This window comes from Mastacembelus armatus, chromosome 20, assembly GCF_900324485.2.
Source record: "Mastacembelus armatus chromosome 20, fMasArm1.2, whole genome shotgun sequence".
NCBI lineage: Eukaryota > Metazoa > Chordata > Actinopteri > Synbranchiformes > Mastacembelidae > Mastacembelus > Mastacembelus armatus.
Window position 1 is genome coordinate 17,103,210 of NC_046652.1, and position 576,716 is coordinate 17,679,925.

The window sequence follows — 576,716 nt, forward strand, 5'->3', positions numbered from 1 at the left end:
ACCTCCCAGAGAATAAATCAGAACATAAATATAACTTTGCAGAACGATGCCGTGGTTGGTTTTTAAATATTCCTTAACTTTCCTGAGTAGTTGAAACTACATTTAAAGAAATTATCTACGACATCCACAAAACAGTCATTTTATGTGGTACCTGTATCCACTCTTTGTTTGAGTCCTCTGCTGGTGTCCATGCATTTTCATAGTAGTTAAGTCTGGAGCGCTCTGGGGACCAGCTCGGGTTGTACTGGGAAGAAGCTATGATCTGGTCCGACGTTATGTCTCCTGATTCCATTCCCAAAGGGTCACTGCAGTCGAAGTCTAAGAGAGGCGGAGGAGGAAAAGAAGATAGGAAGTAGAAAAAAGGATGAAGAGGGATGAGAGTAAAAGCTGTCTAGATGACTTCCAAGCACCAAAAGCACCAGAATATACCCAGCATGTGCTTTCAGTGTCACCCAGAATCAGAGCTCGTCTGCGTGGACACGAAGAACACATCAGCAACGCCTCAGTAAACCCTATCTCTCTCTCTCTCCCCCTCGTTTTTAATGGAAGCAGGATGGAAGTGTTCCACATTAAGATGTAAAAATGTCTTCATAAAACATTCAGTGTGGGCTAAGTTTATATCAGTATTTGGCATTAAAGTGACTTTCACTAGAAAAGGTTTCTCTCACTGCACTGTAGGCAATTTATGTTTTCCGCATTATTATTTTCTGCAACATGGTCTCCTGGGGGAGTAGCGGTGTTTATTATCTGTATTTTGGGGCCATATATCACCTTTAATGGCCCAGACACACATGGTGGGAGGTGACTTCCTGTGTTTGTATTGATGGCACAGGCATTTTAAGGCGTCCTGGGCTCCGTAGCCTGGGTCAACTTGGGGTCAGAACATGCTGACACTGCTATGGATGAGTCTGCAGCAATGGTAGGAATGTGGACATGCTATGGACAAGACAAGACTCAATATCATGTTGTTTTTGGATCATATTCCTAAGGGAAATGAAGGCAGAAGTCAAAAAAGAAGTCAAATATGTTTAATGCATAAGGGGATTCTGAATTATTCACAGCTCAGATGAAGTTTGAGATTTTTTTTGCCATGTTGGGTCCTTTTCTGTTGATGGTGTGAGAACAAACACCTCAGGTGAATTAAGGTTTTTATTAGTCACGGGCCAGATATTAATGTTAAAACTGGTTTGGCACAGCAAAAATAGTTTTAATGTGATTGCAACATGTGTGATTAAAACCTGGAGAAACCTGAGGAGAAATGACAACAGCAGTCATCAGCGTGCTCATTACTGCGAGGCAGGGTTGTTTTGTTTGTTGTGGGTGTGTAATCAGTCTGTCTTCCCTCTGGCCAAGACAAAATCTTTTTTGGAGATAATTAGTAGATTTGTTGAAACTCATCCGTCTTTATTACCATTCAAAGACTGACTCTGTGTGTGTGTGTGTGTGTCTGGGGAGGTCTAGCCTCTGGACTGATTTATGACTCCAACCAAGACTCGTGTTCCTTAATGAAATGTTTCGTAGGAGCTTTTTGCAAAATGGGGTCAAGGGGTCGCGCCCCATGACAAAGATGCTGAATGTAAAAACCCTAGGGATGTGTTTGAGTGTGCGCTCAGGGTGGTTGCTGATGGGCAGGCTGCTTTTTGGAGCCTGCCTGGGCCCAGTGTGTCAACAGAAGTCCTGTAATCTGTGGGAAGTTCACGCTGTAACACATTCCCCAAATGAAGAAGCAAGAGGTGTTTTTAATAAGTTTTAAGCTCTTTATTTATATTTAGCCTCATTTCCAGATCACCTTTGCTTCTTAAAGTTAGTAAAATCCCTCTGGTTGTTGTTTTATTTACATCTAATTCTTACTTGACTGCCCAGTTTTAATTCAGCCCTCACATAATGCAAAACCTTCTTCCACTCAACAAATCTCTCTGGATCATTTTAATAATCCTATGCTTTTATTATTCTCCGTCTATTTCTGCTCCTGCATTCCTGACACCCAGGCCTCTCTGATGCTCACCTTCTGGAACGGTCTTTTCAAGGACGGTGAAGTTGGCAGAAAAACCTTCCTTAGCAATGGCGCTGTCGGTGTTGATTGTCAGTGCCAGGATGCCTGTGTAGGAGATGATCCTGCCTGGAGTGTTCTGCCCACAGAACCTCCCGATGTATGGACCAACTGGAGAGAGAGAGAAAGCAGAGAAAAGAAAAGCAGTTAGATATTTGTTCGTGTGCCACAGCCACTGGTTTCACTAATAACACTTTCAACCCCATTGAAGTTTAACGGATGCATTTTTTCTTTTTTGTTTTTACATGGTCCCAGTACGATGCACAGGAAAAAGACATCCCATGCCTGCTGGTCTGTTGTGCACAAAAAGGAGGAACCCAAAGAGGGATCTGGACATGTTCCAGTCTCTCTTCTGGCTGAAAACACCACCTTGTCTCTTGTATTTTCCTCTATTGTTCACACTCGAGGCTGATGCACAGTTGAGTAAGTTATGTGAAGGAGCCCAAACAGGTAAGGAATTGGCAGAGACAACTGGGGGCCAGTAAAGCACAGGAACAAAAGCGTTCCACTGAGCAGACTGAGTACAATGAGGAAATCAGCGAAGGGTGGGAAACATAAGGAAGGAGTGATGGGATAACAAGGGAAGGTGGAAAAGAGCAAGAAAGCCAAATGACCTTGTGCTGTGCTTCTGGCATATGCTCCAATCCTTGCACATGTGAGTGTGTGTGACTGCAGCTTATCTGTGATTAGTAACGCTGGGATAGTCAAAAGGTTTGTGTGGCATCCAAACATTCAAACATGCATATTTCAGCTCAGCTCCCACATGGAAGGTAAAGGCACTGCTCCGATAGCTTAAGATTAATCTTCACTGCTGAGATGAGTGTGAAAACCTGTGTGCTTTAAAACTCACTGAGAGTCTGAACAGAAAAAAGCCATCACCAGATTATCTGCATGACTCCCCAGTGCTATGAAAGTTTAAAGAACCTTACTATAAACTGCAGTTTCTCCTGCTTTGCTGTTCCCGGGGGATGAAGGACACTGGAGTGCAAGTTCTTTTCCAGTGCTTGTCCAGTGAGGTGTGCTTTAAGAGGTGACAAGAGACGTGCAACATCCCCAGTGCTGCACAGAGGCCCGGACATTTAGCACCTTTGCATACCCTGATGGTTTCCATGCCTCCAGATTCCTGTGCTAATGTACTATTGATCCAGCAGGCACCGAAAAGCCTGGAAAAAGCCGACACATTATTTTTCTCCCATGACTAATTTTTATACAAGGCTGTCCACCAACGGCACCTGAAGGATGGGACGTGAGTTCAAAGTGGTAGTTTCCAGTTTCTCTGTAAGCTCAATGCTAGAGAGACTATGATGCAGGTCACTGTGCTTCTTTTGTGTCTAAGACTTATCTTAAAAAAAAAAAACTGGGTCAGACGTAGTAGAAGGGAAAAAATGGATGAAATTGTTATAATAATGTGACATTTTCTCATATTTCCAGGCCACTGATCAACACAAATTTTAAAAATTAATCATTTATCACCTCTAAAAAAAAGAACATACAAGTGAAATATGAAAATTGTTTTTGTTCACAGTTCAAGTATAATAATTATGAACTACAGTTAAAAATACTGAGCTTGAAGTTCAGTGGAAAAGGCGGAGTGACTTACACTTTAACCATATTACTGGAAATGCCAGAGCTAAGAGTCCTGGTGCACACCAGGCTGAACGTTTCTAGACCAAATTCTTTAATTTTTCAGCCACTGACGGGCGAGAAAGGCTTTAATCTCGGCTGCACTCTGTGTTGGAATAGCCAGAAGAAAACCTGAAACCTTCAGGAGGTGATTTTTTTTGCTTGCTGAGTTCAAAGCCTCATCTTGGGTTAGCACTACTTTCAACGCTGCCCGTTCTCTCTCCGTGTGTCTCTCACCTGCTGATTCTTCAAATGCATGATCGGACTCTGGTCTCAGGTGTCAGTGTATTAATAAGCAACAACTTAAACATCACAATGTACTGAAGATCTGAAATTCTCACGTCCCCTGGCAGAGGGAAGTGTTTGGCAATGAGTGATGACGTGTTACAATCATGAAGACAGAGTCTGGGGCAGTTATTTGCCTGGTACAGCAGATTTCTAAGCAGCTGTTGCCTACCTCCTGGGAAGCCATCCCAAATCTCCAGTCTGTCGTAGCGGCAGAATACACCAGAGGGGGGCGTCGGGTCAGGTTCCAGCTCAAAGCTCTCAAACTCCAGAATGATCTCCGACATCTTTGGGGCGAAGATCATGAAAGTGCAATCCAGGTTATTGGGGTACTTCTCTGGGAAACCGGGTGACTTTATGATTCCACTGTTGGAGGTGAAATTCCTGGAGCATTCGGGACCTGCAGGAAAAAGGAACCGTGATAAGAAGAGACAAAACAGGGAAAATTCATTTGACTGACTGTTGGTTGGGTGATCTGTCTCAGATAACTTTGTGTGGCACGTTTTGAGAAGATCTGTCCCCCAGCTGGTCTAATGAATGGAGGACAGTTTACGGCCCATTGAGGGGAGACCACCTTAGTTTATTCTAGTCTTCTTTTAGAGCCTATGGTTCTCTGACTCACTGTGGTCTTGTGGCACACACACGCACACGCACACGCACACGCACACACACACACACACACACACACACACACACACACACACACACACACACACACACACACACACACACACACACATCAGGAGTGAGAGGTGATTATGCAAAGCTACAGTGCCAGTGACAGAAGGCTAGGCCACATACACCAAGACAAGAGAAAATTCACAGCACCCTGGATTAACACGGTTCCTTCTGAGGCCATAATGAGACCGGATGATCATTTCAGAACATGACACATGGTAAGGAATATATTATTCCAACCAAAGTTGACGGATGGAGGAGAGGGTCTCGTAAGTGACCACCAAGGAGAAACGACAACGACCTGGGGAGCCTCAAATCAAATAAAGAAACAAAACAAAACAAAAGAAAAAACTGGTCTTCTCTAATCAGTCGCTAATGAAAAGGAAAGAATCTAAAACAAAAACCTCCTGGACCACCGTCCTTACCCCGGCCCGACCTTCCGCACTCCCAACTCAGACAACGAGCCTGTTAATCAGCATCAGCATACAGACACAACACACAGACAAACAAACCCTCAGCTGCACGGGCTCATGCCTCATGCAGGACCAGGACTTCAAGAAACAATTAGCAACAATCAGCAGGCCCCGATCACCACCTGCAAATAATCAACACACTCACATGCACTTCAGAGAGAGAGAGAGAGAGAAAACACTAAACTATACACTAATCATTCATTTATTTAGCTTTTGATTTCATTATTTAATCTCCTAAATATGCACCTTATTAAAACACGATTTCCCTTATATAGATATATATATACACATATTTTGCCCCTTTAGACATTTGAGCCTGCTCGAGCATAGTGTTTATATTATATACTGAACTTTTCTACATCACCTCACCAGAGAGAAAGTTGTGCTTTTCAGGCTGTTTTAGATTTTCCTCTACCACCAGTTGCATCTGACGTAAATAAGTAAAAGCTAAATACGACAACACTTGATAAACTTGTATGAACATCCTCCTGATGTTGCTGCCTTTGGTTCTGTGTCAGCACATTTATGGTGTAGCTCTGTGCAGCCGCAGCCACTGGTCAATATTTCCTGCAAACACTCCTGTGACCCTAGACAGGATAAGTGTTATAGATAATGGATGACTGCTCTGACCATTTTTATGATTCAGTATTATTTTATTTATATGTTTATATATATTACACAGCTCATATTGTTTTCTTTAGCACAACAGAAAAATCATTTCCATGGTGTAGCTGTGTTTTCTAGGTGGATAGTTCAACACTGTAAAAATGTATGAAATTCTTTTCACCACTTTAGGGTTTTCTATAATATTTGAGAGGAGTTTTAGGTGTAGGTGTAGTTTTCTATACCTAAAGATGATCCCTGCACCAGTGGGTTTTATAAAAACCACACTATGAAATGGTGCTAAATATATTTTTTCTATTTGACAGTCCAATACTATTCATGGGGGCTTGGTTAAAGAAATGTATTTAAAAATTTAGCTTTGATAAAAAATATTTGTTGACCTCCAACAGGAACATTTTATAACAGTGACAGAAAGAGACTTTAAGAAATGTTCACTGTGTTATGGCTGCACACAAACACACATACACCCAAAAACAGGGGGAAAAAAAAAAGAGGACCACTGTCGACAAGGACAATTATTTGGAGCCATTAGGGCAAAATGTGCACAGGATAACACCATTTTCATGCTAGTCTGACAGCCCATGAGATGGGAGCAGAAGGGCAGATCAAAACCAAAATGGTAGGGAGTTATTGCTAGATGGAGCCTTCTTACTGCAGTAATTGTAGCTTCAGTGAATGTTGCAGCTTTTTCCACTGTCATTCAAGTATCTTTCAAATCATCAGGCCTACTTTAGCCTGTCCACCCGTGGAGTGAGTGAGGGGAGAAGAAACCATGTTGATTTTCTTTCTTTCTTTCTCTTGAAAGCCACAGTGAACAGTGTTTTGACTCTAAAGAGAGTTGACATTTAGTGCAGCAGCTTAAGTGTGGCTTTCGAGAAGAGTGGGCACCATTAATTTCACAGCTTCCCCACGTATTTTCCCCCAGAAAATGGAGAGATTTTGTCAATAGAAAGCATTCCCGGGGATGACAGGGCTGCTGGATGCTGCCTTCCTGCACTTTACCTCACCACATTTGGTAGAAATGTCAGCCAGTGTATATTTTGTGCTATAGATTCATGCCACTTCTTTGAAAACAGCACCCATGGTCCCTGAGTGCTCCAGACAGCTGCAGTATCCAAAGTGCAATTCAGGTCAGTGTGTTGAATTTCCTGTGGATACTGGCTGAAAACACAACTGTCCATCCATTTCGTCAGCCTCTACCGTGACCTTTATCTCAGCTCAGGGGCCGACCAGAACAAGTTTGGTTTTTGGACACGGTTCACAAATGCAAGACAGACGGATGAAAGACAACAGAACAAAACAGAGTAAAGAGAGAAGCCGCTCCTGCAGGAAAGAGAATCATTCGACGGACCTGTTAACCAGTGTGTCCCCATGGAGGGGCTTTGACCCCCAGCTCTCCTCACTACACCCAGGATGCTTTATGCTGATGCATTATGAGAGTCATTTAGCGACAGCAGTCGTACTTTTCTGTGGCAGCGTCCGCATGTGTTACTCACTCTGTCTCTCTCTGCTGTTTTACAGCTGAGGTTGACGGTGTCTTTCCTGGCAGATTTATCCTGCTTCTAATGGCCTTAATGGAGAGACTGGGCAGACAGGAGGGGTTTGAAATAGGAAACAGAAAAGGGTTTTGCAAATATGAAAAGTTTGAATCAGTCAAGTTGTGAAGAGACTAGTTTGGCCATGGTGCTTTTGAACAAACACCTGAATTTACAACAGAGAAGAAAAAGAAGTTATGTTCAGTGTACAATTACTGGCCTCCTCCAACCGGGCGCTCCAGCATTTACTGCTGGCAGTAATGGATTCTTTTAACTCTCATTTATACTCGGCCGTTCTTCACTGGGAGGGGGAGTAACAAATGTCACTCCAACTCACTCAGTGAGTGATTAGAGTTTGTTTAACAGGAAATGTCGGAGCCAGCAAAATTATATTTAATGGAGAACTGATTTCAATCTTTACAACAGTTAGAGATTTATAATAAATCTCAAATAAATATGGTTGCAGCATTAAAAGAGCAGGGGGCCCTTTCGACTGTTAGTCTCCCTTATGACATGTCCTCTATGTCTCTATTAAGCTGTTACTCTAAGTGCTGAAAACAGACCAGAGACTCGGCATTAATCATTACAGCAACGCTGCACCAAGGGACAGGCGTTAAATATGACAGCATCTCACTATTATCATTTCATTTCTCTTTCTCCTGCTCCACATCTCTACCTCACCCTTTTTTCCTTCACTTCATCCTTCCAGAAAGAGCCACAGGGACTGAGTACGTTGTTCTTGGACAAGCTCGGCTTCACATAATGGAGGGGTCAGTGGAGAATTAACACTTTCAATAATATCTAACATGAATCTGAAGCTAGTAGGGCTGTCATAAACATGGCTTTGCATGACAAACACGTGTTTAGACTTTAAACACAATCAGAAATCCTTGAGGACCTCATGGCTGATGCTATCAGATGACTGTGGGATCACAAGATAAACAGAAGAACCAGGATTTTGGTGGTACTCAGTGTTTTTAGACTACTATAATGGATGTTTGTTCTTCCCCAAAATCTCACTCTTCCTGTGCCTTTGCCAGACTCCGGTGGAGCAAACATGTCCATTTGCAGGCTCTAAAATAAATAGGCTGTGCTAATTAAGATGGTTTGATGCAATTGAGGAATGAAGAAGGGTAGAGACTGACGTGGAAGTGGCCAAAACAAGCCAATCTCCTCCAATCAGACACTTTGTAGAGTGCTGCTGATGAAAGCCAGGGCATGACACCATGTAAAAAAGTCTATATGAAAGTAAATTCCCATTGTTTAAGCTTAAGTGGTTCAACCTGCACATGTAAATGTAAGGTCTGATTTTTATTTAACTCTGCAAGAAAGGTAGGACCAGTGATTCCTATACAGTGAAACCCAGACTTCATGTTTTTACATCTCCCTTCATTAGCATGCACAAGCAGCAGCAGCAATAGTTGTTTAATAGTAAAAACATGAACCCCCTGATGAAACATCTCACAGCTAATATGTTTAATTAGACTATGTGATTAGATAATTATCATGATTTGATATAAAAAAAGAGGATCCCACAGAGTCAAAGTGCAAATAATTTGGGGATTTGATCACATCAACACCTAAGCTCATTAAGGTGATGGACTTTGCATCTCTTTCCACCCTTCATACACAACTCTAGCTAAATCCATACTTTATGTTTTGTCAGTGCACTATGCTGTACGTGTGGTGAGCACATCTCACTTACATTCAGTCCAAGCTAATAAATGAGGCTGGAAAACACAAAGCTAAAGTGGAGAAGTATTGATGAGACTGTGTGTGTCAGGGTGGAGTGTCATTTTGATCTTGCAAATGAATCCACACTCCACCAGCTGAACTGCCCTGATGTTGACATCTATAAGCTCAAATACGCACTGGTCTAAATTAAAGGAAAGGGGTTTAAGAAGTGAAGCTTTTTCAACGTCACATTTCTTGTTATTATATAGAAAATAAATCCATTGATGTAATTACACCTCGGTTTCTTAGGTCGCTTAAAGGCAGAAACTGTAAGTGTGCAGGTTATCACACGGACAGAATAAACAGGTAAATGCATTTCTTGCAACTAAACACTGTAAACACTGTTAACTGTATTGGAAGTGTTTTCTCCTAAACCAACTAGTGTCTGGTTATAAAGACTCTGTCTAAACTAATACATGAAATAAAGTAAAGTCAAATCTTCTTAATTATACACCGATTCACAGAAAAGGACAGAAACCGCTAGAGAAACATGTGGGACTGTGATTCATTGGCTTTGAATGTTCTAACAGAGATTTCCTGAGCTACTAAAACTAAGTAGTTACTTCAGGATATGCCATGAATCAAATGATCCCAAACACTTTAAGGATTATAGTATAATTATATGTAATGTTGGGCAAGATGCAACCAATTCCACCAGTCCTTTTTATTATTACAAAAGACGCACACTTGTGAGGATGATGATGATTATGGACATGTTCAACACAGCACACAAACAAATATACTATTGATCCGTTCCTAGGTTTTCTGTGACACACCTATACAACAACATGTGTCGGGCCACGCACCTGTTTTGAAGATCTCGTAACGGATGGAGAAACCTGCACCGTGGGTTTCGTAGTCAGACACAAATTTGATGAAGAGCTGGTTTCCAGAGGAGACGACCGGAGAGGGTGCAATCTTCCCACAGTACTTCCCCACCAGCTGACCACTCTCATCCACACCATCTCTCACCTCCACATAGTCATATCTGGGCAAGACAAAAATGAAAGACCGGGTCAGTCACATTGTGGTTTATAAAACATTTGATTTTCACTTTTGTTATTCTTTGCTTGATTTAGTTTTTTGTGATATCCTGCAGAAGAAGGATATTATCATCATGATGTATAAGCTGTGCATTAACGATTATACAGACGTGTACACACACACACTTAGAAACTTTTTTCCATTTCTCATGGGGACAATACACCAGAGGCCTGCCCTGACCTCACCCTGACTTTAAACTTTAACCAAGTCTCTTTAAAATTCAGCATTGACACAATGGGGACCTGGCTTTGGTCCTCACAAGGAAGCCAAGTCTCCCGTAAGTCTTTGTGTAAACAGGTTTCAGCCCCCACAAAGTAGGACAAACATACATGGACACACACACACACAGAGATATACATACTCAAAGGAGCACATAAACACAGAGCAACACAGCATATTGTGCAGGTAATGTACTGGAAATAAAACACTGTGTACTAATGAGGTCTCAGGTTAAAACTCAGAGAACAGGTGGGCAGGGTGTGCTTTCATTAAATCGACTTGGCAAACATACACACTGCAGAGGTTTGTACTCCCAGCTGTACTGAGGTCAGGTTTATGTAACTGCTTTACTGTAACTACTGAACTTCAGCTGAACAGTTGTCTGTCTGCTGTTGAAGCACAGGACCCCAGTCAGCGCCTTGTTAAAAGTTTACATTAGATGCATTGATGAAGTGGTGTATATATATATATATATATATATATATAGAGAGAGAGAGAGAGAGAGAGAGAGAGAGAGAGAGTTTACATGATGGTTTAGACCAGTCCATACACATAACACCGTCGCTGGCAGCTTTTCAGCTATTATCCATATTGCTGCTGTAACCCTCATGACCTGCTGCAAAGTTCCTCTATTTCCATCAGAAACTTCCCACATAGCAAACACATAAATCAGTTTTGATGTACACAGGCATAATGCATAGCAGGTGTGCAGGTGGATTCAGTCACATACTTGCTTCTTCCACCCTCCTCAGAAAATAAGTGCCCTCTGGGCACAGGGGACTATGTTTAAAGTTTAGCTTGATTCCTAAATTACTGTCAAAACACTGGGCCCCCTCAGCAACTCTGAACTCACTCACTTCACATGATTTCACACAAAAAGGATGATTTACACTTGGAATGATGGCCTAGTGTGGGCTGGGTCCCTTACGTGGGGGCGTGACATGTATTTACATGCAGCCTTGCCATCGTTTTCCAAAAAATATAATTGGATTTTTCACCCGCTCCAAATACAGAAGACATTTCTGTAAAACATAAATGAAATTAGTTGAGGTGATCGGTGGTTTTAAAGCCAAAACATTATGCCAAATAGTGGGAGTCACCTAGTGAGATGGGATTACAGAGTGTTAAATTAAATGTAAAGCTGGATAGAGATCCTTGAAAACAGGCCACGTGAGAAGGTGATGGGTGACGTCACTGATCTTTCTGCTGATTTGATGTGTCACTGATTAACTCAAAGGCCTCCCCTAACACAGCGATCTGGTTTCTCTTGCAATAAGGGTATTGCATAGTTCTGCTACCAGATATCAACAGATATTTATGATGAAACTATGTAAAGTCTAGTGAAAGTAACTTAAAGACTACCTACCTGGTATTATCTTGTTAACTGAAAGCAAAGCATACGTGTACGTTCACACCTGTAATTAGACAGTGAAGATACACTGAAAATAAATTCAAAGAAGGTGGATCAGTGACTTTTATTCTCAAGTTGTTTCTACTTGAGTAATCAGTTACTCTGCTTAGCGGATCTCCTCTCCTGTCTCCCCTTGTTCTCCTCCTCTCCTCTTTTGGTTCCCTGCTCACAACAGAGAGCATCAATCTTTCGGTGACTCTGCTCTGTTCTATCAACAGGCTTATAATTCACCTCAGAGCCTCCGTCTCTGCAGCTATCTGACTCCCTGCTGCAGCTGCCAAAAGCTGAGCACTGCCAGACACCTAAAAAATTAATGGAGAAATGCATCACTGTGATGTAGAAGGAAAGCCAGATGTGATACAGCTGAGCAAGTGTTTGTGTGAGGGGGTTTTTCTTTGTGTAAATGTGCACAATAATATTATTGCACATATGGATATATATATATATATATATATGTATATATATATATATACACTCACTATACAGATTAGTCTTTATTGCTGCTTCTATAGTTTGATCTCTTCCTACCCTGAAATAAGTTTTTTATTGCATTTTGCCCTGACCCATCACAAACTAAGATGGTCCAGCAGGAGAGAGGATGCAGATGGGAGACAGGAAATGCCCTGGGGGTTGTCACTGTACCCTATGTGTGTGTGTGCCTTGTGTGTGAGGAAAGAAACTAAAATGTCTCCATTTCTGCTGTGCCATTTAGGCAGAACTCCACCGGTTCTGCGCCAGTGGGTCCACACATGATCCAAGCCCTTATCATCTGGAAGACATTAGGGGAAATGCCTGGCAGGGCAGTTTGACGCCTTTAAAGACTCTACAGTTGCCAGCTGTTAAATGCAGCTCTAATCCACTCCTCTAAACACCTGTGGGGAGTCACTACTGGGGCTGAGCGTTCTTTGAGAAGACAGAGAACAGCTAACAACCTCCATCCTTTAAGCCCAGTGTGGCCCCACATTAGCAGAGCCTGCCTCTTAAATATGTTCTCCTGACCTGTGAAGTTAAACTTTTTCACGTTCTATCACTGTTCTTCTTATTCCTCATGGCAAGACAATGCAGCTGAACCATGCACTTTTTAATCTGTCTAGACTGGTTTGGGTCTGGGTGGGGCTGCAATCAGACCAAATCTCTCTCACACACACAAAAACTTGGAGACATTACATTGACTTTCCTGAAGACTTGCCCTAACATAAACCATAGCCTCTAGTTACCTAACCCTGACCTTGACCTAACCCCGACCTCACCGTGGCTTTAATTCAAGTCGTCTCATGCCAGTGTCTAAATCAGAGGATTAAGTTTAAACACACTATAGTCCACACTATGTCCAACTTTTCCCAGACTGGAGAGACATATCACGTCCTTGCCTTTTTCTCCAGCTCTACCTTTCTCCACCTATTTGACATCTTCTTCTCCTTCTTCTTTTCCTTAACACAAATTAGAATAACAGGTTCTTTCTTTTCTTGAGCCTAAGTCTTTTATTAAAGGAAAAGATCTCATTGTTAAAAACAGAAGCTTCACTATAAGGCATGAAAAAAAAAAAAGAATCTGGAGATTTTGAAGCTGTCAGCCTCTTCACTGAATTGTCTTCATTTCTGAATTTGCAGGAAATTATTCTCCAAATATGCAAAACCACATCCACAGCAGGATAAACCACCAGCCAATCTTGTCTTGTCACATGGACAGACTGAAGATACAAACGATGGACCTGTCCAACGGGCCTCTTTGGGTGTCACCTCCACGTGGTCAGATACATCTTCATAATGTTTTAATATTTATATAATGCTTGGTTTTGATATTGTCGCAGTCCTGGCCGCCTGTTTCAGGAGCATGTTTGTGTTTCTAAACAGCAATTATCATTAACATTGATAAATGGAGCCTCCCTCCATACATTAGCTTTTCTAATCACACTGTTGAGAGATCTGCTGTTACCAACAATCAAATTAATGAATTTGGCTATTTGGACTCAATTACTGCCTCCACCCTCCTTCAGCAACATGCACAATAACCCTTTACTCAGAAACATGAGCACAGCTGACAGAGGAGGATTTCTTCCTGAAGGGGGCGGGGAGGTTTTCTGCTTACCAAAGATCAGGCACACAGCATTGTGAACTAGAGAGTGAGTGGGGGGCTACAAACAAACAGAGGGAATAAAACTGACCACAAAAACTCCTATTACCATAAAATCCCTTGTGAACGTCTCAGTCTCTTTCTATTCCCTACAGGGCCTAAGGAGGGTTGTGCATCATTTCAATCACTGTGATATGTATAATTAGCTTTTCTTATGTTATTAAAATTGTGATCCATGACAAACAGGTCAAAATAATGTCAGTATCGAAATATGAATATGTGTCACTGTGGCTGCCTGCTGATTTGAAAAGAATTAAAGGTGAAATCACTGATTTAAGTTGTTATCACTTAAAATTACATGTATTTTTAAAGTGCTGCTTGGGCTTAAAGGATGATTATGATATTTTTTTTTCCTAATGCATCAAAAATTATTGATTCCTGCTCCAAGATGACAATTTTCATTGCATTTTACAGCAAAGTCAGAAAATGCTTCTGCTAAGAGAAATCTGTACATAATAGCTGCAGCTGTAGTATTCATCTGGTTCTTCTTCTGTCACACATACTGTGATATCTGAAAAACTGCCCCACATATCTGATGAGGTATATTATACACAGCTAAAATGATACACTGTGAAAAAGACAAGAAATTGGGGTAAAAACCTAACAAATACAAGGAAAGTAAACCTATACTGCATAAAGAATGAGGAAGACCCATGTGGTTTCACAAAGACAGAACAGAGAGAGAGAGATGAAATGAAAGAAAAGAATCCCAGTCCATTTCTGGTGTGATTACAGGAGGGAATGGCTCCCATTTGTCCCACTTTGACATTTGAAGGGATCTCTGATTACACAGAACAGAGGGCAGAGGTGATGGAAGAAAGTCCTCCACACAGATCTGTGCCAAAGCTCCGAAAATATGCAGTAGTTACAACGAAGAAAAGTCGAGGAGAAATATATTCAGGGCATTGGAAGACAGAGGGCAGTAAGACACAGCATGAGCAAAAACCTATCCTACTTTTATTAAACACACCGTCCCCACCCTGTTCTCTTCATCTGCTCACCCTACGAACACCCTCGGGACTCAGTTGCTTAGATACAAGCAAAGGGCATCTGGACTTAAGTGTATCAGGAAGACTTAAAACTCCATAACCAGCATCTCATTTCACAATGTATGAATTTAAAACATCTTTATACATAGCACCTTTGGGTGGGGTTTTGGACTATTTGTGCAGACCCCAAATGAATCTTCACTCAAATTTGAGGTCACAAATTCAAGGTCATATACAGAAGTCGTCATCTGTCGGTTTCTGGGAGAAGCTAGCAGTGCTCCCTGGTCAACTACATTTACTACTGGACCCTCTGCAAAACTCTCTCACCTCTCCAGAGTGGACAGCCAGAGAGGAAGACTGGTTAAGAGACAGTAAACGTCCATAGAGGGAGAAATACAAGCAAAAGAGAAACTTTGTGAAATGAGCGAATAGAGATAGTTGGAAAACATTTGCTGATCCTGCTAAAAGTTCAGCGGGGGCACTCCCCTCCTTCTCTGCCTTAGATTCCTTTACATGCCTCTGCAGTGAGTAGGAAGCTCGAGGGCAATGGTGATAATAACTGCACTGGGACTTATTCAATTAAATACCCCGTCCATCCCTCTGGCATTCTCCCTCCTCTTTTCTCTGTCCTGCCTGTAACCTTTGGAGGCAGCAGGGGTTTGTGGCATTAGTGAGCAGTCTAGGCTGGGTGCTTAATGACCCGGTCATCGGACTGGATATGGCTGAAAGCCACTTGGCTAGAACCAGGGAAGACTGTGAAGACGAGGCAGTGTTGTGGAGGATTATTTCAGTCCTCTGTGATATATACAGCCAACAGCGACTATACTTGACCCTAAACTACACAATATCTTTGAGATTAAACGGCTTATTTTTGTTTCTTTACAGGAAGAGGGAAAAGAGTAGTAATAAAAAGTCCGTGCACAGATTGGCGGACGCAGCTAGTAGATCAGTTACTTCAGGATGATCGGCCCTTAGACACAATATCTAATATTTAAAACTATATTTTTTTTTATTTTGACGGTTACCTTGTTCTCACTGTGCGCACAGAAGAAACAAGAACTTTCCAATGATACAGCACTTTGGAAGCCAAACATGCTGAGCCACACGTAAAGCATCTTCAGAATCTCCTTCATGGTGCCAGGCAGAGAGGTTGAATTATTGGCAATACAGGGCAGATCTAAGTGTTGGATCCAGCCTTTGGCAGCATTTGGACCATAAGAAGACTATTCCGTTAACTGGCCCCACAATCATGTTTTCCTGCCAACTTGCAGACTGCCTGTCTAATAGTAGCAGCATTTCCTTCTGGTGGAAGCAGAGGTGTGGGCTACTAATAACACTCTCAGCACTACTCTACTATAACGCCACGAAACGTTGCTCCGAGACTGAATTTACAATCTTTACAATTACTGTCATCTGAGAAAAGAAATAACAACATGAGAAAAATGCAGTTCAGGCTGAAATAAAAAAAAGAAAGGCCACAACTAATGTTGGCAATTTAGTGAGGAGAGATCAAGCAAAGAGCAAAGAAAGCGAGGGAGCGTGAGTGGCTCTTACTCAATCATAGAGCAGTGGGGTACTGCCCCATCAATCACTGTCTTGCCACCCTGACCAAATCATGCTGAGTTAAGTGGTAGAGAAACACCAGCGGGCCACAACAGCCTGCTGTGCACATGCTCACAGTGACCGACAATGACCCCGGAGACCCGGGACCGAGCCTGGCTGGGACTGGCTTTACTACCCATCTACACTCCTACCCATTGCAAACAAATTGTGCTTCACCCCTGTGGGCTTGTTTGACTGTTTGAATAAATAACCCTGTGATCGCTGACCACCTCCCTCCATCCTCCAACTCGCTCGTCTCCTCATGAACATCTGTAAGCACGAGGTGTTAAGGCTGCTTAAGATCACATCAGTCAAAATCACGAGGCCTATTCAAGCTTAGGACACGGAATGAAACATGTTTGGCAAACATAAACACGCTGCATGAAACTCACCATCAATTAAACTAAAGTCTCTTTCCTTTCCTTTCTCCTCTGGGATGGTTGGATAGCTAAGATTATGGGAGACGAGCGGAAAGACCTATTGATTAAATTCACTTTGAGATACAATCTGCAGGGTCAATGAAGGAAGAAACACAGTCGCCATATGAACATAGAAACGTTTTTTTTTTTAAAGAAATACCATTTAAGATCGTTTCCCATGATGCCTTGGCTGTGTATGACGTGTGTTGATCTACATATTTATGTTGTTATGCAATAAACATATTTTAAAGAAACCTGTTTCTCACATCATTAAAACTATAAAACACTGGAGACTTTTTAGTTTCACTTCCTTTCTAGGATGAAATAACATTGTCTGCTATAATAATCATCAGGATCGGGATCAGAGGAGGACGTGGAGTTTGGATTTGGATTTAGACTGAACCCAGGTCTGACTGTATATCATGAATCTTCACCTGAAAGAAAACATTTTGTTTATATTTCGAAAATGTTGGATCTAACTTTTCCCCAGATTGTAAAATTGTAACATCCTTAAATTTGTAAATTTGATGAGCGTATAATCAATTTAAATAGTGTGTCGTGCAACGGACCGTAGGCCGGTGAGAGCCGGAAGAGTCGGGAGAATAAAAATGCACACCTGTTGTAGATCAAGTCAAAACATGACCCGTACGGTTTCTTTAAACATGCAGGACCATTCATTCACAATCCACCACAGAATTCTGCACTGCCACCCACATAGCCTCGAATTATTCCTCAGTCATTCATCCTGCCTATCACTTGTTGTTTTTTTTTTCTATGCAACCTCATAAACAGAAATCAGCTTTTGACGCAAAGCAAGGAAAACCTGTTGCTAATTACACGAGGCAGTGAGAGGGGGAGATGGTACTTATTGCCAACTGTCCTTTGGAAACAGAAACTCATAATTGAATTATAGTCTCAGTGTTGAACGGTATTTCATCGGCACTCAAAGGAACATGAGTCTGAACTTTCTTGTAGTCAATAGATGTGTGTCCAGATAGAGAGCTGAGATTACCAAACGCTGTCCTCTAATCATAAGTCTCTCCATATGGCTCCCTCTCTAGCAATCTGTTTTGGGTAAAAATTAAAAGAGCGTACAGCTGACATCTCTAAGCTGTGTGGGCTGCAGCTCCATTCCACAAGAAACTTCCATATAGGGAAGCCTGTATTGGTTTGGGGCTGGAAAGAAGAAGAAGAAAAAAAGAAATCATCAGCCATGTGCCAGATACAGCTTAGTGACACTCAATCCCTGGCAAAAATGAGTTGCTAACTCCCACGTCGAGATGAAAAACAAAAACAGACACATGAGACTCTATGATGCTTTTGTGCTGCCACAGATATGTGACCCAAGGCTTGAAATCCAGCTGGTTATTTATGAGCGCGGGACTTGCCATGCCTTTTTCTCTTGTCCTCTCCCTCCCTTGTTCCTCCTTTTCCTACTCCTCTCCTGTGAAGTGGAGCTCCCTCCTGCTGTGAGGTAGAGTGGCCGGCCTCCTGGTTGTGGTCAGGTTATGCATGAATCAAAGTGGTGACAGAGCAGTGGGGAGGATGGCAGATGCCACGGCCAAAAAGCTTTTCAATCAGGCTGTCCTTCCAAAGCCGTGGCCAAGGTGAAACACTTCACTGCCACATGAAGAAAAAGACCCTTAATCAGACGGTCACTCACACACACATGGCCTGTATACAAGCACAGGTGCACAGACCTACTTTAATCCTGCTCGTTAGCCAGGGAGTAGGCCTTTATGTTTAAAATAGATGAAGAGAAGGGATAGTAATGGTGATGAAGGTCAACAGCTTTTCCATGCACCATCTCTGCCCTGGTCTTTCTGTCCTTCTGTTAAATAACAAGGTGAACACGCAGCTCGTATCTCCTTTATGTGCTTTTAAATAGTTATTATGTTTTGAAGGTAACAATGGATTAATGCAATATATAAAAATCACTGAACACCCAAAGGTTTCTGCAAGTTTTATTACCAAAACCTTAGCTTTACTATAGTTCCATGGTGATTTGGCATAATTGCTCGCGCTAACGTTCAGACGAGATATTGTAATTTTCAGATTGGTCTTTGGATACTGCTGACACTCGATTTGTTTGCTTCGGCGTAATTTTAGGTATTTCCATTGTTATGGACTCTGGGAGTCTAATTACTGTGGAAAATACCATTTGCAAAACTGAAGCTGCTTTTGTCAAACCTGGAGGTTAAGAAGAAAAACTAAAACATGTGGCGTCGCTTCAGGATGCATGCTTTTCCAACATGCTTGATAAAAGGAAGCACCAATGAACAACAGAAATAAAGGTCCAATAGCATCCCTTAAATATGATTAATCCTAGAGAATGGTCATAAATAAAAATGGATGAAGAAGCATCTGTCACACTTATCACCCCACACATGTACACTGCATTCTGATGATGATTAATACTTGCCAGCATGACCTCTATGACTTGTGTGTGTGTTTCTTTAATGTGCACCATATAGGGAAAATCTGAAATCCCTTAATTGTGTCCACATTTCTCTCACTAGTGTTTTGTCTTTGCATCTTAGTCCCACTTCAAGGAAGTGATGCAAAAAAAAACAAAACAAACAAAAACGATCAATTGATTTCCAATAGAATAAGAGTGTTGGGACAATAAGGGAATTGGGATGTTCCAGTAGCGATGATAAGAAGGTAGTATACAAATTACTGCTGCATATCCAAATCAAGCCCTTCACTCCCTCTAGTGTCTCGAAGCTCTTTAGGTGTTGCATTTTTTCCCGCATTTTTCTTTTTGCATGTGTTTTTGTATTTGCAATGTGTTTCTTTAATGTCTGTGCTTTCTCCCTAGAGATCATAAGTATCTTACATAAGTATCTCCAACAGTCCTGTCTTTCCAAATCCCTGTCCTCACAGCATGAGAGAGTTTTTTTAAAGCCACAACTGCCACCTACCCATTAAAAAAAAAAAAAAGCTTTCCTGTTGGTTTCCTGCCTTATTAACACAAACTATTCAGGTGGGGTGACAGGAGCTACAGGGAAAATGGTCATGTCTCCGATGTCACTTCCTAGAAACAGGTGGCACTCTTTGTTGTCCGCTATGACCGTATGAATGCAGTTAGTGGGATTCCGCATAACAAAGAAAGAGCCAACTGTAGATCTAAAATAGGGTGATACCATACCACCCCCTTCCCAACCTCCTGTCATCGGTGAAGTCCAGACCTGGTCAGAAATGCCAGGAGGAGCAGGATGTCTATTGTAGAGGGTTCACAGCACAGAATGTTTGCCCTCCCAGCAGGTCATGCAGCTCAGCAGGGGAGGCTCAGCGGGAGATTGGAGTGGAAGGGGCACAGGGGCAGAGAAAGGAGAGGGCTACAATTAAAAAGAGAGGAGTGCTTTTCCAAGCTCTGAGTTACAGGCACTTAAAGGCAGGGGGGCTCTCACAGACCTGAGATCTGGTAGGGGCAGGAGACTTTCACTGACTTTCTGCTTGATCTCCCAAACAAAAGGCTGCTTGAGAAGACATTCTTTAAATATCTTTGCTGTCTTGTACCACACTGTCACATACCTTATCTAACCCCCCCCTTCATTTTATTGCACAGTAAATAATTTCTATAGAGAGCTGGTTCTCCTTGTCGAGTCAGCACGACAGGAGAAGGTGGAGTGAAAAGCCTGCAGTTTTAATTGTCTAAGTCTTTGTTGTTTAGGTGAGGTTACAACTGACTTTATCAGACTTCTTAGCTGAACAATAACAAAAACTGTGTATATTAGAAATTAGACAGATTGCATCTCAATCTGCCTTACACCTAACCTACCTGCCAGCCAATTAGATTCAAATTCACTTGAAATCTCTGTTTTTCCCATGGATGGCTAAGCTGGCATTTATCAGATAGTAGAGGAGCAAAGAATGGGAGCATGGGGAGGGAGTGGAGCAAAGCCTACCTATTTATTTCAGTTTTCACTTGAGCCTAGCTTGCTCAAGCAAGCTCTGATTCTCAGAGCAAATTGACTTCAAATATTTGCCTTCATGCGGGCTGTGCCTTTGCCTCACTTCATTAGCTGTGAGAGCAGTTAAGGGCGGCCCCTCTAACTCCACTCTGTGAAAGTTGTGTGGTGCGTGAAAGGTAAACACTTTCTGCATTCAGAATTGCAGGGCTCACTTAGTTTCCTTATCTCTGTGATGAAGTGCTTTCCTCCTCCAGCTCTCAGGATACAGGCCTCCGCACTTCCCCAAACAAACCCGCGAAGGGTAGCGCACACGTGCAAAAACACCACGGCGGCCAGACTCCACTCAACAAAGACGGTTCTTCTTTTCACGAGCACCACTCTGAGTGCTTCTTGTTTGGTTTACTGATAACAGCCATGTTAGGAAACATGTTGTACATGTGTGTTTAATTTGCTCACTAATGAGATTGCAAGGCAATGCAGTGAAGCATGCATGGTAGCCCCCACCACATGTGCCTTCACCCAGTCTGCCAGTCCATCTGATAAGGAACCCATTCTAACTCTCATTACGTTCCATTATGTAAGGGCTGATGTGGTGAGTAGAGCTGGCACAGGATGTCAGATGGGACCAACACAAATCATACCCAACTACTGTGAAATCGTGTATCTACCCTTCCCTGGAATATTTGCTGCATGCTATAATGACGTGTTTATTCCGACGTTGCCATCTCGGACTTTTGGAGCTGTTGTCAATCAATCACTGTGAGTCGATCACAAAAACAACCAATAGCACTTACGTCCATGAGCCCTCCCTGAAACTGTCAAAACCAACCCCCGTGTCACACAAATGTAAATGGAGCACAGAGAGCGGGTGAGGGAAATCCACTTGGAGCGTGAAGACAACTATCAAATGGAAAAGGGAAAAAACTGATTTTGACGTTAATGAAATGCCATATGTGGAGAGGTTGGGTCTGCTGCAAATGTGATTAATACGCACATGGGATGGAGGTGAAAGAAAGAAAAATAATGAGGATGAGAGAAGGGAAGAGACGCTGACAGACGCAAACACATCAACTACACAAATTGAACACAGGTAACTGATATGATATGAAATTCAGAGGTTGCCCCATAAAGAGCAGAGCTAATTTGCCAATGACTCCAGGCCAGCCTCTTCTGAATTAGGCAAAAAGCTGCTTTGTTGAACCCACAGGAACTCAATTCTTTTTTACTGCATGTGTTTAGACACAGGAAATTCATTCCTGACTAATTTGATTAGCACAAGCATTGTTACTGCTACCCCCCCCCCCCTTCGCCATGTCCCTTTTTAGCTGAGGATCTTTTAGTATAATGGTCCCTCTGGTGTTGAAATCAGACCCATAAGAAGTGTCAAGGATCAACCAGCAGTCCGCCATAAATGAAATGAGAGCAGTAAAAAAAGGTTAAAGTGGGATTGAAATCCAGGATTAAAAAAAAAAAACAAACCCTAAAGACATGAATGGTAGTCCGGTTTAGGGTGTAACAGGGGTACATTAACAAACTCCAACAAAGGCCTGCAATTTCCCAAGCCCACACACACACACATACATACACAAATATCTGTGTTTTTATCAGCTTGGGGGTCTTTACGTTGACTCACAGTACATCCACTTCCTGGACATTTGTCCTAAAAATAACCATAACCACTATTTCACTAAATCGAACCCTTAACCTCACCTTACCTAAACCCGAACCCTCTTACATGGAGGAAAGCTGAGTTCCCACAATGTGAGTGGACACACACATATATGCAAACAAAATGACAAGGTCTGCCAGGCTCACCTTAGGGCATCATCCACAGTGACACAGGTTCATCATATTACTGCCTGTCTCCTGTTTCACTGGCTTAAACGATCTGACAACAGTTTAGCTTCTTAGCCTTTGTTGGTTGATGCCGCTTGCGGTTCACAACCCAGAAGAGGATCAGTAACTGTCACTGAGATATCAACCTCAAAGGGGTAATGTCGCCTCATTTTCAATTTTACCTTTTTGCTTCCAAGTCTTAGCAATAAAGGAGGAAAGGAAAAAAAAAAAAGAATAACAAGCAGAGATTTATTCTTTTACGTAACTCATTTCTGGAATTTCTCTCTTCTCTGGACCTCAGGACGTGTTTGAGATAATGGACTCTGGTGTCTTCTGCAAAAGTAAAGTCATTCAAAACCCTCTGACTTCACTCAACAAAGACAAGAAATGAGGACAATCCAAACCCAGAGAGAAGGGGCGAGACATTCCTGCTGCCCTAGGTATTGCCGGAGCAGGGTTACATTAACATGAGCCTGTGGACACTAGATGGTGCAGTTTCATGTGCAGCATGCATGAGGAATATTCCCCAGCATCTGGTGGTGGGGACCAGCATCTGGATTGGTATCTGGTTCCCACAGTGTGAGTGCGTAAGCAGGTTTCAGTCCTCACAACATGAGTAATACGACACACAAACACCTATACTCCACACATGTGTTATATGAAAAGAACATGTGTTTACAGGCTATTAAAGAGACGATCAATAAATGTTTTGCTGTTTGTTTTGTGTCAACAACACATTTGGATTAAATTATTCTGCATGGCCTCGTAAAATGTTGTGCTCTACAAAGAAGCTAAGAGCCAAACAACCTTGAGCAGCTTGTAGATGCTTCCTCTACAGTTTAATTGTATGAATAGTGTTAGTTCACTTCACTTATCTGACTACTTTTTAAAAACGTTTGATTTTCAAAGACGAGATCACCAACTCATGTCGTGCTTACTTGCACTCCCGGTCCTCCAGGTCAAAATGTGGGTTAAAGTTGATGAGGATCCGCTGGTGAGGGCTCGGTGCCGATATCACCCACACACATCTCTGAGAAGGTAGATAAGACATGGGGTATCCAGGTGAAGTGAGGTAGTTGGCGGTTGAGATTCTTATGTTGCCTCCACATTTGTCTGCAGAGAGGGGTGAACAGAGTTTTAGAGATAAACAGAAGAAATTCAGCTTTTACGTTTGGGGATTTGGCTGATACGAAGAAGCTCATAGAGACACATCAATTGAACTGAGTCAGTTCCTGTGTCTTTCCTTAAGACACGATCTCTCTAACCACAACAGCTGAATACAAACAGATGGAGCTAAACAAAATATGCACATTTATATATCTAAGTACATTTCAAACTATGATTTGACAAAGCTGAATTGGTCAAGACAAACAAAGAAGTTAAAGAATCTATAGAGTATTATTATTATTATTATTATTATTATTAATAATAATAGAAGAGAGTGGTTTTTAAAGCATACTCTTATGAAAAAGAACATTTCACACTGTGGTACTGTAGTTTTTAAACAATAAAATGAAAGAAATAGCAGATTTCTGACCACTTGGGGAGATGAAGAGGATAAACACAATTAAAAAGTCTGAGTGGAGAAAATTCAAGAAAAGGTTTGTTGTGCTTGCCACAAATTTACAGGGTCCTAGAGTCCAGTCCTTTCAACCTCCCCATTAAAATGCATGTTTCATTATCAGAAGGAACACAGGCCTGCTGCTGCTGCTGCTGCTAACATACTTTCATTTGCACTTGTAATTTTATTTTTAAAAAGCCTCCACTATCTGCTCCGCCTGAATATAAACCTCTTAAAAAACATATCAGAATCAAATAAATCAACCAATAACTGTGCAAAGCTGAGATGGAGCATGGCAAAGTTGTATGAGGCAAATAATAGAACTGACTTTTTGCACTCTACCCTAACTCACAAATAAAATATGCAAAAGGAAAACAGGTTTAATTCAGTAAACTTTTGAAGAATGTAGGTTAAAATAAATAGAGAAGGTCTGATTACATGATGTAACAATAAACTCATTGTGCAGGAGCATATAAAGCACCTAATGTTTACATAGGAATTATTATATAATATAATTATATACAAAGACACACAATACAGTAATCATTAAATACAGTATTCAGAAATATTATCTAAGCCTGTCTAGAATTAAAATTGGTTGTTGGCACAATCGTCAGGCAGGTGAGCAGGGATTTATAAATATATAATATATACATAAATATATATTGCAAAACTTACCGTTTTTGAAAGCTCTGACCACCAAGAGTATTCCCATGAACAGGATAAGGACTAATCCACAATGCATTCTTGTTTTATCAGCAAGAATTTAAATTACGCGTATAAAAAAAACTGTGGAAATTAAACTCCCCCGAAAACTTTTTGGTAAGTATCGTTTCCTCCGTTGAAGAAATAAAGCGGCGTGTCTCTTTGAACGAAGTTGGAACTGATCTTGAGTGTGGGCTCAGGTCGCTGGCATCCTATCACTCAGCTCCTGTTTCCTCTTCCTTGTGTCGGCTGTGCTCCTCTCTCTGACACGGACCGTGCCATATCCTCGCCAAAAAAAGCCAAAGCGCAAAGTATATGAAGAATTCACCAGCTCCTCTTGCCACTTTGCCCACTTTGTCCTTTCTCCAAATGTTTCCGGAGCAGAAGGTAATCCCTGGCTGGGAAAAGAACCAGACGGAGATGTGAGCAGGTTAGGGATATTTGCCACTGCCGTGCGCTCTGGACATTCCCGTCTAAACGCACCGTTGTTGGTACAATCAAGACCGTAAAGAGACGGATACAACCCTTCCCCGAATTGCTACCACTTCGCTTCTATTGGCCCAGAATGTGGACTCGAAGTGGATGATGATTTGCCCGATTACAAATCAACCTATGTGGTAAAAGCTCCGTGTCTTTCTGTGTAAGCTGAGATGCACACTGAGTCACTGAGCGCCAGGAGTCCGTTAAGTGACATGACTCTCTTTCTCCCTTTCTTCTCTCTCTCTCTCTTCCCCTCCCTGTATCTTCTCTCTACAACGAGTTAGACATTGAGGGAAGATGTAGGATGTTAACACAATAAGACTTCCTTCAGGAATATATCGCCTTATAAACATCAAATAGCTGAAATAAGGTATTTGATGAAAATACGCTGTGAGACATTAACAGCCAAGAGACTTTAGATTTTAGGGTTTAGAATGAGTTTGAGTGTTTCCTGTTGTTTTTTTTAAATGGGACTGGTCCTTATATGTGACACAGTAAGTTTCCTGTGGTGGCTCAAAATACAGATTATCCAGTTTAAGTGAACATACTGGTCCAGGTTTAACAGATTTCTTTTTTTTTTGTTGTTTTTTGTTTTTTTGCACCAGCTATACAGATGCGCCGACTGTTAAAATGAGCAGTAACACCAAGAAACGGGCTATACGACGTGTCATGTAAGGAAAATCAATTAAAGAATAAATTATTCTCGATTCGTAGCTTTACTCCAGCCTGTCCTTACTGGGTCACACTGCGCAACAATCAAAGGAGCCGTGTTGTTTTTAATTCATCATTTAACACAGTCCTGTCATGCAAACTCCTGAATAAGCTCCAGGCTTATGAGAGTAAATGGTTTTAAAATGTGCAGTAATTTGTATATGAGAAAAGTACTGTACAGCAATAACAGGAGCATATTAACCAGGTGGTTTAAGTCTGTACCTGATCATAGAGAAATGCTTCATTCTCTTTAAAGATTAATTATAATTGTGATGTTGCCAAAATCCCTAAACTCTGCGTATAAGTCAAATAAAAACGCTTCACTCACGTGTCTTGAGGAAACCTTTGGCATCCAACCTTCCTTTCTCCGCTTCCAGAAACAGTCTTGGTTTCGACAGGCTGCCCTCGGTTCCGCTAAAATGTCACTAAGTCTTCTGAATCCCCCAAAACCTCCCCTAAAACCCAAGCACGTTTTTTAAGCCACGGGGGAACAACGACACAGGCCAAGTAGGTGCCGGTTCCCTACAGCGCAAAGACGCACAGCGAACGCCCAGAGACTCACTCTGTTCCCCGCGTACTGAGTAGATTCCTCCCCGCTGGTATCTCCGGGGTCTCCGCGTTTCGCTGGTTCCCATTCAGTGCTATCACAAGTACAATCCAGTCAGTGTGAGGTAAAACAGCCAACCCCAAAGTCAGAGAGAGAGAAATAATAATGTAGTTAAAAAGAAAAAAGTTTTCCCCGGTCTCTCTGTGCGCTCCCTCTCGGCTCCTCCACTCTGGGTTTGTCTCCATGCCCAGCCTCACACGCCCATTTAGGAGCGACGAGTACGCGGGTGAGCGTTATTTTGTGTGTGTATGCGTGTGTGTGTTGATGTGGAAGAAGACCTCTCTCTGCCGGCCCGTAGCGTTTTGTGGGACGCATCCGAAAGTCACATTAGAAATAAGACGGGATAACTCGATCTGCGCTCGTAAGCGATACTAAGCCTGCATCAGATCCGTTTTTAGACCCATTTCTGCCATTACATGAAGCTACAGGAATAACATTAGGGTGTTGAACCAAGATGCCAACAAACTTGCATGTAAGCAAATTATTAGATATTTACGGGAGATAAATAAAACACAGTAACGCGCATTAGTGAAGCCATTACGCAGTCGAAGTGCTTATGGAAAAACTAGTGAACAGGCTGGTGCATTGTTTTCTTTTGTTATCCTGTGCCCAAATATACAGCACATGTCACTTTACACATGATCTGGGCTTTACTGACGGTATAAATGTATCAGTCAGAGGCGTCAAGTCAGCAAACCAGCATGGAAATGTATTTATTATTCATGACTGACATGGATAAAATAAAAATAAAATAAACAGATTAAGGAGCAAGGCGCAGGAGGAGTCTCCAGAGTTTTAATTATGAATGATCATCTGAATTTGTGCATTTACTGACCCTCCTTTGAAGAAATGACATCATCCATTTTGTCTTTTGATCCAACTAGTTATAAAACTGGACATCTCATTACAACCAACACTGGAGAGACTGAAAAATCATCTCAATATATACCTTCAAATTGTCACTCTGCAACTCTCCCATAACTATAACAGACTCAGGCTCAATTGGTCTCAAGGGTTCAGGCAGCATATATACCACTTGAATTGTTTATTTATATATATATATATATATATATATAATATTTTTTATATATATATACACACACTGACTGCAATAACTGGAGGCTTTCAGCTGCAGGTCTTGGTGTAAAAGTGCCTTCTACCCTGTAGGGGGCATCACAGCTGGTGAGACCTCAAAGTACAGTGTAGTACTGTATGTTGTACATTGTGTATTAACTCAGCTGGTTTATTGTATATTCCAGTTGTTTTTCTTATCTAATTCTTTGCAACTATAACACCAGAATTTCCCTTTGGGGATTAATAAAGTACTTGTATCTATCTACTGTAAAATTAAATACAGTAGTATACTGTATTTTTTTTTTGGTATACTGTATAATGAAGTACAGTATTATACCGTCATAGAAATATTACCGTCATTTATTTTACAGTGCTGCTATAGAAGCTCCAGTGTACAAATATTACTGTATTTATTATAATTAAATACTATTATTATTATTTAGCCAATATAAAATAAGAAAAAAGGGAAACTGAAGACTTGACTGCAAAAAAAAGCAGAAATTTTATTGTGCAATTTTAAAAACATGTAACAGCAATTTATCAATACAAAAAAAAAAAAAATCAGTTTTAAAACAGAGTAAGACCAATTCTTACATACATAGGGACACATCAATATTATATCATCACCAACTTAAGAAAGTTTCAGTCTGTTCCTTTAACATCTCCTGAGGACAATAAACGACAGTGCAAATGTTTTGGTGAAGATTAACTCCAGCAAATATGCTCAACTTTTACCCATGATGCATTGTAGAATACATAAAACATTGGAACTTATAAAACAACCTTCATTAAGCAGTTTCTCACTGGGGGTGTTGGGGCAGCATTGGAGAGGTGCATGAAAATGTAAATATTCCCCACTCACCACATATTAACACATTACTATTATTATTATTAATGACTATTAACTGCCCTGTGATGGACTGGGGACCTGTCCAGGGTGGACCCCTGCCTTTCACCCAAAGAGAGCTGGGATAGGCTCCAGCTGATTCCTGGGACCCTGGTTAGGACTAAGGGGGTCTAGATGATGGATGGATGGACGACTATAAAACAGATATTATTAATATTCACAACAAGGCAGGTCACAAACTGGATGATGGAGGATGTTCTGGCAAAGCACGATGAGTATGCACACACACACACACACACACACACACACACACACACAGAAACAGACACACACACACACCTCGCTGAGAGCTAGAGTAAATGGTGGGATGGGTGTCAGTCAAATCTCAAACCAAAACAACTGTTTTGGGAGAGTGCACTAAGACACAAATGGCACTCTCCACCAGCAACATTAAAACACTAAATGAAAGAATATATTTCAAAAGACTGGCATCTATTTCTGCAGTGTAGTTCAAAAGATGTGTAGAACCCATGCCAACGAGCACTGGAGCTGTTCTAAAGGCTCTTGAGCTAACATCATTCAGAGCAAATATATTGCTACTCAGAACTTCTGTATTGGGGAATTTGGAGAAACCCTTGATTATGTTGACAACTCTTTTCATCCAGTGCCAACGTTTTTTCTTTTTTTTTTTTTTAATTGTTGCTTTTCACAGCAGTTGAGCATGGCAGCTACAATATGATTATGGTCTGGGAAACTGGCTACTATTGATAATTCAGTGGTGTTTCAGGTCTGTGACAGGAGGAAAAGGTACAAACAAATCTGGGAGCCAAATAGCTCCCACATCTACAACGTTTACAGTTGGTAAACAGTTCTATAGCTCACACAGCACCTAAAACAGTTTACTAGTGAGGTGACTCAAACCAGCCAGCAGCCCAGGGGTGAAACTTTGGGCCACCCATTTTCCAATTGCAGCTGCACTGCCAGTACTGATATTTTCAGCCCCGCTTCCCTAAATGACTGGTTATAGGGTGCCAGTCCTGATGTCATGTCATTCAATGTATGCTGCGCCGATCTCGGTCAGACTCTGGGTTTCACTTAATCCCCTGGATTTATTTGCTAAAAACTATGATATGAGCTAAAACATATGTATCTTGGGAATATTTCCTCATACTCTGACAACCACAAAACTGCATCAGGGGCGTTACTGTGGTGCACATTGATGTTGAAGTTCAGTATATGAGAGGGCAGATTTAGTTAGATTCATCCACCAGCTGGAATATGTGAATTCACGCTTCATTACAAAGTGGAATAGGGGTGCAGACCATAAAGTTAAAAAAAAAAAAAAAAGTACTCACTAATCATTCTGTGCTTCACTTCCTCCTCTATGACAACCACAGTAAAAGCTTTCATATTTCTCATATCTGTATCATGGGTATAATATTATGTATATTTTAATATTTTCCAGTTTTTCTCTCTCTATTGGTATTTTTCAGATTCTTAATTTATTCACGTGCTTGTTTACGTCTTTCTTCCCCTGTGTGCTGAGTGTAACAGGTGAATTTCCTGCTGTGGGATTAACACAGTTTATCTTATCATTACAGGGAGTGAGGTTTTTATGGAAATGTGAATAGAGGCTATGTGGCTCTCACAGCATCAAAGCCGCTGCATTGTATCAGTTGCTCAATTTGATATTTGATAATTGCTAGTCAGAGATAGTCATACGCTCCTGAACAGGCTTGCTGACACAACTGGCACAATGTTGTAATCCTGGCCTTTTTTTTTTGTTCACAGGAATGTGGAATGTGCATGTGCATGTTTGTGTGAAACATGAGGGGGGGGGGGCATGGAAAGAGAAGCAAATAGGTTTTTTAAAAAAAAAAAAAGGAAGCAAGACAAAAGCTGAAGTGAGCCCGAGCTCTAATATTAACTTTCCGAGGATTCGGGAAATATAGGAGACCCTGAGAAACCTCTGAAAAACCTCTGCACCACAGACTCTTCAGAGGCAGAGGTGGTGGTTGTGGTGATAGGAGGGGGTGGCGCAGTCAGACCAAGTCCTAGAGTAATTACCACAAAGGCAGCATTTCTGCTCAGAGGTGTTAGGGCGAGGTGAAACTAGGCGTAAACAGAATTAGCAGAGGGCTGAATAAAGTGCTTTAGAAGTTTAGAGGCATTATGGGAATAAAGAAAGACCAACCAACCTGCAACCTATTTGGGTACAGACCTCAGTCAAACAAGCAGGGCTGTTCCTCCTCCTACACCAAGGACGTGTGAGGAGGAAAGTGGGGTAAAAGGAATAGGAGAATATAAAGCATTTATTAGAAGTAGAAACATTTATAGTGACATTTAGTGAAGTGGGGAGGATGTATGGATAAATATTCATAATGTTGCTGGGAAAGCACTGAGAGCTTCTCATGGTCAGAAGCAGGCTGGAAGTGATGGCTGTTGAATTAATGATGAAGGAGCCTGGTGTCTGTCTCTGGGTTTGCATGTGGGTCTGTATGTGTGTCTGCACATATGACAGCATTTACGACAAATGGATGGTTGTGTGTGTGTGTGTGTGTGTGTGTGCCTTAAGTTCACACAATCACACACACATATATACACCCAACGCAGTCCAGCATCACCCCAATTTCACATCATCTCCCTGATGAAATTACTCAGTCCTTGATACAGACTCACAATTGTCTCTGATGCTTAATTACATTTCTGGAAAGCCGGGGAGCAAAATGCCTAGCAAATTCAAATTTTTTCCCTTTTTGCTGGGTTAATGTTCTATTCTCCTCTTGGTTTTCTTTTTCTTTTTTCTTCTCCACTTCAGAGGAAGAAATGATGAATATTGTGCTGCACATCATCAAACGCACAGGGAGAAACCCCAGAGATGAGCGCAATGGTAGGGAGGGAGAGAGGTGTAGAGAGGGAGGGAACTGTCATGGAGAAATGCTATGTAGGTCAATGAAGAATTGCACTGGGATATTGCCTCCTCAGCTCACAGTCTGGGAAGTTGATTTGATTTCCGGTGAATCCATCTGACTTGAATTATGAGAGATTACCCTTTCTAAAATCAACCTCGATGACTGCCATAGTGCTCCTCTGCTCTGAGGGGGATCCATACAGGGATCTGTGCATTATATTGGTTAATATATATATTTGAAGTCTTTCTGAGTTCTTCAAACAAACCTTAGTCGTACACTTTCTCTCTCTCTTGCGAAGGTGTATTTTCAGATGTAAGGTGGCATGTACTGTGGAGGGAACTATCTTTCACTCCATTTACCCCCAATATTAGGGCTGACATAACTCCTAGTCAGAGATGTTACTGGATGATTCCCCTAAACCTCTGAGTACATTCAGTGACAAACAGTGTTTAGCATGCAACGCCTGCTATTTGATATGATATGATAAAACAGATGCATATCTATTCTATGAGATGGGAGATTAAGAGACACCAAAAATACTTTCTTGATAACTTTCTTTTTTGCACACAATGTAGAAACAAACTACGCTGCTGTTTAAAAAGAAAGAGAAACCACATCAGACAGTCTGTCATTCAAAACAGACTGGATCATTAGGACAACAGGTGGATGATGAATCTGAACATATCTTTCAACGGTGTCCCATGAGCAAATCGTGTATCTAATGAAGACTTCCCGTAACATGACGCCATTAAATCGCACACTGTCCTTCTCAGAGTATGAGAAACTACTAGAAACTACCACCACTACATTCTTACTGATAATAATTTGGTCTTGGTACTTTGCCATTTGAGTATAATGAGATAATAGACTTTTTCCTTGCTAAGATGCTAAGTGCTGATGAAATAACACCACTCCCTGCCTTTCTGTGCTTTGTTCACTGAGTAATTGCCACAACAGGTGGTAAACCTAACTGGCCCTCTGGCCATCCAACTTCACAAGGAGGTTAAGGACACACACAAGAGGGATAGAAATGGATCCTGGGCCAGCAGCACCTTAAGCACAAAGCCAGTGGTAATTAAGTAGAGGAAATCCCAACAATGGTGGCCTGGTCTATGCTATTAAAGCTTAAGGGAAGCAGTGAGACAGTACTAAGGAAGATGAGACGCTGACCTTTGTATATGTCTTTGTGTGTGTGTGTGTGTGTGTGTGTGTGTGTGTGGGAGGTAAGTCATTCCTACTGTGCCAACTTGTGTGAAAGGACATGGAGAACTCCTACAGTTTATGCACTGTCATGGTTTTTTTAAACACGTGTCTTCGTGACTTTGTTTGTCTTGTCTTGTGTCATGGGACATAACTGTTGTCATGCAGCAGCTGCTGAGAAAAAAAAAGTGATGTAGAATGCAGAACTGGTGATTAGTCCAATCACATCCTGGATTATTTGGAGGATATAGATTGGGCTAAAGAGCGATTGATCACACAGGAGCGTCGTTTGACTCAGGCCTAACTTGGTCACAAAGTAGTTGCATCCCTATTACACAAACCCATCTCAAGATTGCATAATTCTCAAGAATGAAGATGGTCACAAACTGTTATTGGTCTGTGAAGAATTACCCAACGTTTTTCTCAATGAATCAGCAGTTTTTTCTCTCAGAAAGAAGAACCATGGGCAGGAATTTTCACATGTGAGCTCAAATACCCAAACACACTTGAATACACTGAGCAAAACTGTTGGAATAGCTTAATTACATTGTGTCATCTGGTAACATGAGACTTTAACAGTTTTATCTTCTCAGTTCTTGCTCTCATATCTCTGCAGCACCATGAAACTTCACATGCAGTTACATTTTTGAGGTGCATGTCATCGAGGCTGTTAACAGCATCATAAACGGTTGCAATCTGCCGACACAGCAACATTTCTGAAAAGAAGTACAAAAGGGAAGGAAACACCACTGGTCAGATGATCAGACCAGTTCCGATCAAACAAAGTACTGGTTTCAACTTTGTACGTGCATTTCCTGTGGGAACAAAAGAATATTTGAGACTTCATGGCCTTTACAGGGTAAATTGGTTGCTTAACAACCTCACAGTAATTTTTCCATTTCCCAGACCCCAGTAAAGACCTCTAATCTGATGATTATCATATTCTCATAGGTGGTGCACCACAAATAAAGACCAAAACTACGACAATGAGATGCAGGTTGTACTACAATCACGATTAACCTTCAGGAAAACAGCCCATCTTAACTTCAACCTCTGGAACTGACAGGTTTTGGATCACTGTGCCTACAGTTTATGTCTGCAGTGTTTTCAAGTTTCATCATTCCTTTCTGCTAGCTCATGGTGAACTCTAATGTCCTCTGCCTCCTCACCATCAATATCTGCACTTGTTATTCTGACTGCAACGTGACGACACTGCTGCTGGAACAAACTAACTCCATTTCACCTTGTCAGGGTGCAGGCCTCAGAAAAAAACCAACCTGTCCACAGAGACAAATAGAGATGGACAGGTAGAGAAGGAGATGCAGTGGGACAGAAAAAGAAGACAGGCCAAGACAGATACAGATGCAGGGTGAGGACAGAAAGGACAGAAATTTCTGGAATCAGATATAGTGGAAAAGACAGAGTGAGAAATGGAATTGGATGCAGAGATGGACAGAGAAACGGATCAACGGAGAGAAAAAAAAAGAGGGTGAGCGAGAAATACATTTGACGTTAAACATAAAAAATGAAAATTGCGGTTGATACGAGAAAAGCATAAGTGGATGCAGACAAAAAGGACAATGGGAAAGTAAATCAGAATAATGCACTATGATCACAGTTCTGTATACTATAAAAGATGGAACTTAATTAAAGCATCTTCAGTGCTACTCAAATTACATTGAACAAAAGACTGGTGATGTTCTATATTATTTTATCAGTTTGAGCATTATTATGTCATTCAATGGCTTTTATCGCTCATTATCACAGCCATAAATACGGTTCACACTTGTGGACTTGCATATGTGCCAAAAGTATCTGAACAAAACAAAACTAGAAAGTTTTGGCAGAAATTTTGAGTGTGCCCACTGCTTGGAGCCCATCTTGAGAAACCAAGTAGCTGCTTTTTGGTGGTTAACAAGCGCATAAGCACAGCATGACAGCTCATTTCCTGCAATTAATATGAAGGACTTATAAGAAAGTATGACTATGTTGTGCTAAATTAATGTAGACTCTTATTGTGGAAATCTTAAAAAACTCTTGGTGGGAGAAGATATCATTGCTGACATCGGCCGAGGTGGTGCTAAAAATGACCTGCTACCAGGTACTATCCCCTAATGAGAAACCAAAGAAACCGAGCCGAGTCAAGCTGAACAGTGCTAATGCAAAATATGTCTGATTAGACATATTTCCTCCGGTCGACAGTGTGATGACTCCAGTGAAACGGGACAAGAAGGGAGAAGAAGAAAAGGAAACCATATTCCTAAGAAGGTCGCTTCATTTCATAGGCTTCTTTGGTACAGGTATTGGGTTAGTGTGCACAATGTGATGTGACACCGAGACCACTGGCAAGTCAAGGCAAGATAACCTCTGTATGCATATGTCATTCTGGGTGCATATATGTGTTTGTGTGTGCTGTGAGGCTGTGGAGGTGGCAGAGTTGGAGAGGCACAGACCAAGTCTGATAAAACAGACAGAGGACTATCGCTACATCAAACCTTGGCAGTGAAACAAATGGGTTTGTAGAAGGTCAAAAACATCACAATGTGAGTCTCGGTCTGCTGGTAGAGCTGTTAAGTCTAGCAGAAACAGGGGAGCTGATAAACCAGAATCTGAGCATACACACTATTGCAAAACAACCACAGAATAATGGCTCATAGTCTGGCATTTGATTCATATCAGTTAAGCTAAAGGGGGTGGAGAGGTGGCCTATTACACTCAGCCACCACATGTCTGTCTGTGAACACTGTGGCATTGCAGCTATCCAACCCATTTTAAGAACATAAAAACAGACACTTTCATCAAATGCTGTACAATTAACCACAAAATATGACTGGTGGGACTGCTCTGAGATCTTGCTTTTGTCTGCTGTCCAGAAAAACTGTCCTGATTTCATGAGTGCAGCACTTTATGTGTATCTATGTAAAAAAAAAAAAATACTGGACTATAAAATACTTCAAGACGATAGTTTATACATGGAAAGTGTATTCCCTCTTGCTATCTTGAGAATCACATTAGTAAAAGCGAAATAATAGGAAACTACTGAGTAACTTATGACATGTTGAGGGTCTGTACCAATAGATATGTATTTTAAAAGGCTCAGTGTTCAGACTGTTCATGCTCATTTGGGACTGGGATATTTTTCTTTGGATGACAGTCTCCCTGTAACACTTCATTCTGCCTTCCTCTGATATGTGGATGATACAGACCGAGAGAGTCCAGGAAACCAGGATTAATCTGATGATAAGTGGGCTACTAAAACAAATCATTCAATAGCAAGAGATGAGGACCTGGATCTTGTTACTAACAAGTGGAGATTAATGAAAGATATGAGGGAACACAAATGAAAATGCAGAGAAGACTTTAGCCCTTTTCAGACATGCGGTGTTACCCTGAAGTTAACTAGACTTTACGCAGGTGAGCTATATGTGCAAATGGCTAAATGTTCAACCTGGAGTTTGAGTGGGCATTTTCCATACTAGCTCCCAGGTACAAAATAAGCACATATAAGAAAAACAGCACTGTATATTCCAGAGCTTTAGCATCAATAATCCTGGAAACGTAGTAGAGACTTTTCTGGAGCTGATCTGCAGAGGCCCGTCTGTAGGCCTATTGGTGATAGACTTGCTTTAATGACTGAACTGTAAACAGATCGAAAATCCTTAAAATAGCCACAGTCCCAGCACTCGTGCAGGAATGTAAATCAGCCTAGTTTGCCTGAATGTTTTCTGCTTAAAAAGGGGAATAACAGATCTGCCTTATTTCATACTGACTCCACCTCAGTATTATTTAAAACCATTTCAAGTTACGTAATTTTTTTTTTTTTTTTTTTAAACACACTTTATTTAACAGAAGGCCCTCTTGACACCGTAATGATTCATGCTGAGGGCTACAGACAGGACCGTACGTGTTAGAATGATGCTGATGATGTTCTACAGATAAATATAATAGGGGCTGTTGTAAATATTTTATGAGGAGAGAGGTTATTCTTAATTTGTTTTGTTATAGCCATACCATGCCACACTTACAATTTATTTCTGCATGAAGTACACCATGTTGTAAAAGAAAAAGGCAAATGTGATGACCAGTAGTTTATTTCCATCATAAAATTTTTATACTGACTGGATTACAGCCTCGTGAAGTATCATTCATAAGCCACAATGTAGTGCAAACAATTCCCAGTGTATGTCCATGCCACAACACATTTCTTCAGACTCTTCTCTGTATCCAGGTAAGGCGTACCCCATTGCACATATGGACTCAAAACCACAACTAAAACTCACTGGATGAAGATAAAAAGGCCTTTATATAGTCCAAACCTTGTAGCCAATCACCAGGAGCTAAGAAGACATAGGCAGACAAGAATCAAAATATATTTTGTTTATGAAAAATATTACCTAATATAAGTGAAAAGAAAACTACTGGAACTTTCAAGGATTGAAGCATAATAGCACATTTGGCAGATGAAAGAAAAGGAGACTGGAGGCTAAACCCTGTTGGTCAATGCTCTTGTGTTCTCGATATTGGTCCAAATTGTATCAGGGTGCTTGAACCCTGTTAATGCTTGTTTGCAAGGCCAGTTATTATTATAATCAGTACAACAAAGGTGCCCTACATTTTAAAAAGTACTTACAATATTTTCCAGGCTATAAGTCGCACTGGAATATTAGACACTTTTAGCAGAAACAGCCCGACTGAACAGAAAAAAAAACCAAAAAAAAAAAAACAAACCATACGGTTCCACCCTCCGGTTTAGGTTAAGATAAAGGATGAATGTTGTTTACATCTTACACAATTAATTCTAAAGCACTTTAAACGTAATTCTCAAGAGAGAAACATTAAGTTCCATATTGAGTTGCAGGTAAGACTTTATTTTGAAATTATGCAATGCATCAAGGGATATATGAAGTCAAACGAGTGTAGCACGTAGAAGCTACTCTTGTGCCTTCCTCTGCCCTTGGAAGCATTGGCTGTAAGTTGTTAGTTGTTTTAATGATCCTTTAATATTAATAATACATTACAACTGTGTTCTTTGCCTAGCATTATTTTGTTAATGCACACAGTGATGTAGCAGCTGACAGCTGGGCTATATAGAGTTACGGCTAACATTTTAACATTTATAAATGAGCTGTGTTGAAGTTAAGCTGCCATGTTAATTAAGAAAGCCTTTTATTTCTGCTTATTGCAATCTGACTTCCAACTTTTCACCTGCCATGTATGAAGATCTGTTAAACGAGAAAGGCGCTCACTCCCTGGCTCGTGAAAGACGTTAAGCATTCAAATGTGATCTTGTTCAAGAACATCATTTATAACTGGTGTGTCTACAACCACTGATTAACACATCTATTAACGCTGTTTAGTGCGTAGTTACCTGGGTTATGTTGATGTAGAAGACTGCCACCTAGATTTTGAAAGTCATTCAATTTTCCATTTTGATTTTACTTCTTTCTAAACCAACAAACTTTTGTGCCAAAATCTAACCACACCGTTAAACACAGATTTATCAGCCTATAAAATTTATTTCATTTTGAACAGTCATTTTGGGAGACACAGACACATTATATGTTGTTGTGCTGGTAAGGATGTCCGTTAAGAAAACACTCCTATACATCAGTGTAAGTAACAGTTACATATGATATATTTTACTGTTTTATTTGGGGATCCCAGCGTGTTGGTTTTACTGTCTACTGCACTGATTTTATGTATAGGGCGTCAGGACTTCCTGTCACAAAAATGTCACAGCCTGAATATTCCTGGTTGCCTGAGACATGAAGGAACTGTCATGATCTGGAATTATAAATCAGCTGCAGACCTAACTGCAGAGAACACAGACACACCAATGCATATTGAGAAATACACTGTTTTACCCAACTGTTTATTTTAATTACTCTTCATTTTCTTTCTAGAAGTTTCCATATACTTTATATAACAAGGTCTGATGTTTACTTGTCAGAAAGTGCTCACTTTCTCTTCCTTACCTTCGTCATACTCAGTTTCCAGGCAACTGAAGAGCATGGTGATGAGAACACCAACATAATACAGGGCTGGCATAGCTGCAGCTGGAACTTGACAAGTTTAATGAAGATAGGCAGGGAAACAGAGAAAAGAGAGGGAAAAAACAGAACTGTAGGTCAAATGAACGAGGAGACAGCAGAAGAGCAGCACAGCTGCTCACAGATTTCAAGTCTCCCACAAATTCAAACAGGACCAAAGCCTGGCCTTGATGTATGTGGCAATAAAGTTATTAGGGGCCTTGTAAGGCAGTTTGCTTTGGGGGGTGATTCAACAAAATAACCTCACTTAGATATGATGCTGCTTTAGAAATGGCTCTGACAGCCTGTGAAACAGAGCTGACAATTCTCCCAAAGCTCCTCTGATACCAATACATGTGGAATGTTTTACTTGGCTCAGCTGCACAATGCTGTACTTAGAATATACTTATGTTTCCATTGTATGTGAGGGATTTTCTTTGTAGAGGGCAGACTGAAGCTGAAGTGAGTTTAGTGTAGGAATGGGATAATTCAATAAGGTGCTCGAGCAAACTCATGTACACCAGGATATTTGATTGCTTGTTTAATACGAGACTCACAGACCTTCATTTCTATTACCCATATTCAAACTGCTCACACGATTTCATGGTTGAGATGCCCACAGAAATGAATGTTTATTTTTAAAACATTTACTAAATAAAAACCTGGCACCCTAATCAATGTAAGAGAAGAAGAAAACCAAAAGGGGGCAACAATTGTTCTAAAAGCTAAACCAAACCGCATGGTTAATCTAACACAAATGGGGGTATCACCAGATGAAAGGTATGTTTACTTATTCACCAAGGAAACCTTTTTGCTAAACATGAAAACACAGCTCTCTTATTTAATCTAATTTGACACTGAAAAGAGAAGTAGCTGATTTAACAGTGCAGTATTCTGGTGTGAACTTTGAAGTCTGTCATTGTTGCTGGTTGTTTTCATAAAAGGAGATAACTTGCTGTATGTCACACTTGTACAGCATTCTTCTTGGAGGCATGGCAGCAGCTTGTGGCCCCAAAAAACAGCATTTAATTTAAAAAAAAACAAAAAAAAAAAACAACATCAGCACTAAGTCTATTTACTGGCTTTTTGCCCATTTTGACTTAAGAGTAAAGGCTGAGGCTTTAAAGTGCTAAAAACTTTTTTGTTGGAACATGTTCAAGTTTATAAGCAACATCTGCTAATGAACATCATGTGATAAATGCCTAACACTTCTCTTTTGTTTTTCTTCTTTACATTAAATAACTACAAAATAGGAAAAGAAACTCAGATGTCATGTTACTTAACTTTCTCTCCGCAGTGTTTTTAAGTTATTTAAAAATTGGAGTCTTCTGCTTTGAGAGCAGAACATGAGCTGCCCAACTCAAGTGAAACTGGATATTCAAGAACCCCTGGGTTCTACGCTAAAGCTAAGCTGGCTGCTAAAGAGAGAAAAGAGTGTTGTAGCTGTGTGTAGAACGTGATTTAGTTGCTGTTACTAATGTGCTATCAGTTAAGGCTATGCTAACTACGGATGTAATATAATTGGCTAGTATTGGTATAGAAGGTTAGCTTAACAAATAATAACAGACTGTTTAAGTGGTGATGGTATCATGTATAAAGTGAAAGCAAATTAACAAATTAACCCCAAAATAGTTACCGGCTGTAAATGGATTAAAGTATAGTATTGTATTCACAAAAAATTGGTTCAGGATAAGCAACAAAAACTTGTCACAGCAGATTATACAAGTTTTTCTCCACAATATTCATTATGTTGTCATTTGGTATCATTCGAGACAAAACTCAATTACATTCCACACTGGGAAGAATCCATGTTATCTAGTCCTTAAGTTAGGAAAAATGTCTAGTGAAACTGTCCATAGAATGAGGAGAATGTGTAAACAGGGCAGGCTGCAGCAGCCTCCAACCAGACCAGGAGGATTAAGTTAAGTGAGGTCTTCAGGTTCCTGGTTTGTTCAATAGCTCGCCATCAGTTCAGACCAATGACTGTTGAAGGGGTGGACGTAGCCAGCCTGCTTCCGGGTTTGAGTCCATATAGGAATTAGTCGTTGGCTCCATCAAGAGCCTGGCTGCCATTGACTTCCATTGGAAAATCGGCACCAACTACTAATGGGGCTTTTCCACTAGGCACTACTTGTTTTGGTTTTCCATTAGGGGATAGTACCTGATAGCAGGTACTTTTTCAAACCCAAAAAGGGTCACCTGGCCTGAGTTAAACAAACAGGACTAGTGAGAATTCGTGATAATACTAGTTAGCTAGCTTAACTTATCCTTGTGTACACAAATATTCAAAAACAACTAACACTTCACAAATATAAATAACCAAACGTGACATGCGTGCTATCAATGCAATAAATATCACATTCAACATCAAGCAGCTCATTCATAAAAGCTTCACATACATCCAGTTATAAGTGTCAGGTAAGAGTCACAGCATAAAACCATATAAGTTTATGACGACAAACCTAGAGTTTGAGTTAGCCCGCTAATGTTAACGCTAACATGCTAATGCTAATGTTAGCCCGCTAATGCTAACGTTAGTCTGCTAGCATTAGCATGGTAACACGAAACAACCAACTATGCGTTCAAACTTACCAATTCCGTTAATTACTCGACACGGGACAGATCCCGGAGCACTGGTAGTCAGAATCTATAGTTTTAAAACGAAAACTAGGGGAAAAAAACATTTTGTTTGAAGGTACAGACCTGCAACAGGTGAAAATACGCTCCACAGGACGCGATTGGCTGAGCGCGATCACGTGAGACACTGCACCACGGTACGTTCAGGGACTGAGTGAGCGTAGGAACATTTTACCAGAGCCGGATTTTATTCAGTACTTCCCTGTAAACTGCACAAATAAGCAGCACATATGTTGTACAAAATGTTTTACAATAGCACATTAAACCTACTTTTTCGTTTTTTCATTCAATTTATTTGGCTTCTTTATTCAATTTACAATTCATTTTACAATTGGCAATTCAATATGCAAAGAGGCACTTCAATACTCAATTCACTTTGAATTATTTTGGTTTTTAGTAAAATCAGTTGCTTGCTATGAGTTTTTGGTGTCTTTGCCAGTGAAACAGCACCCACATTTGATGGCATTCGGTCCTCTTATCAAGGTGTGTCCACACCTACATGTGCCATGGCCCTAACCATAGCCTGCCTCTCATTGGCATATTCTAACTGTGAGTTTGACCAACCAAGGCACCAAAACAAGGCTAGTCATGCAGGAGAGGAACAAACCTTTGAGCCTTTATTTACACACAGTAATGGTGTGGCTACGTCAGCAGCAGCAGATACTCTGAGTGGCAGCAGAAGCTCTTTACGAGCACTAAAGTATGCTACAAACAAAAAAAACCCTAAACCAAATCTCATATAATCAAATCCTAGTTCCATGTTCTTCAGCATATACGCAGAGATCCCCACAGATTCCCACATGCTCGTTTTGAAGCTAGAGTGATGCTGGTAAATGAGTCTGCATGTCACTAGACCCCCTGCTTAACGTGGATAATAGATGTGCAATGTGTGTTTGTTTGTATGTGCTGGATGCACATCAGAAGGAGGAGCCGGAGCTTTTGTTTGAGTTAATTACTAAGACAGCATCAAGCAGCAGAACAGGAACAGCTCTCCATGGATCGCCTCAGCTGGCTGGACAGCTTCAAAACCCGGTCCCATTGCTTTGGTAAGGTGTGTGGTTGTTTGTGTGCATGTATGTTGGTATTAATCATGTTGTGGGGACATAAATATGTTTACACAGTCACACTGTGGGGACTCAGTGTCCTGATGCAGACAAAATTAGTGGTGATGGTTAGGGTCTCCTGGAAATGAAGGTAAGTCAGTGAAGATCTTACAAGGCGTAAAACAAACATATATGCATGTATGTGTTTGAGTACATATTGCCAACAGTGTGAGGACCAGTTTGAGTTTGCTACTAGAGGAGTGAGGACATTTTAAGAAAATCAAGACACTTTGACCAGTTCCCATTTTATTACGCCCCCATTTAAGCCTTAAGAGTTCATTTCAGGTTAAAGGTTAGAATCGGGTTTAGGTTTAGGTAAGGGTTGGGGTCAAGCAGCTTAGAGTAAGGAGCTAAAGAACATATTATGTCAATGAAGTGTGTCGTGCATGTGTGTGTGTTTGTTTGTACAGTGGACTAGATGTTTGCATAAAAGTCTGTTGACCTGATCTTGTGTGTGTTGGCATGTGGGTGCCCCACTTCAACTTCGACAATGAGGAGACAGAGAAAAGTTGCTGAAGTTGTCCTGACATTTTTAGCAAAATACAGATCAGTATGAAAACATCTTGAACAGGTTTGATGGAACATTTCTATGGCAGCAGTAGAGACAGCCTTGCACAGATAAACTCTGAGTCACTTTGCTGAAGTTCAGTGACAGCTCGTGCCTTGTTGACACAATTTGGCTCAGGAGGTAGAGGAGGTTGTCCACTAACTGAAGGGTTGGTGGTTTCATCTCTGGCTTCCCCTGATCCCTGTGTCAAAGTGGACATGGGCAAGACACTGAACACCGAGTTTTTTACACCACTTTAAAGTTCTTTTCAACAGCAACAATATATTTTCAATGCTGACACCAAGTATGTGAACTGGAGCTGAAAAAGATGCTCTGGTGTCAATACTCCGACGTGACATTGTTTAGCTTGTGTATATGAGCTTTCGACATCATCTTTATGTATGTTTTCAGTACTTAAGATTAACAACTATCAGCTTGGGAATACTATTCATCTCACAGTATTGTTGGATATGTGCTACCCTCTTCAGGTATAATCAAATTGTTTGCTCCTTTCATGAGAATCTCTATTTCAATATCTTTTTTTCCTATTGCAGTCATGTCTGGGGCTCAGTGAGTGACACAATAACTTGATATCTCTTTCAATTGAAATGCCATGGAGCAATAATGATTTGCCACAGCAAACAGCTTGCAAATAAAGCTTGTCTCCCAGAGCGGTAATAAAAAGCCTCATGTGTAAGGAGTTATATTAGGAAAAAATGAAATAGATAGGATCTGAAGTGCTCGATTTCACTCAGAGCACAGAGAGTTACGCTGCCTTGTGGGGCTGGGCAAATATTGAAACATTACACTCTATGTCAGGGGAGTTGAGCAACATACTGAAATGTCAGTAGATCATAGACACATATGCAAAAGTTGTCTAACACTTGTCAAAGGCCACATATTTGGTCTTAGCGGCTGAGTGTAATTAGTTTAAGTCAGTGTTTATGTTAAAAGTAGAAAGTTCTTGGATGACAGTGAAACAAAGAACCGTGTTCTCTGATTATTACAGGTACACCATACCTGTGACAATGTTATACTGCCCACCCTCCAGTAAAAAAGCACTTTGTTTCACCAGGGTCACTCTGAGATTTAGGAGTGAATTAGTCAGAGATCATCTGTGCCTACAAAGGCCACGACTGTTATAGCCCTGGACATGAAGTCTCTGCCAGCTTATCTGCTTCAATGATCAAATGGCCTCCTGTGTGAGGGGGGAAGAGAACCTGGAGCTGGTAGACAAACAGGAGACTGAGCTTTAACTAACCCTATACATGTTATTTAACTGAAACATTTTATGTACATGGACATGAGGGAAGAAAGGCGAGTGAGAGAGGGAAGCCTCTGTCAGCCCTCAGGACATAATTAGGCTTCCTCGTTTCAGCTACTGCAACATGGTAATGAGACTCCAAATTATTCAAGCTGAAAATCTTTACTAATGTACATTGTAAATATTTTTCAGAGCAAAATGACCTGGATCAGGGAATCAGTGAGGTCCTGGAGATAATATTTGGATTTAGGTCAGGGGAACGTGAGGGCAGCCAGTGTCATCAATGTCTTCATCATCCTGGAGATGTCCACACACTCCAGCCACATGCAGCCAGGCATTGTCCTGCACCGGGAGGAACTCTGGAGGAACCCAGGGCCCACTGCACCAGACTGAGGACTTCATCCTGGTACCTTACAACAGTACATACTGTTGGCTATGACATGGAGGTTTGTGCAGCCCTCTAAGGATATGGCTTCCCAGACCCGCCACCAAACTGGTCATGGTCAATGATGTTACAGCAGCATAACGTTCACCAAGGCGTCTCCAGACTCTTTCATGCCTGTCAACTGGGGGTGGACCTGCCAGTTCTGGTTTTCACTGGTGAAACCTAATCGAGGTCCAGGAGGACTGGTTGTACCAGAGGATGCTGGGCCCTCATACCACCCTCATGGAGTCTGACAGTTTGGTCAGGATCATGCACACCAGTATCCAGCTGTATGTCATTTTGTATGGCTCTCTCACTGCTCCTCCGCTTCCTCCTGGCATAAAGGAGCAGATACCAGTCCTGGAGCTGGACTGTTGCCCTTCAATGACCACGTCCGGGTCTCTGCTGTAGCAGCCAGTCTGCTGGTATCACCTCCATCCTCCTGAGACTGTCCTGGGAGACACAGCAAACCTTCTTGTGAAAAGGACATAGAAATTGCGGAAGAACAAACTGTGTCTATGTAAAATGTAAAATCCTAATAACACTGAGCAAATAAAGGCCAGGAGCCAAAAACCTTTGCTGAGAGATTTTTCTTGTCAGCACAAGAGCTTAAAAACAGGCCTGCTAACTAATATGATTATGGTGTATGTATTTTGTGCTATAGAAGAGTGAGTCCATGATGCCAACAAAATACATTTGCAGCATAATTATGCATAACTAGCTGCTTAACAGCCGTATCGTTTTTGCAGTGGAATTTTACTGTCTTGGCTCTCGCTCTGTTTGTGTTTCTCTCACACCCACATTTCAACACATGCAGGTGACATCTGTTATCAATCAAGTGTGGAGGAACAAAGCATCCAGGGTGATTTTAATCTTCGATGTGGATTATCATTCTGTACGCCTTTCTATCTTGTGGGAGGGGAAGACAAAATGATCACCTGTCTGAAAAAAAAAAGAGACATTAACCCCCTTTTTGTCAAATCAGGTGTCACATATGCACATGAGCCCAATAGGCATCCACACCAGAGGACTACTGTAGGGTGAAGTAAACAAAATGTGCAAATGAATAGAAGCGCGAGCAGGCTGGGAAATAAATAAATAAATAAAGGGTTAGATCATGCAAGCATATGTTTTTGTTTTTTTTTTAGTTTGTGCAACAGTTTTAAAGTGATAGAGGTTATCTTTTTATTTTAACTTTTATTTTAGATCGAAAAAAAAAAAGGAGAAAATGTGCTCCGTGAATAAAACGTATTAAACTGTCGAGAAGTAGAAATATGAGATTTAGGGATTGTTTGTCTGACAGCACCTTCAAGGTTCACGCTGGTGTTTATTATTTTTCTTAGGAAAGAGGAAGTTCCAGTTCTCTATGGTTCTGAAATACTTCATTGTCACTTATTCTGCCCTGACCATTTGTCTAATGCAGCATATAATGTGGAGAGGGTTGTAATATATCTGTCAGGGTCTCTGTGATGTCACTGTCACACTGCCCCCATCTTATTCTTCCCATTATTCCTAGGTTTCATTCCTTTCGCTGATTCATGGCTGACATCCCTTCTGTCCTGTATTTCTTAACCATTTGGTTTTAATTTCTCATTTATTATCTCCTTTCTTACTTACATGTGCTTTTATTCCCGTATTTCAAGTAAATAATCCTCTTATTACAGATTCCCCCTCTGGTTGATGGGATAACGTGGATGGAAGACAGGGATGTGTAGCCTTTGTCTTTCATGTTGGCTTCTTAACGTTGACTCTTTCCTCTCACTCAGGCTTCTGGTGGTGTAGATGCTCACGTCTCTGTCTCCTGGTGCATCAGATTATGCTGTGACATTACCAAGGAGTTGAGCTCAATCCTCGGCAGCTTATTAACATATCGTGTGTCTGCCTGTGTGACTCTCCCCTCAAAATTTAACCGAGCTTCTTATTTTCCTGAGGCGATGTGAAAGTTATAGACTACAGTATCTTAATTTTGGTCTTTTGAGTGAAATAATCAGTTTTCCATACGACCTGGTCTTAAAGGATTTAATTTTGCTGTGTAAACAAAGAAACTATGAGCACTGTGGAATAATGGAGCTCTCTGTAATGTTTTGGGTGATGAAGAGGAGACAGATGTGGCCAGAGTGAAAGTAAACAGCTGGCCACACACTGATGTATAACCACACAGCATGTCTCTGAGACTGTAATCATGCATTTCAGGTACTCAGGAGCCTAAATATACACTTCTTCATACCTCTTTTTTTATCTTATTTTGTTTGGTGCTAATGGTCCACCTGAGAAGCAGGAAGAGCTTGGGGAAGCCAGAAGAACCGGTTGTTGAAGGGCAACAGGGGCAGAGGAACCAGAGCTTTTTATACAGCAGTAAACAGGAGAAAATAAATAAAGCTCTAAAATGTAAATGCTCAGTTGCAGATTGGGAACGTATGAATTGTTGTTTAATGACATACTATAAAAGTTGTGAGCAGGCAAGTGTCATTTCCTAAATGGCAATTTATTACGACGCAGAGTGGATGGTACCTTGTTCAGTAAGGTGTGACTTTAAGTGGGGAACACAGGCGTTTATCTGGAAACTATTTATTTCTTGCATCATTATTTTTTTCAGTTCTGCCTGGCTTCATAGTGAAATTGTTTTCAGTAGCAACTGAGGGACAAAGCTAACTGGTTTTCAAATCGTGCAACACCTCACAAATACCGAAACTATACATTTGCTTTATTACATCCCACTGACTGCTCATGTGGAAACATCAGCAATAATATATTTGTTTAACTCCATTATTGGGCACCACTGAGATCCTTGCAGTCTTGTCTTCCGTAAATCTCCATGATAGGGATAATTATTCCTCATCATATTCAGCAGGTTGTAATTAGGCCTTTGTTACTCGCTATCACACTGTTGATACAATAGATGGCTCTCAGGCTGCAATTGTTCTCAGCTCAGTCGTGAGGACGTAAAGGATATGCATTTTAATAGATGAGAATTGAAATAATATGATCCAAAACCTAATGAAAGGGGGGGACCACCCTCTCTGTTATTATTTCATCATTCAAATTGATTCATTCATGCTCAATCAAGTGTTCTTGACTGCTGCTGATGAGTAAAATCGAAAACCAAATTGACTCCTGTCTCAGTTGATACAAAGCAGAGGCATAACAAAGAGCAGATTGGCTACGTATGAGATCAAGCTACAAAAACCTGATTGCTAAGTGTGTTTTCTGCAGATGTTTGCCATCTGAGGGATGAGAGTGATAGGGTAGATTATTTTGAAGAGCAACACCTCGGGGCACCTACTGTCTGGGGCCTGCACATCAGCAAAATGTGATTATTAGGGACAAGATTGTCTCTAACACAAAAACAGTAACAAGTTTGGAAAACTCTTCTCTAAACAGTCAAAGAAACATAAACCTTTAAAAGTGATGTAATGTTTTTGAGCTTTATGAGTCTTTCAGCGCGACGATGACTGTTGAATGTAGTTTATACACAAACCTAAGTGCAGAAATCAGAGCTGCTGAAAAATCTCAGACTTTTTCTTTTTCCAAAAATAGAGACTGGCAAAAATAATCTGGCTCATATATTTGCAGTTTATTGGTTTTAACCAGAATCATTGTGTCATACTGCTCAGAGCATTTTCTTAGTAGCAATCTAGTGTGTACTGCTGAAACACCTCTCTCTCAGAGTTTGACCTGGTCTGACTTTAAATAACTGCGTTATCTCTGAAATCTGTGAATCTCCCTGTTTGAATTTACCCGTTTGATTGTTTTCTCACGTTCCAAACTTTGCACGGAGAGCTCTGAAGCACAGGCTGATGAATCACGTGGTGTGTTTTTTGCTGTGAACTCTCCTCCCTGTGCATCTCCACTGTCCTCTCCTGATGTTATCAAACACAACAAATGCATCCCCCACTTTATATTTTCTTAGGGGTTTTCATCTGTGCGTGCTTTTATCTCAGACAGGGAGGGCGGAGAGTGCTGTGACATTTATTTCTGTGTTGGTATGTGAGTGAATGTGTGTGTGTGCATACAGATGCTTCCTCTTTATCTCTGAACAATGGGTTAGAGTGTTAGAGCAGCAGAAACATGGAGATAGTAATGTGCGCTCAAACGCTGATATCATGGTTTTCCCGCTGAGCATGATGGGAGAGACTTGTGTGCATCCACGTGTCGCAAAGACACTTAAAGATTTTATCGCCATCGTCTGCTAAGTCCAGTTCGCGACAGAAGAGAATCCTCTAATAACGTGACAACACCAGAGCAAAGTTTCTGACTCAAAAAGGAAAAACAACGTGACTCATGTAGAGCTCAGATCACCAGCGACCTCAAAGACATCCACCAGTTTCTGATTAAACTGATGACAGCAAAGCCGAGAGATATTCTGGGATGAATTCTGGAAGTGCTTAGAGCTTCCCAGATAAAAGCTGCTGTGGTTTGCAAAATGTGCTTTTCCATTGAAGACGGTGACAGACAGCAAGCCTCCCCTCATGTGAGGAAAACTGAGGGACGCTGTGACTCAGTGACACACATTTATCATTTCCTGCTCGCCCCTTAAAGGATTTGTTTTCACAGCCCACACAAGATCTGTCTCCATGTTAACCTTTTCTTTGCAACTGTAACAGACAGATCTGAATTAAAAATCTGGCTCCATATTAATTTGTTTAGAAGTTCTGATGGGGCCGGGAGGCATCTGAGCAACTCTTTTTATGAATGCAGGGCAATGAATAACAGAAGCAGCACAGCACGTAATCAGCTTTTGAAATCGACATATGGTCTAACCATCGTGCTTCAAACCCCCAAAAAACTACAAACTGAATTATTTTAGACTTTCTACCCAGATGCCATCCGTCATTATTTAAAAGTAGAGTATCATTTACTTGACTGTGATTAGTGAAGCTCCTGGGATAATGGATTTCACAGCAACTTGTGTCAATTCCTGACCAGTGGCTCCTTTTAAAAGGAAATGAATTCGATGGGCAGAGGTAATAGCTGCTTTGCTGCATTGTCCGCGTCAAAGGAAATGTCAGCCCGCAAACCAGCAAATAACAGCTGATCACGTCTGCCCACATCTGAGCTAATGACATGGAAGACAGACAAAATCGTGCTACAGACAAGTGCTGCCTGTCTGTAAATAAGAGTCTGCCATATCAATAGACTTTTCTGAAAGGCGGCTCTATACTGATGTCCACTAAAATGTCATCAGTCAATTCAGTGCCTTGAACTTCTGCTCCCAGCTGCTTTGACTGGGAGATTACTGTCAGTGCAACATTGATTGACAGAGTAAGGACGGATGACGGCTTCTACGTGTACACGTCCGCCTTGACACGCATCCATTCCTCTGTTTTTCAAAGACAACATGAAATAGCTCAGTGTCAGAAAGTGATAATTTGCCTAAACACACATCACTTATCCTTAACATCCCTGTTTGTCCCACATAAACCAAGTGACTAGCACCCTATTGTGTATGTGAACTGATTCTGACCAGCCACACTTCATTGGCTTCTCAGTTTCCCATGAGCTGAGCTCAGTCCTGGCGGGGGGGGGGGCAGACAACTCACTGCTGGCAAAGGGGAGGTGAGGTAGAGAGTGCAGGCCCTCCACAGGCCTCAGCAGAGGACTGTGGCTTGCAGGCAGGCGGGTGTGATGAGTGACTGGCACCTGCTTTGGAGAGGCCAGATGGCCAGGCATGGGCTGGTGCCAGCGGGTTGAGGGGACCCTGTGTCACTCTGTGCATCTGCAGTCGGTGGCAAAATTCTGGCAGGGCGGCAAGGTTCAGCCGACCATCACCACCGAGCAGCCTGCAGACATGAGGATGGAAATTCAAGTTGGGCAAGGGATGAGTCAAAATACAGTCACGCACCTGATGCTGTGTTGATGTGCAGGGAGTCGGTGGCAGTCATCCAAATAGGATCTGAGAGTATGGATAAGAGTCAGAGCGAGATTGGCTTTGGCATCTGGGGAGCTTACCTAAGGTGAGGTAAAAGTTAGAGCTCATAAATAAGTTCATTTTAACTACAGACTAGGCCAGGTGAGTTGGAGTGCCAGGGAAGATATATTTTAAATATTCAGGCCTATGGAACTTGGTTTAACCCTCTTCCATGTTTAAGGCCCTTATAATCCCCCCAAAACTATTGTTTCTGCTGTATTTAAATATGGAGTTGTACCTTTTCCTACACACCATCTGTACGTAATGTAATTTTAACAGGATAAAATTTGATTAACTGTCATATATCACAGACCTGCCACTCTGGATGTACCAGGATAAACTGCAGTAGATGGATAATATGGAATTTCATTAATACTACCCATTTATGGTAAGATTGCATTCATTCCAGATGGGAAAAGGGTAAAAGAGTGAGTGTGTGTGACAGGTGTGTGAAGCTGCAAAACCACAAGTAACGTGGAGTAAATGTCTATGATAGAGAGAAGGAGGACCCCTATTGCTGTCCTCACTATGATCTGTAGGGTGGTGATGGTAGAGACGTCCCTGATAAACGTACCTGATAAACGGTAAATAAATTTGCATTTAGGCAGAAGGGGCACTTGTGTTTCTAAGATGAACCGGTGTGACAACTTTGGTGATGGCCGAAGTTATTTCAGTTCTGGGGATGTGTTTGTTATTTGATTAGTTTGGGAGGTTTCGTGCGTCACTGTCTGTGACTATGCAGCGTTCTGTTTGACGATGCTGAAATCAGACACAGTGGCCTGGTATGACTGACCCACAATGATCGGCCCTACACCCGAACTTCATCCTCTGGGATGTGTCATCTAGCAGAGCTGAGCAGAATTCAAAAGGTGATGCCCTCCTCTGTCTCTCAGCGGACCTATGGTGTGATAGAAGCAGCGGCATCTACTAGTGGAAATGAGATGGATTCAGACAAGCGTATGAATTCTTTCTCCCTTTGTTGTGTGGCCTTTTCCACCCACCTCTGAGTCCCACAGGCGAGTGAGCGGCTGAGACTAACCAGCTCAAAGACAGCTCCACTGATCAATATTTGAGCAGCTCTGCGCTGCACTGAGATGCCGATCCATGTCACCAGGGTCTCCGCTCCCCTCATTGGGACAAGTGCCAGGACTTTCCAGGGTGTTTGAGTCCTGCTTACTGAGATGATCCAGTACTAGCATCTAGAACAGCCCTTGATCCATTATGGATGAACCTGGGAATTTGCTGGCGAGATGTACATGTGTAGAAGGAGACAAGGCGGCAACATTGGTGCACAAAGAGCAAATATGAATACACACTGAACATATGCCAAACACTCACATTCACACTGTGAACCCCCGAAACACACACTGACACACTGACACAATTATATTTTTATCTCAGTACGTCAGTGCAGAAGTCTGAATAACAAAACAGGTTTGCTGCTCTGGACCCAACACAAGAGGAGCTGGGTGAAAAACAGAAAGTCACAGGTGTGTCATCGTGCACCCTGCAAATATCCAAGTCTGTGTGTGTTTAAAGGATTAAACATGTGATCCAGGGAAGGACAATTGAGTAATAATGTTAGTGAGAATTAAGGACAGGGAGCAACAGCTTTCAACACGTCAGGTAGAAACACAGACACACAATAACAGGAGCCAGATTAGACACAGCAACTGAACAAAACAAGGTGCTCACGGGACTTTGTTACGGTTCAACTCAGGCTGGACTCATTCACAGGAAGTTTCTCACACCTCTAACGTGTTAGTTTGTGGGCCGCTCTTGAAGTAAAATCAAAGGAAACGGTAGTTGCATCTCCAGTGTGACTTTTCATCAGTCACAGATCATTTTTACGGAAATGTTTCTGGATTTGAATGTTTCCTCTCTAACCATATCCTTCCTGGTCTCCTGTCTTGTTTCTTCTCGTCTCCCTCGACCTCCTGAAATGAAAGTGTAGATTTATTTCATTCACTGTTTCCTTGGTAACGCTCTGAGGGACCACAAGGTTTCAGCAGTGCGGCATTGGAGTCATTATTTACTGCAGGGCTCAAGCTCTGATATTCACTGACATGTTTTAGAGTATCACCGTGTTTGTCCCTTGTTGATTTCAAGCCCACACATCAGGACCTGCATAATTACAGTCTATACGGTGATATTGTTACTCAGGTTACTCACTGGATGTTTTGAAATACAGCAATTATCTATTATTATGAAAAATGCCCTTATTGTTTGTGTCAGGTAGAAGATGCATGTAACATGTAGAAGTTATGTTTAATGTGGTTCTGAAATTTTAGTGGAGCAGCACGGATGATTTAAAAAAAAAAAAAAAAAGGTTAACTTTTATTAGCAACTTGTTCTTTCCTTATTTTTCCAGTGTGTTTTCTAACTTAGGTCTAAGGACTTAATCCAATTCATTGGTTTTCATGTGATATCCCCAAATGTACAGGGTTTACATACAGGGTTTGCTTTGGACAGCAACAAAACATTTATGGGTCAATAACAAAAGTATTTTGAGTGTATGAGAGGGCAGCACGGTGGAATTAGTGGTTAGCACTGTTGCCTCACAGCAAGAAGGTTCCTGGTCTGAAACCCATCAGGGGCCTTTCTGTGTGGAGTCTGCATGTTCTCCCTGTGCTTGTGTGGGTTTTCTCCAGGTACTCTGGTTTCCTCCCACAGTCCAAAAACATGTATGTCAGGTTGATTGGTGACTCTAAATTGCCCATAGGAGTGAGTGTGAGTGTGTGAGGTTGTTTGTCTCTATGTGGCCCTGTGATGGACTGGGGACCTGTCCAGGGTGGACCCCTGCCTTTCACCCAGAGAGAGCTGGGATAGGCTCCAGCAGGTCCCTGGGACCCTGGTTAGGAATAAGGGGGTCTAGATGATGGATGAACGGGTTCTGAAATTGCAGAGAAGTAGAGCTTGTTGAAGTTCATTTTCAAGGCTAATTAGAAGAGTTATTCTGAGTGCTAATCACTGTTTGCTGGTTCAGTGTCCTCAAAATGAGGCAAGGCAGGCAGCAAGGTCACCATTTACTGTGTGCTACATCTAAATTTGAAAAGTGTGAAATTCAATAAGCTGGGGTCTTATTTACTGTCCATGTTCACTTTCTCTATTTATCCATAACCATAAACAGAAGACTGTTCTGAGTGGCCAGAATTCATATTGATAAACAAACAGAGGTCACCTGGACAATGTTAGTTCACAATCATTAGTAAACAGTTTATTCATTTTGGGTAATAATTAAATGCTGTATGAATCTGAGGCTTGTTGATAGAGTTACAGTAAAGCCCATTCACACATTCTCAATATCAGTATAGACCAACATCACAGCACAGCCACTGTTATTACACATTTGTTCATTTTATTTTCATTTTATTTTTATTTTGAGGTTCTCTGACTGGCCTGCACAAAGTCCTGACCTCAGCCCCTTCCAGTACTTGACCTCAACCCTATAAGTATATTAGTAGATGCAGTAGTATAGAATATATAGTATAAGTATTAAGGAATTACAGATTCAACTGAGCTTAAAAATCAGTTTTTGGTAATATGAACAATTTTGCTGGGGCCCATGTCTTGCTAGTTGTTAACGCTCAGTTTTAAAGCGTCTAAAACAAATGTACCATCCTGATACAAAGAGTTTTGATTCAAAATACACACTTAGCCCTGACAGACACACAGGTGTTATTGCAGCTTCTCCTTGACTGCCCTTCAGAATATTGCCTTGCACCAAACACTGTCTTTGTCTCTGAAATGGGACCAATTAGTGGCTGGGGCCAGGCAGAAGGGTTATTTTGAACATGTGAGGAGGCAAACAGAGTGGGGAAGGAATGCATGTGGAGAGAGGAGACCCGAGCGAGCCACGGGGGCTGGAGCGTGAGGCAGAGAGAGAGAGGAGCCAGAAGGTCAAGGATAATTAGAAGCCTTTGTGGCCGTCTCAAGAGGCTCAGAAGGAAGCCTGCAGATAAGACGTCACCTCCCAGACACCTTCGGAAGGGTGTTGCACACCCACATGCAAACACACTTGCATATACCTGAGGGATGCTGCAGTGAAGGTAGCAAAACCAGCGACAGTGGACATGGGTGTATTAGAAGAAATAATTAGGTAATACAGCATGTTGCCAATGGGATTTATGAAATATCACAATTTGGCAGCTAGTTTCCTCAGAAGACGTGACCCTTACAGTGGATCTGTGATGTGTCACCAGGGACTGTTAACATCAGGACACTGATTAGTGTTGCTGCTTGTTGTCTCATATGTTACTATCATTGTCATGTGACGAATGTAAACAGCAGTCACTGAAAGAACATAACACGGAGAAGGACCTGCCATAGTAAGACTTTACTGCTTTATAGTCTCTTCTTGGCGGCGCCCTAACATCTTTCAGTGTTTGGGTTAGTGAAATTAGTTATAGAAATGGTAAACAAACGTATTATGACACAAGGTCAACATTCAGCTGCAGCGCTGACAGCCCTGGCAGCGTGAAGAAATTACTTCTGAAATTACTTCTTGTCAGCAGAGCAATTTCAACCTGAGCAGACAGACAGGATCGCAAGCTTCCCCCTGCAGAGATACTGTGTTTCGCTTCACCACTATGTAAATAATGTGTGTGTAACATTTTAATGAAGGTTGGGCAAACCAGGACTAAGTGGATGTCTTGGCATAGCTGCACAGGCCACCTGTTTTAATCTTTGCATGATGGATTGTGTGTAATTGCTAAGCTTTGTTTAATCTCAAGCTTAGTGTTTGGCATGGTAATTCAGCATCATACAAGGCTTGTAAATATCAGCTAAATGTCACATTCATTAAGGGATGTAGAGTCAGCTGGCTTTGGTACAGCTACTTTCTCTGTCTGCAGGCAACGGCTGCTCACGCTACTGGTTTTAGGCTGGGTGGGGGGTTCAGAGGTGGGGCAGATGGGGATCCCCCTTCTGTGTGTGCGATTCCTCTATTACCTCACAGCTTCTCCATTTGTTTACTTGTGTTTATGTGTGAAGGAAAGAAAGCAGGAAAGGAAACCCACAGACTATTTCATTTCCTCATGTTGTGTTGCTGACATGCACAGCATTTGGTCCAATTATTTATTTCTTTTTTTTACACGTTAATGATAGATTGCATATGTGCATATTCTTTCAAAGGCCTCATGCACAGCGGAGCCAATAACTGTCTTTGTCCATCACTAAATGTCCGGTAAACTTCAAAACCTGAGCTGGTTTGGTTCGATACAATGAACTTCTTGAGTATCGATGACATTATAAAGAAGGTGAACCAGATGGCCAATAATTTCCCTTTTCCGCTTCCCATTATCATCCATCCCAGGGTCCTCTAAGCTCTCTCCGATGGGGAAGAACCTCCACATGGTGTCCTGTTAATTCTGCCTGCAGCTTTGGCCTTTTCTATTCCAGGCACCCACACAGAGTAAAGTAGGGTGTGTGTGTGTGTGTGTGAGACTTGCAATAATTAGAAGGCAGGGGTGTTGCTTCATTAATTAACTAACTAGCATTTTAATGGTGGCCCATGCGATCTGCCCAAAGGGGCAGGGCACAGAGAAGGTCTCATGTTTTGAGCAAGGTTTAATATTCATGTAGAGCAATAATAAGACTGAAGAGCACTGGTGAATGAAAATACCTGATCGTCAGTGTTATAGCACTTTATCCAGAAAAGGAAAAACCAAATGCCTTTAATTAAAGCTACAGAACTGAGAAGATTGTCATTTCTTTTCTTGGTATTTCTTTTGACTTAATTTTTGTCACAAAACATTTGGTCTCAGTGACGCTGCTGTGAAAATGCTGACGCTATTCAGCCAGAAGAAGAAGAAAATCCCAACTTTCAAATCTCTGTGCCAACAAAACTTAAGCCAATTCTGTAAGTAAGTAGAGGCATGGATGTCTTGTCTCTTTAAGCACATAAGGCAGCATATTGATCGAGTAGATTGAAGAGGGTCACGGGGCAACCATTAGTGAACATGGCCTCAAGAAGTACATGGGTAGATGTGTGGGTGAATGCTGGTGCCACTAGCTTGCTAATGCTACTGGCTTTTTAATAATAGACAAGTGGGCTCTCATTTCTAAGCACTCATGGAGGGGCACTGTCAATTGATTTCTTTCTTCAGCTAGAAATATTGATAGGTTTCATGCTCCTTGCTGGGTTGAATCAATGACAGGACGGACTAAAAGAATAATAAAGGATGAAAAAAGAGAATAAGATGCAGGGGAGGATGGACTGAGTGGGGCTGTTGTACAGAACCCACAGTGGACAACACAGGAAGCAGACAAGGTGTGATTTCCTGTCAGAGTGATTAAAGCAAAATAATTAAAAATGGGGGAAGTGGTGAAAGACCAGAAGCAGAAAGGTTTGTAAAAAAAGACAAATTTGTAGAAGAAAGAAGAAAAAAGTAACAAAAGAAGAGCAGAGAAGAAAAAATGAAAGAGAAAAAGAAACAGAAAAAGAAGAAAATGTGACAAAATGAGAAAAAACATAACAAGGACAATTTATTTATTGTTGACAGTAAAATTAATGACGAAAGAAAGGAAGGAAAGGAGAATCCAAACCTCCTTAAAAGGGAAAATAAACAGAAATGGAGCAAAGACAGAACCAGACAAAAGAAAGAACATGAATAAGGAGCTTAGATAAATAATTTAGAGGAGGAACGTTTGAAAACAGCATTGTGGTGTACACAACAAAGAATGATCTGACAGGCTGAGTATTTGAGAGTGATCCCTCAGAAGTCCACAAAAGGAGAACCAGTGCATGTGAATCTCCCCACAGACGGAGCTCCGGGACTCTGACGGGCCCTGGGACTGAAGAGGCCTGTAGAGCAACGTCAGGCCACGCCAGAGCTAATTACCCCTTAGAGAGATGAACAGAATCACTCAACTGTGTCTCACACACACACACACAGAGTGCAGATTAATCCTATTCCCCCTTGTGTCTGGTGACAGAGACATTTTAATGAATCAAGAGATGGTTTTAAAGCATCTTTTTTAAGGAAGGAAATTGAGGAGGGAGTCGTTCACTCTCCCTCCTCAATTTCATTTAAAAGTAAATCTCTATTTTTCCCCGGGTCAATCAATGACAAAAGCTTATTTGGATTGACCCGAGCGATTTTTGTGCAGTTTTTCAGACTCGAACATTTTTGATGCAACACATTTCATCGTCTCATTTGTATGCCTGGTGGGCTGATGTTTGTCTGATTTGATATCTGCACGAGAACTGAAGTGATCAATGCAGTCACTGGTAATGGCACCTGCTCAGATTCTGCAAAATAATTGGTCTGACACTTTTCCAATGCAATTTGCTTGAACACTCCTGTGGACTTAAAAAATGACACACGTTAACCTTGATGAGTATTTAATTATAAGATGCATCTCATAAAATAACATTCCTACATGAATAATCCAGACTACAGCAAGTTCTGGTCTAATACACCACAACTGTTCCGGGTTCTGGTCCTTTCAGGTCAGAAGCGGTGTTTTGGCTTACAGTTCTGGGGGAACTGGTATGGTATTTGACCAGCAGGAATAATCCCAAGGCTGAGTTGGAAGAGAATTTTAATAGGTGGAATCATCAGTGCAATAAGGAGCAAATATTCCAAACTGCGAGCTGACTCCAAAGATTATACTTCACTTTGTTATGATTTGCTTTGTTATGTTTTTCTTGATTTCGGTGGCACTTCAGTCTAAATCATCAGCTATTCCAGACTGTTGGAGTGTTAAACTGTTAAATTTACATTTGTTATCTGACCAGCAGATTACTCAAGTGATGTGAGACATTCTCCTCAGGAAACAGATTCTGCTCCGTAACTCCTCCATACTCGTCAGAAGATCCCTGTCCCCCATCCTCGAAGGCTTTGTTTTTAGCAGCTCCTTATGCACTCTGCTGTGCCGTCTGTCATGGAGTTCCTGTGACCAGAGACTGTCACTGGACGACGGCTGTGTACGTGAGAGTTGTGGTCCTTGAGGACAGACTGCAATCTTCACAACGTGGGTGAGATGACTTGTTGTTTTTGTGTGACATCAGCAAACTATGGCCCCAGGTGGCCTGAACGATAAGCACAGTGTGTCATTATCACGCTCTCTCCCTAAGGCTCCTATGGTTGTCCTTCCCCAAAGGTAACACTCTCCCTGATGAGGCAGCAGCAGAACAATACTTCGCTACCACTCAGTTGTCATGGTAGAGGCTTTTGTGTGCCAGTGTGTTAATTATTGGCTTTTCGTTTTTTACTCTTCTTAATATGAAGATAGATAAATAGTAAAACTTACATCAGTTTGAGTATAAACAGTGTTTGTATAAACATATTGCTGGGACACACTGAAACGATCGTTGGCTCAGAGCACATGAGGAGAGAGAGAACGGGTTTGTTACAAACTTAGGTTCCACAGTTTGTCTCACAGAAGAAAATCAAAACAACCAGCCGGAGTGAGAAGTCAGAGAAAACTGGATGAAAACACAACGGCTTGATGAGGATAACTAATAAAAGCACCTGGCAAAAGCACAAAAGTAGACTGGTGCCACAGACCCTGATCCGAACACTAAGCAGGGGGCTCAAAGTCCAAACACGACATGAAAATCCAGAATAAGGTTGTGAACACAATCACCAGCTTTCATGAACATGAATGCAGGAACATGAAACACAGGCCTGGCTCATCATGAGGCAAAGACAAGCTGGCCATGAGTTTAAATGCAGCTTGATGTTGATGGGAAACAGGTGTGAGTGCTGAGGAGTCAGAAGGGGCGGGGCATGCAATACCTGAGACACAGAGGGGTCACATGATCAGAAGATGATGGGCAAAATAATAGAAGCCAGGACATAGTGCAAACTTTGGCCAAATGCGATACCATCACTTTGAGTTTGAAGAAAGTTAAGCACACGTTTAGTGTTAAATTCTCACTCTCAGAGTTAATTCATCATTTACCTGTGACGTCATTTTTAAGAGACGGTGTCAGTTTGGTGTAGTCCATGATAGAACCACAACAAAGCTGGAACTTTGCTTTTGCATTTAAATCTAATCATCAAAACGAATAAACACACACATGCACACAAACAAACATGCATAGACACACACACACACTGTGTTTACACTTATTTTGTCAGCGTTTATACACTGATTAAAGTATATTTCTAATTGTATCTGTACTGTGTATATTGATTATTGATTACCTTGGCAGTTTCTCTGTGGTCAGCTCTGTTGTGTTTTAACGAAGCCCAGTTGATGTTTGCTGAAAAATCAAAGACAACATATGGTTGTGACAGCAGCTGTGTGACACATCACATTTAAAATGACTGTTTACTGTTTCAGCAACTTATGGTGCTGTCTCCATGTTTAATAGATCTTTGAATAGCAACATCAAACCTGCTGTAACAGATTATAAATTATTTGTTTAATTATTATGTTTGCATGTCCAGATACCAGCTAATAGGTTTTCCCTGGTGGCAGAAAGGAGAACTGCACATTGGAGTTTTATTTTTTTATTTATTTGACCTTGAAGCGTTAAAATCACTGCATTCCTGATGCAACACCACCACCAGGGCATGTGCCATTTTGAATCACTACAACCGTACATCACTATGATGTGGAAAGTAAAAGTAAGGCAGGATTTGCATGGCCTCTTCCCCATAGCTCTAGTATCTTCATATGTCTCTTCTAAACAGTGTCATTTTGGTAGCAAACCCCTGATTGTTCAGTTTTTCCATGCCCAGGCAGCTGTGTGTGTGTGTGTGTGTGTGTGCGTGTGTGTGTGTGTGCCAATTTGGATATGTGTCAGGTACTGCCCAAAGCCCCAGTGACCATCTATCTGAGGCAGCTCTGCCACAGGAGATATTGTGCTTCCATTTTCCTCCCATGAGGACAGAGGTGTGAATGCATTCCTGTCTTTATTTCATTTAACACTCAGGCCCTCACCAGAAATGCAATTATGAAAGGGGATGGCAGAGCAGGAGACAGAAGTTGGGAAGGATACTTCCTTTCCGTGCTCGCTGCCAAAGAGCATGCAGTAAATGGCTAACCATGCAAGACACCTGCAATTTCCAGCACAGCTGAAAATGGTTTTTAGGCAGGCTCACTACTTTTTAAAACATTTTTTCTTAACACGAGTCGCTTTTCTAGTTTTTCCTTATATGACCAGGACTGGTCAACCCTGCAGTGAGTAACACTGTATAGTGGTCCACTATGAGCCTAAACTAAAATGTGACGTATACATTCACAATCACTGTTAATCATTAATATATATATATTGGTATTCAAATTTTAATTGATTTCATATTTATGTTAAAAATTCTATATGGGTCTTAATTTCACTAATTATATGCACTACAGCATATTAATAGCTTTCAAACTAAAAACTGTATAAAAGGTGGTGAAAATAATATTTTCTTTATGAATATTAATATCATAACAAATTTTAATCACCTGTTGATTTGTGGACCAACTAGTCGGTTAATAAATGATTAATATTAATTAATTAAAACATCATTACACAGCTATGTGTAAGTGAATTTGCAGTGGTGGACAAAAGGAGCTTGAAATCAATTTCTATTCAGATTTAAATGTGAGAGTCAAACAGCAGACTGGAGGACAAAGATCACCTAAGGCTGGGGAAACACTAGATGATTCTATTTGCCTCCTGCGGTGATCGTGGGGACGTGGTCCCCGATTCGAGGCTTGTCGCAGCTGATTATTTGTCTGAACAATCCACAAGTATGTGGTGTCAACACGATTATTTCACTGCTCCTGATTAGGTCGGAGCCTCTACTGTAAATATCAAACATGTCTGGTTCCTGGTCGGGGAGGCTCCGACAGAATACCCACAATAGCCAGATGTTGCGTACTTTTACGCATCATAAAAAACAAACAGCACCAAAAGGAGCATTGATAAAGAAAACAATCTAACAACACAGTGTTTTTGTAACAGACATAACGTCACCGCCATAGGGCCGACTTATTTTCTATAAGTCTTGTGTTTGTGGAACTGCCAAAGTTCAAAGGTTATCACAAACAACAGGTGTGTGGTGTCCTGGTCTTGTTGAAGCATCTAGTGTGTGCGGTCAGTGCATTATATTAAAAATCAACTACAACCATCAACATGTCTGTGGTCTTTCATTCTAGCTAAGATGAGCATCAGTTTCCTCCAGCTCCAGCTCCTTCTGCTTTTCTTTTGAAAAATGTATTTATAGAAATTTCTGATTCCACCTGAGCTTTTTTTTTTTTTTTAATCTGTTGCCATAGTGAATCTTTGTTTTATACTCTCTCTAGTTAATCAGCTCAGAGTTCAGGGTTAAATTCAGAGTTTGTTAAACCTTGTTTTCTGGACACGGACACCTGAGCTATCCTACAGGTTTTGAAATATCAGAGTACACAGAGAAAATCCACACAAAAAAAATGGGCAGGTTATGCAAACTCATCACGGAGAACACAGAACCCTCTTGTTGTGAGGTGACACAGCTCCTGCACCGCCGTGCAGACAAAAACACAGACCAAAATCAAAGCACAATCTCCACTTGCCAACCCTCCCAACACCTGTGTGTGTTGTCTTCACGTGCAATTATGCTCCTTGCCCAGTCATTTCACTCCCACCACATTTACTGCATCTGCTGCCCAAGACAAACAGAAATAAAGCCAAGGTAACCATGGATACACGAGGGCCTCTCTCTTTCTTCCCTGACAGTGCTACTGAAACGGTTTGAATTCAAGTGGTCCAAGTCTGTCATTTCTCAGTGGTTCTTCAAGGTTAGAGAAAACATCTGAAGCCATCCCAGTGACATCAGAGCGATGGTTTACAGTGAACAGAGAAAAAAAACTGGAGCAGCAACAGTGACACGTCGCACGTTTTTCATGCACGTTAAACATCAGGATAATCACAAGTGAAAGGAATGTTTTCAGTCTGCCGACTTGACTGACAACACCTAATGCCTGAGCTAATGAACACACTTGCTAATTAGAAGCTGTTACACACTCACACACACACACACACACACACTCACACACACAGTATTAGAGGATAAGGCCAGTGATTTTCCATAGTTTTAGTTTATTATAGTGAGTTTTGCATAGTCACTATTAAGCCCATTTAGATCATTTGTCTGTGCTGTAGACCAGTGTTGTCCAAACACACCAGAGCCACAGCACTGCTCGGGATTAAATGTTTCTTCCTTACAAAATAAGTGAGGTCTCCAATGGCAACCGTCAGTTTTTAGTCAGAACTAAAACAGCACATGACCATGATCTCAGGTGCTTCTCTTTAAAAAAAAAAAAAAAAAACACATTTACTGCCTCCATAACCTTTCCAAACAAAAATAACTGCCTGTTATGTCTGTCCCTTCTATTGCAGAGCCTGTAGATCAGGGGTCACCAACAAGATCTGTAATCATGTCTTTTCTCTTGTTGCTCTTAGCTCTGTGAAAAATGGTAGGCTGGTGAAGGAATGTGAATGTCATGTTTAAAAAGCTGACTGATCATTTAGATTCCAGTTTTTTCTGCCACCTCACATAACAGAGAGATGACAGAAAAGCTAGAGGAGACAAGAGGGAGCAATGAGAAAGTCCTCCATCCATCCATCATCTATGCCCACTTAGTCCTATCCCAGCTCTCTTTGGGTGAAAGGCAGGGGTACACCCTGGACAGGTCACCGGTCCTTTGTCATTTATACAACTTACTAAACACAAGTCAAGGGAAAGAACATGACTGTGGCTGCAATATTTTCTGCTCACACCTTTCTGCTCCTTAAGGTAACCAGCCATAATACTAATGACAGGAGGCCTCCATAGTCTTATCAGTCTTTATCACGGCCTTGGACACTGATAGCTGTGATTAAAAGTTGTTTTGCCTTTGTATTTGGGTATTTGAAACAACAAATTAAGAAATAAAGAAATGAAGAAATAAACATACTAAAGCTGCGACAACTTCTTTGACAATGACAGAGGACCCTACACATGATGATCTGAGCTATTATTCCCTCATAAAGAGAAGAGGAATAAATTAAGTGACCCATAATCCAGCAAGCTGCAGTGAACTGAAGTGTTTTGTTCATTCTTCTCTGTTTGTGCTGTAGCCTGGAGAGTTGGAACATCATCCAGCTGTATTACCAATGTGGCTAGAGTCACCAGACACCTAGAGACCCTGCGCTCTGATCTGGGTCTTGTTTCTAATAATCAGAGTGTTTGCTTCTTGTTGACAGAAACACACACACACACACACACACACACATGCATACAAACTTCTCCAAATCCTCCTTTTCAGTCTGTAAATCAGCTCTAATCCTTTTGGGTCTGGCCAGAGTCCTCCAAACAAACATAATGGACAGTAATCAGCCCTGTAGTCGTAAGTGCATTAGCTCGTTTTGTCATGCCAATATGACCAAACACAATAATACTGTTTTCTTAATGAAATATGAGGTTATTAATCGGATGATATCTATTCCCACTGTGCCATATAAGCCCGACCCCACTCACTTCTAATTGTTTGTTTCGCTCTATTTTGAATGATTGTTAGTGTTTTTTTGGATGGTTATGTGCCATCTATGCATTTTATTCATAAATGAGAGTTACTGAGAATTATTCTGGTAACTGTTATTACTCTGGTAATTACAGTAGGTCATAGCTAGAGCAGCATCTAGACTGTGATCAGTGTTTAAATACGAAGCTTCTTCAATTTGACTTCTTCTTCCAAGTAGATTTGATAACTTTTAGAGCTTTTTTAAATTATTCTTCTTTCACATGGACCCACTTATATTAAAACTATGAAAATAAATTATGTAAAATTAACAACATATACAGGCAATGGGGTTTATTCTATTTTCCAGCCTTGTTGTTTCCATGTTATATATTTTCTATATCCCATGACCCCTTTTTTCTCCCGTTTGTCCTTGGGTGTTTTCACAAACACTGGGGCCCTACAGAGGTAAACTAGCTGAGTGCAGGCCAAACAATAAAAGGTTCATCCAATTGAGTCTGGGATGTGATCCTGCTTTTTCAAATAGAGAAAGGAACAGCACCTGGTATCTCTTGTGCCTCCATTACGCACTGCTAAGATTGGACTAGATTGCTCTGCCAGAACAATAATGTGGACATCCACTATGTGCGTCCAACACGCTCACATCCCATCTTCTCTCTCTTTAACTTCTGCTGTCTTTCAGCCACTTGCCCAAATCAATCCCCCTTCTCTCCTTTATAGAATAAGTCATCACAGATCTCCACAGCTCTTTACTCTATCTGTGTCTTACAGCATTACTTTTCCTTATTGTGTCTAAACTAACATTGTGTGTTTCATGCTTGACCCCACATGCCCTATCCTTTTCCCACCGCGACTGCTCCTTATCCCCAGCACTTAAAATCCTTTGCTTTGGTCTGGGGTCAAATCAAATCTATAGCAAGAGTTTCATTTCTCTTGAATGTCTGTGAATTGAAAACTAGATGCAATTACACAAAATAAAAAGTAATATAAAATATTCAGTTGATAAAATAAAACATATTCCACAGAGAAGGACTTTAATTAGCACCACTACCATGAATGCAATATATACCAACACAGGTAATTAGATTTATTGTAATAATAACATCATTTTATTGTACTAGTTTAGTAGTTCAATAATGTAATCCAAATTACACGATATGTGGCTTCCTGCACAGTCTAATGGTTTTGAGTAGAGTCCTGTCATTGCACAGTAATGTTTACCAGGTTCAACAGCATTATTAAATGGGAAGCATTCGTACGCACCTAGTTGGACTGTTGTCATGTTATTCAATAACCTGTTTTGGCTTCCCATCAGACTATAGTTATTGGTCTTTAGTCACGTCCTTAAGTTTAAGCACGACAACTACTCGGTTATATTTAGGCATTAAAACATGTTGGTTAGGGTTAGGGAATAAAATGTCTCGTTAGGGTTAGGAAACAAAATGTCTCGTTACGGTTAGGAAATAAAATGTCTCAGGATTAGGAAACAAAAAGTTTCAGGGTTAGGAAATAAAATGTCTCAGGGTTAGGAAACAAAATGTCTCAGGATTAGGAAACAAAAAGTCTCAGGGTTAGGAAATAAAATGTCTCAGGGTTAGGAAATACAATGTCTCGTTAGGGTTAGAAAATAAAACGTCTCAGGGTTAGGAAACAAAATGTCTCAGGGTTAGGAAACAAAATGTCTCAGGGTTAGGAAACAAAATGTCTCAGGGTTAGGAAACAAAATGTCTCAGGGTTAGGAAATACAATGTCTCATTAAGGTTAGGAAATAAAATGTCTGGGTTAGGGTTAGAAAATAAAATGTCTCAGGGTTAGGAAATACAATGTCTCATTAAGGTTAGGAAATAAAATGTCTCAGGGTTAGGGTTAGGAAATAAAATGTCTCAGGGTTAGGAAATAAAATGTCTTGGTTAAGGTTAGGAAATAAAATGTCTTGGTTAAGGTTAGGAAATAAAATGTCTTGGTTAAGGTTAGGAAATAAAATGTCTTGGTTAAGGTTAGGAAATAAAATGTCTCAGGGTTAGGAAATAAAATGTCTCAGGGTTAGGAAACAAAATGTCTCGGGGTTAGGGTTAGGAAATAAAATGTCTTGGTTAAGGTTAGGAAATAAAATGTCTTGGTTAAGGTTAGGAAACAAAATGTCTCAGGGTTAGGAAATACAATGTCTTGTTAAGGTTAAGAAATAAAATGTCTCAGGGTTAAACCAACAAAAACGTACATTTATGTCAGTGACTCTCATTGCCTCCAGTAGGCGTAGTAGGTTCCTACTGGCCTATATAAACAGGACTGATATACGCTGATAATGCCTATTCAATAGTAAGACAACAGTTGCCATAGAAGTAGATTTATTTGCAGAAACAAATATGTGTTTGATGGACTGGTATGACAAGGGGATAATAAACTGTTTTTTACAGTGTGTTTGATGCTAGATATCAATAACAAAACAGATGCCAGGAAATGTTGTCAAAGGGACAGGCATTGATTGTGTAATGACAAATCTGCTTATCATCATGTGAGGATAAGATCAAGATCAAACTTCTTTAAATCCCAGAGATTGGACTAAAAGGACAGTGTTGAGTTCCTGTAAAAACTAGAAACAGCACAATGGCCCAAAAGATGAGTCAAAGGTTCAGAAAGAGTTCACTCACTGACAACCAATAATCAATGATGTGATCAAGCTGAAGCACATTGTTGAGTGCTGTTAATGCTAAAGCACTGTTGAGTTTCTGGGGCGCTGCACATAAAACCTGCACTGTCAATGAAAACAACTTTACTTCATCAATCCCAAGTTCTGTTTTAGATCAGTGACGAAAAATGTGTCAAAGGTTTCATTTTGGACTTTTGCAGATGATATGCAACCTTGACATTTTCCAATTTATAATTTATTGGCTCAGAAAGCCAATAAATTATATCAGAAATCAACTGTACTTTACTGTCAACTGATCAAGACTGAGCTAAATTCTTTGTTTCTACAATGAGAAATATGGAAATAGGACTAAAAAAGTGCCTTTAGCGTTTTACTGTTGTTAGCACATACTGAAAAACCGCATGGACTCATAGTCAACCACTCAGATGACTCCATCCCAGATTTCATACACAAGATCCTCTATCATATATCGACTCACCCACAAAATTTCCCCCAGACACATTGTAGGGACTACTGTATGTTTTTATACATTTGACCTTGACTGGAAAACCATCTTGTATGCATGTGCTGACGGGGCTGCCTGTCAGTGAGTGACTTACTCTTAAGTTGTGTTTTTACAGGCTTCACAGATTTCTATACTCAGCAGCTGGGAGACTTAAAGACAAAAGAGACGGGGGTGGTATTGGGGGGAGAGGGTCTTAGTTACCTATCATTTGATGCTGCCTCTCTTGCATAATCCCACGCTTTTAAATGAAGGGAAAATGCTGATGATGCCAGGCAGCAGAACAACTGAAGACAGAAGAGAGAGAGAAAGAAGGGAGAGACTGCCCTCTTCTTTGGTGTATCAATGTAAATTCCTGACAAGGCAAGCCTCCCTTTTTTTGAGAAGTTTGTGTTTTCCAGGCTTGTGTTTTGACTGGATCAGCATTCTAATGAAACGCTGTGATGCCCCAAAGCTCTGTTTGAATCCCTGAAGAAACAGTCAGCAATTGTCTCTTTTGTTAATATTCAACTTCTTCTATGCACCTGCAGAGAAACCCATGAGATAAGAATTACTTTTTCAAACTTTCACAGGGAATTTTTTGATGTTAGAGAAAAAAATATTTGAAAACTTAAAAATTCCAAAACATCTCATCTAAAGATTAGAAAACTAGGATGTCTCTAAGTACCACTGAACTCATCAATCTTCAGCTTTCCTCCCTTCGTACCCTTTTCTGCTTCCCTTCATCCCCAGAGCTTTACATGAGCACCAGAATCCTTTGGATCAGGTACAGAATCATCCAGAGCATGCAATATACTTCAGGCTAGCAATGTTACACCCAGACTCAACCTGGAAAATATTATCTCAAACCTGCACAACTTCAAAACTGTTCTCCCTGGTCTGGATGTATTGAAACAGCCCCAGGCTCTTTCATATTTCTGTGTGTGCATGTGTGCATATCAATGTGTAGCATGAAAGCATTTTCCATTTGCAAATTACTTCTGTGGAAACTGGTGCCGACCAGCTGGTACCTTATGCTTATCAGGGCCTTGGCTCGTTACATGATGAACAGCAGGAAACCCTGGCAAATATTTGCTGTTTTACATTATCAAACAACAATAGAGAGCCAGAAATCTTGTCTGTATTTCATAGCAGTTATTTACAGAAAGCAACAAGCAAGCACACACGAGGAAATGATTCCAGAGGAGGTAATGATTGAACGTATTTAGGATTTTGCTTAAGGCTGTGAGAATGGATATCAAGGACAACTGAATCGGCCAGAGTTGTTTATCAAGAGGGGGACTATGTCCACAAGATAATTATAACCAGGGTTGTCCTACACTATTATATAACCTACACTTTGTGTCATGCACAGCAAACACAAAAACAAAAAAATCGTATCTGTTTTGTGACGCAGGTGAGTATCCACACTAGCTGTGACATTTGGAAAGTTAAAAGATGAGATGAGGATTTATTGGAGGAAAACTACTGATTGTCTTGCACTGTACCCTGCTCCCTGCTCTATACCCTGTCTCTTCATCAATTATCCCTCTATAAAATGCTGTCAATTGATCAAACAACACAGAATATGTTCATAACTTGTTGTGTAGGACATTTTCCATTGAATAGTATTGTTAATACAGCAACGCTGCAGTTTCTAAAAGCCCCATGAAAGTGGAAAACATCTAGTAGGAAGCAGCAGTAGGAAAGTTTTGGTCTGCATTAGCAAAAGTTTCACTTCTCAAACCAACTCTGATGTAACTGTGAAAGCAGTTAGTAAAGGTGGTCGCTGAATGCCCTGCACAGGAACCTGGATGTGAAACCAACCTCTTATGTTGGTGATCAGTTCAGCACATGACATGGTTGAGGGAGCAGCCCAGCTCGAGTTAAACCTCAATTAACACCAACTGATATTCAATGATAACCTTTCAGTCATTTGCACTAATTTTAAAATGAAGCCCTGTGATTAACTTCTATTCTAACGAAATGCACCTACATTTATCAATGTGCATCAGGACCCAACTTTGCTTAATAGACAATTTATTAGCAAGCACAGACACAACTTTTTTAAAATAAAAATAATCTAATTTCAAAATGATTGTATGTTTTTACACACGACTGGTTAAGTGGTAGCCATCAGCACATTAAGCTGAATCTGCAGATCTGCCTGTATTCAACACTGCATGAGAAACATTGCTGGAACTTGTACGGTCCACGTGATGATTTAACAAATTAGGGCACAGAATGCAACTGCCTGTCTATTTAAAGGTTCGGCTAGTGGCCCATGAAATCAAACTCACCAGTCTGAAAACCATTTGGCAAAAGACTGACATGATGAAGGATTAGGCAGTGCCCTGACAAGCGAAGCTGGCATGTGTTAAACCATGGCTTCCCAGTACCTGGCTGGGAATCGATGTAAGGAAATCTACAAAAACAGATATCCGGTTCCCCACCTGTTCCCTCCAATAATTTCATGTGAGGAAATCCAGCTGATTGTAACCCAACAAACGATGTTATCAAAGGAGACAACGTAGATGAATGGAAGGAGGAGAAATTGTTGGTAGTGTTGAAACAGTGAAACAGTGATTACACTGGAAGATCAGCTCTTTCTCCTTTTGTTTCTGTCAGATAAAATACACACACACACATTTGACAAGGCACTCTAGCTCAAACGTCCAAGTGTATATCAATCATTGCTCTAATTGTTCACATCATTTTCTTCCCTTGTCTTTCTGAAGATTGGGAAACGTATTTGTTCTCTATTCATGTGGTCTTCTTGGTGTCATGAAGTTTAAACTGATTATTGCTCATGTTTGTTTTGGACTTTCTTGGTAGTCGTGCTTTACAGTTGAAATACAGGTCGAGGTTAAATGGTGAAAGAAGTAATCAGCATTGCATGTGTTAATTCCAGATATGAAGACAGCAAACAGCTTCTTCATAATAACCTCCCCTGGGCCTCTGCCTGGTTATCCAGCAGTGTGCTAATGGGGTTACTCCCAGTCCTCTGTGGATTTCCTACCACAATCTATGAATCCTCACAAGCATTACCAAAGTACACACTGAATATTTACATATTCTTCAATACAAACATGACCTAAAACGTACTGAAAAAGACTGAGATGAAAGATTTAAGGCTCTTGAACATCAGAGAATTTATGAAAACAAAAGCCGAGGAGTCAGTTTTGCTCCTGTAATGTTAATACTCTGTTCTATCACACAGGTAGAAACCCAAGTAGCTAAACTGACTGACTCATTCAGGTTTTAAAAATACAGCCCAGATTAGCTCAGCTCATTTGGAAGAGAAAACAATGTTATATATTTTATTGTTCACCAAACTGCCCAGTGTAAAAATCCAAAACAAAATTGTATCTGATGAACAAAAACTTCAAAACTGAAAGCTACAAAACCGTAAATGAAAGCTATGAATCTGTAACTGAAAACCAGAATTACATCTGGAAAACTGAAATTTAACTCTACAGTGTGGATCTTAAACCCAGAAAAAAACATGCAATGCAACAGAAAAATAAATCAATGTATAAGAAGTTATATCAAGTTGGTATATTTCAACATTACTATCTATTTAAGATTGATTCCCGCTTTTGTTTCCCAGAATAGTATTTCCTGAAGGGATAATGTTTGGTCAGTGTTCTAGTCATTTTCTCACCATCCATCATCCAGCTCTCCTACTGTGCAAATCATCCTCTATGGAGAAATGGGCTCCACATGTATGTAACACTCCTCAGCTTTGAAAACATCATATTTGCATCCACTTTGACTGTTACTGCATTAGATATAACACATATTTTCAGCATCTCGTGTGCTAAACTAAGGATTTTACCGACTTTTCACTGGTGACAAGACCTCCGACCAATCACAACGCAGCTTGTTGGAACGTCACTTAAAAACATTCAACCTGGAGAACCGTCTTATATTAACTTTATTTCATAGAGAGTTCTTACAAAATATAGTTGAAAAATATAGTTGTTTTCATCCATAGTCATCTACCAACATTTTATATTATAAATAGTATTCAGTAATAATGTTAGAGTTTATTCCCATTTATCTGAGAATCATGACAGAATATGGACAGCATGGTCCACCTACTGTGCCTACTCACCTACTAGTAGGCTCAGAAGATAATTATCATTCTTACAATCGTCTTTGTCGTGGTTACATGGTTGGGCTTAGGCACTATCACAGCTTTGTCATCTTAAGGCACACAACCCTTTGGTTAGGTTTAGGAAAAGACTTGGCTTGAAATAACTATTCCTATAATGTTACAAGACCATAGGGCCATAAATGTGATGCCGGAAATACGTGATAACATCATTGAATGAATGACAACATTGATTTCTCCTGAACCTGTGAAGGTAGGGCCATTAAAAACATACAAACACTGATTCTTGCAGTTTAAAGATTGTTGTTTACTTCAGAGTTGAGGCACCTTTCAGCTCTTTCTGCAAACAGATAGTTTGCATTCCTTGCGTTCTCTTGTCCTCTACATGGGAAACATATCTTGACAGTAGGAAATAAGCATCTGCTAGATACTTGGGAAAACAGGAAAGAGGGAAGAGAGGGGCAGATTTTGATGCAGACTCTTCTATTGCAGCCATGACTTGTTTGTACACAAGAGATGTAGCAGGATCTCATGTTTCACTTGTCACATAATCTCAGCACTACAATGTCTGCTGCAGTCATGTCTGCATACACAGTTGTTAAGAGCAGCATGTGTATTTGGACTGTTTTGCATCTTTCAGGTGCTGTGACAAACCAGAGGAAAAGGAAAACAAATCAAGCAGACAAGCAGAATCTTAGGATTTGCTTTTTCCCCCCGGTGATTTCATGGCCCATTCTTCATCTCAGGCCTCCTCCTCCCCTCTCTCAGCCTCTCAAATGAAGTAATTGGACTCTAGTCTGATGTCTTTCATGATCCTCATTAAACCTGTGTTGTCCTACCTCTAACTCACACAGGAGATCCGCTGTCCCAGGTGGTCTTTTTACTCCCTCTCTCACTCTCACCAGTCTTTTGTACCATGTCTACTTTTTCACAGAAGGCCTCCTCCACAAAGACGTGAGATAACTCAACTTTCTAGTTGTGTCACAACAGCAGAACTTTGACTTGTTACGTGTAGCAAATTTAGCACAGTTGGATTCTACTCACCGTTAGCTGTTTGTGGTCTCAGCAGCAGTACCAGGAGCATTTTTTTATGTGGAACAGAAGAAATCATGGGTTGTTGGCAGAATGGTGATCGCGCCAATAGAAAACACCAAAGTGCCCTGAAACAAAATGCAGAAAAACACAAAAAGCACATCTCAAACAACTGAATCCTTAAAGAAATCTTTTACTAAAATGTGACAGAATTTGCAGCAACTGAAGGCAAACACTCTTCGCAGCAATCAAAGTCCTCTCCCAGAAGTTTGAATGGTTTGTGATGATGATTAGTTGACCACGTTGTGGAGCCAAGGAGTGGATGCAGATGTGGCTAATTCCAATGGTGCATGCAACGCTGATTGTGTGACACAAAGTGCTAGCAGCTAATCAATACAGTTAGCAATGCTAGGACTCATTTCTGCAATTGAGAGCTTAGCACCTGTGACTGCAGCCCTGTGCTAATTTCAGCTTGATTATCATCAGAGCTCATCTGTTTCCTTACATCGCTTAAACACTCAAATTACAGGATATGGGGTGCTGTTAAATACAGCAGAGTATTGTACACAGCAGGCCTAATTATTCAATGATGGGACGTTGTATGACAGCGTCTCACACATTTGGTGTTTGGTAAAAGCAATTATATATATATAGATAATAGAAACATGGCTTAAAATATACCTGATACCCTGTGTGATTATAAATACGTCACTGCATTAAGACGATGTTTTCAGTTTACAGCTTTGTTATAAACTGAAGTAGATTCTGAATTTGATCAGGAAAGGATCATTTCGATCAAACAGAGCCTCTGCATCATGTACATGGTTATGTAGAAAAATGTATGCACATGTAGTCTATTTGAAGATAATGCTCGTGGCTGTCATTGCCCTGCCTTTGTTTTCCCTCTTTTGAAGCACAAAATGAAGCCACAGGTTGACTCCACTAATGCAGAACCTATTTCTTCCAAATCAGAAGAAACACCCAATGTAATGACAACATCCTCCCTTCCTGCCTCTGGTGCTTTCCCTTTCCTCATCACAGGAAAAGAGGTCATAAGGGTTGGGGGATTACGGTTTAAATTATGGTGTCGAGTCAATGTCCATGTTATCTGGTGAAGGTGCACTGATGAATGGTGCCATGTTTACTATGTGGTGGATTTGAGGTTTATGAAACCAGTTCATTTGTGTTGTGTTTTGAGCTGCCGTTGGTTAGGTGCAGTGTTTAGTTCTCAGTTGGACTTTGTTCTGAGCTTCTCTAAATAATGTTCAGACATGGTGACTACTCACTTCCACTCTTTTAACAAATGTAATTTGCTATTGATCGATACATAAACACTGCTCATATTTGAATGTTGTGGTGTATACCATTTTTATATGTGTGTAATGTTTGCACTCTTCGGTATTGCAAGGACCACATAAGACTGATAATGACAACATAAATCCATTTCACAACTTCTGTTGTATTTAACAAAATAAAACACCCAAAATGCCATGACTATGCAGCACCTTAGTGTTTTGGTTGCCAAACTAGATGCGTTTCTTAATATACGTCTGCCCTTTGTTTTCAGACTCCAAACTGTCTGCACTGCATGCCCCGCCCTTCCCCTCTGGACGATCCTGCTTCACTCCAGTTACGCACCTGTTGCTCATCAGCCCTCTGCTCTGCATAAAGACCCATTGCTACCACTCACTCTTTGCCAGATTGTCCTTAGCCTGCATCTTGCTAAAGCTGCTTTCCTGAGCTTGCTGCTCCTCCTCACAGCTACTGGCTGCCTTTGTTTTGTCTTTTGAGGAGAGTCAACTTCTGCGATTAAAACCTACCCGTCCTTGGTTACCTTGATTCGTTACAAAAAAAAAAAGCAGAGCAAGCACCCTCCAGAACCAAACAAAACATACACAGCAGGTGCGCAAATATACTGGACACAAGGACTGATATATCAGATATGTTGACACTTTTGTTATTCTACTAACCAGACTTTCAACTTTCTAGAGAAAATGCAATAGACATGATATGATGCACTCACCTTCAACAGCAGCTCATGTGTGACCACTACTGGCTCTTTTTACATAGTTGGAGAATACCAGTGGAACATTTCATGTTCTAATGTAGATTTAAGCAACCTCCTAAAGGTATTGTCGTCTTTCTTTTATTAGAGATCACACCTCACCATCTAATCAGTGGAGTTTGCTTGTAATCATAAAAATATTTGGAGTATTGTGAATGATATTCTTAAAGGCATTAGCATAATTTTCACACCATCAGCAGCTTATCCCTGAGGCCAGTTTATTTCTTTTTCACATAATTGTGCTCATTTTTAGGTGTTCAATTGATTCTGTGCCTTATTAGATCCTGTTTTGGGGGATTTTTCTAGCTATAAAAGTGAAATTATGAGGAATAAAAATGACCCGATGGTGGTTCTAGTGCTAATGGTGCCAAACCTTCATCAACACATCACCCGCCCCACTATGGGTGAAAGAGTATTAATTAGATCACGCGGGGATTGCTTTAGGAAACACAGACGATTATAAGGCCACATCGTACAATGTGTACAGAGCAGTGAAGGAAAGGATGCAGCACTACAGGAGGAAACCAGAGTCACAGCTCCAACCGAGTGGCTGTAGGAGACTACAGGGAGTAAGGGTAATGACAGACTATAAAACACCAAACGCCAGAATGACAGACGTGTTTCTAGCAGACGAGTTGAACAGCTTTTACACTTGTTTTGAAGCTGTTGTCGACGCTAATGGTGCTAGTGATGCCAATGGAGAAAATTCTGTTGGTGGAGGACCTGGGTCTTAAACCATCCCTCCGTCAATGGACTGACATTTTCTTTACTGACAAACTACAAGCACTACGGATGGGCACCCTCACCCTCAGCACTGGAGCCCCCCGGGTTGTATTCTGAGCACCCTGCTGTACACACTGCATATTTATTACTATGTGGCCACGTCCAATTATCTATCAATTCTGACATGATTAACAGGCTGAAATGTTATTGTTTTATCAGGCTGAGTTAGTACACACCAGGGTTTTCACAACACAAGCAAATGACACAATAAGATTAGATAAGATAAACTTTATCAATCCTTGAAGGGATTTGCATTGTTGTCAGTCGATAAAGCAAAACAGAGGTTTGTCCACAGGAAGATCTGAGGACTATATTATACCTGAAATAATGTCTTAAATCATAACACATGGATTACAGCCTCTGCGCTATGTAATTCTGTGCTCGGTGTAGTTTCTCTTTGCAGATGGTCACCTGTTGTGGGAGTCTGTTCTCAAACCACTGATGGTTAGCCTCGGTGGCTGGAGTCCTCATTAAGCCAGTGTGGAAATATCATGAGCCAGCATCATAATGATGCTAATTGTTTGCTTCAACTCAGGAAAAGTGCGTCATGGGTATAATGGTATAATAAGAAGCTCTAATGCCAGCCCCAGTGGGATAGCACCTGCTTACTAAACAATAGAAACTATATTTAGTCCCATTATTAATATATATGTATATACACATTCTTATGTCATTTATTCTGCACTAAATCCTGCGTAGATCTTTTATTTGTGTGCACTGCATTTTCCAGGTTCTAGAAAGGAGATGAGAGATGTTCCATTAAAGGGTAGGGGGTGTTCCTTTTCATATTCTGCAGAAAGTTATTACCAACAACAAAAATATTTCTGCTCTATTTGCCCGGTATATTTTTCCATCTGGCCTCTGAAGTCTAAAGAAATGCCCCCAGGCAACTCTTCCACAGTCACAAACATGCTGTTCCCTCTGTATGGAAGTGTTTGGAAAACAGTGTTGTCATTGTTCTCCCATATTTATGCAACAATGGGCTAATAAACTCCTGTCCTTATTGCCATGGACATTTGCTGGACCACTGGTTTCAAAATATTGGCCTAATGGTTTGATTGGTCCATACTGAAATGTGGAATTCATCAGTAAGAACTGGACAATGCAGTGTATCATTCAATAAGGACAGAATGAACATTTACATAGTACCTGCTAAAAATCTGAAATTAATTTTCTAACTGAATCTGTACAGAAGTCTTTGTAATTATGTTTCACCGCACCGCAACAATTAAACAGCTTTGGGAATCTAAGGCAATAATGGATCCAAACAAAACACTTGGCAATCTACTGTTATGGCTCGGTCGTCACAAAGAAAGTCCAGTATGTGAGAATTATATTGAAATGGGTAGGAGAGGTATCATATTTCCTCCATCTCTCCATGAATTGCTTTGCTTTTTTACTCTCTGATTTGCAGTCCATGAGAGTCAGGGTGAGAAGGAATGTCCTTTTTGTTGGCTTTGCCTTTTTAGAAAAACCCAGGGCCCAAATACATCATTGCTGACTCCCCCTGCCAGGTCAGGAGGCTCTGATGTGCTCTCTACAGAATATCATCCTGTTCCACAAACACGACCCAGAACAATGTACCACAGTTGTTTTTTATTCCAAAAAAACCTACTTCCTGGCAATCATCAAGTTCTTTAATATCCCCCTGTGTTGCTGTGCACGTCCCTGTTCACCTGCAGGTATTCAATAAAGCGTCTTCTTTCATGGTTTTTTCAAACCCCATTGGTTTTGAAATATCTGATTTAGATGCTATGAACATGTCTCGGTTTTCCTCCTCCTTTATTTCTGGAGTTGTGCAGACTTTTGGTGTGATAGCTTTCAGATTTACAAAGCAAAGTGACCCACCTGCTCTGTTTTTGACAGAGAGATGAATATAGTCAATGTCATTATTTAATATTATAGATTTGAATTGAATTTATATCCCTGTGCTAAAGCGAGCCATGAGTAAAAAGATTTTGTATAGTTTTTTTAATAAAATCAGCTGTAAAGCAGCTTTTTATCTGTAAAACATATGGTACAACTCTCACGATAATGATTTGAAGATGCTTAAGTCAAACAATGTAAAAACCTTCCAGAAACTGGCTGCATGTCATGGAAAGGTCTCCACTGACTCTGGAAACAACAATTTATGTTCTACATACAGTCGTTTTATTTATTTTTCTCCTCATGGTGATTCCTTTGAATGTCCAGAGTATCAGGGGTGAATGAAAAGACAACAAAATATCATAGCTGCCATGGCAATATTCAATTCACCGAATTGCTTCTTGGACCATTGCTAAATTAAATCATACATCAGCTATGTGTAGCCCACACTGTTGTCAGGATTATTTAGCTGTTACCTGGTGAGAGGTCCTAGACATCACTTGAGCTTTTTCAGCATAGAAGGTCAGTGGGCTGGCACCATGAACCCAGTTCCCAGGAACATCTCATGCTCTAAAAAGACAAGTCTTCCAGAAAACTGTGCTATTTTTGGATGTTAAACTATCTGGACGTACCAACCCACTTAATACACACACCCATGCATCTGTTTTATTGACCTCACTCTTCTTCTGTTGCTTCCTCGTCTTGCTAGAACCTGCTATCAAAAACATGTTTCAGTCAATAAAGCTCTGTGGTCGGGCCCTCGTTAGCTATGTCAGATCCTGACCTAGAACTCTCAGCTAATTATAAATGACTGTGGCCGTGATCATTAGAAAATATGAAGCATGACTATGAGCATGAAGAAGCACACCACATAATTAGGAAGTGTGTGAATAAGTTCTGTATCCATGCTGCTGCAAGATAACCGTTGAAGGTAAAATGGTTTCGTATTACTTTTGGATGCTATTTTCATTTTTTCTGTTCCTGTTTAACTACAAAAGGAATGTAAAGTGCAGGGATTGTTTTTGAGTTAGCAACGTGGCCCAGTGCCTAACAAGGAGCTTGGGGGAATAACGCACTAAGTGGAAATGTAACCTAGAGTTCTGCAACTGTTGTATTGATGTTTATTGGCCACAAACAGCCAGGCTCAGACTCTCTACCTTATCCTGCACATGAAAGTCTGGCCCGATTTCAAAGTTGCCAAAGAGAGCACAGTCTGCAAAACACCTGCGAGATAACACTGAGGGAGGATTAAACTGCCATTTGACTCCCTCGCTCCCTTTCTCCCTCCACCTCTTTCTGCGGGTGAGAGAGTCTCAAGTAAAGACTGAAGCTGTAGCATTCCTCCTGGTTCGAACAGCCAACTTGCTGATATCATTCAGGAGGGAGCTCCTTGGATTTGTTTACTTAATCCAATATTTATGCTCTCTGTATGTTAGTGAATGCAAAACAGTTTGATGCTTCAACAACCAAGGCTCACAGTCCCGAGATAAATAAATAATAATAAAAAAAAACAGAAATGGTTGAAAAAAATTGTAAAATAAGAGTATTAGGAGAAATTCTGCAAGGACGGTCTGCAGCTCACGACAAAGCGGATAGCTGGAGGCGACCTTGGGAGGAATTATCACAGTGAGCAAGTTGATGCAATGTTCAATATCTCCACTGTTCATTTTCACCACAGCTTGTTATAAACGAAATGCATAAGTCCAGCCAAACTGCTGTAGGTGCGGGTTTACAAGAAAAACAAGTGCAAAAGCAACATAAAATTCAAGAAAGGCAAAAAAAAAAAAAAAAAAGGCTGATTATACTTTATAGATCTCTGAGCTATGCATAAACAAATGCAGTCATCAATATGATAGTGATGCCAAATTCCCTCAAAAAACACAGTCTCAAATCTTACCTTTTGTTTTTTTTTTTTAAATTTCATCCACTGTTGCTGGAGGAGGTGTCTGCGTTCCCTGGTGCAGCTCTGCACCCTCCATGTCCAGATGAGTTGGTCAAAGGCCCCATCTGCCTCTGATCACCTCTAGCCCATGCCGAGAACAGACACCCTGCTTGGTAGGAACCCTTACATGGTTGTCAGTGATTGTTCTAAAAAAAAAAGAAGAGAGCTTTTATTTAAGTTCAGCAGACTGTGGGCACAATATACTGGAGCAGTAATAAGGTTGTGCTGGATTTGTCTTTAGGCAAAATGACTAATCATTGAATTTAGTGGAGCCTGGTTTCGATATCTGTCACATATAATAACAGACAAATAACCTTCAGCATATAGCACCACAAACACACTGTCGGATGAAATAAAGGTTCCTTGAAGAAGTCAAGGAACAGAGGACGCCCTCACAGTGTGTCTACACAGGAGCCAGAGCTGATGCAGTAGCTGCAGTCGAGGTGAAATATAAATAATAAATAAAATGTAAAATAAATAAATAAATATAAATAAACGTTATCACAACATTCAGTGTTCTTTTAATGGGACCAAAGTTATTGCTCAATGGATCCTTACTCCACATAGTAGGCCACAATCATGCTACAGAACTTCCTTGTGATGGTTATAAGGAAAACAAAATGCATTACGTTAATACAAAAGAAAAAAACAAAAACTTGATGTGACATACAAAAAATTATTTCTCAACTTTACGTGGCCTGTCATCTTCATTACAGGAGTAAACAGGCCAAATGGATGAAAAACATATTTCACACTAGACTCAAACACCAGCTGTGTTTGAACCATATGTGCATGAGTCCAAAAACAGACAGTGATAGCAGGCCATTAAATGGGACGTCAACATCTAGTTCAGCTGATTTACAAACACACAGTGCAAGGAAAACCCAAGTCATTACACAGGCCGTCGACACATCGTGTGTAGACAGCTGCATTAATTAGAAGTGTATCTGTTCGATCAGACACACACGAGACGGATGACTGAAAATCATGAATTAAGCATTTTCTGTGCATACACTGAATTTCAACCACACGTTGCAGACCTGAGTGTCAAGCAAGTCGACTTTTGGATGTAACAAACAAACAAAATGGGGTGCTTATAAATCCCATGCAAATATATCCTGGTGCAGCAGATAAGATTAAGTTAAAAGGTACCCTGTGAAGTTTCTAACCGCTACTGAAGACTTGTCCAAAATGATCAAAACAACAGACTTCAGTGGGAATTATTTGCTGTGACAAATTAAATTTATGAAGTGTCTTTCCAGAAACAACGCTCCAATTGTCTAGAGACCTCGCAGAGCATAAATGCCAAAAATAATTGGTATTAATTCAAATCACCAAAATAGTTTCCTATGAAAACTGTTATGTTTAATAGTTGATCTTAGGTTTTAACACTGTTGTAATGGAGCAGTGCCAGAAATCCCAGTGACATGTGAAAACCTCAGATCCTTTTTAATTGCCATACACTTCCTGTTCATGCTTTTATTTTGTTGTTGCTCTTTTATTTTCTTACCTAATGTGTGTCCCCTCTTTACAGCTCGGGTCCTGCCTTCCCTTGTCCTTTGTTTCCCACCGCTGCTGCTCACTACTAACCTTTACACCCGCCTGTTCCTGGTTTTGTTTTGTTCAACAAGGGAACTTCGTAATCCTTATTTTAGCATTCTTCAACTACTAAGTATGTGTCAACTAAAGCTACAGAATATACAATTTTCAAATATTAGCCAATTTGAAAAACATGAGCGACAGCTTCAACAGATTTTTAATATTATAATCCTGTGAACGCACATATTAGACAATTTTGACCACACACACCGTGAGTAATCGTGAGTAATGTTTTCACAGTGGCAATTCAATAACTGATGTTATTGTGGTAAGTCTTTCATAAGCCATTATAAAGGCACTTGTGCTGTTACCATACAAGATGGTCTTCTTCTATATTCTTCTTCTTGTGTTCCTGCTCATGAGCTATAAAGGTATGGAACATCTGGTTGGTGATGCTTTCCAGTTTGCCTGCTCATTAGCTATTATGGGTTTTCCATCAGATCAGGAGTCATAAATATCAAGCATGTTTGATGCAAGATGGGGAAGTCTCCGACTTGAATGGGAGCAGCAAAATAGTCATATTGACACCAGTAACATCAGGATTATTTGGAGAAATAATTGGTTCCAAAAAGTCTTAAATCAGGCCGCATCCCCACAATTGTTTTTTTGAAAAATCGGGTATAAGACTCTTTCGTGTTTAGCCAGCCAGAGAAAAGCTCATTAGAGTTTCCTGTTTAGTTTTTGCACTTAGGTCAAAAATCCCACACTAACAGTATTAACTGCTTGGCTATGTAACATTAGAGTTAAACAAGAACATGCTTTCTTTGAGTAAAATAGCCCTTTTACACCTTCTGATTATTACCTTGTTGAAATAAAAACCTTTAAAGCCAATTCAAATACTGAGTTGTGAAGGCATTATTTATCATCAAAGCATATTCTGGTAGATTACCAAGAATTTGAACATTACTCTCAGAATTAAGGACAATCACTTGGCACAGGCAATTAAAAAAATAAGTAGAATATTAATTAGAATTTCCATTAGTGCCCCTGTTGTTTTAGAAAATAAATATAATGGTAGGGAGGCTTATGATCTTCATCCCCACTGGGGCACAGTTCACCCTGAGAGTAGGATATACAGCCAGAGGAAAGTAAACGAGCATGCTGGGAATATTTTACAAAGGAAGAACAGAAGAGAAAATCAAACAAAAATTAAGTGAAGTCAGAGGATTGGGCAAAACAGAGGGGCTCGAACACAGGAGGGGCATGTTTCATTTTGAACTAGAGGTATTTGTATGGTTAATGTCTAACCCAGATTTGTAAGCATGACTTTCTGCCTAGATCCTATTCCTAAACAATGTGGTGAAGAGATGGGTTTCATCAGAAACATCTGGAGAAAAATGTGGCTGAATATTTTTGTGATAGATTTTCAGTGGTGCTCTGTAGTTTTATTGTCTTAACTATATTTATAACCAAAGGCCATTCTGCTATCCAACATTGCATCATGTTGTAAATTCAGTTAGAATAGGATCTTTTAATCAGACCTGGTATGTATTTGTCTATAAAAAATTAATATTTGTATCTACCCCCCCCCACCAGTGGTAACTTTCTGTTTTCCACTCTTAAACAAACAAGCAAAGGCCTGTTTATTTCATGGGAAGGTTAATGAATAAGGAGCACAGGCCTGCCATTGTTATGGTGCTCTGGATCACAGTGTTATTTATTAACTGAGCATTGAGGTTTATTTAGCCGCCACTGCCCCCATTCCCACGATCGTCTCACTGTGGCCCTAAGGATGTTGCATGTTAATCATTTCTTTCTATCAGTCTTCATTTCTCACCATCTTGTTTTGTATTGTTCTGCTCATCACCTCCTCTCCCTGTGATTAGTCCCACATGAACAAAGGTCTGAATTCAAGAAACAGTTCTGGTGCTGGGTGAGTTCATGAGATACTATGCACAGTATAAAATATTGTGTTGACACCACAATACTTATGTCACTTCAAATTGGCATTCACAAATTTGCATGAGTGACTATGTAGGTATCCAAACAGTGTTACCTGTTACAGCAGAGTATTATTTTAGATCAACTTTATTGATTGGTAATCATCATTCAGCAAAAAGAGCAACACCTTTGCAAGCAAAAGACTTTGGAATTTGTTGTGTTAGAAATTCTTTAGCTGCATATTTTACAGTTTCATGAATTTATTGCTCAATTTAGTTAAACCGTTACTTTTAATTATTCTGATTGTATGAAAAGAAACAGGAATATCTGATTTGCTTTTGGATTATCCCAGACACCTCATTGAGACTTGTACATAATTTGAAGAATTTCAGATTACTTCTGTGCAAGAAAGAAGGGAGATAATGACTTGAACATCAAATTAATTTCTAGCATAATTTCTGGAAAATTGAATGAGGGTTCTGAGGCTGCACATTTCCAGGTGCTTCTAATCAAAAGGTACACTTCAGCTCAACATAGACACTGTTGCTCCAGCCCACAAATGTCCTCAAATAAGGTTATTCCAATCACCATTAGCAACAAACATCATACAATCAGGTGTCTCTGCCTGTTAATCTATGGGGGATGACTGACTGTTTACCAGCTGCTCTGGGCAGATCTGAACAGTAGAAACACATAGAAGAACAGCTACACTGACTGTGAACACATGTAAATAAACCTGCATACTTGTAGGTACATAGTTGTCCAATAGTCTTGAGGTCTGAGTGAATATTTCAGAGAACAGAGGTGAATTTACCATCAACAGAAAACCAGGAGCACAGAAAGAAGCCGTTAGCTACATTAGCATTAGCGTTAGCAGTTCCTTTACATAAATAATATCAAAGAAATAAACCAACCATGCTGACATAAATAAAAATATAGAGATTCAGGTATTCACCGATCTAATTCAGCCTCTAATCCTCCTTCAGAACAGCCTTATTCTGCCACAAGCCGATGCTAGCGTCGTTAGCCTGGACAGTATCTTCTGATTGTGCTGAGTTATCGTCACAGACGTCAGTCATGACGTCCCATATGGCGTTGTGACGTTTTTCTGAGTGACGTCATTCCGTTTGCACGTCCCCTGTACGCCTCGTCCTCTGCGCTCCCTGTGGGTCACCTGACGGCCATCTTTGGTTTTGGGTTTATTTTGTTTGATGGAGTCTGCAGAATGTAAATATACCGTCTGTTTGTGGTAAATAAACGGCGAAAACAACCTGAGAACAAATGGAATTAAAACTTTTTGAGGACTGAAAAGTGAAGGACGATGGTTTTATGGCTTTTACATCTTTTGGATTAAAGATCTGGAGGCAGGACTAGCGTTACTACGAAAACCTTTTCAGTCCATGTATGGATCTGTGCACATCAGCTAGGGTAAGAATTACCGCCTATAATTCAACCCTTAATATTCATATTAGTCCGAACATATTTAGAAATAAAGTTACATAAGGAAAATACAGTTTCCGGCCCACGGACGGGCTGTGGGGCTTGGTCAGTACATTTTGGACTGGATTCAAACTGCTTGTGAAAGATCAGTACCAACAATTTCTGGTACACTGATCATATAACGTCATGTTTACATGTAATGTACGGGATAAACATGAGCAAAACAACTACTGCAACAATAGAGACAGTTTGGGTATTTGCTGTTGTGTAGTTTTGCTGACTGTATATCTTGAAAAGCACTTTGCGCTCAAATATTGTATTTCTACAGAGGATATTTGCTATATCGGGATGAAACACAATAAATTTCGTAAAGCTTCAGTTTTACCAGACTGTACTGAAAAGGAAACATCAAATACAAATTTTAGAAAAAAATGGAAAAATAATACAATACAGGGAATACAATAGTGAATACTGTATAAATAATAACAGTGGGTGGACATTCACAAAACAACGTGCACACAGGTCAAACAATGGTCTGTTCTGATATGTGACCATTTTAAAATCTGGGGATCTTTTTATTACAGAGTATTTGGATGTGGACCTTATGAAGCTGATCTTTGAGAAGGTGATTCTGGAAAAAGCATGTACAATTTAAAAAAAAACAAACAGTATAGACAGATATGTGAGTTGACATTTACTAAAGGTAATAATGATAAATTGACTGTACATACTTTGATATTTATAGAGTATTTATGATATGATGATATGATATGCTTTGTAAACCTTAACATCTTGTTTTAGCCAAGATGGGCCAACTGGTTCAGGAGCCTTGTCTCAGTCTGGGTCAGTTATTGTTGGTTGTGATGTTGTGCCTTCGCTACAACCACACCTTCTTAAGACTGCATTGCTGCAGCTGTTACCTTGCACAGCTGCTAGATATTTTTTGCAAGATTTATGAGTTCACAACTCCAGTGAATGTAATTCCACCACTCTGCCGGTGGTGAGGACCAGTCAGTGATGACGGCCTAAGGAGATGACAGCGAGAAGTAACTGGTGATTTATTTGTAACAGTTGTTTTGTGCTTGGTAATGTGCCTTTTATGCTCATATTTACCTTCCAACAACACAACCTATGAACCGACATGTTTACTAATAGAGGTAGGTAGTAACAGTAGCTCGTTAGCGTCCACGGCTCCTCAGCGATCTGTTGTGTTTAAGCTTTGGTCCACAGTTACAGTCATGGTTGGTTTGATTGATTGAAATTACTTAGTGTTAGCCAGTGACTGACAGATGGCTTACCCAATCACCTGCCAGGTAATTGTTTGAATATGCCTGCTCTTCCCAAACAGTGCCTTAGGGTGCCTTCCCAGATGGTTCTGTGTAACAAACCGTCAGGTTCTGGGTAACAAACCATCTGGCGTGTCAGGTTATAGCAGCTTAGCTGCTGGCACACCCCAGCTAGTGGTGGTGGTGGTGGACTCAGATGAGTCATTTTAGATGCCCTGTTACAAGCAGGCTGAGATGTTGCCTATTTTGGATGATCCTTGTTGATTTTTCACGTAAGCATGTCAAAAGAGTCAGTCATCAGATAACTGATAACTGATGCTAAACAAGAGCACGTTGTTAGCACTTTCGACAGAGAGTGGGAGGACGCCAAGACTTATAATCCTTAAACTCAGTCAGACAACACAATGCTTATAACCAGTAGTATTAATGTTTACTTGGAAAATTTCTTTCTATATGGGCAGCCACCAGACAACACACCTGTTCAGTGGTGTCTCAGGAGATGAACATCTTCCTTGGATATGTCTATGCTAGATTGCGACAAGAAAATTAATTTTACATTTCACAGGAATAATAATTTAGTATCCTGCTAATGTACCAGCACCGGCAAAAGATACACAGTGTAGGCTCTGCAATCAGCAGCATTTATGTATCCTAATTTTCTCACCACTGTAATCATGTGTTATCATGCGTGCCAGCCCTGATGATCAAATTAATATCAATAGAAACATATTGACCATTTCATTTATTTAATGCACGTTTCTATTTCCTGTACTTCAAGTAGGTGTGTTCCTTGATATATATTTGAATACCCAGTCTCATGCAGCCATGCCTAGACTGCTGTTAGGAAAATTGTGATAAGTGGGGGCATGAGCAGATTTTAATGCAAAGTTAACTTTAGTCTAAAATGAGGACCATAATTGCACCGCACCACCTAATCTGTATAAGCACAGTCAAAACCTGCACCTCTTCTGCCACGCTGGTGCAAACAAGCTCGTTTGATGGCAAGAAAATTGCAAATCAGGCTGAGACTAAAAAAAATAGACCTGCACCACAGGAAAATTGCATAAAACCTGCATTTGGACTAACACTGGAATTATGTCTACAAGGAAATAGAGCCCATTGTGTTGTTTCATTTGGCCTAAATTCTAGAGAAAATCTTACTCATATAAGCAATTCTGGGAGTGCAGTGATAATCCACCCAATTTATTTTTGGCCATGAGAATATCTGAATTTGTTGGTCATCGGTACTACTTGTCCTTCTAACCAGAACCATGCCAGAAGTTTCATCATGAGGATTTGTGTTTGTTTCCAGAATCAGAAAGTACAAAACACTGACCCATACAAGGAATTTGACTTTAGTCACTCAAAAGTTCAAGCATACGTAAATATAGTACAGAGAACAAATTTACAAGATCTTCCTTTTTCTAAAAATAGCCCCCCACACTTATCACAAGCTATTACGGAGGATTAAATTAGACTATTTGGTTAAAATCCAAGATTATTCCTCTAATGTACCCACAGTCTTCATCGGTTTTTTAAGATTCCCAAAATTACCTCACTTGGTGGCTCCCTGGACTGATTCAATTATAACATAAATTATAAAGACAACATAATTTAATTAGGTTTACCACTTTTTCTATGACATTGTACACTGTCATTTTTGCTGCTACAAAGAAAGTACAGAAAAAATGTAAAATGATTGTTTTGAAAAAACATTTTTTTTTGAGAACATTGTGCAGCAGTAATTGTACACAAGATTTTCCTGGTTCTATGCACTCATGCTATTTCAGGCAATGAGTGTCCTTTTATCCCTCTACCTCCTAATAGCTAAGCTCTATTGATTTTCCCTCCAAACATCTGTCCTATTAGTATGTTCTCATTAAATCTCTGATGAAGCCTATTTCCAAGATGAGACGGAGCAAACCATGCAGCCATAACAACAGAACCCCATTAAGGTAAACCTGAAAAGGTACCTTTAGGAAGTAAACATAGACCACATGATAAAATGGCAAAAATTAAATAAAGGATTTCAAATAATAAGCAGTTTTACTTTTGTGTTATGTCTGGGTTAGAGTGGTCTCTCCATAAATGCAATCAGTCTTCATTTGGCCAGGGCCTGTATCGAAGCAGAATGGGCTCCTTATTACCAGGGTAACTAATTTCTATTAGCTTCAAACAGCTGAGCGAGGACATGCCGAGAGGAAAGCTGCTGGGGGGTGAGATGGAGTGGGTTAATTGCTCATCACAACACTAACGGCCAAGCTTGGAAAGCTCCTGTAATTAAGCCATGCATACATTTCAGAAAGGTAAGGACAAAGCGTCTTTAGTGCTTCTTGTATTGTCTGTTTCCATCATTGACAATGAACCAAATCAGAGCACTAAGGCAATGACATTGGCCTTTTTTAACCACTATATAAAGCTTCAATGAACACTTCTGTTTGGGGCTGTTCATCATACAAACGCCAATAAGTAAAATATTTCAAAGAATATCTGATGTTTGAGATCTTTAGCTAATTTTCAAAAAAGGAACCACAGGTGACAACAGGAAATTACAAAGCTCTACTGCTTTGAAAATTGCCCTCTTTGTTCCTCTCCCTATTCTCCCCCTCCCAAAATATACACATTCGTGGTGCATTGAATATGCAGAAATTATACAGTTTTAATATTAAATGTTTCCCTTCTCCGAACCAAGATAAGAGGATGGGAGTCTTCGTGTCGCAAAGATCATAATTCCCTTTTAACGATCTCTGTGTCAGAATACAGTAACCAAAGACACACCTCTATAAAGGGTAAAGTGGGATTGCTATTAAAGAAGGAGGGAAATGACGGCCAAGATATGAATCATATATAAAATGTCTGTGCACTGCCTCATAAATGCACCTTAGTGACAGGTGCTCAGGAAGACAGACATATAACCACTCTGCTGAAAGGAGAGGACCTATTTCATGCAGCACTGTGGGACCAATAGGAGGCGATTCACAGTTGAGCTCCACTGACCCTTCTGTCCTTCAATGCGATTAACCCATGAACAAAAACTCAGAGTGGCCTGGCTGCAGATGGGAGGGGTGACATGTAATCAGTGCTAAAAGCACAGCGTAGTCAGGCAGTGCAAGAATTACTTACCACGCTGAATATAGAAGTCTTCACCAGTCTCAACAGCTCTTCAATCAAATTGATGCAATTGCCCTTTCGACCAATGCACTAAGTTGGTGACATGCCCCTGATCCCATGCCCCAACACTTAAAATGAAGTCTTATTTCAATATGAAAGTTAGCATTGCCCATAATCAAGCGCAGAGGGGACCCACATTAAGGTTTGACATCCAGTGCTGTGCAGTGCGTGTGTTTCATATATAGCACACGTCTCAGAATTGAGACTATGAGATTTCAGCACAGTGACAGCAAGAAAGACATATACATGCTCTCATGCTGTAAAATACACAGCATGTAAGGATTTAAAAATGTTCAGAAGATTTACACTTTTTTTCTGAAAGTTGTATTTGATCACTTTGCTCTCTGAAGCTTTCGAGAATTTTCAAGGAATGTCTCAGCTGGACACTGCCAGCTCAGTAATGGATATGACAAGAACAAGGGAAACATAAAACTCACAAAAATCAAAGACTTCTGAATGAACCCTCTTTTTTCTCCATTTCTCCAAACATCAGACTTACTTGGACAGAGATAGGGAGAGCTGGAGTCTGGGAAGGATTTATAAGTCCCCTGGCATCACCCTTCTCTGTTAGGGGGTTACCAGTTTGATATATGACATAAATATCCTGCCAACTGAAGCTAATTTTTCCCTGGGCACACAGTCGCAAGTAGGTTGCAGCGGCAAACACCAACTCTTCAGCGCACCTCCACATGCAATTAACAGCCCCTGGCATGCCAGTGACTTGGAAGAAAGTCTTCACCGACTCTCTGCGTATGCATGTATGTGCTCAGGATCCTGGCAGTAATGTGTCGCTAGTAACTAACTGATGTAAAACCTTTATGACCATTATTTGTTTCCACAAAGATTATCTTTGTACGACTATTCAAGTTACAACAAATAAGCCTTTTTTACTGCCATCTAACACAAAATGCCTTTAATACTGTACCCAGGCAATGCATGATAGGTCAGTCAGTACCAATGACTTGCTAAATACCTTACAGTACTTTCTGACCCACGTTGTGCTTTAAAAGGGCAAGTATCTTCCTGAAGCCAAAGACACAGAATAAATCAGTGTTATTTTTAGCATTTTTTTTGCATTATGAACTAATTATTCCCTGGATTCATTCTTGTAATGAATATATTCAAGACATTTGGTTGGACATATTTACACATTTGGTTAATTGCTATCCTATTTGACAAGTATAAAAATTAAAGATGATCAGAGTTCATTTAGTACTTCTATCTTGATGATTAATAAGTAGTAAAAGCAAAGTTTTGAATCGAAATTAGATCCCTGTCATTTTTTAAAAATATGTTTAAACCACTTGATTGAAGCGACATGATAAACCAATATTCTCATAATGCCTGCTTTGTATACTGAAGTCTAAAAATACAGTGAGTTACCATCCGTTTAGGCATAATAATACTTTCATAAAGATGTCCTAATGGCGCCTGACTGACATCTTCACCACGTCACATAGGACGTCCTTAGTAGTCCTTCAGTCTACATCAAGACTGCTGTGCTTGGCAGGTCAAAGCCAGTAGTGCACTGCATCACTAAAGACAATAGCATGTGTAATGATACTGTAGGTTTGAGTGAAACCGTTCCTGAGTTGGACAAGATAACCAATGAAAGGGAAAGGCAATAGCCTATAATGATATGTTGTGGTTGCTAAAAATGCACGGTCTGTTATGAAGTGAAAGGTTTGGCCTCATAAATTGTAATTATTTTGTGGCAGCATGCTTTGTGGAAGCCACTTAGCATCACAGGATCTATCAGTCCACACTGAATTAATGCTTTTCAGTAAAATATCACTGGTGAAGCAGGAAACTAGTGTGGTTAAAGAAGAAAGAAGTGGCTAAGATAAGATAATACGAATCTTTATTAGTCCTATAACAGGGAAATTCAGATTACTACAGCAGCAAACAAATAGCAGCAATGGAAATAAAGAAGAAGCAATAAGGTATTTACAATAAAAATCTAACTTAAAATATTATAGACCTATAAGAATTGAAAGTATTGTACTTCCCAGCAAAGAGCTGGCCCCACTTGATCAGTTTGGCCAGTCTTTTCCTATCTGTGTCAAAAGCAGACCACTCAATGAAAATGATGCCATGGCTGTGTCAAAAGAGGAACCCTGCACTCCAAAAGACCACAGAGATAAGTAGGAGGCCTGTGGATGCTTTGACTGCAGCCTGCTCACAGCTGAGCACAGGACATCACAGGAAGCATCAGTGTTAGCAGATGGGTGATAATGCAGCCATCATGATAACACATAAGAAATCCCCCTGTAGATAGCAGGGGCTAATGGTAACAGCTAACAGTTCAATGTCTTTACAACCGATTTGCTCCTCAATAGTGGTGTAACGCTGAGTTACTCCATCTGTCATTCATAAATACTGCCAGTCCGCCTCCTTTCCTCTGTTGTCCTGTCTGTCTGTACGAGGTGGAAGCCTAGAAAGTGAACTCTATCCTGAGTTAGCCATGTCTTTGTAAGCAGCATGATGCCAATCCTCTGGCGCACTGCCTGTGACACTGGTTCAGCGCCAGTGTCACAGCAGCCCAGAAGGCAACATCTCGACACGGTCGTGAACAGAGAAAAAAGTAGTGGTAAACAGTAATCTCTGCAGGTTTAATGTCCACTAAAACAAACACTAAAACACACGTACTTAAAAAGAGAAAAGAAAAAAGGCAGAAAATTGAGAGAAAAGGGAAATAAAGTCTAAAAGTAATCATGAAGGAACGTTACCCTACCCTTCAGCAAACGGTTGCAGAACATTTCCCAAACCAAAAATTGTTTCCTGTGCTTTTCCTTTCCCTCCTGGCACTGCTTGTTCCATTAAAATTTCTCAAAATATATCCTGACTAATTAAACCAAAATGTCTGTCCCACAAGCTGGACTACCTCTCTTGTATATCATGTCCTGATCTGGCCTACAGCTCTGAGCAGGTACCACAACAAAACCCACAACACAGCCAGATAGAGAAGGTCCATTTTAAATTAATGGATCCCTTAGACTGAAATGGAAATGACTTTGAAACTTAATAAAGAATAAACAAAACACACATAAAACAGGACACAATGTGTGCACAATAACTGGCATGGTTCAGGTTTCGTAGTAACTTCAGTACTAACAACTGTTTCAGCTTTGTCCCTACAAGTCATTTTGGATTCTACACAGGGACTTTTCTTAACTAGTTCCCCCTCTTTTTTCATTTGGTGGGACTTCACCACTCAGTGCAATCTGCTCTGATGTTCCTACCAAGGGCAGTGCTTTTCCATGCTTCACACACAAATGTCTATGTTTTTTTTAAAAGGGGAAATGCTGCTGAGATATAAAACAAAATAAAAAACTGTACTGCGGTTCTAATTTTCATAGCCCAACAATACTACGATAAAGACAGGAACAGTTTTAAATTACAATTGCATGTAATTGTCATAACATTCTCTGGGACACTTTAAACCCACATGTGGTTTAATTTAAATTGCAATCTTTTCTTAAAGTGCCTAGCTACTCCATCCCCCCCTTATAGAATCAAAAATGGGCAAAAAAAAAAACTGGTTTGATGATTAAGAAATCCCACTCGAGCTGAGCAACACTCGCTCAGACAGGCATATGAAGACAACACTTGCACCGAGTTTCGTAATTTCCAATTAGCGTGCAATTCCAAGTTCTAATTTGATCCTGCATAACTTGCCTGCCAATTCATGTGGCAAGTCCTGCCTCGTCGGCAAAGAACAATTCTACACATCTATGAAAAGATTAGTGAACATGTTGTTAGCCCTGTGTGGTATTACAATTTCAGATGTCTGCTGTGTGAAGGCTAACTAGAGAGAGGCAGACTGTCAAATAGAGGAGCAAAGAAAAAGACAGGGTGATAGACTGAAAGACTAAGCAAGACAAAAAAGAAGAAAACCTCAGAGGTCAGTAGGTTATAATCTAAATCAGGGAAAACTCTACTCTCACCTCTGTCTTTCACTTGTCCAGACGCCCTCCACAGCTTCCTTGATGTTATTATGTGCAGCAGAGACAGGGTACAAGTTGCTGTGATAGCAGGCCTTAACATTTTCTCTCTTGTCTTCCTGCCTCACCAGGCTGCCAGATCTGAGAGACTGCTTGTTGTTCGACATAAAAACGATGCTCTGGCCTCAGTGTTGGTAAAAGAAGAAATAGCTGTATGAGCTCTAATTAAACTTTGATTTCTGAAACAGATGAAGATGGGACCACACTTTCTTTTTGTTTGTTGGACAGTGGCATTCAGGAGAGTTCCTGTGTCATATATGTTTATGCCGAGCTTGGTTACACACGCTGTTTTTCCAAATTTCATTCCTGTCCAGGGTGTACCCCTGCCTTCACACATTTCTGTACACATCAGGGCACTAGTACCCTCCTCTAAAGACATTTCTTTAAAAATGCTGTAGGATCAAACTTTTTTAAAGTAGTTTAAGACTTCGTGACCCAAAATCCTTGAACAGCTGGGCAGAGATGTTCTCTTCTAACTTTATTATAATAATCATTATAAAAGTCTCATTCCTTTTAACCAATCATTCATCAATTAAATTCAGAATTGGATTGTACTGGCAGCAGTTTCAGCAAAGTAGACCAGATGTAGTTCAGCCCAGCAAATTTGTCTAGCCCCTCCTGACCCCATGACATTCCTTGGCTAAATAAGATACATGGTCTTTCAAGCTGCACTGGGACCTTCTGCCTCTTGTACATGCCTGAATCCTTCCAAAGGAAGGGAATGAGTAGGTATCCTGATCAGATGCCCAAACCCAGCTCAAATGACTCCTGCTGATGTGAAGTAGCAGCAGCTCTACTGCAAAATCCCTTTTGATGTGGCCTGGGTTACACCACATCCAGTAGCATTCACAAGCACTGCCAAGCCCCCTCACCCCCACACTATTTTTTTTCTTACCGCAGATATAGAGTTGAAAACAAAATATGAAGAGGCACAGAAAGGAAAATCATTTTCCAACCATCTATCCATTATCTATGACGTGTATTGTGTTGGAGAGAGGGGGCTGGAACCAATCCCATCTGGGAAAGAGAACAACAGTCTATCGCAGGGCTGCCACATAGAGACACTCACATTCACACCTATGGGTAATTTAGAGTTACCAATTAACCTAACACCAAACTGCATGTCTTTGGACTGTGGGAGGAAGCCGGAGTACCTGAGGACAATGACACACAGACGATGGTCAAACAGGGTTCAGAGCCAGAACTTCCTTGCTGTGAGGTGACGGTGCTAACTACTACATCACTGTGTCAACCAAATATCTTTCACCTCTGGGCTATATGCTAATTTGAATGATCTAACTAGCTATAGCACCATGTTTAGAAGTGCAGACTGAAGTGAAGAAAAAGGAGAGCTGGGGTCACGACAGTGTGAGACTGACTCAGTGTGAGTACGGACTCTAATTATCATAAACCATATGCCTGCAGTCTGGAGTGGCAGCAAGGTAAATAAAGATGATAAACAGCACACTGCACATACTACTAACACCGACTAACACCACCCATCAGAACAGTACTGTTCAGGCTGCCAACTGAATTGTCAGCGGCTGGCTGATACATTTGTAATCTATTCTGAGCTCAGCAAACAATACAAATTGGATTTCTAATTTATTCTGACTGATTTATGCAGAGAAAAAAAATAATGAAGTGTTATCAGAGAATCAATTTTGATACATGGCAGCTTTTATTACGCAGCATAGAAATATTTTCATCTACAGTCAGCAGGACTTGACATCAAAATGTGTGATTTTTATTTTGAATTTGTGGCAAACCTATATGAAATCAGAGATACTGCCTACAAATCTGTGCACAAAGAGGTAAAATTGTAATCTCTAGAAAGACAATCGGTAATTACGATTCTTTCTACATTGACATACCTGTGTTAATTACAGGATATCATCCAGAAGCCACCTTTCACAGTCAGGAAATGAAAACACAAATCTGCTCCTGAAGCAAATTCACAACACACATACAATAAAGAACAGAAAATCAATGGTGAGACCTGGCAATACAAGCAGTACGAGCCCTCACTGTTTTGATTATCTGACTCGCAAGAACAACAAACCCAATTAATGATATCGTTTTCTGGCTCCATTGAGCCGTTTTCTCCATCTGAGATAACCTAGAGACACCAAACATGCTGATAAATGGGCTGTAAACGCCTATCTGCTAAAATAATAACATTGCCTAATATGTCCAGCAGGATGCTTATCGAAATGTAATCATTATTGTGTTTGCACTGAGATTATGGTAGGGCAGTGCTCTGTATAGACTATTATGTTCATTATTTAGTTTTGACTTGACTTTCAAAGTATTTCATAGGTTTTCCCCACGGCATTGCTGCAGGAAAATGAGTCCAACAAGGTGGATTAAGAGGAAATTTAATAAGTCTACCAGACTAAAACTGAACAAATGAATCTCATCCACTAAACAGGAGCTGCAGTACATATATAATTTACGTGCCTACAGAGGTAGCCTAGTTTCACTTCCTAATAACATATTACCTGTAGTCCATTGCTAACACAGACATGTTTTTGAATCATCATGCTGTTTCTGACTAGGTAGGAGGTGGAAGGTGTATTCTTCTGTTCATTATAGAGTACATCTTGAAAGAAGTTATAATGTGATTAGCATAAACGCAGTGATAATGGACGGAGGAAAAGAGATTAATAGGAGTGTTTGGTACATTTTTTACCCAAAAGTAATGACAACTTGTAACTGAGATGGGATGGGGACATCAAAGGAAGGGAGACCATTGTTGAATTCAGGTTTTAAGTTGTCGAGCATCTGATGTGTTTAAGTATAATCTCACAAACTGACTCGCCTGTTCTTGTTGCAAACATTGAGCCAGTTTGTAAAAATTTTTCTGTGCATGATTGTGATGATGTAGAAAAATCTAGAAACAAACTGCCGACCTAATTTCAGTGCTTCAATCCCAGACACAAATGCACGGGGTGTGTGTTGAATGAGGATTCGCACTAACTGATGTGCATAAAGCAGATCCTACTGCAAACCTTTTGAGGTAAAGGTCGTGTCTGAATATTGGTACGACGTATACTTGGCATTCATCATTTTAACTGTCAGTTAGGATCATATGTGTACAGTGCCACGATTGGTTATCCACGCCATTAACGGGAGACACAGAGATGATGTGCAACAAAGACAAGGCTGTCATGGTGACGTGTTTATGGGGAAAAGAAAAGAAGGGAAGGGATAATGAAATGACAGCACGTGAATTGAAGCTCAGCACTGGGATTTGTCTTACATTTCCCTGATCCTGTCCTTGAAGGGAGAATTTATTTTCTGTTTATTTCATTTTTATTTCCTCCTCTAGTTGGATGATTATATATTAATTTGCACAACGATTCATATCTTAAGAGGGGGGCCGTGAAGTGCATCACATTAACTGCGTTGACATAAACAGCTCACCAGGCACATTGTCTCAGCCTTTGATGAGGGTTTAAGTGGGAAGCTATTCAGAGACTTATGGACAAACGTTCTCACGGGATCAATAGATTAGAGACCGAACTAATATTAGTGAGTTAGATAGAGAAAAAAGACAGTCATATCAGTAGCACGTGGTGCTCCATGACTCTGTTCTGCCCTCAACTGTAATTATTTTTCATATGGATGAGTAAACACAACAAATAGCGCACTAATAAAATTAAAAGAGCAGCTCAAATCTGACAGCACATATAAGATGGATATTACATTTTCAGTGCGAACAGCAAGAGAAAGCAGACAAATTGGAAAGAAAACCACTTTGTCTTAGAAATGCTGCTTTTATACAATGTCTGAGCAGTAGAACTTGTTTTTCCTAGTATGCATATGCATGCTCCTATTATTATACATTAAGCAACCCACATTGGTCCCTAAAACACCTTCCAATGATCAGTCTTAAAACACATGTCTTTGGCTACGGAGACTCTGTCCTACCTGCTTCTTCAGACTCATGTGGCCAGTATCTGATCCAGAGTGAGACACCCAGGACATGAGCCCCATTAGGACTCTCTGTGGGGAGTGAACCTCTGAACCATTCATCATACCATTTCAATTAAAGCCATCAAAGAAATGATTAGATAATCAGTTACAGGCTAATGGAGCCATATATCCTTGTTATGGGGGAACATTGGTCATCGGCATGTGAATGTCTGGCCAGTGCCAGATGTCACGCAGCAATGCCAAGTGAGTAAGACAGATGATCGAAGGAAAATGATAGAGGAGGGAGGATGGTAATGAGGGACAAAAAAGGAGAATGCTTATTAGGCTAGGAAGGGATGTAAACCTGATTTCTGATTTTGGCAACATGGTGAAAAACGTTAATGTGATCACATTTTAATGTCTCTACTCTACCGACTACAGGAATGTACAGTCTCAGTATGTTTAATATTTTTCAGCGCGCAGACCTAACTCTAAACCTAATTCTGAAAATAATTACAAGAACGTACCTTTGGCTATATGGTACATGATACTCAGAAGAGCTCTATATTCCATGGTTAATCTTCACATGCAGCGTTTTATTGCAAAAACACTGTACACATGCACACATAGAATAGCGTACAGCAAGGGCAGTTGGGTTTAATGGCCATCATTATCAGGCTGGGTGGCTGTAGAATGGAAGTGACCCTGGACAGCTCTCGATCTTCCTGCTCTACAGCTGCACATTAATGGTTAATTGATGTTACAGGGGACTGTGATCAAAGGCTTTCTAACCAGACCCCTTTTCAAGCATGCTCCACTGCTATTCTATTAGCAAGGCAGGCATATCGGACTGAGTTGGGGAGCTGATAATTAGCCCCTGTCATACACAGACCAAAACACACAAGTATGCACACACACACACACACACACACACACACACACACACTGAGATGACTGCAAGTATCTTAAAGTGCTAGACATCAGCAAAAAGAAGCTAATTTCATTTACCTCCCTGTGTTTTTAGCTTTCCCTCACCTGAATGTTGTATGTAAGCATGTAATACCACAACCTAAGGCAGATTATACTCACCTTTCCTACAAGCTCGACTAGAACCATAGCGTTTGTTTAAAAAAAACAAAACAATGTATTGAAATAAAGGGAGGAGGAATAAACACTGTACCAGCCCACTTTTGTTTGCTTTAACCAAGCGCAACACTCGTAATATTTCAAGGGAATGAAAAGCATCTAATGTGTAATGTATCTGAGTTGCTGGTTTGAAGGAATACTCTGCACCGAGCAGGGCCAGCAGAGCCAGTTATGCATCACACATAAATTCGATAAACGCATCATCCTCATCACTCTTGCGCAGCAATTTTCCTGTAGTAGGTCTTTTCAATGAAGTGCCAGATCCCCTCCCTGTTATTGTCTGTGTGCCAGCCAAGTGTCCACATGCATGAGTGTATTCATCAGTCAGGTAGCGCTAGCCTGGCTTTTCTCCCCTCCCATTCTTTTTTCATGCTGTTCCCAGGTGTGAAGGAGATTGGGCAGATTTATCTGTTTTGCACTGCTTATCAATGGATTGTAGCAATAACCAAATGAACACAGGCGAATGAAAAGTGGACATGCTCAATGTTTAAATATGCATGATAAGCATGATCATTTGTCTGTACCATTAATGTACCGAATTCAAGGTTATAAGATTTATAATAATTTTCATAAATATATTCAAATTTAATTTTAAATTTAATAGCTTCTACACTTCACACTCGTTTTAATGGTTAGGAGCACCAAACTCCTTCCAGGAATTACTTCATTGCCAGAACTTGAGTAAACCAATTTAAGAAGAAGTGATATTAGTCTAATCAGAATTCGTCCCATTTTCAAGATCCACCTACAGGTACTGGGGAGTCGGAGACTCCGTTTTGGGCTCAATTGAACTTAATTTCAATTCAACTTTGCTGCCAATGATGGCCTTAAGCACAATTATATAGCAAGGGATAGCAAGTCAAGGTGATAGAAGATAGATATATTGTGTGTGTGTGTGTGTGTGTGTGTGTGTGTGTGTGTGTGTGTGTATGAGTGAGAGAGAGAGACTTAGCTCTTGACAATGACAGTATGAGTAGCAGCTGTGCAGAGCTATAGGCATTTGGACACTGGATGGGAAATGAGAGTTTCCTGAAAACTCCTGGAGGTAACAGATCCAGCAAAACACAGCAGCAACATGACTGGGACTGTGACAGTAGCCCCCCTGAAGGATGTTTCCCTATACATCCCAATGGGACAACCAGAAAACTGTAGTTGAACAAGCTGGGTTGTAGGCGTCAGGGCACTAAAGGATCTCAGGCATACGGTTTGGGGGCTGGAGGACAGAAGACCTGTCTAAGATCTCGAGTGGGCATTACAGATGACCAGATGCAGTTCTGTATTCTCAAGCAACTAAATGCACTCACCAGACTGCAGCCTCCTCTCCCTTTCCTGTTATGGCACCCAGACTCTCCCGATTTGCATGGGTTCCACCTTAGCCTCAGGGTTGGCTTTAGGGTTCCTGATGCTTTCATGGGGCATAGGCCGCGGTTGGCTCAGAGTAGGGGTAGGAATTACGATCCTTTCATCAACTTTAATAGCAAGAGAAACAAAACAGTTAAAGTTAGCAGGGGATTCGTAATGCACTAATTCATCTTTCATGTAGTCATTAAGGCCATGTAAGAAAATCGCTCCTAAGGAGCCGTCCAGCTGTCTGAAGCATAGACCTGTAATTCCACCACATATTCTGCAATGGTTAGTTGGCTTTGTCTCAGCTCTAGCAGGTGATTAGCTGCTTTCCTGCAGCCATCCAACCGGTCAAGCACACTCTTCAGCTCAGCAATGAATGCTTCTTATGTAATTGTTATGGAGTTTTTATTTAAATAAGCTTTAGCCCTGCTGAGGGCTCTTCTCTGTAACAGTCACTGGTTGTCACTGGATTACTGACCAGCCTTGGAGAAAAAAAAAACTCTAATTGTCTCAGAAGATCCATGGAACAGTTCTGGAGGAGGTACAGGAGACTCCTAGATTTGTACAGCCTGTGGTGAAGGGGAAGAGAAATTAACAGTCAGTTGTTGTACAACCCCATAAAGCTGAGATACCTGGAGATTAACGTTTTGCTGACGAATCTCCGGCAAGGCTGAAACATGCGGCTGTGTTGACCAAGCAAGGGACTTTCAAATCCGCTGGGTTCTTTCTGACCAGATTGTTCTGTCACGTTAACGGAGAAACATCATATAACACAGAAACCCAGTTGGCAGATCCAGAACCAACACTTTATTAAGTCATGGTAGCAACAGGGAAAAAAAACTGGTCAGCGGGGTGACTGGATGTAGATGTAGTATAGGCGAGGGGGCAGGCGTATAAAAGAGCTGGCACTCTGGAAATTCTTTGGCAGGGAAGTGAGCGGCGACAACTCGTCTGAGGCCCAAGTACAATCTGGCAACAGGTTGCAGTGAAGTATCCTTCTTAATCCTCGCCACTGATGAGCCAGATGAGATGCAGGTGCAGCCTTCGTCAATTAACAGCCTGCTTACACACACACACACACACACACACACACTCATAGTCATACCAAGAGCAAGAGGGAGAGAGGGAAAAGATAGAGAGCAAGCTGGACAGCTCCTGACAGCTGGACAACTTGTTCGCTTACTTATTGCTTATATGTGTTCATGTCAACTAGAATATACATAGAATACACAGTCACAAACTGTCACAGTTGCCCAATCAGTCTGGTGACTGTGACTGTGTGTGTCAAAACCGTGAAGCGTTTTCAGTACAGTTGCATCATGTTGAATCAGTGCTTGTTCATTACTAAGGTCACCTAAACACAACTCAACTCAGGAAAACTATCTCTGAAAAACAGACCAGGACGACTCTGAACTTTGAGCTGAAAACAAAAAGAGATAGACTGTGGCTGATCACATCATCTGGACACAAAATGGTATCACAGAGAAAAACTACCTGAAAAACAACAAAACAGAACTGTCAGTCTGTCAAATTTAAATGGTATCAGTTAGCCCCAAACACCTGTATCTTTATTATTGTCTGAGTGCTCACTTCCTCTATTTAGCAGTTCTGTTTCCCAGGGTCTTAAACTGAGTCACCTCAAAGACATGATCAACGCGTTCTCTCTACTAGACTCTATATAGTCTATAAACACAGTCTCTTGTCTCTTCTTGGCCACTTCTATTCTGCTATATGTGTCATCCCAAAAGGCAGATCTTTCAATTCGCATCTCCTCGACCTGGCCTCTGATGTTGGGTCCTTACAGGATCTAATCAGCCTGAGTGAAGGATGTCTGTCAGATGGAGCTTTCTGGTCTGGAGAGCATTGCTAAATGATCGGAATGGCACCTTGTTTTCCTGATGACCAGGGATATAAGCACCATGTCTCGAACTGTTTACTGATGCTGCTCTCCAAGGGTTTTAGGGGGATTCCATCAACGGGGCTGGTTTGCAGATGTTTGTTTCAGCGTGGTGCAGGCAGAGCCTGACAGTGCTTTGTGGCAACGAGGCTACAGTTGGTATTATTACAAAGGCTGCTCCTCCTCTCCAACTATCATGTCTCTCGTGTCGTATAACCTGGATCTTAGTTCAAAACTACTTTATCCTCAAAGCTTTGATCATTATGGAAAGTCTAATAGAAGTGATGCTACTTTCAGTCATCTCTGTGTTCACGCGTTCCCTCTGCCTTTTGTCCCTAGCCATGCCCTCTGTGATTCTGACAATACTTTTTCTCCCATAATATTCACCATTTTCTTCAAACACTTTAAATCTCATACTCAGTACAGGTCTGCATTGTACACAATAATAGCAAGTCCTGTTCTGTTCTGTCAAGTTCTGTCCTCACACCAGCAGGCTTAAATACCTCAAAACACGTTTACCTTCCTGTGCCAAGACCATTAGGAAAAATCGTAATGAGACTTTGGCTAAAGATTAAAGTCCTAAACAATAACTAAGATAAGAATCTTTATTTGTAAAGCACAAGATTAAAAAATGGGAGCAGAATGGAAAAAATATGTATTAAAAATGGAAGAAATATGCAAAGTAAAATCTGACAATATTGTATATTCTATATTTATACATTTCTACAATCTATAGGTGATGAGGTCAGCTGGGGGTCTACTAGGAACAGTGCTGGTTGTACAGTCTGACAGCAGCAGGAAGGAAGGACCTGTGACAGTGCTCCATAAAAAATGGCTGATGCCACCACTCTTTCAAGAAAGGTCTTCAGGAGTGTCCCCTGTACTCCAAAGGACCAAAGGTCTCCTCAGCGGGTACATCCTGCTCTGACTGCTCTAAATGACTGACTGACTTCCAAAAGGAGAACACCTTCATTTGAAGTCAGTGATCTCTGCATTCACAGACCCCCCCCCCCCAATCGGGAAGTGAGATTGACATCACTTGAAGTCTGATGTTGTGTCTCCAAAGGATCAAGCCTTCTTTCATGTGACTGAGAAAAACCTTAAATAAAGAACATCCTGAGATGCTAAACCCATGTGTTATTTAACCTTGCTTTGTTTGCACAAGACCCCAGAAGGCCAAGTAAGGATTCCTAGCAATTTTCCCCTTGCTGTTAATCAATTAACATACAGTATGAGGATATAAAGCAATATTAAGTCCCACAAATACCCTGTCTCAGAAAAGTGAGCCCAATGTGGTGTTCTCATTCTAACATCCTCCCTGGTTTTGATCCAGGTCCCCAGCAGGCACCAATTCAATATTATGTTTCACAGAGTGTAGACAATTAAAGCACATAACCAGTTCCAGACAAAGGGCCACTGACATCAAGACAATGAAGCTCCTTACATTGCACGGTGGGTTTCACCCCAAATCCAGCGTCCTGAGACTGTAAACTAAGTGGAAGGATTGAGGGTAAGGACTAGTGAGCATCAGAGCCACTATCGAGGATGAAACAGAAAAGATACATGAGTACATCAAGATGATGGCCCCAAGTGATGAAAACTGATGAGATGGAAAAAGAAGAGCAAGAACAAGCTGGACTGATTAAGGTTTTGCTTTGAAATCTTTGAAGTTCAATCTCCTAGTTCCCCTAGTGTGGTTACTTCATCTCTGCCTTTGTGCCTTCAAGCCCTGTCAACCCAGTAAGGTCAGACTCTGCTGTATCACCCTTTGAGTCCTGCCAACTTTCTTATCCTATATTGTCAGACAAATTTTTGCTCTAGTTTACCTCTAGAGTCCTTGTCATTTTTACGCCATCTCATCTCCTGCTTCTCGCACATAGTTGGTTGCCCTTGTTTTGGTTTTTGTTGAGAGTGAACTTCAGTTTGTTAAAGATTATCCACCCTGTACTACCTCTAGTCTTTGTGTGTGTTCGTGTTTGGGTCCTATTCCCTAAACATGTGACATCATTACAGCATGCCACCTGTGATGACCTGATAAACACTTTGGCCCCATAACAAATTTTAATCCTCTTGTAAGCTTTTGTTGGTATGTTTTTGTTTCACATTAGTTAAATCTGACATCACACATTGCACAGCATGTTGGACCTCATTTAACAGAGAAATATCTGGAGCTCAAACCTCCTTCTCCATCCCAGAATCTCATCTCCCTGTTAATTCTGTTTCTCATACTGAGCTGGCAATTATCTGATATTAAAGGAACACTGTCTACTACTAACTTGGCACTGGAGGAGAACAACAGCTCTAACTATGGTTACTGATCTGGATTTTTCTAGTGATAGACCAGCCCCCACAGGTTTGGCTGCTGAGAGGACTTGGTTAGTTCCCCTGTTGTGGTCACTGCTATTCAGGGTGCTCGAGCAGCTTCTTCTATGGTTTTGTATGCTCACTAAGCATTTTCTTAGGGGGAAAGAGGAGGCAGCGTCCCATGGCACATGCCCTACTTCTGCAGTGGGACTTTGCATTAGTGTTGTGCATGCTGAATGTGGCTCCTTTTGAGCCTTTGGAGGAAGCTCCCCTCAGGTTTTTGTCAGGGACAACTGCTCTGTTTCTTGTCGTGTCCTCTGCACTCAGCATGAATGATGTCTATTGTGCGTCTGGGAGAGAGCTCCCGGCAGGTATCTGTGCTCAGTTCGCCAAGAAGACTGTCATCTTTTGCGATTCTACTTCAGGGGATACTGGACAAGAAAGGGCTTGTTCTTTTGGGAACTACCTTACATATGGGAGAGATGCAGAAGTGATTGAGGCACTTGGTTCATTTGTTGGACAGTAGGACCCAACCCAGATGGCTATAACCAGTTTTCTCTTCAGTGTCCTGGTGTAAGGATGGGATAGGAACCATAAACAATGGCCCAGACGGCTTAACAGATTGTGAAATCACAGATAAAACCTAGAATTATACAATCGTCTGGTATCATCATAAAACATAATCAGATGAACTAACTGCGAAAATGTCAATCTTACTAGATGACCTTTTTCAATTTTTGTATCCAATTTGTTTGAAGTGGTGGAGGGCAGAGGATCCATCAGTGTTCTGGAAATGAACGGGATTAGAGTCGCCTTATACTTCTTTTGGAACTGCACGCCTGGCAGTAATTCACAGAGCAGTGCTGTGCAGAGGACTGGTACAAAAACTCCTCATGAATATTGTGCAGGTCTGATCCACAGCTACAGGATGTGCTTGTTTGAGGTCATTACAGCCAAAAGTGGTTTTTAAATAATATTAGTAGTTCATTCAGTTGTTTTTTAACCAGCACTGTGAATGTTTAAATGACATTAACACTGTCATAATATGGAAACATTACTGAGAACAATAACCAAAGAACAAGCAAGATTTTGTTTCAGAAAAACAATATCCAAAGTAGCTGTGTTTATCTTAGATGCATTATGCCTCAAGATAATATTTTGACATACATTGCCATGTTTTTCATATGTACATTCCTATAACGTTTTTTAATATTTAAGGTAGTAGCAGAGCACAAAATGTACTGTACTCTTTGAATGTATATATTTTTAAATGTTATTATTCTAACATCTTTCAAATAGATGCAGTCTACATATTTAGAATTATAAGGCACATTGATTCTGCTCACAGCCTGCTGTAAATCAGTTTTGGTCACAAGCAACAAGAGTTCACAATCTCAAGATTGCATGAGCTATGTGAGCAAATAAAGGCATATGAAGAAGAGCCGTACAGAGGCATGTTTGTTAAAGGGAGCACATGGAAAATCACAGTGTGTCAGTCTAAGGTACATTCACCGAGATCTTTCTCACCGAAGTTATTCTGTGCTATAACACCTATAGAAAAGCTGCACCAGCGAAAGTGTTGATTTCACATTGAGACTAGCAGTGGCAACAAGAGGACACTGTCAACATTAAGTTTATCATTTCAAATGATAGAGGACAATAACGTTGCTTTTTTCTTACCTTTTTAACAGTTTTTACTGATCACATACTTCATCTATGAGATAAATCAAGGAGATACAAGTATTTATTTTCTATTCTTTATAACAAAATCATGTATTACTTTTTTTTGCATTTCCCTAACTATAGACGCAGGAGATGTTTAATCAACTAGGATCAGCACAACTGTTATGCAAAAAGCTCATGGAAACTTTTTCAGCTGGGTCTTTTTTCTGTTACAAAAGTTTGACCTTAAGATATAATATAGACTAGGCTATAAACACTGTGTACAGCCCAAAACAAAACCATAAAGGCTATTATATATATATATATGTATATATATATATATATATATATATATAGAGGGCAAAACACAAAGATTAGCTCTCTATGTATATAGACTTAACCCGTCTTTTAAATAACTGGATAAATTGTGTGACGTGCTCCTCGCACATGTGTTAGAGGTTTAGGTGGCATGGTGACGCTCTGCAGGGAGTGTTCTGCCTACTGAGATCTCATCTTCCTCTCCATGCTGAAAGGAAAGATAAACACAATTAAATGTCTGACCTAAAGTGAATTTTCAGTTATTTTCAGCCTGGGTCTTATTTTCCATGACTGTATTTGACCATGATGGTCTTCACTAATCGTGGGTCACTTTAATTTTCTGTAGTTTCATCACTGAAACATAATATTATAGCTGATGGCTATAATAGCTAATTAGTGACTTGCAGGGAAATCAGGCAGCACAATAATAAACGGGATAAACGTTCTGCAGGTAAAAGACTTTTGAACATGCAAACGTGTTGACTACACGATTGCTTACTTGTGTTTGATGAGTCGACTTCCCTGAATTAGCTGTGCTGTCTCATTGGTCAGATGGCAGGCAAACAGTAGCCAGTTGCGCGGCTGCACTTTATAGGCAAACCTCATGAAGAGCAGCGAATAGCAGCACAGAGCTGTGAGTTATGAAGAAACAGACAATAGTCATTACGTGTATTAATTTGTAGAATGAACATCACAGCACTGTCTTCTAATAAACTGTTTAATTATGACACTTGTTGCTGCTGCTCAGATGGTAAACACTGGAGGGTTTTTGTGATTGTCCACAAACACGAAGCTTCTTTATAGGAGGTTTCATCTTTATTCCAATGGTAGAGGTACTGAGTGTCATGTACTGCACATCTGTGTTTATCAGTAGCCTATATGTGTGACTTACCAAAGGTCATCCGACCACTGATAATCTCAGGGCTCTTCTTCATATCTGTGATGGCAGCTATAGGGAGACCCCAGTTTGCTACAGGACCCCAGAAATGCTGTGCAGACAGACACAAAGTGACGAGCACACTTTGGACCATAGACATTTGTAAATGATGCAACTACACAGGTATCAGTACGCCTACTCAATATTAGGTTGATCAGTATGACCAGAAAGAAAACAAAAGCAGACAAAGAGATAATGGTATGATTAGGACTTACGGTGCTGTTGACGTTTGGTGTTTTCAGTTATTTTCAAGGCCACATAGGAGAGAAAAGAACAAAAATACTGATATGAGCCAACAACTACAACCTAAAGTAGGTCACAGGTCGTTTTCAGAAAATTCATAAATGGCAGAAGGAAAAAGGAAAACTTAAAGAATCCAGGACCCAAACTGCATATTTCAGATTGTCTTTGTCTTAACAGGTATGACGTGCATCTGTCTCTTAAGCCACACTGACCACAGTTTCAAACCACAATCGAGTTCAATACTGGTGTCAGAGGGGGAAAGAATCACTTTCCATTCATGTCATGACACCATGACATAAGCCCTCCCATCTAGTTTACCTAGTTAGAAAACAAATAAGTAGATCCAGTGTGCTGCATTTAGCCAACTACCTCCAGTAGCATGCCTGTTAACAGAGAAATCTGTTTCCAATACATACCTCATCAAATAATCTCTGAACTCCTTACTCTTCACATGCTCAATAGCTTTCCGTGCAATCGTCCCTGCCATGGTTTAATGCTGGGCTGGTGCCGGTGCCACAACACTCTCACAGGGTGACAAAAAACTCAGCTCAGAGGACAACTGCCTTCTTCTTCTCCTAGTTTTTATTGGCCTTGACGAATAGTGCATTACCGCCACCTACTGAGCTGGAGTGTGAACATCACTGAGCAGAAGGAACTCTTTAGCTCCCACCCTCATTTTATCATCTTAAATCTTTAGTATTTATAATATTTATTATCTTTAAATATCCAGTGATGATCTTATAAAACCCCTGGAAAGCCCACACCTTCCACAGCCATTCCAGTTATTATTTCAGGCCTTGGTACTTCTCTACTGTCTCCTTCTCCTTCTTGATCGTTTTATCACTTCATTCACCTCTTTGTCTGTCACCACTGCTGCCTTGTGTTGTCTTAAGGAGTTATTTTGTCTACGACCACAATGTCTGGTTGGTTAGCCAGTACCTTCCTGTCAGTCTAGACCTCAAAGTCTCATAGGATCTTTGAGTAGTCTCCCATCTGGAGTTAGGAGTGTCTAGCCCCTACTTAGTACAAATGCTTCTGTACATCATGCCAGCTACTTCTGTTCCTGCCTGTATTTTGCACCCAGCCACTATGAGTTGGACTGTCTCTGAGGCCACTCTGCAGGTCTACAACTGGAGTCCTGTCTATTGTGGCAGACACATGTTTCTATTGATCTTGCGGATAGTGCCTGTTCTTGTGCTGCTGTGTGGCTCAGTGTTGAGTTTCAGTACTGAATGTGTAGGTTCATAATGTGTGCAATAGTTAAGTGTGTGGGTTTATGTTTAATCCCAGTAGGACATTAAATTAGTTCATCACTTTTTCATAGCTATGTGATTGAATTTGATTGGTGGGGCTACTGTTTTAGTTACTGTGTGGAAGACGAGCCTGGGGGCGCCCCAGAAACAGCTAAGATACCTCAAAGTTGCCAGGCTAGAGGACCCAAGCTTCCATCCATTCATCCATTTTCTACACCCACTTATTCCTTAACCAGGGCTTGAAAGTGATAAATGTATGTATGTGTGTGAGTGTGTACAGCAAATAGTCTGAATATGACTCAACAGTCATTCAGGTCCTTCTTTACAAACACTGTCTTAACCAAATTAGGCAAATGTCATAGCTGCTACCACTATTGCACCTGAAATACTAATGCACAACATTCATCCATCATCTAGACCCCCTTATTCCTTAACCAGGGTCCCAGGGATCTGCTGGAGCCTATCCCAGCTCTCTTTGGGTGACCCCGGACAAGTCACCAGTCCATCACAGGGCCCTAATGCATAACATATAAAAATGTGTGTTTACAGTTTATACTAATTTGTACAGGGCAGTTTTTGTGTACAAACAGCCAATAAATAACAACTGTAGCATGTAGAAAAATGATCTATCCCCTCCATGTTTCATCTCTGGGAGTCCATCTGTTCATTTTGATTGAAGTTGTTACAGATGCAGTGCTGGGATTATTATATACAGTGACAGACGAACTGCATTTCCAGCTTATCTTTCCCATAGCCATTTATTTTCTCTACTTGGCTTAGTATCCTTCTTCACACCCAAGGAAATGATTAGTGAAGACAGGCCCAAAGATTACCACTGAGCTTCAAGCCAAATCTCACAACATGTAAGGCCACATCTATTTTAATTTTATCCACAAGCTATACATGAGAATGACTGTGAATTAAAATTCAGCAGTATCAACAACATTCATTCACTGAGTTTAACAATAACTTAACAATAACAATGTGGAATGAATGTGATTGATAGTACAGATATTCAGTGTGTGATGAACAGGAAGCCGGCTTAGCGAGCATAATGCTGTCGCTCTTCCCTACTGTTTATTTTGGGCTTATTGTTTGCTGCCTGTGAGTTAATTGTTACAGTGGTCTAAGCATTTCAATTCTTCCCTCAGCTGCAAAAACAGTCCCACACTATGTGTTTATACAGTTGAAGTAAGTCCAAGTGGGAAGATGGATTCTGCAAAAAACCTCTTTCTTCACCCAGTATTTTTTTTTTTTTTTTATCACCTTCTAGATTTCTTTCTCCATTTGACCGGAAAGACAAACATCTCAAAGCTGTCCATACCTGAGATGTCCACACATTTATTCACCATATATCTGGTATGCAAAATGTGGATTTGGGACTTAAAAACAGTCCATCAGCATGAAAGAAGTTGTCTAATGGAGAGAAGACATGAGAGAGTGGAGGAGTGAAATTGCCTGTTAATGGCCTTGCTGCCTCTTAGCTGTGAGAGCTGCATCTGTCTAGGGGTGCTGAGACAAATAGAGGTGGCTCGTGTAGGGACCGAAGCATCCAGACATCGAACATTTTCCCTTGCACACTATTTGGTCACAACAAATTAATTTTGGTTCACTTGGGAAGGAATGGGATCCAGCTGAATGGTGGCTAACAAATATGTAATGTATTTTCAGTGTGCCAAGCCTGCTCTATCAAGGAGATAAGAAAATGGTTGGATGAGTTGAAAATATACTTCCTCTAGTTGATCCCCCACAATGTGACCTAGAAATTCAGACTATGAAAAACTGGAAGGGAGGGATGAAAAAGTGTGTGGATAATAATGAAAGCAGTAACTAGTACAGCCATGCATTTTGAAAAAAATCACTCCTACATCATCAAAATGATATAAATTGCTGTCAGTACTGTGACCAAATCAACCAGCGAGTCTTGATTTCATTTTGAAAAGATATAAAGATATGGTAGAAACATGGATAAGGATTAAATCTACTTATTTCTTTTCTATACAAAAAAGTGGCCATAACATTTCAATAATAAATTGTTCTTTTGTTTAGCAGTCTTATCTGAAATCTAACATTTTTGTGGCAGTGATTGAATTACTGTGTTTATTCAAATGAGTGATATATATTGCACTGTTAAACAAAAACTCTTGAATGTACTGTGAAAAATTCTTTTATTTGCACCACTATTTTTGTGAAATTGTAGACTATAGTTATGTTTTACATTGTCAGGCGAACACGCCTTTACCATTTACTATATAAATGTCATCTGTAACCCTCTGGAAAACTGCAGAGCCATTAGCCAAACCAAAGGGATAACCAGATACTCATAGCGGTGTTGAAAACAGGTTTCCACTCGTCCCCTTCTTTAGTCTGGATTAAGTGAAAGGCATTTTGGAGATCTAGTTTCATGAAAAGCTGGACCCCTTAGAGGTTTACTGATGCAGAGGAAAGTAGTAGAGGCAGATATCGGTCCTTGACGGTGATATTCTTTAACCCACGTTGGTAAAGGCATGAACAAACTGACCCATCCTTTTTATCCATGAAAAATAACCCTGCCCCAGGTGAGGTACTCCAAGTATTCATGGCCTACATTTCAGGCTTGGATAGAGGATACAGGCGACCCTGTGGGGCAGTGGTTCTAGGATGAAGCGTAGGATTTGTGAGGAGGCAGAGAAGTAGCTCGACTCGGTCTGAAGAGTTCAGACCGAGTGGTAAATCTCAGTAGTGCTCAGTAATCTGTTGCAGGTCTGGAGAACTGGCCTCTGTTCTGGTGTCGCCCCTCCTGTCACGGGTGAGCCCTGGCTTTTGTTGTGCAGCTCTTAGTGAATTCCCTCGACTGTTCACAATGAAGACATAACTCAACCTCTGGTCTCCGATGATGTTCTGCGTTGGTCAGATGGGATCTGCCAAACTGCACTGGTTCCTCAGCCTTTGTCTGTGGAGCAGCAGAACTTTCCAGAATCTCGGGAAGCAACTGCTGAGGTGGTAACAAGACTCTGGGGTGAACAGATGTCCTGCACTCATGGGATCTTTCAGTACAATGTTCAGGTAGTTGCAAATATATCTGCTGGGCCAGAGCAATCAGTTCATTAAGTGCATGTGATAAGTTGTGACCATTCAGCTTTAAGGCCCTTATCAAATAAGTCATGAACGGTGCAAAAAAAGTGGTAACATGCTTTAAAAAAACATGTGGCTGCATTTTGGACCATCTGTAAACGCCCTCTTTGGGAGATTATTGAGTTTCAATTTCTCAATAATATGACTCACATTTGAAATTGTTCTCAAATGTGTTTTCTGTTTTTCTAGTCTACAACAACATCATATTTTTGTCAGTTCATGACCTAAATAAATCATGGTTCCTCTCATTTGGTAGAGTGAGCCACTGAATTATGACAGCCTTTGAACAGTTCCTCCCAGACCAATGGCTGGTTATTAATTCATCCATTCTTTTGAAAAGAGTACATAATTATGATTCCAGTATCAACACATCCCATGAGAAGTGCAAAGCCAAGGCATCAAAATTTTGCACTCCAGCTTCACAGACTTGTCAAATTAAAAGGGTTTGGCTCTCCAAAAACAGAGGAAAAAAGATGAATTATGTAAGACCTCATTGAATATTTCATGGCAGCGGAGGGTGTCCCATATGCCCACCGTTTCCAGTCCTAGACAACACATCAAGCGGAAAGTGTTCACACTGGCACAATACAGGGGAGGTAAACACATCCCCCTCTTTTCTATTCCCTGCTATCACTCTGAACGGTGCAGGGTTGGCTCCTGTGGGTTTTCTAAGAGAAAAGCTTTGGGAGATAAGGAGAGAGAGGAGACAATCATATGATGATTGAATGAGATCTGCATTTGGAGAGTAAATTTGGATAACATCAGAGCTTCCTGGAAGATGTCCTGAGCTCTGGGAAGTGCAAAGAAAAAAATAAGTTTTAGCTGCTGTCTGTTTCAGCATCATCTCCTTCTATTTGATATGTGGTATTGATACGATGAATAAGTCAGATTCAGCATTAGTGTTCCACAGAAAAACGGACATGGAGATAATTTCAAAAGGAAGTCTCAGAAAAAGGACTGGGAAAGAGTGTGGACGTGATCTAGAACATCAGAATGCAAGCGGCGCCGCATGTACACCACAATTTCACATCACAAATGGATAAAAGTTGTTTCCAAATGACAATAGTAAAGCAGTCCCCTAAAAACTCCCATTTCTGACTGAAGCAAAACAACCCAAATGGCTTTCTTAGTACAATATTCCACAATCTATTAGTTTTACTGCTAATCACTTTTCTCTTTCACGCTGTTGCTTTTATTGACCTTTTATCAGTACCAGTAGTCTCCTGCTATTTCAGTGTGTGCTGCGTTCCCATCTACTCCCTTCCTTCCCTGCAGCTAAACAAAGAGCTAATTGAATTGCACCCAACAGGCCACCTGATAAGTCAATCTCATATTCAGAATTTTTGATGAAGCCCTACCATATGGCACGCATCCTCATTTTCTGTCCAGTGAGCCTCTTTCTAATTGTTATTATTATAATTACTGTAATAGTGAGAATTGTTTTGCAGGGGGAGTCTGCTGCAGCTGTTTTTACATGCATGAATAAAAATAAATAAACACCTTGGTAAATGGTATCAGTGATATTAGAACCAGAATGGAGCTGGAGAAGAAGAGACTTAGAGTTTACTGTTTAATTCTCCATTCCTTAATTATAGTGATTATTCTTATAATGTAATTATAAAAATGTAGTATTGAGTAAATATGGAGAGATGCCAAAAATAAATAAGTTATAGATAAAACAAGTTATTTATAAAATACACAGAAACATGAAGGGATATGAAATAAAACATCCGGCTGCATTCTGCAGTTTATTTCTATTTATGATGCCATAAGGGGAGTATAAGTAAAAGAGATGGAAATGTGGTGATGGAAAATATACAATTATTTCAAATTGTACTTCTTCTTGAGTAAAGAGCTTAACTTGATCCTTTGATGTCATAAAAAAACAAAGTTAAATCTCAAAACAAGCTTTGTGGTCTAGGAATCACCAATAAGGCTTTCAGCCTGATAACTGCCTGGAGGATTATATGGCCCCTCATATTTCTCCTGCAAACCAAAAGATGGGCATTCCAGATCTTTTCTTAACTTGCTATCAGACATTTCCTTTGGTGTGCACAATGAAAATGTATCCAAAATAAGAGGTTATGGTTCTTCTGCCCTACAGTCATAATCAAGCAATCGAGCAATTGCAAACAGAACTAGTCCAGTTTTTGGACTTTGATAATACACGTTTTGGACTAATGCTCGGGTGCGTTTTTCTGTTGTAAATGCTAACTTGCTAAAAAAAAAATACAGCACTTACATCGATGTGGCAAAGCAAACATTCATTACACTGAGAGAATCAGGAGTCAATGCATAATTTGTCAAGGTTGTGTGAAGACAGGATCCTGGTGCAGACCAAACATGCCAAGAGTAGGTGGGGATGCTTTTTTCTGTTCAGTCTAATCAGCTGAGCAACGTGAGGTGACATCCCTCCTGAGTTTCCAGGGGAAGGGACATATGCTGGAACAAGGGGTGGGAAAACATGAATATTAAGGTGCATTTAGACAATGTATGGCAGAGGTCTGCCAAGTGGTCATCAGCCCCTGTCGAGCCCCTATTAAAGTGTTCATGCTGTTTCTCTGATTAATTCCTCATTTGTTTGTAAATCCTTCATCTCTTCTGTGTCAGTGGCAGGAAGAGGAGAGCAATAGTTCTGTCTGAGGCAGACTGTGTATGAATATATGAATGGACTCAACGCAAATTACAGAACAACTGCACAAACACTATTTACAGAAAGACCAGTGATAAAATGGTACAGCCTGTCTGGCTGTCTATGTGCTCGTATTGTTTGTTGTTTGTTTGTGTTTTTATAATTTCTCATATGAATTAGTCAACAATTAAAATCTTATCACAATCCAACCGCAGTATTGCACAAACCATGTTAATAAGACACAAGTTGTGATAAACCAGAACGGTCTTTTCATCAGACTGAAGATTAAAACACTGCAACCAATTAAAAAGAAAGACAGAAAAAAACTATTATCTCGACTTGAATGCCATTTGCCCTGAGCCAATATTGACATACATAATTTGCATCTAATTAATCAGGTCGCTGTCTTGTTGGGATTATATGCCAAAGTGTCATGTTGTTAGAGACTAAGCTGTGGCTTTGCCGTTACTGTATTTAATAGGTATCTAGACCACTTTATGTTTTTTATTCAGTAGACTAAGCCCACAAAGAAATAAATCATATGTCAAATCAGAGCTGGCAGCATAACACATTAAAGTCACAGTCAAAAAATTAAAGGTTTAAAAACAGATGGTCTTATTTTTGCAAATGTTATTATGCAAGACTAGGGCTGGAGGCTTGGCTATTATTCCAGACTTTTAATTAGCAGTGAAGAGAGGTAGGTGCCAGACACTGCAGGTGGCAAAGTAGTCCCACTTTTCTTTTGTCACATACTGAGAGAAAATTTTCAGAGAATTTGATTTATTCTTGTTTTCACAAGGGTGTCTCCATAGCCCGCTGAACAGTAAGAAATGAGCCTACTGACATTACAGCTTCTCAAAGCTTCATAAACTGATAATGTGGCATGTTTTTGCTCAGTGTGGGGACCAGCTCACCAAGGCAACAATATGTGAGAATAAACCTTTGGTTAACAGAGTTCGGCAAGTTACTTCCAAAATGTCATATATACTACTAGTTACTGCTATTTGAAAATAGTTACATTACATTAGTGTCTCTGATTTTTAATGTACTACACTACTTTTGCATTACTTTTGAATTGCTTTCATAAAAATAACTACAGAAGATACTCTAAAGTGCTGAAATGTATATGTTTATTCATCCATTAAGCTTCCAGTGGTGGTCAATGCAGAAAGTTCCCTTGGTGCTGCACATACTCTTGTCTTTTCGCGTGATGAAAAGTAAAGAAAGAATCAAAAACCTGGCATTTTTAAAAACCAACAGCAACCGTTTGTTTTTCCATTTTTATCGTCTTTAGCGAGGCACATGGCTAACGCTACCCACAAAACAAGTGGTCCTACGAGGAGGGCTGGACATTTCAGTTTCGCGCCGCCTGCTACGACAACCCCACCCACGTTGAGGTGGTAATCAATTGTAATGGAAAATTACCTAAACTGAGTCGAGTAGAGCAGAGTACTGCTAAAACTGTGTAATGGAAATGGGGCCTATGTGGTCTACATAGTCTATAGCCCTCATAGACCACATCCTGTAATTTGGGTCCTCACCATATTAATGCTCACCCCATTGGGACAGATATTATATAAATGTTTGGGCAGCTACTCTGAATCAATCTGTAATATATCAATGATCAGTGTATGTTAATAGAAAACCTAATCTGGTTGTCTATATATTTAGTACAAAACAAATTTGTTGCTGTTGCTGTTTAAGGGGTAAATATTGCAACTGCTAGGAGACAGAGCTGGTTTCTGCCTTGTGTTTCCCTTTTTATGTTAATGTATTCCTAATTTTGTGTAAAGTCCCACATAACATTCGCCATTGTTTCTCCTCTTTGCTTATCTAAGGTTGAATATTTAATGTCTGTGAAAATGTTTTAGGAGGTACAATAGAAAATAAGCTGACAAGATTTGGTTGCACCATTGATTTCTTTCATAGTCATGAAACTGTTTCACAAATCTAATTGCATCCTCTCCTCAAATGAAATAATTGAATCAAGGCAAGCATCACCACTTGGATACGGAGCCATTCTGTGCCACGCTGGTGTTTAATTGTTGATGGACTCCATCTATTCAATGGATTCACAGTCTGGGCAGAGATACATTTGCCAATAATCCCTTATTATGAGGCAGACTGGAAGAGAATTACTTGAAGGGTAGTGGCAGAGGGGTTATTTTTCTGGTTGTGAAGAATGGATACTTAATGAAATAGAAAAGAAACAAAAAGTGGACAGGTGAGGAAAATTATAAGCAGTGAAAGGCCTCACTTGTAAGATGTTTTCATTTCCCTGGAGAGCTAACACAAGACTGCAGGCTAGGTTCACAGTGTTGTCTTTTTCATTACCAGAAATTTTCTCATAACACCTTGGCAGAGAAAACAATACCCCTGTGGACCCTGTGCAGAACAAATGCTTTAAAACACCTGTGAGGCCTCCGATTAATCCTGACGGCATGTAACACATTCAGTTTTTCTCCTCCTAGTAAATATATATTCAACCTAAAAGTGGTGCAATGGGTATGAGCTGAACCTACACCCACATTATTGTCCTGGGCATTTACGCTGACGAAGTAGGTCCAATACAAAAACATATTTTTCTTGTTCCAAGTTTAATTGTCCAGGATACTTTGTTTTCCATTGTGTAATCTGAATTGACAATTCAAATGGCCTTTTTTGAGAAGGACAGTTGGCACATTCATGAATAGATTATTGGTCAAGTAGACTTGTGCACTGCTCAAATGGCAGTTTGAAAGCTTTTTGGAGCCAATAATGGACTGGGATGGATGTAGAGTGGACTGAACATAGCTCATTGAAAACTGGGGTGAAAAGCTCTTGGCGTGCTCTCGACTGCATGGCACAGCAGTTCCAATCACCTTCTCTGAACCACTGGGTGGTTAAAACTACTCCAGCCAAAGGTGCTTTGTTTTGTTTTTGCGCAGTATAACAAGTTATTGCTTGATACAAGTTCAAGGAAATAGCAGTGGATGTTTCTGGGGACAAGTCATTCTCTTCACAGATTTAAGAAAGTTGTATTCTTGGGAGTAGACATATTTCTTTACCATAAACCAGTTCTATATTTGATGCTACTAGCTAGCTGACCCCCAAAGTGATTGTTCTTGTCTTGATAAATTAGTGTAGCATTTAGCATGAACCCCAAAAACATTGACTCATACAGTAGCTCTCTGTAGTTTCTATCCATCCATCATCTGTACCCCCTTATTCCTTAACCAGGGTCCCAGGGATCAGCTGGAGCCTATCCCAGCTCTCTCTGGGTGAAAGGCAGGGGTCCACCCTGGACAGGTCCCCAGTCCATCACAGGGCCACATAGAGACAAACAACCTCACACACTCACACTCACTCCTATGGGCAATTTAGAGTCACCAATCAACCTGACATACATGTTTTTGGACTGTGGGAGGAAACCAGAGTACCTGGAGAAAACCCACACAAGCACAGGGAGGACATGCAGACTCCACACAGAAAGGCCCCTGATGGGTTTCAAACCAGGAACCTTCTTACTGTGAGGCGACAGTGCTAACCACTAAGTCACTGTGCTGCCCCTGTGTTTTCCATTTAGCATAATGCACCAAGAGTAAAGCCAGGAGATTTTTACTAACCTTTCTGCTTTCCAGTTGTTCTTTTGAAGCACCTATCTACTGGTTCACATTAAAATGAATTTACAGGTTTTACTGGCTGATAATTCATCATTAGTCTGGTGTAAGCCCTGCTTTATCACCTGTTAAATTCTTTATGCAGATTGCAGGGTCATTGACCTTACAGGATGTCTGGCGGCTGTGAGCAAAAGTGATGGTCTTAGTAATTATGCTGTAAAGGGGCCAAGGTCAATTAGAGGCAAAATTTTCACAGTGCAATTCAATTAATGTTAATTTATATTCATTGCTACCTCAATTAAGTGACTCAGCTGTCAGATCATTCTTTTGGGAAGGGGCTGAAGGCTGTTTCCCCCTTTACAGGGTTAATGAACACTTCAAACCATTTCGAGTTTCCTCTTGATTGCTCAAAAGAAGCACCTGTGTGCTATGACTGTTTTTTAAAACACACGATGGTAGAAAAACAAAACCAAATTTGACCCTGATCAACTTCCAAGAAGTGACAGGTTCTAACAGGCAGCAGCAAAAGGGCAGAAAAGTCCATCAGTCAGTCAGAGATAGCTGAGTGTGGAGCAGGTAATAGGAGGAAGCCAGCAGCAGCTGGCATTGGTGGTGATATCTCTGTGGAGCAGACATGATGCTTGAGGATTTGGAAGACAATGCTGGCTGACAGGAAGCATCCAGACAGATACCATAGCTGTCTCAGTAGCTAACATATATTCCCTGAAAGCAGTTTTAATTGTTTATAAAAGAGACTTTTCTGATGAATTTAATTCAGATTTGCATGAAATCAGTGCTTTTGTCCCATGAAACAATCACTGCCTAAGGTGTTTAAAATCAAGACTTATATCTTACCTTAATCCAATTTTAACAAATTAAGGGCGTATCTTTCAATAATGCAATGCCAAAAAAGATCACAGCTTTCTTCCAAAGACTGACAGTGACTGGCCTTTACTTGACAATGTGTCCTATATAAAGTCAGTCCAAGCCCCAGACAGAGGAAGGAAGAGCTGTCACCATATCCCTTATCATCTGCCACAGCATTGTGGATGTCAGGACTCCTGCTCTTTTAATTTCTTCCACCCTATTTTTTCTTCTCTTCCCCCCAATCTTTGCTGTTTCCCCCTGGTATTCAATGGTTTAAGGAACGCATATAATCTTCAACCACCCAGCCAGCCCTAAGCCTCAAAGAGTCACCCAGATATGGGCGGATGGAGGTGAGCTATCAGCTAACCTGTAACCATGGGCCTAAGGCGATAATCATTTCAAAACTGCGGGGGGAAATGGTTTTAATAGCCCTGTAAAGGTAACATTTGTCTGGCTTATCACACCTTGCAGATGCATCGCAAAGAGGAAAGGGGAAAAGGAAAACAGGGCAGGGAGAGGCAAAAAGAATGAAATGATAACAGTTCATCCCCAGGGAAGAATGAGTCTGGAATTTTAAAAATGTGCTTCTTTCAGGAGAAAGTTTAAAGGATTAAGGTTAGTCACGTTTCCCCTCTGTTCAAATTGCACCTCACCTTACTTCTCATTCCTTCTCCTACCATATAGCTGTTAACCCCTGGAATGAGCTTTACTGAGCCTTGCAATGTGCTTGACAGACACCCTCAGGCTTCAACTATTCATTTTTGTTATTTCGACTGGGCTCTGCTTCCTCATTACCTCTTGTACTCTGTGTTTTACTGACCTGTCAACAGTAGATGACACTACACCTGCCTCCTTTCAAAGCTCATTTCATATCAGGAAAAGTTCCTACGATGGCCGGCTGAAATTGAAACACCAAAACTACAGATTCAAAGGGCCCTCTCTACTGGTATATACTTGACCTGTCGGGCGACGTAAAAGGAAAGCTTCAATAGATGTTGTATGGGAACATGGCCCTCTGTGCAATGTTACAGTATAACTGTAAAATTCTACCGTGGATGGACCTGGACTCAATCTCTCTGACTTCAGCTCTTTGAAGGTATTTTCCTCAGGGTTGTTTCAGTCTCTTACATCAGTGCGCTCCTTTGGATTCATGTGTCACCCCTAATTTTTCACTTCTGCTTTAATGTAAAACTCTGTTCAAGTAGTTGTGGAAAATGTTTTGTGTATTGCCAAACATAAAAGAGACTGCCTTTAAAACATTTTAGCTGTGACACAGTTTTTAATACAATTTGTATTAATGCAACTACAGAAACGGCTCGTATTTTGTTTCAGTATGCCATGTAGTACAAACATACATAAGATTATATCATCTTTAAAGAATGATTTAGTCAAGAGCAATAAGTAATAATACTTAATAAATACTATGACCTTTTGCCTAGTAATATTTAAAATGTATGGCTGTTATTTGAAAGGAAGGATCTACATACTTCCTTCACCAACAGAATTATATTTATTGAAATTGACCTTTCACCAAGAAAACCATCTACTTTTTGTATACGTTTGTTGAACTTAGCATTCTGTAGTCAACACTGTGATGAAAAACACATAGCAATCAGTTTTTCTTGTCATTTTTGAAGCATTATTTACACAATACAGTACAGCCAGAAGTAGTACTTGACTTTGTTATTATGATGTTGAGAAAAGGGCAGTTCATACATAGGGATTCAGGGTAATGACCCAAGAAATACATATTCCCACTAAATCCAAATAGTGCTGTCATAGGCCGCCATCTCTGTCATATTGGAAGTGAACCATATAACTGGCTAAAACGTATGTAATGTAAGAGATCGATGCATTTACTGCAGAATATGTATATTTTGGTCTAACCTTGAACATCCCTTGCAGTCACTTGAATCCAGCTCGGCCCCTATCCTTCTCTGTGTGATGAGTACCAGTAATCATGCGCTGTTGAGAGGGATTTTTCTTTAGCGGTTGATTGAGCATGTCACTAGTCGCACTATAATTTGCAGTTTGATATGCTACAGATCGAGCATTTTGACAGCCATGATGTCCTTCCAGTCAGCTGGAGATCTAAGATCACTGGCTTCCTGTATATAAAGAAACAAAGCTTCAAAAGTTGGAACTTGAGACAAGAGGGGTAGCAAGTAGAGGTGATCTATAACCATACTTACAGAAGGTTGTTACACTAAGTGCCTCTCCCTGTACTGAATCACACTTTGAAGTGTTTAGCTATGTTTAACACTCCCATTATGCTGCAGGCTAGTGATAACTTTCTACCCACCATCCTTTTCTTCTCTTTCTTCTTCACTGTTTTCTTCTCTCAGAGGCATTGAGACTGTTGCTATCTGCACCTTTAATGTCGCAATTAATTCCCTGACACCCATTTCATCGGGCTAGTGTAAATTATTCTGCCAAATGCCTCTGGATATTAGCTAACAGTCTTTATTTAGTTAAGAAGCAAGGTGAAAATTAAAGCTCATTTAATGAGACAAACTTGTTTGCATTAGAAAAGTGACGTGTTTGTCATGTTTAAGTTAGTTACTAACCTTTGGTATTCAGGTGTCCTCTAATGTGCTGAACTTATTACATGTTGATCTTGTTGAATGAGCAGTCTCTGAAATGTAGCTGTGATGAGATGGGACAATCGGTAATCCAATAAAAACGGATGAAGTCAGATTGTAGCTGTTACTGTCACTTGGAAAAACAGGCTGTTTTCTCAGGTGGATTATGGTAATTCACAAACAGCAAACATGGCCATGCATTTCTCAGCTACACTCGAGTGAAATATGAAATACACTGGACGTAGGCCATGTAGTGGATAATAAAATGAAACATATTTTTTCAGGAGCCCTCCTTTCTGTTATTTTAAGCCAAAGGAATGAATGGGCCAGTGTTGCTACATCACGATGCTAAAACCTGATGTGGACAGCAGTATCTTGAAATTCAGCAGATCTGAGTGGGTGTGTTGCTTCCTGATCCGCCAGCAGTTTTTATATGAAGACAGTGAAACCCCTTAACAGACACTCAGATGTACCTAAAGATGAATCATAAATGTGCTAGGTAAGCAGATATGATTATTGAATCCAAATTATTGGATCCTCTTGAGGTGGAGCTAAACAGGAAAGCTGCATAAGCTTAGGATGTACATTTATAACATTATCACTCCATGGCTTTTGTTATCAAAATCTCATATCAGAATCTGTTAAAATCCCTCCAGCCACTAAGGGCTTTAATTAGAGCACATATAAAAATGTTGAAGCAGACTGTGTTTAGTGGGAAGTCATCTACTCATTGAGGACATGGGGCCTCAGCTTTGGCTGCAGCCAGGTTTTATTACCCAGCATCCAGCTCAAGATGGGCCTTGCTAAATCTCCCTTGCCTTGGTAAGCCTTACGGCTCACTTCTTTCCCTTAATTCTCACTGTTTGGCTCCTTCGCCACCATCCAAATCCATCTTCGCAATCCTGCCTCACTCTCCTCACTGCTAACCCCATCTGTCTTTTGCCCCTCTCTTCTATTTTTTCTTCGTGCAGCTGTCTTGTTGCTCTTAGACAGATCAGCAGTGGTGGAAGCTTAGCATCAGCAGCTAAACCTAAATCTCTCCACATGACTCCTGGTCTGAAAGAAGTGTGGTTTCGCTGGTGGAGTCTCCTCACCTCCAGTGTCTCCCACTTTAATACGGCATTTCATGTAGAGAAAGGTGCTTCCTTTTTGTAAATTTGTATTTTTAAATACACAGTTATTCTGTCACGTTGTCTCTTCTCTCCCACTTCAATTTTTTCTCCTCTTCTAAAAGATGCTGTCATGACAGAAATCATGGGTCTGTGGTGTCGGACTCTAGGCAGAGTCCTGGAATGAAGCAAAAAGCAGAGTGCAGCCTTTTCTTTGTCTATGAAAATGTTTGCACGTACAGTATATACACTGTGTATTTTCCATTGCTCCCTGTGCATGTAATGGAGATTAGCAGGTGGAGTGGAGGCACACACTTCTCACTCTATGTTTAACCTGTGAGATTCAAAACCCCCTGAGGTTGTGTGCCACATTTCTTCAAACGGTGCCAGTTTGAGGATAATTTAACTTTGGTGGAAATGAAACTTGTGTCAATAACGGCTTCCATCAGCAATATGACTGAACTTAGCTTGTATTCTTAGCTTAGCTTAGTTAGTATTCTTGCTATTGTATCTTAATTGTATTCTTGCTATTCTCATGATAGCTTGGCATGCTGTTTTCTCAGATCTACATTTAAATGCATTATTAAGGCCTATTGTATTCAGAAAGTGAGACAGTCTGCTTCTCTATAGCCTTTAACACTCCTGTTTGCAAAGTCACACAAGTACATTTCATGAAAATCAGCAGTTCACAGTGTTTTATGTGATGAATGAAAGATTTTTTACATATCGTATTTTAATGTCATGTCAGCTATCAAATTAACTGGATTCTTTACTGAAGCTTTAAACCACTGTTAAACTAAATCAGTGTCACACTGCAAAAATATATATCAAGTCATTATTGTCTATAATCTGTATGTAATGTGTATACAATACAGTATTTGAGCTTATTATTGTTTTCCTTTGCCTAAGTAGTGTCTCGTAAGCACATGTGGTTCATTCATTTGTCCATTAAAAAGATATTTGACGAGCTTATTCTACACATTGAACTATGAAAACTAAGTAAAACAGATTCCCAGGCCTGTTGTCTTTATATAAATAAAAACATGGAACTGTCCAATAAAGTGAAAAGCAAAGATTGGACAAAGAAAGTCCAAAATATCTTAACTAGTGATGTTAACCATCAGTATCAGTATCAGTATCAGTACTTTTTTTTTTACATTGCTGTAGTTAGATTTCCTACCTTCTGATAACTGTTACAAAAACTATAAAAACGAAATCATGAAGTTCAAAATTATGACATATGGTTAAATATTTTCAGCATTTTCTTTTTAAGAACCAAAATGTTTTATCCTTTCAAGGCGTTTATGTTGAAAGTCATGTACCCCCCCAAACAGAGAGAGGTTTGGCCATTAAAACAGCCCTGGTGCACTAATCCTCCATCTCTCTGTCCCATTTCGCTGATTTACCATCTGATTTACATGTTCTCTGGTCATTTCCAATGTTTCAGTCCGTGCCCTTGCTAAATAATTACAAGAAGGCTATCCTCACCTGTCAGAGCAATTAGGTCTTTGCAGAGAGAATGACAGCCACCTTGTCCACTCACACCTCTACCTCCATTAGTGTTACCGCTCGTTGTCACTGCAGAATCATTTCAGGGTCAGAGACCTCCACCGTGGGCCGTAATTGCAGCGTGTCAAGCACTTGGGAGCCATGGCTCGACCTAATGAATTGTCATCCAGTTTGATATAAAATTACACTGAGTTGTGATACATTAACAGGGCTGGCAAGGTTAGTGTCAAAAGATAATCCATTACAAACTGCTGATTACCTGGCTAGAACTATTACAATGTCCATGTGAAGTGGATTATTCAGACAGAGTGATACAATCTGATCATCCTCATCCATTGCTGGATGAGTTGGCAGACAAATGCTAATCCTCATCCTGCCATAAAATAAAATGATCATTAGCTTCTTCTTAAAGTGGCTGCAGAGGACACCGGCAGTGTTTATCGTGGTGATGTTAGTTCTATACATGTTAGTCTTAAAGCTGACTTATAGAGTATATTTGATTTAATTCAGTATTTCTTCAGGACTAACTCACTAACATGTCAGCCCACAGGCAAATTATGACCTGCCTTTATGGAAACCTGCAGTAATTAAACCTTCCCCCTTGAATTAAAGGTGTTTTAGGTGTTTCTTAATAGTTTAACTACCAGAACTTTGTGCTAAGCTAAGCTGCAGTCACCTAACTTAAAGTGCCATTGACACGTTAGCTTGTTTTTGAAGTAAACACCGGAGGTTTATCGTTGGTAATCAAAGATCCCAGCTTTAACTGACCTAAGTATCTCATCAGAGTATTGCACTAATGTGAAAGCCCAGGGCCATTAGGATGAACTGCCTTTATTGTAAGTTGTTAGATCAGTAATCGATAATGCTGAATTCTAGCTGCTGAATTTATGTTCACCTCAGTAAGTATAAATGTATGTATCAAATACAGTACAGTACTTGTATATCCTACAGTCATTAAAGCTAATAACTCGTTTCATGGTACAACATTTAACTGAATAGTTAACAGTTAACACAGTCAACACAGCGTTCAGAGGATGGGAGGGATTGTCCTGTATATTTAGTCAACATGCTGGTCTCAACCATGTTGAGGGTCCAGCTCTGTGGCCAGCACAGAACCAGATCCTGATCAGTTCGTTCATCCTGTCATACCTGCCTTCTCAATGCTGCTGCCCCAACACGCCACAGCATAGAAGAGCACACTTTGCCACCACAGGCTCGTAAATGAGCAGGAAAGTGTTGCAGACATCGAAAGACCTGAGCCTCCTGAGGAAATGCAGGTCTTTCTTGTTCAGACCAATCCAATTATTGTCTAGATGTACTCTTAGGCATTTGTAGAGAGCACCTCAGGCGCACATACTGAGGGCAGCCTCTTAGGTAAGTCAATGATCCACTGAACCAAGGTAGAATTCACCTGCATGTTTTTCAGTTTTCCTCCAAGGAGGACTGGGTGTACTGGGTTTCAGGCACTGGAGAAATAAAAAAACATGAGCCTCACAGTCTTTCCCTGTCTGTCCAGGTGGAATCAAAGAGGTGCAGCAGGTGAATGATAGTCATGTACATCAAGTTTCAGCTGGTATGCAAAGTGGAGTGGAGCCAGAGAGGGTCTGACCAGAGGCTATAGAGACTTTTTGATCAGTCTCAAGGTAGGAGCCCTGCAGTGCTTTGTTCCTGGGAGAAAACACTCCATTCTCTCAATATAATCCATTACTACAAAGCATTTTGGTTTCTTACCTAATCAGGATTAAAAAAAAAAAAATCTGTTTTAATAATTATGCATATAAAAGGCTGCCTGTCTGAGGAGTGTCGTTCAAAACATTAAGTTAATTTTACAGCTCTCCCACCATAAATAATTCTACAAACGCTTATATTTCAGCCCCTGACATCTGGATCTGATTATCTATTTTTCATTGAGCAGGAATCTCATTAGACATGCTGAAAGATGTTTCTGACACTTGAGGAGCCCGTTTTCAGACGTCCACACAGGAGCGATTCACAGCGAAACACACACAACGCAGTTTTGACAGCAATCAACTGGCACTTCTCATCTAAAACCCCAATCAGACAAGGCAGCGCTGTGAGACGTGCTGACCTGAAATTAAAGATACATCACTGATATGATATATATAGATACACGCCGGGCAACATAACACATCTTTACCTGTGTTCTCAAATAAATAGAGTAAAGATAAATACAGTAAATACTCTACTGTGTGTGTGTGTGTGTGTGTGTGTGTGTGGGTTCCTGCTGAGGAAACGAGGTAACGGGGCACACCTGATGCCATTAGAGGGACCTCTATTTAAAATGTCGCTTACAACACCATGGTGCCAGATGGTGCTTCTGCCTGGGATGGTAGTAGTTGTGTCGCCATGTTCTCAATAGCTCCCATTGTTAATGTTACCTAAGAGTAATATTCTCCTTATGTTCTCCAGTGCAGTTAGGTTGCCACTTTAGCTGCCTCTAACCTCAGCTGTGTGTGTGTGTGTGTGTGTGGACATGCAGTGTGGAGTGGACTGAGAGTTCATCATCATTACGACTGTCACACAGCCACGATCATTACGTCTTACACCTTGCTGTCTGTGCTCTGATGTTTATAAAAATGCATGAATGAACTCTACTTTCAAAGTCATTCCCAATAAATGGTTTTATTGATCTGTTGTTTTGCCACATAATTATGTGAGAGGTGTAGCTCTTTGAATAGTTTTAATGGACCTGGGCCAAGCATGTGGGCTTGTACTTACAGATGACAACATGATTGTGTAATTATTCCAGCACAATAAGTTGCAGACAAAGCGAAGCACTCCCTCTTGCCAAGAGTAACATTGTCTATAACAACCAATAATTTCACTTGAACATTTTCACCTGATTAATTTTGAATTTATTCCCTTTTTTTTTACCTACAGTTTAATCTCCATAATGCAACACTCTTCCATTTAATCTCTATCTCTGCTGCATGACTGACTATATTCTACATCAGTGTTTCTATATGGGGTCAGCACGGTGGTGCAGTGTTTAGAACCTCACAGGAAGGGTTCGAGCTATGAACCCCTAACCTCCATGTGTTGTACTGTGGGAGGAAGCTGCAGTACCAGGAGAAAACTCACAGGGACAAGACATGGGGAGAACCTGCAGCCTCCACACAGAAAGGCCTCTCTCGACCACAGACTCGAAACCAGATCCCTCTTGGTGTGAGGCAGTAGTGCAAACCACATTATCACCATATCATCCCAGAAAACATCCTCAAAACACCTCACCATAGGACTGGGCGATGAAGCAATCAAATTAATAATTGCGATATAACTTTTTGTAACATGATTTGACAGGAAGCACGAACACATGTGAGTGGAAGAGAGTTAGAGCACGTCATTTAGGTTAAAACACACAGCACAGCATGGATTAGCAGCCTCCAGCAAGCACATTTACAAAACCGCCAGCTGTTAAACCCAAATTAGGCATTGACGATACTAGAATTTAACATGCAGAGCCTTTCCACATTTTTATTTATTCATTATTTTATTTATTATTTTTTAACAACCAGCTCTTTTCTTCAGTAGAGTACAAAATTTAACCAGAATAGTGCAAAGATACCTGGCAATATAATAATTTAACCATATTTAACGTGGGATTCGTGGGTTTGCAACCCGGCCTTCCTGTGTGGAGTCTGCATGTTCTCCCTGTGCTTGTGTGGGTTTTCTCCAGGTACTCTGGTTTCCTCCCACAGTCCAAAAACATGTATGTCAGGTTGATTGGTGACTCTAAATTGCCCATAGGAGTGAGTGTGAGTGTGTGAGGTTGTTTGTCTCTATGTGGCCCTGTGATGGACTGGTGACCTGTCCAGGGTGGACCCCTGCCTTTCACCCAAAGAGAGCTGGGTCCCAGCTGATCCCTGGGACCCTGGTTAGGACTAAGGGGTACAGATGATGGATGGATGGATATTTAATCATTACTGTATTTGCCATTAGCTTTGGCATCTGCTCAATAGAATAAATTAAATGTAGTTAAACTAATGATTTCTTTGCCTTTATTATAAACTGATACAACTGATTAAAGAGTTCACAGCCTCTCCTTGCTCATGTAAAAGCAGATTTTGTGCAGCTTAGCCAGGTCCAGAGTTAAAGGCAGCTGGTCCAGACTCTGAAATTCAAATTTTCATCCTAAATAATTTCCAGCAACTATAACATCTGTTACATAGGGGGAAGCTATCATTAAACTAAAAGGTCTTGCTGGTATCTTTAGGAAAAGCCAGTAAAGGTGCTAGTAAGAAGGCAGTGGGGAAGGCTTTAGGAAGAAGGCGGTATTGCTGGATGAATTCCACTCCGCCAGTCTGTTAATCCATACCACTTTAATGTGACGCCTGAGTTGGACTCCCGTACTGGAGTGCGAGGTTAACAGCATCTCATTTTATTCCCAGGGTACATAAAAAAGAGGATGAAGTCTTTCCAGGCGCTGAGTGCACTCAGGGGGCATTTAAAAGAATTGAGTAGTAGACGTAGTGCTGTAATTGCTAGTATGATAGGATAAATGATTGGAGATATAATTTGATAATTTATCTAACAATATCTTGGTGATAAAAGCAACATACGTATTTTTCTTCTGTGGCATGGGGAGGACCATCCTAAGAATGCATATTGAATGCAATAGTGAATGCACGAGCCAGAACTTGTTACAAAGCATAATGCAGCTTGAGATACCAAAATCCACTTTATGTAGAGTAGTATATGCAACTGGATGCTATAATGGACATAAGTCTACTTGTATGAATTAATATTCATACCTCATAAAGGTTATTGCAATAATTTGGTGCTAACTTGTTAATGATAAACAGTATTGTCAATATTAAGTCTTCACATCTGAAGTAAAGTGTTCTAAGTCAGTGGTGGTTATGGATAGGAGAACAGTTCTGTATATTCTACATTATTTACCATAAGAAAAGGGTGAAGGGGAATTAGTAATGTTAGGACAGAGACTGCAACAGACTGAAGGTAGTAAATAGTAGTAAAGTTATAAAAAATATCAATATAGAATTATTAAGCACGTAAACTTTCAAAATAAAGTGCTCTGTGACTGGAAATAAGAACAACCATCCATCCATCCATCATCTATAGCGGCTTATCCCTAACCAGGGTCACAGGGATCTGCTGGAGCCTGAGGTGAACTTCATGAATATAGATATACACTAAATGGCAGCCTACAGGGTTTTCATGTGTAGGAGAACAACAACATGGCACTGAAGCACCAAACAGTTTTGGTTTGTGGAGACAAGGACACAGAGAGCTGGAGTTAACTCAGCAGCCTGAACTCAGGTGGTTAACGGGCTCTGAGCCCTGAATTTGGGAATCAAACGATGCCTAGAAATTAACTTTGGTTAAAGTTAAATAGTTATTTAGTTAACATTTTTAAAAAGAGTTTCTTCAGCTTTATGTGTGATATCCCCTGGTCTCGCTGCTAAACATTCCTTCTATTCATTTTACTGCGGAAACTGTTCTGACATGATGTTAAATGTTTTGGAAAAGACAATAATACTGCTGGATTACCTGACACCTCCCATCCTGGCGGCACACCATGCTTTGCCATCCAGCTGGCTCCAGCTCAGCTCTCTGTGCCTCCCGGCTTGTCATCATCCTGCTCTTCACTCTGCACTGCTGATCTTCAACTCCTCAGACTCTCCTGGCCACCATTATTCCCCTCTCCTCACTGCAGCTTTGGTACGCTCCGGCCCAGCTCTGTTGTGTATACCGGCATATCATTACATAGCTCTCCTCCAGGCTTTTCCAACTGCTCACCTAGCTCAGCTAAGGCCTTCTCCCAGAGTTTCTCAACACGTCACAGCACATGCTGGGCATTGCATCAGCCTGACCTGTGGCAGCTTCTCCTGATTAAGTCTGTCCCCCTACTGCTACAGCTACTAAAGACTATATCACAGTAAAATCTCCAAGCACCCCTAACAAACTCTATAACCCGGGTACAGGTCCTGACATCGAATGATGTTTCTACAATGAACGCTATGCGAGCTATCGTGACAGTTTATTCATCAGTGACGTGCTTGACCTTTTCTTCTAACTTTCCTGTCCCACCTGTCTTGCAGTAACCCAGCAGTCACCCAATTTATCACTGCAACACTGAGCCTCTTAATCTTTTCCCCATTCGCTTTGCCTCGTAGTCTACATACTGATTAATTTCCCCTTGATCTCCACCAGATTTCTGTGCCATATTAGCCATAACTCTCCAGTGTTCATAGCTGCTCCTTGCGTGGCTGAGGTTTCCGATGTTTCCTTTCCCTGGATTATCTACCTACTTTGACCATTGGCTCCAATGGAGATTGATACTCCAGCTCTGCCAGTGTTGTTTGCCTCTCCTCAAATAAACGTGAACTTTGATTAACCCTTAGGAGTCTAGGCCTAGTGGAATGTCATGTGATTAGTAGACTCTTAAAGGTTAAAAGTTTCTGTAGGAGTACATTTGAGTCCATGTCTGTTTCTTAGCCATGACAAAAATTAAAATCAGAAATAACCATTACTGACTTTTCCTTAGCCAGAACGAAGCACTAATCCCCCTGTTATTACACATATTCTCATAAAGAGTTAACTTTTATTAAGGGATCATGTAATGGGTCAGTTCTCTCCTATTGGCATCCCAGTATGAGTCAGAGCTGCATGTTTGTTCATCAGGTTAAGGGTGGTCTACACTGTGTGCTGATGAAGCTACATTAAACATTCATGGTTTTATTGTTTGAAAAGGTATCAGGAGTTTTTGGTGTGTATTTCATGCTAATTATTCTATTCTCCATTAACTACACTACGAGGTAACTTGGTAAATGTGGGGTGGATCAGCCTTGGGCAACAAGCTCCCCTCACAGCAGCTGTTGGTGCAGATGTAAGGTGACAGTAATCAATACTGATTATTAAAGTGGGAACACCATCTCTAGTGTGTGATTAATCTTCATTCCCCCATGTTTACTGAGCCTCTTCTGGTCTGTTCACCTTAGAGGGGGAGCACTCCCCATTATCTCTCCCCAGAGACAAGAAAAACAATACACCGTCACTATTAAAGATACTCACTGTCACTGTGGAAGGAGGCAAGTGCTGGTTGTCACTGGGATGAGGCCCACATGTGCTGTTGTTTCGAAGTGCAATGTCTGTAACATAAAGGGAAGCTGTAGAAAGTGAGCATGTTTAGAATATCCACAATATGCTTAACACTCATGTTTTCCCACAGTATCTACTGATTGCAAACTGAACCATGTGTACCATTGTCATTATGAATATGATCCTTGGTTAACTGTTGAAAAACACAGCACTAACTTGAATCATTACATGCATATTTACTTTTCCAGTGTTTAACTACATTTCCCCTGACCTTGAACACTTCCATAAGTAAAGTGATTCAGGAAGATAAACCAAGTGCACCTGGAACCCAGGATGTCCTGAGGTCTGGCTGCCCACTGTACAGTCATTTGCAGTACCACAACTTAGTGCTATTCCTGGATGCAAACATATTTCTGTCATTACATATTTGGCTAAATTTAGTTTGCTTTTCCTAGAATATGATAATCTGAGAACAGAATGTATTGCATACATTTACTGTGTGTTAGTTATAACACACTGTCGCCTGTTATTGGAGGAATACATGTCCAAACATCAGAATCTATACATGGGCAGTTCAGGTAAATAAAGGAAGAACAAGGGTTGACTTTATCATTTCTTAATCTTTCTGTGGCTGTTGGAAATAATATTATTGCTGTGTTGAATGTAAAACTATCACAGATAATACAAATGCTATCCACCCCTAACCTCGCTCTTTTCTAACAATGTGTCTCTGTACAGTATGTTGGAGCCACTTGTTCTTTTCAAAAGTGAAGTCCTCTAACCTTCCCATATGGCAGCCACTGTGAAAGAAATAATTCATCATCCTTGCTCCACTGCATTCACAATCAAATTCAGATTAATGTTTAAAACAAAAACAAACAAAAATCAAATTAGAGTCAATTAGGGTATGGATTGCTGAGTTTCAGGGCATGTATGCTCCCAGGTCAATTAAAGTAAGAATCAATAATACAATAATGAAACTTTCAGTTTACATGGAGGAGAAAGTAAAACAACCCAGGGTGATAATGCTAATCACTCATATACAGCTTCTATACACTTCCAAAGCATGCAGAAGCAGCTATGTATTTATAGTCAGAAGCAGAGCTCTGCTCCATGTGCAGATGTGTGTTTGATATGCATCAGTGGCACACCATTAACATTTTTGGACTGGGTTGAAGGCACCCAGTGTCTCTTGTCTCCATCGCCTGTGACTGCAACAGATGGTCACCCTGTTTCTCACAGGCAACACCTCCTCCCTGAATACTCCCCCACAGGTGTCAGACTCCCACTCCCCCCTCCTCCATTGTTAAATAGTCACCAGCAGTCTCCTCCCAGCCGTCTTGGTTGTCAAAAAAGCCACAGCATTCTGTGTTTAATCTGTTCTTAGTCCTCCTCTCCTCACCTCCTTCCCTTTATTGTCTACCCCCACATTCTCCCATCACTCAGCACCTGTGAGGACCCCACCAAGAGGAGATAAGGCCTCTGTGAATAGTAGGGGCTGGAAATTGGTGGGGGAAGGGTGGACGGCATGTAGAACAAAGAGGGGGAATGTGCACAGAGACATTGGGAATTATTGACAGCTGCTTCAATTGGAGGGCAAGCTCCTCTCCGGAGTGCCATATCTGAGAGATGTGAGAAATAAATAATAAAAAAAAAAGGGGGTGCATTCCCAGTAAAAAAAAAAAAAAAAAGAATAGCCTAAGATCTTTTGGAAAGTTCAGCGGATTAATTTGACACAAGACAGAGTGGATGGTAGGAGGCAAGGAGGAGGAAGAGGAAGAAGGGAGAAATGCTTTCTTTGTCGAAGTAATTGCTCTCAGCCAGTCTAGTGTGCAAACTGGGAAGAGATTATAGGATTTATTCCAATGTAGATTTTCAACAGTGACGCTTTGGTGGAGCCATTCTTTTCCCTCAGCATAATGTGTGGCCTGGGATGTTCTGTATAAATCCATAAATGCATAAATACTAAGCAATGCTGAAGCACCATGTCTTTAATTCCCTGGGACAGTGAGCAGAGCAAGTACATACGTATGAAATGTGTGTGTGTGTGTGTGTGTGTCAAGGCAGGCAAATGAAATATAATCAGAAATGACAGCACAGTATATGTTTTAGAAAATTAAAGGTAGAACAGCAACTCTCAACTACAAGTTCACCGTTTAGAAGCCAGAAGTGTTAGAAGTTAGAAACCATTTCACACAGTCATATAGTCAAAGGTAAATAAAGCAGAAGATACCAAGAGGGACGGAAAAACTATTTATAGGTGCCTTCACAAAAAAAAAGATATTCAGTAGAAACATTCATTTATTTGATGTTGAAAACACAGAAACAACTTGAATTTGGAGAGAGATTATTATGAGATCAAAACCATTGCACAGATTTGCATTTGTTGTGCTACTTTGTTTACCAGAATACTTCAAACAATACATTACCATTTCAAAGCTGGTCAAGTATGCGTGATTCCTTGTCTATCCATGAAAACAAGATTAAATTCTGTTTGCTGATTTTAATTATTTATATATTTCCTAGTCTGCCCACAGGCAGGTATAAGCCGTTAGCTTGTCTTTGCAGTAAAACTTTTGCGAAATCTTTCAGGACTTGTATGAGGTATTGAAGGTAAATATCAATGTGTGCATGCAGAGATGACACATGCAGGACAGATGCAGAGACTTTAAAGAATCAAAGGCGTTCCCTGCTAGAAAAGAAACTTCTGTCACTCCTAACAATTTCTCTGAACATGTGTTACCAGTCAAACAGTCCTCAGAATACCTTCTGTTTTTAATCAGGCTCTTTGGCAAGCTACTTGAAAAGTGAAGGTTTCTGAATGTTCACTGTAGAGATTGTGTGTGTGTGTGTGTGTGACTGTAGAATATGACACATTACATTACCTTCAATACAGACAAGCAGGGATTACCCCATAGTCACCCACAAGCTTCTGTTTTCACAATAATATCTCTAATAACAGCCCGTCTGTAGGTCCCTCCAATCCCTAAATCACCCCAGAGTAAAGCACATATACAAACAGTTCTGAGGCTTCAGGGGAGACCGACTTTAATGAACCTATTTTCTGTGTAATGAAACTGCACCATAACCTAAGCAGAAACCCAAAGACCGTCTCATGTGCTTTGATGCAGATTTCATGGGTGACCTCAAAAGTGTAAATAAAATGCTAAGTAAAACATCAAGGCCAAGCTTTCACAAGGCAGTGACTCATGGTATAAGTGCTTTGTTTTCTCTATTGTTTCACCTCATTTGTACAAAAGTGCCTTTGCCTTCGGGCTGTAGCTGGTCCCAGGCAAGGTGTAATTCTCTGTGGGTGAAAAGGTACCTAAAGGGCTTCAGGTTAAATTGGCACAGGTAGAGCAGCACTATTTACCCCGGGGGGACGTAATTTCATGCTACGCACTGGGATCAATGGTGCTCTGGTAGATAAACACCTGGTCTGTATGACCTTGAAGATGATTAATAACATGTGCCAAATAGCCAAACAAATGGCTAAACCAAGGATGAAAATCATACCACCATGGTCAGTGTTTGACTGTAAAACTAGTATTAAAGCTGCAGCCACAGTTATTTCTCATTTTCTTGATTTAATGATTAATGAATATCTTAAAATATTTTTATATTGCCAGTCAGTTTTGATTGTACAGATAAGAGCAATACATGATTCGAATCTGTAAAGTGTCTAGTTATATTTGTATACACTCAGAATAATGACAGAATGCTGCGGTTTTGTAAAATAAAGAAAGCAGACATGGTGTGCTCTCTGTCTTCTGTCTGTTTAGTCCTGACTCTGGGCACGAGCAGAAGGCCTGTCCCTGATTGGCTCAGAGTCCGAGATGGTTCATATGGCACCAACGTGTCAGAGATGTAATGTGGTGCTGAGCCATGAAGAGACTTATACACAAGCAGTGCTGTTTTAAAGTCTATTCTCTGAGGGACAGGAAGCCAGTGCAGAGATCTGAGAGCAGAAGTAACGTGGTTGTACTTCCTGGGTCTAGTCAGGACCCGAGCAGCAGTGTTCTGAATGTACTGTAGCTGCCTTACAGCTTGTTTTGAGAGCCCCGTGAGCAGGCCGTTACAGTAATCTAACCTGCTGGAGATAAATATATGGATGAGTCTTTCCAAGTCTGGTTTAAATTCCTTTGATTCTGTCAATGTTTTTGAGCTGGTAACATACTGATGATGTTATTGATTTAATGTAGCTGTAAAATTCAAGTCCATGATTACCTCTAGATTTCTAACCTGATTTTAGATTTTAGCGAAAGAGACTCGAGGTGACTGCTGACGGTTTCTCTTTGTTTCTGTGGCTCAAAGACGATTACTTCAGTCTTGTCACTGTTTAGTTGGAGAAAATTGTTTTGCATCCACTCTGTGTTCGATACAGTGACACAGTGAATCAACTGGTCCATATTCACCTGCTGTGAGTGAAATATAAATGTCTGGTATGTATGTCATGTGCATAGTTATGGCAGGACACATTATTGCTGCTTATTAACTCGCCTAAAGGAAACGTAAAGATTGAACAAAAGGGGTCCCAAGAGAGACCCCTGGGGGACCCCACATGTCAACGCCATTTGGTCTGAGACACAGTTACTAATTTCAACAAAGTAGTTCCTGTTTTCAAACTAGGACTTGATCCATTTCAGGGCAGATGTCTAGCCGGTCTTCTAACCTATGTAACATGATCACATCATCCACTGTGTCAAAAGCAGCACTCAGATCCAATGAGTAAGTTTTGGTAACAAACTGCTTAGTACTGATTTCAGAAATCTAGTGGGTAAAACATGGAGGCAGCAGATGGATGAACACAGACTGGAGATGGTCTCTTCAACTGTTTTGTCATTGACAGGTTTAAAGTGCATCAGTTCTAACATGTGTCCTCAATGGCTGCAGAGTTGGTATCTGTCTTGGGCAGTTTATTGCATGTTTAATACCCAGTTTAATAACAAATAATTATTTAATAATAATTTAATTAATTAATAAAAATACATTTCTCTTTTTCTATGGAGTTTCATTGAACACACACATCTGCTTAGAAAAATCATAATGAACTTGGAGCTTTGTATATCTCAGTGCCGCTATTGGTTGATGGTGATCACAGTGCTATTAAAAATACAATTATTTATTTTCTGAAAGTGATGTGTCTCATATTTTTTTTATGTTACTCTTTCTGCAATTCTGTGTTCTGGCTCAGGTATCAAACCCACGATAACTTGCTCATGGATGGACTCTGGTCACCTCAAGGCTCCTTCTATCACAGAGAGAGAGGCCAAGACCAAGAGGAGGAGAACCTGGGTCTCCAGCACTCCATCCAGACACTTCAGAGCCAGATATCTGCAGAGCGAACCCCCAGGAAGGCTGTAGAAAGGGAGAATGAGCTGACAGCCCAGGCGAACAGAGTCCTGTAGCAGTGGCTGGCCCTACTGTCCAGGCTGCCGGGCCAGGCAGAAGGAGCTGGAGGAACAACTGCCGGTTCCGCTGACTGTGCCTACAGGTTAGAACTGACCTATGTGTGGACTTCATTTAAAATGATGAATTATTTTGGCATTGTTATAGCTGACACTTTGTGATACAAATTTTAACATACAGCACAAGCATAGATCCATATTATGTATAATTGTCCATTATACTGGAGACTTATGTCCTATGTCCCCTCCACTCCCCCCAGTGTCAAAAGACCAGACCAGCTGCTGATGCCTGACAGTATTTTTTTGCCTCCAAAGAAAATCAAAGCCTGGAGCAGAGGATCGGGTGGAAAATGTTGAGGAGCAGAGAAGATACAGTACAGTGCACTGCAGGTGGTGTATTTATAGCATGTCTGTACAATTTATGCAAGAACAATTCTCAGGAGAAAAAATGATCCTGTTCATGATTTGCTATCCAGTATAGAATATTAAGACGTACATCTATCTATTGACTAATCTTGTACTTTGGAGACTCACCAAAAATGTACTTTTACTACGTTTCAACACAAGCACAAATACACTTGGTAAAATGTGTGAACACACTTTATCTGCTAAAAGTAGAATTGAAGTCTGAAACAATAGATTGATTTTTCACTTGGGTGAGTCTAGACATCCATGACCTATAATATAAATTAGACAGGGAGCCATGCTTGTTTATAATTTCATATTAGTTTTTCACACAATTATTTATTAATTTTTTTTTTAAAAGTATGTGGAATGACATGGGAAGCTAATAAAATACATAAGCACAGAATTTTCCATAATTAAAATGTATATATCCTCTGAAAGTGAATAGCCAGTTTTATAATCATTATAAAATACACAAGCTTAAAAACAGTTTCATTTTTGTATTTATGATTTTTCTTATTCCACTAGAGTACTATATTGTGGATAATTAAACACAATGATAGTTGGTCATAGAACAAGTCTTCCAGTATGAAAAAACAACAAAACAAACAAACGAACCATAGCGTAAAAATGCACGTGTCACACAGGCAGCACACAAGCTTTGTTGTGCACACATTTGTTAAAACAGCTGATGTGTCACAATGGACTCACTCATATACACACATCCTGCACACAGCCAAGTCCATCCAAACAAACTGGACCCAGTAGCTCTGGCACACAAAAGAAAACAAACAAAAAAAAGAAACATAAATGAGAAGAAAAAGAAGAGAGTAATAGTTAAGTGCAGCCCTGTTGGTAACCTTTGTTTGTACTGCAGACTCAGAAGAATAGTTGTGATTACTACACTGACTGGATCATTTGCAAGGTCAGGCTTCCCATCTTCTCTTCCTCCCACTTCTCTGCTCTTCTCCCACTCTGCAGCCAAGTGGTTCATATGGCTGCCAAGACATATTCATAGACAAGAGCATCCAGTTACTGGAAGCATTCACAGACATATCCACCAACAGTACACACACACACACACACACACACACACACGCTGAAAAAAATACTAGTATTGTATTTTACATCCGTTAACATAGACAGACATGCACACTCATTTTGTCTATACTTGTCAGGACCTCTGCCACAGAAAAATCTATGTTTCTTACTCCTTCCCTATTCTAACCACACGAACTATACTCTATATGTGCTTAATATAAATAAATATGACTGGAAACAAAAAAATAAAATAATCTGTGCTTCACATGTACTTACTCTTTAAGTATCCTGATCGCAGACAGCTTTTCAGCTACCGTATTTTCTGGGACTATAAGTTGTGGGTTTTTTTTTAAACTCCCCTGGCTTGTCCTGCGACTTATGTGTGTATATATAGAGCTATTTAGCAAAGTAGTCACTAGTGTTTTACGGCACTCGACTCAACTGAAAGACTACGTGAGACCACGTTTACGTTTATGCTAAACTCTAACTCCAAGTGTAGAAATGTGACTTATACACAAAAAATCGACTTAAATGCTTTTTTCTGTTCAACGAGGCTGTTTTTGCTAAAAGCGACTTATACTCTGGTGCAATTTATAGTCTGGAAAATAGGGTGATTTCATTTCTATGTAATTTGGGTAGAAAATTATAGGCAACTCTTGAAAATGTATATATGTTACTGGGGTGTCTAATCAGATTTTTACATGTAACCATGTGCGCGACAAAGATTTAGGACAGGCAAACTATTTCCAGGGACAGCAGGGCAGTGGTAATCTTGAGTCCATGTAAACATAATAAAGGGTAAACAAGCTCCAACAGTCGGACTAAATAACCAAGAAGTCTCGATAGCTTCCTAACATCCTTCTATTAAATACCCAACAAATCAAGTGCCTGGACCTAAACCCAATTTTAATTACAAGCCAAAATGAATCATCACTTCTGCCTTTCACAAAAAAAATGTTCTCACTTTGCAAAATGTGTCCTCACTCTGACAACTAAAGCTCAAATTCTTGTTCTCACAGTGATTCAAATACAAGAAGTGTGAGAGTAGTGTCCAAGATAGACAGCTTTCCTTGTGTTTTCCCATATTTTTGTTTCCCTGATGAGCTCTAGGGTTCCTCTTTCATTAGAACATGGCTCAGCCTTCCACTTGTCACCAATTTTGTTGTCATTTTCATTGCCTGTACCTCAGGTTCTGGCCAACACTGCTCGTAGTTGGGTGCGTCTCCTTATAGCTCCACTCCCAGGCCCTGGAGACTTAGTGTCCAACTATTTAGGCCTGCTCTCTGGCCTTAGCCACTGTTCCTGTCCCACCTCTGTCAGGCTGCCAGACCCTGGAGAACATAGCTCTCCATCAGTTCCCTGATTTCCTGCGTCACCTGCTTTTCTTTTCTTTAGCTCCATCATTAGGCCTCCTGGCCTGCAGACCTTAAATTTCTACCTGTAGAGTCATCCAGCCCTGAGTTTTTTGTCCTCTAATCCTACATATCATTTCTTTCACAAGGCCATACATTTACCCTGCCACACATTTTAAAACACACACTGATGACTGAACAATGAAAAACCTCCCAAGTAGTTTAGTAACAGTAGGTAACCTCAGAGTGAGACCACCCAGGCCACACCTGATAAATAAACAGCTCAGACATCTTGGAGGCAACGGGCTTCAGTTGCAGTCAGTCCTAAGCATCTCTGGGATCAGCGTCATGCCAACAAGTTTACTATACGTTATTCTCCTCTCTGTTACACGTGACAACTTGCACATACGTTCATTATTATATGCACTATAATGATCTATACCTGATGCCGTTTATACAGCTGGATTCCCTGGTTAGATGTTGTTCTGCAGTGAGAATTTCATCCAGTGAGATATGCAGATAAAGCAGGTCAACAGGGAGGTGGAGAGGATTTAAGATTATATTACTGAAGATTTAAGAGCGTTTTGAAGGAGGATACATCCAGGTGTGTCCAAAACCTAAAGTGCCAGCTCCTGCCAGCACTCACACCCACAAACACTGGCACAATAACGGCTGACTTTCCCCACGAACAGCAAAAATAAGCTTCATTCACACACACAATAGAAATTGAGGTCCCTGCCACTAGCTAAGTAGTACAAAAACATGACTAGGCCATGGCTTGTGCTTGTTATGTGGTTCAGATTAGACTGACGTAGTGATGATGTGATAATAGTGTAAATAGTGATGTCTGCCCTAGTGTGTGTGTCAGCTACAGATCGTGAACCAAAAACGTGGCTGACGGCTACAAAAGACGATCAGTAGACGAGAAGGCACTTAACAAACTTTGTTAGATGATCTTGATGGTCGTCAGTAAAACTACTCATATCATTTCATTGTTAGGATCCAAAACAACCAATATTTTTTTTATATTAACATTTTCTACAAACGTCTGCATCTCATAAGAGTTTTGTATTTCAGCATTTGACAAAGATTTGAGTTATTGTGTTCTTTGATTTTTTTCCCTGCCACTGCTCCCTAGAATCAGTCCTAATTTGCCAAAACCAATTTCCAGTTCCTTGTCACTGTCTCACCATTAAAATGGCCTCCCTTTCTCTGAACTCTGTAGTCTGCTGAGCTTGGCGAGCTGAGAAGGAGATGGAGGTACGTCTTGTCTATAGGGGCCCTTGGAACGGGCTGGGGCCTGCACCGGGGCAGAGCTAGAGGCCTGAGTGTGGTCACTGTCATGGCTGTAAGTGTTTCTTCTGAGGGTTTCCTGTGCAGGTAGTGGCCTAGCATTGTTGGCCTCCTGTTCTCTGCGTCTTTGCTCCTGTCTTAGCAACTCCTGAGTCTCTAAGAGGACACGGGCATTGAAGTTGGAAGTGCCCAGGAAGCCACTATGGGATCTCTGGACACCTGAGTATCGAGGATTCTCGCTGGATGAGAGGAAGTCAACTGCTGGCATGTACCCCTTGTTCCACGAGTCCTGGGACACTGTGCTGGGGTTCTTACGAGGTTGCCTAAAAAGACAGGTGAAAAAGTTGAGTAAGTCCCCTTTAACAGCATCAAAAGCTCAAAGCTGGAAGAGAGAAAGATAGCATAGAAAGGTGGCCTTCTTTCTGCAGCATCTCCAGACTCAGCACTAGTGAAAAGGAATTCTAAATAAATCACTTCAGCAAAGCATGTGGTCATTTTTCACATTTTGTGAGAATTAAAGGGAATGCTGAGGTTCAAAAAAAATAAAAACCAACCCATGTGCATGCCTTCCTCCAGGCATGGAAATTGGCCCCATAAAACTGCCGATGCCTGGTCTTCGGCTGAAGTATTAAGCCTGCTCATCGTGTAGTGTATTTCTCATCCAGGGTGTGTAAGTGAATCCTATTTACACCTCATGACCCACTTTATACTTAAAAGGCTTTTGAGTCCAGTGCACCTGTCATTCTTTTAGGCAAAAACATTTCGTATTTGGTGAAATTCGTACTTGAGTCTCATTCCAAGAGGAAGAGGAGCAAACGACAGAAGTTTTTTTTTTTTTCTGTTGAAGACTCCCTACTTATTTTTTCTCAAACTAAGAGCAGTACCAAAAAAGACCTTACTAATCTCTTGGCGATGCACATAACAATCACAGTGCATAACCTACCCCCTGGTTGTCCACCCATGACCAGTTGACCTATATGGTTGTTGAGGTCGGATGACTGGTTAGGTTACACAGTTGCTACAGGAACCATGATTGTAGCAGTCGCTGTAAATGCAGTTATTGTGAGGAATAAACTTATAATACAGTCTGATCCTATAGAAGATCCTGTAGAAGTAGTGGGTCTACTCCTGTGCACTACTATGAATCAGACTTTATTCTGTTGCTATCCAAGCAGGACTCCCAGTAGTCCATTGTGAAATTAAGGATGTTTTTCTTTTTAAATTAAGGACTTTTTCTGCAATAAGCGCTTTTGGCTACGGTACCTAGGGACAAGGAAAGAGCACTGTGATGTGACTGGAGCCTCTTTGTGAACTAAAGTCTGTCTCTAAGCACATGTGTACAAATGTGCATGCATTTATACACTATACATGTGCAAAAGAAACGTGTGTGCATGCATTCATGTAGAGCATGTGCAATTAGAAGGATAATTGGTGGAGGGACAGCTGTAGAGACAGACTGCAGAGAGAGCCCCACCACATGCTCCATATCTGGGTGAGCTGCCATGCATTTACACTCCAGCTTAGCTTACAGAAAGGCCACCACCCTCTTGAGATGGAGCTATATGGAAACCTAGGATGCCTGTTGCATAAGGTACTGATCTGCATTTGCAGAATTAACAATTAGTTTTTAGTGTAGATAAGAGAAGAATATTGACTTAGGAGGCAAGTCTTTGGCAGATATGACACTGTCTCACAGGAATGTAATTGTGATTGATGTGCAAGGAAAGCAAGTTTTCTTATCATCTCTGCTCGCACACCACAATATGTCACAAAGTAGATTAGTTACATTTACAGAGGGAGTGGATGGGAAAATGCATCAGCCAAAGTCTGGTGTAAATTCAGAATGACGGAGCATAAAAAAGTAGGGAAGTTGGCTTGCAGAAATAAAATTGGCTGCTGTGTGTTTCCTTCAAAGCAGCTGAGAGAAATCAGAGTTTAGAAATCACAAGAGACCCAGAAATATTAAGGGAAAAGAACAAATGCAAAGAGTGGACAATGGAACAATCAGAACCATATTGTACAAATACATTTTGTACAAACCTGGAATGATGTTTGCCTTATTGTGTAGAACAATGTCTTAGCTGAGAAAATGTTTCATGGATAGATGGGAACCTTTTTGACCACATTTATATACATGTGTGCACAATTTTGTCTCGTTTAAGCTACTCAGTGGTCTCTCTTTCCTCTCACCCTCCACTGCCTGTCACTGCTAATCCTCCTCAGTGAACATGCCTTCATTAGTGCTCATCTAATCCTCACATTCCAGACAGTAAAGCTAAGCCTGTCATCAGATAACCAGTGTGTATCTACTACGGGTTCCTCTTCTTCTTGAAACCGTTTGAGGAGGAGTTTTTTGGTTTCCTTTTGGCTGAATGTCTCACTGCTCAGGAGTCCTGTTTTGGGTGGTTGACTTAGAGGGAATTGTGGTTATTAATGTGGGAAGACTGTATTCGACAGTTGGCTGTGCCATGATACTGGCTCTGAAAAGCCTTAGCTGCGGTCAAACATCAAGCCGAAGCTCATACAAGTCTGAGATTATAAGAAGAATGCATATCAAACGTTCTCTAGAGAAACAACTCAGTGAGAGGGGAGGGCTGGAGGGATCTGTCACACCATATGGTATGTCAGCAGATAATGGCTATAAAAGGAATGCATAGATTGTTCTTATTAGTCTGCCTTATACAGACCACGTTAATTATGCGTCCATGTGGAGCACGAATTCATAACCACAGAAGAAAACATGTTTTAAGGGACTTGAATAACAGAAATCAAAGAAAAAGTGGGTGTCTATCAGGAAATTAGCTGTTTGGGCAGGGAAAGATGAAAACCACAGGAGAGTAGAGTTATTGTGGCCAAGAAAATGAAGAGCACCAACATATGAAGTTGTCACAACCTGCACCCTTTTCCTGCCCTTGGACTTTTATATTGAAAGTAATTCCTGTTTCTAGTGTTTCCCTATTTCTGTTTCACTTTGTCATTTGTACCTCGATTAGTTTTAGCTGCCTTCATGTTCCATGTTGTGTTCACTGACTGTTCCTGGTCTACCCTGCTATGAGTTTCTGTGTAGGTTATTTTGGAATTTCTCTCCTGCTCGGACTAATCCTCAGACTGTATCCTTGTTTTCACGAGGGCTAGAAAGGCACTTTAAAATGCAACAGAAAGACAAATACTCAAACTCCTTATTACTTTAAGACCTCAGGATGTGATATAATAAACGTTACTGGGATCTGTTTGACGAATATGCGAGAAGTGATACCAGAAGCAGAATTGTAGCTCTAAACTGAAGTTGTGTCATTGACATTTCCAAGAGAAAATTCCTTAAAAAAAGGAAAAAAAAACATGATATTTGACCTTTAATTTATTATAAAGGAGGGTGAGGATCAAGGTGGACCTGACGAAGCTGATTACCAACTGAATACCAACATCTGGAGATGAGTTTTGTGTTGAAAGTGGCTATATGTGTTAGAAGATATGCTAATGACACGTGTGAAGAGAAAATCACAAATAATGGAAATGAAGACGTTGACAAAGGGCATGAAGAAGAACAGGGTAAGTCACTGAGAGGGGTGGGAGGGAGAGAGAAATACAGGCGCATGGGGCAGACGGGGGTGATGAGAAAGGATGTCTCACCGTGGCAGGGAGTTGTACTTTCTTTGTGCCTGTTGGAAACCATCTCTGTCTGCTGGCTGGAGTTTCTGGACCGACATCTCAGCTGTTACAGAATGACGTCCGCTCGGCGTCTCTGTGCCGTTCTTCACCTTTAACAGCCATCGACAAAATTAAACAAGATAAGCTGCAGTGAAAACTAGGAAATGTTTGTATAATCATATGCACAAACTTTCAGACAATGGGATTATAAACATCTGACTGTAGTGGGCAGTCTGTGTTTTTGGCTACTCTGAGGAAATAAACAGTTAATGGGTGTCATTCTATTATAAATTCTTGGTTTATTAAAATGCCAGAAAACACAGTCATAATAGCCACAACAAATCTGACTGGAACTATATTTTGCCAATAACAATATCAAAAAAAATCTAAAGTAACTAATTATATTGTGCATGACAATCCAAGTCTTTGGTGTCGTAATATTATGGCAGATACTTTATACTTTACAGTGACTCTGTGTTTCTCATTTCTTCAGAGTCAAGCTCTGGACTGGCCAGATATTTGTCAGGCTGTCAAATGGTGTTTTTTTTCTGTTTTTTTCTCTGCACTGTGATAGTGTTGTATTTATTTAGGTTATTTATATTTTTATGTATTTAATTAACAAGCTATATCCATTTATGTGTATCACAATACAATACAATGCCCTCTCTCTCTCTCTCTCTCTCTCTCATAATCAGTTATCTTATCAACACCAACGCACTGCTAACAAGATGGCTGATGAAAGAACATGTCAAGCCAATTAAGCAGAGGCGAGCTGAGGAGGTGTCACACACATAGCTTGACCAAATGTCAGTCTTCATAAGGCTTGGATGATAACATGTTATGTTATGTGGGGGAGTGCATGATTTGTTTGCATATGTTTCTGCTAAAGTGAACATCAACCAATATTTTTTTTTCACTATTTTACTATATAGCTAAGTTTTAAAAATAAAAATAACATAGAATCAGAGTTTGTCAGCTTGGAAAAAGAAATTTTAATTTGTGTGTATGTGCTGCTTTGTGTGTGTGTTAGTCTATAACAAAAAGCATGGATGAGGTAAAGGTATTTTGATTGAGGAAGAGGTTGTCAGAAAAAATAACCTCTCAAAAAAATGCTGTATTTTTAAAATGGTTGTTTTCCTGTTCCCTGCTGCACAATTACAACTCAGCCAGCGTCAAAGGCAAGTTTTTATCAAGCCCTTCAAGTCCTACAAACACAATAGCATAGTGTGCCTGGTGGGTGAAATGAATTGGACTAATATGTTTCACTGCAGCAACACGTTCATTTAAAGAATGCAGAGCACATAAATGAATGTCATGTGAACTTTAAAGAACTTATGCCTCCAGTAAAGTAATTTCTGCTTTACTGGAGGCATAAGTGACGCTGTGGAAATAATTAGTCGCACACATGAAAGTTTTATTGTGATCTGAATGAAAGTGGTGAAGGATCTCTAGGTCTTTGACACTGAAACTGAAGAGCTTAGGTAGTTGAAACCATGCCAACAGAGATGCATGAGAAATAGACAGGGGAGAGAATCAGTCACTATAATTGCATTAGCCAGAAAAGGAGAATCAGATTATTCCATGTTAGGTCTAGAGTACAATGCTATATAAAACATAACATTTGTTGAAATCAAATCAAAGAGAAATCCATGTTGTTGTTTTTTTTAAAAACCAGTAATGTAAAAAAATGATGTCAAAAATGTGCAGCATGCTTTTTCTTCCTTCCTTGTTTTCTCAGCAGAAAAAAAAAAAAAAAGAAAGCTACACCTGTTTAAACAACACAGAACAGACTGAGCCGGAGGGGACATAATTATGAAAATTATTTCCAGCTATAAAAAAAAAAAAACAGGACCAGAAAAACAGCTAAAAGGGAGTTGAGCTTTAACAACAGTTCAAATTATTAGCAAGTGAAGTGTAATATTTCTTGGTTCAGTACTGGCAAGTGACCTATAAGATATCAAAGCAGCTTGATATGATGGGGCAGCACTAACATATGGCTTTACCACCCACACACATCGTAGTATTATATTTGTAGGCCGCTGCGTAGATGAACAGATTGAAGAGAACATCAGTGAACTACATAAACTGTCACTGACAAAATGAAAGCAAACGAGAGAACAGTCGTAAAACACCACATCTTGACCAAAGCCCAGCAGTACCATGATTCTCTCTTAAAGTCCTCCTCTCGACCCAATTCTGACAATTTATTATAAGCAAGCTCAGTCCGTTTGTGATACACAGGGTGTGTAGTTCTGGGCACAGTATTCGTCGCAGTTACCTCCATATTACTTATGGACATCACAGGAAAGGCAGAACAAAATGTTGGAGTGTGATTTTTTTTGGATGGATGTGTAAAATAATAGTGTTGAAGAGAGAATCACTCTTCTCCTGTCAACAGCACATTCTGTAGTAGCTCCATTAATACAGTTTGGCATCTAAGTAAAATGCTGATGGTGTAGGCATTCATGCACGCTTGTGAATGCAAATCTGTGTGATTTGGCAGCGTGGCTGAACAGTTAACAGTGTGTTTGCTATGAAAAATCCATGCCACTCACAGCCATGATAAATACCTTATCTTTGTGATGTGCTGTTCAAATACGCTGCCAAATCCTGCTGCTAATGGCAATTATGATGATTAGATAAGTGAGCCATGCTTACCAATTGTGCAGAACTGACCAGTACTTATATATAATTTACTCATGCAGCATCAGCGTAGCTGAGCAAACTGAGATGATTTTTGACAAAAGGATCAGTAACAATCTAATAATCAGACACACGTTTCAGCCTCTCAGTACAACAGTCACTTCTTCCACTGTTTATTGTATGTTGTGGTCCTCCTCTGTCTTTAAGGTCGAAGTGTAAAAAAAAACTGTTAGCAGAGTCGCAAACCCCAAGGATCAGCACTGGCCTCTGCATAGCAGCTAAACTGTGTTACTCCACAGACGTCATCGCTAAACACACACCACACTGGCCCCAAAAACCAGTTTGTTTTCCTGTCACTGGAAAAGATCAGCTGTGACTAAATTTGAGTGTCTCTAACCCTATGAAATGACTCTTTATATTAGACCAACAGAGATGCTCTGTCCCCGCTGCTGCTGCTCTGCACAGGCCTGAGATCATTCCCAAAAGTGGTTACAGATACGAACTACAGAATGAGACAACCATCAGCCACCTCCTCTACATGGGTGATATCAAGCTGTACGCTGGGAGTGAGTGAGGCACCAACTCACTGATCCGTACCACTGGGACCTACAGCAACGACGCTGGAATGTCATTCAGACTGGATAAGTGTGGTCAGATGGTACCAAGAAGTAGTGAAAACCGAGGGGATCATACTACAAGAAGGCAACATGGCGGATGTTAAGGACAACTACAAGTCCCTTGGAATCCCCCAGGCAACAGAAACCATGAAGAGACTGCAAGGACAGCAGCAACTACCAAATACCTAAAAAGAGTAAGGCAAGTCCTGAGAAGTCTGCTGAATGGGGAAGAACAAGGTCCAGGCTATCAACACCTTCTGGTCATCAGAAACCCTGCTGGTATTATAGGAGGCAGAGGTCACTGACCTCAAGACCAGGAAGCTCCTCACAATGCATGGAGGGTTTTACCCCAAATCCAGCATCCTGAGACTGTATGCTGTAGTGGAAGGAACGAGCCCAAGGACTAGTGAGCGTCAGAGCCACCATCTAGTGATTAGATATTATAGCATTAGAGCAAATATAGATGTATATTAAAAATACTGTGTTTGTGGATATTTGTGACCCTGGTGAAGATTAGAGGTTAGTAAGAGGACTAGTAAAACAGAGTCCAACACTTCACAGCTTGACCTGTATCTCATTATTAGTAAACGACTTGGGGAATGCTCAATGACAAATATTTAAAGAGTCCAGAGGCTTATAGAGCGAGACTGACATTGATATTGAACAGTTCCTATCTCATCTTGGCAACATGAATTTAGTGAAAGAAAGAATAAGAAAACGGGAGAAACGTTCACCTTCACTGATTCTTACCTATCAACAGGTCTAACACTGAAGCTAATCCAGACCAAATAAGGTCTGGCCCTCTGTCCATGGTCATCTGACAGAGTAAGATAAGATAACCGTGATTCATCCCCAAGTGGAAATTGAGGAGTGTGTGGAAAGATGAAGTAAAGTGTTTCTTTATTACTCCAGAAATAGCTGAACTCTCCATGCAGAACAGGGAAAGATACGAGATGAAGCCTGAATGAATTAACAGACGAATTAACTTGATTACATTTTTCCAATTATGAGGAGAAAATCCCATTTCTGCTAGAGATCAATAATGGAAGAAGAGAGACTTAAAAAAGTCCTCTCAATTTAACTTAAATTTTTTTAATCAAGTGTAACGGAAATTAAAACGAGCAGTGCCTCACTGTCATCACTCCCTGCCCCACTTACTTTGACTCAAAGTCATCAGTTGTCACCTGCCATCAAATGTTCCCATTGTTCATGTCTTCTTCACTTTTGTACAAAAAAGTTATGTAGGTTAATATTTCCAATATAAACATCATGAGCAGAGTAATTAGCAAATTAGCAAATAACAAATTATCTAAAAAAAATAGCAGAGTACTGACATATCCTATATATAATAACTACCTCCTGATTGCAGGGAATAAATAACATTCATTGTGTTTTTTACTCACTTGAAATTCTAATCTTCCATCCATCCATCCATCCATCCATCATCTGTACATACATCCATCCATTCATCTGTACATCCATGCATCCATCCATCTGTACATCCATCCATCCATGCATCCATCCATCTGTACATCCATCCATCTGTACATCCATCCATCCATGCATCCATCCATCTGTACATCCATCCATCTGTACATCCATCCATCTGTACATCCATCCATCTGTACATCCATCCATCCATGCATCCATCCAATCTGTACATCCATCCATCCGTGCATCCATCCGTGCATCCATCCATCTGTGCATACATTCATCCATCCATCCATCCATCTGTACATGCATGCATGCATCCATCCATCCATCCATCTGTACATTCATGCATCCATCCATCTGTACATAGATGCATCCATCCATCTGTACATAGATGCATCCATCCATCCATGCATCCATCCATCCATTCATCTGTACATCCATGCATCCATCCATGCATCCATCCCTCTGTACATAGATGCATCCATCCATCCATGCATCCATCCATCCATTCATCTGTACATACATGCATGCATCCATCCATCCATCCATCTGTACATCCATCTGTACATCCATCTGTACATCCATCCATCTGTACATAGATGCATCCATCCATCCATTCATCTGTACATACATGCATCCATCCATACATCCATCCATCTATACATCCATGCATCCATCCATCCATCCATGCATCCGTCCATCCATCCATGCAGGGTGGACAAACACTAACACTATACTTGTCTTTCACAGGTCTGACACACTGAGATGTACAATCACTCATACTCACATTCACACCAACAGCCAGTTCACACTCTATTTAACCTTACCCAAATCTGTTTATGTTTTTTCTGAACGAAATTTTATTTAAATATATACATAAATAAATAAATGAATAAAATAATATAGCACATTTTAACATTTCTAAACAGTGTTGTGTATTTTATCAAATGAACTGGGTAACAGTGGAGGGATTCCTGTTTTTTATGTACTTGTTATCACGGCATAAGCAGATTATTAAAAAAAAAACAAGGTTAGGACAAACTGTGTAGGAATAAGAATAAAATGACATAAAGGTAATAAGCTCATGAAGTGTCTGGTGGCTCTGGAGATGATCCTGTGCATTGTGAAAATTACTTTTGGAGCTCTGAGCGCAAGGACTTTTGGAATATGTGCTTCTGTGACTGTTTATCTCAGCATCGCTCTGATGCAGCGTGCCTCCTATCGGACACTCACCCAAGATGGGTGAAAGATGTAGCTGTGCTGATGTTCTTTATGATCGTCCTCCTGCTTGGCCTGCTGGTACTCATGCCTCAACCTCTGTATCCGTTCATGGTTGCTGTGAGCCATCTGACTGCTGGGAAACAGACAAAAAAAAAGGAGGTAAGATGATGAAACTAGCTGTTATAAATCCAGATAGAACACAGTGGTTATTTGGAGATCACTTTCAGCAAGACTTGATTCAAAGATAACACTTGGCACATTACTTGGTGTACTGTGTTGATTTATCATATTTCAATAGTTCATCCCCAACAACCTCTAATTTATGTTGAACATCTATTGATCTGATAGTCCTGGTTCCTTATTGCATCTATTACAGGGATCTCAATGTGCTTTTTCTTTCCACCCTTCCTCTTTCCAGCTCTTTCTCTTGCACATCGCTTTGGCTGAAAGTGTCCCCTGTGCGCCGTTGTGAGTGATGCATGCCCCTTTAAGACTTCAGGAGAATGTTGGGCTTTTTTTATACGCAGTCATTGAAAACCCTCATTTACATCCTCTTCATTAAAGGGCTTTGAGGAGACTGTCAATAGGAATCAATAGCCTTCCCCAAGCTTAATCAGACTCTCCTTTTATCATCAGCTACAGTGGCAGCACACGACAAAAAGGATAATTCTGATGAGACAACAGGCTTAATAACACGCCTGCATACCACAGGAATGAAAGTGACCAAAGGTTAGGAATTTGTGCTGAGAGGGGGTGCTAGCTTGGGGATGTAGGGAGTGGGATGGATAGATGGATAGGGGGGGAGGGAAGGAAAATGAGATAAATGGAGGAGGGGTGTTATTTCAGATGATGCTGAGTGAAAAAACAAAAGGCTAACATGAGAGAAAGGGGGGAAAAAACACAGTCAGCCCGGACAAAGTAACTGAAATCTCCAGTAAGACAAGACAAAACCACTGTCAAAATGGACACTTGTCTCAAGAAGGTGTCATCTTGTCAGTGAATGTGTCGTCAGGCGCACAGGTGACATGGGAGCAGTTGGCTCCTTTGGTCCATGAGGATTCTGGGTGCGGTTAGAGCAATAACTGCGAGTAAGACTAAGCACACGTCTGATAAAAATGTGCACCAGAACATGCTGTCAATCAAATATCATTAACACAACATTAACATTAACAGTAACACAATAAATAGGATCAACGGATCTTTGTGCGTGTCCCAAAGTAGCACTTGGTGAGAGACAGTTAATTGCGTTATTTGTGTTGTCAGATTAAAACCAGTTGTATTAGTTATACACCATTTGATTCCTCGTTTAATGTGTGTGAACACAGGGAGCGTACATTGGGCCTTTTATATGGATGTGGGCAATTAAGTGGCTCACTGGGGTGTGAAGTGGCTTATGCTTTTAGGTTGTGGGATGATGGTGAAGTCCGTCAATTATTCTTCATTACAAAATCAATGTCCCTTTATATTTGCATGAGGGTGCATAAATAGCATCTGCAATGTTAAGATTGTAGTCTAAATGCAGGAACACTTACAAACTCATAAAAGACAAGACTCACTACGGTTTTTTTATTTAACTACACAAGAAGGATCCAACAGTTATAATGCAACCTGTCTCCGAGCTTCCAAAAGAAAACTCTATATGCACATTGGCCCCTTCACTAATCGCTTGTTTGACCTAAGGATTAGAGTCGCTGAACGAATTTTACAGTTTAAATATGAAACCACAATTGATTTAATTCAACATTAATGTTAGCTCTCTAACACAACTACTGGCTCTTTCTGACAGTGAACTCTGCATCGTTTTATTCATGTATTTATACTCTCATATGACATTTTAGGGAATTGAAAGTTTGAAATGAAATAGGCAGCATATATAAGGCAGGTATTATGATCAAATCACACAAACGGTACCCATCAGACTGAAACAAGCAACTATTGCAGCTAAGGGACTTTGCTGAACCTGACTTGGAGCGCCTGCACAAATTAGCCTCCCTGAAAAAAAAAAACAAATTTATGACCCAGTGAGTCCATCTGTTAATGTTCATGATGTCATTATAAATTTTTCCACATTTCCCTAAAATGACGCTGTATGAAAAATGTGCATTCCTTAGATACACTACACTACACACACACACCCTCAATTAAGAAGAAAAAAATAAAAACACATCTGCAAAAGTTTCCTCATTTCCTAATGACCTTAAGAAAGGTCACTCAGTGTGATATGAAGCATGAAGAGGCACCATCACTACAACACCCCTCAGACAGCCTGCCTGTGTTTAATTCTTTGGCCCCTCTGTGCAAAATTTGTTAGCATGATCCTTGCCAATGCATCAGGTGTCACTACTTATGAATTCCCATCTGAATATGTCAATCTCCGTAATAGGCCTGAAGAACAAGAGCTGTGAGAAAGGACTGGGCTGAGGACTGGTAGCAATTTATGTCAGCAAATCACTTCAGTAATTAGGGTGATGTGTCACCGCTGCCAGCAAAAGATGGGCATGGGGGGATAAAAATGACTGCTGCTCATCAGGTTGATTTAAGTGTTTGTGGATAAAGAAAAAATATCTGTCATGATTGTAGGAACTCTCAGGATTTAGTGCCGCTGTTGTTTTTTGTTTCTCCGAGGGTAATTCAAAAAAAAAAAAAAAACATATATAACATGTCACAGCATTTTCACAGCAAGAACCTTCATATTGAGATGTTCTCAATTAATCCTGGTTTGCAGGCTGAAATATGAGGTTGACCATGTCACTCACTAATGTCTTCAAATGTGCTCAGAAAACCCAGACACAAAGAAGGTGACACACACACACACACTCTCTCTCTCTCTCTCTATCACACTTTCCTTATGCGTGTTCTCCTCAATTCACAGACTCTTGTATGTGCCAGTCACACTGCTACTGTTCTGTATTTATAGCTCTGCTGAAGCTTATCCTGAAGGCTTATTGGGAGAGACGAACCTGTGACTTCACGGACATGCAGAGTCAGGTCACAGTCCCTCTGCTTGGCTCTCCTGCTTGAATTCCTCTGAAGCTACGAGCTTATTGTCCTGGTGATGAATGTAGCTTCTTTAGCAAATTACATTTTTAGGTTTTATTCATTGCACTTTTCAATATTGGAGCTTACAAAGGAACTCCTTTATCAATGCTTTCGTTCCGCGTCAGACTATGAAGGACCAGTGGTGTAAACGTGTCTATGTATATAAATGTGTTTTTTATCTGACCCCTTGACAGGGGTCACGGTGAGGTTATATGGATGCCTGTAGTGCTATGCTTTGTAATAATCATCCTTTGATCCAGGAGGATTTAGCACATGACTCACACCACAGGGTTTGGTCCAAGGATGCATAGCAGCGACAGTTACATTTGCTTCTGTTAGTGGATAAAAGATTCATTGAGTCAAACTCTATAAATAATTCCACTGCCCAGTGGAAAAAGTTATCCAATCACTGGGATAATACACATAAGGTCAGGGGGCTGTAGCAGCCAATCAGAAATGATAAAAAATGTGTGCTATGATCCAAAATTTCAGAAGTTTGACAGAAGTTCCTGGGAGTTGTCGCTGAATTGTTCATATCCAACCAAAGTGAAAAAGGCTGAACTGTTGGAGCTTCAGTGCAACTTTAAAATCAGACAGTCTGGTATTTTTATCTGATCACTGTTGATTGAAATTCTATCAGATTATCTGCTTTCTCGCTCTGGATACCACGCAGCAGATGATGGGGCAAGCTTCTTAAGTTTGGCCCCTTTGGCAATCTTGCATCAAGTCCAAAGCGTAGTTCATCTTTATTCCACTGGCCTGTGGAAATTCATTTATTTCAAAGACAGAAAGATTAGGCATTTGTGTAGAGACGAGCAGCCTCTGGGACCTACTGCAAAGATAGGAAAAAAGATTAGATATGTATTCCCGCTGGTCTTTGTAGGAAATCAGTATATATTGGCCAATCTCCCATGACTTTAATGACAGTCAAGCAAAAGCATTTGACTATATCTAGTGTAACCCATTCCTGGCATTTCATTCTCTCTCTACTTTAATTTCTCTTTACCATCTTCATAAAAATGTCTTTTAGTTTTTCCTGGCTTTGTTTCGGTCACTTTGCTCTTTTCGGTCTCATATGCTTTTCACTCAATGCCTCAGTCCCCCTCTGTGGTTACAGGCATAGGTCACAAATTCCCTTCTGTGCCCCTCATCCTCTCACACTAGCCTGGTAAGTGACAGCTGCAGGCTGGACAAAGGCCTGATAATACTCTGGATGTGTCAGACTCTGATTTCACTTATATCCTCCTGATGCACCAACGCTGGTGCCTTGCCAGCGAAAAAAGCCACTTCTAGAGTGCTTACTGTTTTTTAGCTGCATGTTATTATGTGTGTGCATGTCTAACCATGGTTTCTTTCAGATTCCAAATCAGCCCATATGGGTTCCTTGGGGGTCCAAAGAGGACATTATCTGGGATCCCTGCCTAGGCCATGGTGGTGGCGTGACTGGGGAGTGTGGAGCTTAGATTAGCAAGGGAAAGCTGCAATGCCTGCTGAGCTGTTTGCTCTGACAGGCTCTCCAGCATGGTTGGCCCCAGATGTACCGCACAACTCTTGCTTCTTGAGCTTAAGAAATGAAGAAACAGCTCTGCCCTGAAGGGAACCCGCATAAGACCAACACTGCTCAATGGAAATAAAAACAAATAGGATGTTCTCCAGTTATCTCTTTGTTCCTTTCAAGATCTGTACATACAGTATTTCCCCTGCATACAAATGGCCTACCACCATATCTGGCCAACCTTTACCTCGGTTTGTCTGTAGAATCTGTATTGTTTTGCCTTACTATACACTGCATTCACACTGCATGGTTGAAATGCCAATAAAAAAACCCTTAAACCTTGAGTTTGCTTTATTTCCTCAAGGACACGTATCAAAGTGACTCTGCACAAGCCATTACATTTTAAACATTTTATTGTTTCATTCTGTCTTTTGTCATTCTTCTAACTAAACTGATTGTTAAAATAAAAAGTGCCGGTGAGGAATCAGCCTTATTGCCTTTATACATTTGAAATATATAAAGCCAAGGTAATCAGGTGTGGGGGGTTTACTGAAACTGCCATGCTCTACAGAAAATGATCATTTCAGTCAGGCTGCAGAATCAACGTGGTAGCTAAGAGCATATATAGCACAGAAGTCGGTTTTCTGACTGCAGCTTTGTGGGCTCATTGAAAGATATTGTTAAACTCAAAGAGACCAATAACTGACTGAGTGATTCTTAAAGCAGAGACAGAGGAACTGTGATATCTCAGCTTCATATTAAGTGCATTTACACAACAGGAAGTGAGATTAACGCCTCCGAGCCTTGTTGCTGTGACGGAGGAAGAAAATGGCTGACCCGAACTAAAAGAAAACAGATGCCAAACAATCACACCTTAAGCGATAGATTCCCGAGATGACAACAAAGAACAGACCTGGAGATGTGACAGAAAACAGACACTTTGTCTGCACAAAGACACAAAGACACCCCAATACACCACGCCAAGACTCATTTGGCACCAGATCACATTGTCTCTATTACGGCAATCTGTATTTCTGTTCCACACTCTTTTTTCTTACCAGCTGAATGTGTCCTATTTAACTTAAATACATAATTATATTAACCAATGTTGTGTAAATTGTTGTACTAGGTTGGCTGTAAGGACCACTAGTGCCACCCTCCAGCAGAAGTGGAACACTACACTTGTTTTGAAGTGACTGAATTAAAAACATTAACTTTTAATTTTATTTGTACAAACTCAACTTAGTAAAGTTGAGTTGCTACAAAGCAAATCTGAGATATAAATGTTGAATCACTGACTATTACTCAGTACATGTCGTTATAACAGGTTGCATCTACATACATGTCTGATTCAAAACAAGTTCTGGTTCTCTATTTGTTGTGTTATCACATTTTATTGCCATTATGATCTAAGGTGTGGTGGAAAAATAATTAATTCTTTTCAAAAATAAATTAAAAACATTTTTCTTTGAAAGAAAAACGGAGGCAGTAACTTTTCCCAGGCTGTTTTTTTTCACATCTTGTTCTCTGAGAGAGAATCTCTTCCTTTTCACACCAAAGATAAGCTGTGCCCTCCTCCGTCTTTCTGTGTTTTGTTTTGATTTAATTAACAAGTTTAAAGTTTATGCTCACAGAATCACAAGTTGAGTTTTTGCTTTAATGTATTTTTGATTGCGACGTCAGCAAAATTCACAAACCAAACCAAAGAGATGGCCGGAGAACAAAGAGACGGTGATGAATGGATACCCTGTGGCCAGAAGCCAAAAGACCTCAGCAAACTCCCTCCTGGAAACCAGCTGTCTGGATCAGACTCTAAGTGCCATGACTTGTCACGGATTATCTTATTTCATAATCCTTACATATAAGAAGTCATTTATTGTCCAAATAACTGCCTAAGATGCAGAATTTAGATCCAAACTTAAACCTGATTTAAAATATCTTTCTCTACCTCTGGTGTCCATCAATCCGTTACGCAGGCCCAAATGCTTTGGTACTTTTTTCAGTTGACAGCAAAATCATCAATATAAATTCTGATGCAGCTAGTCCCTGATGTCGAATACTCATCCAGCCATTTGTTGCAGCTTTTCTGAACATATGCCAGTCAGTCTCCTCAAAACAGTCCTGGAGCACAGTAGTTGAGATGGGGGCAGGGCTCACCAGGGTACGTAGTAGGGAATGATTGGGTAAACAAGATCCATTGCGTTCCCTCCTCTCATAGCAAAGTCCACATTCTGATGGACTCTGGGGAACACTGGCTTGAGATTCACATTGCTGAAATCTCCAACAACAACAACAACATAGTGCATCTGGGTGAGTGTTCTGCAGCTCACTGATAGCCCCATGCAGTTCACAGAGCACCTCTTTAGCATTTGTGCTGGGGGAATATATACAAGCATCATCAGCACAGCACATCAGCTGTGAGAAAATTAGGCTATATAAATGCTGATTGCAGAGCCTACACTGTGTATCTTTCACCACTGCTGGTAAGTCACATTAGCAACTGCTAAATTAAAATTCCTGTGAAATGTTTATACAATAAATATTTTCTCATTACAACTTAGCAATGGAGTGCATAACTGGCAGCAATACAAGGAGTGTTTTTCATCACCACTTATCTTACATGGTCATGAAAGGAAGAGTGCAGACAAAAGCTGCATGTCTCCAGAGACATCACTGACCAGGTGTGTTGGCTCCTCATGTAGAAAGAAATGTTCCACATAGACGTTAATCCTACTGGTCATATATTGTCTGAATGGTTCTAAGTATTATAAGGATGGTCTCTACCTCTGTCTGTGAGCATCTCTCCACCACAGCCTCCACTGAGTCGAGCCTCATTCCAGTCACTGAACCAGCTTCTTGCACCAGTTGGTCCAGCTGCCTTGCATCCTTCTGCTTTATGCTGCCTCCCCAGCAGACTGCAGCATCAAACAGCACACTGGCTGCCATAGTTTGGTAAAACATGTGCAGCCAGACGTCTGCAGCATCTTCCTGCAGACGTCTGAGGACCTAAGTCGTCTCTGTCCTTTTTTATATAGAACATCTGTCCAACTTATTGTCCAGGTGTTCGCCCAGATATTTGTAGGCTGGGACCACTTCAATGTTCACACCACAGATGCTGACTGGATAAGGGGGGGGGGGGGTTTAGACCTTTGAGAATCCACTACCATCTCCTTGGTTTTAGAGGTGTTCAGTAGGAGGAAGTTTTTGTGACTCCAGTCACTGAAGGATTTTATCAGACTCCTCTTCCTGTCCATTCCTGGTGCAAGGTGAGAGTCACATGGTTAAAATCTCCTGATGATGTTAGGTGTCTACTTCAGGTCCTGGGAGGCAGTGGATCCCAAAACTTGAAGGTCTCCACTGCCGATACAGTGCTGGTGAGTATGGGGCTTCTCCTGAAGTCCACTGTCATCTTGAGTGTGTTCAGCACCAGGTTGTTGTGACCACACCACAGACAGTGTTGCAGCAAATAATGCAGTGTCATATTGATGACATCCTCCACTGACCTTTGCCTGGTAGGCAAACTGCAGGAGGTCCAGCAGTGGACCTGTGATGTCCTTGAGGTGGGTCAGCACCAGTCTCTCTATGGACTTCGTAATGACAGATGTCTGGGCAACAGTTCTCTAGTCATTTAGTCCACTAATGATGATTCAGTTCACCAGCCCCTGTGATCTGTTAACAATATGTGTGATGATTGGGGCCAGGTGGTCAGCACAGACACAACACCTGGACCCGGTGCTATCCTGATCTTCAGTCAGAAAAGGCACATCCACTTCACAGATGTTCAGGGGTGGGTGTGGGGGGCCAGAGGTGGTGCAGTGGCTTATGGAGTGCCTGAGATGGGGGTGGGTGAGAAGTGTGAAATGTTGCTTTTCAAATCCAGAGAGAACTCATTCAGGTTGTCTGTCAGTCTTTTGTTCTCCTGAATATTGGGGGATGGTCTGTGATATCCTTTAGGCCTCTCCATCCTGACGCAGGGTCACCGGCTAAAAACTGGCTTCTCAGCTTTTCAGTGTAGCTCCTCTTAGCTACCCTGATTTCCTCCTTCAGGGTGTTCTTGACCAGGTTGTACAGTGTCCTGTGCCCATGACTCTACGCCTCCTTTATAACACGGCGAATCTGCTTGAGTTTACTGGGAACCAGGGTTTGTTGTTAATGTTGTATGTGTAGAAAGTCTTTGTGGGAACACCCACTTCTTTACAGAAGACAACACAAGAAGCAGTTCCTCCACCTTGTTGGCTAATGAGCGGAGATTTGCCAGGTGGATAGACAGGAGTGCTGTTCACGTGCCACGGTGTATTTTCTACAACGTTGTTGTCTTGTGTATCTGGCACAGAGAGCCGCTGGAACCCAAATATGTTTTTAACAAACATTCTGCCTCAGTGATGATGGAAGAAATAATGTTTCTGATGTTTAAGAGCTCATCTCTATTAAATACGATCTGAGGTGGGTTGCAGAAAACCAAAATAAAGAGCACATGAGAGTGTTGGTTTACCAGTACATACATCCTTAAGCAACTAACAAGCAGAGCAGATATCTTCTCTCAGGTTCGTTCTGAAGGGTCTACACCTGTAAAAGTATCTCACTTGCTCCAGTGGAACATCATGTGGTGCTGAATTCAGATAACTGCTGCGTTTCCAAATGTCAGCGCCTGACGCACAGTGGGTGAGCCATAATCCAGCAGTGGTAAATAATTCACAGGAACCCTCCTTTCCATACCCCCCCTTACCAGCCCATTCACAAGCAACGCAGTCTTTTCTTCAAGACCCCCCCAACCCTCCTCCACTGCATGCCCCCAACCTCACGACCCACTACTTGCGCTATATATAATTAACAAGAGAGGCACAGTGGGATGTCCGGCTAGAGCTACTGCCGTTTAAAACAATAACAATATTGATAGTGAATGTAATAAAGCAGAATTAAAAAGATGGATCACATCGTGTTTTTACTCCTGGTGCAGCTGGTCCCCACTTTAAGGGGTAAGGAGGCTGAGGGACAGGGAGGCTATTGATTTGTTTTATTACAAAGAATGGATGAAGGTACAGAAGAAAGGGGGTGAGGGGATGTGCTGCCCCTTTCCCCTCTTCCTCTTTGCCATCACATGCTGTCCTGTACTAGCTGCTCTCCAGTCTTGTCCATTACTAGATTAACTCTGAATATTCTCCTTTAAGATCCAGAAATAGAGAAGAGGGAGGAAGCCAAGAGTTTGTGACCTTTGGTAATGGCCAGGCACAAGTAAATAAATAAATAAACCTTCCCTTCGTTCAACCTTCATGAATGTGAAACATAATCACATATTCAAATCCATGTGTAGTACATTTTATCCATTCAAAGAAATTAAAATCACAAAGCAGTGTCTATGAATAAGAAATCCTGCTACTTCTGCTCTCAGATCAACTTACAGAAGCCTTCCATATGTTAAAGCCCTTCAACCTCTGACCTCCACATTCATACCATCATTATCAACCCAGCCAGACATAATGTTGGCCTGTCACCAGCATGATCTATGGCCGCAGTGGCTCTCTGCCTTAATGAAGCCATAATGCTGCCTTAAACCGCTGAAGCTATGGTGAGTTTCGGCATGGCCATCACTCAGCTTAATGCGAGCACACATCCGTCATCATGCATCAGGCATCAATCAATCAAATGCCCCTGTGACAGCTGGAAACCTCTTGACCCTCAATTTACCACTCTGACCACTGTACACACACTAATTCATTGGCTGTGGTTATTATCATTACTGCAACCCTCTGACTGACATGCTTAACGATCAACAAATATAATTGGCCCCTATTATTTTACTGTTTGACCTTAGATGGTTGAAAATGTGTAGGGTTGGGCCCTTAAAAGAAAATGACAAGGAAACAACAATAAACCTTAAGATTCCTTCATGGTGACAAATATAGAATTAAAAATCTGATCATCTGATTTTGTGCTGTCCTCTTATCTGCCCCATGTTCAACTAAACCAAATCTGTATTTGTTCCTGTTCTGACAAGTTTTTAGTCTTTTCTCAGCTGGAGAGGCAGCAGCTAAAAGCTAAAAGCAGGACTCACTCAGGAGACTATGGGATAGGCCCTAATGTCTTACCCTGGAAAATGACTCAGTTTACTCAGGCCCAGAGCTCCAACATTTACAGCATATAAAAATGAAAACAAAGTAAAGTGTGCTTCGGTGTATCTGTGTAATATTGCTGGAGAGCATGATGGAGAGGCAAAGTTATGGACGGTTTTATTGCTTTTTCAGATGGGGCTAATTATCACGTCCCACAGCCTGTTGGGAAGCTGAGAATCTCAGCTTTATGCTGAATGAGATGCACTTCACCCAGACCCTACCAATCCACAAACACATATGCAGTCAACACAGAGTGATGAAGCGTGTGTTCTCAGTACACATTTTTACTCAGGCTAGTGGTCACAAAGCACCATGGAGAAAGGCCAGGGCTGACTCAAACTGATACTAACAAGATGGCCTGATAACATGCAGGACTAAACAACCTGGAGCTTTACACATGCTTTAAAACCTTATACTAGTGGGGGCATAACAAGATAAAGTGCAAGGATCATTCAGTGTTGCAAAATTGCCTCAATCATAATATCTATCAATGTGTTTTCCAATTCACAGTGATCAGAATCACTTCTGACATGATACATTTAACCAGCTCAGTGTACTGCATTTAAAACACATATGAATGGATGGTATTTCACAGTTTTCAGCAGTATTATGTGTCACGACAGAGCAAGGGGAGAAAGCAAGGAATGGCTAGAGGAGAAGAGGTAAAGAAGAAGTTAACTTCATCCATTGAGAGGAAAACCTGTCCGGGATTTCACTGAGATAAGAAAGTCAAGATAATGTACTAGGCTACTTCTCAATAACTAACCTCCCTCTGTGTGTCTCTCATTGTGTAACTCTCTGGTAACAAAACCCTATAAGGAGCCACATTTGAACAGTGACACAGCAAAGCACTCATGCAAGCTCCTAATGCACCTTGTTATGTCTAACAGAATTATTAAGGCCTGGTTATGTCGTGACTTTGATGCTGGGGGTTTCTACCACACGTTAAGGAAAGGGAGCTGAGAAGCACTGATGACAAAACACTCTCAGCGTCACGTGGTTCCAGGAATGGGTGACAGAGGTGACACCAGGACTCCAGGAGTACTCTGCTAGGCTACTCCCAGAGTCTCAGACAAGCCGCAGAGGATTATACTCAAGTGCTGATTAAAGAGATCAAGTGTTCATGAGTTGCCCACAGATGTCAGCCAGGGTCGCTGATGTATGAATTAATGCATCAGTGAGTCCAAACTAAATGAAGCTAGTGCCTTCATACACAGCAACAAAAGCATACACACATGTGCGCACACACTGACATACATTAAATGCAAATGTACCCTGACCCCCAGCTTAAGGGTGGTCCAAGGCATGGGAACACAAACATTAGGTAGTACACCCTTTAACTGCAGGCCAGTGTTTGGAAAACTGTCAACAGCGAGAACAATAGAGGTCTTTGGTAATACTCAACCTGCTGAGTTAACACATATCCTCGAGGTATGACACAAGACACACACACACACTCACACTTATACACAAAGCCAGTGCCCTGCCATGGAGATAAAGCAATAGCTGCCCTGTGAGTAACTGAAACCTGAGTGGAGGCTGAACTGTCCCGTAAGCCAAGTGGCTTATTTACCATTACCTTGGCCTTTCATTTAAAGCTGCCATGCATAGAATAATAACTTGAACTGCCAAATAAATTATAACTGTAGAAAATGAGACTGTCAGTCTTATTATATGTCACTGGGTGAGTTCCAGTGAATTGCTAATGACCAGAATCACCATTAAAAATCACAATTCCAAACCATAAAATGTACTTAGCAGAGACAAATTGGCTGTCGTACAGTTTCTGAGTCTGGTGAGGTGGCCATGTGTTGCCAGCTATTTCCAACAAAAAAGTAGCTTTCTCACAATTGGATTAAACTCTGGGTGTATTTACAGCTCATTCATGTTTCTTTGCTGCTGAATGTGAGTCTGATCGATTTTTGCTACTCTTTATTTAAGTTGGAAAAGATGCTACAGAAAATCTCTTAGCTGGCAAATCTGGAGGTGTTTGTTTATGTGAGACGATGCAGTAATGAATTTGTGATGGATGAGACCTATAACTAACTTTTTTTGTTCGTGGCCATATGAGAAGTGGCACCTTTCATTATGTTTGATGGGCTTAAAGGATGCATGTGCCTGGTCAAAGTGGAGCTGTGGTTCATTTTGCAAAAAAAAAAAAAAACTTCCCTAATTCCTTTTCCAAACCCCATTATCTTTGTCTCTCTCTCACTTTTTCCACCTCCTTCAGAAATTGAAAGAAATGAATGATGACAAGGTAATGGGTAGCATTTTCTAAATAATAGTTTCTATTAAGGTTAGGATGGGAGGCCAGTCTGGAGTTGATAAATCATCAGGAGAAAGGCTTTTATCACTTTTAAATAGTCCTTTCCCGTCAGCTCTTCCCACTAAAGCACTGGCTAGGTGATCTTCTAAAGAACCATGGAGAATGACACTATTAAGAGAGAAGACAACTCAAAAGAAACGTAAAACTCAACATCTGGAACAAGACGAAAGATAGAAACAACATCAAACCATCCCAAGAAACTATCAGCTTCTCCACCAATTCATCACACGAACAAAATCAGTTCAACAAGTGGTATCTACTCTTTCGTCATACTCCAATCAAAATTAAGGCATTTCCAAACATAGCTTTATTAGACCTTAAAAGCCAGTTAATATAGCAAATGGCAACTTGGGGATCTTGTAAAGATTAATTAGAGGGGATGGAGAGAAAGAATCTAGACTGATGTGTAAGACAGAGGAGAAACTTCATTGAGCCAGAGCAGCTGGTAGCAGTAAAACGCAGTTGCCAGTTGGATGGCGTTTCCAGGATGCCAATGTCTAAAGTAGGGTGTTGTACCAAAAAAATGGAACAAATAAAGATCTAGTTTGCTTCCACAAGTTGCCTGACTCGAGTAACAGAAGAGAGACTGGGTACTTCTGGTCTACTTTAGATCTAAAATTAGAACATTTTACAGGCACCGAAAGAACATGCTATCCACAAAAGAGAAAGCATCAGATTTACTGCCAAGTAAAAAGAATACAACTTATATATTGTCAGATCTTTGATGATGAATGGGTCAGAAGTCAATTGGAAACTCTTTAAGAACTCAACCATACTCTTAAGATAAGCCTGGAATAAAACTGTTTCATGGATTGGTTTTATTCCTCTTCTGCAGATTGAATACTTGCATGTTTATGTGCGACCCACCCTATATATGTACAGTGCGAGGCACATGAAGCTAATATTTTCCAATTTTTATGGTCACTATACTTAATGTAATATTTCTTCAGGCAGTTAGAAACCCAGTCATTTCACTTCTGGTAGAATATGATGCTTCCATATTTGTGCAAGGCCATTACAATATTCCCCAAGTGGGTGATTTACAAAGGAAAACGTATTTTCTAAATGTAGCCTGAATGGGCCATTGCTTCAGTAAGTCCAATACTCTCTAGTTTCTGTAATGGCGGCTTTTCTAATGGCCTGAAATGGAAATTTCTCTATAGACACATTCATATTAATTTCTTGTATAGAAGGGTGATAGATGCAAAGACACAGGCCAAGACATTTCCACACCCTGCATGCAACTGGGCAAAAATTATACGAAGGCACTGGGAGTTTTTTGTTTTTTTGTTCACCGTAGCACTTCAAGAAGAAAATCTAAGGAAATGGAGACCATTACTCTGTTCATCAGCAGCCCAGAGAGAAAGAGAACGAGATGAGGACGTGTTTACAAATAGGCAAACTAAAAGAAACACATGCTTCAACTCACTTCAAATAACAAATCACTAATTGCATTAGGTCATTTTTTTTGCTGAGCAAATTGCACAACATTAAGACATAAATAATGCCACACACACACACACAACACACACACACAAAATGTCCACTGTCAATTTGCATTATTTCTGGTTAATTGAAGCACTTGGTTAAAGTTGGTTTTTACCTTAAAGGTACAAATAGCGTCCGACTGGCTGTTTCTCTTGTTTCTGGTCTTTATGACAAGCTATGGCAACTTGCTGATGCTAGCTTTCTCTTTCCGACATTTGAGGGTGGTTTTGATCTTTTCATCTAACTTTAAGCAATTTCATTTCCCCCAAAATGTCAAACTATTCCTTTTAGCGTAGGCAGCATGCGCTCTTGCATATACATTACACACACAAACATGCTGTCGCTTAATCAGCTTCATCAGACTCTTCAGAAAAGTACAAATTTTTACATACCAACTAAAAGAGTCAGCTTTTGATTTCTGAATGGCTTCTCGTCAATCACAGCTTACAATATCTGAGGTGGACAGCTGCTGCTGAGAGGCAGAGGTCCTTCTTATCCATTTACAGGACAATGGTGCAGTTACTGAAATGGCCCTGGGAGCAGTGTGTCATCCAGCTAAGATGGTTTAAGTGCTTATTGTGCTAACTCTTCTCATCGTCTCTCACTGCGATGGCTGCTCTGGTGGTGGGTTTTGTTCTTTACAGTGTCCCTCTGATTAACAGTTTACATGAAAACAAAGTCACTTCAGAAATAAGTAAGGGATCAGTCTGGGCACTGCCAAGCTTTCATTGAAATTGTGTTAAGATGAGGCGGGAAAAGAAGCATCAGAAGAGGGTGAATGAATAGTCTCCCCTTTCATTTTGGACATGAAACAGGTATAATGGTATGAGGCATCATTAAAATTAAAATGAAAAGCAGTGGTGATTGTTACTGAGTGTTATCACCTGGGAAATCAAACTGAAACAAAGGCATATAGGGTCGTCAAAGGAGCCTTGGGCTGCGTTGTTCTTCCCACAGGGCTTTTCTAACACCTGTGTGTCTGCGTATAGCTACAGTGTACACATGCATACACCCACCATGGCATTGTGTACAGGATGGACCTACCACTGAAAGACCTCCAAAGAGAGGGAAACAATAAATGAATCATTAGATGGAGTTTAAAAAGAGTCTAATTCATGAAGCTCGGGACGGGTTTCCATGGGGGTTCTGGTGCTGTGGTAGCCCAGTAAATGTTAAGGTTGTAGGTGCTGATGAATAATGAGCCACAGAATGTGGAGAAAAGAACAGAGACTTTTAACGTCTCGCATCTTTTCATCAAACCTTGAGCCTTTGCCAGACTAACAGTTTCAACAGAGAGGTCAAAAATCCTTCTCATTGTTTCCATCCAGGTCAGAGCAGATTTGTCTGTACCTTATATGAGACAAGTGCTTTAAAGCAACTTGCTCATGATTCTAACTTTATATATAAACCCCCTTCTTATGCTTCTGTGTTTGTGTCGCTGTCTTTTCATTCCCATCACCTCGCTCTGTCTTTCCCTCTTCCATCTCTGCACTGTCCTTTCTTGTCAGTCCACTGCTGTGCAGCCACTCATGCTGCCAGCCAGCCTGTGTGGCAGTTCTGAGACCCACCGTGGTTATTGCTGCATCAGTGTGTGGCTGTGTTTTGTCTGTGGGAGATTTCCTGTGCCATGCTGCTGTGCCTGGGGCCAAGGTCCTTTCCTATTGTCTGCTGCCATATGGAAACCTGCACCAACATGGAGATAACCCTGTCCTCATGCTGTTCCCTGACCTTCTCAGGCATCCAGCTGGCACTAAATGCAGAAATAATTATTATCCCAATTACCCAGGCCAACTCTGTCTCTTCTTTGTGTGCTGAGGGTTAAGGGGGGCTGGAGAGGCAGCGATGTGAGTTGCTGGGGGATTTACTGTGGATGGAGGTCTCACATGATCTCTAAGAGCTATAGGGCTCATGATGCCTCACACAATGTATATCAGCTTGTTTATTTCTGTATGGAGCCAACAGGAAGTCTATGTTTTATTGGAAAAAAGATCGGACTGAAACATAAAATTATATAAAATACATTTTTAAATGGACACTAAATAAAGTTGCATTTAAATTGTGCCATCAAAATGAAAAAAAGAAAAATTAATTTTACATTTTAAAATTCTCTTTCATGATTCAGTCTTAGCATGGAAAACCCAATAGGTATTAAAGGGCTTTGACATTTTATTACTTATTTATTACTCAGCCCTCAACCATAGTAAAAATACATCTTACTATACACATTGATTTAATTCTTTTTTTAAAAGGTACACAAGATTTTACAAGATAGATTCTTTTGCATATTCTAGTCATTTTTAACTTTCTGCCTTTCTGAGCACCTACTAGTTTCCCATATGTCTTCATTTTATAAAGGTTTACTGTGAAAACAACGTTTTTTATGTTTTTTGTTACCAGGCTACACAAACTCCAGACTGATTTGTGGCGTGGGTGAAAAAAGAAAGGCGATATGACAGAAACCAAGCAACAAGGAGAGAGTCAGTTGGTGCAATTTTGCAATCTGGATTGATAATTTTAAGGAAAGCAAAAAAAATCTTGGCAAAATGGCACAGACACACATGCGAAGTAAAGATTTAGGCAACAAGGACAAAACTAAACCACTAATCTGACCAGAGCGTGTGTCGTGGTTAGAAGCAAAGCAGGAGGTGACAGCGCCATGGAAAGCATCATAATAGAAAATAACCTAGATTTACAGAGATGCAGCAGAGACGGAGGGTCAGGTGGGGCAGTTTTCACGTGGGGTTAACAACCATGTTGGACAGCTTCTAGCTTCAGTGAGGTAGATGAGGCAGAGGTGAAGATGAAGTAGAAGGTTTGGCTGATTTATATTCTCATGTCTTCACATTTAGTTTTATTTGAAAAGATCTGAAAAAATGCTACAGAGAGACATATTTAATAACTTTCCAACTGCTGGAACATCTGTGTTATAAACCCAGTTGGACACGGTGAAAGATGGATGGACAAGACAAGTTAACAGTTCAAAGACTGGGCAGGAGAAGAACATGTCACAATGGACATGTTCACTGGATATATGGAAAGAGCCCTGTGAGGACAATGTCATTCCTCTGATCTTTCCTCCAACGTCCTCTCAGCATTAGTGAAATCTGCTGCAGGAGCATGAAACAGAGGTGGGAACAAGATCTGAGAGGAAGCAGTCAAAGATGAGGAGCCGCTGGCAGCAAAGAAATGTACAGCATGAGGAGACAGAACAGTCGGGTCATCACCTGTCCTGACTGCTAGGACATCAAAATGGAAAAGATGTGCCTGGCTCCTCCAAATGTCTCATACTGGAACATTTGCCAACATCCAGTTAAAGCATACTTGAAAACATGCAACCACACATATGTGAAAACCTTAACTTCCAGAAACCAAAGCCAGTATATATTAAACTCAATGCAGAATAGTAGCTGAAACATACAAAACACTGAAGACATCATTACATCTTATCTCGTCTTCCTCTTTCTCCCTGTGGTGAAACACTAAGGCTGGTGGGGGATATTGATGATTCCTTCCTGAGGATTTCTACCCTCACTGAATGTCACAGGGGCCTTGGCTACTCAAATCACTTTAGAAAGTAGTATTTTTTACTGTGTCGTTCTGCTTCAGGGTCTAAGGTCCAACCAAAGTTCTCTATTTGAAACACCTCTACAGCCTGAGGTGTTTCACTGAGGGTTAAATAATTATAATGCTGAAGCTGTAGCCAATAGTCTTTCACGTTGCAAGAAATCACTTTGTGCCTTGTCAAAGCCAATGACATGAAAGAAAAGAAAACGAGAAAAAAAACCTCAGTGGAGTAATGAAAGCAACAGAGGCCGGATTAGAAAAGATTGGCCTGTCGATACTTCCATTTAAATGCACCTGTCTGTAACTTTGAAAACGTTAAAAAGTGAAAAAGGGAACAGCGGGGTTGACTGGAATGGGGACAGGGATTAGGACCAAGCAAAGGCACTTTGACTTATTTAAATCTGCCCCCTACATTAAGGTACAAAGCCACTGCCAGGTAAGTGAATCATGACTTATTCTAAGTAATGAATAAAATAGCAGAAATAAAAAGAACCTAAAAAGTGAACTGGCCCTTAGACCAACGCTGCTCAGTTAATGACTTCAGATCAAGAAGCGATGGATCGGATCGTCGTGTGCTGGCAGGCGTGAAGCTAAAAAGCTGAAGGAGTCCACTTTTAATTAGGGGCATCACCGTGAGAGGTCACTCAGTGATGTGGGAGAGGATTTATTATGAGTCTTAGTTAATGTCATCTGGAAAACAAAGAAGACAAAACCTGAGCTGCACAGAGTCCATTTAAAAGCATTTTAAGAGATCTGTTGCTTTTTATGTGCTCCAGCCCTCGGTGACTATACATTAGGATCTTCTGGTCTGTGATTCTTCTCCTCTGTATGTGGGTTGGTGCAGACAGACTAATGCCACTTTAGGAGACAATGAGAACACTGACCTTCTCTTTCCCATTATATTCCCACAAATTACAAAATACTTGCTCCCATCAGTGCATGTGTGTCTAGGGAAAGTGTGAGACAAAAAAAAAAAAGAGATGACTTTGTGTCTCAGCTGTTGCACATCAAAGAAAATCCCCAAACCACCTCATCTCCCTTTGCTGATGAGACGCTGCACTCACACCTGCCGTCACTTAGAAACGGTCCTGAGCATGTTCATTCTAAAATAACTTCTAGGAGTGTCTGACCTCCATCTGTCATATTTGTTTTTGTTTTGTCCGCAAAGCATCAAAGACTTTAATCCAGTTGAAATAGACCGTGATCCAAGAGGAAATGTGTAGGCTCAGGGTGTGCCTGCCCCCGTGGGGTTGAGCCTTTAGTGGACATATATATATTGTGGTCTGTCATTTCTCTCTGATTTAGCCTGATGGACTGCACCGTGGAGAGGCCGAACTTACTCAGTGATCCAAATGTCAACAACAGCAAACATGTCTCTTCCATGTCAGCTGATCAAGCTAATGTAAGTTGAGACCAACTAACCAGCACAAAGCCACTATAGCTCCAAATAATCCTTGTTTTTTTTGTTTGCACTCTGGTTTGTTTGGTATTTTCTTGCATGAATGTGCTGAAGCTGTGCTGTTGCTGATCAGGTGACAGAGGAGCGACGAGAACCTCGCTCTCCAGAGAAGAACAGCGGGAATGGAAGCCCTTCTAAGGAACCGAATAGAACTCACAGAACAATGAGCTGCAAAGTGTTATATATTTAAATCCATCAGTAATAACCATAACGATAATATAGGAACACCAACATTCACTACACTCACTGCAGGTGAGCAATCATGGCTGCAGTGCAGTGTGTTTGCACTGTACCATCAGGGATGCCAGCCTGGTTCTAGCGACACCGACACAAATGACAAAGTGCCTTTTCTTTCATTCAGCAGTTACAGCAGAGTCTGTAGCTGTTTGCTTCAATTGATCACAGAGCAGTAAAGGAATCGGTCACTTACCAGCCCACCATTGACTAATGCACATGGGAGGGACTGTACAGCACTGGTGGAAATAAATCATGTGTTAAAATTATATTGTGATGCGGGGCCCTGAGTGCATATTGATTTGTAATTATTTGTACTAACAGTGGTGAGGGAGGAACAATGTCATCCATTACTGTGTGAAAATAGGCAGGAGAATCAATGTGAGCGGAATAAGGATTATGGTGAAAAGCACGGTGGCCATTCCTCTGTCGAAGGCAGTTATTAGCCTGAGCAGAAGAGAGAGCACTCGCCTCCATGACCACAGCTTGCCTTTACAAAGCTGATGGTAAATTACATTCCATTCACGGAAGAAAAATTGACCTCACTGCTCTTGTGGTAGCACAAGACAACTATGTAATAACGGTGTCTCTGGAGAGCATTCATGGCTTTCTGTCCGTTTCTCTTTTGTCTCTCTTTTTCTGCACTGCTGATACAATCGTCACTTGAAGTGCAATTTTGACTCATCGAAAGAAGATTAGACGATAATGAATGAAGAGGCCGAAGTACTCGCAACTCACACAGGACATAAAAATGATACGAGGTCAAGCTGACTTGGCATTGGGTTTGAAATGTTAAGGTAGAAATCAGAAAAAAACTTTAGGACTCACAGTGTCATGGCAGCCACAGATTCACAAATGAGCAGTTATATTTCTATATTTCACTTTTTAAAACATGTTTACTACATTAGTTAATTTTAAGCATAAAGCACATAAGGTTACTTTCCCAAGATAAGCTAAGCTTTAACTACCAAGTTAAGAATAATGCATTGTATTTTTTGTGGAAGTAATATTTCAGTAAGATGCTGGAAATTATGTCAGTAACTAGAGACTTTTATTGTGAAAGGGTGTTGGCTCGTCCTGCTCAGAGAAGACAACATGGCCGATACCAATAATGGTCCCCAAGGCTGTGTCCGAAAGTCCACCCTAGTCCCTAAAGTCCACCCTAGTCCCTAAAGTCCACCCTAGTCCCTAATGTCCACCCTAGTCCCTAAAGTCCACCCTAGTCCCTAATGTCCACCTGTCCACCCTAGTTCCTCAAGTCCACCCTAGTCCCTAATGTCCACCTGTCCACCCTAGTCCCTAAAGTCCACCCTAGTCCCTAATGTCCACCCTAGTCCCTAATGTCCACCTGTCCACCCTAGTTCCTCAAGTCCACCCTAGTCCCTAACCCCTCAGTCACTGTATAGTGCAGCACTGCCAGAGTGGGAGGGGGAGTGACTTTAAGCAGGCACATTGAGGAGGAAAAGTCAAAACTATGCCTTGGAAACAGTGTCAGGGCTCGAAGAGTGTGAGAGTTATTTTAAAAAAAAAACCATAACAATCAGAATCTGAGGGCTTCAACAAACAGCCTGATATGTTATGGTCGATTTCTTATAATTAAACTACAACATTAAAATGAACAAAAGCCACTTCAGTTTTACTTGATAATTCTATTTTGAATTTTTCCACAAAGGTTTTAGGTGGTGAAGTAACACAGTCGACACAGAATAGACTTGTTTGATCATCCAGTGATTGATTGATTGATTGATTGATTGATGAGTATAGAAACCAGAAAAGCAATTGTAAGACAACTAAATACTTTAATCTAAGCCTGCAGGCCAAGATAATATGAACCCACCATTCAAACTTACACACACCCACACCCACAGACCAAACAAAGAAAGGCAATCTTACCCTCCCATTATGATTTGATAGCTCAAATTGTAGCAATGCTTCAAAGTATGGTCCTGTGGGGTTTGTGGATAATCCCACAGTCTGTTATTTCACCACTGGGCACCAGTAGATAGGAAAGGATACTATTGCAACCAACAAAATGACCATTAAATCACCGGCTATGAAACCACTCTGGACTGTGAAAACACCACACACCTACTGTGTGATGTGCCAGGTGCGTGTATGTGTGTGTAGGTATAATACTTTTAACTGTGTAGGTCGTTACCTGCAGATCTGTGGAAAGTGTTTGGACAAAAACATTTCTAAAGTGGATGTGCATAAAGTGGAACTTGGGTGTTTGTCTCCACCTCACAGCAGTAAACAGACCCCCCTTTGTCATAATAATAAGAGACAGGTAGTGTACTTTTTCAAAATATGGTCCCTGGTAGGTCATGTGATGTTTACATTGCCCAGTAACTGTGACAATCCAATACGTTAACGTACGTACAGGATCGACTGTTCATTAGAATGTGGTTGATTGTGAATTTAACAACTTGTCTGTACATTTGAGGCTGTTTGATAAAATAACTTCAAAGGAAATTGTAGTAGATTTTCGACGGACTAAACCCCCAGTCAACATCTGTGGTGTGAACATTGAAGTGGTCCCAGCCTACAAATATCTGGGCGAACACCTGGACAATAAGTTGGACAGATGTTCTATATAAAAAAGGACAGAGACGACTTTTCCTCCTAAGGCGACTTAGGTCCTCAGACGTCTGCAGGAAGATGCTGCACATGTTTTACCAAACTATGGCAGCCAGTGTGCTGTTTGATGCTGCAGTCTGCTGGGGAGGCAGCATAAAGCAGGAGGATGCAAGGCAGCTGGACCAACTGGTGCAAGAAGCTGGTTCAGTGACTGGAATGAGGCTGGACTCACTGGAGGCTGTGGTGGAGAGATGCTCACAGACAAAGGTAGAGACCATCACTGACCATCCCCTTCATAACATCCTGATGGACCAGAGAAGCAGCTGCAGGACTGAACCATACAGGAGATCCTTCATCCCCACTGCCATCAGGCTCTACTACACCTTAGCTTCCCTGAGCTCAACTAAAAAGAGCAAGCATGGCACTTTCCCTATGTGTGGCATCACAGTGGCACACACTGGCATGCTGGATAACCATAAAAAACTGATTTGACATTGGATGTCAGTTTGCATTTCTGGAGGACAAGCCTGCAGTGCAGTACAAAGTAAAGCCACAGGTAAAGAATGCCAGGATAAAAATACATTTCAAACAGAGATTTATCTCAGCTGTACCAAGGAAACAAACAGACAAACAAGCAAGAACAAATCTGTTGAGAGGAGGAGTAACCAATGACCATAATCTCCCAGGCCCACTGATGACTGCTACCATTGGCCAAGCACTTCTCTCAGCAGGCAAAAATACCTTGATCCATCAGCACGTCATGGGTTCCCATAGAAACAACATGGTCGAGGTGAATGCAACAGCCTGTACTGTAATATACATCACTGTCTAAAATAAACATGTTGTACTCTCATCTGCAACATGTGTTTTTTGTCAAAGCGTTAGCAGCCCTGCACCGACCACTTCACCACTAAGATGAGATTTATTTTGTCTTACGATCACATGTCATGTCCAGGTACTCAAGAGTACCAATTCAGTTCCAAGGGAAATCCAGATTTGTTCGAGGACCAAAACAATGTCACATGAAAAAAGTAGGGCTTTTTCAGTTAATACTGCTCAGTACCTTGGACTTGATAGAAAGTAAAGGAGAAGAAGAGAAAAATAACAAGGCTGTTCATTTTGGTCTCATGGTTTTAAAGCTATTATTGATTATCTGGGTATATTTTTAATTCCAAAAAGGCCCTGGGGTTTCAGGGGTTAAGGTCCAGCTACACATCACTATGTGTGTAAACAAGACAACCTCTGGATTTTCTCCAACATGAGATGTGATGCCATAATTTGTCCTGACAGCCAAGACTCCAAATTGACATTTATCTAAACAGGGCTGGGGAAATAGCACAGGGGTCTAAGTGACACATGTTTAGGCTCAACTTAAACAAAGGCAGCAGAGCTTTGTGGAGGTATAAGGGTTGACGAGTCAAAGGTCTCCCTCTGTGAGAGCTGACATGGTAAGAATTAAAAAAAGAAAATTGCATTCATTAAGTCATTACACTGTGTGTGACTGTGGCTGTGTGACTTCTGACTTTTGAAAAGGGGGAGAGTAGTAGCCCATGTTTGGGAAAGCTCTAGTGTTAACTTGTGAGGAAAGAAGTCTATGCAACAGGTAGGAGCCATCCTGCTGGTTAAACTCGTTTAGTCTAGTTGTTGTCTGGTTGATTATGGAAAAAAAAAAAAAACACTAATCAAAGTTGCTGCCACCAAAAAAAAAAAATAAAAAAAACTCCCACTCTCCTATGAAACATTTGATTCTCTATTACCTCCAGCTATGCATGATACATAATTCAAATGTCAGCTTGTGTTTCTGTCGCCAGCATACATTTACATATGAATTCTTTCTCATAAATACAAGACCCTCTATTTGGGATAAATATTCATTAAGAAGATGAAAGAAAAATAATCTTCAACTGGTCCCAGTGGCTTTCTTCACAGTTATAATGAAAATGGAGGCCTGGATGCTGGAGAATAACTGTACTTGCTGCTGCATGTGTGTGTTACTAGCAAGACCAGAACAAGGAACATGCAACTGCATACTTAATACATGACACCATGCACGTTGTTCGTTCTGCTTAAATTAACACAATGAACTTATCTCTGTTCTCTAGAAAGCTTTTTTAGAGAAAAACCTTGATGTAGCTGCTCTGCACCTTGAAGCATGTAGCTCTGCTTGAATGATGAAGACTGTGACTCATGCCCCCTTGACCAAAACCCTTGCATGTACATGCATCAGTCTGACAAATGATATATGTGTGTGTGTGTGTGTGTGTGTGCCCCTGGACCCCTGCTCTTGCTGCATCCTGTTTCCTCAGGGAGTTTCCACAGCTGCATAAACCTGTCGGTTCTCAAGAAATGCATGGAGACACTCAGTGACAAGGCCCACCTAGATTCATTAGACCTCCTAAGGACAAAATCCATATAGCACGGCAGGGTGGTGTCACTGTTGGTTACCCTGACACACACATCCACCCACACGCGCACACACACACACAACCAAAGCAAAACAAATGCTCCAGATGGGGAAAACATGGAACGAGACCTAAATTGATCCTGATGCACAGTAAGACGATCTAGCAAGTCAATATCAGATATCAAGAACTGCAGAGGGTATAACGTTTGATTTCTGAGAGTTGGTTACAGTTGAGATTGTCAGGTTTACTAAAAGTTGATAGGAAAACAATAAAGCAATGGGGCATAAAAGGCTGCAGAAGAAAACAACCACTGCAACACAAGGGTGTTTAGTCTAGAGGGTAGAAAACAACACTGGTTAGAGACTTGGCTGTGAAAATATGTAAATATATGTGTAAATAAAACTAGATCCCGCCTCAAGTGTTACCTACCCGGCACCTTTGTGCAAAGCATGTAAACTGTAATTAATAGTCAAGTCAAGTGTCAGATGTGAGCATAAAACTGCATACGTGTGAAGCAAAGAACATCCATGCAAATGAAACAGAACACAGACCAACTATGTGTGAGAAAAGTTTAAAAGAAAGAAACAAAAAACAAATTGGCATTTCCTATAGCAGTGTTTGATATGTGTTTGTGTGCATCCTGGTCATAAGGCTCCCTCAGGATGGGCCAAAGAGCTGCCAGCCATGCTAACCGTCCACTCCCACTCCAACTGTGTGTCTGCTCTGATTAGATGGGGTTTCTCAGTGCAGTGTGCCAGGAGCTCTGCTAGAGATAAAGACAGGCTAACAGATGTTCCCCTTATCTCACAACCAACCTCGAGCACATCAGCTCTTTAGCGCTCACAGACACATGCAGTACAATCACAGAGCCAAACAAAATCTTTGAGACCATGTGCGTTTGTTAAAGTGAAAAAAAAGATTATTTTTGCTGTCAATTATGGACACTAATTCATGCAAGCTGCACATCTGTAAGACCTGGCAGCTTCCTGTGACAGAGAGAGGAATCATTTCAGCCGCTCCACCCCTCCGCCGTCCTCCAGCCGTATGTAGTTAGAGCTGAAGTGGAATGTTAAGGTGTCTTTGAAGAGGTGTCTGCTTCATGTCAGCTTGACACAACACACTTATTGTTCTCACCACGCAGAGCCGATTTTATTATCTCTGTTTTACACGCAATAGAAAGAGAGTCTGAGAGGTGGGGGTGAGGAGTGGGTTGAGAGAGACAGAAAAAGTAGCAAAGGAAGAAGGAGAAAAGACTGGAGGAGGCTCTAAATCAGTAGAAAGAGAGATCACGGCACCGAGACGAGAAGCAGAGCTCTGGGGCCCCTCAGGGCTTGAGGTCTATGTGTAGGCATAATGAGCAGAGCCAAACATATCCAGCCTCATTAATTTCAACTATCAAAGCTACCTTCTCCGTGTGCCACACTGCTTGCTTCTTCTCTCGTCTGCAAAAGCCCTCACATGTCACCGAAGATCAAAACAAGTGAGAAGGCATGCAAGGCTTTTTTATTATTATTTCTTTCTTCAATGCGGAAAAAAAAAAAATGTATGTCTAAAAGAACACCGAAGAATAACCAGCCAGAGTTAGACCTAATATTCCTAATATTACTCCCACCTATTGTGAAACAGAGATCGTGCATTGTAATGCAAGCGGTTATTAAACATCAATATTTATGAAGGGCATCTCCTTGAGACTGTACCAAGGAGTTCCAGTCTAAAAAAAGTCCATGACTGCCATGGTCACAAATAGAAAATGGCAATTAGACTGAAAGGCAATAATCCTCCATGAAGTGACAAGTCAACATGCTAATTATTCTCTGAGTCAAGTGTAAACAGTTCATATATACAGTATATAATTTTGCAGCTGAACACAACAAACCTCACCGAGTTCTCCCAACAGTTTTTATAAACTTCTTCACTCTGCAGTGCTCCTGTTTGTAAAACCAGACTGGTACACACCTCAGGGCATCTGGAACTTAATTCTTTGGTTACATGGTTTTCTGCACTCTTCCCACAGCTGCCAAACAAACCGGTCATTGTAAGATTATTTCGATCATGTGCTGCGGACAGGCCTGAGGACATCCAACCACTCCAACCACCAGATCTTGGCATTTGATGGTTCCCTCTCATGTCCTGGTTTGTGCAGACCAAACAAAGTCAGCATTGATTTAAAAAGATGGCATCCACCTCTTTGATAATGCTGGATGTTTCACATGTCAACCATAGTCAGATGTTTCATCATGCTGGGCACAGAGGGGGCTTTTGTGGCTTCTTGCTAAACAAATAAGTCACAGTTTTTAAAAGCAGAGGAAAGAAAGTTAGCTTTTGTGCAGCAGTCACTTACGGAGCATTAGACATGCTGTTCAGGCCGTAGATAACCTACCACTTTATCACATAATGCAAGCACATCATTTGTAAAAATATGGAAAAGACTAGGGATTGTGTGTCATCCAGGGACGCTATCAGGAAGTCCTTCATTCCTGATGTTATCCCCCAGGGCTCAATTCCCATTGTGCTTGTGTTTAATGCATAAAACCCAAACCTAAGGAAACAAACACTGCATGAGGCTGGAAACAGCTTGGTGCCCTGTCCTGTTTGACATGGCATTTTAATGCCGTATCATCTGAAAGCCTCAGAAATTGAAAAGTGGCTGAAGAACGCCACTTGCAGTAGAAGAACAGCCATCTTGGTTTACACACAGGACAATTTGCCGTACTGCACTTTTATGAGGGATTTGAAAAGAATTAAATGTGACAAACTCTTGCGAAGCTACAATCACTGCAGCAATGCGGGTGTCACTTCAGTGGGTTTGTCTTTTAAGTTAAAGTCTGAGCTGGAACCCCCAACTCTGCAAATTCTGTTTTCTTATATTTATATTTTAAAAACTTATATTTAAACCTGATCTTGCTCCGAACCCTTCGAGGCTTTGTAATGAATACATGTCTACGTGTCTACAGTAAATGCCTCTTCTTCATCCCCCAGGGTCACTGGAAAAGCCCTCAGACACAGATGGGTAAAGACTTTCAGTCACACAGTTAGTACTTTCACTGAGCCGTGGCTGCTACTTCAAGCGGCCATTACAATGTGGTCGGTGACAGAAAACATCAGCAAGCTGCTAATCTCTATTTCACCTGCAGAATCAAAAACAACACTGTCACTCACTCTTTGTTATCCCTCTTGCTGCCAGTCCCTCTCCAGCTCCACCCACTGCCTCCCCACTTCTCACACACACCACAAGGCCCATATGGAAAGACCTGGTTGCTGCTATTGTCTCCCAGGTTATCTCCTCTATCAGCACCTGGTGGGGGGGGGGATTTAGCAAGTCCCCTAACTGCTTTAAGAATGCTGTTTAATCTCCGACTCTCTCCCACTACACTTCCTGTTTTGTTCTCCTTCCATCGTGGTCAAACACCATATGCCGGACTGAACAGGCTTATCTGTAAGAGGCATGCGGCACTGTTCAGCTTAACTCTGGCATGAGATGAGCTGAATGGATGAAGTGGAGAAAAATGAATGGGCACTGGGTTAAACTACTTCACACAGGAGCAAAGAGGGCAGATTCATACCAGCCCTTGGCCTGTGATGCTGCCGCAGACGAAGTTAAAATTACCTCAAGGTCTATTCAGATTTAACTAGAAACTAATTGGACTTTAAAAATAAATTAGTAGCATTTTGTGTAGATTTAGTTCTTTAGTTTTGATTTTTTGTTATTATTTTAGAACAGCTTAAGGAAAGACAATTATTACCTGCTATTTATTGCAGGAATTTAAAATGATTCACGTTTCCAGCAAATCGATCATTTTACTGATTTGACGCTACCTCTATTGTTGTTTAGACAGTTGTACTGCCAGCATTATCATTACTACATCAAATAAAGGAAAACTGGAGACAAACACAAATCACTTCAAGATAGTTACATCACATACTGACAATGCATTCGTGCTGTGTTATCAAGTGAATTGTCAAATCATGAACCAAGTCCCACTGTCAAACACACAAACAAAACAAACATCTAAAACGACTGTGGTGAAAGACAACAGGACAGAAGGTGATCATCAAAGAGGCTTGTGTCTGCAGTGCACACTTCACTCAAGTAAGGTTAAAGAAAGAAGAGTCGGTGTTTGCTTTGCCCATCTCATTTTGATTAGGAGACTAGGAAGAATAACGTTTGGTGATTTCTCTCACAACTCTACATTACTTGTATGTTTCAGATGTGCTTCAAGAAGTTGTATCTGCAAGATTTCACTAGAAAGACAGACAGACAGACAGATCAACTTGTTTAGTCTGTTGGCCTCACCAGCCTTGATGCCACCTCCCCAGCACACAACTGCAAAGAGCAGTGCACGTTCTACTACAGACTGATAGAACGTCTTCAGTAGCTTGTTGCACACACCAAAGGAACAGAGTGTCCTGAGGAAGAACAGTCTGCTCTGTCCTGTCATCTGTATCGTTTGACCAGTCCAGTTTGTTCTTAATGTGGACTCCAAGGTATTTGTAGGAGTCCACAATCTCTACTTCGTCTCCAAGGATGGAGACAGGCACTGGGGTCTTCCTGGTCCTCCTAAAGTCCACCGCCAGTTCTCTAGTTTTCTTGATATTGAGCTACACACAGTTGTTGTTAGAGAGCTGTTGCTCCCTTGTATGGATGTCGTTGCCACAGAAACGTATATTTTCTGATGCAGTTTCCATAATCTCCATTTGTCTCTCCACAGGAATTAGAAGATCCCAACTCATCCACTTCCATCCGTTATCAGAGAGACAGCATAGATCTTGACTTGACTTGGATTAACAGATGATAATTCAGTAAAAAAAAAAAAAAAAAAAAAAAAAACTAGCAAAAAGCAAAAACACCTACAGAGGAGCTGCTGTAACTGGCTGTATTTTTGTTTCTAAACCCACAGTAAGGACAAGATTTAACACACACAAATGCCATTTGTGATTCATTCTTTGCCAAAATGCTTCGAGTCATCTCCTTTAATCTACCTAGAAATCAGGGCCCTATTTTACACAAGGCTATCTGGGTCTTGAATTGCATGAAGCTGAAAGAAAAATCAATAATTACTTTAATTGTGTTAGGCTAACACGCAGGAAAGTCAGGTAAGCTCACACAGTCATCCTAGCAGGCAGGCAGGTGGGGGGGAGGGTGGATTAGAGAGGATTGCTATGTAACACCTAAAGGCTAATTACAAGCAATTCATCAGACAGATACTGTGATGGCAGTTAATTGATTTGTGAATTGATGGGGCAAAAGAGTTAAATAACTGCTGCTAAAGTGATTCCACCATCATGATACCTGGACAACACTGAGACGGTCCACATGCTGCAGGGTGCCTGTGCTGATCAGACCGAGCTCAGGTGGAAGATGAAACACCTAATTCCACAGCTTCTTCTATCATTACTTTGCCAAATACATACATTGCTTTGCAGCTTTAACAACGACGATGTTCACATATGAATCTTTCCGACTTGGTATCACTAGAAAAGTGTGCACTTGCTATCTGGCTGAGCGTTCAGTATCTAACAAAGCACTAGCTTAGTCCCCAGTCTCTCTGACTCTCAAATAAAACAGGGTGCAAAGGGTGAGTATTGCACATTTCTGTTTGTGTCTACTTGCTCTCCCCAGAATCCTTTTTATCAGTTTGGCTGCTTTGACAAGAGGCTTCACCTCTAAAACCGTGAAGAGAAGTCAACACAGGACCAGGCAAACCAGGGGTCAGTGGGAATTAAAATAACTCCTATTTCTATAAGAACAAATTAGTGCAGCAAAGCTAAGCAAAACAAAGCTACACAACTTTATCCTGCTGAATAACCTCAGACTGGCGTCCTGTTGTCTTTTGCAGACTTGTATCCTAAGACTAATGCACTGGACTTGCTGGGAGCTCTGGTTCTGAACCCACAAAGCTCTTCTGCTCCTTCTCCCTGCTGTCTGCAGAGTTACTCCTGCTACATGCACAGCTAATTAAAGCATTTGCATTTTTCAAATCTTGTTATTTATGTAAATCAATTCAGCAACAGTCCTAAGTGTTTGTATGATAAATAACACAACATACTGTAACCTGTAAATGGGTCTGAACCAACAGAACCACTGTGGCTGTGCAGCCTACTTGTCATGCATTAGCACTTCTGCACTTCTCCACCATAGTTACTGAATAAATGCAATCAAAATGTGCACAGAACTACAGGATGTACTGCATGTCGTATATAATCTAAGAGAGCATGTTAAGTAGTACAATGGACCGGTGGCATTGTGGGAAATTATCACTATGAGGCCCCTTTCTAAGCACTTAGAAAGGAAAGGAACAGAAGCAGTAGGAGATGGAAGAAGAAAAAGAGCAGAATAAAAGGAGGTGGGAGCTTGAGTGGATTAACAAGGAGCAGCAGGGTCATAGCCTGCAGGTGAAACAAGGTTATGCCACTGTGCTTGGTTAAAGGTTAGACTGCTTGTAGCCAGGTATGGGAGCTAGTTCTGTTGTGCAGAGAAAGTACAAGGAGTTTAGGGGGTCACAGGGGGACTGGAAATAATGAAGAGGAAAGCCTCATTCACTTCCTTGGTTTAGCCTTTGGCCTATAATGAGGGCTCTTGACACCAGGGAGCACACCGATACGACACATTTGGCAGCAGGACAAACTGACCTGGAAGCCTGATGGGTGATTGACAGCTACTCCTCAGGGCACCTATGCTGCCTGAGGAAGGAGTCGCACTGACAGAGGAGAAGAGAGAAAGTTGGAGGGAATGGGAGAAAACAGTAGACTCACTAAACCAGCCATGCATGGAAAGGGGATTGTGGGTAATTTAGTACAGGTCTTAAGTCTTAATTAAGTTCCTTTGCATAGAGGTTTTTTTAAAATATATTTTCCCTGTGTTACAAAGAAAAATGATTTTGAGACACATTTCTCTGAATTTTAGAGAAAAAACATGGTTCAGTCCTTTAACGATGGATAATAAATGCAGGGTTTTATGTGAGAAATTAGCCTGAATACAGATTTTTTATTACTTTATTACTTTGATTACAGTGTTTCCTTCTAAACCGTGTTGACACAGTCTAAACTGGTGTCACAGATGATATTTAAACACCAGGAGGAATGAGTGATGTAACAGTAAATCGTGTAAAGCTTTGAAACCGTATGAAACAGAGTCAACAAGTGAAAGCTCCTCTGTTGTGTCTTCCTTCCTGTCAGCACACTGGAGGAAACACAGCCACCCAATTAACATCTATGTTCTGTAAAATGAATGTGTTGTTATTCTCAGTCAGAGAGGGGTAAAACAAAGCAAACTCACAACAAAAGGAAAGCAAATGTACGCCATGATAAGAAAAAGAAAAGAAATAGGGTTTGAAATAAATAAATAAATGAATGAATAAATAAAAACATGGTCTCGTATGAGCGTGAGCAGCAATGACACAATGACAGCTCTGGTTTATATGGCTAATATCCATGCCTAAGCGTCATGGAGGCAGCTTGGTGAATTATAGCCCCCTGTCGCCGCCATTTTTCCTAAAGTCTCCCTGAGGAACAACACTTTCCCCATGGCTACCACATTCTTCACCCCATGCCCTACAGGACTGGGGCTGGTTCCTACAACACGTGGTGAGTTATAGTGATGGTCGCAGGCTGCTGCTTCCCATATCTCCAGCGGTTGTTTTAAGACAGAGTGATGGGAGTGATAAGGGTGTGGGTGGAGAGGTGGAGGTAGGTGGTGTTTAAAGAGCATCTCTGAGGAGAACAAGGCTTATTAAGAGTTATGGAGCATTGCGGAGACTGCAACCGCCTTTCATCAGTCTGCTAGTGCTTCTATGACTCACGGGATGGGACTCTACTGCTGATATTCGACCCCGACAGGAAGGTGGCAAACTCTTCATCATGAACTCTCTTTGTGTTTATATCCCTGTCCCCTTTGGTATCAGCCCATCCATCCTCCACGCTTGCTGAGGGGTGGTACATCTGGGTCATCAGCAACATCAGGATGTGGGCTTTCAGGGATGTACAGAGCCTTACAAAAGTTTTCACCCCCTTTATTTGGGGTTTATGTGGTGGATCTGTGCAAAATAGTCCGATTGAAGTCAAATAAAATAAAAAACTTATTTTAAAAAAATCAAACTGAAAATTGGTCTGTGCATTTATATTTGTATTATTTGCAAATTAGTTTTATATCACAAGGGGCACTGTGCGAAACACAAATGTCCAGAAAACCTATTCTGTGGGGTTCAACCGTTTTTTTCCCCCAAAAAGCATATCAGGGGGCTGTTAATCTATTAATTGTAATTCTTGTGAAAACCGGTCCCCACGCTGTGAATAATATCCCAGGTATTGGGAATAGAAAAACAAGTGCACACACACACACACACACACACACACACACACACACACACACACACACACACACACACACACACACACACACACACACACACACTCTCTCCTCTGAAACCCCCTGCACCCACTGCATTCACTTCCATTCATCTCCAATTTAAAAAGAAACCCCAGAATAGCCCAAGAGGCTATTAGGGAATACAGTCAGAGAAGGAGGAAGCAGCAGGGGTCCAAAAACCTACAAGGGTACACTCCAGCATCACCCTCTCGCTCTCATTCTGTGTCTCCCCCTGTCATACATCCTTTGACCTCCCTCTCTCTGCCTCTCTTTGTTCTGGTGAATCGGTGCTTTAGTGAACATGCTCATTATGGCTTGATCGCTGGGCTCTTTCAGTATCGCTGGTATTGGTGGAAAATGGGGTAGAAAGACGCAGATAAAGAGCGAGAGAAATGGAGGTTGGGGAGTGTAAGCGTGCAACAGGAAAAGAGAAAAGAATAAGAATGAATATAGACTGAGAGAAAGGAACATTTATAAAGCACAAAAGAAGTGAACTATACATTATTCACAACCCAAGAATGGAGGACAGGTGAAATGGAGGTGAGGGACATGACGTGAAAGAAGGTTTCCAGTAACACTGAAGCCTCCATATGTTGATTACACTTGAAATATACTGGTCCTGACTGGTGTCCTAAAGAACAGATGAGTTCTACAGAGAAAAAAAAAGGTTTTGATAGATCTGGCCACACATACATAAGTAAAATGCTTTACTGACCTCAAGATGCCTGCTGGTAGCAATGTGCTATGATGAAAGGTAGGCTTTCCAAAGAGCTACTCTAGGAACATACTTCAGGCATGGGGGGCAATGACAGAACGTAATCTCTTTATCTCAGAATTCATGGCCTCAGAACTGAATAAGGCCTGGGCCTAGTGAAATGTTCTCTGACTTTTCAACTGGGATAACTGTGAGCAGGACTCAGACTCTGCTGTGAAACAGATGTCTGATGAGATTGGTATGTAGGCACAGCAGTCACAATGGTTTATCTATGATCTTACAACAGAAACATTTTTCTTCTTGTGGGTCCAAATGTCTGAAGATCTGACTTCTCGCCATTTTCACTGATTATATTAATCTAAAATCACTCACATATATGAGGTCCTAATTTAAATAAGCATGTATGCCTAGCTTTAGTCCTTAGCATCGGTCTGGCTCAGAAAACACAACACGATACTGTCCATTTCCTATAATGTTGGATCATCTGTACCTGATAAAGGAGCACATCCAATGAAACTGGTTCTTATTCCTGTCTCGTAGAGTCCAAACTCAATCCACCAGATGTCCAGTCTAAGAGCACCCAGGATTATTTGCAGGCTTTCACCCAAACAACAAGACTTAATTTTGGTTTCAATTAGACCAAATGTTAACTTATGGTGTTGTGTGTTGTGAGAATAAAACAGAAGGAACTTAAACTGCAAGTAGTTAGTGCCTTAAATGTAATGATGCAACCACCCTCTGCAGGATATTTTTCATGCCACAATTAGCTTCATCGTCTGAGAACCACTATATTTCCAGTCTGGCCTCGATGTCAATGACTTATGACTCGTTAAACTCACCAATATAAATATGAATGAAATAACCAGCAATAAATTCAAAACCATAAATGACACTGAAATAACAGGCTTTATTATCTAGTCAGTCCTCACTGCCATGCAAAGCTGAACTTCAGCTCCATACAAAAGGTCTTGAAACCAATGTGGATTTTAATTTGACGTCCCTGACTACCAATAAAACATGGTCATTATCCTGGGTAAAACCAGCTGCAGGTCAGCCTGGTAGTGAACTTTTAATGACGGCCGTATAACTGCATGATGGAGATTATTTTTTATGTTTAATCACAGCAGAGACGACAAGTGTTTCTGAGATGGCCTCTTTTACTGGGATGCTTACAGACTTTTCAGTCACAGAAGCTATAAAGCCAAAGGACTGTTGAGTGGAAAGAGCCCAGTCACTGTTTTTGGCTGGTGATAGCAAAAAACAAGTACAACAAAAAAAAGCAGAGATATAAATAAATAAACAAATACAATGCAAAGGTTGATTTTGCAAACTTATCACATTGGGTGAGGCTGCACAGAAACAGAGGTGTCATCAAACCAAACATTTCCACCAAACACTTAACGTCTACTAGAAGTTATAATGGTTTTATAGTGGTTTTAAATGAAATGTGCTGCCCTCACATTTTGATTTTTATAATGACCATTGCTGTCATTTGTGTTTACACTCCCTAATAACTGTGTCAGCTTTCACTTTACAGTAAACACCGACTTCCCTGGCTGTCAAACATCAGCCCTCTTGAGTGAGACCTTGGCTTCCTAACACGGTACATAATGTAAACTCACTCTCTGCAGTTACCTGCCGCTCAGTCGCTTTCCTCACCTGATCTATTTCTGGGCCGGCTATGTGGGAGCAGCTCGGAGCAGGAACGAACGCCGGTGGAGAGAACCCCTAATTAGTTTATGAAACTGGGTTATCTATCATGTGAAAACTGCAGTTTCACACTCAGGAACCTCATATTCACATAGCAGACACACCGCACTGTGTGTTATCCAATCAAAATGGATTTCTCAGCAACTGAAAACTGAATTAGGAGAAATGTACTTCTACTTGCTAGCACCGTGTTCCTGTGTTGTTTCTACTAATTAGTCGCTGTGACATTCACTCTAAACAGAGAAAAACTTTCCAGACCTGTACACTGTGTTAACTTGTCTTTGGTGCAGCACCGTGTCAGGCATTGGTATTCTCCAGGAGGAATGAGGGAAGATTAACTGTTTATTTGCAGCTACTGATTGAGATGTCTTCTGCTCCTGATCAACAAACAAGACTTTGGTGATGTCTGGTAATCCTTCTCATTTTGTCTGGTGGGATGTGCCTGCTGTAAACGTGCTCTTGCTTTCCTTTTATCTTCATGTAAAAAAAGATTAGGCCCTACATGCATGCCCTGCACGTTTCCCATTTGAAGGATGCAAAGACGTACTGTACACACAACCGTAATCAACGTGACTCACTTGATGTAGAATTGAAAGCAAAATGGATCTATATCTTTATCTCTCTCTCACTCACTCACTTTCTTGATCTGCTTCAGGCTGTTTGCTTTCTTAAATGGATGTAATGGTACTAATGGAGGATAAATTTCCTTCTGTATGTTCCATCTCATCACATCCATCCCACAGGGCTCTCACCAAAGAGAGAATAAAAAAAAAAAAAAAAATGGACCAGGCAAATAATCCACTTGCTGTGCCTGGGAAATACGCATTGCTATCTGTGTGGAGCCCATCTGATAAGGGATGATGTGGATTTTGTGCATTAGGCCTACTGCACTATCACCACAGCACAGAGCAGGCTATGAGGAAATTGCAAAACTCAGTATGTGAATGTACTGTATATGTGCATCAGACTTTAGTCCTCATTTTGTAACCTATCTGCAGGATTTGCCTTGTCCATTTCCAGAGCTGTATCTACACAGGTCTGTCCTGCACTACAGCTGACCAACAGCTGATTATTTCCCCAACAAGCTAACATTTCAGAATAACTCTTCCCATCATCTCAGAGTCCTGTTTCTTAATTCTCAGCTAAATCAAGAGAAGGCAGTAGTCCACATATTCATCTTGACAATAATTTCACACACGAGTAGAAACACTCAAACAGTAAGATGCTGGTGGATGTTAGAGACAAACAAGTCAGTGCCAAAACAGGCTTCCATGACTCTGGGATTTATGTCCCGCTTGATTCCAAGTCTTGTTTAGTTTGGCGTTTTGCAAGAGTTGAAGAAACCGCATACACCAAACAAAACACCGCAATAACAGAGATAGCAATAAGTAAGTAAAATGTCATTAGTTACCATTTACAGTGTGTGTCTTATTAAAGCAAGCTGTTCCTTGATGGTAAACATTTCAATTTTATTTCCTTGGGAACAAGAAAATGTTATTGGAGACTTAAAACCTATTATTCATGTCTTAATGCAGATGCAGGGCTCATAAACGATTCATTTGTTTACCAATGAATTATTGAGAGCTAAGATTTAATCAAAGCTGCAGATGCTGCACTCAGAAAGTGTTAATCTCACTTTGATTGCATCTAAATGAAAGTATAGGCTATAAAAAAAATCAAAGAGTCTGATTGTTGATTGCAGAGTTAATTACAGACACCAAATAAGAGACAGCAAACAATAAAAACAGCGATTACCACAGATTGGGCCAGTAATCATCTGATTGAGGTGGAACATTGTTGTTTTATATGAACTTACTCTCCGTCTGGATTACTTTAATGAAGTCATCGAGTGGTTCACTCACACAAACCACACAGAATCAAACCAAATGATGATGTGTCTCCTTTGGAATGGTTATGCTTTATCTTCCGACAAACAAGATGGAGATGATAAGATCATATCAATACAGCAAGACAATTGTTCTTAGTCATTATGATCTAAGTAATAGTCAGGAGAGAAGCTCTGAAGAGCAGGAGGGTGTGTGTGTGTGTGTGTGTGTGTGTGTGTGTGTGTGTGTATTTACAGCAGAAGACGAAATTTCATCTGAAGTTTCCACTATGTCTCACTACAGATGAAGATTTCCTACTTAGCAAGTCAAATTAAAGCCTAAGAATGCCAAGGTGGTTGAAGACGGGGGGGAAATCCTTGCGAATTTTACCCCAAGAGGAAGAGCTTGACCTTTTGTAACCAGCAGGACGAGTATAATCCAATTTCAGCCTGATGAAAAGTGGAGGTTTTGACTGAATTTTGGTATAGAAAGAAGAGCAGTAAAGCAGCAAGTGCTTCTTCAGGTGAGCCTTTTGGATTCTTCTTTTCTGACTGCCAGGCTCTCTGGAGATGCTCAGCTCACAGAGCTCTATTCCTTTTCCTTCCTGCTTCTCCCCACCTCTTCCTCTCATGTGCCTCTATGACTTTTTCTCATGCTCATGCTCTTTAAGGAGCTTTAGAAACTCAACTCCTTAATAGGAGCTGCAGTCAATCAATCAATTGCAGTTTTAAAGGTGATGCTTTGCTTCACACTTGCTTCCCACATATCCCATCAAGCCTGGCACCTGTCAGGCTGTCGTTCTGAAATGCAGCATCCAAAGCTAGTCACCCAAACCCCACAGTCCCTTGGCAGGTGAAGAGGTTGACTTGTCAACTGCCTGTCAGGAAATTAGGTCAGTCCATTTCTCTAGGTCTACCTTTTCCAGCTCATTTTCATGTTGCCTCGGTAGAAGAGAAAGCAGAATCCATGCTACATGTTTAAAGGTGGAAATTATATTCACACTTGCTTTATAGAAGATTTTTACAACACTAGACTCAGAAGTCTGCCTGAAATTATCGTCATAATGCCATTGCTGCTGCCAGCTCTGGTAATACAGTAAATTGTCCAATGAGATCTTGTGCCTTGATCCCATAGAGGAACAGTAAAACCTGATATGGCAGAATGGGATCTCTGGATGCCCAGCGGACAGCTGGCTTGAATAAAATAGCTGTGTATCTATTCTATCAGAAGTGAGTGAGTCAGACAACTGAATAGCATGGGTGTAATTCTAGACACTAAGATGTAGCAAGGTGATGTGCAAATGCCTGCAAGTGAAGTTGCTGTACATTATAATTTTGCATGTTGGATTCTTATGTTTATTTATGTTGCATTATAGTCTTATGTCATAACAAAGACATTCTCCGATGACTTTCTAAGCTTTTCAAAGCTGCTCTTTTTTTTATCTGTCACAGTTTGTCTGAAGCTAGACAGCAAACAGTGAAGAATAACACCTGTCAGGTAATATACTGGGAATTTACTTCCATGTACTCAATCCCTAGAGTTGTGCATGAGTCCTGTGCTTTATAGAGGTCCTAGGATAATCAGGCATCCAGTGTCACAATTAAACCTTTATGATTTACTCTACATTTTCAGGAACTGCCTTTTCTAGTTCTGATTCTAGTCCTGGGTTCTTGTGCCGGTCCCAAGCCCGGACAAATGGAGAGGGTTGCGTCAGGAAAAGCATAGAAAGAAAGAGAGAGATAGAAAGAGAAATGGGGTAGAAGTGATCCTGAAGGAGTTTGTGAAAAATGTCTCGGCCGTGAAAAGAGTGACGGAGAAGGTGAAGAGTTTGAAGCTGGACATTTAAGGGGTGATGGTGAATGTTGTCGGTGGTTATGTCATTCTCTTAACCTTCAAACCAGAAGTTTGGGTTTTTCCTGCAGCTCCAAAACTTTAGGGTTAGTAGGAGCGGCAGTATTAAAAAGCAAAGAAAACCGTAAGTCATTCTCGTTCTTAGTACATTTTTTTCTGCCTAGACACATGAAACATTTGTGTTGATGCTTGAAAGTCCCATTAAGTTCAATTTAGAAATGCAAATGTCTGTTTATATTTGTTGTGATAGGCCAAAGATGAGAGTCTTGAATCTGAATGTGTTTCAAGCTGTGTGTTGCTAATCAGAAATAGAAAGCCTCTGAGTTAAATAGGAACCAGAACCACATTATTATATCACAAAGAGAAATATTACATGTACAGCTGGGCTGGCGTACCCAAGATAGGCTTAGGGGTGTGAGGTGCTAAACAAAAATGCAGTACGTAGTTCACATCAAATCAAAACAGTATTCAAATAATAGTTAATCACATCCCTAAATTAAAACACAAGTCTCAGACCCCAAACTAAATATTTTAAAAGATGCTCTTTTTAAACCAGTTCAACCTGTGTCTTTGTTTTTACGACACTAGACAACAGGAAGCAGTTGATGCTTTTCAGTTCAAAAACATCAACAGAAAACATGGGGGTCAGAAAATTTGGTCACATTTAAACCTTAGTACCTAAAAAATGAGAATATAGATATAGTGTTACATTACTGACAGCTTGTTTATAATCAGACCCTTTATGTAAAATGTTCTTTTCCAGGAAATCTCACCAGATTGCTATTAATATTCACTCTCTGACTTGTCTTTGATCAAGACCTTTATACTATATTCCTGCACAAAGCTTATTCATATTCCCAGTGATAATCAATAGCGTCGTTTCTAACACAGACCGACATCTAAGAGTCTTGTGATCTGAATACAGAGGCCTGTTGAACACCAGTTAAAGTGGGATGGTCTACACCAGGTAGCTGCTATGACACAACAAGCTTAGATCATGTGAGCAACCTTTACTGTACACACAGGGATCAGTGCCCTTCTCTAAGTTCCAACTATACCGACACATGGATTTAGTCATCTGTCATATACACTAGATTCCCTTGTCATATCTACTCTGACTGTAAAGGCAGGGCTATGTAAATCTACTTTAAAGCATGCACACACCCACATCGAGGCAGTCTGTTCATCACACACATGTATCACATCCCACCCCACCTTAGCTTAGCAGAGAAAGGTTCTGCAGATTGGAATGAAGAAAATATGTAGCCCTCAAATGATAAAAGCACTTATACTCTAGGAAAACATTTCTTGGTTTGCTAATCACAAAGTTATAAAGCCATAGTCTATCTTTGGGGATTTTATGTTGCTGTTTGTCAGTGAAGTATGCAATAAGAAGTCACCTTCATCCAAACACAGGAAGACACATATACTTTTCACTCTGCAGGGGATGGAAAGGTATATAAAAATCCTACAAGGTGGAAGTCAGATGCAGTGTGACTGTGGCAGTCGTAACATCCTTCATCACCCATGACTAATAAACATGAAGAAATAGGGTTTGAATGGACTAGATTGTGACAAAGCACAAGCACCAGACACAAAGACAGTATGAATAAAGGTAAAGAGCCGCAAGACACACTTTAACCTACCTGTCTGGAGGTGGGTTCCCATTGCGGGACTTGTTGACTTGGGCATACAGGACCTCCAGGGGTGGACTGTTATCCTGATGAAGGTTCAAGGGAGAGTGAGGACTCTGGAGACTCTGAACGAGATGGTAGTGGTGATGGTACGGGTCCAAACTGCTGCTATCTATCGACGAGTCTAACGAACCAATGCCAGCGTAGGTGTGCTCTTCGTCTGAGCTGAAGGTGCATCCGACAATATCTTGGATTTCGGCATATTCCCTCTCTTTTACCTCCATCTCCTGATGTTCCTGCATTGCGGCCTGTATTCTGTGATTAAGAAAAAAAACAGTCTCACAAACTAAAAATGATTCAGAGAAATGTCAAAATTCATTCATGGCAAAAATTGGAAATGCATTATATCACATAAAGGTACAGTTTCAGATTAGGTATAATATATTGCTTCGCTTTGCCTTTAGATCAAACTATGTATCTGGGCAAATTGCCCTCTCAGAAAAATCCTGTATCAAATTTACAAATATGATTGGTTTTCAGTGACTCGTTCTACAGTCCAGGCCACCTCTGCCTGTGAGATAAAGTCCTATAAGTAGACAGTGCCTGAAGTAGAAGGGTTCAAAAGTGATTGTACACTCAGATCCCAAATGTTTCTTGTGCGGCTTTTTATTTCTTGTACAAAATGTTGAAGGAGGTGCGATCAGAGGCTGACGAAGCAGGGAGGTTTGGATTTGGGTCCCCGCCTGCACTGGTGTTACCTTTCAGCCAGTTACTCCTGAAGAGCACAGCTCTCTCTGGGTGAAAGGCAGGGGTCCACCCTGGACAGGTCCCCAGTCCATCACAGGGCCACATAGAGACAAACAACCTCACACACTCACACTCACTCCTATGGGCAATTTAGAGTCACCAATCAACCTGACATACATGTTTTTGGACTGTGGGAGGAAACCAGAGTACCTGGAGAAAACCCACACAAGCACAGGGAGAACATGCAGACTCCACACAGAAAGGGCCCTGATGGGTTTCAAACCAGGAACCTTCTTGATGTGAGGCAACTGTGCTAAATCAGATACATCCAGTGTTTATTATTGTAAGTGTAACAACAGAAGTCTAATGGCAGGATCTCAACCTGTTGAACCTCATGGAAAATAGAAACTAGACCTCTTGGACTACACCTATGGTCAGATCATTTATACTAAAGCTCTGATTTACAATGTCATCTGAGATTAGGTGCAGTTCGCCTTTGATGAGAAACACACTGAATACACAACAAACATTTGCTGTGGTAATAACCTTCACAGGATCTTTCCTGTCTCAGAGAATGGCGTTGTATGAATACACATCTGCAGCTAGTAAGACAGTGTTTTGTGAGGGAACTGGATGGGGCTGGAACTGAGAATGGAGAGGTGGACGGTGGTAAGAGGACAGGAGAAGGACAGGTGAAGGAGAGCGTTATCTCCCACTGAGGAAGCCAATAGACTCCCCACTGGTTCCAGATTTAGGGTAACACTCATTGTACCCTACCTGGAACTGGTGCTAGATTATCCTATTACTTCATTATTGACCTCTGACCCCGTGACTGCTGCTTCTTACAGATGATTGATGGCTTTGCAACAGAGCTAAATGTCAGTGTATTTTAATAGGATTAATGGCATTTCAAACAATCCCAGTTTTATTTAGTGCCAAGTCCTAGACCATTTCCATAAACTGCTTATTTTTAGTCACCCCAAATCCCTTTTCTCAGCCTTATCTCTGGAATGAGATTTTGATGGAGACCTCATGCAGTGTTAGATGATAGCTACATATAAGTCTCAAAGCTGGTTTGGTGTTGCTTTGCATCAAGGACCAGGTGCAATATGAAAATTATATATCCGAGTACAGTTGTATACACTCTGCCCAGTTCCACTTTAACTCATACTGACGGGAAGGTGAACATAAGTGTCACAGGAAGAAAACACAAATTCCCAGAAGCCTTTTCACCTGCCATCTGGATAAGTTCATATCATATCTGCCAGGAAGGACCAGACAATGTTGTTACGACTGTTTCACAGAAGTGTACTGGGATCTCAAGACCCTCTGGCATATTTATGGACTAATCAGATTCATGAAGCACAATATTGACATTGGGGATGAGATAATGGCCTTGGCTAGACTGGGCGACATGAAGCTAAAAGAGAGACTTGTGTACTGCTGCAGTGTGGCCTGGATGAAGCTAATAGGTGGATGTTGATAAAAAGGTTATTAGTAAGTAAAAATGTCATACAAAAGAAATGAATGACGACTTCTACTGACTGATGATCCCATCAGTTTTTTTCAATCTGTCATGAGCAGGTTTCACTTATCATGTAAAATATCTGAACATCTGCAGATCAAGCCATCTTGTATTGCTGGAAGGTCCCAGACATCCCCACGTCATTGACACAGCATCACGACTGTGTGAAATATAACTTACAGCTGAAATATTCTGTCTTGACATTGTGATATTACAGCAGACTTATTACCATTAATGCTTCTCTGCACACGAGCAGTTCAACAGTTGCACACAGGCTCACAGTTTATATGGAAACAAAACAGCCATGCCCAGCTTTACAAAAATACACATTTTAAAAGTCACTAATCTTTGAGATGTGTAATAAACCGTTAACAAAACAGAACTGGGTAGATCCCCTAGGAATCTGTTAACCCCAGGACTACATGAAATAAATTAGTGTATGTTACTCATTGAGTGAGGGTCATATTTAATTCTTGTAATTTATTTTTCTGTTAACACTAATAAATCAGGTCTGAATGCTGTTTTCTCTAAATACCCTCAAATTTCTCTTCAGAGAATTTGTGTTTCCATCTGCTTAACAAAGAATTTTAAAAAGTACTATAGCAAACTATAAATACATTCAGGTACGGACACTGTAAATGCAATCAGAGCTGGAGGTACTGAGAGAATTTCACCCTATACAGACATTGTACAAAATGATGCTCTGACTTGGACTCTCCAAAAGGAGGATTTTGTCTCTTAAAAACTATTGTTTAGTGGATTTACTACGATGTTTAGGGTCATTGAACTGTTTATCACACAGCTTCTTCTGAGCTTCAGCTTGTGGACAGACTCCCTGATATTATCTTGTGGGATGCCTTGATAAACTCATTGACCTCACTCACTGTGGCAAGCAGTCCATTCGTCTGTGGTGACCTGGCAGAGATACCATGGCTGTTCAATGTTTTGTGTGTGGTTGACTCATGAACAGAGATGTTCACCAGCTCCGATAAATCCTTCAAGTCTTTATCTGTTACTCTAGAGCTCCTTTTGTTTACCTCATTGAGGATTGTGTTGTCCCTTTGGAGGGATCTTGGCTGGGCACCCACTTCTATGGGGAAGTACCAAACAGTCTCCATTTACAGACAGTATGTCTAACTGTGGTCTGATCAATATCTAAAGGCTTTGAGATTATTCTCTAAGCCTTTCCAGCTACATGCAAATCAGCAACTCCTGCTTGTATGTCTTCTGAGACAACATCATAACTGTATTTTATCAGCTTCGAAATATTGTCTGTTGACATTTGTGAATATTAGATCATAATCCCTGACTGATTTATGCTGAAAACCAAGAATTTGCAAAGACTGCCATTATTTTCTCATGCAACTCAAGTTCATTTGTTCCAAACTTAACATCCGCATCTGCTAAGTGCATGTTTCCTGGGCATCGGGCAAATGCTGCTCAATTTCCAAGTCCTTTGCTCCCCCACTTATCCTCAGAGACCATATATGTGCAATGAGCCAATTAACGGACCAGCATTACCTCAACAATACGATCAGTACTGCCCACACTGAACTACACTACTGTATAGTCCCAAATGCCAGACCTCTCTTCTTCTGTCAACAGGTACAGCCAAGCTGATGCCATTTTTATTCCACCAGACCAGAACGATTTCAGAAGGAAGACAGTGGCACTGTTGTGCTTCTCATCACCTGACCTACGGATTTTAGCTTGAACTGTAATTTACCCTGAGGACAGAAAAGGAAAGAGTTACAGTATCACATAAGTAACCGTGTCCCGTAAATGGTGAGCTTTTTTTTTTATTCATTTTGTGTCGGTCCTTGATATTCTTGATATCCCTAAAAACTAAATTTACAATTAGTTTACATGATTTACAAATAATATTTTTTTATTAAGCTAACAAGAAGCACGACTATTTACATGCAGACAAATACAAATACAGTATCGTAACAAAGAAGAATAAGTGAATATAGAATAATAAGTATAGAAATAAACAACACGGACCAACAAAGAAACAAACACAATAAACTCATCAATTAATTCATTTATAAAACTGCGACTGTGTGTGTGTGTGTGTGTGTGTGTGTGTGTGCAGGTGCATGTTCTGGGTTAAGGTTAAGTGGAGGTTATAGTCAAGGCCAAGGTCCTGTAAGTCTAGTGAGTGTTCAAGCAATACTCCTACTACTACTACTACTACTACTACTGCTAATAATAATATTGCTAATGCTAATGCTAATAATAATAATAATTCTAGATAGACACCATCTGACTTTAATGTCCTCTAACTCCTGTTCAACTCTTTCTTTTTACTTACTTATTGACACTAAATTAAGATTTGAGATACAACTGTTGCTTGAGCTTCATTTGAGTGAATGGATGTGAAAGCAGTTACAGGAATAACTGGAGTTTCTCACATTTATTAGTAGAATGAGAGGCCTATTGTGAACTGGTTGCAACATGCCATCTTGATTCAAGAGCCTTCTCTTCGCACTGACTAAATCTCAGTGTTTATCCAGCAGGGCTTTTATTTTGTACTAGCAAAGCCAGCAGATCTTTCTCCATATGTTTGTCAATGTTTAATCTCCCCAAGGGAGACAGGACAGAGACATGCAGAGTAAAGTGTCTGCGCTCTCGTTTTGAAGTCAACACACTTAGAAGTTTAAAGCCCGTCTCTTCTATATGTATTGCTACCAGGAAGGATGAAACAGAATGTGTTTGGTCTTGTATTTTGTGACAAATCTGCCTTGAAGAGACGTGTTATTTTTCAATACCCCCTCATTAAAACAGATTCTGCTGTTTTGAAGTGCAGATGGAGGGCAGAACGTATCTGAATCTAATTGAAATGCAGCAAATGTCTGTGCAAAACCACAAACTTCTGACAGCCCATCTTTTGGACTGCCACTTAGCCCATAACAACGTAAAGCAATCACAAAGATAATATTCTACGTTTTGTGGTATTAATAATTACATTATCTTGGTGTGGGTGTCAATATAATGATCTGTAGCTTCCCTGAAAATAACAAACACGATAGTGAAACATTGAGGAAGTGGAAGGATAGTTTTGGTACCATTAATTTTAGTGCCACTAAGTGTCTATATGCTTGAACTAAAGCTCATAAGCAAATAAGCTTTAGTATTTGTCTAAAGCGGATTATGCTGACTGACCTTTGGAAGAAACACTGTTCAGGTTTTCTTTGTCTAGAATCAGCAGGAAGTCAAACAACAAACAACAGGAAGCAGTGACGTGTGGAGAGCTTGTTGCTGCTACAGTCCTCTTAACCCGGGTCTGTCAGACTGTTGTGTCTCGGGTACTGTACCAGGCACAAACATCAGAGCAGCGGCTATGTCTGAAACATGAAATGAGCTTAACCACAGGCTTTAATACACCTTTGATGAGACATCAAACAGTCAGTCACATGAGCTGAATGAAACCTGGCAGGTTGGAGGTTAAAATGCACTGTCCTGTTTGAATCACTACAACCCTGTTAACAATTCCTACTTTCAACCCAGCTGCAAATTTGGTCACAGCCCATTCCAGGCTGTGCTGTCACACGGTGACAACCCCAAAACGTAAGAGCTCTGTTACGATCCATGATATGGTAAACTCTCTCTCCGACAGCCCAGAATCTGTGGCAGACGTATAGTCAATGATGAGCACAGGGCCACCACAGTCCAATGTAGCACCTTCAGAGTATAATACAGTAGTACAACGAAAAATAAATAAATAAACACAAGAAGAAATTTATTTCCGAGCTGTCATCATGCTGAACCTAAACTTTGAATACTGACTTGCTTTTATGTCAGGCAGTTAGTTTTATTATTGCCTGCCGCCTTTTCCCTCAGGGTTCCTTTTCCATTAACCGAGGGAGGATCCTGGCCTAGGTGAGTGATGGGATTTGGGAACAGGTTCAAAAGGAAAGAATTAGGATGCTCTCTTGCACAGGGAGCTGAGTCTGGTGCTCACACATTTAGAAGAGGCATAAGCAGGACAGAATATATCCTGCAAGACAAGGTAGCAAAGGACTTAACTGACTTTCTGTGAAAGAAAAGAAGTAAGACTTAGGATTTAGGTAGCATGTATGTGTTTATGGGTACAGGAGGGCTGAGGGCATGTACATCTCTGTGTGCATGTGTTGATTCTGCTGCTTAGCATGACAGTCATTTTTGAGCTGCTCAAAAGAAACAAAACTGGACGTAGATTCAGGCCTGCTGGTTTTTGGAGACCACTGAGGGGAATATCCTGGGCTCTCAGCCAGTGTGGTTCACACCCACAGTGGAGGGGACCTTTACTGCGAGTCATAGCTAAATAACAAAATGTGCTGCAGCTTTTTCAGCAGATGGTCCTTTGCGAGAGTTTTTTTGTGTGTTTGTAGTACTGTGCATATTTGACAGCCATATCTCTCTCTCTCTCTCTTGTTGTTGGAGGCAACTACATCAGGCCTTATTGTTCATCCTCAGGTAACTCTCATTACCAATGGTAGTTTGATTACTGATTACTGTTTGATGGGTTAGCTGACTTGTCGTTTACCCTGCCACCAATATTGTGTTCAGTGCTGGAGAGAATTAAAAATGTGCCTTTTTGTTTTGAAGGATGAGACAAACCCAGTGCTTCACTTATTTTAATGGACATTCTGTTGTCCACAAACACCAGAGTACACAAAGCCAAAACCAATTAACAACCAGGGAGAGCTGCGGGCAGAGGCGAATGCAGAGTTACAGCTACTGTACATCGATTTCACTATTATAATGAACTCCATTCAATCACGCTGAATCTACAGGGGCCTACCAGCCCCATTAGGAGGTCAGTGCGTCTGAATGGCACAGGCAGCAACAATCCATAAATGATCTAATTTAACGTACTAATATAAAAGAAAGGGACTCTTCACAAATTGACATATGAGTGTTGTCCCAGAATTTCTCCAACTTTCTCCATAATTTTCTAAATGCGAGATAGTTTTTCTTTTTGTTGGTTCAGTTGGGTTTTTTGTTTTTTTAATTAATTAAATCATTATTATTTTAAGTGTTTACCAAACCCAGGCTGAATCTGAGCACTGACCTTTCTTGTGCCAGCCTCATCGACATTGCCTTCTCCTCTGATGACGCCATGTCTCCGGCTTTAGATTTACTGTGGCTTTTCCTGTCCATCCGGTCTTCTGGCTGCTCATCCCGCCGATGTTTTCCAAACCTGAGTAAAAGAGGTGAGCAGAGTGGATTTAAGTGAGGCCTGTCAAATACGGATATGAATTGTTAAGATGCACAGCCATGGGGGTTAGGTGTGGTGTGGCGGTTAGCGTGCACGACCATGCACGTGGTATCTTCCCTTACTCTCCCTTATATTTTTCCTGTCATCTATATATAATAAAGGCAAAGTGCTAAAAAAAAATACACCTATTTTATTTATTGTTCTTAGCAAATATATCCAGAACTGCTGAGACTGATGTTAAGTACTGATCAATTATGATTGATCACTTTTTGTTGATGAGAGCTGCTCCAGTCTCCTGTTTGCTCTATATGGAACAAAACAAAGTGTGCAGGACACAGGCAGATTTTTATTTTTTCCCCCACAGCGTTTGACGACTTTGACCAACTACTTGAATAATTGATTATTCATGCACATCCCTAATTACTATATTTATTTTGATCCATGCACCTACTAATTAAATACATCTATGCAGATTGCAACCACTTCAACCCCATATCTAGATGGATAATTATAGCTCAGGAATAATATTCTAAAAGAGGTGAGGGTTGGTCATTCTATAGACAAGAATGGTGTAATTAAAATTAGAGTTGATACATTGGGTCATCCCAGCCTTTATTTATGACATGGGTGGGTGAAGCAACTGAGGCTCATTGGAGGCCATGACTTAAAACCAAACTGGACTCACAGTTAAGCAGAAATACAAATCAGAGCAAAAGACAAATAGGGCCTGCAGAAAGGCTGAACATCTTTTGATAGAAATTTGGAAACGTCAGTGATTCACTGAAATGCTGAGCAGGACACGGAGCTGGTTAAACACTAAACAACGTTTGCACTGCTCTCACGTTACTAGTTTCAGATAACAGAAGTCAGTAAAAATAGTCCTGCAAACCTCATACGTTTGATTTTAGACTCCGCCAAGTCACCGAGCTACTTCCAGTATATGAATAAATTTGATGGGCATGTGGCCACAAGTGAGAAGAAAATTCAATATGTTCTTGCATTATACACACAGATATTGACTACGGTGTTCCACATGGGCTTCTTTGAGCAGCCCTGTTCAATTTTATACAATAGAAAAAGAGAAAGCATTAGGCTCTCTCGTCTTACAGTCCCATTGGGGTTTTACTTGAAATATGTTCTACCCTCCTCGTAGATGAGCCTTATCTGACAGTTTGAAAACTTCCAAAAGCTACGAAAATGACAAAAGACCAAAAGTTTGACTTTGAACAATTGAGAGTGAATGTATAAATTGAAACTGTTAATTGCCCTACTTAACTTTTGTAATATTTTGACTGTGCTGTGGCCTGGTGGGAGCTTTGTGCAGAAAGCCCAGAAGAGACTGAGCGAGCGATTAGTAGCCCGGATAGCAATTAATAAACAAATACTTTTAGTAATTCTTATAACTCCCAGACTCTAGTAATACACTAAACTGGGAGTGCTAAAAATAGTAAGCCTGCTGGTGACAGCCTAAATCACCTCACTTCAGGGACTATCAATAACTACCTCATCCACTTTTTTTTTTTAATCAGTTTCTTTTTACTTCGACTCCCCAAAAACAATAAAAACCATAAAACAGAAAGACTTCAACAGCATAGACTGAGTTTTATGTTGAAACATGTAGATCAATTAGACTATTAGAGCTATTTCCCCACTGGTGGCTTGAGAAAGACGACCCACATTAAAACAGAGGCAGAGGAAAAGGACAATCCTACTAGAACTGTTGAAGGACTATCAGGACCCTTACTGATGTACTGACACCTTCATTTGAACAACCTGGACCCTCCTGTGGAAACTATCAAGGAACACAGGATGGACAACCTGACCTCCAGTGACACACAGATCCCACGGCCATATTCCTGCACTCTGCATTTTTTCAGTAAAATACAGGGTTCTGTGGCACCATCGTGTGAACAAAACCTACCAATTTTACCTTCATGCCTGTTTCTGGAAGATAAGCATCTTTACCAAAGAAGTTCAATAAAAAAAGGAGTAATGATTTAGAAAACAAAATCTGTCAGGAGAGAAGAAAGAAACTTGATGTTTCTATAAAACTCTTGAGCCAGAGCTTTGGTATTAATCAGGGCTGGTATCGCATCATTATAGCTGTATTGAGAGTGAGGTTGATGAGGCTTGATAATAAGATATTGACTGGCAGCTTCAACTCATGGGAAGAATGACAATGGAACTACTGTATAAATTAGAGTTTGGCAAAGAGACAGCATTTGGGCCCTGAGGTCTGTTTCTTGCACTGAATCCACAAGAGTAAAATCACAACCTAGGACTCGTCATGGCTTGATTTTGATGGTATTTTTCAACGGACATTCATTCTTGACCTTTGGAACAGTACAGTACAGAATGATCTTACATCTAACATCATCTAGCCTACACTTGCTGGCTTTTTTGGGAAAAGTACAAAAATTAACCTTCGATTTACAGTAAATACTTGCAAAATACTAGCAATGATCACTATTTAAGCTAGAACTGGACCTCAAATTTGTGCCATTTACATCCCCATAAAGCACCGATCTTCTTTTTCTTTTTAATGCTCTGTTTGTAAGATAAGTAGTAAAATCCAGACGTAATCAGTCGAACAGTGACATCCAGACAAGATTCAGGCAGATGCAAAGAATATTTTTGAAGCTTCAAGATGCCTTATAAAGCCTGATCTGCTCTGTACTATTCATTATTTCGTCACCATATTGCCTAACATTATTGAAACACTCTAACAGGTGTTCAGTCAAGGTGTCCCAGGTTAGACATCTGCCAACAGCTTGTCATGAAATATATTTCAGTACTGTATCCTGTATATGTGGCTGCACCAGAGTGCGCGTGTTCGATAGCATCTGCTCTTGGAAGCTAAGCAGGGCCGTGCCTGGTTAGTGCTTGGATGGGAGACCAACTTGACAGACCAGGGGCCGCTAGCCTCAGAGATTTTGTCAGGAAGGGCATCCTGTGTAAAACGTGATCCGCTGTGTTGACCCCGAACCGGAGAAAGACGAAAAAAAAAAAAAAAAACTTAGATTGTATATATTGTATTATTGCTGTATTTTTAAAAGTCAGTCAATATGTTCTACAGACCACCGAGTTCAGTCTCACACGATGCATTTATGAGGGGTTAAATCTTTTTGGCTTTATTCAAACCTGCAAATGAAACGCCCATCCATTCACTGACTACTCATCCTTCAAGGGTTGTGAGGGAGGTTGGGGAGAGTCCCAGCTGACATTGGGCGAGAGGCGGGGTACACACCCCGGACCAGTCCATCACAGGCAAATGGAACAGGTGAGCCAAACATAATTTGACAATGAAAAAGACTGCATCTATCAAATCGTGTGAGTGATGATAAGATAATTTCAAGGACAGACAGAATCATAGTTTCTGCTTAGCCAACCTGAAGTTTGTCCTTATCTCTCAGGGCAAAGTGTTTGAGTCTCCAACACTGTTTTTTAAAATACATACATCTGCTTCCAGGTACTTGAATCCATAAAGCACCAAAAATATATTGTTTCCATATCAGAATCACGAAACAATATGGTACTAACGGCAAGACAAGGATACATACACAGACACAACACAAATACAAAGGACTATTTTTCCTGCCCAGCGCAAGGGCATGTCAGTATGGAGCAGTGCACGATTCTCCACAGTGCTGCAAAAGCAAAACTCTGACAGTAGCATGTAATTTTAATAGCACCTTGTTAGGTAGAGAAGGCTGTCAGATATGCCTTGCTAGTTGAGCATTGTTTCAGCTGTGGTGAGTAAACGCTCTGAGAGACACTCAGGTGCCTGTGGAAAAAAAAAACATAATTTACACAAAAGAGAGATGGGTTGTTCCCCAGACCATTACACTGTGACCCAGCGTTTGTTAACAGGCATTAAAAGGGCATTTGTTATTGTCAAGTGGCCGCAGCACAATGTTGCCACCCCTTGGTTTCCAATAGCACCAACCCCAGAGAGTTATGTGATGATGTTCTCCCATCATTTGTCTAGCCTCAAGCCACCACCAGCCCGATTATCTCCTTCCCTGTGGAACTCATTATCCACAACCTGTAATGTCAGTCAGCACTTTCCCTGCTCCGCCAGATCTCTTTTAAGCTACAATCTATAATTTGACATAACCTCATGAAAGCAATTTCCTCAAGTGTTTAAGGAAAAAGGCTGCAACCTGAGAGCCATCACTGAAGGTACCAGATCTTTGGATTCACACCATTTTGGAGCTCATGATATGAAATGTGCTTTTAAAATAACTTAACTCTTTCACAATTTCATATTCCCTATCCTTTTACAAAATCCTACGGGGTCAGTGCGATATTGGCTTGAATTCACTGTACCAATCATTTTTTCTCCTCAAAAGGAGAAAAAGAAATTAATCGGTTGAAATCTGGAGGGGAGCTAGACCGAATTTTCCCAGCAATGGTGTGAAGACATTCGTGTAGGGGATTGGGAGGTGGGGTGGGTCAAAATGGTTCAGGCTGGGTGGGTAAATGTTGTGTCTCACAATGTGAAGGCATAGCATGCATTTATTCATGACATCAGGCCGAGCTCTGGAAAGGGAACAGCAACACGGGCAAGATAGAAGAAAATTATTGTCACCTTGTCTATGCCGTAGTTTTCTCAGTTGAGCAAAGGAGACGAGAACATTTTCTAGCTGAAATATAGATGTGTAGAAAATGATGCTGTACCGCCCCTTCACAAAATAGTTTGAATCCTGGTTTTATATTTTTTCCTGCAATTTCTACCAGTATTTATTCATATTTCTGTTGCTGTCCAGACAGGCCATGTCCCATCTGTGTTCTCTCGCCTTTTGCTTTAAACTGATCTCTCTGGCTTGCTCTGTCTAAATGTTAGTCGAGGTAGATAACCAAAGACAAAAGAGCATTTTTTAATTTCAGTACTAACAACACGAAGAAAGATTAAATATATATATATACACATGCATGTGAAGAGTGATCACTCACAGGGAGCTATTTTTGGTTGGAATCCCATCCTACAGCTATATAATTGTATTTCCACTGTTTGTTTGTGTCATTATATTTAATATATTTGTGTGTGTGTGTGTGTGGGTGCATGTGTGTGTGGAGGAGGGCATGGTAGATTTTGAAAATAGAGCATAAGAGTTAATCCGCTCTAACTGAAAAATTGTCTTTTTACTCCCAGAGACCAGACAGAATATATACACACACAAAGCTGCAGCCACATCCAGGATGTTGAAATCATATCAGGATGAATGGCTGGAGATGTTCTCTGCCTGTGTTTATGCTTTATCTATACATGTGTGCCTGTATATCAATGGGCGGGTTGGCTTGTCCATATTTCAACCAGCCTATACAATACAAAGGACGTGGCCCAGCCTAACATGATTGCCTTTAATGTTTCACATAAATCACTGAGTTGTGTATGTATGTATGTGTGTGTGTGTGTGTGTAAGAAGGGCAGGGGTGATTTTGCACATGCTCAGAGGAACAATTCAAATCCCTGACAGCCCTGATTAAAGCCTCTCATTATAATGTAAATAAACAGTCCAAACACATCCATACATCCATTTGTTAAAGGCAAGTGAGGAGCGAGTTTCTCAGGGACAATTTATATAGAAACACTTGAGCAGTTCAGAGGGAGGTTCAGGTATTTGGGTATGCTTTGCACTTCTGAGTTAAATCCTGCTAAGTAATACTGCAGTGTATTTTTTGTTTTTTTGTTTTTTTCCAGAGAATGAATTACAGCAGGTTGCTCAGCCTGTGACCTACATACAGCATGGTGCTGATCACTGCCACTCTCTGTATCCTCAGCTGGTCTGCGACCTCACACACAGAAAACTACATCCAGCGGACACTAACGTCTGCTCAGCTCTTTTATGATCACATGTGAAAGTGTCCCAGTATAAAAAAAAAAAAAAAAGAAAAAGAGAAGGCAATCTGGATTTTAGGATAGTATCAAAACCACAGATGTGCAGAAACTCACAGGAGTCAGAGACTTCTGCTGATAAGTGGTTTGGTGATGTATTTAATCACATCATTATGTGAAGAGAAGAGAAAATATCTTGTCATGACAGATTACTTCATTTCATTTGTCTCTTATCTTTCTGTTTTGATCATTTGCACAACTTCCAAACTAATTTACATGTGACACATTCTCACCTAAAGGACAGCCCACATACGAAGTCAGATAGGTTTCCTGGCTGGTAAACATACAGTATTTCATACAGAAATACTGGCATGAACATAAAGAATGAGTGTTGCATTTGAGTCTACTCGGGAAAGCAGTTTTTTTTTTTGCAGTGTCTGTGATATCCCTCCAGTGAATTCAGAGGGAGACATTAGAAAGGTCTTTCTGTCAATGCCACAGTGAATCTCTAGGGCAGATGGGAAAGAGGAGGGGTGGTGGGTGGATATATGGAAAAGAAAGATGGAGGTAGTGACAGTAAGTGTGAGAAATGTACCGCAAGGATGAAAGAGAGCAGAAGTGTTTTTGGATTCTCAGGGAGAGTGGTTGCACATGACAAGTAGGGTTAGGTAAATGGATGTACAGTCCTCTTCTGTTTACTGGCTACAGGTTGGTTCAAGACTAATCGCCCCACATGTATGGAGACCGACCCCCACAGGAGCAGCCGTCATGGCCGAGCACTGATTGGTGCTGATGAGTGCTGACATTAGAATTCTCCTCTTGTGCAGTGCATAAGAAATAGATCTGGTGAAATCATGGCAGCTTGTTGTTTTGGTTTTGTGATGCTACTTTCTCAGTCATTGCCCCTTGTGGAATCTGACCTTGTTATAAAAGCGGCGGCTGTGCTTCGGTGCTTTGCAGTGGGTCAGTACACGCAGCTCCGGTGGTGTGACCGGTATCCACACACAGCTAGTTATCACACACACACACAACTGGGCTCTTGCTATTCCAACCTTAGTGGAGGACACAGCGGCTGTGGTTTCACAGGTGTTATGACAAGAGGCTGAAGGCTTGTTTACACACATTATAGCAGAAGCACAATGCAATCAGCCTGTCCCCAAACCCAACCTAGTTTGGTGTGTGAGAGAGTGGATTACTTCCCTCTTGGGTGAGGCTTCCCTCTATCTGAAATTTGTGAGATGGGCACTAGGTCGACCCTGTCCACCTTTATTGGATTATACTGCTTGAATGTGGCAGCTGGCACTTCATCTGGCAAATGTGTGCCGGGCTCAGCGCAGCAGGGCCGGACATGATATACCTCTAGGACGACAGCTCTCCCTTAAGGAGTCTTAGACCTAGAGTGGTGTCATTTTGTTTTCAAACCCACGACAAGCATGCCATGTCATGCACCCTCAGTATGTCTGCATATTTCTAATAGTTCAGGCTCATTCTTTGAAAAGACGAGTGGGTACGATGTATCACTCAGTCTTCTCTGCTTTTTCACACTTCCTCTGACTAGACTTCTCATGGTATGTCTTACACGGACTGTGTACATACGGAATAAGTTGGATGTAGAGCCTCTTCACTCTTACCCCTTTTCCACCTTGGCCGGTTTGGAACCAGTGCCTTTTGAGCCAGTTCTTTGAACTATACCAGCCCAAAAACTGAGGGCAGGAAAAACTAATTCTAACTTGGCACCAACTCTCCTGGTCTAGATGTAAGAACCACTTACATCAGGATCTGGGGTGTGATGACCAACTAGGACTGAGTCCAAATATGGTATTCAGCAAAGAACAAATATTGATAGACGAGGAGAAAGGGGAGGGAAAGAAGAGACTGAAAATATAATTGCTATAACACTTAATTATTATAACACTTAAACACTTGAAATAGTTTATTATAACGTTGTCTTTTTCCTGTTGGACCTGCACCATGTGAAGGTTCTTTCAAACAGCAAGAGGAGATTAACCGAGACAGTGACGTCATTACTCTACACACATTACATCACTACGAGCAGTAAGGGGGGCACTATGTTCTGAACGTCGGCACTGAGTGTCAGTACTGATAAATGTTACTCATGAGGATGTTAGCCTGAATTAAAACTCCTCCCTAACCCTGATGAAGCCGTGAGATGGTTTTTTCCACCAAAGACAGAAAAAAGGATCAAAGTAAGAGAAAGAGGTGGAAAACCAAATACCACACACACACGTGAAAACAGATGGTAGATCCAGAGGAATACTGGTTCTCATTTTAACTTACGATTTAAAAGTCAGTGTCTCAGCTTTATTCATCCTTGTATTTAATGTGATTGTCTGCCACTCTACCATCCTTTCACTCGTTAGTTGATCACAAACATCAGCAGGTGGGAAGTCTGGGCCTGCTGGCTGAAATGACCTTCCCCATCCACTATTTCATTACTTGTTAAGTCTAATGGGTTAGCCCTCCAGCCCACTCTGTTTGCACAGACACTAAGCAGATATAAATAGGTTATTCAATGTGCATCTGCTAAATCTGTTCCTGTAATATCAAGCATGTTTTGCATTGCATTGCATTTTTACAAAACTATACTTCCCATACCACACCAGACCAAAATATTATAGGGATTCGTTTGTACTGTTTAGGAAAACAAAATGAGATTCTCAGATTCTTGTAAGTGTTCTTAATATCTGCTCATTATTTTCAAATCTGCCTGTGTTCTGACAGTCATCTCACACTGGAACAGCCCTTCCCTGATTGATCAAACCAAACTGGGTCAGAGCAGAAAAATAACATCAAAGTATGAAAAACAAAAAGAAAAAAAAATCAAACAGAGGGGAGGAAGATCGGAAATATCAGAGGGTTTGTGTTTGGAATATCAAGCATGATGTAAGTGAAGATGAGAAATGACAAATGAGGAGGGATCTTGGGTTCTTACCAATGAGTGCGATTTCACTGTGACTGAATTGTCAGGCTTTATAGAGTAGGGAGCGTCGCACTGCTCCACTTAATTTGAGCTCTTTAATACCACACTTTATGAATTTACTCGTGTTTGCAACCTTCTGCTTGAGACGCAGTGTGAGATATATCGATGCATCTCATTTCAGGTCAAGAAGATTTCAGTTTCAATTAATTCAATCGTGCAACATCACCTCTTCTCACGTACGCGGCAGCCTCCCATGACGCGTGCTTCAAGGCCTATCTTGGAACACTGCATGATCATTATAAACCTAATTACTCCGGGGCTGTCTGATGGAGGCCCAGTGCTGCCCAATCACATTTGCATTGAGTGAACAAAAGCTGAGGAAGTGCAGCGTCCCCCTTTTCATTCAAGCATGATCATTAAGGTGGCAGAACATATTCTCCTTCCACTCCTTAATCTTATCAGTATCTCCCTAAGTCTAAATGCTTTACTTTGTCAGAACTTGACAGTTGCATCAGATTTTTTTGGGCTCGTCTTCACTAGATGTACAGAAAAGTTTTGTATTTTACTGTTCGCTCTTTTTTCTTCTTTTTGATGTAATATATGACAGTAGTGCTAATCTTCTCAGTGGAGACTTATTTTTACCTATTAGGTATATTTGGCTCATGATTGGCAGCAAAGTAATTGGAATGCACACTCAATGGACTTTTTTTGAGGAGTATGAAGTTTACCCAACAAAAATAACCTCTTTAGCATCCAGGGATCACACACCGGCTTTGTAGATACAGGTGGGAGTTTTTTTCTTTTTTTTTTTTTTGAAAAGATGTTTTTCCTGAGAAGTTGAAAAAGTTGCTCCTGTCTCTGTGTAATACTCTTGGTGACATGATATTTCTTTTAGCTGTGCAGCCATTTGAAGGTAATATTGAGTTATGACTTTGCACTCTGCAAAACTGCCAAAGTTCACTGTTGAGATCCCTCTGAAATATTTATCTGTGACAGTGGAAATGTCTGTCTCACTTTACTTTTGCCCACTGCACAGGGCGGTCAAAGGCCTGGGTCAGCACCACAAAAGTGCCGCTAAAACTGACAGGAAGTCAGCTTGTTGCTCACACATGTCAAGGGACTGAATTCATGCCCACATGGAGACTAGAAAAGCAATTTCTGCATCACTGACTAACCAGCTGAGCTGATGTTTATTCTTGTGTCACCACAGTCAGCCCATGGTGTCTTGCATTATTTTTTTTCTCATGCAATTATCTTTTGCTGCATTACTCATATTCCTCACATCACTCCAGCTGCCAGGGATTCTCACACAGACCTCCAGCTTTATGCTTGTGCCCTGTTCTTTTCTACCTCAGCACAGATATTATGACGATTGAGGCACAGCAAAAGAAAAACAATTACCATTTTCTCTCAGGTTACATTTAGCCGACCCCAGAGCCCACATGTGGAGGTGGCTAATTGCTGTCTTGAAACAAACATAGTATAATAGTACAAGCATATGTGAGTATTTGTGTGGTGTTAGGAAAGGAGAAGGGGATAACAGGTGTATTAAAGAATGGAAGTGTGTATAAAAAGCTAAGTTAATGCATGTAATGTCAAAATACTAATGTTGAAACTAGCTTGCCATCAGTTTTTCACACCCATAAGCAGAAAGAATTGTACAGTATGAAGACATGGAGTAAGACGATCACTATCTACCGTCATGCTGCACCTAATCATGTTTTCATGGTGTGGATGATATTGCATATTATAGGCAAACTCATACAGGCATGCGAACGCGCACTCTGCACTTGAACACCCCCAGCATGTTTCCACATTGCCTAAGAATAATAAAAACTGAAAGATAGAAAATATCCAGCTCCCACAGCTTTCCTTTTCACTCCACACCCCTCTCTCCTTGAGTAGGGCTACATCTGTCGAGAGAATAAGGCAGACAAGGTCCCAAGGGAGATCAAGGGTAGGAGGTTGAGTTGAAGGGGGGTGCAAGGCTGTCACACCGAGCTCCAATGCTGGCTGATGGCTCAGCATGAGGCATACTTTATCAGATTGGTAGGGAGGGAGTAGTGGGGTGGAGGGTTAGGAAGAACTGATGAGCAAGGATGAGATGCCAGAGCCTATTAATACAGTCTTTTCATCTAAGCACATTCATGCAAACATGCATTGCACGCACACGCACACACACACACACACACACACACACACACACACACACAAAAGAAGTACATTTACATGCTCATACTAACACACACGCATGTACTGGTATTTCTGTCCTCATGAGGACATAAGACATTCGATTGCACCTTACATTAAATCTTTACCATTACAGCTAAATATCAAAACCCAACCCCAAAACCAAGTGTTAACCCTTAAACAGGAGTCTGAACGAGTGAGGCCAAAAAAATCCTCACTCCAAAAGAATTATGCTCAAAATGGTCCTCGGTAAGATAGAAGAACAAATACACACACAGACTCAAAAAATCATCAGCAATCCTCCTCAATTCTCCTCCAGGCAGACAGCACCACGATGCAAAGACCGCCACTGTGAAAGCTCCGTTCTTTCCTCCTTCCCCCTCTCTCTTCTTCTTTCCTTTTCATCCTTTCCTACTCTCTCGGTGCCCCAGTTCACTCCGCTGCACACACTCTCTCACCCAATCCACCCCCAGCCCTTCTATTTAGACCCAGTCTTCTAACGTTAGCAGGTTTTGTGGACTACCTTCTGTTACCTTTTATCATCTGTATGAGACACAAAGGGCTTTCAGCAGTGTTAACCATTTCAGCTATGCACTCCTGTGTAATCCAGTATGAATTCAGATGCACACACACTCAAATTTATCTGAAAGTATTTGTCTCAGTCTTGCCCTTTATCCTTGCTCTGTCTCGATATTAGGCCTTCCTTCGTTCCCCTGGCTCTCATGTTAATGCACTCCCAATCAGGCTGTCCATTAAGATGACATGCACTACACGATCATCAAGACAACCAAAGGCCTGCATGCTGATGAGCTCAAATTGTCGTGCGTTGCAGACTAATTGAAATCTCCTAAGAGGGCGAACACAAGTGATCGTGCATGTGAAAAATGCAGAGGTGCCTGTCTCTCCATTTCATGCAAATTATAACGACAATGACATTACAAAGAATGAACCCAATGAAAATAGTCTTTGCTGTAATGGTGAGACACTAACTAGAGACATCTAAGTCTAAATGTAAATTCTGCCTGTGATCCATAATCCTTAGCGTGGTTATTGGTGGTTAGTCAAGTAAAACTCCATAAAAATCACTGTCAAAACTCTTGCTAGATTTGCAGAAAGTGGGACACACAACAAATCTTCTTTCCCCCACCTTCCTTTTGACCTCTAGGCGAAAAAAAACAAAAAGACAAAAGAAAAAAGTTTGTTACTGTATCCAGGGGGACACATCCTCACTTAAGATTCTTGACTTTTCTTTCCAAACATGTTAGATGAATTCTGAGAGAATGGGGAAAGGACAGGAAAAAAGATAGCACAGATGTGTGGGTGTGAGAGCTGTCACAGTTTTAACTAGAAAATTGTTTAAGGCATCAACAAAGAGTAGGGGGGAGCTGAAAGAAGGAGAGACAAAGCTTGAGAGTTTTAAGAGACATGTTGGTTCAGGTGGCAGCCGGTTTGCATTCGGCGGGCACGGGGCCTGGTGTTGAACACACGGACAAGAGGAGATTGTCGGGCGAGGCCCACCGCGTGCCAACTCTTAAGTGGCAGTGGCACTCAAAGATAATGAAGAACGATGATGAGGCTGAGGAGGGCATGTTGAAAACCCATGTGCACAGTTAAAATTGCACAGCAGCCCCCTATCTCATGCAAAGCACACACATTCAAAAGGTTTGCCAAAGGCACTGATTACATGTCACATGGTTTAAACCCTGTGGATGCAATTTCTTTCAGTCTCTAATCCAGTACCCGTCTCTGTGTGTACTCCTGTGAACATGTTTCTCCCCAGTGTGAGCCCGTATTGGCGATTTTGCTTTGACGCATGTAGGAAAAAAAACCCCACTGAAATAATGAAGGATAAGGAATCCCACCACATAATCCATATTTCTCAGTTGTGACCTCAAAACACACTTGTCTTTATTGTTCATTACCAAGCTGTGCATAGCAATATGCTAACTAATCCCATTAAACTAATCCACATGAAAACAACTTATGGCATCATAACAGCCTGCAGCGCCTCCACTAATTTCTGCTACGTTCAAGTGTGCACAGAGATATTTAATGTGACTGCCCTACTAATTTTCCTTGTGCTAAAGAATGAATATGTGCATGACGTTAATTATCATCTTAGCTCTTTTTGCATGTTACTACTACTATTGTAAGTAATATTTTAAGTAAGTGCATAACCTTTTCCCAACAGTGGCAGATCTGGAAGATTTTACTCAGTGAAAACCTCCAGCCTTGTTTTGTTTCAGTCGGGGGGGACTAGTCAGTGCTCGGGACAATGTGAGTCAGTACGGTCTCTTAAAAATATCATCCCTACACAGCTAAATCTCCAGTGTGTGCGATACACAATGACCAGTGTTGACACTTGTCTGACACTTGAATCCACACACAATAATTAGAATTAACACATGAGTTCAGCTCATGAGCAAATGCACATGTCCCGATGATGTTTCGGTCCCTAAGACTGTAGAAGGGGTGGACATAGCAAGCCCGCTTCCAGGTTTTAGTCCATATAGGAAGGTGGCTCCAACAGGCTCCGGCTCCTATTGACTTCCACCGGCTGAAAATGCTTTTGTAAGGCTACTGTCCCCAGAAAGGGGGAGGCTAGGTCGTATTCCAAGTATGATTTGCGTTTGCTTGCGGTCAGTGGGAGTAATATATTCCAGGCCGCTAAAAACCACAATGGGTTGAATTTGCCTTAAACCTCCTGGGGTGTATATGTTTTGATAACACAATGTTAAAGATTTACAGCAGACTGAAGAATTGCTGCTGTGACCACTCTTGGTATCCCAAGCTAGTCTGCCTCTAAAATTTTGCAACTACATTATGAGACAACCATTGAGAAAATCAGCCAAGGGCAACAACTCCAACATGCTGCAGCACCCATGGACCCTGGGTATTGTCTGCTGGTTAACAAATCCTGAGCATGTTTAGATAGGAGGCACTTGCACAGGATTATGAATAAAACATGTATCCCTTATTAAAAGGAAAAAAAACCTAGTTCAAATGTGCCAGAGGCCCTTGAGGCTGGTAGCTCCCCCACTCCCTCCATCTCACCCAGTTCAAGGAGAAGGATCTCTGATTAGCACTGGTGTCATCCAGAGAATGTGTTCAAATTATATATGATCCAGTGGTGAAGCACTGAATGTAATTAACTAAAGCAGACAGTTATTGGTTGGGTAACACAGTGTAAACACGTTGAAGACTTCAGGCTGAGCTCTCATTCCTACCTGAACATGTTGCCCAGGCCCTTCAGCATGCCTTTCCTGGGTTTGTTCTTCTCCTTGACTTTCTCCTTCTCATCTTCTCTTTCAGGTTTCTTGTCGTTCCCTCCGACCTTGTTATGATCTCTTTGTTTGTCATCTTTGGAAATGATGCCATTCAGGCCAGGGCCCAGTATGAGGTCACCGCTGGTGGACATCGACTCACGGCCTGACCGGGAACTTTCCTCTGTATCTTCATCCACTGCAGTGAAAAGATAAAGGGGATTGATGAAGCGTTAATATTGAGAGGGAAGGAGAGCATCACACACAAACAGATTTTATTGTCCTTCACTCCATGTAAATTGACAAAGGTATAAAAATCAACCTTTAACTTCCTCGTCAAAGATCACAGAAGCTGCTGTGACCTCAATCAGCGCACACCACCACTTTTATATTTCTCACTCACAAAGCATCACTTCATTCTGCTGGTTAAGAAAAATCATTAAAAGAAAAGTTGCGGCAGCTTTGAACAAAATACGCTGATTTCATCTGGCTAATAAGAGGAGAACATATTTACTCTGTACAGCCTCTGAGAATATTATTCCTCCACATATTTGCACTGTCAGCCTGAAGTTATTTCAAATGTGTATGTTTCACACTGCCCCCAAAAGACAAAACTCTTTTTGTTCCTGGTTCTATTGCGTTTCATACAGAAATGATGCGACCGATCAGTAAAAGATTTAATGACAGTCACAAGAATCTGGTTCTTAATTTATGTCTGAATTAATTTCTGCTAGACATCAAACTAAAACCAAACTCCTTAGGTGCTGTAGGGTTGATTAAACTCAAAATTTCCATCACACTTAATCAGAACTGATGTGCAAAATGTAATTAATCTGTCAGTAATTATACATTTAAATAATCTTGAAAGAGGCTCACAGGAATTCTTAATTGCAAATGCACTGTTATCCGCAATTGGAGTAGCTTTTGTCTATGCTATACTTCTGGCTGTGAGGCATGAGTGAGTTTCCTTGAGATTATTACTTTAAAAGTCTTGCATGTTGTTGTCTAAGCTGGAGAAGAGAAACGTAGCTGTGTCGAGAAAATGAGACCATTTTGAATTCGTAGCACAGGAGACGAGACGGAATACGAGAAAAGAGAAGCAGCCGGATTCACATTTCAAGGATGAACAGCGAGGTTTGTGTTCTCTTTTAATCCCCTGTGACACTATCAGTCTTCTTCAGCTGACATATTATAGGAAATCACTGAAATGAAATCCACACATGAGGTAGTCTATTGCAGGAACCGAGAGTGAACGAAATCTGCTCAATTATTGTTGAGTGTTGTCTGTGAAGCTTCTCAGTCATCCAGGTGAAGTTATCTACAGGCTGACTGATGGCAACTGATGTGGAAGCGTTTCAATACTCATCCAAGTGGCTTCTTCCTCAGTTTCACACAGTTTAAAGGGTAAACAAACTTAGAGTTTAAGTGAGAACCTCATGACTCTCATCGTCTCGTCCACATTAAAGGGGCCTATTCAGGCCAGATGTGAAGAGAAACCAACCTGAAGGATGAATTTGGGATCTGCTGAAACATTTTGATTCAACAACAGGAAGTCCAGTTGCCATAACTCAGCTTTTAGATTATTCAGTGTTGTAGCACTACAATCCACAGGTTTAAATGTAGGTGAGACAACTAATTTTGCTACTGGGCTGATCTGGTGGCTGTAAACAGGCTGCACATTAAGAGGGAAGCAAAGGGAAAACACCTAATTTTACAATTAAAGTTGTTGTTAAAGTTGTTATATTCAATTTATGTTAAAAAAAAAAGCAAATCAGACAAACAAACATCTCACATCACAAAACACCAGATAATTTAATGGAACTGGAGAGAGAAAGACTTGCTGATCATTTCAAATGAAAGCATCAGCACTGATGAAAGTGGAAGAAGAGTGAAAGCTAATTTGCAGACATCCAGGTTTGGGATGTGGGTAATTTGCCACTTGAACGGTAAAAAGCTGCAGCAACTTCATTAATCATTTAAATCTCTGGACAAGGCAACAGGATCAGTCAGTATTTCTCAGACTGGAAAGACTTTACTGACAGCTGTCCTCAAGCTGACTCATGAGCGCCTCCAAATCTGTCAGCACATAATAATGAAATCTGACTCAGCGTATGTCTATGGTATATTTTGACCCATCCAAAGATGCTTCTAGACATTTGCAGTTGTGTCTTATAAGTACAGAAACGTACACTTCATCATCATCATCATCATATATTAGAATATTTTCATGTATAGTCTGTGAGATTATTTTGTATCTGCAGAGAAGCCTGCACAGGTCGAATGATCAAATCCATACCTGTAGATGAGCAAACTCAAGATGGAACACTCAAATCAATTAGCAACTCCTGGCCCGACTCAACCCGTTAGTATAAGAACGGACCCAAAAACAAATAAAGGTCAAAGCCACTGAGACAAAAGCTCAGAGTGTGGGACACTATTACCTGCTCAACGGCAAGATGTGATCAATGATAAAAAGTAAATAAAAGGCTCTGCTGAGGCAGAGACAACCTCCAGGATTTGGTGAATTTTCCTCAGAACTAATTCCATGGCACGCACACACACACACACACACACACACACACGTACACGCACGCACACACACACACACACACACACACACCACTCCACAATCCTGCTTACTTCACACACTCCTGGCACAGTGCTGATACCTTCATTAATTATTTAAATCTTCTGAAAACACATTGGGATTTAATGTTAACTGCATTTGTGCATTTTTCTAAACCAAATTTTGTATCTGTTTACATTAACAAAAAGTTGTTTGATTTTTTTTTCTGCTGATAAATAAGTGCTGATATTTGTTTGTTGTATTTTAAAATCATAAATTCATGCTTTTAAATACTTAGAGAACAGCAGATTTTAAATAAATTTGCCTTTAGTATAACATTTTAAGCAAGTTGTCGTCCTTGCTGCTTGTTTATTCAACCACTGACAACATATTTACAGCTATGTATGTATTTGGGGTTTTGTATATTCTTGGAACTTTTACTTGAACATTTTCTCTTCCTCAGCCCTTCATCAACTCGTTGATTCGTCATTATTGAAGCATCCGTCAACCTCTCTTCCACACTGTGCCTCTTTACACTGGGCTGCACCCTGTGTTACCCATTTCTGGGGCCCACCAGAAATGTTGAACATACCCATATGGACCTTTACTTGGAGTTTAGGTTTGCATTTACTCTATTTCACTAAAAAAAAAAAAAAAAAAAGCCCATTGTCGCTTCACTGAAATGTCACCACTAAAATTTCCTGCATGAATGATGAGGGGTATTTATGCTGACTGATCAGTGAAGGTTAGGACAAAATTGTCAGTCTTATTCCAACACATAAAAGACAATATTTCTGCCTTGTTCTGTACATTTTAATGTTTTTCTTCTTCTATTTTTTTTTTTTTTCATTTCCTCAAACAATGCAAAATAACTTACTACAAGAGGATGTGCATTTCCCCAGCAGTATATCTTGTGGGGACACATTTTCTTTAGGTGTTGCCACATTCTTATTTTATGTAAATAAAAGTCTGCATGCAGAGAAAGGCAGAGGCTTATCTGTCAACTTTGACTATTAACCTCAGTGACGAGCTCAGACTGGCTGCTTTTATCTAAATTGAAAAACAGAGTTATTTGAATATCATGAGGAGAATCCAATATAACACGGCAGGGGAAATCGTTTGCTTTCCACATTTTTCTTTGCTGAGATAAGACTGTATTTAGTGGATTGCAGACAGAGCTTATGAGAACAAAGCATTTCAGGCAAATAATTCTTCTTCTTTTTTTTTTTTCAAATGCTCTCGCTCTTTGAATGGAATTCTTTAATGGCAGATATAAATTTACATCTGGCGATTACTCTTCTGGTGTGGCAGTGTTATTACCTGTCACAAAACGTAAGAAGGCTGTCTCGCTATATCAACGCATGTCTTTTTGTCATCAAACACCAAACAGGAACTGATACATTTGCTCGAACGGAAGATGGCATGTCTTTCTTCTTCATGTGTTATCTTCAAAGTTAAGCAGAAAGTAGGGTAATTTTGGGTTCAGTCCTTGTTAGATATGAAGGAAGACAAATGTGAGGAAACCTGGGAAAGTTCAACTGTGCAAAACGTTTGTAAAACATACATCCCACAGACTAAATAAAAGAATGTACTGCATTTTGTCCAGGGACCTGCTGGAGCCTATCCCAGCTCTCTCTGGGTGAAAGGCAGGGGTCCACCCTGGACAGGTCCCCAGTCCATCACAGGGCCACATAGAGACCAACAACCTCACACACTCACACTCACTCCTATGGGCAATTTAGAGTCACCAATCAACCTGACATACATGTTTTTGGACTGTGGGAGGAAACCAGAGTACCTGGAGAAAACCCACACAAGCACAGGGAGAACATGCAAACTCCACACAGAAAGGCCCCTGGTGGGTTTCAAACCAGGAACCTTCTTGATGTGAGGCAACAGTGCTAACCACGTCACATCATAATAAATGCAGTAACAGATACTTGTAACATGATATTCATAGAGATATGCATGCCCTATGTTGGAAAATGTGGCAATGCAATTCAAGAAAAAGTTCTGGTTTAACATGCTGCCACCATCTCTACACTTCGACTGAACAAGAACTAAGAACTATATAAATATTAATGGGCATGTAACATGTAATCCTTCCCTATTCAATAGGGATTTAGAGACCAATATAATGCTGAGTCTTCCCTCTTAAGATAAGTTACTCACATAAGTTTCTTCTGACTTGAGATTTGGGTAATTGTGCCATTTCAATTCTTTTAGATCTTACTGCTGCCTTTGACACTGTCAACCACCTAAGTCTTATAAGTCATCAACTTGGATTTCAAGGCACTATACTGAAATGGTTCATCTCTTACCTTACTGCTCAATCATTCTTTACTGGTAATCTTTCCTTATTATCTGCCCTGAATAATTTTGGAGTACACCAGGATTCGGTCCTTGGGCCTCTCCTGTTTGTCCTGTATATGGTTCTGTTCTGTTAATATAATGTCTCCATCTATTTATATGCAGATATGCAAATCTACCTTCCACTAAATTCTACAGATCCAGCTGACTTTACGACTATTAGCTGTCTGCAGGAAGTAAAAAGATGGATGGGAGAAAACTCTCTTCAGTTAAATGCTAGTAAGATAGAGGACAACATAGCTAGTCATTAGCCAATAAGCATCCAATGTGAATTCTGAAGTTAGGAATTTTGGTTTCATTTTGAAACAGACACATCACTACTGTGGTTAAAGGCAGCTTCTTCCATTTAAGGCATAACTGAAGCCAGTTTTTTCCATGACATGTTTATTGTAACCAATACCTTATTTATAGACCTCTTCCAGACTCAACTACTATAATTCTCTGTATCTAGATGTCCATAAAGTTGTTCTGGCCCATTTACAATTAGCACAAAATGCTGCTGTATCTCTTATTACTAGCTCTAGGAGAAGAGAGTACATTATCTTAACCTTGACACCAATATCATGATTATTATTATCTATGTTTGCTTCTTTTTGTCTGGCACTTTTGGTCAACTTTGGTTGTTTTCAATTGCACAAATAAAGTTGATTTGATTCAAATAACAGTGTTGGAAACTACAAATGAATGATTTTATCACTTACAAGTCTCCATGCTGTTTGCCTCTTCAGCCATTGTGACACCAACTTTCTCGTACGACTTGTCAATTGCAGCTCGGAAGCTCTCATTGCAGCCGCGGCTCCTGACGATCCTTGAGTATGGCCCGTTAACGTTAATCTCACTCTTCAGTGTCGCCTCAGAAACAGCTGTCTGTAGGCTTTCCAGAGAGCTGGATTTTTTCAGGCCCAGCAAGGGACCAACCTCGTTTTCAGCAGTGCCTATGGAAAGAGGAAATAGGATCATTGAGGGCAGCAGTCTAATGGTGTGAGACTGTAACTCCTCCCAAAAGGAAAATCTAAATCCTATTATGCCAAAAGTAGTTGTATGCTCATGAATCATTTAAGTTTTGGTATTTTGTTTGGGATTATGTTATGTTGTGTATTTGGCAAGGAGAAAATCTGACTCTACTAATTAACATAATAAAAAAAGAAATTAATTAAGACACCATTACCTGGCAGTGAAGGGTGAGAAATGCGAACAGATTATTTTTATCTATATTGAGACTGTTTCCTGTTAAAAATTAGAATTCAACCTTTGTTCTTGTGTCTTGAGTTCAATTATATGGCTGAAACGTTATGCATAAAAATGACAGAATCAAACGGCAGTGTAGCACTGGACCAGAATGATTATAGTATTAAACTAGAACATGATCATTCTCCATATTGTTTTGACGGACTGTAAATCTAAAATAATGTCAGTTTTCTCTCTCTAACATGAGAGAGGGAGACAAATCTGTCTGACGCTGAGTAGCCTGGTGGATATAAACCACCAAAACGTTTGTCGGCATAGGCCAAAGGAAGCACGTGGAGCCTTTTCACTATATTGTCATTACACACAGATTATTATTAGTGTAATAATATGGCTTATTACCAGAAACTAGTGACTGTAGCACAACACATTTACTTCACAACAGAATGCTGCAACTATAAAGTATAACCACTATGCCAAGTGAATACAATGAACATGTAAAGACAAACTAAGAAAAATAATCTTTAGATGGACCCCTGAATGATGAAACCCAGATCAGGCAAAGAAAATGATTGCCCTTGACTAAAAGTGACAGTCTCCATGAAATAGTTTTGTTTCAGCTCATGGAACCAGGAAGAGAGGAAATGCAGAGGAGTTTGCAAAAGCAGGGTTTGACTGTGTTAGAATAAAGAGGATAAACTGGAAACACTGTGCAGCCAAATGCCTTAACTATAATGGACTCGTCTTGTCCCACCAGAACCTGTAATGCTGCATCCCATTCAAATTTATTTTAGTGCTTATTTCCTCAGAAGTGGAGGACCATTTCTGATTATGATGATTTGAATTGCCAGGAATGCATAAAAAAAGCCTTACCAAGAGAATGAATGAATTATGCTGTAATTGTATGTACTTACAGGATAACAGTCAAACCCAGAATAAGCACTATGTAACATTAGCAACACATGGCCCATCTGTGGGCGGGAAGCTGTATTTTTCTTATGTATTTCCAAATATGGTCGGCCTAGTTTGAATACTTAGGCTAGAATTATCACAGCGAGTACAAACACATCAAAACGGTAATTCTTACCTTTGCTGATGTGCACAGATCCACACATATCAGTTTTTTCTAAAGAGTCCAAGGAACAAACTGCCTCCAAGTTTTTAGTCCAAAAGACATAAAAGCCATAAAACAATCATCATTTTCCCATTAAAAAGTTTTAATTCTCCAGTTGTCTACAGACAAACAGATGGCGTATCTACATTCTGCAGACTCCTGTGAACAAAATAAACCCACAACCAAACATGGCCGTCAGGTTCTAAACAGTCAGTCAGTACGAAAACCAATGAGAGTCACGACTCAAAGGCAAAACCCACCCAGGGGGCAGAACAACTTCTAATGACAGTAAAATCAGCCAGTCACATTGCAGGAGACGGAGGAGTCATATTTCACTTGCAAATGACATGACGTCACTCAGAGAAACATCACAGCGCCATATGGGACGTCTTGATGACGTCTGTGTAAGTTTAGTTCAGTATGACTTAGCCAGATTCAGATTTTTCACAATAAACTAGAAAGTGTTTCCTTTCCAGTGATACCAAGCTCATCAACATAACCCTTAAAATGTTAAGAACAACAGCTGGTTTAATTTGGGTATGCATTTTTTTGGGCTTGTGCACAAAAAAGTGTTGATATCTAAGAAGTAATATATAACGTTGATGCCTACCAACAGCAGACACACAGAAGCCAGGGTGCATGTTTGACACAATGGGATTGCAAGTCAAAGCTGCACAGGACGCGACAGTTTAAGGGAACACAAATGACACCTGCAGTTTTAGGGATTATGGTGTGGGCAGATTACTCCCTGTTCCCATTTGCTGTTGTTTCAGGAATAGTGAATGAGTGAGAGAAGGAGAGAAAGAAAACAGAAGAGTGACGAAAAGACAAACTGTCCATAGACTCGCTCTGCCTCAAACCTGCCTTTGTTTTCATCATAGGCAGCTCCAGCTCTCCGGGGAGAGTTTGACGGACAGCTCCCTGTATGCTCTATTATGTGATTCCGATCACACAACAGAACCCTTAGTGCTCGGCTCCTCATCTGCCTCTTATTCAGAGGAATGAAAATACATATTCCCCGACTGCATACAAACATGGGCATTTCACTCCCCACACGTCTGGAGGAGAAATGAAAATCATCCCAATAAAATATCAAAAAAACAAAATAACCCCCCCCCCCAAAAAAAGAACAATGATTTCAAAAGGAGAAAAGTGCACCTGGAATTCTGCCTTAAGGCTAAAATGGCCAATGTGCTATATTCCTTTGTCAGATTAGGAGCAATGGCAGTTAATTGGAGAATATCTATTACCATTAAACATTAAAGGGAGACAAACTCCATGAATAAATCAGCAGTAGTTATTACAGGGATATAGTATAATTAAAGCAGCTAAAATGCTCCCTAGCCATTATTCACCACATACCCATGCATGTAAAGATCTGTGTACAGACAAGGGCTTCATTACACATAATTTATTCACAGAGTTATGGCTTTAAGCAGGCCAGTAAAAGGGTAATTATGTTAAAACGAGCCTTCAAGGTGGTCAGTTGAAGGCCATGTCCAGGTATTCCAGGGAAAGTGTGCGTTGCTGGGTTATATGGGCTAGTATGGCTCTGCCAGTTGTGAACTAATAAATATTTTGGCAGAGGACGTTCCCCATATGTGTAACGCATAGGCATCATCATTACCCTGACTAACAGTTAATATCTTAATCATGCTACCCTATGGTTGTGTGTACTTTTTAAATTCTAATGTGTATTTATGTAGTTGCAAAAATCCTAATGTTTTGCTTTATGAATTATTAAAATCAACAAACTGTCATACCTTGGGGCATCAGATCCCTTGGATGGCAGATCAATTAATACATTATAAATAGAATCAGTCTCTAATCTGAATGTCACACTGCTAAGTTCACTGTTCGAACAAAAAAAAACATTATTGATGCTACTCATATATGATTTAAAGATTTATCTAACTATATACAGTTGAAGGAAAAACACAGAGAAATTAGATAAATTAATGATTTAAACATCTTGAAAATGCTGGTTTACATGGTAGGTGGATAAAGGGATTTTTAAATAAATTTATGTTCAAAATAATCACATATCAATCACAATAATCACAGTTTACAGCAAACCTGGACCACAAGGCTTTTTCTTTACTTTGGTTTCTAAGTACGCATTTATTATATTACGGAGCAGAGTTTGGTCTGTACATGCGCAGGGTGCTGTGCATGGTAGTGAAAGCTGAGGACCATATACAGACATTATAGTGCAACACATGCCATAACGTGGTACAACTGACGAACAGTCGAGGTGAAAGTCGAAAATTACGTGTATGCTCGAAAGCATTTTTCCATAAACATGAAAAACTAAGTCCATCACAGAACAGAGTAGCACAGAACAAACAATCCTACCAGCAGCACATTTAATATTAAATATATTTATATTATTTACTTCTATGCCATGTGCAGTGCATCCACCTCAGCTCTACTCCCACAGAGGTTGATTATCTTGTTGGTGGTGCTGCAGCCTCTCTACATAAAACACTTGATACTGCGGCTCCTCTGAAAAACGAGGTCAATCAGAGGAGACTGGCTCAATTCACACATCCGCACCTTAAAAGAACGATGGAAACCAAATGGGGTTCCACAAACTTAGAAGAATATCTAAGTTCTAGCTATCCTTTATTTCTAAAATCCTTCAAAAAGCTGTTGTTGAGCAAAAAAATTAAACAATAAATAATATTTGGCCACTAAAAAAAAAAAGATTCCCGTACACAACATGCTGTTGTTTTTAATAACTGGTCTCAGAAATCACAAAAAAACATCCCCTCATGACCCAGTAATCAGCTCATTCTCTTAGCATAATGGAGTGGATGCACTCTGAGGTGGCACAAACAGAGCTGAAAAGACTCTATGATGGATCAATTGCAGTGAAGTGAAGAGGCCAACTTGCAGTGAAGGTATTTGTACTGCAAACACCACTCTATCACCCTCTCCAGCCCTCCACACCTCCTGCAGTAGTGAATGTCTTCAATGATTTACACAGCAGAACAAGCACAATGGCACAGGTTCCCCCATTAGTTGCCAAGACTCTATTCCGCTCCTTCAACCCACTCAGCAATTTTAAAAACCCTCTTTTGATCATGTCGCTATCACACTCTTCTCCATATGCAGCTAAAGGTGCCAGGATCACAGAGGGAATCATGGTTGGTTATTAGCTGGTTATTGAAAGAGAGTCAAACTGATTTTCCATCCTTCCATCGGCCAGTGGAACAATCACAAAGGTTTATTCTATCAGTGGTGATGATGCATTGAGCTGCTCGTCTCCACTGGTTCTTCTGCTGCAGTTAATTCTCATCAGCCGCTTTTAAAGAGGATAAACAAATATCTGTGGTTAGTGCCATCTGTGTCATGTTTCTGAGCACATGCACATGCAGTGTTAGTGTAGTGATCTAAACAGAGCACCCAAGCATTAGCCTGTCAGTCACAAAACAAAGTGACTGGAAGGTACAAACATATTGTTTCTTGCCATAAAATCTCATGTCTCTTTCTTCCCTTCCCTCTTTTAAACCTTTTCCTCATCTAAATGGAAGTGAACCACAGGCTGTCTGACCAGCATAGTGTATTTTGACATTGATGGACTTCAGAAAAATGGAATCACAGGTAAAAAGAGGGACAAAAATATTGTATTGCAGCACTATAACACTATAACGTACAGGCTGTGCATGATAGCACAGTCGGGCAGGTTAACTTTGAAAACAACGTGTTAGTAAAAAGCAGAGAGGTACACTCACATCTCCTCCTGCACCTAACTCCTGAATAATCTGGTCACTGTGCATTTTATCTCATTCTTTTTTAAAAGCACTTCTCCTTATGTCATTTACAGAAATTAATAAAAGAGGATCCTGACCACGTGAATGCTGATATTCTCTGTGATGGATTACAAACATGCAGTGACAAGGACTGTAGTCGGCACGCTGTTTCAAAAATCAAAGGCAACCCGCAAGTGAGATTTTAAATTGCATGTAGTAACACACACACACACGCACACACGCACACACACACACTGTGTTTTGAACTAAAAAATAAGAGCAAACACAAATAACATCGATAAGACTGGTTGTCCCAAGAGTTAAGCGTCCTCCTCTGAGGAGACGAACCAGTCTGTTTCTAAAAGTTCATAAACACTCACTTTGACACAATTAAGAAGCTTTTTGATTATACTTTAAGATAAAATGTGCATTTGCACTGATGAGAAAACCATCACCATTCCTCTCCATTTCACTCACTTCCTGTCCTCAACAATATCCAATTATATTCCATTACTAAGAATATAATGATAACTAATTACTATAGTGAAATCTATACAGTGACTATCGTCTTTCTCCAAAGTGGCACTTTCTGCTAAAGGTTTATCTTGTCTGGGTTTACTTAAAGTGATGGCAGACAGAGGCTCTGGTGAGTTGGGGAAAGTGTATCTGTACACACAGTTTTACTTTTTGAGAACAATGAACACAAACAGAAGAAGGTGGAAATAAAATGAAAATAAAAAACCTTTAAAGAAATTCATGTTCTGAAATTCTCTTAATTGCTGATTAGACGAGAAGATTAATATCCTTCTCATGGCTATTCTTGAAACATGAAGCTAACTTAGCATAGCACAAAGACTGGAAACACCTGGCTCCATGCACAGGTAAGAAAACTGACCTTGCATTGACCATGCTACCATCAGAATTCCTGGGAAATTAGCAGTCGTATTAATTAGTAGTGTGTTACATGAGCCTTTGTAAAGCAAATGGGCATTTTCTCAGAATGTGTAACTTCCCTTTAATCACACAGTTTTGACTCATGCATGTTCTATGGATGTTTGGGTAGGATAGGGAAGGTTTACCTAGAGCCGTGCTCTTAGACTTGCAGGTCTTGATCATGTCCAGTTGCAAAGCATTGTCAAACTGTTTGGTGCGTTTTTCTGACATGCTCTGGCGGCCAAACCCTTCCCTTTCGAAGGAACCGTCGGGGTCTGCGTCCGGACTGAGGGAGCTGCAGTTCAAAATTAAGAGAAGCAGAAACAAAAACAACACGATTATAATGAGAGTCATAAGCGATGCAGGGTCATAGCAAAAGCACACCGTGTAGTCTGATAATTGTCCAATTAAACATATATTCTGTAATCATCCACATCGAGATGCAGTTGTATTGCTATGAGCCATCCAGATAATAAGACTGGGAGATTAAATCTACCTAATTTATATTCATACGCTCCCAAACCACAGCCCCAAATACACATGCACAGTCAGTTTCAATCCTCCAATCTGTTTTTATTGATTTTTCTAATCAAGGACGCCTCCACCTCTGGTGGGCGGGTTCAGGAAAAGCCACGATTAGGAGGACTAACTTGAGAGTGCGATACCTTAGTGAAGTGAGGGTGCTCTGGGGTCATGGTCATTCAATAACCTCTCTTCCAATATGTCTGCAGCAGTGCTAGTGCCCTGCCAATGAAAGCACACTGATTTTGAGATCCTCTATCTCTGTCTGGATCTTAATTGAAAAAACATGGAGGAGAGTGGGGATCAGGGGGAAGGCTACAGACATTTGCATGTAAAGTGCAAGTCGGACACTAAAAATAGTGCGTTGACAATTAAGATGAGAACATCTTGCTATTTGAGAACAGCGGGGAGGAGACAGTGACTCTAATAAATGAGGACAGTACCGCTGCATCTTATATAGACGCACGTACATTATTATCATTAAAATGTCTTTCATAGATCCTACAATTCCTGCATCTAACAACAGAACTGTCATCAAGATATTTCAAATGAACTGGATGATACAATTACGTGCATAAGGTAGCAGTAGGAAACGTTCTGGCAATGCTTCCCCTTGGAATAGATGATCCTTCATGCAGCCATTCTCTAATATCACATTAAAGTGACTGTAGACCTGGTGGCACTTGCTTGCATGTAAACAATTCTTGTTTGGGTTGTCAACCCCATTTAAAAAAGAGCTACTTCATGTGTCGCTGAGGACCAGGCATCAACATGTCACATTACTGTCGCCCATAACTGACACTCCCAACTAAGATCAGATGCCTCACAGGACCAACTCCAGCAGACTCTAAAATAGAGGGAGGTGGGGCGGGAAGAGAGGACTGACAGCACAGATGTATTATTCATTTATTCATCATCCCTTGCTTTTCTCCTCTCATCATTCCAAGACCAGAAAAAAAAAAAGCAGCCTGCCCTCACTTTTTTGTATCTGTACAAATGTCATCTGTCAGTGCGTGACTGAGATGGTGTGGAGAAAGGACATATTTTCAGGCTGAATTTAGATTTCATTTGCCCCTTTGCCAGCATTGTGTTTCTGTGTCTTCCTTAATAACCGAGCAGTTCCTACTCGCAAATCTTCATCACAGGTTGAATTTAATTAAAGATTTTACTAGTTGGTTTTGTAGAATTTGTGAAAGCAAATTAAGACCAATTTATATTAACGAAACACAATATAACTTTCACCAGGAAATAAAGCAGTTTTAAAAAAAACGATTTCCACCAGTTTCCACCACAGATGCTTTGCTTTGCATTTAATGTTCTCACATCATCTAAAATTAAGCAGAGCTGAAGATTGCTCACAGGCATATCCACAGCTTTAAATTGCATTTTCTATCAACTTGTTCCTGTCGCTCTCAGGAAGTTAAATATGCCAAACCGCACACTGGCCTTGTTGCTAAGTGGTGTGTGCTAAAAGCCCTCTGTGCTCTCCATTTATACTGATGACTTGTGTCTTTTTTTTGGAACTTTCTTTTTTTTTTTTTGCAACGCCCAAATGCTTCTTACCCTCATTTAAAAACAACTCCAAAGAGTATGTCTCAAAGCATGCTACTTCTTACAAAAGTGCAGCAGGGTTTGACTGACTAGCAGGGGGTGATGTGCATTAGCTTCACACCTCGGAGAGGGGGGTAGGAGGTGAAGAGCAATGTCCACTGAGGTGATTCTGAAACTGTCTTCCTGAGGTTGGAGCTGCCTTCAGTTACTGCATAAATCCCCATACAAGAGGTTAGTACTGCACCACCAGACGCTAGGCAGTTGATAAAATTTCATTTTCAGAGGAAAAATCTGAATGTAGTTTTATTTCATCTTTCTAATACTTTTCCTTAAACGTGAGTTTACTGTAAAAAAAAAAAAAAAAAAAGTTTTTCACTTTTAGTTCACTCTCATTGAACCGCACCAACGAAACATTTGACTTAAACAGGGATAAAAGGTGTAAGGTGAAACGTCTCTATCGGTGCCACACACATCTGCAGATGAGCTACAGCAAATTGCTGTAATCTCCTTTTAACATTGAAGAAGTTGCAGTGGGAGACAAACAGGGAGAGAGCAAGATCAATCAAGATGTGTGTCCATGGGCTGACTCCTGTGTCAACGTCTTCATTCATTCCCTGCCTGGTGCTGTAATTGAGTTTTGCCTCACCGGCCTCCAGTCGGCTAAATGGGGACCAGTCAAAAAGATAGTAAGAGTGTGTGAGACGCTTAATATGGTATCACTCATGCCGAGATTAACCCTGTCACAACGAGGCAGCTTAGGGCATACACATATAGTGCTCAACACAAAATGTTGTAGATAGTAAGCACATGAGGCAGCAAATACAACAGGTCTATAGCATAACACCGAGACATAGCAAATATTCATAAAGCTAGAGAGGAAGATTGGCATTTAAGTCACATGGTGATGACTCTTGACTATCTCGTGAAGCAGATGCTGGTTCTCACCATATAAAACATTGAATTTCATGGTGGCAACTGGGTTTAGGGGTTGACGCTAATGGAGCAAGGATAAGTGAGGACATTTTGGCCAGTCCATGTTATCTCACGCCACTGTATGCAGCTTAAGGCCTGGCTTTAGGGGGTTAATGATGGTTAAAATGAGGGTGAGGGGTTAGGGTAACTCATAAATTAATATTTCATGAATTTAGAAGGGGCACAGGTGGATTTGTGGTTACCAGCTTTAAACCATTTTCAGTATTATTATTATTATTATGATTCTGAAGGCAGAAATTTTCAAGTTATTAATTTTTATCGTGATAAAGAAACACTAAAGCCTGTTAGTACAATCTGGAGAAATTGATTCAAACTACTTAGAAAAGAAAAGGGAACAGGAAGACGGGATGGGTTAAAGTAGTACTAATACTACTTGCTTAGTAAAGCATCTGTGATTCTTAGTTACTTCACTGTCATTGCTGATATGACGACAGACTATTAGACAGTCAGCTGAAGTAGGTAATCTCCCTGCAATATTAGCTTGAAAGTTTGTTCATGTCTATGTGGACCTTTTCCACTTTATATGTTAATTTGAGAAATTGTTTACCAGCCAATGTGTATCTAAACACTCACGAGACTAATTGCATCTGTCTGGCAGTGTGTGTTGTGTGTGTGTGTGTGTGTGTGTCATTGCTTTGGTTGTGTGGGACCGAAGCTTGTTTACACACTCAAAAACTGTGCTGACTTGGCCTTTCTCATGGGTACCAGATGCTTCAATCAGTGGATTATATGGTGAAATCTTTGTGTAAGTAAGGTGAGGGTAAAAACTAGTGGTTATTGTTAAGGTTAAAGAAAGGAAATGGATGGTCTATGTGAAGCCTTCCACGAGGAATAGAAACAAGAGGTATGTGTGTATGTTTGTCTGGAGTCCATTTCTGATGGTTGACACACTGGGTCAAAATTGCCTGGGAAATTAGGTTTCCATCTAAAACATCGGACAAAGACAGACAAGAACTCAATTCACTACCATCTTGTCTTTTCCTGTTTGTCTCACTGTCCAGATCTCTGTCACCTTAAAGTGAATCCACACCTACCCTCCACCAGCCTCTGCCAGATTGAGGTCCAAGCAATGGGAATGGTACAAGTCTATTTATATCAGTGTTGAGACAGTGCCCTTAGTGGACCAGGCAGTGGTCCTTGTTTTTTTTTTTTTTTTTTTTTTTTGTTAAATGGAGGTCACTTCTCTTCAACTAGCTCAGCTGTCCTGTGTCCATCACAGTATTACAGAAGCCAAAAATCTAAAAATGAATAGGATTCAGTGTGAATCTCATAATTTACCCTTTGGAGTTACAAAAAACGTTGTAGAATAAGGACTAAGGGTTTCCAGTAGTGATCAATATAATGGAATCAATCGGGAATGCAGTATATAATTGGACAACTATTGATTGTATCATAAATGGCTTTTATCTGAATTTAATTGCCTGCTGGCCTCCACAAAATAGTAAACATATGATATGATAACAGTAATTGTCACTGCATCGTCAAACCTCACGTTAGAAATAGACAAGACATAGAAATCAACAAGGAAATTAAAGCAAAAGAAATTAATGAAAAATGAAAGAAACAGAAAACAAGAACACAAAGCCTGAATTATAATGATTTTACAAGCCAAACAGCCATTTTGTGACTGTAGCTTTGGCCTTGGCAAGGCACCTCCCCTGAGAAAGCAAGTCTGCATTATACTAAAGGCCAGAGGTGAGACGTTCACAGCTCTGCAGAATACATATCCAGCACATACAAGGCCCAGGCTCAACTGCTGCATGAGCTTAAATAAAAAGTTAACAGTTCCAGTACACTGGAGTATGGCTGACCCGAATCCCCTGCTGTACCAGTTAATACTGTGTGTGTTTGCATTCCTAGTATTACAGACACTGTGGGGACTCCTTTCTCACAGGGACCCGATGCATCTGCATGACGTTTAGGAAACTATTGTCTTAATGTCTCAATATATGGAACAAAAACTGACGTCAAGAGCAGGCACCAGTGTTTCAGTGTGGATTGGTTGTTTTCCTGGTCATGTAGCTGCTGAGAAGCTCCCAGTGAGTCAGTCAGCAAGACATTTAGTGGCAGCAATTTTGAGTAATGACTAAATAATTAACACACTGGCGAATGCGTGCACTGCCAAAAGTAATACCATAAACCCAACTTAATATCGTGAATAAATCCATGCACTGTTTGTTCCCAGACTGTTTCTAGCTATCAAGCTAGTCGTCTAAGAGAAAGAAAGAAACTTCCCTCCTCTTCTCGTGAGCCACCTACATCAGCCTCTGTCTAGGATTTCTGCCAGTCCCGGATTTGAATGAAGACATAATTAGATGGCTTTTGATTTCCTGTACCCACAATGCAATCATACCAGAAATGTCAATGACAGTTTTAGAGTGAGTGATAGCACCTTGATGGGTGAACAGCTGTGACTTTCAGAGTGTCAAACAGAGAGAGAGAGAAAATCTCCAACGGTCGTAACTTCTGAGGTTGAATTTTTAAACAGCTAAGTCCCAAAGGGGATGAGCCTTGGCTTATCTTATTATGAGTTGGGCTACAGTCTAAAACACCACTGGTGGCTGGGGTTGAGAAAGTGGAAGCTTACGGCCTATGTTGTGTCACCTATTATTTAATTCAAAAACACAAACACACACAGCTTTGTCATGAGTACATACTGTACACAACGTGCTACAGCTCTGCAAACCTAAGCCCAGATACATATCCATATTTTGGGATCCCAAATATAGCCCCAAAGCAAAAGCTCATTACTTTTTCAGAGCAAAGTTTATCTTAGAAAACTTCCTGCAAAGGGTTGTTGAAAATGTAGTGACAGTCCAGAAATGAAAACCAACAAAAAACAAAACACACATACCAGCTATGATACACCCCATGCAAACCTCATGTAGACACAGAAGATGTAAATATTTTAGCTCACTCCACTGCAAACCAAGAATAACCAGCTGCTCACCATTCATTCTGATCAGGCACCACGTGGATCCAGGGGACCAGCTTCTGTCTGCCATCACTGGAACTGGAAGACGTCTGGTCACGAAGGTGGACGGGAAGCAGGACGGGTCTATCATCTTCAATCATCACTGTGTCATCCTGTGGCATGTTCACAGTCGGTGAGAGCTGGTAGTTGTCTGAGAGAGGGGGAAAGACAAACTCATGGATCTGTAAAGGCTTTTTCACAATTATATACAGCAGGATGAGGTCTCGATTATCTACTCAGAGTGTAACATAATCAGTTTGTTATATTGTGTTAGAGCAAATTCATTCACAGCCACATCGGTGTAAAGATAAGTTCAAACAAGATAACCCCCAACAGGTGTAGGAGCATAGTGGACCAGACCAGAGGTCAATTTTAAAGTGTGTGTGTCCAGGGTATAGTGACACTGACAGAGGAGTGAGACAGGGACTAACCAAAGGAAACTGAAAAGAGGTGACTTTAAGTTTAGATTTGATGAAATTAAACAGATGGCTCATGGATTTTGAGTCAGGTGGCAGGGCATACCATAGAGTTGGGGCATGCTGGGAGAACGTGTGGTGGCTGGTGGAGGAGCAAGGTAGATCGGCCTGCAGCCGAAAGACTTCTAAAGAACGCCAACACACCTCCTAGAAACCTGCCAGCTGGACCAGCCCACAGCGGGACAGCTCAAACTAACCGTGGCTGTGCTGATTGTCTCAAAAACATCTCAGTTGACCAGTTAGCTTATCTTCCTAAACTACCGTTTAGACCTTGGACTCAAATCCAAACCCAAAATTGATTTCAAAATTCATTTTCCTCCACTGCAAACCACCCGTTTATATCAGCATTTTCAAGATGTTTTCACTTGTTAATTCATCCAATTTCCCCTGTTGATTTTCCCTCTGCTTTGTAAACAGTTGAATACATCTTTAAATATGTATATGACAATGAACTTGGAAGAACTCCCACTCAGGTTGAAGACTCATATTGTTTATTGCTCATGAACTGATTGGTTGATCCGCCATCAAGGGATCTGGAGCCCTGAAACTATGAAGATTGTTTATGACATTAATAATTCATAAATCAGACATTACAAACACTATGTTCCCCACACTGTAGAGTCAAAGCAGGCCTGCAGTCCATCTCTTCACTGTTTTCACTACAGGTTTTGCGGCTTTAATTTGCAGGTTGAACAGAATAATAGCCATCTTTTCGTGGTCCACCCTGTCTAGCTGGAAGCCCGGCAGCTGTACTGTACTATCCGACAAGGAGCTACTGACCGAGGTCTCAGTGAGACACAGAGCAGCAGAACATGAGAAGTCAGAGTTCGTCTGGTTAACAAGAAGCAGTTCCTCCACATTGTTAGCTAGTGAGTGGAGATTTGCCAGGTGGAAAGATGGGAGCAGCATTCTTCTCCCATGCTGTCGTAGTTTAACAAGCACTCGGTGTGTTTTCCATTACGTGGTCTTTCTCTAGCTGACACAGAGAGCCACTGCACCTTGAAAGAATGTTTGCCTAATGCTCAAGAGCACTTCTCTGGTGAGTATGACCTGAGATGACCAGAAAAACAAAACAAAATAAAGGAAAAAAAAACAAGCAGAGCATGACAGAGCATGCAACGAAGCTGCCATCTGTGGGTCCATCTTTTTATTGTGTTCTGGGCTTTTTAATAATTGAATGTTTTTGATTAAACAGAGTAGTGTTTATTTAACCATGAGCCTACCCTCTATTATTTGGCTTCTCAGGATATTTGTTCTTATATCAGAGTTTAGAACAAACCGTTCAACTCTATATTTCCTAATTCAGTGCTTGTCGGACTTAATGATGCTACTGGACAAAGATGAGTATCAATAAGTTCGTACACATCTTTTGATGACTATCTCTTTAAAGATGTTGCCTGCCTTCCTAGACCATTTCAAATTTTCTTATCCATTATTACTCTGAGTAGTTAGCCTGACTGGCTCTCCCTTTACATTCAAATCAAGTTGTGGCCTGTGTTTAAGTCCATAAGATCATTTAAAAACAATACATTTTGTTTCTGATTTTGTCTCTTTGATGCAAAGATCTTGCACAACAGTGGAGTTACCGTCACATGGTAGCACGTGCGTGACCCTCACTAAACACAGTAATGGTCAGGGCAGAACAAGTGACAGTGCAAAGTAATCCTGAAGACTCACAAGACAAGAAACAAGCCTGAACTAAAGTCTGGTTTCCCTGATCTGTATTCCACACAGCCTGACACTCGCTGCTGAGGATTTCTTTGAATCTCTCCTCTATTTCTCCTCAGAAGTCAAAGTCAATGGGGAATGAGCTACAGTAGCTAGCACTCAGCACCAAGGGCAGGAGACGGGTTGTTCAACAGCACAAGAAGCGGCACTGCAATACAGATGTGGAAAATTGACTCTAAAAATTCATCAGTGCATGATTTAAGCATAGACATGCATAGATATAAAGAAGGAAAGGAGGAATCAAAGTCAAGATGAGTGATGAGGCTTGAGTCCATCTCACACCAGCTCACTATTACACAGAGGTTTTTAACAAATGCTGAACTTCCTATAAAACTTTTGTTTAAATTATCAGAGAACCATTTTCCAGTTTTAATGACTTGGACCCATTTGTGCTTGATCACTAACAGCAGACAAGAATATTTACCTTGGCAGGACATAAACATGAATTTGAGAAGCATTTAATTCCACTTGTGCTGACAAATGGCAAATGCATATTGTGAAAGGAAACCACCATATTTCAGTGTGTAGTTTAGTTTACTGCACAGAAATGAGAAAAACAAAGATACCAACTGTAAAGGGGAGGATATGAACCATGAATAGATTCAACTCTAAGGCTTATTTATCATATATGTCAGGAGTCTTATCATTGGCATGTGACAAAAGAGATTTATTATACCTTCCATGAATAAATGTACCATACCCAATGTACAGTGGATAGATCGAATACCACTGATATGAACCTCAGTAAGATGCTCGTTTATTTTGAAACCACAATTGTTATTATTTTACCTTCAAGTTATGAAGTTATACTTCAGGATATTGCCAAATATTTCATACCTGCCCTTGGTCTACAGGATTTATTAATTGATTATTTTGTAAGCCTCATCCCAATGTGCCTCTATGGCTTGTTCAACTAAATCTGTTAAAATGGATGCCAACCCTTTACATGTGAAATCAAGGCCATTTATCACTATGGAAGATAGACAAGAGAGTAAATAATTTAAATAGCTCACTATGTTGAAAATCAACAGGACTTAAATAATGACTGTAAACAAATGTCAGACTGGTTAGACTCATATTTATATCAGACCAAAGCCACAGTACACCAAGTAGTTAGGTGTTCGACAATAGCTGGTTATCTACTATATATTCATGTATTTTTGTCATTAAATGTTATATCCAGTTTCATTAACCAGAACAAGTTTGACCACCACTACATGAGCTAAACAATATAGTGTATGATATACAGGATTTTCAGCATATCCTCACTTACTTTGGTTAGTGGAGTTTACAAAGCCTAGAGCAGCTGCCACATATATGATGATGCTAAACTGGTTATGGATGTTTTGTCTAAACTTGACAAACGCTATAAAATAGTTTAATATCCACCATAATGCAAGTTCCTGCAACCATCCTGGGGACTGAAATGCTGTTGTTGGTTTTCCTTTTTTCTCCACAAACTGTCCAATTTCCTCTTGTAGATCAAAGAAACACTTCAGCACAGCACCTCGGCTTAACCGCCTTACTTCAATGTGGTATGGCAGGCCACAGGTAATGTTTTTATTACTGAGAAGGCTGTCAAACTGACATTGATTCAGACCTCTGGCTCGGATGAAATTAACAGTTCAGGACAACCACCACCATGACGTGATCCATTTTTAACGTCTTGCAACACAAGGCCTCCTGGTGCAAAATACAGTGAAATGTCCAAAAACCATGTCCATTTGCAGCTCATACTTTCTCTCTGAATTCTTTCACAACACCTGTTTTTATCCCATTCATTGATGGTGCTCCATCAGTAGCCAGGCTGACAGCAGGAGTCCAGTCTACTTCGACCCTGTCTGGCACTACGAGAGCGCTGAAAATGTCATCCACTGTTGTGGTGTCCGTCAATAGCAGTTACTTTAACTAATACAAATTGCAGAATTTTAAAAGAAGAAAAACCACTAGAAGACAAAAGACTATATGTAAAATGCTTCTTAAAAACTGTAGGAACCCACCACAGTGACCTCGAGCCCTGGGGCAACAATAACAATCAGACGGGGATTGTTTAATAAGATTACTATAGTCCCCAGAGTGTAGCCAGGTTTCAGATAGCAACAAAAAAATCCAAATTATCAATGGAGATAAAATTATTTAAAATAAAACTTTTTGTCAGTTTAAGCAATCTGAGCACAGTCACAGGACCTTTCGCACCTTTAGTCTGGATCTTATAATATTTAAGTTGTTATTACGAAGACCATGCCTAATTCGTTTAACAGGGCTATACAAACATAATGAACTATATACAACAGAAGTAGACATATCCAAGCTAATAGGAGGAGTCAAAAGATCAGCATTAATCTGTGACTTCCTCAAGCAGGAGAGGATGACCAGGAAAACAGCAGGTTGGTAATCAAACAGAAAAGAAGAAGAGTGAGAGTGTGGCCGAGGGTCGATTCCAGAATAAGTCAAAGTTGTGGGTAAAACCAAAGTTGCTGGTCTTGCAACTAAACTGAAGCCAGGTATGAAGACTAAGAATCCTGACCAGTGCCTTGACCCAGAGTTGGAATTGGACCAGAAATAAAAACTATTTTCTAAGTTTTGAAATGCAAATCAGAGAGGTGTAGAAAGTCTGTTTTCATCAGCTCCGACTGCTAACGGATGATGACGTTTGATCCTACGTTGACTATTAACTTTGTAATAGTTGGAGGAAGAGAAGCCAAGATGTCTGGGAGCCTCACCATAATGTCTGAGGTCCTGGCCCCCAGGATAAAATGAGTAATTGCCTTAGCAAATGAGATATTCCTAATCACAGAGCCTCCAATGATCAATGTTGAAGGGCAGCCAGAATATCCAGACAGAGGAGGAAATTCATGCAGATTAAATATGTCAAAACAATTCTGCAGCTGAATATATGGAGAAGCAGCAAGATGTCTTGGTGGGTTATTCAAAAGAGAGGATGCGTGGCCCCTTCTTCTATTAATTGTGGTTACAACAGACCCAAACTGCTTGGGATGAGATGATAGAGATCCCAACATAGCGTAAGGCCTAGCACCAAGCCAGGCCCAGGTACAGTCTGTGACAGAGGACAGGGGAGGAGAAGAATCAGCCACATGACAAGGAATGGTGGCCACCAATTTGTGAGCCCTAGGTTCACAAGGCCCATGACAAGTTGAAGTATTAGTATCCAGAAACCTCTCTGCCTCCTGGATCTGGTACAATCTAGAAATACTCTCTTTCAAAACCAGGATTTTCTCCTTAGGACGAGTAGAGTTGGTACAGCCATGAGCAGAGGTTAGTGGTGCCATTTTTGTGCAACTTATCCACAATGCCTTGGCTCATGTATATAAAATGCAGCAGTAACCCTACACATTCGGTGAAACAAAAAAAATTATGGTCAACAAAAGATGTGAGCAGACCATATGAGCGATTTTTACTGTACCAGGATACCATCATGTTCCCAAATGGATTCACTTGTCAATGCAATTGACCTAAATATGAGGTGCCTGTCCTCATACCTCATTTGAAATCTCCCTTGTAGAGGAAAGAAAGCCATGTATGGACTCATATGCCTATGACATGAATACGAACACAAAACACGTGGATTAATCAGTGATTAAAGAGCATTCCCCAAGATGCTATAATAATATGTTCTGATCTGGAAGATACTATTAAAGGTACTTGTGACCACATACTGACAAGACATGAATATTATTACTGTATGTTTTTGCTGCAGCTTAATTAAGTCAATATTGCAGCTGAAATAGCATTGCTACTGGAGATGATCTTCTGTTACCAGTTCTCTGGCATATATTACCATGATGAGAGGAAAAGGATTTCTGTCAGTAGTGTTAAACAAAGAGCTGGTTGCCTATGTCAGCCTGTTATTGAGCCTGTTATTGAGCCTTTTAGGAAATATCCCCACCTCAACTTTTCATTCTAGCACGACCTGTATTAGCCAAACCATAGGAGGATCATACAATGATCGCACACAAAAGAAGATGATATACAGTAAACCCCATGGGGGCTATGTTCCTAGAGCACCTGCAAATTGTGAAAAAAATGCAGATTTTGGATGTGGTTAAAAAAAAAATTTAAAAAAAAAGCCTAAATATGCCCCCATACGTGCTCCCAAAACACTTTTAATTTCATTTCAAACTCAACTTAACACATAAATTTGTGATCTAAATTAGTAAATTATATTGTTTTTAATAATGTAGCTTTAAACCGCATGAAATATTATATATTGCCATGAAAAAAGCCACAACAAAACACACAGAAAAAGGGAAGCTCGTGGATGACACCACTTTTGTATAATCAATCTCAAACAGTCTGGACACCAAGGTATTGGACCTCAGGGTGCTTCATCTACAGGGACTGGTTTCACAATGAGAGACTGATTATGACTTATGACTAATAGGCAAACTATAGAAAGACATCTAAATGTAACTGACTATCTAGGGATTCTGGGAATTTAAGACATTTTTCAAAGTAAAACTACATGGCTGACTGAACAACCACATCAAATGTTCAACCTTCTTCACTCCAACTGAAATGTCATGCTTCCTCCAAAAATGTAAAAGTACTGGGAAAATTCACCACTTGACAGTACTATGAACAAACCACAAACTGAGCTGTGTTTTAAACCGGTGCCAATGATCAGCGGCAGTCACTCATCGTTAGAATGGAAACATATGGCTCGTTGGTTTCCCTTGTAGGGTGGTTAAAGGTTTTTATGCTGTATAATTCAATCTTTATTTTTGTGAATATGCAACATTGACATTGTCTGACACTGTAAACCGAACATTTTAGAAGAAGTATTGTGGACACCCAGAGACTGGTGTGTTCATAATGTTTTCTATTGTACTTCTGTCAATGACTAAATCATCAAAAATGACAGAAATTGTCCTTTGAACTTCTATGTGTGAATAATGTGTGTATTATTTGTAAATGTCCGCTTTTCTATGTAACAACAGCATAGGCCCCTTCCTTCCTCTAGACCACCCCGTCCTGAACTCTTATGGCGGTCCTTGTACTTTCTGACTCAGGCACATCTACAAAAAGCATTGGTCTTCGCATCTCAATTTTCACCCCAGCGTGTGAACCCTGCATGGAAGGGATAGTAGAGTGTGATGCTAATGACCTTTGCTTGAAACTCGTCTGCTGCCTACACACGGTGTGTAATTTCACTGTTTGATATTTTTTCCTATTTATTGTAATGTTTCCTCTTTTCTTTTCTTGCATATTTGCTAATTCTTCATCCTTTCAGATGACGTGACATAGAGAAAGGAAGAAATAAACCAAAGTGGCATGAGCTCATTTCAGCTGAGCAGGGAATCAAGCAGGGTGTGCTGTGTGTTTGCTACCTAGCTGTGGATTCAGCTGTGACGGTAGCCTACGTGTGAAGCTAAAAGTTGCAATAGTACAGTATTTCATAGGCTAGAGAATGAAACAGGAATGGAGTTACCTTTGATTAGTTGAATGTCTGTGTCTGTAATTATACAAACACTCACGAAACAGGTAGTTTTGAATGACAGTCCAAAATATTACACGGAGTATATACTGAGAGTATATGAAATTAAAGTTTTTACCTAGTGAGCAGTCACATTTATTGGACACGACAGCCATTAAGAGAAAATAGAGGACACAGCAACAGTAACGCTCATAGGTTAGCAAAAATATGGAGTTTACAGTTTCTATGTAGTGGCTTCCTGCCATCGGCAGGAACAAAAAACCAAAGTTAGCTTTAGCAGTGAAAGTAATCCATTCTTGTATCATGGTCCATTTTTAACAGCGCAGGCAGTATAATGAAGCAGAGCAGCAGGGAGCCACTGAATTGTTTAGAGAGAGAGAGAGTTTTGTCAGTAGACAGTATTTGCGGCGAATGCCTTACATCATTGGGAAGTGTGTAAACCTGATGGAGAGGATGTAGCTGGTGTGCCTGTGTAGTGTGTACGGGGAAATATCATACCTAAATGTCTGCTTATTTATTGACCTGAGTCGGAATAAACGTAGCAAACACTGACATTTTAGTTACGTTTGGTAATGGAACCAAACAACCAGAAATATCTATGTTAGATCAACATAATGCCAAATATATGATGAATACATATACTATTGTCTTTAACTAAATCTTGTAACATTTTGATCAAGGCTAACTTGCTCTATTGTCAGTAACTAATGTCATGAGACAGAGACAGACCATAATCTTTTCTTCCAGCTCTTCTTCAAATATATGTATCTTCTTCATTTTATGCTTTAACGCATCCAAAGAAACAAAATACATAACACATAACTTGAGTTCCAGCTATATGGTAATTACAAAATCTAACCCTTTTATGCAGCACATTGCATTTCATTTCTTAGCGTTGTTGTGTTGCAATAATGAGCATAAATTCAACTCTAGTTGCATCAGAAGTTTAATAAAAAACTTTGCCAGTTTAAAAAGATGAAGACCTGTCACAGAATATAGGCACAGGGTTAATGACAACTCAGAGACTGACTGAGGACACAGAAAAAAAAAAGAACTGGCATTTTCTTTTTCTTTCCGCAAGCCAATCTGACAAGTACCGGATGGTTTTGAAGTTTCAATGGCACAAAACTTTTCCGTCAGTGCACCCACAGTCGCCGCTTATGATCAGCAGTGTTCTGAAAAGTCTGCATTGGAAAAGCAAGCAGAATAAATAAGCCAAACTGAAAGGAAAACCCAACCAATTTGAGAACATTTGAATTGAGGTGGAGGAGTAAGACATGATGAAAAAAAAAAAAAGAGATGGGGAGACAGTGAGACAGAGGGATAGAGAGTGTCAGGGGCAAGCCCTATTGATCTGGAGGTTTAATTAACCATGAGATGCCTCTGACAGAGCCTCTGATCTTCTTTGATCAGCGGCAGAGTGGCACCAATCAGGGAGGGGAGAAGAGAAACTGGTGGAAGGATGGGGGAAGTGTGGAAAGAGAGAAAGAGATCACTGACAGATTACAAATTCCCTCCATACATGCAGAGGAGGTTGCTGTATGTGCTGTTGAGCAGTGGTGTGGATACACACGACTGCACCCCCCCCCAACACTGATGCAGTCACCTTCAGCTTTCATGTATATGCATTTGAGGAAGGTCTATTTATGCTGAGATGACAGAGGTAACTGGATGAGGATTGCCAGTCCTAATACACTGGGAGGGCTCAGACTCTAGCCCTTTGATGTCAGCTGGGTGGAAGGGGAATTAACCAAAGTGAAAAACAGTCAGAAATGAGGGCTGGGGATAAAATTAATCCACAACAGGGTTTAAAAGTGAAATAGCATACCTTGGGGTAAATGATGAGGGGAATGACTTGTTGGATATTAAGGCAGGGGGATAACAGATGGATTTCATAGTGGATGGAAAGGATGGTAAAATTAATCAGAATGCCACAGACACCAGCAAATTATAAGGTAAATATGTCCATGAGCTTAAAACTAGCACGGTGGGGGAGTGGTTGGCACTCACATGACCTCATATGAAGAACATTGTGGGGTTCGAACTCTGTCTGACCCCAGGGTTTTTCTGTTCTTCCAGTGTTTATCGACTCTAAATTATAAAACTGAGTGAATGTGAGTGTGATTGTTTATTTGTCTGAATGTGTCAGCCCAGTGATAGACTGTGATGACCCAGTGTAGGTTGAGATCAGCTCCAGAAAGTGTAGATACTTCCCATCAAGGTGAGTGAGGCGAGGCTGCCCCCAAAAAATCCAATTAATTTCATTCTCTCAGCAACCGCTTGTCCCAGGAAAATGAATCAACGATACACGTCTTTGCCAATACATTACTCACCAGCGCGTCCAATCACATTAGCTTTTGGTGCTGAGATGTTGTCCAAGCCTGCAGTGGTTTCATACAGCGTGTGGGCGATACAGCAATTATGGTCGTCCAGCAAGGAGGTCACAGGATGCTCCAAAACTGGGGAGGTGCAAGGGGTTTCCTTCAGAGAGAAATGAAAGTGGGGTTAACAAAAATAGCAAAAGTACCAAAACAACATGTTCACTACAGTTTGGACCACGTTAAGTGCATTCAAATTCAATAATTCCAAGTATCTGGGTGGTAAAACAAGCCAGAAGCACAATCACGAATAAAGAAATGGGTCAGCATAGGATGGCTCCAAATGAGATGCCATCCGTCCTCATGGAACATGGAACTGGGGCCTCAGCATCCATCTAAGCTTACATCGGTATTTTCTAGTTCAGCAGTGTGAAAAAGCTCCTGCAGTAGTGTGAGATGGATAAGCTCCATGGATTTCCCATAGGCTGCTGTCTCTTTCAATGAACCCTAATAAAGTGACCAGTGACATTTGCCATTTCGTCAATGTCTTACACTGCTGGTTACTGAGCTCACTATACACTGCATTCATCCATCTTGACATGAGGACACAGTTAGTGGCTAGTCTGGACTACTGGGGCGAGATTCTGTGTCCAGCCAATGGTCTGTCGATGTGATATTTATTTTTAGGACGGAGACAATGGAGGTACTACAGAAATCAGAGGAAAAAGAAATCTCAAATCCACGTGCAGAGAGTTAGAGAATAAAACGTGTGCGTCTGAATTCTTTCCCATAGTGCTTCATAGCAGCCTGTGGCAGCTGGGGCAATGCACTGGACTACTCCCGGTACAGAACCTATTTAAGGTAGCTCCCTCGCAGCTAGACTCTCATACGCAGTTCAACGCTGTACCACAAGAATCTGCTGGTCTGCAGCCAAGTGAAAGGGGAGAAAATGTCAGAAGAGCAGGTGGAAAAGGAGGAGGAGAGAAGAAGAAGAATTGGTATTGATCTTTGGTAAATGAGTGAAAGCAGTAACAGGGAAAAGAGGATGGTGGGGCTGTGGCCCCATTGCAGTGTATGTGCTGTCAAACCCCAGGGACCAGTGTACCTTATGAGACGCAGGACACGGTAGAGGGACATATTGGCTGTCTCAATATAAATTAAAAGTTTAATGAAGTTGAGCGCACAAGACTTTATCAGAATGGTGTGTTGATGTGAGTGAGGGATGAGGAGAGAATCAGTAGGTCTGCACAATTTCAACTGGAGTCACAGTAATTGTCAACGTGATAATAAAAACCATGTCCCTCATCAGTTTCTTATTTACATCTCTTACTCACATCCCCTCCATGACTATCGGTCACATGTGAGGTGTGTTCCACGATGTTTGATAGTTTATAAAACTCTTCCAAATGTTCAGGAGAAGTCCTCGATCTTCCTGATTAACCTGTGGAGTTTGCTGGTGTCGTTAGCTCTGATGCTGCTGCCACAGCAGAAAGCACCAAAGAAAACTGCACTGGTCGCAACAGTCAGTAAAAAACTGCAACACCTTGCTGCTGTTCAAGGACCAGAGACCTTGTTTTCCAGCTTCATTCTTCACAGATCCTTGATGTCCCTCAGTCTTACTTTGTGTTTCCTCTACACACTCCTCAGGAAGTCCCTGTCCCCCATCCTTGAAGGCTTTTTTCTTCCTGTTAAGCAGCTCCTTCAGGTCACAGGTGACCCTGGACTTGTCCACACAGAAACTTATGTACTCTGGTGTGCCGTCTGTCATGGAGTTCCTGTGACCAGAGACTTCCCCTGGACGATGTGTGGGTAAAAAGTAAAGTTGTGGTCCTCGAGGGAGGTAGGACACTGAAAGTATATGCAGTAAATCCAAGACTTTATCTTCTCTGGTGATGCAGTTGACAAATTGATAAAAAAAAAAAAAAAAAAAGGTGCAGAAAAAGAAATGTGGTTCGCCTCCTGAAATGACTATGAAAGCATTTAGCTGTTTGCAGTGTAGTAAAGAACGACTTAATTGCATCACATGCTATTTCAGCAGTAGCTCATGGCTGAACGCAAACTGCAGCACCAATGTCAGATATCCATATTTCCCAGAGCAGATAATTATGGATGCAGACTCAGGGCTAACAGTTCAGCGTCTGTGCCCAAGAGACAGTCTTTGACAGCAAAAAGTCTGAGATGACACTATGTGTTGTTAACAAGCACTGTAATGCCACCCTCCTCTCTTCTTACTACGCTGCCTGTAGTTGCTGCCGACTGAAAGCTCAGGTCATATAAACAATACAACCCCTCCTGGTGTCACACCATCGCAGCACAATGAAGGTAAAAAAAAAAAAAAAAACTGACAGCAAAACAGCAAAGGCAGAAGAGATAATGAATTACACACAATCTCTCTCCAAGTGAATGTGCATTTTGGTGTATTCAAAGTTATTTTATTTAACTAAGTATTAATGTAGGTTTATATTGTGTGTAAACAGGTTTATATGCATTTATGGTAAGTGCAGATTATTAGAAACCTGTGCTTCAGTATCTCCTGGACCTCCCTATGTTCTCTCGGTGAGACTAAAAGCTGTCAGCTATGGCTAATAATGTCTGCTCCATGACACTTCCCTGGTCTTCCATTCTGGTCTCAACCTGTTGGTGTGTTCCTCATCCAGCTAACCTCCACTATGATGCTGCAAATGCAACAGGACTAAGAATCTACAGCCATGCTAACAGCCCTCCTGAGTTATACTAAGGCAAGCCACTGATTTGAACGGAATGCTAACCTTAAGATGCTAATATGCTCACAACAATAATGCTAACAGGTTGATGGTCTGTATTTCTTGTTGCAACCCATCTGCTCCTAATAACCAAGTTCAGGCTCATTGCAATAATATCATAATCACCTACCACATGTACAACTGTGAGAAGGTAAAGGTCTGTGTGTGTGTGTGTGTGTGTGTGTGTGTGCGTTCATAGAAGTTTATTGCATAATAAAAGGAGTTTTAAAACACTGAAGAACACGCACACACACACCACTGGCCTCCACTGTGCCTAAGCAGCCTACTCAACCACCAGATTCAATATGTTATTCTCTCAATTGGTCCTATTGAGTTCCCCCTGCCATTCCCAGGCAAGTTAATAGTCAGAGAGCTGGCTGAGAATGAAGGCCCAGCAGTCCTGGAATTACATTTGTGCTTCTCTGCAATCTACTTTCCCCAATTCAGTCACTGCTTCATTGCAAACTGCATTTCCCAGAGTGCACCACTCCATGCCCCTTGCTCTATCCACTTTCTATGATCACTATTTGCTGTGACACAGGGGGAGTTGTAGTTCCCGCACGTAATGATCAGCTTTGATTTGAATCTTCCTTATTAAATTGAAGGGGTGAAGTCAAAGCAGATTTCCCTGCCCCCCATTTGCCATTGTCTCCGTGTTTTAAGGCCTCTCCCAGCAGCGGCCAGTTCAATACTAATAAAACCATAATATACTCGGCCAGGGCTCTGATTGATAGCTCTCTCAAGGTCCTTATTGATCAGGCCCTTCTTGCATTCAGTTGAGCCTCTTTTGTTAGGTTGAGCCACTTCCTTCCCACTTGTCTCTTTGCATAAACATTGTCTTAGTGACTGGGCAATGCTGTTGGAATGAACAACAAAAGAGCCCGCGACATGCCAAGCCTACCTCATTACAGCTTTAGAGACTGAATAAACCATTACGTCTCATCGCTTCATGCAGTTTTTGCTGCTTTGATCTTTCTCCTGTACTACCTGCTGCCTCTCATAAATAATCAAACAGTGTTGCAGCTTGCCCATCATCTGACATCATGTTTCCTAAAGGTGAGGTTGGAAAATAGGAGAGTAATTTAAACTATGATCCCTTATTCATTACAGAACCACAGGTCAAACAACAAACAGGTGAAACACGTTATCATTTTTTGCTAATTATTGGTGAAACTCCATCATAATATTTTGCATAATTTAGATTCAGCTTCTTGTTGCATAATAAATTAACCTATTGTGTTATATGAATTCATATGAATATTTATATTAACATTCATATTTATATTTCCAGAATTTGAACCTTAGCAATTGAAAAATGGAAATCACTCTTGGGTATTACTGTGGGGAGAAGAATCTACACGAGAGGTGACTTTTTACTACAACAGAGCAAATCTGGAGTATTCCAGCTGAGCTGAAGAGGTCTCACCGTGAATGCCGAGCTGGTCCTAAGCTGGTCCTAAGGCTACAAGATGGAGATACAAGCTTTTCCTACCGTCTTCTCCAGCGTTGCCCCATGACGCTACCGTCCCTACAGTGTTATTCCACAGGCTGTCAATCTTAAGTCAGAAAGTGCTTCGCAGATATCTAGAGGTTGAGTCATGGCAATTGGACTTTCAGTTTTAAGGCCGAAACGTTTCTCCACCTATCCAAGTGGATTCATCAGTCTGAGAAAGGCTGGACTGGAACCTCCAATTTAATTTGTTCACCTAACGAGCCTATTCAGGCCAGGTGTGGAGTGAAACCACCTCAGGGGTGTGGGTCTAACGACTCTCACCTGTTTTACTTAGCTCACCTAGTGAGCCTTTGGGACTAGGGGTGGAGTCAAACCAACCTGTGAGATAACTTGGAGGTTCCAGTCCAGCCTTTCTCAGACTGATGAAGCCACCTGGATGGCTGGTAAAATGTTTCAGCATTAAAACTGAAAGTCCAGTTGCCATGACTCAACCTCTAGATAACCTCCCCTGGACGACTGAGAATCTTCACAGACATATTTTCATAGATATCAAATCAAGCTCCACCACGGGCAAAGAAAATCACACAGAGAATGGGAAAAGTGAGACAGCATCGACTATCTCACACAGGAAATGGGGCTTTTTGAAGATTTGCATTTTGGTGCGTTTGCACAGATCTCAAGGTTCCAAAAACATATGAGTGGCACGTTAGGGCAGAGTGATAAGGCAGAGGACTCATCCTGAAGTACAGATATCCCTTTTCATTCAACATGTAATATTCTTATTCACAGACATTATGAACATCAGAGAAAGCATGGATGTTTGAGAGTATGTAGGTAATATATATAGATATAAAGTGTACACATGTACATGATTGATACACATACAGACCAGACCTACTTGTGTTGAAAAGTAGTCCCTAACAGTTTCGAGTGCCTCCTCTCTGACTCTACCTCATTGCTTCTGGCCACGTGTCGGGCCACGATGAGCTGGATCATTCCTCTCTTGTTGCCCTCTACAGACATGGATTTGCGCAATGTTTCCATGGCATCCTGGTTGGTCATCCCAAGCAACGACTCTCCATTGACTGCAATAAGTTGGTCGTTAACACGTAGGCGTCCATCCTGTAGACACATCACGGTGTAAAGAAAGTTGGCTTATAAAAATATGCATGATTCCTGGCATCATACGTTTTGAACATGAATGAACTTCAAGGAGAAATTCTATTATTAAGGTTTTTATAGGGGGGGAAAACAAATCACATCATGGTTGTCAATTTTCTCAGTTTGATATGTTTTCTATGTTCTATTGTGAATAAAATATGGATTAAATCAGATTTGAAAATAATTCCAGTCATTACATAGATGTTACACAGCATCCCAACTTTTTTTGGAATTGGGGTTTTACATTATTGCAGTGCGGCAGCAGCGATACAGCATAGTGGTCCACTTTCTTTTGTCTTTTGAATCTTTTGGATGAACCTACTATAAGTCAATGTGTTTGCAACAAAGATGAATAAAATCAAACATCAAGTGGGTGGAGCAGTTACTTGCCTTGCTAGCAGCACCTCCATTGATAATGGATTTTACAAAGATGCCTAAGTCGGTGTGATTCTCCTTGGACCGATTACCCTTCACACTGACTCCCAGTCCTGCTGAACCCGAGTCATTCAGAGGTATCTCAAAGGTCATGAACTCTTGTGTCCCGTCAGGAGTTAACACCGTGTGATCTTCCTCTGACAGCTGTGGGTATTGAAAAAAAAGAGAGATGTCACTTTTGAACCTATTTTGGTTTGTCTCGGTCTTGAATAAATAAAAGATATAAACTAAAACTGATTTTTTTGCGTGGCTCTGGTTATGCTTTAAAAAAAGAAGAAAAGTTGCACACAGCTCTGAGACTTTTGAATGAACCTACTAATCAAAATTGGAAAGCTGTTGCTGAACCTAATTATGACTTTTTGGCACTGAAAAGACAAAAAACCAAGGAGAACAAAAAAAAAAGACAGGCAAGAGAGAAGATAAAGAGAGGGGAGGTACAGGGAGCAGTACATGAAAGCAAATGAACAGCAAGGATCTTATATGTCTCAGGGCTGTCACTGACAAGGGGCCTTACTGTCTAGTCAGACTGCTACTGTAATTCCTTCCCACTGTCATGAGCTCTGTCTAGGAACAGTGGATGGAGAATTTTGAGAACAGCAGGTAGCAATTGGCACTCAAACAACATGGCCGTCCTTTGAACAGCACCTCTTTGAGAAATCATTTGTGATACATTACGAACGTAAAGCTTTGTCCTCCTGTGATGCATCGGCCTTTTGTTGAATCACCTGAGTAGTGTGTAGCTGCAGGGCTCCTACTGCAGATCCTCATTTAAGATGCCAGATAAGTGAGAGAATACATTTGAGTGTCTTAACACCCAGTGTGACCAGTTAATCTGCAAATTAGTCCATCAACCATTCCAGACAATTACCTCTAGTGTCTAACAAAGCCCATCTTCAAATAATAATGAAAGAAGAAGAATTTATGTATTTTTCTTATTGCTTGCACCCAAACAGAAGGATATATAAGATAATGGTATCAGCGGTGCATTTCAATATCACGGGCTCTCATTAGTAGATGGCCTCCTGCATTCTCTAAGACAGCTGAATGAAACAGATAAGGGACTGTGATAATTTGGTTTCAATGCAAGTGTCAAGAAAAGCAGAATAAACTAACACTCGTAGTTGCTTGGTCTTATGTGTCATTTGCAGGGAAAGTCTTTATCTTTAATGAAGATGTTGGAGCAAGCAGAACCAGCAGAGAAATCGACTTTCAAGAACCCTTGAGATTAAAGTGTTAAACCAATCCACTCGCTCAGCTAATTAATCTCAAATTTGGGTTTGCTCCAGTGTTATTGCAAAATAAAATAAGTAAATGGTGGCCATGAGTTCATTTGCATTGAAAGGCTGTTAGCCCAGCAGTTGAGGATAATATTTAATTGGATGGACCCTGTGTGATTCCAGGTAATGACGGAACAACCAACCACTCAGAGTTGTGTTCTTGGAATTGGGGGACAAGAGAGAGAATGAGAGAGCGGGGTAACGTTTATGTCAGAGCGAAGAAGAACGAGCGCTGTGAGCTAAGAGTGCATTCGTCAGGCTGCCTGACAGGCCTTATTGCACTGTGCTGAATTAACTACCTCTGAACAGGTAGTTCAGCCCCATTTATGCACATGCGACAGAGAGCGTAGAAGTTCAGACAATAAATAAACAGATGTAAAGACACAGAACATTTTCAATCATCTTGAAAATGCAAAATTTGTTTTATATCAACTTAAATTCAGAATTAATAACTGCCAGAGAGAGGAGGGAGACGGTGCTTATCATTCTAGCAGACTCCTCCCTGCTTAATAGGGTTTTGTATTGTTTCTACATTGACTATCATTTCACTTGCTAATGATGAAGAATGTCCTGGATATGTGCAATTCAGTGTCAGAGGAAGAGAGGAACAGAAAAAGCTAGAGTCAGATACAAGAAAGAAATGCAAGAGAAATAGAGGAGACAAATGAATCACAATTACTTCTATTCACACATAACTCTGAGTTTGCTGCACATCACTGCCTAAAACAATTAACACTGCTGGAAACTTCTCTCCACACTTGGCCCAATTTCGTGACATAAAGGTCACTGGAAATGAATTTTAAAAGGGCTAAAAGAAATCAGTCATGGATGTAATTGCAAAAGTGGTGCACGTGTGATAATTATTGTAACACAGATTTATTTTGGCTGTTTCCTCATGCAACATTTTCTGACAAAGGAGATGAATATTTAATAACTCTAAGCCTAAAAAACAAATGCAGGCTTTTTGATGTTCACTGGGGGATTTCTAGGTAAAAGGTGTGTTACACAACACTGAAGCACAGGAAGTGCACTCATTTTGTGTGGCAGTGTAGCTATTTTTCAGCAGATTTTGACTTAGCACTGACAAGGATCCATCCATCCATCCATTTTGCTTATCCAGGACCGGGTTGAGGGGGCAGTGGTCTAAGCAAGGATGCCCAGACTTCCTTTTCCCCTGACACTTCCTCCAGCTCTTCCAGGGGGACACCGAGGTGCTCCCAAGACACCCGAGAGACATAGTCCCTCCAGTGTGTCCTGGGTCTTCCCCGAGGTCTCCTCCCAGTGGTGAGTGCCCAGAACATTGCCCCAGGGAGGCAATGTTCCAGATGCCCGAGCCACCTCAACTGAGCTCCTCCTGGGTGAACGAGCTCCTCACCCTACCTCTAAAGGAGCGCCCGGCCACCCTGCAGAGGAAACTCATTTCGGCTGTCAATCTCCCGTTCTGTTCTTCCCTCACTTGTGAACAAGACCCTGAGATACTTGAACTCCTCCACTTGAGGCAAGATCTCTCCTCCAACCCGGAGAATGCAAGACACCTTTTTCCAGTTGAGAACCATGGCCTCGGACTTGGAGGTGCTGATTCTCATCCCAGCCGCTTCGCACTTGGCTGCAAACCGCCCCAGCACATGCTGAAGGTCCTGGCTCAATGAGGCCAGCAGGACAACATCATCTGCAAAAAGCAGAGATGCAATCCTGTGGTTCCCAAACTGGACTTCCTCCAGCCCGACTGCGCCTAGAAATTCTGTCCATAAAAATAGTGAACAGAACCGCTGACAAAGGGCAGTCTGCTTTGGTTAAAATGAAAATCTCATTTGGTTCATTGGCAGAACAAAGTCTGTTCCTATATGAGGGCACCTAAAACCTGATCTATCACTGCAAATGCATTATGGATTCTGGTTTATCACTGATAAGCACTGATCTCACGCTGAGTAACCAGAGTTACTTATACAGCAGCTGACACTAGATGTTTCATTAGGTAATTTGGGCAGCAGGTACATCTAATCACGGAGAACATAAATAAAAGGTGACTTTCTATGTTTATTTGGAAACTGTGAATGTTCTCAAAGGCACTCAGTGGAACCAAAGTATAGATGCCTCTCATTTTTAGCTAATGGTGGATAAAAAAAAAAAATGCTTTTCTACATCCAAAGGTTCACGCACACATCATTATGTGTTCTGAAAACAGATGCTGCATCCCCTTTGGGAAAGTAACTGTGTCGCCATAAGTGGCCTTTAACTACCCTGTTTATGGCATAGCACAATGCTGCTGTGCATCCTCCCATTCTCGGTACTGACAGAAAGCATAATTACAGGAACAGCTGCAGAAAAGTGCTAAACAAAAACAGGTGGCATTGACAAGACGAGCTCAGAAATCAATAACTAGGCTGCCATTGACAGTGTTAGCTTTAATTAGAACAGAGCATGTTATGAATGTTGTACATTGATCACAAACCTTTCTGTAGAAGCTAAATTCATAATGCAGCGTTCTAGAGATTTGTTATAAAATAAGGTGTATGTGCAATATGAGGAAAGAGTAAATAAAAGAACAGAAACAGAATGATCTGAGTTTTTTTCTTTACATATAGAATAATAGGAAAGAATAATAGGAAAGTTATTTTATAAAGGGTTGACTGAACAGTTCAGATGATGTATCCCCACAGTACGACGTCATGGTTTCAACCCTGCACCTATGAGATCATGACGCCTTTATGCAATAAAAGAGAAAGTGGTGCCTTTTTAGTTGCACCTGCTGCTGCCACACTGTTCTGAAGAGCTCTGTGGCAGAACCGCAACTCTGCAGAACTCACTCCAGATTAATTAAGAGCGTTTCCTGTAATTCGACTCTACCTTAGTTCCTGTATTAGCCTATCAGAAGAAATTTACCATGGAGGAGTCAGCTCCTTCTAGACATTTGTAATAGTGGAACAATTTGCAGATTACACCCAGTTATATTTAGCAGGGTCTGTTGTTAAATTATAGTCTGGGGATTCATTATTGAAGAGGTGGGTATTTTGGCAAAGAGGTTACAACACCTAAATTATCAGCTCCACCAGTAAGAAATTACTCATAACCTTGAGTCGTTTGCCAGGTTTTACTAAGATTAAACGTCTGGCTCATTCACCTGCGTATATATAAATAAACTCCTTAAAAGACAGGAACGAAAAATCCTGTCTTTAGCACTTTATTACCAAAAAGTTGCAACACGTTACATCATCCTTACAGTGAGGGAAAAGAGCATTGCTCTAAGAGACATCTAATTATATTAACACCAAGGACTTTTTTTTTGGCATGGCTATAGATACTGCAAAGCTTTAGACAGCATGGTTTATCACCACTTCAGTGTAATACCCCAAAAGGTTTATCTGCACTGTTCAAGCACTGAAAAGGATAATGATTCTGCTTTGTGTTTGCAAGTAAGAGGAGTAAGAGAAGATGTAAGCCATCTGATCTCCTTTCTTATACTTTTTCATACAGTGTTAATTTACTATCTCATCCTAGCTCAACTCTGCTAAAAGCTAGTAGCAACATGACTCAGAAAAAATGGAAGTTTCTATGTAGTATGAAGTAGTATATATGTATTTTTTACCCTAAAACAGTAGGTGTTTGCATCCATAAATCCATCTGACTCAACAGATCTGTGTATGATTCAGTTGCCTGAAAAGACAGGGTTGACTTTAGTTTGCCTTGTATCAATTCTTTTCTCTGTTTATTGTTGTGGTAAACAGATCTCAGCAGCAAGTAAATCAACATGGCTCCATAAATCTGTGCTTGTCTTTAAATTTTAATATGGGCACATCATAAATGGTAACTTCATTGCAGCCATCACAACATAAAGCCAGCTGTGTAACACTGTTAGAGGAATGATGAAGAACAAGGAGGTGCAGAGATATCATCTGCTCTGAATAATTGTGCAAAGCAATGCAACGCTGACAGTGATTAAGTTGAAAAGAAAAAAAACAATGAAGAGCTGGTTTTGATATCTGGTTCTGTTTAGGGAACCGAGTGATTTTATTTGTAATATAACCATTCCAGAAATGAACATAAATAGTATTATTTCACATAAACTCTGCTGAAATCGAGTACTTCTGAATGTCTCAATTACCGTCTAGTGGTAAAAACAAGTTGGGGTGAATTTTTAACCAGTCCACTGGGGATGGCACTCATGAAGCAAGCCATTAGTCTGCTATAATTGTCAGCAATACTGTCATGCATACATCTACCACATTCCCTGCATCAGTACAGCCATAAATTTGGCTGTCAGATCAATCACAGGCTGAAAATAATTGTGCAATTAAGATTCTCAGTGCTTGGCAGATATTGCTACTAATGGATCAGTGACAAGTGTGATATGATCAGAAATAGGGGATTTTAATGTACTGTTTAATTGGTCTTATGTGATCCTCAGTGTTATAATAGATGCTTTACAAGCCCATTAGTTCTCTACAGTCTGTAGTCTTACTGGAACTACTGCAGGACTTTCTGTAGGAAAATAAATAAATAAATAATAACATCCACGTGGGGTCTGGGAATGATGTAGGGTTCAGTATATAGCAACTGAGCATATGTGACTGCTCAAGCTCATACTGTGTGCCAGGATTTATATGGAGTGATTTAATGTAAACATATTTATGACAGAGTATGCGTAGGACGAGGGACAGCACAAATGGCATTGGGCCAGTTATCATACTCCCAAAAATGAAATATTCTCAGCACAACCTGGACTCCCTCAATAAATGCAATTTAATCAACAAGGTCCAGCTCCATATCCCACATTCCTGGACATTTGGGGGACACAAAACATACCAAAGAGCAACACTAAGTCAGGGTTTACACTCAAAAGGCAAGATGACCATCTGAACAGTCTCTATAAAGAGCTCATTCAGGCCTCGGTCTCTTTCTGCCTTGCAATCACTAATGCAAAGTCCTACAGCTATGAAGAAAAGGATCAACACAGCATAATATTGTTCTCTTTGCATGAGTATTACCCAGAAGTCCATAATGCATTTGGGATTCAAGCTTAACTTTTAGACAGAACTCCATCTATATGTCTCTGCTCATCTTTCCTGTGAATGAGCATGTCTGATAACCTGAAGGTCACAGGATTTACTCTGTAGAACCAAATGTCTAATCAAATGTCTGCTGTCAGTGGACTCATCTCCTTGGAACAGTACATAGAAAAAAGACAAAAGAAAACTGCTGCTCTATTGCCTTTTAACCTTTTCTCTTCCAAGTGAGTACATCTTTATTATTGAAAGCTGCTGCTACTGAAAACATGTCAAAGTACACCCCTGCCATGGTCATTAAAGACACAATGTTAACATACTGGGAGCGTAAATTAATTCCTCTGGGGTTGTGTGCAGCATGATGGCATAAAAAAAAATATCTACACAAAGGGAGATGTGGAGGGATTTCTGGCTCTGACATTAAACATCAGCAGGCAAATGTCAACCAGACAAAAAACAAAAACAGGGTTTTGCCAGTGTGTGTTCACGCCTGTATTTGTGTGAAGGAAAACTTTGACAGATGCCTGCGGTTCTCTGGTATGTCAGTCATACTACAATTAAAAATGTCACTGCATTATCATTGAGATGTGCACTGGCCAATTACGAGAACTAGAACCAGAAACCACTTTAAATGGACAAATGAGTGGCTGCCAAACAAAAAAAGTCAAATCAAAGTCAAACATCCTGATTTGTGTGTTGATGTACCATGAAGCTAAAATCGATACTTAGATATCAAAACAATTATTTGTACCTTTTAAACATGTCAGGAAACACAGTCGTTTGTGTATATTCCAACAACATGCAGGACTGGTCATAGTGACAGGGTTCAGTGTGCGGGGGGGTGCGGGTCAGAAGTCAGTACTAACCTTCATGGTTTGCATTGGTTTTCTTTGTTTATTATTATGAACACTGACCTTTGAATGAATTGTTTTTTCAATTTAATTTGCAGTAAGGTGTTTCACTTTAATTTACCACTTTGTTTTTGTTTGGTGTGTTATTGTTTTGTCTTTTTGATTTTTCTTTTCACATAAATGAGAGTTTTGATTGTTAATTTACAGATAATACCCATAATTTCACAGATTTCTGCATACAATATAAAAAAACCTGTAAAACTACAGTACAATGTTAGTTATTTTCCATCAAATTAGTATCTTTTATGGTGTATAGTTAAAGGGTTTTGCACATTAGCGAAGTGAAATGTGACTCAGAGGGCCATTCCTCTACAGGTTGAACACTTCTTATGGCAGGGTTAACAGCACAGCTGCCAGGCTACTCAGGTATTATGAGTAGGAGTGAGGTTGGCATCAGGGGCCTCCGGTCTGCCAAGGTCTAGTATCACCTGAGCCTGCTGTCAGAGCCACCGAGCACAGGCTAGACGAGGGCAGTAGCCTCACCATCTGTTGTGCGACAGCCAAAGTCACCCTGCATGTAGGATGCGTCTGAATGAGAGTGTTTGGGAAAGTATGTGAATATGTCCACTCATACACATCATTTTGGGGGGAATGTGTATAATGTAAACCTTTTGTCTTCCTTTGGTTGAACGACCTAAGTGTATATTGGTATTTGGTCATTATGAGAACATGTAGGTCGATCCAAACAACGACTCAGACAAAGACTTAGTTTTAAGGGTTTTATAGGCTAATTATAGAAACAGATTTAGGCTCTGAAGTGTTGGGTTATGCATTTAGTTGCAACAGGTAATGCAGGAATAAGGGAAGTGATTATGTGAGTGAGCGTCTGCATGAAGACACACGTAGTACATATTAAAAACTGTGGCTGTCTGTGCACACTGTTTGTATAAAGGGTCAAGAATGTTTCAGAATATATGGAGGAATTAACAGAAAGACAGGAGGTAATGGATTGAAGGAGCAGTTCAAATCTAACTAGACCCTATGTTTTTATTATTTTTAATATAATTCATACACCACACGACACACACTATGGGTATAAATGTCCCAGTGCCCCCCCAGCGTGCTGTGATATACTGTTAAAGTGGTATACTGGTTTCATAGTGGTGCCAACTTATGGCTGTAAAATGAACTGACCACTTCTCGAGGCAGCAGAGAGTCCTCCTGGCGAATGACCAGCAGATCCACAGTCCCACCCATGGGTGTGGCACGTAGCAGCGAGACCACCTCTTCCTGGGTCTTACCATTAAGATCCATGCCAGTAACCTGCGCGCACACACACACACACACACACACACACACACACACACACACACACACACACACACACACACACACACACACACACACACACACATAGATTCACATAAACACAAACATGCCCTATCCACACTGTCACGTTTCTAGGAAATAAACAGCAACAGAGGAAGGAGCATGCAAATACAGACAGGCAGGGCAGCAGGTTAAAGCTTGACAGTGTATTAGAAAACACAGGGAAAAGACAAAGGCTTACGTGTGTCCAGGCAAACATAAACTGAGCAGACAGAATAAGAGGTTGAGTGAGAGGTCAAGCAGGGGTCACAGGTATGCAAACAATCCAGACAAAACAATAATTCTAGGGGACTAGACAAGAGACAGAGTCCAGAGAACACATCTAGGGAGAACACATCAAACAATCAGCTCTTCAAAGAAAGAAATAAATCACTCTAGTGCGTAGTGCCCATAGGTGGTGTGTGTGGGAGTCAGGACTGGATAACAAGAAAATGATAGGCAGGTGTGCAAGACAAAGTTAGATTGAAAATCAGAAGACACCTGGAGGACTGGATCGGGACTGACAGTTTTGAGTAAAGTCCAGAAAACATGGAACAGACTCTAGGAACTTTGAGTCCAAAAACACCAATAGTAAGTACAAGCTAAAATAAATGAAAAATAATTGTGCACAAAGATCCACACACTCTCAGGGACGAAACTAAAAAGGTTTCCAACTTTAATGAAAGTTAACATCAATGCTCACTGTAGAACATTTACACGTATGTTTTTCCCCATTTCACTGAAGTGGCTCGGTAAGACTGGAGGTTCTGAACAAAACCATGTTAGTAACAAAAAGCAATTAGTCCCTGAAATTGCAAACAATCTCCTGGGACACACTCACGAACACTAATGGTCAGAGATTGTAAATAAAGCACCGTCCCACCTCCAGCAGCCGGTCTCCAGCTTTTAGTCGGCCATCTTTGATGGCAGCCCCTCGAGGAAGGATGTTTTTCACATAAATGGGAACGGTGCCGCCAATGGGGACATCTCTGGATGTAATGCTGAACCCAAGACCCTCTGGGCCTAGGAAACAATAACACAATTCATTAATATAGCTGAATATATAGAAGATATTAAAAAATGTAATATATTTTACTATCAATCCTTATATTTCCCTTCCCGTCACAAAGAGGTCGAAGGTTTGCTACATAACCTCAGAGATCAGCGTTTTGCTAGCTTGTATAAACATGATTACAGACTCAAACACTGACCAATGTATTGACAGCTGTGGAGTCTGAAGGCAGCAGGGACAAAGCTCCTGCAGTAGCTCCTTCACACACATCACAGGTTTAGCAGCCTGTAGCTGAAAGTGCTGCTCAGAGCACTCAGGGTGGGAGGTGTTGTTCATGATCCCCAACGTCCTCCACCGAGTCTGGAGATCAGCCCAGAACAGAGCTGGCTTTGTTTATCAGTTTATCTAGTCTGCTGCTGTGATACACTGCTCCGGCAGACCACTGCAGTATTCCTGGCCCCTCTACTCCTCTTCCTTTCCATTATCTGATACGTGCAACAATCGCAGTATCATCAGAGGACTTCTGAATGTGGCAACACTCAGAACTGTACGTTAAGTCTGAGGTGAACAGGACTGGAGCCAAAACAGTTCCCTGTGGAGCCCCTGTGCTGCCTAGAACTCTACCAGATTTGCAGGCCTGACAAACCTTTTTTGGATCACACAACAAGGAGGGGGGGCCTAGACCTTCAAAAATCCAAACATGGAGTCAGATACATGTCATATCAACACAGAAAGATCGGAACAGAGAAGAAAATTGGAATTGAGCATTAAGACCTGAGATATAAATGTATCCTAAGGCTTTTTAGGAAAGAAACATGAAATCATATACAGTGGGTACGGAAAGTATTCAGACCCCTTTCAATTTTTCACTCTTTGTGTCATTGCAGCCATTTGCCAAAATCAAAAAAGTTCATTTTATTTCTCATTAATGTACACTCAGCACCCCATCTTGACAGAAAAAAACAGAAATGTAGAAATTTTTGCAAATTTATTAAAAAAGAAAAACTGAAATATCACATGGTCATAAGTATTCAGACCCTTTGCAGTGACACTCATATTTAACTCACATGCTGTCCATTTCTTCTGATCCTCCTTGAGATGGTTCTGCTCCTTCATTGGAGTCCAGCTGTGTTTAATTAAACTGATTGGACTTGATTAGGAAAGGCACACACCTGTCTATATAAGACCTTACAGCTCACAGTGCATGTCAGAGCAAATGAGAATCATGAGGTCGAAGGAACTGCCCAAGGAGCTCAGAGACAGAATTGTGGCAAGGCTCAGATCTGGCCAAGGTTACAAAAGAATTTCTGCAGCACTCAAGGTTCCTAAGAGCACAGTGGCCTCCATAATCCTCAAATGGAAAAAGTTTGGGACGACCAGAACTCTTCCTAGACCTGGCCGTCCAGCCAAACTGAGCAATCGTGGGAGAAGACCCTTGGTGAGAGAGGTAAAGAAGAACCCAAAGATCACTGTGGCTGAGCTCCAGAGATGCAGTAGGGAGATGGGAGAAAGTTCCACAAAGTCAACTATCACTGCAGCCCTCCACCAGTCGGGGCTTTATGGCAGAGTGGCCCGACGGAAGCCTCTCCTCAGTGCAAGACACATGAAAGCCCGCATAGAGTTTGCCAAAAGACACATGAAGGACTCCCAGACTATGAGAAATAAGATTCTCTGGTCTGATGAGACCAAGATTGAACTTTTTGGCGTTAATTCTAAGCGGTATGTGTGGAGAAAACCAGGCACTGCTCATCACCTGTCCAATACAATCCCTACAGTGAAACATGGTGGTGGGAGCATCATGTTGTGGGGGTGTTTTTCTGCTGCAGGGACAGGACGACTGGTTGCAATTGAAGGAAATATGAATGCGGCCAAGTACAGAGATATCCTAGAAGAAAACCTCTTCCAGAGTGCTCAGGACCTCAGACTGGGCCGAAGGTTCACCTTTCAACAGGACAATGACCCTAAGCACACAGCTAAAATAACAAAGGAGTGGCTTCGGAACAACTCTGTGACCGTTCTTGACTGGCCCAGCCAGAGCCCTGACCTAAACCCAATTGAGCGTCTCTGGAGAGACCTGAAAATGGCTGTCCACCAATGTTCACCATCCAACCTGACAGAACTGGAGAGGATCTGCAAGGAAGAATGGCAGAGGATCCCCAAATCCAGGTGTGAAAAACTTGTTGCATCATTCCCAAGAAGACTCATGTCTGTACTAGCTCAAAAGGGGGCGTCTACTCAATACTGAGCACAGGGTCTGAATACTTATGACCATGTGATATTTCAGTTTTTCTTTTTTAATAAATTTGCAAAAATTTCTACATTTCTGTTTTTTTCTGTCAAGATGGGGTGCTGAGTGTACATTAATGAGAAATAAAATGAACTTTTTTGATTTTGGCAAATGGCTGCAATGACACAAAGAGTGAAAAATTGAAAGGGGTCTGAATACTTTCTGTACCCACTGTAACTATGCACTAAGAGTGTCAATACTTTAAGCCAAACCTGAGTGCTTATAATAAGTGTATGTGGACTGTAAAGGCAATCTCATGAATTATGATCATGTTAAAGAGCAATAAGGATAAAGAACTTCAGAACACATCAAAACATTGTCCAATACCCTCATATTCAAATAGCAGAAGTATTTTCTAAATCCTCAATGTACCGTGCACCATGAGGTCTTGTTCAAATCGTGTCAGTGTCAACAGAGTCCTTAACAGTTTGGAAATTGTATGATGTGGGAAGCAATTATACTTACGTGTTCTCATTCAAAGTTGTTTCTTTCTAATGTGTCCTTGAGTAAAAGCTACGTGTCTTTGAAGTGTGTTAAGTGTTAAGACTAAATTCAACAGCTGAATCTGAGAAACGATTCACGTGTCAGTTCTGCAAAGCCATTTGCTTTGATTCTATTTAGAAATAGATATGAATTGCAGATCTGGAAGAAGTAAGCAAATACTGGTGAATACTGGATGAATAAGATGACTGCAGGGCTGACCTTTTCTGCTGACCAGACCCAGATTTGTCAAATAACAGTAAGAAATTGTTTCAGACGTCATCTAGAGAATGGGCTAAACAAAAAACAATGTTTATTGGGTTATTTTTGTCAGAATCTTTAAAAATTAAACAGCCCTGCTACATAACACTATTAGATGAATCATTAAGAGCAGCTTTCAGAGAGATTTCACCATGCATAACCGAGCCATCTGCGTGTCTAGCCGAGTGGGAAAGGTGTGTTATGTGGTTTCCGTTGAGGCTTTTCTGATAGAAACAACAGTGATTAGTATTCATGTGAAAGTAGCTGCTCATTTCACAGAGCTGTCAGCACCTCTGATGGTTCATCATGACCTACTTTCCCCAATATGTCTCTGGCAGTCTGTCGAACTGTCTGTTGTCTTGCTGACAATGATGGTGTTGAACAAGACAGAAAAAGAAGCATGGATGGCAACTATCTCATGGCTTCTGCGCACAAACAGGCTTTCAGAAAGGTGATGAGGAGGCTGCATTTGAAGTCAAAAAGTTGAGTTCTGGAGGATAATGACGTGCTATGATCCCTCCACCCATGTAGCACGAATCAGAAATAACTTCTCTTGTTAAAGTTTAATGTTAAATTTGCAGTTTCAAACTTTTGATACATCACTTACTGCACTGTCAATTAAACTATTGAGAAAGTGTAATAAAATAAGAGATTTAGGAGTCCACAGATTTCTAGATAAGGCTTTGTTCATCATTAGTGTGTGAACATACAGATCCATACGGAGATAAACTGCATTTCCTTTAGTCCCTTTTAACTCCTCTTTGTCAAGGTCTTTCTTCCCTTCCCAGCCTTTTTACTCTCCAAAGCCCTGCACAGAGTCAAACTTCTGCCCTTAGTAAGATCCAGTTAACTGCAGTCAGGCAATTAGGGGAATGTATCTGTAATAGGCCTGCTCTAACCAATGTCTTTATTTTGGGTAATAGAAGATAAAAGTGGTTGTATACATTACCAGATTAGTTGGAATCCAGAATGCATTAAGCAAACATGAGGAGAGACCAAGCCACAGTAGAATGACTTAATAGTGTGTCTATGTACTTTGCGACTCCACTATTTGATTAAGGCACTCATGTTAATTTGCCAGGCAAGATCTGCCCTTGCCACTTGGAGCTCAGAACCACTTTCAATTAGAATCTGTCAACAACAAAGTCACTGAAGCCTGTCTAAAAGTCCATTCGTACTGATGAAGCCTGATGCTAATCAAATGGATGTTTCAAATCATTTCCCTCAACTCAGTTCAGTTTCCCATTCAACACCATTTGGCCAATAATTCTTCTCCATTTAAGGTTTATGAGTCTCTTGAAGTTCCTCGGTGTAATGCAATGTAAGGCACATCCACTTCGGGAAGCCCTGTTTAAATTGTGAGCAAGTCAGAAATCCCTTGTGTCATCTGGGCAAGAAGATATTTCTGAGAATCATGAATGGTGTCGTATTAGAAGAGCAATGTGGATAGTGAGAATAAACCAGACTACTGGCATCAGGCTCTTGCTTGGAGCTCCACCAACATCTCCCTGGCTTGGTTTCACTCAAATGAGAGACACTTTTGCAGACAGAGGAGAGGAACCTTATCACTTCATAAACAAATAAACATAACTTGCACTCTCTACATAAGAATTTAGAAACTCGACTGGCAGTGCTCAGGGACCTTTGCCAAATGTGTTAGTGCAGATTGTCACTGCATTTCCCCAGACTGTGCTGCATTTAGCCTGTGCTGCTGCCCTCACTTTGACACACTATTCCCTAAACTCTCTGCTATGGCCTCAGTGCCAGAATTCAACTAAATATATACAGTTCAGAAGAGAAAGAGCAAAACAGGAAGAGGGTATGTACAAGACCCCAGCACTGCTTCATCTCTCAGCTAACTGCTTGGTAATCTGTGTAAAGAAATTGGAGTGATGAACATGGTGCCAGGCAGTAACTGCACCACGATGGTTGCACAGTACAACTTTTCCAAAATCAAAGGCCTGTCTGCAAACAAACCAACCTTAGCAGGAAACAGTGATGCTGAGTCTCAATGCTGCAGATAAATGAAATGAAAACGCTGAAAGATGTTCAGTTTCACAACCAAGAATTAATCTGACTGCTGGTTCTGACCTTTCTTCAGTTGGATGTTGAATCTGCGGCTTCTGTTCTTTATGTAGGAGCTGGAAGATGGGTTGGTGCTTATCCTGCGTTGCAGCGATGTGGAAGGGGCTGCTGAGGTCCTGGAGACCAAGGTATGAGGTAACATGGTATATTGATGGTTTGGCTCTGGGGTGCTTCTGGCCTGGGGTCCCTGGTGACTACAGCAGAAAGACAAAGATTTCTTTATAACTACTGAAGGAAAGCAGTAGATTAGTTTCTTCCCTGTTCCTGTATTTTTAATTAACCAGCAGTAGGAAAGCATTGTGGTGGTGACCTGTCCAGGGTGGACCCCTGCCTTTCACCCAAAGAGAGCTGGGATAGGCTCCAGCAGATCCCTGGGACCCTGGTTAAGGAATAAGGGGGTCTAGATGATGGATGGATGGCGTGTTGTTTACCTTAGGAAGATATGGGATGTGCTAGAAAAATAATTTAGGTCCATGAAGATCCCACCTCACAACTTACAGGACTTAAAGCATCTGCTGCTAAGGTTTTGGTGTCAGGTAAACAGGTGACACTTTCAGAGGACTTGTGAGACAGATTTACACATTAGGCAGTTGGTTTTAATGGAAATCGTGTGTGTGTGTGTGTGTGTGTGTGTGTGTGTGTGTGCGTGCATGCGTGCGTGTGCGTGTGTGTGTGCGTGTGTGTGCGTGTGTGTGTGTGTGGTGCCCAAAGCACATACATACTTTTCCACTAGTTGTAGTCCAGATCTGGATGCTGATGCCCCCACCAGACTGCATCTTTCCCCTGGCTCCTGACAGTCTTGGCTAAAGTGGACTCTGGTGGACTGGTATGGGTTGAGCTCATTCTGGGCTGACAGCAGCTCATACTGCCTCTTCATGGCTGCAGGGACCACGTGGAAGAGGATGACTCGGGAACGCATGGCCTGCCTGAAAATGTTCTGAGCTCTGGAAGTGATTCAGAAAGTGAGAGTTTTCAGAGGTCATGCCCTCCCTCTAGTTTGATAAAAAATACAAGTTTAATGATCATAGTTTGCAGATATAGAGAGATTATACTATATATTCAAAGTTAATCTTAACTGATAGTTAATCACAGGGCTACTCACTGAAAACCATACATTATTTATTATTATCAGCAACGAGACAGGAAAGAGAGGGCGGTACAGTGGTCCAGTGGTCAGCACTGTTGCCACACAGCAAAAGAGTTCTAGGTTTGGGGCTTTTCTTTGTGGAGTTTGCATGAGGTCCCTGCGTCTGCGTGGGTTTTATCAGAGAAAACATATAGGTTGTTTTCTTCATGTGCATCTGTGGGTGGTTCCAGATTAATTACTGGTCATGAGTTAACTCAACAATCAGAGCAGAAATGATAAATCATGCATCGGGGAAGTTTTCCAGACAATGAGTTTCTGAAATATGTAGACACACACAAAATAAACACCACACTGTGAGAGTCTTATGAGAGTTTATGGGGAAAATAGACTAAGGCAAGAGCTCAACTTCCTTCCCAGATGCAAGAATTGATGTTGATGTTTGTCTGGTGTGTTGACAGAATTTAGCATATACTGTAGATTGGGTTGCCATGAGCCAGCCATGGAGCAGCATGCGGGGCCAGAGGTGTGGTGGATGATAGGATCTCAACAATCCCAAATCCTGTTTCCAAAGTCCTATTACCACACGATAATACCTTGCTGATTCCATCAAAAATGACAACCGTTAAGGTGCCTCCACCACAACAGTCAGCACTTCATTCGAGCAGTGTCACAGAGGTGAGCGGTGCACGCCTTTCCACGGGATTAGGTTTCTCCCATCTTTATTCTTATGATAATTTACAAAAAAAAAAAAATCACTCAGAGTAGCACAATGAGGAGTGATGACTGAGTAAGTGTATGTGTATGCGTGTTTGTATGCAAATGTTCCCACATGCACATATACAGTGCCATCACTTCAGTAATCAGCCTCCACGCCGGCCTGAATGAATAATAAATTACCCCATCAGTGCATCATTACATTCACTTATATTAAGCACCTCAAAATATTTACCCATGCAAAACAATCCAAGGAGATTAGACTATCACTTTAAATTGTCGTTCCGGGCGCTGCACAATCAAAAGGGTAGACAGGAAAGCAGGAGGGCAGACAGAGTGGAAGGCTTTTTTCTCTCTCTTTCACCTCATTCTCATGCAGAATTATAAACATCATATGCATTTGAATGCCAGCAGGGTGCGGGTGCACAACACCAGAAAATATCCCTTCCTTGTGGATTTGGTTTGCCTCATTACAGACATGGCAGAAGTAAATGTTTGCAAGGAAACTGGGATGTTTATTAATAACAACAGCTTCATTTTGGAAAAAAGAAAATTCAAAGGTTTGTGGCGTTGTACTGGTATAATGGTAAAGTGAGACGGTGGTAACTGCTTTACTTATCTTTACCAAAACATCTTCTAAAGCGTTCGATATGCTTTGCTTTAAAAACACATTCTGACAGTGGTAGAACAGGAAGGGGAAAAACAAGGAAAGCTCGTGACTGTATTTCTGTTTAGAAACTTCAGGTGACTATGTCCAGCCCAGTATGACTTTAGGCTGGGTTCTCATTAGCACAAATCTAGGTTATTTCTTCCCGTGGAGGAGTGGATGATAGGGAAGAGAGCCAAACAGACAACCTGCACACACTGCTTCCAGTATCTACCCTGGAGGAAAAGCAATCTATTTCTTGACCTGTCATACACACACACGATTGTAGATAAGACTTTATAGTGTCGCATACTGCATGTGTGTGTCAGAGTGCACACACTCTCTTTTTGTGAGTGTGAGAGAAAGGGTGGTTTTGGTAAAAGGTGGGGAAACTCCTGGAAATATATTCTTATTCCGCTTTAGTGACGTGAAAGGGAGCGAAGAATCAAATGAAATTAATTAAGAGAAGAGTCCAGGTGGTTTCGGATCAGAAGGAGGAGCAGTTATGAAGGACTGTGAGTCCTTTTTCAGGAAAAAAAAAACAAAAAACTCAGCAATATTTCTGACTTAATGTGCAGCTGCGTGGGTGTTATGTCTCCCTGTAGTTTGGCCTCCGTGTTTCAGTGGCAACACCACAGCATATACTGTCATTAATGTCCAACACAGTGCTCTCAGTGTGAGCCATAGGTGTCCTAGCCTTTTGGATAACCATTAAGAAGCTGCTTTCTTGTATGTGCATGGGTTCTGACTGTGTAGTTGCTCTTCATCCACTACAGTGGATGCTAGTGTGTCATCCCAAGACTCTGCCACCCACTGGTCAGTCATTGTAAATGCAAAAAAAAAAAAAAAAAAAAAAAAGTCTCAAACCCAAGGTGGAAAACCAGAAAGGCTTGGGAGCATCCTGCTGGTCCTTTTATATGAGGAAGGTAAATAAAATAAAATTAATTTAATTTAAAAATGGTAGCATCAAATAAAACCTAAAGAAACATATTGTGATTCAAAAGTATTAAAAGTATAAATTTTATCCAGGGAGGAAATTACAATTAATCATCTGCTTATATTTCAACTACAACTCATTACTATTACCAGTACTTTGTTTTTGTTGAAACAATATAGCTGCAGTAACCTTTTTGGTTAGAAATCTTTTTTTTTTTATTGCGATTAGAATATAATATATTGTCTTTGTCATATTATAAATATGTAATAGGGAACTGACGATGCTGAGGGAGTTGAGGATGAGGATGCACCATTTTAAAAACATCAAGAACAGAAAAGAGAACTATTATTGATTTGCATTACATTCAAGAGCGTGACAGTGTGTTGAAATACATAAACAGGACCAACAAAATCTGAAATATTATTTCACACTCTTTCTGTTCTGTGAAATAGTTTCTACAGTTTAAAAACCCAAACGGACATGTGAACTATCATCATCTCATATAATCTGCAAACATACAGTAACTCCTGACTTCACAGCAAACACAGCATGAGAAAAACCTTTCACAGTCATCAATGTATGACCAACTTACTGCTCGAAGCGCAAGTTGCGAATGTCCCCCTGATTTATCTTGATGATGCAGTCACTGTCCTGGAAGAGACGCTCCTGTTCAGCTTTGCCTCCCTGCTCCAGACGTGAGACTAGCAAGCCCTGAGTCCTGCAAAGGATCACGCAACAGGACACACGTTATCAATCACAACATACTCAGTCAAATGTAGTACTTTTTAGATTGGTATTTGTACCGTCAGTCGCCAAGTTATCCAGAACTGACTTTGGTTGTGATAGTACTGTGGGTGTCATTTGCTACTGTGTTTCATGGCCTCGAGGAGCATAACTAACAAAGTGCCTAAAGCGTTTCTCTATTTTTGTATGCAGTCCATCACCGAACGGGCCAGAGAGAAAGTTTTCAGTTCTGCTATTGTAAAACTATGCTTTAAAAGTTACACTCCAGGTTTGTGGGAAAACTAAGTTTAGCCTCTTTGTGATTTTCTGTACTTTTTTGCTTTGCTGTCGACAAAAGTTAACTTTGAAAGTATTTCTGCAACCCAGAGAAGCACTGCTGAAGTTTATCCCTCTGTCTGTCTTTCTCTGGGAATGCCTGAATGAATGACAGCGCAGGTTGTCTGAGGTTATTTAGACCAACAGACTAGTGACCTGTCCAGGGTCTACCCTTGCCTTTCACCCAAAGAGAGCTGGGCTAGGCTCAAAAGGGGTCACCTTTACCTCCAAATACCACCTCTCCCCACCCCCTTAATTAAATATATCAGTTTGCTCCACAGATTTTTATTCAGGCCCTGAGAATAATCACATGCAAAGAGATCTGATGTGAATTCTCATAGCAGAACTAAAAACTCCATCCATCCATCCCTAATGCGCTGAATGCCTGAGGAAAGAGGCAGACTGAATGTTTGGTGTCCTTGCATACACCAACAAAGCTTTGGGAGTTTACGTCTGCTAAATTTCAAGCTAATGGCAACATATATCAGATCCAAAACCATTAAGGACACAAACTAAAATGTAAAAGATGTTGAAACTTGTACTGCAATCGACTGCTTATCTGTGGTAATGACATTAGCTGGAAGCTTTTCAGAAGTCTTTGTTAGTGCTTATCATTTCGATGGACACATAAAGCACATTTAAACTGCAACCATTTTTACCGTACATGTCAACAGGAGATTTACAGACCTCTTTAGGTTTTCAGCCAAACAGGGCTAATTTCAGAGCACTGGTCTAATTATCTCAGTTCCTCAGTGAGGGTAAATTGTTCAGCATCAAGTTGAAATTAAAGATCACAAAAGACTCTTTAATGTCTGAGCCAGTGTTGCCAGGTCTACTTAAGTGTGTTGTACACAGAGTAATTGTGGGTATTGTGAAAGCCAGCATGATTGTGCTTATCTCCATCAGTGTTGGCAGCTTGAAAACAAAGTATTATGCATAGAGATTACAGTATGGACACACTCTAATGGCTTCTCATCTGGTAGTAGACAACAGACAATAGATAACAGAGTTTTGGATGATACCTGATCAGTATTTAGAGCGAGAGTAGGAAGGACTGGGGTTCAAACGGCATCTTTTAGGGATTCAAAGATGAGAATTTCATTAAAAGGACCATTATTCTGAAGACAGTAATGCAGTGCCACCACTGAAAGTCAGTGAATACTTTAGGTGTCAGGAAAAGGCACAATGAGATTCTGTGAACACAAGAATCAGCATTGTCCTGTGGCTTTACTCCATCTGGTGGCTGAGGAGCACTGCTGAGAAATGATCTGAAGGAGCCCACCTGTGCTCTTCCACAGCCTTAATCAAATAATAATCCAATCAGGATCCGTTTATGCATAGCAATTATGTCTGCAGTTTGTTTACAATTGAAACTGGTCATGGAATAAGAAGTTCATTAAACCAAACAATGCACGTGCCTGTGTCTTTGTGTGTGCACATAAACTCAAGGGAGAAGAATGTGAGTAACAGAAAGAGAAAGACAGTAAAACATCTATGTTGGAACACCATATTGTTTGCAATGGCATCGGTGTGAGTTAATTTTCTGCACTTGATATTTTTGAAGATGAAGAATGTGTCTTGTAGAGGACTGAGAGACAAGTCTTCCTGAGCAACAGAGAGAGAGAATGAGAATGAGACGGAGGCTCAGTCTGCTGGAGTGACAGAGTCTATAAGCTCTGTCCTGCAGCTGTCTTCTCCTCTTGCTTGGATTTAACTTGACGTCAGTGCAGTGAAGCAGAATGCAGGCAGTTGAGCGCCTGCAGCTCCTTGTTTGCTGTCTGGATTTGCTCGCTGTCTGACCCCTGTGGCCCTGGTCTAGACACTCATGACAGCCCCTTGAGCCTAATGCCTCTCCTTCCTAGAGGAAAAAAACTGGGCAAGGCCATTAGCATCATCCCCCTGACCAGACGCTAAGTCTTATCATGTCTGAAGTTAATTGAAGGCTCTAATAGCTATTAGTGCAGACCTTGGCTGATGGAGAAAAAAGAAAGTACTGTACATGCAGCATTGCTGCTGTATCTTGCGAAGATGAGAGAGAGATACTAAGAGTAAATTAAGAATATGTTTATTACATGGCTGGATCTGAACTTCACTTAAGCAATAATTGTTGAAATTTCAAAGACCTTTTATTTTGTTTGGCGCTGCTCATCCCAAATCATTATTTTCTTACTCTTGACTCAACGTGTCACAGTTTCTGGGACTCGATCACACAAGGTCAAAGCTGAATAGTTTCACACTTGCTTATAAACAGCAATAGGATTACTGTCCCAAAGTAATGACATGTAGCAATCTTCAGTGACAGCTACCCTCTCTCTCTCCCACATGTCACCCCATTTCATCTCTTCACTCCCACTTCTCATCTCATTCCCCTGCTTCCCTCTTCCAGAGCTGAGTGGTCACATTCACCTTGGTGGCGTGCCAGGTGTGCAGCAGGGATCAGTGTTACACACAAGCTTTTAGTTTGATTACATCTGGCAACTTCCTCTGTCCTTTTCCTCTGGAATAACCATGAACTGAGAAACATTACTGCTCTTGTCCCCCGTCACTGACAATACTCATCAGTTAAAAAGGCAAAATGAAGCAGGGTAAATCACCTTCAAGATAAACTTCCATTGTGACACAGGTTAGAAGCCATAGTGGAGAAATTACTGAGATCTTTTACTGCAGTAAAAGTAGAAACACCACAGTATCCTGTTAAAGGGAAAGTTGATGTTAACCACTTTATATAATTATTATTATTATAATCTGAGGTACTTTACATACTGTTGCTTAGCTTGTGAATTTCCTACCAATAAAGGTTTATTCTGAAAGGTAGCTAAACCTGTCAAATAGGTGTGGTGCAGTACAAAATGTTGAAGTAAAGTACAAATACCTCAAAATTGTACAGTACATGAACAAAAAGTACACTACTTAGTTTACACCACTTCTTAAAAGGGTACAATAAACGATATGCATAGCACGTCTTGGAAAAACTGTTAGGTTTATAGCAAAACTACTTTTATGTGTTTACTTTCCCAATGGGGACATCAGCAGTGCTTGGTTTTGTCAGGATGCTGCAGCAGTGAGAGTCACAAATATAAAAGAATAGCCATAAAAAATAGAGTCAATTAAAAGTGCAGCCTAGAGTAATATATAGAAAAAGCTGAAGAAGAAAGAGTGAAAACAGTGAGAGTGAGAAAAATGAATGACATGATGAGTAAAATCAATATCAACCAGGCTTTAATGTGAGAGAGAGACTAGATGGTGAAAATAGCCTGAATTTCACTGATTCCCAGGTTTTATTATTATTATTATTATTGTTATTTTTTACCTGATATCCTGTGAACTGAAAGGCACTACATGGATCCCAAGGGGTCCTCCTTCATTGGCCACCTCGACTGGCTTCAGCATGCTTCTGCAGGACGATGATGTATGAGGCCAAGTCAATGCAAAGAAGGAGCAGGAGGGATACAAATAATAATAACAAGACGACAGTCAAACAGGAGCACAGGGCGACTCGTGGGATGGTGGAGGCAGCATTGTACTGTCTACGTACTCATCTCTTAGTCTACAGAGTCAAGCAGGTGAACCTGAGGGTTAATTAGACACCCAAATGAAACTGATTAAGATCAGATTGTTGTGCTAAAAGAGAATCAATTAATTGAAAATGTGTGAAACTGGGAGCAAACTGGGAGAAAGTTCATTAAGGTGAAGAGAAGAGGACAAAGCAGTGAACAGAGCTAAGGAAAATACTATTGCAGTGTCAGAACAAAGACTCATATCCAGACAGAAGTGATAAACAGTCGTATAAAACATACTGCAGGGTATAAGTGTGGTCAAGGGTTGCTCACTCTAGATTTAACACAGGTGAATGCTCCAGTGATGAGTCGGCCCTCCCTACTGGCTCTATCCGCTCAATGCTCCTTTCTTGTCTCTGTCGCTCTTCCTCCTCCTACAATGACAAAAAAAAAAAAAAAAATCAACAAAAGAAGAAGCAAAGAAATATGAAAATTACAGAACAAATCATTAAAAGAGTCTTTCAGAAAAGTTTAAAATTCACAGTGTCATTATTTTTGTTCGCTTGTCCGTGTCTCCGTCTGCTTCTCTGAAAGCTTTTAATCCAATTACCTTCACAGACACGTAACAGCCTCTATTCTAAAACCCAGAGAAACTTAACACAAGGCACCGATGCTGCTGCAGAAACATCTTTGTCCAGACACACAATTCAACGACCTTAGTGGCAGAGTGGGGACTGGCCTGGAGTGTGGTATGTTCAATGACAGCTTCTTGAAAGGAGAAACCACTGATCCTTGTGTGTGTGTGTGTGTGTGTGTGTGTGTTTGCTGAAATGCTTTGTTAGCCTCCTGCCTCACCCTATTCTTTCTCTCCCTTGTACTAAAATGTCAAGCACATCCAAATAAGCCAGACGTCTGGGAATCCATAAATAAAGACACCGGGGCATTAAGTGGACAAGGCAAGTGAAACTGGACAAGAAGAATTAATGTAAGAGTATTTTCTCTGAGAGGTTGGCAGAAACCGAAAGCCACAGAAGCATGTTGACATTGAAAAACCCAAATTTGATCCTGTGCGATGCAATAAAATTCAGTGTATCGTCATGGTGAGTGACATAATTAGCTCCCAGGAACAATCTTCTGTTCACTGAGGTTTGACTGCATCTCTCTGCTCAAAGGCAAGAAAAACTGCAGACATATGACGAGAGAATAAAGAACAAGCGAGGAACAAGAAAATCCACTGTACCTGTGATTGTTAACCTGCATAACCAGCACCGATGTCAAAAGCGCAGTGCAAGCAGGTTTAATGTGTGAATGTGACAGGTAACATTACCAGAACAAGGTGATATTGCTGTTCAGGCATTTTCCAGAAATATGGAAAACCAAGAGGAACTGTGAAAAATGACACGAGAGTAGGCAAATCATAGTGATTTGGCCGTGCACAGGAGACGTGTCAAAGCAGATTCAGCGAAGAAATGGGACATGATTGTCTTTAAATCAGCCTGAGGATTAAAATCTTACTTTGTTTAAGCAAGTAGGCAAGAAAAAAAAAAACCCATCACAGTGAGATTTGAACTGAAAAGCATTTTAAGTGTCCTTGATAGAAGTGCTGTGATCCGCCAAGCTGTGCTCAGTCCCAGGGCAGCAAATATTGATGCTTCGTCAAGTACCTTTCAAACACAGGGTTTTTAAAAGAACTGTGTTTGTTTATGGGTCCTGTATTTTCCAGCTAATACCTGGAAACTATTCTTTCCCTTTCTTTATAAACTAGTTTCCATTTAGTTTCACTTTCTCATGGTTGTTGGAGAGAAAACCCAAAGCATTTTTCATGAAAACCACATATAAGCAAGTAACACATGAATATTTGGAACTAAAAAGATTATAAGCAGGTACTACGTCTATATTTTATACATTTTTATAAGCGAAATTTGTTTTTATACCTAATCAAATAATTTTTTGTGCATGAAGCTAAGCACTTAGATGCTTTTCCATGTATTTACAGCATCACATTCTCTTTTAAATACCCCGTGTGTCTCATACAGGCTTCAAGTGTCTCTTAGCATCTGTATGAGATAGTATTTGATGCCCTGGGATGAGAATACTGTTTGTTGGATCAGTGTTACAAACCTCTGATGCAGATAGCCTTTTTTTTTTTTTTTTTTGTTCTCAAGGGCATCTGTGAAAACAAATGATAATGCATTGCGCCTTTAAATTTAAATATATTGCAATAATACCTTGCCAAAAATAATAACACACCCTTTTCAATGCACTCATATCTGATATCTGTTGTCAGACCAGGGCCAAAAACAGAATCAATCTCCCTTTATATTCACTGCCAGCCCCCTAAATTGTCTGTCAAGTATTCTGTGCCCTTTCACTTTCTCTCTCTTCTCTCCTTTGTTTCTGAATTTCTTTTCCCACCTCCTCCCTTCTCTAAAACACCAAATTTTCTTCCTCGCCCCAGTGCTCTTAGCACACTGTCTATCCCTTGGTAACCAGCGGAGCAGGGAAGCAACAGGGGTTTTCAACTCTCCATGGCACTCATTTCTATCTTGTGCTCCCCTCTTTCCCTCTCCCTCCCTCCGTCCCCTCTTCCCATGCCACAGGGAGCACTCAGATCTCTGACCGAAAATGACGACGGAAGGAAGAAAAACCAAGGAATACAGACGTGGACGCTGGATAAGTGCAGCAGTAGATTACTGAGAATCAGACAGGTGAGAGAGAGAAAAGGACAGGAAGGTGAGAGAGGGATGGCTGCAAAGTGCAAAGTCTTGTTACCTTCACATGGACAGACAGCTCAGAAAGGACAGTGAAAGGACAAAGGAGAGAGAGTGAGAGGGAAAATGGGAGGTAGCAGCTTTCTGCTCAGGAGGGAAAATGCTGCAACACACAACCACACACATATACACACACATACACAATAATGTATCAGCAGCTTGAGGGTTTTGAACAAAGGTTGTGTGTGCTGTCATCTTCCATCAGCCACTGTCCTAAAGACGTCCATACTTGAAGAATGTCTTTCTGTGTATGTGTCATGTTAGAGCCAATCTTTGGCATCAGCGGGTTAACAGGGACAGGGTCAAAGGTCACAGTGAATGGTCTGTTTCTGGGCACCAAGCCTCCTCAGGGGTCAGGTCAACATCTGTGTGACAGCCTCATGTGTGGAACAGACTCTCTAAGACGTAATATGGTTCATTACAATGGGCCATTTGTGCCAAGCAGCACAATCGAGGCCAAAGGACAAGATACAGACATGTCACCAAATGAACAATATGGTTTGTTACGTGTGAAGGAAAAAGATATTTAACCGGGACATTTAGCAAAAATGGCTAATTTGGCTAAAAATATAAAGTTATGTGCGCCTTTTAAGGAAACACTAAACCAACCAAAGGCCAGAAAAACAGACAACAGGAGAAAAGATTCCACTTTGAGCGAGAAGAGAAGAGGCAGAGGCTTTTCCTTTTTCTCACAAAAACATACGGTAACATAATTGTACGCCAATTATCCCCAGGTAATGCACTTTGACAAAAACACTGTGGGCAAGACCAATCAAGACTTCACAGCACATCTGCATTGCACAATGACACTGACACACAAAGCTGCCAGTAATGACTCCTAATAGTCCTATTAAAGTTCCTCTGACCTCACGAAGCAATTATCAATACCTTTCCCTCTTAGCTGGAGCCACAATCCTGCTGTTGTAACAATAAACACTTGTGGCACTGGACAAGAAGGTTCCATCTAAATATAAAGAAAAGATGCTCGTGCACCGGCTGCTTTAGAAAGGCACATCCAGGGTGTAAGGTGACCGTTTATAGCTGTTGCAGAACTGAGGTTTTTCTTCATGTTACACATATAATTTTCAACCCCCATATCCATCCCCTTGGAGGAAACTGCCATTACAACCAAATTAGGCCCCCAAATGGCCTCTGTGATTAGATTGGGCATGACTGTTGCACCCAATGACCCAACTCAAGCCCTTTTTGCCGTCTTTCATTCGTCATTCCTCACCAGCCCATCAGACTCCAGTGCCATTAAAATAACTAATATGTCACAATCACTAAGATTATGTGACACTTATTTACATTTATGTTGGGGGGTAGAGGGACATTATAAAAGTCTGGGGAAGAGTTAAATGGTTAGTGGATGATGAAAGGGTCATAATGACCTGCTTCATCCTACTTACAAGTTCCCTTAATTACACTAATTTGTCAGCAGAGAGGCAAATAAGTGTTCATGAAGATCATAATATAAGGTAATGGTCAAATGGTCCATATGCAGCTATGACAGTTTGATGTGTTAATGTGGAGGGAACTGCGGCACACACTGTACCGGGCTTTCTTTCAGTTTATTCATTTTACCATACGCCACCTGCTTTGTTTTGCATGTGTGTGTATGTGACAGACATAAAAGAGAAATGGTGGGAGGTTATAAAACTACAGTCCTGTGTCTGTTTGCCAAAATGAGAAGCTGAGCGGGGCCTGTCCTCGCAGGACTTTGTGTGGTCTTTCATATTTCACACCCTGCGCTTATGAACTGCAGCCTTTTTGAAAGGAAAAGCATTAAACAGAGCCGACCGTTCCTTTAGAGAAGGATGAGAAGGCACAAGTTATGTGGTGTTGGTGCTGGGTAATGATAGTCAGCAGTGATATGTACAGTTCAATAATGAGAAACATTTAACACTGTGAAAAATAAGATCAGCAATTGAGTAAATCTGTCCGAAATGACTGATGACTCTTCTGCAGCATGGTTTATGAAAGCCGCAGGTTTTCAAACAGCAAAATTTCTCTTTTTATGTTTCCTAAAAACAAAGACATAAAAATTTAAAAAAAACATAAATTATACATTTAAACAACAATTTATGTTTGTATGTATTTACCGTCTGCTGCAGATTTAATGCTGCAGGTAATAAAGTCTGCAGCTGAAACAAAGTTTGACTGTCGGCATTCAGAGAGAGAGAGAGAGGAGGACACGCTACTTTACCTTCTCCCTGACACTGGCGGAGCTGCTTAACGTTAACTACATTCTTCATAGGTTAATTTAGACTATAACTAGTATAATTAGAAATGTGACGTATATATTTTTTCTGTTCATCTAAGCTGTTTCTGATAAAAGGAAACTAATATTTCAGTGCGACTTACAGTCCAGAAAACATGGTGTGTTTTCATAAAGACATCATATGACAGCTAAATGAATATGTAGTATGACAGTACTGGTCAAATGAACCTTGTTTTAAGGCAGATCTTAAATCTGCTTTGTATTGGAAAGATATGACTTATGACTTGTAAAGGTTTGGGCTCTTGAAGCAAATTACATGGACAAACAGGTTCCTAATGCTGTTAAGCAAATTGGATCAGGGATGTGAGACTGCATTTGACCACATCAGGACGAAGCACAGCCAGATGCGGAGAAGAGGCCCAGGTGGACAATGGAGTCTGTAGACTAGCATTTCTTAAAACCAAGTTCTGTCACTGTCTCTACGCCTGTTCTTCTGTCTGTCCCTGTCGGGGGGAGACCTGCTGTATGTGAAACATGTCATCTGGCAGTGTCTGTTTCATATTATATCTGAACTGATTTATCAGTGACACAGCTGCTTGGTGTCTTTGCCGAGCATCATTAAATTGCTGTTTAATTGAATTAGGCCTGCTAATTATGAGGGTTAAAATCAATCCCCAGGTCATAACAAAGACCTAGAGCCGGTGCAGAGGCCCATTTTCCAAACCTTATTGATAACAGCCACAACTGGAGCAGACTAGTCTGGTACCAGAAAACCAAAGAATCAAACAGGTAGAAATTACTGCAAATTCACTTATTGTCACCAGCTTTAGTCCAGCTCTGTGAATAATCCAGCATGAATCGAGTAGAAGTGTTTTTGTATATACAATAATACTTCAAGAGGTGGTGTTTTATAGTTTTTGGTACATAAAAATACGTCTAACGGATGCACCTTTAAGGTATTTAAAGCAAAATGCATGACTTTCCAGACACCTGGCTCATATGAAGGGAGGTGATTCTAAAGATGGTCTTGAAGGTTGAATGCACAGCTCCACTGAGCAGACGATCCAAGCTGAGTCGAGAGTCTTCACCCATGCATTAAAAGGAGCTCTGCGGTGCTTTTTACAGATTAATCATCATTTTGAGCTTATTAAGTAGGAGGACAGTCTGTTTTTCACTGCTGAGAACATTTAATCCATCTTTCAAACTGTGAAGGTCAGTGAGCGAATGTTACCAGCAGCTTTTTTGAATTTCATGAGAGCACCCATGGTTCATATCTGGCTTCTAATTATATGCATTTTATTATTAGCATTATTTTAAGTTCCAATCACACTGAGTTATTAATGGTACACTGGCTGCCAATAAACTACGCTCCTCGCATTGCCAAACTGTCATCAGACTTATTTAATAAAAGAGCTAATGCAATGAAATTAGTCACACTGGGAAGGAAAATGTGGAGAGAAGCTGCTAGGACACAATACTCTTATCCATCTTGCATGTGACGTGAACTTATACCGTAAACACATTAAGCATGAACAGGGCAGAAATGGTGAAGGGCATGAGGCTGGGTGTCGTTAAACTATGAATAATCCAGTTGAAAATGAAGCTTTAGTTCACAATTCATCGACTTATCAAGAGGGTGGGCTGCCTGTTCCAGAGACAAGCGATTGTTTGCTGCTCTGCTTTGTTTGAGCAGGTGGGATTGTGGTGTGTGTAGTCCATCTATAGCATAATCAGAGCTGTGTGGGGCGAGACGTGGGGGGTTTTCCATTTGGTTTTAATTAGAAGCTGAAATTCTTGGATAAAGGGGAGACAGAAAGCCATTTGGCTGAGGCCTCACTCTCAGCTGGGGCTAAATGAAGAGGACTGTGCGAAGATGAAGGGCCTGTGGATGGCCAGTAATGAAGAGCAGTCCCAGAAGACTACAGCACAGTCACAGCAATCGAGTGGCAAAGAAGGTGGGAGGGCAGCAGGGGTGTGTTCTTTTAGTGGAGGAGGAGGAGGAGGGAGAAAAGAGGAAGGAAAGACTGATGAGGAAGAATGGAGATGTAGGGAATGTTACGTTAGTTAAAAATAAAAAACGAACTGTGTAATTATTTTATTATAATGAGGTTTTTGTTTGTGTTGTTAATGCAATCAGAGGAAAATGAGACAGCACTAATCTACTTCTTACACAACAAAACAACAAACAAGACATATCAGACTATGGCTAGTCAATGTGTAGACTATAAACAGTGTACATGTGTAGAGAAACGCCTACAATATACAGCCTGAACCGACCACAGAGACATATTGACATTTCAGCCAATCACAACAACAGCAGGAGTCTCATCTTCTAATCTATCAAAGACATCAACCGCTTACAAACAAATCAACAAATCAAGTTTCTCTGCTCCACAGATTTAGAAACGTAGAGCCCCGTCAGCTTGGTTATGGTTAATGTCATGAATTCATATCAGACTATGCTCAGCGGGGATTCTGTGCAACAGCTCCCATGGGCTGTGTACCTGGAGCATAAAGAGGAGAAAAACAGCTCTGCAGGAGAAATGCAGCTCGTTAGACCGGTGGTCTCTGCTCGACTGCCACCATTAATGCTCCAAGTTCAACATGATTATCCTGCCTTGAGACAAAGAGAGGGTTATACCACCTATTGTTTTACCACAGAAGGTAGTCAAAGTATGACATAGTTTGGTTCTTACTGTTTTTCTTTCTTCTTTTCATTTATTTCAAGCATGAATATTAAAAAAATTCCCTCATCACACTTCATCACATATCACACTTGTTTGAAAAGGAACTGCATGAAGAAAATCTCTCTTTCAGACATTTTAGATGCTGGTTTCATTCTACATAAATCAAAGGATTAAAACCATCAATGCAAAGACATCGCAATACTGAAATCTGGAGTGGTACGGCTTTTTTTAGGAACATATTTCAATATCAAACTATTTTTAGTGCTCCGCTTTTCAAGACGATGCAAACACAACCTTTGGGAAAACAGAGGTGACACTCTAATGGAAATCATCTTCATGCTTCATACGACATACTGATGTGAATGAAATTGACAAGGTAGATAATGTTCAAGGATGATTTGCCACATAAGTTCACATTTGATGGACACATGCTGGTGCAGCCTGAACTGCTGTAAAAGTTCTGATGGCTGATAAAATGGATGCACAATCAAGAAGTGAACAACATTTGATCTAAATTAAATATCTTAGTGGTGCAGCACAAAGTGACTGGCTAACATGGCTACATGGGTGTGGACGGGGTGATTCACCGTCTCTCCTCTTTAGAGGATTTCAGTTCCTCCATCTCCTCAGTTTTAAAATGAAACCTTCTCTACCTGCATGACCTGTCTCGCTCTCTGACCAATGCAAATGAAATAGCTCTCGTCAGCTGAGACGGTAAAGCAGCCCTGTCTCATGTTTACAGTCGGCTGGGGCCTTATTATTCCTTTAGCAACTTAACTAAAAGCACTGACCTCCTAACAGGCCCGATAAAACACTGAGAAAAGTCTGTTGTGACAACGGAGCTCATTTTGCCAGAGTAAACTCATTTGGCTCGGTACAGAGAGTGGAAATGTGTGACATACTGAGAAAAACAGTAAGAAGAAAGAATTCAACTAAAGAGGAGTGAATGACTTCACACTATGAGAAACTAAGTCCGTATTTTGCCTCATTAATGGGGATTAAAAAAAGACCTCAGCTTTTTATGTGCAGTGGTAACTGAATGTTCCTGCCAGTGTCTCTAGCTTTGTTTCTCTCTCGTCTGGTGTGTTGGAGCTCAAGTGCTTTTCTAATGAAAACATCTTTGGCCTCGTCTGTAAACCAGAGTGGGATTTACAAGAACATGCTTCTTCTACACGCAGACACCTGAGAAAAGAAACAGTGTGAAGAGCGCAGATCTTTCCCTCTCAGCTTTGCTCTCTGCTGCCCAAGCTGGTCTGGCTACACGCTGATGGCCCCATTTATTCCCTTAAATCATTACTGTCTTCAGCTGAGGTGCCTCTTCTTCCTGTGATTTGTGGGTAATGAGCTGGCACCCCCCTGCCCATGTCCAATTATTCTCATTGAGAAAATGATTTCTCACTCCATGGAGCAAATCGGTGAAGGCGAATGCATGAACTCTAATCAAGAATTAACATGTTCACAACCAGCAGTGCACCGAGGCGTAACCACCCTGACAGAGGGGAGGTGATGTGGATGTGGACACAAAAGAGGGAAAAAGGCAACTGAGATAAACAGATGATTTTTAGTAAACAGATTCTTCACCTGTCTCTTTTTTTGTGCATGGACTTTTCTTCAGTGTTTTGAATTGGGGAAAATTTGTATTGAGCTAAACTGTCAAAAAAAAAGTGATTTGTTTACAACTGAAGCACAAGCAGCTTTTTTTAAGGGCCGTTTACTGTGATGACAGGTGTGTGCCAGGGAGTGACATCTCACTGATAATTAACCAAGAAGAAAGGAAGCAGTAAGAGCAGGAAGTGGGAAGGTGAGCGCAGGTTTTGAAGAAAAAATATAGAGACTGAGAACAGATGAAGGACACATATAGCTCTTGATTATTAAAGACCTCACAGGTTGAACAGAATCACAGCTGCAGCTCCAGGAGGAAGGATAATGACAGAACATGTCTAAAAGTAGATGTGTCAACTACGTATAAGTGTTTTAAAGAAGAATAATAAATCATTTTCTATCACGTGACACACTTTTAGCGTGTTTGCTAACTTAACTCAGAGTCTGTGCTACTTTAACAGAAACACAGTTCTGAAGAGAAAAACTAACTTTTAATTCTCTCTGGGGAGTTTTTGCATATAAATACTCAATTTGGAAAAACGGCACAAAAACATGCAGCAGCTTAAAAAAAAATTGCTATCAGCCTTCTTAAGCCTGAATCAATCAAAGCCCAATCTTAACAGCCTAGTCTCTCACTCACACACACACACACACACACACACACACACACACACACACACACAGGACAGGTTAAGCAGTTTCAGGCTACAGTAGAGCTGATAGAGACGACTGGTGGCAACTTCTAAAAAATGCCTGCCACCTCCTCTCCTGCTGAATGAGATAAGACACACGACTTGTACAATAAAGTCAGAAAGGCAAGAAAATAAAAAAAGTGTATGAACAAATGTGTCTTGTTTAGAGGGGAGGGATGGCAGGCAATGACTATTTTTTGTTCTCATTTTAACAAGGAGTGACTTCCTGTCTGTCTGCTGTGACATGCCTTCAGGATTAAACTGTGAAAGTTGTTGTAAATGTTTAAACTTATTTTACCATGCCCATTCACTGTCTCTCCCCGTGTGTGAAGGTGAGAGGGGTAACATCCTGAATGCTAAATGACACTAAGAGCCATAGAAAATCTGCACAATGGTGAACTGTTCAGGTCTCAGTATAAATCTTACACACTCGAGGGGCTAACGGATCTTAGGCTGTTCTGTGGCGCATAAATCAGCTGTGGCCAATCCAGTCTTCAGGAAGAGGACCTTGCATCTGGCCACCTACACCAGCAGCAGCCATGCAAGTCACATCGACTACCTGCTAGTTCAGAGACAGGACCTGAAGCTGGTGAGTAACACCGATGACAGCATGACGCTAAGTGGGCAGTGGCAGCTGCAAAGAACATCCACTATCAGGATTTGTATGACAAGCTCAACTCACTGGAACATGGTCTATCACCTTGTGCCACCAACTAACAGGAGACATTGGTCATGTCAGGCAAGTCAAGGGGGCTGACAACCAAATCCTCCAGGACCCACTAACTGATTCTACTGAGATGGTCAGATTGTTTCACCAGCATCTGCAATGAGGAGTTCCAGCCCCCTGCCCACCCATGGCCCAGTGCCACGGATCACAACAGTGGAGGTGAGGAAATGAAGACCGCAAATGTTTTATTTCCTGTTGGGCAGATGACTTCCCAAGTCCAAAGGACCAGCCTACGACACCAGGAGCTGTCACGTCTCGGTCCGTTCCACGTCTGCCCCCTGGCTCACACTGCACCCAGTATGATTGCTATCCCTACTGGTGATGGCGCCTACAGGGTGTGGAAGTCTCTGATCACGTAAGTATGACAGGCCAAAACAAAAACAAATGAATGTATTTAATTTTATTATTGTTGATTTTTATGTGTCCTGTAAATGAAACGAGTTTATAAGATGTCTGTCTATGTCTCTGAAACTCAAACCATGAACTTTTAATAAACACTTCAAGCATCTCTTTTCCCCTCCACGCACGCCATTTTAATTGCGTTAAATCCCTCTATTTTTGATTGACAGATGGTGTCAGGCCCACCTCTGGTACAGCTGATGATAATGGCCTCAGGTCCCTCATCACGGCTGCAAAATAATACAGCAGAGAGGCACTCAGCCAGATCCAATAGTGTGTGCATGTGTAAGCATTTGTTCGTATGTGATGTTGAGCGGTAAGGGCCATTAACATTCATCAGTAGGATAATAGGACGGCGTTAATGTCAGCTGTTTATATAAAGAGTAACTCATATGGCCTTGGTGCTTATGGGATGATAGAGCATACTTTTCTCCACGCTACAATAGAGAGGGCGAGGGGACCTGAAGTCTCAGATGGAACCATTTGAAGGGAATTTACTGAGTGAATAGATAAGATAGTACCGTCCTTGATAAAAGCAGCTGTGAGTTGGCTATGTCATCATTATACATACTGAACATGTATGTGTGCCACATTTTATTAGGGCCCCAGACACATTTTGAGTAATCGTAAAATAAAACGAGAGTCAAAAAGACAATCACCCTGGTGTATATATATTTGAGTTGAACATTTCGGCTTTTCTCTGGTGATAACAGTCATGAAAACCACCTCCCCAGAACCTCTTTGATATTTGCATTGGATGCTTCAACATACTAATTTAAAGCAGAGATTGGGAATGTGTGGTCGAATATAAATGGTCAAGTAAGGAGGAGTTTAAGTGTCGTTACTGCGTCTGCAGTTGTACTGATCCGTCGTGGAGACAAAAAGCGAAGCTCTTGATTTTACCAGCCATCTATGTTCCTACTCTCACCTACGGTCATCAGCTCTGGGTCATGACCGAAAGGACAAAGTCTCGGATACAAGCGGCTGAAATGAGCTTCCTCCGCAGGGTGGCAGGGTGCTCCTTTACAGACAGGGTGAGGAACTTGGTCACCCGGGGGGAGCTCGGAATAGAGCCGCTGCTCCTCCACATCGAGAGGAGCCAGCTGAGGTGGCTCTCCTGACCTCCTGGGTGCCTCCCTGGGGAGGTGTTCTGGGCATTTCCCACCGGGAGGAGGCCCCAGGAAAGACCCAGGTCACACCGGAAGGACTGTGTCTCTAGGCTGGCCTGGGAACGCCTCGGTGGCCCACCGGAAGAGCTGGAGGAAGTGTCCAGGGAAAAGGAAGTCTGGGTATCCCTGATTAGGCTACTGCCCCTGCAACCCAACCCCGGATAAGTGGAAGAAGATGGATGGATGGATGGATGGATGGATGGATGGATGGATGGATGGATGGACAGACGGCCCAAACCAAATGTATAGACACACATCCAAAATAATGAGCTTCACTTCTTTCACTTCTAGTGAAAAGATGGGTGTGATTTCTTTTCTATCTTAGTCTTCTTTGTTTTTGCTTCTATCTTTACTCATAAAGCAGAAAAATAAAATACAGCAGATAACTACTCATTGATTAACAAACAACTGCTAATTGGTGTGATTTTCCTAAAATCTTGGCGTGTGTGTGTACACTCATTATCTCTCACCATTTTAACACTGATCATAATTATTAAAATTAACCCACGCAGTGTATTTTTATCTCATAATTCAATGCTGCTGTGCTTCCCATCATCAGATAGACAAAGAAGACGAAACATAAAACCATCACGTGTGGGAGGGAAAGGCAGTAAACAAAGACACACCGAGTGAATGAAAGAAACGACAAACAACAAGGTTCCCCCTTTGAAACTTCCACCCCATCACTTCTAATGAGCAGCTTTGTATTTTGTGAATCGTCTTAACTGAACAGGTGTCACATACTGCAAAGACTCAGGTAGCGACGAGGATTACTCCCACTGTAGTTTCTACATGAGGCAGGTAAACTATAGCTGTATATTTACAGCACTGGAGCAAATGAGTTTTACTGTGAGTCGAGGCAGCAAAACCGAGCAGGTATCAGGTATTGCATAGATAAACAGGAACATCATACAGACCCTGAAATTTCATTTTGAGATTTTTTAAAGAACCTGAGCTGTCAGTCATTTTTCTGTTAGTGTTGTGGCAACGTAGAGTCATTTGTCATCAGATAATTGTCTTGGACCTAATCTGTGGACTTTTATGGGGTTACAAGTATGCAGGCTGCCTATCAAATAAAAATAAATATCCAAAGCAAACTGCATGAAGACTAGGAACCTCTAAACTAACTACAGTGGGTACGGAAAGTATTCAGACCCCTTTCAATTTTTCACTCTTTGTGTCATTGCAGCCATTTGCCAAAATCAAAAAAGTTCATTTTATTTCTCATTAATGTACACTCAGCACCCCATCTTGACAGAAAAAAAACAGAAATGTAGAAATTTTTGCAAATTTATTAAAAAAAGAAAAACTGAAATATCACATGGTCATAAGTATTCAGACCCTTTGCAGTGACACTCATATTTAACTCACATGCTGTCCATTTCTTCTGATCCTCCTTGAGATGGTTCTGCTCCTTCATTGGAGTCCAGCTGTGTTTAATTAAACTGATTGGACTTGATTAGGAAAGGCACACACCTGTCTATATAAGACCTTACAGCTCACAGTGCATGTCAGAGCAAATGAGAATCATGAGGTCGAAGGAACTGCCCAAGGAGCTCAGAGACAGAATTGTGGCAAGGCATAGATCTGGCCAAGGTTACAAAAGAATTTCTGCAGCACTCAAGGTTCCTAAAAGCACAGTGGCCTCCATAATCCTCAAATGGAAAAAGTTTGGGACGACCAGAACTCTTCCTAGACCTGGCCGTCCAGCCAAACTGAGCAATCGTGGGAGAAGAGCCTTGGTGAGAGAGGTAAAGAAGAACCCAAAGATCACTGTGGCTGAGCTCCAGAGATGCAGTAGGGAGGTGGGAGAAAGTTCCACAAAGTCAACTATCACTGCAGCCCTCCACCAGTCGGGGATTTATGGCAGAGTGGCCCGACGGAAGCCTCTCCTCAGTGCAAGACACATGAAAGCCTGCATAGAGTTTGCCAAAAAACACATGAAGGACTCCCAGACTATAAGAAATAAGATTCTCTGGTCTGATGAGACCAAGACTGAACTTTTTGGCATTAATTCTAAGCGGTATGTGTGGAGAAAACCAGGCACTGCTCATCACCTGCCCAATACAGTCCCTACAGTGAAACATGGTGGTGGGAGCATCATGTTGTGGGGGTGTTTTTCAGCTGCAGGGACAGGACGACTGGTTGCAATTGAAGGAAAGATGAATGCGGCCAAGTACAGAGATATCCTGGAAGAAAACCTCTTCCAGAGTGCTCAGGACCTCAGACTGGGCCGAAGGTTCACCTTTCAACAGGACAATGACCCTAAGCACACAGCTAAAATAACAAAGGAGTGGCTTCGGAACAACTCTGTGACCGTTCTTGACTGGCCCAGCCAGAGCCCTGACCTAAACCCAATTGAGCATCTCTGGAGAGACCTGAAAATGGCTGTCCACCAACGTTCACCATCCAACCTGACAGAACTGGAGAGGATCTGCAAGGAAGAATGGCAGAGGATCCCCAAATCCAGGTGTGAAAAACTTGTTGCATCATTCCCAAGAAGACTCATGGCTGTACTAGCTCAAAAGGGTGCTTCTACTCAATACTGAGCACAGGGTCTGAATACTTATGACCATGTGATATTTCAGTTTTTCTTTTTTAATAAATTTGCAAAAATTTATAAATTTCTGGTTTTTTCTGTCAAGATGGGGTGCTGAGTGTACATTAATGAGAAATAAAATGAACTGTTTTGATTTTGGACAATGGCTGCAATGACACAAAGAGTGAAAAATTTATAGGGGTCTGAATACTTTCCGTACCCACTGTATATCGCTCTAAAAATGAAGATTGGGAAAATCCAACAAGACAGACTGCAAAGCTGAATATAAATAAAATCTCTTTTGACAAAATGTTTGTGGCATGGCTTCACAGTCTATTAGAACAACAGTGTAGTTGCTGCAGAAGTGAAAAATACACACAGTAGCTTCTTTTTCATACTTTGTGCTCACAGATGGTCAAGCCAGAGACTAAAACTAAAAAACAAAGATCCAAAAACTATGTCCTCTGCAACAATAACACACAACCTTAGGACAGGGGTGATTTTTTAATTAAACTACCAGACAAAAACCCACATCGATGTGGGCTAGACATTAAATGATAACACAATGCAGGGAAGTGTCTGAATTAAACCAGCAGCTACAGGTTTGGTAACTTGAATCTCAATTGACTCTATTCTAGTTGAATTCTTTCATTGCTTCCTCTGGTGTTTTTGCATTGTCTTTACTCTTTATCTCCCCTCTAAATGTTTCACACATCCTCACCGCTCTTTTCATATTCCATAACATGAAGGAGAGATCAATTAAACACCTCCTGAGCAGGTAAAGACGAGCAAAGACTGAGACAAAGTGAAAGAAATCCTCTCCACGTCAAGCTCATTGTGTCCGACACTTATCAAGGTCATTCCTGTTCTCCCAGTAGAGAGCGTCTGTCACTTTTAATAATATTTAAAAGAACATTTTTCTATCCTGTGACAGGCTGAGGAGTAGAGGGACCAGCCACAGAGTGAGGCAATCACAAAGTGTCAGCAGAGCAAGGAGATGTGAAGTGAGAAGACAAGATTGCGATGACTTACAGTGAACAATTACTTTACAAAAGGTAAAGTAGCCACATTGCCACACACACACATATATATATATATATATATATATATATATATATATATATATATATATATATATATATATATATATATATATATATATATATATATATAGACACACTGCATCGTATATGTCGCATACCTGCTCATGTCTGACGAGCCACTGGTCCACCATTGGATGGTTGGCGCCCAGGGAGGATCTAGCCACCTCTCTCTGGAACTGAGTGGACCAGCCACTCGCATCCCGAGGAAGACTCTGGTAACCATGGCCTCCTTTACCCTGCACAGGAATAGGAGAGGATGGGGAGACTGATGCATGACTGCATTATTTGTACAGACTGCTGTATGTGCATTTACATCTCTAACAACTGAACGACAGACATTTTGTCATGGAAGGTGGTTCGTTTTTGACCAGTGTTCATTGTCATTCAGTGTCTCTCCACTAGTTCCCCACAGCTAAACATGTATGAGCTGCTGATAACAGGCCTCTTATAATAAGACAGCTACAGCTGAGCTCTTGCCAAGGTAGTGTCAAAGACCAGAAGACTTTAGCAGACTTATCACAATGTCCACAAGCACAAAAAGACATAAAAACACATTACAGATTACATGCTACCCTTGGCTTTTAAATCCTCGGGATTGAAGGTCATGGTGGATGAAGCTTCTTGAAAAAATAATAATAAAGCAAGTTAATATTAACATTTACAGCAGAGCCAGGCGAAAAGAAGGAAAATTATATGAGATGTGATAAATTATGAAAAGTGAAAGAGCTTTTGTCCATACTTTTCTTTTTTCTTTGGATGTGATTTTTATTGGTCACACCAAAAACAATGTTTGCACCAAGACAAAAATGTATCAGTCAGGTGAGTAATGCATGAGATATCTGTTGCATATGAAAAATAGACTTCATCTTGGACTGATGTGAACACATGACAGCTGGATGCCTGAAAGGATTCTTAAAATATAAAGACTAAGGCTTCATTTTACAAAAAAAAAGAAGAAAAATCTAACAGCCCTGTTAAAAATGACAGCCTCCTGCTGTTAGCTCATTACTTTTAGTGGTTGTCTGTGACAGGAAGATGGTTTAAATTGATCTAAGTCTGACACATCATCTCCTGCTACAAATAAGAGTCACAAAGTAAAAGGGATACTTTTGGTAAGACTCCAAAATCAGCCATAATTTCTGTAGAATTTCTGTTTCTTTCAATTCTATGTCAAACATATATTATTAAGGATATATCTGATTAAGCAAAGACATCTGTCTGTTAATCATTGTGTAAAGCCTTTTCTTTTATAAAAACATTGGAAGTTTTCACCTCAGGCTTTCTTCTTCACCTAGTAGCTGGTGTGCTCTTACATTGTTGGGCCTTTGAAGTGTTTTTAAATATAAATAAATGTGATGTCACAAACAAAAACAAACAAACAAACATCCCATAGAGAGATGCCAAGTGAAAGTATGTCAGCATCCATGTTAAAGCTATGAGGAGTACCTGAAGTACACATTGCTGGGTTTATAACCAGAGGCTTAAAAATCCTCAGAAGAGGTGAACTTGGAACAAAGATTAGGTGTTTAACAATCTCTGTCTGTCTTTGTGCAAGGGGTGTTAGCAAAATGGAACAGGTTCAGATAAAATCTATCTATTGAACTACGAGGTGATTCATGTCTGATGGCTATTGATTTGATTTGGGAAGAGAAAGTTGAATAAGGAAATTAAAAAACACAGACTGTTATTAAATATGTGACATAACTCAACTCCATGTATCTGCAGCACTGTGCGAATTAACTTCTGGACTGTTAGAATCTACCTATACTACTTTAACAGTACTGTAGTAAAACACAAATACTCTGTGGGATTCTAAGAAGAACTGTTATGTCATAGTAGGTAGTATTTCTGAAGTAAAATACTTGACAATACTCAAAAGTTGAGTATGTGTTAAGTTGAGTTGTGTGCTAATGCATCACAGATTTATATTTTACCTTTCTTTCGAGACTGCTGGTACCAGCGGATGCGTTTGATTTGGTGTTGTACTTGTTCCTGGATGGTTCCTCTGGACCAACCAGGACTTCGCCAGGAGGAAGACCGTCCAAGGGAGGATCACTGGTGCGACGGACATGAAGAGGCATGTCTGCGGGGGAGAAGTGGAGTAGAAGAAACATGGGAGAAAAGAAGAGAAGGGAGAAGCGTGAGGAGTGGAACTTGCTATTTTATCCATTTACTGAGCAAATTACTTTCCTGCTCAATGTTCCACCAAGGGACCACTCGTCTCCCACCCACAAGACCCCGACAGACTTTCCTAAACTGTGCTATATGTCAGCTGAGACATGGGAATTAATGACTCTTTTATTTTCATAAAAGGTCTACTGAACCCACAAGGAAACACTTCACAGCTATGGAAGATTTAGTTTGGCTTAAATCCAGCTTTAGAAATATTACCAACACAGAAACAGAAATTGTAAATATGAGGAAAAAAGAGCATGCACGTACTTTAAATGATCATCTAACCTTTTGAAAAGTCACTGTAAGAATAACTTACAGCCATAATTGCAGCTAAATGTTCTCTGATTATGACTGAGCTGCAAATAAGTCAGATCTCAGGAAGAAAAAAAAAAAAAAACTATCAAACAGGAAACACTAGCCAACGTTACAGCCACCATGATGGCTGATTTGCAACTAAAACACGGTATAAATTTCCCCACACTTGATCAGAGCTGCCAAAAAATACTTTATAGTCCAGTTAAAACATTCAGTGGGAAAACATTCAGATATCTGTTACACAGGGAAGGTAATAAGTATATACATGAGCTGTGGTTTGAATCATTGGATTTCCACTGAAGGCCATATGGACTTGCTTATGACGTTCTGGCAGTCTGTGCATTACACCAATAATTATGCAAATAGTTGGGAAACCACCTGTCATCCATTGGCATATTGTTGCAGTGAGGATCAACTGGTGCTGAGCTTCTGTCTAATACACCAGAGGAACGTGTTACTGACTTATGCTGCGACACAACATGTACATATTTAATGCTACCCCCGTTGTAGGTTGGAGACTATAAGATTTAAGCATATTTACATGACATACGTGAGTTTTCTGTCTTCCACCTGGAGTGATGATTACATTGTCTGTCTCACCACGTTTCTTGTCAACAACACATGGTCCTGCAAGCCCCGCCTGCAATACTGAGCCATGGACGGAGAGAGAGACAGAGTCTCCAGCTTGGAAACTTTGTTTGACAGAGGGACTAACTCATGCCCTCACAATATAGCAGCCTTAACACCACATAGTCTGGCCTCTGAACTCTAATACACATTGTAAAAGCAGTGTCCAAACATCTTTAGGCCAACCCAAAGTGGGAGAAGTACGTTATATCTACCTCCTTCTCAGAAAAGTGTGGAACTAACTTAATGTTCCTACCAACATCAAAACTAGGAACAGAAGCAGACAAGGTGGGAGGATCTGAATTTGAGTCGGGAGAATCTGCTTGTGGTTGAGGAACTGTTTGTGTTTTTGACCTCTACTCTAATTCTTTCATTTTCTCCTCATGTGCAAATCTCAATCTCTCCATTTCCAACTTTCTCGCTTCTTGTTTATCCCTCACATCTACTTCTAGTTGTCGCAAACTGTTCATCCAGAGCTGCTCCCATCTAGTTCACCAGAGCCTTCAGTCTGACCCACTTCCCTGTGCAGCACTTCCTCCTCAGTGAGTCTGATGACTAACTCATTTTAAATGTAGCAGCAGCAATTTCCATATAATGATGTTCTGTGATTGACACAGGTTGAGCTTTAGTGCAGCGATAAACCTGCTCCATATTGGACCCAAGTAACACACTATACAACATCCCCAGACAGGACATGTTATCAAGAAATTAGCACTGAAGCTTTCCCAAAGCCACAAAGTAGCTGTCAGCTTACACCCTAGGTTATCAACAGCAGCGTTTGAATCAAACAAGCCACTAACACTGACGTCACAAAGCACCACACACATAAAATGACACAGGAAGTAAAGCTGGCACACAGAGCACTAACACGTACCAGTCAGAACCACTGACAATATGCCCTAAATTAAACACAACTACTACACAAGACACAAGAAATGCACCTCAGTTCCCTTTACGCTTACAGCGGTTACACGATGTTCCCACATCCTACCAATGATTTACAAAATGGCGTCCTAACCAACCTACTCTAGAACGTGCCAGGCTCCTCTCTACCTTAGCACTGTAATCTGTCTACCACAAACCACAACTAGTCTTGGTCAAAGTTTCCAGGCACACCAAGGGGCCACCCAATAAAGCAGTGGTGGTCTCTCCAGCACCCGGTGACTAATTCATGTGGTAACAATGACATGAACCATCAAAACAAACCAACAAAACACTGAACATGGTCCAGGGATATAAATCAGACTTACCAAGTATTAACTCAATTTTTGATGCGCCCTCATTATGTTGGGACTGGATGGAGGGGACATGACATCGAGGAGGACAAAGAAAGAAAAAGGTCTAAAGTGTCACCCATGGCCTAAACAAAAGGCAGGCCAGGAAGAGAGCTAAGAGAGAGAGAGAGAGCATGGGCAGAGCAAGGCCCAGCCCACACCTGGAGACAGGTGACCTGCAATACAGAACGTAGATATAGAGTACAAAGAATGTGCACATAAACAAGAACGTTTGCCAACAGCATTAAAAGCAAGATAAATAAATAAATCACAGGTCACGATGTTGAGCTTGCGGCTAAAATGACTATAGGAGATGTGATATTAGATCATATAGGATGAAACATAATAAATCAGAGAGTTGGTAATGAGTGTGTGCTTGTTGATGTCTCCACTGTTTAGAAGGTCATAGCATAAAGATTCCCTGCCCGTCCTGTTCTCCCTGACCAATTTCCCTCTACTTAATTTGTGGTGGGATTATCCTAGCAGTCCGAAGGGTTTGGTTGGTCCCAAGTTTAATAACCAGTTTCGCTACTTCAGACAAGTACACCATCGATCCAAGTTGTGGGTGGGGGAAGAGTGGGGTGGTAATAATGTGAGGCCCTAATCCACCATTGTGGTGAAGGATTATAACCAAGGCACAGGGGTCATACACACACAATAATTTACCACGAGGGGAGGTCAGATTCTCCAGGGACCACCTCTTATTGCTTTGTCCTTTATTCCTCTTTTCACTTCTATTGTTTGAAGGAAATTAGCTTATATGAATCACAATGGATAAAACTCTGTACCATATACAGAGTGATTAAAAACTGAAGAATATTATAAATGCTTATTACAACAGGCAGCACGGTGGCTTAGTGGTTATCACTGTTGCCTCACAGCAAGAAGGTTCCTGGTCTGAAACCCAGCAGCCTTTCTGTGTGGAGTTTGCATGTTCTCCCCGTGCTTGTGTGGGTTTTCATCATCAGGGACAGGCCTTCTGCTCGTGCCCAGAGTCAGGACTAAACACGGAGAAGCAGCGTTTCAGTTCTGTGCAGCTAAAACCTGGACTAGTCTTCCTGATCATGTTAGACAAGCCTCATCTCTGGCAATGTTTAAGTCCAAGTTAAAAATGTTTCTTTTTAGCTCAGCATATGAGAACTGACAGTGTGTTATCTAAAGTGTTTCATCCGCACTCATTCTCCTTTCATTTTCTTTAAAGTTCATGTTTTACCAGTTGCTGTTTCCTGTTTTTATTCTTGCCTATGTATTTTTAACCTGTCTTTTATTTCTGTAAAGCACTTTGAATTACTGTGTATGAATTGTGCTATATAAATAAACTTGCCTCGTCTTCTCAGTACTGGCTGGGTCGCAGTCTGCATCAGGTCCAGTCTCCTGCTTTACCGACCACAAATGCTCAAACTTCTACCCTGACACTACTCTGTCCATTGCTTCTCAGTCCAACAGAGTGTCTTTGCCCCAACAAAGCCCCATAAATTCCTTGCACCCTCATTCTGTCTTGCATTTGAGTGAGAACGTGCCACTGTGAGGTTCTCCTCCAGAACCCATCCACTCGCCAGACCTCTATCCTGTCACCACTCTTTTTAGTCGCACCTTTTTTGATGGTCTTTGACTCCAGCACATCAACAAACATGACACCACCACTGACTAGAACCCATGACAACCTACAATCAACAAATCCAAAAACTCTGCATTTGGATTTACCGTCTATAAAATACAGTGAGCAAGTCAAACTTGGATTCATTCTTGATGCCAGGAGCAAATTCTAGGTTTCCATATTTATGGGGGGGGGGGGCTCAGCCACTCAGTAGGTGAGAGCAATGCGCAATGGGGCTACCAGGTATAAAGAAATCTAAATGGATGAATCTTTTTAGTGGGGTCCATCTCCCCATATGGATGGACTGCACTGTCATTAAACCTGTCATTTCTGTGGCTTATATGTTTCTAAATTATGGTTAAGAGTGAACGATCACAGATTTCAGTAGTGTACAACTGTTTTAGGAAGGACCCTTTCTAAATGTGTGAGAGGATTAAGTCATAATGACTAGAACTAAGTAAAATATGAACCTGGTTCGTCCAGGTCTTGCTCTCTTTCTTTGTCCTCTCCCTCTTCATCCTCCTCTGTCCCTCTTTGCACTGACAGTCACATACAAACATACTGTATTAAACTAGAAAATACTCTTTAAATAAATAAAGCAAACATACACATACTGCATATATGTGCTATACAGTAACTGGAGTGTAATGAGTGGGATGTCCCTGTGCACTAAGATGTGGGTCAGAAATAAAAAGTCAGGTCCATACATGTATTTCAATAGAAATGTGTGCATACAGCAGCAGCAGTCAACCATGTATGAAGACTGTCTGGTGGATGAATTGGATTATTTTCCCATGTGGCCCTCTAGCCCTGGTGTACTTGAGCACTTGTGAATGATGATTTAAATATAAATACAAAGTGATGATGATTTCCTAAAATATCATAAAGAGGTTTTTTATTTCTGGGCTACTTTTAACGCATTATGCCTGGGCCCATTCAAAATCTAAATAAATTATGGCACTGAGCCATTTTAACTTTCTCTCTCTTGTGTGGAAATTATACTGAATACAGCCTGATCTAAATCATCCAAAAAGGGACAACACAAACCTTTATTACTGGATGGTAACTACAAGGACTAAATATGTAGATTATATAACAGGAAGCTGGTCAAGAGAAGGTCAAATAGTGTCAAGACCACTCAGTGTGCTCCTGTGAAGTGTGCAGCAAAGTCTAATCTGACATAATGTCAGAAAGAGACAAACTGTGAATAAACATCAATTGCTGACCTTTACCAAGAGTGGATGTTGAAATACAATAGAGAGAAGGATGGAAATGCACTTTAAAGCAAGCGTCCTCTTTCTATACTTTTATTTATATGTGTGTGTGCTTCCATGCATAAGTATGTGTTTAAAGAGACTTTTGCATTTTCCTGTTGTGTTTCTGAAACAATCCTCTGTGAAAGGTCTCTAACTACGGGAGATGTTGTTGTGCTGAGCATGTAATTCACACACTCCGACAGAGCAGTTGTCGATTTGCGTCAACACGTCAGTCTTTAATGTGTTGGCATGTTAAAGTAATGTCATAGAACTACATTATATTAGTGGATTTGATATGTATATAACTGAGTTTGTTGTTGGCTTGGATATAATATCATTCAGTCTATATTCTCATAAACGGTGCTGAGTCAACCAACCTATTTTTTTTGCCAGAGAGAATATGAGAGGCTGTGGACCTTCGCCGAGCCCTCAGAGATGAGGCCTCCAGCAGCAGACACCTACACATTCAACAGCAGTAACACAGAGCTGTTTCTCTAGACAGTCACGATCTAATAGAAGAGTGGGGGAGTGCTGTTCAGTTTCCAAATCAAACGTGACTCATCTAGGTCAGGATTGTACTCATGCTGAGACCCCAGAGAAGAAGCCCACTAATGCATATGGATACACTTGTGTTTTTGTGTTGCTTGTGTGCATGGATGAAAGGGCGGTTTTTACTTATGCTGGTTTTTTTAAGGTTTGGGGTCAGGTGATAACTCTTGAGCTGAGGCTAAGGAAGTGTCCATGCAAATATCTTTCCATCCATCCATCGATTTTTTACCACTTATTCCAGCCATCCAGGGTCGCAGCGGGCTGGAGCTGATCCCAGCTGGCATTGGTGTGAAAGGTCGGATACACCCAGGATAGATCACCAGTCTATCACGGGGCTGACACACAGAGACAGACAAGCACTCACGTTCACACTTACAGGACTCATCAATTAATCTAACCTGCATGTGTCTGGACCATGGGAGACAGCCAGAGTGCTATCATCGTTTCTGCAACACTTTACAGTAAGACCACATGAATAATCAGGAATCCATGCATGAAGTCCTTGATGAATTATTAAGATTATATAGAAATTGAACTATGAGTCATGATTTTTGCAGGCATCATGACTTCTGTGTTAGTAATGATATTCATGTCTTCCTTTGCAGTTAAAATAAGATTTAAAAAAAACTCTCCAGTCACAGCAGTGCAGATGTATTCTGCTGAAGTGCAAGAGTTGCAATCATAATAAAGAATGAGTTACTTTATGAATCTAACAGGTTTGTGCCCTTCAGGTAAAGTTCTTAACACAGAAAAGTAACATAGGATTTATGGATGACACTATTTCTTACCCCCCACGCTGATTATTGTTTTAATTCAGTGTTTATTCAAAAAAAAAAAAAAAACTTTATTGTTCTCCCTCCGTCTCATTGGGCTTGACAAATCAGAAAAAATGATAGATGTGTTCTTAAAAATCTGCTGTGAGAGAGTTGTAGATGAGACAGATTCAGAGATAAGACATGAAATCAGTTACTTTTAAGGTGTCTGCTGAAAATACCCGGTGGGAAGACTATGACCCATGTTATTAGTAGAGACCACCACGTGAGTGATGGTGTCTCTGTTCTCGAGCTTAGCATTCGTCTTTGAACAAACATGGCATTTACCAAAGAGCACCTTAGAAATCCGCAGCTCTACCCCCACAGAGATGCATGGAAGACGCCTACACACCAGACGTCCTACAAATTATACCTAACGTGCTACTTCAAAGTGAATCTGTTCACCCAGTACATGAGTAAATCGAATGTTTTTAAAATGCGCAGCTCTTTGCTGAGTTAGACCACACTCAGAGAGAGTGTCCTCCACGCTGCAGCCTGCAGCGACTTGTTAATCACCAAAACAAACAAGTCTGGGTCAGCTCACAAACTGAACAACAGCACCGCCTTCCATGTAAACACCATTTTGTGCATTTATCCATTACAACTGTTTCAGCGTTACAAGCTTCTGGAGGAGAAGAGCCGTAAATCTCTTTTAGCCTGATAAATGGCCGAGTTGTTCATGATTAAAAACACCACTCTGAGTTGCAGAGGCTGGAGCTACAGAGCTAAAAGGCTAATAACATTTTTTTTTTCCTTGAAGAGGAAGTATCAACATGCTAGTGCTCAGATGAATAAAGATCCTCCCAAACCAAGCCTCTTGGCTGAAGGCTGAAATAACACTAAGCTAGTCAGCCAACCTAAACATTATTGTTGATATTTATTGATTATTGGCTATGAGCTGTAACGTACTTGCACTTGTTTCATAGTGGTCAAACATGTCTTTTCATCACTTGATCACCTGATGACACGCATGTCGAAGGCAGACAACATGTAAAGTGTGAAGCAAAGTTTCCTGCAGTTTCCACACAGAACAACACAAAATCCACATTGAGCTGTCAGGGAAGCTTCATGTATTCTAAACAAACACATCTTAACCTAATTTCTTTATTCTCATTTCCACCAGACTCAAAATTTAACTGATAATTTATTAGAAAAATAACCAAGAAGTTACTGTGGAGGAAGTTATATGGGCAATGGTTTGAGACTCTCCAGTGAACTGAGACATTTCTTGTTAAGACCTGGTCGCTGGAAGCTGCTACTGAGTATATCTGCTAATCTGAAAACAGCTCTCACATGTGCATAAACCTGCTTTGTGCTCAGATGTAAAGACACAACAACAAGTTGTGTAAGGTCAGAGTAGTTCACATGCAATAAGTCAAAGCATATCAGAGACACATTCGCTCCGTAGCACAGAGACAAAAACACAAGATCTCACAAACTCAATGCCCCTTGGAACTATGAGAAAAAACTTTTAGTTTGACTGTTTCAGAAAAATTGAAGGAAACAGCTGGCATTTTGATGTGCAGACTCTGTGTTGGTAAGCATCGCCCTGATCAATCACACAGTATTATGAAAGAACATGAGGTTTTCATAGAGATTTAAGGCAGGGGACTATAAGGAGGAACCAGGAGTTTACAAAATCTTTATTATGAATTGTGTGGATCACTTAAACAGGATATGTGCATTTGCAGTTATTTAATATCTTGACATATTTAAGTTGCAAAAAACAGGAGACTTCATGAGTATCACTGAAGTGTTATCATGCAAATGTGACGACAAAGTTGAAAATAAAAAGTTACATCCTCATAAAACAACTTTGATTCTAAGCTTGGATCATGTCCTGAAATGAGGAGAAACCCACAATCGAGCTGAAGCTGCAGTCAAACCCTCTACAGTCTTTGCATTGCTTCCAAGCCATATCTGGGAGATTATCTGTGAATCAGTAAATTGTGGTTCCTAAGTCTGTGATTTGACTAAATTTCATAGACAATTTGGTCCAATGGACTAAAGGAAATGGGCAATAAATTCTCATGTCAACCTGCATCTGCTTTGCTGGAATTAGACACTAAAACTAAAGTCTATGCAGGGAACCGCAAACGACACATAACTGAAACACAAACCTCCAAACAATCAGTGAAAATGCAAGAAAGACTTCAAACACAGTATATGAGTATTAGGCAGTTTGTGCAGTGGGAGGTTTTATACTGTTTTCATTTTACATTCACATACTGTGTTTTCTGTTAATTCCTGTGGGCAAATGAGAACATCTCAACACATCATTATTAATAAATATATGGATAGATTTCTCCTCATATCCAGACGTTCCAGACCCAGAACTTCAATCCAATACACATAAAACATTTGCATCGATATCATAAGGGAAGTCTGTCAGGCGGCCACTGCACATTGTCAAAATAATTTGCATTTAATGTTCAAATGACAGGCAGAAACCGTTTGATGAGAAAAAACAATAAAGCCAGCGTGGTATGTGAAAATATTATTGTTTTGATCAGAGCCGTGATAGCGAGCCAAAGTAAATATTCTGAAGGTGATCGTGCTTGTGGGAAGATGGGAATGTGGTAGGGGAGTGTTCGGAATTTCCATAGTGGTTTGGGCCAGATGATATCTTTGTCAATCTGATGAAAAACAGGAGCAGGGAGAGGGAGGGAGCCACAGACTGCAGCTATTGCCAAGGACATGCATATATGGAGTCTGTCCTAAGAAAGCTTGCACCAGTTTTATCATTATTTAACAACATTTTACACTTTTACTGTGTCCAGTCCTGCAGCTTAACTCCATGGGTGTCACTGCATTGTATATTACTTTGTATTGGAGTATGCAGCAAAGATGTTTTGATGCTTGATAGTGGAGAAAAGGAGGCTTTTTCTGCCATGTTGCATTTTATATTACTTTATGAGCATCTTCATCATGTAATTATTTGTGGGCCTGTGTAAAAACACTTGTAAACATCATTAATAGTGATGAAAACAGTGCAGGAGTGACAGAAGGTTGGGGGGGGACTAATAAATTGGGGTGATGAGTCAAGACATAGTTTGCAGGTCCACTGGGAAAAAGACCCCAGAAGCAAACAAGGGCTAAATACCCGATAATCCTCTGAGGGTGTATTGTGCCAAGACCAGGAGGGACTGCCCTCGGCCAAACTGTGAACCTCTTCTGACATGTTATACACAATTAAATGAACCACATAGGTTCTCACTGACTAATGAGAGAGACAGAGAGGACGAGGAGAGAGAGAGGCACAGCTAACACACTTTGCTGTGTATTTATATTTGAAATGGTGTAATGAAGTATTTTTAATTTTTATGGATTTGAAAGCCTGGTAACTGTGTGCTAATTACTCTGAGCTATAATCAATATAATTTTCATGAGCACTAAATTAATATGTTCATACATAAAGACTATCATTTCTTTTTTTCCTCTCCTTTCTCTTATTAGCGTCCTTTGTTTGAATGTTCTGCCTTTGTGTTTATGTAAGAAATAAGTCGACCGCACATATCAATTCCCAAAAAATACCAGCAGGCTTCTTTTGGTTTATGCTGTTGCCCAGAATCTGGAAGTGTAGTGGAAATATATAAAAAGTATATATTTAGTTTAAAGTTCATTTATTTCTTTCTGCTGAATGAACTTATCAACTAAACTGAGCATTTGAGAAAGAAACCGTCAGACTGAAGAGATCGGTTTGTTGATCAATGTCACAAGACGATTGATGACCATAAACTTTTCTTTTTGTTCTTACAATTTTAATTGAAAACCTTGTTTTTAATTCTGAAATTAAGCAAATGTGCTATTTTTAGTGATCTTAAAGTGAGAAAAGGTTTCTGTAAACACCTACTTTTGCTTTGTCTCAGTCCAAAAAACAAAGAAAGACCAATACAAGTTCTCTGGAAAGCAAAATCACCAACAATGGGACTGAAATCAACATGATTTTTAAGAGGATTTATCTCAAGATGGTATAAATAATATGACGGTGGCTGCTTCATGTGTGTCATGTGACCTCTCGGACTGCCGTCTGCTCGGCTCAGGAAATCCTAACGTAGTCAACACACCTACAATTTCACCTGACTCAGCTGTCTAGCTCTAGTTTTATGTAATAATATAAACCAGACTGGTAGCACATCCCCAGTGCTGCTGAGTGCAGCCTTTTACCACCCCAAGCAGTTCGGACTTAATTACCAAAACACTGTCTTCACTATTTAACAGTGCCAGCCATTGTAATAATTAGCTATAATCAGCTCTGCTTGATATTCTGACAGCACAGTGTTTTTATGATTAATATTTGCAATGATTCTGAAGAGAACTCCCACTCCTCACCAGTTTTAAAGACCCACCCTGGGCACTACTTTCTCTCCCTATCCCTCTACAACTACGAGTATGATTAAGAGTTGACATAACTAATAGCCTCTCCACTGTCTCAGGTAGAGGAAGATAGTTCAGACTCTCATGAGGACCCGTGGTTTAAAAGTGCTTTCAGCATGGTAATGATGAGCACTGCTATCCCAGCACCCTCACTGCTGAGCGCGTGGCCTACTCAAATCAGAAGATACTTAGAGAGATGTATGTAGGACAACCACGGCATAAATACGAAGGTCTAAGACTGTGGGCATGAACACCAACAATGACTCACATTTCATGTTTTTAAATCACTTCCTACTTCTATAAGCCCACGCTCTCAGAGCTTCTTTTAGCTTCCTCATCACATGAAACAATGAAATGAAGCAGCAGTGCTTTTGTTGTGGCCTACAACTATGTGGACTATCTAAATTAGTTTGCTAATTCTATTTAATTTGTTTATAAGTTATTTGTGGTGTGGTGTTTTCATCAGCCTGCGTGCACCTGTGGCACAGGAAAATAGAAACTAAAGGAAAAGACAAATTTAAACTCACCATCTGAGAAAAGTTGCTCTGTTTCTAGGAAACAGCAGCAAAATTTAATGAGTAGTGAGTAGGTTCAATACAATAACTATCAGGGAGAGAGAGGACACACTTCATAGGTGCTTATCTGGGGAGTTTGGACCAAATATCTTTGCACTATTTGCATTGATAAATTATAATAAAAGACAAAATAATGATCCATGCACTGTTGCTACCACACTGGACTACCAGCCACTCTGAGACTCTACAGACTGTAAAATAGCCAAAACAAGAATCTGCCTCTGCTTCAGCTTCTCCCAATTTCTGATTGTGTCTCCTGAGCAATGGCAAATGAGACTAAGAATAAAAATCACATAAAAGTCCAAATCTATCTAACGTTCAAGGAGAACACATGAGTGAGTAAGTCGATGGTTAAAACATCGTCGGGGTGAGGGGGTTATTCAAACTGTCCTCTGTGGTATAAATATCTCATCACTGTGACCTCAAAGTTAGAAGTCTGTGTTCATCTGCAGCTGTAATATCCATCAATAGCAGACTTTATCAACTGACACAGATGCTCTCTAATATTTTACTTTCATTAATTTCAGCCTCAGCTAATTCTCTCTCCATATCTGAGACACTGTCGGGAAATTCTTCTAACATAAGAAACTCTGACAGCTGCTCTCCTGGCTATCAGGAATATAAAGTCAGTCAACAACAAGGATCCCAGTATAAAGGTCTGAGCAAAAACTGCAGGTCATTCACTTCAGCTTTAAAGATCCAGTGTTAATTTAAAGTTTCAGACATTTTCTCTTGCCTCTCAAAGATTAGAATTTAGTGGTGAGCAGAGGCGAAGGCAGCTCTGGCATCTGTATAATTACAGGAAAATTACATTCATTATTGTAATTTACATCTCATCTCCAATCCAATTATTAGCAGTTTGACCTGCACTGCACATGTCAGCATGGAAATCTAAAATGGGTTCCCAAGGCAGAGGCAAGTGAGGGATGGGGGACAGAGAGTAAGTGGAAAGGAGAGTTTGGTACATTAGGGCTCGTGGGAGGGGGAGAAAAAAAAACAATCAATATGGCTCTAAAAGATGATGATTTTAAACAGCAATAACTCTCTGCCTCAGAGCACAGCTGCCAAAGGCAAATCGCTACACCTTGATGCCTGATGTGCAATATTGCTGTCAGTAATATGCTGATCTGCATATCTCTGGCGGGACCATCGCCTGTCTGTGTTGTTCGTCTGATAAACCATGAGTATACAGTGTGATGTCAGTCAGTCTGTCTGTTTCTAAGCCTCTTATAATTCTTATTCTCACTTTTCAAGGTAAATAAGAACTTTCAGGCAGGTGGGAGTCAGTGTGCATTACACATAATCTCCAAGGAGCAAATATATCCTGCGAACACGCCAATATTATGTTGGTGAGAGCACGTGTATTTAAACTACTACTACTACTACAAAACAAAACATGTTACTGGCTTTGTCATAATAGTTTCACTTTCCTACCTACAGTATCTTCTTTATTTCCATTACATCCAAGAAACTGCAGTAGATACTGTATGCCCATCACCCTGAACTCCACAGTGTATAGGAGGCAATCAATTCTGCTTTTGTCCTCCTGGTATTGTGTTTCTTGGCTATTGAAATTACAGGGCATGCAAAGAACAGCCTTACACATGTGAGTCTGTGTGGGTGGGTAGGACAGAGCTTTCATAAGTTGCCCATCGTGGCATCCGTGTGAAAATGCATATGACATTATGCTTTCAAACAACAAAACAATTACTTAGTAAATTCCTAAATTCCCTTCGTCCATTATCTTCTGCTTATTCCTGCTCATCAAGGGAAACAGGGAGGGCTGGAGCTGATCCCAGCTGAAGGTGGGTGAAAGGCAGGGTGCACACACACACACAGAGTCACGCTAGAGTCACCAATCAACATAAAGTGCATGTGTTTGGGCTTTGTGAGGATGCCAGAGTACCTGGAGAGACCCCATACAATCACTGGGTGAACATGCACACTCCAGGTGGAAAGGAAAGGCCGAGTGGGATTCAAGCTGAACCATCTCGCTGTGAGGCGACAGTGCTAACCACTGCACCAACATCCATCCGTCATGCATTCATCCATCATCTAGACCCCCTTAGTCCTAACCAGGGTCCCAGTGATCTGCTGGAGCCTGTCCCAGCTCTCTTTGGGTGAAAGGCAGGGGTCCACCCTGGACAGGTCACCAGTCCATCACAGGGCTGCACCAACATGCTAACCCTAAATTCATTAAGCAATTACTTCATGATGGTCTGAAACCCTAATGTTGTAATGCAGGCTCAGCCACAATAGACTATCTAGGAGTAGTTACTTAACATGACAACGTTCTGGTGTAGCTAAAGGGTCGTGTTTAAGATCAAACATATATGACATTTTCTCTCTCATCTAACTGCAGCATTTTTCCTTAGGGATACACCTGCTGCTCGAGGATTTCATTGTTCACCTGCTCACATAAAGTGGTTTGGGACAGCCCTGAATAAAAGGAACCCTCCTTTCAAACATGCACCCGGAGGCAGAGATGGTCAGGTACAAACGGGGGCTGAGGCAGAAACTTATAGCCTTGTTCAAAGACAGTACAACAAGCAGAATCTTCTGACACAGCTTTATATCTAGTTGGTCCAATACAAAAAATGTGTTTGACAATAAATGTTGAGAACAGGTCTGATATCGTCAAACAAACCCCTTTCTCACACTGCTACTGGTTCATTCCACGGTCCTACAGGCAGGCTGTGAGAAAGTGTGAAATGCTTAAGGTTAAGACAGAGGAATAATTAGTAAGTGTGTGAGTCCATGATGTCCTTGAAAGTTTCAGACAGCTCTGCATCAGCTCACTGGTTCCAACTAACGTGACGTGAATATCTGGACGTGGACAATATCTGAGTCACTGGTGTGTGTGTGTGTGTGTGTGTGTGTGTGTGTGTGTCCATTTTGCTCTGGCATGTTCACTCATGCTTCACTGACTATTCAACTTTGTCTCAGCTCCTTTTATTGTTTCTAAGCCACTAAACTGTCATACCCTGAACACAGTTTTGACAGACACTCAGCTACACACCATCAAGTAAAACAGTTCGCTGTAGAAAAGGTTTCTTTTGTTGTATTTTGATATTGTTTTAACCATGTTCACTGTCCATTGAAAAGCAAACCTCGACTCACAGGCAGGAGCTTATTAGAAGAGTTTTCCAAATGTTTGCATCTCTTATCTGACATATATTTCAACTTCACGCCAATAAAAAATAGCTGGGGTTTAGCTTTTCTGGCCTCTGTACTATCAGGGAATAGTTAAATGTCTGAGTCAGTCCAGAATGAGGTTTTCCCTCAGTTTCTTTTGACGTGAACCTTTAGCTTCCAAATGTGTCTTTCCTTTCTCCGAACATATACAACCTTGTTGTTTGAATTCAGAAATTCACAAATTACCAACTAAATATTTTTTTAAAAACAGGCTTGAGGTAATAAAAGCTGAATAATACCAGGTGGACTTGTTCACTACTCATCCAGCTTCTTCAGTCTGAAGCAGCGGTGATGGAGATATGTGGAGATATGTGGAGATATGTGGAGATATGTGGAGATATGTGGAGATATGTGGAGATATGTGGAGATATGTGGAGATATGTGGAGATATGTGGAGATATGTGGAGATATGTGGAGATAAGTGGAGATAATGGAGATATGTGGAGATATGTGGAGATATGTGGAGATATGTGGAGATATGTGGAGATATGTGGAGATATGTGGAGATATGTGGAGATATGTGGAGATATGTGGAGATATGTGGAGATATGTGGAGATATGTGGAGATAATGGAGATAATGGAGATAATGGAGATATGTGGAGATATGTGGAGATATGTGGAGATATGTGGAGATATGTGGAGATAATGGAGATATGTGGAGATATGTGGAGATATGTGGAGATATGTGGAGATATGTGGAGATAATGGAGATATGTGGAGATATGTGGAGATATGTGGAGATAATGGAGATAATGCAATAACAAAACAAAGGGAACATCTGGTTCAACCTTTTTCTACCATGCAACTTCACATCATCCAACAAGGTGCCACACTTGGCCAGCTGCAGACATGCAAGCTTGCACCCAATCAGATGGAACATTTTTCTCCAGGTAGCAAAGCATGAGACACACTGCACTGCCTTTTTTTTGCTGAAGCTAACAATTTCAAAATGAACAGCTCCTTGCATCTTTTTTATTGTCAGGGCCTGTTGAAATCAAATAGTTCTGAGCAATAGGCATCTTCTAGTTTCTCTTTCCACTTGTCGCAACCACAGATGAGCTGCTTCTCAATTCATCTGGCTGGACAATAAAACAATAGATGCTCTTCTGCTCTGAGTTGAGGTTTTCTGTTTGTGTTTCCAATTGGAGGTATTCAAAGTGCTCCTGTCGAAAACACACAGAGCAGAAAAACACAAGCTGCTCAGCGAGAGCAACACTTCAGTTTCACTGGAAACAAGTGCAGAAATGACCACAGGCTGCTACAACTCGCTTTCTAATCAGCATCTTGCTTTTCTGCTATTTACATATCACGGCTAAAGACAGATGCTTTGTGTTAGTATCTAATGTTTTAGTATCTAATAAGCTTTCATTAGCAAAGCTTGTACCATAACACTGGGAGGTTAAAGTGTTAATGAGGAGAGGAAGTACAGGACGGCAAGGCAGGAACTGTAGAAATGCAGAACTGGATGGAAAATGCTTGTTAAACCTGAATTTAGTTGCCAGTTTGGGTGGAGACCTCACTAATTTCAGGAAGAAATAGTGGGTCTTGGAGTGAAGTGGTGAGAGCGTACACAGAACCAATCTACCCAAACAGCATCTCATAAGGGCTGACACAGGACTTCAAACTAAAGATGTCGATGTGCGATAAAAGTCCTAGTTGGTCAGTTTTAATTTGACAGAGTGTAAAAATGTTTGGACGGTGAGTAATAACTTATATCTGGATGACGAGAGGGACTTTAAGTAAATGATGGAGTGTAGGGAGCAAGAACAACAGGCAAGAACATGGATTTTATAGTTAAGTGTATGATGAATATTATGAGACTACTGCAGAGGATGAAATGATTTTCATACGCCTTTGAAAAGCAAGAAAGACGCCCAGTAAGTAGTTTGTCAGGAGGAGGGTTTTAGCTCTGGGAGCTTTGAGAAATACCATGGCTGTAGGGGAACTGCTATCAAACAGGTCATTGCTTTCATCAGATGGACTGACCTGCAGGGGCCATGCTCCCAAACCTTAGTTAACAAGTTAACTTCATTTAATCAAATATAAATACATTCATCCGACTGTTCCTCCTGGATCTAGTTTATCATCTCACCACTGCAGGCACTTTTGATTATTAAAACAGGACAAACATCTGTCTGGATCCACCACTAAGATGCTAGTCATGTTGATGCTGACTCTGCTTTACTAAACTGAAGTGGTTTTTGCTTCCCATGCCCGTCCTTTCTTTTTTGTGCATTTCAACAGTGTTAACTTTGGTTTTGCACTTTCATACGACAATGAAGTTATTTTGTTTTTTAGAGCACAAGTTCTTTCATTTGAATTCTCCATGTCATTGTTGTTTAATGAGACTGCTGCTCTGTTTTAAAGCTTCAGTAGTGAATCAGTGATGGTGATGTACAGTAACTCAAGATGAACATTTCTCATTGTACTCACTGGATCGCAGGCTGGATGGGGTGACCTCAATCTCACTGCTGGTCTGGTAGGGCTGAAAGGCTGATGCTGAACTCATCTCGCTGGCAAAGGGTTCAGGGCTCTGCGTACCTGTGGAGCTGGCACTCGTACCATCACCTCCATTGTGAGGATCCTGCTCTTCGAACACAGCTATCAGCTGGAGAGAGAAGCAGTAACAAGTGTGCTCGTTAGTGTGTGTTTGGGGGATAAAATGAGGGGGAGACGTTACGAGTCTCCACACACTGTGCAGTAAATATAGTTTTTCAAGTCAACGTCATGTGCTGTAATGTTCATAATGTATATCCAATCACCCAAAATCCCTCAGTCATGTAGCTGCGAACACCACACACATCTGCACACTCTCTCTTTATTTACATGTACAGCAGCAGTCATGTGGTGCAAAAGCCTTACAGGCTGGTTTGGCTCCCACACTGAGCAGCTGCTCCCTTCCCACAAAGGTGACAAAGCATCCCATAATATCCCTATTTAACAATTTACTAAACGTCTCATACAAAGATTAACCTCTTATACCAGACAGATCAATCAAAGAGCAGCAGCCTATTATACATCGTGCTATAGAGAACAATAGCGCGTATAATACAGACTAGAGATCAGTTCCTTTTTATGTCTTTGTGCTTCCTGCAAATCTGTGTAATGGAAACCCCCAAATATGGAGAGAGCAGGCACCAAAGAAAGCAATGCAGGCTGTTGGGAGCAAACAGCTTTCATGTATCCTGTATCGTATTTGTCTAAAGATAAAAATACCATAAGTGTTTTTCCATGTGTTGGCTGGTTTTCATCACTCCAGGGCATGGAAATCTGCATATAAACAAGTTTAGAAGCTCCTTCTCTTCTTTTTGATTTAATTCATATGCAGATGACGATACTTAAGTGTGCACATGTTTGTGTATCTGCGACTGAATTTATGCCCTTCTGCGAGTATGCCCATGTGGCTTATTGTTGATGTAATTCACGGAGACATCTGTTACACTGGCATGGTTTTCCTCCAGCTTCCCTCCACAGTCCAAAGACATACAGGTTAGGTTAATTGGTGACTCTATATTGCCTGTAGGTGTAAATCTGAGTGTTTGTCTCCGTGTGTCAGCCTTGTGATAAGCTGGCAACCAGTGTCTCAACCAGCGTCTCACCCAGTGTCAGCTGGGATTGGCTCCAGATGTTCGGGACATCCCAGGACTGTCTCTGAGAAGGACTCAATCTAATAATCTTCCATCTCTATCTTGAAATGACTTACTCAGGTTGTTTGGTTTACCACAAATCTGTTCACTGCGCCAGAGAATCAATCAGAAAGGAGGTGCTACGAAAAAACGCAGGCGTTTGCATGATTGTATGATTAACTTCATGAGTCACTGCATGAAGTGACACTGCGATTGTTAATGTGTAAAATGATGATAAATGATGATGAATTGGGCTTAGCCTGTCTTTTTGGGTGTTTATTTATTTCAGGGACTTGTGTGAAGGATGAGATGTATTTTGGCTCAGCATTTTTGCATCGTGACAGCGACACACAGTGTGTGTGAAGCTGTCAAATAATATGGGAACACAGATGAGAGAAGGGCTGCGTGACAAACAGACCATCCATTCATATGTCAGTAGGAAGATTTAGGAACCTGACAAGTCCTCTGCCTGCCAGCTGCCCATTCAGAGAAGTGGTGAATATTGTTGTTGCCACACCATGATTAATTTTTAAACACATCCTAAATCCTTAATTAAGACCACTTTCCTTTCCCTTGCATTTTTTCCACCACACACTCTAGAGCACTGCATGGATGTTTGACTAAACTCATCCTTTTCATAATCAAATGTCATTTTACTCACATTCATGCACTTTGACACCAGAGTGGGTGTGATGGAGGTTTTTAGAGGTGCACTGAAAGAAAAGGTGTGGTTGACTGAGGGAGATCCAGGCAGGGAGTACGTGAATGGACTTAGGAGATTTTTAAAAAGAAGAGCCTCTGAATAGCCAAATGTTACAAACTCCAAAAAAAAAAAAAAAACAACAATATGGGTAGAAGAATGACAGACAGAAAGCATACTGTATGACAGGATTTGAGGTGAAGAAATTTTCCAGTTTTCAATCTTGGGATGACCTCGGGCAATTTGAAAAAACGATTTAGCTCCTACCTGCAAGGAGAAGAGAAGCACTGACTGAGTCTTACTTCTTGGCTCTGTCTTCTCTCTCCAGCAGGGAGCTACAGCAAGGCAGCTGCCTTAAGCCCCTGGAGCAAGGCTGACACTCATCCACCCTCAGCTGCTTCCACCGACTGTCACAGCAGCTACCAATCAACTGCTATCTACCTGGAAGCCTGAGGGCTGCTGGAGAAAGTCAAGAGCAGAGGATGGAGAAAGACGGTGCAGGGGTGAGACGAGGCAGAGAGGAGAGGAGAAAATGCAAAAGCAAGAGTGAGAGAAAGTCACATGAGTTCAGGCATCCTTTACGGCTTAGGTGCAGACTGTATTTAGAGCTTACATTTCCATATCTGTAACCGAGGGAGCAGGGAGACGGGGCCCTAAAAACTGAATCTCAGGGATACCTTTCATGTCGGCCTCCTTTGATCTCTTTCCAGCTTTTGACAGCAAGGATAGAAGTAGCAACGGAGAGGAAGCAGCTGCAGAGGGAATAAAGAGCTGTTTTGACAACTTTTCTCCATTATTTTTCTCTCTTCTCCATTCCCACCCCTCCACCAGAGACACCCCTTCACATTCAGAACCTTGGATCTACCACGAAGCCCAAGCATTAGCCCAGGATTTAGCCCAGGCATCACAAAGCAGCCATCCCAAGCATTCGCAGAGTGACGCTCAGACGACACAAGACAACAGAGGTTATTAGAAGTCACGGGGAAGCATTAGCAGCGCCACCAGAGACATGTAATGCCTACAACGCTCAGACACTAATCTATATCTGCCATAACAGCTTTTTCACAGTTGAGCGGCTGGGATGGCTGACATGAGTCAACCCAGGTTAAGAAACCTGCCTGTTCAATTCACACCTTCAATTAAAGAAAACAGCCATAGTCGGCCCAGGTTACACTGAGCTGGGAATATTTAGGAGGCAAGTTTCATTTTATTTATTGTTATATTATTTTTTTAACTTTTCTTTCTTTTTTTACTCTTCACATCCAAAAGCTAAAACAAATAAGCAGTGATTAAAAGTTTAAAGTCGGCAGATAAGCTGTAGAAATGTCTCATAGCTATTTAGAGATAAAAAACTACTACTAGACATGATATGAAATCTGATACAACTGTGTTGACTTCAAAGGTTATTCATGCTGAACTTTATGAGATCAACCTTAATGATGATGCCTCCCTGCACATAGGCAGGACTTCACAGGGAACTTCATCAGCCTGCTCCACTACAACAGGAACTGGTTGGTGCTAATTCATGTCTGTTTAATGTTACATCTCCTATGAGCTGTCAGCCAACACACAACAGTTACAGGTACTACAAGCATCATAGCTGCTAAAAGAGACAGACGAAAAGCTAAACATGTGCACATGATATTTGAAGGGAGCATAACATGGCACAGAGACAACATGAAGGTAATACAAACAGGTTTGCTGAAATATTATCCTCCCAAAACACACACACACACACACACACACACACACACACACACACACACACACACACACACACACAGGCACGCACATGGCCCATTGTTTCATCTGCTCTCTCTCTCATTTATCACCATTTTATTGCAAGGGCGCCAGGGGCACGAAGTTATTACAGGTACAGTAAAAGTGAAAACTGAAAGCCACTTACTCCACCAGAAAGTCCAAGGACTCTGGACTTGTTGATTAATAGCCACCTTGAATCTTCATTCAAACACCACCCATCCACCCATCCTTCAGTTCATCCATCCATTCTCACCAATCTCCATCCATCAGTCACGGGGCCTTTATAAGCATCCATCAAAGTGTAATTCATTGTTATTACTATTATTATTGTTATTGGTGGGGAATGTGATATTCTTGACCATCTCAGTGAGAAAAAGTAAAAAGAATGTGCACCACCATGAATCCTTTAGCATCCATCCATCCATCATCTGTACCCCCTTAGTCCTAACCAGGGTCCCAGGGATCAGCTGGAGCCTATCCCAGCTCTCTCTGGGTGAAAGGCAGGGGTCCACCCTGGACAGGTCCCCAGTCCATCACAGGGCCACATAGAGACAAACAACCTCACACACTCACACTCACTCCTATGGGCAATTTAGAGTCACCAATCAACCTGACATACATGTTTTTGGACTGTGGGAGGAAACCAGAGTACCTGGAGAAAACCCACACAAGCACAGGGAGAACATGCAGACTCCACACAGAAAGGCCCCTGATGGGTTTCAAACCAGGAACCTTCTTGATATGAGGCAACAGTTCTAACCACTGAACCACTGTGCTGCTCACTAGTAAATAGCATTTATTCAAACATTTTTTTTTATATCAAAGTTGTTACTGTGAGCTGTTCCAAACTGCTCATCTGGTAACATCTGATATCTGATCATGCTCTTGTTAAAATGGAAATAGCACCATGAAGAAAATACGAAGCCCTGTAAGAATTACAACGTAAACATCGGACAATACCACAGCAACTCACAAATGTACTCAGATGCTTCAGTTCATCATTCCATTACACATCCTTATTATTGTAAGAACTGTAACACTGTTAGATTAACATGGGAGGAGGATTTGGGCCAAGGGAAAAAAGAGGACAGAGGGAAGGAGAGAGAGAGAATAAAAAGAGGTAGATAGCCTAGAGTGAGCCCAGAGGAGTCGACTGCATAGCCTGCAGTGATTCCGTGTGTCTGTCATTTCTGTTACGTCTTATACCCTCCACTAACCAGGCAGCCGTGTTGTTGTGTTTATGACTGTTGTGACTTACTTACATAAATGACAAAATAAAAATATATACAGGTGTGACTGACAAAATAGAGGAAAGATGTTAAAGTTTTAAAAAAGAATCCAAATGCCTGTGTAACTGAAGACAAAAGAGAAGTCAAGCAGAGCAGCAGAGTTGAATCAGGGCTGCAACTCCCACTGAGTCCACTGCAAACATCAGTCAAGTTTTACAGCAAGAGGTAATCAGCAGGAAGCCATAATATGAATTTATGTTGCACAATCATCTTTAGCTTTGTTTGGTGCTCTAATACCCAAAGCATCAGAGGTTTATTACAGAAGGATCCAATGCAAAGAAAAGAAAAACTACTAAAAGTAAAATATGTCTGGTCTTGTATTTACTGCTTGACTATCCAGTATCTGATCACGCACACACACACTCATTAACTTGTGTTTATAGAGAAGAAAGTGAAAAACAATTGACCAACAAAATAGAACAAGAGTAAGTAGTAACTACTGTATTTACTCACTTTCAATTATTGTTACTGGTTAATATGTTCTAACTACTATAGAGGTCAGAGTTGATCCTAAAATCCTTATGGTACAAACATCTACACCACCTATGGTCCCTTTAAATATGATCCTATATGGTGACAAGAGTCTTATGTGATGGTGTGTTTGGGTGACTGTCAATAGTCACAGGCTGGTTCTTATTCCCATTGAGCCCCTGGAGAGAGAAAGTTCCTACAGGATCAAATGAAGTATATTAATACTATGAACTAATGATACTAATAATACTGTAAGGCAAATGGCTTGAATTTGGGAGTATTCTTCATTATTTCCTTAGATAATAGGTATTTTTGCTTTTGTTTTTTTTTATGTACAGCTACAATATGTGAATCATAAAAAGTTGTTGTCTCTCTTCAGGCACCTGTCTGAGATGAAATACAACCTCGACTTGTAACATTTTCATTGCCTCAGGCAACGTAACACTGGACAAACTCTGCTGTTCTGACTGCAGGGTTATCACACAGTTTTGAATTCTTCATCCATTTCTCCCATCCATTATTTTTGACATGCATGACTCACAGCGTAAAGTGCTTAGTCCTGTATTTTTCCTACTCATTAAGATCATCAAATATGCAGAGAATAGGTCTCATGCATTTTTGGACTGCAAGCACTATCACCATCACATTCAGAATAACCCACAAATGACACCCTGAGGCATTTCAGAGGCCTATGTATATTTCAGGTGCTGTTAAAGGGGGGTTATGTAAGAGTGTCCCAAAGGTTTGCTAATGTAAGACAAATGTAATGCATGAAGATGCCGTAACACATGGAATTACACCCACCTGTTTATTACTGGAGTGATGTGTGCTAATAAGTGGAGGTTGGTCAGTGGGAATAATAAGGGAGACGTTTAACACACTGGTGAGCAGGAAGAGAGCAAACTTCATATAAAAATCCCCAAACAAATCACTAAGTCATTGTGTCATCATTCCTTTCACATTTTAAAGCAAAGCAGCTTACAATGTGGGTTCAGTGTGGGGAGGAGTAAAAAAAGCACAAGTTAACAACGGGCACTGACGCAGCAAGAAAACATACAGAACAATCAAAGTTTAGCCAGATTAGAGGCCAGAAGTTTAGCCAGATTCCTTCTCGTGTCCACTTAGGTAAGTTATTCACTTTAAACTTTTCCATCTCTGTTTGTGGGAAATGGATTCACTGGTAATATGTTTCACATCATGAGCGTTAACTGACAGTAGGACAAATTCCTACTATGCTCCTATCAGTCACTTCAGCCATGGACATAATATATGAATAATGTGTAAAGCTATCAAGCCCTGGGGAAAAAAAAAAAAAAAAAATCTTGTTGAAGACACACAAAAAAAATTTATGCTTGTAAATAAATGAGAGAGGGAGAGGAAGGAGCAATGATAAAATGGACTAAATTACCATCAATTACCTGAAATTAACACTGAGACACGTGAATAAATGCTGAACATTTTTTATTAGTTCATTTTTAAATCATTTACTCTTCCATTATAAGTTTAGAAAAATGTAGTGTTTGTTTTTATTTTCAGTTCACTTTAACTCACAGACTTTACAATAAAAATCTAAAATATTTTTGCAGAATTATCGACTTCAGTTTCAAGTTGCCTTGAGGAGCCTCTGGGCTGAAAGCACAGGCATTACACACAGCAGATACTATAGTCTAGTCATTTGTTTATGTTATCTTCTTTTGATTTTTATGCCAGCCCATATTAATTTTTCTGCCTGAACAGGGATGTTCGGGGCACCTTGAGGTGTTGCACCTAGAAACCGAATAATGGCTTTTTTTTCTCCAGTCCTGATTTACATGCAAAACAACTTCCAGAGAGTCTGTCTTCAGGCTGAGGTAAAAAAATAAAAATAAACACAGATGTGAGCACATGAGCAGAGTCTTCCACCCATAAAGCACAAGTATTAGTTTTTCCCCTCTAAAAGTGATGGCCGTAACAAAAACCTATATTACACCAGTTCATCTCAGTATAAAGTGCCCTTCGATCTTTAACTTGTTTTGCACAAAACCAAGAGAGTAATTAAAAACTCCATATTCATGGACCTCAGCACAGAGCAGGAATCCATGAAAAAAGATGGAGTGAAGGACGAACAGAAAGTTACAGGGACCAGACAGAGGGAACAAAGTCAGGTGTTTCATACCTTTTAGCAAGGCCAGACCCAATTTTTAATCAGAAGCTTCTCCTTGTCAGATTATACATGTTGGCCTTACGTACTCAAGCACAGCAAATCTCCGGACATGGACCTTTGTTGAGACTAAATTGACAAACACCTGGACACACCAAACTGACCTGGAGGTCCAAGGTTCACCACTAATACCTTCAATGTGTGTTGTGTGTTTGCCTGTTGGGGTTTGGGTCACATGGCACTAAAAGAAAGAAGTGCTAAAAGGAAACTAGCAAGGATCAGTTCTACGTGTCTGCCAGACCACCTTTGGATTCAAGCATCAACTCTCACAAAGCTACACAAATAGGTATAGTCCCCTTATGACAGAGGTCATTACAGACTCATGGCTTTGAGCTACACACTCTGCACTGTTACCAAATTAGTATGGCTTCCCTTTTGGGTTGACTTTGCTCTGGGCCACTAACCAACAACAGAGGCTTTACGTGCACACACTACTTTAAATACAAAAAAAGAACCATCTCAGGGACCATCTCAAAACAAAGTAGAAGCATGTATGTCAATACTACATACATAAAATCATCTACTTCTTTTACTCCAAAGTAAAAAAAAAAAAAAACAAATAAATCCTTTCAAGGTTAGAAGGCTCAGCTTTTCATTCATAGACGTTAAATGGTCTGTTGGGCGCTCAGGACGTCTAATCAGCTAGTAAGTATAAGTTACTTTATTCAGCTATTTGGTCAGTCAGTTGGGGTATTAGCAATTACATCAAACACTATTATAGCAGTGAGCAGAGAGCCAGGGAAGTGTTCGGCCAGCCAGCCAATCAGCTAAGAAGACGACGCTCAAGTGGAGTTGAACTCCTCACTCCTGGCACTGGGCTAAGAAGAGGTAGAGCCACAACATCGTGCACAGAGACACAAACCGGCCAGTGTCATTATCTGCCATCTGCAGGTCTCAGTAGCTTTAGCCTAGAGGGAAAGGAAATGATGAGGAGGAGAAGCAGCTTGTCCCTATGTGTGTATCCAAAGGCAGCACAACACACAGTGTGACAAGCGACACACACAGAAACACACAAGAAGATAACAAAGAAATGGCTTTGTGCCGTTAAGGGAACACACAGGCATTGCTTTGTGGATTAGGTTGTAAGAGAGCAGCAATGGGCCTAACAACAATGTGACATCACAGGTGTGTTGGCTGTGTAATTACAGGAGTTCTCTAATGGCAAATACTTGCAGCAGGACATGTAGAAGGCAGGATGATTCTGTCTGAGGAACAGAACAATACTGAACCTGCATTTTATTATTTTTATTTTTTTTACACATTCTTCCTCCCCATAGCCAATCACATCACATCACTTCACCAAGATCAACACCACTATGGAGAAGTGTGTGCGTCAGGTTGTGTTGCACTCAGCATCATTTGGGGGCAGACTTATGCCCTGAGGTCTCTCAGAAACCTGTGAGAGACAAGCATGCACCTTTCCAAAGGTAGCAAGAAGACATGAAGGTACTGTGAGCCAGATCTTCAGAGACAAAGCAAAAATGTGTACAAACATGTGACATCAGTTAGACTACTATATAGACTGCTGTCCTCAAGGACAGAGCTGAGAACAGATCAAGAATAAACACAATAATACCTGTATACTGTACTCTAAATAGTACTCATGTTTACAGCAAACCACTGAATGAAATATTCCACAGACTAAATGATGAATAGTGGCTCATCATGAAAGTGAAATACTCAGTAAGTCCCTCATTCCTGTTTTTCTATCTCCTAACACTCTTTTGAGCTCAACATTTCTGCCCACTGAAATTGGAGCTTGGTGCCTTAGTAAGGCAACTTGTGCCCTCTAGTGCACATCAGACCCTGCAAAGTTTTCTTTCCTGGTACCCTGCATGTTAAAAATGAGGCTTTAAGGTGATGAGGTATCACTCAGACTTACATGCTTCTGTACATTCAATTAAAACCTGGTTTTATTCATGTTATTTAAGATGCTTTTCAAACTCCACATCTACAGTATGTCTCTTCAGAGATGGCACAGGAATCTGTCTGGGCCAGTCTGTAGTTTGTGTTGATCTGTATTTTTAGCTTTATTGGTTGAGCCCTCTTGCTAAAGAACCATAAATCAATGAGTGGGAAGCTAGTTAGCTCTAAGAGCAATGGAATGAGGAAGAGCCCTAATGTTAAAATGGTCAGTAACTCAGACAAATGCATGTGTGTCAGAGAAGGGACAGGAGGACACAGTGTGCTCCACCCTGTATATAACTGGGAGGGTAAGAAGACAGGATGGGGGTGTATGTCTGGGGAGTGCTGCTGAACTCCTGTAACCTCAATTATTCAGCATTAGGCCCTGTTATTGATTTCCTGTTGGATCAACTTACTGAGTCCCAAGCACTGGGACAGTGACGTGCTATTGCTTTCCTTGGAAAGGATCTTTAAGAATGGATGGATGAGAGTCTGTTAGTCGGAGAGAGAAAAGACATACAGATCCATGGGGTGAGAGGAGGGTGTAATTAAAGATACCCTTATTAACGCTGTGATAGATAAAGATGTCACAGCCTAGTGGGACAGTTAGTTAGCATGAGGCAAGAAGGCTCGTTTGTTGGACCCTGTTGGACTCGACCTTGGGGCAGAGTGTTCCCATGACTGGAATTCCTGCTGAGGGAGGAACAATATTTATGTTTTAAAAGAAAACCGAGGCTGTCAGATATGTGGGAGAAGACTAATTGGTTGAGGATATGAGATATTACAAATAAAGTTGTACTTTTGGGAGTTTGGGGTCATTTTCTCAAACAACCATGACAACCTAACTATGCCAGGCGAAGGCAGCCTCAGTGTTTCACACACAGCAGATCCATCAGCTAAACTGACAGCACAGGAAAACAACACAGCCATGTTGATTAAAGAGGAATATTTTTGCTTCCCCTTTCTCCCTCTGCATACAGATGTGTCCATACATAGGTCCGTCTTTTCCTATACCTAATTGCATTGTCAGACATTAGTTAGATTACAGATAAACCATACGGCAAGAGTTGTCTTTTGACAATGAGAAGCTGTGCTGGGTGGAACAGAGCAGAGATCTTGAAATGGGCTGGTCTGAATGCTGAAGACAGACCCAGATAAAGTGCACTGCAATTCAGGGAGGCTGAGGTTGATAAGGGCTATAGGGTCTTGGCAGTGAGCAGTTAGCTGTTGGCTCCTAATTGACACTTAATTGGCAATGTCGATGACAAGTCCAGGCTACGGGGCAGACAATTTTCTGCTGGCTGCTCATTTCTGCAAAAATTAGCTGCCTCCAGACACACGGGTTTCTATATCTACCAGATAGAGTGTTTTTGGTAATACAGTACTGATGTTTAATGTATTAGTACGTACTAGTATGAGTTTTCACCTGAGTTAACAGCAATAGTTAGATCAGACTGATAAAATAACCTTAAAACAAAATCATTGTGATACACATCATGTAGCTTCCAACGTAAAATCCAACGTTTTCATACCTGACTAGAACTCAGAGAGATGTTCTGCTGTGCAATGAAGAGGTATATGAAAAGAGACAGAGAGGTCAAATAAAGATATGCACTTCACAGGATGGTAGAGAGCTCGGTTTCAGTGTGCACATAGTAGCATGAATGTAAATCTGAAGGTGGATGAGACTTGGAAGCAGCTGTCAGGTGTGGAGAGGAAAAGCCGTGTACTTCTCTCAGTTATATTCACCGCTCAGCTTCACCTTTCTCAATGTTTCAGTATACTCTTTTTCTTTTTTGTCACTTTGTCTTCAAAACCAAATTTCAACCACTTGTTTTCTTTTTTGACATTTATCTCTAAATGATCATGGTAAAATTAGTTGTCTGAACATGGAGCACTAAATGCTACTGGACTGCAGACATCTAAAGCAGCTGAGCTAGAGATGTGAGGAAGTCAGTGTGACGATGTGGACTGTCTCCCTTTGTAAACTACAAATGCGTCATGTTAGAGTAGGACCACACAAACTACGTGGTCCTTTGGTCGGCAGACGTCTTGCATGTACAGCAGCTTCTACCAATCAATCAAAATTTCTGCGGTCAAGTCTCACTGTGATCTGAAACTGAGAAAAATGTAAATGTAGGTCAAGTAAGAAGTAAGAAGGATGAAATAAAGACAAACATACACTAAAAGCTTCACGTAGAAGGGGAGATGTTCATTTTCACAACAGTTCTCCAGAATATGAGGCTGCCTTTGTTGGCCAGAGTAACACCAGCCAACCCCAAATCCAGGTTCCCCTATGCTGAACACAGCTCTAAATCCTTTCAGCCATTCTCAAAAGCTCCTTTGGAAAGCGGAGCATCGAGCAGGAGCCAGAATGTCAGCTCTTCTAGCAGGTGGACAGCTGATCTGCGTAGAAAATAGGCCTTGGCAGGCAGTTATGGCAGCCGTGTCTAGAGGTGCAACAAAAAGCTTTCCTAGGGCATAATCTCCCTCTTTAGAAGACGTGTAAGCTGCAGCTTTCGAGGAACAAAATTAGCAGATTCTGCAGTGGGAAATCAGAAGCCTCTGACACCCTGTGACGCCCTGTGACACCCTCTGACACCCTGTGACGCCGTGCGACACCCTGCGACACCCTGCGACACCCTGCGACACCCTGCGACACTTGTTAGAAAGTCATTTAAATTGTGTGCGCAAGTAAAACCTGTCCACACTGGCTACAAAGAACATGAAAGAACTATTAAAGAACAATAAAAGAACTATTTAAGGACAATAAAGAAAGTCGTTAAAAAGGCCAAAGTTTGCCATGTTCAGTTTTTGCTGGTATTTCAAACACTGAGCTTGGGGACAGCGCTCTATAGTTTTTATGCTGAGGTTTATTGGAGGGGTCATGGAACAGGCTTCATTTTTACCTGTGCTTGAGCTTTTGACACCAATGGCTTTAACAGAGGTTTTATCTCAGTCTGCCTGTGGTTTTCCAAAACACTAAAACGGGTTATTTGAAGAACATTATTCCACTGTCCCTGTATCTTCACCTGTAGCTGTGTGTGGCCATGCTCCCAACCCTACCTGGCTTTATAAAAGCATTTATGAATTGACTGTGTGCGTAGGATGAGGGTAACTGGTAACTATGGACGAGTGAACAGCCCATTTTCTTCTATTTAGGGGGAAGTTTGTAGTAAGCATCCATAGAAAATCCAAGCAGCTAACTATAAACTTAGGAATTAATTGGTTTTGCTGTGATATTAAGGATGAATGATATGGATTAGGGACTTAATTTGCATGTTAGAAGACCATTTACCCCATGCAAAACACAAGAACATGAGTTTGTGTGATATATGGTAAGTGTGTGTATTTTCTCCAGGGCCACCTAATAGACAATAAAAGACAGAACACTTCTACTGCACCCAGGCTATTTATGTGCCACATGCACTGTCCTAATTCACCTTTCTCCTGTTTGTCTCCTGTTAGCAGTCTTTCAAACCAATTAACACCTAGACAACCATTCAGGTCTGAGTCCAAATGTCTGCATGTAATTAGAAGAAGGAAACATGGCCCCTTATGGCAGGAAGGGGATTTAAGACACTGGGCTGGGAATTGAGACTACTGTGGGCTAGCCTCGTAATTGGAGGGTAGACAGCAGTAGCTGATAATTGCGAGTGAGATCTTAGAAAAGGCAAATACAGAATAATTTTTTTCTGCGAGTTCAAAACAAAATTTTAAAATTGCTATATTTCTCTAAACACTGAAATTGTTGTCTAATGAAGTAAGACTGGAGTACACTGCTCTTTCATGGTGTTTGATTTTTATTTCTCCCTCACTTTAAAAGGTCCCATGGGAAAAACTGATGACGGTGTTGCGCGCTGGTCTTGAAAGACTCCGCCCCCTTTTATCACAATGTGGGACAGGCGGCAGATGTTTTGGCTCGGTTTAGGTTGCCAGCAAGGTTGTGTTAGGCCCAGGCCTAGTTATGACTGGAAATAATATAGCAGTCTGCACAATGGTTTTTGTTTTTAACAGCCTTATTCAGTGCAATTATCCACACATAAATAAAGCTGAGTCAGGTCAAACAAGTGGTTTGCTCAGTGGTCACATCCAGTGGTTAGAAAGAACATCTGGCTACCTTGAAGTAAGTTGTTATGTTATTGTTAAATGTGTTTTCAAACGTCTTCACTACAGTCAAGTTTTAGATGTTAATCACAAAAGTTCCAAATTGCATTTCACATATTTGCCTGCACAGGCTTTACGGTCTTTACAGCATATGTCAGTTCAGATAAGGAAGACCACAAAAACAACCATTTGACAGGAGAAAATGAAGAAACCTGAGGAAGCACGAGAGACGAGGGATCTCTCTACCCGCACAGACAGACATGCAATAGCTGTTAAAGATAGTGTGCACAGTAATAACTACAAAATACAGAAAAAGAACTACAAGAAAAATATCCAAATAGAAGGTAGTGTCAGAATCTGCAGAGACCTTGATCTGACGTAAAAAGACGTGACAGGACTGAACTGGTCTTACCTTCTTATTTCCCTCTGTGGGCTGTAAATTATTCATTCCAACCAGAGGCCCATACAGCTTAACTATATGATGCCCTAATGAGGACTATTGGTAGAATAATTGATTGCTTTATGCATGGCCTTACTGACTGCCGACTGACCCGTTTGGGCTCCTCATTATTTAATATGCATTATTCAGAGCAAACCACTAACCAGCGGAGACTGCAGTATCGTCCGAGAATGGACTGTCAACAAGAATATAATAGCAGAGTCAGGGCCACACCAGAGCCTCTCTGATATTCTTCAGTGCAGTGAATAAGCACACCACAGCAGAGAGGTAACAGCAATACAATGACTGCCAGGTTTGATTTGTCAGATACTGCCACAGGGCCACGGGAGTCTTATCTTTATCCAACTTGCTTTTACCGTACTGTCAACCTATAACCTTGTCTGTATCTCCTCACATTCCCTGCACCACTTTTATTTTGAAGTTGTCTCATCCATTTAAGTTCTATTCTGGCCTTTTAATCCCATAAAGACTGACACATCAGGACACACAGAACTCTGGCCTGCACGTCTTTGCCTTTCATATAAGAGACTACAATATGTTTGGCTTGCATCCCAGACAGGCATCAAACAATGTGCTCTTTGAGTTTTTCCCACAGATTTAGAGGTGAGCCACAACACAACCGGTCTCCTCTTCTCATTGTCTGCTAACCGAACCCCTCGAGAGAGTGCTTTGGAAGAAGTAAATTACTAAACACCCACACACTGACTCTGACCTGTGCTCGTTTTCTGGCTTGACTATGGGGGCTTGGGTTGCAACACAGTTGGCTGGCCCACTACCAGAACTTGGACTGGACCATTGTGCTCATTTAGCATCCTTCCTGGAATTGATAGATCAAGCATCACTGGAAATACAGTGAAAATCTTGCTGTTACACTTTAAATGTGTGACAGTGGCACACTAGTGTTCTGAGCCATGAACTGGTTGCCTACTATTCATTTTCTTTTTTTTCCCATGGTGCTATCAGACATGCTTGCATTCCACAATAACCCATGTGCACTGACCATTTGACAGAGATGACAGGAGTGGGGGTGCCCTCCTCCCTTTCTTTTCAATAAAGCAGCTCCTTTGAGGTCTGTCTGAAATCTTTTCCAAAGACCCATAGAGACAGAATGAAGGGAGAGAAAACTGAGAGAAAGGAAAAACTGCCTATGATGACATACCATGGAGAATATAGGGGTCTCCAAAGAGAACTGAAGCTGAAAGCATTCAAATCGACTTCCCGGAAAACTAAAAGCAGCAGAAGACAATGTATGCAGAACGGGTCAATGAGAGTTAACTAGCCAAGTCCTCCCAGGGTCACAAGTTTGGGCACTTCAACTTTAATTTCTTAGGTCAGAATTTTTCCATTAATGTGAACTCGCTTCAGCTGTGTGTGACACCACGGCTCACTGTAGACACAAGTTCTTCTTTAATGTTGGTACATTTCTTTGCAGAGTGCAGGGTGATGGCATGAGAGTGATGCCGCGAGGGCTGATCCACGTAAACGTGTCCGCAGCTGGCTGCCTGCATAGACTGTGTTAGGGACAAATTCATGTAGGATTTCTGGTGTCATGGGAATGTGTTCACTTGGCCTTTAGGTGATTCTGCTGGGACAGAGTTAAATGTCCCCGTTCATTGGCAATTCAAATTCTTTCTTCAAATTAAAAGGGAGGCAGAATGGGATCCGGGATGATGATCTATTTACAATTGTAATTTGGTCCGCATGCTCCATTTAAACGCTTGGCCACTGATAACAGAATAGTAATTGTCCAGCAAAATGGCAAATGGCAGCACAAGAAGCAAAGCTGAACCAAACTCCTGGTATTTTTTGTCCACTTACACATTGTTCAGTGTTCATGTTTCCTGCCAGGCTCTTGCCATTTCAGGTGACAGAAGCACACACACACACAGAGCACGCTCACAACAAGCACCTAGAACCATTTCCCTGTACCAGGGCCATTTATGAGCCAGGTTGTCCACAGCCCTCAAGGGTTAACTGGGACGCCAGGTCAGGGTTTGTCACTAATGGGGCTCTGTGAATGCCAGAGTACCTGAGCTGTGAATCCCCTAGAGACACACCAGTCTGAAGGGCTTGGGCATCTAATTGGGGGAGTCCATGTACATAAATGACAGATTATGACCTATAAACGAGAATTTATGTGACCATTAGACGTGCCCGGTAATCCCAGCAGAGATGCAGAATGTGTTCATTAACTATGCATTCAGAATGCCTGGCTCTGCCTAATTAGCCTGATAATATGCAGGCTACAGACATTTTCTTCTTTTTCAACCTGGAACATTCAGGCTTATTATTTTTGATGCACTTTTGGGCACAGTTTGAAGGTGATCTGAATTTTTCTGTTTTAACTACATTTATGTGTGGTAACAGTAAAACTAAAGCATCACGTACAGATGGTAACCCATGTAAAAGCTAAGTTATTGTTGCGTGATTGGAATCAAACTTTTAACGGCTTCATGGGACAAGCCTCTCTCGTCACCCTGAGAGTGGACGAGGAGCATATTTACTGAATATTTTAAAAAGCTTTTACTTATTTTAATATATCCACGGGGAAGGTATATGTCTAGAAAAATGTCAAAATCCATGTGCTTGTCCAAAGGTCTTCAGCTGATTGGTAATATCTGAGAGACTGATCGTTGTGATCAGGGATTTGACAGCAGACTCAAATATTTGCACATGAAGTGGCGGCATTAGGGCTGTAAGGCTCAGGGTGGTGGGAGGCAGGTGTCTGAAGACGGTTTTAAAGACAGACTATGGGGAGAGTATGTGACTGTTATAAAACCAAATATTTATTGATGTACACAGTGGTCACCATAACCCAGAACAACATCTAAAGAACTGCAGGGCTCACCCGCCTCAGTTAAGGTCAGTGTTCATGACTCAACAATAAGAAAGAGCAAAAAATGGCACCCATGGGAGAGGTCCGAGGCAAAAGCCTTGAGTCATTCTTTATATCGACTGCTCTGTTCCTCTGCCTTGTTGTGTTTTCTTGGGTCAGCTTTTCATACGGTATATTTATATATAACTCATTCAATATTCTCACATTTCATTTCATTTATTGTAACTTTCAATACAAAGAAAAGTGGTAGTGGTCGTCCTTTGAGATCCCATTGAAAGTGTCTTAATGGCTGCAGGTTAAACATGATCAAAGGTTTTCTAAGCTGTGCTAGGCTTTTCTTCTTGTTTTATTGTAACCTCCAAGGTACCGTTCTAATTTAGACTGAGACGTGTCACAGCTCTTACCGTGCTGACAGGTACCGGAGGTGCCAACGACACTGAAATACTTTAAATACATTAATTTAGTTTCTTCTTCATATTTCTCACCAGTGTTATCGTACCTTGCACTCTTTCTCCATACCACCGCAGCTCAGTAATGAGATGTTATAAAACAAGACATTTAAAAATAATAAGTACTTTATGAGGTCTAAACTAATCATACCATCAGAAAAATGTTTTTAAAATTACATAGCAGGCAATTCGTCTGATGCCTTCAAAGTGTTACTTGATTCAATCAAGTTTCTTTACTGAGAGATTCCAACACCAATAACGGCTGTGCCCAATCGCATCACATCTTTGTTTTTCAACCTAAACTTTTTACAATAGTTTTTGAATAGTTCCCTGTGAATAGAGTCAGTGTTTTTTGTTTTTTTTAATTATTATTTTCCTTGGGTTTTATATGTGAAGGGAGCTTTTATTTGAATCATGTTGTGCTGAAAAGCACAGTGGTGTTGGTGACACATGTTTAATATTATCAGCTTTTAGTTCTAATCTCCTCAAGCTGTTTCAGAAAGCTGTGCAGCTGCTAATGTGGCCATTGACTGCTGGCCAACAGCAGAATCTCTAGCAGAGTGTGTGACATCCACTTAGCATACAAACTGCTGCTGGAAAATAACATGTTACGCTAAATGGATAATAGGTGAGAAATTCAAAATGAATGTGTCGTCAAGTAAATAACTAGAAACATGCAGCATACACATGTTTGGCTTGTTTCCTTGGCCTTTTAACTTGAAAGTGTTTCTTATAGCACTTCGACAACAATGGATCATTATTGTTTTTATCCCGAGATATTGGTGTAATTAAATGAGACTGATATCATGAGTCACCATGTCATGCGACGAGGAAAGTACACAGTTCTCCCACAGTGAAGTAAGCAGGAATGAAATACTTATTACGGTTCAATTTCACATGTAAAGCAGATAGTATGCATGTAACAGTGTGCAAGAAAACAAGATGAACGTGCATCATGTGGATATATTATTTTGCTTCCAAACTTTGTTGGAAGATTTTCCACAAGAAAAATATTTTGTTGCTGCTTCAGTGTTTTCTTATTTCGGTGAGCTGATTAAGAAGTCCTAGTACCTTTCACTGCAGTATGCTGTGTTACATAACAACTACATGGACAGTCTTTAAATCAAAGTTGGATAATTGCACAAGCCACAATGCAAAAAAAAAAATTTGTAAAAATTATTTGTATGCATTTCTCTTCAGGCTTCCTACTAAATCAGAACCTTTATTATAGTATGTGCATATATGTGTTTGATTTGAAACCATTTGTAGAGTACATGAAGTGTGTAAAGTATGCATGACATACATGACTTTTCTTTGCTCGACTCTTCAAGCGTGAACAGAGTTTTGCACAGACCATAGATGAATATCGTGCATATATGTATTAATATGCAGCTACATGACTGCACCTGTTAACCTCATCTGAGTCTCTCTCTCCCTGTCTCTCTCTCTCTCTGTCTCTCTCTCTCCTTTAGCCTGACTCACTCGATCCGTTTGGCCATTGCTCTTAGATTTCTGTCTTCACGACAATCTATCAATGCCTACATCCACGTGGACCATAGCTTATCAACACCGCTGTCCCACATAAACACAGCTAACAGTGGTGGAAGATGTACTCAAAGTGAAAGTCCTCCATTCAAAACATCTACCAGGAACAGAGGGAGAAATGAGAAAAGAGATGGAAAGAGCGTGATCGACGGGGAGCGTGGTCTGTGCCGCCTAGCCTCTCCATATTTGTGGCTCTCAATGAAAAAGGGTCCAGGAGAGTAAGGAGCATGAAATAACTTACCTACAGTATTGAATCAGAAACGCACACAGGAGGCAGCAGCAGCAAGGCAGCGGAAAAAGAAAGGCAAAGAAAGAAAGAAAGACTAATAATACCAACACACATCTACATGAGGTTTAGTGAGCAAACACAACACTGAATAAAAATCAAGGCTGTGTGTGAAAAGGAATTTACCCAGTATTGTAGTGGTAAATAAAAAGCTGGATAAACTCAACACCTCCAATAAACCATACTGTCAGACCAAAACTAAATCTCAGATTTATTTTGGGTTTGGGGTTTTGTTTTTTTTGTAAAGTGCCATGAGACGATTGTATGTGATTTGGTGCTATACAAATAAAACTGAATAAAAATGGAATTTTCCCAGTTCTGATACAATTTGAGGCACTTTACAATGATAAATTTGTAAACATCATGGGTGTTGTGTTATTACAGTTTGTATCAGCTGTAGAAAGGTTAGCCTTTAATATGTGGCAGGACACAGATGTGTAAGGAACAAGCCTGGACATGCTACGTCAGAAATCAATTTTCAATCTTGACTGACTCTTGATCTTTAATTTCTCATACGAGAGCAAGCAGAAAAAGCACACATCACAGCATTTATCACAAACACACACACTCAAATCATCACCAATACCACTGGTGGTAAAGTCATGAGAGGCTGATGGAGTGGTTGTCTTGGAAACAGATACTGGCATGGGTTATGAAGGAAGAAATGAAGGGTGAAGAGGATGAGCAAGGGCCAAAATTCAAAGATCTGCAGCAAGCCAGAGCATGCAGTTATTGGGAGTGATTACAGAGATGTTCACCCGTGGGTGGATTCACTATGTCCACTATCAATAATTCACATCAGACAAGCGAATCAATAATTCAAACAAATCACAGACCTACATCAACAGCTACGCTGTAATAGTACAGTATGTACAGTGTGGCATAGCTTTGTAAGTGCTATAAAAAACAGAATATGAGAGGAAATGGATAAATAAGCACCTCATGGGCAGAAACCAATAGACAAGCCCCCTCTCTTTCCCCTTCATCCCCATTTTTCCTCCAGCTGTCTACCTTCAGTGGCTTCTTAGCCCTGCGGTGATTGTTGTTAGCCTCCTGCTTCATTCATTCCCTCCCCACCACTCCCATCCCCTTTTTCCTCTAACCCCCTTACAGAGTGGAGAAAACAAGTATCCAGGCAACCCAGCATCGCTTACTGGGAAAGGAGAGGAGACGAGTAAAAACCGCATTGTGATGGAACCGAGAATACTGATGAGACCCATAAAAAGGGGGGTTGAATTAGAGCAGAAGCAGGAGGGAAATTCAGAGAGAGAGATTCTGTACAGTAGCACAGAAAGGAAAGAGAAGATAAATCAGCATCAAATGAATTATTCTAGAAACTAAATACATAGTGTCTTAAATAATAAAGAAAAAAACAATAAAGGGAAGAACAAGTGATGGCACATCCAGAATTGTACCTATTGTAAATGTCATGATCCACCACGAACATCCATTGTCCAGAATCTGTTTGTTGTTTGTCCTGGACGATTATTCTCTACTCATGTCATTTTCCCTCATTACATACACCTGTACTATATATTCTGTCTTTTGTATTTACAGTGGAGCTGACCATCACCCACGGTCAGATCATTGTTGTGTTGTGCTTTTGTTCATGGTTATTGTTAGCATCGTCGTTAGACGTCGACTGGCTGAGCATATTAAGTGGATTAACGGGCAGGCACAGCTGCGGGCAGCCTAGTGTTGTTGTCGTGGGACCTGTGTGACACCACCTGTCGGGTCAACCTAAGTGCCTTTCTGTATTTAAATGAAATGAATGAAGGCAAACCAAATTTTGGAAGAGTGAAAAGAAGATCATGGGAGAAAACATCAGGGTTTAAATCCTTATATCCTTAAAGCAAATGGTCCTTTTAGCAGGGATGATTTCAGACCCTTTTTAGAGGCACTCAACACACCTGCTTTTGTCTCAGCACCTCTAAAAATAATAATAATAATAATAGTGATTCACTCTAATGGCCTATTATTAACCAACGTCACATTTTGTGAATGGGTTAATTTTGCTAACGGGTTTTGTAATTGCGATGCCCCTAAAATAAACACAGAAGAAGAAGAAGTTAGCTGTGCATTTCATGGTGGAGATTAAAACCATAAGTTAGTAGAAAAGTTCATGTTAGCAAGTACGCTACATCAACATAAACCACATACACATACTGCAGTTACACAAGTATATTTACACTACATGTATGGACAGTCTGACTTCATCAACATTACAACACCTGTAGTTCTTCTTGGATTTACTAGACTCAGCTCTCGACCCTTTGTTGTCCATTCGTTGGATGGATTTTCATGTGAGTGGGCTCTTCTGTGTTTTTGTGGTTTGGCCTTGTTTTGCTCACAGCTCACTCAGCAATAAAACCTCAAAAATCCTCACCTTTCTTTTTCTGTCAGGTCAGTTCTATCTTAGGTCCAAACCAAACTCATTCTCCATACAACTCTGACAATAAATACATTTTGCTTAAAAAAAATAAAATAATATATATATATATATATATATATATATTTATTATATATATAAATAATAGCAAAAGTGCTTTTGCGTCTGTGGGTGATTCTAGCAGTTTTATTGTATCATTGGTAAATAACATTGATTTAAACTGAATAAATTCCAATGTGAGACTTAATATAACCATATAGCATTACCTGAGCTATATATTTTGAATCAATCAATGAACAATTCTCAAATTGAGAAGAGATGAGAAGAGAAAGCCCACTGAAGGGACGCTGAAGGATAATTTTGATAAAACATTTGGGGTTGTATACATTGGTATACACTGATTGATTGTATACATCTGTTCTCATAAAGTCTGGAAGAAGAACTTGATGTTAAATCCAAGTGATGTGCAGCAAAGTCCCGTTTAAAACACCTTTTACCTCAATAATTGTACATTTATTGAAGCAGAATTTATAGTAAACATTTTTTTTTTTTAAAAAAGGATACAGAAAATTGGAAATTATGTTAATGTCAGTGTGGCTAAAGGCATTTGTGGGGCGTTTGCATATGGGTAAGCTGCATGATAGATAAGGTTCCAGAAAAAAGGGTTTTCCTCAGCTTTCCAAACCCCTCAAGACACACAGCAAGAAGGCAGGGGAGAGTAGGCATTACATTATTGTTGTTTGTGTGTTTGTTTACTTTGATCTACCTTTTTTTAATTCAGCCAAATTAAAAAAAAAGTTTTATTTATGAAATTGTGGGTTCCAGCTGCCAAATAAAGTTTCTGATCTGGGATGTAAACAAAGTGTCCAAATGAGCTACTAAAAATGAATTTTCAGCTCGTTGACGTTTCAATTTGTAAAAATGTTGCATGGCACCATAAACAACATGAACATAAACATGTATAACTAACGTAAAATATGACAAATGAGGTGCATGAGGTGGCATGGTTTGATATTTATTATAGAGAATCCACACAGAACTGACCTGACCCACAACAGGATCTTTAGGGATGTCAACCTTCTACAATAAAAGGTCATTTGAGTTTGCCAAACCACTGTTTGACAAAACACATGCATGTCCAGATTAAAGCTGGAATCGCACTGAATCGTCAGTCGAGAGTGAGGTACAGCCCTGTTGGGCTCAATCTGGGCCATTTCCAAACATCTCTCACAGACGTAAAATAAAAAATAGCTTTCCACAGAGGAGCTGAGCTCATTTTGAAAACATAATTGTCTCCATCTTCCTCTACAGACTCATTACACTACAATTTGATTACAGGGTAGAAAACAAAGGCAGAGGATGAAATACACCAATCATCTACAGGGTGGATGTAAGTCTGTTTGCATCTCTGACAATTTCAGAATTGACCCTGCCTTCCCTGCTCGGCAAACGTGTGACTTCACACTGCTGAACTCCAAGAAAAAAAAAGAAAAATCATTTTGTGTTGATTCCAGGTAAAATTGGATGTCATATTTGTTTGAGTAAAATGTAAAATCATACATTTTTATCCTCAGTGTCCGAGCCAGAGTAGGTGGAGCAGAGAATTGGCAGGAATCTTAAGTGGCTGTGACTGAAGTCACACTGACAGCAGCAGAATAAGAACGTTTTGCCTCAGTTGCTGCGTTGATGAATTGACAATCAGGTCCTTGCTTCCAATGGACAGATTTAATTTGCTTCTGTTCTTGTGTGGTGGGAGAAATGCATCTGTATGAGTAGGTAGAAAGTTCATTGTCACTGTCTCTCCTTCACTCTTTGCATTGTCTTTTCTTTGTCTCTGAGGGCAGCTTTGGAAAAACTATCTAACCCCCCATCCATCCATCCATCTTCTTCCGCTTATCCGGGGCACTTCCCTGGACAGCTCATCCGGGGGGGGACACCGAGGCGTTCCCAGACCAGCCCAGTGACATAGTCCCTCCAGCGTGTCCTGGGTCTTCCGGTACCACCCAGCCACCTCAGCTGGCTCCTCTCGATGTGGAGGAGCAGTGGCTCTACTCCGAGCTCCTCCTGGGTGACCGAGCTCCTCACCCTATCTCTAAGACAGCTCCCAGCCACCCTCTGTAGGAAGCTCATTTCAGCCGCTTGTATCTGAGATCTTGTCCTTTCGGTCATGACCCAGAGCTCATGACCACTGGTGAGAGTAGGAACATAGATTGACTGGTAAATAGAGAGCTTCGCTTTTTGGCTCAGCTCCTTCTTCACCACAACGGACCGGTACACCGACAGCATTACTGCTGCCGATGCACCGATCCGTCTGTCAATCGCCTGCTCCGTCCTTCCCTCACTCGTGAACAAGATCCCAAGATACTTAAACTCTTCCACCTGAGGCAGGGTCTCTCCCCTGACCTGGAGATGGCAGGCCACCTTTTTCTGGTTGAGGACCATGGCCTCGGACTTGGAGGTGCTGATTCTCATCCCGTTTGCAAACTGCCCCAGTGCACGCTGAAGCTCCTGGCTCAATGGACCCAACAGGACAACATCATCTGCAAAAAGCACAGATGAAATCCTGTGGTCCCCGAACTGGACTCCCTCCGGCCCCTGGCTGCACCTAGAAATTCTGTCCATAAAAATAGTGAACAGAACCGGTGACAAAGGGCAGCCCCTTTGTCCCTTTATTTAACTCCCCATGAGGTATAAAAAACACGATCCGGACAGGAAAAGTCTATAGGAAGTAGCACAGGGAGCTCAAACAGCCTGTGGTTCTTCTAAACTCACCAAATTAAACTGCTTTTTTATGAAACAGTTGAAGGCAGTGTGCAAAGTATTACCGAGCAGAATCATTTCATTTCACAACTTGCTTTGAAAACTGCATGAAAAATGCATTTCAGAGGAAATAATTTCTGTTGGCACTGTTGATAGACAGTGTAAAGATTAACTCAATTACATACTGCAGTTCTTTGTGGCTGCATGCCAGTGTGGTCACACTCGAGTCCAAAACCAGCCCAGTGTTACACCATGCACTGTGGTTACATATGCAAAAACTAGCATATGTAAAAAAAAAAAAAAAAAACTTCTGCATCATGTTTACCAGGTTTATAAGTTTAAACACTTATATGTGTAAATACTAAAGCACCACATGGAAAGCTTTGACCAATCAAGAGCTGAGCTGTGAGCCCTGCTCTTTCCCTTTTTAGTGAGAGTGACCGGTTCCCCCTAAAGTTCTTTTAAGAAATCCATCCATCTCATAATAAATACATCCATGCTCTTATTAATTCTGATAAATGAGTGTAGAAGCTATACCATCTGTAAGACGGGAGTGTGTGCAGGTGACTGTGTGTGGTTATATCAGGTACGTGTGTGTGTGTGTGTGTGTGTGGAGAATGAATTGGCAGATGAGTGACACAGCTGAGACCTATTGTGTGGTAGGTGCAGATCAGATGGCCAGAGAGACTGCCAGGACGGGAGAAGTGAACACATGGAAGAGAAACGATCAAGAACGTTAATTCATTTTGCACGAGTGTTTGCTTATTTGTAAATAAATCATAAATCAAGCAGGACAAGCTGCTGTGTGAATTATTATTATTATTATTATTATTATTATTAACCTCTTACACTGGTGGAGAATGTCAGACTCTCAGACAACAGTCTCCCGGGCATGTTCGCCAGGAGGATCATGGGTCTAGTGGTTCTGGAGCAGTTCCTGGAGAAGCTGCCATCGTGGGCATCAGAATCGGTCCAGGACTGCGTAATGATGGACAGGTGGTTGGCACCCGAGCTTCTCACGTGAGGCACGCCACATTCCAGTAAGGATGCAAGGGGGTGTACACTGGGCAATGGTGGATTTGGGACTCACCAAAGGTTTACTGGCCAGGCCACCAGACATGCCAGAAGCAGCTTTTTGACACATTACCAGTAATGGAGGTTCTGTTGAAAAGAACATAACTCACTGGGCCATTTCACCATATCACTTTGTGTCAGTACTAGTGACTTATGCAATGAAGTGTCGTTGTACTCAATTACTAAGATCGTAGCGAAGGCTCTGCGTCAGGTCATCTCCTGGGTCTACATCCTGAATGAGATTTTGACTGACCAGGGCACAACATTCATGTCTCCCAACTGTAGGGATTAGTGGGTATATAATCAAATCACCTTCAAACCAATGGATTGACCTCTGAAATTAGTGATCCAGACGTTTTTTGCACCAGTCTGTCCAGCTGCCTTGCTGCCTCCCCAGCAGACTGCAGCATCAAACAGCACACTGGCTGCCATAGTTTGGTAAAACATGTGCACCATCTTCCTGCAGACGTCTGAGGACCTAAGTCGCCTTAGGAGGAAAAGTTGTCCAACACTCTAGTTGAAGAGGTCTGTCCATGGCTGGTGCTGGTGGAGATGGAGATACAAACCCATCCTACCATCCCTCATCATTGTGAATGTTGAAAGGTGAACCAAGGGGCTGAGGGTGGAGATGGTTGTTGCTGATTTCCTCTGAGGGATTATTGTGCACCTTAGACCCTCTTACAATGAGCAAATGAGAACATGATTGTCAAAATATAAACTGTCTAGAGCCTAAATAAGGCTGCCTACACTAATGAACATTGTTTTCCTCCCACCTGGTGATATAATGTTTACATTTTTGAACAGTTCCACTTCCATTTTGAATTCCCAGTGTGAAAAACTGTCTAGTGGAGCTTTACAGTAATATTTGGTTTAGGGTGTCACCAGAAAGCCATTAGCAACAGGACTGCATCCAGGCAGACTGGCAGTCTAATAACTCCAGTTATTGCTTCCCTGCTCTCTAAATATGACAAGCAATGTGGAGAATCTCAACTACTTCATTGTGCAAAATGTGCCTTATGAATAAATGAGCAGCAGTAATATTTCAAGTGTTTTTCTTATTCCATCCCATCCTCTCTGATCATCAGTCCTTGTTGAGCTCCATTAGAGCTTTCATACAGGAGAATAACAATATCTCAGTCACCGTGCGCTTCACCACGCTGTAGTAAGGCTAATCAATCTATGGCTCATCTCTTCTTAGGTGGACTGACTGGCATTATTCTCCAGTCAATTACCTCCAGTGAGAGAGGCAGACGAAGGAATGACAATGGACGCTGATGAATTCCACCAAGGGCCTAATGTAGTCAGTCAGGCCAGCGTCCCTAAGCAGGCGGTAAGACAATTGGGTCATCTAATGGGCATTTATATGAGCTCCCATTCAGCAATGAGCTATTTGTTATGAAGTGAGGTTACTGTTGGCATGGACTGATTATCTTTGATCTGATAGTTTGGATAAGGACAATGTAAGTTCCCAGTGTGTGTGTGTGTGTGTGTGTGTGTGTGTGTGTGTGTGTGTGTGTGTGTATATATCAGCCTGTTTATACATCTGTAATTGTTTTAAAAATACATATTCAATCTCCCAGACATGGAAGTTGATGTGACAAATGTAAGGATTTGTGCCTTCTCTCTCCTGTAGTTTGTCCTCTCTCTCTCTCTCTCTCTCTCTCTCTGGCCCTGCAGCTGTATATTGCTGATGTGCAGTTACTGGCCCCACCAACGTGCACGGTGTTTATTTGCCGTTTATTGTTGTTCAAGGCAGGTGGCCGCCCAAACTGAGCCTGGTTCTGCTGGAGGTTTCTTCTGTTAAAGGGAGTTTTCCTCTCCACTGTCATCACCATGTGCTGCTCATAAGGGATTTTTCCTTGTAAAGTGCCTTGAGATAATTTTATTGTGATTTGATGCTATACGAATAAAATAGATTGAAATTGAATTGAAATTGAAGGATCTGGGTAATGGCAAACAGCAGACGTTATACACACTGCAGCAGTTACCCAAGATCATAAGAGGAAATAGGGAAATAAAGGAAAAAGCAACAAAAGAATACAAAGAGAAGCAGGTTTGTAGTACAAGCCCAGAACAACAGATGATTTACTGAAAGATGTAAGTGAAAGTGAAAAAACCAAAAGGTAATGGAGTAATGGATAAGCCTAAATGTAACTACAGCAGTGAAAGGTGGCTTCAGGCACATATAGATTAATGCATAGGACTGCTTTTTTCTTTCATTAAAGTTTGGGTAGACATGAAAAACCTAAATATTAAAAACCATTTGGCAAAAATAGAATTTAATAGAACAGAGGAGAGAGTAAATTGGATCCTTCTACTTAGGAAAAGCAGTGTTAGTTTTGAGTTTATGTCCATCCCTCCTGAGGTTTCATACCACACTATTAAGCATTAATGAAATAATAATACTGTGAAAGAATACAGGCAGGCGTTTTCCCATCTTTGTTTTGTCAATGGCACCAGGTTCTTTGGAGTCCTAACAAAATATTTATTTTACAGTCATACCAACCTGACACCAGACTGACTATCTGGTATTTTCCTGGTGTCCTACTCAGCTTTGGGCTGTAATTTATAATAATAAAAAAAACGTTTTTTTCTTCGTTGGCAGAAGATCAACCCATAAAGTAATGAGGTATTGGTTAATTTTGTCAAATCAATTTGAATAATTGCTTCATTTTCATGGCACTATCCTCATTTTCAATTTGAGGCGTAGGTTTTGTCGTTTCAAATGAGTCAACGTGTCATGGGTTCTCCTGATGTTTTCCTAAGGTCTTCTTTTTACCTGCATTTATCTTCTTCTCCGTCTTTGTCCTAGTCCGTCTGTGTGTAGTTGTGCATGTGCAGTTGGAGAGGCAGGGCTGACGGTGACCTACTTTCCAAAGATGTCAGTCAAGCTCGTCCCAACATCTACACTGTGCAGTAATCTATCGAACTCTGGCTGCCTTTGCAGTACATTCAGCTCATTACTGCTAGCTATATGCTAACTCTGCCTGTGCTTCAGAAACTCCTGCTGTAGATACCTGTCTGCCATTGCACCTGCTCTGTGTGGCTCCTCCTCCAGCTACCTGCCACTGGGACATCACTGCTTTTTGGGGTTAAACTGGTACATTTCTTCCTTTGAGTCTTGCTTTTTGGTCCAGAAAATTGTTCTACCATTGACAGGACAAACTGGTCGCAGGCTCAAACTCTGGACCCACCAAGCAACCCAATATCATCACTCACCAAAGCTCTCAGGACTTAGCGGACTCTCCAGACACTCATTGAATGTAACCAGACCTTGCTACTAGACCTTAGTAGCAGACCTTACTGGCCAAAGTTACATTTCCTCCAGGCCTAAACCTGCCAAATCAGCCACCACCTTCGCTCCACTGCCAGCCACTCTGCCTACCCATGAGTCCTATGTCCCAGGGTCTCAGCCATTTTCCTGAGGTCTCCCTCCCATATCACTGCTCTTCAAGCCTGCTAGCATCAAAGCCCTGTGCTCTGGCTCTTCTTGCCACATGCCATCCCCTTTAAAGGCTATCATCTTTGCTCCCCAACACACCTGTAACAATAAAAACAGTTTGGGGTCCAGAACATTGCTTTGTCCTTGACACAATGTCTGCAAATGGATCTACATCAGGTGTCAAAATTTAAAGAAAGAAATACAAGGAAGCTAAGTAATTTGTTTTGGTCTCTTAAGATGCAGAACATGGGCATGTGTCTATGTAGTGTGTGTGTGTGTATAACTAATGTCTTTCAAACCAGAAGACATTTTCCTCTGTAGGGTTGTTTTTTTTTGTTTTTTTTTTTTTTTTTTTTTAAAGGGTCTGTAAATAACAGGGAGTACAATGTACAGCCAGTGGTCAAGATGTTAATTAAATTAGTCAATGTCAGGCCAATTAAAAGGTCTGATAAGAAGCCTTGCTGTATCATAGATAGGAGAGGAGTATGGGGGGGGTGTTTTGTTGTGTCTCAGACTGAATGGCTGTATCAGTCAGCCAGGCCGAGCCTCACACCTGAGGCCTCTTGCTCCAACGAACTAGGGATGTGCTTCATTACTGTGTCTGTTCTAACACATGTATTTCTTTTGCATTGAGTGTCTGCATGTGTGCATGAGGCCCTGTTTGCTTGCAACCCAACAACGTATTATAAAATTGTGAGCACGAAGATACTGCACAATCAAAATCAGTAGAACTGTTTGTTTATTCCAACAACAGCCTGAATGCTGTGAAATTGTCAAAAGGTCATATAGATCCGCTCTCAATTAAGAGAAACCTTTATGCTACACGTCAAATAAAAACATCTTGTCTGCTTTATGTCTGCTGATTTCTACGTACAACAATAGAAATGGGAGGTGTGGTGCTTGTAGCTGTCAGACGCTGAATATAAATTGTGTGGTTATTTTTTCACACTAGGCTCAATGGGGAATCGACCTTCTCACTGAGACTTCAGAGTAAACAAAAAAGCAAACACAACAAAATGCCAAGCAAAACTCAAAGTATTTACACAACAATTTCTGGAAGAGATGGTGCCAAAAGACTGCAAACAACAGAGCTCCTCAGCAGCCTACTAAAGCTGATGAGCATCTTCACGAGGGGAAACTAAAAACTAAATGTGTTTTGGGAAATGGTGCTATTCATGAAGGGTGAATTATCTCTGGCGAGGAATTTCCTTTGCTGATGCAACTTGAAATAATGTTTACACACACGTTGGCAGAGAGAGAATTTTTCAAATTGGGCTCAGATCAGATGTTAAAAATGGGGGAAGTCGGCATGAACACATAGAGATTAAATTAAAAAAAAGACTCTTGCTAGCTCCAGAAATACAGAAGACAATTAATGACAATAAGAAATGATTAATAGCCTAAAGAAACATTCTACACTATCCAGAGTTGTGTAGATGTTTCACAGTGACCTGATGTTGCTGTAGTCCACCTCGGTCTGTGAGCACTAAGAGGTACGAGTGAGTCTGTCAATGAAGGGCATTCGTTTATGGCTTCCCCAGAGGATGTTTTGGCTTTCATCTCCTGCCTGTCTGCTCCGACAACAGATGCTGAAGTTTGCACCAAGCTAGGAAACTGAAGTCTGAGATGTTCCTATTGATGGGTCAGCATGCACAGGAGAGATGAATCAATACTCAGAGTAGATGCATACAGCAGAAAGAAGTGTGCTCTTGATAGACCTGCTGATGCTACACTTAGTATATCCGAATGAAAAGCTTGGCTTGTCCTTTCGGCCATACCTTACGCATACAGACACACACAGGTTCGCCCAGGCCCTGGCCCAAGACCCGGTTGTGGTGGCTTGTCATTGTCAGTTAGCAGACATAGCTCCTCAGGGGCCCCTGCTGCTCTGACTGAGCACAGCAGGCTGGCGTCTTTCCATGCAGGCCACTCTCCCCTCCCCCAAAACACACACACACACACATATATATATATATATATATATATATACATACACACCCCGTTCAATGATTCACCCTTTCATAGGACAAATTTAATTTCGAGGTGCAGAGGACTGATAAAACCAGGAGGCAGCATACAGGCAGACAGGGAGGGGAGGTAATGTGATACTTCCCCCTGTCCCCTTTCACCTCTGACACATATGCACATACACCACCCTCCCCTCTGTTTCCTCCATCCTGCACCACAACCTCCATTCCTTCCATCTGCAGACAAAGACATCTGTTTTTTGACAAGAAGGAAAGGAAAAAGATGGGGAGGAGAAATTCCATTAGTCTGATCTCAGACACATTATCTGTGAAGCTCTATGCTCTCCCTCTCTCTCTCTCTTTCATATATACACACATGCATAAATCCCATACAGGGACTGAAAACCAACAATACATTTTGTGGACACACCAGAACCTGGTTTATTCACCTGTACAACAGACCTACATCATTGCCTGAAAACCATTAGCACCACTGAGATGTGGTGGTGCACTGGTTGATATGTTTCTCTTTTGTGAAAGACTTTTCACATCTTTATTTAAAAAAAAAGAAAACTTTGAAAACATTATCCCCCTTTTTTTTTTTTTTTTTTTTTTTTACAATCACTGAAATAAAAAAAAAAGGGTCAAATACACATTAGTGTAATGTCGGCTCGGTTAGCTTCTCATTCTACACCTGACGGGTTGAAAAGAGTTGGGCCACTATGACACGTGAGTGCTCATAGATGTTGGCCACAGTATCAGAACGGTCTTTATTGAATTAGCTAGAGGATAAGCTGAGCTGGAGGTTTGCACAGGTCAGTGCTCCCCTCCAGCCCTGCAGCTGTAAGACCTCCCAGATATTCGCAGCTGGGAGACGCAAGCTAAACACAAGTACAGACTGTGAAGGAGAGAAGCCTTCTTTTTAACCTTCTTTGCTTCTTCATATGGACAGGTGACTGCTGAACTCATCCCAAACCCCAGTGCTCTCAAGACACACACACACACACACACACACACACACACACACACACCGAGTCCAGTCTGTCTACAAAACATTATGAAAAATGCCTTTTATCCTCTAACATCAGTCCGATCATGTTACCATGCCAGCCGTCTTTGCCAAGTTGGTGAATGGGCACTAACCCCCTCATCTATTATTGAAGCTGACATAATTGTGTGGTGGTGGGGGTGGGGGGGGATGTCATCATCCAGCAATATCGAGGCTACCGATATAAAAGGTCTTTAAATAATTCAGAAAAGAGGTGCCCGCCCCATGCTGGGAAGTGGGATATTTCTCACATGATGAGATCACAGTCCCTCAGACGCAGAAGTACATGAGGCAGCCAAACACTAAGGAACAACAAAATCTGATGTAGCGACCAAACTCACTGGACGCTGTCCTAAAACCTTTTTCTGACAGAGAACCATTGGAAAACTAGTTCATTAAGATGATCAACATCTTTTCTTCTGATCTTCACAAAGCCTGAAACTTTATTATCAGATATTAATCCATTGGGTCCAATATCCTGTGGAAAGTTCTCCAGTTCTCCTTAACACATCCATGGGGGCACGTACGTGTCTATGTGTTTGTATAACCACGATCGTCAACAAGAGTCGTGTAACTAAAGCAATGGGTCATCCCAGTTCATTATCAGATGCACCGTCAGGGGAAATGACAGGGCTGTGACCTCCTTCACTCCTCCAGCTCGCTGTGTGACCATGTTCATTTATCAAATGGGTGTGTGTGTGTGTGTGTGTGTGTGTGTGTGTGTGTGTGTGTGTGTGTGTGTGTTTGGGGAAAAAAAATGGGGGAGGGACATTATACAAAATCATTTTAATTGACTCCTTTATTCTTAGGAGGAGGGCTGTTCACTTTGGGTAAAAGACAGAAAAGCACAACAAAACACCTAACTCCAGTTCATCTAAACTGTTGTCCTGTAGTTAAAAAACAAAGTAGTGACTGTCATGAGGGCAAAAGGTCACAGATTTGACCCAACGTCCCCATTAAGTGTAACAACATAAGAAGTGAAGGTGCTTCAGCAACAACTTGTGAAAATCATTCCACTTCTCATTCATCCTTGCAACTGCAACAGCATCACTAAAACTATAGACTGATGTCTAAAATCAGCTGCGTGACCAAACAGCCAAACTTCACTGGCTCCTACAGGGCCCATTAGGGGAAATCAGCCTCCCTTAGCTAATAAACAGTAATGACCTGCTTCCAGACATGTCTCTGGGCCTCTCTTTGTGTCGGCGTGGTGATGAGGATAAAACAGCGCAGCCAGCAAAAAGGAGCTGAGCCTGGGGTGGCCTGGTAATTGTTGTTAATTGGTTTAACATTAGGACAGGACGGATGGAAAGAAAGATGAGGAAGAGAAGAGTGGAAAGAGAGATAGAGTTCTCCCTCTAAGCCCCCTCCATAGCTCGTTTGATGTGATAGGGTGTGTTATCGCAGCTCTCTATCAGCAGCATGAGCTAATATAGAGGGATGGGGAGGGGAGGTTAGATATGCAGGGCAGTCTGGTAAACAAGCATCAGCTTGTATGTGCAGGAGCATACATTAAAACAAAAGCACATGAATTATGAACACGTACAACAAACCGGCACCAGCACTGGTCCAGAGGTACAACGAGGACACGAAGACCACATATACAAGGAAGGTATTTAAACTATACACATGGGGTGTTTATGTATTCACACAAACGGCTGAAAAACACACGATCGGATTACAGGGAGCCTGAGGGGAGCTGCTCACTCCGATAAGACAGTCAGTCTGAGGGCCATTTACAGTCATTTGATGCCTAATGATCCTCCTATCAAGTGGCAGTGTGGGCAGAGAGCTGAGGTGTGGAGCGTTCCCCCATTCAGCTCTATGCTAATACCCTGACCATAACCTCATGAATAGCCTCTGGACATATACACTGTAATCTTCCTAAGAGATACAGGGAACAACAGATTTTTGGGAAAGATGAAAAACACACTTGGTATCAAAGGCTCCAGTGAGAGTGTGTAGAACGAATAAATACAGGATCACTGCGACTCATAAGTTACCCACAGCACTTTCTCACTGCTTCTTTAAAAAGATATTTACAAAACAAATGATTGCAATTTATATTGCAATTGTTATTTATTGACTTTTTCCTGCCTCCAAATGTAGGTCAGTGGCATTGACACTCAGAAGTCTTTAAGAAGAGAAAGAAGAAAGAAAGAAAGAACTTACTTTATTCATCCCAAACTGGGAAATTCCACTCTGCATCTAACCCACCCAAAGTGCACACACACAGCAGTGAACACACACACCCGGAGCGGTGGGAGGTCATTGCTTCAGGAGCAGTTGGGGGTTCTAGGCCTTGCTCAAGGGTCTCACCTCAGTTGTGGTATTCACTCCGCCCTGCTGACAATTCCTGCCAGTCCTGAGACTCGAACCCGCAACTTTTGGGTTACAAGTCTCTAACCACTAAGCCACGACTGCCCCCTCCATGTCCATGTCCATGTCCATGTCCATGTCCATGTCCATGTCCATGTCCATGTCCATGTCCATGTCCATGTCCATGTCCATGTCCATGTCCATGTCCATGTCCATGTCAGGCTTTGAGGAAAATACCAATTGTATTGTAGAAGAAGACAAACAAAGACATGTCTCCAGAAAGGTTAGTTTGCTTTTGGTAAACACCCACATTAACAACACAGAACAGTGAAATCAGCTCTTATAAACCATGATGATCAGTAAATATGAAGAGATATGATTCAGCATCATTTCTGCCACATCTCTTATGACACTTAGTATGTTTGTTCGATCGATATCTAGGCCCTAGACACAAAACATGTGACAGAAATAGAAATAGTAAGTAAATATTTATCTACCTATAAACATTAATTTCACAAAAAAGAGATATCAGAAACAGACAATGAAACAGAAACAATGCATCAAATTAAGATAAAATACACACACACACACACACACACACACACACACACACACACAAGGCCAAGCCAATATTGAGGTAATGTGCTTTGTTAAAGTGAGAAGACAGGCAGGACTAAGACTAAGAGGCAAGAGTGCAATAAATTACAATGGTCTAGACTTGGAGAGACAAAGACATTTTTCAGCACTTTTGAAAAATAGAAAATGTCTGATTCTGTATGTCTCAGTTGCAAAAACGATGATGATTTCACAAGCTTCTTAACATGTATGGAAAATTCTACATCTGAGTCAAAGATGCCTATATTTTTGGTGCGAAACTTAACATTTGCACACAAAAGGTCCCAAATAACTACATGCCATTTATAATTTATGGCCTGAAACGTGACATAAGAATATCACACAGTGGAGTCGAGAGGTCAACACATTGTTAGCTGAGGCCATTACATCACCAGTTATTATCTCAAGCCTCACTGGGTTTAACAATTCCCACATACATCACAGAACATGTTCTCATCGCCAGTATAACCGCAATACAATGTCAGCTTTCATGCTCGGTATTAGCATTAAGTACATGTCCATGTGGTGCATTATGAGTAGAGATCATGGAAGTGTGTTTGACACACACACACACACACACACACACACACACACACACACACACACACACACACACACACTGTCCTGTCAACACAGAAATGACCCCAAATGTTCTGTGTTAACGTCATTTAGTCAGTGGTGTCTGACTGATGCACAATTTAGTGTCAGTCAATGTTACACGACAACATATGACTCTGCCTGACACTGCATTGTACTGCACTGTGTAGGTGATGTACATCACAAACCCTGATGTGAAGGGCTGTTAAATAGTTAAATAAACTCAGAGTGTGTCAGTTTAAAGTGTTTATGTGTCCAGTGTTTACACATAAAAACTTCCACAGTATCTATTGAAAGTCCTTACTCTTCTCATTTGTAAACTTCGTCAGCACAACACCAGATTTAGCAGGGATTGGAAACAGCGATGACGGCTGAGTGAGCTCCTCAACGGGGGTATATGCCTGAAAGTTAACCTGCACTGGACCGTTAGACTTTCAATGCCTGGGGGGCCCCCTTTCAGTCTCCGAGTTGTGTGTTGTGTATGAGCAATGCTTCAAAGATGTGTGCAGTGGGAATCAAGAGGCAGAAGCCTCAGAGCTCCAGCGTACTGTAGCAGGGGGGAAGTTCTCTAAAGTAGATCAAGTGCAGAGATCTCAGAGTAAAAGGGAAGAGTTGAAGGGCTAATGCAAAAACCACGTGACAAAACCAATTTGTGTTCACATCCATCTTTCTAGGAGTCTACAAACATGAGGAGCAGTTTGTGGTGGACTTTTTGACAAGGGAAACCACTGGGAGGTCCAAAAACCTCATGAGTCTGAAAATGAGAGACTATAGAAGGCATCACCTGGCTGAAAAATCTGATTCATGTGCACACTCATACTGAGCCGTCACCTTACGGTTCTATGTGCTACAGTGCAGCAGCGACTAACATACCGTGTAGCCTGCTCATGGGCTTCATGTGCAGTATTACCCAAGTACTGCCAATAAACAAAAGGAATGAATTTGCAGCTATTTCACGCACGGTGTAAGACAAGTAGCTGAGAAAGTCGACAAAGAGGACAATGGATATTAAATGTGACATTCTCCCTCTCTGCGTCTTTAGAAAGACAGGCTTCTCACTCTTTGTACGTCAAGGTGATGAAAGCAGAGACGGAGCGTGGCTGGCGTCTGCTTCACGCCTGGCATTATATCTGTGATGAAGGCTCACCAAAGGACTGCAGGTCCTTTCCTTAGTAGCTCTCTCAACCAAGCTTAGCTTTTCACATTCCCAGAAAGTTTGTTTTTCAACTTCACAGCGTCAAACCTACGGTATGTAATCTTTACCTTGTAAATTCAGCATGCATTCCTGTGTGAAGCAGGAGCCTGAAACGGGGATGAGGCAGAGGAGTCCTGAGTTACTCCTGCTGTGATGAGAAGTCCCTCAACTTGGCTTCAAAAGGCAACTCTGAACATCTAGTTTGCACATTTGTACTGCCGAGTACCCCAAGTACCTCTGAAAATACAGGCACGCTTCAACGCTGGGGAAATGTGATAGTCCTGATATGTGGAAAAAGCAAAGGACAAAGTTTTATCCCTGCAAACAATGGCTGCCTTAAGTGTCCTTGACTAAGAACCCTTTTTAGGATAATAACAGAAAGCAGTTATCTGCATGTATTAGGAAACCGTTATATAGACATAATCTAAAGACACTCTTGGCTAAATGGATACAACCTGCTGCACTATCACCCGATTCCCTTTTAATGTGGAAGGGACTTTTAAAGTTGTTTCTATGAGTGACTTGAGCGTGTAGTGCATTTCCTGTTAACAGAGGAATGTGATCCTGTTCCTTTATCAGACCGAACGAGTTCAGTGGCACCACAGTGCCCCCTGCTGCACCTGCAGAAACGTGCAAACTGAAGGGAGTCATAAGTCATCACTGAACCAGAGGCTCCCATTTCAACCAGTGGCTCAGTTCAACACCATGGATAAGTGATAATACGTCTTCTGATGTATGCGCCTGCCACAGCTGAACGAGCCGATGGTTGGTATAGATCAAGAATTCCCTAGTGTCCCGTCAGTGTAATGTGTGTGTGAAACTAAAGGACATACACAGTAACATGTCAGATTTGGTGCACATTTGCACCATATCTGCTAAGAAAGTGAAGTTTTTTGAGATGAAAGTGTGATTACATGGAGTTCTGGTTACTTATTTTTCTTTTCTTCTCTTTTGAAGCCTCTGACCTTGTTGTAATTGGAAGCGGTTTATACTTTTAATGCAGTTTAAACCCTATTTTTAATTGCTACGTCTATTTGTTCCACTAATAGTTAAGACTTAACTGTAAAATCTCTCTTCTTTTATGTGCTTGTGTGGAAAACACAAATAATGACAAGGGCTGCAGTCACACCTTAGAAAGTGTTGGCTTTTCTAAATCATATACGGTTTGTTTACTTCACACTATGTCATCCTGTGCCAGTTCAGTCTAGATCAGGTCAGATGTGGTTACGTTGAATCTCCAGTTTCCAGAGACTTGTAGATGTTGCATAGTTCACATTAAAAAAAAAAAAAAAGAGGCCACAGAGACAGTGAACTCCCAGCATACAGTGCATGCTCCACAGTGATGTGACAATCCATAAAAAAAAACAGATGCTGGTGACACATTTCAATATTTCATCTCAACCTTCTCCTCTCCAGCTATGAAAAACAGTCAGTCAGCGAATGTGTTGTTCCATTTGACATAAACACTAAAAACAAGCCTTGTTTACATAGATGAGATGTTACACGTTAAATAACAAACACACACCAGCACAGTCTGATACGATGGGGTTAATCTGCAGATCCCTGCCTACATCCACAGTAAACAAAAAAAACACATGGACCCATATGCCCATACAGACTCAGACCTATAGCAGCAGAAAGCCAAGCACAGATACATAAAAACACCTTCATATAAAGCCTGAAGAGTCCACTTGTCAGTGTGTGTTTACAGAAATAACACGCCTTGATATTCATGGCCAACTCCAGCTCCAAACCCTCCAATCAAATAGCTCTTGTTTGCCTTTTCCCATCCCTCCCTCTCATTCGTTCCCAAATATATAAAAACATTAAAGTGGAGCGGAGAAAAACAAATAATGCACTTAAGGTGTTTGGTATCTAGCGAAAACACACAGGCTCTTCTGTAACTAAGCACAATGAAAACCACGGTGGGGGGGGCGATTGAGAACAGAAAGACTGGTAAGAAGAAAGAGTTTCAAAAACAATGAAAAACAAATTAGAGATACAGGCACAGTGGTGTGTTACGACACACACACACAGACCTGCAGATTGTCTCGTGGAGAGATGTGAAAGAAAAGAGACCATCCTGAGTGGGAGGACCCTGAGCCATTGAGACCACCCTGCCAAACTCCCCACAGGCAGCTGAGGACAATCTGCCATGATGACCATTGTCAACTTCACAATGCAAAAGCAGGACCCAGCTGGTGGACTGGGATGAACTAATGGGGGATGAAAGGTGGAAGAAAATTAAAAAAAAAAAAAAAAGAGTCAAGGTGGGTTATGAGTGGATTAAATATCTCTAAGTAATTAACCAACTACATTTATAGCATCAGATTAATTTAGCTCCACGTGTTTCCTTTGCAAACGCACCTTCCAGATCCTCCTCTACATGTGTCACAACATCAGTGACAACAGGTGATTTAAAAAAAATGACAAACACAGATCACACTGAAACAAAATGATCTCACCCATGAGGAAAGATCGTTCACAGGTACATGTCACATCTGCATATTCCACATGTCTGGTCAACAATATTTTACTCTTAATTCTAGTGAAGTATAAAGTAAAATAAAATGCAGGAAGCTAAGACACATTAAGTTAAAAAAAATAAAAATAAAAAAAATCTACATTTACCTTTCAGAGCACGATAATATTGTACTTTGCTTTTACAACGTTTTATTCGAACAACTTTTGCCAAAGTCAATGCTTTAGCAGTCGCACTGCAATTATCTCCTGCAGCAAATGAATTTTCACATCCATATCAGAAAATGTTCACAGAGCAGTGGGTACAACGTGACGGCGACTCCTTTGTCAAAGCAAAAGCAGGGGGGGTAGTGTGGTGAAGGCAATCTCCTGCTGCAGCAGGTATTGTTTCAGGTGTTCTACCTGTGCTAATAGGAGAACTAATTGGAGAACCACGCACACTCTCTCTCGCACACACACACTTGCACAAACACACACGCCTTCTGACTTGAGTCATCTGATAGTGCCGCCTGTCACCGTGATTCACAGTCGGTCACGGACACCAACAGAAAGACAAATGTTACAGACGTGGCCTTTCTCAGATCCATGTCTGTAACACACAACCTGCACACGACAAACACTCTGTTTCCTTTTCGTTCCACTGTATATCCCGTCTGCACCTCATACAATGAAGACAACGGAATAATCCAAAAAAGCTACAGAGTTTGGTGGAATTTGTACATAGTTGAATGTAATTCCCATTGGGAATGCACAGTCTGCAACATGGATACAAAAAAAAATAAAAAGCTAAATAAAAAAGGTTCCTGTTTTAAATAGAAAGACAAAGAATAACTCTCAGACTTGCAATTAAGCAATGAAAACAGCTTTGATTATGTCTTTGTATTGATGTGATTAAATGTTCATCTGTGTGTGGCTGCAATGAGCAGAGTACGTGATGGATCTAAGCGTTCACTGCCTGATAACCAATACAGGGTTAGACAGGACAAGTATGGTCTGTCTCTTGGCTTCTCTCTCAGTCTCAACTCAAGGAATCGAGTGTCTTGAAAAACAAGCCGGGAGTTGGAAAATAAACAGCTAAATGAAGACGATAATATCTTTTGTAGCTTGTCGGAGAGTTTGTTGAGAAATACTGATTGTGATTCTTTAAACACCGCCAGGGAATGACATGAGGGAAAACTGTAACTGGGTCATTACAGAAAGCGTTCAGAATAGATGCACATACAGTACACATGCACTACACCTTATACTACACTATGGTATGGCATGACAATATTTTATCTACACACACTACACTATTAGGACATGTATTGCTTTGTAAGGTATGATTTATCTATTTTATTTAAGTAGTAATTTTTCATATCGTGTCATTCTGCAGACTGATTGCATGAGCTTGTATTGAAAACACCAGGACGTCTCATTAAACAGTGACTTTTGGTCAAAGCCCATTATTATATCTGAAGTTACTGCACAGGCAGTTTTAATGTAAGATAACAGAGAGACACCATTCACCTTAAAATGCTCCCTTCAACCCTTACCTGAAGCTGTGCTAGTTCCAGTTTTCATAATGAAACATCCAAGTAGCAACCCGTCTTTTTTGGACACTTACAAAGAGACAGATTGTTCCTACTTCACAATAAAACACTTTTCTAATGGCCATAAATAGGGTTGTTGTGTGTCCTCTGGGACCATCATCAGTAGGTGAGGCCACACACACACACACACACACACACACACACACACACACACAAGAAAACCAGTTACTGACAGGAGACAATACAGCATGTCACACATGACTTTCTTCTCTGTAAAGACAGACATTTAAACTAATGCATGTATACAGGACAGTGCTTCTGGCACAACCGAGCAATAGTATCACAAGCCATCAGGTGTGTGTGTGTGTGTGTGTGTGTGTGTGTGTGTGTGTGTGTGTGTGTGTGCGTACACTGATGGATGAGTGTCTTCAGAGATAAAGGGGTGCCAATTATTTGTGCCATTTATAGGCGAGCTCCCCGCTGCCTTCAGAATGAGAATAGCATGCAATCTTCCTGCGCACACACACACACACACACACTGACACACACAATGAGCTACAACTGGAGGGCCCTAGGCTGTGGCACATCTGTTGTAGAAGAAACATAAGGCTTCCATGCTAAAAAATTGATCCATGTAACATTGACACTCATACAGTCTAACGTTGTTATTACATATTAATGGAGGGGTCATTTGACAGTTCTACCAAAATAATAAATCCTTCTGGATAAAATAGAAGCTGCACACAAAGACTCACTGAGACACATTCTCTCAAATTGGCCCACTAACCTTCAGATACCCTCTGCAGTGAACACATATAGCCTTTCTTCTTCTACTGAGCAGGGCGACTGAGCGTATTTGCATATTAAAGGCAGAGAAAACCCTTTACATTCATACCACTGAGTGGGCTGTCGTTCAAATGTGCAATTCAATGACCAGATTCTGACACAAAAATTGACACAAGAAAATGTGCATTACTGTGCATGTCCATCCATTACCACTATGGCAGTCGAAGTAGTTGGTTCATTTGAAATAAATAGCTGGTGGTGCTTTTTTTCCCCCCAGTTGGTGCCATTAGACCATTGCACAACAAGATAACATCCATATACAGACACTGTAGTGTAGCACAGATATTTAATTCCACTGCACCAACATATTTTCAATGAAGTAAAATAGGCTGTATTTTTATGTTTTAAATCAATGCATTAATCACTTCCTATAAAATGCTAGAGAATAGTAAAAAAATAAAAAATAACCTTTTAATGTCATATATAACAAACCAAAGCTTATCAAAATACTTAAATGATCAACTTACCATCTGAGCTTTAGTGCATTTTGACAAAACACTATTGTGATTAATATAATTATTGATTAAAATATATAATGTATTTTAAAAGAGTATTGTACAACATGGAAAACATATTCCACCCAAACAGCAGTAAAACTAGTGGTTAATATTACTTTATAATAATTATTCTTTGACAGGTGACAGATGATGTGAAAGCACCAATTTTCCAGGGAACCTGCTAAATCAAAACAGGCCAACCTTCCTGCAGAAGAAAAGCATACATGCTTCAGCATGTGTGCAAACCTGCAGCACTTCAGAGGAGCAGCACGCAGTCTGAAGTGGTCTTTAGTCTGTTCTCATGACAGCACACAGCCCTGGTGTTAGAGAGGATTCGGTGCACTACTACAATATGCCTCTCTAAAGCTCTCCAACCCAGGCTTAGCTTCCTGGCCCTGGCACCACCTCCCTCCCTCCCTGTGCCAGAGTCAACCTCAGCTTGGTAGAGCACCAGGTAGCAGTGCCAGACTCAGCTTAGCTGTTGGTGATGCCTGCTCATTTTCTTTTTCCTCCCTGTGTCTTCTTCATTCTGCTTGTACGGCGTTCATTATTTTCTCATTATTGTCTTTTCTTTTGGTTCCTTACTTTAATGTATTTAGTTAGCTTGTCCCCCACCTACCAGTCCTCCACTACAGGTAAACTGCTAAGCTCTTTCTGCTAATGAGACCAGACACAGCAATAACTGATCCCTTCAATATTTAACCCAACCAGGCTGGTGGTTATCATATCTCATATCATGTCCTTCGTCCCTGTAAAAGACGAACCCAGTCTAAAACAAAGCTACTGTATGTTCCAAAGCCAAATTTCAGACGCAACCTTGGAGTGACTTTGGGTATGTGGGGTTAATTATACGTGGTTCTGCGAGAAGTAGTCAAGTGAAACAGCCTCTTGAGAGACAAAAGCTACAGAGGGATACTTGTCATGCAGACGAAATGTTCGCTCGGTTTAACAAGAAGCAGAGAGGCAGTGGAGTGAGACAAATACAGGTCTATATTCAGAAGAATAAGCAATTGACGGTAGATTTGACTATTATGTTTAAGGCTATAGTCTCTGTTGAACTGGCTGTGACTTTTTATGAATTCTGAACTATTTCCTAGCAGGGGATCATAGTCTAGAGTCACATGGAGAATGCACATAGAGAAAAGACTAACATGTGGAGGAGGATATGACTGGGCCACACTCACTCCAGACACATAATGAGATAATAAGGATAAACTTCAAATACAACCAGGGACACCAGACTCCTCCACTGTCTTTGCCTGATGCTAAAGGTCCTTTTAGGTGCATTACTCATCTCGTATGGAATAACAGAGGAAAACAAGTCTTTTGTTATCTTTGTGCTCCTAGGTACACCCCTTTGGGCATCTTTATGAGGACTGCAGGATCCCAGTAGGTGGCCTGTATCTGTCAGTTCAGTTTGGGGCCTGTTTCATGGTGACTGACTCAACTCAGCCCCCTGGGGCAATGCCAGACCCCACCACAGGACTTCACCACTGCAGATAATAGGCTCATTTGGCAAAGAATCCAGACACTGGAACCAAAGCAGCCTTGACAGCTGTCAGGCAGGACAAACACCCTCCTCCCTGACACATGCATGTGCACAATATAAGGACGTGAGTGGTTGTCTGACTACTATAAATGTCTGTGTATGCATGACAGGCTTTCTGCATAGGTCTAACGCACGCACTACCTTCTCTGTGCTGTTTTTCTGTTTTGTTTTTGTCACTGAATATAACAGTTCTGGTAAAACATGCAAAAAATTACAGACAGTATTCAGGCAACGCCATGTCAAAAGCAATCGGGTGCATCTGCAGTGATCTCTTCCTGTAGGGGAGCTGTCACTGAGGGGAAATCAAAGACACCTATGTGACAAGCTGGGTGGCCTTAGAACTGAAAGAAAGGCTTGGTGACCTGACCTGATTTCAACTGTTCTACAAAAAACATAGCAGACGATGGAGGAGCTGCCTGCTGCTTAGCAATATAAAATAATATGATTCACTCCGCGGGCACAGGGATGTGTATGTCATACTGCATATGTTAATCATCTCAAAGAGTACTCTCTTACCACATCTGGAATACACTTGTAGATCAGCTGGTCTATATCAGCAGCCCCAGGTTGTCATGATGATCTGATGATACTGTGATTGTTGCATGTATCAGGAATGAACAGGAAGAGGAGTCACAAAAACTGCCTCCTACTGAACACCTCTAAAACCATGGAGATGGTAGTGGATTCTCAAAGGTCTAAGCCCCCCCCCCCCCCCTTTATCCAGTCAACATCTGTGGTGTGGACATTGAAGTGGTCCCCACCTACAAATATCTGGGTGAACACCTGGACAATAAGTTGGACAGATGCTCACCTTAGCCAGTGGTGGATGACTAATTAACATGAACTTATCCATCTTATTTCATTTCAATGTTTGATGTAAAAACTGAAACAAAGCAATACCAATCTTTAATTTGATTTCTTCACTTTGGCAAGTCTGACCTGTACATAAATATCCTTCACACACTCCAACGGTTTGACCAGCAGTACATGACAGAACATTCACTTCAGTGAAAGCTGTTCACAATCACTCACTGTAAACGGCATGAATAATCCAAGCACATTCCCATTCATAAAGAGGCATTTCAGCTCTGATGTATTTTCCCTTTTGCCATGTTATTGCCATTTCACAGTGAAATATTGCCACTTAGCTTCATAGTGAAGTGTGTGTGTGTTTTCCAAAGAATCAGTCAGTGGTGCTTTAATGCATAATGCTCAGCTTTGTCTCTTCAACTCTGATCTAACAGCACTAGAGGTGTATTTCCTATCCAAGCACAGACAGTTACATGCTATATTTCACAGAGCGACAATATATCTACATCAACATTTATGAATCACAAGGTGAGTTACCTACAGTAAAAACAGCAGGTCACACAAAGGAGTAAGACTGCAGTTACACTGGGCGTCTCCCCACTGTGAGGGATTAGAACTGCATAAGTGGGGAGGAGGGAGTCGCTGAAAAACAACAATGCTCAACAGATATTCCCAGAGAAATTTTAAAAAACTAGGAACCTAATAAACAAACAACCACCAGCAATAAATCCAAACCCCAAGACGACAATGAAATATGAAAAAAAAAAAAAAAAAGCTTGCTGCCGCCCACAAACCTCTGCTCAGAGCAGCAAAGGTAAGGACCAATTCAGCTACTACACCGAGTCTGCAGAGCTGACTCTGGTCCTCACAGGCTAATTACACCCGACTACAGCACAGTGTGTGTCTGACGAACGTGCATGTGTGACCATTTGTAGAGTTAGTCTGTGTGTTAAATTCTCCATGATAAATAAAGACGTCTACATTTTCTGGCCAGGGACTAGTTCATAATGTCTTTATAGTTGTGTGGACAAATTTTAGTTCGAAACCATCAGGGTCAGTATTGGACTGCTTCAGGGTTACAACGTCCATGGTTAAGGTTTGGTTTTACACAGTGTTGGGTAGCTACTGGAAGTCAAAACAAAAAGTTACTTATGCATTATTGCAGAAAAGCATCCCTATTAAAGTAAATGCTGCTGATTCACAGTTTCAGAGTTCTGGTCTTTAAGCTCAAAAGTCTTTTCTCTCATAGGAAACAAAGTCTCTCCCATTGGTGCCAGATGTTTACAAGGTAAGTAAACTAAGTTTGGTCTTATTACCTTTCAATCGTTAGATCTATGTAACATCCATTTCCAGCTTCTCCTTCTTCCATAAACCTCAGCTTCATGCAGTTTGGAGCAAATAGCCACAAGCTGCATGCATGAAGGATCGAGGATGCACATCCTGCACAAACGTCCACATCACGGAGCTGATCTGAGGCAATTTGAGATGGAAATGACACAGCAAAACACTAAAATATGGTCACAGTTTGGGCTTAGTCTCTTCACCTGACTTTGTATTTTATTTTCTAACATTTGCATCTTCATGTTGAGTGATTATTGATTTTTACTCTGTTTATCACATTATTTACTTCCCTCACAAAAAGCTTGATCCAGTCTTCTTTCTCTAAAGGTGCACAAATTTGATAATTTCATATCGAGAGCAGAGACTTAGTGAATATTCAAAATCTGCCCAAAGGCCTGAGTTCAGAATCTCTTTATTCTGCTCCCTCACCCTGAAGCCCCGAGGCAGCCATCATTCTGTTACAGCCGCCGTCCTGTTTGCCTTATTATCTCGGTAAAACAGTCCAACAATCGACCATCTTGTTACCTCTTCCCTCTCTCCCAGAGACCACTACAGGATTATCTTCAGTTGTGCCAAAAGTACCATCTAATACTACTGACTGCTCGACAGAATGACAGTAAATTAATACACATATGTCGCTTTGCTATATAAATCACAGGACAAGCCAGTGAACCACAAAAAGTGAGACTTATAGTACGGTACACACAGATCAACCATGAAGCCTGTACAAAAAGTACTAGTACTGCAGTAGCAATGTGCAGTTCAGTATTTACATTTCTATCTGCTGGAGCAGCAAAATTATTTGTCCATCCTGTCACGAATGCGGGTGGTGTGGTGAGAAGGAGGAGAGGTGAGGACCCAAGTGCAGGCAACAAACACGCTTTATTCTCCAGGGTTCAGGCAGGAAACTCAAAACTCCGCCGTTCGGCGGGCAGGTAGACAAACATGAATAGAAACACTTACACTAGGCGCTGTAGACACAACTAATGATCCGGCCAGGAACAAAGGAAACCAGAGAACTTAAATACTGAACACAAGACACAGGTGAAAGCAATCTACAACTGATAACGTAAAGTCACCTGGAACAAAACACAGAACAGAAACAGGAAACTAACCAAAATAAAACGTCAGGCAGGGCTAAGGACCGGAAACCCGGTTCAGATCCTGACACATCCATCCATCCATCATCTGTACCCCCTTAGTCCTTAACCAGGGTCCCAGGGATCTGCTGGAGCCTATCCCAGCTCTCTTTGGGTGAAAGGCAGGGGTCCACCCTGGACAGGTCCCCAGTCCATCACAGGGCCACATAGAGACAAACAACCATGAAAGATGTTAAAACCCAGCAATAAACGTCCATGTGACCTGCTAATAGGAGAGTAGAGTAACAGGATATGCAAAAACAATCACACAAACGTCAGATCTACTGAACCGTTAACAACAATACAGGCTAAGCTGATGAGCTGCCAGGCTAAATCTTCTCCTGCAGCATCTATGTCTACTAATTTGAAACAGTGGCACCGTAACCTTTCTGAAAGAGCTGTAAATACAACTCTGTTAAATATTCATAAGAACTCCATTTGTTCTGTGTCAAATACTGTATAAACGTAGAGCAAAACAGAACAAGACGTGGAACACACTGTGGCATATTTATGACCAAATCTATCAATCTGTATTGTTTCTGACAGGAAAAGGCGTAGTGATATTTTAAAAACTGCTGAAAAATCAATGCGTCTGACAACTGACTGGTACTTGTTGTCTAACTACACAATCCCAGTATGTGTTAATGGTTTAATGACTGGACTCACTCAGGCTGTTTCTTCCTCCAGAGAAACAAACTTTATAATATTATAGTGCAAAAAACCACATGGGGCTCAATGGATGAACTGAAACATTGAGGAACATCTGTGCAATAAAGATTATTCATACTAAAAAAATAAAAAACAACGCACACAGTCTATGCTAATAGATGCTACATTCACACACAAACACATGTATACCCAAGAGTGTGTATACACACACTCACAGACACACACAAACGCACAAATAGAGTAATTAGTCTTTGATTTCCCCTGGCAGTGTTCTGGTACCGGGGGCAGCTGCTGGGACCCTGCTTTAGCTTTGGCTAATTTCACTCACGGCTTGATCTCGACCCAGCACAGGTGCCCACTTGGCCCCCCAACTGCGGTTGCCATGGCAATGCCAAGTTCAGGGGCCAAGAAAATGCCAACTGTCCAAGGAGCTCAACCACAGGAGCCACGGATGTGCTGCTCATTATAAACAGGCGTCATTAGCAGAAGCGGAGGATGCGATCAGTTAGGTGTAATTTGGCCTTTCTCTTCTCTGTTACTTCTTTTATTTATTAGCTTTGTTTGTTTTTTTTCCTTATATAAATGATGTGTCTGTTATTCAGTGATTCCGGGAGAAAAGACCCTGTGCGGCAGACTGTAGACACATAAGACCAATAAGACTGTATGAACTGGGCTTGAGTGCCTCTTTGTGGTTTAGAGGAGTCAGTGCAACATTTGCATGCACCTGCTGTAAAACACTGCACCAAACTGCTGATTTAGGTGTTTCTGCCGTAATGAGCTTTTCCGTTAATCTCCCCTCGGATTCACCTTTCGCCCCCGAGCTCATTAAGCACAGAGGACAGGTTTGCTTTGACTAACCTCTGGTAATGAGCAAGAGTCAGACTACAACCAACAGGGACCCAGCTCATGAAATCATCTTTATTTATTTGTTAACAAGATCCACTTGTGTTCAATATTTAGATAACTTACACTGTGCAAGCTATCACACCGGATAAGGGTTAGTCATGTGTGAAGAGTTTCAATCAAGAGCTTCATTAAGAAAAGATGTTCTGCCTGTTCGTTTTTACATCTTCACTCTTTAAACTCTCACACCCACAGGCCAGAATCCAGAATGTGATGATAAACATTTATAGTAAATAAAATTTAAATTAAATTTCTTTAAAAGTATTTCTTCTTATTCTGATTCTTCAGTCACGTGGAGGTACTGTGCTTATAGACAATATGTTGATGCTAATCAATGTGAAGCACTGACACATGGTAATCGCTGTGAGATGTTTTTGATTACTAATTGACCACGACTGACATTAAGATAGATAATATTTCGATAGAGATATTTTGGATTTGTAAAGTCTGGCAGGAGCAGAGTACCATGCACTGCAAAACATAGATGCATATCTGGCAAGAACAAGCATGTTCCACTAAAAACAGGTAACACCACTAATCTTTTTTACCACCTGGAGCAGTGTTATCCTCTAGAGCACAAGACTCCACAGTCCCAGACCCAGGCAAGTGTTGGTGATCCCTTAAAACAACAGTGATGCTTGCTGCACCACAGCAGACCTAGTATATTTATTTGGAAGTGACCAAAGAATTTAGTTTAACTTTCATATTTTTATTTATCTGAAATACAGTTGTGTAATGTACTATGTTTGCCATGAGAAAGGAAACTGGCAAACAAATGTTCAAACACTGTGACTCGGATCAGGAGGTTTTTATATTATCGTTGGCCTGGGATGAGGATACAGATTTATTTATTTTTTTTTTTTTTTACTGGGTCTATGTTTTATTTGCTAACGACAGAAACTGCAATTCAACATTTATTATCAGACAAATCACTTTTCTCTTTTCACAATTTGGCATCACAAATTCAAAAGACTTCCTGACACACTCACTTCTGCCTGGGTCTGAATGAACATATATACCATTTAAATTGCCATTAAATTGGCCATTTTCTAACCAGAAGTCATTTCTGTTGCTCATTGCCATCAGGTAAATGGATGAAATGTCTGTTATGACCATTTACAGCCATTTACAGCTGTTAGAAGTATTTCTGCACATTGAATGGATTTTCAAAAGTGTGACCTAAGGCTTTTCAGCTAGATATTTCCTCCACACTAGAGTGACTCAATCATTTATATAATCTTATTACTTTCCATGTGGATTATTCAGTCCTGCTAAAGACTTAATAATAACCCAACTGTGAAGAGTTAAGGTCGAGCTCATGGCAACAACCACATTTGCTGCACATAACATGTAGCAGTAGTGGAAACATGCATGCATGTCGCACGTCATCACAACACTGTTCTGCATCACATTATTTTGCAAAGACAAACACTGAGCCACACTGAGCTCATCAGATTTGCAGACTCAGCAGATCCAGCAGATCCAGCTGTGATCCAGCTGTACCATCATCAGAAACGCGTCAGCATTTTTCTAAAACATGTTTCGTCAGTTCTTTTCTCCGTGCATGGTTTCCTCCCATTTCACGACAGAGGAAAAGACACACGAGTGAGGGCAGACCTTTGTTTTCTGATTTCAATATTCAAGTGCATTAAAATACAAACTTGCAGAGGATGTTTTTTTTTTTTTAGTCTCAGGTTTGTTGTGCACCTGAAAAGCTTTAAACTTGATCTCATACAGTGACATGTGTTTCCATAGAAAAGTGTTTACATTGTCAACAGAAAAAATTTAACCTGCTACATGTCTAGTTTATTAAGATGAAAACAAACCTCTTTGACAACATAGTACTTCACACTTTAGTCCACATGGTGGCAGCAGTGTACAAAGCATCTTTAACCCCTAAAAAAATCTATTGTGTTACTCACACACTGGACTTTCATCACCAGTAAGAGACACAACTTAACCCATAGTGTCACACACACATCACTGACACAACTAAACTACAGGTTTCTGTGTCTCAGTTCGGAGAAGAGGCACTTTGCTCAGACATCTTCCACTATGAAACCCGACTCTGAATATGACACCAACAAAGTTAAAGCATTTCATCAGAATTATCTTTATAATGTAAAAAATAAAAAATAAAAAGGCTGAACCTAAACCTGTCCCGACTGTACAAATACACTCATGTTTCCAGCGCGTGAGAAATGGAAGTTAGATCATCAACGTGAAGTGGAGCAGAGACAGACAGGCTGCAACATGCAGCTCTATGAACGCACATGAATCACAACACGATAATCTAACTGCTGAACCAAAGCCAGGCATCTCACACACACACACACACACACACACACACACACACACACACTTATTTCCAATATACACAAACATTCACTTCCTCGAGACTTGCCCTAACCTTAACTTCTCACTAACCTTACACCGAGTCATCACTGATTTACATGGTCCCCAAGAGGAAGACGCCACAGTGTCGGTGTTTAATCTGGTCTGCAACAAAACCAGACAAAAACCACTTTGACTTTTGGTCAAATTAACTTAAAATTGACTTAACAACGAAGGAGTAAGAAGACACGGTGCTTCTTCATACACAGTAGTAGCAGCCTACACTGCCCAGGAACCCAATGAAAGTTCTACATCTATAGGAATACGAGCTCTTGTCACTGATGGGTTAATTTTTTTTCTTCTGCTTGTTATGTCTGGTTAACTGTTTGCTCTCTTGTGTGTCTATTGGCACATTATACAGGGATGTAGGCAGCAGCTGATGGAAAGAACTGGACCAACTAGTTTTACTACTCCAACTATACGCACAGAGACGCAAACACCCACACACAGAAAGAGAGAGGCCCGTCTCACTGCAGTTAACTGTCCCAGCTTGTCATAAACAGATATTTACTGCAGTTTGCCAGACCTGCTATTTCTTCAGGGGGTGAAAGACACTTAAGGGTTTGATACACATTCACATCCACAAGGGGGAGCAGATCTTCACAGCATCAGGGCAAATGAAGATAAAGAAAAGCAGAAATATACAGGATCTGTTTCTCTCTTCCTTTTCTTTTTATATCTCTCTAGTCTGCGGGGCTCACAGCAGATGCAAGACCAGAACAGGGAAAATTAAATGATGAAACAAGAGAGAAAAAGGAGCAGGTGCAAAACAGCTGCTCCCACCACTGATCCCACCTGATGCGTAACCATGGCACCTAGCACACACTCACTAAAAAGGTGTGTTACTCCGCCTTATGTAGAAATACACACACAAAACCAAAGAGCATCTTCAGGTTTCAGTCAAGTCTTCAAAGCGACTGAACTGCTCTAAATGTCAGGTAGCAGATGTGGGAAATGAATTATTCACTGTGAAACACACTTTGTTCTTCATTTTCAGATTTACATCCAACATCCTGAGGAGAAATGCTAACGCACCACGATGACCATGTTGGTTTTAGTTCTGATGGGACGTGAACTCAAGATAAATCGACTTTCACAGTTTGAAGTCAAATCTATTACATATCAAATGTCTTCATGGTCTGTGTGTTGCTGTTGCTTTTAATTCTTTGGAAATATCTCAGGTTAGCAATCATGTATTCATCCACCACAGATTACAGCCTGTGCTCCATCATCCAAAGCACCACAAATATGATAGTTACCCAGAGAACAAGTGACTGTGCAGCAGTAATGTTTTAGTAATGATGAGTATCATTGTGTAATTATTGTGTAATCATGACCACATCTCCCTAAATACTGTCACAGCTTCAGACAAACTGTTTCAGAGTCCACAAATCGAAAAAGCCACAAGTCTGAAAAATAAACAACCGAAAAACATTCAAACACTTATTTTGTCACACACACACACACACACACACACACACTGACTCACCCTATCTTTGTCATCCACCACGTCACACAACATGTCATCCAGGTCCAAAATGCCTCCATCTCTGTGTTCCAACCTGTGGACCTGGACCCAATAACCAGAATCCTGGGGGGGAAAAAAAAAAAAAAAAAAAAAAGAGTATTAGGTCAGTAATACGTCGGCTTTACTGGTACCATAGACTTAGGATTTGTAGCTTTATGTAAGTATAACCATACATCATATTGGTTCTAACCAGGCCAAGGGACTTATCAGCTTGTGCCCCCTTAGGAATCGGCTGATCATATGATGATCTAGTTCGCTGGCATACAGGGCCTGTGGCATGTACTAACATCATGAAATATCTTTATCCCACGTTGACGGGTCTTATGAAAGGAGCACTGGGCTCAGACCTTTTTTACTGAGAGAGTGAGTAGAATGGGCATAGACATGAAACAGGCAGCAACATGTGTATGTAAGCACCTCCTTTCTGTTTGCTATTTAACTGTGTTAATATATATATAATATATCAGATTGAAAGCTTAAGTCAATATGATGTTTTATTCTTTATAGGGAAGTGTAGTTTAAGATGTGCAAAGCTGTTTCATATACTGTGAACCTCAGCTCATTCCCTTCTCATCCTCTCTGCTGCTAAATCAGCAGGTTACACTGGATCGGCCCTTGTAGTTATTCAGCTGTAACTTCGCCCAAATTCAGACGTTAATAAGTAGATCATGTTGGAAACTTCTGCCTTCTTATATGTATTTTCTTCAACTGTATAGTAGAGGTTTCCCAGTCGTCTCACTGTGAGCCTCGCACATCGTTGTCAAATGAAAATACTGCCACCCTGATGAGGAATTCGCTTTTCTAATCCAGTGGTAGAATAGAGGGTGAGGTGAAACAGAGAGGTGGGTGTTGTCAGAAGCTCTTCCTTTGTACCAGGGTGCACTGCCTGTTCCTGTCAAAGACCACTCCAGGACATGCACATGCTCTGCAGGAAACTGGGGGGGAAGGATGAGGCTGAGAAAAAAAGTGTCTGCAGGTAAAGGAGAACATGTGCCTGTGTGTGTTTTGTGACGTGTTACTATTCTCACAGGAGGAACATGAGGAGATTGATGCCCAGGGCAGCAGCAGGACCCTGGGGCACATTGGTAACACATGTGCCCTCCAGAGCAAGAAGATGCATGTTCAAATCCCACATCACACCAGGGTTTGAAAGTGTTTTCAAAAAAATCTGACAACTCTCACTGCAGCCAAACGTGTACGTGTTTCACCAAAGGCAACACAGACACATTTCTCATTAATAAGCTGAGAGGGTCAAGCTTTTGGAGATTATCCCATAAAAACAAAAAACAAACAGGTTGATGCAGTTTCACACATTATCAGCAGCAACAATTCATGAGACGGATAAAATATGAGGAACCGTTGAGAAACAAATGAGAGCTATACCGTACAAAAGATAAGTCACACAGATGACAATACTGTGTTTACACGTACCTGTGTTACAGGTAGAAACTGATGTAATATGTTTAGGCATCTATGTTCATAACAGGTTTTTGCTGTGACACCTGTTGAAACTTTAAGATCAGTGTAACATATAAAACATTTCACACAAGAAAACAATCTGTGATGGGAAGATTTGTTTTATGTGACATGTCTCCTCATGTGACATGTGAGAGGACACATCTGTTCGCCTGGGGCTCATGGGTTAGTGGTTCCTGTGAAGTGCTTTAGTTCCAGCCTCAGTGTGGGTACCTTCTGTGACGGACCACAACACCTTTCAAACCAAAAAGATTATTTTATATCTTGACATCAGCCTGATTCTCAAAACCACTATGAGAGTAAACAGATACCAGACAGAATCTCAGTAAATCTCAAAATGTCATGTAGGACTTGAACATCTCCAGACTTTCAGTGTCTGCTGGGTGAGTGTCAGTTTAACACTTTAGTCAGTTTAGTCAGTTTCCAGCTATGACCTACGGATCGTATGCTCCCCCACTGGTCAGTCTGTATTATCAGTCAGAACTAAGCTGATCCTGCACGTTCAGAAAGGTTGATGGTTGTTAACCTTCTTCAGCCCCAAATGACCCCACAGAAGAGTCATCTGGTCGACGTATGGTGGAGGTGAGACAGTTTAAACTTTAATCTAGACCATTAAAAAGACTAAAATAACAAAAAGCTTCCCGCTGGGATCCCAAACCGTCGACTACGGCGACAAAAACTAAAATAAGGTGGGATTTTTGATTCTTGTAAGACAAAAATCACCCTCATGATTTGTGCATTATTGATGCCCTGCCTCACCAAAGTGCCCACAGCCTCCACTGTGCAGTGCAGAGAGACATATGACTCCTCACTGCACAGTGCATGCAGCCCTGCATGTGTACAGTATACTGCATGTAGCCCATCCACAGTGTATGATATGGTGCCAAGAAACTGAACTGACTCCAAAGCTTCATGCGGTGACAACACAGGAGAATCTCCCAGGCTGTAACGAGCTTCACACTGTAACTGGGCAGATGTAACATGTAGCATGTAACATTTATTATCGCCACCCTACATTAAGTCAAACTTAACTAGATGTAATAGTGTCCATTGTGCACTACTGGCCTCAACTTCCAAACCAGATACCATTATTCCTGTTAATCCCACTCCTGAGAAGCTACCTCCACCCTCAGCCTACACCTATAACTACTCCTCAAAGTATCCCACCTTAATTAATCAGAAACACAAGAATCCACTTTAACAACATTAAACTTCTTCATGTGTATGCATCTGTCTCCAACCATCAGTTCTGCTCCTAAACAGTGAGAAAAACAAGCTCCTCCTAATCCCCCTCATGACCTTCAGTACCTCTAAACAACCGCGTCACTCAAATACCTAGAGCCCGGGTTCTGGACATCACCTTCGACACATCTCATTTCCAAAACAGGGCTTATTCATGCATTTGTCTCACCTGTTCTTTGCAATGCGCTTCCACACAACATAAAAACAGCTTTCTCTATTTAGTATTTATAATCCAAGCTGCTAAAAATACATCTGCTCTGTGGCTGCATTTGTCAAGAGGATTATTTGTCATTCCAGCCATGTACGTCGGTACAACAGGAGAAGGTGCGAGACAACTACTGTACAAAGGAAAGCTGCTGTGACTAACCAAACGCAAGAGAAAACATATTCGCCGCTTCATCTTCGATAAAATGTTAAATATATCTTCTAGTCTGATTTTAAACTAACTGTTTATCATTGTTTTGCAGCCTCCCTATGCCCATTATTATACATCTGTTTTATATAAACGCCACTCCAGGACTCTCTTCTGTCTCTGAACCTTCATGTGTCGTCAGCGAGTTGGAGAGCTGAGCTAAAAACACACAGCAACCAGCCTACAATGCTGTAAACCACAATTAGCTCAGCCACTGCTCTCCACTGTTCTGGAGTCTGTCAGGGAACAGAGAGAGATCAATACTCACTATAACATTCAGTTACAGGCCCAGTTAGAACGTTTCCTTCTACTAACATCTATTAATCCGCACCTCAGTTTCTGAGACGATGCCAAAGTTATGGGAAACCCCAAAGGAACAACGTTCGTTAATGGCAGAAACTTTCACTTGTAAGAAAAACAAGTTGAATAAAAGTCAGTTTGTAAGTTACTGGTTTTGTAGCACAGACATTCATGAAAAGTGTATGTACATTTGTATTGACCCTCTCTACGGCTGCTGTCAGCTCTCTGGAGCCTCATGGTGTAGATGTGTCGGGGATGAAAAGCAGAGAGCCAAAGAAAACGTCCTGTTTTCACCAGAATTCAAAGACATGACCATTTTTAGACAAATGGCACCTCATTTCCCCACAGTCCTAATTTGAAATGAGTCGTATGCTTGGATAAACCTCTGTACTTAGTCCCCCTGCTGTGTGATCGGCTTAAGATTCGCAGTCCGTAAATCTGGCTCCTACAGGACCACAACTGTATATATATCATGATGGAAAGTTCAGCATCTGGTCTGGTGTTTGGGTTAGGCCAGACTTGCTCCCTCATGGCTCAGCCGGAGCTGGAGTCACTGCTGTGATGACATTTTCACTAGACAATTAAAACACACGAGGGTTTCATTGAGTAGTCTCATTATAATACAGCATTCAGCCAATTAGACAGTAAGGCAGGACAGATCCACTGACACTTTGCTGCTGGTAGATTTTCTTACAGTAAGTTCTGGAGCATTACATTTTTCTTTTTAAACTAAAATACCCAGTTTGGGGAACTGATGGGCTCCTGAGAGGTTGTTATCGAAGTCAGGCCCGACCAACGCTGGTTATTAAATGAACATAAACAAGTAGATAATAATTAACAGTGTATTATTGTAATTATAGTCTCTTTTATAATTAGGTTCAGAGGTAAACTCTTAGTTAATATTCCTAACTTGTATTTTTCACTCTTTATGTGGGAAAAGCTGCCCAGAAGACACTAGTTCAACCAGACCTCTTACTTCTTATAAAATCAATGGTTTCTTTTTTGGGACAGACGCAGAAATAAAACTAACTGTACGGACACATGGAGCAGAGACGCAACAAACCTTCTTACACAAGAATACACACTTCACATCGAAGACAATAGGATCGCTTCTTTAAGAGAGAATACTGTGCATGTGTACTCCTATGTACTCATGTGTACTCCTATGTACTCATGTGTACTCCTCTTTCCATAACTGTGTGTTAATTGACCTTGACACCTTTGTACACTGCACCGCCCTCATAGACTTAAGGTTAGAGGGAGGGTAAGGTTTAGTTAAGGGGGAAGAAGTCCATTATATCAGTGAGACAAAGCAATTCTGTGTGTGTTACTGCAAATCCCTATAGGTCTGAGAGCAAGTGAGATCCCAGGAGTGCAAAGGCCAAACGGAGGGAGTGGCAACTCCGGTTTAACATGTTGAGACACTACGTTATGTTCATCACATCGGTACGGTAACTACTGCAAACAAAAATAGTTAATGTACCCAATAAATTTCTCTGACATGTTTAGAGTCTTTAAGATAAGAAGAATATTTCAGGCTTTACACGAACAGCTACGTTCAGCCTCCTGTTCGTAGTTGTTACACCCTCTCAAGATGTCACTCTAGTTGTTTTGGCTGAGTCAAACAAACACCTGAAGGTAGTATATTGTAAATAAGCCCCTCTCGATTTATCGAAGTTACACATCACAGTATCAGTTAGTAAATAAAGCCGGACTGGGCTTAAAGGTAGATCTATCTTATCTAACACACAAAAACACACATATAGAGCAGAGCAGCCAGTTTAGATAAAAACATGACTGGAGCTCAAGCAAACCGTGACTAGTCTCGTCTTGTTAACTGGCCTACAACTTTGTTTTTGCCATTTTTCCAAGTTCTAGACTTGAGTACACACATTTACTGCGAATGCTCGAGGCTGATTGACGTGCTGTGAACACAGAGTGTCCTCAGCTGCAGGACATTGTGCCTTTCTCACCCATGACAATCAATCGTAGGGAAAACTGTCTGGGTTCTATCCAGACTATGATATTCATTAAGGTCATTCTTAGAGATTTCATAGATAAAGCTCTTATATCTAAGGATTTGGTAATGGATGTGTTAGGGCCGCTAACACACACACACACTTTAATAGAGTCACAGTTCACAGGAACATTAAAATAAATAAATGGAGCAGATCGATAGGGTCTCTCAGTCTATGTGGAATCTTCTTATTGATAAGGGCTGAAATGCTAAGCAAAGCTGGAGATCGTGGTCACCATAAGTAAGAACCATGAGGGAGGATTCAGGTTATGGGGCAGTGGTCTCAACCCTCTAACCTGTGTTGTAATTAAACATCAGTACCTCTGGGGTAATGCAGTTTATGGTGCACAAGGTTTCAAATCTTTCTTTTCCTTTGGGCTGCTCCCTTCAGGGGTCTCCACAGCCAATCATCTGCCTCCATTCAACCCTATCCTCTGTATCCTCCTCACCCACACCAACTATCCTCATGTCCTCCTTCACTACATCCAAGAACCTCCTCTTTGGTCTTCCTCTAGGCCTCCTTCCTGGCAGCTCTAACCTCAGCATCCTTTTACCAATGTATTCACTGTCCCTCCTCTGAACATGTCCAAACCATCTCAATCTGGCTTCCCTGGCTTTTTCTCCAAAACATCTAACATGAGCTGTCCCTCTGATGTCCTCATTCCTGATCCTATCCATCCTCGTCACTCCCAGAGAGAACCTCAACATCTTCAGCTCTGCTACCTCCAGCTCTGCCTCCTGTCTTTGTCTCAGTGCCACTGTCTCTAAACCAGACAACATTGCTGGTCTCACCACTGTCTTGTCCACCTTTCCTTTCATTCTTGCTGACACTCTTTTGTCACACATCACACCTGATCCAACCTCCACCTCTCCAGATTTTCCCCCACCTGCTCCCTGCTCTCACTACAGATGACAATGTCATCTGCAAACATGATGGTCCATGGAGATTCCTGTCTAACCTCATCTATCAGCCTGTCCATCACAGCAAACAAGAAGGGGCTCAAATCCTTACTTTTCCTCCTACAATACCAAGAAGGCCTGAAGTGCTTTCACTGTCAGTGAAGTACAAACAAAAAGGATGCACAAGGACTGATGTATATGTCTGGCATTTAGAAACAACCCTTTTTCTAACCTTCTACAACAACATCCCCTCCAACGTGCACAAGGCTGCAATTTTAATTTAATGCATTCCACCCCTTCAGCCAAATCAGCTATAATTAGTGTCCAACTTTCATGGTGCATGTCAGTACAAGGCGGCTGGCTGTACGGGGCCTACAGTGAATCTGTAGTTGTGTTATGCATTTGTTGTACATACTCTGCTCTAAGTAGACATGTCCAGATGTGCTATAGTCCATTTCCTCACTCCCTAAAGACATGATGTAGCTAAGCCAGAGACCGTGATGGTATTTGTTTCCTTTTGTTTACCATTTGGTATGCGTCTAAGTAGCAGCTTCCTTCTGAATTAAATGACCTGGTGGGCTGTCACCTGGCTGTAGCTCACACTGTCAGAGGATATTTGCATAAAGTTGAGCATTTATCAACTTTGCCCTATAGTGTAGTTGGGCACCCTTTAATCTGTTGAGCACCTTTGGGTGCACAAGGGGACAAAGGCAGGTCTCATTCACAGTGAATGTAAACTGTCAATGGCCAAACCTTTTGAATTTGTATGTATCAACCATCAGGCATCAGACGGCTTGTTTACATGTGGGTCTGTCTGCAGGATGCAGATGCCACTGACAGGCTGTGTCTTCCCTCAGGCATTACTGATCCCTAATGATAGGGTGTGAGGTGACTGGCCCTTCAGTGGCAACTCACTATTCCCACTGTCTCAGAAAACAACTAAGGATAAACCACATCTCTTATTAAAGTATTGGAACTATTTCCCCCCCAACTATGACAGTATCAGCTCCAAGTCTCTGTTGGCTTAGAGGATGTGGAAACAATATATTTATAGTAATAATATAAGACATCTACGCCCTCTTCAGAGTGTAATGTGAGCTGAGAGTTAATTAATGTTTTAATGAATACTAACTACACAAAAATAGTAAAGCTATGGTTGATAGTCCCCCTTGTTTTTCAGCTGCACTTACCAAATGACTGGATTTCATGGTCTAAGCAAAAACTAATCATCCAGCAACATGTTTCTGTGACGAGGAAAAAAAAACATCTGGGCAGAAAAAGACTGGAAGTTGAAGTTAATCCATAATCTAACATATTCTCTCAGAAAAATCTGCGTGTTGGCCACTAAAACAAGATGAGCTGGATGTACAAGTCATTTTCAAAACTACATGGTCAGGTTGGAACTAAAGACATGAACAGACACCCAGTCTGTACTCGTGCTGTGGGATTCTCTTATAACCTGGTGCACTTTAAACATCTACTGATAAATGTTTTGTTTCTAACAGTCACTGAGCCTTAGAGACAAGAGCAGAGCAGTGACAGCAGTAATATACTTCAAAAACACAATGATTTGATTAAATGTGTTTTCACGTTTACTGGCTAAACTACAGATGGACATAAAATGAACAGGCCCCATCACTAAAGATATGAAGCTTTTCCAACAGTAAGCATCTCTGATATGGTTTTCCTTATGCTGGGCTCAGACTACACACTTTTTAATCTGATAAGATCACAAGGTCACTGTCTCAAATTACACAGACTCAAATTCTCACCAAAGCTTGGACAAGTGATATGACAGACTTGCATGCTGGTACCAAACAACAAAACACACCTTGCTGTGGTTCACGACTTCAGTGAAGGTGATGTCATGGGACTGGGAACAAGAATGTAAATGCACAATAGCGTCTGAAGCTGTGTGTATGATAATAACGGTCTTCTGCAAGAAGAACAGGTAAACCTGAGGTTCTTCAAAACCTGTAGTCCAACCAAAAACTAAAACCAAAGGCAGCTGTCAGGTCGGGGTATCATTGGGCCTAAATCATCAGACTTAAAGTGCCTGTGGTACAAACAACAAACCACATTACACCTGCTCTGCGTTTAAATGCCATCATCTCATCGTATGAACTGACACATACGATTTCTGCACCGACCTTCTAAAAGAATTAGTGCAAAAACCACATACAGTTTCAAAATGAGCACAGCCACAGGTGTAAAGTTTGTTGTGTTTATGTGATGTCGTATGGCTGTGAAGGATAATAAGCTGATGACATCTATGACAGTTCAAGATGATCTGGCCAACTAATACAAGAATGTAAGGAAAACAGTGTCTGACACTGGCCTAGTGCAATCACCGACCATACACAACCATGTTTATTTACTCTCTCCACTCACAGACTGTTTGTGCAGGGCTCAGAGGGTTGAAAGGCCTGAAGTGCATTTAGTGGGTCTCAGGTGAAGCTCAGGTCAGAAACCACCAGGAGAAGGGAGACACGTTTTCATCCAAAGACGTGATAATACCAGACCTCAAAGCAGCAGTTTTAGGTTAATGCAGTCGCAGCAAGGCCAGATATCGTTCACATACACACAACTACATGAAAAGACGGATTGTTGCACCTGTTTTCCTTGCCAAAAATCTTTATCCATTTTGCTTTTCACCTTTCAAGGCACAACAGTTAAAGTGATGACATTACTGAGCCTTTTAAGACAGAGCCAAGCAACAATTAAGCAATAAATGTTTCAGTGTCCTAGAGCTAAAGCCAAATCTATGATAGTTGCAGTATAAGAGGTATGTGCAGAGAATACGTCTTTATCTGATCCCGTCTTAATTCTTTAACTAACTCCCTGCTCCAACAGTCCTAAGGGCTGTCATGGCCACAGAAATAAGCTGTTGACAAAACAGTGGATCACACCCAAGAGGCCCTGGTGTGTCCTGCATGTTGAAACACCACAAACCACATAGTTGGCCTTTGCTAAAACTTGCTCAAAGTTGAATCCAGGGGGAAGAGGAACTGTCTTCCCGTGAAGACGTGGGATGAGAAAAACAAGCTGAACAACTCCGAGCACTTGATAAGGTGATTTTATTGAAAACCAAATGAACTGCACTTTCAGCTTAACATCAGCTTTAACGCATAAAGCTCCTCACTGGAGATGCTGGGATGTTTATGGTGACAGCTCTTACTTCAGTCCACTCCATCAGCCAGTTAAACAGTCAGCCAGTCAAATGTGTGTGTCTAAGTTATGCCAGATCAGTTGTAGTGTGTTAGTTCCCCTGTCCAGCTTCTACCAGTGCAGGTTAATGATTAGCAGGAAGAGAACAAAGCAGAGTCCTGGCCCTCACGAGGCTGTGGCTGCTATGACAAGTGTACCAGCATGGTCAGACGGAGCTGTACCTGTACGGTGCTACGTTATGTCCACACAGCAACTTCTATGAAAGTATCACTTCTTGTTTACATAAAAAACACACAGAGTAGTGCACCACGTGCTTGATGCTGCACCATGTTGAGTCTTGATAAATATGTAAATGACTTTTCAGAACCACAAAGGAAACACAAAAAAAAAAAAAAATCAAACTGTATCGGTGATGAAATAGAGAATATGTGCAGCCACAGATCCAGTCATGGCTACGACACACTCACAGAATGAGTATCAGGAGTGGACCCGGATAGGATGGTGGGATTTTCTGCAGGAACAAGGAGAGGGGAAGGCAGTACAGAGACCAGTGAATAACACAAAACACACAAAGCCAGAGGCCAAAGAGAGTTCCAGGGGCAGTGAAAAAGAGTCCAGGGATTGAAGGCCGACTGAGAGCGACGACAGAACGAACATGTGACTGGGAAGCGGGAAATGGCAGGAATTCAATCCAAACAATCAGGTGACCAGAACCTGGGGTTTTATAGGACCAAGTACAATTAAGGAACCAGTATAAATAAAAGAGTGAGGCTTGTCCTAGTTGAATCACCACATCCTGGGTTAATCAACTGCATGTTTGCTCAGCTCAAGGTGCAGCTATGTCAAGGCAGGTGTACGCAAAGGTGCATAAGACTCATGCAGCATGGCTCTGGCCAACTGAGCAGAAGCTTCTTATGGAAACATATGAAGAGGTGAGATGTGGCTGCTGTAATCTAAGAGCAAAAGCCTGGCTCTGTGCTGTCTAATGGTGTATCTTCGACATACTTTGCAATCCCAGCATGTTGTGATGCGATGATTTTGACTTCTATGCACAGGTGCTGACTAAACACAGTCAAATTTCTCCTAGAGCTGTGTACAACACTCCAAGTCCATTACTTATTACTTTCAACTCAGATTAGCTGATATTTAGTCCTATACAGTAACAAGTCAGTGAATGCATCAATGTGCTCTAACGTGCAGCAACCTGAGATGCCTTGTAAGTGAGGACACCCTAAAGCAGGGGTCTCCAACTCTACTATCCCTGCCCTGCTGATTACCTGGATCAGGTGTGCTCAGCCAATCAAAAACCGCAATAGAAAAGAAGCAGGACAGTGGCCCTTAAGGACTAGAGTTACTGCTGTAAAGGGTGTTGTTTGGGACAGATATGTATGGTAGCCCCTGAGGACAAAGTACTGACATTAAGAAGTCCTGCACATCCAATAACGCATGCAAAAAGACAAATGCTTCATTTGTGGATTTGCTACGTCATAAGTCAGACAAAAGAGGCTGGACACGAGGAGAGGCAGGGCACGGCAAAGAACAATTCACGAAAACAAAGACAAAAACCAAACTAAAGGTGTCTCAGGAAACAAAGAGACTAACCAAACGTAGGAACAAAAACTTGCACCTGAGCGAGGGATCCAAAACTACAGAGGCAAAGCTGCAGTCCACAGTGACCAGGAAACTATAGGAACATCACTGGGGGGACAGAACGGGACGACTAGAACAGAACAGAGAACCTGGCAAAGACACGAAGAACAAAAAAAAAAAGCCAACCAGCCAAATGGGAGATGAAAAAAAAAACCTAAGGCAATACAGGAAATCCTAACAAAATAAAAGTCCAGACCAGGGGGTCCATTAGAACCATGACCCTCTTTGTGGCACCAAAGATAATAAATAAATACAGGAGGGTCAATAACCTGCAGCATGGTTAGCTACTAGAACTTGATTATTATCATCTCTAATACATGGATCATGAACTTTTTAATGATAATGATTTCTGATCAGCACACACAGTCAAAACATGCAAGTTCTGGAAATCAAGCATGAGCCTGCAGAGCAAACTGCTCCTCCCGTTCCTGTCTCTGCTTCCTCATCATGTATGCTGACCCGGCTAACGTCTGAGAGTCCTGCAGCAGCAAATACAAGCTTGAAGCCTCAGGGTGGCAGGAGCAGCAGATCACATGTCCCATACCTCGCTCAAAAAACCTTTAGACGTGAATATCTGCACTGCCTGTAAATGAAGTTCCTGACGGCAACTTTCACCTAAAATACTGGGTTTCATGCTGTGGTGTGTACAAACCAGTTCAGTCTTACGCTCTTATTCTGAAACTGAAAAGTATGATTACATCTTTTATAGTTCAGAGCTAGATCAGTCTCCTCCATGCTGCTGGACCATGAAAAACCTTCTAGCACTGAGAAACAGGACTGGAAGTGTGAAGGAATGTGTGTGTGTGTGTGTGTGTGTGTGTGTGTGTGTGTGTGTGTGTGTGTGTGTTTGCTAGAGGCACTACTCTTAATATCTGACTTCTGCAGGAAGTTCAGTGTGTTTTATCTGGGCCTACATACATTAAACATTAGCAATAAACTAATGGATTTTACTGAAAGGTTTTAAAGCTGCAGCATCAACAGGACAGAAAGACCAGAAAAAGTCCAGGAGCAAACTTGAATCCACCCAAACCCACGATGAAGAGAAGGAATCATGAAATCAAAGTGTCTAATTCACTTTGTGAGTTTGTTTGTTTATTTTTACACTGACAGTCCCAGTCCTGGTTGAAGACCAGTCCAGGGTCAGACAAACACATGTGTCCTAGATTCTGTCTAATCCAGGAGAAAACTGTCTGTTCCTGGTCTCAGAGCACCCCCCTGTCTATACTGGGGACTCTGGGGACTCTGACTGGAAGGGACAGTCCCCAGCTTCACTCCCTTGGTGTGGTTGGACAGTGCGCCATGTTGACGCTCACGCAGCGCAGTCTTACCTTTGCCATCGCCTTTTTGTACCTCATGGCGGCTTGTTCCACCAGGTTGTGGACTTTCAAGTCCCCAGTGCCACACGGGACGACCACTCGGGTCCTACCAAAACACACCGTCACTTTCATGTGTCCTGTTTTAAATCCAACGAGGAAAAAGCCAAGTCAGAACGGTAAGAACCATCCCCGCGGTGCGACGGCTAAAAACCAGATCCCCAGGTCTTGTGAGGAGACCTGCGTGAAGTAGCCTGCGTGACCCGGATCCTCAGAGGAGAAGTGCGGCATTGGACCCCGCGGCGGTGGTGGGTGGTGTCCTCCCTGTGCCGGGTCGACCCACAGAAACTTCCCAACAAAAAGCTTCTCCAACTGCGCGCAACTGGACTGTCAGTGTGAGGGCGAGCACATGACGGAGCAGGCAGGGTTTCTCCTCCTTACACCAACCAATCCCAAGTGGGTTGTAGCCTGAACGTTACTCGGGTTTCAGCTCATTCAAACTTCTTCACCAGCTGGACTTGGACTTGTGCTTTCACTGGAAACATCCCATAACGAATCGCTTCCGCAACAGAGGAGCAGCAGCTGATTTAAATACTGGACTGTCACGTTATACCACTGCTGCAAATATACATGTGCTGCGTTAGACCGCCCACCGAACACACACACACACACACACACACACACACACACACACACCTTTCCTTTAGTCTACACCTGTAACCTGAGTGACATGTACTTTTACTTTTACTCCAGTAGATCTGACATAGATAGATAGATAGATAGATAGATAGATAGATAGATAGATAGATAGATAGATAGATAGATAGATAGATAGAGCTGAGTCGTCCACTGCAGCTGCTTCTCTGCTCCATCAGGATGTTGTGAAGGGGATGGTCAGTGATGGTCTCTACCTCTGTCTGTGAGCATCTCTCCACCACAGCCTCCAGTGAGTCCAGCCTCATTCCAGTCACTGAACCAGCTTCTTGCACCAGTTGGTCCAGCTGCCTTGCATCCTCCTGCTTTATGCTGCCTCCCCAGCAGACTGCAGCATCAAACAGCACACTGGCTGCCATAGTTTGGTAAAACATGTGCAGCATCTTATGGGGGGGGCTTAGACCTTTGAGAATCCACTACCATCTCCTTGGTTTTAGAGGTGTCCAGTAGGAGGAAGTTTTTGTAACTCCAGTCACTGAAGGATTTTATCAGACTCCTCTTCATGTCCATTCCTGATACATGCAACAATCACAGTATCATAGAGCCAAAACAGTCCCCTGTGTAGAGCCTGTTCTTTGAGACTGTCTCTGGATGTAATTGGTTGGATGGTATTGAATGCACTTGACAAATCAAAGAACATAATCCTCACATCACGTCCAGGTTCTTCCTGAGAGATATAATTGGGGTTTAAAGGCTTTAATCCTGCTGAAATACTCTGCACAACCTTCAGGTCAGTGTTTTTCTTGCTCTGATAGAATTTACCTATACTGGTATATATAAATTAGTTTGACTGTGTCTTCTTTCTGTATTTCTTCATCCACGAGCACGTCAGTGCTTCCCCCAGTTCTTTCATATACCCCAACTGTTATAATAAGCTTTAATTGTAGTCACTGCACAACAGGAATGCAGGGAGCAGGGGCGATTTGGCTTGAGAAGGCCTGTGTTCCTGTACATGTTTGGGATCTTAGCATTTTCTAACAGGCCTCATCGTTATGCTTAGTGTTTATCTGTTAGAGGCTTCCACATTCAGCACTTCCAACAAATAAAATAAAATAAAACAGAGAAAGAAAGTGTGACATCCAAAATCCAAAACTGAAGCTCAGGCCATCCCAGTTGATTTAAAATAAATACAACACATGCACCGATGTTTACAAGGATGCAAAAAGAAATGTGGCATAATAGTAAATGTTGGAGGATACATGAGAAGTAGAAAAGTGTGTGTGTGTGTCCACAGTGCCAGTTGTCACATTCCCATAGCGAAGCTAAAGTAGCAATAAGGGGGGCATTACATTACGGTACCGGCTGGACAAAACCATATTCCTTATTTCTGACCCTCTTACACTAAGTCCACCTCTGTCCTCCTCCATCAAAGCACAGCACAGTAACACACAGTTCTTTAGTTTCACAAGTTTGAGAAAATCTGTGAAACATCTGACCAAAACTAAACTAATAGCACTGATACCTGCTGCTCTTAGGTACATATTGGTCTGTTCCCTTCTCATTATCCTTATTCATCTCTTCCACTTTTCCCACCAGTACCTGCTTGGTTGTTTGTTTGTTATTTGTAATAATAAAATGATAATAAATAACAAAAATAACAATAAAAATAAGTATTAATAACCTAGTTACGCCATTTGCTCATTTGTTTTGAAACTATTTTAGTGCATCCATCTGTTTCACATCATATTTCCTTCACATAGGGCAGCATTCCCGTAACCTGATGTGTCCTGATGTAGTTTTAGTCTGAACAGCAATGCTTGTCCGTATTTCTGAAAACTCAAAGGCTCCATCTGCAGGCGGGAAAAAGTATTGCACCTTGTTTGAGGCTACCTTTGTAATAGCCTCAAAGTTTTGAGTTGACATGTTTGTAAGAGTTTGGACCACATGTAAATTCTGAGCATTCTCAGCTTCACTTATTATTTGCCCTCTCACAAGCTGCTCCTTTGTGTTTCCCCACCATGTGACCCGGGGCTCAAGTCCGGATCTCTCCGATATAGAATTACATACGACCTTTCAGTGTTTTTATTTATTTATTTGACAAGCAGCAACATCGTATTTGTCACCTCATTTTTCTTTACATGTGAAAGTAGATACAATAAGTCAGTATACCAGTTTTATTACAATATTTTTTCCTAACTTCAGTACATTTAACAAAGAAAGAAAAAATAAACACACAACAACTGCAAATGTCGAAAAAGAAAAGCATGTTTTCTTAACTTGTGGCCACCAATGTCAACTCTTTCAGCAGTTGCATCTGTTTTCTCTGCTTTATTTTGGGTCAACTAGTATGTTTATCAGCTATTTCCTCTCAAAAGGCTATAGGCATTTTCTTTTCGCCATTTAACGCACATGTGCGTGGCACTGGTGATGTTGTAAACAGCTTAAAATCATAAGGTGGGTGGGCTTGAGAGCCAGCTGACACCACCGATTAGGTGTCTAAACATGACATGATGACCTTTCTTGTTTTCAAGAAATGTGGCAACAGTCCTGCTTTAATCACCGACTGGTATCACAGCGGGGAGCCACGGTCTAAAACCTAAATGGGTGAATGAGTCTGTTCTGTTTATTTCATGATATTTCATGATATTTCATTTTAAACCTTTATCTGCCAATCAGTCACGCAGACGAGGGTGTGTCTATGCAACGTAGCTGTACTCATCTGCCGAGGTCTGGCTTCGCTCAATGTACTGCTTGTCGATGAGCACCTCAATGCACTTCTTGATCATGCTGATACTGGGGTTGAACCTGGCTTTGGACTGATTAATGACCTGCACACAGGAAATTGAGAAACAATGAAGAACGGTTACTCTAATTTTGCAAACAGGTATGAAACAGTGCTGCCAAATTAGAGCAACTAATATGTTGCTCCTGCTTTACTACGGAAAGTCCGAGTAATAAATCTGGGCTATCTATAGCCACGAAGTGGAAAATGCATCCTGGTTAGTTATTTTACACCTACACAGTGATAATAGACTAATTTAACCCTCCTCTTGTCTTCAGGTCAATTTGACCCATTTTCAAAAGTTAATATGTGATAACTTTGGTTTTCTTCCATATAATTAAGTAAAAACGACATGGATGGTTCCCTACTATAAGGGTAAAATACATGGTAATATGGGAAACAAAAAAATTGGTGATCAATATATACCTCATGCTTTATAAGCAGTAAAAACAGAATGGGTCGATTTGACCCGGGAGGACAAAAGCTGTGTCGTATTGTCTTCAAATTTACGACACACCTTTTGTCCTCCCGGGGGCCAAATTGACCCGAAGACATCAGGAGGGTTAAACAAGCGATCACAAAACACCAAGCAATACAAAGGGATTACAGCCAGATGTGAGGCCATACTTATACGAATAGTTGGGTTTAAGCAAACATTTGCTATTGAGCCAAAATCAGGCTGCAGAGATCTCAGATTTCATTTCAGTCCGTCTGGCGTAGCAGTGTAACTGCACGATAAGGGAATTTACCACACAAACACTTCCTTTCCATAGATTTGTTCATACACTTGCTCACTTTGCTGTGTTGTCATCTACCTACACCCTCTGACTACATGTTAGTTCCTATTAAAAGCAAACATTTCTTATGCAAAGGGTATATTATGCAGAGAGAAACTTGTGCACACACCTCTTGGATCAGTGCATTGTGTCGAAGCACCTTGCGGGCCTTCATAATTCTAACTATAGCAGCTTGTAAATACATTTTTCGGTCCTCGTCTACAGCACTTCTCGTCTGCTCCATTTCCTGGACATCACACACATAAATGACAGTTTATTAGAACCTGGCTGCAAAACAACAGGGTACGAGAAAGCATGGGAAAACAATGAGAAAGATGGAAACCTGACCTGTGGTGTGTCTTTCTGCATTGATGTTGTGATCTTAAATTTGGTCCTTTTGCTGGTGAAACTCATATTTAGTGAAAATGTGGATTCTGCTTCAATCTCCTCCTGTGAGAAGAGATTATTCAAATAATCGTCACTACTTTATTTCAAGCCTGGAATAAAGTTATGGTAGTTGTCCGGTAACTTTATGGGTCAACAGGCGTACATCTCAACTTTATGGAAACAGGTGTTGCTAAGGACTTGACAAGGTATCATGTTCAAATATAGACCATCTTCCCAATCCACATTACATTACCAGTACCAAAACCTCATGCTCAGACAGGTTCTCATCAGACTAATGTGCCTGGAAGCTCAGACCTTTTCTAAGTCGTGGTTTAGCATCTTGACGCCCAGAAGAGACTTGATGGTCTTCTGAAGCTCCTTCTCGTTCATCTGGGTGCTGTCCTGCAGCTCCTTGTAGGTCACTGTCTGGCTGTTGTTGAAGGCCAGCAGCACAGCCATCTGGTAGGTGGTCACCATGGCAACATAGGGCTTAGGCAGGTAATTCATTTTCACCTCACCTGTTGGTGACAAGAGGGATAGAGATAAATGATGATACCTGAAAATAAAACCAACCAAACCACAGGGCTATCTACTATAGGTTACTATTTACACAGTTTTTATTTAATATTCTTGCTTTCAGATATGGGTCCACTCAAACTGGGTATAACCCAGGTTTATTTTTACCTGTGCAGAGATAGTGCAGCCAGGTCAACTTCCTCCCACTGAAGTGCTGATTATAGAACAACTCAAACTGTAAAGTGACATGAACACAGATTATAAAACGTTCTCCGTTAATCTGTGTGAACTGATAATTCACCTGCGCTCCACAAGTGTAAAACCCACCATCTGCACACTCTTCTCTAGTTCTTGAGGGATGGCAAAGGTGGAGGAGGGGACGTGCGTGAGAGGCCAGGCCCCAGCCTGCAAACACAGTCCAAGTACCACATTTAAAATGAAAAGCGTAGACTACAGGTTGTGATTGGTGAAATCTATAGATAACCTGGCAAATGTTCTCAAACAAGATTTAATCCCATGCTTGTCGGCATGAGGCGTGTAAGTGATGTCGGAGTCCTCCTCACCTGCAATACATAGATCTGGAAGCTGATGCCAAGGTCCACCACCGTTTCCTGTATCTTGATGAAATTATTAAACTTGTTGTTGAGGTCGGCGCTCACGCTCATGTCTGTGTACATTCTGTGGAGTTTGCTTGTGAACTCGTAGCCACAAGCTTGCTGCAGATTTAAGGATAAAAACAAGAACGCATAGTAATACAATGGACGGTAGACAGGAAAAGGCAGAGGCATAAGGTATTTTGTATATTTCATGTCAATCATGGTCAGACTTATCTCTATGATATAGATATGAAGAGAATGATCCATGCAGTAAAGGCACCGCCTGATTCATAAGTCTACGGTTATACTGCTCAGCTTCACCATTACCTTTAGTTTGTTGATCATGGCTTCTTCTGAGTCCATTGACAATGACAGCCCATGTATTAGCCGCTTGGCTAGCATTCTGGCATAACACTGTGGACAAAGACGAAAATAAGAAGTAATGATGACCAAAGCTTATTCTAAAGCTGGTATTTTGGAACTTTTGAGGGTACTAAAAATATCAGATCAAACTATTTCAAGATCAAAACCAACCTCGACAAAACAGCGAAACTTTTTTTTGTTACATTCTGGTCACCTTTTGAAAGATGTCCTTGTCATCTATGTACTTGAACACTGTGATGAAGCTCGTCAGCTTGTCCTCCACCTCATTCTCTGTCATTCCCTTTGCAGATTTTTTCAGTAGATTGTCACAATATTTTGCCAGCTGGACGAAAAAAACAACAGGAACAAGACCTAGTCAAGACACTGTGCATAATGCTGTATATATGTGTGTGTGTGTGTGTGTGTGTATACTCACCAGTTCAGGGGCTTTACAAATGGACTTGGGCTCCCTGAAATTTACAACAGACGTCAAAGCCTGAGAAAGAAAGAACACGTTTACTCAAACTTATTATGATTGTGAAAAAAAAACATGATCCTTTTTATACTTTTAACACATTTATAACTGTGGGTTTCCAATTAGATCCAATTAGATTTTATACTAGATAATATCTTGCAAACACTCATCTGGGGTTTGATACCTTATCAAGTGCATTCATGAAATGTTGATCTCCGTTTAGAACCGTGTTAATGAGCTGTACAAATTTACTGTGAACCTCCAGCACTGACTCCACAAACAGGGTTGGCATCTAGAATTCAAAGGAGACAACACTGTGTTAGTAAAGGGAATATTTCAAATGATATTTCTAAACAACAACCATTTAACCATTCATCCATACAATAAAACACAGTGGAAATAATTCTATACAATTAAGATCAAACCAAGCTACTTTTTAGTGGTGCAACAACCTGTGCTAAAAGCAGATTTGAGTAAGATATTTGTAGTCTTCACAGGTATAAAGGTAAAACAGGATTGGAGTAATGTTATTGCAGCTTAACAGCCCATAATATACAAGTACAGTCATGCAAACACACACACACAGTGGTGTAGTACTAACATTTTCCTGAGAGAGGTTACTGGTGCCTCGGATACCCTCATTGTGGATATGAACCTGAAGCTCATGGATCATGTGAGGCAGCCCACTGGACACGGCCCGCAGCAGGGTGTACATGTTGGCCATGTCTGGACAAAACAGCATGACAGGAGGACACAGATTGATCTCTATTTGACAGAGCATGTGAAGTAAATATATATATATATATATATATATATATATATATATATATTCATTAGTGAACTGACCATCTTTCTTCTCCTGCTGGATAATGCTCTGACACTCCCCATGCAGGAACTGCAGATGATCTGCCACCATCCTCTGCTGGCATTCATGGATGACTTTACCGTAGGAACTGGGGTGCAGATACTTCCGACATCGAACTTCTTCGTCTTTTAAACGTCCCAAAACCTGGAGGATGCAACCAGAACGCAAGGTGCGTGTTTTGTTTTTTTCTTCACAAATTAATCTAATTTTTACATAGCTGGGTATTATTTGCATTAGCTATTAAAAAAGACTAAAGAGGTCAAACAAAATCACAGAAGCTTAAAGGGCTCACATGGCACTTTGAGCATGTGCAGCATTCACATACGTGTATTGTCTCTCCATCTAACCTACCTTCTCCATATACTGTGAACAGTTGGATTCTTGTAGTAGATTGGAAGCTTCCTGTTTGTAATACTCCCCTGTTTTTGACAGAAATGGCCCTTCAAAGATTTCCTGGTAAAACTACGACATGGGATGAGATATGTGGCATATAGGATTAAGTACAGATGAATACACAAAAGATCATGTAAAACAAAGAAAATAAAATTGAAATCAGACCACTGGATGGCAGTCATCATTTGTTGTCTCACCTTTAGTGGAAACTTCTTCTTGTATTGTTCAACATGAACAAAGGAGTTGATTACCCCATGGATTACTTTCTGATTGGGGTTCTCACCACAACGGTCACTGTAGGACATTAAGAAGCTGTTGTTAGGTCTAATTTATTGTGCAGTGTTATTGATCACTCAATTTATCAGCCCGGGAGGAATACTGGTTTAAGTGGGGATAATATCCTGCAGCCCAGTCAGACCAGTTGCTTCAGAAGGCATTCATTGTGTACAATTTGTATTGTAGATTTCATATTAAATGGATAAATCTGCCATTTTTGCCCATCAGTCCACACACAATAACCCATAATGACAAGATGAAAGCAGTTTTAGATGCTTGCAAATTTATTCAAACTCAAAAACTGAAACCTCTCATTTACAAACGTCTTCAGACTCTTAATTCAGTACTTTCTGAGACTGAAATTACAGTTTCATGGTTTCATGGGCAAGTCTGTACAGTGTTAGCACACCTGGATTCGGACAGCTTTTCCCTTTCTTCCTGGCAGATCCTCTCCGGCTCTGTCAGATTGGATGGGAAGCGTCTGTGAGCTGCCATCTTCAGGCCTCTCTACATATGTTCTTTGGGGTTTAAGCCTGGACTTTTGCTGGACCAGTCAAGGTCAGCCAGACTTGTCCTGGAGCCACTACAGTATCACTGCGCTGAAAGGTCACTAGACTCTGGAGCAGATTTTGTTCAAGGACCACTCTGTGTTTGGTTGCAATCGTACTTCCCTCAGGTCTGACCAGTCTTCCTGTCCCTGCTGCTGTGAACCACCACACCCACAGCATGATGCTGCAGCCACCACCATACTTCACTGTAAGGACTGTATTAGTTAGACTGATGAGGAGTGTGTGGTGTTCAACCGGACTTGGATCTCAGAGTTTTGTACAAAGAGTTTAACTTTTGTCTCATAAAGACCAGAGAATCTTCTTTAAATGCTGTCTGGCTAACTCCAAGCAGGCTGTCATACACTTTTTACTCAAAGTGGCTTCCTTCCAGCCGCTCCACCATAAAGGTCTGACTGATGGAAAGCTGCATCCTTACGGTAGGTTTTCTCATCTCTGCAGAGGACTTGTGAAGCTCTCCTAGGGTGAGTGGAAAGCTGACACTAGGATAAGTCCTGGTGGTTTCAAACATCTTCCATTTCACAATTATTGAAGCTATTGTGCTCCTGGATTAGTCTTTAGAGCCCAGGAAATGGTTTTATAGCCTGATCTATGCCTCAGTACAATTTAATAGTGAAGGTAAGCCGATTTCTGTAGTCACATAGCGTGGTTTTTCTCCTGGCATACCATGTTAACTGATGTGTGTATCCTTCTAAACTATTTCCAATCGTTTGCCACAGCTGGACTACAGTCAAGCTCTGGACACATCAGAAAGAAAATTAAAGCAAAGAAGATGCACCTGGCCATAGATTGGTGTGTCACTGCAAAGACTGAATACTTCTGTAATTTCCTAAAACCATGTTCTCACTTCAATATGGGTTATTGAGTGTAGATTTATGGGCAAAAATTTAAATGTTATCCATATAAAATGAAATAAACATCACAAAATAAAGTGTGCAAAAAGCAAACTGGGCAGCCACTACAATAATGACAATAAAATACAAACTGTAAATCCTTAGAGCAAACCACGTCCAAACTCATTAAAATTCCAGATAAAAAAAAAAAAAAAAGATTTGGCATTTCACATTTCAGAGAACAATATCTTTGGATCGGCTTGTATGATAAAAGTACTTTTTGATTTCATTCAGCAACATCCGGATCAGGACAGCCTGAAGGGGTTCAATCATTAGCTTCCTCCACATATCAAGCGCCAACTGTAATAACAAATGAAAAGACAGCATATCACAACAGTGCAGACAATCCTGGAACAGACTGTAGTTTGGTGGTATAAGCTGAAATTTTGCCCTGGGTACTGGATCCCAGAAGCTCCAACAGAATCCAACTAATCTCTGGATCATTCTGTACATATACATATACATACATATACAGTGGGTACGGAAAGTATTCAGACCCCTTTAAATTTTTCACTCTTTGTGTCATTGCAGCCATTTGCCAAAATCAAAAAAGTTCATTTTATTTCTCATTAATGTACACTCAGCACCCCATCTTGACAGAAAAAAACAGAAATGTAGACATTTTTGCAAATTTATTAAAAAAGAAAAACTGAAATATCACATGGTCATAAGTATTCAGACCCTTTGCTCAGTATTGAGTAGAAGCACCCTTTTGAGCTAGTACAGCCATGAAGTCTTCTTGGGAATGATGCAACAACTTTTTCACACCTGGATTTGGGGATCCTCTGCCATTCTTCCTTGCAGATCCTCTCCAGTTCTGTCAGGTTGGATGGTGAACGTTGGTGGACAGCCATTTTCAGGTCTCTCCAGAGATGCTCAATTGGGTTTAGGTCAGGGCTCTGGCTGGGCCAGTCAAGAACGGTCACAGAGTTGTTCCGAAGCCCCTCCTTTGTTATTTTAGCTGTGTGCTTAGGGTCATTGTCCTGCTGAAAGGTGAACCTTCAGCCCAGTCTGAGGTTCTGAGCACTCTGGAAGAGGTTTTCTTCCAGGATATCTCTGTACTTGGCCACATTCATCTTTCCTTCAATTGCAACCAGTCGTCCTGTCCCTGCAGCTGAAAAACACCCCCACAACATGATGCTCCCACCACCATGTTTCACTGTAGGGATTGTATTGGGCAGGTGATGAGCAGTGCCTGGTTTTCTCCACACATACCGCTTAGAATTAACGCCAAAAAGTTCAATCTTGGTCTCATCAGACCAGAGAATCTTATTTCTCATGGTCTGGGAGTCCTTCATGTGTTTTTTGGCAAACTCTATGCGGGCTTTCATGTGTCTTGCACCGAGGAGAGGCTTCCGTCGGGCCACTCTGCCATAAAGCCCCGACTGGTGGAGGGCTGCAGTGATAGTTGACTTTGTGGAACTTTCTCCCATCTCCCTACTGCATCTCTGGAGCTCAGCCACAGTGATCTTTGGGTTCTTCTTTACCTCTCTCACCAAGGCTCTTCTCCCACGATTGCTCAGTTTGGCTGGACGGCCAGGTCTAGGAAGAGTTCTGGTCGTCCCAAACTTTTTCCATTTGAGGATTATGGAGGCCACTGTGCTCTAGGAACCTTCAGTGCTGCAGAAATTCTTTTGTAACCTTGGCCAGATCTGTGCCTTGCCACAAGTCTGTCTCTGAGCTCCTTGGGCAGTTCCTTCAACCTCATGATTCTCATTTGCTCTGACATGCACTGTGAGCTGTAAGGTCTTATATAGACAGGTGTGTGCCTTTCCTAATCAAGTCCAATCAGTTTAATTAAACACAGCTGGACTCCAATGAAGGAGCAGAACCATCTCAAGGAGGATCAGAAGAAATGGACAGCATGTGAGTTAAATGTGAGTGTCACTGCAAAGGGTCTGAATACTTATGACCATGTGATATTTCAGTTTTTCTTTTTTAATAAATTTGCAAAAATGTCTACATTTCTGTTTTTTTCTGTCAAGATGGGGTGCTGAGTGTACATTAATGAGAAATAAAATGAACTTTTTTGATTTTGGCAAATGGCTGCAATGACACAAAGAGTGAAAAATTTAAAGGGGTCTGAATACTTTCCGTACCCACTGTATATATCTGTACTCCTTAGCGGATGTGGGGACGTGCATGTGCAGCAGAAATATTTAAACCAGGTTGAATTAATCAGTCAGTACCTCTCCGATCTCCATGAGTGGTTCATTCATGTCTACTCCCCCGTAGCCGTACTGTAGGTCTGCTTCTGTTAGTTTGTTCTTCTTGATGAACTGAGTGTTGAGATACCTGAATAAAGCAGGGAAGGGAGTTAAGATATTATTTTCACCTTATGGATTTAATCATATTTTCGTTACTTAGCAAGTCAAATGATCGTGTTACATGAAAGGAACTGCTAAGAATTATACCACACATATCTGTTTTTTCAGTGCACTACAACATGTGTCGGTTTTACCGTGCGGTAGTGTCTCTCTGTTCAGATAAACCCAGAGGTGCCACTGCCTGCTCAGCACCAACCAGAAGACGGGCAGCATTATCATGTTGGCTGGTGAATAAGGTTTATGCTCAGTGCTAACAGACGCTAACTGGACAGAGCTAATGCTGCTTTGACCTGATATATTTGTGTCTTACTTTTTAAAGTCTCATATAGCAAAACTATGTTTCAATAAGAGTGTCAGTATGAGAACGTTTATTTTTGTACTCACTCACACTAATTCATATGACCAGTAGACTGATGTTGAAATTCATATACAAAGTGTTTTTCTGGTGCGTTTCAACATTTGACGAACGAGGCAACAGGCTTACATTCACATTTTGATTGGGTGTCATCTCTCAGATCTATGTTAGCTGATTCTGTCCACATTAAAGAATGTGTAGCTTTCCCAGCTAGGCCATTAGCTTCTATCAGCCGTACACCAATTACTTTGACAAGCTTAATACCAGAGTAACGAGTGTTAAATGTAGGAGCAGCTATTGTTGAGCAGCACTAACCGTGAAACCTGCAAAGTAAAATTGCAGTGGTTGGTGTTAATCTGTTTTGATTCACTTGGCAATGCAGCACAACCTCCAAGGTCTGATGATTTGTGCGACACCTGCAAAGTGACTAGAAGCCAAAGAGCTTTGCATTCACTCGTCATCCTGACATAATAAATTACAAAGGCGAATGGATGCTCAGGCAGCCTGGTGGGAAGTACACATAAAAATAGATCTGAAAGCTTTCCAAGGGAGTATTGATTCAGAATAAACCAAGATACAGCAAATGCTTATTGGCACTACACACGATGACTTTTTAGGTAATATTTTAAGTTTACAGAATTACGCAAAAAATGGAATACTACAGCTTGTGACTGAATTAATACACACTTCATCTAAGGCCTATGAAACGAGTCACACAGTGAGAATATATTAATAGAATATATCTGTAAAAAAATAGGCAGCCAATGTTAAGTTCTACTTTATTTTGACTTGTTTTCAGATTGTAGTATTTTGTGAAATAGAGAAGAACTAAATGAAGTGATCAGCCTAATAACTCACTGATATCAAATACTACATCAGTGCAAACAAAGGACATGAAAGTCAGCAATGTTACCTGTATAAGCAGTCCATGTAGTCAGCTCCTTTACTGTACTCATCCCAGTATCTGTGGTACATCACTAAAACCTTTTCCTCCGACTCCAGGACTTTCTAAAACATACACAGGCATGACAGGTTTTAGAAAAAGCAGAATAATGCAGAACTAAAAATAAAAGCACCCAACATGATTTTCTTTTGCAGCTGCTGAAGAGCTTATGTGAGTGCTTACCTTGTACAACTGTCGAACATGATTCTCAAGAAACACCTTGGTTTCTGTGTATAATCTTTCACCCAAAGGCTCTGGATATGCAACGCACAAGGCGTAGATGTCACTGGTGTCAACATTCAGGATAAACAGTAAGTAGTAGGGCCGGATAATATGGAAAAAAAAAAATCATATCAATTATTTTCATTCGTTTTAAACCCAAGCACTATAAACCCAAGCTCATGACTCTTCTAGTGACTTCACTCCCTGGCCAATCAGTGGCCTGCAATCTGTTGGCGTCACATTTTAGTGTCGGCTCAGCTCGTTAAGAACCTCGGCCGAGGACGTACTAAAAAAAGTACCTGGTACCAGGTACTATCCCCTAATGGAAAACCCCAAAAACAGAGTCAAGTCGAGTAGTGCTATTGGAAAAGCCCCATTTCAGTCAAGGTTAAAGGTTTCTTTTTACTCCCAAGTGACATGCAAAGATGGTGGTGTTACTTGTTTTTAGTGGAACATTTGTATATTTTTGTCAAATATGTTTTGCAGTGCACTCTCTCTGTGTCAACCTAACTAATGTTCTCTCTCTTCCAGCCACATGATTGGCACAGCACTACTGTCATTATCATCGGCTGTTTGTCTGTTCTGTCAAAATAATGAGGGAATAAGTTGTTTGAGCAAAGTTATATCAGAAGTGGGTGGTGGTAACAGTAAACACATGCTAAACTTGTTCCTCACTGCTCAGTCTCATATTTCAGCTGCATGATTGGCTGGAAGACCTGTCCATATCGAATAAAAAAATGGCCAACTCTTATTACGATGTAACATAAAATTCGATATTTGGCAAAGCCTTATTATGTAGGTCATTGCCTTTCAATACATATGTACTGATCAGGCCCAACAACAAACAGGTACCTTTCAGGAGAGACTTACACAATATTAGGTGGTTTTAATGCTGTGGTTGATCAATGTATATATCAATGTATAGTTCATAGTATGCATGTATTACTAGAAAGATCAATACCTGCCTGAATGACCAACTCTTTTTTCAAATAACTTGCATATTAAACATAATAACTCTCTGCAAAACTGACTGGCAAATTATCTAAACTCTACTGTCTATGTAAATTAACATTTCCTGTCAATTTACAGGTGAAACGCAAACTGATCTCTTAATTTCAATTTACAAAGTCCAGAATCAAGAAATTTAGATTCTGTTTGATTTAATTGATGATGATTCACATAAATACCAATGTTAAAAAAAGTGTTTGGCAGAAAATTTAATTTCCTCTCTATATTTGAACAAAAGAGCAGAATAGTTATTTTGTTGAAAATACAGTTCACATTACAGGCAAAGTTATAACCTTTATAACCACATTTCCCAGTTATAATATTATGGAGAAAGGATTTACATTCCCTGCCAAATGCTAAATGACTAAAACAAGACACATCTATTGAAGAAGGGCATCAGCACATTTTAAAAAACGCTGTTCTTTACAGCTACTATTGCCCTGTCAATATTAGATGCTTCAACTAAGTCCAGACATCCGCTGTGCTCAAAAAATCAGCACAGACAGGACAGAACCTAAAGGTCCGCTCACTGATTCATTTGCATCGTTTGACTTTAAAAGACATCAGCCAGATGTCTGACAAAAAACAGCTGCTAATTAATGTTGTCAGGAAAAAAATAAAAAAAGCACAATCACTCAATATTCACTCAACTTCCACTGCCTCACATCTCATAGCCATACAGAGAAAATCTCTTCACTAAAGCAAACAGGCAGCTCACATCATTAATAGCAGACTGTTTTCAGTCTCTCCCTCTCTCTCGTGCATGTGATTTCTAGATTCACTACAAGATAGCCAGCTTTGGCTAAGGAACATTATTAGTAACAGTCCCTTGAATTGCGACACATCCACACAGACCACAGCTTTTCATGCCAGCTTATAGGACTGTCTTGACTCACCGCAGGTAAAAATCAGCTATCATCTCTGGAGGGCTATGCGATATATCGAATTAATTTTATCGAATTAATTTCTATTTTTGAATCAAAATGACAAAAATCACAAGATCATGATTAGTGCTCCCTCTGCTCTTAATGAAACACTAGCAGTTTTCTCAGCTGTTTTCTTGGACACGCCTGCATGTACGAGCTTTGCCATTCAACAAGCCTAAGCAAAATATTAGAGAGCAACCACTAAAGACAACAAAAGAATACCAACCAAAGGTAGTCATATTACCTCAGTAAAAATATTTTTTGGTCATTGCCCAACCCTACATCAATTTTGTGCATTCGCCTTCCACAAAGTAGATATGTTACACTTCATGCAGTCTGAGCTGCATCACTTACAACAATCTAAGGACTTTAAGAATCAGGAATGAATTATTCAAATAATAACTGGGATTAATTGGAAAATTAATATTTTTACCTAGCACTTTTAAATACCTCAAAAAAGGTTTATTCAAGCAAGCGGCAAACACACCACTGTGTGACTTCCTGTCAACAACCTTGAACTTAAACTTGGGCAAATATCATGCTGTTTAAATTTCAATATGGGGAGAGTTTGCATAGGATACGAGAACCGATCGTTCCACGTGGCTCTCTCCACATAGTCGAGCATCACAACAGCCTTGATTGTTGTCAGAAGCTTGTTCCATGTCTCGTCAAAGTCCACCACCCGTGGCTTTAAGGACATCGTAGAGTTTCTCTTTCAGTCTGAGAGAAAAACAAACATATGATGAGGAAGACTAAGGAAATCAAACAAGCTAAAACTAACTACATGTAACATTCCAGCATTGCTGCAGGTTTGAGCGTTTAAAAGCAAACATAGTATAGGATATCATTTGAGCATTAAACCAAGCCTAATAGCAGAAGAAACACAAACAAAACACATCCTGGGCAAGGTGACAGAATAAACAGGAGAAACCATTCTGAAGTCATCCCTATTTAGAATATGATATAATCGTGTTGTTATATTATCTTTGAAATAATATCTAAGATTGAAGATCTGAGAATTAATCAAACATAGCTAGATTGATCAGTTGTCATTGTACAGGGCAAAAGTGAACATATACATCAGTAAAACAGCTGCTCAGAATACTATGGTAGGAACAGATGAGATAAACACTGGGCTCAAGTTCGTGGACATAACTCCAATGCTCATCAACACTATACACTTTGCTAAGTATCAACTACTACTACTTTTACAGTTTGGCAAGTGAGACTGCTGCAGCTGTCAACACCCACTTCTCTGTCAGAAAGAAAAACACAAGTTAGATAAACTAGGCCCTGTCGTCATTCATACCAGTTGATCTCAAGTCAGAGCAAAGACCGTAACATCACTGACGGTGTTTCTCGCTAGCCAGTTTCCGACTGAAGACAAGGCGTCAGCGTTGCTAAATAAACAGGCTCGTAACAGTCACGACACAGGCAGCCAAGTTAAGGCTATTAGCTTGCGGAATGCGAGTCCCAAAATAGGATGACTAGCTACAATGCTAACTAGCATCTGGCTACTTCCTGTTCAAGTCCCTATAGTTTTAAACCATCGGCTAGCAGCTAGCAAGCTAACCATTGCTAACGATGTTTTGCTATATCCCCACATTAGCGCTGACAGCTCGATAAAAGATAGTGCTGTTGTTAAACAAGACGGGTCACTAAGGTGAAGAATAAACTTTTGCATAATACATACCCCTGTATGTTTATTTACTCGTTATAATCCCAAGTTTGTCGCTGTCACTGGCTTGATTTGTCCTACTCATACGGGTCCCCTGTCTCTTGGACTATACCAAGCGCTTAGGTAGGGGTGTAATATGAACAATTGTAAATTAAACGTGAAGTGCTTTGGTTTTGTCTTGCACAATATGTTGGATTTTAGATTAAAATATAAATATAAATATTTCTACATTCGAATGGAAGCACATATGTACGTGTTTAGATTATATCTACATATATGTCTGTGGTATCGTCTGAAACTACGGAAACCTCGCGGGCTGAGTATTGAATCACCGCCGCCAGATTTTGGGATGGATCTCATTTCTGGGTCGATAAGAAAATATAAACATTTCTCCACACATTAAACAACACATCTCACATAGTCTATATGCACGATGACTCACAATGCGCCTATTTCAGGTTTTAATGTCCATTTTCACAGAATCCCGTCCATAAATTGGCCCAAACCAAGTACAAACTGACTTTGTGGCAAATAATTGTCTTGTCAGGTCTAACATTATACCAATTTATTAAACTACAGCTATCTAAACATCGTTTATGTTATTGTTCACTCCTTTATTATCAAGAATAGAAGAAAACCATCTAATAACAATAGTCGAAGGTATTGCTTTCCAACGTCAGCTCCGAATTTAAATAAAGCTAACGGCTAGCTAACGTTAGTAAGTTTGTTGAAGCAGTTGATGTTTTCGGGTCGTCGGTCGGGCTCATCAGTTTTCACACATCCGGTAGGATACAGCTGTGGACAGAACAAAATGTTGATTAATAAGTTTTACGCCAGCTTGATTTCCATTATCTATCCAGATCGATAGATTTTAAACACTAAATCAGACAACCCATTAACTTAACCTTAGAGATACCGCTAGCTTAGCGTTAGCTAAAAAGTCCGTTTTAGCGTTAGCTAACGTTCGCCTGACCGACACCATCCAGTAGCTTAAAATAATTCAACATTTTTATTATTTAACACACGGCTATATTTAGTTTGTTGACCAGATTGTTAATAATGTTACTCGTCAAGCTGGACCCAACTACAACTAAACGTTAGACAAAAATAAAACGTTGGTTAATTAGCTATCTGCTAATTGGAGCCAGTTCACAGTGCAAAGAAAAAACAAACCTGTAACGCTAACGTTAAACAGACAGACAGATAGATAGATATGGATAGACAGATAAATATTTTATTGACCCAGTGGGGAAATTCAAGGGTCCAGTAGCAGCAATTCTCAAAAACAGCAGCAGTTAATAAAAAACAAACTCATATGCAGTAAAAATGTAGTTATATCAAAAGTGCTCACATAGCAATATAAACATAAACGTGCAGAATGTGCTAAAGGCTTTAAGGAATCATTGATGGACCTGGTTCACATCTTTGTCAGGGCACCATGGAGGAAGCTGTTGCAGTGAAACAACATTGCAGCATGCCTGAAGTTTGCCCAGAAGCTCCTCAACACTTTCACAAACTAGGAGAAACAGACTGACTGGTTTAGTTTGTTGTTAAAAAAAACTATTATTTGAAAGGCAAACAGAAAATAAAAGGTTGAGGCTCTTTAAAATACTGGCAACCGGACAGATACAATTGGCACATAGTAGTGGCTCAGAAGCCAACTCCAATAACCCAACTCTAACTGTAATTCTCTCTAATCTCTAAGGTAAAATCTAAGTAAATACCCTGATCAGCCTGTTGGTGCCTGTCAGAATGAACCTGGTGAAGACAAATGAAAAACATCAGCCACAGACGCTGCCTTGCATTGATGCTATTACGTACAAGAAAGCCAGCTCCAACCAGTGCTGTAAGTAACGTTATGTCTGAAAGCACATTTACAATAATAAATACGTTTATTACTACAACCACACCTGCTGCCTCATCCACTAATAATGCCGTTACTACAACTACAACCACATTAGCTGTTTTTAGTAGTGCTAAGACAACTTCTGCTAAAAATGTTAACAATAATAAAAAAAAACAGGCTAATTAACATAAAATCTGGAAAGTTGCTTTACTCCTGAAGTAACTGAGTTGATTTTTGACTAGTTGATTTTTTGGTCTTCACAAATCCTGAGGGAAACCCCTTTGCTGCAGCTTGCTCCATGCTCAGATCATGCTGTGCAGACATTTTCGAGGCAGACGTGTGCTACCTACAATAAGATTAGATGAACTTTGAAATATAATCTAGTAAGGTAGGCTAGAATGACATTTTTGTTACACTCTGTGAGCAGAAAACAATATGCAGGAATCAAATATTTGTAATTTCCTTGTTTTAAGCAGGACTATGAGCTATAGCCTAACACACCTTTAATAATCACACATAGCCTGTCAATAAAGATGTAATTGAAACTGATCACTTCCATGACATATCAGAGCATAAGCTGTCTGCCCATGGACACAGCTCTACTAGTTAACTACTACAAATGGATGAGTACATGCCTTCTCGTTTCTCCATCGTTCATCTCATTAACTTCATGTAGTGCAAAAAGATGTGTATTACTGCAGGTCTGGCAGTGCATCCTTAATGTACACTTAGCAGTATGATGACCTCGACAACGGCGCCACCAACCATTGTTAACCTTGATCCAGGTCGTTTTCTGAGTGATAGTGGGTTACTAACCAAAGCTAGCAGTTTGTGTTTACCATTTGATATTAGTAAATAACTTATTTATGTCAAGAGAGAAGTCCCAAAATGATGACATATACCAAAACGGAACCATCTAAATCAGAAACATAATCTGAAGTTTACACAGCCCGAGGATATAATGTTTGATGCATGAGAGTCTGGCAGCCCTGGGCAGCTCTGTCAGTGACAGACTGATCCATCCCAAAATGTGACAGATCTTTACCACAGGTGTTTCCTTCCTGCTGCTGTCAGACTGTAGAAATGTGTAAATATGGAATATACCTGAGTGCAATATTGTCTCTTTTCACTTTACATATATATATATATATATATATATTTTTTTTTTTTAATTTTTAAAATATTTTTATTGTAAATACCTTGTTTTTTATTTTTTTTCTATTCTGTTCTTTTTATTTTGTCCCTTACTTGCTGCTGTGACCATGTAAATTGCCCCACGGTGGGACAAATGAAGGTTTTTCTTATATACTATAATCAGTGTACCAACCTGTACAGTTATGACAGAAACATTTGATTCATCTCAACTCACTAAAGTAGTTAAATGAAATTTTATTATTGCCATAAGCACAATGGTTGTGCATAGAAATAGCCTTAACTATCCTGGTTTTCATATCCTGGTTTTTTACATTTTTACCCTTCCAGTTGGGTCTTCTCAAGGAGGTCCTGTCAGTTTCCTGCCTGAGGGGACACAGACCCTGCCATCTACAGCCATGACCAGCACACGAACATCATACCCTCCCCTCAACAACCATCAGTATTACAGGGAGATGCAGAATTTCACACAGCCCTATTGTCTGCCAGGTAATATTTGATTTCCAGTAATATGCGTATTATAAATTCATACAGCTGCAGCACGGTGCTCAATGGTTTGCACTGTCACAGTAAGTGTCCAGGGTTTGACTATTGGCCATGGCCCCTGCCTGCTCCTATTCTGTCTGTGTAGTTCTGTCCAGTGCCCCAGTTAACTGATCCACCAAAGGCCAAGCCGTTTTAGGTCAAATGATATTTCTGCCTTTACCCATAACAACACAGAACTGTATTTTTTGACTAAAATCATATGAAGAAAATTATAGTGTTATACACAAAGGGAAAGTTTGCTGTTGCTATAATCACAGCAACAGTTTTCTGTAAAAACATTGTGACCTACTATTATGTATCCGCTACCCTTACCTTTATACCCCCACAGTGTTTTACCAAGAAGGTCCTTTCCAGTTCTCACATGATGGGACACAGTACCAGCCACCTGCAACAATAAATAGCATACAAACATCACAGCCTCCACCACATATCACTGAGTACAACATGAAGATGCTGGGCGGCCCACAGGAGAATCGTAAGCCAACAGTGTCAGGTAACGCATGATTTCTAGGCCACTGTAACTTAGTTCTTAGGATGGGTAGCAAAAAGATTAGGACAGGTGCTCAAGGTTTCCTGCATCATCTCCATTAACGTCAGAAGGAATTACTGTACTGATATTAAAGTAGGTTAGACTTCAGGTTATATCACACAGAAATGACATTAGCAACTGTTTAGAAATGTATAAAACAACAGTAGGTGGTTTTGTCTCAGTAGGTAGAGTAGGTAGTTCTCTGACTATAGGGTTGGCAGTTCGACGCCCTGAACCCAAAGTTCCTCCTGCTGGCTGTTTCATCACTGTGACTGTGTGTGTGTGGGTGAAGGGATGGGATTTAAGTTACAAGATTATGTAGGCTATTGTATGTAGCTTTGTCTCTTTTGGGATTGAAGCAACAGACATGGTGACTCACATCAAATCACCAGTTTTAATCAGAGGTTACAAATAGCTGGTGCAACCCGATCCTGAGGTCTGACTTGTTTTGGGTCTCTCCAGGTCCCACATGTGACATCACTGCCTACCCGCTGCTTAAACCCAGCTCTACCCCATATTGCCAAACGGCGGCAATATCTGGTAGCTCAAGTAAATCTGTAGAGACTATCTTACAACAGAGGAAGCTGCGCCGGGAGAAGAACAGGTAGAGACAACTGTTGACATTTATCAACCTGGATGTTAGAACATGATGAAAAAAAAGGGACTGGTTTGCTATATTTTAAATCAATAGTTTAACATATGAAATAACTTGTTTTGTTTTTGCCAATGTCTGTATATAAAATATGAAGGTACTGCCTTAGCTTAGCATAAAGATTGGAAACAGGGTGAATACAATACTCCAGTAATACTCCAGTAATACTCCAGTAATACTCCAGTAATACTCCAGTAATACTCCAGTAATACTCCAGGTTTGTTATCCTGGTCATTTGTTTGGTATTGCACATTCTTGTTGAAAAGTTGTGTTTAACTCGAGGGGTCTATACTAAAAAAAAAAAACCTACGGGGTCTATTAAAATATTGAATGTAGAAGCTGAGTCATGGCAAATGGACTTCTACTTGTTGAGGTGACACATTTCACTTCTCATCCAAGTGGCTTCTTCAGTCTAAGGAGAAGTTGGATAGAGATCTGAAATTAATCCTCCAGGTTGGTTTCACTTTACACCAAGTCTGAAAAGGCGTGTTAGGAGGAGTCAATGTTTGTTGATTTAATTAATTATTAATATTTTTGCCCCGTGGAAATAAAAAAAAGCAGTAAAGTTTCTAGCTTCAGAGCAGCTGATCAGTTAACTGTGAGTTAACCACATGCATGAGGACTATAACTCAATGATACACATGGCAATGGAGAAAAAAAAGAGGTTATGGTCTTCACACAAGTAGAATCAGAAATTAGAACCATCAACCTTTAGTAACTCCAGGGTCTTGAGTTGTGTGCTCATTAGCTGCTTTGTAACCTACGTTTGGAGTAAAGAGGGATTGGCTGACATGACCAACTATTAGGACTTTCCAAATAAGTCAGCTGTATGACAATAAGTCTTGGTGTAAATTGTTTTATGGCTGGAATGAGTTCCCTGCTGAATCTGCTGCAAGATGTTAAAGCTTATTTTATATATAAACTGTTGTTGTTGTTTCCAGGGAAGCTGCCCAGAGGTGTCGACGGAAGAAGAAGGAATATGTCAAATGCCTTGAAAATTATGTGGCTGTGCTTGAAAAGCAAAACAAGACTCTGACTGAAGAGCTTAGAGCCCTTAAAGTTAAGTGACTCCTCTGACCACAGAAGGAAGCTGGACTGTGTGGACTACTGGTCTGCTTTAATTGTGTGTCAGGAGGACTCTGGTTTTGGTCTGCTTTTCTTCTTCTTGCTGTTAACTGTGTTTATACAATAAAGTCAGTGTCTGCTTATGAATTACCCATGCATCACCAACACAAACAAAATCCATGATTTAGATAAGGGTAATTATCAGAGAATAGTACGAGAAGTTAATGTCCCTGTCAACACAGAGGCTGTTTGGAGCAAGCAGCAAGAGGATTACATGGATCACCTAGAGACTGGCTACACCTGACTGGAGCTAGAGAACCAGATGTGGACAGCACAGCTGGAGACCTTGAACAACCTGAAGATCCAAATTACAATTACAAATTACAAATACAATTAGTTGTATAACTATGTTAATCAGTTGAGTCTGCTTTGGATGTTTGTTGGAAACACTCATAAATGTGGAAATCTCATCATAGTCATGTTTTATTTCTCTCCTGTGATGCAAAAACGTTGTTAGGAATATATATAAATATATACTGTAAGTCTGCTTGTATGTAGAAAGCAGTTAAGTGAATATACTACTAGGATGAAGTGATGAAATGTGAATTATAGTGTGCTCTGTATAATCAGCCCTGTCTCCTAAATAATGTACTCTTTGATCTGAAAAGATGATTCTGCACATATCATCAGCAGGTTCACTTGAGATGTCTCTAAATGTGCGAAGCTATTCCGTTTCTTAAGGTGCTTATGGAAAGTCCGACTTTACAGGGGAGCACCTGAAGTAACACGACAGCAGGCGGGCTGTCTGTCCACCGTACATCTTCACCCATCGGCACCCATGGAAATAACGTGGCCTCATATTCATTCATGTAGCCGTACAGTCTCGTAGCAAAATGTGGACTCACGGACCAGAATCGACGAGAGTCCACACTGAACCCGAGCCCTGACACTTAGAGGGACCATCTTCACTCGCCTGTGTCCTGGTTTATTCCTATACTTTGCGTCTGAGGGGTTTTACATGACACCGGTCCAGGTAAGATCGGTGAGAAGACCATGTAACGTTGACGGACACCGGGGCCAGACTGTACTTGTCCTTCTGCGTTACCGCCCCGTTTTCCTCCGGCTGTAGTGAAGACAACACCACAGCCAGGGGGAAGATCTAGACCCAGTGTCGGCTGAGGATTATCGCCAAAAACGGCTTGAACCATGGGGAATACAACGTCCTGCTGCGTGTCGTCGAGCCCCAAACACCGAAGTGACAACCGCTCCAGGCTGGAGCCGGAACCCGAGCTGAGCCGGGAGGACACGGGCTTCAATCTCCAGCACATCAGCGACAGAGAAAATACAGACGGTAAGATCCAGATTTTCACCAACACGTCTGGACGACACTTAAACAGCTTTGGAGATCATCCTCACAAACGGCTCACATCATCATCATCATCATCATCATTATTATTATTAATATCATTAATATTGTTGTTGTTACTTGGGAGCAGTTATTTGATATGTTGTAAATATCCACCCTTTCCAAATGTGGGACGTAATAACAGAAAATGAGAAGTAACATCTGTGCAAAGGACCTAGTCACTTCTTCCATCATCCATCATCTGTACCCCCTTAGTCCTAACCAGGGTCTCAGGGATCAGCTGGAGCCTATCCCAGCTCTCTCTGGGTGAAAGGCAGGGGTCCACCCTGGACAGGTCCCCAGTCCATCACAGGGCCACATAGAGACAAACAACCTCACACACTCACACTCACTCCTATGGGCAATTTAGAGTCACCAATCAACCTGACATACATGTTTTTGGACTGTGGGAGGAAACCAGAGTACCTGGAGAAAACCCACACAAGCACAGGGAGAACATGCAGACTCCACACAGGAAGGTCTCTGATGGGTTTCAAACCAGGAACCTTCTTGCTGTGAGGCAACAGTGCTAACCACTAATTCACCATGCCTACAAATTTTCCATTTCATTGGACTTCAGCATGTTGGAAATCAACCATAGAGGGGTTTCAATGATGTGAGACTAGAGAGGTTAGTTTGAGGTATTTGCTGCATGTCTGCTTTTGGAAAAAGGTGTTTTGATGCCTCGTTTCAAGCTTCACCATTACTTTTCATCCATATTCTAAAATGGCTGAATGATGCTGCCTTCCTCAAAAAGACCTATGTAAAGTTGGGACAGCATATTGCAGGGTAGGAGTGAATTTGGGTTCTCTCAGTGGACAAAATGTTACCCAAGCAAAATTAGGAACAGTTTAGTGAAAACAGTTTTTTGGCTAATTAAAGCTCTTTTAGGCTTTTTTTAAAACTTTTAATCACTCAGATTTAAATCGAGCACATTTGTATTTTCTAATTTTGTGTCACCGGCAAAAACAAGGACATGCGATGAACAGGAGGATCGATATATGATGATATATCTGCCACCTGCATTATTACTGAAGTGGCACAGCAACAATTCAAACACGTGGTGTGAAGCCACTGTGGTTTTGACTCACCAGTGACTGCGGTTAGATGTTTGTGAGATTGTGCATGTCTCATAAACTTAAAAATAGAAGTGTTAGAAACACAAAGATAGAAGAAGGACTGACCCCGACTACAAACACATCAGAGAGTTGTTTTAATTATGGATTTAATTTTGGTGTCCGCTTCATTCTTATTGTGTCCACCAACACTGTGCATGTTTCTGTTGTGTACTCTTCTAATTACTCACTGTCCTTCCTTCTCATGTTACGGGAAATATATATATATATGTGTGTGTGTGTTATCAGGGCCAGCTCACAGGATCATTTAGTGCACTGCTCGTACAGTTTGCATTGTGATAAGAGTCAGATAAAAAACTGCTTTGTTAAAGCTGCACTGCAGTAGCTGCTGTTAAATGATGTTTCAAGGTGCTTGATATACAAACTGCAGGACATTGTGATTGATTTTAAGCCATCAAAGGAAACAGACAACCAAAGAACTGAAGGTACATGATGCCTGCCAGTGTCACCCTGACTCTTTTCTGAAACACTCTTTTACAAGATGTGCTGCGTATTTGACTTACACTCTATCTATGCACTGTTTGACACCATGCTTTTGACTGCAAGGCAGTGCGGGGCTGCTGCATCTGCTCGATCCCCTCAGGCTGGAACCTCAGGAGGGCGGCTAGAAAGCAGCCAAAGGCTTTTCTGCCTAATGTTGCAACTTAAAACCACACTCATGAAACATCTGAAGGGCAGGCAGAGTGCCAGATTACCTTTAAAACCACTGTAATGTGGGTGCATTCACAGCGTAACTAACGGCAACCAGTTTCCTCTGCAGGTGGTTGCAGCTGGAAGAGGTGCATGCTTCAGGGATTTCCTGGTTCAACCTGAGTCGGGGTACAACCTCGACTGAGATTGAGTTGTTTCCATGTGTCTTAGGAGGAACTATGTGAAGACGCAAAGGGATTGTTGCTCTTTTGAGTATCTATCATGTCATAGTGGTGTTCTGCTAGGTTTCTAAAACAGTATCAATAATGATACTTTAAATATGCGTATCTTAAGTCAACACACTGGTCTCCTCCCACCAGTCTCCACCTTTCTCTCCCTAACAATGTCAAAACGCCTACATGACTTCATTTCTGCTTCCTGAGATGCAGGAAGTTCGGTGCTTTTGGCCACCCCAGGTTGGAGAAAGGGAAAGAAGCTTCGGGGAGGGTGGGAAAAACACCAGAAGTCACTGACAACAGGCACAGAGGAACACACGCCCTGGGTCTGTGGAGTCGGTTTCCTTCCACTATAGGTCTACATCAGACCTGGGCATTTTACGGCCCGTGGGACCCATCCAGCCTGGTGGCTTTTCCTAACCAGCCCACCTAAATATGTGTACATCACACATGCAGTACAAATGCATTGCTTTTATTTTGAAAGCTACTGTTTCAGTGCATGTAGGTTTGTGCTGTGTGCGAGCATGTGTGTCCAAACCTGACAGGGAAAAAGTAAAGACGAGATGTGAGTTAGCTGTTAGCTCAAGCTTAGCAAAACATGGGCTTCTCAGTGTTTATTTACTGAGGTCAAAGGTAAAGCTGTGTGCTTGGTTTGTGGAGAACAGAGCACTATGTTTAAGGATTACAGTTTGAATCGCCATTACAAGGCTAAACAGACAGAGAAATACAAGAACTTGTCTGGCACAGAGCAGGTATGGACATCTGAAGCGTTGCTAGCTACGCTAAAAAAGCAGCAAGGACTTTTTTCAAGATTCACACAGGAGCAGTCAAGACCAGTTCTGTGGTATCCCACACAAGTGCAAAAAACAGTAAACCGTTCTTGGATGGAGAGTTTGGTGGATCCTGAGAAAAAAGAAGCATTTGAGAATGTGGCCCTCTCCAGGTGAACTGAGAACATTATAGGAAATCTGGAGCTCCAACTGCAAAACGGATCAGACACAGTTTTGACTTTTTCTTCTTGGCTCTGGACGAATGGAATAACACAAGACTTTGAAATTACAGAGAAGCTGGCAGCAGTGCAGTCGATGAAAGGTATGACGATGGGAGCGATTTGTTTACGGAGGTAGACACATGCTTGGACAAGCTGAAGCTGAAATGGGACAAACTGGAAGGTGTCACAACTGATGGTTGTCCAAATCTGACAGGGGAAAAAATGTCGGACTTTTAAAACAGATACAAGATAAAGAAAATGAAGAAAGAAATGATGGTGAAGGCTTTTATGAGAAAGCTGCAGTTTCTTTCAAGCCAACTGGAAGGCAGCCTTCTCACACACATGCCAACACTGAAAGAAACAGCTGGTCACCTCCACAGGTACTGATCCATGATAGGGACGAGTCCGTCCTTTAGGAGAGAGGTGGTTAAACTCAGAAGCCAGTGCCAGATTTTCTACCTCAAAATGAAAGGTTTCGATTTAATGTTTCAACATTATGGTCTGATATTTACATTATGTTGAATACAACAAAAAATAAACCTGAAATCAGGATAGTTTTCAACTATTAAATAAAAAGTAAGCATACCTGAAGTGAAATTAACTGTGTACCAGAAGTGTTTCCTGCTCATTGAGGTTTTTCTGTATAGAAATCAGTTTGGGGTGAATTGGTCATTTAAGTACTTTCCCATGAGTCTAATGTTTCTTTTCATATATTTTCTTTTTTTTAGATTTGCCGATAGAGTATAATCCCTCAGATCATCCCCGCGCCAGTACCATCTTCCTCAGCAAGTCACAGACTGATGGTGAGTTTTGTTGTTTTCTATGGGAACCTTTGAAATTTCCTCATGGCCTGGTTTGCAAATGGGTTTTTAGTAATATGACCAAGATGATGATCTTTTGAGAATAGTGACTGGTATTACAAAATTGTTTTTTATTCAAAATAATGAAGTTCAGAGAAAATATTTGCGTATCCACAAACAGGCTAAAAGGTTTTGCAGCACCTGGTGGCAGAAAGGAGAACTGCACACTGGATGTTTTTAGCCCTGCACAGGATTAAAGCCACTCAGATCGTGACGCAAAGTCACTGCCAAGGCACCGCAAACATACCACGGGAAAAAGCTGTGACATTTTGAATCGCTACAAGCAGACACCATTACCTAAAGGCCAACAGACTGATCAAACATATGGTGCGGTCTTTATTTAACCTTATTAAACTCTTGTGTGAAAGTCTGCAGGCCGATTATCTAAATACCTAAACAGGACATCACACAATGAGCAGTTTACTTACATCCGAAACTGCTCCAGTTTGCTTTGCCACTGACATTTTCCCCCTTTGATTTTATTAAAGACACAGCACTGACACACACTGTGCATATGTGTGTGATATGCCACATTTAATAAAACTACATGCAAAATGCAAATGCAGAGTAAAAACAGTTGTTCCAACATTTACACAAACTCTATGACAGACAAATTATGAACCCTAGATAAACGCTGCTGCTTGTCTGTCAGGGGGGTGAGCTGCAGTGTAATGACCATGATGTGAGTGTTGCTGCTTGACCTCTTCCTTTGTTTTTCTTGTCAGTTCAAGAGAAACGGAAGAGCCTTTTCATGAACCACGTAAGTACTGTAACATAAAGTAGTCCACAGTCCAAAAACATGTATGTCAGGTTGATTGGTGACTCTAAATTGCCCATAGGAGTGAGTGTGAGTGTGTGAGGTTGTTTGTCTCTATGTGGCCCTGTGATGGACTGGGGACCTGTCCAGGGTGGACCCCTGCCTTTCACCCAAAGAGAGCTGGGATAGGCTCCAGCTGATCCCTGGGACCCTGGTTAGGACTAAGGGGGTCTAGATGATGGATGGATGGATGGAAATGAACTATATAATTCTCCTATAAACAGAAGTTAGAAATTTTTGCCTCCACCATAAAACCCCTCCCTGCATGTAACCATGCGTGATCAGAGGACAGACAGAATTAGTTTGTGGACTTGCAGGTGCCCTACTTTCCCTAGCTCTTAGCGGACCTTCTGGCTAGTCTGAGTGTGACAGAAATAGAGACTGATGTGTATATCTGTGTGTGTGTATTTCATGTACTGTGTTCGTGAACCCCAGCATCATCTAGGCCCAGTGAGAAGAAAGTACAGCTCATGTTCCACCATATTTCTTGATGACAGCACTGTCAGTCAGCCCAACCTCAAATACAGCATCAAATGGTAACGTCACAGCTGCTTTTAAAGCTTAAATAAATCATTATGTAAATTGCATTTTAATGTCCTTGTTTTGCTTATTTGTCTTTACAGTGTAGCTCTGGCAATATACTACCACATAAAAAACAGGTATGAGAAGTGTTGTCATCCATTTTCATTTAGCTGAGTTTAATAAACCAGTGGGCCTTAGTCACCAGGATGGCATTTGCCCATTCTGTAGTGGGGTGTGCACTTTATGGTTGGTTAGGGTTGGAGATTGGTCTTGTCATGAGTCTCTGAAGATTATTATGAATATTACACCTGATAACTTCATCTATTTGGGGCCACATGATAGTCAAGAATCCGTATATAGCTTCCATAGAAATGCTCCACCATTTTTTTGGCAAAGTCCATCTATGGCACTAAAACAGGGCCAATAGTTTTGTAAATTTGGAAAATTGTAAATGAAAAGGTAAAATTTGAAAGTGGAAGTATTAATCTCGAACGCTGAAAAAAGTGTAATTAAATAATTAATGGTGTTTTATAGACATCGACTTTACTAATGATCCAATGTCATAAAAATGCACCTCCTCAAATATGTTACAGGATGAAATGAGTTTCAAACCTTTTGTTTCTATCATACTCTAATTTTCTTCTTTATCTTTTCAGAGATGTCGACGGAAGAACACTGTTAGACATTTTTGATGAAAAACTGCATCCACTCTCTGTAAGCCCTTAAGAAATCTTCCCTTTATATGTAGACACAAGCTATTGAACAGCAAATCAATCCACCGGGTTCAAATAAACACTCCATTCATTATTACAGTTGGATCAAATGTGAAGTATTTAATCTGTTGTCACTTTCTAGAGGTCTGAGGTTCCTGCTGATTATGACAAACATGACCCTGAGCAGAAGCAAATCTACCGCTTTGTCAGGACACTGTTCAGCGCTGCACAGCTCACGGCCGAGTGTGCTGTCGTCACATTGGTGAGTGTACGTATTTGTGCTTGTGTGTTTATCATTCAGAAGAGACCCTAGAAGGGAGTGGGGTTTCCCGATTATCTTCTCTTTGGACCTGCTTGTGTTGGGCTGATATCAGGTTGAGAGCTGGTAAATGGTTGTGGATCAGGCTGAGGCTGCTGGCTCAGACTCTTGACTGGTTAATGTTTATCATTTTAATTTTGATGTGCAGTTCCTTAAGGATTCTCTGTCTTCTAGTAATTCTTTCACATTTAGTGAAAGGGTTTGGGCTTCTACAACTGGCTTTTGCTGTTTACACTCTTCAGAGTAAAATATGCACAGAACTGGTGATATTCCCATGTTTTTAACAACAAAACCGACAACAGATATTTATTCATGACACATCTCTTTGTCTAAGGTGTATTTGGAGAGACTCCTGACCTACGCTGAGATTGACATTTGTCCTGCCAACTGGAAGCGTATTGTGTTAGGAGCCATCCTCCTAGCATCCAAGGTCTGGGATGATCAGGCGGTGTGGAACGTTGACTACTGCCAGATTCTCAAGGATATCAATGTGGAGGACATGTGAGTCACAGGAAACACACAAGAATGAAGTGTGAGCTGAGCTAAAATCAACAATAAATAATAATAATTAATAATTATTTGGTTCATCTGCAGATTCTTTACCTGAAAACATTTTAAAATAGCGTGAAACACCCTGACAGTCTTAAGTCTTTCTATGCTGAGAACACCCTCTGTTTGTGGGGTCAGCCTAAGTTCAGGAGGGTTTAGTTTTAGTTGACGTCTGCCCACTTTGTCTGACATGCTTGACCCTCAGACTGCAGGGTCAGACTGCACTGAAAACATTTTGAATAGGTTAGATGCAGAGGGTAAAGTCTACTCTGACAATAGATTTAAGATGGAGACACACTAGTTATGACGGATCATAATATATATTCATGATGAGAAGAGATATATGGATCTTACAGGACATCAACATAAGGGTTCACTTTAGAGCAAGAATAACTTGTAATAGATTTGACGTTTTCTTTCAGGGTTTAACATCAGATAAACTAAAAATAAATTGGACATTGTTTAAGACTTGATCTAAGTGCTTGTTAAAAGAAAATCATCGCTCTGTACTTTATTGCATACTCAAATTCACAGGAAGCTTGGCCGAGGACAAAAAGGATGCTGCAGTACTACAACCTCTGACCTCTGCTGCATTAACACTCTTCTGCACCAGTGGCTATATATTCTTGTCCTTGGGCAAATATTCCTACAGCTGACTGACTGTGATCCACCTGTTTGGAGCTTGTTTGAGTGAGATGAGTCCAACATGGACTTCTGCTGTGCTCCCATATGACAATTTACCAGCTATTAACTCAGTATTTGACCAGAGATTTGTGCAGAAGTTCAAGTTTAGTGTTTTTAGTGTTAAATCCCAGAACTGGAGCGTAGCCTGCTGAATTCCTCTTCGCACCTTTTGTTTGATTGTTAAATAACTGCAGGTGATTTTGAGGAGCAGAAAGGCACAAAACTACACAGGCGAGCTGAACGAGTGTCGTAGTGAGATTAAGAAGAAACATTATTGGGTAGAGTTTGATGACAGTTGAGCCTATTTTTAGCCAGTCTGTTATTCCATGCCTAAAAATGTCCAAGGCTGTAAAGAAGAGACAGTGTTTTTGCATGTCACACTGCAAAATGAACCTGTTATGGCTTAAGAGAAACAGATGAAAGTCATGTCATCACAGATCCCACAACTTTAAAACCTGAGGAAATGCTGCAGCATTTTCAGGATGTGAAATTAATATTTTTTGCATATAATGTTTGGAGCACTTGTGCTTAGACATTGCTCTAAGACTTAATGGGCAAAAACAAAATGACAGTACTTTGTTTATATGCACTGGTACTGTATATGTGAAAATAACACCCACTGTCTGAGTGATCCAAGTAACTAACTAACTTTATTTGTAAAGGTCTGGTTCACAGCTAAATAAATAACTTTTTTCAAGGTTGTCAAGGTTTATCCTTTCTCTCTTCTGAAGGAATGAGCTTGAGCGTCAGTTCCTGGAACTGCTGCAGTTCAACATCAACGTGCCGTCCAGTGTCTATGCCAAGTATTACTTTGACCTGCGCTCCCTGGCTGAAGCCAACAATCTCAGCTTCCCCCGCGAACCCCTCACCAGGGACAGAGCCCAAAAACTAGAGGTGAGTAGTACACATACAAAAACATGGAAGCAGATTTAGATTTGGGAGTTCAGGTCAAACAGATAAATTCCAAAAAAATCTGCTAGCTGTCTGAATTTCCAATGTAAGAGTAGAAGTTTTCTGGCTGCAAACATGGTCCACGTTAATGTTTATCGAGGGATGTAAGAAAAACTTTGACATTTTTGAATAAGAGGCTACCTAGCTGGATCTTGTTAATTAAATACACTATAAATCCAACTGAACACTTTAAGCAAATAATCACATCAAGAGAGAACTAAACTTAGAATAAATGAGCTAACTAACACAATTGTATTTTAATCCCAGGTGACAATTCTCTTGTCTCCTTGTAAAGTTCAGAGTTCTGCAGTATCTTCATCACTTACTTTAAATAACTAATCAATTCTAATTTGTTACGTTTTGACTTCCAGGCCATATCAAGGTTGTGTGATAACAAATACAAGGACTTGAGGAAACTTGCCAAGAAGAGGTCAGTGAGCACGGACAACCTGAGGGTGGTGCGGTGGTGTCCTGCCATCATTTCCTAACACGATGACGTCCGCACAGGGCAAAGGAACAGACGGGCATGTCAAGGACCGTAACTTTGTCTGGGAAGCAGGCAAAGCAGGTGGACAGCAGTCCAGTCCAAACAGAGCTGAGCTGAACCAAACTAAAGTGAGTTAACGTAATGAAACTGTTGACTGCAGAAAAAGAGGCCAAATGGATATATATATAACTGATGATCGAACAGAGACGCTGGGAAAATAGGAAAAGGTTTTAACCTCATGGTGGTGGCAGCCTGCTGAAGCTCAGCTGACTGAGCAAGGCTGTGAACAGTCCTCTAATTTTAATCTCATGGCACAGTTTGTTTTTTACCTGAAGCATGATTATTTGTTGTTTTTTTTAAAGAACAGCTTATGTGCACATAAGAATGTAAACATTCAGTTCCTCAATTTCCTTTTTTCTTTTGCATTGGAGTTGATACCTTTGACTGGACTAAACATCAGTCTTGACAAAACGTTCCACTGATAATTTATTTCAACTGTCGTCTTTTAACTGAGGTTCTTGTCCAGAGGGCAAAGTTCGACCGCTTTGACAAGAACATGAACAAATCCAGTTACAAAACAGTTTAAAGCCATCACTCAGATACTCCTGTTCACTTAAAGCAATACTCATGCATTCCTTTGTTGCAGTTAAATACAACAATGCATTTGTACTTGGGAGACTTATTTGGACGGGGGGGGGGGGTTCACTGCAGAGACAGTGAGACATACTCACTTTATTCACTGCCATTGTCTTCACCTGTGGTGCCTGTAATAAGCTATTTTAACCTTTATTCCTTTCTAATGCAGGGAAAGAACAAAAAAAACTGAAGTATTTTTCTTTAATATTTTGTAAGGCTCTTCCAGCGTACAAACAAACAAACACACATGGAATAACAACAATTAGAAGCCACTGAAAACCCGATGATGTGCTGGAGACAAATAAATTTAAAAGCATTACCTGATATTTTTGCTAATTTCCTGGTGTGCATTGTTGACTGAAGGTTCTGAATTGTAAACACGGCTGAGTACTCGTCATGACAAATCAATTCTCAAGGAAAAGAAAGGTATTAAGGTTTAAATGGGAGACACCACTGAATATTTTTTGTATGTTTTAGAAATACAATGTGTTTGCACTGCAGTTAATGCCAAGTTTATATATGTTACATACTGTACATGATATATCACACAGAGATAATACAAGACCATTCTGGCTTATTTTATTATCATCATTATTCTTATGATTTTATCCCCGTGTTCTGCCGGATATAGTCATGACTCGTTTCTTATGGAGCCCTGAGACTGATAAAATGTGAAGTCAAATTAAGTACATTGATAAATAATGTTATTAAATTGTTTAAATGAAAAGAATTATAAAATTTTATAATATTCACTTAACATCCAATCAATTGCTTTTTTTACTTATCTAATTTACCACTAATCAGTTAATAAAACATAAAAATTATGCTGGAAATGTAGTTTCAAAACAGCGTGTGTTTTGATCTATTTACTCCTGTCTCTCTCACACGGTTTTGGTTGGTACAGATCATCATCTTGTGTCTTTCTTACATCATATTTATCATCTATGTGGTTCATACATTGTCAGATGCCCTCACTGAGAATCTGAACACTTCTGGCCACATCAAATGTAGAAAAGCAACTGCTGTGTGAAGATAATAGTTAATTATAACAGGTGCCAAAAACAAGGAAAATGATGGTGTTGAAAAATGAAAAGCAAGTGAAAAATATATGTAATATTCATTTTATCAACTAATTGGCAGAGAAAAACTTTAGGGAAAATAAACAGGAATCTCAATGGGCTGACTGCATTCTCATTTTTGAGGATACTCAATTTAAATAAAGTGTGAAATAATGTTTTTAATATAAGCTATATATTTTAAAATCAGTTATTTGACTTCTTACTTCCTGCTTAAAAAAATGTCATGTGACCTGAAATGACAAAAAAAACAAACAAACACAAAAACTGTATTTTCTGCTCTTTCACATGTCAGATGTAAATGTGGCATTAGCATTTCTCCTTGAAGTCTCTAGATTATTTTATATGATTTTAAATTGTGCTGTTTCTCACTCTGAAAGTGAGATCAGCTTGATTTCTAAACCGACCAGCAGGTGGGACACAGTCATGGATCCTGATTGACCCAATGTACATGAAAAGCTGTTGGGATTTGTAAAGAGAGTTGTCCTGGGTCAAAGCCTTGTGCACTGAACTCTACCTCTGTTTTACTTTTCACTTGATTTTTTTTTTCATCAAATCTTTAATGACAATTTTTGGATTTTATAAATTCAGTTTTTATTGTGATGATTTTGTGTGCCAACATCAACCACCTGCTGTAACTGACTTTGTTTTGATATTTTCAACGTCTTTTACTGTATTTTGTTGTTATTGTCACTGTGCTCTTCCTGTTTGTCAAACTCAGATGGCTCTCCCGCTCTGTACTTTTTCTTTTTGTAATTTCAGACATGATTTAATTAAAGAACTTTTCCAAATTCACATGCTCTTCTGAAGTAATGTTTGTTTTAAAAAAATCAACTTTAAAACCTCAGAATAAATGCAGTATAATATCTTTTTTAATGTAAAGGGATTACCCCAGCCAAAATGGAAAGTGTAATATCTAAACATATATACTGTGGTATTAAACCACAATGTACTGTATATCATTATCATGAATGCTTTTCAGCACATATTTCTATAGGTACTGTTCTTTACACAACTGGAAGCAGAAATTGTTATGCAGGGTGAAATATACCTACGCAATCTTGAAACATGGACACATTTTTCAAAATAAAAGCAACACAGCTGCAGCAGCAAAGTAGAAAGAGCTGGAGTTGGAGAAAATTGTTGCTTAAGTCAAGGTGTAGGACTGAAAACACATTATGCATAGTCCTTTCATTTAACCCTTGACACACAGTAGGCTACAGATGGAAAAGTGGTGGATGCGAGTAAAGTTTCTATTCATTCAGGTACAATCCAATGAAACATAATAACATGCAGGTAAAGCATAAGTTACTGTATAGGCTCGTTATTGACTCCAAACACAATGCTGTTTCCACATTAGGCTATATTTAATCTTTAAACATAATATTTCAACTTTATTCTCGAAATTCTTGAAAAATTAAAAGAAAAAAAAAATCTTCGCTTGTTCCCTATATTTAGAGTGGTATTTTTATGGAGTGGAGCGTTTGAATATGCTGGCTATTGTGTTTGAGAACTTAATACAGAAATATAGAGTGAGAAAGGCAGGAGCCTTATTGCTCTTCTCTAAGGATGACCAGCAACACCAAAATATCTCTGCAATGCTGGGACGGTGACATGCTTTTGGAAGGGCGTTAAGAATAGACCCACAATGGGGCTCACTCCTGTCTTCTGTTGTCTGGGGACAGGCTGTTCTCTGAAGAAGAGGTAAGGTGGAAATATTTGCATGGTTTACAGTGGATTGAGTTCGATTTTCTGACCAGGGCATGGGACATAGTCCTTCTAGGAGAGAATAAGAAACATCTACCTGGAGGTCACTGTAATACTGGAAGCCACTGTGCTCCTCAAATTGTAGAGGTGGAAATAGGAATTTAGGTGGAAAAAGAAGAGAGAAGTGACTGAAAAAGGAGAGAAGTGCTGGATTAAGAGTTTGCACCGTGTCCTGGATCTGCGGTGGTGGAAGTTTTCTACAGGAGCCCGATCACAGAAAGTATGGCAAGACCAAGTGCCTGCGAGGTCATCTTCATCTCAGTCAATCACAGCATTACTTTCATGGGTGAGTTGGATGACTTGATTCAGTGACAGAGATTAGTCGGTTTCTGACTAATGCAAATACAAATCCTCTAATGTTACGTTTATGTGCATTGAAATACTTAAAAGTTTTCTGTGATGTACAGCTCAAGGTGAAATTCCAGTCATTTCTGCCTCCTCCTAAAGGCTAATTTAGGTTTCTCTACAACTGCACAATGTTGTTGATGTGTACGTATGCATACATGAAAGGATTTATGGGTAAGCGTAGGTTGCTGATGGTTGCAGAGGGAGTGTCCTCCCCAGCCACAGCGTTAACGTTCCTACAAGGATAAATGTAAACGCTAGGCAACTGCTTCCAAACGACAGATGCATAGGTTACCATACGTGAAGCCGAAGTTTAAATTCAGCACATTTTCAATTCTCATGTGCTTTTCTTTCAGGCAAGGTGTGGCTTATTGTGATGATCTTCCTCCGCATCTTGATGATCCTTTTTGCTGGTTTCCCTCTTTACCAGGATGAGCAAGAACACTTTGTCTGCAACACCATCCAACCTGGTTGTGTCAGTGTGTGTTTTGATCTATTTACTCCTGTCTCTCTCACACGGTTTTGGTTGGTACAGGTCATCATCTTGTGTCTTTCTTACATCATATTTATCATCTATGTGGTTCATACATTGTCAGATGCCCTCACTGAGAATCTGAACACTTCTGGCCACATCAGAGCTGTGCCATTGTTTAAAATTTACCAGGAGCCTTTCAGAAAGACGACTATGAACAAAATGTCTCTGGTAGCAGAACAGCAAGGTGGTGGTTGTGCCCAGAGCTTCACAGGAGCATACATCCTGCATGTAATGTTCAGGACCTTGTTGGAGGCAGGGTTTGGAGCAGCTCACTATTATCTGTTTGGTTTCTACATCCCCAAGAGGTTTTTGTGCCAGAATCCATTGTGCACTACCCAAGTAGACTGCTACATCTCTAGGCCTACTGAGAAGACTGTGATGCTTAACTTTATGCTTGGTGTGGCTGCTTTGTCCCTCCTCATCAATATGTTCGATTTCACCTCTGCCATCAAGCGCTCCGTGAGGCAGAAGAGAAAGATAAAGATGATGGTAGCCAAGATATATGAAGAAGAGCAGTTCTTCCATCCAACAGCAGAAATCTCCAGGGAAACTGAAATAAACACTTCCCTGGCTCAGCAGGATTTACAAGGGGAAGCTGTTCAACCAGGGAGTTCCCAGAAGAGAAGAGGCAGCAGTGGCTCTTGCAGCAGGGGACTGTTTGGTTTAAGTCACGAATCACCTCATTTAGAGACTTCCTTACTTCCAGGCTCTCAAGGACCTCCAGGCTGCAACAGTTGTGGTAACAATAGCTATTCTGTTTCCCAAGAGGTGGCTCCAGAAGGGAATGGCAGTCAGACAGCGCTCTGTCCCCCAGAGCCACTGGCGACACCTAGATACATTTGTGTTAACAAACGCAGTCGGCTTAAACCACCACCTCCACCAAGACGAGACTTTGGGCTTCCCTTTGCAGTATCAGCAGGGCCCGCTGGGGATGTTTCCACATCGACAACGTTTTGTACCAGAAGGCTTGGTCAGCGTATACTGGCGGGGCCGGGTAGCGGCACAGAGCTACAGACCAATGATGATGGGCTGGAGAAGAGATCAGAGTGGGTATGACTTCCAAATGTTTGACAGCTTCATTTCTGTTATTTTGGAATATGAGAATGGCTCAAGTAGGTGTGAAAACAGTAGGAGAAGCAGACTGAGATATCCTCAAACCTATGCAAATCTCCTACGACACAGAAAACTGTCCAGTTGGCGAAAAGTATGTAAATTAGTTGCTTAAACTGATGAGAGACCGGATACTACCAGATATTTTTTATGGATATTTGTGGCTCATTGAGATCATCTAAGAGCTCACCTGTTTCTTGTTGGCTTCATCTCCACCTCCTCTGTCACACTGTCCATAAAGTAAGTCTTGACCTGTCACACTATAACAAATCCTACCACCTGCCACATTCATTATATCTGATTCCATAGACCTTCAATAGTGTATATGTCACGGGTGTCACAGTGGGTGCAGGTACAGGCCATCTGAACTAATGTTTCAAAATTATAATGTCAGGTTGAAGCCAGTAATCTTGTGAGGTAGTTTTACTGGGATTCCACCATCAGAAGAGAAGGACACTACTAATTCCTCTAAAGCTAACCAAGGCTCCTAAAGCAATTACCTCCCCCAGTGGGGGGTATTTATGGATCCACCTCGTCACTCTATTTCAGGGCCTTGTGGGGCTTAAGAAGTATACAGGCCTCGACATACACTGATGCTAAAAATAGAGCTGTGTAAAGAAGCAGCATTGCCTGTTGCTGTTCAGAATATCTGCACCTGTGTCCACTGTGGCACATGCCAATCATAGACAATACAATACACATAACATGTTCTTGAAATATTTCCGGGTTTTTATCTTTGGACTATCTTATTCACATGGTTGGGAGTCTCCCACAGTAAAACGGTGGCATTAGTTTTGAATATGTCACAGTAAAGCTGAGGGGCCAATCTCTGCGTAAATGAATAGCTTTTGATCTTCCTTCTCTTCTCTTATGGGTCTGTTTGAAGATGACAACAAAAGCTCCTGGCCTCATACCTCAAAATGTTCTAACCTGACCGTCATAAGAGTGACCAGAGGGTGTTTCCATCAGACCACAGCAAGCCTGACATTGCACCATTTTCATAGACCCAGTGTTCATCAGTTAAGCTGGAATTGGGGGAGAGACGACATAGAAAGTTAACTTTTTTCACCACTCTGAATAAATATGGTACGCTGTCGCATGTTTAATCTCACACCTGATAGACCTGGTATTGTGATGAATGGATTATATCATCAAAAAACTTTTAGAATCTGAAGCTTGTAACAGCTTCAGACTTTCCTGAATGAACTGGCTTCAATTGATAACAGTTTTCAGGGATAAGGCACTCATATGATGTTAAAATAAGGGACTTGCATATATGTTTGAGGTGTTTAAAGCTGCCTTTAAAACCCATATATAAAGGTCAGACTGGAAAATAGGATGGAATAAACTATTAAACAGACCCAGGGCAAAACTGGGCTGGGGGTCCCAGTTTAATCCGCTGGTGTTTAGAGTCCTGTGTTTAAGGTTACTGGTAACAATTCAGTATAAAACTTCTTTTTATATTGAATCTTTATCTACTATTACCCACGTTTTGGAGACTATGAATGTGGTCATAAGATTTATGCTTCATTAATTGCTATTATGTCTGGATATTGTGTTGCATGTGTGCATACTGTAGGAAAAATAAATGATGTGTGATGTTTGAATGTTACTTAAAGACGTTTCTTGAATGTGTTAAGATTTAAATCAATCAGTTTTATATTTCTATTTTATCCTTTGTCATTCAAAACACATTTCTAAAAGAATATGCACCAAGCCTTTCGAGCATGTATATGCATAATTTCTTTCTTCCCAATGACAGCGTTTGCAGCAATGGTCACAGCTGGCTCCTAACAATTATGCTACTATGGCTGGTTTTTTTCAGTCCCTGAGCAGGTTGCTACATTTAAAATTTAATGCTGATATGTACATGCACTAAAAGCCTGTTAAAGCTTTCTCCTATCCTCAGTCTTCACTCTGTGATTTATAAATGTTTTCCTATCAGTACTCAAACAGAAGTTACAATGGTAACCAGGGTTCTCTGAATACCTGAAAGACTGCCAATGGCAGCAAACACAGTGGAAATGTCTGTGCTTCACAGATAAGGTGTGTGATGTGTGGATTCCTTGTGCATCCCTCACATTATGCTGCTGCACAAAACTCTGACAGGGGAAAACAGGACAGACTGCAGCAGCCTCCTACCAGACCAGGAGGATTAAGTTGCTCAATGTTGCAAAAGGTCTTCAGGTTCCTGGTCGTTTGTTCAGTAGCTCGCTGTCAGTTCTAACCCAGAAAGGGTCACCTGGCCTATGATAAACAAACAGGACTAGTGAGAGTTAATGATAATGCTAGTTAGCTAGCTTAACTTATCCTTATGTACATAAATATTCAAAGACAACTATACAAATATAAATAATCAAATGTAACATGCTAATGTGCATTATCTGTACACTGGAAAAGGTATTAGCAATAAATATCACATTCAGTATCAACATCAAGCAGCTCATTCATAAAAGCTTCACATACATCCAGTTATAAGTGTCAGGTAAGAGTCACATCATAAAACCAGTTCATAAACTCCATATAAGTTTATGACGGCAAACCTAGAGTTTGAGTTAGCCCGCTAATGCTAACGGTAGCATGCTAATGCTAATGTTATGCCGCTAATGCTAACGTTAGTCTTCTAGCATTAGCATGCTAACACGAAACAACCAACTATGCATTCGTACTTACCAATTCCGTTAATTACTCGACACAAAACGTCTCCCAGAGCACTAGTACCCAGAATCTAACGATATACTTAGTTTTAAAGCGCATAATAACATAAAAAATAACATTTTGTTTGACAGACCTGCAACAGGTGAAAATACGCTCCACAGGTTGCGATTGGCTGAGCGCGATCACGTGAGACACTGCACCACGGTGCGTTCAGGGACTGAGTGAGCGTAGGACAATTTTACCAGATTTTGACCCTGTCTTACAAATCCCACAAGAACAACAACAACACTGGACTGCCCACAGATGTGCCCACAGATGTAACTTAAACATTTCAAAAATATTCGCTTGACAATCTACAAAAGAATAATATTTATCTTTATTTATTTTTCATTTCCACATCCACATCTAACTATAAATAACATCTAACATTCATTACAAACTGCTGGTAAAGCTGTTGTACATTTTTTTTTAACCATGGACAGACCTCTGCCTTCTAACATATGCATGCATTAGGAGGCACAGTGAGTACTAGCCCGCTTTAATACCTGGCTTTGGCTCAGAAATGCAAGAAATATTGTTGTAAAGTGGTAGTGAAATAAATTGAATTATTTAATTATAGCTGCAAAAAATGAAAAAAATGGAGGAATTAAGCTGTATTTCTTCCTCTGTGCTCTTCCTGTTGTCCCATTTTTTTACACTTTGTGGCATTTCCTTTGTTATATAGACAAAATTAAAGGAGGACTCTTCCAGTGTATATTGTCCATTTAAAACCACGGATAAAAGATATCTAGACAGTAGCGCTCTCAAGTGGACAAAATTGGGTATTGCATTTAGCAAGTTTCCTTTTTGTGCCAATCAACATCTATTGTCCTTGAACTGAGCAGTGTGGCCCTGCAGTGGTTTTAAGGTTGAGAGTCAAATGATAATATTCTTAAAGGTTTTACATAGATAGATATGTAGAGATATATGATATTATTCTACTAGGTGGGGCTACACATTAATGCCACTGCCATGAGGCTTGCAGTCAGAGGTGGAGCTGCACAGTGCATGAAAGGTTTTGAGGAGTAAAAACCAGAAAAGCAAAGTGACTACTGAATGATACAGAGCATGAACTTGAATCCACAGTCTTTAAATTTTTATTAACTTCACACTTGGAGCTAAATAACATGATTAAGCCTCCCAGTGAGATCTTCATTAATGTCACACAAACACCAACTATGACCACAACTGTCTACATGAAATGAAACAGCTAAAAAAGGCTGCTCATTTATTCTTAAATAACATTTTTATTATCACTTAAATGTTTATTCCTTAATGTCTTCACTGTCTTCACTTTACACTGCCAGAAGATGCATCACTTTCCAAGACTAAAAAGAAACCTTCAGGCTCATATCTACAGTCTGACTGTAAAGGAATAAAGCAGGAACAGTCTATCAAAGGCATCTCCACACTGGGATACAGTATATCATCGTAGTCCAGTGCATTGGGTTAATTGGGACCAAACAGATACATTAGTAGCAGAAGTGCCTTGATTAGGATGTGAGATCATGTGAACAGACCACCTGTGGGGGCTTTCATTGGTATTTCAGTATCATTCATGTCAAGGCCCCTGCACTCGCTGTCACAGCTTGAGCCCAGGGAGAGATTATTTCAATTCAGGCTCTGCGAATTACCAAACAGAAGACGCAGGGGCTCTGGCAGGTTTCACTGCTGACAAACCTAAGAAAAAAAAAAAAAAAGAGGGGGTCCAAAACACTCTTTCAATTGTGGGATGCCCATCAAAGTATCCCAATGGTGAAATTTGGGGGGAACCTTGGCACATCAGACAGACACTCCTAATGCACACCTCCTTTATTCTAAGCTTTAAAAAAAAAGAGAGATCAAAGTTTGTTCAGATGAAAAGAGCCCATTCCCTGCATTTATACAGCCATTCAAACACTCCCTCTTTTACTAAATCAAGAAGGCGGGCTTCAGCAGGCATGTGAAGAGCGCTTTAACAATCATGGAGATGCTCCAACTCAATTCCTGTCTCTAATTACCAGGGGGCTTCCTTTTTAGGACTCTCACAAGTTGCTATTACCATCCTTCACATGGCGACCACAAGAAACTACAAAATATTCCTGCACCGGTTCAGAAAACAGAACATCCTCAGATACTGAGATTTGCTTGAAGTTTTATTGTCAAAATAAAGGTCATATTTGTTTCCAACAAAAAGAGACATCTACACTTTGTACAAATTTACAGTAGCTTATAAAGTTTTGCTTTAAACAAATGTACATATTTTTACAGTTCAGTTTGATATAAATACTTTAGAAATTATAAAATGAATGGCCCATAAAAACACTTGTTAAGGCTTATTGTAAACTGGCACTATGTAGATAAATATGAATAAAAAACCCAAATGCTCTTGGTATGAAGATAATGAGGAACAAATGTCTCACAACACAACAAGTAAAATCCAGTTTGTATTAAAACCTGCACCTAAAGGTGGGGTGTGAATGCCAGGCACATTGTTCCGGAGTGGGGCTGGGGGGCACTTCAGCAGCAGTTCATTAGGATGCAAACTGATTAAGACAGAGAGTGATGGGTTATCCCCTAAACAATTAGCAGGCTTCATAAGCTGCTTTTGTTTTCTCATTCAAACCTGGGACAATGGCATCTGCTTGGGGCAGGACACGGTGCTGGCCGTGCCGGATCTCCACGTCAGTCCGGTGCTCACGTCGCTGTACATGGAGCCACTGGTGCCTTTGCTGCCCCAGCAACACCTGGTGCAGAAAGTCCTCCAAGAGTCCAAAGTTTTACCAGACCAGATCCAAACTCCGGACGTGATTCCCACCAGAAGGCACATAAAATATTTCAGCATAAAAACGGCATAGTCCGGACTCCTGCGGTCCCTTTCTAACAAACAGTTTGAACAGTTGTGTGTGATCTCCCAGCTCTGCCTGTTGTGCTGTTCATAGAAGTAACAGGCAACGATCACAGTCGCTGGGACTGTGTACAGCACCGTGAATATGCCTATTCTAATCATCAGCTTCTCCAGTTTGTCAGTTTTTGTCCCACCCTGTTTGATGACGCTGCGGATCCTGAACAAGGACACAAATCCGGCCAGGAGAAACATTGTGCCTATAAATAAATAAATCACCAAAGGAGCGAGGACGAAGCCCCGCAGGTTGTCCAGGTTTTGGTTTCCCACGTAGCAGATGCCAGCCACCGAGTCCCCGTCCACAGAGCTCAAAGCCAGGACCACAATAGACTTCATGCTGGGGATGAGCCAGGCGGCCAGGTGGAAGTACTGGGAATAACTGGCGATCGCCTCGTTGCCCCACTTCATCCCGGCTGCGAGGAACCAGGTCAGCGACAGGATGACCCACCAGATGGAGCTGGCCATGCCGAAGAAGTAAATAAGGAGGAAGACCACGGTGCAGAGCGCAGGACCGGTGGTCTCATAGTGAATGTGTTCCAGCTCGTACTCTCGATTGCAGGCTACTTTCTCATGGCCGGCGATCAGCCTGACAATGTAACCGACTGACACAAACATGTAACAAGCAGAGAGGAAGATGACCGGTCTCTCTGGATACTTAAAGCGCTCCATGTCTATGAGGAAAGTGGCAACGGTGGCAAAAGTTGACACGAAGCACAACACAGACCAAAGTCCAATCCAAAAGGCGGTGAACGCTCTCTCGCTGTGCGTAAAATAGGGGTTATGGCACGGCATGGCGCAGTTCGTAATCTGTCCAGTTTTGACACGGTTGTAAAGCGGGTGACGGCCCGTGTTCACCGGTACCATGGGCTCTAAACACCTGCATCCGGGCTCACATGGAGAGGCAGGCGGCTTGTATTTCCCAGGCGCACTGGGTCTGCCAGGTCTATATTTAGATGGATTGTAACCCTTCCCGGGATGGTTGGTAGGTTTTGAGAGGACCGGAGAGACTGTGGTGGAGTCGGTCCTATTGTAGTCCATGCACAGGGTGTCGGGGTTGCCTTGCACTGGCAGCAGGTCACACTTCATCCTGTCCGGCCAGGGAAAGCCGTACTGCCTCATGAGAGGCGCACAGCCGGCCCGGGCTCTCTCACACACGCTCCGGCACGGCGGGAGAGGTTTTTTGTAGTCTTCCAAGCAGATCGGGGTGTACATACTACACAGGAAGAACTTCAAGTCCGGTGAACACTGGATCTCAACTAGAGGCCAGAACTGGTGCACCTCCAGTCCCGCCTCGTCCTGCGTATCATGGTTAAACTGGTTGGGCATGTAGGTGTAGTTGTATCCAATCCCTTTACACAGGGGCACGACTATCTCCTGGCAGGTGATCTCCTTGGCCGTGGTGCAGCTGGATCGGGGTAGGAGGGCGAGTGAGAGGAGCAGGTAAAACCCAAACATGGTCATCTCTCCAGCGTGTCGCATGCCCCTCTTCCGCTACAGTCCAAACAACAATAAATCCCCTCAGCCGGTCCGGTTAGAGGTAGCGCTGCGAGCCCATGTCGCTTCCCTCAGGATCCAGCACAGAGTTTCAAGCAATGTGCGAACCTCCAGGACGGCGAGCAGCAGGCAAGATGGCTGAGAGAAGAGTCCACCTTCTTTTGCTCCCAGTATCCACAGTCCGCTGTTAAAAATAAAGTGCAGCTGCACTACACATAAACAATGTGGTCCTTCTTTCCTTCTACGAAGCACGGGGACTGCGCTCAGCCTGCTTGGTCCTGGTTCCCATACAAATATTGGAAACGAAGCTGTGCAAATATATACCATAGCCTGCCTGGCTACACCCCTGGAGCCGCTGATCCAATCAGAGAGCAGCGGGGGCGGTGCTTACTCTATTTTTTTTACCTACAATGTTTGTAAACACACAGACACACACACACACACACACACACACACACACACATATATATATATATATATATATATATAGTTCATCCAGTGTGTGTGGCAGCGGGATAAATACTAGTCCAGCTTATGTTTTTATACATTTAGTCTGTGTCAAACTATAATTATAGTGGTTCTTAAGTAAAGTAATAATCACGCGTTTTACGCAAAACCATATATTTTAATATTATAATCATCATAATAAGACGCTGTGAAGAAGCCCGTACCAAATGCACTTTAAGTTTAAATACTAAGATGTTCTTCTATCACACAGTCCTGTCGCTCGGATGTGTCCAGTTCCTGCTGATTGTTTTTGTGAGAGAAGGGCCAGTTTGGTAAATTGGCTAATTTGCGCATGAGAAGACTACCCACGGAGCTGTCTGCGCTGGGAAAAAGCTGCTTTATTTTTTAAATGAGGCGCTAATGTTTCGTTTAACGCCTGCATGGGGCTCTGCGGGAGGCGTAATTGCACTAGCAGCACAGCGCATACTGGTCTGCTCAGTGTTCATGTGCTTACACCGCCTCTATACTGATCTGACAATAATCTGATTGTACTAAATTGTATTTTTTATGATCTCTGATTTGATCTAGTTGAATTTTCTTATTGCTGATGTCTCTATCTCTATAGAGAGGTTTGTTGTAACCTATAGTGTGCCTTAATACTGTCTTATCTCCTCTGCTTTAATACAGAAATATGACTTCAGGTGACTGTACAGTCGTCAGATATTTCATTTAATTTCACCACTGTGGTCCTTTATACTCATTTATGTTTCAGAAACAAGGAAATGCTTTTTACTCCACTAGTTTTCTTTCTGATACCCTGACTTTACAGGTTAGACCCCCTTAGTCCTTAACCAGGGTCCCAGGGACCTGCTGGAGCCTATCCCAGCTCTCTTTGGGTGAAAGGCAGGGGTCCACCCTGGACAGGTCCCCAGTCCATCACAGGGCCACATAGAGACAAACAACCTCACACACTCACACTCACTCCTATGGGCAATTTAGAGTCACCAATCAACCTGACATACATGTTTTTGGACTGTGGGAGGAAACCAGAGTACCTGGAGAAAACCCACACAAGCACAGGGAGAACATGCAGACTCCACACAGAAAGGCCCCTGATGGGTTTCAAGCCAGGAACCTTCTTGCTGTGAGGCAACACATAAAAAATATGTGTAATTTATAGTTTATGATCATAAGTATCATGCAATTAAGCTTAGACATGTGATCGCAGTTGCCCATCTAACCGTATTGTAAGTGTGTATGGGCCACAGTGATGTGGAAGTTGAATGTAGCTTGATCTTTATTACACAAGGCAGCATTTTACAGCCTTTGACCATAGTAATTATGGCAGGACTAAGGGGTAAGGTAGGTGATGTGGCATATAGACTGATTAAACACAACTCATTTCTTCAAGATCTAAGATCACGTCTTATTTTAGTGTCAAAGCTTTTGTTGTTATCTGTTCCACAAGTGTAACAGTGTTTATTTTAAACCATCATGACACACATTAATTCAACACGTTTTTTAACCAGATATAATTTATGTACCTAAATCTCACCACACAGTTTTCACAACATATAATCGCTCTATTAAATGTGTCTTTGAGATGGCACTGATGTGGCCATAAACAACATACACAGTCATTTAGCTTTGTTAGGGTTTGTTAGTTCAGTGACTCACTGATGACAGGTATTAATGCTAACGCTAATGCTTTACATTATAGGAAATAAGAGGTTGGCAAACAAGTTTTGTGGAAGCATGTGAATGTTTGTTTCCACATCAATGGATGGTGTGTGTTGTTTTTTTTTCAATTAAAAATAAAAGAACACTGACATTTGAACTGTGTGAAGGACACAAAATAGAGAGAGTGTTAGGGTTATGTGCTGGTCACAGAGTGGGAGAGGATACATGAGGGCAGGAGAGGGTACAATGTCTGTTATGTACAGAGATAATTTCACTCCAGTGAACTGCAAACATCTCTTGGTCGTAACTCAGTGTGAGAAACTATCTCCCCCAGAAGAAAAGCCTCAAGACAAACTCTGCAACCAATGAATAAAAAAACAATCACACCAAGATAGAAAGTTAATGTGTTCAATTTAAAGCCCCCTTCTCTCTGTCGGGATCAAGTGCTCCCTCTGAAGAAAGAAAGCCTATCAAGTGGGACTGCTGGCCAGATCCCAGACTTACCTCTGAAATGGTAAGACAGATATATGCTAATGCAACTTTAGCTTGTAAAGGAAAGCTTCAAGGAGATTTAGCCAGTTTGTTGGACACAATTCCAAGGGCCTTGGTGGCATTTAGCGGGCTCGTGTTAACCCGGGGCTGCTTGTTAAGACTTCATTAGCTGTGTGTGCTCAGTCCTCTTCTCTCCAAAGAGCCACTTCCCCAGGCTCCAGCATCAGCCCTGCTATAGACACCCCATATGGGGCTTGTTTGCTCATGGCTGGCCTGGTAATCACTTTCAGGTGAGGCTGAAGGAGGCACAGCAAGGCTGAGGGGATTTGGGGGAGAGCTGGAGACCTGGAAACCCCCCAGTCCTATACCCTGTACCGCAGCCCCCGCCAGCAACTGGGTAGTCCTGAGGTGACAGAGTATGGAGCACGTACCCTGTGAAACAGCTCACCTAGCACCCATTACCCTAACAAACGCAGCCAGCCCCTCTAATCAGCCTACTGCTGTGAAGACAGGCAGGCCATGTAAATCCTGCAGCCAGTGTCCTCTGTGAGTGACACGGGGGGACGTGCATGTTTGTGTTTGCAAGAGTTTTTTAGTGTTCATTATCTAGACCCCCTTATTCCTAACCAGGGCCCCAGGGATCTGCTGGAGCCTATCCCAGCTCTCTGTGGGTGAAAGGCAGGGGTCCACCCTGGACAGGTCCCCAGTCCATCACAGGGCCACATAGAGACAAACAACCTCACACACTCACACTCACTCCTATGGGCAATTTAGAGTCACCAATCAACCTGACATACATGTTTTTGGACTGTGGGAGGAAACCAGAGTACCTGGAGAAAACCCACACAAGCACAGGGAGAACATGCAGACTCCACACAGAAAGGCCCCTGATGGGTTTCAAACCAGGAACCTTCCTGCTGTGAGGCAACAGTGCTGACCACTAAACCACCATGTTGCCCTCAAATACACTCAAAATACTTTTATTATTAAACTACGCTGAGGGAGGAGCATTTTGCCTGACAAATCAGAGAAGAGACACTTCTTTATAATCGTACAGATGGTAAACTTTGTGACCTAGTATCCTTGCATGAATCACATACTACGATAACGTTCGTCCTTGTTTTCCTTCTCTGTAGCTACGGGCCATGACGGTTTGATTAACTTTCCTAAGAGGAAACACACTCACACACTTAACATTATGTTCTTTTCATCCACACCTGATCTAACTGTGCACTGAGAGATAACAGATCACCCCTGACACTGGGAGTGCCTCTACTCCGGCAAATGGTAATTCAATCAATTGAAATGAGGCTGGTGAGACGAACTGAGCGCTTCATTTTCACTGATTGCATCAGGCAGGTAGAGCACAGACTAATAATCCTTCACCTCTGCAGCCAGTGACACAATTAAGACTGACATGTTCAGACAATGTGAGTGTGCTTAGTGGGCTGTGGAGCTAATTGTGCAGTCTGGAGAGATAAACAATGGTTGTGACGCAATTTTTATTGACCTTTCAAGTTTATTTTCCCATGACTTGACCTATTGATGAAGTTTTCCAGTATGACACTGTTTATGGACATTATGCTACTGATAATGGAGCTAAAGTCAACATAGCATGCTCTGATACTGACACATGGATAATCGAGAAAGAGTATATGGATGAAGTCTGGTATTTAATATGTGTGTAAGGGTTAGTTTCAGGCTCTGGACTCAGCCCAGATCTAAAATAACAGCAGTATGAATGTTGTAATACTTTCCCTCTGTCAAAATATCTGTGAATTACATAAAGAAAATGTGAGAAAGGAGAAATCTGGATGACTCTGAGTATGCTTTAATGTGCCGCGAATGACATATGGAGGTGAATGGAGATGGAGGTGAAGGGGCACCGATGTGGGAGGCAGCACCCCCGCAGAGCAATGCTGTATGCTGTCTGATTGACAGGCTACACGCTAACCTCACCTGAGCCACTGACCTCCTCTTATACATCTCCCTGATGCTCCTCTGTCTATTTTTTCTATCTTTCCAAGAGAAACAAAAAGCAGAGAAGAGCCAGATCTAAAGAAAATGGGCTTCAGGCTGCAACCTCCCTTAAGGGGGGGAGGGATGGGTCACTGGGAGACAAAGGCCATTCAGGTAAACCCCTCTGAGCTGGCCTGAGACAGACCTAGTGAAGATAACACAGAGGCTAATCTACTAGCATTTTTACAGCCCATACCATGGGTGAGGTATGTGGTTGTGTGTGTGTGGTTTCAATCTATCAACAAAAAGGAAAACAGACTAATAGGTGAGTAAACAATGCTCTGAAAGCCCCACTCAACATTCCTGAAATGGCTGTGCTGGTGTTGAAAATACATAAAGAGGTAATCCTCTTTATGGAGGCTAATCTTGGGCAAATTCAGAACTTACACACACAAGAGGCCTTGAAAAACTTCCCCCATCTAAACACACTCTAACTGCAATTGTGAAGCATTCGAGGAGTCGGTACGCTTTGTGACTGATTAGTGTCTCGGCAGCAAAGAGCAGCAGGTGAAATGTTGAGTGACGGAGGCGTCCACATTAGTTGCAGCTGGAAAACGTGAACATTTAACCCTAGTCTTGTTAAAGCACTAAAGAGTTACAGCACGTACAGAAGATAAATCAATTAGAGTCATACTTACAGAGCTGACGACATTGTTAGCAATGTTGTGCCAGAACAAACAACCAAAAACAGCCCTAGGTAATTATTCTTACTCTCCACACTAGCATGAAGGCCTTTGCAAGGGAAGTAACTTTACTCTTAAGATGTGAGAGACAAAACACACAACTCTCATTCAGTGCAAACAAACACCCCAGTGTCTGATTGAAGTTTATACGAAGCTTCAGCTGTCTCACTAAATTAAACTGATTTGGTACGTTTGTCGTCTTTTACAGTTTATCTGTATTTTTCTGGAACAAAAACTTTCCCTACTCTGAAAGGATCAAGTTGTCGCTCATGTGATTTATCAATCAACCAAAGTTTGAAGATGATCTAAGATGTTCTAAGCTCATCCAAGCTGAATTGATTTTTACTAGGCCAATTTTAGACCAATTGCTATTGACTTTTTACTGTTTTTTTTAACCTTCTGTAGCATTTTGAGATTTGATTTTAATTGTAAGGTGCGTTATAAATAACATTTATTATTATTATTATTGTTGTTGTTGGCCACAGTGATTATTTTACATTCAGCAGCTCACCTGTAACAGTGCCATTATGTTCCTCAGGTATGTGGGTTAGGGTTAGTGTGAGTAACATGGCTACTAGAAGGTAATTCCACACTGGAGCTCGACCAGAATCGACTATCCTGGAAAAACAGGGACACTTGTCTGAAAATAGACTTATTGAGTTTAACTTAGTCAGACTGCTGAAACTTTACTTTAACCTCAGCCAAACTTTGCTGTGCCTTTTACACAGATTTTACATCTGCATTTTGTATTTTGTCCCTCAGTTGCAGCTTCGTTCTGCTTTTGAAAAAGAAAAGCCAAAGATTCATTTTCACATGTATGTGGACAGAGTATATTGTGTTTTTCAGGACAGACTTGAAATCCTTTAAGTTGTTTACCTGCATTTTCACTTATTGTAGAGTAACCTGCTGTAATTCATAATGGACAATGCACTACACACTGAAACAAACCAGTTTACTAATGACTGATACCTACTGAGGTGATCTGGTTCGTGATACTACATGTACTGTACATTATTTCATAATGTACTGCGTGTACTGAACTTCCTTCTCATCAGAATTGCATAACATGAGATGGGAATAAAATGTTCCCTGTCTTATTGGTCTCTGCAGAGTCTGACTTGGCTCTGACACAACACACAGTTTCAATGTGAAGAGGACTCTGAAGTCTCCCTCAGTCACTTATCCCCTCAGGGGCTTTATTATCAGATACCTTCAAATAAATAAATGTTTTTTTTTCCCCCTGCAAGCGGGTGAAATACCACAATACTACTTAAACTAACATGATAGTACGTGAAATTCTAGATTAAAGGAGGTAATATTCATTGAGAGTTGGAGTAGTCCCTCCACGAGGGGATTTTCTGGGTGTAGTAATTGTGTCTCATTAATTCTTACTGTAATCCTGGATAGCTAAACAGTCTATGCAATTAGGGGGCTGAGTGCTGAATAGGTTGGCTAATCAGGAGACAAAAGCTGTGGCTCAGAGGGCATTAGGCCCAGAGGAAGTGCTTCCATTGTAAGTAGTGGTCTGCAACACCTTCAGCCTGAGCTTCATGCACTTCTAAACCTTTACTGCTTCTACTTTCTACTTCATAGCAATAAACCTTTCGACTTCCTCATAATGTGCCTGTGATACCTTCAAAGGGTGCATACTGCTCAGGATGAGACAGTCAACAATGGATTTCCTGACCATAACTAAACAAATATTAAATTATGTTTCTATCACGTTGTTTGTCTAACTGAACTGTAAATAGGCGTGTAGTGATCCACCACACACATGATCCTCTTATGGTGCTCTCCTTTCATGAAAAAGAAAAAAAAAAACCTGACTGGCTGCTCTTATAGACATGAAGCACAGCCAGAGACCTGCACCACTGTCTTGTCCTCATCCTATTCATTATGTGCCGTGACAGCCCACATGCTCCTCCAAACTGTTGACTCAGGGGTCTGGGAGACCTTTCTGTCAAATGGGAAAAGAATAGAAGAACCTAACATTATCTTTCCCCTTGTCTCTTTCCTTCCCGTCTCCCTCCCTCCCTCTCCCCTCCGCCAGCGACATCTTTCATCTCTATTAATCACATCATCAAGCAGCCTATGGAGAGAATAAATTAACTTTCCTGCTCATTAAAATTAAACATTGGATTATTGACATGCAATTAGCCTGCCTTTTTGTGTAGGGACACACTGAAGACTCCACATGGTGAGAGTGAAGAATTTACGACTACCTTAGTGTGGAAAAAATAAAGTCTAACTTGAAAAATCCTATTTATTACATAATAGCACCAAGAGCACCAAGCCTGGTTGCATCTCATTGAGCTGAGTTTTATTCCCATGTTTAGTGACGTGCTCATTATCTGCTTCGTTATACAGAGGCCTTTGCTCCCTCCTCTGAATAAAACTGTGGATTATGTTAATATTGCACACTAACATATAGGTGAGCTCTCCCTGCTGTCTGTTCCTATGTACTAAACTGATTTCATTTAGCATTTAGCTGATTATTTTGCTATAATGACAGTACAGACGGATTCCTGACTCCACACCAGAAGAAATGAGAAGGTAAACAATATTTTGGGGAGACAGAGCTACTGTCTTTTTACAGTCGCTTCCAATTACAGTGACAATTGCCTCGGTAATTTTAGGAGTAGCAAGAAACACTCACTCTGCTTGTTAGTCAAATACACAGTCTGCAGTCTTTCCATACTAGCAGAGCAGGAGTTTGACAAGCTGTTTACACTGGGCCTGAGTAAATCAAACTCAGTTTGCCTTCCCTCCCCATTAATTTCATTCTGTTTACTGCTACACTTAGTACATTAGCATCTGTATTTACTCTGTTTGCCTGTGCTGTAGTGGCTCTAAGCCAAACAGGAGCTAATGTTACAAAATGTGAGTCACCAGCTGTATATTCACGATTTGGGTTAGACCCTCTCAGTGCAGTTTAGCTACTCAGGAATAGTTTTATAGTAAAGAGGAATTAACATCATGGTGAAAAAACTAAACTAAACTAAACTAAAAATCAATGTGGCCACGGCACAAGTTCCTATAACCTACAACAAGCCAGACACTACGGGAACTGTTCTGAACTGTTCTCTTGTTTATCTACTAATTTTGCTGGAAGGCTGCATCGGACCGAAACATGTTGAGAAGATAAAAAGTCTGGAAACATCCAGCGATGTCTGACTAAACTAGGAATACAGATGAATTTTTTAAAATCTTTGGTCACAGCCAAACTACCTGTCTTCCCATGTGTCTAGTCTTTCAGATAATAAGGTGATCATCTACTAAATAATGGTTCTTATTTAGTGTTTAGACACGACTATGGTATTAATCTGGATAAGTGTATCTATCTTGGTATCAAACGAATCCTTTAATAATCCCATTTTTCAAAGACCTATCCTGAAAATGAGTTTAAAAAATGACAAGATCAGGATTCAGTGATTTCATTACCTTATAACAGCATGTTGATTGTTTCAGTGTCTGTGTAAACAGACGATTAACAGGAATGATAATGAAGCGCTTCATTTGACACTGTAGCAAGAGTCAACAGTGTAGAGTTGTCAGGTTATGCATAACATCTCCCGCTCTGCTGTTTGGAAGTGTGTTCATATATAATTCAGCTGCTTTAGTGGTGAAAAAAGGTTTTGTTGATTAGCAACTTATACACATTGACAGAAGCTGAAAAATCTCACCATCTTCAGTCTATTTTCAACTGATCTCTAGTTAAATATCTATGTTTTCTGTGCACACACATTCATCCAGTTCTGAATTTCTTGAGCCTGCAATATCAGCACTTCAAGCCTGTGCTTGATTTTCTCCCATTTTATGAGGAGGAAACACTGGCTAACTATAATCTTCTTGCCATGAATCTTGCACCTCCTGTGGTGCCAAGAAGTAGTGATGGGAGTATTTTAGCCCTGAGGCAATGAAATCTCTATATACCAAAGTAATTATCAGGATTTCATTTGCTTTGTGTGGTGAAAGCCAAAGATTCCTACCATGGAGCACGGGGATTTGATCTGATTGAAAAGGATGTGCTCATGACCTCCAGGGATCCTGCAGCTTCTGCACTGACCCTCCATGTCTACATACAATAGCTGATAAATGCATGACCATTATTTCTTTCTCTGAATTACTACTGCAGAGAACTTTGAGGCGAAGTGGAGAGAAAGTTTCACTGCGACTTGACCAATTCTAGAGAAAACAACAGTGACTCTGCTGCTCAGGTGGTTAAACATTCAGTGGACTGCCTGAACATTGTGTTACCACAGTTCAAGATTCTCTCCTGCTGAATCTGTTTGATTGGTATTTCTGTTTAACAAGAAATCTAAGTAGAGTGAGGTACAATTTGAGTATTAAGCAGAAGAACGCAGTACATGTATGCAGTGCACAAAATGAGCATCCAGTTCACTTTAGTGTGTGTGTTTTTTTTTTTACAATGATGGATATTTAGTTGTTTACTTTTCTATTTTCAGTAAACTTGTTCTTTAATCATTTTAATCTATAATGAACCAGTACCCAGCGTGATTAGTGTAACAGGAACAGAGATGAATTAAAATGGCTTTGGTGAAGGCAGTTACCAGTTCAGCCAGTGCTCAGCCTGGATTCATTGTAATTCTCCCCATACAGACACAAGCAGCTCAGCTCTGGCGGCAGGGCAGTTCGGAGACGGACAAGCTGTCAGGACTGTTAACGTCTGGGCTTCATCTTGTTAATTTGGTAGCTGTGTGCATCGGTATTTGCCCTACGGAAAACAAAACGCACTCTTAGGGCTTCTCTCACCCACCGCCCCTCACTGTCCGTGGAGAAACCGGCAAGGCAGCCGGGCCCACACATAGCCTGCAGTCATATCAGACCCCACAGCCTGGTAGGAGTCAATATCACCGCAGGCGAAAAAATAGTGGTGGAGCTGGTCCCCCTCAGTGTGAGACCCGGCTTGGGAAGCCACAGAGAGCATGCCACTCATTCAGTATGAGTGATCTTCTCTCCTCTCCTCACCCCTGTCCTTCCCTTCATATATCCCAGTGCACATTTCAGAAGTTAGCTCCTGTCACCACCTCAATCCGACTGTTCTGTCCCACTACACCAAACTCCAACTCTCTGGCTCTCACTCCACTTCTTGTTTTTTATGAAAGTTGCTCATGATTTTTTTTCCCCCCTATCATTATTTTGTGAAGTAGTCATGGGATGTGTTCTACAGCATCCTGACAACCAGGTTTGAGGATGTTTCTGACCCTGCAGACCAGAACTAGGGTTGGAAAAAGGGGTAGAGTTGGGCTAAAACTATCTTTTTTTATTTACTGGAGGTTGGTGTTTTTTATGTCCTTCACTGCTCCTTGACCCGATTGCTTCTCTAACTTGAAGGAAAAACACATTCAGTGATTGACATAATAAAATACTCAATGGAAAGAAACAAAGAACAAAAAAGAGATTTTATTATACGCACCACCAGTTTAAATTGGACCCAAATGCACCGTTCACCTGTATTACAAACTCAGCAGGCAGACAAGATCAGTCAGTAGGAAGTATTACACAACAGGCAGGCAAGAGGCAATGTCCAAAAAAACAAGCAGGAGGTCAGACAAGGGTAAGCAAATACTGATTAAGTCAGACTGGATGGTACAACAGACAGATGCAGATGCAGATGCAGCAGCATGGATATTTAGAAATGAATGGGGATATGAAGAACAGGCGAGCACAGTGGGTGTGGTGGGGTCTGAGATCAACACTATGGGCTTCTAGTGCATGAGTCCAGTGGCCCCTGGTTTTCCAAGGCGGTCTCCCATCCAATTACTAACCAGGCCCAGCTCTGCTCAGCTGCCAAGATCTGCTGGGTTTGGGCCCTCACAGGGAGGTATGACCACAAACCAAAGCAATATTTGTAAGTCTAGGGAACTTGCAAAGCAAGGGGGAGTGAATGAATCTCAGAATGAACTGTTACAGTATTACGCTTTACTGTGAACCATCCACAGGCTCAGACAGAATCCCATCTGATTATTATACACACTGCAAAGGCTCCACGTTAAGCCTTGCTTAGACCCCTCAAAGTAAGCCCTCCAACACAAACTGCTTTACTGCATTTGAGCTGCCCTGTCAAACGTCTGTTTACCAGCTCACACTCCCAGAGGCACAAACCCAATAGAGGATATGTGTATGTTGCTGCTGAAAGATGAATTCAGAAGAACAGTATTTCACTGCCTCTGCTTTAAAGGCAGGAACGTGGAGACAGGGAACAGTGGGAAAAGCTTGGCTCCGTCTACAGGTAAAGATAGACAAACGTTAAAGAACTGCTGGCATGGTTCTTGACTCATAATTTGGCTTTTTAGTTGGACATTTCTTTGCTCCAACCTTATATTTAACAGACTCTCAGCAGTAAAGCAAATAAGGACGTTTCCCAAAATATCAAACTAGGCTATATTAAACAGGTGTTTAAGAATCTTTGTGTATAAATAAATACTGTACTACAAATATATGATTACAGGTAAATAATGATTTAAAAGTGCTCTCATTGCCAGTGAGCAAAGTAAACACACAACAGATCACTGTCTCATAGCGTGGCAACCCAAATATAGATTTCACTTCATCTTAAAGTATGTAAATGAGCTGACAGTGATATCAGCCATAGAACAGCTCATGGCTGCTTTTCAGTTCCTCTCGTGGTAACGCACAAATTAATGCTGTTACTCTGCTGTCCTGAGTCTCTCAGCAGCAAAGAAAACAGAAAAGTCTTTTAAATAGTGCAATTGATGTGACAGGTATTTAATAAGGTGATTTATATTGTAACAATAATCTGGAAATTTTCAATATCCACCGTCACAGTAAGTAAAAACGCAGCCATAATAATTAAACGACTTAAAAGCCTGAAGCAAAAAACACAGCTTGGTGTTTTACGACACGTCCTCTGCTGTCAGTCAGTATTAGGGGCTGGTGCTTTTAAAATGACTCTTTTAATTAGTTTATTTAATCAGGTGCCGGATGAGGAAATATCTTTGTAGCTCAGAGCTAATTTTAAAGCTGTAACAAAATAAAATAGTGTTTTTAGTAAATCACATTATGAAGAGAGAACTCTGATATTGTTGTTGCACCTGAGAATAATCTGAAAACCAATTAGTGTGCAATTAGCAATTACAGCGACTATTCCCAAAACAAGGATGAGTTGAACATTTATTAAAGCAAGTCAATGTAGCCACAGTGACAGGTCTGGCTAAATTCACATTGTCCTCTCCTTCTCTGATCCACACCTGTTCCCACTCCAGCCCCCCGTTCCCAGTCTGTTTTTCATTTTGAACTAGGGAAAGTAAGCGCAGGACAGTAAATGGGGTCTGAAAGACCAGAAAAGATCGGGTTGGGGTGTGGTGGTGTAGAGGGGTTAGGAAAAAAAAAAATCAAAGCAAAATCGGCAGAATGCGTACTTTCAGAGTGCGGCACAGTTGGACTGAGCAGGCCCAAACCCTGTGAAAAGAAACGGAGACAGCCTGAATGCAAATTAAATCCCCCTCATTCCTGCAAATATTGTCTTAGCCATTAGTGCAGGCTTGACTAGAAAGCAGTGGTCCCACTCATTGTCATTTGGCCAGGGAGAAGTCAGGGGAAGAATTCTATTCAGTGGCTGTCTCGGGGACTCTGTGCACTTGGGTGCTTGTTTGGTACCATTCAAACGCCATAGAGCATGGCAACAAAGAGTGCTTTCAGTGTACCTCACTGTAAAAGCATGTGAAAAAGAAGAACGGAGGTGGATAGGAGGAGGGAGAAAAGGGATTAGTAGAGGAGAAGAGGGGCACTGGACAAGTTTAGGTGTTGATTGTGAATGGGACTGTGTGTTGTTTTTTAATCATCTGGTTTATTTTGCTTGGTGGGATACTGGAGCGCTAGATGCAGCTTGCACATTTGGCTTTACTAGGTGAGGAGCAGTGGATCTTGTACACACATATACACACACACACACATACATGCACAGCCTGCTTTGTCTTCAAGTAGCACCCTTAGGAGACAAAAAAAACCAAAACATTTCACCATTAAACCCTATATGTCTTTTTCATCTGTGCATAATTATGTATTTCCAGAAAATGTTCAGCTGGCTGCTGTTTTGTACTTCATGTATGGTTGTTGTTCTGCTCACAAAATTATCAGCAGTTATTTCTAAAGTGTGCTTCTTTGTTGAAATGTGTTTTATATACAGAATATTAGGCAGAGCACAAATATCTGAAGATGTCCCTTCCTCTGCTCACGTGCCTCAGCCTTCTGGTGTAGCTTTTGGATCTCAAACCAAAACGTTAATGCTTCTTTGTATTTGAATCTACATGGGTCAAACTGCATTCGACAGATGAACTCATCGAGAAGTCCATAATGAAGCACCATGCAGTTTTCTGGTGGTGTGAATAGGTGGAGGTGGTGTGTGAGCAGAAGCACAATAGTCCTAGATTTGTTTTGACTGGTGCATTTACAGCAGTCCCCTCTTTACTTTTACACTTACTCCTCTGCTTCCTCCGGAGAGATGGCTCTTGGCCAGCCAGCTGCATAATCAGGCCCCTCAGCTATACTCTTGACAGATGCTTCTTCTAGTTGGTTTGTTTTTCAAACCTCTGGGAAAGATTGTATTCCATAGCAGAGTGATATATGTTTCGGAAAGCTTTGTTAATATTGGACTACGGCTGCAAGGTAGAAGCCCAGGAGGGCTTTTCCTCGATTTTATCAAGAGTGAGAAACCTCAAAGTTGGGACAAAGAGAAAAAGTGTCGAAAGCAATGCAGGAAACAGCTTCAACCAGAGACTGTTCAAACATATTGTCTCATTTCCAAAAACGCTAGACTCACTCATGGAAATCATATTACATTTTGGGTTGTTTCTCCAGATGCAAATTCACTGTCAGGAGTAAACTGAGTTTTACAAGTCCAGACACAATTACTGCATATGATTATACACAGCTCAGATATCTATGTGATCATTGCGGCTAAACCTGCATGACAAACTACCATAACGAACTTCTTGTAGATTTGTAGCACCTCCACCTCCACATGTCTGTGTCCTGTGGAGATGTACAGCAGTTTATTAAGCTCCGACATCTGTCCATGTATTATCTATACCACTTATCTCGTGGGTTGTTGGTTGTGGGGGCCTGGAGCCAATCCAGCCTGACACTGGGTGAGAGACAGGGTATACCCCAGACAGTTCACATGTCCATCACAGTGTAAATTTAACTCACAAGCATAAATGTTAATGGGCACAGTCCAGGATGTGTGAAATATTTAAGTGAAGGTGTGCTGTGGTGCATCTATCAGCAGTTATTATTAGGTTGGGCTACTGTACACATTTTATGTCAATTATTGCCGTAGGCCCAAATGTTTCCACATACGCTTTATGTTTTATTCTAACTATTCAGTTGAGTTGCAACTATTTTCCAAATAAAGTAAATGAGTATTTTTCTTTTCATTTTAAGGCTATCCACATCACATCAGCCTGTTTGTGACCCCCATCTATAAATCTCTCATTGCAAGGGGTAAGCCCATCGTTTGCAGCATCAGGGTCTGGTCTGGCTATGGTCAGGCTGCAGGGCTGCTTCGATGAGAGTGACTGGGGCTTGTTCGAACTGACTTAAACATCTATGCCTCATTTGTGTTGGAATAGTTTCTGCATGGACAATGTCATCACAGAGAGGAAAACATGCATCCTCTCCGATCCTAAATCATGGAGAAATATGACTTGAACAGCCACAGACATGAAGGTACCTATCATCCTATTGCTATGACCAATTTAAATCCAGCAGTGAAAGAAGTAAGATGATAAAGTTGATTGGGTCTAAAGGAATTTCCCACCACAATTTACCACAAGGCAACACAAACTGAAACACAAACGAGTGTAGCTTCTAACCTGACACGACACTGCTCAATCTAAAAACGTGGGCGAAACGTCGACATCTTTACAGGCCTTTATTTTCCTCTTCTGGACAGCTTGTTTAAACACCTGCAACACATTTATCCTCCATTTCCGCAACATGATTATCACACAATACCTCTCAGCTGTCACATCCCCATCCCATAAATAGAACCTGAGTCTGATCAAGAGTCAGCTACTAGTCAGGGGACAGCGTGTCTGTTATGTGTGTATGAGGTTTTAAACAATATCCTGCAAGTGATTGATGAAGTATTTCTGATTTGGATTTCACTTCTTTTCTTATGAACAATGTTCAAATTAAACCCCTGTGTCATTAGCACACAGGACGAGTCTCTGGCTGTGATTTAACATATATGACAAAACCAGTAGAGGGTTATGGTATAAAGTTAATGAAGAAAACACTTCAAAGTGCTTCAGCAAAGCCAGGGATTTTTTCACATTGGTCCAATAGTTTAACTGCTGCTTGTTAGACATTTTAGAGGGATAGCCAATAGGATGATCAATACCTGTCTAATGATGCTGCTTTCCAATCAGGAGATCAAGAGGCCTATTGAACAGCCAGGACCAAACTGAGGAGAGACATCAAGGACACGAAGCACTGCCAAAAGAAGCATATTGAGGAGCATTGACTCTGATCTGACTCCTGAAGCATGTGGCAGAGCATCAAGGCCGTCACAGACTACGTGGGCAGCTCAACACACACTCGTTTATCTCTGAGAAGCTGAATCGCTTCTCAAACAACACAGCACAGACACAGCAGGGACCTTCACCAAGTGTGTTCCTGTTGAACCCCCAATATGACTGAGGTTTAATATCTCCTTGGAGCAGGCCATTTTCCCAAAGTGTCTCAAGTCAGCCATAATCATCCCAGTACCAAAAAAGGCAGCAAACACAACTATCAGCCATTAACCCTGATGCCAGTAGTGATAAAGTGTTTTGAGTGACTTATCTTGGCACATGTCAATAGCAACATCACTTTGCCTATAAGGCAAACAGGTCATCTAACACACACACAGATCAATGGTGAAACTTCTGACACCTGCATACACGCTATGCGGCTGTGCACACCTGTCCGAATGTTTTGGCATAGGGTATGTAGGGACCTATCATCTTGGTTAAGACGAGGCCACCTGGGCTGTGCTTCGTTGGGCACACGCCCTGTGGGGTGTTTCAACACACATGTGGGTGCTGGGTCCTGAGTTGGGTGGCATATGGGTCTGGGTGGGTGGGCGGAGAGGGGTGATTATTCTACACATACACACATCAATGGTTCAGAGCCTGAGTTACCAGATCTAAGCTATTACCTTGCTGGGTACAGTTTTATAGAAACTACATCCAAAACTAATAAGATGCATGTTATAATAAATCAGAATTATCCTTTGGTTTTGCACAATAACGGTGACTAATTATGATTGAGTATGGTTTTGAAAGGGTTAGCACTGTTTGTAAGAAAAAGGAGGGGGATATTTCAGAAAAGTTTATTGACGTTTGTCTAGTCAGAGAGAAAATGGGCCAAATGACAGCAAAGACCTCAAGCATCCATCCATACCCAGTACTACTGCAGCTTTGGGTTTTTAAAAATATAGCTTCCATGTTCTATGAATGGTAGCAGATACTGGTTTAGAAAGGACAGGTGTGCTTATTTGTAATATGTCTTTGTACAGATGTGTGGCAGAGACAGCCACAGCTGGACGTATGAGCTGGACTATTTATAATTTTCCTCAGTGCTTCTCCACTCTCCAGCTTGTTTGCCTGCCAGTGTTGACTATTTCCCCTCCAGCAATGACAGGATTATGTCTGACATTTTTAAGACATAACAAATGCACACACACACATGCAGGTGCACATTCCTAATGCCAGCCTTGACTCAGTAACCTTGTACAGGGGGTCAGGTATTTGATGACGTGTCTGTATGTGAAGCTGGAGCTTAAATTAATCTGCGTGTAAAGCGTAGGAGGAAGAGATGCAGGAAGGCTTTAGTATTAACTCTGTTATCACTATATATGTGTGGTAGGATGAGGAGGGGGGCTGATGCTGTTGGGAAACCTATCGCCACTTCTTAATTTGAACTGGGAATTAGCCTCTCTTCATTAAAATGAAGGAAAGGTATTTCTTTAAACTGCTCTTCTTGGTGATGATGACAATTGTGTTAGTAATGAGACCTTTGCTTCTTCTTGTTTTGAGCTGCACTTGTCTGTCATGAACATGACAAAGTGACACCTTGGTGGAAGAGACAAGAAGCTCTGGCTTAGTCCGGCCCAACCAGACCAGATCTATCTAATGTTCCACAATCACAAGTTCAAATTCCTGAAAAATGCCTTAAATGTGCGTTTGATTTCCAAATGATGATTTGGGACGACTTGACATGAAGGAAAGACGAAGTCAGGACAAGGAAGGGGTCTTATATGAATCTACTCATTTGTTTAAATAGATCACAGTGAATTCAGACTGTAAATGAAAGAGCTGTCTACAGCCGACATCTTGTACTTTTAGCTTATTTATGTTTTAGGATTTATTCCAGAGACAGAGAGCAAATGGCAGCAAGTGGATTGCCAAAACATGCTAAGGGGCTCCTTAAACTTGCTTTTAAGTCAACATGCCCAAACATGTCACCCTGCTCTGTTACCCTGGAGGTTTGTGTTTTCAACTTTTGATGCAGATGGCACATACTCTATCCTTCCTTACAATACAACCCCTCCATTCATCATCTTCTACAAAAAGTCACAGACTGTAAATCAATAGTCTAAAAAGAGGATATGGAGAGAACAGGAAGCTGTTCAAAGACGTTCAGAGTGTCTTTGAAAATTTTGCATTGACACTAACGGGTGTTTTGATTTATGGTGTTTGGTTTAATTAGAGCATTTCTCAGCTTCATATGAAGGGGAAAGTGAATTGCTATTTTTTCAGGCTAAGAATGGCTGACTATGGCCAGTTCCTGTCAGGACTCTGGCTGCAGCATTTTGGATTAACTGGAGGCTTTTTATGGAAATACTGGGATATACTGATAGTAGTGAGTTACAGTAATCTAGCCTTGAGGTAACAAATGCATGGACTGATTTTTCATTTTGAGAGAAGATGTTTCTAATTTTGGCAGTAATGTGCAGGTGAAAGAAGGCAGTTCTAGAGATTTGTTTTATGTGTGAATTAAAGGACATATCTTGGTCAAAAATAACTCTAAGGTTTTTCACAGTAGTGCTGGAGGCCAGGGATATGCCATCTAAAGTAGATATATTGTTAGAAAAGCTGTTTCTGTGGTTTTTAGGCCCAGATTCAATAACTTCTGTTTCCTCTGATGTTAAAAGTAGAAAGTTACTTGTCATCCAGGCCTTTATGGCTAACTGGTTTGTGTCATTAGGTTTCATAGACAGATACAGCTGAGTGTCATCTGCATAACAGTGGTAATTAATACAGTGCTCCCCAATAACATAAAGCATGTATAAATTGAAGTGAATCAGTCCTAGCACAGAACCTTGTGGAACTCCATTGCTAATCTTTGAATATTAAAATCTCCCACTATAATGACTTTACCTGAACTAAGCACTAAATCAAATAGGAAGTCTGGAAAGTCAGTTAAAAACTCTCACAGGTGGATGGTACACAATGACAATTACAACTGGTTTTTGTGTTTTCCAGTTTAGGTGTGAGAGGCTGAGTGAGGCTCTCAGCTGAGTTATAACTGTCTAAATGAAGGGAAAAGCTAATACTGTACCTTCAGCTGTCAACTCTATAACATATTGCTCTATCGTCAGTGCTACTATAATGACCTGAAGCATAGATAGATCACCTGTGAATGAGACTGTGGCGAAAACTGTACCCTAGCAAGCGTATAAGCTCCTCATCTGTTCTCAACACTGAAAGAGAAATCCATGTGTGGATTGGAGCATGTGTTTTAAGTAGCCAGACTCCTGCAGTACAAAATAACGATTCCCAGTTGTCCCTCTCACTCTGTGTGAGTGCAGCGAAGGAGATTTCTGAATGGAAAAATCATGTGTCCATCAGCAGCTTACTGCTGTCTCCACTGTGCACCCTGAGCACTTGTCATGCTGTCTACATTGTTTTTCAACCACTGACATTAATTTGGCTCAGGGAGCCTTTCTTGTACAGGAGTACAGAAGCATTTTGTAGAACTACTGGTGGACAGAGACAAATGAGGAGATAATGCTTTTGTTTCCCTTTATTGTCATGAGTGATAACTATACAGATTTCAAATATGTACATGTTGCATTCAAACATGATTGATCTGGTGAGGAAGTTAATTTTAAAACATACATTATACCAAACCTAGATCAATTATTTACACACCGTGAGAGCTGAAGACACTGCAATTAAAGAAAAAAAAAAATGCAACCTAGCAAAACATGTCTTTACCAATATCTTCTTCTCCCTTCGGCTGCTCCCTTCAGGGGTCTCCACAGCGAATCATTCACCTTCATTCAACCCTATCCTCTGTATCCTCCTCACCCACACCAACTATCCTCATGTCCTCCTTCACTACATCCAAGAACCTCCTCTTTGGTCTTCCTCTAGGCCTCCTTCCTGGCAGCTCTAACCTCAGCATCCTTTTACCAATGTATTCACTTTTTCTTTTCCAATTTCTAATTTTAGTCTTTATTCAATGTTTTTACCAATGTAATACATAGTATTATAGTACTCTACCAAAACACACTGCAACAATCAAACTATAATATGCTCCAAATACATAAATGTGTTGTGAATATAGGCTTGTGCTACATGTACGATAACACTACCAGGTGTAATTATTCATCTAGCGCAGTACCTGTATGTTTGTGCAACCACAAACAGGCTTATAGGCATTGTGACATCTGGTGGCAGAAAGGAGAACGGCACGTTGGATTTCTTTAGCCTGGTGAGGGATTAAATCCACTGCATTTCAGACTCAGGGCACTGCAAATAAAATGTGGTGAAACAGTATGATGTTTTGAATTGCTAACGCTGTAAATGTGTTGCAAATACAGAAATGTGCAAGATACAGTATTTTAACTTTGCCATCAGTAAGTCTTGGGTGCCCAAGACCCTGTCACCAGTTGACTGTTGGTACGAACCAGTGCAGACTGGAAACACCCAACAAGACCTGGGGTTTGGCCATCATCTTTGCAAAATCCCTCAGATCCTAATGCTTGCCTGTTTTTCCTGCTTCCAACCTTAGGAGTAACCTAGGAGATTGGGCATCTAGCTGTGATTGGTAAGGGTTTAGGGAAGGTGTTAGCATGTTCTCATGACTATAGAAATGCATGACTCCTTTTTGTGTGGATTTGGGTGTAATATCTTCATTTGGAACATTTATGCAGCTGATTTCTTAAGCTGCTGTGTGCTGAGCTCTCTGGGTCACCATTGTTATTAGCTTAATTAGTAAAAACAGACCATGAAAGTACTTGTATTTTCCTTCCCATGCTCCAGTCCTTCCCCTCCTGCCCTACTGCATCTGGTCCATCCTTGGAGAATAGGCACAGTGATGTCAACACAGCTGAATGTGTAACAACATGCCAGTGTATCTATTACTTTGAGTCTGTTTCTCTCTGCCACATTCAACACCTCCCCTAACAAGCTTAACACCTCACTCTTTGGACTTTCCCTCTCCCTCACAGTTTTTGTTGTGTCCTACTTCCACCACCACCATCGTCTTGACTCCAATCCTCCAGTTCCTCAAAAACGCAGTGGTGCTTTCTGCACATAAATCAATAGGCCTTACTCACCTTTTAGTCCAGAGGCAACACCATTACTGTATTTGGCTGTACAGTATGTGTAGGGGGAGAGACAGAGGGGACCCATGGGTGCTAGCTTGGCTGTTTGATGCATTATTGAGGAATGCATCATTTGGGAGGAAACTGAAATAGCCTTGTTAACAGCTGTACATAGAAGTGTGGTGGAAAACACAGCTGAAACAGCTTATGTTGCTTCGAGTGGCAAAGTTCGGGGATTCTTCTGGTAGGACCCTGGAAAACTGGACTTGCAATGAAAATTTACTTGACAATTATATGGTAGAGGGAAGTCACTGAATTCAAAGCAGACCATTTGACGAAAATCGTAACTTTATTATAATGCTGTATAAAGATCTGTGTGTTATGGAACACCTATATTTGTTGGAGACTGTTTGACTGTGTAAGTGATTATTCTTTCCATTGAATTTCCATTAAACATCTCACCCTAAGGCTGTGCTCTTGGGAAAAATGATCTCTTCAGGCCTTGTCAGCATTGAGATCCAACAGCATAACTAAATATTCTCATGCAAAAGCCAAAGTTTAAACAAGTTTAAATTGGAAAGTTAATTTGCACCCAAGTGGGTCTGCAAATGGTGTGAAAAACAATTCTTCAGTTCACATTGCTTTTTATGTCGAAGGACTGGCATGTAACTTATTTATTAGTCTTTAAACTGCAGCATGCCACAGTGATTCAAAACATTGATACACTGCCATTAAAGTAATTGACAACAATATTTGGCACGCTGTAGAGTTAGATTTAGTCTTTAGTCTGAATTTTATAGTTTATGATCATTCATCCACAGCAGCGCTCTGACAAATGCATCCTACTCCCACCATAGGTGCCATATTTACCAGAATATAAGTCACATAGGGATATTAGCCACTCTGAGCAAAAACAGCCTTGTTGAAGAGAAAAGAACATCTAGAAGTCTCTTGGCTGTATAAGTCCCATTTCTAATGATCCTAATTCTAGTCTAAATGAGCCTGTGAAGAACGTGGACTAGACAGAACAACAAGCAGAAGTGCTTGATGAAATTCATTCATCTGTGTCAAAGAACGTTCAACAACTGCACCAACATCAGGGAGAAGGTGAAGCAGCGTCTCCTCCTCCTCTCTCAGGTTGTCTGAATGTCAACACTCAGTCCAAACTGGGTTTCAGCTGCAGACTTTATTAGCTGCACTTTGCAGTCTGCAGTATAGCTCTTTGTTTGGAGCAGCATTTTCACTGCTGTTCCATGAGGAGTTAAAAGTTTAGTGTCAACATAAAAGTTTTACTTTTTCAGTGGTATAGTATTATCCTCAGTTGAGTCAAGTGTGTCATCTAACACTAGTGACTACTCAACAGAATTACTGTAAATATACACATATAAGTCACAAGACAAGCCAGAGGGGTAAAAAAAAGTGTGACTTATCGTCTGGAAGGTACGGTAATACTGTAATACGGTAATGGCTTTCACTGACTCATGGAGTGTGCTGGAGTTCATTACAGCATTCAGCAAATGGCATTTCACAGATCTCACCACTGTCCCTTATGTCAAAAGTTGATATGGAGCCTCCTGTTTGAAAGGAAATGTATAAGTTTCTTCAGTAATAAAGACGAGTGTTGTACTGTCGTCCTCACCTCTGTCTATCAGCCAACGAATCATCCAAACGTATGCTCTCTGTCCATCTAATGAGCGCCTCAGAAAAACCTTGGTTAAGTCAAGCTGACAAGACTTACAGCACAGGAGGGAGCTGTTTTCGTCTAATTGGACAAAGCAGAAAGGGACCTTTAACTGGGGCAAAGAGAAACCAGGCCAAATCCTATTACACTTAAAATACCTGATGCTGAGAGGCCATGCTATATTTGCACCAGCTAGCTGGCCTCAGGATGGGCTGAGCTGCCACGACTATCTAAGCAGCTACACATTGACAATTCCATTACCAAGACTAACTTAATAAACCTCCTATTCTTCATGGTTAGGCCTAAAAGAGTATGATACATAGCGCCGAAACTGAATGTTTGTATGGGAAATGTCGGGAATAAAACTAAAATATAATCTACATTCTACATTGGGTGAATGATACAAGTTTGATATTTTAATCTCATGCTGCAGAAATGATTTCACCGTGATTACACCAAAGCTAATATTCTGAGTTAATGACCATTAAGTTCTTTATGTATGTGGGATACATTTTAATGCTGCCTCCTTTTTTCTCCATATAGGTGAAGCATTGTTCCAGGTGTGCTCATGGACACTCCTCCTCATCATCTTTTTCACTGATTTTGTAACGTTACTCAGTTGTCAACTCACGTAATGTGAGTTATCTCATAAAGTGTCTATTTCAGTGCTTTTCTTTTTTTTTTTTTTGTTAGTTGGTTTGTTTTTTGTTTTGTTTTGACTTTTTTGGTATTCTGGTATTGTTTTTTGGTGTTCCCTATTGGTCCACTGAGCTGTCGACAGCCTTACCAGCTACAAAATCCAGATGAAAAGCGAATCCCCACAGCGAATCATCCTCCTCCATTCAACCCTATTGAGAAGCAGATGAATCTGGAATATTTTATTTGGTCTGGTGATGCCAGGCAAAATTGTTGTTCAAGTTATTAGTGGATTATTATTTTAAAACAAACAAAGTAGGTTACATAGTGTGATCCATACTTAAGAAAGAGTATAACTACAGATTTGAAAAAAAAAACTAGTACAAGTACAAGTGTCCAAAAGCAGCTGCATGTCAGTCCCACTTGAATGAATACACCGAATACTTCTCCACTGAACTATGCATAGTACTCATAGGTGGGTCCTCAGTATTAGTGAGAGTCGCCACTACGCCTGTGTTTTGAGAAACAACTCGTCTATAAATGTTAGACTCCAGGATAATGAGGCAGATAAATATTAACCACTTCAGTGTATTGTATGTTCAGTGAGTGGGTGGGTTGTGAAAAACTCTGGGCTGTGTGACCTGCAAAAGCATCTGCCAGAGACCAGCAGATAACACAAGTAAGCTCACTTGTTGCTGTCCAGCTCAGCCATTTTTCCCTGCACTGGATCATCTCACATTCCTGCAGGTAATGTGCAGGCAGGCATCTGGCTAAGCCTTGAAGATGAACGCACACTGACCTGATAACTGCATGCCGGGTCAGGGGAGGGTGTTCTTTAGGAGATTGATAGTTGCCTTTCTTAACCATAGAGCTATCTGCGTAGACATTTTTACACAATACTGTCTTCATTTATATGTTCTTGAAAAGTAAAGTAATGAAGCAATCCAGCCAGGAATCTTTAAATGATTTACTATGAATGTAGTGCAGAGGGAAATCAGCATCAATAGTTGTGTTTTACTCTAATATTAAAAAATACTTACTATTAAAATGATTTCCAATGTACTTTTCATAAAAACACTGTCACTGCTTATACTGGCAACTCAATTCATTCCCTTCAGGGATTATTAAAGTTTATCATCTTATTTTATTTCATCTTAAAAAATTGTACTTTTTGTAAGTCACATGATTTTCCTGTTTCACCTTCTTATAATAGATTTGGGAAAGAGCTAAAGCTTTTGAATTCACTATAGCCTAATAATAAAAACTATGAAAAATGTCAAATTTCTGAGTAATAGTGACATTGATGAGACCCATTTCTGCACATAACCTCCGAGTCATGAGTCCTGTCAAAGTTTAAGGTAGCACAGACACAGGGAAAAGCTTGAGGACAACAGACACAGTCTGGTGGTGCTGTGATTTAGGAATCATTCCCTCACTGCATTATGGTCGCCAGTTGAAACACTAAGCTGACCTGTGGGGGTGGGATCCAAAAAATGGGCTCACTCAATCCACTTTGAATGTCCAAATACAAATAAACGTGTAGGATGGCAGTGGTGGGTGGATGGATTGCATTCTCAGCATAAAGACCTATAAGCCTAAGGAAAAGGCAAGCAAAGAGAAAACAAGCAAACCATGACACTGTGTGATTTGTACCTCTACAATAACTTCATTAGGACCCTTGGGGTGCCAAACAATCCAGGGTATATTGGATTTGTTTACACCTCACTTGGCCTCAAATGCCACCACAACAGGTGGCAGTAGGAGGAGGATCAGAAACACAGGTGAGACCACAGAGGAAGAGCTTTGCTGTCAGCAGCTGAAGTCTTGATTCCATATGTTTCTGAAGGTATAGGACAGGTCAGTAACTGTTTGGGGACCAGATTAAAGCACATCACTGGGCTGAGAGGACACATGCAAAGAGTATACAGTAGACCTCATTTATCACATAAATCCCATTGCTGCAGCTCAGCTCCTAAATGAAATCTGAAGTCTTCCTCAATAAAACATGGAAAGACCCACACAGACTCTTATTATTAAGAAAATGACCGACTGTGTGGTGATATAATGTCAGCAATACAGAAGATAATGTTAAGGGCTTTTCAGAGAGTTTGCGTACATGGAAGTGGAAACAAAAACATTCCTTCCCATAACTTCCTGTTATAAAGAAAACTGTAGCTTACAACTTAGTGAGGATATAAAAACTAGAAACCTTCTCATGAATTCATAAAATCTGGCCCAGTAAAAAACTCAGCACATCATCAACCCAAGGCTGATGACATTATGTCCTTAAGGGACTCCGTCTGTACAGGGCTGGGGAAGCAGGGAGGTTCATGCCAGCAGAAATGCTGCAGGGCTTAAGAAACCATGGGCCCAGCTGTATGAGGGGATCAAGCAGATGTTAATTGGCAGCCCCCATTTTCTGCCACTAGTTGAAGTCCTACCCCTTGACTCCCTCCCTCTGACTCTCCCTCTTTGTAAGAACAAACACCACATTCCTGCCATCAGTTATCTGCCCTGCTGACAGCCCCACTGGCCCGTGGAGGACCCTCTCCCCCCGAAACCTGTCCACTCCAGGAGGAGGCCTGTTTACACAGCACTGATTGGGAGCACCCCACACTGCCCTTGTGACCGTCCCCCCCCCCCCCTCTAATGCCCCTCTTTCAATCCAACCCCACTATTTTTTTTTTCACTTCTATTGTCTCTTGGCTTTTTTCCTCTCTGCTCATGCTCTGTAGATCTTGTGCCCTCACAACCACCTTCCTATGGTTCTACTGTCAAACTGGGGCAACACTGTTCTGCAGGAGCTAAGGTAGCAGGAGTAAAAATCAGTTCTCCTCAAGTGGAGAACTTGAGCACTGGCTGGACAAATGTTTCCATTTCACTGAATTGGGAAAGCTGACAACAGAAACTACTACAATAATAACAGGACCATGTTAATCTAAATTCCAGAAAATCTCCAGCCTCTGGAAAGCCATTTAATAAGGGTTTTGGACAGCTCTCTTTTTATATTGCTAATTGCATGAGACACCATGTTGGCCAAGACCAACACATTCATACAATCACATGCAAAGAGACAAATATGTTCATGAATGCAAACACACAGACCGAGGTTTATGTAACTGACTGAAAGTGTTTTAAAAAGTTAGCTATTTGCTCTTTTCTGTCAGTAGAAGAAGAAGAGGGAAAGAAGAAGAAGGAGAAAAAGTGGAATAAAGCAGCCACTTCCCCTTGAAAGCCTGTGTTGTGTGTTTTTCTGTGCTGAGTTGAATTGACAACTTTATTGAAATATTTATCGTGAATGCAGTTTTCTCACTAGTCATTGAATTTCTGGAACAGTCTGGTGTTGAAGGAGGAAGTGGATGAGGAATGGCTGTCACTCCACTTGGACTAGGAGACAGATTTTTGATCCTTTTTAGAAAACTGATGCTAACCAACAAGACGAAGCCTGAAAGTGAAGATCTATTCACACTAAACTTTTACAAAAACGAAACACTTAAGCAGTTTCACATTAAAAACTAGTGATAATTACTCAGGAAGGATAGTAACAAATGTGAGTCTGACAGGTAACACTAAAGTCAGTTCAATTATGAAGGTTTTGAGAATGTTTTAAGGTCACTGATGGGTGAATGGTTAATAAGGCCTCTGTCTGGACTGTCTGGGTATTGTTTAAAGGAGGGACTGGCAGGAAGAAGAGGCCTGGTGTTAGAAGGGTCATATGTCAAGCCTGCACTGAAAGACCCAATATATGGCTCCTCAGTCTACTGGGACACAATCTTGGCATTTTTTGTGGATGTGATCATTTTCATAAGACTGAAAGTGTTTACTCTGTTTCTGTGTCCATGAGAGGATGAAAACTCACTGAGCAGCTACAGCTTTTGTGTAACCCTTAAGAGATCTGGATGGATGGTTGAGAGAGAAAAGCTGGTACTTGTGTATGAGACTTGGTGCCTGAAAATAGTAGCGAGGATGTTTGCTCTGCTGTTTGCCTTCCTAACTTTGATTTGACATCCTAATTGCCACATGGAATAACAAAAACTCTGAGGTTCTTCAAACTGAAGTCAAGCAGGCTATGTTTAGCGGCCTGGGCTATCTGTGTAGAGGCCTACATCTGCTGTCACTCACTCTTGGTCTCTGTTTCTGAATTTTCTTCCTTTTTTCTGTCTCTTCCTAAAGGAGGAAATATGGAAACAGAAACTGAGAAGACTGACTAGAGGGTGCCAGTGCGAGAGAATCATTGGTAGAAAGAGAGTTCAAGATAGAGGGAGAGAGAAAGGGGTGAACAGCAGAGACAAATTAGAAGATCACTGTCTTTTATGCACCCCCTCCAGTAAAACCCCTCAACTAGGGCGAGCACACAGACACACTTTCCTTTTCCCCTTCCTGTATCTACACTCCCTTGCTTTCTGTTTCTGTACACCCTCTAGCAGCAGCAGCAGGCAGCCCATGCAGGTAGCTGACAGGCACACCAACGTCTGGCAGACTGGAATAAATATATATGAGTGTCTGTGTGGAATGAGACAGCTCTACAGCTCTAGCCTCAATTAAGCCTGCAGAATATATTTTCATCACCTGCCGAGAGCTCCGGGTCTCGCCCGCCCACCAGCCTGTCTGTTGTCCACTACGGTAAAGACATGGAGCTGCAGGATAAAAGAAAGTGATGGTGGGGAGTGGGGGGCAGCAGTAATTGACATACACACACAACATTGTTGATACATCAGCCTCCCTGGATTATGACTATTAATGAGCACAAAATGTGACTGGCCTGAAGCCTTTCTGTGCCAGCCAAAAGGTGAAAGAGGGAGTCAAAGTAGATGGAAGCTGAACATGGAGCCAAAATACTGATAATTAAGCCCTGAGCCGAGCTTTAAACAGTTTCGTTTCAGTCACACTTCACCTCAAGGTAGAAACATAGTTCTAAGAAAAATAACTTGCCTACAATAAGATACATTAGTAGTTGATGTCTGCTTTCTACCCGTTTCATTTAAAAAGTGTAAACGGTAAATGATCGGGCTTTCAGCCTTAGCTGTGGTCCGACACACATAACCTTTGGACTCCTGTCCACACAGAGGACGCAGGTGTTTATGTTTAGTGACTATCTTTAATATGCATTTAGTGTCATTAATTGTCCCCATCACCTTATTCTTAGGCCAGCAAGAACTGAGATTTCCAAATTAAGTAAAGAAAAGTGAACATGTGTGAGTGAGGGTGGTTTTGAGTTTTGAGTGCACTATTTAACAGGTAACAGGTGAAGCCCAACTTTAGATACATTGACATCTTTGGTGGATATAGGTGATTGATTCTGGCGCCTGGATCAACAAGGCCAACAGCCTAAAATTCAAGACAGGGAGAGAAAAGGTAAATGAATGAGGCTGCTATTGCTCCTTCAGAGGCTGGTGCTAAACAACAGGCCTTGTTCTATATTCTGTTAAAGCTTCTTGGCCTGTTTAACATGCACTTGGCTTTTTTGTTTCTTTTTGTGTGCTCTGAGTTGTTTTCTTACAAATAACATATCATGAACTTTTGGCACATTAAAATAACATAGCACAGACAAATCTCTTCCTTTCTCGTCTTTTTACATGTCACTACCCCCCTCAACTATTCAATTGAGTGGGGGGGTGGGGCTTTTGCAGCTCAGTTGGCCAAACGTGTTGCACGGGATCTTTGAATAGAGAGGACAATGACTAAGTCCACAGTATTCCTATTAAGCAGCAGCCTCCAGGCTTGTGGATTAGCCTGAATAGACTGGTCTCCCCAGGTACAGGATTTGGTTTACATTAGCCAGCTTTGCCCTTGGCTGCCACTGGTAACTCCTGTTCAGGTCACTTAGCTCAGGCTCACCATACAGGACACTGTTTTTCCTGGCATACTAAGAAGAAAAATGTAAAAATGTCCACTGTGTTAGATGTTTTTTGAATGTTACAAATCTAGTTACAGCAGATGCTCAGAGGTAAAACTAGAAAAATGTCACAGCAATAATCTGCTGTACATGACAGTGAAGAGGGCATGTAGCTTGGGGCAGTAGGATTACTTTAAATTTTAAACACAGTCTCAGCTCTGCCTCATTTCGATGCAGTGCAGCTTGAGGTGTTATCAGAACGCATAAAATTGACTGCATGAAAATAAATGTATAATAAATGTATTCCATGTTGGGCACTAGTGGATCGAATCATTGATTAGCAACAGAGGGCCTAGTGCTAAACATCCTTGTTTCATACATATTTCATTACGGCTCTGTCAGTGGCTTGGTCTCCTGTTGTGTGACTGTGACAGATGTCCATTAGCTGGACTTGGGACCAGTGGAAGGGAGGTCCTGGTAACCTGTACCACCCCAGATCGGGTATTGCCATCTGGGGCAGTGCCATTAAGCGTGTTGTCCAGGATGTCAAAAAACACTCTTTATGTTACAGCCTGCAAGTTCCCAGTATGTTTCTACCTATTTCACCTACAGTATATTTCTGTACCTGCTGGACTAAAAGGTCAGAGGTCAGTGTCAGCTGTGCCAGGAATTGGCATGGATGGAGAAAGTGCTTGAAAATAAATTCTGTTAAAGTCACTTACTTGGCCCTATAGGTCACTATCCCAACAATTTAGCATGTCAAACCAAGAAAGGCACAGACCTAAAAAAACAAATCAAAACTAAATATTGCAGAGGAGTAATTTTATTTAAAAAACATTCCAAAACATTTTATCCTGTTTGACATAGAAATCAAATCATGAAATGAGCTTTTCCAGTTGAGGCAATCACCGCCCATGGCAAAGTACTTCCCATGGTGCTCCTGAGTGTAACAAGGGCATAGAATTTCTACCTGGAAGAACAAATCTCAAGAAATGACAGACACACAGGGCCTCAAAATACCTGTATGAGGATCTCAGTACTATTCTGCTGCATCATGCCGAACATAAGAAACGAGAACCATCAAACATGCATATATATATAGAGCAGCCTTTGCCATGGAACATGTTCCACATCAGAAAACAGTGTTGTATGTCAAATCACTTCCTCAGCATGTCCTAAACAGAAGCCTTAGACATGTGTACTCCCTTTTCAGTGTGTGTGATATTTACAATGTGAATAGGTTTTGTTGGAGATGGGTAAAAAAAGTTAGGCTGGTATATGGGCCTCGTGAGTATGTGTGTTAAGACTGTGAGGGAGTTTTTCCTCTTTATTTTGGGGAACTGGAGCATCGTTTCAGTACTTCACTATTACCTACTAATCATGTGCTGCCAACCTGCCAACCAAGGTGGGACACGGCACCTTCCAAAACACTGCTAATTAACAAACTCCCTTCTGTTTTTACAGCACTAGCAGATCTGTCATAGATACTCTAGAGAAGAAAAACTCCACTATCATCAGTGTGAGTGGATCTCTTCCCTTTGCACACAGTCTGAATGTTGTGTTTTGTGTTTTGTGATGGCTTTGCATTGGTGTGCTGCTTGTGTAGACACTGGCAAGGCATCCTGCATTTATCAGGCAGAGGAAAAGAATAAATAGTGTTCCCACTGTCTTAATGACTGTTTACATGTCCCCAGTGCAGATGAAAAGATGTTTCTGGTATTGTCTGGGGGTCTCGCTGCAACACTTTTGACACAACACCTCTACCTCCTTGTCTGATTAACTTCAAAAGTGTATTTGTTTTGTTCAAATCCGGAATTGGCTGTGGCCATAAAGCGTGTTAACGTAATGGAGACCTGGTTTTTGAGGAGACAGAACTATGGACAAAATGGTACACAGGAGGCTGGCCTTTGACACCCCCTCCAAAAAACTGGACAAAGCAGTCAGGTATGAATTTTTTTTTCCATCTCCTTTCCATTTGCCAGCCAAAGGCCCAGGAGATCCTCCCAGCCCATTTCGTCTCTGTCAGAAGGCCATAAAATTCTCTCTCTCTTGGCCTCTGATGGAGCTTCATGTTTAATTTACCGCTACTCAGCACTCACCCCCCCAATACTTGATGAAATTGTCACTGACATATTCCAAACATCTGGAAATTAGGGAAAAGTTTATTTTTGGATGTCAAATCCAAAAATAAACTTTTCCCTAATTTCCAGATGTTTCCAGATTTCTCATGTTCAGAGAAGGATCTAAAATAAAATGTCTCAAAGCATTTAAGTCTATGAGACACAATGAAAGGCCTTAGAAAGGCATGACATTATCATTAGATCATTACATTACCTCCATTGAATATGTGTAACACTTTGCTAACTATATCTACAGTATATCATATTGATAAATCACACAACAATGCTGCTTGCTTACTAACTTTACCCAACAAAAGGAAAAGTTGTGTATTAATGCAAATACATTCACCAATTGCATTGCAGCTTGGAGCTTTTTAGTTGAATATGGGCCCAAGTCTTGCAGACAGACATGTATTTTTGTGGGGGGACTTGTTATTCTCCTCGGTGAGAAGGTCCTGGCAGAAATATTCTGAAATCTCAGCATCACCTTACTGCATAAACCACCTTCACTTTCTATTTATTTTAATATGCAAAACAACAAGCTGTTTAGGGATAAGGACAGAGGTGGCTAATAAGCTTCCTGTATCAACCCTACACAATGAGAAAGACCACAACTGCTCAACAAAACACCTTTTCTGGGCATGCTCAGAAACAGGAAAACAACAAGGTCACAGCAACACTAATGGATATGATTACGTAGTAGGTATCCCAGTTGTTGTGAGTGCTCCATGTAGAGCAGCCAGATTTGGAGGGCAACGTCAGAATGTGGAAAATTTGGTAAAAACATCAGCTTTCGAATGACAAGCTTTGTCTCTGAATGACAAGGTTTTCTCTCTTTGCTTCTTGCCCCTCTTCTTATACGTTAGTGTCCATTTTTCCAATGAACTGTCACATATCATAAATCTGTAGAACAAACACACATTAATGCTGACTGGCTCTTGTACCCAGGAGACTGGCTTGCATCCTGTACAGTAAATCAAGATCCAGTGAGCTCTAATGAATAATCTGCCAGAAATTACTACATAGACTGTACCATGTCCTACAAACTACTGTCATTATTTGAATTTTATCTCTCAGAAGTACAATCTTTCTTCAACCAAGAGCAGTAATTAAGAGCTGACATAGCACATAGTACAGTAAATTCAGTCACCCCCCGAATTTCCAAGGGTGCAATGACCCTGCTCTTGCTAATGAAGAGTAATATGGATGGTTGTTGTGCAACATAAGCACTATGACTGTGGAAACAGACATTTTCTAAGTACTACTACATGTAAATCTTAGCGCGCTGAGTACCACTGTCACTGAAAACTGAACTTTTGCACTTTTTTGAGAAACACCAGCATTGCACTCAACCACAAACATCACTAACAAAACACGAAGGCAGTCTCATTTCACATAATTGCTCAGCCAGAAAATGTCCACTACTTCTTGTTTTCCTTGGCACACAGATTAGAACTTTAAGCCATAAAAGAAAAGCAGTGTGGGAAGTTCAAATGGTATTGTCATTAACGCCTCAACACAGTGATCATTCACAAGAGGCCTGCACATTGAGACAATGCAGGCCTTTCTTGCTGTAGTGCAGATGGCATCATAAAAAAAGAGGCCTTCTCTACAAACACCAAAAGCAAACACACAGTGTTTGAGTACCCAATTCATCTTTTCTCCTGTTGAGCGCTTGTTGTCCCAGTAAGATCAAGGACTTTTCACTGAACTCAAGGTTTCATGCTGTATGCATGCTCATTTTAGGTTACTCTTGATATGTAAATTGAAAATTTTCTGAATGTTATATTGCAGCCATCCTTTGTTTTAATTTCATACCCATGCTGATTGTTCTGACTTTTACCATCCGTGTTTCCTTTAGCTTTTATGTACAGTAGTTTATTGCTGCTCATCAATCTTTGTGCGTCACAATCCTATTAGTTCAAATTTCAGGTTAATTTATATGCACTGCCTGTCATCTTGTATGTATTGTCCTCTATTTCAGGCAGTGGAGACTGTTTGCACAACCAATCACCACAATGCAGCACGGCATAGTGCAGCAAGAGGCCATCCATTTGGTTTAAGGCAAACTGACTTGCTTTTTGAAATGGCTAGTAGTGGACCTCATGTCTCCTGCAAGGCTGCTGGGTATCTCATGTCTTACCCTCCAGAAGCACAGATGCTCCATCTCAGGAGAAAGGTAGTTTTTCTTTGGTCAGCTGGGAAACCGCAGCAGAAGTATTTAAAAAAACAGATATTACAGTTGTGGCTCAACATTTGTCAAATCGTGCTTATGATTACGTCACACAAAAGCAAAGACTCACATATACAATACATGAAATATAAACACTTACACTGTTATAGTTTCCTAGACGAACAGATTCTATTCTGTCATAGTTCTTATAATGAATATAATGAACAATGAATAATCGCAGCAAGGTCCAAACTTGGCAAAATAATCAAAGCGTAAGAGAAAAACACTAAGTGGCTGAAACGGGGAGCACACAAGATGATCTGGCAAAGTTACAAGTGAAGCTGGTTAGCATAAATACAAAGAGAGGTGGGGAGAGTGGGACCTGAGTTGGATGAGGAGCAGGAGAACCTGGGTGAAACAGGAGAGTTCAGCATGGTTCAGATTGACTCAGAAGGGCGACAAGACTGATGGGCTTCCTCTGTGCAGTGAACCAGAGGCTGGTGGCAAGGACAGAACATTTACATGGCAGCACAGCATGGCTGGCAAAGTGGTCAACAGACTGGGTGTGAACTAAGGTGGCTGACTTGGAAGAAGGGCAGGCATTCACTGTGGAAACTAACTCTGGAGCAAGCAGAGGAGTTGTAGACCCAGGAGCAGACTGCACGTCTTTGGATCACAGTATCCAGAGAAAACCCATGCAGACATGGGGCAAACATGCAAAATCCAAACAGAAAGACCCGGGTCAGCCAACACATTTAAACCAGGATTCTGTTGCTGTGAGGCAAAAGCGCTGAACACATTTTCCACCTTGCCAATTCAGATATGTTTATACTTAGAACCACCAAAATCTCTAACAGGTAGAATTATTAATCCAGTCCATAAATTAAACCATTTGCGGAACATGTTATTTTTATTTTGTATTTAGCCCACCCTCTCTAGAAACATGCATCTTCCAAAACAGGTTTCTGTCAGTGGCCCCAAGGTAATTTATTTTTATTTATTAAGAAGAATGGAGTTTGGGAACTGTGTTGCTATTGGACCAAGTGGTATCAGATTGCAGAGTCCCAGCTGTTGGAGCAATGGGTTGTTGTATCTGAGGGGGTATGTCAGGGAGAAAGCACCAGGTAAAGCTGAATTGATTAATAACCGGATTTGAATTGTCAGGAATTGTGATGGACTGGTGACCTGTCCAGGGTGGACCCCTGCCTTTCACCCAAAGAGAGCTGGGATAGGCTCCAGCTGATCCATGGGACCCTGGGATGGATGGATGTTGAATTGTCAGACAGATTGCATGGGCACACCAATAATTAGCAATTATCTCTGTTATTAAAAGAAATGTAACAAACACACACACACACACACACAAATGTGACTCAGCTCACTCTGAATCCCTAGGTGTTTTCTTCTTATCCCTTCCATTGATTTTCATTATTCAATCTGCGAGTGTGTGTTTTTTTTTCTTTCTTTTTTTACCCCTACCATTGGTTGGAATAAGGATCTGGCATCGTGTTGACTTCTTTTGTGGTCTGTCAGAGTTTCATGAATGATTAAAATTGCTGGGCCTAGACCTGCTCATAAATAAACAGCAGGCAACAGGCTTTTCATGGACAGGGAAAACTGACAGATTGGCTTCCAAATTTCCAAATCCTTGTATTCGGCTTTAGCTATTCAGCTCTATGGTATTTTTATTCAGAACCAGCCTGGTCAGAAATCATGCATATGCACTATGGCTTGTAGAGGATGCATACTCTTATAATAAACTGTGAACATAGGGGCAATACAACTTGCCTGTAAACGATGCGCCTGGAGCCTTTACCAGAAAAGAAAATATTGCCCGTAAGTGCTGCTGACAGAAATCCAGAACCAAACAAGTGAATGCTCCAAGGTCTCTCATGACCTTGTTGCAATATTACCATTGATTCATTCTTGATTCAGTCCCTCCCTCTCCATATAAGAGCCAAGGTGGCACAGAACTTTCCATTTCAATCTTGCTGCATAATAAATAAAGACCCAGTCCACCACTCTGCCCTTGCTATGGTTTCTTTGTCCATGTATTGGTCAGGTATGATATATAAGTGTTGAGACTAAGATTTCAAATGTCCTCCTCTTTGTCACTGAACACTGTCACCTGACACTCTCCTTTTCTTTTACTGATTTACCGTATCACTCTAACCAGGGTTGTGACACAAATTGGGATATTATAACAATGACCTCAAGGGTTAAATGTTATGTTCACCACTGGTTCCCAGACTTTTCCACCCTCCCCCTTCTAACTCTTTTCTCTTTTCAGCCCATTATGTGGTGGCCCCCAACCTGCTAAACACATTTCTAAATGAAAATGTATATGTCTCCTTCAAAGAAACCTCAAGTTTTGGATTTTCCTTGCCTAATGTGGCATCTCTGGCCACACAATAGAGCTGAGGAATTAAGGTGGTGCCTTGGGGGACAATGGTGATTTGTTTGAGGATGGCATGGAAGAGGTCAAGAATCAGAATGTGGAGGACATTAGCAGTCAGTAGATTGATACAGGACCATTGATTCCTGGTTTCTTTTTTCCTTCCTCCTGGACATGATCTGCATTGCAAATGGCAGTTCTGTCACGTTGGCCTTTTCGGGAGTCAAAAAAGACTGGATGTTGGGGGGGAGATGGTAGGGTTCCCACAGCGCACAGGCCCTTTAGACTCCATAACGTCATACCCCCCACCCCCCAAAACCCCACTGCACTCCTCCTCCCTGAGTCCTAGCATTTGTTCCAGGATCCCACCACAGCTGCCTCTGCCATCTCCCAGGACTGAGGAAACCACAACAGGCGCATTGTTCAGCAGGAAGGAGGCGTGGACAACGCTGTTGCTCCTAGGTGTATTGTCTCCTTTAACAAGCCCCATAATGTCTAAGGGGGATTGCTCAGATAGAAAAAGCAAAGTTAGCCCTCCACTTTTTAAAAACCAAGTAATGAGCTACACCTTTTGCTCTCTATAATGGAACCTAACTTTTGCACAAGCAAATTTTTATTTATTTATTTTTCCACAAACAAAATCAGGCAGGTCCTTTTTGACAGTAATCCAGTTGAGATGTCCAGAAATACAGCTAGTCTGTATAATGGCTTTTCTTCTGCAGGTATGTGTGTGAATATCAAAGTATTTTTTAAATGCTCCTTATAAAAAAGGACAGAGACGACTTTTCCTCCTAAGGCGACTTAGGTCCTCAGACGTCTGCAGGAAGATGCTGCACATGTTTTACCAAACTATGGCAGCCAGTGTGCTGTTTGATGCTGCAGTCTGCTGGGGAGGCAGCATAAAGCAGAAGGATGCAAGGCAGCTGGAAAAACTGGTGCAAGAAGCTGGTTCAGTGACTGGAATGAGGCTGGACTCACTGGAGGCTGTGGTGGAGAGACGCTCACAGACAAAGGTAGAGACCATCACTGACCATCCCCTTCACAACATCCTGATGGACCAGAGAAGCAGCTGCAGGACTGAACCATGCAGGAGATCCTTCATCCCCACTGCCATCAGGCTCTACTACACAATGGAAGATGATGATTATTCTCAGTACTGACTTACTAATTAACTACAAGACCTGAACCTGAATAACGTTTATCTCATTTTATTAGTTATTCATTTCTATTTAGTGTATTTTGGTTTGATTTTTGAAACAGACTAAACCCTGTAGAGAACCAATAATATTAGCTGTGATAAAAGTCATGGCAACTGTGTACACACACACACACACACACACACACACACACACACACACACACACACACACACACACACACACACACACACAGGAAAGCCTTTTGTAGTTGAAATGCTATCTCCACTACAACCTAGGTACCCACACAGTGACCTTCTCCATGCGCCATAAATGTGCTTTTATTGACTGTCAAAGCTTCATTGAACTCTGTCTTTCTAAGAGAGACACAGGGAGTCTGACAGTAGCTGCTGATGTTAGATCTGACTACCCACTCTTTATTGCTGTCCATGCACATTTATACAGTGGCCAGTCAGTCGCTCATGCACCCACAACCCAAATGCAATAACTATGTGGCTCTGGTTTGTCCTCCTGCATTTTTTTCATGGAGTGTGTGTTTCCAGTCCAATTTAGAGCAAAAGCCACACAAAGAAGAATTTAAGAAGACAGAGTAGTCTGACAGAGTAATCTAGACAGGCTCACAGACACAATGAATGTAAGGCAAAATAAATGAAGGCAGGAAGTGCCAACTGTGTCTTCCAGCTAATAATTCATCAACTCACAGACAGTGAAAGTGATATGCAAATGGTTCTTCAAACACGCAGAGCATGTCCTCCAATTACAGGGTGCCATGCTGCTACTGGCCACCTTGGAGCAATTAGCCCCCACCGAATCTGACTTTAGAGCCATGTTCGTGTGGTCTGGAGGAAAGTCAGCTTTGCAAATGAAATGAGAAGCAGCATTACCAGGAGTGTCATTATAAATTAGTGTTGCATGATGGGCACAAATTGCCATTCCTACTGAAACTCCAAAGAGAACTGGTTATACCTCAGGAAATACTGTTTATCTCAGGATAAATGGGCAATGAATCTAGTTTTACACAGGGACAGAACTCTGTATGACAAGTAAGTCCCTTAGAGCTACAGAGAGGAATCTGACAATTAAAGAAAATGTTGGAGTTTTGGCTGTGGAACTTGTATGCAGTCATTATTCATGACTTTTTGGTTGTATGTAAAAATTGGAACATTGTAAAAGCTAATAACTTTTCAGACTGAGATACTGGCTGTGAAATGTAAACTGTCACCAACAGGGTTTTATTTTAAACCCGATTATTTTTTAGCCCCTTAATGCTATTGATATGTGAGTCACTATCTTGTTCTTAACTTGTATTAATACATTTTTGTGTGAGTGTGTGAAAATAAAGTCACATTTCTTGTGACACAAGAGATACACTGGACCCGAGTGTGCTGACACAGAAGATTAAGTCTTAATTAAACACAGAATCAAAGTAATCAGCAGGAGGTTTAAGTAGAGAGATCGCTGGGAAGGAGAGGCTTCTTGCAGCATCAAGAACGTGAATTAATGAGTAATATAGATGGAAACAGCTGCAGAGAAACTGGACCGGTGCTGGCAGAAACAGGTAAGGAGCCCCGGAGATGACACGAGGTGAACAAGGAAGTCGCGAGGGAATCATTTGGAGTCTGGTACCACGAGGACTCTCTGGGATATCAGGGAAAAAACAATAACAACCACTGGAAAGAGAAGGGATTGCTTCAAGTGAAGAGACGTGTGACTGCTATCATTAAGGTGGAAGTGGCGAGTAGTGGAGAGACACCACCTTATATACAGCACCACCTCACTGGGCATTATTTGCTTTTCATTTGTCAATAAAAAGGTCTGTGGGGAATGTTGTGGGGGGCCCTGAAGAACACTCCCTTTAAGGGCTGTCAGAGACTTTGACAGCAGCCATAAATTTAATCCTTCGACCTGCCGGGATTCACAGGAGCTGAGCAGCGAGAACGCCTTTCCTACCTGAAGTGTCTTGGCTGGCTCCAGGATAGTGTGCCAAAACAGCTTTAAACCTAATGACAAATATATTTTGCACCCTGAGTCCATGGCAAAAACGGGGGTAAATGATATCTCTGCAAACAAATTTTAGAAATATTTATGCAGTGTCTGAGGCATGTTATTTACTTCAACTTGAGCATTTGAGATAGACCTGGAAAAACATCTCTCCCTTTGCCTTCTTCTCCCTCATTAGATAAACTCTAAATATATTCTCCTATTTCTGACTTCTACTATTTTACCAGAAAGGGTGATAGCTTTTATTTATTCATTTATTTTTTCTTCTGTGTTACCAAGCTGTCACTTGTGTGGCCTGCAGTATTCTAGGAGTCCACCATACAATTTGATATGAGAGAGAAAGAGGCTGAGATGGCACAGAGGCAGAGGAAAGCAATTTTTACAGCAGTGTGAAGAGCAGTAACAGCATGACCAGAAGCCTGCATGGAGAGAGGTTTATGAATTTGTTCGTACCTGAGTTTTTATTGTCCTCTTAATATTGCCACCGAATTGCTTGGTGCTCCAACACCTAGGAGCCTCCAAGTGGAGCGCAAATCATACAAGATTTCTATGCCAGAACTTCCAGAATATGTGAAGAGGTCATGCCTCATCTATAACAAGAGGAGAGGACTGCAGAGGAGTCTCAGCAGGACAGAGTTAGCCTGTTCTGGAGTAAATGCTGCACAAGGACTCAGATGACTCTGCCTCCACTGCCGGCGTATCTCCGGTTGACTCCCCGTCACGTCCTCTCCACCAGGCAGCAGGAGCAACAAGCCCTTAGTGTTTCAGCTCAGTCTCTGCTCGCTTTGACACAACACTTAGAATAGGAGGTGACGTTGACATGGTATGTAACCCCAGGTTGACAGGCTCAGTACAGTAGGAGATCACTGTATCTGGCAGTCTGTACATATTCTAAAACAATACGTGAGTGACTTTGGTCTCGTCACCTGAATCTTGACCTGTGGGCCAGAGTAAAATATACCACTAATACAGCTCTAGCATGGTCACTAATCAAAACCAAACTGACCTAGCTGTTAAACAGTACAGTTTGTCACCCCAATTATTTTAGGTTTTTAACCAAAAAATGGACTCAAGCTTTGCTGCTTTCATTGCAGAGCCATGCAGTGGAAGCCAGCAGCCTCATGCAGGTTTGAGAAATAGAATCCAAACTGAGTCCAATTTGCTGCAGGTCTCCCCAGTGAGAGGAGCAGTGTTGATTTTGGCACTGGCTTCCCACCTTCACCAGCAAATCCAGCCTTTTTTCTACATGTGTTGGCTCAGGAACTCGCTGGAGAACTAGGGAAGAAGATGATGAAGGGAAAAAACATAGAAGTGGGGAAAACAGCCCCAGGGATAGAGGGAGATATTGTATGCATGCACACTCAAACACAAGGCTTGTGTAGAGACCCACCACCCGGAGTCAATAGATTGAGAGAGGCACGTCTCCCAGTGCAACTCAGTTCTGCTGGGGTAGAGGCACTGTCAGCTGATTTTTGAAATCATTATTATTCCTCTATTCTTTCAGACCAGCCAGTAAGATAGCAGTTCTGTATGACTGTCTGTGCAGTCAGCCTTCCAATGGATGGATGTGACTGCATTTTAAATCCAAAAACACAACTTGATAGAACTGCATGAGATTTGCAAATTCTAGGTCCACACAGTTCTATGACAGACTACACTTAAACTTAGTTCAGTCCACAAAGGTCCTTAATTTATTTTAGTTTCACTCAAAGATCAACTATGTCAGGAGATGTTATACTTTTTAGAATTGTAAGATTTCATTTGAGATTCATGTATGAATTAGCAAGGACAAAGATCAGTAACAGCACCCCTGGAGTGGGATAAAAGCTGGTGCCAAGGTCAGAGCTCTGCATTTGCACAGCCACTGTTGTCAAAGGCTGAAAGGGCTTAAACCCTTAAACACCTTCTGGCTATCTATTCCATTCAGCATGTAGTGAAACTGCTGAGGGCAAAAGAGAGGAAGACAGAGTGAGAGCAGCTGGGAGGACAACTGGAAGGGAGTCTGCATTTCACTGATACCAAACCCAACCACACTGTCACATTTTATAATTGTGAGGGACAGGCTGTGGGCACTGCTGAACCAGAATCTAGGCCAGGATAATACCTCTCCTCCAGACATTCCCTGCCAGCCCTATGTTGAGGCCTTGACAGCAGCACCATTCAGCAAAGCCAGTCAGCTAACCTACAGCAGTTGTAGACCGCAGCTAATTTTGAATTTAAACCCAGAGCTCCACCTTTCTCAGCAAAACAACACATGGCAAATGTCTTAATTGAAATCTTGCTTGCTGAACAGTCATTTTGCGTTGGTGCATTGCGAATGGAAACCCGTTCAGACTACAGTCTTAAGTGACCTTTCCCGAGGATCGCTGGTTGAATCTGTTAGAGCTTTTATTGGCACATCTGGTTGATGAAACCTTAACAGCACGAGTTCCTGTTTCAGCCTTTGTTCTGTGATGCAACAGTCATGCACCACATCCCCCACAATACAGTGCAGAGAATGGCAATATCTTAACTTCGCAAGGTGGTCTTATCAATTGTCCTGAGTAATACATATTTTAGGACAAAACATAAAACTGATATTGAAGAAACAAGTAATGTACTTAAACAATTTTAATCCAAGTACGACATTGAAGCAGAACAGTAGTAAGATCAAAAAGAAACAACAGGATTATCATAAGCCAGATGTCTCCTGCTCTCACATCAACAGTTACCTATTGTCTGCTTCTTGTACTATGTCATATAGTATTTATATATATATATATATATATATATATATATATGAATGTCCCTTTGGGGATGAATAAATTCTATCTTTATTATAGTTTGTTTCTTTTGTGCAAAAGCAGAAATCTGCAGTGGGTAAAAACTTCAAATTTACAAAAGTTTCATATCTAATCTTAGCTATCCGACAATAAAATCAGCACAAATGTTACTTGCACAAACAAACACAGCTGAGTAAGAAAGACGGTTTTCAACCCACTAAATGGTACATCCTCGCAAGGATGTTTGGGAAATCTGAAAATAGCCCAGAGGCTCCCAGTGTTTTTGCAGGAATTGAGGTGGATGATGCAGAAACCACTGAAAAGCCACAGTGGGTTGGTATTGGACCAAGGTTTGTTTGGATAAATACGTTGCGAGATTACGTGGTTTGAACAAAGTACAGCCACTTGTTTTTGCTCCTTCAGATATGGGGGCTGGTTTTCTTTGAAACTGTACAGGAATGAAAAAAAGGAGAAAACCAAACGTGGCTTCCACATGCTGAAAATATCCACTTTGAAGACCAACATGACACCTGGCGTCACGGCATTTTGCATGTGTAAAAATGACTTTTAAAAAAATCCACATATATAACAATGGACTTAGTTTGTCCCATTTAAAATAACATCACAATTCAGCTCATTTTAATTATGTTTTAAAACTTTGCTCATTATTGTGCAATATTATTTCATCTTGTTGTTTTCAATGTAAAAGTTTATTTTCACAATTCTGTTTCCCCTAATGTCCTTTTTATTTCATAATGCTGGTTTTCCCCAGACTAACTCTGTCAATCAAGGCTGGGTGGACCGGACCAGTTAGGTGACTGGCTGCTGGATAGTGCTGGATGTTCAGCACTGTCACCCAAGGCTGGCTGCAAAACCAAAGCAAAATTACTTTAGACCTTCTTCCACTATTCTGCATGAAGGGCTGATGCAGAAAACATGTCAGCTGTTATCATGGATGCTTATGCCAGATTGACAGACAAATTCAAAAGTGAAAGTTTTTTATTCGACTGACTATGAAAAAGAAAATAAACTACAAAACGTTGTCTGGTAAATTGTGCTTTCATCTAACACGGGAAGGTAACGTAGTACAGATGTTTGACATTTACGTTTTTTATTTTATGAATCCTGAGTTCTTGTATTTAGTGTCTCGACTACAACAGTAGTGTGAAACCTTATAAAAAATGTTCATCATTAAAATTCAGTCAATCCGAGATAGGACCTAAGTAAGTACGGGACTTGGATTGACTTCATTTACTTCTGCCAGGTGTACAGTATTTAATTTAGCACAATCTTCCTAAATCAGCAAAACCTTTGTTTAAATCTTAATAGAGAGTAAGTGTCCCAGTCATGTCAACTGGTAGTTACTTTCACATTTTCCCAGTGTTACTGTTGAAAGAGGATCTGAGCTTTTAATAGGATAACCCAATTAAAATCAGCTAACGTCTAAATTGTGCCATATAACCTTTCCTTTTTTTTTTTAAAGCACCTAAATACCAGCGCTTTTCTCAGCAGTAACTGAGAGATCCATGACTGCACCTAATCCCGAAATTGCTTTAAAACATGGGTCATTTCTAGAGTATATGTGATTTTACTGGAAACAATAACCGGACAGTTATTTCAGGGTAGCACTTAATGCTGCACTGTGCTGGCAGGGGCACAGTGGCTGTTAGAGAACAGCCTCTCTCTCTCTCTCTCTCTGCACCATGAGATGAAATTAACATTCACTTAGTGGAGCTGTGGCACTCAGTAGTAGACAGCTGTATCTTCAGTGAGAATGGAAAGGTTTAATTCCCTCGCCTTTTAGTGGAGGTCTGCAGTGCAATGAAAAGGGTACAGTACAGGGATGAGATGATTTCTCTACTTGCATCCCAGTAAATACTGAGCCAAGTGGAATGGAGCTAACTGGCACTGGCACTGTAATTAATCCAAATTTATCCCACAGCTGAATAAAGCTGATCTGAAGCAGACAGTGGAAACAGTCAAATATTGTGATGGCATGGGAAAAGAGACTGTCCTTGTGTCTGGTTGTTTTGGGGTACAGTGTTTTGTAACGCCATCCAGAGGGGAGGAGTTCAAACCGTTTGTGACCAGCATGTGAGGGGTCTGTCCTCCTCCTGAGCTGTGAGGTGTACAGGTCTTTGATGGAGGGAAGGTTGCCACCAGTTCTTCTTTCTGCAGCCCAAGCGGTCCAGGGAAGTCAGGGCCAAACTCCTGTCTATATGCAGTCTCAGAATCAGAATCATCTTTATTGGCCACGTTTCTGCACACAAACAAGGAATTTGACTCCAGTTCATTAAACTAATCTCTATGTCTAAGAAACTTTGACTTATGGGGTGTATAAAGATGTCACACTTTCTAGAGTGGGTTGCACATAAATACACTGTAAACCAATTATGACTTAATGGCATGTTTGATAAAGAAAATTTGCAGTCTAAAAATAGGATATATAGGATTCGCAGCAGTGTTGCTACTACCTGTTCCACATGCATCTCATCTGAGTCCATGAGTGATAATGCACATTTCCAGTGAAAAAGTATATCTGCTTATACACATTTTTTCATTAAGCTCCATGACTTATTAAGCAAAGTGATTAAAGTTAACAACACCACATCTGCCTGGGAATACAGTCTATACAGAATTCTTGTTTCTCAGTTACCGTATTTCAATCCAGTTGTTCATTTTTTATTTATATTATTTGCTGGGCCTGGTAGTTCATAATTTAGGTCCTAGAAAGTAAAAATTCAGCTATATAGCAATTAGGGGGATGTTCAGCACTGGAGCCCAAATTCACCCCCAGCTAATGTTTATAATATTCAAATAATGATGGATTCCATTCCTCGGTATCATTATGAGTCCTCACTGCACGGCAACTTTGAGTCAAATATGAGAATAGTTGGAGGCAATGTGTTCCTTGGGGTTTAGGATAAATTAAAGTTTTAGAAATTGGTTCATGCCAATCAATGTGGTGAGTAAGGGGAGGGAGAGGCAAAATAAGGGAGAGATGCAGGAAGAGAGAATAATGAGGCCAAGAGTGCAGGAAGGATAAACTGCCATGATGATTGGAGTGACAGTGACTGAGAGGAAGAGGAGCAGAAGACAGCCAGAGAAACCCAAACTCACTGAGTTCATTTTATACTCAACTTACCCAAACTCCTCTGCAGCATTTGTCTCCCTGCAAACTGCCAATTCACCCAAAGTGCCTCGTCATTCCATAACCATTCAACACACTATACTACTTTTCTCTCTCGCCCTCCTTTGTTCCAGTTCACCCCTCTCCTCCTTCACTGTTTGAATTTGAGTAGACTTGAACTCGCCCCTCTGTCCCCCAGCCAGCTATAAATCACATTTAAGCCAAGGAAGCAGATGCTGCCAGGGCCTCGTGATGACTCTCGGCCTGGTCAGAACAAGCGGCTGACAGCTCCATTTACATAAGACAAGCAGTCAGTGTCAAGAACCAGCCAAGGCTAAGTCACACACACATACACTCACATAGTGCAAAGGGCAGATATGTCATAATAACACTTGTTGGGGCAGTATGAATGAACACCTCTCTCCAAATGATTTCAGAGGATGCACAGCCAGTAGGGCTCATGGCCCCAGGGCAAACATCCAATTATTTGTTTTGGGGAGTTTTTCAAAAAATGAGTGCAGAAGGGGGTGGGACCCAAGGGACAGGGGGCCTTTAGACCTCTAAATCTGCTCCAGTCATATGTCTTTCATCACTGGGCACAAAGGAAAAACACAGTGAAGTTAGATGTTACTATAGGCCTGTTTGACTTCTCTGCCTGGCTCTAAACACAAAATGTTGGTTGTGCTTCAAGTATATAAAATGATGATTTAAGTGTATTAAGGTGTATTTTAAATTCTAGAACAAAAGAGTGATCTGGTGTCAGCATTTGATATCAAATTCAAACCTTAGGTTCAACTTGAAGTAGCTGTTTATTATTATGAAGATTTTCCCATTACAGGTGAGGACACCAGTTTTGCAGGTATGTTGCTGCTTTTCTGCTTAGCTGGAGGGGGAGGGGGGTCAGGCATATACTATGTCTCCAGACTGACAGCTGGGGAGAATGTTTATGAAATAAACATGGGCCTGATGCAGTGCTCAGAACCACCTCTGCAGTGGCCTCCTGTATCATCCCCCACCTGCCCTCCCTCTATTTCTTTCATTCTTTCTCTCTCTCTCTGCAATACAAACACACAAGTACCCAATATACACATATAGTCCCTGGAGCTGTGGATACAAAAGTCCTCACGGGCCTAATGAGGTCAAACATACTATGAATAAATTGTAAACCATTTTCCCCAGAGCATATTCCAACAGAGAGACAGAGAGACAGAAGAACTTAATTCTGCTCCACAGAAACATACAGTAAATAACACATGTATCAAGTACAGTGGGACTGACATCACTGTGACTGTCAAATTACAAATTATAACATACTAACCCTGACTTAGTTACAATTCTGATGCCTCCAATACCAGTATTGTTGACAATATGTTTAGAAAGTATGTATGTGCATAGTATGATTTTGTTGCAGTCTTAAAATCTGCAGTGTAAATTATGCTATTCACCACTTCCCCCCTACCTAAATAAATCTATGAATAAATAAATAAAATGCTAAAAACACTTGAAAGCCTAGTTAGCCAAGTTTATCCATCTCTGTTAATCTTTTCTTTACTGGGGTCCAATTAATTTCCCCTTTCCTTTCATGGCTCATTATTGTGCTGTGTTCATCAGTTTGCATCTCACCTCTAATGACCTGAGAAGGAACACAGAAACCGGCTCAGTGTAGCTGGACTTTGGCCAAAACACACTCAGTGGAACCACTTCTGCAAATGTTGTAATGGAAAATATACAGTTAATGTCTTTGCATTTTAGGTTTTGAACCGGGTTGATGGAAAATAAACATGAGTCATGAATATGTATGCACATCAGTTTTTTATAAATTCACTATGTACAATGTCCAGAATATTGGGATGCCTGCAGCTGTGGGATAATTAGAACAACAGACAGCCTATAGGAGTGAATAGGTTGAATTGAAAATGCTGCCTGAATGACTTGCCTCAGACTCTGCCTTGACTGACACTTAAATACAGTCATGACAGGTGGAGCTGAAGCTCCATCTTAGGAAAAGCTTCTGCCTGAGGTTTTCCACTTCCTTTTTTTAATTAGTCATTCTGAAACCTGTAACTCAAGCTGGTTCTTGAACAATTTTAATTGCAACGTAGAAGTTTAACACAATTTTGTGGCAATTACGAGAGATATTTGTTATGGCCTGACATAATAGTGCCTTCGGTGTCTTTATTTCCCTCCCCTCCTTGCAGTACTGAATTTTTCTTTCTCTGTGTGAACCAGGCACAAATGTGCTCCTGACAACAGCATATGGGGCTCAGGATCCATGAAAAAAACACTGCACCAGAGTAGCATTTCATTCTCCTGTCCTGCAGCAATATCCCAATTATAATTTATTACTACATCTCTCAACATAGGCTTAGCCTGCCATGTGCAATTTGTTAAGGGCATTTGCAAATATTCCTTTGCTCATTTCTTGGCATCTCTTAAAGATTTTGATTGCACAGCATCCTGTACCAAACTACGTCCATACTGCAACATCATCACATACATTACTTGGCTGTCATAGCTGTCGAAGTCCTATTACTCCATGTCAAGTCAAAGATATATTCATATTTATGTCATGAGGCTGCACTGTATGAGTAATGGTGGTACAACCCAAGTGACTGTGACAGACAATGTACCTGAGAAACATGAATAATTGAAAAATAGTATTCCTGTCCCTTAATAAGGGTGTCTTGTCAAACATTTATGGGACAGAAAGAAAAACAATGGCAGAGGTATACATTTGGAGAAGGCTGTCACAGCATATGGGTTAGGGAGAGTACCAATGAAAAATCAGATATTGTGCTGGGAGGAAGTGCTTAGGAGGTATTTTCAAAAAAGCAACAGGATGTGCTTTGTGTGTTGAGTTATTTCAGAAAAAAATAGATAATCTGCTATGCAAAATGCCAATATGCAAAGTTCGAAAAGTGAAATATGACTTTTCAAAAGTTTTTACTAAAAACGCACAAACTATACATATATTGCGTATGTTCATTATATCTCAATGATACATGTGCGAAAATGATAGTGATTGCTTCTAGCAGGTTCATCTTCCTATGAATCCAAAAAGACAATTACATTTTGCACTAAAATCTTAATATAGAGCTACAGGCATGCACTGCACAATAACATGTGGATGTGGCAAAGTGATGATCACTTAAAAGATGTACATCTGCAGTCATGTGAAAAAAGTACACCTTCTTTTAGTTTTATGTGTTTATAGTACATTAAAAAAATCATCTGGTCCTTACCAGCAACACATGACCTATTACACCGTATCATTATTTATTTAATAGAAACTAATGTAGAAGCAGTGTGTGGAAAACTAAGTACACCCCATGTTTCAGTAGCTTGTAGAATGAACTTTAGCTGCAATAATTTAAAGCAATTGTTTTCTCTAGATTTTTATCATTTTCTCACATCATTGTGGAAGAACTCTGGCCACTTTTAATAACGTTGCTTCACTTCATTGATGTCTGGTTCTCTTAAGGTCCCACCTCAGCATTTCAGTCAGGTTGAGGTCTGGACTTTGATTCTTTTCATTTCCTGCCATTCTGTTGTAGATTTGCTGGTGTGCTTGGGATCATTGTCCTGTTGCATGACCCAACTGCAGCCAAACTTTAGCTGTCAGACAGATGGTGTCGCATTGGGTTTAGGATACTCTGGTAAACAGAGGAGTTCATGATAGACTCAGTAACTGCAAGAATTGTTTGTTCAGGTGCATCTTTGCAAAGATAAGCCAAGATGCCATGTTCTTTTTTAGAGAGAAAGGCCTTGTCCTGGCAACCCTTCCAAATAGATCATACCTGTGCAGTCTTTCTCAACATGCTAACTGAGGCCTGTAGATTGATGGACTTCAGACTGTGGAAATGGTCTTATAACCATTTCCAGATTGATGGGCAGCAACATTTGCTTCTCTAAGCTCATTACTGATGTCTTTCCTCCTTGGCATCATTTTAACACACATCTGAAGGCTCCTGACCATCAAACTATCAAAAATTCTGCTTTTTTGGAGGTGGTCACACTTGCTTATGACTATACCAATTACTTTCTTATTTCCCATGGAAGCAGTAAGGGTGTATTTAGCTCTAAGTTAATACAGTGACATATGTTGTGTTGGCGGGCTGCATGGTGGATGAGTGGTTAGTATTGATGCCTCACAGTAAGAAGGTTCCTGGTTTGAAACCCATCAGGGGCCTTTCTGTGTGGAGTCTGCATGTTCTCCCTGTGTTTGCGTGGGTTTTCTCCAGGTACTCTGGTTTCCTCCCACAGTCCAAAAACAGTCCACATCTCTATGTGGCCCTTTGATGGTGTTTCAGGTTAGCAAACAGAAGAATGTGTCTGTTAAGGATTCTCTTATTGATACAAACTCAAATCACACAATTTTCAGGCAAACAGAGCTTGAGGTATTTCAGGGGCATTCTGTGGAGTGCTGGGAAAACCGTAAGTAAGATCTGATAGTCAGGAGTGCTCATTAATTGACCCCTGCAGATCCATACTGAACTGAAGTGGCCTGTTAACTGTGTAACATTCACATATGTGAAAGCACAGTAAATGAAAATGGCAGCAGCCATTCTGTTGGAGCTGTTGTGAGTTGTAGTTGTGGAGGGATAATGGGGATGGGCTGGTTTTCCAAACCCCCTGCTCGGATCCAACATCACCAAACAATGAAAGGAGACAGCTTACACCCAGCAAAGCTCTTTGAAACTAAAGATTCAAACAGAGAATAGTGTGTCTGTGCCAGCAATGAGTCAAAGTGCCCATTGAGCCCCGGGGGCATTGGCCAGACAAACACAGCACTCAGAGGTGATGCCATGTACTCTGGTTATTGGACATTTGAGAAGTGAGGCAGACCAAGGTGTACTTTGTTATAACAAGTCAAACGTTGTGGCACCTACAAGAACTATGACAGATGATGGAGACAGACTGAGATTACTGAACACTTCAAGTATTATGTTAGCTTTGTGCAACAACAAGACCTCAACCTGATCTGCCACACTACATGAGAATACAGTGGAAGAGAAAAAATGAATGGGATGCAATTCTTGTAAGCTGAATTTGATATTTCAGTAAGGGACTGGCGCAGTGACAAGGCAGTCATCCAGTACGCTGTCCAGTCACCCCACCAACAAGACGAATGAACAAATGGTTAAAAGACATCAGCAGGGGACAGTGGGACAGTCTGCACCTGGTCCTGAGTAAAATTTTTTCATGATTTTCAACAAGTCCCCCTCTTCTTTCTAGTCCCTCCTTTCCCATCACCAGAGGGTATAACATTTTGAAAATGAAAACATTTCCTAACAGCTTGCCATAAGATAACTTTTATTTAGTTTTAGTTTAATTTAGTTTTTCTTGATACCTGCTGTTAGGAGAATACTGTTAACTAGGTCTGCTGATTCTTTTCCATTCAGAACTTTTATAAGGCCTTTTATTTTGAGCACAAAAGGTTTCTGCTTTCTAAAAATGAAAACTTAACAGTTACTGAAAAGTCTGGGGAATCAAATCTAATCTGAATCTAAGGGGTGACAAAAAACTGCAGAAAATTGTTAGCAGATGATAAAGTTAAGAAAAATGCAATGGTCAGAAACCGCAGGTTATCAAACCACCAATGCCTAAAGGGGCAGAGAGACAAGCAAAGTCCTAAAGACCAAGCAGAAGATCCAAAACAGGCAAGTCAAATTCAGTAATATCAATCTTCTCACCAACAAAGCAAAGAAGCATGTTTCACTAAATGCCAAAGTATTCCTCTTAAAAATATTACATTTTGAAATTAAGTATTTCATTTCCCTCAGGTTATGTTTTCTTATTCCAGCCTGAATCAGATGAGTGAATGTGCAGTGAGAGCTTTGGTATAAATCTAGTGAAACACCTTCCTGTCACCAAAGACCAGGCTCTTTAACAATATATTTTAATTCAAGACTCTTCTGTGATCAGCGTGTGGATCCTTTTCATGGTCATTAATAGAGATGCAACTGGACTGAAGTGTGTAATGATCTGGTTACCCTGACATTTCTAGAGAGCCTCGTGCAGCAGCTGCATGGATAGTGGACACTGGATTAGTGGCCTAGAATTTAAATATAGACCTGAAGCAATTCTTCTGTCTGTGCCCACTAAAGAAAAGCTTGTCTTCACTCTTAAAAAACAGCAGTGAGCTAAAGTACAGCACAAATGAAAGTATTGGTCATCCAAAGAAATAAAGTTCAAGCACAGAATTGGGATATACCTCTCCAGACAGCGGAACAGTTGTAAACTATTGGAATGTGTCCCCTTTTTAACTATTCCAAGCCTCTGCAGAGCATTTATGTATTCATGAAACAGCTGGTGAAGAATTGAGAGGTGAAATAAATCATAGTAATGGCTCCTCAAGGTAAGAGTCAGTCAGTTATGGCCCTGAGAGTGCCATCTTTTAACCACGCAGCAAAAACATGTTTTCAAGGTATGGTTACAGGAGCCTGTAAGATTGTAAGATGCAGTTTGCATTAATCATGCATTTCATCATGACACACAAAAAGCAGTTTGGGATTTGAGCAGTGTACACTGTTTTGCAAGCTGCAGTTTGGTTTTCAAGTCTTTGTATGTACATATACTACAGGTTTTAGAAAACCACTCTTTTGGGGTTTTTATTGAAATATAAGCCGTTCAAGTCCAGTGAATAACCTGAAATGGTACAAAGGTAGGCGCTAAGCTGCTAGAAGTGAAAAAAAAAAAAGTTTTAGCTACCAAGAACTGAAAAATAATGTACATTTCAGAGTTTAAAAAAAACACTGACCACACCATCTTATTAAAGAGACTAGCATATGTGATTGGGATTAAAGGAACAGCATTAAATTGGTTTACATCTTATTTATCAGACAGATGCCAAATTGTTCATGTTCACGATGAACCTTCCATACACACAAAAATTTGTTATGGAGTTCCACAAGGTTCTCTGCTAGGGCTAATTCTCTTCACCTTGTACATGCTTCCCTTAGACAACCTTATTAGCAAGCACTGTATTAATTACCATTGCTATGCAGACGACACTCAGCTTTATCCATCTGTGAAACCTGAAAAAGAAACCAGTTAGCCAGACTTCAAGCATGTCTTTACCAGTAACCTTCTACTTCTAAACTCAGAGAAAACACAAGTTATTAAATTTGGGCATAAAAAACTGGTTATTAAAAGAAATAGTTTATCTAATAATGTAGTTACTTTATTTTTTTGGCATTCTGTACTGCTATGAAAAAACTGCTATGGAGTTATTTTTGACCAGGATATGCCCTTTAACTCACACATAGAACTGCCTTCTTTCAACCAACATTGGCAAAATTAGGATGCAGAAAAACTAGTCCACACATTTGTTACTTCAAGGCTAGATTACTGTAACTTATTATTAGGAACTACTCCTGACAGGAACTAGCAAGAGAGATCACATTTCTCCTAGATTAGCGTCTCTTTATTTTCTCCCTGTAAAAAAAGAATAGGATTTCTCCTTACATACAAATCTCTTCATGATCAAGCTCCTTCATACCTTAAAGACCTCATAGTACCTTATTATCCCAATAGGGCACTTCACTCTCAGAGTGCAGGTCTACTTGTGGTTCCCAGATTTTCCAAAAGTAGAATGGGAGGCAGAGCCTTTAGCTATCAAGCTCCTCTCCTGTGGAACCAGTCTAGGTTCAGGAGACAGACATCCTCTCCACTTCTAGGGTTGAGCAAATATTTCTGCTTTTATTTTATTTTAAATTTTGCTGCAGTCTAAACCTATTACCATAACAACAATGCATGCATCACCCCAAATCAAACAATGTAAAGTATTAAGGCCTGTTTGCTTTTCTGATTTGAAATATTAATACAGGTTAGCCTTGTGAGATGCAAAAATGTAGACTGGGGCACATGCACGCAGCAGCAGCAAGGCCGCAGCTTGACAAGGCAAACCAGAAGCTCTTAAATAAATGATGACGATAAAGTCTGGAGAGGCTCTCTGATATGACACCAACAATAAGTGCAACCCTTTCAACACAGCCACATCAGAAGAACACCATACTATAAATACTCTAAATAAAGACCGTGGACACAAACTTATTACAAGCCAGAATTTCATTCTTCCTCTTTTTTCAGAGGAAAATCTGTAGTGTGTGCTGTTGTCTGCAAAAACACACAAATAAATAAAATAAACAAAAAAAAAGACTTGCACTGACAGCCTGGATGTTCATTTCCTTAGCACTGAGGCTGCACCGTGAACCTCAAGCATGGAAACACAGAGAGTTATTTTGATCAAGTCAGTTTGGCACTAGACACGTTCTTCCCTGCTTTCAGTGAGGAAAAAAAAACTTAAGGGTGCAGCAAGTGTTGGCATGTGGATGCCAGATGTCAAGTGGAATACACATAGCTTTTACTGTATTGTTATGTAATTGATTTCCTGGTTCCTTGAAAGTAGTGCTAATGGTGGAAAGAGAGAATACAGGCATAATATGGCTTCCAGGGATTTGTCCTGATAAGACCTGCACAGAGCTAAGGATCTGTATGAGCCCCATCCAAATGTTCCTGTGAGTGTATATGTGTGCAAGTCTGCATGCTGATGTGCATGTCTTAGAGGGAATAAAAAGACTTACGTAGATTTAGTAGTAATACTTTTTCTACTTCAGAAAATGTAAGAACTCTAAGGGAAAAACAGAAGAAGTGGAAGTCCCTTTTAATTGGGTACAGTTGAATCCAGTGTTAAATGCAAGACAAGCATTGATGAAGACTTGGGCTACTGCACCTTGCCACAACATTATCTGTGTCAACCAAGTCTGATGATTTTGCCCAGGTGTGCAGATCTAAGCACATTAAATAACACAATCTGTTAATCCTCTTTTGGAAAAAGCTTTGAACTCAATGTTAAAATTTTTGCACAGTACATCCCTTACAAAAAGGAAGTTGATTCCTGCAATATAGGCATCTTCCTGGCAGCAGAGATTGTTTGAGATTTCATGTGTATAATAATTTGCCTAATGGAAAATTGCACAGGGTCACACATACATGAAGTTAAGAAATTTTTTTTTAGCCAACATGTTAAACATATTTATAGAAAATCTTTCTACCACAATCAACAGTATAGTGAACTAGTTGCTATGTGCTCCATCAAGTTTTTGTTATTTCTTAAATTAAGAATCATTGACAGGTTTTTATTTAACAGCTGTGATTAATGTCAAAAACTAAATGTAAGTTGCATATTTTACAACAGTGTTTGGTCAGTGTTTCAGTGTTTCAGTGCAGACGAAGTTAAGTTTGAGTCACAAAGAAAATAACTTGTTTGTTTGTTTGAATGTTTATTTGTAGGCAGCCAAATATGTAACATAACCTTCTCCGGCAACAGCAGCATCAGGTGCACCCTGATCCTTAAATTTTTTTCACACGGCCTGGAGGAGAAACATGGATTTTTATATGTCCTTAAGGAGCGGTCGAGGGTGGGAGCCTGAGAAAGATAGCTGGTTCGGTGTCATGCGCATTACATTAGATTCCTGTTAAATATTTCATGATGACAAACATGCAGGGCTTGAGCTTAGTGATGTGGACTTTCTGTTGCTACTCATTGTCAAGCATATGTTGAACATTGCATTGCGTAACACTACATCTAATGTAGAACATTTCACTTTGTTGCCAAATTATTTCTATCGATATATTATATGCATCTACAACACTGTGTTAAAAGTACAAAACTTCCTTGGAACAAAATTTTTGTTTCAAACCAAAAGGCCTAATTTATTGTTGACTTACACCAAAGCTCTTTGCACTTTAAGTCTGATGTCCAATTTTTAGATGTACTGTACTATTCAGTACCATTTCCCTCACATGCTCGCTTAGCGTAAGCTTCTCAATTATGCAGGTTTAGATCAATATTCAACACACTCCTGTGAGCAAAATCAAGAGGGTGAGAAAAGTTAAAGCTTGAATCTGGATTATGGATTTGTATCAATTTATGTGTGACCACTCAACCAAAATATCTATGGAAAACAGTGAAATACAGCTAAGTGGGAAAAGCTGAATGAGTAAGAGCTCTAGTCCATTTTAACTCCTTGTTTTCAGTGAGCCTCTTTAGCTTTAGCCAATTATTGCAAAGCCAGCTTTAGTTTGTCAAAGGTGTTCTACTCGTTAGCCTATCCCCAGTTCACCCTACAGGCTTAATGAACAGAACCAGCCTGTATTACCCAAGTTTACTTCCAACTTTAACAACAAGGCTGTGTTCAGAGCAAGTACTGATAGACAAGTATATGTCACACATCAGTGGCAACTCTAATAAGAGACAAAGATGAAGAAAAGTCCTTTTATGAGTGAGTTACATTCATCTGGGAGTAAAACTTTAAATTAGGAACTTTTAAAGGAGTTTTGGTATGAACTGTTATGGCTTGGCTCCCCCTAGTGTTGCATGTGACATCCTCCATGTTACAGGAGACTCATACCTCTGGATGACACATTTGCTACTGAAGTAATTATCACCAGAAGTACACTTGTCATAAGTAGATAGTAAATTGTTGACAGTGCAGAACACGTGTTTTAACTGTATCACCAGAATCTGATGTCACGTGAAATGCACAGCAAAGTAAAAAACAAACACTACCACATACCTAAGATAAGTGGCACATACACAGATAGAATCACTTTTTTGTTGTCTTGACACTAATTGTCTTACGCCTTGAGGATACTGTAAGCATGTTGTATCATGTCATATGTTGAAACAAACACAATTTGTAAAGCTTGACAGAATTACAGCTATACACAGTCCTTAAAATCATAACCTGGCAAAGCCCATATTCTCTGCATGTTTCTGATGATTTTGACATGCCCCGGCCTCCTTTTGTACCTGGTCTGGAATTTATATTGCAGTAACACATTACTGCATCACTGTATTGCATTATCCACTTCTACATGTGTTCATCTGTGTGTCAGTGCTTGTGGTGTAGTGTATATCCATATATGTGGATCATATCTTTCACCACTTACATAAATGTTCTTCCCTCATTGCCAAGTGCAGCACTGTGGCCACGGACCATGATCCTGCTCTCCACTAAAGCTGAAGCTACAATTAGAGATGGTGGTGAAGCTTACCATGGGCCCTTGTTGTATTTAGTTTGGCAGATGAACAGCAGCTACAGTCAAGCCCTGTTTACAAAGGGCTCTCATCCATGTTTGTGGGAATCATGCCTGTAATGCTCAAAAAAATAAAGGCCCTGGAAGGTCTGTCACTCTCTTGCATGGCCTTTCTTTTGGACTCGCATCCAAGGAGGACTAACTCTTAAAAATGACATCACTGCTGGTCCCACATTTTGCCTGTGGGACCAGCACCTTTTTTTAGTCACAATATAAGGAGCCAACTTTTGTTTTACAATGGTTGGTTTTAAAATGATTGAGATGAATCATAGTGCAGTAATTGCTTCAGGTTTTTTAATTGCATTATTTTGTACCTGGGATGACAAAAAGTCCTTTAAATCCAGATACAAACACAAGCAATCCCAAATGCATGGCTTTTGTCACTGCTTTCAGCAAGTTTTTGGATGACCTAACTTTGCCTTGTATTTTCAACATTTTAGTTCTCAGTTCCAGACAAACTACTAAAACACAAGCTCATAGCACAATGATTAAAGGAAAAACCCAAATGAAAAATAATAACAGAGAGAAGGTTTAAAATAGAGCATGCTAAAATACATAGCAGGGAAATCCTATCCCTGAGAGAGGGTCAGACATGTAATTTGAAAAAAAAAAAAACAGTTAAATGACATGTACTGTAGGGAGTAATTATAGAGTGAAAAACAGACAGAATAGCCTGAAATAATAAAATACCACCTAGGCCTGTCAAATGTGTTGTGCGCACCAAGAGAAAGTAGCCTTCAGTTTTAAAAAGTAGAGGCCAGTATAGGCCACAACCCATTCTTTATCTATTTGGCCTTATATGAGAAACTACGAGAGAAATTTAACTCAGTGTACTTGATCACACTGAACCCACATTAGGCTAGAGGGCTCTGTCCAAGACCAAAACTAAGGTCATTGTGTATTTTCCACAAAGTTGCCTAAATAGAAACAAGGGCTAATGTTAGGGCTAACCCTAACCCATAACCCATACAGAATAGTGAGTATTAAACCTCATCATCATTACCTTGTCGAAGGAGTTACTTCAAAGGGCAGAGCAGTTCATTCGACTCAGTTCCTCATCCACTTTGCAAACAGTACAAATGTCACACTACCTTCAGATTGATAGATGGCATCATCCTCCATCCAGACCTACTACTGCATTATGGTGCTGTGGCCTGGCTCTGACGGATTGGACATGAACACAAAGTGGAAATGATGGATGATAGAGAGTAGCTTTCCAGTCAGGTTGTTCTTTATTGTGAAGAAATATTTCACCAATAATTTATGCAGATGTCTTACTGATAAAATTAGGATCCACATCCACCAGTGCAGTTCATGTGAGGCCAGCATCTATAAAATTACTTTATTACTTTTCCACATACAAGTTAACTGCATTATTAGTTTATTAATTACTATTAATTTATATAATTTAAATAATATTAAATGTAATAACTTTAAACGAGAATAACTGCTGTAACAATTTAATTTCCCCTTGGGGATTAATAAAGTACTTCTTAAAAATACAAGGCGAACACACCTAACTACTTTAAAATCATGTTTTATGCCTCTTAGCTGTGTTCTATGTACATGAACCGTATTTGGGCCTTAGACAGTATTTATGAATGTATTTCCAAATATCCTCGGCCTAATTTCAATAAAATCCGACAAACTAAATGTCATTTGAAAGCAGAAAGCTTCACTATTCAAATGGTATAGCTAAACAATTTAGGATTGAATCATCGCAGGGACAACCTTTCCTTAATGTGTAACAAGAGCAGAAACTACGGTGGCCGAGAAGGGCAAACGCGCTGCAAAACAAAAACGCTGCAAAAGAGAAACGCTGCAAAACAGAAACGCTGCAAAAGAGAAACGCTGCAAAACAGAAACGCTGCAAAATAGAAATGCTGCAAAACAGAAACGCTGCAAAACAAAAACGCTGCAAAAGAGAAACGCTGCAAAACAAAAACGCTGCAAAAGAGAAACGCTGCAAAACAGAAACGCTGCAAAACAGAAACGCTGCAAAACAAAAACGCTGCAAAAGAGAAATGCTGCAAAACAGAAACGCTGCAAAACAAAAACGCTGCAAAAGAGAAACGCTGCAAAACAGAAACGCTGCAAAAGAGAAACGCTGCAAAACAAAAACGCTGCAAAAGAGAAATGCTGCAAAACAGAAACGCTGCAAAAGAGAAACGCTGCAAAACAGAAACGCTGCAAAAGAGAGAACACAACGGAAGTGCGCCAGGCCGATAGGGGGACCCCGAACTGAGGGGTGCAATGAACAAAGAACTTTTACAGAGGCGAGAGAGACACATGTAGTGACATAAGTCACGTCTCATTTTGGAGGCTGCGTAATGACGCAGGTTATAGTGTTGAATTGCAAAAGAATTGAATGAGCGACCTCTGATGATTGTTCTCATGTGCTAATATGTGCTAACAATGTTCTGTTACATTTGTTTACTTGATCAAAATGTCATACAACGTCGGGAGACGTGGCGGGGGGGGGGGGGGGGGGGGGGGTGTTGCAGGGTGGGAGATCTGAAGGTGCTGTAATGACTATAGGTTGTTGTCTTGTTCAGGGTGTTCTTTGGGGAGTCGGTAGGGTGAGCTACAGGGAGATGGGTCAGGGAGGAGGGAAGAAGTGTGTGTGTAGGGAAGAGAGGGAGGATGAGAGAGAGCTGTTCGGTGAGGGGAGTTAGCGTTACTGATGGGCGATACCACAGAGTTTGGTATCGATCCGATACCAAGTAACTACAGGGTCAGTATTGACGATACCGATACCTTCTGCACCTTAAAGGAAAATCATTATTGCACAGTGTTGATTAATATCTTTATTGCAATGGCAACATGAATAATGCTCATGAACATAAATACTTGTTTAAATGCTAATAATAAAATGATAATAAATAAATAGCATTTCCCCTCGTAGTGGGTGAAAAATAGCACCACACAATGCTTCTTTTTCTATCTTCATGCTGCCGTGCCTGTCAGCACTGAGACGGAGGAGGTCCCTCCACGCTGCAGAATGGAGAGAGTAATACTTCCTTCTGCAGTGCATGACTGGCTCTGGAAAGCTCTGACATCTGATTGGCTGCCATAATCATATGATACGGAAGACCATTTAAAATACGCTTGGGCTGGTTTTCACACATCCAAAACTCTCAGAAGTGAAAACTAATTGCACGTTTTTTATTAGGAGTGGTATCGAGCGATACTTAAGAAAGTATCGACTCCAAAGTATGGAAGTATCGATTCCAGAGAGTCGATATTCCCATCCCTACTTAGCGTGGCTACGGCTGAAACAGTAGCCTGTTACCTGTTACCTGTTCTGACTAAAAACTTAATAAAGCAAAGTGACAAAAGAACGTCTGCTGGCTGTGAATTTAGCGGGCATTAGAGTACGTTTTACATTTATTATTTTTTAAACACTTGGCCGTCATGTTTTACAGTATTATGAAAGTACAATGTTGTAAAAGATGACGGCCAAGTGTTAAGTAACAAATGGAAAACGCACCTTCAGATCTCCCAACCCCCCCACGTTGTATGACACTTTGATCAAGTGAACAAATGTAACAGAACATTGTTAGCACATGAGAACACTCATCAGAGGTCGCTCATTCAATTCTTTTGCAATTCAACACTATAACCTGCGTCATTACGCAGCCTCCAAAATGAGACGTGACTTATGTCACTACATGTGTCTCTCTCGCCTCTGTAAAAGTTCTTTGTTCATTGCACCCCTCAGTTCGGGGTCCCCCTATCGGCCTGGCGCACTTCCGTTGTGTTCTCTCTTTTGCAGCGTTTCTGTTTTGCAGTGTTTCTCTTTTGCAGCGTTTCTGTTTTGCAGCGTTTCTGTTTTGCAGTGTTTCTCTTTTGCAGCGTTTCTGTTTTGCAGCGTTTTTGTTTTGCAGCATTTCTCTTTTGCAGCGTTTTTGTTTTGCAGCGTTTCTGTTTTGCAGCGTTTCTGTTTTGCAGCGTTTCTCTTTTGCAGCGTTTCTGTTTTGCAGCGTTTTTGTTTTGCAGCGTTTCTCTTTTGCAGCGTTTCTCTTTTGCAGCGTTTCTCTTTTGCAGCGTTTTTGTTTTGCAGCGTTTCTCTTTTGCAGCGTTTCTCTTTTGCAGTGTTTTTGTTTTGCAGCGTTTCTCTTTTGCAGCGTTTTTGTTTTGCAGCGTTTCTGTTTTGCAGCGTTTCTGTTTTGCAGCGTTTCTGTTTTGCAGCGTTTCTCTTTTGCAGCGTTTCTCTTTTGCAGCGTTTCTGTTTTGCAGCGTTTCTCTTTTGCAGCGTTTCTGTTTTGCAGCGTTTCTCTTTTGCAGCGTTTTTGTTTTGCAGCGCGTTTGCCCTTGTCGGCCACCGTAAGAAACGCATCAAGATGGTAATTCTTACCTTTGGTGATGTGCACAGATCCGCACATGGACGAAACGCCAAGTGTTACATATCAGTTTTTTCCAAAGAATCCAGGGAACAAACTACATCCAAGTTTTTAAGTCCAAAAGATGTAAAATCCATAAAACCATGTTCTTCACTTTTCAGTCCGCATTAAAAAGTTTTAATTCCGTTTGTTCTCCGGTTGTTTTCACAGTTTATTTACCACAAACTGACAAACAGACTATATATTTACAATCTGCAAACTCCTGTGAACAAAAATAAACCCACAACCAAACTATGGCAGTCAGGTTCTAAACAGTCAGTTAGTACGAAAACCAATGAGAGTCAGGAGTCACAGGCAAAACCCACCCAGGGGGTAGAACAACGTCTAATGACAGTAAAAACAGCCAATCGTAGTTTCCTAATGTTGATTGACATATGTTGTAGCCAATGAAAAAACGTTTCCAACGACTTGACGCATTGTAGACGTTGCTAAGGGGCGCAGATTTAAATTGCCCGCGTTCTGACAGGACCGTTGCCCTGGCAACACTGGTGACACACAGGGAGCGCAGAGGACGCAGCGTACAGGAGACGGAGGTCACGTTTCACTTGCAAACGGCATGACGTCACTCAAAGAAACGTCACAGCGCTATATGGGACGTGTTGATTGACGTCTGTGACGATGACTCAGCACAATCAATAGACACTGTCCAGCTAACAGTTACTGTCCAGGCTAACGACTCTAGCGTCGGCTTGTGGCAGAATAAGGCTGTTCTGAAGGAGGATTAGAGGCTGAATTAGATCGGTGAATACCTGAATCTCTATATTTTTATTTATGTCAGCATGGTTGGTTTTTTTCTTTGATATTATTTATGTAAAGGAACTGCTAACGCTAATGCTAATGTAGCTAACGGCTTCTCTCTGTGCTCCTGGTTTTCTGTTGATGGTAAATCCACCTCTGTTCTCTGAAATATTCACTCAGACCTCAAGACTATTGGACAACTATGTACCTACAAGTATGCAGGTTTATTTACATGTGTTCCCAGTCAGTGTAGCTGTTTTTCTATGTGTTTCTACTGTTCAGATCTGCCCAGAGCAGCTGGTAAACAGTCAGTCATGAGTAGCTAGTTCATCTAGTTTTGTTGATTTGTATAAAAAAATATGGTGTTCTACAGGTCTAAACATCCATAAAGTCATTTGGTTACCTTGTGCCATTTGTGGCTCTCCAAATGGTACAATAAGGTCCACCTGGACATAGTCTTACGAAAACCAATGCTGAAAGTTTGGGCATGTTCTCACTGTCCTCTACGTGTTTGAATCATGAAGAAATTACTTTTCCAGTGTGGGGTGACCACAGCCCCATCCAGGGACACTGGAATGAACTGGAACATCAACAACAAGTCTGGCTTGTCACCCAGCATCAGTGTTATAGTGTGACAAAAATAAAAAGTATATGCAACATGCAGTACAGAGACCTAGCATGTCACTCCTCCAAATGGCAAGTACCTTGATTTTCCACAGATGGTTTGAGCAGAGAAGAAAAAGAAAGCAGGACGAGATGATCTGTTGTTTTTGGCAAGAAAGGCAGTGATTCATGTTTTGAGGGAAAGAAGGAGGATCATTTGCAATGAATCCTATGACCAACTATATTTTTGTCCTCATTAGCTTCTTACTTGCTCTGTATTAACTCTAATTTTCTTTGTGGTTAACCTACATCACCAACTGTTTCCAGTAAATACTATAAGAACTCATGTAAATGATTTAAGAATATGGTATTTATGACAGTTTTGTTCTTACGCTGCCATTTATGAACCCTAACGTTGGAAACTGCTAATAGTTACACAACTGTGAGACTTTGCTATCACCTAGTGGTCATACTGAGGTATAATTTTAGTCAGAATTAGGAAAGTATAGTATTAATATCCTCACCAAGACTTTATTGACATTGTCAGCAGCATGGTTTTACTCATTATCACGTTCACTTATCTCCCTCAGTCCAGATGTATTAACCACGGTCACTCTTTACTCAGTGCCAGACTGTTGCATATCTCAACCTGTGATTCCCTAAGCTTTAGGGATATTCTGTCTCTATGACCTAGTCTGTCTAGAGTCTCACTCTCACCCCAAGTGTTCCAGTTACCAGCATTTCAAAACATGCATCTCCCAACTTCTTCTCAGGTCTTCTGACTCCTGGCTAATAATTTAGCTCACCTGGTTTCTCCTGCACTCCAGATGGTTGCCTTCTTCAGCCCAGTCTCTCCAGCTGTTCCTGCTTATTACACAGCTGCTTCCCCCCTGAGCTTTAGAATCTGCTTGTTTCAGTCCAACATCCTGCTTATCCCTGGTCAGTAACTTAGTCCTTTTATTTATCCCTCTGCTCTAGAACCTCCTGCTTCAGTCCAGACTCTGGGTAGTTTCTCATTTCACCCACTTATCCTTGAACATTATAATCTGCCTGTGACAGAAGCCAGACTGGTTAAGATCACTGCCCGTATTCACTCCTGTCAGTAATTCTGCTCAACAGATTAACCCTGTGCACTTTGACCTTCCTGACTCAAACCAGTTCCTTTTCCTTGCTGTAGCATGTTGTTAAATTTTATGTAGAGTCTTGTAAAGTTAGACAGTGTGTAACTTTTGTACAGGAGTTTTTGTGTTGTGCTTGAATGTCAATTTGACTTGTATTCCCTGGCTGCTGTGCTTTCAGCAGTATTAATGCTTCTGCCCATGGGCTTTCTGTGATGGCAGAGGAGAGGGGAGGGTCTGCCCCAGGACCCCTGCTAGTTAAAGCCTGTCCACTTGCATGGCCCAGGTATCATGGAGCCCTTAATCCCTGCACACTGAGTGCCTTCTTCTTATTGATGAAATTCACATTTACATCCACTGGGGGGCACTAGATTATAATCAAAAACTGTGGAACTTGAGGATGAAGCAGATATAAATCTACTGATGCGTGCATATCATTGGGAATTTGTAAAAGATTGGTGGAGTAACAATTTTAAAATTTCATTCACAGAAATTAAGATTCATCAGAAAATTGTCATCTTCTTTAATCTGTTGCTTAGTTGGTTACAGAATGTAACATATTTTCCAGACTATCCTTTAACTGAGAGACGAGACAGAAAAAAAGATAGGTGTTGGTAACAGAAAGAATACACAGTGTAAAATTCAGATACATACTGTATACAGTACATGGACAGCAATAAAAATGCCCCACCATACAGGCTAAAAATAGTCTTGTAAGAGGAAGCAGTACTTCAGCAGTTGGCTTCCTCCAACTGCAATGATGCAATACAACTGGTACTCATGAGGTCAGAAGTTAATGAAATTTCTGTGTCCAGTTAAATAGTCATTTAAGTATTGAATTGTGCTCCATACAAACCAGTCATAAATCATCCTAATTTAATAATAATGACGAGACGTCCGGCAAAGACGTTTGCTCAAGCTTTGTTTTTTTTAAAAGACGTTTTTCCCTGTATAGGCAAATTGGTCCTTAACATTATTAAAAGTAGTCTATCGTCTGGTGTGGTTCCTTCCAATTTCAAACATAGTGCAACCGCTTATAAACAAACCTAGTCTTGATCCATCTGTGCTGGATAACTATAGACCTATTTCTAGACTACCGTTTTTTTTTTTTTCAAAGGTTTTAGAAAAAGTTGTGTATGCTCAATTGAAAGTGTTTTTGGATGAGCATGAGATCCCAGAGATCTTTCAATCCGGTTTTAAACCACGCCACAGCACTGAGTCAGCTTTAATTAAGGTTTTTAATGATATTTTCACTTGTTCTGATACTGGCGATTTTGTGGTTCTTATTCTTCTTGATTTATCTGCTGCTTTTGACACAGTTGACCACCACATTTTGATTTCTCGCCTGCATGATGTTGTGGGTATCTGTGGTCTTGCATTGGAGTGCTTTAGATCTTTCCTGGCAGCTAGAACTTTCTCTGTGGGTCTTGCCGGCTTTGAATCCTCCTCTGCTCCTCTGTCCTCTGGGGTTCCCCAGGGTTCAGTTTTGGGGCCTTTGCTTTTTTCCCCTCTACTTGCTTCCTCTGGGTTTCATCTTCAGACAACATGGGAGACAACAGACAACAATCGTTCCATTGTTATGCAGATGATACCCAGGTTTATTTTCCATTGAAACAAAAGGAGGGTTTTTCAATTGCACGTTTGCTCGCATGTCTTGATGACATTAAAGCCTGGAGGTTTCTACGGTGGACTCGGTGAACACCTGAGCACACAGAGAACACCTGAGCACCTGGCGCTCAGAGTTCAAATGCTGTGATTGACGGACACGCCCACTGGGCAGGGCTCCTGGCTGGGTGATTGGCTCAGGCTAATCTACAGGTCATTTCCTGTTGCGGTGCCAGTTATCCTTTCAGATTAAAAAGTTCTAAGGCTGGAAGAAAATCACATTCATTGTTATCAGATTTATAATGATAGAGGAAGATCATCCATCCTCTTCACACATGCAGGTTGGTTGTTTTTACTATGAATGAAAAAAAAACAACATTCAAACAAACACTAACACACTTTGGCACTAAAACAAACAAAAATACAGAATGTAATTTCAAAATGAAACCCTCACTGAAAAACACGTGGATTTTGTATTGAAAAATTGTTTATTTACAAAGAGAAAACACTTTCAGAACAAAACAGTCTCACCACCACCACCACAGAAGAAGAAGTGGGTGAGAGGTAGAAGAAGAGAAGGATGAAGATGTGATGCAGTAACCAAAGGTGTGTTGATCAGAAACTCCAGGTTCAGTCCTCTGTGCACAGCAGATAGAAAGTAGGTTATTTGCTGAAGCTGAAAAAATCAAGTAGAAAACATATAATGACTGAGACACATTTATAATGTGAGCTGAAGAAACTGATCAATGACAGTGACGTCCTATAAAAACCTTCAGGAGTATTGGACTGTGCTGGATTCAAACAAAGTGGCTTTATATTAAACTGGACAATGAGGAGCAGAATTAAACAGGGTTTGAAAAACCTGCTGAAGAAGCCCAGGGGTCTGATCTAAGCCTGTTTTAGATCAGAGGGATAAGGGAGCCTCTGAGACTGGGCCTTTTCCTTCTGTCCCCCCTCATCCTCCTCACATGTCAGCTTGTCAGTCATTTTGACTGCTGCTTTAATAACTGGACAGATGGAAACCTTCTAAAATCAACCTGGTTTCACACTTTGTACTTCCTTCATGACAGCAAATGCACTTTGAAGACTTTTGCTGACTGTTTCTCTGTTTTTGTCCTGTAGAAAAAACTGGTTAATAACCAATAACCAGCTGATACAGTTAATACAAGTGAGCAACAACTGGAAGAGACCAGAGTCCAGGTTTTGATGTAGATCAAGGTCCAGACTCAGGTCCAGGTCCAGCTTTATAAAGACATTCCCTTCCACCTGCAGACAGAAGCAGAGAGAACAGAAGTCAGAAACCAGAGGTCACAGAGACTCACTTCATCAGCAACAGTCGTCTTCACATCAACTCAAACACATGATCACAACAAGCTTCTGGCTGATCTGATTGGCTGACTGTTGTCTCTCTCTCTGTCTTTCTGTCCAACCCTGAAGCCTGTCCCTGTTCTCCTCTCACAGCTTCACTGAGAAGGTTGGAGCTTTACAGGAAATTCCTGGATCTTTGCTTTGATACTGACTGGGTTTAGTCCAATCCTGCTGAAAGCACCATGGACTGACTCCAGCCCTCTACTGACCTCAGAGTCTGCAGGCTACAGTCTGGACTCTGGACAAGATCACACAGCTGCTGCACTCCTGGATCCTGCAGGTTGTTCCAGCCCAGGTCCAGATGTCTCAGATGGGAGGGGTCGGACTTCAGAGCTGAGGCCAGATAACCACAGCTGGTTTTTGTCAACCAGCACTTCTCCAAGCTGAATAAAGAAGCAAAGATGTGATGTTAGAAACCAAAGTTCCTGCTTGAAAGTGTTGAATGTTTCAGAATGTGTTCAGAGCTGAAGAAGGTTTAGAAAGTAGAAGTTTAGAAAGTGGAAACTCCAAACAGCTGAAACCAACAGGATGCAGGTTCAAAGCAGTCCCATCCAAAAAGGGACAAAGAGCTGTCATTAATATGAATGCCAACATGCTGCTGCTTCAATAAAGACGGAGTGACTTCAGCTCTGAAACTCTGCCAGCTCCACCTGTGGCTCCATCTATACAAACTCATGTTGTGCAGCCACATTTCTCTGAGAGGGAAAACAGCCTTTCCCATGAAGATCCTCAGTGTGGATCAGTCTAATATCAGCCGCATGTCTGCAGTTTAGTGTCAGCACAACTTTCACATCACATTCATCTCAGCACACAACCTAAACATGGGGTCTGACCTCAGAGTCTCCAGTCTACAGTCTGGACTCTGCAGTCCACCACACAGCTGCTGCACTCCTGGATCCTGCAGGTTGTTGTAGACTCAGGTCCAGTTCTCTCAGATGGGAGGGGTTGGACTTCAGAGCTGAGGCCAGATAACCACAGCTGGTCTTTGACAACCTGCAGCGACTCAACCTGAATAAAGAAGCAAAGACCAACTTCCTGTTTTCTTATTGAACAAACATGAACAATGAATAGAACAACACAATATTATAAATACAACACAGGAAATCAATGGAATGTCCTCTGAAGTGATGGAAAAACACCTCTCTGTGTGTGTTCTCAACCATCAATATCAATGATCAAAGAAATATTTCTACTGCATCAAAGAAACTATCCATTTCCAACAAATATTAGTTAAGAGGATTTTCTGCTGTCACATGTGACTCTTTAGACACAATGAGACAAACTTTCTGTGAGACTCAGTCATTTGGGACTAAAGACTGAATTTAGCCTCAGAAAAATCCAAGGACAGGAAAAGAAAATCAACTTCAATAGAAGTTATGTCTGTGCAAACACTGAGTTCAAACAATAATTCAACACTAAAGATCTACAATAGGAACAAACAGTCAGTGAACTGACACCAGAGTCTCCAGTCTACAGTCTGGACTCTGCAGTCCACCACACAGCTGCCGCACTCCTGGATCATAGAGGTTGTTCCAGCCCAGGTCCAGATGTCTCAGATGGGAGGGGTTGGACTTCAGAGCTGAGACCAGATAACCACAGCTGGTCTTTGACAAACTGCAGCCCTCCAACCTGAACAAAGAATCAAAGAAAAACAAAGAAATATTTCTACTGTATCAAAGAAACTGGATCCATTTCCAACAAATATTAGTTCAGAGGATTTTCTGCTGACACATGTGACTCTTTAGACACAATGAGACCACCTTTCTGTGAGACTCAGTCATTTGGGACTAAAGACTGAATTTAGCCTCAGAAAAATCCAAAGACAGGAAAAGAAAATCAACTTCAATAGAAGTTATGTCTGTGCAAACACTGAGTTCAAACAATAATTCAACACTAAAGATCTACAATAGGAACAAACAGTCATTGAACTGACCTCAGAGTCTCCAGTCTACAGTCTGGACTCTGCAGTCCACCACACAGCTGCTGCACTCCTGGATCATAGAGGTTGTTCCAGCCCAGGTCCAGATGTCTCAGATGGGAGGGGTTGGACTTCAGAGCTGAGACCAGATAACCACAGCTGGTCTCTGACAAACTGCAGCTCCTCAACCTGAATAAAGAAGCAAAGATGTGACGTTAGAAAACAAAGTTCCTCTTGAAAGTGTTGAATGTTTCAGAATGTGTTCAGAGCTGAAGAAGGTTTAGAAAGTAGAAGTTTAGAAAGTGGAAACTCCAAACAGCTGAAGCCAACAGGATGCAGGTTCAAAGCAGTCCCATCCAAAAAGGGTCAAAGAGCTGTCATTAATATGAATGCCAACATGCTGCTGCTTCAATAAAGACAGAGTGACTTCAGCTCTGAAACTCTGCCAGCTCCACCTGTGGCTCCATCTATACAAACTCAGGTTGTGCAGCCACATTTCTCTGAGAGGGAAAACAGCCTTTCCCATGAAGATCCTCAGTGTGGATCAGTCTAATATCAGCCTCATGTCTGCAGTTTAGTGTCAGCACAACTTTCACATCACATTCATCTCAGCACACAACCTAAACATGGGGTCTGACCTCAGAGTCTCCAGTCTACAGTCTGGGCTCTGCAGTCCACCACACAGCTGCTGCACATCTGGATACTGCAGATTGTTCCGACTCAGGTCCAAGTGTCTCAGATGGGAGAGGTTGGACTTCAGAGCTGAGACCAGATAACCACAGCTGGTCTTTGACAACCTGCAGTTCTCCAACCTGAATAAAGAAGCAAAGAAGGAGATCCAATGTGACACTGATGTTGATGACAATGAGGATGGTGATGATGATGATGACAATTCTTCTTCTTTTCATTAGAATAATGAGATGAGATCAACTTGATTAATCCCTGAAGGGAAATGTAGAATGATAATAATGAGAAGAATAATATGAGAACAGTCAGAATAATAGTAATAATAGTCTGACTATATCATGATATTATTGTCAGCACATGGGAAGAGAAGCTGCTTTCCAGCCAACAGCAGAATCAATCTAGTTGATGGCTCATACTGTCACTGTGCAGCTTTAAAGTTTCCTGCTTAAAGTTTTTTGACCCAGTTCCAAAGTGCAGCAAAACAATGCATTGAATTGTTCCTCCTTATTCTATCTGAGCCAAGGAAGCTCCCCCAGGCTCTCCTGTCTCCTGTCTCTTCCCTCTCTGCATCTTCTTCTCTGGCTTTATTGGCTGCAGCCTCAGCACAGCACAGAGGTAAAGCAGCAGCAGCAGCAGCAGCTCAGACACTAAACACAGCTCAACCACCTGGATACATGATTTCATCTGTGTGTCTCTGTGCTCCACATGTGCTTTCATTTCTATGGGATCAACTTTATAGAGACACTGTGGATTTGTTCTTCACAATGAGATTTGGATCAGGGAACAAACTGGGTGGACAGTGTCAGGACCAAAAGCTGCTGGCTTCAGTTCAGGAACAAAAACTACTCAAAGCTTCTTCACGCAGCATCAGGATTTGAGGCCTTGGCAATGACAACAGGCTGAGAACTGCTTTCTAATGGCCCAGTCCCAATGCACAGACCAGATCATGTCCTTGTGTTGGGACTGATCCCCACTGTGTCATTGGCCACTAAACACAAGCTTTGGAATCCCATTCATAGATTGTTGACAACTGACTGTGTCATATGTTTTCTCTGAGTTTCATCAAGTGAGAAAAATCAGATAGAAATGCAGAGAAAATCCAACATTATCGTCAGCAAACTGATGCTTATTGTGTGGTTTTTGGGACAAAGCAAGACCCAATGTCCACTACAGGGACGTGTTTTTCCCCAAAAAGAAAGAGGACTTTGTTTCTCACGTCCCAAAGTCTTCACTTCTATTCCAAAATGGAAATATTCCAACCTTTTTCCTTCTGGCTCTCAGGAGGATGTCAGATATTAGTCTGGTCCAATATTGACATATTGTTGGGATCCAAACTTGGACAAACACTGGACAGTTTCAGTTGAAACAGTTTCAGCTTTGGACTGTTTCCACAGTTTGTTTAGAAACACAAAGGATTCAGAACAACTTCCTGACAGATGACATTTTTGGGACACTCTGTTCTTCAAAGCTTCTATAGAAAGAAACACATCATTATTAATATGACTATTCAATATGAGTGAACACACATTATTGAAGACAGCTCAGTGAAATGAAGTGAAACTGAAGGAATCATTCTTAGTCTGCTGAGAATAGAAGAACAATGAAAACACTGAATGGAACAACCAACATTCACAGGAGCTTTAGTTGTGGATTCAACATCTAAGATCTACAATAGGAACAGTCAGTCAACTGACCTTAGAGTCTCCAGTCTACAGTGTGGACTCTGCAGTCCACCACACAGCTGCTGCACTGCTGGATCCTGCAGGTTCTTGTTCCAGCTCAGGTCCAGTTCTGTCAGATGGGAGGGGTTGGACTTCAGAGCTGAGGCCACGACTTCACAGTGAGTCTCTGAGAGTCCACAGTCAGAAAGTCTGTGAGGACACATATATTAGAAAAGCTGTTATTATGACAGAGACAATATATTGAGTTGAATCACTTGATGTCAAACAGGGACATGTCCTGTTGTGTCTTCACATCAGTGGTTCAGCTGATCTTCTCTCAGTGGGTTGGACATGAAATAAGAATTCTTCTCACTCTCTGTCACACTGCACACGCTTCATCTTTGTTCTGCTTTCATCTTGGACAGGAAGCAGAGAAAACTCAGTTCCTTTGGAACTTCCACAACAGGCCTGTCCCTGTTTATTCCAATGTTGGACATTTGTTCACATGTGGCAGAAAAACATCAGTGTGTGAAGAGAAACAGAAGAAAAATGTGTCCCATGGAAAAACCATTGGAAAGAAAAAGAAGAACTGTGTTCATTCACTGGACAGAGAGAAAAAAACAACAGGAACATCTGCAGCTTTTGGACTGACACCATTTGGAACAGCTCAAGAACATCTGGGACAAAATCCAGCTGCTGTCATTCTCACAATAAACAAGAGGAACATTATGGTGATGATCACCCAAGTGAAAAATCAATCTATTGTTTCAGACTTCAATTCTACTTTTAGCAGATAAAGTGTGTTCACACATTTTACCAAGTGTATTTGTGCTTGTGTTGAAACGTAGTAAAAGTACATTTTTGGTGAGTCTCCAAAGTACAAGATTAGTCAAAGAGTTACTGAGACAAAAAAAGCAGATTCAAAGTAAATGTTTGCAAAGTATATTGAAATGATCTCATTACTTCATTAGTCATTTAGCAGATTTCTTCAAAGTGCACTTTACTTTCAACAGATTTTGAAGTATATTTAGTGATATTTTCCAAAAGTCTGTTCATGGTTTGTGTTTTTACTTCAAATTGTCTCATTCTCTTCCAAATATAATACTATGCCTCCATTTAACTTGAGCTCTATTTCAGTAGACTTATTTAAAGTACACAATGTATGTGTTCCTGACTGTGGTAAAGTGGACTCTTGGAAGTGGTCTAATTCCTGTGGACAAAGTTTCACTTCAAAATACTCTTTCATACTACATGTTTACTTCATGTATTTTGGATGTTTGGCCAGAATTCTTCGGAGAACTATGCAGAATCCTGAAGACCACTAAAATCCATGTTAGTCCCATAGTGGTGCAGCCAAATAATACTTTGACCTCACTAATAGAAAACACAAACTGTTGTTCCTGTTTATTGTTATTGTTGTTACCTTGAATGACTTGTTTTGTTCCAAAGCCCTTAAATGGCTGGATTTAATAGTGTTAGAGTTCAAATCAATATTTGTTGGACTGACAGGTTTTGGACTTTGTGTAGGAGTTCAGATTATTTTCAATCCTTTTAGAACATCTTCAAAGTGCACTGGGCTTTTAGTGCTTTTAGTCCAACATCATTGGATTGGAATCTAAGTAAAGTATCTACATTTCAGACTCAGTGTTTGGAGAATCCATTCAGAGGGCATTGTTGGTGTATTTATTAAACACACAATGATGCTTATAGTGGACTTATATTTACTAGGAATATCAATCCAATATCATTGTGTCTTTTAATGCAATATGTTCAACTTGGTTGCAATTTAACACAAAGTCAGTGGCTCATTTTCACAACAAATACTCAAATACTTTGAAAAATATACTTTGCATACTTTTTTCACATTTCAAACCTCATTCTATTGTATTTCATACATAGTTCAAATGAGTTCCGAGTATATTTCAAGTACATTTACTTTGGCTCAAAGTCTATTAGTAATACACTGTCAGTTTAATGTCACTATAGATTTTTGACATTTGCAACAAGTCAACTTCAAATGTTTCATGTATATTTTAACAGTAGTGTAGTATTTTGGGCAGCAAAAGTACCCAATAATATGTGAAAAATAGGTTTTTCATGTACTAAAGCAGATTTATAGTGCAGCTTCCAGCAACTTCACTGGTTTCATTTTAACACAACTTCAAGTATTTCAAAGTATTTCAAAAGTATACTCAATATACTTTTAGAAAATATACAAAAATTGATTTTTTTCACTTGGACACATCTGGACTTACTTAAACTTTCTGCAGTTCCTCACAGCTGGAATCAGTCTCCATCGTCCCTGGTATGATGTCTTGTACTGGTTCAGGTCCAACTCATCCAGAACCTCCTCTGACATCTGCAGCATGTAGGCCAGAGCTGAGCACTGGATCGCAGAGAGACTTTTCTCTGATCTGTTCCCTGACATCAGGAACTCTTGGATCTCCTGATGGACTGAGTGGTCGTTCAGCTCCATCAGACAGTGGAAGACGTTAATGCTTCTGTCAGGAGAGATATCATCTCTGTTCATCTCCTTCAGGTTGTTGATGGCTCTCTGGATGGTTTCTGGACTGGTCTTTGTCTGACCCAGCAGGCCTCCTAAGACGCTCTGGTTGGACTCCAGACAGACGCCATGAAGGAAGCGGACAAATAGGTCCAGATGGCCACTTTTACTGTCCAGGGATTTCTCCATGAATATTTTGAGGAAGTCATCCAATGTTTTTTGTCTTTCAAGGGACATGACCGTCACATGAAAGTATCCATTTTTATATTCCATATGGGAGTACATCTTTCCCCCCAGGAACTTCTTCAGTACCTGTGTCTTCCTGTTGTAGTAACAATGGACCATGTAGACTGCAGCCAGAAACTCCTGAACGCTCAGATGAACAAAGCAGTAGACTGATTTCTGGAAGATCACACTTTCTCTTTTGAAGATCTCTGTACAGACTCCTGAGTACACCAAGGCCTCTGGGACATCCAGACCAGACTGCTCCAGGTCTTCTTGGTAGAACATGATGTTTCCTTCCTCCAGATGTTCAAGCGCCAGCCTCCCCAGCTTCAGAAGAACTTCCCCGTCAGCCTCCGTCAGCTGCCGTGGATTCAGGAGGAAGTGTGAGTACAGGTCAGTCAGGGTCTTGGGCAGCTCACCTCCCTGCTTTGTGGTCAACATGTGCTCCAGAACTGTAGCAGTGATCCAGCAGAAGACTGGGATTTGACACATGATGTGGAGGCTCCTGGATGCCTTGATGTGTGAGATGATTCTGCTGGACAGCTCTTCATCCTTGGACCTCCTCCTGAAGTACTCGTCCTTCTGGGCGTCAGTGAAGCCTCGGACTTCTGTCAGCCTGTCCACACGCGTAGGAGGGATTTGACTGGCCGCCGCGGGTCGGGAAGTTATCCAGACCAGAGCCGAGGGAAGCAGATTCCCCTGTATGAGGTTTGTCAGCAGCTGGTTGACCAAGGCCTCCTGTGTGACATCAGACACCACCTTCCTGTTGTTGAAATCCAGTGAAAGTCTGCTTTCATCCAGGCCGTCAAAGATGAACAGAACTTTACAGACAGCCAGCTGCTCTGCTGTGACCTTCTGTAATGTTGGATGGAAAACATGGAGCAGCCTGAGAAGACTGATCTGCTCATCTTTGATCAGGTTCAGCTCCCTGAACGAAAGCAGGACCAGCAGACTGACCTCTTGGTTTTCTGAGCCCTCTGCCCAGTCCAGACTGAACTTCTGCACTGAGAAGGTTTTTCCAACACCAGCGACACCGTTGGTCAGAACCACTCTGATAGGTCTCTGCTGGTCATGGGAGCCTTTAAAGATGTTGTGGAACTTGATTGGAGTGTCATGCGGGGTCTCCATCTTGGAAGTGGTCTCCAGCTGCCAGACTTCATGTTGGGTATTAACCTCTTCACTCAGTCCCTCTGTGATGTAGAGCTCAGTGTAGATCTTGCTGAGGATGGTTCCATTTCCTGTTGGATCAGGTCCTTCAGTCACACGTTTACATCTTGTCCTCAGACTGGTCTTATGCTGATCTAAAACCTCCTGCAGACCAGAGTCCGCTGGAAGACAAGAAAAAGGGTCCAATCAAACAGACATTTGTGTGACACAGAATCTTGACTGTGAAGACCAACTCAAATGTAGAACAGTCAGTGGGTCCTACTGGTTCTGGGTCTTTCTCCACACTGGGGACAGGGACAGTCTCCTGGTGAACCAGACTGGTCCCAGTATGAGGTGATGCACCGTCTGCAGAACCAGTGTCCACAGCTGGTAGAGACTGGATCCTTCAGGATGTCCTGACACAAAGCACAGCTGGACAGCCGCTGCTCCTCAGAGACCTGAGTCCTGGTCCTGTCCCTGTGGACATGAAGCAAACTGGGATTAGTTGAGGTGGAGACATGTTGAGTGAGGAAACTTTCTTATTGTTGGACTGGACAGAAGCTGGAAACTCCCAGCTGTCTCCCAGCTGGCTTTAAATCAATTTTCCTCCACAGTTGAACTGGCTGATAATGAAGTTTGGAATCTGATCAACATTCAACACTGAGTTTGTCAGTTTGCAAAGGTTTGCAGCTCAACATCAAGATGATCCAGTGAGATGTTCATTGAGGGAAAGAAAGAAGAGAGAAGAAGAGAAATGTGGTGAGAAACAGAAAAAGTGATAAGACAGAAACATTTCCATGTGACAGCAGAAATAAAGTCATCAAACAATGAGACTCCTCAGTCTGAACAAAGGAGATGGAATCATTTTACTAACTCAATGAAAAAGAACCAACTTCCTTTTCCAAAGTGCATCAATGACATCACGTCTGTAACTGGATCAATCCCTGCAAAGCTGCACAATAACAGCAGGAAACTGAAGGAGAACAGCATGTTGGAGTTTTTTGGAAGGGTTTCAACCACTGCATTCCTGATGCAACAGCAGCACCAGGGGACTGCAAACATAACGCTGGGAACGACTAGGATGTTTTCAGTCACTACCACTGTAGACACAGGCTGAGCTCTATTTAGAACAGCCAGAGGCCTGAGCTGCTCCACATGTGGAAAGATGTGTTTCTCTTTCCTCAACTGCTTTAGTTTAACTTAGTCTCATTATTATGTGTGTGTGTGTTGTCAATCAACTGAAGCATTAAAGGGACAAACTGCATCTTCAGCTTTAATGTCTGTGAAGATTCTCAGTCCAGGTGAAGTTATCTATAGATTGAGTCATGACAACTGGACTTCTAGTTTTTAGGTCGAAACGTTTCACTACTCATCCAAGTGACTTCATCAGTGTAAGACAAAGCTGGTATGGAACCTCCATACCAGGGGGGTAGTCGTGACCTAATGGCTAGAAAGTCGGTCCGGCAGGAATTGTCGGTGGCACAGTGTGAATAGCCAATGCCCTGTCCACCTTCAATACCACGACTGAGGTGAGACCCTTGAGCAAGGCACCGGTGTGAGTGTGTGTTCACTGCTGTGTGTGTGTGCACTTGGGTGGGTTAAATGCAGAGCACAAATTCCAAGTATGGGTCACCATAGTTGGCCATATAAGTCACTTTCACAATATATCTCACAGGTTGGTTTCAGTCCACCCCTAGTCCAATATGCTCATTAGGTGAGACTATGTAAATCAGGTGACAGTCATTAGACCCACACTTACAGTATGAGTTGTGTGACTACCCTAATTGGACTTTCAACAAGGCAGGATAAGGACCACATCAAATGTCTTCCAGGGAGGACACACACTGGAACAGTTAGTGAATCACATGAGTCCACCATTAGATCCTAATGACCCTCACCTGAGCTTACTCCTTTTGTTCACTTAATGAGTCTATTCAGACCAGGTGTGAAGTCAAACCAACTCATGACTCTCACATGGTTTAAATAGCTCCCCTAGTGAGCCTATGGGAGTAGAGGTGGAGTGAAACCAACCTGAGAGATAGATTGCAGGTTCCAGTCCAGTTTTTCTTAGACTGATGAAGCCACTTGGATGAGTAGTGAAATGTTTCAACCTAAAAACTAGAAGTCCAGTTGTCATGAATCAACCTCTCGAGTCCTGCTCTAATTCAGTAGCGTGTATGTGCCATGTTGATCCAGTCCAGGACAGCAGCAAAGAGAGTTTTAGTTTTGTATTGACATAGACTGTTGTATTGTCAGGTACAGGTGACAACTGTCTCTAGTTTTCTTTAATGCTGGAAGAAATATGTGCCGTTCTTTAACATTTCTGCTGCCTTACCCAGACATGTTCAACAGCTTTCTGTCGTGTAACCTGTGCTCTGAAACCAAAACAGGCCCAGAGGACTGATGCAGCCTACTCTTTGGCTCTGACACTAGTCTTAGTGTTGTAACTGCAGCACTAAAGTCAAACTTATTGGTTGATCGTTCTGGTTCCACTCACTCATTTACTCTGCAGGATCCACAGGCCTGAGGATGAGGAAGGACACAGTATGCAGGGCCTGGGGACCCTGGACTGTTTCCAGTCTGTGGTTTAAAATCATGTTTTAATCAGAGTTTAAATCACAGCTTTGTCATTTGAAAACTGTGTTTGGCTAAATCAGGATTTTGACTGAAAAATAATTGCAGTTTGCTTCCTGCTTACATCATCTGCTCAGGGACCTATGCATGGATCCTGTTTGTGGACTTCAGCTCAGCATTCAACAACATCGTCCTAACAGCTGACCTGGGCTATGAAGTGGCCTGGAAAGATCATAGACCACCTGAATGGTGAATGGTCTTATACTTCTATAGGACTTTTCTACACTCAGGTCAACTCAAGTGGTTTTTACACTCTTTGCCCAATCACCAAGTCACACTCACACACTGATGGAACAGTCAGTTCACAGTAGAAACAGGCTCTTACTTGGTGTCTGAGGGTCCAGGTTCAGGACTGAAGACTGGAGGGTCTCCTTTGGAGCAGTCATTCTTCATAGACAGACAGATGGATCCTGGAGAACCTGGTCTCTGTCTGGGATACCAACATCTGCAAAGACAAACATGGTTTTATTGATATCCCATCAGTCAGAAAGAATAATGGCCCAAGTGCCATGGTTACTGATACAGCAGCTCTCCTCCCCCAGGTCATCTCAAAACACCATGGAGTCACACAGCTGATCCTGCATGTGGGTGCAGTGGACGCCAGAAAGGGAGAATCAGAGGTTTTAAAACAGGACTTCTCTAAATTATTAGAGAAACTTGACAAACTGAAAATCCAGTCATTTGTCAGTGGACCTCTCCCAAACATCGACAGGAGGATTAATAAATTCAGTCGGCTGCTTGTATTGAACACATGGCTGTTCAAGGCCTGTGAGATAAGAGGAGTGCACTTCATTGATAACTGCAACCTGTTCAAGGGAAAGGGCCCACACCTGAGCAGGAGTGGAGTGAGACGGCTAACAGAAAACCACCCCCAGTCCCTGAGGCACCAGACTGGGTCTGGATGGCTGTCTGCCCCCCCCCCCCAGATCTTTATGTAACTAATCATTTTTAATGAATAATTTTATCTCCTCTTACAATCTTGATTTGATGTTTCTAACAGAAACTTGGTTAGACAGCAGGACAGGAAGTGCAGTTCTTATTGAAAACACCACCTAATTTCACATTTCTATCAGAAACAGGAGAAAACAAAAAAGGTCTGTGCCTTGTTTAGGGATAACTTGGTTCCCCACTGTCATTTGGGGAGTTTTCATCATTTGAGGATGGATCTTTTCAAATGGAGCTAAAATCATCTCCCTCTGTTCTCGACATCATCATTTCCAAACCTGCCCAATGTTGTCAAGATGTTATTGATGATTTTACTGAGATGCTTTCAGTCGTCTTCAGAGAGTTGGACTCTTTAGTTATTATCACTTTATTATTACTTCAAATGTTCTAAAAGTCCTGGATGTGACTGTTCCTGTTAAAGGTAAAGTGATCAGGAACAGGAAGAAACGACTAAATCAAAGCTCCAGGTTCATTATGACATTTAGAAGCAGATGTTGTGTGTGTTCAATGAAACTCTACGTAGAAAGAGAGAAATGTATTTTTCTGAACTCATCAACAACAGCAGGAACAAGTCACGTGTCCTGTTTGCTACAGTGAGTAGATGAACAAACCCTCGGTCTCCATTGTCATCAGAACTAATGTCAACATCTAAATCAATGAGTTGGCTTTATTCTTAATGACAAGGTTCAGGGGATTAAACCTGCAATAAACTGCCCAACACAGATCCCAACTCTGCAGCCATCCAGGAGACACTTGGTAGAACTGGCACATTTTACACCTGCCAATGACAAAACAGTTGAAGAGACCATCTCCAGTCTGAGTCCATCCACCTGCTGCCTCCATGTTTGACCCTCTAGATTTCTGAAATCAGCACTAAGCAGTTTGTTACTACAACTCACTTAGTTAGTTAATACCTCACTACAGTCTGGAACATTTCCAAGGGCCTTGAAACCTGCTGTCATCAAGCCTCTCCTGAAGGAGACCAGTCCTGATGCCACAGTCCTGAACAACTACTGGCCCATATCAAACCTGCTGTTTTTAGGCAAAGTCCTTGAAAAAGTTGTTCACCAACAACTTCCTGACTTTCTCCTGCTAAACAACTGCTTTGATGATCTTCAGTCAGGTTCTAGGCCCCATCACAGCACTGAGACTGCACTCATCAATAAAGTCCTTGGCTGGGATCATAAAACCACTGAGCTACCTGACACCAGTGATGCAGCAAATACAGGAAATACTTTTAATTATGATTTTAACAAAGTTAAAGTTTTAGTTTCTAAAATCATTATGAGCATGAAAAGCTCCAGAAGGCCTGGACGCCATCTGTAGTAAACTGATAAAACCCATCATGGATGATATTTTGGAGCCACTAGTCTGTTGTTTGAATCTTTCCCTGCTTTGTGGGCTGGTACCAAAAGCAATAAAGAGCAAAAATCTCCATTTGAGCCCCACTTAAACTACTGTAATGTTATATGGTCTGATACATATCCAAGCGATCTGATCTTGGAAATGACCTATCTATGATCTAAATTACAGAAAGTCTTACGTGTCATATCATGGACTAAGATAAATGCCCCCTCTGACCTTCTGTTTTAGGACAATAAACTGATGAAACTTACTGAGACCAACTTTTCCCACAATGCTTGAAGTACAATGTAGTTTATGAACTCAATGTCGGACTGTGTGATCTTATCACTTCTCCTTCACATGGACAAAGTCCTAGAAATAAATACATCTTAAGGGGAAAGAAACACAAAGTCCAATGTCCAAGTCTGAGTGTGACCTGTAGAGGCCACAGATCTGGAACAAGCTTGAAAACAACATTAAAGCATCTTCATCTCTGTCCAGCTGTAAAAAGAGCTTAAAGGGAAAGTTGCTTCAAACATACACTGTTTAGGAATACCTGTTGATCTGAAAACTAAGTCAAGTGGCATCACTTGTTGTTCTTATGGTATTTTCATTATAATGTCATGGTTTATTTTTCAGGTGCCAGTGTCTATATGTCTGGATGTTATTTGTCATTTATGATGTTTGGGTGTTTGAGGAATTTTAGGATATTACACAATATTTTAGGTTAGAATGAGGTTCATGCTGTCTGGGCCCCTATTGACAAGATCTGGCTTCTGGGGACGATGGACAACATGATTGTATTTATCTGTTTCAATGGATTTGAAATAAATGAAATTAAGAAATAAAGCTGGGTTTAGTCCAGTCCTGCTGAAAGCACCATGGACACCATGACTCCATCCCTCTACTGACCTCAGAGTCTGCAGGCTACAGTCTGGACTCTGGATAAGATCACCACACAGCTGCTGCACATCTGGATCCTTCAGGTCGTTTTCTCTCAGGTCCAGGTGTCTCAGATGGGAGGGGTTGGACTTCAGAGCTGAGACCAGATAACCACAGCTGGTCTCTGACAACCTGCAGCTCCTCAACCTGAATAAAGAAGCAAAGAAGGAGATCCAATGTGACACTGATGTTGATGACAATGAAGATGGTGATGATGATGATGACAATTCTTCTTCTTTTCATTAGAATAATGAGATGAGATCAACTTGATTAATCCCTGAAGGGAAATGTAGAATGATAATGAGAAGAATAATATGAGAACAGTCAGAATAATAGTAATAATAGTCTGACTATATCATGATATTATTGTCAGCACATGGGAAGAGAAGCTGCTTTCCAGCCAACAGCAGAATCAATCTAGTTGATGGCTCATACTGTCACGGTGCAGCTTTAAAGTTTCCTGCTTAAAGTTTGTTGACCCAGTTCCAAAGTGCAGCAAAACAATGCATTGAATTGTTCCTCCTTATTCTATCTGAGCCAAGGAAGCTCCCCCAGGCTCTCCTGTCTCCTGTCTCTTCCCTCTCTGCATCTTCTTCTCTGGCTTTATTGGCTGCAGCCTCAGCACAGCACAGAGGTAAAGCAGCAGCAGCAGCAGCAGCTCAGACACTAAACACAGCTCAACCACCTGGATACATGATTTCATCTGTGTGTCTCTGTGCTCCACATGTGCTTTCATTTCTATGGGATCAACTTTATAGAGACACTGTGGATTTGTTCTTCACAATGAGATTTGGATCAGGGAACAAACTGGGTGGACAGTGTCAGGACCAAAAGCTGCTGGCTTCAGTTCAGGAACAAAAACTACTCAAAGCTTCTTCACACAGCATCAGGATTTGAGGCCTTGGCAATGACAACAGGCTGAGAACTGCTTTCTAATGGCCCAGTCCCAGTGCACAGACCAGATCATGTCCTTGTGTTGGGACTGATCCCCACTGTGTCATTGGCCACTAAACACAAGCTTTGGAATCCCATTCATAGGTTGTTGACAACTGACTGTGTCATATGTTTTCTCTGAGTTTCATCAAGTGAGAAAAATCAGATAGAAATGCAGAGAAAATCCAACATTATCGTCAGCAAACTGATGCTTATTGTGTGGTTTTTGGGACAAAGCAAGACCCAATGTCCACTACAGGGACGTGTTCTTCCCCAAAAAGAAAGAGGACTTTGTTTCTCACGTCCCAAAGTCTTCACTTCTATTCCAAAATGGAAATATTCCAACCTTTTTCCTTCTGGCTCTCAGGAGGATGTCAGATATTAGTCTGGTCCAATATTGACATATTGTTGGGATCCAAACTTGGACAAACACTGGACAGTTTCAGTTGAAACAGTTTCAGCTTTGGACTGTTTCCACAGTTTGTTTAGAAACACAAAGGATTCAGAACAACTTCCTGACAGATGACATTTTTGGGACACTCTGTTCCTCAAAGCTTCTATAGAAAGAAACACATCATTATTAATATGACTATTCAATATGAGTGAACACACATTATTGAAGACAGCTCAGTGAAATGAAGTGAAACTGAAGGAATCATTCTTAGTCTGCTGAGAATAGAAGAACAATGAAAACACTGAATGGAACAACCAACATTCACAGGAGCTTTAGTTGTGGATTCAACATCTAAGATCTACAATAGGAACAGTCAGTCAACTGACCTCAGAGTCTCCAGTCTACAGTGTGGACTCTGCAGTCCACCACACAGCTGCTGCACTGCTGGATCCTGCAGGTTGTTGTAGCTCAGGTCCAGTTCTGTCAGATGGGAGGGGTTGGACTTCAGAGCTGAGGCCACGACTTCACAGTGAGTCTCTGAGAGTCCACAGTCAGAAAGTCTGTGAGGACACATATATTAGAAAAGCTGTTATTATGACAGAGAAAAAGCAGATTCAAAGTCAATGTTTGCAAAGTATATTGAAATGATCTCATTACTTCATTAGTCATTTAGCAGATTTCTTCAAAGTGCACTTTACTTTCAACAGATTTTGAAGTATATTTAGTGATATTTTCCAAAAGTCTGTTCATGGTTTGTGTTTTTACTTCAAATTGTGTCATTCTCTTCCAAATATAATACTATGCCTCCATTTAACTTGAGCTCTATTTCAGTAGACTTATTTAAAGTACACAATGTATGTGTTCCTGGCTGTGGAAAGTGGACTCTTGGAAGTGGTCTAATTCCTGTGGACAAAGTTTCACTTCAAAATACTCTTTCATACTACATGTTTACTTCATGTATTTTGGATGTTTGGACAGAATTCTTCGGAGAACTATGCAGAATCCTGAAGATCACTAAAATCCATGTTAGTCCCATAGTGGTGCAGCCAAATAATACTTTGACCTCACTAATAGAAAACACAAACTGTTGTTCCTGTTTATTGTTATTGTTGTTACCTTGAATTACTTGTTTTGTTCCAAAGCCCTTAAATGGCTGGATTTAATAGTGTTAGAGTTCAAATCAATATTTGTTGGACTGACGGGTTTTGGACTTTGTGTAGGAGTTCCGATTATTTTCAATCCTTTTAGAACGTCTTCAAAGTGCACTGGGCTTTTCAAAGTAAGGGCATTTGAGAACATGCTAACAGGAAGTAGTGCTTTTAGTCCAACATCATTGGATTGGAATCTAAGTAAAGTATCTACATTTCAGACTCAGTGTTTGGAGAATCCATTCAGAGGGCATTGTTGGTGTATTTATTAAACACACAATGATGCTTATAGTGGACTTATATTTACTAGGAATATCAATCCAATATCATTGTGTCTTTTAATGCAATATGTTCAACTTGGTTGCAATTTAACACAAAGTCAGTGGCTCATTTTCACAACAAATACTCAAATACTTTGAAAAATATACTTTGCATACTTTTTTCACATTTCAAACCTCATTCTATTGTATTTCATACATAGTTCAAATGAGTTCAGAGTATATTTCAAGTACATTTACTTTGGCTCAAAGTCTATTAGTAATACACTGTCAGTTTAATGTCACTATAGATTTTGACATTTGCAACAAGTCAACTTCAAATGTTTCATGTTTATTTTAACAGTAGTGTAGTATTTTGGGCAGCAAAAGTACCCAATAATACGTGAAAAATAGGTTTTTCATGTACTAAAGCAGATTTATAGTGCAGCTTCCAGCAACTTCACTGGTTTCATTTTAACACAATTTCAAGTATTTCAAAGTATTTCAAAAGTATACTCAATATACTTTTAGAAAATATACAAAAATAGATTTTTTTCACTTGGACACATCTGGACTTACTTAGCCTTTCTGCAGTTCCTCACAGCAGGAATCAGTCTCAGTCGTCCCCCGTATGATGTCTTGTACTTCTTCAGGTCCAACTCATCCAGAACCTCCTCTGACATCTGCAGCATGAAGGCCAGAGCTGAGCATTGGATCGCAGAGAGACTTTTCTCTGATCTGTTCCCTGACATCAGGAACTCTTGGATCTCCTGATGGACTGAGTGGTCGTTCAGCTCCATCAGACAGTGGAAGATGTTGATGCTTCTGTCAGGAGAGATATCATCTCTGTTCATCTCCTTCAGGTTATTGATGGCTCTCTGGATGGTTTCTGGACTGGTCTTTGTCTGACCCAGCAGGCCTCCTAAGACTCTCTGGTTGGACTCAAGACAGAGGCCATAAAGGAAGCGGACAAACAGGTCCAGATGGCCACTTTTACTGTCCAGGGATTTCTTCATGGCTCCCAACAGGAAGTCATCCAAAGGTAGATTTCGAAAATGCTCCACAATCTTCTCAAGAAAAGACTTTGAACTGTTTTGTTGATTGTATTTCCCCAGGAACTTCTTCAGTACCTGTGTCTTCCTGCCATTGTAACAGTGGACCATGTAGACTGCAGCCAGAAACTCCTGAACACTCAGATGAACAAAGCTGAACATCATGGCTTTATTCTTCTTCCCCCTCTCTTCTTTAAAAATCTCTGTGAACACTCCTGAGTACAATGAGGCTTGTCTGACATCAATGCCGCTCTTTTTTAAGTCTTTCTCATAAAAGACCAGGTTTCCTTCTTCCAGCTGCTGAAAAGACAGTTTTGCTAATGACTTAATGTCCTGAAGACACTTTTCTGAGCCTTCTGAACCATATTTCTCTTCCCCCTGTTTGATCTGAAACCACAGGAACTCTGTGTACATCTCAGTCAGGGTCTTGGGCGGCTCTTTCACCTCTCTGGTTTCCAACAGTCCCTCCAGAACTGTAGCAGTGATCCAGCAGAAGACCGGGATGTGACACATGATGTGGAGGCTTCGTGAGCTCTTGATGTGGGAAATGACTTTATTGGACCCCTCCTCATCTGTGAACCTCTTCCTGAAGTACTCCTCCCTCTGTTGGTCTGTGAACCCTCTGACCTCTGTCACTATGTCCACAAAATCTGGGTGGACCTGATTGACTGCTGCAGGTCTGGTGGTTATCCAGAGGCGAGCGGAGGGAAGCAGTTTCCCCCTGATGAGGTTTGTCAGCAGCTCGTCCACTGAGGTGGACTCTGTCACTTTAAATTTAAGTCTCTGAGTTTTATTGGTACTACAGTCCAGCTGGAAGCGACTCTCATCCAGTCCATCCAAAATAAACAGGAGCTTGAATTTACTCTTTTCGTAGTTGGTGTTTCCTGATGACTGCAGCTTTTGAAAGATGAAATTCAGAGCCTCCTCCTTGATCCCAACAGTTTCCTTAATACATTCATGCAGGAGCTCTGCCAGACTGAACTGGTCTCCCTTCAGTGGATTCAGGTGACGGAAGGTGAGGGGGAAAAGCAGATCCACGTCCTGATTGGTTCGTCCTTCAGCCCAGTCCAACACAAACTTGTGCACAAGGAATGTTTTTCCAATTCCTGCGATCCCATTGGTCAGCACTGTTTTTATGGGTCTGTCTTGTTCAGGAGGAGGTTTGAACATGTCACTGGGTTTCACTGGCTTCTCTGTATCGGTTTTCTTCCCTGCCATCTCAATCTGCCTGACCTCGTGCTGTTTGCTGATGTGTGTGGAGGATCCAGCTGTGATGTACAGTTCAGTGTAGATCTCCTCCAGACGCTGCTTATCCTTATTCTCCGTCCATCCTTGTGTTGCACACATGAACCTGTCTTTGAGGTTTGACTGGAGCATCTCCTGATAGTATGTGATGGACTGTGGCTCTGGTACTGGAACCTCCACAACTGAGCCAAACATAGATGGGGAAGAACATAAAAGCATTAGTGCACATGTCTAAAGATGCAGCTTCTTTTTACTATGTGACTGTAATTACAGCCTTATCATGTCTGATCCATCTGTCCAGGGATGTGATCTGTGTCTTCCACTGATTCAAAACAAGCAGATTTACCTTTAGTGTGAGGAGCTGCTGAAGGGTCCTGAGGAGGGTGAGCCTCAGACGTCTGAGACCAGAGGGGACCTGGTGAGAGACAAAGGGGGGTGCCTGTTATTTTCATAGTTACGTTCATGTGGATTTGGTTTAATGTCATTTTTAATGGCCACATGTTCAGACTCAGGTGGACAACACTGCATGTCTTCCTGCTCCAAATGAAACACCAGCCAAGACCAGGATTTTCTCTTAGAGAAGCACCAGTGTAATGTTTTCATCACTAACGTGATATCATCTTAAATCACAACATGAACCTTCTGAACTTTCAAGCAAATTCCAGTTCAGTGAATTTCAAAGTCCACTGTCTGGTTGTTGGACAGGATTAAAGTCTAACTGGTAAAACCTGAATTCTGTTAAAAAAAACAACACTGTCCTTTCCTCTTCCTGTTACTGACCTTCTGGCCCTGAGCTGATGTCTGACAGACTCTGCACCAGGTCCTTCCTGGGAATCTTCTCTAACACCTTCTTGGTCTCCTCCACAGCTCCATCAAGTCCATATTTCTGCACCATCAGACTCACAGTGTCATGTCTTCCTGCCCCCTCCAGCTGGCTCCTTCTGATGCCTTCCTGCTCCAGGAACCACTTGAACTTTTTAAATTCATCTTCTCCCAGATCCTCTAGAATATCTAATATGTCCTCTGGTCCCATTGTGAGTCCCTGGTGAGATCAGAGACCAGTGTCAACAGTTAGTTGTGTTATTGTTTCTACTTTTGTTGGAGTTTTTACCCGAACCTGTTCTGACAATGATGAAATAACAAAAATCCAGATGAATTCCAGATGTTTCTGGAGACAAACTCCAGCTGCCCTGAGTCCAATTTAAACCGAGTGTGAACAGATAGAGTGAGACACTAAAACCAACACTGAGTTCACAAACAAAAAATGAATCAAAGATACGTAATTATTACAAATTTGAAAAAGGAAATGTCTGGAATAAGTTGGACTTCAAGTCAAAAACCATATTTTGCTTGTTAACATTTGACTTCACACTTTATTTAGTGCATCCACAGGCTGGAGTGTGTGGGCAGGACTGCAGTGTCTGTTCCACTCACTGCTACTGTCCACCTGTTGGTTCTCTTTAGGGAAACTACACAGAACAGGTCCATGAGAAAAACACTGCTGTGTGTTTCTGGAACAGGTTTTCTTCACCTCACAGCTTAAGGTCATGATGTTTGATGTTAGATGAGCTTTGTCTTATTGTGAGAAACCAAACTAAAGACGTTCCAAACTGTGAAATATTTGAAGAAATATTTTCTTCCTGTGCTCGCTCAGTAAGGATCCACCAGGACTCCTACTTCTACTCATTCTGAACCCCAGTCCAACACGGACTCATCTTCAGCTCAGTTTACAGTAGGAACTGTCTCTTACTGTGGGTCTCAGGAACCAGGTTCAGGACTGAATATCATAGGATCAGGTCTGGACCAGTCCACACAGACAGTTGGATCCTGGACACTCTGGTCTCTGTCTGTGGTACTAACCTCTGCAAACACAAACATGGTTTTACTGATTTCACATCAATCACTGATCAGTTGACTGTTTATGCAGCCCTGAATTCACAAATGCTCACAAACAGGAAGTTTCAGAGTTTCTGAACCAGGCCATTCAAGTGACACAGTAACAAAAAATGAAAACAGGAAGGGAGCAAGAAACAGGAAGCACAACAACTGTCTTTAAAGCTGGGCCTCTGTTCTGGGCTCAGCTGCAGCGTTAATGTGGATTCTTCAGAGGATCAGGACTTTGTGTCCACAGGAAGTCACGGCCTGTTGTTTCCTCCTTTAGTTTCAGAGGCTTTGTGTGGACCCAGGTTCTTCCCTCCACAGTCCACAGAGAGAAAAGTGAGTGTGAGCCTCCAACAGTCAGATCATAATAATGTTGGATTAACACTCACCTGCCTCAGCTTCACTTTTCCTCCTCCGGCTGTCTGCTCTCAACATGGAGTCTGAGCTCACCGCCTGGACACTTCCTGTTGCGCCACAGGAAGTCACATGACTCTGTGGTTACAGCAGTACCACTATACACACATGAGTACACTACCCGCTCTGATCTGGGTTTAATGTTGTACTGCAGCTCTACTGGGTACTGAACTTACAGGTACTACTTATATACTTCTAGCCTGCTTTTTAGTGTATTTGCAGTACACTTTGAAGTACACAGCAAATAAACTGTGATATGTACTGTTAGTTAGTACTCACATTACACTCCAATCCTTTTAGTGTATTTGCAGTACAGTTTAATTATACTTCTGTTGGTGCGGTACACTTGGAGCACAGTACTGTTGTACCTCTAAGATGTATTTCATACTACAACTATACTGCACCAAGTATCATCAGCAAACCCACAGAAGCTGATGGGGCCTCTTCACCTCTACAGTCCACAGGGAGGAAACTGACTCCCAGACTGGGACAGTACACAACAGAGTACTGTCAGTACTGCAGTACTCCCATGGAGCTGTCTGGTCTTTCTGTAGATATATTTTAGTCCGTGTCCCAGGTTTGAGCCCAGCTCGTCTCCCTCTGTGTCGTCTAAGTGCAGCTGAGCCAAAAACCCAGCGTTGGATGTTTGAGCCTCAGCAGCACCACCTGCTGTCCAAAGCAACAAACTACCTGGCTGAAGTCACAGCTCCTCACACATCCTGCAGTACTACAAGGACTTTGACAGCACTGGACTGCTGATACTGGTCCACTGTGAACTCAGGGAGCTGGAGTGCCCAGACCAGAACTAAAGCTGGTTCTCGTCCTCAGTGTGCTGAGCTGTAGAGCTGGATATCCACACTGATCTCCTGATTCCAGTCAGGATGATTCTTTCATTTGACAACCACACATTTTTCTTGGCAAATGGAAAAGGACACAAACATGACACATCTGGATTTGAGGCCCACGTGACCTCACTGAGTTCAGCTCATGGCTCATTGTCCCAGTACTTATATATACTGCCATAGAACAAACATCTGCACAATCACATCTGGATTTGTTTCCCATCTAAGCCTCTAAATGTCGAGGCCAATGAACTGTGTCCCACTCTGATGGATCACATGAAACAGGAAGCTTCAGTCATTTTGGAGCTTTTCATTCCAATTAGCAGGAGATCCTTAAGCTGAACAGCAGAAATGAGTCCAACAATAAACATGCAACACAATATCAGTGGGCAACACTGATGCAAAGAAATCCACACCAGACTGTGGAAACCAGCTCAGTCTAAGACTCAGCACAGACCAGTCCATGTCACAGACTGGACTATAACCAGAACACAGTACTGGTGGTCCAGATTCACTACAGACAACACACTGGTTTGAAACAGACTGAACTTCCTAAGGCACCAAACCACTTTCCTGTCAGCACATCAGCATTTCTGCTGAACTGGCTCCACTGACCTAAAACAGACCCTATATAGAACTAAATCCAGAGTCCAGGCTCCATGAAACACTGACTGACCATCTGCTCTCTACCTGCCAACATACTGGTCCTCACAGTCCAAATAAGATGCTGCAGAACTTTCCTGATAATCCTCATGTTTTTAGGTTTTCTTCAGGGTCACAGTGGTCCAGGTCCAGATGTCTGGACATCCCTGGGTTCACTGCAAACTGGAGCTGCTAACGGCTAATTCGGCCAATTTTGATGGACACAGTATCAATTCAATGTGGACAATTCTGGGTTAAGAACACGGTGCTCCCAGAGAACAGCAGAACCTGTAGCTGACACCATAACAGCACATTTGATGAGCTTCCTCTGTTTGAACCAAAAGTCCAGTTTCATCCAGAGCAGAGAAAAGTTCTCTACCAGCCAACTAACCAAAACAGCACAGCCCCAGACTGACAGAGACCTCAAATGACTGCAGACAACATAGCAGTGGCCCTTTAGTCCTCTGGCTGCAGTCACTGTGACTCTTTTCCTAATGCTTCTGCAGGTCTTTGTAGTCTTTTGGACTCTTTTCCAGACCAGTTGTGTGGATCTGAACCTATTTGGAGTCTCTGTGGTCACCGTGGCCAACTCTTCGTCTACTGGTTGTTGTGGGTTTGTGGCTCTGTGTAGTGTTTGTGGGACTGGGTGGAGGACTGTGGACAGTAGAGGCAGCAGGAGACCAGGACTGAGAAGAACAGGACCTGAGCTTCTGTGTAGCACTGACGTGCGGTGAGGTTCGTGGCTGGTGAGGCACTGACACTTTCAGAGTCCGATTCCCAAACATATGAAGCCAATAGTTTATTGACCATTGGATTGGTAGCTGCACATTAACTACTGGTTATGTTTCATATCTCATTCTTTCCACACACATGGGTAAGGCACATATGTTATTCCATTTATTATATATTATTACATCACATATGTGGCCTGAGAGAAAGAAACAACACAATTTGGACACTATTAATCACCAATTCCAACTAGAGTTAACAATAGAACAAAAGGACTAGACCAACCCCCCCAGGAATCCCACCTGGGGAATCTAACTGGAGAAGGAATATATAAAGGCCCAGATAAGCTTTACAAAATGGGACTGTAGACCATGTTCCAGTTCATGGTATCCATTAAGAAATCACTAAAACAGAACCATTAAAGTACTTTATTGATAACAAACTAAGAAAAAGGATAAACCACAATAAGACCCCTTCCCCAACACACCCACACCCTCTCACCCAAATCAATCCCAGGAGCCAAGGCTCGGCCGTGGGGGAACAAGGACCAGAGGGGGGCTGTACAAAAAGACAGAAAAACGGCCCAAACACAGCAAAATCAATCAATCAATCAATTGTGCACCACAAACCAAGAAGGGGGGACCACCACCACGGACATCCACCACCACGACACCGGGACATTGGCTCCTGTCACAAACAAACAAAAATGACTGGGACAAATAAAATAAGCAAAAAACAAATATTGTAATGAGCCGGCAGTCAGTGTTGACAGCCAGGTGCATTCTGGGTATTTGGTGAAGTGTTGAGTTGTTGGTTAGCGCAGTGTTTTATGCTCCATCATGTTCAGGGTCATAGTGTTAGGGTGAGTTGTGTTGAGGGGACTGGGTTTTTGTTCAGGTGGGGTTTGTTCAAAGTGTGACGGGTGGAAGAAGAAGGGGCTTGGTGACAGCGCAGACATGTAGAGAGGAGAGTTTGTGCTTGTTGGTGGAAAATAAAGGTGCTGTTAAGAAGACAACGCTGCCTCCTGCTGGTCTGTCCGCTCATCTGCTCCTATTTAAAGACCTTAAAGCCTGAACAGGAACCTGGACTACAGTGATGATACAGCCTGTGGACTGTGACGCTAAAGGCCAAACTGTTTGCACCTCAACTAAACTCTTTAAAGTCTTCGTATGTAGGTTTCAGCAGAGAGACATTTATGTTGTTATGGACAGTAACAGCTGCACTTGTGCAAAAAGGTCAAAGGTTAAAATCCTCATTGTTACATTACACTCAGAACAACATGAACAGGATTTGTAGCAACAACAGTTGTGGTAAGCAACTAAAGGTTAGTCCCAGATTTCTGCTTTAGACTCAGGTCCAGGTCCAGACTCAGGTCCACATCCAGCTTTATAAACAGGGTTCCCACACCTTGGTTAACTTCAAATTCAAGGACCTGTCAAGGACTTTCCAGGTCCAATCCCCTGAAATTGAAGGCCTTAATGTGGGGACACATTTCAAGTGAGAACAAGGTTAAATGGTGTTACGTTAAGATCCACTGTTAGTTTTCATGTGTCAAACTCAACTATGCAAAAAAGCATGTGTTGCATTTCTTGTTGGCCATATGACAGAGGGCTGATATTCTATTGGTCATATTTCTGTTTGGCCTTAAACTGAAGAATATTCAGTAGATCCTATATTGGTTCTAAAAAGGATCTGATAGGAACTTTTCCATGGATATTATTGAAAAGAGCTGAGGGTCATGGAACCAGAAGTTTGAAGACATAGAAATATGCTTTCAAGTTTTTCTTGCCTCATGGGTTTACATGATCTTACCAAGCAAAGTAATTCAACATGACATTAAAGAAAAGATTTGGCCAACAGATGATCCCAAATGTTTGCTTTATTGAACACAATATACAGTCAGTACAGACTGAACACACTTGGGTTGGCTGGAAGCCCTGAAAACATATCCCAACATAGTGCAGATCAAATCCATCCTAAAACAGTCCAATATTTCCATAAGGCCATGAATGGATCAACAATATTAAACAAGAAATCCAAACATCCCGACACAAGGTCAGCTTCAAATATGGACCACAGAGCAAACACGTTCCCTGAGGTATTCTGTGCTGGTTTTCCTTTTTCAATTGATTGTGGCTTTGTTCACATTCTTGGTGCCACCCACAGCCCTGAGGTCCAAAATGCATCTCTGTGCCACGTACCGATCTTCTGAAAGGTTCTGATCCTCAACTTGACGGCCGATTGAAAATCCACACTCTACAGAGGCTTGGCCATGTGAGAGGAGGAGGAGTTGGTGGCAGAGTCTCCATAGCTTTCATATGGTTTCTGTGTGGACTTCCTGTCATGCAAAAATGTGTCAACCCTGTCTGCGTATGGATCCAAGAGGGAAAACTGTGAACTCTGAAGCAGCACGATCTCATCTATGAATTGACTGTAGAGTCGAATTAAGTCATCACAGTCTTCTTCATTTACACGGTGGATATGCACAAGGTTTGTCAAAGCCTTCCTGAACTTAAATATTCTGACACCTGCATCTTTGAAAGCCGTTTTCCTTGGATCCAGGAAGGAAAGGTGAGAGACAAGAGGAGATTTGAGGGGGGACTTCTCCATCAACTTCTGGACACTTAAAACCAAGAACTTCTACCTGCTCCTGTGAGGCCTGGGCCCAACAATAATGTAATATGCACTGCAGGACTATGGGAAACTAAATAGTTTGGGTCAAATTGAATTGATTCAATGAAGTTTGGATTCAAACCCAAAAATACCTGCTGGGGATTGTTTTCCAGAATCTTCTCCATCAGGCTGTTAAAGATGTTGCTGCTCATGGTCTCATCAAGAAAAGGCAGAGATCTCAAACGTGGGTCAAGTGTAGTGCTCACATGAAGAAAATGCACAAGTATTGAGTCAGATTCTGGGTTTGTTTTCATGAAGTCAGACAAAATGGCAGATTTGACATCTTTACCAACTGTTGGATCTGTGTCACTAACTTTCATAGACTCCAGGATGGTGTGTTTCAGTGGCATTATCACTGAAACTGTTGGCAGCTGTTCTGTGCTCAACAGAGTTGGGACCATGTTCAGTGGTTTAAGAACCTGAATGATGTCCTCAGCTACTTTTCCATCTTCATCAGACAGAGGAACAATGTCCTTCATGTTCCTCTTAACACTCCTGTCTGGAAGTGCTGAGAAAACAGCAGCCTGTTGTTCAAGGTAGCGCTCAAGCTTTGTCATAGCTTGAGTTCCACCTGGTGGGAACATCCTGAATCAGCTTGTGTGGAGGTGGTCTGAGCATCTCCTGTTGGTCCTTAAGTTCTGCTGCAGCAGTAGTGCTGACCACCTTTAGCAACATCTGGTTAAAGCCCATTCCCTTGTGTGGTGCCAGATTAACTGTGTGAGCAGAACATCCAATATTTGCTGAGAATCCAGCTGCTTCAACTGCATCAACAATATTTGGAGCGTCATGTGTTGTCACAGGAATAGTGGATTTTCCATCTGCTGCAGCTCCCTGTAGTATTTCCCACAGATCATCACTTGTGTGGCTTTCATAGACAGCGCGTGTCTGCAGAACAGGATGTGCAATGACCCAGTTGTCCGTAACGTGGTGCACCGTGATCCTGATGAAGGACTGAGCTGCACAGGAGGTCCACCCATCCCTAGTTAAAGCAATGAACTTTGCATCGCTCAGCTCCTCCACCAGTTTGGCTTTTACTTCGCATATTAGAAGTGTTTCCTGTCGGATAAGGAAGTTTTGGGAAACAGGTTGGACAGATTAAAATCCAGTAGCGTAGTGGGCCTAACTATTCAGCTACAGCTCTGCACAGTTAAAAAACCAGGTAGTTTTCTTCCTAAGAAGAAGATTTCTTGTTGTCAGCCACTTTAACATTGGAAATCCACAGTTTGAACATTAGAACTGAACTGTGCTTACACACAGCTGAATAAAAAAGGGAAAGAATGATTCCATTAAAATGACTTGGACATAAAAGTTCAATAAAAACTGTCCTGTACTTAAATGTGAAAATGTGTTGAATTAAGTGTTGAATTTCTCCATTCAAAATTGAAATTTTCCAGCCTGGGCTTGGGGCTATGGGACTTCTTCATTCAACACTTAGTGAAATTTGGTACAACCTAGTCTTTCTAGAGTCTCACTCTCACCCCAGGTTTTCCAGTTACCAGCATTTCAAAACCTGCATCTCCCAACTTCTTCTCAGGTCTTCTGACTCCTGGCTAATAATTTAGCTCACCTGGTTTCTCCTGCACTCCAGATGGTTGCCTTCTTCAGCCCAGTCTCTCAAGTTGTTCCTGCCTATTACACAGCTGCTTCCCCCCTGAGCTTTAGAATCTGCTTGTTTTAGTCCAACATCCTGCTTATCCCTGGTCAGTAACTTAGTCCTTTTATTTATCCCTCTGCTCTAGAACCTCCTGCTTCAGTCCAGACTCTGGGTAGTTTCTCATTTCACCCACTTATCCTTGAACATTATAATCTGCCTGTGACAGCTCAATTCCCCTGTTAGTTTCTGAGTTAATAATTCAGTTAACCCACTTCTGTCTGTGCACAGAAGCCAGACTGGTTAAGATCACTGCCCGTATTCACTCCTGTCAGTAATTCTGCTCAACAGAAAGGGATGAGTGATGTGTCAGCACTACTGAATCCACACTGACACCAACCTCTGTGCAGCAACTTAGAACATCTGTCTGTCTGGAAGTAGCTCCTCTTGAACTTTATATACATAGCACATTAGTTTTAGTTGATTAAATGTGAATGTTTGAACTTTTATGGGCTGGCCTTTCTGGAAAGGAAAGAACAAGAGCAGTATTAAAAAGATAAGGTGTACACCATGTAGGATTATTGTTATTGATTGTTATGCCAATGTCTTGCATGTTGTTGTGGACTGGGTTTAAAATCCAGACTGTTTTAGTCTGTTTAATCCCTGCACACTGAGTACCTTCTTCTTATTGATGAAATTCACATTTACATCCACTGGGGGGCACTAGATTATAATCAAAAACTGTGGAACTTGAGGATGAAGCAGATACAGTGGGTACGGAAAGTATTCAGACCCCTTTAAATTTTTCACTCTTTGTGTCATTGCAGCCATTTGCCAAAATCAAAAAAGTTCATTTTATTTCTCATTAATGTACACTCAGCACCCCATCTTGACAGAAACAAACAAATGTAGAAATTTTTGCAAATTTATTAAAAAAGAAAAACTGAAATATCACATGGTCATAAGTATTCAGACCCCGTGCTCAGTATTGAGTAGAAGCACCCTTTTGAGCTAGTACAGCCATGAGTCTTCTTGGGAATGATGCAACAAGTTTTTCACACCTGGATTTGGGGATCCTCTGCCATTCTTCCTTGCAGATCCTCTCCAGTTCTGTCAGGTTGGATGGTGAACGTTGGTGGACAGCCATTTTCAGGTCTCTCCAGAGATGCTCAATTGGGTTTAGGTCAGGGCTCTGGCTGGGCCAGTCAAGAACGGTCACAGAGTTGTTCCGAAGCCACTCCTTTGTTATTTTAGCTGGGTGCTTAGGGTCACTGTCCTGTTGAAAGGTGAACCTTCAGCCCAGTCTGAGGTCCTGAGCACTCTGGAAGAGGTTTTCTTCCAGGATATCTCTGTACTTGGCCACATTCATCTTTCCTTCAATTGCAACCAGTCGCCCTGTCCCTGCAGCTGAAAAACACCCCCACAACATGATGCTCCCACCACCATGTTTCACTGTAGGGATTGTATTGGACAGGTGATGAGCAGTGCCTGGTTTTCTCCACACATACCGCTTAGAATTAACGCCAAAAAGTTCAATCTTGGTCTCATCAGACCAGAGAATCTTATTTCTCATGGTCTGGGAGTCCTTCATGTGTTTTTTGGCAAACTCTATGCGGGCTTTCATGTGTCTTGCACTGAGGAGAGGCTCCGTCGGGCCACTCTGCCATAAAGCCCCGACTGGTGGAGGGCTGCAGTGATAGTTGACTTTGTGGAACTTTCTCCCATCTCCCTACTGCATCTCTGGAGCTCAGCCACAGTGATCTTTGGGTTCTTCTTTACCTCTCTCACCAAGGCTCTTCTCCCACGATTGCTCAGTTTGGCTGGACGGCCAGGTCTAGGAAGAGTTCAGGTCGTCCCAAACTTTCTCCATTTGAGGATTATGGAGGCCACTGTGCTCTTAGGAACCTTGAGTGCTGCAGAAATTCTTTTGTAACCTTGGCCAGATCTGTGCCTTGCCACAATTCTGTCTCTGAGCTCCTTGGGCAGTTCCTTTGACCTCATGATTCTCATTTGCTCTGACATGCACTGTGAGCTGTAAGGTCTTATATAGACAGGTGTGTGCCTTTCCTAATCAAGTCCAATCAGTTTAATTAAACACAGCTGGACTCCAATGAAGGAGCAGAACCATCTCAAGGAGGATCAGAAGAAATGGACAGCATGTGAGTTAAATATGAGTGTCACTGCAAAGGGTCTGAATACTTATGACCATGTGATATTTCAGTTTTTCTTTTTTAATAAATTTGCAAAAATTTCTACATTTCTGTTTTTTTCTGTCAAGATGGGGTGCTGAGTGTACATTAATGAGAAATAAAATGAACTTTTTTGATTTTGGCAAATGGCTGCAATGACACAAAGAGTGAAAAATTTAAAGGGGTCTGAATACTTTCCGTACCCACTGTATAAATCTACTGATGCGTGCATATCATTGGGAATTTGTAAAAGATTGGTGGAGTAACAATTTTAAAATTTCATTCACAGAAATTAAGATTCATCAGAAAATTGTCATCTTCTTTAATCTGTTGCTTAGTTGGTTACAGAATGTAACATATTTTCCAGACTATCCTTTAACTGAGAGACGAGACAGAAAAAAAGATAGGTGTTGGTAACAGAAAGAATACACAGATACAGACTGTATACAGTACATGGAGAGCAATAAAAATGCCCCACCATACAGGCTAAAAATAGTCTTGTAAGAGGAAGCAGTACTTCCTCCAACTGCACTGATGCAATACAACTGGTACTCATGAGGTCAGAAGTTAATGAAATTTCTATGTCCAGTTAAATAGTCATTTAAGTATTGAATTGTGCTCCATACAAACCAGTCATAAATCATCCTAATTTAATAAATGTAGGAATAATGACGAGACGTCCGGCAAAGACGTTTGCTCAAGGACCTCATCTCACTTTAATAGTTGTGGTGTAAAACAGAAAGATGTCAGAGTGAATTTAAACAGAGATGCATCACAGACAATTGGGTCAAATCCTACCTGAGGATTGTGTTCCAGACCTCAACTCCTTCTTTTTTAAGAGACAATTTTCATTATACAGAACAACATGATTGGTTGTTTAATTTAACTGAAATTTTAAATTATTTTTAAAATCTGAGAATTGGATTGATTAGCAAATAGCACGCAGTAGGTAAGAGATATATTTTATAAGCAGCACTGTTCTTTCAGTCGGAGCCATTATGAAGTGTAAAGGAGAAAATCTGGTGTTTTATGACTCCCTTGTGAATGTAATTCTTGCACTGATGCTGAATGGATGATGTTCAAGAAAATATATAGCCATATCAAAATATCCCTGTTCCTAAGCAGCAGGTGTTTTCTTTATCTCAGCTGCACATATAAAGAGTTTTTCATAAACTGACTAGCTGATTAAGTTCAACACAAAATATCTGGAAATATTATTTTGATTTGACTGATTACATTTCAACATGACTGCTACAGTTTTCAACTGATCAACTGAAAATGTTTTCTTTTGTGATGATTATGATGTACGACATAGTAAGACAAAGGAGTTGTGCGGCATTTAGCTACACACACTATAATCAGACTTTGGAAACATTTGTGATTTGAATCAGTTCATGTGTTTGTCACAAAATTTATTAAGTAGAAAAAAGTATCACCAGGCTTCTTCTTTAAAATAAATACATTTTGGTCCTTACATCCTTGTAATACAGTTGCATATAACATTTCATGTAATTATTATATTCTGCTAGACTCTCTATGAAAATAGAAAGACATTTTTTGAGAGATATTATTTTTGCAAAAAGCCACAACGATTGAAAAGACTAAATTGAGACATAGGGTGTATTAATTGTGCTACATGTTCTTTTTGCATCCACAGTGCATATTGTAATTGAACTAATAGGTAGTAAAAGACAAGAAACATTACTATCAAATTCTAATAATAAGTTTGCATTACCAATTGATTTCCAGAGTAAAAAAAAAAATCCATAAAGTACCAGTTGCTGTACCCATGTCAAAATAGCCAGTTGCTGTTCATTGTATCTGATTCATGTCAGGTTTTCAAGGTTAAAGTTTGAGCTGCTGTAAAAATGGACACGCAAGATCTAGATTCAGACATTGAAACTAAAGACAATTCTTGCCCAAACTAAAAGGACCCCTTTAGCTTCAAGGCCAAGAAAGGCCAGAGCTACATTATGAGGAATTTACTTGCCGAAAACCGTAGATATCCACTCAGAAAACTCTGCATCCTGTCTGTGAAACCATACAGATGGCAGGTAAGGACATTAATTCAAATTCAAATTTTATTACATACATCTTCATACAGGGTACGACATGCTTTTTTACGACTGTCCAATGTGTAAACATTAGAGTATGTAGAAATAAGGATAAATAAAATTAAATAAAAAAAATAAAGTAAAAATAAGATAAGGATAAAAATAAAGATAAGATAAAAGGAATTTGACTTGGTATATATATATATATATTTATATATGCATATATAGATAGATAGATAGATACGCATATGCTAGAAAAATATGTACACATATACACATGAATGGTAGAATATACATATGGCAGTATATACATATGAATGGAAATATGGCAACAGATGTATGTGTATATGACAGAGGGTCTCTAAAGTGTCCATGTGCTGGGATAAAGTATTAAAGCTTTAAAAAGTGGCTCTGTGCCAGTCCAGTGTTAAAGTGATTGTAACAGCAGCTTTTTACATGGTGTATTGGTAGCCAAAGGTTAATGTTTTGTGTTGGTGTAGAACTGGTGGTCTAGTAAATGTTAAAGCTACAATGTACAGCTCAAAGTAGTACTATTGTGACACTCAAGCCCAGTCCAGTCTGCCCTCAGTTCTCTCTATATCTGCTCTGATGGTACAAAGGGATTTTGAGTCATGGCACAGAACAGGAGGAGGGCACTGTTGTTCAAGAATTAACTAGGTAGGCGTCAGTATCCTCTGTGTAACAGCGTTTGTAGGAAATATGGTCTCTTACTTTGAAAACCAGGCATCAAATAGAGGTTATGAACCATCTTCATCATGCTTTTATTTTGCTTTCACAGATTACATTGACTTATTTTTATATTTATGTTTAGAGGTATCATGTGGGGGTCACAATTGCACAAAGAGATTTCTGTCTTTAAGGTAGATGCGGGTTTATAAGATGAAGATAATTAGTAACTGGACATGCTGAGATGGATGCATCAACAAATATGTCCACCAGTCTGACATACAGTATCATCCAGCCATGTTTCTTGAACTTCCACTGAATTCAAAGCAGCCTTTAAAAATAGATGGACCTCATCTGATATGGCAGAAGGGGGAAATACTGTATATAGTAAGTTCAAATTACCTGGAGAGTTGTTTATCAGACCGGGTGCACGGGATTTGGTTAAGGGCGCTTGTTATTCCTGCCGTTGCCCTAAGGTCATGTCAGATGGACAGGTCAGCTATAGATATGTAAAACTATTCCACATATCCAAAGCCTGGGGTTAAAGGAGAAGGGTCAGGCATGAACTTGTCTCTTCTCTCAGGGTGACACCAGTCTGCAAATGGAATTAGCTCACAATATGCATCACATCACTGCTGCCCTTTTTTTTGCCATTGTGAACATTAGACTGTCGTTCAATCCAAAACCAATGCGCTCTGCATAAATTATAAGCTCTGACACCTGATGCAACAAGAACTATGTCCATGCATCAAACACATATCTCTGAGCTGTACAGGCTACACATGACTTAGTTTTCTTCTTCACTCTGCAGCTCCTCTGCCCCACACTGTGAATTGACAAGGCTGTTCAATCCACTCAGGATGATGATGTGAATGTCATGAATTGTATTGGCAGCTGCCAATGTCAGGACAGAATTATGGAAGGAACCAGTGTTTCACGCAGTATCTTAATTTGATTTACACAGCCAGGATGCAGCAGGGATGCTGCAAAGTCAAGGAAACAGCGTAAATATAATGGACACAGTACCCTCACGCTTAATGCACACAGGATACAGTACAGAAGTTGGGATTTGACTTAAAATACTGCCAAAAATAACAAAAAGTCTTTGGCTTGGTTGGCTTAGATTCCAATAGTATTTGAAGTATTCTTGGCTTATTGGAATGAGTGCGCCAGGACAATGATCCAAAATGAACGTGAACTGTCTGATTACAACTTCTCTCTGTTTAATCTTTGCTTAGCCAGTCAGTGTTTGACAGCGATGGAACAGGGACGTCCTAGCAAAAGGACCGTGGGGGGATTTGATACTCGGCCACCAGAAGAATATGTCATAATAGAAGTGAGGAAATAAACGAGTACATCATCTCCTAGGATGCACACAGACGCTCTCTGTGATGCAGGGAAGCCTGACAATGAATTTAATAATTGCTGCAAGTGTCTCCTTTTGTGGAGCAGCTCAGGACTTTGATGAGGTTAAATTTATAAGGAATTACTGAGGGAAATTACTATTTAAGGTCACCATGTGGTCCTTGAGCTCTGTGCAGCAGATCAGCAACAGATTTTATTTGCTGGATTTTTATGTTGCACAGCCACTGTTCTCTCTTACACTCTGTTAAGTAGAAAATTTAATGTAATATACTAGGAACGAGTCGCTTGTGCCGGAAAATATTAGCAGCTTCAGTATTGAGCCAATAATACAAGTTGTGTCTTAAAGTGTTGGGTGTCTGGGAACGACTCAGTGTCCCCCCGGAAGAGCTGGAGGAAGTGTCCAGGGAAAAGGAAGTCTGGGTATCCCTGCTTGGACTACTGCCCCTGCGACCCGGCCCCGGATAAGCGGAAGAAGATGGATGGATGGATGGATGGATGGATGTATAGGTTGTTGACTTTACAGCCAATTTTAGAACAACCAGAAACAGTAAAATAAGTAAGATAATTTCTCACATGAAAAGTTTTTCCTCATTAATTATTTTCATGACAGTAAAAAACAAGTCATTTCACAGGATTTGTAATGATTGGAAAAACATTTTACAGCTGCTCCTTTTCCAGTGATTCTCTATGGGAACAATGATTCACTATCAGTGGTAGTTCATTCAGACACACTCACAGCCCATTCAGTCTTCCTTTTCCATTTTCCATTTGGTGAAATGACTTTATTGTATGAGAAGGGGCAAAAGTATAACCACTGAAGGGATTTTGACTTTATGTCGCAGCATCTTTTGTGGAAATCATATCATTAAGATATGACCTGGAGCATGTTTCAGCTAAAACTAAGAGAAGAAATCTTAGACACTTAAACTTTAAAGTCAAAATTAACTTGACTGTTTTTTTCCTAGTTTGCATGCAGTCAAAATAACATTTACTCCAAATTCTGTTTTCGTCCTAAACTGAATCCACGTGTGTCATTATCATCATGTATCATGATGTTGACACTCAGTTGAAATGGTTTTGGCAATGGTTTGGAGACGAGGAGAACCCAGCAGCATCCAGGTTATATTTAGGTTGGTCCAGGACTCTGGCAGAGCAGTGTGACATACTAACACTATGTCACTCTGCTATAAATGGTTTTCAGTCCAGGTCTGAAGTGCATCTCATCTGTACGGAAAATCGCTTTGGGATTAATGACTCTCTCCCTCTGTCTTCTCCTCTTCTAATGCTTTGATAACAGAGTCACCTAAAGGAAAAAAACTGAATCTCTTGAGTCACTGCTTGAGTTATTTTCCCAGAAGCATGACAATGGGCCAAATTCTCATGGGTTTGGCATTTTCCTGTCTACTAGCGTTGCCTGTCCAACATGCTGCAAACGTAATGCCACCAGAAGTGTATTGTCTTTGTGTAGATGTGTAGAAGCTTTATTCATTAATGTACTTGAATCAGCTGAAGTTGGCTTCAGCCCCTCCACTACCCTCTTCAGCAGGGGTGTCTAACTCCAGTCCACGAGGGCCACAGTCCTCCTTGTTTTCCATCTATCCCCACTCTACCCACTGCTGATCACCTGGATCAGGTGTGTTACTCCCATCAGATGCTGGAAGATATTGTCTCAGTTGAGGGGGGAAGACAATAAATTGGTATCTCCCGTCTTCCAATCGTCTGAGCACACATGGTCCAGGTAGTCGGCAGTGTGTAGGACAGGGATAGTTGGAAAGCAAACTCAGCAGTGGCCCTAGTGTGGAACATGGGTTGGGCACACCTGCTCTACAGGATAAGTAGTGTAGATAATAAACAGATAGATAAAATCTGCTTCTGGCTGGGCTCACACCCTATTAACACTGTAAACAGAAACTCAAGCAGGACATGAGCATATCTAAAATGGAAATGAACTGTGAGAAAAGAAGTCTAAAATGAAATCAGAGTGAGGGAGATAAACAGTGACACTTACTGTACATGATGACACAACCACTTGGCACCAGCCTTGGCTCTGCCACACTGCAAGGAAATGAAAACCCACATAAACATTCACACATGCAAATACAAAGCAAAAGCAAAGAGCACCGAGGAAATGATAGAGAACCAGAACCTGTGTTGCAAATATTTAAAACTACCTTTCTCTTAGGTTTTAGGACCACAGTTCAAACAGTTATGGTGGGGGTTGGATTAAGGAAAAAACTTGTGCTCTTGCCAATGGACGCTCCCTCTGACTCACAGGTACAGTATAGTCACTCTCCCCCATCACCACCCCTAAACTCTCTCACCTATATACCTCCTCTTCATCCCCAGCTTCTGACTCACAGTGCCAGTATCATGTAACACTTCAAGGATGATCGCACAACCATCATCACCTCCCTCCCTTTCTTTTTCCTCTCCTCTCTCTGTCTCACAAACACATATGCATACTCAGTCACTGCTCACACACTTGTTAAGTCCCTGGCTTAGTCGGCCTCTGAGCAGAGCCCCAGCCCTGCTGAGAATGAGAGGGCAGACAAGCCCCAACACAATGCTAATGATGTTATTAACCTCTGGACCTGAGGGTCAGGGGGGGAAGTGGAGCCAAAAGGTAAAGATCATGTTACTCTTCCACATATGAAACGTAAATCTGACTTGCAGGCAGTAAGTTAGGCTTGTGTGCCAACATTAAAGAAATCATTTTGAGTTTGTGTTTCTTTAGGTCGGGCACATGCAGAGGGGGTGGCTGTAGGGTTTTGAACCCTTACCCTTTTCCCAAGTCACTATAGCAAGTGCTACAGCTGAAGAATCAGAATCAGAAGGTACCAGTTCATTTTCATCCAGGTAATCAGCAGTGGTGCTGGATGGATGGATGAATGGATGGATGGATTGTAAGTCCCTTGCTCAACATGCTGCGAGGCAGAAATGGATAAATGAGACTATATTTACTATATTTGGGTGGCTGTTCTATAATAGACCCTTTCACTTCACTGTATTTAGTCTTTCCTTGGCTTATCATTGCCCTTGTCCGTGATATAATAGAGCTTTGGTGGCATATTAAAAGCCCCACATAAGGATTTGCATTTGAAAGTGACTATATTTTAAAACCTTTATTAACAAAATGTCTTGCTGTAATTTTTATGACCTAGGTGAATTCAGTGGAGCTGAAAGAAACTTGACTGACTTTCACACTCGTACAGGGTGAACGTCAGTCAATAGCTAAAGAAACTTACACACACTGCTTCTGGGATACAGCCCAAACAAACCGGCTCTACTGTGTGGAGTCACACACACACGCCAAACACACTTCCTTCCTCAAAGCAAACCTTCCTACAGACACTTCCTGCTCTAAATGTTGTTTGCTTAGAGCCTACTCATCTTCCACCTCAATGGCAGCCACTTCCTCGTGCCCCTGCTGTGTTCCTGATAAAAGTATATATGTATATATATATATATATATATATATATATAAGCTACACATAAACATGTTCACATGTTTATGTGTAGCTTCACAGGTGCATATGCTGCTTTCATGCACTGCACATTGCTTTTTTTATTCGTTTTTTTAGTTATATCTTTTTAGAACTGTATCAGCATAGAAGCCATTCTGCTGTGTTTTAATGCATCATGTCTTTAAAGTTTATATCTGATGAATTATCCAATCAGGATTATTTCCACTGGCACTGATTATTAATCTTTCTAAATCCTCCTTTTTAGGTTTTAGGACAATGCCAAACTTTCAGAATCATCTTTGTTGCTCTCAGTGGGCTTTGTCATAAAGGGACAATATACTGTATAACCATCGTAGCAGGAACAGACAAATAAATAAAATCTAAGCAGAAAAAACACTTCTTGTCTTGCTTGCAACATGTAGCTAGTACATTTAGCTACACCTGTTTCATCTGTTTGGCTATTTGCTAAATATTTCAACAGTTTATTCATTACTTTCAGCTACTTCCTGTGTATTGATTTCTCTGAGGTAATTATTTCACCAATGTTTCTAGCTCTTAATTTAGAATTTGCAATCTTTTGTAACAATAACACAAATATGTGTGTAGGCTATATACACATATACATACACTACATACATTTATTTATTGCCAGCCATGTATCTCTTCTCTTCCATTAATTCTCTGTCTTCAGTATCTTCCACTGAAGTGAGATATTGTATTTCAGGCAGGTCATTTCTCTCTGTCTGTCTATAATCCACATCAAATTCCACAAGTAAAGGGGCTAAGAGGTTTGATCATCTTTATAGCCTTTAGTTACACTAAAGGCTTAGGAGAGGAACTAACATTTAAAGTTGCCCTGACTCCAGGTCTCACCACAGGTCTCTGTTGGTTTTCAGCGGTGGATGGAAATCTACAATCCAGAGCTCCTAGTCCATTTTAATCTCATTTACACACAAGTGGCAGGTTTTGGCTAATATTTTGTCACCAAAGTGGTCTGGTCTGGGTCTGGTCAGGAGTTATTTTGAGATGGGACTGCGAGATCTGGGACAGACCATAATATGACTGGGAGGTAAATTAATACAATGCTTTCTTTTCTGTGGTGTAAAATCTGAGATATACTTGAATCATAATTTGACAATCTGTCTGACCTCTCAGCTAAATGCTTTTGTGGGAAATATACAGCATCGTCTTAGTTCAGTCCACCTCTTATGTCTTTTGCCACAGCCTCACATCCAACCCAGCTGAAGTGCAGTAGATGGCACTGTTTACAACAACACAGCCCAAACCAAGCAGCAACACACCTCTCACATGAAGTATTTTACAATTATTTCACTAATCTAATCAATTAAATTGCACATTATACAATTTGTAATTACACAACCACAATAATCCCAGTTAATGCACAAGAGCTTCAGTCTCCACAGCTGTTACTAGAGAATATGAGAAACGATATGAAACAAGATATCAGATATGGCAATCAATGTGAAGCAAAGCGATGATAAGATCAGTGACCGTTTTTTCCTCTTTAATGGTTTATAATGTCGTTAAAACTGACTGCCATTATGTGTAAATACATTCTGCTAGTCCATAGGGGCTGTTTTAGGAAAAGTGCAGCTTATCGTATGATTATGATTATGATGTATCTGTATAAGTTGGATATTTTACTGCTTTAAAGCATCTACCCATTTTATCTCTGCATTCGGCCTCTTGTCAATTTATTGCTTCCTCACTTCCACAGCCTCTTTGGAGGAGGTATGTTTGCCAGTGTGTCTGCAACTTTCCATCTGACTGTTTAGCTGCCGCCTCATGTTCCTGGATCTCTTCATGTCTAGGCCCATGGACAGCCTTCTGACAGGGTTGCTCTGGTTGAGCCTTCCACCGGCGTCTAAAGCCAAAGAGAGACAGACTCTGTCATGTTATGCAGGGCCTCCTCTCCTGGCTTTGATTGAGAGTAGCGATCCAAAACTGATGCACAGAGGATCTGGGGCTCACCGCTTGTCAACAGCACAAGTTCTCCACAGGCAGACAGGCAAGCACCAAAGACAATGGTGGATATGCTTCATAGGCTTTGACGACCCCCTTTATACTTTGACAGACTTGGTGAGATCTCACTCATCGTTTGACATCAAGAGACATCAATTTAACACAGTTGCAGATAGACTTTCAATGTGTGCTAAATACTGATATAAATACACACTTTAGTAAAGTGAACTGTTAAAAATAGGCATTCACTCCAACATGCATGTACCATGCTTCATGAACCCAGTTCCAAATATTCATGCATTCATAAACTAAATTCATCTGCATGAAATATGCATTACGTAGATGTTGTGTCAGTGTGCAACAGCTGCCAGCTGTCATGTCTATGCATTAAACTCCCCTATTTAACTATAATATGCTGCTGTGACGACATGCTGGTTGGCAGGTCGTGCCGATCTAAACAGCCAATAAATTCTGTTATTTTTCTGGTAAATAACAACAATCAGCAAGCAAGGATTTCTCAGCCTTATGGTTGGCATTTTGTGTTAGAAGAACATGATGTTTTCTCTTTTTAACAAAAGTTTTCTCTACAGTTTCTGTCTTGCAGTCGTCTTTGGTTTTCCCATCTGTGGCCGCTGCATGACTGTACTGCAAGTGCTTTTGTCTGCACTTTTCTTTATGATGATCCTCAACTATAGCGCATATCGAGATCATTAATTTCAAACGCTGCTACAACCGCTTCCCACACATGCATGATATTCATTCCTTCGTACTCCCCCTTGCTCACTCTTTCCCCCTCTCAAACACAGTCTGCAGTCCCTGGGAAGCAAGAGTAATCCTGTTCTCTTTTCTGTGAATCAATATCACCATGTGGTTTTGTTGCAGTACGCACAAGCTGTGAGCTGGATTGTTATTGCTATGAGAATTTATGCAGGCAGGATAGGTAGAATTCCCTCTTACCTCCCCTGTTACACCTAACATCACAAGACTATATCATATCAAAACAGCAGCAAATATGAAATATTCAACAGCCATAGTATAACACAGTATAACACATAAAAAAAATCTCTGTGCACTTTTAATTTTGAAAACTTATCTTTATTGGTTCAAACAGGACTCACGCTCCACAGCAGGAGCAACTGCCTCTGGAACCATGGCTGCATCTTTAATAAGTATCTAAAAAAAAAAACATTTCAAGGCTTTTGGGAGAATAAAAGAGAAAGAAAGTAAAATGATGAAAACGAGAGAGACTGAAATGGAAAGTCGAGCAGAGCTGGAGAATGTGAGTCTGTTTTTGAAAATGCTGCAGACAGCTCTCTTGGCATGGAAAACGCCTGCTGGTCCTGAACAGGGCTGAGCTGGAAGCCTATTCAAAGCCCTTCACCTTCATAGTCGAGCTGGCATGATGCATTGAGCATGGCTGGCATAGCGCGATGCTTATCACACAAAGGCTCGTTCAAAGAGCGCTGGTATCTGGCTGCACTACTTTCATCTGGATTCCCACAAGTGACAGCAACATCCATGGGGGGTCCTCCTCTCCTTTCTGTCTGTCTGTAATGGCCCTCCTCTCTTGTTCCTCATTTGTCACTGCAGATAAGGAAACTTTACTTGAGATTCAATTGCCAAAGAAAGTTATCTCTTGATCGGTGATGGTTTTAGAAGTAAGCTGGAGATCAACATTAAGGGAGGAGGAAGTTCACAAACTTTCCCCTCATTGTTTATGTCGCTGTCCTCACCAGGAATCAGTTTGCTTCTTCCACCTCTACTTAGAGCCGAGCAATCTGGCTAAAAGATCATATCACGATTTTGTTAATCACAATTAATCGCAATAAAAAAAAACAAAACATTAAAGTCACATCATTGGTCTCAAAATCACATTGACAAAAACCTGAGTTGTATTATTCCTTATACAGAGATTTTCAAATAACCTCCTAGTCAATAGAAAAACATTGAGTGTTCCACAGTTAAAATAATCATCTTAATTACTGACATAAATACACAATAGAACAAAACTTAAAGATGATTAAACTCATATTCAAAAGCCATCCTCACTTTTGGCTACTGAAAACCAGATTGAACCACGTTAAAGTCTCTTGTTTCATTTCTCATTAAGAGAAAGATGTAAAACTCCAATCTCAGTCTCTCATAAAACAATGGTCTGACAACATAGCCCTGCAGCTGATGCATGTTATGTGCCAACTGAAAAGGTTATGTCACCCAACATTGTTTACTGTTAACTGTTCTGCTCCTGAACCCATTGGAAGGTGAAAGTCCTGATCCCAAGTCACTTAATGTGACGTCTGTCTGCTTATTTTTTATTTTGACCAGCAGCCGCCTGTTCACGCTCAGAATAAAGATGGGCAGTGACACTGCAGTTTGGCATGTCATACTGCAGATCTACATTATGAATTAGTCTTTTATCAAACCCAAATCTCTACTGTTTAAATGGTAAAATGTCACTGGAGTCTCTGCAGCCTTTTGCTATCTTGGTCGACTTTCTCAATTCCCCCCTCAATGAGAGTTGTTTTGGCTCTATAAACACTTTCAGTGGTGTCAACCTGATAGATACATTTTCACTTGTTCGTTTGGATGTTTTATTTTTTAAGTGCCTGAATGTTTCACCTCATTATTTCCATATGCAGTAACAGGCTGAACTTTTGTTGGGTGCAGGGTCTTCATCTGCCATACTGCTGCTAGCCTGGTAACATTGCTTCCATATCTCTTGTGTTAGGGAAGAGGCTTGAAGAGATTAGACTGCATCATTCTACTATATTCTACTATATCATTACTGCTCTTTGTAGCTCGTGAGGTTTGGAAGTAAGACGTGATAAAAATGACTCACTGAAGTCAGAGATTGTTGGACATTGGCATTGCCCACCTCTACTTCTACTGTTTTCTGCCAAAACATCAGCAAACCTCATCTGCAAAGACATTTCCATGACACACACACTCTGCAGCTACAGCTCAAGAAAACAATAATCCAAAATTCAAAGGGGGCTTTGAAATTTCAGCTTGCATGTGGAATTTGACATTTCCTGCTTGACGTTTGACATCTGGTATGTGATCTCCTTGCAGCTGAGGAATAAACACCAACTGGAGCCTAACATGTGGCTGCAGAGCCTCTCTTTCCAACTGATATGGGAGTTTGGCATTCCTTACATAGCTCGCTACCACCTCTGACAACCCGCTACATCCACAGAAAAATTTAAATCCCAAACAAATGGTTTCTGTGGCAAAATCATACTGTCTTGTCTACCATGAAAAACGGTTCCTCTTCAGCGTACAGCAACAGCCTCTGTGCTACTTTCAAGAAATGTGGCGTTTTTCCATCTTGTGTGGGGAATGGGTGGCTTCCGTTGTTGCGATAAATCCCAATTTAACAGTCTCCAGCTCCAAGTTAATCAATGAAAGCTGGCAGGTGCAACCTCCCTACCACCTCCCCGACTCACATCAAAGACACAGTGGCAGTGGAAGATGAGCACCTTTCTGAAGAACAAAGGGACGTCAAGAGAGGAGAGCAGGACTCATCTCGTGAGAAGACATGGCCGAGAGGCTGAATACCAAAAGGACACAAAAACTGAAAATGTTTCACCTGCCCCATGTTTCCCATGCTGGAGAGTTTGGAGTGACTATAATACAAATTCAATATGATGTTAGCCACATGAAAATAATTTGTTTGACATGGACCTTCCAGTGAAGTTCTTTTTCTACCATTTCTCCTCACATTTTCACTACAACTCAAAACATACTGGATCTGCCTACTTTTCTTGTTCAACCTGAAAATCGAACGGGTCTGACTGATGTAATTGCACATGTTGTTTAATTGCCATTAACTCTGTGGGAGTTAGACAGAAGTGAGGTCTCAGAATCGGTCCCAAACACTCCTTTAGCCAATACCTTGTCATAAATACAGCAGAAAAGAAACTGGTGTATTGACAGGTGACAGAAATGATCAGAACGAAGATTTATGTTACTAATGAATGCTAAAAAATAATTAGGTCACTTACTGTACAGCTCTCACCTGCTGTCATAAATGGCTAATTTTCCCCACTTCCATAAACCCACTGGAAAACATTGCAATCACAGCCCAGGTGTACTCACTTCTTTATCGTCTGTAAGTTGTTTACTCTCTGTGGGAGAAGGAAGAGATGGAGATACTCTCACTTTTATACAGCTCAGTCCGTTGTATCCTTTAGCTTGATTCAAATAAAACAGCAAAAATAATAGATCATTTTAATTGTGATTGGTGAGGCCAATAGTTATTCTCCCTGTGAAACTGTACCCTCACACAGGTCTATGCCTGTCATTTCTGTGTAGGCACTGATTCACACAAATGTTTTTAGCCATTCAGTCTATCATGAACACTGGACCAATCAGCAAACACAGTGATGATGAAGTGGAACTCACTTACAAGGGTTACATTTCCACTAAAAGTCATTACACCAAAGCTAATTAGCTGCACAATCACAGCAGGAACAAGCAGTAATGCTGTTCAGTTACCTGCTTCGTGTTGATTTGTCTGTATGTGGCTGCAGTTGATGTGAGATCTGAACTTGTAGCACCATTAAAACAAGGAGACAACACTGGGGTCAATCAGTAGTGTCGCCTAGTATTGGTCTCATCTAGTTAGCTGGTTTTACAGGTTCATTTCTATCTTTATTGGACTTGTCCAATCATTAAAGGCCGGTATCTTTGGAGCGGGAAGCGAAGAACCATTTAGATCTCGCACAGATCTACTTAATGCTGCCCATCGATCGCTTTTTCCTTTAAAAAACAAATGGACAACTGTGACGGTTCAAATGGCATTTTCCCAATTACAAGCTCTGGTGTCTTTCAATCCCCATGGGGCTTACTTCAGATACCTACTCAGAGCCTGTGTGTGAGCCTTTCTCAACATATTACCAAACCATCCAGACACATGCATGGTTGTATTTGGATAAATAATTAGGATTACAGTGTGTAATTCATCATTATTAGAGAACAACACACTTTGTGATGAGAAATACTTCAATAAAGAGTAATACACATAGTAGAAAAACATTTCCCTTATTTCCCCTGGTTCCTATAGAGGCCTTATTTAATACTACAAACCTGACCTTTCATTCTTGACAGGTAACCAAGCTGGCCCTAAACACTAGACCAACACCGTGTTCTACTTAATCTTGTATAACGAGCAGCAGTAGCAGATCCAAAGAAGGGATGAACCGGGTCCTGGAAGATAAAGATAGAGGGAGAGTGTGGAGAGCTGCTGTCAGCAAACACTTATGGAGAACAGATGTAGGGGAATTCCCTCACTACTACTTAGCCTGCAGCCAATATGTACACGCAGACTCACTCTTGTGGGGATTTGCGTTTATTTACTGGAAACTTACACTAACCTTAAAGGATAAGGATGGTATATTTTTATATTTTTGTTATTTTCCACAAAGCCCCTACAGAAACTAAAGCAACAATGAATCTGGTGTATTCACCATAATATCCGTGAATCCAGAACCTGGTTTAGCTTGTTCGTCTGTGTTGTGGGCTTCAAAGCAAGTCATCACCATAAATCATTTACATCTTGACATACAGCAGGTATTTTATTGTGTGGTTTTGGAGGAATGCCCCTCCAAGTGAGCCCAGCTTTAGCTAGAACAGTGGTCTACAGACTTGAATTATCTCCCTCTCTCAGGACATCACTGAGCAGCTGTTAGACATCGGTCCGTACTTCAGTTACACCAGCAAAACCCAGCTTTTATTGCACATGTATCTTCACATGGAGTTAGTCTTATGTAACAATGTAGGAACATTCCTGCATTAGTGTTTTTCAAGATTTTAGTTGCTGACATTTAACAAGTGTAGCATGTGCGGTTTGCAGCATCTCGTGTAAATTGGCCGAGGAGTCGTGATTACAGCCAATGCATGTTCACGTGTTTTGTTCACGCTGAGAGGAGCCTACAGGAACATCTTGGAAAAGATGGACCAGACTCAGTCAGAACAACAATATTGTGACACTTTTCTGTCATATCATGTTAAAACAAAAAACACTTTAAAAAGCTGCATGTTCAGCAGGAGGGATGTGGAAACGATAGACAGTGTTTGCTTTATTTACTTATCTAATTTATTCTGATTGGAATTAGTGACAGTGTCATTGTTTTGGTTGATTTCTGTGGTGATTTTTCATCAAACTGTTCATCTGAGGTTCATTTAACACTGAGCCTCGTATCATATAATGCTGAAGGTGTAAAACTGCTGCCAACAGGATCTGACACCAATTATTTATTTCTTTATCTGCTACACATTGAACAGGCCATATCCCATCAAACAACCTTGTGAGGATTCACATACAAAACCAGATTTCTTCATTTGTGGTGCTAATGTATGTAAACATTTGGTTGATAGACCTTTCAATCCTCGGTGTTGTTAAGCCATTAAGCTCTTTACAGAACCTTACAGCTTGCCTGCACTCTTTATTGTTCATAGGTTTCATCATTATTCACTTCAACAGCTGTTATCCAAAAAGCCCTCTGATGGCCTAGATTTGCTTTAGAGGCTTTCATTATCCTTCCATAACACCACCTTGATTACTTTCAATTGCCGTGAACGTCTCATTTTCAAGCATAATCAAATTCAATATTATCTCACTTAGGGGCTGATAGAATGAGATAATTTGTTCAGTTTGCTACTGCATCGTGATTACATTTTTATCTTGCAAAGTAATGATGAAGTGTCGAAAACAAGATTTTCTATTCATTTTACAGTTTTTCTCAGAGAATCGAGTTGGTTTGCACAGGTTGCATATGAAAGGCAAATGAACACAGATGTGCCTGCTGTAAATGTTGTTGTAGATTTCAGTGTGTGCACATCTGGCCTGTTATCCAAGGACTGCTACAGAAAATATGTTTGATAATAATCTTGATAGAAAAAATCACAATGCAAAACACTTTAATTTGATGGCAGATTTTTTTTTTTTGTAAATGTTAATGTGCATTAACTAAGATTTCACATATCGATAATCATAAATATTGGACTAGACATTGTCAGTTACTCTACTTCCTCTTTCAAACCATCAGCTACTCACATGCTTAACCTCCTTAACCATCCTCCTATCCTTTTATTTCAACATTTCTAAACTGTGCTGTCAAGACACAATCCATAACATAGCTCCTGGTGAAAGCATTATTCGAACCACAAAGGAGCTCTTGTCAGCTACGAGGCTGAAACAGTGTCTGTCAGACTGAAGACTCTCGTCCTGTTGCACAAAGAGAGCGGGACAGAGAAAGAGCAAAAACCAGGGTTAACAAAGGTTTGGCTTTTTGATATAGAGAGCATTACAAATGTTGTGTTCTTTCTTCTGAATTATTATCTAAAGCTAACGTGTTTGTTTTAGTAACATTAGTGACCTAGAATGATCAGGACCAGTGTTGGTACAGTTATAGGATCAATACTACCGTGGTGGGATCGATACCTTAGTTTCAGTTTCGTTCTTCCACGTTCAGTACGTTGCTCCCGTTTCTTCAAGGAGTGGATATGTCTTTGCAAACATTACTGCTCCTTTGACATCTTGCATTCACACTTTTCTCCTGCCCTGCTCTGCTGTTTCTTGTCACACAGTGAAGAGCCTGAAAGCCTCATGATGGCAGAGAGACAAAGGAGCATTATTTCACAGCAGTAAATTAAAACAATACAAACTGTGCTGTGTTTAACAAGGCTTTTCTCTACTGTGGCAGCACCACCAATTTGTTGTCTAGTAATAATTTTCTGTGCTTTGTTTACTAAAAAAGAGCCAGAGAATTGCAACGCATGAAAAGAAATATGTGTTTTTTCATAATGTCATTGTTTACCTGCTAAACTAAGACGGTAAACATTCTTCACACAGTAAGCATTAGGCTGTTGTTCAGCAATAAGCTCCACTAAGTAGAACATGGCTATAGTTTTCTACAAAGTTGGCACAGAAATGATAACCATCTTCTCATTTATTTTTTGAGCAAGATAAATTCAACATGGAAGCTGCTAACAAAAGCTTCATGGAGTTTTCATCTGCAGATCCTCTCTGCTCTCACTATATATATTTTTTCTTCCACATTCACTTTCTGGTCTGCATGGACTGCCACAGTGAGCCCCATGAAGGATTACCCACCCAGAAGTAATCCAATCAAAAAAAAAAAAGCAGGAACTGAGTTCTTATCTTTCTAAGATGCTGCATTTCCCCTCATCTCTGAGAACACACGACTGGCATTATCAGTCATTTGATTACCTTGAGTAAAAATGGATACCAAAGAGCAGCAGGCTCGGCCCTGAGAGGCCTGACTTGCACACCGAAATCCAATTGAAGGTTGCAACATATGTATTTGTTTAAATTTGGAAATAATTACCTCAGGTAAAAGCTGTTAAGGCTGCACAATGGGATTAAATAAGGAATGATGGTTTTGGTTTTTTTCTTTAGCTCAAGATTTACTCTAATCTTGAGAGCACCTTTTGCATGCCACTTTACTTTTTATATACAATTATTTAAAACAAAGTACCCGTATACCAAAGTGTTCTACATCCAAATGAGACATGGCCATTAGACGCACACTAACTCTCAGAGACAATCTGTACTTTAGCCCGGGGCATCAGCAGGCTAACAGATGTTGACCACAGAGGACAGCTCATCCTGTGAACTGACAACACTCACAAACCTGTTTCTCTGGTTTCCATATGGATAAAACACATATAGCACATAAACCCTGACCTTGATACCCTTGTTTTCTGTGAGTGTTCAGTAATAAGTTGGGTTGGAACATGAGAAGGCAAATCTACCATCCTGCTGCAGTGACTTACTGAGTTTTCTTTTAATTATAAGCTTTTTTCGCTCTGTAGTCCTGAATCATGTTTCAAATCATAATTGCATAATAATGGAAATATGTCTGAGGTTTAAGTAAAGTTTTTCCCTGGAATTCGTAATTTAAGGGTCACCTCAGTATGACCAACCCTAACTTTCACCACAACTGGACAAGTCGTCATTTGTGACTCTGAAGAGAGTTTTTCATAAGAACTAATAATTAAAACCACAGGGCATTCAGAATGAAATAACATAAACTACTGAGGACACAATGCACGTCCTTTGAGTTTGGAGTTGTTGGAGGGACAGGGGTTTAATTAGTGGATCTAGACTTGAATCTATGGATCTTAAGATGAACATTTTTGAAAAGCAGCTCTGCTGAACAGAACAACCCACGTTTCTTCTGTTTAGCTCAACGTAGTCTTTTCAGTGCCATGTGCTCCAGGAAACAGATGCCTCCTGATAAGAGTAGAGGATGTCATATTGTGCAGGTTGTTTTGTGCAAGTGTGTGTTTTCCTATTGTAAATACAGTGTTCTCACACTTCCAGCTGCTTCCCTGTTCCACTCGACCTCTGGGACAATTGACTTACAGAGACGTGAGCAGCCAGCTGCTTCTCAGAGAGATGAGAAGACTGACAAATATACCTCCACACTTCAGAATCACAGAGGAACAAATCAAAGTTTATTCAATCATCTCGGCCAATCTCCCAGGAGCTTTGCTCACTGTTAAGCTGAACCGTGCCATGCTGTACCAATCAGGGCACCTTCCAACACCCTACAACAGGAGTAGAATCAGGGACGTGAGCCTGCTGCGATCTGGCCCTAGGATGTGAGCAGAAATGGAAAAGTTTAGTAGTTTAGTAAATCAGAGCTGCTTATCTGCATCTCTCAGACATTGTTTGTATGAGTTGTTGAGAAGAGATCTGCGTTTGAGTGTGAAAGGTACACGCACCGGTATACACACTTGGTGCAAGTGCAAACTTGAGAGGGAATGATTCATCCCTGTGCTATTGCATATTGCTGTAACTATTATATTATAGTGCAGTACACACCCACAGGAACATGTCTAAACACTCGTATTAAAACATACTGTACATACTGTGGCATTTGGCAATAACAGTCTCATTTATCATAGCAGAGCCAGTTGACTCCCATGGGAGTCATATGTAGCTGTTTTTTATTCAACACACAGAGAAACTGCACTCCTTAGACACAGTACAGCACATCATTGTTATTCCATGTGGGACACAGGATCTTAACGATTATCATGCTTATAAAAAGGTGACCTTTATATGAAATAAGAACAGACCACCACTTACATAAAGTTAAATCCAGGGAACATAACGTAGTAAGGAAACTTCCCCCTTACTGATATGGACGTGATGAAGGATATTGCTGTGTAAAATTCATGAATTTTGAGGGTGCATTTCACTACTGATCTATTAGGCCTTGATAAGAATTCAAAGGTGAATAGAGCTGGAGGACATCTTCAAAGCCGTTGAGGACGTCACAAGAAAACCAATGAGGTCCACTTCCCTCGTCCAAAATCCTCCCAGTACATTTCATGTGCCTCCTCAGTGCGATGCCATTGTAATCTGCTGCCATTAACTTTAATTAGTCAGGGGTTCAGTCAGATTGTATGTGTCAGCATGTTTCCTCTAAAGTACTAAATAAACATGAACTGCACAGTACTAATCAGAAAGTGATGGATGATGGATACAGTGTTTGTTGAACCTGGGATCAGTAGCTTCTCCTATCCTCAGCTTTATTATTAAGGTTGACAGTCATGAGTCATGTTTCAGTTGAGGTTTCACTGCCAGAGAGAAAGAGCGATGTATCCCAGATCCATAAAATATCTGCCCATCAGAGGTGGCCACTCAACTTTAGGCTGGGTCACCATGTTTGACCTGAAATAGTAACTTGGAATGCAGCAAGAAACAGATGGGCTCTATGAAAGCTGCAGTCTGCATCTACCAAATTCCTGCCTTTCACTTAAAACAGACAAAAAAACATCTCTATTAAGTTCAAGCAGGTTGTGTAAGCTGGCTCCTTATCATATATCAATCAGTGTTTTCAAACTGGTTTCTAGTTCCTGGGCCTATTATGTTTACCTCATTATATTCCTTGGCTCATGCCTTCATATACACTCAGCTACACAGCAGGAAAAATGTGTTTCATGTTTGAAAGAGTCTCTTCTGCAAGGAGAGATTGCTTGAGGCATGCAAAGTAAGGTTAAGGAACAAAGGCTTTTCCTGCTGGTTCAGGTCATGGCTGGCTGGTAGCACACATTTGTTCTGGGTGTCAAAGAAAATAAACCCATTTTGTTTGATTTATTTACATTGAAAAAACACCAACTGTGGATCTATAAAAAGATGGACATCCTAAAAAGTTTACATATTTCTAAATTACATTCCTACTGTTGTTTTAGGTTTGAACTTAAATGCACTGCGGACTAGGATTTTATTGAGACAAGGGAAAGGTCACAGGTTACAGGAGCAACCAGGATAGCTTTCATTCATCATGCAGAAATATGAGCACCACAGCTCTGCAAGGTCAATCTACCATGTGCACAAATCTAGTCTGTCCACCTATTGAAAGTGTGCATGCCCCTTTGGTCTTGTCCATGTTAAGGTTGTGTGAGCTGCACCAAGATGTCAAGTCCTCTACATCCTTCCAGTACGTAGATTCATCATCATTGCAGATCAGTCCTACCACTGTCATATCATCAGCAAACTCAGATTTTACTGGTATTAAAGCTGGCAGTCCAGTTATGGATGAGCAGGCTGAACAAACAGGGGGCTCAAGACACAGCCCTGCGGAGTTCCTGTGCTCACTAAGATGGCTTTGGAGATGCGACTCTCCACCCTGACTCTCTGGTGTCACAAACTGGAGAGGATCTAAATATGCAGGTAGGTGGCTCTTGATGTGCCGCAAAACAAGGATGGAGGTTGTTTAGGCCAGCTGAGTTTGACTTTTTAGATAGTGGCACTCTTATGAATGAAATACAGTAACACAGCAAATCTCCATCAATGGAACATGCAAATACACCGTCCATACTGTTGTCTCATGTGTTTCCTCCCCAGTAATGTCCCAGGAATTGGACCACTCTTACTGATTGCTGCCTCTTATTAATCAGAGTCTTGAGTGGACAGACATAGAGGCCTACTATTTGTTAGTGGTGCTCCAACAGGATGCCATTGGAGTGTCACTGTCATATATTATCCTGAGTAAATCATGAGGAAGTCAGTAAAGATGCCACTTCCTCCCACATTAGGATATGCAACTTTCAGACAGGAAAAACAAGATACATTTCATTAATATGCATGCAGAAGGAAGATGTGATGGAGACAGAGATAGGCAGAGAAAGAAAGAGATGAGGATTAGTGACCAGTGTCTCCATAGAGACAAGGACATTTAAGAACAATTGTAAGGACAAGATGTAGACTAAGTGCTTTTACTATAGTGAAACAAACAGAATTAGGACTGATTGTTGTCATACTTAGACCAGAGGTTTTACTGATAATGTTGTTAAGGAGCAAGTTTTCTTTTTTCCAACTGGCAGAAAACTGTATATCTAGATCTACTTAGATAGATAGATACAACGTACATGCATACATGCATAACCTACTTTTGTCAGATATTAGAACATATTAATTTACCTTGATTACAATTTGAGGTGTCCTGTCTCAAACCCCCAAACACTGTTTTTAAAATCTCAGTCTCTCAGGAAAATTGGCAACAAGATCTCCTCTCCCAAAACGAGTCTTTCTTATGCTTCAGTTTGACATCCCATTTGCGCTAAGCTTAACTAAACACCAAGGTCGTAGGTTTAAGTAAATCATATAAAGGTAAAGTGGTGTCAGTCAGTTGCAAATATGCTTGTTTATGGTTTGTAACACTAAAGCACATAATGCACTGCAGTGATTGGGGGTTCTAAAGCAGCAACACTTCCCATAATTATCTTTTTGTTTCAGTTCATTCTGTGCATACATGGTTCATTTTCTAAATATATTTGGGCTTAATGGAGTTAACGCAAAATAATCACTAATTATTAAATAATACATGCAGAGCACAAAGCAAGTGACAGAAATGTATGTCACAGCTAATTTTGCCCTGGAGCCATTTTGTTAAACTCATTTTAATAATTAAAGACATGATTCTGGCTTGGTCTTTTTTTTCTGTCCTCTATAGGAAGAATTGTAGTGAAATCTAAAATGCCTCATCTTTTGTTGCATATTTAACTTTTTAATTTCATTTCATTTACTGTGATGGACCGCTGACTAGTTAGGCATGCTCCTGCTTGTTAGTTGTCCTAATGAATTTATGTGCAGTCAAAATGTACCAGGGGACAAAGTGTACGATTCATCAAACTAACTTTGGGTTGGGCTTCGAAAGAAGAAAATATTTTACTTTCAGCTCTGAAAACAGACAGAATTATTGTTCCATTTATTGTTCTGATTGACTTCAGAAGCACCAAAGGGTGACATGACTGGCACACAGACTAAAACTTTTAAGCACCTTATTCAAACATGTTATTTTAATTGGGTCCACCTCTGTCCCACCAACACACAGTGAAAGATGCTTAGTGGGATTACTCAGACATAATGCACAAACGAAAATGTATATATGGTGCTTCAGTGACTGGATCAACACAGTCAGACTGAATCAAGGGAGTACACGCCATCATTTATCTTAGTGTAGGACAGATTGTAAGGTTGATTTGTAAGGAATTTGTGTTCATTTTCCTGCAAAGCTGTTCAGGCTGATTGCAAGCACTTGTGTGTTCTGCAAATATTCACATGCACGCCCACACACTGTCTGTGCACACTATGTTTTCTGGTAGAAGATAAATGGACAAACCTCAGATGGATGTTCGACCTAACTGCCAGGTCTCATTTTTCCCTGCTTGTTGCATGGCATGTGTGGGCAAATCAATCAGACTGCTTGTTCTAATCAGTCCCACTTGTATCACCCTGCAAATAAATGACACTGTGCGGGGCAGCCGATCAATAGGGGTAAGGTGAAAGTCTCTCCACTTCCTGTGCACAGGACACAGAGCTGAGATGGATACTGAGGGGGTTGAAGACCTCAGAATGGGGCGAGTGGTGTAAGAAAAGCATTTCTCAGTTCTAGATTAAAAACATGATACAGTAAATGTTGTAATGCACCTGAAAATCTGTTTGTTTATTGCTGCTTGTGGTCAGCCTTTCAACACCACATTTAATAACTTTTACTAGTCGGACATTTCCATGCTGCTTTAAATTAATTAATGAATTAATGCTATACTTTTTTGCAAATACAATTTTTAAAAAATGGCTATTGGTAGTTTTATAATATGACAGTAAATATAAAATGGCATCTGTAGCTGAATACGCAATACGGTTAGGTTAAGTATGCTTTTCACACAGGAAAATAATAATTACACCTTACTGGACCAACTTAAGCTTGAGTGTCTCATAGAAATATGAAATACAGCTTAAATACACCTAAAAGAAATAATAAATGAGCTGCATGCAGTGGTGCAGTCTGTGTTCCTTATAGTGGCTTCCTGAAATATAGATAAACATTTAAATTCTTCACATAACTTGCAGTGGAAGAGACTTTTTTTCATGGTCTCACACACACTGGAAATGACTAATGTCCATATGGGAAATGTCAGTTAACACACAAGCTTTATACTAACTAATATCTTAATAAAAAGCCTCCAGTTAATCCAGAATGCCGCAGCCAGAGTCCTGACAGGAACTAGCAAGAGAGATCATATTTCTCCTATATTGGCTTCTCTTCATTGGCTCCCTGTAAAATATAGAATAGAATTTAAAATCCTTCTTCTCACATACAAATCCCTTCATAATCAAGCTCCTTCATACCTTAAAGACCTCATAGTACCATATTATCCCAATAGACCACTTCGCTCTCAGAGTGCAGGTCTACTTGTGGTTCCCAGAGTTCTCAAAAGCAGAATGGGAGGCAGAGCCTTTAGTTATCAAGCTCCTCTCCTGTGGAACCAGCTCCCAGCCTGGGTTCAGGAGGCAGACACTCTCTGTACTTTTAAGGCTAGACTTAAAACCTTCCTCTTTGACAAAGCATATAGTTAGGGCTGGCTTCAGGCAACCCTGAACCATCCCTTAGTTAGTTATGCTGCTATAGGCCTAGACTGCCCGAGGACCATCGGTGCACTGAGCTCCCCTACCCTACCCCCCCCCCCTTCTCTCCCACCTCATGTATATTCCACCATTGAATGTCACTAACCTTGTGCTCTCTCTCTCCCCTAGTTTGTGCACTCTCCCTCTCTCTCTCTCTCTCTGTACCTTCTGCAGGTGTCCCTGGTCCTGGAGCTGTTTATCGCTGATGTGCAGTTACTGGCCCCACCACCTTGCAGTGTCTATTTGTTGTTTATTGTTGCTGTTCTTTTCTCTCTGCTCTATCCACTCACCCCAACCGGTCGAGGCAGATGGCCGCCCAAACTGAGCCCGGTTCTGCTAGAGGTTTTTTTCTTCCGTTAAAGGGAGTTTTTTCCTCTCCACTGTCGCCAAGTGCTGCTCATAAGGGAATTGTTGGGTTTTTAGTTTTAGTTTTTGTAAAGTGCCTTGAGATGATTTGTATTGTGATTTGGCGCTATACAAATAAAATTGAATTGAATTGAATTGAATTGAAAAGCTCTTTTTGCACTGAACTATCCAGAACATTAACTGCTAATATCCGATTACAGATCTAAAACAGAATTAGGAAAAATCAGATGGAAGCAAATTTGTGAAGATGAAGCTGCCTAATGGAAAAAAAAGTAATTTTTACGTTTTGTCTTTGCTGCTCTATCAAAAGATGATTTTGGAGCTACTGTTCTCAGCACATAAACACTGATATATTTACCCATCTGGCATTTGAAGGAGTGCTTGTCAGATAAAATAAGAGTTCATGAAGTTTTAGTGTAATGGATATCAGTGCTGAAATCCCTCCACACGCTCATGATACTTGTCACAGGTTTAAAGTTCTTCCCATGAAGTCCCATCGTTCTGACGTCGTTATCTCCTCACATGTCCAGAGCAGATCCAGTTGCACGTGGTAGTGCTGCCTTTGACATGCTCGATGAAAGGCCGGGGGAGTGCTCTGTTTGCAGTGTGATCACTAAGGATACCCATATTCTTTTCCCATGTTCACCCCAGCCAGTGAAAACACTGGAAAACGGCACATTCCCATCAGCCCAGTGACACAACATCCTGAGGAAAAACATGAGTAAATACCAAACACAAGGCCACGGGGCTGAGTGGTGCACATGCCCTGCTGTCGATATTATTACCAGCCACATACAGGCATATTTATGTTCATACTGTAATCCAGCTGTTATTGTTGTTCTGCTATTCACCTGTTAAATGCATAAGAAATCACTGGTTCCTGTGATTCATGTTTTATTTTTTCCTCCTCCTTACCACAAATTTCTATACATGATCTTCTGTTTTTGTTAATTTATCTGCTGCAGCCAGCATTTCAATACTGATACTGAATAAATGGATTTGTGACTTCCTCAGCCACAGTAAGGTGACATACGGTGCCAATATGTTACACACATCATTAGTTGGTGACAAGCCGTCATGGTTCGTTTGCTCCTGTATCCGTTATGCATGTCATCCTCTCCAACTGTGAGTGAAGGATGTTCATTTGAGACTATTCTGCCAATCTGCCTGGAGCGAATGACCAAAGGAGATACTACAGTGTTCATGACTGCAGGAAATGATGTCCAGATGGTCCCAATTACACAACCCTTCAGTTTGTGTTGCTACAGTAATATTGTAATCCTCCAAGTGGAAAAGCACAGAGAAATTGATGACTGTTTGCAGGCAGTACATTTAACAGGCATAGATGTGATCACATTTATTTGCTAAAGTGTTTCAGTAGGTGCAGGGAACTGTCCAGTCCTGCAATACAGGATAAAGCTAGTGATCAACAGTTTCTAGTTGGGGCCATGACTTTTTATATTTAAGACTGAGGAGCTTATTGTACTAACTCAGTAATTTTAGCATTGCATAGTGTTAAATGAGTGTGTTGGGTTAAGGACACAGGTTTTGATGATCAAAGCCTTGGTTTCAGTCATGGAAGACAACAGGAATATGTTTTAAAAATGTGTTTTAAATGCAATTTTAAAAACTGAGCATACTCACAACGGATTCATTTGAGTGCAGTGTTTCACATTGAAAGAAAGAAAAGAAAGTGAAAGTGACTTAACTATGCCATACCCATACTCAGAATTTGTGCTCTGCTTTTAACCCAAACCCAAGTGCACACACACAGCAAGTGAACACACACACACCGTGCACACACACTCGGGGCAGTGGGCAGCCAATGCTGCGGAGCCCGGGGAGCAGTTGGGGGTCCGGTGCCTTGCTCAAGGGTCTCACCTCGGTCGTGATATTGAAGGTGGACGGGGCGCTGGCTGTTCACTATGTGCCACTGACAATTTCCCCTGCCGGACCTGAGACTCGAACCTGCAATTTTCAGGTTACAAGTCTGACTCCCCTATCCATTAGGCCACGACTGCCCCCTTGAGCCTTGAGATTGAGCATAGGAGAAAGTTTAGGTTTACGTAAAGGTAACTTGGTTGATGAAACCCATTCATCCATCATCTAGACCCCCTTAGTCCTAACCAGGGTCCCAGGGATCTGCTGGAGCCTATCCCAGCTCTCTCTGGGTGAAAGGCAGGGGTCCACCCTGGACAGGTCCCCAGTCCATCACAGGGCCACATAGAGACAAACAACCTCACACACTCACACTCACTCCTATGGGCAATTTAGAGTCACCAATCAACCTGACATACATGTTTTTGGACTGTGGGAGGAAACCAGAGTACCTGGAGAAAACCCACACAAGCACAGGGAGAACATGCAGACTCCACACAGAAAGGCCCCTGATGGGTTTCAAACCAGGAACCTTCTTGGTGTGAGGCAACAGAGCTAACCACTGAACCACAGTGCCTTGATAAAAACCATTAACACTATTCGTCAGTCACATGTCAGATGTGACTACTTTACTGTGCAAATTAAAAACCTAGCCTATTCCAGCTCTCTCTGGGTGAAAGGCAGGGGTCCACCCTGGACAGGTCACCAGTCCATCACAGGGCCACATAGAGACAAACAACCTCACACACACACACACACACACAGACACACACACGTTCGGTTGATTAAACCAACAAATTGAAATCACTTCTGGCACCCAAAGACAGAAATGCCCTCTCCTTCCTCAAACGTGTTCCTAACACTGACAATGTTTCACATGAGTAATGGCTGCCACACTGACAACAGTGCCACAAATTTTAAACCTGCTTTCTCCTGCAATTCCACCTGCCGCAGTGGTGGTAAATCAGGTGCTATTATTATGTATAAATTTCCATTCTCTCCACCCATTTTTTTCTGCCCCTGAATGGGATCACCTTAAAATACATAATGCATGAGACCAAATACTCAGCCTATAGCAGTGTCACTTGAAAAACCCTGTTGTGGCTCCTTAGTCAAGAATATGCACATATGTTTAGTGCTAAAACATGAGGCACACAGCCTTTGTATATATCCCCATTAGTCTGCTTGGTCTTCAGCACTCTAAGTGGTACTACGTGGATCAAACCACAACACAGAGATCCAGAGTCAAGGTGTGATAACCTGTGGGACTAAGTAAACATTGGCCTCCAGCTATAACTATTTTAGTGTGTCCTTTGCCATTGAAATTAGCAGTTTGCTATATTACATAGTTGATTATATATTTACAAAGCCTCCTTTACAGATTGTTCCTCCATTGGTTTCTCACAGGTTACAGTGACCTGACAGCACTATTGTGTTGAAGGTTCACGGTGAGCATGTGCAGTAAAGGCGTATCCTTCCCAGGGAACAGCCGCTTCCTCTGGTGCTACAAACAGGACAGAGTGTTTTCCTTGGGAAAAAATGTTCTTGGCAATGAGTCAGGTCTCTATGAAAACCATAAGGGGATATCCCTGTTCACACTCCCACACAGGATCACACCCAGAATGACTGGAGGGGGGGTGTGCATGTGTGTGTGAGAGAGAAAAAAGAAAAACGTACCAAGGCGTATCCGACTATCTGCATGTCTCCATGTAGTTGTGCCATTAGTTCTTCCAGACCTTTCTGAGTCCAAGAGGGTTTGGTTCAAACTTGTCTGCTTTCAGACATTCACTGTCGTCCTTGAGCTCTTTGCCATTTAAAAGCTTCCTACTAATGCAGGGAACAATTAAGTTATCAAATGGACACCACCATTATGTAAAAGCCAGGTTTTATTGGCAACAATTTGAACGTTGTCCGCTAACAGGAAGTGCAGACAAAATGTCAGGGGCACAATATTTCAAAGCAATTAACTTGAGTGCTTTTTTATTCAGTCTCATTACTTTTTAAACAGCATAGGAAATCATGGAAATGTAATGTTAATTTTTATACGGCGTTCATTTTCATTCATATGGAGCTGTTTAATTTTTTTTAATGGGGATAACAGGAGACATATTATTCTATACATACCCAGCCAAAGTCTTATCCATATTCACTTTGTGGAGGAAAATGTTTGCTGAGTGTGAAGTCACTGTATATTCTGTGAAAAATACTGTGATGGTAGCCACAGTGTGAGAGTAGATCTACATCCTAGTATACAATACACTGCAGTACATGAAGTATTTATGGAAAGAGTTTGGAGAAAGATCACATTATAAACAAAGAGGTATAAAGATATGTATATAATTGAATGTTTAAGTTTGGAATTAAAAGAAGAAAAACTACATAAGATTGTGGCGTATGAGAGTTCCCTAATTTAGGCCCTAAAGAGAAGATTTCTCTGGAGAGTCTTACAAGAGAGAGTCTACGGTCATGAGCTCTGGGTCATGACCGAAAGGACAAGATCTCAGATGCAAGCGGCTGAAATGAGCTTCCCCCGCAGGGTGGCCGGGCGCTCCCTTAGAGACAGGGTGAGGAGCTCGGTCACCCGGGAGGAGCTCGGAGTAGAGCCGCTGCTCCTCCACATCGAGAGGAGTCAGTTGAGGTGGCTCGGGCATCTGTTTCGGATGCCTCCTGGGCGCCTCCCTGGGGAGGTGTTCCGGGCATGTCCCACCGGGAGGAGGCCCCGGGGAAGACCCAGGACACGCTGGAGGGACTATGTCTCCCGGCTGGACTGGGAACGCCTCGGTGTCCCCCCGGAAGAGCTGAAGGAAATGTCCAAGGAGAAGGAAGTCTGGGTATCCCTGATTAGGCTACTGCCCCCACAACCCGGTCCCGGATAAATGGAAGAAGATGGATGGATGGATGGATGGATGGAGTCATATAAAAATGCCTGGAGACCATTAGTAGTTTATCATTTGAGTCAGTGACAGAGATGACTCCTCATTGAGCTCCACAGCACTTCAGTATCTGGTGGTCCTTTTTCACCAGTGGGAAGAAGCATCTCTTTTCTTCTTGATTTGAACTTTGCTTATTCAGCCAGTGTCTGGTTGCTCATCTACTCAAGGCCTGTTGTTAACGCCATGCTTTCCATTGCATTCACAAATACACACACAGAGTTACCAGTGGGCTTATAAATAATCTGCTGATTGGTGTGTAGTTGCCAACTAGTCAGTACGATATACTGCAGTAGTCTGAGTGGCTGACAAACAGGGGAAACAGGAAGGGAATCCCTCTCTGGCCTGTGACGGATGCAGTGCCACGTGGGTTCTCATCAGCTCTTGCTGGCACAGCCATGGGCTTCCCCCGTCTTCCTCAGTCACAGCAGCTGGTCAGTGGTAAAACCCCTGGAACATGTGGTATCTCTAATTATTGCTGCTAAAGCCTCAGCTCAGGAAAACTACAAAATACGGTTATAGGCTGTGTTTTATGGTGCTACCAGGCTTTATATGACTGAGTTAAAATGCATGCTCAATTATTAAGGATTTGTGAGCGAGCAACATTACAAATCCCAATTCTACAGAGGTGAAGCATTAAGAGATAGAGTATATATCCTGTACAACTCCCAGGTCAGCCTCAGGCTCTCAGACTGAGGGCCAATCTCCAACATGGCAGATGGTGAGACAGTGGAGAGGAATTAATGTCCTGAAACTGAAAAAAGAAGTGTGTGTGCATGAGTGCTGATAAAATAAAAAAAAAGTGTAGATGTGAAACACTGTACTAAGCTCTCACCTTCGATGCTGCATGCTAACCAGACCAATTCAGGGTGATGAGGGAGGAAAAGTATGTTGTTATTGGCACTATTGCATGTGAAGTAGAGCTGCTGTTGCACATCTTTTCTTTCAGGTGTTCGACATTTTCTCTCTGTTAATCATTCTCTATTTTAGGAGTGGAATAAATTCTCAACAGAACATGCAGAAATGGGGAAGAGAGAGAGATAAAAAGCCTTTCTGACTAAACTTTAAATGAACACTCCACACATATTACCCAAAGCTTTTTAAAGGGGGGGGGGGGTAGATCCCGTTCTGTCAATATGACATTTTCACTTGCAGGGTTATAAATTTTATACTAAGCATTGACATTGACAGTGAGTACATGGAGCAGAACACCCAAGATTTGATATTTTCAGTCCAAACTCAATGTATAGTATAGTATAACACCTCGTTTCCATGTGGTCTTTTTAGTGTTTTGATATAAATCCTAAAACATACACAAAATCCCTATAATTCAAGAAAGTAACATTGTTTTGTGGAACTTATCAGGTCAGCAGATCCACCAGGATGCATAACTAAGCAGGGATCCCCAGGAGAGAAACACCCAAACAGTGCTCAGATCTGTTGGTGAAACCCGGTGCAGCTTCGGCAACCGGGGGAATTCCTCTCATATATATATTTCCTTTATTGTTGTAGTGATGAAATGGTGGTGAGAGATGTGGGGGAAGGGAAGGGGATGCAGGGTACTTGCTGAAATTGAATCACCATGGTAACTTTAATAGCGTTTCTCATGCGCCCCCTCTCATCTTGCACACACACACACACACACACACACACGAGGACAAGTTTCAAAGCAGACAACCCATCTCAAACAACATTTCATTCAGATGCTTGGAGAGAGTGTATCGTGCCAGCTTCTGAAGAGGTGGCCAATAACATTCAGTGAGCTGGATGAACCTCCACTGACAGCTTCTGATTACTCAGGGGCTACTTGCCTTAAATGTGCTCAGGCTGGGTGTGTGTTTGATCACTTTTTTAGTGTCTAGGAAGCATTTAAACACCAAATACCCTGAGGGTATTGACCTGCACCGATGGTATTTTAGAGCAAGACGTGGCAGCTAAACCGAGTAATCGTGCAGGATAAGTGGCGTCAACTAATTTAAGAGACACAAACAACATCTGAAATGTTGAACAAGTCAAAAAAGGAGTGTTTTAGAAATGTGTGCCTCTGCCCCTGGGCTCTTTAAAGGCTGTACACAAATTAGACAGTATATATTTTACATTAAGGAATATTCCCCTAATCTTTCATTTCTCTTTGGTGAATATTCATGAGGTGAACACACACTACAAAACGGGGAGAAGATGTTTCTCCTTTCCACTAGTGGGCGATGCCATTTTCTGAGCATCATTTCTGTCTTTAGGAGGCAGGGGAGGAAAGCTGCAAATACCTGAACAGGAAACAGGAAACAGGAAGTCCCCTTGTTCAGCCATGCATACAAGGCCACAGGTAAAATGCTGTGAAATATGCTTCTATGTAATTCAAAGTTAAGATATATGTATGTTTCATATATAAATGAAAAGAATTGTGTTTACCAAAGAGTCTTTGTGCAATATCTACAGGCATGTTGGTGTGGTTGAAGGCCGAATGACCCTGCAGGCCTAAAGAGATGAGGACCGTTGGTTTTCCCTGCTGTTCATGGTAATTTCAGTGCGTTTTATTGGATTATTTCATGTTTTCTGTTATGACTGACTTCAAATGAAAATGATGTATTTTCTTTTGTTTGTTGTAGAACTGTTTGGAGTTGTGTGTTTGTGAGTGCAATGCACTAAAGGTTAGTGTTATTTATGTATTTCATTCTCATTGCTGTTAATGCACTCAAATAGTGGATTGTTATTCACTTCATCCTCGATCTATAAGGCACATTGATTCAATTCTATGAAGCCGGCTACAGTTTCTTTAGGAAACCATTGAAATGCTTTACAAAAACTTTACAAAGCACCAAAGCTTTATGGCAGTGCACCAGGAAAGATCAGTTTTAGGTCCAGGAAACATGGTGACGCTTGGTGAGCTAAAAAAACAAGGTCCTGAATTTGCTTTACAACCTAAAGCTGAATGGTCTATTAGTGTGTTTTATCCTAAGTAGATAAAACATCATGGTACCACCTTGACCTCTTCATCAGTGCAGTTTGCATTTTCATTAAAACCTGAAGTCCATGTGTTGAAGTGTTGTGTTCTCCATGATGCTCGTTAGAGTTAGTGTTAATCTTTGCTCTGGTTATAAGCACATTTCCAGCTGCCTCTGTTTTATCTCTGGTTTTATTGTGTACTTCACTGATACGTCTAACAACTCTGCCTCTTTAACATGAATGCAAATGTAGACTGATAGGAAAACCCGAGCTTAGCAAAGCCGGCTGATAACGATCTTCATTATATTGCTTATCCAGGAGGGCCAGTGTTATGCAAAATGAAGCCAGGATGAGTTGAATCTGCTTCATGCTACAGGCCCCAAGTATCATAGTGACTTGGGAGTGAAAATAGTAGAAAAAGAAACAAAAGTCAGGTTTTTAGGAGTATGGAGCCGCCTCAGCTTGACAGCATACGTTTCCTTGTGCAGCAGTGGCCTCTTCTAGCAGAGCTTTTATTGTGTCTGACCTCTCAGTCATCAGGAAAATGCCCAGGTCTTAATTGCAGCTACTGGAAAGTGCATTTCTTGCAAAATTAACATCTCGCCAGCGTTGTATATATTCTCTTTTGTCCTGAAAGAAGAAATACAAAAAAAAAAAAAAATCAGCTGCTGTTTGAAATTTACAGCTAAATCCCTGAGGGGCACCGAGAAGAAAGACGCATATGTATGTGTGAACATTATATGAATAAGAGGAGATGAGTGGGAGTGAGGGCAGAAAATGACAAGGACAGAAAACTGAAAGAACCAGAATGAGAAAGACGGAGACCGAGAGAGAGAAATGAGGGAGACCAAAGGCAAGTGGAGCTCATGAGCACTTTGCTTGGCTGCACTGTGATTAAAGCAAAGAGTCCCTGGATAGAGAGGCATCTCTAAGCCTGCCCAGTCATTTCTCTTGCGCCCTTGATCTCATGCATATTTCCCACTGATATATACCGCCAAACCTTCAGGAAGGGCTTCTGTTAGTGTGATATGTTCCCCATTGGCTCTACAGAATCTGCAAAGCAAGCACAGATTGTCATAACTCCAGCTCCTCTCAATTTAGCTAAAGGAGGTCTGCTGTGGATGAGCTGCTGCCTGGATCCCAAAGACGTTTTTTGATGTTTTAATGAAGATATCTTGAGCATTTCTAAAAGCATCTCGTTACATGTGAACTTGTCAACCTCCAAGATCAGGTAGAAAGAGAATTTTTGGCAAGTGATTTTCCAGAAAGTTTTTGCTTCAAAAAAGGCAAGAATGTGGAAAATAAGCCTATGAAACTTCCACCGCTGGTCCCCTCAGGGAGGCTCTATCCCTATTCGATTGAAGTACCTAGTCTTTCAGAAAAAAAAAAATGTGATAACCAGAACCCTGCAGTTTGAGAGCCATGCAGGAAAGAAGGGGGGTGGGGAATTTCACTAATTAAATTTTCCGTTCAGTGGTAGTGGGCTGATCAGTCTGTCATGGACCTGGTCTCTCCTTTGACCTTTTTTTTCCTCTGGTCAACTGACCTTAACTCCCCGTCTGTGCGGTGTCTGACAAGGAAGGAAAGCACCTGAGGGGGGTGAAGTAAGAAAGGCCACGACATTACAGACGTTTCATATGCATGGAGCAGCCTGGATAATTGCACTGATGCTCACTTAATATGCATTGCAGGCGAGCCTATCATTTATCAACTACATGACCTCTAGCAAAGGATAGGTTCCTCGGAGTTAATTATTCATTTTTTTCTTTCCTCTGTCTCTGTTTTTCTGCCTGTATTATCTAATTGAAAGGAAAAATTTGTGTGTGCGTGTCATCTAAAAAAAAAAAAAAAGTCAAAGTGCGATTGGCTGGGAGGGAGAATTTCTGATGTGACTGCCAAAATGTAATTGAGGTTGGCTCACAGCTCTTTAGTATTATGTATGGGTGCCAGTGTGGTGCACTGGTTTAGATAACTTGTCCCAAACATGAAGCAGCTGCTATAATAACAGCTGATCCTAGATGCATAGAAACGTTAGTGAAACACATTTATGGCAAATGGTTCAATCATTAAAAGTGTCTGTATTATGGGACAATACATGTTGCTGCCCTGCATTTAATCATTTCTACATGCAGCTTTCTGCAGGTAGGGTTTGATACGCTGCTCATGCTAGTGTCATCAGGTTAGCACAGGGAGTGCTGCAGGTGGTGCTTGTGTTAACTTAATGTCACTTTAGAGTGTTTGCTGAATCAAATTCCCCACAGACAATCAGCAAATTTACTGGATTGCAAACGTATGCTGCTGTTCTGACTTTAGCTTGCAACACTTACTGAGTTTGAGCTTTCATGCTGGTTTCTGATCTCTCTTGACATTGGCAACCCTCACCGCCCAGGAGAGCGTCCTCAGGTGACTGTCCACTACTGACGGTACCACAGCTTCTCAAAGTGTCCAGGGCTCCAACCGTGTTAAATGACAGTGGTGATGTTGCCAGTAAGCTGAGGATGAATCTGGACCTCTGAGTCTGATTCCACCGAATTGAAAGACTCATGGTGGTTCTGGTCATTCATGTTTCATAAAGAAGGGTGTTGCTTAGTCCACAGGGTACGGCTGAATGGGAAAGTAGTACCTCTGTTTTAATGTGATTGTCTTTATTTGCTGTGCCCAGTAGTTTGACTGAGTAGAGTGTTGTGATGTCAATGTTTACGTCTATTTCACTGACTGTATCTACAACATCAGTACAGCAGCACAAATCTTAAGGCCAGAAACTATAGACAAGTCCAGGTTTTGCGTTGCCAAACAGGAAGCCAGTGTTTTCTCTCTCCTTTAAGTCAATGCTGTTACTAAAGTCTGCAGCAGCTGTGGCATTTGTAGAAGTGTCACATAAGACATACGTTTCCTTTTGAGAGACCAGGTTCAGGGAAACAGCTTCCTCACTCTTTTTTGGTTACTTGTCTTTGCCATCCGGGAGACGAGTATCATGACTACATGATTCAAATGTTGGTTCTGAAAACAACAATCCTGCTGAATACGTAACAGGGGCACAAACCCCTCTGAGGTTTAAGGGACTTTTTATGGTGAACTGAACTTCGTGTGTTTTATGAGGTCTTTTATTTTCTCACTTCGAAGGCATCTTGTGCGGCCGGACAGGCATGGGTTGGTGCTGACGTACAGCAAGAGAGTAGATGACTCAACTGAGCCAGGCAAAGGCCATGTAAGGTTTCCCTCTTTAAGAGGACTAACTAAGCAGGGAGTAGTATTTCACATGAGCACATCTACAGTACAGTAAATCTTCAGGGAAGAGGATCTAAACATCTGACACATTTCTTGGGAATGCAGGGGCACAGACAACACCAGTGATGACTCAGAGTCCAGAAATACACAGTCCAATACCAGGGTGACTTGAAGCATGAAAACGAGGTAACGTTGTTCATCTACATCTTTTATATTTATAAACCAGATGGTGTGTAAGTAACAGCACCGGCCCAAGTTGACTACACGTTACCTGTGGTTTGCCTCTTGCCTGAATTTAGGTTTTTGGTCGTAGTTCTGAAATCCTTTTGGAAGAAATACACATCTTGACACACTGTCAGTGACGTGGTCTGTTAAAGAAACATATGCAGCAGCTACCAGTGTGATACGGTACAATTCACTGCAGTTCAATTCAATACAATGTGATCGGACAATGCAAAGGAACAATGCTGTGCTGTTTTTGTAATAGGGCAGATATGGTAGAATCTGACAGTTTCTTCTTTCTGCAGTGATTAACCCAGACTATCTGGACTCTGCCTTCCAGGATGTTGAGCACTTCTTATGTGGACCTCATTCTTCATGATCCATCTCCATTGTCTCTCCTTGTCAGCAGGTAGAGGTAGAGTAGCACATGTCACTCATGTCCCAACATAGAGTCAAGGGTGTTTTTAGCCATGAACCATACATGCCACTTTAGACTTGATATTGAATTTGTTCACATTCATGTGTATGAATATTTATGTAATCATAGTGGGACAATGGATGTGAGGCCTACACTATTTTACAGTCTCATGTACAAGCTGCTATTGCAGTAGTAATGTAAAAAGCCTCTTTGGATTAACAGATTACAAATTAGCTTGGTAAACAAAGCAGACGGAGGAGCTCCTCTGATCCAAGCGAACTATCGACGGTGCTGTATTTCACTTTTGAACCAGCTTCCATTTTATTTCTCTATAAAGAGAAAGTGCATGACAGTGCTGCACTGACATATAATGCCATCAGCTGCAGCAATTTAACAGGATCACGTTACATTTCTGTCCATACTCATATGAGAGGCCAATCATCACTTCCATCTAATTTGTTTCTTACCTTATAATGATGGCAGGTGTTCAGTTTCTCAGTAATGGCATGAGTTTGTAATTACATCAAATAGATTTACCAGTATTTCCTGATTGCAGGAGAAACCTGCTGTACTCAGTACTGCCCCTGGTCCAATAACAAGATGTGGAATAGTCTGCAGTTTGGCAGCATCACGCTTCCCAAATGAGCTTCATTTGGCTCCAAGAGGAAGTGTTTCCTACTTAGCTGTTTGGCAGCGATCAGTACTCCACCTCTTCACCTCCCTCCCATAATATTCATAATATGACGGACTTATGTGCCCATATCCCCCAAGCTCTGTACTGTATATGGTCAATATGACAAATGATCTGCCAGTTAAGCTCAAGACACGTGAGACAGACAGAGAGAAGGATGATGACGTACTTTAAGTGTCAGGCAGACTGGACCTGAGCAATGTAGCGTTTACCGCAAACTGTCTCAATAGGCCATCACTGATGTTCATCCTGCTTGATGAAGAACATTACAACATGATAAAGAGCTGACAAATGATGCACGGTATAGAAGCCCTAGTTCACTCAAACCAGGTTGGATATTTGAACAAACCAAATTAAAAAAAAATTTAAAAAAAAAACAAATCTCTGGGATTGGACCTTTTTCATCACAAATGGGCCCCTGGTTCATGTTCGGATGTCGATGATATTTTTAGGAAATAGCAGATTTAACAAAAGGCCATTATCTGAAGCTGGCAGCTGAGGGGAGGGCTAGATACTTTAAACCCCATTAATACTATTGATATTGTGACAGCTCAAGAGAAGAAAAGTGATATTGTAACATGTAACAACCTGGTCTATGGTTTGATCCAAGTCTTTATTTCAAAAACACATTGAAAACTTTAAGAAACTAAGACTTAAGTTAGGATTTCCTTTTAGAGACAAGCCAGTACAGAGTGATGCTGAAATGTGATTTTTCTGACATGATATTCATGAACACACAAATACACTGTTTTTATAGATGTCAGTCACTTGTCACAGTGCATTAAGATTTGTCACCCACTTAAAGCCAATAATCCATAATTTATTCATTTTTATTAAAAAAAAAAAACTGTCTCCACAGTATGACCACGTTTTTTCATTTACAATCTGAAATCACTAGATTTTATGTTCAGACAGAGATTCATGTCTTTTGCTCCAGGTCTTAGAGGGAAATTCATTTGGTTTTGTTCACATAGGGTGATAGATAAGAACAATTATGATTCCTCAAACAGAAATTCAAAATAGATAAAATATTAGTAAATAGAGAACATCAAGTCAGCAGTCATCAGTATTTGTGTGTTTAATTGCACGATGTTGATAGTTGATTCATAATTAATTACACATTAATAGCACATATTTAATCTCATAACCAGTCACAAATAAAATGATGTGTCTGAATAAACTACAAATGATGATTATTATCAAACGACTAGAATAAACTAACAAAATGTCATCCTTCACATAACGGTTCTGAGTGTAAATGCACATTTATTTGGTCGGAAACCCAGAGATTTTTACTGGGATCATCTCAAAACTGTTGTCAAGAAAATGAGGCAGTTAATCAAAGCGAAAGTTCACACCTTCAACAACTAACATCAGCTCAGTGTGTCCCTTTCCACGTAACAAATGAGGAACCAACAGCTCCTTCAGACGAGGCTCCCAGTTGCTTGAAATGTTAAGCTGAGTTTAATGCACCCAGTCTGATACATTTTGAAGGCCTCAGTGTATTAAAAAGAGATTAAAATGAGGTTTGTTAATGAAACTGCTGGAAGCCTTTGTTCTCTGGCCCATGATTTATTCAGACACATCACGGTTGGACATTACTATTTCCTCTCTGTCTTTCTCTGTGTGTTATGGGCACGTACTGTTGGGTTTGTTTGTTTTGAGAAATGCCACCCAGCAAATGCCTTGTCAGAAAGGGAGTAGAGAGAGGGCCTGGCCACAGGGGAGAAATAATCTGTATGTGAGAGTGTTTTGAAATAATTAGTCACCGTTTGAAAGTTCTTGACAGCAATAGGCAGGGAAATATGTCCTGTGCTCTGACAATTAATTGCATGATCATAATATAGCCAATTAGTCCAATATGCACCAAGGAAATCCTTTCTTTGTTTTTTGTCTGACACCTAACTAAATATAATAGCCTGTGCAATAATAAATAATTGTATAGATAGCTGAATAAGATGAAAGTGCAGAACCTGCTATTACTTGTTGCTTGGCTGCCACTGGTTTGTGTAAACCACACTAGTCCTTGCTTCACCATTTGGTGTACAAACACCCTCGGTTCCAAAAACAAGCATTATCTACTGCTTCTTCCGAGGCACGGCATCCATCTTCTTACGACCACATTATGTGCACTCACATCCAACATGTTTGATTGAGGAGTGATGGAATAGCATTCAAGGCAATATAGATGTGCTGAGATGTGACATGCACGAACAATACAGCGCTGGCTAATATTGAAATTTGGATCATTAGTCTGGGCTGTGTTCATGCAAATTACAATCCATCACATGTCCTCTGGGCATCATTAATTATAAAAACAAGATAATTGGCATTGAAACAGTAGTTCATAGTAAGAAAGGGCTATTGTAAAGGACTCCTCACTGGTCACGACCAGCTGTAAATACCTTTAAGCCACTGCTTTGGTCACCTTTACCAGCTAAACATGTTTTTCTAGATACAAACTGCGCAAGAGAAAACATTATTCCCATTTTAAAAAGTATTCCTAAGATTAATTTGGTCTGGAAACCTGGAAAACCAAAGAGAGGACCGAATAATCAGAATGGTAATTAATTTAATGAACAGCGGAAAGTCTGAGAGAACCATCTGCTAAATATGCTCTGGACCCATCAGAGAATAAATACAGAAATTCATGCCTGCACATCCAGAGCCCCCAACAAGGATGGAAGTGTCAGGTGACAGCAGATTGTGATGCCACCTGGCAGTTATGACACTTCCTTTGTTGGCCTCTAAACTATTTCTGCAGCTCAATGAGCCCACTGTTGTCAGATGACTGACAAACTAGTCCAAAAGATTGTGACACTATACAAACAAAATTAAGGTGTAGTTGGGTTTTTAATTTGCACAGTAAAGTAGTCACATGTGACACGTCACTGAGGAATAGTGTTAATGGTTTTTATCAAGTGTGGTTGCCACTGTTGCCTCACAGCTAGTAGGTTCCTGGTTTGAAACCCATCAGGGGCCTGTCTGTGTGGAGTCTGCATGTTCTCCCTGTGCTTGTGTGGGTTTTCTCCAGGTACTCTGGTTTCCTCCCACAGTCCAAAAACATGTATGTCAGGTTGATTGGTGACTCTAAATTGCCCATAGGAGTGAGTGTGAGTGTGTGAGGTTGTTTGTCTCTATGTGGCCCTGTGATGGACTGGGGACCTGTCCAGGGTGGACCCCTGCCTTTCACCCAAAGAGAGCTGGGATAGGCTCCAGCAGATCCCTGGGACCCTGGTTAGGACTAAGGGGGTACAGATGATGGATGGATGGGATCTTAATGATGATTTTATAAATAAATAAATAAAGTAGGTTTGTTTTGTCAATGCAAAACAGAGATTCCTTATGACTGTATATTAACACATGGAGCCATAATCATACTTGCTATGCAGCATTACATGTGTATCAGTTCAACTAGGGTCATTAGGAGTCAGGCCCACATGAAGCTTAGCATCATCAGCTTAACTATTGGAACAAATACCATGACTCATAGTGATATATATCAGAGGAGGTTGCATATACAGCATATTAAATAGTAGTCCTAATATTGACCCCTGAGGGACAGCGTTTCTTGGACTGTGTGTCTGTTGCTATTCTTTGATACGTTTTATATCATGATTTATGTGACAAAATATGCTCTTAGCTCATAAAACCACAAGTAATGTTCACACTCAGATCTTTGTTGTGCTTTCACATGAAATCACTGCACTGGTGGGATGATAGTGTTATGGGTGGTGTCTTAGCTGCACCTGTGGTGTGTGAAGGAGCTACTGCAGGCCCTTTATCTTTAAGATGACAAGTTTGTATTGTTTGAGTGTGAAATGAATATGTGTTATCTTTGGAAAGTGTATAAATGTAAGAAAAACACACCCTTAGTTTTTAGCCTTAGCAGGGTAACATTAGCAAAAGCCAGAGAGCTGAGTTATATTTAAATGTTTAAACAACAGAAGCCCACTTATTATTACATATCACATTTTGCCCAACACTGAAAGTAACTCATCACATCCATCCATGCTGTAACTCATTACAATAGCAATAAATTACATGTGGAAAATGTAAAAATCTCATAGCTATAGTGTGTTATTATTGTAGCTAGTGTTCATTCCTTTGCCTCAGCTGTACTGTTATTAAAGTGTCCTCGCTCTTCTGTTATTCTACCCAAGCTGCCATTGGTGATGACATAGATACAAACTGTGTATGGGCTGCTAAGTGTGTTAAATGGTATAAGGATTTAATTTAATAAATTAAATCGTGGTAAGAAGATTGAGAAGAAGATAATTGCTACTGTAATAAAGATAAATAATGCAACCTAGCATCTTTTATGCTTGTTGTCCAATATCATCCACAGCAACGTTTGTCCTAAATAAGACGTCAAGTTGACGTGCTGTCTTATTTATGTTGCTGTAAAGATGACAACCTCCAAAAGGCATTATAGATGAATTGATAAGATTGGAATGATTTATTTGTGTGAGTTTTGGCCTTGGTCGGGGAGAAAACGGTGGTCAAGGTTGTTTGTAAGAGCTGATTAAGTGGCCAGACATAACCTGTCACTGAAAATACAGCCAGGGACAAAGCCAGAATATTAATGGTAGGTCCAACATATTTTCCAATGCAGTAAATACACACGGGCAAAAGAATTAGACACAGAAGTGGAAAAGCTATTCCAACAACAGGAAGTGAGGTAAAGCTACAGGTGTTGCTTCCTCCTGCTGAGATACAAGCATGGAAAAGGAAGGAAGCTTGGCCATCTAAAGAGGAAGGCTAACAGAAGGTGATCCTCTACTGTGGAGGGAAATGGATCTGAGTGAAGGTACAAGGAGAGTGGTAACGAGCATGAACACAGGAGGAAGGATGTGAGTTGATCCCAAGGGGAGGATGAGGTAGTGGAGTTGTGCCTGGGCTGAACGTGCTCAATGCAGCGGGAACCATATGAGCTGAGGACGAAAGGTCAGACAGCGGTAGGGGGTGTATCTGCAAGAGCAGAGGATTGAAAAGCTCCAGTAAAAGAGAGCGAGGCATCTGGCACGAGGATCTGTGCCTCTGAGTTGTAGAAAATATTTGAAAATGTGCTTTTCCCTCTGCTTTTTATTGCAATGTCAGACGAGCATTTCATTCATTGATGTTTAGAAACAGAAGGAAGCATGTCCTTGGGGTTTCAACAGATTTGCTTTCAGTACAACACTTGGTTTTAAATGGTGACACTTTCATCACATCAACCAAAGCCTTTTTAATAACTGAGCTGAAAAGCACAAGGTGAACAAAAAGCAGGTGTTTAAAGCTTGAGGGGGGGAAAGAACAGAAGAAAAAAGAAGCTGGTGGAGGCTTTATGCTGTTTTTCTTCGCCATAAAACAGCTGTTTTCAAACATCTGGGATGACACAAGCGTCTTGTTTATTGACTAGCAGCGGGAAACATTTTCAGTGCTAATAATGTGCATTACTTAAAAATCACCTTGCCAAAACTGCTGCTACCTCTTTTTTTTTTTTTTTTAATTCATCCTTCTCCCTGAAAAGGGGGGGGGGGTGTTAACTTGAAAATGAATCATCAAGGGAAAGCTGTGATCAATATTTATTCATGCAGAACATGCATTGTCAAGTAGAAATAGAGACGGTGATGAGAGCTGCATTTATTTGTCAGTTACCTCCTGGTATGCTAATATGATGAGGTCTGCACACTAAATAACCAAAGTCTGCATGAATAATGATTCAGTGCCGTGTTTTCTAATGCGGCAGGGCTCACAGAGAATACAAATACTGCCTTTAGGCTTTCTTTTGTTCCTTGAGAAAATACTTAGCGATAATGGTGGGCTAGATTTTTCCCTTGAGGCAGTGGTGGAGAAATTATATTATTCCATGAGCATAAGATTATTGCGTTATGTGTTTCCTCATGGACTACAATAAGCAATAAATCTTAGCAGGGCACCAGTGAAGCTGCACAAAGGTAAAGCACATCCTTACTTTACTGATGACAGTTGTGAGGTGGTTTGATAGTCGTACCTGTTGTTAGAGAGCAGATGAGCGGCTCAAACTAAGGGACTGTCTGAAAATTATTTGTGAGGCCAGAGAAGGTGAAAAATTATCCATCCATCTATCCATTATCTTATTCCTGCTATCCAGATATCACACACAAAGACTATTTACTGTTCACAATACTGCATTCTTTACCACACTAAACTATGCAGTATCCAGGTTAAGCATGAGTTCAGTTCTATAAGATAAAAAAATAAAATAACAAAATGCTTGGCACAAATGTCATGATTGTAATTAAGGGATGTGTCAATGCTGCTTTCTAGGAAAAAGCCCCAAGCGCTCTCTCTCTCTCTCTCTCGCTCTCTCTCTCGTGGTCTGAGTGACATTGTTTATGCTTCACTTATCTCAGGCAGATGTTAGCTGAGTGAAATTGAATTCCGTGCACTGAGGGAGATATATATCATTGTGTGCATCCTTTTTCATGTCTGGGAACAGGATTTCTCCTGGCCGGCCTTGATCCTTTAATTGTTTACCCTACATTGTTGGTGGTGGATAATGATAAAGGTCAAGGGTGAAACAGGCTTTTCCTCAGTCACTGAAGCAAAGGAACCACTGTCAGCCTGTGGGATTGAATCTATTAACAACAACTGACTCTGGCAGAACAGAGATGAGGCACAAAACAAGTACATGACCAGCTTTTTTTATTTTGTATTATATAATAGTTAGTTCTGACCAATTAATTTGGACAAAAGGCAGTTCATGAGAGCTGATATAGAGTAAAACATGGGATGGCAATATATGTTTCATGCTTCTCAGGTGTTTTAATAATCTTTAATTAAACTAAATGTCTATTACCAGCTTAACACTAGATAAGGAAAAAAAATGAAGACCAGCACTGTCATCAATACAGCACATACATAAATATTCTGACTAGACCAATAATGTTAGTGAGTTATCAAAAACAATGGGTCTGACAATTCCCATAATGCAATCTTCTTTTCCAGTAAATCATTCTTACATGATCAAAGTAGTTTTTCTGGCGTGACAAACCTCCAGATGAGTCAAAGAAGACGTTATACAACTATTTTCACTGGATGAATAGTACTCTTTATAGCATATGTGGGTGCAGATTCCAGTTTGACAAATTATCAGACAGTTTTTATTGTCTATCTAATTTATCCCATCTGGCTGATATAACAATGAGCACTAGGCAGATATTATGGTGTCCTGTCAGGCCTCGTGTCCTGGCTGTTCACCAGGAGACTGCAGACTAATTCTCTGCTAATTTAGATTCAGACTGTGTAAGTATATATCCTCAGTAACCATGAATGCAGCCCTTTGACACTACAGATGATAGGCCCCTGAATGGCAACAGTTGGCTTGTTCCCAACTTCCTGTGACCAGTTAATAAAAAATCCCTTTCGTGTCATAATTCATCCTCCATATCTATTCTGGGCCCACACACTGAAACGGCAACGAGCATGAAAGTGTCCTTCAAGATGCCTGAATAAAACACAAATGATGTATGTTGAAAAAGAACCACCAGAACTAAGTGTTAAACTTTCAGTCTGATCCCTTTTTGCGTGTAGTTGACCCATTTGTCTTCATGTCACTGCTTTAAATGAAAGAAGATGATTATTGATGGCTGCTTTTTAGGTTTAAATACAAAGGTAGTGAGAGAGTAACAAAGGCACGTTATTAGGAGAAGTGTGTGGAGCAGCAGGGTGGTGTCATCAGTCAAAGAAGACATTACACATTTAGATCAATGCTAGTATAAAAGAAAGCATTTGCACAATGTACAGTAGCTGATATCCATATTCATATACATATAACTGTGGGCTCGGTCATTAATAATCCCTAACATGGTCCATAAACTCAGTGGTTGAGCAATGGAGATCCAATACGAGTAAGTGAACGGTCTGGAGCCTTAAAACAGGTGGGGGCTTAGATTAGGAAATGGATTAGAAGAAATAGAAGCAGCCACATGGGAAAAGGTTTTGGAGAAGATGATGAATATTATTTCCCATTAGAGAAGGAATAGTTCATATCCAGGTGATTTGTTATGAAGTATCAGCACCTCCGATATCTACTCCTTTCCTCCAGCGCTGTCAGTCCCCTGATGAAGTCATTTGGAGAATGAGATTCCTCCAGACACACTAGATTAAAATCCAGTTGAATGAAATAGCAGGTGACAGTCACTCCCACAGCCCTTCTAAGAAGATCTCAGTTAGCAGCAATAATTTTAGGATCATTACTCAATGAGCATAGTTTGTCAGAAAGGAAAGTTTCAAGTCTAACCTGAACCCAGACTGGGAGCTGGTTCCAGAGAACCTTGTGGAACTCCATAAATAATTTTTATGTGCATGGAAGGTCCATCATGAACATGAACAAACTGGAATCTGTCTGATGAATAAGATTTCAACCACTGACTGGTTACTGGTCTTTGTTTAACATGAGTAAACAGAGACAGAGCTCTAATCCAGAGCCACTTCCTTATCAGGCATGTACAGAGTTTACTAGAAGCTTTTCCCCTGCACCTTCTCCTCTGTTGACAAGTTCCTGACTGAAATGTTATGTTTGCAGATGATAGGGCTGAAATTCCTAAGCTTTTATGAAACGTGCATGGAGATGAGTGTGTGTGTGTGTGTGTGTGTGTGTGTGTGCGTGCGTGCGTGCGTGCGTGCGTGCGTGTGTTTACAGTGAGTCATAATTCCAGGCCTCTCAGATTTGCAGGTGGTTGCGCACAAGCTTCTCACCTTTTCCATCACCACTTCCCCTGGAACCAGACCTCCAAGAAAAACAGCACAGGGCAAATGTAAACACAGGGCGTACAGATTGATGAGAGTGAGGCTCTGTTATATAAGCCAGTGCTATTCGGCTTGGAGGGGTGTTTGGAGGGAGGCACAACACATTGAAAGTAGATGCTTGAGACAAATGTAGAACACCAGCCAACTGTCAAAACTCCTGACAAGTTGCAACACATCACTGTTGCACTTAAATGTGTTTGCACAGGGTTTCTATAGCATAGTGGTTCAAGTTGCAATGCATGCTGACCTGATAGCAAGAGCAGCAATGAAAGATTTGTACAGCTGCAGTTGCAGAGAAGTCTAATGAGACTTACTGTAGTTTTAACAATAGTCTGCCGTAGTGAAGAAGGAGCTGAGCCTTAAAAGCAAAGCTCTCAGTTTACTGGTCGATCTACGTTCCTACTCTCACCATGACCCAAAGCTCGTGACCAAAACAACGAGATCCCGGATACGAGCAGCCGAAAAGAGTTTCCTCTGCAGGGTGTCTGGGCGCTCCTTTAGAGATAGTTTGAGGAGCTCGGAGTAGAGCCGCTGCTCCAACTGAGGTGGCTCAGGCGTCTAGATACATGGGCAGCAGACTGAAGAGCTTCTCCATCACAAAGGTAGTTTCTAGAAATGGCCATCAGGCTTTTAACTGTTGCTCTGCCCATTTAAGAAGCTCATCAGACTGATTTTGGAGACTGGATGTTTGACCTGCATGAATATGATCCTGATCCAGGCTTTACGTTTAGTCTTAGGAAGCTGCTTTATCTAACAACACACTAAATTTTCACACATACACCTGGCAATCAAAATGAAGATGAGAAAAGATTTTCCCTAGTAAGTTTATTACAAAATGTATAAAGGACAAATACAACTGTTAAAATTATTAAATTTAATTAAAATCACCCTGACAAATGGAGTATCAAGTATCTTTGACTTTATCAGACGCTTTGAAACTCCATCTTTGTGCCCTTCACCTTTTCAGCCGTCCAGTCTGGATGACGTGGCATCAGGTCGCATCAAACAGTGACATCCTGTGTCACTGCAATGACAAAGCACCATTTGGCCACTAGGTGATTAACCATGTCCTAGTGCACCACCTGGCACTCAAAGACACTTCACAGTTCCCTCCAAAGTGAGCCTGATGTTTTCTGTCCATACTCCTGGGAGGGGAGGGGAGTGGAGGGAGGTGGTAGTGGCATGGAGGAATTCAGGGCAGGAGGAGTAAGAGGGAGGGGTGAGCTAACAGGCAAACACTAAAGGTTACCATCGCCGTTTCACATCAAATATCAAGGGTACCAGTAATTACCACATACAGCTGAGAGGTTCCAACACCAGTGTAAAGGATCTCTCCTCTCTGACCTTGCGATAGCCTGAAATGAAACTCATACTAGCAGGATGACAGTAGAAAGAAAGTGGGAAAAACTTGAAAATGACACTAATTGCAGTGCACAGAAAGTACAGTTTATTTAAACCGCATGTCAAACTATGTCCAGCTTGCTGCCTCTTTCACACTCTCTTGAGAAAACAGATTTCTCTCTGGATTTGATCCCATTGCTTCTCTGCACACACACACACACACACACACACACACACACACACACACACACACACACACACACCTCTCCTCACCTTTTTGTCAGTAGCGTAAAACATAATACAAGTGAAACGCCCTACCAGCCATGTCAGCTGAGTCGTGTTTACCATATGTCTGAAGGACATGGCAAAACGGATGAAGGAGCATGAAAGATCACAATAAGATAGGTAGGCAACAGGTAGGCCCCTAATCTACGCCCGTCCTGATTTCTCTCTACCCAGCCCCCAGTAAAGGTCTGAAAATAACCAGAAGAGAAGAAGAAATTCACAGCACCTGTTAGGATCTCTCTGTTACTTACTCTATGTAGGTTATGGCAGCACAATGAATGAAGGTCGGGAGTGTGTCAGTTTGTGCTTGTTGGCTTTGTGGGTGGGCACAGTGGGGGAGTCTGATCCCTAACTGGGAAGACTGGGTGCATTGGTAAATTACTGGATCAGCCTGGTCTGAACAGCGTGAGGTGACACGATGCCTGAGTGTTCCTCCCCGTGAACCACATATCGCACCTACATACAAAAAGTCCCAAATGACTGCGCTGAAGTCTGCCATGTGTGTTAATTAATTATTGCATTAGGTCAGCTGACAGCACGCTTTGCCTGCACGTTTGAATTAGCGGAGAATTTGAAGCTGCGTTACAGAAACTAGGAAATAACTCTGCTGCTCAGGTAGCCCGTGCACTGTCATGGCATTTTTCTGGATTGTTGCTGCAGTTTTTACCACTGCTGTTTATTGAGGAGCAGTTTGTTGAAGAAGGCACTCACGTCTTCTTTGTCTGTCGTCGTGTTTTGAAGCAAGTGAGGTGTTCAGTGCCTACACTGACCTTTTCAATTATTTGAAAGCCCCCCCCCCCCCCCCCCCCCCCCCCCCCCCCCGCTCCCTTTCTGCCCCCCTGCTTACTCAATCTGGATCTGTGTTGCAGAAACCAGGCACTGGCTCATGTGGTCTCTTCCCTGGGGCATTGCCCCGACCCTGGTTGCCTGTTTACTTGTCTGCTTTACTGTAGTCGCCCAACTTGGTTTTTCATCTTTTTGCCTTGTTATGTCTGTGCTGTTGCATGATTTTAAAATCTCAAAACTTTGCTCATGATGCAGACAAGTTCATACATTCTTCGCTAATAGTGTCATCATGTTTTGCTGAGCAACATCCGAGTCCTACATCAGTGCTTGTTAGGGCACTGGCAAAGGCACCAGTGGGGAAGCTATGAAAACAGATTAGAGATTTGAGGATGTGCATGTTGAGCTCCTCTTTTACTTTCTCCACTATAACTGTGTATATTTATTTAAAGGTGCATTGAATACGATTTTAAATCAGGCAAAGTGCGACAGGCTGTGGTGTCTCTCAGCTACTATTGGCACTGTTTGTAATTTCCTAGTATTCTGCAGAAACTGGGGATGAAATGTGATCTGATCCTCACTGGTCTTCACTAATTTATGCAGAAAACAAGGAAACTGCAAACAGTGTCAGTACTTTTCCTTGCAACAGTAGTTTTATTCTACTGTCGTTGACACCAGCAACTTCCATTCTGTACCAGTATAAAATGATTAAGCCACCGAAGTAATCCATCCAAATCATGGAGCAAATCATGGAGCACATCTTGTGACGCATGTTTTAGTGACTAGTTAGGGTTTTTTTTATGCTGTTCTCTACTATTTCAAGACTGGTCCCCCATAGAAAAAAGCTGGTATTGTTTCTTTGTACCAGCTGCTTGTTATGATGCAGTTATATTTGTTGCTAAGCAACATGAAGAGATCATGTGAGACAGCATCAGTCCGTTTAGCAAATACCGGAAAAGGACATATGTTAACTTAAGCAACAAAGCTTTGTAATGGCCAAAATGAATTATGGTGCAACCAAGATGAAAGTCAGGTAAAAAAAAGTTGGAGTAGGTCTGGGATGGACCAACAAAACAGTGGATTTAGAGAAACACTGGGTTTCCTGTTTCAAATCCTTTTTTTTTTTCATCTCCATAGCCTGTTTATTATTCTAATCTTGATAATGTAGTTATCATCCAAAGTAGGATGTTGTAGACACACAGTCACTATTTGATCTGCATTCAAAGACACTCATACACACTGGACACGTATCCTGTAGTTCTTGTTTCACATTATTTGATTGATTAACTGTGTGATCTTTAGTTTGACTGATGTCCTGGACTCAGAAATCCAGTGGGAGTCAAGAATCAAAGGCTCTTGTGTGCTCTGTTCCAATCTGATACCAAATCTCTGTTTTATATTGTAATGACCTCCTTTAATGTGATACTGCATGTAACTCTATGAGTCAGTGATCTGCACAGGCGATCTTTGTCCTAACAACTGTGGACAGTGTGACTTTACTGTTTGCTCTACAGCAAATCTGTTTCGCTCATGCAGCAAATCTGGCCCACAGATCAGTTTGGGATGAAACTGTCTGACTCCTCTGCTGCTCGTGTCGAAGACGGGATTGAAAATAAACAGAGGAAACATACGAATGGATTTATTTATTGTCTTTCATATAGCTGCATATAAAATGTCAGTCAGCAGCATTTAAAAGGAAACATGAAGCAGCAGCACTATGAGTGAGTCTATTACCCCCATTATGAATCCACGTGCACCGATGTGGGGCAGCTTATGAGCCAATGAGATTACATGGGATGCCCTCGCACGTGAGGAACGAGCTTTGAAAAACATTAATTATAAGGTGCTATGTTTGTCATAATTTAGTTTTTGTCAGAAAAGCTGATCAACCACAGCTAAAGCAGAATCTGAACTTAAGGTATCCACGTCCACCTTTTGCTAAGGTTGTGACTTTTAAAGGTTGACTCCAAACACCAGCTTTGTTGACTCAGCACCTGTCTGTATATAGGACACAGTTAATAAGCAGGCTAACAGCTTTCTGTTGCCAAAGTAACAAACCCTACACGCTATGACCTCACTTTCCACTGGACACCACTGAACTTTGAACGGTTATGTCATTTATTTGAGCTGTGTCATCGGCATTTCCTTTCACAAGTTCCTCTCCAAACTTTACATGTTTTCTTTCCCTATCAAAAGGAAATCCCATCCTGAAACTCTGCGAAACTACTGTGTCATTACCTTTGTGACGTTCCATTGTGAGTTTTCTTTTTCCAAGCTCAAGATCAGTTCTCATCACAGCTACCAATAATAATAATAATAATAATAATAATGAAGGTTGCCTTAAACTAACATGTGCTACTGTGTGTACATCAGCTGGTCGCTGCAGGAGTCAGATGATAATCATCCATGTTTATATCTCTGCCTCTCTCACCCCTCCCTTCAGCAAATACCTTTGCCCAGCTGAGAGTGACTCATTCATGTCTCATGTCTGTTTGCAATGAAACTTGTTGTTCTAAGCAGCAGTTTCAGGGAAGCACCTTTGTACACCACCACACCACCACATGCCTCACGGAGCAGGACGGACATAAACAACTATACTGTACCAAATTCACACTGCAGTGTCCTTTTGTACTTGACAAACACTTCAATGACTTGTTTCTTACAAAACCTGTCAGAAATAAGGTTGTGAGTCCTCTTCATAGCGTAGACCAGAGAGGTAATGACTGAAACTTGCAATAAAAGCAGTAAAATGTAGGACTCACCAGGATGTCTTCACATCAGTGTCGTTAAAATGATCGATCTCATAAACCATTAAAAATCTATGATTGTTATTAGACTCAAAATTATTTACAATAATCTAACGCTAACATAAAAGTAAAAACTAAAGTAATACCACTCTTTAAAATATAATAGGGTTTAATGCATTATAAAGTCATTGCTCCATGTAGAACCATATACACTACATGTATATCCCCTCTCTCAAACTATAATAGAGCTTTAAGACTAGCCTATGCACATGTAAACTGAACATTGATAATTAAAAGATTATGTACTGCCTTCTATTAGTTATTAATAATATCATTCTTTTAAGTGCCAGACTTATCTATGGGAAATCTGTTTCATTGCAGGTTGTTAGTGCAGCAGCATTCATCCATTGTTGGACAATAATGATTTTCACCCCGATATATCAGCAAACTGATTCATTGGCTCGTTCTGAATGCGTATGCAAATTTCCCTGGTGCAAATTCACAAACCTTCATCACTGAACATCACGAGATCGCCCCGGCTGATTCCCACGTCCCATTTATGTTCGCTCAGCTAAAACACCCACTCACGGGGGCCCACGCTTCATCTTCAAGGTCGAGAGCTGCTTCTCGGTGACGGCCTGACGGAGCAGACACCGCACGACCCGTTGTGCACATGTTGATCCTGCCATAGTCGTGTACATAGTCTGGCAGCAGCACATAAGGCCAACATCACACTAAACCACCAATGCATTTCAATGAGACGACCTCACAGGTAATGGTCGTGTGTGAGAGGGGGACAAGAAATATAGTGTGTGATTGTAACAAAGCTAAACACATTGGCCTCAGCTCTGTGAAGTATGTAATCCAAAACCAGGTCAATGATTATCTCCCTTTCCTGCTACTGCTGACTCAATTCTGATTTATGATTCAAATGAATATTGATTTTTTTTTTCAGGAGCTCTTTTCCTCCTTCTCTCTTCCCTTTCATTTCTCCCTTTAGCAAAAGAGTGAATGATGTATGTGCATTGATTTCCAATCAATTGTTTTTATTTTCATTTAATTTAAGCCAGACAAATTTTCAGTGGCCTCCACAGAGAGCAATGCATTTCTATCAATAGCTCAGTGCCTCATTAGTGATTGTTAGAAGGGAAACAATGAGGGGACGTTCATTTTTGAGTCTGTTTGTTGAAACATTGCTCATAATGAGTTAAATTAACGTGTCAGTTCATCTCTAATGCATTACTGAAGAAAAATCTACTCTAATCTTGTTGTTTTTCTGTTTTTACTGTAAATGTGCACAAAGATTTGCACATTATGCCATAATACACCAATAATTCACTGATTGGAGTCTAAATTTCATAATGTTCACAAATTCTCCATAATACAGACATACAGGACACATGAAGTTCAGTTTAATCATCCTGACTCTTTAACTGCTTTATAACGTTTTTTATATGAGTCATGGTGGAGTTTTCTGCAGTTTATAAAAAATATCTCTGTTTGGGCTTGAGGTTGTAAGTTTTTAAAGGAAAGTCTCTGTAACAAAAACAGGTAAGATGTGTGGAATTGATATTTGAAGGAATGTTTAATGAGAGATACTGTGATGACAAATGATCCAGTGAGTTTGTCCAGTGTTTGGTGATTGACCCACAGTATTTCTGTCTCCACTGTTGTGATGTTAAATGTCTCTCGTGTCCATTCAAGCAGGTTTTTATCTATTTGTTTTTGTAACATCATGTTACTGTTGCACATATGAAGTTATTACCTTCTGCTGAAATAGACTTTACCTTAAGTGTGGCCCTGTGATGGACTGGGGACCTGTCCAGGGTGGACCCCTGCCTTTCACCCAAAGAGAGCTGGGATAGGCTCCAGCAGATCCCTGGGACCCTGGTTAGGAATAAGGGGGTATGGAAGATGGATGGATGGACCTACCACATTTTACAGACTATAAGACAAACTTTCTTTCTTTTAACTCCTCTAGCTTGTCCTGCGACTTATATGGCAAAGTGACTTATTACAGTCGAGTAGTCATTAGTGTTAATGTCGCTCTTGACTCGAAGATAATATTGTAAAAAGGTTTTTTACAAAAACAACTCACTGATTGGACTTGTGCTGCAGTGGGTCATCCTGAAATTGCTCATTCTTGTGGCTACTATCTGGCCTGAGATTGCGTAACGACCTGGCCTTCCAAGATTAAAGCTGCCCTGCTGGATCCCATGCATTTTCTAAATGCTTCATCTAAACGGCCTTCTGAAGGAAGTGATTACTGCAGAGCTGCCTTGTAATACTCCAGTGGGACTGGACAGTGTACTCAGACATACAGTATGAGCTGTGGGAACTTCAGAAAGGCATAAATAATGTGTGAACATGTTATTGCAAAATAATAAGCCCTGCGTTCTGTTTTACTTAATGTGATGACAAAACATGGAGTCAGTGAGTTTTCATCCTTCAAGAAAAGCTCCACTTAGTCCTGGACTTCATGAATAGCCCCATTGGTAAAGTAAAAGCAAACTGGAATTCCTTTGCAGGGCCACTCAGGCCAGCCTGAGGCTTCACACAGCATCCTATCACCAGATGACTAAATGAAACGCTATGGGTGACAAACGTGGCCTCACAGCTGAGAGCAGCACAAAGGACACACAGTTGTCTAGTCAGGCAGCTAACAGAGAAACACTACCACTTCGAAGACGGTGTAGAAATGGTGTTTATCTCCACAGGCCGTAGTTTGCCAGGTTGAGTGAACTCGTGCAATAGCTGCAGGAAGCGATGCCTTGTTGCATGTGGACATTTCTAAGAGGAGGAAATGATAAGAATGAGTCAGGATGACGTAGGCCGAGAGCCAAGTGTGTGATGGAATGCTACTGCAATGAAAAGGAAGTATCACCGGACAACAGTACAATTAACTATTCTGCGTTACAGTTTTCTGATATGCATTTATGAAGGTCTTAATAGGTAAAACTTAGAATCTAAACTTTAGGTTTTACTTGCGTTTTATCCTTGAGATGGATTTAAATTTCCCATTTGGCCACAGCTGTAAGTGCAAAAGTTCACCAACTATAAAGCTGGAATAAGGGAAGAAGGGGGTATAGATACATAAGTATGGCATCACATATTAATTTACTAATGCAAGAAAAAAAAATCTTTGAAACTTTGGTTGTGAAATAGTTCAAAGAGAGAGTATATCAAGTATATCACCATTACGTTAATATGATGCTTTTGCATCTCACATAAAACTGAACTAGGGTTAAACGGGTCCGGTTTTGATCTTTCAGTAACAAAGCAGAACTGCATATTTTAATTCAGTCTGGGTGGAGAAGTGAAACTCAGACATGTATTAAAAACTGAGAAAACCCCCTTGAAACAGCCGTGTTGCTATTTGTAACAAAAGTACATCCATGGACGGAAATGTTCTCGATAGAGGAGGAGTGAAATAGTTTAAGGCTGTATCTGCGGTGACACACGCTGCCAGCACAGAAGACTACAGGAAAAGAGCATCCCCCGGTTATATACTCGCCTATAAATAACCAGCCAATCAGCGGCGACTTGCTGGGAGTTAAACGCACCAATTAAAGGAGAGGATAAACCAAATTAAGTCAGACGTTGCCTCCGATTGGACGGCTGTGATTTCATTTGCAGTGCTTTGGGATTCTCGCTTCTGATTGGCTCTTGACGCGCATACGTCACCGTGCCGTGAGGAAGGGGGCGGGCCTGGAGGTTTGAATAAGGAAGTTTGCAGAGCGCAGTTGTTTCCCATCCAGTTCCGTGCAAATCCAGGAGCCAGAGAAGGAGCAGGGCTTGACAGGCACCGGGGAAACGAGCGCTTCTTCCTTCGCATCGCGGGGGCATCCGTCTTTTTCTTTTCTACCTGAGAGAATATTTAAGATCAATAGCTTTTATTTTAACAAGGCTCGGGGGGAGAATGGATGTGCTACCCATGTGCAGCATCTTTCAGGAACTTCAGATAGTCCACGATACCGGCTGTTTCCCCGCGCTACCGTCCCTGGAGGAGGACTGGCAGCAGGTGAATATCTTTACTGTAAAAGTGCTTGAGCTGGTGAAAGCAGATGAAAAATCCCATCACGGTGCCTGTAAACACAGGACACAGGACGGTGCGTGTCCGTGCAGCCAGGCTGCTCCGTCGTCAGTTTCGTGGGGAAGTTTCTGGCAGGCTGAAGCGGAAGGCGTGTGTCCGTCTGACAGCTGGGCACAGCTGGGCACAGCTGGAGTCGTGGCCCTGCAGCGTGTGCGTCTCTGTTACATGTTGAGCGTGACGTCTTCTGTTTGATGGGTTTTTTCTTATTTCCTGTCATATTTCAGAACATGCATTATAAACTTCAGCCTTGTAGTTTCTAATCCCCTCTTAAAGGATTTAACAGGCACCTTTTTTTTTTCTTACTGCACAGTATTTATTCTAGTTTCACCGTGCTGTGATTGGTCATTTGAATGGGGCTCCCCAGCGTGAGAAAAACCATAAGCCACGTCCAGGTCCTCACTGAGCCCCTCTGCTAAATAATGTGCTGGACTGGCTAAATAATGTGCTTTATTTCATCCCTGGCTTCTCAAAGCTGCTGTCTCCAAGCAGCGTCTAATGAACAGCCCTTGATTTCCCACTTTATTGGCCTCTGAAGTGTGTGTTAGTCAGTGTGTGTTACAGGCCAGGGCTTGAGGAAGGATGTGATTGCAATGTCAGAGATACACATGAGGATAAGCAGCGAGCTGCTCATGTTGGAGGAGGAAGTTGAGCAGCTTCCTTAAAAGGGTTCAGAAATTGTTCTGAGTCATTGGTCTGCTGAAATAACGGGGCATGATTAGTCTAAACTAAATGCACATGAAGCTGAGATGACTGGTACGTCACATTTTCAGATCAGGCTTGATTATATGAGGGATTTACCTAAATAAAAAAGAATCAGTGAGTTCAGAGTCGTGAAAATGTCTAAACTAACAATATTTTCATTATCAATGAATCTGCAGATTATTTAAAATCTATTAAATAGCAAAACACACAAATCACAGCCCAAAGTGATTTACTAAACAAAATGTTTTGCTTGAAAAATAACAAAATTTAACATTTTCCTTCTGCTCATCGACTGATTTGACTAATCTTTGCAGTTCTAAGTACAATAAAGTGACAGCTGAAATATCCTGCTGTAACTACTTAAATAGGTTAATAGACTGTAGTGTGTGACCAATCAAACACACAAACAGGCTACAACCTTTTTTCTTAGCACGGAGGATAGTCGTAACTAATCTTCATTATTTTCTCCACATCCCTCTATATATGTTTGCCTACATAAATATGAGAGACTATTTCAAACATAGCAACGATTTCTATGGCTCAGTGGAATATACTGTAAACTGTGTCTAATCTCCATCACTCTATTTAAGAGACCCGGCTCACAATATGGCCTCTTCTGTCCCCTGAAAGTCGGTCAGTACTGCTGACTCTGATAAAAATTTTCTGTTTTGAGAGTCCATCCATAAAAATTACCCAGATGCTCAGCACGCTTCCGTGTTTTTGTGCTCGTAGTGCATGTGCACCTACGTCAAGTCGACACTCCCACTAGTCGAGCTGAGACTCCCGCTGGTCCAGGCAGCAGACTTACTCAGTTCCTGGGATGAAATAAAATACTCTATGGCTTGTGTGGAGATTTCTTAATGATATTACACCCAATGGAACAGTGTCTGTCATTTCACCGGGTTTCTGACACTTGTAAAAAAATTATTACAGTTGTTTCTTTCCCAATAATTCTCTACAAGAGAAATACTTTTTGAAATACAATGTGGAAGTTGTAGTAACGTGGTTTGGCCACTAAGTGGACATTGTAGTGGATTAAAACATGGAACTGCTGACTGTAGAGGGATTTAAAACCAGAACTGGGGTGCTTCATGGTGGGAGGTGGGGAGAAAAGTGCAGGCCTCTTCCAGCTGTGCTGGATCTCAGTTAGTCACAGACCAGAAGATGTGGGCAACGGTGATGAAGTCTCCAGGTGCACAAAGTGGCTGTCTGTACACAAGAACACTGCCGTCCAGAGTGCTGGTGTGAACTGAGCCAAGGAGATTTCAGCGAAAGTGTGAAATCTGACTCTTCAGGTGTTAATTAAGCATGTTGTCGGTGAAATGGGGGTGACTTCCGGCCACTTGATGTTCTACCACGTCCTCCCTGGTGAGTAGGTGAGTTAAACCACAGGAAAGGGAAAGGGAAATCTACTAAATCTACACTGCCATGATCAAATCACCATTCAGGGATGAAGAATTGAGCTTTGACTTTGTCTGGACCTTTTCACATGCTGACATTATGCAGGCAGCCATCTGTGCTTGAACATCCTTCTGAAGACCGGGCCAGGTTTGTCAGAATAGGCAAAGGCTGTCATCATGTCACCAGCAAATCAAATAGCTGCTTTGGGGCGTCTCCTTTCATGGCATCATACAACAGCTACATAATCTGTGTGGTATGAATCTGTGGTAAAAGTTAAACATGCCCAGAAACTTGTGGTGTTGGGTCATTGAAAGTCTGTGCCCTCCTTCTTCATGTGGTGACCAAGAAAACCAATCACTGGAAGTCAAAACTAACATTTAGCTGATTTTATGTTTAAACTGTGCTGGCGGACGTGGTGGAAGAGTGTCCCGAAGTGCAAGAGGTGTTCTTTGCTTTACTTTCTGATGATGAGTAGGCGATCAAGGTCGAGCTCGTTGAGCACAGAAGCTATTAGATGCTTGAAGATCTGAGCACCAAAAGGGGTATGCAGGAACTCAAACAAGCCATAAAGTGGAGGGGCATGGTCTTAGCTACATCTTTGGGGTGTATGATCTTATCCACTCACGAGGTTCACCTTTGAGAAGATGGTCTTGCTGACAGTGCAGGACATCCATCCATCCATTTTCTATACCCGCTTTTTCCTGAACCAGGGTCATGAAGCCTATCCCAGCTCTCTTTCGGGTGGAAGGCAGGGGTACACCCCAAGGGTACAGGTCAGAAGAGTCTTGTAAAAGTGAAATTGGTTAATGACATCGGACTGTGGCATCGCTTAACTCCTTGATAGTCACACACGGCCTTCAACTTCAATCCAGCTGAGGCACCATGAGGAGAGGCAAATCCTGTGGACTGTTGGAGCGGCTGACAATTGCCAGCTTTTCCATTTTCGCAAATTCAATGGCCAGTTTTCCAGGGTTGAAGTGGCCAGCATTGGCTGGATCATGCTTTATCTCTGCAGTGGAAAATGCAGATCTGCAAAGATAAGGGTGCTAGTGCTTTCTGAACTTTGGGATCATCTTGCTCTTTTGGTTTCTACACATGGCTTGCCATTGCCAGAATGAAAATCCATGGGAGATGCTGTTAAGACACTGACTTGGGCAGTGGTGTCTGAGGGGAAGAGGAGACGAAGTGGAGTTAACATGTGGTCCATTAACTCCAGCCTGGACAAACAACTAGTTGTTAGGCTTAAGTAACCTGAATGTCCAGATTTTCAAAGTCCCATATTTTCTGTTGGGGCATCTATCTACCCAGCTAAATTACAAACATTGCTGCCATTGAACTGCTGAGTGTTGCAACATAATTTTGTGTTGTTTGCTTTGGAACCATAGAGGGTGAATCATGCTGCTGCTTGTTGTTTCCGAAAACTGCAGTAATTTAAAATGCACAAATCAAGCAGCCGTTCTTCCACATTAACCAGAACAGTAACGCTTTGTCTTTTCCACATTACATCACCTCTGAGCCTACATAAATAGAACAGGCCAATGCTGTTAAAACATAATAACTTCAGCTGTGTACAATCTCACTCTATAACTAGTTTTAAATTAGCCATGGCAAGGTGTGTGAATTATGTCTAACAGTGTTTGGCCACCACATAATGCATTTTGGGGAACGTGCACATGCATCATTTAAAAGTATTTTCCCACACAGAAGCATTCTGCTGGTGTGAATGAACCTCTCCCTTGGGGGTGCTGTTGTAATTTATTCTTACTCTATGCTTTCATTCAACCAGACATGCTTGGAGTTGGAGCGCTACCTTCAGAGTGAGCCTTATGTTTCCACATCCGACCTCAAGTTTGAAGGCCAAGAGGACCTCTGGAGCAAGCTGATCCTGGCCTGTGGGGATAAGTCCAAGGTTGAGTCTGACCCAAAGGCGCCCTCAGCCCATGAGGAGGACGATCAGGACAGCCAAATTTTGGACACCAATAGTGTGAATTCAGACGCCAGCAGCGAGACGTCAGATAGTTCTGAGGAGCTTTCGCCCATGCGAAACTTTACCTCCAGTCCTCTGGGCTCTGCCCTGGTTAGTTCTGGACCTTTTAGCCCCTCAGCCATTAGCACCCCTCCATCATCTCCAGAGCCCAGCGGTGTGACAAATGGCTGGGTTGCCACACACACTGAGTTGCCTTTGCCGGTCAAAATCAGGAATGTTGGGTTAACCAAGAATATAGAAAAGACGGGACTCATCTCTGGGGACGCATCCCCAGATGGCAGAAGGCGAGTACACAGGTGTCACTTCAATGGATGTCGTAAGGTTTACACAAAGAGCTCCCACCTTAAAGCACACCAGCGTACTCATACCGGTGAGTCCAAACACCTATCAGAGCCACGGTTGTGGTCATGTGATTTATAAAAACAGTAAAACTGATGAGAAGGGTTGAGGGTCTGTTTTTATTAAGTGAAGCTCTTGCACCATAATGGCACTGTTCATCCATTCCATAATGTAATTAATGGGCCACATTGCATGATGTCCTCAGCTGGGGCTGAGTATTAGCCCTGCATGGCTGGATACCTAATCTGTGACCTCATCTAACTGGAATGTGACTGAACCAGTGACTGTACCAGTTACACATGTGGGACAAAAGGACAGCTTGAGTTTCACCATGGGAAAGGGATGAATGGAGGGGGAGCCAGGGGTCACAGAGTTGGAAGACATTTCTTATTTTTAGCTGTGGTGTAAAATTTCACTAGTGGGTTTTTCATTTTACCTATAGGATGCTTTTTGAGTTGCACTGCAGTGCAGTATTCTTTAAATTGTTTTAACTACATAAAAACAGAGCTAGTGCTCTAACAAGTTCAGGTTGAATCTGGGTTTTAAGTAGCCTGTCAGTGTAGTTGTGATTGATTTGAACGCGTGAAAACATTTACATAGCAGCCAATAGTGTGTTCCTTTTACACGTGTGTTCAGATTTGAGCCCAATGAATAATCCCATTGCTTGTTCTGCAGGTGAGAAACCATACAGGTGTTCATGGGAGGGCTGCGAGTGGCGTTTTGCACGAAGCGACGAGTTGACGAGACACTTCAGGAAGCACACTGGGGCTAAGCCATTTAAATGCAATCACTGTGACAGGTAAGCAATGCAATTCATCTGCACGTAATGTCCCCAGACTTTGGATTAGCATCATGACGTGTATTTTTGTTGATGTAATCTACTTTTCTAGCCACGGTCAGTGACGTATGCCTTTACAGACTGAAAGCACTGTGGCTTTTTTTTGTTTTTACTACTATTACTTACTACTATTAACACTAAAATGTTTACTGGAACTGGCCAATTTTATCCTTTTTTGAAACATCAGCAATTAAAACCACTCTAATGCAAAGCTTCTTACAAAAAATGCTGTATCTAAAACGTGTTTCATTCATCACTAGTTCATTTATATTTGCACTGTTACATTGACTTCCTTTCTCCCCTTTGCCCTAGATGTTTTTCCAGGTCTGACCATCTAGCTCTCCACATGAAAAGGCACATCTAGAGCGGGGCAAGCACCAACCAAGCAACAACTGTTGTTTTCAAATTTTCAAGGGGGAAAAAAAAAACAAAAGAAAAAACGCAACTCTTATCTCCTGACCAGTCTCTTGGTTGAGCTGTCCTAGAGCACAACTGGGAGAGTGTGTTCCAGCCAAAGCATGCTGTTTTGCACCATAGCGAATTCCAGTGCCTCCAGAACCTCTGTCTGAGAAAGGCGCTCTGAAGATTGTTTGTTGCGAGGACAAAATCATGGATGGGGAAGAATTTTTTGTTTGACTGAGAAGGACTTACATAAATAAAGACAAATAATAGAGGACAAACATACAGAGTGGTTGATTTGTATCAATGGTGCATGGTGTTTTGGGGACACTCCCTGACAACAGATACACTGGTACTTCTGAGGTAAGCATGTGTGCACTGTGAATGTCTGAAATTGGCTCACTGGCCCCTGGGAAAGAGAGAAGGAGAAAGAATTTCTGGGAGCAGAAGTGGATTGATGGATGGTCTGGGGCTGGTACCAATGTTGCTGAGACTGAATAGGTTTCTGGGGTAAACATTCCACTTGTGTTTCCTCAGTAGCAGGACGAGACAGGGAGGAAGTTTCTTTTAGTTTTGGGGGATTTGGAGGGGGCCGCAAGGCTTTTGAGGCCTTGGGTTTGATCAGAGACGGAGGGTTGATGCCTCATTTTCTGGTCTGTGATCCAGGGACCAAACCCTGTCCCCCAAGGCCTCTGGTCACTGTATGTCAGGAGCTTTTTTTTTTTGGTGTTTTTGGTGCAGCTACTAAATGTGCAATGTGTTATGTAACCTGTTTTTTTTTTTTTTTTTTTACAAGCTACGAAGCTCATTTCTAGTCCAATTGTACAAGCTTTGTGCTTGGAAGTATACCGCAACTATACTATAACTTCAGTAACATAGACAGGTGTTGCATGATTCTAGGGTTTATTTCCTTTTTTTTTACACTGTAATCAGGACAGCAGATAATAAAAGTGCAGCTAAAATGTGAACGGTTACCGTATTTTCCAGACTATAAGTCGCACCATAAGTCACTTTTACCAAAAACAGCCTTGTTAAACAGAAAAACACGTATATAGGTTGTATTTCTAATTATGCTAATTATAGTCGAGCAGAAGTGCTTGATGAAATTCATTCATCTGTGTCAAAGAACGTTCAACAACTGCACCAACATCAGGGAGAAGGTGAAGCAGCGTCTCCTCCTCCTCTCTCAGGTTGTCTGAATGTCAACACTCAGTCCAAACTGGGTTTCAGCTGCAGACTTTGTTAGCTGCACTTTGCAGTCTGCAGTATAGCTCTTTGTTTGGAGCAGCATTTTCACTGCTGTTACATGAGGAGTCAAGCATTTTAACTTTTTCGGCGGTACAGTATTATCTATGAGTGTCACTAACACTAGTGACTAAATGACTGTAAATATACTCATGTAAGTCGCACTACAAGCCAGTGGAGTCAAAAAAGGTGCGACCCATAGTCTGGAAAATGTGGTACATGTTAAAATATTGTACATAAAGCCTTGAAGACTTATTTTTGCAACTTCATCCATTTCCATCATTTTGGTTTTTTGTTTTTTTTTTTTTTGTTTTTTTCTGACTGGAGATTTTACTGCTGCTTCCCATTTTTTCAATTCATTTTATGCCTTGAGGAATAATGTTGAGTTTTTGGACTTTTATTTCTGATCTAATAATGCACTGTTGACCTTAATGGTGCCTTATGCAAGTGACTCAGCTGTGGTAGTGGTGGTTTTTCTGCCCACAGTAAGTCACATTTGTTATATGAGTGAACGGACAAGCTTGATCAAGGCTCAATTACGAAGTGGCTCAAACTTATTCGTGTTTAATGGACTTGTCTGGATCCGTCCCGGTGCTTAGTTGTTTTGAAATTTACCTTCTCTCTGTATGAAGCAGTTTTGTTAATGTATAGCACGTTGAGTTGGGTCAGAATGTATAAACCAGATAAATGCTGTACGCTAGAGCACTTAATATCATTAATTAGTCCGTCACACACACACACACGACCCGAAGATGTAAAATAACCAATGACTAGAAAAACAAATATACCTCCATGCACCATCCTGTACCCACATTCCTTCAAGTGCGACAGAAGAAAAAGCTAAAGATTTATTGTAATTAACAGGTTGCAGGCAGACGGTCCTTGCCTTGTACTGCCTCTCAGTAATGAATTGCTAAAGGCTTTGTTGGCATGGAGTCTGTCACAGACTGCTGACTGTGTAGGTTGGTTATTGACCTGTCTGGAAGCATTGTTTTAGCCAAGCTGCAACAGTATTAGAAAAATCACAGGGGGCAGGGGCTGTTTGTTGGCTGTAAAGATCAAGCGCTTGACGTATGCGCAGAGATCTGTCAGAGCAGCTAATGACAGTATCTCTTAAAGTCGTGGTTGTGGTGAGATGGACACTCAGAGATGAAGAGCAAAATGTGGAGCCCATACTGTTGCCTGATTAAAATGACCTGTGCCACACACTCCAGACAAAGCAACCTGGTTATAGAAATTCAATTTTGCAGCAAGTTGCACTGTGCAAATCTACAACTTATGGATTTCAGATGAGCAGATGAAAGGCAGAACGAGTTCAAACGTGCTCGCGGTAATAGAGTTGGGAGTGATGGAAATGCCTTTTGTCTGGAAATACAGAGCATACATTCAGATTTGCAGCAAAACCGCAGGTGGTAATTGAGCCTTGATGTAGCTCCTTGTTTGCTTGCATCTGTTATGCTTTTCATCATCTTTTTAATCCTGCAACTTCTCTATCACGCACAGCTCTTTCTCCTCAGCAGAATCTTTGTACAATAAGAAACACTTTTGTAAAATTGTTATGTATGCTTTATGAAATTTTTATTTGAAATTGTTTTGCAAAAATTGTTATATTTCTGTATGAATGTAATTTTTTATTGGAATAATAAGAAAATTCTTATCTGACTTTGACTAACGTCTTATTTCTAACCTCATAATTCAGCGACGATTCTTGGCAGGTTGAAGCTTTGCAGGTTGCAGGTTGCTGAGGACGAGTAGGTAAACTACAGGACAGAAGTAGACGAGAGCGTCAACTAGTAAAGAATGAGCTTTATATTTTCTCACAATTATTTCAAAGATTAACTGTGTCCATGTCAGGTCTATCGGTGCATAAGTCAGTAAGTGAATGTGATTATCTTTTACTACATAATTGCAAAGGGATTACTATGTTATCCTTCCATTTGTGGGTAGTAAAATAAATCCTTATCCAAAATTGCTCTGAAATAACAGACGTACATCTTGCGGGAGAGATTGCTTTGCTTGAACCTCGGACACGAGAAAATGGGAGGGAGCAGAGGCACACGATGACTTAAATGAGGAGAAATAAAGGAAGGAAATAAGTCAAAAGGAGGTTATCAGAGAGTCTGAGCTCGGGTCATTCAGCCAGCCAGACTGCAAACCATCACATATGCACACTTTCCTCTGAAAGCTCCAGCGTCAGGGCTTTCTCTCTCTCTACTCTCGCCGTTAATGGAGTCTATTAGGACTTGGCTTGTAGGGGAAATAGAATTGAAATCTGAGGTCAATGACCCTTCTTTATGCTTCTGGCTTGAGAGCACCACAATTGCAGTTTCCACCACTGTGCCATAATCATCACCATCATCGCTGCCATTGTCATCACTGATGCTGTCTCTCCTAAACTGACATTCCCATTTCAGTAAAGTGTCATCACAGCCCATGTTAATCTGCTGTGCTAATATTATTCCCCCTCCTAGGATTCCTCCATTTAAATAATGCATTTTTACTCAAACTGCTAAATGTTAAATTAAATTCTGCACCTAATTACCACGATGTGCCGAAGAAATGAGAAATGCTCTCATAATATTAGCCACAACAAAGTGGGCCAGTTTGTCTTATTTTGTATTTAACAGTAAACAGCAGCAATATGAACAGGGAGATGCAATGTCTCACTTCCAAAAGGCAACAGCTTTGAGTGGTGTCTGGGTGACACGCTTCAGCAGCCGACGGGTGCTTACTGGAAAACCTGTGCTGGCTAATGCAGTTTTGTGTGACCTTGTTGCAGAGCTGTTGTTGAGCCAGTGAACAGGTTTAAGTGCTATGCAAAGCAGGAAGGGGCAGCAGCATAAGTCATCTGCAGTTAAAGCTCCAGTAATACAATATTTTTTTAAAAGCACAGTGGACACTTGGATTGACTGGTTTAATGAGTTTAATGTAATTAATCCCAGGTGATTGGTCAAATCATCTGTGGTTAGAATTTATTTTGTGGTGGTGTTAGGTCACAAAACAGCCGTGAACCTCTGTACCGACCCCGGTCTTAGGTGTAGTGGGTAAATACAAATTCATTTGATCAGACAGCTCGTTTAAAAAGGGCATTGCAATTAGAGGAAAAAGAAAAATGAGCTCATAGTCATTACAAACTACGGGTTTTGTAATTATGAGATAGCAGGTCAGTTATAAGATCTTTTCTTGTAATTATGTGATAAGCGCCTCGATTTTTGTTTTCTTTGGTGGAAGACACTTAGTAAGGACACCACAGAATCACAGTATAGAGAACAATGGGATAAAGCCCAGAGTAATAGACATGAAATGCAAATATAAAGAGCTAGTTTACTAGTTTTGTATTGTTTAAAAATGTTTAAAAAAAATTTTAGGCATGGCACGGTAAATAGTGGTTAGCACTGTTACCTCACATCAAGAAGGTTCCTGGTTTGAAACCCATCAGGGGCCTTTCTGTGTGGAGTCTGCATGTTCTCCCTGTGCTTGTGTGGGTTTTCTCCAGGTACTCTGGTTTCCTCCCACAGTCCAAAAACATGTATGTCAGGTTGATTGGTGACTCTAAATTGCCCATAGGAGTGAGTGTGAGTGTGTGAGGTTGTTGGTCTCTATGTGGCCCTGTGATGGACTGGGGACCTGTCCAGGGTGGACCCCTGCCTTTCACCCAGAGAGAGCTGGGATAGGCTCCAGCAGGTCCCTGGGACCCTGGTTAGGAATAAGGGGGTACAGAGTAGAGACAAAGAAATTTCGGTCACACCTCAGTTTATTTTAAAAACCAACTGTGGAGATTCATTCAATGTCATTATAATTCAACATGTTTACAGCTGGTAAAGTGAATGATATGATATAGTTGACATTGACATGAAGACATTTTTGATTAAAATATAACTGATGTTATGTTTTATACAACACCAAACTCTTCATGTTTTCAGACAAGACATTGCATGAAAGCACACACGGCCCCTCACTAAAATATAAAATACAATCTTGCACACGTGTAGTAAAAACATGTAGTTTGTGTGTTTATGTGGCAGTTGTCATGAAGTGACTGCTGGACACTTTCTTATCTCATGTTATTATAAAACACTGTGCATCATAAGACCACACAGCCAAACCACATCCAATTAGATTCACTCTGCAGGTCTGTGGCCTGTGTCATTCCAGCAGACAGCAGCAATGTGCTCAAGAGGATGTTCAAAAATACACCACTAGCCTCTGGAGACAGGGTCAAATAGTCACGAAGAGGTGAAGCAAGTGTGCATTCCCATATAATGGTCCCTAGTGTAATGATGTTTCTGTCCCTGCCCTTTCCCACTCCCATTAAGACATTCTTGGTAGGTCACAATGCTTTCAAAATTATAGCTGCAATACTTCTCCATTTATGTCCACTAATGATCCCAGTTGTTATGGTATTGTCACGGCTTTGGCTGCCATTCCCGTTGCATGGCATCATGTCAGCCTCAGTGCACTGACCGACGTGTAACTGCACCGTCACTGCTGAGCCCACTGTCGGACGCTGAAAGTGTTTTTCCTGCAAGATGTTTTCTATAAATGCATTATTTTCTTGCTGCTGCTAGTATGACAGAGACACTTGTTAGTTGGAGTCGAGGCCTGATGTGGTTTGAAAAACAGTGTGTACTCGTACTCATCACCATGACAACCTGCCTTTTAACTGTGTGATTTGCAGAGTGAAGAAGAAAGAAAACGTCAATAATCACACGATAAGATGTGTTTTATTTTAACACTTCTGCTGTTAGTCATTTGCTCAAAGTGCAAAATGTGTATGAACACGAGGTCGCACCACATTAGCTCCATTACGTTTTTGCTTTCTCCGTTTTAGCATCTCCAGAAAATTTATAAAAACAAAATTGTAGTTTTCTCCCCGTTTGTCTGCTTTCAAGTTTATGATTTGCATGATCAGTTGCAAAGAGTTGGTGCTGAGTATTTATCGTGAAAAACGCAGGATAACGCGCTGGTTTATCACAGTGCTGTTAGAAATTTATTTGCCATTTATAGGCAACTCAGAGTTTTCAATCTTTGTAAATAACTAATAAAGTTAAATAAACTAATAAATGTTGGTAGCCCTCTTGCAATTAAGTTGTAATAATTATTTACGGTGTAAGAAATGACCCTCTCTTCATCCATGTCAAGTCAGTCATCAGGGCTTAATGAGTCTGATGCTTTCATTTCATAAACATTCATTTTGCAGTGCACACCAGCATTACTTGGACTAGATGCTAATTCATTTCCAGTGACACTAATTAATTATTGACATAAGTATCGGAGGCAGCAGGTTGGTCAGCAACACTGGTAAATAAATAAAGTAATACAGTAGATATTATGCAAAACTAACAAAAGATTGCTCAGGTGAACTTTGTGTTCAAGTAAGGGCCTGAACAAATCTGAAAAATGATTTATACTCACAGATTGTTTCCTTTTGTACATTGCACGATATGAAAATCTAATTTATGGAGGCCTATTTCACTTCAGTCAGTAAAGCACTTCAAATCAAACTATGTGAATATTGTGTATATGAGGCAGCAAGGCTGACTGACCACATCACCCCATCCCACCCAATCACTGCTGCAGACAGACAACAGGTTACTTTGCATTTTAATTATGAGAAGGTCAGAGCTGTG

General features: G+C 41.1%; 10 protein-coding genes across 22 annotated transcripts in view; 3 read left to right on the forward strand and 7 right to left on the reverse strand.

Annotated features, from left to right (window-relative positions):
- Positions 1-26,852, reverse strand: part of nrp1a (neuropilin 1a) — a 50,283-nt gene extending 23,431 nt beyond the window's left edge. For 2 of the 3 annotated variants that reach the window (XM_026292062.1, XM_026292063.1), the window contains exons 1-7: positions 26,358-26,851; positions 24,812-25,236; positions 23,511-23,685; positions 9,809-9,990; positions 4,131-4,358; positions 2,006-2,161; positions 152-318 (exon numbers count right to left, since the gene is read on the reverse strand). In XM_026292062.1, the coding sequence (XP_026147847.1) occupies positions 152-318; positions 2,006-2,161; positions 4,131-4,358; positions 9,809-9,990; positions 23,511-23,685; positions 24,812-24,878 (975 nt within the window). In that variant the 5' untranslated portion in view covers positions 24,879-25,236; positions 26,358-26,851. Of the gene's footprint in view, positions 1-151; positions 319-2,005; positions 2,162-4,130; positions 4,359-9,808; positions 9,991-23,510; positions 23,686-24,811; positions 25,237-26,357 lie in introns of all 3 variants that reach the window. The other variant, XM_026292061.1, reaches the window with a different exon arrangement.
- A 77,824-nt stretch (positions 26,853-104,676) lies between these two features.
- Positions 104,677-106,674, reverse strand: LOC113121652 (mitochondrial pyruvate carrier 1-like). Its single transcript, XM_026292334.1, has 5 exons — positions 106,527-106,674; positions 106,083-106,086; positions 105,823-105,919; positions 105,430-105,562; positions 104,677-105,138 (listed from the first exon to the last, which is right to left on the reverse strand). Exons 1-5 carry the CDS (start codon positions 106,595-106,597, stop codon positions 105,111-105,113), a joined length of 333 nt encoding a protein of 110 aa, XP_026148119.1. The 5' UTR covers positions 106,598-106,674; the 3' UTR covers positions 104,677-105,110.
- A 29,294-nt stretch (positions 106,675-135,968) lies between these two features.
- Positions 135,969-368,169, reverse strand: LOC113121628 (partitioning defective 3 homolog). 6 transcript variants are annotated; one of them, XM_026292297.1, is made up of 26 exons: positions 367,628-368,169; positions 355,096-355,197; positions 353,640-353,711; positions 302,838-303,012; positions 285,586-285,734; positions 283,750-283,887; positions 268,075-268,175; positions 267,555-267,638; positions 263,778-263,903; positions 260,524-260,745; positions 259,808-259,995; positions 254,560-254,699; positions 253,503-253,631; positions 245,133-245,321; positions 244,533-244,703; positions 239,382-239,529; positions 229,366-229,540; positions 223,496-223,644; positions 217,064-217,297; positions 211,391-211,625; positions 197,047-197,175; positions 189,731-190,033; positions 148,933-149,053; positions 142,988-143,115; positions 139,255-139,680; positions 135,969-136,669 (listed from the first exon to the last, which is right to left on the reverse strand). In XM_026292297.1, the coding sequence occupies exons 1-25, from the start codon at positions 367,745-367,747 to the stop codon at positions 139,257-139,259; spliced, it is 4,152 nt and encodes a 1,383-aa protein (XP_026148082.1). In that variant the 5' UTR covers positions 367,748-368,169; the 3' UTR covers positions 135,969-136,669; positions 139,255-139,256. The 6 variants fall into 6 exon arrangements, 5 of the variants coding, with proteins under 5 accessions (XP_026148082.1, XP_026148084.1, XP_026148081.1 ...); XM_026292299.1 differs by lacking the exon at positions 135,969-136,669 and having other exon boundaries at positions 139,191-139,680; positions 148,933-149,050; XM_026292296.1 differs by lacking the exon at positions 135,969-136,669 and having other exon boundaries at positions 139,191-139,680.
- Positions 368,170-370,337: 2,168 nt separating this feature from the next.
- Positions 370,338-384,730, reverse strand: cul2 (cullin 2). Its single transcript, XM_026292354.1, has 21 exons — positions 384,629-384,730; positions 383,517-383,655; positions 380,963-381,065; positions 380,750-380,844; positions 379,344-379,449; positions 377,372-377,454; positions 375,617-375,713; positions 375,378-375,488; positions 375,008-375,170; positions 374,763-374,887; positions 374,346-374,453; positions 374,123-374,182; positions 373,901-374,029; positions 373,651-373,737; positions 373,291-373,443; positions 373,055-373,132; positions 372,896-372,962; positions 372,527-372,729; positions 372,173-372,274; positions 371,955-372,071; positions 370,338-371,094 (listed from the first exon to the last, which is right to left on the reverse strand). The coding sequence occupies exons 2-21, from the start codon at positions 383,633-383,635 to the stop codon at positions 370,963-370,965; spliced, it is 2,238 nt and encodes a 745-aa protein (XP_026148139.1). The 5' UTR covers positions 383,636-383,655; positions 384,629-384,730; the 3' UTR covers positions 370,338-370,962.
- A 6,527-nt stretch (positions 384,731-391,257) lies between these two features.
- On the forward strand, positions 391,258-403,054 carry LOC113121577 (cyclin-Y-like). 3 transcript variants are annotated; one of them, XM_026292204.1, is made up of 10 exons: positions 391,258-391,754; positions 395,530-395,604; positions 396,387-396,421; positions 396,914-397,014; positions 397,102-397,137; positions 397,657-397,714; positions 397,856-397,975; positions 398,367-398,533; positions 399,997-400,159; positions 400,588-403,054. In XM_026292204.1, exons 1-10 carry the CDS (start codon positions 391,610-391,612, stop codon positions 400,702-400,704), a joined length of 1,017 nt encoding a protein of 338 aa, XP_026147989.1. In that variant the 5' UTR covers positions 391,258-391,609; the 3' UTR covers positions 400,705-403,054. The 3 variants fall into 3 exon arrangements, with proteins under 3 accessions (XP_026147989.1, XP_026147991.1, XP_026147990.1); XM_026292206.1 differs by lacking the exon at positions 391,258-391,754 and adding an exon at positions 394,874-395,181; XM_026292205.1 differs by lacking the exon at positions 391,258-391,754 and adding an exon at positions 395,211-395,273.
- Positions 403,055-404,404: 1,350 nt separating this feature from the next.
- gjd4 (gap junction protein delta 4) lies at positions 404,405-406,118 on the forward strand. Its single transcript, XM_026291761.1, has 2 exons — positions 404,405-404,468; positions 404,884-406,118. The coding sequence occupies exons 1-2, from the start codon at positions 404,405-404,407 to the stop codon at positions 406,116-406,118; spliced, it is 1,299 nt and encodes a 432-aa protein (XP_026147546.1).
- A 4,841-nt stretch (positions 406,119-410,959) lies between these two features.
- Positions 410,960-413,524, reverse strand: fzd8a (frizzled class receptor 8a). The gene has a single exon (XM_026292903.2). The coding sequence runs from the start codon at positions 413,230-413,232 to the stop codon at positions 411,469-411,471; it is 1,764 nt and encodes a 587-aa protein (XP_026148688.1). The 5' UTR covers positions 413,233-413,524; the 3' UTR covers positions 410,960-411,468.
- A 66,836-nt stretch (positions 413,525-480,360) lies between these two features.
- LOC113121991 (protein NLRC3-like) lies at positions 480,361-493,053 on the reverse strand (the record flags this gene model as incomplete). The annotated part of the gene is made up of 8 exons (XM_026292878.1): positions 480,361-480,609; positions 480,914-481,087; positions 481,537-481,710; positions 483,280-483,456; positions 485,502-487,302; positions 487,404-487,597; positions 490,080-490,199; positions 492,956-493,053. Coding segments are annotated over 8 exons (2,925 nt in total), but the record flags the coding sequence as incomplete, so codon positions are not given.
- Positions 493,054-496,200: 3,147 nt separating this feature from the next.
- On the reverse strand, positions 496,201-500,862 carry LOC113121722 (NLR family CARD domain-containing protein 3-like). Of its 4 annotated transcripts, XM_026292448.2 has the most exons (5): positions 500,285-500,861; positions 499,765-499,876; positions 498,795-499,056; positions 498,361-498,429; positions 496,202-498,196 (listed from the first exon to the last, which is right to left on the reverse strand). In XM_026292448.2, the coding sequence occupies exons 3-5, from the start codon at positions 499,045-499,047 to the stop codon at positions 496,293-496,295; spliced, it is 2,226 nt and encodes a 741-aa protein (XP_026148233.1). In that variant the 5' UTR covers positions 499,048-499,056; positions 499,765-499,876; positions 500,285-500,861; the 3' UTR covers positions 496,202-496,292. The 4 variants fall into 4 exon arrangements, with proteins under 4 accessions (XP_026148235.1, XP_026148234.1, XP_026148233.1 ...); XM_026292450.2 differs by lacking the exons at positions 498,795-499,056; positions 499,765-499,876 and having other exon boundaries at positions 496,201-498,196; positions 500,285-500,862; XM_026292449.2 differs by lacking the exons at positions 499,765-499,876; positions 500,285-500,861 and having other exon boundaries at positions 496,201-498,196; positions 498,795-499,748.
- A 62,979-nt stretch (positions 500,863-563,841) lies between these two features.
- klf6a (Kruppel like factor 6a) lies at positions 563,842-572,265 on the forward strand. Its single transcript, XM_026292443.1, has 4 exons — positions 563,842-564,103; positions 568,065-568,635; positions 569,280-569,403; positions 569,755-572,265. Exons 1-4 carry the CDS (start codon positions 564,002-564,004, stop codon positions 569,804-569,806), a joined length of 849 nt encoding a protein of 282 aa, XP_026148228.1. The 5' UTR covers positions 563,842-564,001; the 3' UTR covers positions 569,807-572,265.
- The last annotated feature ends 4,451 nt before the right edge of the window (positions 572,266-576,716 follow it).

Bases quoted from the DNA above. Each gene is read 5' to 3' on its own strand.
- LOC113121652 (XM_026292334.1), bottom strand. From the start codon at position 106,597: ATGGCAGGGACGATTGCACGGAAAGCTATTGAGCATGTGAAGAGTAAG. The intron at 105,563-105,822 runs GTAAGTCACACA...CATAACTCACAG, and splicing joins CAGTGGTCGGATGACCTTTG to CTCTGTGCTGCTATTCGCTG. The intron at 105,139-105,429 runs GTAAGCAATCGT...CTTTCCTTTCAG, and splicing joins AGTCGACTCATCAAACACAA to CATGGAGAGGAAGATGAGAT.
- cul2 (XM_026292354.1), bottom strand. From the start codon at position 383,635: ATGTCCTTAAAGCCACGGGTGGTGGACTTTGACGAGACATGGAACAAG. The intron at 374,454-374,762 runs GTTAGTACTACA...TTTGAATTCTAG, and splicing joins GTAACCTCTCTCAGGAAAAT to ATGCCAACCCTGTTTGTGGA. The intron at 373,133-373,290 runs GTGAGGAGGACT...CTGTGTTTGCAG, and splicing joins TCCAGATCTATGTATTGCAG to GCTGGGGCCTGGCCTCTCAC.
- LOC113121628 (XM_026292297.1), bottom strand. From the start codon at position 367,747: ATGAAAGTGACGGTGTGTTTTGGTAGGACCCGAGTGGTCGTCCCGTGT. The intron at 239,530-244,532 runs GTAGAGTCAGAG...TTCTCTCTGAAG, and splicing joins ACGTGGCCAGAAGCAATGAG to GAAACCCCTTGCACCTCCCC. The intron at 143,116-148,932 runs GTGAGTGTCCGA...TGGCTGTTAAAG, and splicing joins ACATCTTTCACCCATCTTGG to GTGAAGAACGGCACAGAGAC.
- klf6a (XM_026292443.1), top strand. From the start codon at position 564,002: ATGGATGTGCTACCCATGTGCAGCATCTTTCAGGAACTTCAGATAGTC. The intron at 568,636-569,279 runs GTGAGTCCAAAC...CTTGTTCTGCAG, and splicing joins ACACCAGCGTACTCATACCG to GTGAGAAACCATACAGGTGT. The intron at 569,404-569,754 runs GTAAGCAATGCA...CCTTTGCCCTAG, and splicing joins AAATGCAATCACTGTGACAG to ATGTTTTTCCAGGTCTGACC.
- LOC113121722 (XM_026292449.2), bottom strand. From the start codon at position 499,047: ATGGGACCAGAGGACATATTAGATATTCTAGAGGATCTGGGAGAAGAT. The intron at 498,430-498,794 runs GTCAGTAACAGG...GTCTCTCACCAG, and splicing joins CATCAGCTCAGGGCCAGAAG to GTCCCCTCTGGTCTCAGACG. The intron at 498,197-498,360 runs GTAAATCTGCTT...TGTTTGGCTCAG, and splicing joins AGCAGCTCCTCACACTAAAG to TTGTGGAGGTTCCAGTACCA.
- LOC113121577 (XM_026292204.1), top strand. From the start codon at position 391,610: ATGGGGAATACAACGTCCTGCTGCGTGTCGTCGAGCCCCAAACACCGA. The intron at 395,605-396,386 runs GTGAGTTTTGTT...TTTTCTTGTCAG, and splicing joins CAGCAAGTCACAGACTGATG to TTCAAGAGAAACGGAAGAGC. The intron at 400,160-400,587 runs GTGAGTAGTACA...TTTGACTTCCAG, and splicing joins ACAGAGCCCAAAAACTAGAG to GCCATATCAAGGTTGTGTGA.
- gjd4 (XM_026291761.1), top strand. From the start codon at position 404,405: ATGGCAAGACCAAGTGCCTGCGAGGTCATCTTCATCTCAGTCAATCAC. The intron at 404,469-404,883 runs GTGAGTTGGATG...CTTTTCTTTCAG, and splicing joins TCACAGCATTACTTTCATGG to GCAAGGTGTGGCTTATTGTG.
- fzd8a (XM_026292903.2), bottom strand. From the start codon at position 413,232: ATGCGACACGCTGGAGAGATGACCATGTTTGGGTTTTACCTGCTCCTC.